The 531,292-nt window shown below is 39.0% G+C and overlaps 2 protein-coding genes and 1 non-coding gene across 7 annotated transcripts; all 3 read left to right on the top strand.

Annotated features, from left to right (window-relative positions):
* Positions 1–45,801: 45,801 nt before the first annotated feature.
* HECW2 (HECT, C2 and WW domain containing E3 ubiquitin protein ligase 2) lies at positions 45,802–454,602 on the top strand. Of its 5 annotated transcripts, none has more exons than XM_059051743.2 (29): positions 45,802–45,885; positions 210,216–210,542; positions 289,909–290,016; positions 299,249–299,343; positions 304,634–304,709; positions 309,012–309,181; positions 313,412–313,554; positions 318,623–318,723; positions 319,160–320,509; positions 321,807–321,902; positions 330,615–330,765; positions 331,443–331,546; positions 332,396–332,520; positions 344,715–344,900; positions 363,466–363,600; positions 366,913–367,015; positions 368,954–369,050; positions 390,546–390,629; positions 395,969–396,078; positions 405,580–405,700; positions 407,416–407,529; positions 418,751–418,903; positions 420,918–421,016; positions 424,371–424,500; positions 426,519–426,665; positions 427,627–427,741; positions 430,532–430,617; positions 431,633–431,745; positions 447,836–454,602. In XM_059051743.2, exons 2-29 carry the CDS (start codon positions 210,251–210,253, stop codon positions 447,945–447,947), a joined length of 4,716 nt encoding a protein of 1,571 aa, XP_058907726.1. In that variant the 5' UTR covers positions 45,802–45,885; positions 210,216–210,250; the 3' UTR covers positions 447,948–454,602. The 5 variants fall into 5 exon arrangements, with proteins under 5 accessions (XP_058907726.1, XP_066882583.1, XP_066882584.1 ...); XM_067026482.1 differs by lacking the exon at positions 45,802–45,885 and adding an exon at positions 89,056–89,147; XM_067026483.1 differs by lacking the exon at positions 45,802–45,885 and adding an exon at positions 190,366–190,386.
* On the top strand, positions 370,417–370,551 carry LOC131751692 (small nucleolar RNA SNORA70). The gene has a single exon (XR_009334260.1). It is a non-coding gene; the product is annotated as a small nucleolar RNA SNORA70 (small nucleolar RNA).
* A 26,461-nt stretch (positions 454,603–481,063) lies between the features above and the next one.
* On the top strand, positions 481,064–513,285 carry STK17B (serine/threonine kinase 17b). The gene is made up of 8 exons (XM_059053082.2): positions 481,064–481,326; positions 490,871–491,036; positions 496,231–496,443; positions 503,853–503,997; positions 505,131–505,257; positions 506,789–506,837; positions 508,029–508,208; positions 509,786–513,285. Exons 2-8 carry the CDS (start codon positions 490,915–490,917, stop codon positions 510,066–510,068), a joined length of 1,119 nt encoding a protein of 372 aa, XP_058909065.1. The 5' UTR covers positions 481,064–481,326; positions 490,871–490,914; the 3' UTR covers positions 510,069–513,285.
* The last annotated feature ends 18,007 nt before the right edge of the window (positions 513,286–531,292 follow it).

The raw sequence follows: 531,292 nt of genomic DNA, 5'->3' as shown, positions 1-531,292 counted from the left end.
AAAAAATGGTAAAAATGCCGAGCTCAAACATTCCTCTCATTGAAGAAAAAAACACGCCCCTCTTCATCCTCGTTCATCGTGGCCAGAGCGAGAGTAAAACACATATCTGCTCCCTGGTTTTTCTGTCTCTTCAGCATAATTTATTTCTTGCTTTGTCTACAGTTGAGTAGGTATTTCTCAGTTTGACTGTAAGTAGCTGCGAAACGAGAGAGAGCACCGAGAATAAAACTGCAGTCGTTTCGGAGTTTTGCTGTAAGACTGGGAATTCACACTTACCGGGGAGTCTTCTACAGTGAAAAGGCAACACGGCTTTGCCTTAGGTGGCTGGACAGAACACCTTTTACCAGCACCAGGGCAATTAATGTACTATTCTCGTCTCTCTGGGTTTGCAGCTGAGAATAACTTTAGCCCTCAAGTGAATGCAGTCAGACCCGAGATGAGTTCTCCTTTGCTTAGCGAGTGGCTGGCTGAATTGATCTGGCTATTCTTGTTCTGATAGACGAGACTCACGTGAGGTGGAGAGAATGTCCAAACCACAGCTGTAAGGCATATTCATCAAACTGTAGGGCCATCCGGTGAAGGAGAAATGAGCACCGCAAACGTTATTCAGGTGAAGGGGCCAAAGAAAGCTTTTAATATGAAAAGTGGGAGAGTATTTTAGAGCGTCCATACAAAGAGCCAATTACTCGTAGGTTTTCTCTTGCAGTGACCTCGGATTTATGGATGAAGATGGGGGATATGTGTATGCACTCGGTAGATAATCTGCACACTTCAGTGTAATGAGAGTTTTCACCTTCTCCTTGACTCTCCATATTAAACAGCAGTCAGGAGCCAAATTTAGTGTTTTTAATTTATTTTCCTGTGTCTGCCATTTGGTAAACCACATTAGAACTTAAGTCAGGCAGTTACAGAGTTAGAGCAAATCTGAAGTCGTCAATAAACTAATTCATCTGTTAGAGAAGGGGTTTCTGGACACCTGAGAATTTACTATATTAAACGTCTGCTTTTATTCTTAAGTGCCTGAACGTATTGGGTTTTTTTTTTCTGATTTCCCTCTTGAGTTTCAATTGATAAATAGTTTCACACTTGTTGACCCCACTCAAGGTCTTTTCAGCTATGGAAATCCTAGGGATTCCATGAGGACCATCCTCTCTCATGACTACTATGATAGCCTTCTGACTGGTTTTCTGATCACTCCTCCCAAATCGTCCTTCATATAGCTACTAAAATGATCTTTTGAGAAAGTAAATCTGATTATCTTATTCCTTTGCTTAACAACATTTAATAGCTCCCCACTTGAACTTTTAGTTTTCCATTGAACAGTATGAAGCCCAAATTTCTAATGGCTTCAGCCTAATCCACCAGCCTCACCTGCATCTGGCCCCCCAAGGGAACCTTGAATTCAAGCCTACAGGCACGTCTTTGTGCTTGCAGGCTCTGCACCCTCTGCCAGGCATGCCCTCCCTCTTATCAGTCTGGTGAATTCAACGGAAATGTAACCTCTTCTGTAGAGCCGTTCTGTTCCCTCCCAAAGGATTTATTGTACAGCATAATTGTCAGTGTGCCTTGCCTCCCCTCGATTAGGCTGTAAGCTGCTTGAGGACAGGATCTTTGTTCTCTTTATTTTGATTTTTAAATTTTCAGCAGTAAGCACAATGCCTGGCAGACAGTAGAGGCTTGGTAAGTCCTTTTTTAGTGAATGAATTAATGAATAAATTTTGAATGCTTCTACAAAGGCTATGTCTCACTCTCCTGACTAATCTTATATAATCATCCTAAGAAATTAGTACTGGTATGATACAGTTAATGAAGCAACAAACTTCATTTGGATTTCATCAGTTTACCCACTAATGTATTTTTTCTGTTTCAGGATGCAATCCAGGATCCTACATCGCATTTACTTGTCCTGTCTCCTTCCTCAGCCTTTGTCTTCCATGACCTTAGGATCTTTGAAAACTACTGGTCAGTTATTTTGTAAAATGTCCCTCAATGTGGGTTTGTCATGATTTCTCATGACTAGACTGAGGTTATGCAATTTGGGCAAAATACCACAGAAGTGATATTGTGTACTTCTTGGTGCCTCATATTCGGGGGTACATGATATGCCTGCCTTATTACTGTTTTAAGTTAATATTAATCTCTTGCTTAAGGTGATGCCTGTTAGATTTCTCCAGCAATCTTACTGTGTTCTTCTCTATAACTAATAAGTATTTGGGGAGAGACACTTCAAGCCTGTGCAAATATCCTGTTTCTCCTTAAACTTTCACCCACTAAATTTAGATGGTTTTTCTTGCTAACAGCTTTTATGGTGTGTTAATGGTGGCTTTCTATTTTCCTCATTTACTAGTTGGAGTTCTTTTGTAGAGAGGAGTTGTATGTTTTCTCCCATTTATTTATTTATTCAGTTACTTACATCTGTATGAGCTTATGGATATTTATTTTATTCTTTGGGTCATAATTCAATATCATTATTCTTTTGTGTGTGTGTGTGTGTGTGTGTGGTACACGGGCCTCTCACTGTTGTGGCCTCTCCCGTCGCGGAGCACAGGCTCTGGTCGGGCAGGCTCAGCGGCCATGGCTCACGAGACTAGCCGCTCCATGGCATGTGGGATCTTCCCAGACCGGGGCACGAACCCGTGTCCCCTGGTTCGAACCTGTGTCCCCTGCATCAGCAGACGGACTCTCAACCACTGTGCCACCAAGGAAGCCCTATCATTATTCTTTTATTGCGGAAATCGTTCCAGCTTTGGCCATTCAGAGACCATTAAGGAGCCACTGTGTCTCCTTTTTTTTTTTTCTTTAAGCACTTCCCTACTTTCTATCATTGCAAGATTTCCAGGCTCATCTTGTATTTTCCTGGCCCAGCCCTATATTCAACCACTTCTCCAAGGAGCCCTGTTATTTTCTATTAAAGAATGGTATTTAAAATCTGAATGCTAGGCTATCACTGCTTCTACTTTTTCTCTCAGAAGACAGAGATAGGAAATATATGTATAAATACCACCCCATGCATATACATTAATATGTCTATATTTCTGTATCTATCTGTGTGTATATATATGTTTTACATGTATATAAATGTGTGGAAATTAAACAAGACATGAGTTCATACTGATATTCCCACTCAAATCCAGCACCACAGTTTATTCTAACTTTTGCCCTTTTCTTTTAACTTCTTTCTGTGACTATGGGAAACCTGGCTCTCATTATCCACAGTACATCTACTTGTTTGTTCAACCCTAGTACACATATAAAGCAGTTTTAAAAATTGCTAATCCATACCAGATAAGAAACACATTTAAAACTAGAGCATGCTGCTTGGGAACAGATCTTTTTGTCTTTAGCCTTATAGCACCCAGTCCAATCACCATTTTCCAAAGTTAGTTGAGTCACTCCTTTCTTCTCCTCCTGCTTCAGGGTGGCTATTTGATTTATTTGTAATACAGTTAGATTTATATGTCCCAGTCTGCATTCCAGCTTGTGTTCTGTCCATATCCTGGTTGGTTTTATCTAATTTCCATATGGTAAAATGTACTATTTGTGGTGTACAGTTCAATGAGTTTCAACAAATTATTAGAGTTTTCTATCTCCCACAACAGTTGTATACAGACGTTTCCTCACCCTCAAAATTCCATTATTCTACCCCTTAATAGTCAATCCCTCCCCACCACCTCCCAGCCTCTGACAACTACTGATATGTTTTCCATACCCATAATTTTGCTTTTCAAAAATGTCATGTTAATGCAGTCACACCCTTTGGGTCTGACCTCTTTCATTTAGCAAATGCATTTAAGATTTATCCATGTTGTTGCATGAATCAATAATTCATTTTTATTTATTTTTTAATTTTTTTAATTTTTATTTTTTGGTGGTACGCAGGCCTCTCACTGCTGTGGCCTCTCCCGCCGTGGAGCACAGGCTCCGGACACGCAGGCTCAGCGGCCATGGCTCACGGGCCCAGCCACTCCGCGGCATGTGGGATCCTCCCGGACCGGGACATGCACCCGCGTCCCTTGCATCAGCAGGCGGACTCTTAACCACTGCACCACCAGGGAAGTCCCAATAATTCATTTTTATAGCTGACTAGCATTCCACTGTATTGATATATCACAGTTTGCTTATTCATTCACTGGTTGAAGGACATCTCAGTTGTTTCCAGTTTTAGGGGGGTTGTTGTTAATAAAGCTTCTATAAATATTTGCATAGAAGTTTTTGTGTAAAAATAAATTTTTCATTTCTCTTGGATTAAACACTTAGGAGTGGGTTTGGTGGATTATATAGTAGGTATATGTTTAAATTTGTAAGACACTGCCAAACTGCTTTCCACAGTGGCTCTTATCTTGCGTATACATCAACAATGTATAGCATTCCCAGTTGCTTCTCATCCTTGTCCACACTTGATAGTGTCAGTATTCTTTTTTCTTTAGCCATTTTAGTAAGTGTGTAGTGATATCTTGTGGCTTAATTCACATCTCCTCAGTGACTAATGATGTTGAACATATTTTCATATGCTTATTTGACATGAATGTATCTTTTATAATTATGTGTCTGTTCATACCTTTTGCCCATTTTAAAAATGGGGTGGTTTTTTCCTGATAAATTTTTTGAGACACAAGTCCTTTATCAAAACGTGATTTGACAACATTTTCTCTTAGTCTGTGGCTTGTCGTTTCATTCTCTGAACAGTGTTTTGCAGAGAAAAAGTTTTTAATTTTGATAGAACCAACTTACCAGGTTTTTTTTCTTTTATGTATTGCTCTTTAGGTGTCATACCGAAAAATTCCTTGCCTAACCCTAGGTCATGCAGATTTTTTCTTATGGTTTCTTCTGGAAGTTGTACCATTTTGTGTTTTACCTTTAGGTCTATGATCTGGAGTTATTTTTTAAATATTGTATGAGGTATAAGTTGTTTTGTTCTTGGTTATGGACATCCAATTATTCTAGCACTATTGTTGGAAATATTATCCATCCTTTTTTCTAGTGCAACACTGTCTTTGGTTAGTGTAGTTTACAGTATTTCTTGAAATCAGAAAGCGTAGTCTTCCAACTTTGTTCTTGTTTTTCAACTTTATTTTGGCTATTCTAATTCTTTTGCCTTTCCTTAGAAATTTAAAAATCAACTTGTTTATACCTATAAAAAAATTCTGCTAAGGTTTTGATGGGGAATATGCTGAATCTGTATATCAGGTTGGAGAGAATTTAGGATTAATATTATTGAGTCTATCAATCCACGAACATGATATATCTCTCACTTATTTAAGTCTTCTTTGATTTATTTTATCAGTATTTTGTAGTTTTCAGCATATAGATCCTATTCATAGTTTGATTTATACCTATGTTTTCTTTTTTTTGCTGCTATTGTAGATATTGTTTTTAAAATTTTTAAATCCAAGTTAGTTTATAAAAATGTAATTGACCTTTGTGTTTATCTCTTATCCTGTGACTTTGGTAAATTCACTTATTAGTTTTAGGAACTGTTTTTGCTATATTTGGGGGGATTTTCTATGTAAAAATCCTGTCATCTGTAAATAGAGTATTTTCCCCCCTTACAATCTGAAATGACTTTATTTTTCTCTCCTTGTTGCACTGGCTAGGACTTTCACTGTGGTGTTGAGTAAGAGTGGTAGTGAAAGGAGATTATCTTTACCAAGTTCCCATTAAGTTTGATATTAGTTGTAGGTTTTTTATGGTTATCCTTTATCAGGTTAAGGAATTTTCCATCCATTTCTAGTTTGTTGAGGGTTTTTATTATGAAGAGGTGTTGAATTTTGTCAAATGCTATTGAGATAATCATGTTTTGTTTTGTTTGTTTTCTTCTTTAGTCTGGTAATCTGGTGAATTACACTGAGTTTTCAAAAGTTGAACCAACCTTGTATTCCTAGGTTTTGCCCAACTTGGTCATTCTGTATTATTTTTGTTATATATGCCTACATTTGATTTGCCAATAGTTTTTCTTTTAATTTTTATTTTATATTGGACTATAGTTGATTTACAATGTTGTGTTACTTTCAGGTGTACACAAAGTGATTCAGTTATACATATACATATATTTATTCTTTTTCAGATTATTTTCCCATATAGGTTATGACAGAATATTGAGTAGAGTTCCCTGTGGTATACAGTAGGTCCTTATTGATTATCTATTTTATATATAGTAGTGTGTATATGTTAATCCCAACCTCCTAATTTATCCCTCCCTGCAACCTTTCCCCTTTGGTAACCATAAGTTTGTTTTCTAAGTCTGTGAGTGTTTCTGTTTTGTAAATAAGTTCATTTGTATCACCTTTTCAGATTCCACATATAAGTGACATCATATGATATTTGTTTTTCTGTGTCTGACTTACTTCACTTAGTATAATAATCTTTAGGCCCATGCAGGTTGCTGCAAATGGCATTATTTCATTTGTTTTTATGGCTGAGTAATATTCCATTTATATATGTACCATATCTTATTGCTAATAGTTTATTAAGGATTTTTGTATCTATGTTTGTGGGGGAATACTGGTATTTATTTTCAGTTTATTATAATGTGTTTGGTTGTGATATTAGGATAATTCTAGCAGTATAAAATACATGAGAAGTATTTCCTTTTCTTATATTTTCTGAAAGGGATTATTTAGAATTGATATTATTTCTTCCTTAAGTGTTTTTTAGAATTTGCCAGTGAACATTTGGGCCTGGAGTTTTCTCTGTTGAAAGGTTTTGAACTACAAATTCAGTTTCTTTAATAGCTATAGGACTAGGGGTTTTTTTGTTGTTTTTTTGTGTTTTTTTTGGTATTGCAGTATTTTTTAGTGAGTTTAAGTAATTTTTGTCTTTTAATAATTGGTCTCTTTTATCTGAGTTGATTTATGGGCATAGAATTGTTTGCAGTCTTCTTTTATTATCCTTTTATTCTCTATGGTATCTGTTCTGATAGTTCCTCTTTCATTCCTAATATTGGCAGTTTTTGTCTTCTGTCTTTGATTTCTTGGTCAGTATGGCTAGAGGTTTATCAATTTTATTGATTTTCTTTTCAAAGAACTAGCTTTTGGTTTCATTGATTTTCTCTATTGATTTTCTGTTTTCAAATTTATCGATTTTTTTCTCTCATGTTTATTATTTAAACCAGAACATTTTCAAGAATAAAAAGGGGGCACTATTAATAATTAAACCAAGACAAAAAGCACAAACTGGAAATGTTCCAGGGAAGCCAGGGTGTATGGTCACCCTATCTATGGGATATGTGGGATGGGGAAAATGGTAGCTGGGAACCTCTGTGGGAATAAAACTTTACAGTGTATACCTTTGAATATTATTTTCATTTTTAATCATTTGAATGTATAACCTATTAAAAATAAAATAAATGTACTTCTTTAAATATTTGGCATAAAGTAAGATCTCAGTGTATGCTGTTGAATAAATGAATGAATCAGTCGATTAGTTAGCATTGGTGATTACATGAGTTTCATTGGAGAAAATGGGATAATCATTATATATCCAACTCTGAAAGTCTACAACATATGTTTCAGAATTGAATGATTAGTTTGCTCTGTATTCCTAACCTGCAGGTTTGGTGACATGAATATTATTATCTCAAACTTGGTTATATTGTTCTCATTATTTATATCTTTCTTTGCCTGTCTTTTGATTTATTTGAAGCATCTTACATATGAAGAAAGAGTAAACTGCAACTTATTGTAGAAAATCGGGAGAAAAGAAAGGGACATCGTTGAGGTCCTGTAGAGGGCATCGTTGAGGGTTTCCTCAGCGCTGTTCCTTTTCCTCAGAACCTGTGCCTCATCTCCATGGTTACTGTGGGGATTTCCATTTTCATACGTTGTTCTGTATATATGTCTCCAGCACAGCCAGTCTTTTCCACATAATTTTTGGCCAAGAGAAACTGCACAGTAATGGGAAAATTGATGAGAAATAAAATTTATAAAGTGGTTGTTTAGAATTCAATGGATGAATGTTATAACTGCAGCAAGGACCTTAGTTCAGTTGTTTCTGAAATTTAGCTGCATTATTGTATATTCAGTACATCCTTGAGTTCCATGAGTCAATAAATCATATGAATAGAATAAAATTTTTATTTATGGAATGAAAAAAGATTCTTAAAGAACTGATATGATAAGTTAAATGTAAGTAATGAATTCAGATAAGTGTTCCTATAAATAATAAGAATGCTCCTATTTTTAATAATCAAAGATTAACTCAGCCCTTCAAAACACAAGGCTCTGGAATAAGCTACAGGTCAGTATTACAACAGGAGTGTGTCTCATCTAAAATGTAGGAAGTCTCAGGTGGGTGAAAAAGGTGGAAATCAAAATAATGCTTTACCCAGACATTGAATTCTAAACAACCAATTTATAGATCTTATTTCTTAGAATCTGTTCCATTATTGCTAAGGTTCTATGATTCCTTTATAGACCTCTCATAATTATATTTGGACAGAGATGACACCTTGTTACAATAGTGATAATCCCTACAGAATATAAATATATGTATTCCACTAAAAACATTCAAATCGAGATCAAGGTATCACTTGGATACCTTGATCAAATGGTAAAAGCTTAAATCTTTATAAAACTTTAATAAGATTATATGACAAAGTAGAACTGTCTCCTCTGGCACTCAACAAATAGAAAAATCCATATTCACATTGCTTTTTTCTTTGTTCCCTCCATAACAATCAGTACTGAAAACCCACAAAGATAGTACATTCAGTCAAACATATTGATGATAAAATCAAGCTTCTATATTAGCTCTGAAGTGCATACTGTCTCTTGAAACCTTTGACAACTTGGCTGGTTTCATTTTCTATCCCCATGTATTCTCTTCCTGGAAAGTGTCCTGGCTTCTTAAAATAACTGTTCATGGAAAACATTCTCTCTAGATACAGTGCTAAGAAGATATAATATTTTTCCTTATATAAACTCAACAGCTTAATATTAAGTCAAAAGGACTACTATTACGATAATGAAGAAATTGAGTTCATATATTCCTTATTCTAGAATTACAGTATTAAAGATTTTTCTTAAACAGAAATCTATCTTTGTTCTAGGAATATTAACCAATATGCCTGACTCTTTAGCTGTATGATCTTGGGAAAGTTACTAGACTCTCTGTACTTTAGTTTCCATATTTGTAAAGTAGAAGTTAATAATACCACCAGGAGACAATTGTCTATAGGTCTCTCACATTTCTCTATGACTTGTGAAAAAAGACACTGATTGCCCTTTCTCTGGACTCTCTTTTCAAGAATATTTTTAGAGGGAAAATAGAGATAGAGTCTGCCTCTAGAGCAAATTACCATCCATTATAAAAGATTTGGATTCCCTAAGCTCAGGGATCCCCTCCTGTAACACCATCCACTTCATATGCAATGAGGCCCCTCTGGTAATTTGAGGAAAAGGGAACTAATGCAAACATGCTGATCCTTATGCTACTTGCTGTGTCTAACAAAGTCCTTTGTCTCTTACCCAGGAGTCTCATGTCTGTCAGCATCCATGAAACTGGCAGGATAACTTGTTAGCTTGAAAGTAGGGTAAAATCTGAGACCCTTTACAGTTTTTGGCACATATGACAGTCTTGGAGTCTGGAATGTAGAAAATGTTCAGCAAATATTAATATTTATCATCAGCATTATTTAACATCAAAAATACCTAAGATTTGACCTAGCAATTATACTTCTGGGAATTTCTCAGGCTGAAAGTTGTGAGATATGTGTAAAGTGCTAGATATTAATTGTAAATTTTTAATAAAAATTGGAATAAACATAAAAGACCATCCTATAAAAATGCTATCACCACAGTAATACCATCAAACACAGCCATTCTAAAACTCAGTGTCATAAAGCCAAGCATTTATTTTCACACTCGTGATGTCTACAAGTTGGCTGGGAAAACTTTACTCCATGTATCCTCTTCTGGGGCCCAGGCAAAAGGGGGCAGTGACTGCCTGGGGCATACTTTTCTTGGGAATGATGGAAGAGCAAGAGGGCAAGCCCATTTGCACAAGCATGTTTCAAGCCTCTGCTTGTGCCACATCTCATAATATCCTAATGGTCAAAGCAAGTAACACAGCCAAGCCCGAAGTCAAGATGTGGGAAATTATACCAAGACCACCACAAAGCCATGGTAAGGATGTTCAATGTACTATAGAAGAGTGAAGAATTGGAATCCACAATTTACCCTACCATAATCAATAGGAAAGTGGTTAACTAAATACAGTGTATTCATACTAAGCAGCCATCAGAAAGAATGAGTGAATCTGAGTGTTCTAAAATGGAAAATGTACACAATACATTACTGAATGAAAAGAACAAATTGTGAGATATGCATACGATCCTATTTTCATTTAAAAGAAAAACGTTTGAATACATTTATTTATTTTATATGGACAATAAAGAGCTTGAATAGATACACAAACTGTTAGTATTTATCTTCAGGATTGGAACTGGGAGATGAGGGATAAATTCCTTCCACTTTATGCTTTATGTACTTTTGTATTATTAGAAAAAATGTTTTATAAATATGTATTACTTTTGTAATAAAAAACCTGATAAAGATAAGACAAAAAATACTAAAAGAAAATGACAAAAATGTTTTTATCTTCCAGGTATTTTTTAGTTGATGACTCATTTTCCATTCCCTTTCCCCAGTATACATAAGAATAAAATAATTCTAATACCTGGAAGATTTAGGTCTTAGATCCTGCCCCTACAAACTTCATTCTGCTTCAGAAATGATTTGTTTCATTCCACATAATCACCCTTAGAATTATGTGATACATTTTGATCCTGTTGGGTCTCTTGGTAGAGCAGAGAATTCCTAATAATATTTAAGGATTTTCTGAGTTTCTTGACATTTATTTCAGATATGTAGTTTTTCTGTTTTAAAATTCCCATTTGGTTCTTTTTAATTATTACTATAGTTTCTATTTCTTTTTTTTTTTTAATAAATTTCTTTCTTTCTTTCTTTCTTTTTGGCTGCGGTGGGTCTTCGTTGCTGTGCCCGGGCTTTCTCTAGCTGAGGCGAGCGGGAGGCTGCTCTTTGTGGCAGTGCGCAGGCTTCTTGTTGCGGTGGCTTCTCTTGTTGTGGAGCACGGGCTCTAGGCGCACGTGCTTCAGTAGTTGTGGCACGTGGCCTCAGTACTTGTGGCTCACGGGCTCTAGAGCTCAGGCTCAGTAGCTGTGGCCCACGGACTTAGTTGCCCCACGGCATGTGGAATCTTCCCGGATCACGGCCCGAACCCGTGTCCCCTGCATTGGCAGGAGGATTCTTAACCACTGCACCACCGGGGAGGCCCTAGTTTCTATTTCTTAGTTGAGAAGATCTCTATCTTTTCATCCATTTCAAGTGTTTACCTTTACCTCATGGTGTATTGTTAAAATAGCTACTTTAGAATCTTTGTCTGATGTTTCCACCATCTGTATCAAGAGCCAGCAGGCTAAAGCCTATAAACCAAATCCAACCTATTGTCTGGTATTGTTTGGTTCATGAGCAAAGAATTGTTTTCACACTACAGTTTTAACCAAAGCTAAACTTTTAAATGGTGGGGAAAACAATTTTTAAAAGGCTAATATTTTGTGATGTGAAAATTACATGAAATTAAAATTTCACTTTCCATAAATACAAATTTATTGGAACACAGCCATGCTTATTCATCTACATATTGTATGTGACTGCTTTTATACTCCAATGACAGAGCTGAGTTGTTGTGACACAGACCATATGGCCCAAATAACCGAAAATATTCCTTCCATTTGGCGGTTTACATAAAAAGTTTGCACCTGATCTGGGTTATCTCAGGCTTTGCATCTGTTGAGTGTCTTTTCCGTTAAGAATTGGCCACATGTTCCTAGCTTTTTGTATGTTGAGTAATTTTGGATTGTATGCTGGACATTTTGAATAATATATAGTGAGACTCTGGGACCTGTTAAAGTCCTCTGGAGAATGTTGATTACTTTTTGATTTAACAGAAATCAACCTAGTTAGCTTCACACTTTAAGCTCTGTCTCAACTTTTGTGGGAGTGGCTCCAATATCATTTCAATTTTCAAAGGCTTTTCTATGCTACTTTACATCTATTCCATGTGTGTACAGCTCGGTGGTGAGCTTGTGACTTATGTTGGTTCATACACAGAACCAAAGGATCTCCTTTAGCTCTCTCCTCTCTGATATTTCCATCATTTTCTCCAACTTTTTAGGGCCCCTTTTCCCAGTCTTCTGGCTAGAAAGATGGTATTTCTCTCAGAGTTATAGTTGCCCATGGTACTGCACAGTTACACACAACTGGAGTTTTCCTTAGGTTAACATCAGCAGATAAAAGAGAAAAAGAAGAAAAAAGGGAAATTAACCCCTGCACAGGTCATTCTTCAAGTTTTGAGTCCTCTCCATGGTCCACCTGTTATTTTTCTCCCTGATGTCCCCAGGTAGTTGCTATTCATATACTGTCCATGGTTTATATTTGTATAAGGTTTTAGCTCCTGCATGGAATTAAGGGGTTGAGATTTCCAGGGCATAAACACATCCTAAGCAACATCTTAATAATCCATATAGCACTATTTGGTAATCATTTTGCTCTAAAATTTTGGACTTCTTGGGATTCAGAATATGCAAAAGGCAATGTCATGTTTGATTTACCCAAGACCATCAATCCTCATGAAACCTGAGAATTTATACTAGAATGTAACAGGTGAATGAATTCCTGTGATGAATCTTCATTGACCTGGGTGAAGAGGTTTACAGACCATGATAAATCCAAGTGGACTCAAACTATTTATTTTGTAAGATTTAATATGAGGAGTTTTGTGGTCAGTCAGTGAGGCCAGGACTCTTATTTGCAAGTGACAAGAGGAAGAGAAGAAGAAAATAATTTTTTACAAGTCCAGAGGGGATTTAGTGTGGTAGAAAGACCAATGGCCCCCCAAAGATGTCCACATCCTAATCTCCAGCACCTGTGGGTATGTTACCTTGCATGGCAAAAGGGACTTCACAGATGAAGATCTTGTCCTAGAGAGATTCTCCTGGATTTTCTGGGTCCAAGTAATCACAAGGGACTTTATAAGGGAAAGAGGAAGACAGGAATGTCAGAATTATAGAAGAAGATGACATAATGGAAGTAGGGGTCAGAGAGAGAGAGAGAGAGAGAGAGCTTTAAAGATGGAGGAAAGGGCCATGAGCCAAAGAATTCAGGTAGCCTCTAGAATCTGGAGAAAGCCAGGAACCAGATTCTCCTCTAGAGTCTCCAGAAGGAATAAGTCCTGTCAATACCTTGACTTTAGCCCAGTGAGACTGATTTTGGATTTCTGCCCTCAAGAACTGTAAGGTAATAAATTATATTGTTTTAAGCCACTAAATTTATAGCAATTTGCTATGGCAGCAATAGGAAACTAATACAATTAGCTCAGCCACAAAATGGATCCATTGACTTAAATTATTATTAGCAAGGCTAGGGCCCAACTCCTCCCTCTCTTTCCCTCCCTCCCCTCCAACTTCCACCAACTTACTCTTCCTTCTGTTTATTTCTACTTGAGCTCATTTTTATTGCAGATACAGGCTTTTTCCACATGGTAAGGAACATGGCTGTAAGCAACACCAAGTTCACCTCTTTCTAGCTCTGTGTCTTTGGAGTCAAATGGGACTTTATGCCCTAGAGCCATTTAGAACGATCTCAGAGGAGGACTTTAATTGGCTTGGCTAGTAGGTCAGGCACCCAACCATTGAATCAATTGTCCCAATAAATGGAAGAGAGAATAATGATAAGCCAGAACTGCCTGAGTCACCTGCAGACCCCTCCCCTGCAACTATGTGGAAGGTAACGAAATGGCAGTCCCACTAGAAGCACATGGAAAAAGTAACAAATTCTCCAAAGGAGAAAGGGGTACTTTCAGACAAAGTGAACAAATGTCCACGACAAATAATCACTTTACTAACTAGACCCAGCACAGCCACAGCAAGGATTATGTCAATACATAAACCTGAATTTCCATTGAGATTACCAACTAAGACCACAATCCATGTCCTTTTCTATCAACGTGGCTGCACTCACTTGCTCACATCCCCAGATGCTCAGCTAATATTAGATTTTGCGTTAAGTGACAGTAAACCGAAAATAACAATGGCTTAAATAAGATGGTGTCGGGGGAGAGATTGTTTCTCTGTCATGTAAGTGAAATCAGGAGGTGGACAGTTCAGGGCTGGCAGATGCTCCTTGGTGCCAGGGTTCTAGACATTTCTTGTCTACCATCCCTAAAAGGGATTTCCACGTTATGGTTCCAGATGGCTCCTCAGGCTCTAGCCATCATTTTTGTACTGCACAAGGCAGAAAAGAAGAAATAAAGAGGAGCACCTCTCCTTCCTAAAGATATTCCCTGGAAGTTAAACACATCCAGTTGATCAAAATATAGTCACATAGCCTGGTTCTCAAGCCACAGGCTTATTTCCTGAAAGCTAGTGGAAAATATTTTTTTATATATCATTATTGGCGTATAATTGCTTTACAATGTTGTGTTAGTTTCTGCTGTATAACAAAGTGAATCAGTTACATGCATACGTATATCCCCACATCCCCTCCCTCTTGCGCCTCCCCCCAACCCTCCCTATCCCACCCATCTAGGTGGTCAAAAAGCACCGAGCTGATCTCCCTGTGCTATGCGGCTACTTCCCACTATTTTACATTTGGTAGTGTATATACATCAATGCTACTCTTATACTTCATCCCAGCTTACCCTTCCCCCTCTCCGTGTCCTCAAGTCCATTCTCTATGTCTGTCTTTATTCCTGTCCTGCCCCTAGGTTCATCAGAACCATTTTCTTTTTTAAATTCCATATATATGTGTTAGCATACGGTATCTGGTTTTTTTTAAACAACTTCATTGGAGTACAATTGCCCCAAATTGGTGCATTGGTTTCTGCTTTATAATAAAGTGAATCATCTATACATATACACGTATCCCCATATCTCCTCCCTCTTGTAACTCCCTCCCATTGTTTTTCTGTTTCTGACTTACTTTACTCTGCATGACAGACTCTAGGTCCATCCACCTCACTACAAATAACTCAATTTCGTTTCTTTTTATGGCTGAGTAATATTCCACTGTATATATGTGCCACATCTTCTTTATCCATTTATCTGTTGATGGACATTTAGCTTGATTCCATGACCTGGCTATTGTAAACAGTGCTGTAATGACCATTATGGTACATGTCACTCTTTTTTTTTTTTTTTTTTTTTCGGTACGCGGGCCTCACACTGTTGTGGCCTCTCCCGTTGCAGAGCGCAGGCTCCGGAAGCACAGGCTCAGTGGCCATGGCTCACGGGCCCAGCCGCTCCGTGGCATGTGGGATCTTCCTGGACCGGGGCACGAACCTGTGTCCCCTGCATTGGCAGGCGGATTCTCAACCACTGCACCACCAGGGAAGCCCTGTCACTTTTTTTTAAAACATCTTCACTGGAGTGTAATTGCTTTACATGTTGTGTTAGTTTCTGCTGTACAACAAAGTGAATCAGCCATATGCATACATATATCCCCATATCCCCTCTCTCTTGTGTCTCCCTCCCACCCTCCCTATCCCACCCTTCTAGGTGGTCACAAAGCACCAAGCTGATTTCCCTGTGCCATGCAGCTGCTTCCCACTAGCTATCTATTTCACAGTTGGTAGTGTATATATGTCAATGCTACTCTCTCAGTTCGGGTCAGCATACCCTTCCCCCTCCCTGTATCCTCAAGTCCATACTCTAGTAGGTTTGTGTCTTTATTCCCATCCTGCCCCTAGGTTCTTCATGACCACTTTTTTTTTTTTTTTTAGATTCTATATGTATGTGTTAGCATACGGTATTTGATTTTCCCTCTTTCTGACTTACTTCACTCTGTATGACAGACTCTAGGTCCATCCACCTCACTACAAATGACTCAATTTCGTTTCTTTTTATGGCTGAGTAATATTCCATTGTATATATGTGCCACATCTTTATCCATTCATCTGTCGAGGGACACTTAGGTTGCTTCCATGTCCTGGCTATTATAAATAGAGCTGCAGTGAACATTGTGGTACATGACTCATTTTGAATTATGGTTTTCTCCGGGTATTTGCCCAGTAGTGGGATTGCTGGGTCATATGGTAGTTTTATTTTTAGTTTTTTAAGGAACCTCCATACTGTTCTCCATAGTGGCTGTATCAGTTTACATCCCCACCAACAGTGCAAGAGGGTTCCCTTTTCTCCACACCCTCTCCAGCATTTATTGCTTGTAGATATTTTGCTGATGGCCATTCTGACCAGTGTGAGGTGATACCTCATTGTAGTTTTGATTTGCATTTCTCTAATGATGAGTGATGTTGAGCATCTTTTCATGTGTTTGTTGTCCATCTGTATATCTTCTTTGGAGATGTGTCTATTTAGGTCTTCTGCCCACTTTTGGATTGGGTTGTTTGTTTTTTTGATATTGAGCTGCATGAGCTGCTTGTATATTTTGGAGGTTAATCCTTTGTCAGTTGCTTCGTTTGCAAATATTTTCTCCTATTCTGAGGGTGGTCTTTTCGTCTTGTTTAAGGTTTCTTTGCTGTGCAAAAGCTTTTAAGTTTCATTAGGTCCCACTTGTTTATTTTTGTTTTCATTTCCATTTCTCTAGGAGGTGGGTCAAAAAGGATCTTGCTGTGATTTATGTCATAGAGTGTTCTGCCTATGTTTTCCTCTAAGAGTTTGATAGTGTCTGGCCTTACATTTAGGTCTTTAATCCATTTTGAGTTTATTTTTTTATTTTTTATTTTTTATTTATTTATTTTTTTTTGGTGGTACGCGGGCCTCTCACTGTTGTGGTCTCTCCTGTTGCAGAGCACCGGCTCCGGATGCACAGGTTCTGGACGCACAGGCTCAGCGGCCATGGCTCACTGACCCAGCTGCTCCGCGGCATGTGGGATCTTCCTGGACCGGGGCACAAACTTGCGTCCCCTGCATTGGCAGGCGGATTCTCAACCACTGCGCCACCAGGGAAGCCCTGAGTTTATTTTTGTGTATGGTGTTAGGGAGTGTTCTAATTTCATTCTTTTACATGTAGCTCTCCAGTTTTCCCAGCACCACTTATTGAAGAGGCTGTGTTTTATCCATTGTATACTCTTGCCTCCTTTATCAGAAATAAGTTGACCACATGTTCGTGGGTTTATCTCTGAGCTTTCTATCCTGTTCCATTGATTTATGTTTCTGTTTTTGTACCATAGTGTCTTGATTACTGTAGCTTTGTAGTATAGTCTGAAGTCCAGGAGACTGATTCCTCCAGCTCCATTTTTCTTTCTCAAGATTGCTTTGGCTATTTGCGGTCTTTTGTGTTTCCATACAAATTGTGAAATTTTTAATTCTAGTTCTGTGAAAAATGCCATTGGTAGTTTGATAGAGATTGCATTGAATCTGTAGATTGCTTTGGGTAGTATAGTCATTTTCACAATGTTGATTCTTCCAATCCAAGAACATGGTATATCTCTCCATCTGTTTGTATCATCCTTAATTTCTGTCATCAGTGTCTTATAGTTTTCTGCATACAGGTCTTTTGTCTCCCTAGGTAGGTTCATTCCTAGGTATTTTATTCTTTTTGTTGTAGTGGTAAATGGGAGTGCTTCCTTAATTTCTTTTTCATAATTTTTGTCGTTAGTGTATAGGAATGCACGAGATTTCTGTGCAGTAATTTTGTATCCTGCTACTTTACCAAATTCACTGATTTGCTCTCGTATTTTCTGGTAGCATCTTTAGGATTCTCTATGTATGTTATCATGTCATCTGCAAACAGTGACGGTTTTACTTCTTCTTTTCCTATTTGCATTCCTTTTATTTCTTTTTCTTCTCTGATTACTGTGGCTAAAACTTCCAAAACTATGTTGAATAATTGTGGTGAAAGTGGGCAACCTTGTCTTGTTCCTGATCTTAGTGGAAATGGTTTTAGTTTTTCACCATTGAGGACGATGTTGGCTGTGGGTTTGTCATATATGGCCTTTAATATGTTGAGGTAAGTTCCCTCTATGCCTATTTTCTGGAGGGTTTTTATCGTAAATGGGTGTTGAATTTTGTCAAAAGCTTTTTCTGCACCTATTAAGATGATCATATGGTTTTTCTCCTTCAGTTTGTTAATATGGGACTTCCCGGGTGGCCCAGTGGTTAAGAATCCACCTGCCAATGCCGGGGACACGGGTTCAAGCCCTGGTCCGGGAAGATTCCACATGCCACGGAGCAACTAAGCCCATGCGCCACAACTACTGAGCCTGCGCTCTAGAGCCCACGAGCCACAACTACTGAGCCCATGTGCGACAACTACTGAAGCCCGCGCACCTGGATCCATGCTCCACAACAAGAGAAGCCACCACAATGAGAAGCCTATGCCCCACAATGAAGAGTAGCCCCCACTCACTGCAACTAGAGAAAGCCCACGTGCAGCAGCAAAGACCCAATGCAGAAAAAAAAAAATTGTTAATATGGTGTATCACATTGATTGATTTGCGTATACTGAAGAATCCTTGCATTCCTGAGATAAACCCCACTTGATCATGGTGTATGATCATTTTAATGTGCTGTTGGATTCTGTTTGCTAGTATTTTGTTGAGGATTTTTCATGTATGTTCATCAGTGGTTTTGGCCTGTAGTTTTCTTTTTTTGTGACATCTTTGTCTCATTTTGGTATCAGGGTGATGGTGGCCTTGTAGAATGAGTTTGGGAGTGTTCCTCCCTCTGCTATATTTTGGAAGTGTTTGAGAAAGATGGGTGTTAGCTCTTCTCTTGCCTGGCTGGAGCACCAAGACCCAGGCAGCCACATGGCTCAGAAGGAAAGGAAGGGGCTTCTTAGTGTGTGGAACTTTTCCCTCTTCACAGTTCCCTCCCAGAGGTACGGGTCCCGTCCCTATTCTTTAGTCTCTGATGATCTTTTTTCTTTTGCCCTACCCATGTACATGGGGGTTTTCTTGCCTTTTGAGAAGTCTGAGGTCTTCTGCCAGCATTCAGTAGGTGTTCTATCAGAGATGTTCCAAATGTAGATGAATTTTTGATGTATTTACAAGGAGGAAGGTGATCTCCATGTCTTACTCCTCCATCATCTTGAAGGTCTCCAGCAGGAAAATAGTAGAACTTGAGGGAGAAAAACTTTCTAGACTTGTAACTTTGGGAAGTCATAATTTAAGACTCAGTTTGAATTTGAGGGTGTGACAGTTAATATAATTTTTAACTAAAAAAACATTATTTCTCTTAGTTTGTAATGGAAAGAATGTTCTGAACTGATTGTTTTCCATTTTTCTTATCTCTCTTTAGATATTGTAATTGGGTGACTAGCTTCAATACTTTCCTGTAATGGCCATTTGAAATGGCACTGTTGACCTCCATTTTGCAGAATCCCAATGGCTTTTATTTGCCTCCATTCCTCCTGACCTCTCTGCAGATATGATCCCATTATCACCCTTATCCTTTTGGACATACTCTCTTCACTTGACTTTTAGAATAGAGCACTCCAAATCAAGCACAAACTTAAATCCTCAAAGCTGAGCTTGAAGCTGGACTCTGTGCTTTAAAAAAAACTTGACTGAAGTCTCAGAGGATGTGGAAGGGAAACCCAGTACAGACTACTGGCTACCTAGTGAGGCTGTTTTTGTAACCCTGGTTCATCTATACAGCTTCTCTTCTGCCTAGTTACCACATTGCTTCTGTGGCAGAGGCTGGTTTCCTTCACCTCTTATAATTAGCTTCATGTACTTGGAACCCAGGCCTGGAGAAGGGGGAAAAATTCCCTTCTCACCCTATTTAAGGTCTTTATCTTCCTAAGATGATTGACAGTGACAATAATCACACCCTTCATAACAGCTCGAATACCCTCCTTGACATGACAGCTCAGTGCACAGTATCTGATGTCAGTACGGGAGATGCACTCCAGCAGCAGAGAAATTGCAACCTTAAATTCTCCACTTCCAAATAGCAGAGAGACAGATTTTTAAAAACATTTCTCAACCCTGTGTTATTATATTTTAAATAATATACGTGGGACAGCAGCAATTCAGTCTGAGATGAGCTTTGTCAAACCCAGTCTAGTTCCTTTTATGACCTCTTCTCCAGTGTGAGATGAAAATGTATGTACATGCTCCTGCCATTCTTAGGATTATGGGGTCTTATCTGTGATAACCACTTAAGTGAGAACACAACCATCTCATCAGAACCCAGCAACATTCTACAGGCACAGTGCAGTTTAAATCTACTCACAGTAAACTTTTTTCCAAAGAGGACACAGATTGCAGAGATTCAGTTCTGGCTCAAGCAGAGACAAATCCATGATCACAAATTCAGTTCAGCTTCTTAGAACACACGGAGCAGACACTTGGGTGCCCCATGTCATATCCCATTAGCTCATGTGATTCCAGCACAGAGGTGGTGGACAATTCCAAGCACAGTGCCAGTGTCTAGTCTCAATGTGGGCAGTGAAATCTCTCCACTTTCTAGCTCAAGGTTTTCTCTAAAGCCACAGAAGACCACTCAGAAAAAGCAGACTCAGCTGGAAAGTTGGGGGAGGGGATAGTTAACAGCCCTGCAGGCAACCATCAACCAATGGTGGAGGGAGGTCAGAGAATAACCAGCCCCCCTCCAGTTCTTTAGTAAAATGATTCTGGAGCACGTTGTACATGGTTCTTCAGAGCGTTCCCAGGGGGAATCAAACCCCAATTGCCCACAGGTCAATGAGGCACTATTTGTTGGCTCTTCTCCTTTCTCTATTTCATTCTTTCCATCCTTTTATTTCAGCTTCCTGGGATCACCTCCTAAATAAACAACGTGCACCCAAGTCCTGATTCTGCTTCAGGTATTGGGAAAACCCGAACTATAAATCACAGAACTCCAATTCTACACCGTTTTATGTGGGCTCCAGTTTTCTTTTTGTATATTTAAATGTTCTATTTGGGTGGCTTTTTTTCAAGTTAAAAATAACTCATATCAAAGCTGCATTTAATTCTCTATATCTTCTAATACTCAAAGACTGATTGTAGCTCTGAGATGACATTTTGCCCTATCCCCAGATTTCTACTATTTCCATCAGTGCCTCAAAGATCTTAGAAATGTGTTGAGCCAAAACTGAAGCTTAAAGAACGATGTTCAACCCCCCACCAGCTCCCTCTGCAAAGATGAAGTGCCTGTGAGGCACATGCCTTAGAAATGGGAACTTAACCTTCAGCTGAGGGCAGAGGAAAGGCTACTTTCCTCTTTCACATCTTGCTCCAAGAGTCAATACCTTCTCGCTGTGTAGTTAACTGCATTCTCTGCCAACTTCCATGTATCTTAAAAGTGCAAGCTTATTGATTCATTAATTAAACAACCATTTATTGCTTGGGTCAGACACAATGCTAACTACAGGGGGAACAGAAATTACTAAGACAAGAATCCAGAAGACAGGGGATCACTATCTCATAAAAGAGACTGAAATGCAAACAACCCATCTGCTGTGATCAAGCCTAATAAGGCCCAGAGAATACATAGGAAAGGCATCTCAGAAGGACATCTCACATGGATCCAGGTAGTGAGGTCTGAGAAAATTTTCTGGAGGAAATAATGCCAAGGAGACTTCAATTATTTTTCACTTCTTTTAGTACTGTCTTTGGTAAGTGTATCCTTTAGGATACAATAAATTATTTAAAAGCTTTGAATTATGTTAACGGGGACAAACAAAAAAGATGTTGAAAAATAATTTACCTTATTTTATTTATTTATTTTTGCGGTACGCGGGCCTCTCACTGTTGTGGCCTCTCCCGTTGTGGAGCACAGGCTCTGGACGCGCAGGCTCAGCGGCCATGGCTCACGGGCCCAGGCGCTCCGCAGCATGTGGGATCCTCCGGAACCAGGGCACGAACCCGTGTCCCCTGCATCAGCAGGCGGACTCTCAACCACTGCGCCACCAGGGAAGCCCTACATTTGTATTTCTTAAGGCACTAAATTTGTGGTGATTTGTCATAGCAATGATAAGAAACTAATATACTACTCCAGATGAAGTCAGTGTTCTGTTACCAAGGAAATGTGCTCTATCAGTTTCTGCCAGAGTGGGAGGTAATATACGTGTTGAGGGTTGTGCATCCCCAAACCTGTCGCTGCTTGGGTACAGCCAGTTTACAAGACAATTACCATTACATTCTTCTAATCATAATAGCAGGCTCATCTAACGAGAGTGCCTTTGTCGATGTACTTTAATTTGGAACCATAGTTAGCTGACAAGAAGTCCGCACATTGTCATTTCATCAGGTCTTTAGTTAGTAAAAAGTAGAGGGTTTTTTTGTTTTGTTTGGTTTTGGTTTTGGTGGTAGGACGGGGCGTGGGGGAGTAATAGCACCTATATTTGCCACAGCTTTAGTTAGCCAAAGGAAAAAGAGCATATTTGCAACTGGATTTCAAAAAGTGGATTAGAGCTCTTTATAATTGTATTAGAAAACCTACCACTGGAAGTCTGGCTGTCATGAACCAGGGGCTTCTTATGAAGGCCATGAAGGTATCCTGTTTCTTTTGACAGCTAGGTGAGTGAGATAAATCTTGTTATAAACAAACTAAACCAAAATAAAAATCAAATGCCTAAAGTAATAAACTATATTGTTACTAGAAACAATTATATGACCGTGCTCAAAGAAAAATGATATTTTCTTTAGAGGAGTCAAGGCAAAGTGGAATGAAATTCTTTATTGCAGGGTTTCTTTAATGCTCATGAGTGACATTTCTGAATGCTGTTTAAACAAAGTCCCTCTAGCATGGCAACTGTTGCCAGGTAGGGCTTAGCTCCCTAAGGAGTTCAATGAGATAAGAGGCTGCTATTAATCAACAAGCCAGAGGAACCATATGTAGTCTGTAGGCTGAGTAAATAATGCTTTCTCCCCCTAGTCAGTGTCCAGATCAAATAAGCAAGAACAAAAATGGCACGTACAAATGTCTATCTACATGCAAGGCTGTGGGTCACTCTGGCCTTCAAGTAGGAGGCTGCTGGTGCCATTAGATGGCCCTTGAGTTTGATTTTATTATTTTCCTCCAATAGTGTGAACCCTTAGTTTGTTTTGGCATAAAATAAGTTAAATAAGCCTGCAGGAGAGTGTTTTTATTTGTGTGGTAAAATATATGTAACATAAAATTTACCATACTAACCTTTTTTTTTTTTTTTTTTTTTGTGGTACGCGGGCCTGTCAAGGCTGTGGCCTTTCCCGTTGAGGAGCACAGGCTCCGGACGCGCAGGCTCAGCGGCCATGGCTCACGGGCCCAGCCGCTCCGCGGCATGTGGGATTTTCCCGGACTAGGGCACGAACCCGTGTCCCCTGCATCGGCAGGCGGACTCTCAACCTCTGCACCACCAGGAAAGCCCACCATATTAACCATTTTTGAGTGTACAGTTTAGTGGCATTAAATGCATTCACAGTGTTGTCCAACCATCACCACCATTCATCTCCAGAACTTTTTCATCTTCCCAGACAAACTCTGTACCCATTAAACACTAACCGTCCATCCCACCTCTCCCTAGTTCCTGGAAATCACCATTCCACTTTCTGTTTCTATGAATTTAACTACTCTAAGTACCTCATATAAGTGGAATGATACAAGATTTGTCCTTTGGTGTCTGACGTAGCATAATGTCTTCAAGATTCATCCATGTTGTAGCATGTGTCAGAATTTCATTCTTTTTAAGTCTGAATAATATTGCATGGCATGTATATACCAGATTTTGTTTATCCAATCATCTGGTCGCAGAAATTTGTTGTTTCTGCCTTTTGGCTATCGTGAATAATGTAGCTACTATGAACATTGATGTAGCCAATATCTGTTCAAATAAGAGAGCGGTTTTTAAATAGAGAAGTGCATCTGATTCATCCAGGACACATTTTTTTGTTGTGTTCATGTAGGCAAATGCCTGAAGTGTATAAGAGCAATTCATTGTGTTGATGTAAATACATGGGGAAAGACCTTAAAAATGTCTAATGCCTCTAATTCTGACTCTGTGTTCACCATGATGCAAACCTCTGATTTGTAATTTGAGACTCTACATGATATTATCCACCTAAAAGGAGAACCCTAAGCTGATGGTCTAACAGTTCTGGTGCCAGAGATTCCCTTCTGTAAGTTAATAAACAGAAGTCTAGAAATAGAACTCTGTGTCCTATGAGTTTATTTGGCATGAACAGATTCCCTATGGTTCTGTCATCTCTAGGTGAGTTGATAAAATTGAAGTTTGTTTTTTGGTTTTTTTTTTTTTTTTGCGGTACGCGGGCATCTCACTGTTGTGGCCTCTCCCGTTGCGGAGCACAGGTTCCGGACGCGCAGGCTCAGCGGCCATGGCTCACGGGCCCAGCCGCTCCGTGGCATGTGGGATCTTCCCGGACTGGGGCACAAACCCGTGTCCCCTGCATCCCCTGCATGGACTCTCAACCACTGCGCCACCAGGGAAGCCCAAAATTGAAGTTTTTGAACCTTCAAAACTGAGATATAAACTCTCAATGAATCTAGGTCTGAAATAACCTGATGGCAGGACTTCTCTTGTGGCTCAGTGGTTAAGAATCTGCCTGCCAGTGCAGCGGACACCGGTTCGATCCCTGGTCTGCGAAGATCCTACATGCTGCGGAGCAACTAAACCCGTGAGCCACAACTACTGAGCCCGCGTGCCACAACTACTGAAGCCCGTGTGCCTAGAGCCCGTGCTCCGCAACAAGAGAAGCCACTGCGATGAGAAGCACGTGCACCGCAATGAAGAGTAGCCTCCGCTCGCCGCAACTAGAGAAAGCGCACGCCCAGCAACAAAGACACAGCACACCCAAAAATAAATTAATAAAGTAATTTTTTAATTGAAAAAAAAAGTTCCTTATGAAATTACCTGATGGCAATTGATCTGAGCTCTGTTGACCTGAACCCTATTGATCTGAACTGTAAAGACCACCTACTTTATTTATTTATTTTTTTTTTTTGCGGTACGCGGGCCTCTTACTGTTGTGGCCTCTCCCGTTGCGGAGCACAGGCTCCGGACGCGCAGGCTTAGCGGCCATGGCTCACGGGCCCAGCTGCTCCGCGGCATGTGGGATCTTCCCGGACCAGGGCACGAACCCGTATCCCCTGCATCTGCAGGCGGACTCTCAACCACTGCGCCACCAGGGAAGCCCAAAGACCACCTACTTTAAATGTACTTCTAACTGTATCTAAATCTATCATTTCTCAAAGTATAAATATCCTGGAAAAGGATGCCAGTTGAGAGCCCAGCAGAAAATAGAACGCATGCTGAGTTGGACTGTAGTACAGAATGTCACAAAAACTCTGTTCACAGAGGCTTAGGCGGAGTTAAGAAACCTAGCAGGAATGTTGAGGCAGCTGGGGACCAGCAACAGTGTGAAGCTGCTCTTATCCATAGGCAGAAAGGGCAACGATGTCCCTAGTCCAGTGAGGCCTGGAGGAGTAGAAAGGGGACTGCCTAATGGGCGACTCTGGAACTGCATCACCAAGTCCAGGAGGGAGCCGGGGAGAAAACACTCCAAGCCCTCTGTTGTCCTACCATCTAATCTCCTCCAATGCCAGGGAGCAAGGGAGGCTGTTGTGCAGTCCGTATGGGTCAGTCTTCCAGGACACAAAGCGGGTTGGAGAAGGGTGGAGCAAGGCAGGAAGTGGCTTGGCATACAAAGAAAACCAGTATAAGTGGATAAGCTGTATGTGGTATATCACTGACTCCAGGACATGGGGAAAGAATAACACTAAAAAAAGACACTATAATCAAACTTTTTATAAAATTTATATTATTTTTCTAGGACCTCACCCTTGATTTTAATTTCACAATGTATTTTCTCTGCTTCTGTTTCACTTTGTCTTCTTTGATTCATTGCTGCATCACCTGCTACCTCTGCGTGACCTTGAACTAAATCACAATATAAGCTCCTTGGCACAAGTTTAAATAATGTTACAGCTTCTGGGAAAGATGTATTTTCTTTGGCCAAAAGCTACAGCATCACTCATAGTCTTCTATCCCAACAGAATCATGTTTTGGGTTGCAATTCTGAGCCAAGTGGAAATGCTGGGTTTATCCGAGATAAATATTTGTTCATCAACAAGAGAAATGTGCCAACTATAGTATACATTTTGGATTTTTAAAGCATTCGTCACATTTCTTACATTATCCTTCTGGGGGATATATCTCTTCCTGTATCATGAAGTTCATTTTGGCCTCTCATCTCAAGAAATTGTGAAGATATATTCATTCAGAAAGCAAATTGGGGCTCTTCCTATGTGAATATTATTAAAAATGCTATAAGGAGTGGTGGTATTAAAGAAGATGCTGAAAAGATGAAAACAATAAGAAAGTAAGAAACAAGGAAGGAGAAGTAAAAGAAAAATGTCTCTTCCAGTGCCAGCAGGTCATAGGAAAAGAAGGCAGACAGAGACAGGAGCAACCCCGATGTGTCTCTCAAAATATATGCCCTCTTCAGGCTCTGGCCTCAAGGGGGTTAATATGTTAGGGCAGGGACTCTTGCTTTGATTTATTTTATTTTTTCATTTATTTGTATATTTATTTTATTGGGGTAAAAGACACATAGCATAAAATTTACCATCTGAACCATTTTATGTATTAGATACATTCACATTGTTGTACAACCATCACCAACACTCGTCCCTATAATTCTTTTCACCCTGTAAACTGACATTCTATACTCATTAAACAGTAACTCCTCATTCTCCTCTCCCTTCAGCCCCTGGCAACCACCATTCTCCTTTCTGTCTTTATGATTTTGACTACTCTAAGTACCTCAAGTAAGTGAAATCATATAATATTTGCTTTTTTGTGACTAGCTTATTTCACTTAACATAATGTCCTCTAGGTTCATCCATGTTGTAGCATATTGTAGAATTTCCTTCCCTTTTAAGGCTGAATAATATTTCATTTTATGTATATAGCACATGCTTTGAGACACAACTTTTAATTCTTTGGGGTATATATTCAAAGGTGGAATTACTGGATCATATGGGAATTCTATTTTTAACTTTTTGAGGAACCACCATACTGTTCCACAGTGGCTGTATCATTTTAGATTCCCACCAGCAGAGCACAGGGGTTCCAATATCTCCACATCCTCATCAACAGTTGTTGTTTTCTGTTTTTTTAAATAGTCACCATCTTGATGGGTGTGAGGTATCTCATTATAGTTTTTATTTGCATCTCCCTAATGTTTAGTGATGTTGAGCATCTTTTCATGTGCTGATTGGCCATTCAGATATCTTCTATGGAGAAATGTCTATTCAAGTCCTTTGCCCATTTGTGAATTAGGTGGGTTTTTTTTTTTTTTTTCTGTTGTTGTTGTTGAGTTTTAGGAGTTCTGTCTATATTCTGGGTATTGGTCCCTTATCATAGATATGACTTGCAAATATTTTCTCCCATTCTATGTGTTGCCTTTTTACTCTCTTCATAGGGTATTTTGATGCACAAAAATTTAAAACGTTAATAACGTAACAAAAACTCTGCTCCTTTACAGTTCTATTCCCACCACATTAGGTTGTTGATGTCATAGAATTACATCTTTATGCACTGTGTGCTCCAAAACATAAACTGATAGTTCTTTTAAATGCATTAGTCTCTTAAATTATATAGAAAACAAAGTTACAGTAATACTAGCTGTTACATTAATTTTTTTCTTTAAATGTATTAGTCTCTTAAATCAAGTAGAAAACAAAAAGTGCAGTGTCAAAACAATTGTTACAATAGTACTAGCTTTTATAATTACTCATGTATTTACCTTTATTGAGATCTTATTTCTCCATATGGCTTTAAGTTACTGTTGAGTGTCCTTTCATTTCACTTGCAGGACAGGTCTAGTAGTCACAGACTCCCTCAACTTTTGTTTATCTGAGAATGTCTTAATTTCTCCCTCACTTTTTTTTTTTTTTTTTTTTTTTTTTTTTTTTGCGGTAAGCGGGCCTCTCACTGTTGTGGCCTCTCCTGCCATGGAGCACAGGCTATGGACACACAGGCTCAGCGACCATGGCTCATGGGCCCAGCCACTTCGTGGCACGTGGGATCCTCCTGGACTGGGACACGAACCTGTGTCCCCTGCACCGGCAGGCAGACTCTCAACCACTGCGCCACCAGGGAAGCCCCTCTCCCTCACTTTTGAAGGACAGTTTTGCTAGATATAGAATTCTTAGCTGGCAGGTTTTTTATTTTTTCTTTTAGCATCTTGAATATAGTAGTCCATTCTCTACTGGTCTCCAAAATTTCTGGTGAGGAATCTGCTGATAATCTTAGGATTAATCTGAGAATACCTGGTATGTGATGATTTGCTTCTCTCTTGCTGCTTTCAAGATTTTCTCTTTGATTTTTGATAGTTTGATTATAATGTATCTTGGTGTAGGTCTCTTTGAGTTGATCTTGCTTGAACTTTGTTGGGCTTCTTGGATGTTTATATTCATGTATTTCATCTTATTGGGAGTTTTCAGCCATTATTTCTTCAGATATTTTCTCTACCCCCTTTTCTCCCTCTTCTTCTTCTGGGACTCCCACGATGCATATGTTAGTTTGTTTGATGGTATCCTACTGATTCCTTAGGCTCTGTTCATGTTTCTTCAATCTTTTTTCTTTCTATTCCTCAGACTCAATAATTTCCATTGTCATATTTTCAAGTTTGCTAGTTCTTTCTTCTGCCTGATCCAATCTGCCTTTGAATCCCTCTAGCCATTTTTCATTTTAGCTATTGTACTTTTCAGCTCCAGGATTTCTTTTTTTCCCCAGGTTTTCTATCTCTTTATTGATATTGATATTTCCATTTTGTTCACAAATCATTTTCTTGACTTTCTCTACATCTTCCTTTAGTTCTTTGAGCATCTTTAAGACAGTTGTTTTGAAAACTTTGTCTAGTATATTTGCCATTAGATCTTTTAAAGGGACAGTTTCTGTTGACTTATTTTTTCTTTTGAGTGGGCTATACATTCCTGTTTCTTTGTATGCCTTGTGATTTTTAGTTTAACTTTGAACATTTGAATCTAATAATGTGGTAACTCTAGAAATCAGATTCTCTCCCTTTCCAGGGTTTGTTGTGTTTATATTTATATTTATATTTATATTGTTGCAGGCTGTCTCTGTGCCAAGGATCAGACCGAGATGTAACTTAAGGTCTTCACAGGTCTTTTCTGAGCCTTTCCCTGGGAATGCACAGTCAGCTTCTAATTTTCTCCATAAAGGCAGTAGTTTTTGAATGCCCTAGTCTTTAATGTCTGCCTCCTAAAAGGCAAAAAAATGAAAAATGAAGGGGGAAAACGGTATCAGCTCTTTAAATCCCCTAGAAATCACTTCATCTGGATGGGGAGGGGCTTGCGTCAAGGAGAGGGTAGGTACAGCAACAATGGCTACCCACCTCTTTGTCTGCACCTCTGTGATCAGAAGCAGCAATCAGTGATCAGAGTACAGATCCCTGATATTTGGAGGACATAGTCTTTTTTGACCACCCTATTTCCTGTAAGCTATGTGCAAGCTGCTCTAAGAACATGTATATAGCTGCCAGACACATGGCTGGGTGTGGGCGTTGGGTAGCTGCTACTGTGCTAAGAGCTAAAATTGGCCAAAATTAATCACAATTTGCCATCCAAGTCTCCCCTGGAGGTTTCAAGCCTTCAACAGACTCCAGTGCTCTAAAATAGTTACATCAGACAGACTCTGATAGTGCAATCATTGTCTAGGTGGGGAGACAGATTCCTGGTGCTTCCTATTCCACTATCTTCCCAGAATCTTCTTCAATTTATATTTAAGGTTTAGTAAGGAGATTGCCTCACAGGTTGCTCTGGCACCAACCTGAGGGCAGCTGCATCAAAATAAGTTCAGAGGTACAGTGTAGTTAGACAGAGGGAAACCCTGAGTTTAACCTTACTGAGTCTACCTCAGTTTCCTTGTTGTGGATAGGCCCCAGAACTAACCACATGCTGATGAGGAACATGAAAGCAGCTGCACTGAGAATAGAGTGACTGTCATAGGGCCAGCAGTGATGAAAGATGAGGTGATTCCATGGTAGAGCCCAAGGGAGGCATAGCCTAGGCCATGGAGTACATAGCACATATAGCAGACATTTAGAAGCGTCTATAGCAGCAGAAGCAACTGGGAGGAAGCCCAATCAGCCAGGGAGCAATGCTGGGCCTACCAGAAGCTGAGAGATCAGATGATGAGTCACAGTAGCCACAGGCTTCAGCAGACTCCATCAGCTGAATACCCAGAGGTGGGACCAGTTAGCTTTCCACAACCCAGGCAGTCCAGATGGCCACTCCCCATGAAAGACCAGCATAGATCCAGAGGATGCCATGGATCCAGCTCTCCAGCTGCTGACACATGATCACACAGGCCTCCACTGCCACCTCTTCATGGGCACTATCCTGGGTGTGCGGGGAAGAATCTGGGAAACTGAGCTATTTTAAGTTAAAAAGACAGAATTAATCTAAAGAGACTCTTTAAACTTATCAGACTAGTTTTACCAGGTAGTCTTTCTTTCTTAAATCCAAAACAAGATTTTTGTTACCAAGAAGAAAAGATCAAATCAAGGACAAAATAAAGAAGTATAGAAGTATTAATGATAATAATATCTTTGCAGTGGAATCACAAATTTACTCACATTTTACACTCACATTTTATATTAGACCCTGAAACACAATTCTTTTTGAATGAATAAATGAATGAAGCTCATAAAAATAATATATTAAACAAAATAATTTGGGGATGGGGAAATACTACTGTAAAATATCTTGAAAACAAGGTGATTATCAACATAGCCTCTGATACAGTAAGATACTATTTATCCATCTCCCATTTCAGCACCTCTATACTTACTGTTCCTTCTTCCTGGAATGTTCTTCCCCCAAATGCCTGAGTGGCTGAGCCTTTACTGCTATCAGATCTTTATTTAAGTCATTTTCTCAGGGAGGCTGTCTTCCTCCCCTATATAATATTCCATCCCCTTCAAACCTTCCATACAAATAACTCCCAAATATGAGTGCCTTAACATGAGAAGTGTTTATTTCTTACTCCTGTCCTGGTCTGGGCATAGGTGCTGTTCTCCTGCGTGGCTTGTCTCCAAGCACTGCTCAGAAAGCCAGACTTCTTTTATGTTGTTATGCTGCCATCTTTCAACATGTAGCCTTCATGGTCTAGGGAAGGGAGAAGAGGAGATAAGGAAGGTACATTGTATAATTAATTATCTCAGTCTAGAAATGACAAACATTAGTTCTGCTCACATTTCATTGGATATAACTAGTCACATGGCCACTTAATCATAAGGCAGCCTGGAAAATATAGAAGCACATAGTGATTGGTAAAAACCAATATATTTGCCTTCTGGTCACCAAATATCTATTTGTTCCCCTTTTCTCTGTGGCAGACAATGAACTAAGTCCCCTTGTAAAATATCTTTCCTTGAGTGTGGATAAGATCCGTGACTTGCTTCTAACCAACAGAATATGGCAAAAATGATAGAATGTTACTCCATTGATTAAGGTATACTGTATAAGACTCAGTCTTAGAAGACTGGAAAGGTAGATTCTCCTGCTAGCTCTGAAGAAACAAGATGCCATTAGTTCTAGAGCCATAAGGAAATGAATTTTGCCAACACATTGAGTAGATTTTTGCAGTCAAGCCTTCAGATGAGAATGTAACCCAGCAGACACCTCGTGAGACCATGAACAGACATCCCAATTAAGCTTTGCCCAGATTTTCAACCCACAGAAACTGTCAGGTAATAACTGTGTGCTGTGTTAAGCCACTAAGTTTGTGGCAATTTGTTATGCAACAATAAAAAACCAATACATTCCTATATTTTAAAAAAACATTCATTTTTTCACAAAGGAAGAAATACAGTCATTTTCCCTAGATCTTTGGGTGATGTGCAGTTCTCTCCATCAAGTCCAGATGTGGTGACTCCTGGTATAGCAACTTAGGGTATATAGCAACCCATGGTCAAAAGGACAAGAGATCTGCCTCCTATGAAATCCAATAGATAATGGACACCCACAATAGATACCCACATTTGGAAAAAAAAAAGAATGGAAGACACACAGCAGTCTCTTGTCCAGAGTAATTCTGAAACCCTGTGAGTAGGCACTGTGATATATCCCCACCTGCCCTGGCAGTTTGGGAAGTTTCATGATTAAATTCTGGTTCTGCCCTCAGGGAGGACCTCCCTTGTACATTGTTCCCTCTACCTCCATCGTTTCCTTTTTCTCCTCTGTGAGGTTCTTTCTTTCCCATTACTCTCCCTGGCCACATATAAAATGAGGGATCTCCTTGGTGGGGTGTGTATAGCATTCAAAACCTGCTTCCTCACATGGAAAATTGTTCTGAAGCTTAAACTGATAAATAACTTTTTAGTCTTGGTGGGCTAATAGTTTCTCTGGTAATATAATTTCTTCTAAAATAAATAGGTTTCTATCTCAACCTTCAAGATGGCAGAGGAGTAAGACACGGAGATCACCTTCCTCCCCACAAATACATCGGAAATTCATCTACATGTGGAACAACTCCTACAGAACACCTACTGAATGCTGGCAGAAGACCTCAGATTTCCCCCAAAGCAAGAAACTCCCCATGTACCTGGGTAGGGCAAAAGAAAAAAGAAAAAACAGAGACAAAAAAATAGGGACGGGACCTGCACTTCTGGGAGGGAACTGTGGAGGAGGAAAAGTTTCCGCACACTAGGAAACCCCTTCACTTGTGGAGGTGGGGGGTGGGTGGCGGGGGGGAAGCTTTGGAACCACAGAGGAGAGCGCAGCAACAGGGGTGCAGAGGGCAAAGAGGAGAGATTCCCACACAGAGGATCAGTGCCGACCAGCACTCACCAGCCCAAGAAGCTTGTCTGCTCACCTGCCATGGTGGGTGGGGGCTGGGAGCTGAGGCTCCGGCTTCAGAGGTCAGATCACAGGGAGAGGACTGGCGCTGGCTGCGTGAACACAGACTGAAGGGGGCTAGTGCACCACAGCTAACAAGGAGGGAGTCCAGGAAAAAGTCTGGACATGCCTAAGATGCAAGAGACCATTGTTTCGGGGTGCGCTACGAGAGGGGATTCAGAGGACCGCCTAAACGAGCTCCAGAGATGGGCATGAGCCACGGCTATGAGCACAGACACCAGAGACACGCATGAAACGCTAAGGCTTCTGCTACAGCCACCAAGAATCCTGTGTGCAAGCACAGGTCACTATCCACACTTCCCCTCCTGGGAGATTGTGCAGCCCACCACTGCCAGGGTCCCATGATCCAGGGACAACTTCCCCTGGAGAACACACGGCACGTCTCAGGCTGTTGCAATGTCATGCCGGCCTCTGCTGCTGCAGGCTTGCCCCACACTCCGTACATGGCCTGAGTGAGCCAGAGCCTCCTAATCAGCTGCTACTTTAACTCCATCCTGTCTGAGCGAAGAACAGATGCCCTCAGGTGACTTACATGCAGAGGCGGGGCCAAATCCAAAGCTGAAACCCAGGAGCTGTGCAAATAAAGAAGAGAAAGGGAAATCTCTCCCAGCAGCCTCAGAAACAGGGATTAAATCTCCAGAATCAACTTGATGTACCCTACAACTGTGGAATACCTGACTAGACAACAAATCACCCCAAAATTGAGGCAGTGGACTTTGGGAGCAACTGTAGACTTGGGGTTTGCTTTCTGCATCTAATCTGTTTCTGGTTTTATGTTTATCTTAGTTTAGTATTTAGAGTTTATTATCATTGGTAGATTTGTTTATTGATTTGGTTGCTCTCTTCCTTTTTTTAAAAAAAATATTTTTTATTTCCTTTTTTTCTTTTTGTGAGTGGGTATGTGTATACTTCTTTGTGTGATTTTGTCTGTATAGCTTTGCTTTTACCATTTGTCCTAGGTATATGTCCGTTTTTGGTTTTTTTTTAGTATAGTTTTTATCGCTTGTTATCATTGGTGGATTTGTTTTTTGGTTTGGTTACTCTCTTCTTTCTTTTTTTGTTCTTTTTAATAATTTTTAAAAATTTTTTATTTTAATAACTTTCTTATTTCTTCCTTCCTTGCTCCCTCCCTTTTCTTCTGAGCTGTGTGGCTGACAGGGTCATCATGCTCCAGCCGAGTGTCAGGCCTGTGCCTCTGAGGTGGGAGAGCTGAGTTCAGGACACTGGTCCACTGGAGACCTCCCAGCTCCACGTAATATCAAATGGCAAAAGCTCTCTCAGAGATCTGCATCTCAAAGCTAAGACCCAGCACCACTCAACAACCAGCAAGCTACAGTGTTGGACACCCTATGCCAAACAACTAGCAAGACAGGAACACAACCCCACCCATTAACAGAGAGGCTGCCTAAAATCATAATAAGGTCACAGACACCCCCAAAACACACCACTGGACATGCTTCTGCCCACCAGAAAGACAAGATCTAGCCTCATCCACCAGAACACAGGCACGAGTCTTCTCCACCAGCCTACACAACACACTGAAGCAACCTAAGCCACTGGGGGCAGACACCAAAAACGATGGAAACTACGAACCTGCAGCACTGGAAAAGAAGACCCAAACACAGTAAGTTAAGGGAAATGAGAAGACAGAGAAACACACAGCAGATGAAGGAGCAAGGTAAAAACCCACCAGACCAAGCAAATGAAGAGGTAATAGGCAGTCTACCTGAAAAAGAGTTCAGATGATCCAAAATCTTGGATATAGAATTGAGAAAATACAAGAAATGTTTAACAAGGACCTAGAAGAACTAAAGAGCAAACAAACAATGATGAACAACACAATAAATGAAATTAAACATTCTCTAGAAGGAATCAATAGCAGAATAACTGAGGCAGAAGAATGGTTAAGTGACCTGGAAGATAAAATACTGGAAATAACTACTGCAGAGCAGAATAAAGAAAAAAGAATGAATATAATTGAGGACAGTCTTAGAGACCTCTGGGACAGCATTAAACACACCAACATTCGAATTATAGGGGTTCCAGAAGAAAAAGAGAAGAAGAAAGGGACTGAGAAAATATTTGAAGTGATTACAGTTGAAAACTTCCCTAATATGGGAAAGGAAATAGTCAATCAAGTCCAAGAAGCACAGAGAATCCCATACAGGATAAATCCAAGGAGAAACACATGAAGACACAATTAATCAAACTATCAAAAATTAAATACAAAGAAATAATAGGAAAAGCAGCACGGGAAAAACAACAAATAACATACAAGGGAATCCCCATAAGGTTAACAGCTGATCTTTCAGCAGAAACTCTGCAAGCCAGAAGGGAGTGGCAGGACATATTTAAAGTGATGAAAGGGAAAAACCTACAACCAAGATTACCCTACCCAGCAAGGATCTCATTCAGATTCGACAGAGAAATTAAAACATTTACAGACAAGCAAAAGCTAAGAGAATTCAGCACCACCAAACCAGCTTTGCAACAAATGCTAAAGGAATTTCTCTAGGCAGGAAACACAAGAGAAGGATAAGACCTACAATAACAAACCCAAAATAATTAAGAAAATGGTAACAGAAACACATTTCGATAATTACCTTAAGTGTAAATGGATTAAATGCTCCAACCAAAAGACATAGACTGGCTGAATGGATACAAAAACCAGATCTGTCTATATGCTGTCTACAAGAGACCCACTTCAGACCTAGGGACACATACAGACTGAAAGTTAGGGAATGGAAAAAGATATTCCACGCAAACGGAAATCAAAAGAAAGGTGGAGTAGCAATTCTCATATCACACAAAATAGACTTTAAAATAAAGACTATTACAAGAGACAAAGAAGGACACTACATAATGATCAAGAGATCAAGAGAAGATATAACAACTGTAAAAATTTATGCACCCAACATTGGAGCACCTCAATACATAAGGCAAATGCTAACAGCCATAAAAGGGGAGATCGACAGCAACACAATCATAGTAGGGGACTTTAACACCCCACTTTCACCAATGGACAGATCATCCAAAATGAAAATAAATAAGGAAACACAAGCTTCAAATGATACATTACACAAGATGGACTTAATTGATATTTATAGGACATTCCATCCAAAAACAACAGAATACACTTTCTTCTCAAGTGCTCATGGAACATTCTCAGAATAGATCATATCATGGGTCACAAATCTAGCCTTGGTAAATTTAAGAAAATTGAAATCGTATCAAGTATCTTTTCTGACTACAAAACTATAAGACTAGATATCAATGACAGGAAAAATTCTGTAAGAAATACAAACACATGGAGGCTAAACAATACACAACTAAATAACCAAGAGATCACTAAAGAAATCAAAGAGAAAATCAAAAAACACCCAGAAACAAAAGACAAAAAAGGATGACCCAAAATCTATGGAATGCAGCAAAAGCAGTTCTAAGACTGAAGTTTATAGCAATACAATCCTACCTTAAGACACAAGAAACATCTCAAATAAACAACCTAATCTTACACCAAAAGCAATTATAGAGGGAAGAACAAAATAACACCAAAGTTACCAGAAAGAAAGAAATCATAAAGATCAGATCAGAAATAAATGAAAAAGAAATGAAGGAAACAATAGCAAAGATCAGTAAAACTAAAAGCTGGTTCTTTGAGAAGATCAACAAAATTGATAAACCATTAGCCAGTCTCATCAAGAAAAAAAGGGAGAAGACTCAAATCAATAGAATTAGAAGTGAAAAGGGAGAAGTAACAACAGATACTGCAGAAATACACAGGATCACGAGAGATTACTACAAGCAACTATACGTCACTAAAATGGACAACCTGGAAGAAATGGACAAATTCTAAGAAAACCACAACCTTCTGAGACTGAACCAGGAAGAGATAGAAAATATAAACAGACCAATCACAAGCACTGAAATTGAGACTGTGATTAAAAATCTTCCAACAAACAAAAGCCCAGGACCAGATGGCTTCACAGGCAAATTCTATCAAGCATTTAGAGAAGAGCTAACACCTATCCTTCTCAAACTCTTCCAAAATACAGCAGAGGGAGGAACACTCCTAAACTCATTCGATGAGGCCATCATCACCCTGATACGAAAACCAGACAAAGATGTCACAAAGAAAGAAAACTACAGGTCAATATCACTGATGAACATAGATACAAAAATCCTCAACAAAATATTAACAAACAGAATCCAACAGCATATTAAAAGGATCATACACCATGAACAAGTGGAATTTATCTCAGGAATGCAAGGATTCTTCAATATATGCAAATCAGTCAATGTGATATAGCACATTAACAAACTGAAGGAGTAAAACCATATGATCATCTCAATAGATGCAGAAAAAGCTTTCGACAAAATTCAAAACCCATTTATGATAAAAACCCTCCAGAAAGTAGGGATAGAGGGAACTTACCTCAACATAATAAAGGCCATATATGACAAACCCACAGCCAACATCGTTCTTAATGGTGAAAAACAAACAATTTCCTCTAAAATCAGGAACAAGACAAGGTTGTCCACTCTCACCACTATTATTCCACATAGTTTTGGAAATTTTAGCTACAGGAAACAGAGAAGAAAAAGAAAAAAAGGGAATCCAAATCGGAAATGAAGAAGTTGTCACTGTTTGCAGATGACATTGTTACTACATATAGAGAATCCTAAAGATGCTACCAGAAAACTACTAGAGCTAATCAACAAATTTGGTAATGTAGCAGGATAAAAATTAATTCACAGAATTCTCTTGCATTCGTATATACTAATGATGAAAAATTTGAAAGAAAAATTAAGGAAACACTCCCGTTTACCATTGCAACAAAAAGAGTAAAATACTTAGGAAGAAACCTACCTAAGGAGACAAAAGAATTGTATGCAGAAAACTGTAAGATGCTGATGAAAGAAATTAAAGAGTATACAAACAGATGGAGAGCTATACCATGTTGTTGGATTGGAAGAATCAACATTGTGAAAATGACTCTACTACCCAAAGCAATCTATAGATTTGATGCAATTCCTATCAAACCACCATTGCCATATTTCACAGAACCAAAGGAAAGAATTTCACAATTTGTATGGAAACACAAAAGACCCCAAATAACCAAAGCAATCTTGAGAAAGATAAACGGAGCTGGAGGAATCAGGCTCCCAGACTTCAGACTGTACTACAAAGCTACGGTTATCAAGACACTGTGGTACTGGCACAAAAACAGAAATATAGATCAATGGAACAGGATAGAAAGCCCAGAGATAAACCCACGCACATATGGTCACATTATTTTTGATAAGGGAGGCAAGAATATACAGTGGAGAAAAGACAGCCTCTTCAATAAATGGTGCTGGGAAAACTGGACAGCTACATGTAAAAGAATGAAATTAGCATACTCCCTAACACCATACACAAAAATAAAGTCAAAATGGATTAAAGACCTAAATGTAAGGCCAGACACTATCAAACTCAGAGGAAAACAGGCAGAACACTCTATGACATAAATCACAGCAAGATCCTTTTTGACCCATCTCCTAGAGAAATGGAAATAAAAACAAAAATAAACAAATGGGACCTAGTGAAACTTAAAAGCTTTTGTATAGCAAAGGAAATCATACACAAGACGAAAAGACAACCCTCAGAATGGGAGAAAATATTTGCAAATGAAGCAACTGACAAAGGATTAATCTCCAAAATTTACAAGCAGCTCATGCAACTCAATATCCAAAAAACAAACAACCTAATCCAAAAATGGGCAGAAGGCCTAAATAGACATTTCTCCAAAGAAGATATACAGATTGCCAACAAACACATGAAAGAATGCTCAACGTCATTAATCATTAGAGAGATGCAAATCAAAACTACAATGACGTATCACCTCACACCAATCAGAATGGGCATCATCAAAAAAATCTACAAACAGTAAATGCTGGAGAGGGTGTGGAGAAAAGGGAGCCCTCTTGCACTGTTGGTGGGAATGTAAATTGATACAGCCACTATGCAGAACAGTATGGAGGTTCCTTAAAACTACCATATGACCCAGCAATCCCATTACTGAACATATACCCTGAGAAAATCATAATTCAAAAAGAGTCATGTACCACAATGTTCATTGCAGCTCTATTTACAAGAGCCAGGACATGGAAGCAACCTATGTGTCCATCGACAGATGAATGGATAAAGAAGATGTGGCACATATATACAATGGAATATTACTCACCCTTAAAAAGAAACAAAATTGAGCTATTTGTAGTGAGGTGGATGGACCTAGAGTCCATCACACAGAGTTAAGGAAGTCAGAAAGAGAAAAACAAATACTGTATGCTAACACATATATATGGAATCTAAAAAAAATGGTTCTGAAGAACCTAGGAGCAGAACAGGAATAAAGACGCAGATGTAGAGAATGGACTTGAGGATACGGGGAGGGGGATGGGTAAATTGGAACGAAGTGAGAGAGTGGCATGGACACATATACACTACCAAATGTAAAATAGATAGCTAGTGGGAAGCAGCTGCATAGCACAGGGAGATCAGCTCGGTGCTTTGTGACCACCTAGAGGGGTGGGATAAGGAGTGTGGGAAGGAGACACAAGAGGGAGGAGATATGGGGACATATGTATAACTGATTCACTTTGTTATAAAGAAGAAACGAACACAGCATTGTAAAGCAATTATACTCCAATAAAGGTGTTAAAAAATAAATAAAATCATAATAACATTAAAAAAATAGATAGGTTTCTGATCTTTTTCTTCCATTCAGTTACGTGTGCCAGTAACTGTATCCAGTATTTCTGTAAATATAAGATTAAACCTTCCTCAACTTAATGGTAACCTTGAACCTATCTAACCACACCCTTAAATGTTATCTTTTCCCTGGCTGAATTTTACTGGGGCTTTGTCAAAGCTTTTATAAATCCCATCTTTTACTGTTGGGAATATAAAAGCAGGTTTTCCACCTCTGTGAAGACTGACATTTCTAGACTTTCTGTAATCTCTCATTTATTTTTGACAACTGATTGCTTCTTTCCTCAACTCGTATCTTTTTTGTGATACTTTGCCATATGCAACCAGTAGTCTCTATCACTTACTGATTCTTTCCAATCACTTATCTTACTGCTGCTGACTCAGTGGCTGGAGATAAGTTATGTGGTAAAGGTAACATTTTACTAATTGCTTTGCCACTGCATACTACTATCACCGTCTTTCTAGCTTCCAATGTTAGTTTTTTGCTACTTGCTAATGAAATCCTAAGTAAATGCCACATATTTTAGGTTTTAATTATAGCAATACCCTATTTCAAGGTATTAATTTCCATTGAAGTCAGGATCATCTATTTATTTATTTATTTATTTTTGGCTGCGTCGGGTCTTAGTCGTGGCACGCGGGATCTTCGTTGACGAGCGTGCAGGATCTTTCCCTGCGGTGCATGGGCTTCTCTCTAGTTGTGGTGTGCGGGTTTTCTCTCTAGTTGAGGAGTGCGAGCTCAGTAGCTGTGGAGTGTGGGCTTAGCTGCCTCATGACATGTGGGAACCTAGCTCTCCAACCAGGGATCGAACCCATGTCCCCTGCATTGGAAGGCAGATTCTTTACCACTGGACCACCAGGGAAGTCCCTAGTCAGGATCGTTAACAGTGGCTGCTGTAAAAAATAAGTAGCTTAACACTTTATTTCTTGCTCTCATCACAGTCATATCAGTTTGCTTTCCTCCAAGTGATGGCTCAGTGATGCAGGCTCCTTCCATCTTAGGATGACACCATTTCAACAGGTGACCTCTGTGGTATCCAGTGAAGGTGAAGAGAAGGAAAGAAGTCACATTGGATTTTTAAGTCCACTGCTAGCAGTGATATCCATCATTGCTGCTTAAATTCTATTTGCCAGAAGTAGTCACACAGCTATCCTAAATGCAAAGGAGATTGGAAAACATATAGGAACATGGATATTGTAAACACTAACATTTTCTGCCACAACTTATTATTTGACCTCTCCTTCCCTATTCCATCAGAATATAAGCTTCATAAGGGCAGGGATTTTTTTTTTCTGTTCCCTTTACTTCTGTATCCTTAACACTTAGAAGAATGCCTGGCTCATAGTAAATGGTTATTAAATATTTACTTAGAGAATATGTGAAAAGGGGAATCCAGGGCTTCTTACCATTACTAGTGAGTGAGAAATTGGAAGAAAATAAAGGATTCCAAGCAACCACAACAGGTACCATGAAATGTATGCACTAAAGCTCACGCATATTATTCACTGAACCTCCCCCCTCCCAGTAGGCATTTTAAAGAGTTCTAATGAGAATGTTTATATAGTTTATCAATTCCATACCAGACCATAAACAGGAACTTAAAGTGAGACAAGAAAGATTATCAAGAAAGGAAAAGGTTATAGGAAAAATATGGGGTTCAAAGGAAAAAGTTACTTTTAAAGTACAACAGCAACAATGAAAACTATAGGAGCCTGAGGCCATTTAGTGTAGAGGCAAAAACATTTATGCAGACAGGTCCTAAGGGTATCACTGAATCATAGCATAGTAAATAAATTACAGCCACTATGAAAATGATGAATCAATTCGGTTTGGTATACTTTCTTTAAAAAGGCAGAAAAGTTGTAATACATTTAAGAAATTTTCTTTTTTGTGTGTTCTAATGAACATTCTTCAGTTATGCCCTAAATTACCTAGTTGTAACTAGTCATTCATTTCTCTATGATGGTTGATAGATGAAATAGGACAGTAATGGATGTCTCAACTATTATTGTGCTTATTTATTTCTTCCATTGGAAGCTCCCACTCCCTGAATGCTACACTGATTAGACTACATTCAGAGTATCAGGTTCAATAGGGGGTAGATCCACATTTTGTGGAGTCTGAAGATTACACAATACAGAGGCTTCTTTAAGAAAAAAAACCCCACAAGTATAAAAGCAGGTACAAAAAGTATTTAGAATAAAAGTCACAACCAATTACAAATTTAAAAATTCACAAGAACCAGAAGACATCACCAAATTCAGAAAAATATCTTGATGTTTTAAATTAATTAACTGCCTAGTATACCTTTAACAATACTTTTTCCTACATCTTTTGACTGCATACTCTGATTTCTTCTTCATATGAAAATGATTTTGTTACATTTTGTTCTATAGAGTTAATAGATAGTTCAGTCTTTCCACTAGTGGAGTTGATTGAAATTTATTTTTATTATTGGTAGTTTAGAAGAGTTTCTTTCCAGTCTACAACTCATTATTGGGAAAGTTACATACATTTTTTAAGATAGTGGTCAAATTTGGGAAAATCTGTACCAAATTTCTTTTACATATATAGAATAAGATGTGGGAGGATTTTCCAATTCTAGTTCTGGATCCATACATTTCAAACATTACCCCATTGCCTACATGCTTCTGTGCTGGGTCCCAAAGCATTCATTTGCTGATTGGTCTCTGGCCATCCACCTTCGTGTCACAATACCAAGTGACCCAGGTGACGGTAGGCCTTCAAGCAGTCAGAATAGATGCTACTGTTCCAATGGGCTGTAATGCCCATGAACCACATAATTTTTTTCCATTTAACTAACTCAGCTTCCCCTTAGCCAGATCCCCAAAATGCCAGCAATCACTTCAGTGCTTCTGGACACAGGGAAAATTATGACTGAAGGGAAGTTAGAGTACAAAGAGACAGCAATCTTTTAGGATGAAAATGTTTTACTTCCAAAACTTTTACAGAAACATAATACCACATGAATATACTTCTAGGACCCCTCTTGTGGTGCTGGAAGAGGCTTGAATTTTAAGTTTCCTGGAATCTTCCTTTGGGTTTAGCTTTGAATGCTATGCTGCAGGAGGAGTGCTCAAAGGTGAGCACGTTCATAGAAAGGACGTAATGGAGGATGATGAAGGGTCAGGACTCTCTGCCTTATGATGAACAGCTAAGGACCATGCAAAGATCTTGGAAGAGAAAATTCAAGGGGTTCCCAAGTCTGTCTTTAGTCCCTGTAGTCCTGTGAGGTGAAAGAAGTATTTCAACTCAATATACGGAATCACTATCTAATGTTAGGCCAGTTTAAATGTAGAAGTGACCAGCTAATGAAATACTGAGTTTTCTTCACAGGAACGGCTCAGGAAGAGGCTAAATGAGAACCAGTCAGGGATCCTGAGAAGGGGAGGCCCCAGTTTGGGGAGTGGTAGTGACAGAGATAGGGAGTGTGGTATGAAAGAACCTAACCTTTACACACGCTTTTGCAAGTCTGATATATATATATATATATATATATATATATATATATATATATATATATATATATAAATATATAAATATATATATAAATATATATATATATATATTGGTTCTCTCACTGTCGTGGCCTCTCCCGTTGCAGAGCACAGGCTCCAGACGCGCAGGCTCAGTGGCCATGGCTCAAGGGCCCAGCCGCTCCGCGGCATGTGGGATCTTCCCGGACCAGGGCACGAACCTGTGTCCTCTGCAACGGAAGGCGGACTCTCAACCACTGCGCCACCAGGGAAGCCCCCAGGGAAGCCCCCAAGTCTGAGATTTTAAGATGACTTTGCTATTAGCCTTATTTGAAGCCTCAGCCTCCACTTTAATGCCTGATACATAGAGAGTTTTAAAGATAGATGGGACTGCTTTTAAGGTGAGAGAAAAAGGTTTTGTTTTTGTTTTTTTAAACCTAAGGGCAGCAAGAATGATCTATTTTAGCTCTATTTAATTTTATGCTTTTTTGTTTAAAGCCAGATTGTAAGACAGTGCTTAATCAACACAGGAGGTTAAGGGTTGCAGTTGTGGGGTTGCTGAGTCTAGAGCAAGTTGTAGAAAGAGAACATCATGTGGGATCTTTCGGGATCCCTACTCTTCCAGCAAGTACAAGAATAGGACCATTTTTTTTCTTTTGTGTGTGTGTGGGGGGGCGTGGGGGGTTGTTCATCAATTTATTGGAGTAGCCTAGCAATGATGCCTGGGATGGAAAGATCCAGAGGAATAATGAGGGCTTTTTGTGACATGTGACAGAACACAACTGAAACTGCCTTGAGGAAAGGAGGGGGATTTTTGCCTTTGTGGGTAGAGTTCACTTCAGATATATTTGCCTCCTAAGTCTCAAAAGATATCATCCCATCTCCTCCACTTTTCCTTCTGTTGGAGTTGACTTGACTTCATTTAACAGGCATTGGTGGTACTTATCACTGGCTTATATCCTTCCAAATGTTATTCTAGTTTGAAGTGCTTCTTTTTCTGAACTGATTCAGCAAAAGCCCCAGATTGAGTTCCTGGACCAATATGCCCATCCCAGAGCCAATCACCGTGGTCTGGAATATGAAGACTGGCCAGTTCTGGGGTGTGAGGGTGGGAGGTGTCAGTATCCTGGAACCACAAAGACTCATGGGCAAGGGGGGAGGGGTAGTTCCCAAAGGAAAAATGAATAGCTGTTATCAGAGAAATGGATAATACTGAAAGTACATACTCAAAAAACCGTAAATAAGGATATCTATTATTCGTGGAAAAAATGTTTTGGGACTTCCTTCCTATGGTTGTAGTTAAACTGTAAAATCAAGTAAATCTTTCCCTTATCCAGATAGATATATCACGCATAGGGGGTAATCGTCTTATATGTCAGCGTTTTTACTCTTTTCCCTCAGTGGGACTGAGTCAATGAAGATGCTACAAAAGAAGTAAACAGAAAGCTGAAAGTATTAATACGGTAATTTTTAATTTGAGTGCCCTCTTTAGGCAAAGTAGCTGGGAGGGCTTTCAATAATCCATTTTTAATCATGACCACACCCCGTGTAGGTGACCTGAGTATTACCGTCTTGCCCTTGCAGTTGGGGAAACCGAGGCATGACACTCCTCCATTCAGTCTTCCGGGGGGATTTAGGAAGAGTCCAGTCTGCTTGACCTCAGAGGGTCTTCTTCTTCCTCCGCGGCGCCTCTCGGAACCCTCATGTCCTTCGGCGTCGCAGAAGGAGAGCAGCTCGCGCTCCAACGCAGCCTCGGCATTCGTCCTTCGCCCAGCTGCATCCGCCCCGCTCTGCCACACCTTCCCCGGGAAGGTCCAACTGGCCAAGGTCTGGCAGTCCCTCCCGTCCTCTCCCCTCACCCCTCCCGCCTCCCCCACTCTGGTCCCTTACGTGCAGGAAGCCCCCAGCCCAGCGCCCCGCAGGGAGGTGCGGGCAGATGCCGCCCGGGCGTCCAGCGGGAGGGGCGCCGACGCCGCGGGAGGTGAGCGGCCCTCACCCTTCGCCCCCTGAGGGCCAGGGCGGGCACCGGGCACGCTGGGCCCGAGGAAGGTGGCAGCGCGAATGAGGCCGGGCGAGCCCGCGGGGAACGGCGACAGAGGGCGACGCGGGCGGGCCGGCGCGCGGCTCGCGGCTCGCAGGCGACGCCTGGAGAGCAAGCGGCGGGGAGCCAGGCGCTGCAGGGCTGCTCGGGGACGCGCCGCGCCCGGGCCGCCGAGCTCGCCCGTTAAGCCGCTCCGGACGCCCAGACCCCTGGCGCCCTCCCGAGCGCGGGCGGGAGATATGGCTTCGCGCGTCCCCGCCGCCGCCGCTGCTGACTCGACAGAATCGGCGGGCCGCGCGAGGGGCGCGGCGTAACCCGGGGGTGGGCGGCGGCGCGGAGCCGCCCGGGGAGCTCCGGGCGTCGTTGGGAGCGAAGGAGGATGCCAGCACAAAGGCGAGCCGAGACCCAGCCCGCTACGGAAGGCGGCGGGAAGAGCCGCTGAGGGGCGCGCCGGGCGCGCTCGGCTCCGCGCTGCGTCTCTCGTCGCTGCCTCGGAGTCGCCGGGTCGGAGACGTCCGCGTAGGGTCTCTCGGCCCCGTGGCAGCGGCCACCGCAGCCGGGAGCTGCATGCTACGCGTGGCGGCGCCCCCGGTCGCCTGCTTTCCCCGCGGCGTGCGCGGGCCGGCCGGAGGGCGCCGGGGCCGCGGGTCCGGGCGACTGCGGGGGCGCCCTGCCGCCCGGCGGCTCCGTCCCCACCCGCAGTCGGCGGCAGCGGGCGCCGAGCCCCAGGTGAGTGCGCGGCCCTGGCCCGGCCCTTGCGCCGCAGGTACGGGACAGCGGGAGGCGGCTTTGTTTTCCTCCCTCTCGCCCCGGCGCGGTCATTCATTTGACATTTCGGCTTCCGCTGCCCAGAGACGCGGGTCAGAGGCACTGGGACGTGTTTCAAGGTTTGGTTCTCCCGGGGAGCTGAGACTTTTGGGTCCATCTGAGCGTCACTTGAGGGAGCGGAGGCTTCCTTTCCTTCTTGATTTGGAACGTGTTGTGAACATCCTCTGCGGGGCTTGGGGCCTGGAGGAAACTGGGGCTGCAGATTTAGACGTAGACGTTTCCGAGGACGTGCAACTGCAGAGGTCTGGCTCTTCCATGCCTGTGTTTTCCGCTGTTAGCAGGGCTCAGGTGTTTTTCCTTGATTATTATTATTAATTTAGGAACATCTTTACAGGTACATTTATTTCTTTTAGAGTTGGAAGTCTTTGGAGGCAATACAGAGAGCTCCCAGAGTTACAGGGGATCAATCGATATTAAACTTGGAGAAGGCAAGCATCAGCAATCCTCGTAGGTAGAGGTGAATGGCAGGCAAACTTCCCTGGGGGCCTTTAGCCTTCCCAGTACGGTTTCTGCTTTCACTGTCCTAGAGTCAAGCAAACTCTGAATTCTCATTGTACGTATGCCTGTGTCAAAATGTGAAACTTGTCTTTTTTTGAATAGTTTTCTAGTTTGTCATTTGGAAGAAAAATATTTTAATGTAATTATTAGAGTCCTCTGTTAGACCTGGTGAAATTTCATGTTTTCATTTGTCTCATAAGTACGATTTTCATTTTACTATTTCTCCTGTTCCCTCAAGGGCTCATTTCTTCTGTTGCCTAGAGAGAGCTCCACCCGCTCCCCCTCCAACAGATGGCTGTGTGTTCTGAGAGGTTATCTTTAAAATGACACTTACATTACCTGTAAACAAAAAGGATCAGTTATTAGGCTTACCTTTGGAGTTATTAAAGCAAGAAGCCTAATCTGGATGGGGATATTATTAATGGTGTGAAAATCTGGAGTTTGCTAATCTGTTTGGGCATCAGAAGATTCCTGCAGGGATTGTTTATATAGTGTGGGAGACAGATGGCATCCCTAGCAGACAAGAGGAGCCCAGCATAAAGGGTCATTGTATTCTTCAGAAATTATCCACTTCACTGTTGGGAGATGGGGTCAGGTGGGGAAGACATAATTTTCATTTCCCAAAGGAGGCATTATAACCTTATCATCCGGCAGCCTAACCAGTTAGTTTCTTCTTTCTTTGAACATTTAAAAAGTCATTATTGAGCTGTTTGTTTTGATTATTCCTTTGGCCCATTTAGGCCTCTATTGTGGTTATGTGAAGCAGTTTAAACAGTTATATTAACAAAAATGTCTTTTAATTTAAGATTATCGTAGCACTGGGAAAACAGCAGTTCTTGTATACAAATGGCCCCTTGGATTTGTAGTGTCTCCTAGCTGGAAGGACTTTAGTCCAATCTGCATGAGTTCAAAAGTAGTTTCTTGTACCATCTCTGTGACAGGTGGTTCCCTGGCTCCCAGCATTTGTCATGAGCCTCTCAGCTATGGGTAGTACTCTACTTTTATAAGGCTTAACAACCTAAGACATTTGCTTTATCATTGCCTCCATCACAGCGTTGAACAGCCTTGGGCAGTGAATCATTTTGAATGACTGTGGAGTGCGTGAAGAAATCAGTCATTCTGAACATTTGAGATAAGCCAGCTGGAGCTTTTCTGCTCCTACCACCATTATAGATTCTTTATGTGCTATAGATTCCAACTAGATTGCAAAATTGGTCTCCCCTCTGGATGCATGTAAGGGAGAATATTCCAGTAAACTAATAGTCACTAACCACAGGACTAAATTTAATGAAGAACATGAGCAATGTTTGACCCCCCCCGAACAGGAAGTATGGGGTAAAAGTAAGCATTGGCTCTGTTTAACGTGGGAACTGTGATCTTGAGGGAAAAAAAAACATATTTTCTTAATTTTTTAAAATCCTTCTGCACCACTGATCGCTCTCAGCAAAAGGCAAAGAAACCAAGGTTGTTACCTGTAGTTGAGGACAGATGCCATAGCCATTTCTTCTGGATGAATGTGTGCTGCTGGAGAGGTGGCTTTCGGGCTCTGTCCAGTTTCAGCGTGTGCCTTGGCATCAACAAAAGGGTCTAACATTCAAATTCAGATTGTTAAATCTGCGGCTGGTATCTGTGTACCTTCTCACCAGGTTGCTTTCTTTCTTGTGAAGTATTCCTTTATGAGAAACCCGAGGCACCAGGCCTGGGGCTTACTGGGCACCTGGCCTGCATCCACATTCTAGTGTGTTGCTGCCTGCTTTCTTGAGTAAAAATGGAGCCAGTTTTGCACGAATAGGGAATGGCAGGGTGGAGTGAAAACATTTCCAGCTCCATTGTGGAAAGCCAGGCCTGGCCTGAAAGAGAGAGGACTATATTTGAGGTTCGGTTGATGTAGCAGAGGCAGAATTACTTTTTTACACACAGGATGCCTTTTGTGTGGGAAAATGTATGAGGGATTAGAAGGGTGACTACATCCTCTGGTTAGCCTGCAGTAGTCCTGGTTTCTTCCTGTTGACCTATCTGAATTATCAAATGCATCCCCTTTCACATTTAAGAGTGCCCTGGTTTGGATGATAAATTATGTGGTCACCCTAGATATTAAGGAATCTTCACTATTTTCTTCACCACCCTCTCCTGACTTCAAATTTTGAGTCTGGCTTTGTTTCAGTCTTTAATTTGTTAAATGCAAAGGTAAGAAAGTTAAAAAAAAAAAAAACACCCCAAAACCCAAAAAATGCATAAGGAAAAAAGAAATAGCAAGGAAGACAAAAGACTGACGTAATTGGTTGCTTGTCATCTATTTATACATATAAGAAATAAAATAGTTTTTTCCTTGACATTTTAAGTGTCTCCTCTGGCTCTGAGCCCAGGTTATTATTGTCTTCGAGCACAATAAGAATGAATACCTGTCTACCTAGGGCTGGCATGAATTGGGACAACTCCTATGATTTGGGAGAGCAGCTGCAACAAAATTCTGTTTGCAGACCTGATGGGTGCATGGCTTTTGCAGATGTGAATGAAAGTTTCAAGATCTAGTGTTTGGTCAAGTTCTTGGAATTTACTGAGAGACCAAACACATGTGTCGTTGTGAAGACTTGACTCCACATTCTCCTAGTTTCCAAGCCCTCTGGGCCATGAGGATAATAGAAGAGCCTTTGTTTTTTGCCCTCTCTTTTGACTAGAGTCTTGGGTTTGGGTCTCAGTTTTTAAGACAAAGGGCTTACAGAGAAGAATGTGCTGTGCCCACTCATCACGTGAACATTCTCATAGGGGCTGGAGATTGTGCAGGTGACCTGGTGGGGATCTGAGTTCCAAAGCTAGATACGTGAAGCTTGTGGCATGTACTTCAACAATGGCTGTGCTCCTTGGCTAAAGAATTGCCTGTTTGAAAGAGTTCACTTGCAGTGCTGGCCAGTAGCTGTTACAATTAATTATGGCTGTCACTTTTTCCACACCCACTCCACTAAAATCCTCAAAAGCTTGGTCGGCATGCTTGAATAAGAAGAAATGTATGCATCTTCTTTATGAGTAGGATAACCATGTAGTTATTTTTGCTCAGATAAGGACACTTTTGAGAGTAAAAGGGGATACTAACTGGAAGGGGCACCAGATCAAACAGTATAAACTGGGCTATCCCAGGAGAATTATGATGGATGGTTGTCTTAACTATTACCTAAATCATTAGCTTTTATATGAAGAATACCCATATGATGGAAAAATGTCCTTAGCTTCTTCTAGATTTGTTCAACATATGTCTAATGTGTGCATGCATATATGTGTATGTGTATATATACAAACATTGATCATATATCTATAGATATGTATATTGTGGGGTTGAAATTAACTACTTACAAAGACCTAGTCATTTGGAAAATTGTGACTCTCATTTTTTTCATGGGTTGACTTTTTTAAAAAATATTTATTTATTTATTTATTGGCTGCATTGGGTTTTCGTTGCTGTGTGGGGGCTTTCTTTTAAGCTGTGGCGAGCAGGGGCTACTCTTTGTTGTGGTGCACAGGCTTCTCATTGCGGTGGCTTCTCTTGTTGTGGAGCACGGGCTCTAGGTGCGCGGGCTCAGTAGTTGTGACTCTCGGGCTCTAGAGCGCAGGCTCAATAGTTGTGGCGCATGGGCTTAGTTGCTCCGCGGCATGTGGGATCTTCCCGGACCAGGGCTCGAACCCGTGTCCCCTGCATTGGCAGGCTGATTCCCAATGACTGTGCCACCAGGGAAGTCCCCATGGGTTGACTTTTAAACTAAAAAAAAAAAAGTCCAGCCTCTCCAAACTTTAAATCATCTTCTGACCTTGTGTAGTTCTCTTGCTTAAATCATTTGATAGTTCTCCATTTTCTGTTTAATTCTCAAAGTAAGATCCACAGACAGATTGGTGGTTAAAAAGGAAAAGCAGTGAAAAAATTTCACTTATTCATTCATTCATTCAACTACTATTTATTGAGCACCTTCCATGAATCTAGGTGCTGAATGAATAAACCTGCCCTTGTGAAGTTTTCATTCAGTTGGGAGTGGAGGGGTAGGAGTGGGAGATGCACAATAAACCAAATTATATAGCATGGTAGAAGGGGATAAGTTCTGTGGAAGAAAGAAAGTAGAACAGGATAAATGTAGTTGAGTAGCCTTCATGACGAAAGAGACCTTAAGCAAAGACTTAAAGGAAGTGACAGAAGTTACTCTACAGATACCCGAGGAGGGGTGTTCCAGGCAGAGGGAACAGCCAGTGCGAAGACCTGAAGGTGAGAATGTGTTTGGATGTGTTCAAAGGTTAGCAAGACGACCAACACACGGGGGTGGGGTGATGGGGGGGGCACTTTGAAATGTGAATCAGAAAGATGGTGTAGGAGTGGCAGAGCATGTAGGACCTTGAGATGTGAGAGTCATTATAATTTCAGCAGAAATCCCATTATGTTCTTAAAAGTTATTATGGTATGAAAAATTGTGTTCATGCTATGAAGACTGCACTGGTCAATGTAGCTTACATTTCATAAGCACTTCATCATGGTGCACTTCATCTTGGCTAATAAACTTTCTATGTCATTTGCTTATTGTTTATTCGTTAAAATAGCATAGTTTGTTGTTGCTGGTCTTAAATTGTAACTCAGTTTCACAAAAATAGATCAGTGGCTCAAAAGTGGTTCATTGCAGTGTGAAAATAGTGATGAAAATAGCAATGTAAATGCTGCAGTTCAGAATGTCATAAACATACTTACAGAACCAAATCCCATTCCAAATATAAAATGTGTATCTGTATGTGTAAAAACAAGGACGTTTGTGAGAGTGATGATTTCAAAACAGTAGCTGAAATGGAACAGTGCATATGGAAGTATGATGGTGACTATCTCAAAACTGCTTTTTATTGGGCTTGCCATCCATTCTCTCCTAGTCCCCAGTCATTGCCTGTTGTGAAACTTTGTCTGTGAAGCCATGGATGTTTTGGTGTCATTTTCAAACAAAGCACAGTGGCTTCCTTGTTATACTATTCAAGTTTCCCAGGGCAAGTACCCAATAATGTTTTCTGTTACAAAATTAATGTATTATACTGCTAACGGTAGGTAAGAGATTAAAACTCTAGTAGCTTCATTAAAGGATCCTTGTAACAAAAGTAAGTATAAGTCATTTTATTGAAGAGATACCTGGAAAATCAGCTGGAAAGTTAAAGACAAACATTATCCTTAGAGAGAAACCAGCAGTTATTGACAGAATTCCTTTGTCAAATGACACGGTTGGCTGTTGCATAATATCAGTGGAGTGGGGAAGAGCAATTACTATCAAGTACACGCTAGCAGATATTTTCACTTTATGGTTGGATGAAACCACCGATGTCATGCAGAGAATGAATCAGCTTTTGGCATTTGTTCAGGGAGGAGCACTTGGTGATGCTTTGTTCATTTATCGCTGAAAACTCGTGCTATAGGGGAAGAGATTTTTCTTTTGGTTAACCATTCTATATGAGATTGGAAAAGTCCTCAGGAGGCAGGACTGACAGAGCATAAGTTTCATGTACAGATAAGAAGGTGATGGGTTCATGAAGAAAAGAAGTTGTACCTAGAAGCCAATCCACACGCTCTTCCATTCACAGCGAAGATGTAGCACCTTCTGATCTTGAGGAAATATTAAAAGAAAGTGAAAACTGGGTACAGCCAAATTGTGGCCCCACATGTGCTGTGCAAAGTGATGGGCAGGGAGTATAAGGCTGCTTCTCTGTGCTGATGTACCCTGGCTGTTTAGGGGAAAGGTGCTCATATGATATTTTATCTGTGGTGTAAGATATCTGTGGAGCAAGAAAAATGTTTCTTCATGACGCGGATTAGAAATGATTTCTCTTGTATCAAGTGGCACGCCTCAGTACTATAACTCTGCCCACAGGGAACCATGTCAAGGACAGGGAGGGAAGGAAGAATTGTTAACAAATAAAACAATCCGCCACAGTCATAGGACTGAGACATTTTTTTTCATTAGAGAAAGTCGGAGGTCCACATTGACCATAAAGAGTAGAGGAGGTAAAAAAAAAAAGAGTTGAGGAAATATTTTCAGTAATGGACAGTCCTTTAAATCAGAAGCATAATACCTCTCAGTGACCTATTGGAAGAATAAGAGCACAAAGGAATAGAACTTAGATCCATCCAATAAAGTTGATGCAGAGGGAGTACAAGTGTATACTTAATATTTGAGAGTGTGTAGAGAACCACAGTGGGAGGAGCCCAGGCTTTTAGTATTTTGTGTTAAGTTACTGGCTGGCCGGGAGTATAGGTAAAAGGAGGTGGAGAAGTCTGACAATTGGACATGACTTTTCTTATACTTTTTCCTTAGGCTTGGCTTCATTTCAGGCAAATGGACTTGATACTCGAGGGTTTTAAGAACACGATCTGTATTGCCTCCAACCTAACCTAGAAAAAATATAAATGTTCTCTAGAGGTCTAGGATTCTTTGCATAGGACTCCTCTCCTTCCTTCCCTTCCCTCCCTTCTTCTCTTCTTTTCTCCCCTACCTCCTTCTCTCCTTCTTTTCTCCCCTCCCTGCCTCCCTCTCTTCTTTTGTTCTTTACCTCTTTAAGCTATTGAGTTGGCATCTTTAAACTAGAAGATACTTTGAGAGCTCATCTCCTCTCTGTCCATGTCTTTTAGCAGACATATGTGCTATCCAGGGCAAGAGGGATAAGGGCCTCTAGGGAAGTTCTGTTTCTTGTTCAGCTAACCCACTCTAATGTGGAATATCCAGTTATAGCATACATTTAAATTTTAACCCTCATCCTTCAATAAAGGTCCATTTCTTGGGGAGTTCCCTGGTGGCCTAGTGGTCAGGATTCCGGGCTTTCACTGCTGTGGCCCGGGTTCAATCTCTGGTTGGGGAACTAAGATCCCACAAGCCTCAGGTGAGGCCAAAAAAAAAAGAAAAAAAGATCCATTTCTCTCTTTTTTTTTTGGACTTTAATAAAGATGGAGTCATTGTCTTTTGTCTAATAAGTCTTCTGTAGTGATGGCCATTATTTCATTCTAGGACAGAAGTAATTCATGCATTATTCATTGAACAAACATTGAGAGTCTTACATGTGCCAGGCTCTGTGCTGAGTGATAGGTATAAAAGAGGTCAGTATTCAGACATGACCCTAACCAGATGAAACAGAAAATTGAATTAGGATATAGGCAATGGCAACAAAAATGTGAATAAACAAGTAAATATGTAATTGCAAAGCAAATGTGGCAAAAATGTAAATGTAAATATTTTTACATTAGGGTGGTGGTATTTCGGCTACTTTTTTTTTTTTTTTTTTTTTTTTTTTTTGTGGTACGCGGGCCTCTCACTGTTGTGGCCTCTCCCGTTGCGGAGCACAGGCTCCGGACGCGCAGGCTCAGCGGCCATGGCTCACGGGCCCAGCCCCTCCGCGGCATGTGGGATCTTCCCGGACAGGGGCACGAACCCGTGTCCCCTGCATCGGCAGGCGGACTCTCAACCACTGCGCCACCAGGGAAGCCCCTCGGCTACTTTTATATTAACTTCTGAACTGTATGATCTTCTGAATGTAATTTTGAAATATTTTGTGAGTAAAAAGTGAAGAAAACATAGTTGAAAGTGTGATTAAGTGCTTTGTAGAGGAGGACCTTGATAGAGAAGGAAGTATAACTGAGACTTCCTTTACATGGGGTGGTCAGGGAAGCCCTGGAGTGTAATTCATCCCTTGCCTATGTGAGAAGGATGAGGATAATTTGGACAGGGCTCAGAGAAGAGTCACAAAGATGATTGACGACAGAGTTGAAAATAAGACCTTCGAGAGCTGTCTCAAAGAACCAGGGGTGTAGAGCAGACATGGAATTTAACCCCATGCAATGACTTAGGCTCTCTTTTTCTTCAGTGTATACACATCCACTTCTACATGTTCACATTCTCTTCACTCATTTCTCATGGTCAACATCAGGCAAAGCACGTGATTCAGGTTAGAATGCCGTGTTAGAGGAAAATTGAAATTTTGTTCTGCAGTTGAGGAAAAATTGGAAGGGACCTGAGAGGCAAACTAGTTCAGCCTTTGTATGAAGAAATATCTTTTTAAGGTTGTTAACAGTGGTCATCCAGTTCTTAGGAGATCACTTCCATGCTTCCTCCACCTAGAACGGGGGCGATGGTAGGTGGAGCGCTCTGGTTTACTTCCAGGAGGCAGGTCCTCTTTCCATTCCATAAATACCCCAGACTCATTTCCACCTCAGCACTTTTACCACAGGAACACTTCCCACCTGGAATGCCCACCCCGTTCTACCTACTTTTCTGTGTGTCATTTAAAAGTGGTGCTTTTCATCATCCCCCTCCCCCCATCTTACTCTTATGAAGAAGATGGCATTTCTAGAAGTAAATGTAGCTTCCTTTGTTATGATCGGCAATAAGATTGGGGGTGGGGTGAGTATCCTAATCTGGGAGGGGATTGAGGGCAGTGTGTTTAGTTTGATACCTTCCCCCCACATGCTAATATGCCCCACTCTTGGGAATCACTATCTTATAGCCTACAATTAAGACCTTAATCATCTGCTGCTTTAGGTGGTGCACTACTTATTTTGTTTGCCATTAGTCTTTTTGCCAAGTACTCTGAAGATATGGAAACTTGGCTGATACCTCTGTATAATGCCCAGTATTGATCATGAAGTGAATACATATACAATGATCAATGCCTATGGCTGAAGGAGCCATGTGTTTCTTTTTCATGGACCGTTATGAAAGGCTATTATTTATATAAATCAGATATTAAGTTGGCACAGATGCTAAAAGATTAATATTTTTGTAGTTTTAAAATGGCAGAAAGTCAAGTCTTGGAGGTCTGATTCATTGAGATAATTCCCATATCAGAAACCTTCTTCTTCCTTTGTAAGGCTTTTAACTCCTTGCTATTCAAAGTGTAGTCTACAGACCAGTGGCATCAGCATGACCCGGAAGCCAGACCTACTGAGTCAGAATCTGCATTTTAACGAGATCCTCAGATATGTTCTATACACAGTAAAGTTTGAGAAGCATTTTATTATTAACACAAAATTCAGAAATTTAGGAGGAGCATTTATCTTCAAAGAGAAGTGAGTCTGGAAATGAAGATTTCATTGGTCTGTGAATGAGATCCTCAGTGCTTTCTGTCGTGTTGGCCTGGAATTAACACTGCTTCTTGCCAGGCCAGAATTATGTAGGAGTGCCCCAGGGTAATTTAAGTAAGTGAGTGGTACAGATGTTAGACGTGATGGTGATTACAGGAAGTTGAAGCAGTTTGGAGTGAGAAACTAGGAGAGCTTGGCAAAGGTAGAGGAACGTGGTCATGCAACCTGAAACCAAATATAAGGGAAAAGGTCTTCTCTTTATGATTAGAAACAACTTCTAACTCTCTGGATTTGGACTTGGTTCTCATACTCCAACCCCTCCAGAGCCAGCAGGACACAAGTGAAAGTTGCTTAAAGTGCTGTGCACGGAAACCTTGTGGAGTGGTGAGGATGGTGGAGAGGCATTCTTCATCAGAGGGAAAGGAGGTGTCACCACTCAGGTCACCCAGTTGTTGCCACATGGGAATTTGGGTGCAGCATGGCCAAATCGTCAGATTTTTTAAATGAAGCTAAAAATATAAGTTTGTACATAAAACATCTCTTGGGTATAGTATGTTGGTAATTAAAATGTTTTTAGAATGGCTCAGGCCAAACAAAATTCATATGCTGCCTGCATCTGTTTTGTAACCCCCGTTCTGGAGCAACAAAACATATGTGGTGGTGTGAATACCTGGCTTTTTTAGTGCAGGGCACCAAACACAGGGAGAGGCCTTTTGGTCCTGGTAAGGACCATTTTGGATCTTTACTAAGTAAAAGAAATAAAAAGACATAAAAGAAGCGAGCTGCACTTGCTTTGATGACCTGATTTAAAATATATGTCTGAAGAACCTCAGTAACTAATGGTGTTTGAAGGAAAGAGTTAGATGCCTAAAGGCATAAAATTTTGGCCCTGTAAAATCTGAAGGGGAAGTAAGCATGGAATTGGGTCCAGGGTGAGGAAATGAGGTCATGGAAATTTCTTGGCACCCCCAAGCTAGGATCACACAGTGCAACAGAGCTGGGAGGCTGGACCACAGCTTGGAACTTACTGTGCTTGGAGAGAAGTGTGACTGGAGATGGAATTCGAGTTAATTTACCTTTAGCATCTGGTTGTTGAATTTAGGTGGTGGCTAATATTTATTTATTAAAAAAAAATTTAAACATACTTAAAAAATTTATTTATTTATGGCTGCGTTGGGTCTTCGTTGCTGCGTGCAGTCTTTCCCTAGCTGCAGTGAGTGAGGGCTACTCTTCCTTGCAGTGCATGGGCTTCTCATTGTGGTGGCTTCTCTTGTTGCAGAGCCCGGGCTCTAGGCGCGTGGGCTTCAACAGTTGTGGCACGTGGGCTCAGTAGTTGTGGCTCACAGGCTCTAGGGTGCAGCCTCAGTTGTTGTGGTGTACAGGCTTAGTTGCTCTGCGGCATGTGGGATCTTCCCGGACCAGGGATCAAACCCATGTCCCCTGCATTGGCAGGTGGATTCTTAACCACTGTGCCACCAGGGGAGTCATGGCTAATATTTAAAGTTAGCTGGAATTGAGTTTGCTATTAAAGTTTGTCATGGTAAAATTAGCATTTTATATATTTTGAGAGTGAAAACTAGGTGAAGGAATCAAAATTCTTTCCAAAGTTTTATTATTGATTATACTTCTTGTTAAAAATTAAATTCCTTAAAGATTAGCACTGTTTATTATTTATCTTTACATTATTATCATCTTTACATCCACCACAGTCTGGGTCAGTGATCTGTACTGATTATAAGACAGAATATAGTTTATTTTCTATCTTGGTGAGTCATTCTGTAGGTATTCGTTTTCTTCACTGATTTAAAAAAATAATGGCTTTGTTGAGATATAATTCACATACCATAAAATCCATCATTTTAAAGTGTACAGTGTAGTGGGTTTTAGTATATTTACAAAGCTGTGCAACCATCACCACCCTGTAATTTCAGAACCTTTTTATCACCCTCAAAAGAAGTCCAGTGCCCTTAGCAGTCACTCATCTCCCTTGCCTCCAGCCCCTGGCAACCATCACTCTAGTTTCTGTTGCTATAGATTTGCCTCTTGTAGACATTTTATAAAAGTGGAATTATATAATATGTAGCCTTTTGTGACTAGCATCTTTCACTTAGCATAATGTTTTCAAAGTTTATCCACATTGTAGCATGTGTTAGCAGGCCATTCTTCTGTTATAGCCAAAAAAAATTTTATAGTATATATACCACATTTTGTTTATCCCTTCATCAGTTGATGGACATTTGAGATGTTTTCAGTTTTTGGCTATTATGAATAATTCTGCAGTGAGCATTTGTGTAAAAGTTTTTGTGTAGATATATGTTTTCAGTTCTCTTGAGTATACACCTAGGAGTGGAATTGCTGGGTCATATGGTAACTCTATGTTTAACATTTTGAGGCTCTGCCAAACAGTTTTCCAAAGTGAGTGCACCATTTTACATTTTAGTCAGCAATGTCTGAGGGTTCCAATTTCTCCATATCCTTACCTACACTTGTTATTGCTTTTCTTTTAGATTTAATCATTCTGGTAGGAATGAAGTGGTATTTCATTGTGGTCTTGATTTGCTTTTCTGTAATGACTTATGATGTTGAGCATCTTTTTGTGTGGTTATTGGCCATTTGTGTATATTTTTTGGAGGTGTGTCTCTTCAAATCCTTTGCTAATTTTAAAATAAGTTTATTTATTTAAGAATTTTTGTGTTGTACAGATTTTTTTTGGTAACTTTCTGGATTCTAGATACTTATGAGACATATGACTTGAAAATATTCCTTCTGTTTTTTGGATTGTCTTTTCACTCTCTTGACAGTGTCATTTGAAGCACAAAAGTCTGTAGTTCTGATAAAGCCCAAGTATCTTTTTTTTTCCTTTCTTGTGCTTTTGGTGCATATCTATCCTTGTTGATCTCCTAATTGTTCAATCCAATATGGAAAATGGAGTATTGACATCTTTAACTATTGTTGTTAAATTGTCTTTTTCTCCCTTCAACTTTGTCAGTTTCTACTCATGTATTTTGCAGCCCCTTGTAACGTATGTGTTTGTAATCATTATATCTTCCTTTTGAATTGACCCATTTATCTTTATAAAATATTCTTTCTCCCAAGTTACCATTTTCCCCTTAAAGTCTATTTTGTCTGTTGTTGGCATTGTCACTCAGTCTCTTTTTTTAGTTGCTGTTCCCATAATGTATCTTTTTCCATCCTTTTACTTTTACCCATTTGTGTCTCTGAATCTAAATCGTCTCTTTTAGACAGCAAGTAGTTGAATCATTTAAAAATATATTCTGCCAATCTCTGCCTTTTGGTGAGTGTTTAACTAGAATGTTTGATTGGAGTGTTTAATTTATTTACATTTAATGTAATTACTGTTTTTCAGATGGATATATATCTGCCTTGTTTGCTATTGGTTTTCTGTGTGTCTTATGTTGTTTTTGTTCCTCAGTTCCTCCATTACTTGTCTTGCATTAAATATATATGTTTTCTAGTGTGCCATTTAAATTTTCTTGTTGTTGCTTTCCTGGAGAAGATAATTTTCATAGGCCTTTATTCTGTCATTCCTGATAATATTGTTATGATTATTTTTGAGTTATTTTCTTAGCTGTTGCCTGGTTATTAACAGTGAAATTCTTAATTTAAAACAATCTAGTTCAGATCAATTTCAACATCATTTCAAAAGTATACAAAAACTTTACTTCAATATGGCTTAATTCCTTGCTTTATACATTGTAAGCCCATCATTAACACTTTTATAGTTATTGTCCTATGTAGTTTTTTTAAATAGAAAAGGGTTGTAAACAAAAATACATTTATAATGTACTTTGCATTTAACTTTGTCGTTAGCTTTTGCAATTCTCTTTATGTCTTCATGTGGATTTGAGTTAATATTTAGTGATTTTCATTTCAGCCTCAACTCCCATTAGTATTTCTTGTAAGACAGAGTTGATAGTGACGGATTCTCTCAGATTTTGCTTGGCTGGGAATGTCTTAATTTCTTCTTCATTTTTGAAGGATAATTTTGCTGGATTTAGAAGTCTTGGTTAACTTTTTAAAATTTCACTGATTTGAATGTGTTATTCCAATGCCCTCTGGCCTTCACAGTGTCTGATGAGAAATCAACTGTTAATCTTATTGAGAATCCTTTGCTTGTGATGAGCCTTTTTTTTTTTTTTTTTTTGCGGTATGCGGGCCTCTCACTGTTGTGGCCTCTCCCGTTGCAGAGCAAGCACAGGCTCCGGACGTGCAGGCTCAGCGACCATGGCTCGTGGGCCTAGCAGCTCCACGGCATGTGGGATCTTCCTGGACCGGGGCACGAACCCGTGTCCCCTGCATCGGCAGGCGGACTCTCAACCACTGCGCCATCAGGGAAGCCCTGTGATGAGCCTTTTTCTTGCTGTGTTCAAGTTTCTCTCTGTCTTTTGACATTTTGACTATGATGTGTCTTGGTGTGGATTCTTTTTAGTTATCCTACTTTGAGTTTATTGAACTCCTTGGATGTATAGATTAATGTTTTCATCAAATTTGGGAAGTCTTTGGCCATTATTTCTTCAAATAATGTTTCTTTCCTTTCCTTCTGGAATTCCCAGTGTGCACGGCATGATACAATATCTGTAGTTTCATAGATCTCTGAGGCTCTGTTAATTTTTCTTCATTCTTTTTCTGTTCCTAAGCCTGGATAATCTTAATCCACATATCTTCAAGTTCACTGATTCTTTCTTCTGCCTATTAAAATCTGCTGTTGAACCCCTCTAGTGAATTTTCCATTTCAGGTTGTGTACTTTTCAACACCAGAATTTTAATCTGGTTCTTTTTAAACATAATTTTTATCTCTATATTGATTGTTTTTTTTAAAATCTTTATTGAATTTATTTACAACCTTGCTTCTATTTTATGTTTTGGTTTTTTGGCCACGAGGCATGTGGGATCTTAGCTCCCTGACCAGGGATCGAACCTGCACCCCCTGCATTGGAAAGCGAAGTCTTAACCACTGGACTGCCAGGGAAATCCCTATATTGATATTCTTTGTTTGGTGAAATAATGTTTTAAAATTCTCCTTTAATTCTTTAGACATGGTTTCCTTTAGTTATTTGAACGTATTTTTAGTATTTTTAAATCTTTGTCTGGTATGCCCCAAATCTGGGCTTCTCAGGGACATATTTTGTTTAACTACTTTATTTCATGTGTGTGGGCCATACTTTCCTGTTTATTTGTGTATGTTTTAAGTTTTTATTGAAAAATGGGCATTTCAAATAATATCATATGGCAATTCTGAGAATCAAATTTTCCTACCTCCCCCAAGTTTGGTGTGTTTGCTCTTTGTTGCTGTTTTTTGTTTATTTACTGACTTTACTGAATAAATTCTGGAAAGTCTATTTTCTTGTCACATGTGACTACTGAATTTTTGCTTGGTTCCCTTAGTGGTCAGTTAATGATTAGACAGAGATTTCCTTAAATGTCTGAAACCAATAAGTATCTCAGTCTTTGCTGAGCATCTCTATGTGCATGTTGGGGCATGCCTTCAACAAGTAGCCAGGCAGTTGACATCTGTGCTGTAACCTTCATTTCCTGCATGCACAGAACCTCAAGATCAGCCAGAGCTGAAAGAATGGGGTCTCCTGAGATATTTCTTAGGTACGTACACAGTGCTGCATGTGAATGTGGTCTTTTCAGTCACAAGGAATATGTCAGAGCCTTTCAAATCCTTCCATGGACATTTTGTTGTCCAGATCTCTCTTTTAAGTTTTTAAGCCAGCCTCTTCTTTGCTCCAGCTGGTATTGCTGCCATAGACATCTGTATTGTTAAACAATTGCAGCTGAGTGTTTTCAACAAATGCTATGGGGCTAGAGCTTTTTCCATTGAGTGATCTCTGAGTTAGGTCCAACAAACACAAGCCCTGGGCTTTTCCAAGTAACTGCCAGGTCAAATAGTGACAATTCACTGGCATAGAGCCATTTTGTGGAACTCCAAACCCATTTTGCTCTCTCCGTTGCCTGCTAGAGTATGGGTTTTTTCAGTCACTGTGGCTGTAATGATGCTGATTGTTAAGGGTATTATGATGCTGGGGAGAGAGTGATTGGAAATAGGGAAAATGAAAATGTCACTAAGCTCACTATGCTTATTGTGACACAACCATTTTTTGTGCCTTAATCATTCTCATAACGTAGTAAGCCTTTTGTTCATTTCCAAAATTGTGAAAAAGTTGATTTTGACAATTTTTGCCAGTGTTCTCGTTGCTTTTATGGAGGATCAGATTTTTGGGGGTCCTTACTTGGCCATTCTGAAAGTGCTTCTCCCTCCTACTGAATTTTACAACTGCTTACTACTCTTGTGATGTTACATTTGATTAGCTTCTTGCTTGCTTGCTTGCTTTCAAGATTTTGAAATGTAATTTTTATTATCTTTTTTCATCTTTGTTATCTCTGTTTTATTCACCCCTCCCATAGGTACATGCTTTTTAATAAAAATCCATGTGTAGCTTGAAGAAGTTAATTGAGGTAAAATACACATAACATAAAAATTTTCCACCTTAAATAACCATTCTTAAATGTAAAACTCAGTAATGTTAAGTACATTGACATTGTTATGCAAACAATCTCCAGAACTCTTTTCATTTTGAAAAACTGAAAATCTATACCCATTAAACAAAGCTTTCCATTTCTCCCTCCCCCCCCACCCCCACCATTCCCTGACAAGCACCATTCTATTTTCTGTCTATATGAATTTGACTATTCCAGGTATCTCATATAAGTGGAGTCATATAGTATTTGTCTTTTTGTGACTGGCTTATTTCATTTAGCATAATGTCTTCAAGGGTCATCCACGTTGTAGCATGTGTCAGAATTTCCTTACTTTCTAAGGCTGAGTAATATTCTCTTGCATGGATATATCATATTTTGTTTGTACATTCATCCATCAATAAACACTTGGGTTGTTTCCACCTTTTTGCTATTGAATTGCTGTTGAATTCATTGCTGTGAATGTAGGTGTACAAATATCTCTTTGAGACCTGGCTTCAATTCTTTTGAGTATATAATTATTTTTTTTGTTTTGAATGGAAGCATCTATAGAAATATCCAACTTGATAGTTTTTTTTTAACTGACTGTCTCAAATTTTGCTATATAATACATTTTCATTAGGCACAACTAAGTATTCTCTCCTGATTCTGCTCAGACATAGACATTATCTCTCTTGTTCTCCCATTTTTAAGCTGCTAAAGTTTAAAAAATTTTAAATGACTTGAAGCCATGTCAGGGGTTAGGAAATGAGTAAATTACAAACTTAAATGGAATCCAACTTCTCATTCTAGTTGAAACCTAAAATTTCTGTGTTTTATTATTTGTTATGTGCCTAAAGAAAAAGGAGAATGTAAGGATAAGAATCATTATACTTCTTCTGAATAAGCAACCAACACAGCATCGTGGTGTAAATTTCACTGTTAAATAAGTAGGTTATTGGGAAAATGTATTTAGGGATAGAAAGTAGCAGGCATTTCTTGGATAAATTTTGGTGTTTATCAAGAAGATGACAGTTGAGACAAAGTTTTATTTCTATAATTTTTCTTAGTTTTTTGACTAGTGCTTTTTTAGGCTCTTTCTTTTACTTATTTTATTCATACATCTAGTCTCCATTTTGTAATAGGTGGGGGTGGGTGAAAGTACTGTGAGTCTTTAAATTGACAGCACTTTTAGGAACCAAAGTTTCATGTAATAACTAACATAACACTGAATTTTTATTTACATATATATTTGAGGATTATGACTTCCCAGTTTTTTAAAGAAACACACAACTTGACCTTGAGTGAAATTCTAACAAATCCTTAGCTAAATTTGGAAAAGAAAAGATAATAAGAGAGAGAGAGAGAGAGAGAACAAGTGAAGCAAAGTATACAAAATCTCCAATTAAAATAATTAAACATTTCTAAAGGAAGTGTGTTTGAAATAATATATCTTACTAATTGTTGTATTTTTAGATATGTGTAATATTAAAGTGAAACAAAAGATTTACTGGATAACTGTGGTATATAAGATTAAAAATTTGTTTTCCTCTAAGAAATTTTTTGGGAAATAAAATATTCCATTTCTCAGTTTCCAAAATGTGAGAAGGTTTTATTTAGTGCTTTCTGTTCAGTTCTCATTGAGGGAAGGATGAAACTAATTTAGAAATAGAGTTACTAAGGCATCTTAACACTGATATTTTTATTGTATAAGGTAAGAAAGTCTTAGACTTTTGCTAAAGAATGTATGCAGTTAGTTCCAGGAGTTCTTTGTGACAATAGCCCCATCAATGTTAGGCAGTTAATTCTGGTTGAATACCTGGAAATTACAGAAATAACCCATTCCTGCACTTTCCATCTACTTTTCTTAGAGCAGTAGGTTCTATAGGCATGTTGTTCAGCTGCCTTACAGGTTGTCTCAGGTGACAGATTCACCAACTACTTTACTGTGACAAACAAGGGTCATTAGTTTATAACTTTTTCCAGTCAGCAATAGCTTCTTTCTTGTTACCTAGCACCCAGTTGCTAAGCCAGTGCCTCCTATTTTATATTTATATAGTATCAGCACCCCATTTCTGTTACCAATTTCTAAGATTCTCTGAGTATGAGCTAATCTGGTATAATCGACACTTCCCCAGAACAGTGGCTCTAAAGATAGAAGCTCATTGCTTGCTAACATTTTCTCTAATATTTCTCATTTTTACCTGAAAGAGTGTTTTGGAAAAACTTCATTCCTTCCCCCCTGTGTGTCTCCTTTTCTTTCACACAGAACACTTCTGATGCCTCTAGTTGCCAAATGCTTGGAGGTTTTCCCCCAACAAATAATCCTCTGGGACACCACCTGGGTGTCCTACAGTTTAAGTCAGTTCTAATACTATCTACCTGGAAATAGCATCAGATCCCACAGGTTAAGGGCTCAGTCCCATGACTCTACCCCCCCAATTCACATGCCAAGGGCAAGAAGTAGGTCCCAACGTTACCTACAACTTCTGTCCAACTTGGCTACAAATCAGAGGTTCTTATGACCTCCTCCCACCTTGGATCAGATTAATTTGCCAGGGCAGCTCACAGAACTCAGGGAAACATCTACTTTTGTTTACCAGCTCATTAAAAGAGATGATAAAAGATACAGATGAACAGTCAGATGAAGAGAAATATGAAAGACCCTCTCAGGTCTGGGAGGGTCCTGAGTGCAGGAGCTTCTTTCCGTGTGAGTTGGGGTACATCATGCTCCTAGTACGTGATGTGCGCACCCACCTGGAAGCTCTCTGAACCCCATGTAATTGGGATTTTTATGGAGGCTTTATCATGTAGGTATGACAGATCATTAAGTCCATTTTCAGCCTTTCTCCCTTCTCAAGACAATGGGAGGCGGGGCTGAAAAGCCCAAACTTCTAATCATGCTTGTTCTTTCTGGTGACCAGCCCTCATCCAGGAGCTCACCCAGAGTTACCTCATTATACCAGGAGATGCTCCTTTCACCTGGAAATTGTAAGGGTTTCAGGAGCTCTGTGTCAGGAACCAGGACCAGAGTCTACAGTGTGTATATTTTCCATTATTTCACAGGTGGACGGTAGTCCAGGATGGATAGGCACTTTGAGCACTGCTTATTTCTTTTAGTTTGGTTCTCTGCCATCCCTCAGGGCACTGTCATCATCTGAATTGTTGAAGTTGCCTCAGTTCTACATTTGTGTTCCACTGTGAGAAGGGAGAGAAGCACATGACATGGAAGGTGCGTATATCACCTCCACTCACGAGGGAACTTAGTTCACCAGTGAGAACCATTGGTGAGAACTTGGTGTATGACCACAACGAACTGAATGGGGGCTGGATGGCCATGTGCCCAGCTATATCTCTGTTACTAGGAAAGGAGAGATTAGATTTTGGGCAACGCTTAGTGATCTGCCACAGTTACTTCTCTGAATTTTACTTTTCTCATCTCTAAAATGATAGTGATCGCATCTACCTTACAGGGTTGTCTTAAGGGTTAGGTAAGGTAATACATATAAATTATTTATTCAGTTTCTGGCATATGAAACATGCTCAGTAAATGTTAACTGTGAAGATATTTTTCAAATAACAAGAGTAAATATTGCTTTTTTGTTTTTCAGTGCTTACAGAACTCTTAAGCAATGCTTACTTTACTTCAGGAAATTGTACTGTTTTATTTGAAACAATAAAAGATACTGAGCTAAGTAGGTGAAGGCCACAGGTATTATAGAAATATAACCTCTAGGCTTTTTGTTTTAGCTTATTTTTTTTAAGTATTATTTATGGAACAGTATTTCATGCTATTTCTCATAATGGCTTTAATGTAGATAGCGAATAAGTAGGTTTTGAGGTAAGTAGTCCATTAGAGTGCATTTAATTTCAGTTGCACAAATTTTAGTTAGATTTTTCTTTTGAAATAGGTCATTGCTAGAAGCAGTTCATTTATTTGGCAAGATATTCTTAGTGTATGGATTTGCTGCAGAAGTGAATTCTAAAATGCATCTGTAAATTTAAAACTTGTTTTCCTGATATTTTCTGCTGGGGGGAATAAACTATAAAACCTCTTACTAATTTAAAGAAAAACAAAACTTCTTTATTGTTGATATTTTGAAACATATACAAAAATAGTTTTTAAACTGTCTGATTTTGGAAGTAGGGAATGTAATTCCTACATTTCATAGTATAATAGTATTGTGACTGTTGGAATGTACTATATATTATTTGCCCTTTGTAGCTCAAAAGAAACATTTAAATCTATAACAAATTATTATCTTTAATTGTTCACAGCCAATTGTTATTATTTTGGAATATAGAAAGTTAACTTTATTTTGGATTTTGGTTTCCTTACTTATTTACTTTATCCTGTCAATTGTTAAGGATCATTCATTAACGTGTTTGAAGCAGATCTTAGCAAAAACCAGTTTTTGGTCAGAAAATGAAAATGAAATGTGACAAGCCTATTATTCAGGGATTTTCATTACTTTTGTGAAATCATATGTTAATTTGGTTAAAGCAGCATCTCTTTCCATTGGAAGTGTGTTTCAAAGTTGAGAAAGCTGACCTTTAAATCGATTTGCTCATTAATCCCCTACTTTCTTTGATAATAAGGACATAAGAAATAAAAAAATCAAAGAACATGTTAAGTTTTGTTTCGTTTTGTTTTTGAGTTAGTATCTCTAAAATATGTTCATTTGTTGCATAAGAATTCCTTCTTGGTTTGCTATTTCTTGGGCAGAGTGCCAGAAGAGAAATATGTGTGCCATCTGCTTTGTCATCATCAATTTTGGATTCAATTCCCCCAATTTAGGTTGAGTTCTCACCCAAACCTGCAGCTTTTGGTACTTTTTCTTTCTTGATCTTTGGACTCGCTGGCTTATCTTGTAGGTGAGCTTAAGATGATCTCTACACATAGTAAGACGTGTGGGGTTACGCAGCTATCACTCTTGTAATAATTTAGGTTGAACTTTGTTGTTAACTTGGTGGGAAGTATTGGGCTAAAGGCAGCTTTGAATTTTACCACAGGGTTTCTCTAACTTTCTGTGAAGAAATAGTTGAAGTTCTTGCCTTGAAAAACATTGAAAGCACAGAAACAGAAATTAGCACTCAGATTTTAACGTATTATCTACTGGATGACCCTGTTCATTGAACTTTTGATGCTTTATTTTTAAATATACCTTTTATTATGATCTGTATACATTTGGAATATTGACTGCATAGTTCAGAGATAACTGTAATTGCTACCAGTCTCCAAAGAGACGTTTATACTGGAAATTTCTGCAGTAAGGGGCATGAAGAGGTTGAAGAACATAAGCTTTTATGGAGAAAATAGGACTTAGGGGAAATAAAAAAAATTAATGAATGTTTAAATTAAAAAAAATTGTCTTTTTCCCTTAACCTTTAACTTTACAAAAATTACTAATTGTAAAAAAGGTGAAATAAAAAGCAAGACATTCGTATACTCTCTGTTTTCCATTATCTTTTTAAAAAACTTTTTATTTTATGTTGGAGTATAGTTGATTAACAATGTTGTGTTAGTTTCAGGTGTACAGCAAAGTGATTCAGTTATATATATACATGTATCTATTCTTTTTCAAACTCTTTTCCCATTTAGGTTGTTTCATAATATTGAGCAGAGACACTCATATCCTCTTTATCATAAATTGTTTACATCCTTTCACATTCTATTCTGTCTCTACATTTGTATATATTTTTCTGAAATTAAACAAAATAAGTTGCAGATGACATTACACAGCACCCCAAGTACTTTCATGTTTCCTAAGAATACAGACATTGGCGTACCACCTCTAATATTATTATTATCATTGTTTTACCTAAGAAAATTAACCACAATCCAGTAATATCATCTTATATACATTTAATGTTGAAATTAACTCACAACTTAAAAAAAAATCCAGGATACAATAAAGTTTCATGCATTACATTTGATCATCATGTCCCTTTCTTTCTTCTTCTTTTTTTTTTTAACGTCTTTATTGGAGTATAATTGCTTTACAATGTTGTGTTAGTTTCTGCTGTATAACAAAGTGAATCAGTTATACATATACATATATCCCCATATCTCTTCCCTCTTACGTCTCCCTCTCACCCTCCCTATCCCACCCCTCTAGGTGGTCACAAAGCACCGAGCTGATCTCCCTGTGCTATGTGGCTGCTTCCCACTACCTATCTATTTTACATTTGGTAGTCAGTATGTCAGTGCTACTCTCTCCCTTCGTCCCAGCTTACCCTTCCCCCTCCCCGTGTCCTCAAGTCCATTCTCTACTTCTGCATCTTTACTCCTGTTCTGTCGCTAGGTTCATCAGAACCATTAAAAAAAAAGTTTTTTAGATTCCATATATATGTGTTAGCATACGGTATTTATTTTTCTCTTTCTGACTTACCTCACTCTGGATGACTGACTCTAGGTCCATCCACCTCACTACAAATAGCTCAATTTCGTTTCTTTTTATGGCTGAGTAATATTCCATTGTATATATGTGCCACATCTTTATCCAATCATCTGTTGAGGGACACTTAGGTTGCTTCCATGTCCTGGCTATTCTAAATAGTGGTGCATTGAACATTGTGGTACATGACTCTTTTTGAATTATGGTTTTCTCAGGGTATATGCCCAGTAGTGGGATTGCTGGGTCATATGGTAGTTTTATTTTTAGATTTTTAAGGAACCTCCATACTGTTCTCAATAGTGGCTGTATCAGTTTACATTCACGCCAACAGTGTATGAGGGTTCCCTTTTCTCCACACCCTCTCCAGCATTTATTGTTTGTAGATTTTTTTGATGATGGCCATTCTGACTGGTGTGAGGTGATACCTCATTGTAGTTTTGATTTGCATGTCTCTAATGATTAGTGACTTTGATCATCTTTTCATGTGTCTGTTGGCCGTCTGTATATCTTCTTTGGAGAAATGTCTATTTAGGTCTTCTATGCAGTTTTGGATTGGGTTTTTTGTTTTTTGGATATTGACCTGCATGAGCTGTTTGTAAATTTTGGAGATTAATCCTTTGTCAGCTGCTTCATTTGCAGATATTTTCTCCCATTCTGAGAGTTGTCTTTTTGTCTTGTTTATGGTTTCCTTTGCTGTACAAAAGCTTTTAAGTTTCATTAGGTCCCATTTGTTTATTTTTGTTTTTATTTCCATTTCTGTAGGAAGTGGGTCAAAAAGGATCTTGCTGTGATTTATGTCATAGAATGTTCTGCCTATGTTTTCCTCTAAGAGTTTGATAGTGTCTGGCCTTACATTTAGGTCTTTAATCCATTTTGAGTTTATTTTTGTATATGGTGTTAGGGAGTGTTCTAATTTCTTTCTTTTACATGTAGCTGTCCAGTTTACCCAGCACCACTTATTGAAGAGGCTATCTTTTCTCCATTGATTATTCTTGCCTCCTTTATCAAAGATAAGGTGACCATATGTGTGTGGGTTTATTTCTGGGCTTTCTATCCTGTTCCATTGATCTATATTTCTGCTTATGTGCTAGGACCATACTGTCTTGATTACTGTAGTTTTATAGTATAGTCTGAAGTCCAGGAGCTTGATTCCTTCAGTTCCATTTTTCTTTCTCAAGATTGCTTTGGCTATTGGGGGTCTTTTGTGTTTCTATACAAATTGTTAAATTTTTAGTTCTAGTTCTGTGAAAAATGCCATTGGTAGTTTGATAGGGTTTGCATTGAATCTGTAGATTGCTTTGGCTAGTAGAGTCAATTTCACATTGTTGAGTCTTCCAATCGAAGAACATGGTATATCTCTCCATCTATTTGTATCATCTTTAATTTCTTTCATCAGTGTCTTATAGTTTCCTGCATACAGGTCTTTTGTCTCCTTAGGTAGGTTTCTTCCTAGGTATTTGATTCTTTTTGTTGCAGTGGTAAATGGGAGTGTTTCCTTAATTTCTCTTTACGATTTTTCATCATTAGTGTATAGGAATGCAAGAGATTTCTGTGCATCAGTTTTGTATCCTGCTACTTTACCAAATTCGTTCATTAGCTCTAGAAGTTTTCTGGTGGCATCTTTAGAATTCTCTATGTATAGTATCATGTCATCTGCAAACAGTGACAGCTCTACTTCTTTATTTCCAATTTAGATTCCTTTTATTTCTTTTTTCTTCTCTGATTGCTGTGGCTAAAACTTCCGAAACTGTGTTGAATAATAGTGGTGAGAGTGGACAACCTTGTCTTGTTCCTGATCTTAGTGCAAACGGTTTCAGTTTTTCACCATTGAGAACGATGTTGGCTGTGGGTTTGTCATATATGGCCTTTATTATGTTGAGGTAAGTTCTCTCTATCCGTACTTCCTGGATGGTTTTTATCATAAATTGGTGTTGAATTTTGTTCAAAGCTTTTTCTGCATCTATTGAGTTGATCATATGCTTTTTCTTCTTCAGTTTGTTAATATGTGTTATCACATTGATTGATTTGTGTATATTGAAGAATCCTTGCATTCCTGGGATAAACCCCACTTGATCATGGTGTATGATCCTTTTAATGTGTTGTTGGACTCTGTTTGCTATTATTTTGTTGAGGATTTTTGTATCTATGTTCATCAGTAATATTGTCCTGTAGTTTTCTTTCTTTGTGACATCTTTGTCTGGTTTTGGTATCAGGGTGATGGTGGCCTCGTAGAATGAGTTTGGGTGTGTTCCTCCCTTTGCTATACTTTGGCAGAGTTTGAAAGTGATAGGTGTTAGCTCTTCTCTAAATGTTTGATAGAATTCGCCTGTGAAGCCATCTGGGCCTGTGCTTTTGTTTGTTGGAAGATTTTTAATCACAGTCTCAATTTCAGTGCTTATTATTGGTCTATTTATATTTTCTATTTCTTCCTGGTTCAGTCTCAGAAGGCTGTGCTTTTCCAAGAATTTATCCATTTCTTCCAGGTTGTCCATTTTAGTGACATATAGTTGCTTGTAGTAATCTCTCATGATCCTTTGTATTTCGGCCACGTTGGTTGTTACTTCTCCTTTTTTATTTCTAATTCTATTGACTTGAAACTTCTCCCTTTTTTTCTTGATGAGTCTGGCTAATGGTTTACCAATTTTGTTTATCTTCTCAAAGAACTAGCTTTTAGTTTTATTGATCTTTGCTATTGTTTCCGTCATTTCTTTTTCATTTATTTCTGATCTTATCTTTATGATTACTTTCTTTTTGCTAACTATGGGGTTGTTTTGTTCTTCCTTCTCTAATTGCTTTCCATGTAAGGTTATGTTGTTTATTTGAGATGTTTCTTGTTTCTTGAGGTAGGATTGTATTGCTATAAAACTTCAGTCTTAGAACTGCTTTTGCTGCATTCCATAGATTTTGGGTCATCCTTTTTTGTCCTTTGTTTCTGGGTGTTTTCTTCTTTGATTTCTTTAGTGATCTCTTGGTTATTTAGTTGTGTATTGTTTAGCCTCTATGTATTTGTATTTCTTACAGAATTTTTCCTGTAATTGCTATCTAGTCTTATAACGTTGTGGTCAGAAAAGATACTTGATACGATTTCAATTTTCTTAAATTTACCAAGGCTAGATTTGTGACCCATGATATGATCTATTCTGAGAATGTTCCATGAGCACTTGAGAAGAAAGTGTATTCTGTTGTTTTTGGATGGAATGTCCTATAAATATCAATTAAGTCCATCTTGTTTAATGTATCATTTGAAGCTTGCGTTTCCTTATTTATTTTCATTTTGGATGATCTGTCCGTTGGTGAAAGTGGGGTGTTAAAGTCCCCTACTATGATTGTGTTGCTGTCGATCTCCCCTTTTATGGCTGTTAGCATTTGCCTTATGTATTGAGGTGCTCCTATGTTGGGTGCATAAATATTTACAATTTTTATATCTTTTTCTTGGATTGATCTCTTCACCATTATGTAGTGTCCTTCTTTGTCTCTTGTAGTAGTCTTTATTTTAAAGTCTATTTTGTCTGATATGAGAATTGTTACCCCAGCTTTCTTTTGATTTCCATTTGCATGGAATATCGTTTTCCATCCCCTCACTTTCAGTCTGTATGTGTTCCTAGGTCTGACGTGGGTCTCTTATAGACAGCATATATATGGTCTTGTTTTTGAATCCATTCAGCCCGTCTATTTCTTTTGGTTGGAGCATTTAATCCGTTTACCTTTAAGGTAATTATCGATATGTATGTTCCTATTATCATTTTCTTAACTGTTTTGGGTTTATTATTGTAGGTCTTTTCCTTCTCTTGAGTTTCCTGCCTAGAGAAATTCCTTTAGCATTTGTTGCAAAGCTGGTTTGGTGGTGCTGAATTCTCTTAGCTTTTGCTTGTCTGTAAAGGTTTTAATTTCTCCATCGACTTTGAATGAGATCCTTCTTGAGTAGGGTAATCTTTGTTGTAGGTTTTTCCCTTTCATCACTTTAAATATGTCCTGCCACTCCCTTCTGGCTTGCAGAGTTTCTGCTGAAAGATCAGCTGTTAACCTTTTGGGGATTCCCTTGTATGTTATTTGTTGTCTTTCCCTTGCTGCTTTTAGTATTTTTTCTTTGTGTTTAATTTTTGATAGTTTGATTAATATGTGTCTTGGTGTGTTTCTCCTTGGATTTTTCCTGTATGGGACTCTCTGCTCTTCCTGGACTTGACTGACTATTTCCTTTTCCATATTAGGGAAGTTTTCGACTATAATCTCTTCAAATATTTTCTGAGTCCCTTTCTTTTTCTCTTTTTCTTCTGTGACCCATATAATTCGAATGTTGGTGCATTTAATGTTGTCTCAGAGGTCTCTGAGACTGTCTTCAATTCTTTTCATTCTTTTTTCTTTTTTGTGTTCTGTGGCAGTTATTTCCAGTATTTTATCTTCCAGGTCACTTAACCATTCTTCTGCCTCAGTTATTCTGCTATTGACTCCCTCCAGGGTATTTTTAACTTCAGTTATTGTGTTGTTCATCATTCTTTGTGTGTCCTTTAGTTCTTCTAGGTGCTTGTTATATATTTGTTGTATTTTCTCCATTCTATTTCTGAGATTTTGGATCATTACTATCATTACTTTGAATTCTTTTTCAGGTAGATTGCCTATTTCCTCTTCATTTGTCTGGTCTGGTGGTTTTTCAGCTTGCTCCTTCATCTTCTGTGTGTTTCTCTGTCTTCTCATTTTGCTTAACTTACTGTGTTTGGGGTCTGCTTTTCACAGGCTGCAGGTCTGTAGTTCCTGTTGTTTTCGGTGTCTGCCCCCCATGGCTAAGGTTGGTTCAGTGGGTTGTGTAGGCTTCCTGGTGGAGAGGACTGGTGCCTGTGTTCTGGTGGATGAGGCTGGATCTTGTCTTTCTGGTGGCCAGGTCCATGTCTGGTGGTGTGTTTTGGGGTGTCTGTGGCCTTATTATGATTTTAGGCAGCCTCTCTGCTAATGGGTGGGGTTGTGTTCCTCTCTTGTAGTTGTTTGGCATAGGGTGTCGGCACTGTAGCTTGCTGCTTGTTGAGTGGTGTCGGGTCTTAGCGTTGATATGAAGATCTCTGGGATTGCTTTCGCCATTTGATATTAAGTGGAGCTGTGAGGTCTCTGGAGGACCAGTGCCCTGAACTTGGCTCTCCCACCTCTGAGGCACAGGCCTGACACCTGGGCAGAGCACCAACACACTGTCAGCCACACGGCTCTGAAGAAAAGGGAGAGAAATAAAGAAAGAAAGAAAAATAAAATAAAATAGTTATTAAAAAATTATTAAAAGTAAAAAATAGAGGAAAAAAGAAAGAAAGAAAGAAGAGAGCAACCAAACCAAAAAACAAATCCACCACTGATAACAAGTGCTAAAAAACTATACTAATAAAAAAACAAAAACAGACATACCAAACCCTAGGACAAATGGTAAAAGAAAAGCTGTAGAGATAAAGTCACACAAATAAGTATACACATATACACTCACAATAAGAGAAAAAGGAAAATTATATATATATATATATATATATATATATATATATATATATATAAAGGAAGAGAGCAACGAAATCCATAATAAATCTCCCAATGAGAATAAACTCTAAATACTAAACTAAGGTAAACATAAAACCAGAAACAAATTAGATGCAGAAACAAACCCCAAGTCTACAGTTGCTCCCAAACTTCACCGTCTCAATTTTGGGATGATTCGTTGTCTCTTAAGGTATTCCACCGATTCAGGGTACATCACGTTGATTGTGGACATTTAATCCACTGCTCCTGAGGCTGCTGGGAGAGATTTCCCTTTCTCTTCTTTGTTCGCACAGCTCCCGGGGTTCAGCTTTGGACTTGGCCCCGCCTCTGCGTGTAGGTCACCTGAGGGCATCTGATCTTCGCTCAGACAGGACGGGGTTAAAGGAGAAGCTGAATCGGGGGCTCTGGCTCACTCAGGCTGGGGACAGGGAGGGGTATAGATGCGGGGTGAGCCTGCAGCGGCAGAGGCCAGCGTGACGTTGCACCAGCCTGAGGTGCACCGTGCGTTCTCCCGGAGAAGTTGTCCCTGGATCCCGGGACCCTGGCAGTGGCGGGCTGCACAGGCTCCCGGGGTGGGGTGGGGAGGTGTGGAGAGTGACCTGTGCTCGCACACAGGCTTCTTGGTGGCGGCAGCAGCAGCCTTAGCATCCCATGCCTGTCCCTGGGGTCCACGCTGATAGCCGCGGCTCACGGCAGTCTGTGGAGATCCTTTAAGCGGCGCTCTGAATCCCCTCTCCTCACGCACCAGGAAACAAAGAGGGAAGAAAAAGTCTCTTGCCTCTTCGGCATCTCTAGACCTTTTCCGAGACTCCCTCCCGGCTAGTCGTGGCGCACTATCCCTCTTCAGGCTGTGTTCACGCAGCCAACCCCAGTCCTCTTCCGGCTTCCGACCGAAGCCTGAGCCTCAGCTCCCAGCCCCTGCCCGTCCCGGTGGTGAGCAGACAAGCCTCTCGGGCTGGTGAGTGCTGGTCGGCACCGATCCTCTGTGTGGGAATCTCTCCGCTTTGCCCTCCGCAGCCCTATTGCTGCGCTCTCCTCTGTGGCTCCGAACCTTCCCCCCTCCGCCACCGGCAGTCTCCGCCTGCGAAGGGTCTTCCTAGTGTGTGGAAACCTTTCCTCCTCCACAGCTCCCTCCCACTGGTGCGCAGGTCCTGTCCCTATTCTTTGTCTCTGTTTTTTCTTTCTTCTATTGCCCTACCCTGGTACATGGGGAGTTTCTTGCCTTTTGGGAAGTCTGAGGTCTTTTGTCAGCATTCAGTAGGTGTTCTGTAGGAGATGTTCCACATGTAGATATATTCCTGATGCATTTGTGGAGAGGAAGGTGATCTCCATGTCTTACTCGTTCTTCATCTTGAAGGTCTGTCCTGTAGACATTTTAAATAGTTAATTTCTTTCTATCATAAGTTGTTTGATGGAAGCTTCTCCTTTCTTGTAGTTCAGTGGTGTGTGCATAACTTTGATTTACTGAAGAGTATAAGCATAGCAAGAAGGAAGTTTTTGGTGTGTTTTGCAAAGCTGGTCCTTTTCTGATTGATGATTCAGAATAAAAACTCCTGAGTGCTACCTCCTGAGACCCTTTGTTGTCCTGTAGATGCAAAATAATGTGGATACTTAAGGTGGGACAGCAGATATCTGCTCTTTCACGCTCCCCCCCCCCCCGCCGTACACTTTGGAAATACAGTATTTGCTGTTGCCCATTTTCCATTATCTTTCCCAAGTTTTAATTGGAAAAATCTCTACTGCTTCTGTGGCATCCACTTTACCTCCTTTTTCTATTTCCAACCTCTCTTTACTCGTGACCACTGAAGTTGCCATTGTAAACAGTTGACATAAATAACTCATACAGGGAAAATGCCATTAAATTTTAAGTACTGGGGCTTTATCAAGGGTGGTTTCTTCAAAGTATAGAGAAATTGAATCCTTCTTTTGTCAAGTTCTGATGCTAGTGACTTTACTTCTGTCTACATTTAAAGTACATGTAAGAATTTCAGTTTCAGTACATGTCACTGTGATATTGTTTCTAATTTGGTTGGAAGTTGGGAGGGATTGGAGGGGAGAAGGGAAGGAGCTGTGAAGCGATCACTTACTGGGCTGCCATTATGCCCTCAATCCATTGTCTGCATGTTCTGTTTAAGCACCTGTGAATCTGTGCAGCGCATTATTATTTAGGCTGCATTTCCTCTTCTAGGCCACAGACTGTTTTAAGAGACTGAAATACCTTGCTGAAATCTAGATAGTCTGTCTAAAGCATTGTCATAGCCTCCATTCTTAGGAAGCCTGTCGAAAAGGAAAGTGGTGTAACTTGTTCTTAGCAAAACCATTCTGTTTTCTAGTGAATGCCTCGTTTTATTGCCCCTAATTTCTCACAGATCACTTATTCATTAATCCGTTTCAGAAGTTTGCAGGGATGGAAGTCAATCTCTGACTTTCAGAATTACCCTTCCTCCCAACCTTTGTCTGTTCCCAGACGGCAGTCCTTTTTCTGCAGCTGGATTTTGGCTGTGCTGCTGAGTAGGGTAAAGCTCTGATGAAGAAGACACTGCATGGACTTCTTTTATGGAAAATTATTCTTGAGGACCCGCCAAGAAGATGTCTCTATATTCCGTGTTGAGAAAAACTGACTTAAGAAAACTAATTTTCTCGAAATACCTGTTAATTATTTCCTCAAACGAGAAGTCTTGGTGTTGGATGAGTAAAATATATATTTTTTAGGTTATAAAGAAAATGAACCCACAATAAATTTCTGTAAAGCTCAGTTCCCTGGGGCAGTGGTGGGAAGCACAGGCATATGGGAATCTCAGTGAAGGAACCGTGGCTGAGGCATGTGTTACTACACAGTGGTCCTACACATCAGCACCACCTGGATGCTTGGTAGAATTGCAGAACCTTAGGCTCTGTTCTGGTCCTATTGACTCAGAAGCTGCATTCGGCACTATCTTCAAGAGGTTCGTAAATAAATTAGGTTTGGGAAGCCCTGGAAATCATTTTTGTGAGACTGTCCTCTGCATGTTAACTGGTTGGGTGATAAAGACTCATCAGGTTGTGAAGCACTTGCAGATACTAAAGAGCATGTTTAGGCAAATCCTCTTAGAGTGAAAGCATTTCAGGTATTTATTGTAAACTCTTGGGTCAGTACAGTTGTTAGATATTAACCTTCCCCACACTGTTCCTTCCGGGAAGACTGAGAGAGATGTTTCTCAAAGACCAAGAAAATTATTTTTAAAGTGCTTTTTTTCTTTTTTGTCATTTTCTTAGTCATAGGCTGGTGTGCTCAAATACTTTCCTCCCTTTTTCTGCTTCGTATATTCTTTGTACTGTGATATCAGGTGGTTACATTTTTGAAGTCATGCTTCAACGTGAAGGGAAAGCTCTATGAAGAAAACCTTTAGCATGCCTCGGTTGTTTGCATCCTAACTCTACCGGGGCTCCCTAAGCACAGTAGCATGGCCTGTTTGTTCCATGACTCTGGAGGGTTGGGGCAGAGGGGCCCACTTACTGCATAACCCCGTGAGAAGTAATCAGCTGAACTCTAGGGGTGGATAACTCACTTTAGCCCAGCATTAGCTTTAGTAGTGTTCACGACAGCTTGATATAAATATTTTAATATACATTTCTTAGCTTTTCAGATGTTTATATCTGGGATGATGGTGAAGGAATTGACCCTCTTCCACTCATATGAGACTCCCACACATCCCTAGATATTTCTGAGGGATGGACGAGTCAGATGTGACTCTGATATGTGCTGCTGAAGCAAATACCTTAAGCCATTGGCAGACAGCAGGTGTATCTTACTGGCTCCCTCAGGTGGGAGGTCCAACTGAGAACTGCTAGATGGAGGGTGGCAATATGGTGCAGTGAAAAGAGCATTGGATTTGGAATTAGGTGGATGTGGATTTGAATCCTAGCTCTCCTGCTTATTCGTTTTGTGACCAGTTATTTAATCTCTGATTTTTGAGTTCCATAATTGTAAAAGTAGGGTTGATTCATACCTCCCAAGGTTGTTGTGAGGCCCTAATGAGATAATATATTAAGAGCCTAATACTGTGCCTGGTGTAGAGTAGGTGCCCATTGAATGACAAGTATGTGTTACTTTATACATTTGGTATAGTAAATAATTGCTTACCAGTTTTTTTCATGCCTCCCTCAGCTAAGCTGAGTAGCTTCTGATATTTTTGTCCATCAAATATATTTCCAAGTGATTCTTTGCTGGGTGAGCGTCATCTTTTGTTACTACCACCATGGCAGATGTTGGCCTTCAAAGGCACAATGTCTTCAACCTGGCAGGTTTATCAGCTGGATCATAGCTTGCAGTGACTAAATGTCCAGAAAGCTGAGAATCTTCCATGTTACACAGAGGATATGCCAGCATGTAGTCAGCGTCAGGAAAAAGAGAGGGTATGTGTAGCATTGACTTGTGGTGAAAAGGGCTTTGGTGAATTAATCATGTTCGAGTGGTTGCAGTATGTGGAGTTCTTTTTCATGAGGAATGCTATGAAATGAGACACTCATTTCAAAAAGTATGCTCATGTAATCCCCTGGAAAGGAAGATTCTCTTTACAGTTCAGAAAGGATATAGGGTTCAGTATAAAGTTCTACAGCTGAATTCAGAACTCTGCTTACGTTGGGAAACTAGCAAGTGTGGCACAAAATCCCTAATTTATCTGTGTTCTCACTGCGGCTGATTATAGCCTCTTTCTTCTCTCCCTTCTCTCCCTGAATCTGAGCCCATGGCCCAAGTGTGAGCTTGGAGGCTCTGATTTTAATATAGATGTAGTGCCTTTATTGTTTTCAAGTGGTTGCTGTTTGGAAAATGTTAGTTTTCTTAATCATATTTAAGACAATTAGCAAATGAAGATTTGTCTCGTTTAAATTACATTCATTCTTCTGTAAAATGGGGATAAGAATGGTGCCTACTTCATAGGATTACTACCTTCCTCATAGGATAAATGAGGTAATATATATAAAGTGCTTAGAATAGTAGTTGGCACATGGTAAGCATATTTTATAATAGTGTTAGTTATTATTAATTTTTGTTATTAATTTTTCTCTGATTACAGAGCATAAATGTTCACTGTGGAAAATGTAAAATAAAACCAAATGAAAGTCACCATAATTCTCCACCTAACGATAGCTGATGTTGACGTTTTAGTATATCTTCCCAATCTTCTTTCTTTTTCCCTATGTACATGTTTTACATAAGGAAACCAAAATTACATTGGTTTTAAACCCACCTTTTTAAAACAAAATTATTTTACTGAAGTATAGTTGATTTACAATGTTGTGTTAATTTCTACTGGGCAGCAAAGTGATTCAGTTATACATATATATACATTCTTTTCACATTCTTTTCCATTATGGTTTTCACAGGATTTTGAATATAATTCCCTGTGCTATATAGTAGGACTTTGTTTAAAACCCACCTTTTTAACTTATTACATTAGTAATATTTTCCCATGTCATTGAATATTCTTCTATTACATGATTTCATTGGCATTTTATGTCCTAAAATTTGTTTCTTCTATTGTTTTCAGTTTTTCATTTTTTAAGACAATTATTTTAGAGCAGTTTTTAGCTACAATAGAATTGAGAGGAAAGTACAGAGATTTCTCATATAGCCCCTGCTCTCACATGTACTCAGCCTTCTCCATTATCAACATCACTCTTGGTGTTGTACATGCAGTGTGTTTGGACAAATGTATAGTGACGTATATCCATCATTATAATATCACTACCCTAAAAATCCTCTGTGCCGCACCTGTTCATCTACCCCCTTCTCCAACCATTGATCTTTTTGTCTCCATAGTTGTGCCTTTTCCAGCATGTCATACAGTTGGAATCATTCAGCACATGGTTTCCTTAGACTGTTTTTTTCATGTTGTAATATGCACTTAAGATTGCTCCATGACTTTTCATGGCTTGCCAGCTCATTTCTTTTTAGTACTAAATAATATTGCATTGTCTGGATGTGTCACAATTTATCCATTCACCTATTGAAGGACATCTTGGTTGCTTCCAAGTTTGGGCAATCATGAATAAAGCTGCCATAAACATCTGTGGGCAGGTTTTTGCGTAGACACAAGTTCCCAGCTCCTTTTGATAAATACCAAGGAGTGTGGTTGCACAATCATATGTTAAGAGCTGTTTAGTTTTGTAAGAAACCACCAAACTGTTTCTAAAGTGACTGTACCATTTTACATTTCCACCAGCAGTGAATGAGAGTTTTTGTTGCCCACAGCCTCACAGCATTCAGTATTGTAAGTGTTCTGGATTTTGGCCATTCTAATAGATGTGTAGTGGTATCTCATTATTGTAGTCTTTCATTATTAATAAATAATTCTCTAGTGATTTTTTTTTTCCCTTGGGCTAAGTCCTTGGAAGAGGAATTGCTACATCAAAGGCTATATTCACTTTTGTACCTATTACAAAACTGACCTCCAGGGAAGTTCTACAAATCTTATAGTCCCACTTAGAATATATGAAATTTGGTTTTCATATCTTCTAATGGTGAAAATTATAATTTAAAAAAATTGTCAATTTGGTAGATAAAAAATCATTTTTGCATAAAATTTAAAAAAATTTTCTTTTGATACTGAATTTCTTTGTTTAGAAACTATTATTCTGAGACTGCTTCTCTGTGTCCTTTGCACATTTTGGGGGTGTTATTGATTTGTAAAAAGCTTTTTGTTTTTTAAGGCTATCGACTTTTAATCAGTGGTACTGCAAATATTTTCTCCAGTTTTAAATTTGACTTTTAAGTTTGTTCAAAATGTTTTTGATAGAGATTTTCTTTTTTTTTTTTGTTAGTCAGATTGATCAGTTTTTTTCTTTATGGTTTCTGTCTCTGTTTTATGCTCAGGATGTCTGTCTCCACCTTAAGACTATATTATCTTCCATGTTTTAGTTCAAGTCTTCATTCACATTGATTTCACAGATCTTTACTGAGTGCCTCTTACATGGTGGTGCTAAGTCAATTGTGTGAAAAAAAGAAATAATCCTTACCATTTTGGAGTTTCAATCTAGTGGAAAGTAGCCCTTAATTTATGAGGGAGAGGTAAGTGGTAATATAGAAATGGAGGTAACTGACCTGCTCAGGGAGACCCAGGATGGCTTTTCTCGGGAAGTGACCTTGAGATAAACTGTGAAGTAAGATCATTGTTAAATCACAACAAGGAGGTAGTGGAGGAGGGCATTTCAGGCCCTGGCAGAGGCCATTGTAGCTGAAGCACGGACATGAAGATGAAGTGTGATTGTGTCAAGTTTATGGCTGGAGAGGAATTTTGAAGCCAGACCATGTATGGACTTCTAGGTCCTGTTGTAGATTTTGGTCGTTTATAGGAAGAGCAATGGAAAGCCACTAATGCAATTTAAACAGAATGTTTAAAGTAGATGACATGATGATTTCTTTTTTTAAAAAAAATTAACTCTTGAATCCTTTTGTAGTTTACAGGCATACCTTGGAGATACTGCATATTAGCTTACAGAACACCAGAGTAAATCCAAAAATGCAATAAAGCAAGTCATATTTTTTGGTTTCCCAGTGCATATGAAAGTTATGTTTGCACTATACTGTAGTCTACTAAGTGTGCAATAGTATTATGTCTAAAAGAATAATGTATATACCTGAATAAAAGATTCTTTATTGCTAAAAATGCTACCCATCGTCTGAGCCTTCAGCACTCCATAATCCTTTTGCTGGTGGAGGGTCTTGCCTCGATGTTGATGGCCACTGGCTGATCACAGTGGTGGTCGCTGAAGGCTGGGGGTGGCTGTGGTGATTTCTTAAAATAAGACAGCAATGAAGTCTGCCACATTGACTGAGTTTTCCTTTCACAAACAATTTCTCTGTAGCATGCAATGCTGTCTGACAGCATTTTACCACAGTAGAACTTCTTTCAAAATTGGAGTCAATCCTCTCAAACCCTGCTGCTGCTTTATCAACAAAGTTTTTGTAATATTCTAAATCTTTTGTTGCTATTTCAACAATCTTCATAGCATCTTCACCAGGAGTAGATTCCATCTCAAGAAACTACTCTCTTTCCTCGTCCATAAGAAGCAACTCCTCATTCATTCAAGTTTTTTCATGAAATTGTAGCAATTCAATCACATCTTGGAGCTCCACTTCTAATTCCAGTTCTCTTGCTATTTCCACTGTATCTGTAGTTACTTCCTCCCCTGAAGTCTTGAACCCCTCAAAGTCATCCATAAGGGTTGAAATCAACTTCTTCCAAACTCCTGTTAATGTTTATATTTTGTCCTCTTCCCATGAATCACACATGTTCTTTTTTTTTTTTTTTTTTTTTTTTTTTTTTTTTTTTTTTTTTTTTGTGGTACGCGGGCCTCTCACTGCCGTGGACTCTCCCATTGCGGAGCACAGGCTCCGGACGCACAGGCCCAGCGGCCATGGCTCACGGGCCCAGCTGCTCCACGGCACATGGGATCCTCCCAGACCGGGGCACAAACCCACGTCCCCTGCATTGGCAGGCGGACTCTCAACCACTGCGCCACTAGGGAAGCCCACACACATGTTCTTAATGGCACCTGGAATGGTGAATCCATTCTAGAGGTTTTACATTTACTTTGCCTTGACTTATCAGAGTAATAGCACTATCTGTGGCAGCTATATAGCCTTATGAAATGTATTTCTTAAGCAGAAATAAGACTTGAAAGTCAAAATTACTCCTTGATCCATCAGCTGCAGAATGGATGTTGCATTAGCAGGCATGAAAACAACATTTGATTTCACAGTACATATCCATCAGAGCTCTTGGGTGATCAGGTTCATTGTCAATAAGCAGTAATATTTTGTTTTTAATTTTTATTTATTTATTTATTTTTGTGGTACGTGGGCCTCTCACTGTTGTGGCCTCTCCCATTGTGGAGCACAGGCTCTGGACACGCAGGCCCAGCGGCCATGGCTCACAGGCCTAGCCGCTCCGCGGCATGTGGGATCTTCCTGGACCAGGGCATGAACCCGTGTCCCCTGCATCGGCAGGCAGACTCTCAACCACTGTGCCACCAGAGAAGCCCAGCAGTAATATTTTGAAAGGAATCTTTTTTTTTTTCTGAGTAGTAGGTCTCAACAGTGGATTTAAAATATTCAGTAAACCATGTTGTGAACAGACATGTGAACATGTTGTGTCATCTAGACTGTCTTGTTTCATTTTTAGAGCACAGGCAGAGTAGATTTAGCATAATTCTTAAGGACACTAAGCTTTTCAGAATGGTAGATGAGCATTGGCTTCAACTTAAAGTCACCAGCTGCATTAGCCCCTAACAAAAGAGTCAGCCTGTCCACTGAAGCTTTGAATCCAGTCGTTGACTTCTCCTCTCTAGCTATGAAAGTCCTAGATGGCATCTTCTTCCAATGTAAGGCTGTTTTGTCTACATTGAAAATCTGTTGTTTATTGTAGCCACTTTCATTCATAATCTTAGCTAGATCTTCTGGATCACTTGCTGCAACTACTACACTTGCTGCTTCACCTTGCACTTTTATGTTATGGAGAAGGCTTCATGCCTTAAACCTCATGAACCAAACTCTGCTAGCTTCAACTCTTCTAATGCACGTTCCTCACCTCTCTTAGCCTTCATAGTATTGAAGAGAGCTAGGGCCTTGCCCTGGATTAGTCTTTGGCTTAAGGGAATGTTGTGGCTGGTTTGATCTTCTATCCAGACCACTAAAACTTTCTCTATATCAGCAATAAGGTTGTTTCACTTTCTTATCGTTTGTGTGTTCAGTGGAGTAGCACTTGTAATCTCCTTCAAGAACTTTTCCTTTACATTCATTCACAGCATGGCTGACTGTTTGGCACAGAAGCCTAGCTTTTGGCCTATCTCAGCTTTTGACACGCCTTCCTCACTAAATTTAATCATTTCTAGTTTTTGATTTAAAGTTAGAGACACCCGGCTCTTATGTTCACTTGAACACTTAGAGACTATTGAAGGGTTGTTAACTGGTCTAATTTCAATATTATTGTGTCTCAGGGAAGAGGGAGGCCTGAGGAGAGGGAGTGAGACAGAGGAATGGCTGGTCAGTGGAGCAGTCAGAACACACACACATTTATCGATTAAGTTCACCGTCTTACATGGGTGCATTTCGTGGCTCCCCCAAACAATTTTAATAGTAACATCAAAGATCACTGATCACAGATCACTGTAACAAATAAAATAATAATGAAAAAGTTTGAAAAATTATGATAATTACTAAAATGTGACACAGAGACACAAAGTGAGCAAATGCTGTTGGAAAAATGGCTCCAACAGACTTGCCTGATGCAGAGTTGCCACTAACCTTCAATGTGTTAAAAACTGAAGACCTGCTAAGTGCCATAAAGCAAGGTATGCCTGTATTTTTATGGGGCCTATGAATTTTCTTTCCAAGTAGTTAGTCATAGTCTCTGTGCTTTTTATTATTATTGTTGCTGTTGTTATTTTATTATCCAGTTCTTCCTTTTCCCATAGATCTGAAGTGCATTCTGTCCTCTGATAAAATTTTGTATATAACTTGTGCCTTTTATGAAGTGAGATGTTTTGATAGGACCTATATTGATTTTTCTTCCTTACTTAGTCTTACATGAGGAGAAATCTGTTCATTCTTGACGTAGGTCATATTTATCGTTATTCTTGGTGTCCTTATTCTGGGTTTACCTTTTAGGTTTTAAAATCTCCTTTCGGCCTTTAAGCTAGAGGGCTGAGTGCTGTGTACTGTGTTACTGTGGTCTTTATTGTTTGTGGATCTGTTGTCTAAAGCAGGGATTTTCTGATCTCTTGTCTTTGTTATCTTTTTATAAGGGTGAGAATTTTTTCTTGCATGATCTGAAAGCCAGCAGTTTTGTACGCCACGGAGCCTACTGCTTATTGTTCTTCTAGGCTGAGCTTATCCAATGATTGACTTCATTTTTGTGGATCAGAGTACCTCTCAGCCCCACTGCCTGCTGGGAAGTGTGGTTTGTGGGCATTAAAGTAGAATTAGTACAAGAAGAGTACTGGCGTAGGAGAGTAGCTCCCAGCTGCTTTAGAAAGCAGTATGAGGGAGTAGTTTGCTTCCCTCTGTGTGCAAAGCCCAGACTGGGGTGGGAGGGGCACACATATTTTGGGATGAAATTCTGATTACTTCTCTCCTTCTTCGATTTAGATCTCAGATGAAATGGGGTTAGTTAGGAGATGTTTCTCCAGTTTTTTGATAAGCCATTGAACCATTTGTGGAGCTTCCAGGACCATGAAAATGTCACTGAGAAGACAATGAGCCAAGGAGGGTAAATCAGGAGTTGCTTATTTTCTGCCATTGTAATTTAGAAATCTTTAAAAAAAAGAACCCTCCCACCTCCCTCTGAGATGTCTGTGAGGTACCTTTCCTGGTGAACAACTCCATGGCTTCTGTCCACTTGGGGTTGGGTCATTTGAGTGAGATGCTGAGGTTACTGACTGAAGAGACTTTATTGGTTATGTGAAAATGACAACTGTCATGTAAATGTGTTCTGAGACTTGTGTGGCTTGGATATTGTTGATGGCTCAAGTTAATGGTGCCTTTGGTTAAACACTCATGTAGTATGTGGGGCATCAATTTGAATATTAAGCTGTGTAAGAGTCCCCTTTGGTCCAGTGAGTCATCAGCCTATAGACCTCTCCAGACTGTTGTTTTACAAATCAGAGTTAAATGCAGATGTCTTCTAGACGAACAATTTGGAACAATTTTCTACTGTGTTTTCTTGGTCATTGCTTCATCCTGCTAAGGAGCCTGATGGCAACTGGGTAGTGCCTGGGAGTATAATATTGTTGCAGCGTGTAATGCAGACATCTGTTACCATTTGTAATGCTCTACTTACTTGTTTACTTGTTTTTTAATCCATCTCCTCAATAGTCTTTAAGCAGTGGATGTATCTGTTTTATTCTCCATTGTGTGCCCAGAGCCTAATATAGTATCAGACATGAGACAGAGGCTTCATACATATTTGATGAATGATTGAAGAACTCGAAAGAGTCCCAGTACCTTCAGGTTATAGGGGGGTTATAAACTTACGTTTCTGACTTTTGTTGGCTAACCCACAACTTTAATTAACTGGGTTTCAAAACTCTTTCAGATATAGTAGAATTACTGAGTGTAATCCATGCTGTTGAGCAGGATTTGAACAAAATGGTGTTTCTGGAGAAGAAGCATTATTTGCATGTGAAATACATTTTCTAATGTCTTGCAAAAACAGTTGTTAGCTTCTAGCTTATCTAAATTTGATTCCTAGAAAGCAGCTGTAGTAAAACCTAAGAGCCCATGAGGAAGGACGGGATTTTCCTCCCGTTGGGCCCCACTACTCTCAGCCTTCCTGGGGCTTGGTGTTTCAGGGTCTAGGGTTATGTTGAGAGGGTTCCAGAGACTTAGACTTCAGTCTCAGGCTGGATCTGGAAATTCCTTTTTCTTGATTCTCTGAAGTGGAAAGATTCTCCCCTTCACTGCCATTCTGGCCTCCAACCCTCTTCCACTGAAGGAGAATCCAGTGGAATTGAATGGTCAAGACTCTGGGGCGGCGGCAGAGGAAGGTGAGAGCGGGAGTCTAGGGCTCTGGCCAGGGAGCAAAGACACTTAAGGAACCACAAGGAAGCAGAAGACAGGAAGGACTTCTCTCTGCCTCTCAAAGGGGTCATGTCTGGAAGTGGTGATTTAGGAAACAGTAAAATAACTCCCGGTACCATTTTCTGTATTTGGTGCTGCTGCTTTTTTTTTTTTTTTTGCGGTACGCTGGCCTCTCACTGCTGTGGCCTCTCCCGTTGCGGAGCGCGGGCTCAGCGGCCATGGCTCATGGGCCCAGCCGTTCCGCGGCATGTGGGATCCTCCCGGACTGGGGCACGAACCTGTGTCCCCTGCATCGGCAGGCGGACTCTCAACCACTGCGCCACCAGGGAAGCCCACTTCTTCTTTTAATAGTAAGATTATTCTGCTAATGGGCTGTATTTCTGTTTTCTCTGAAGTTGAAGGTTAGATTGTCTTCTGTGAGTGAGACAGATAGAGGCTGTCTGGAAATTTTGAGGAGAGTAAAGGAAATAAGAAATAGTTGTCATGGAAGTGGACCAGAGAGCTGCGTAAGGAAAACTTAGAAGGATTTCCAGGCAGCTGAGGGTCTGAGGTATTCCCATAGTAATATTTGAATTAACTGAGATAAGGAAGAGAAGGGTACAAAGTGATTCAGGGTGGTGTTTGGTTATGAAAGCTGGAGAGAAATACCAAATGACAAAAATAATACAGTTTAGTAATGAGCTTGATGTCCTTTATTCAAGAGAAATAATCCATGGATTGGGGGAGTTCAGTGCCCCACAAGCAGTGGAGCACTGTTCCTGAGGGATTTGGGGCAAGAGGGAGTTTCATAGAGAGTTAGAAGAGGCAGCAGGGAAGGAAGGCGTGATTGGCTAGGAGGTTGGGGACATCCTGGCTAGCAGATCCTGTTTTCTAGGGTAAGGGAAGCTGGTTAAAGCTAAGTTGGAGGACTGTGATTGATGTGTTAGGATACTTTGACAGATGTTTCCCATAAGGTGCAGGCTGTCTTAGGTTTAGATTTGTGAGGTGGTCTGGACCACTGGGGTGGTCTCCATTTTGTGGGTCCCGTTATACGAATTAATTTTATTAGTAGAGAATGTCAAGAAAGAGTGATAGTCAACAGTTAGAAATGCTAGGAAAAGAAATTCAAGAATGAGAAGTATTGCTTATAAAATGAAGGAGGTCACCGATGACCATGGAGAGGAGAGTTTCAGGCAAGATTTGAATCCTGAAGTCAGATTGCAGAAGTTTATGAAAGGAATGCATGACTATATTAAATTATATTTCCTCAGAATTTAGTGTAATTTTCAATTCATATTTACTCTTCCAAATCAGGGAGTAATTATTACACATCTAAGTTTAAAAGTAATTTATAATTGTGTTTACCATTTAAACAAAATTACTGGATATTATATTTAGATGACTTGAAACCATATAGTACTGCAGAGATGTAAATCTTGATGTAGTGTGGGGAAAATATACACATATATAAAGAAGCGTATTGAATTCAAGCATTTGTATATTCTGGTTCATCATCTGGAATTGAGTTTGAGCAACAAATAGAAGCCAACCTCTGTTATGTGGTGTCTACAAATATTAGTCTTTCTACTTCCTAGAGTGGAATGATTCAAAATAGTTGTGTTTTCTATAGTCTGCCACTTTTTAACAATAGCTTGAAATTTTTTGATCTTTTAAGATCTCATATAAATGTTTGTGAAAAATAGCATCTAGTTACTGTTTCTTTTCACATAAATTCCTGCCCCTATCTTTGGCTATAAGAGTTATTGTGTTTCTTCCTAATAAAATGAAGTGGGTGTGTCTCTTGGTTGTTTTCACGGTGAGACTTAGTTTTTTGTCCCTATGGTATTGCATTTCTTTGGCTCTTTCTTAACTTATTCAGCAGATAGAGCTGTTTACCTGGCTTGCTGTGATGGAGATGAGAAGAACATTTGGATTTTATTGAATTTCCTAGTTGCTCTTGCAGATTATGGACTTTTACTGGGCAAAAAGACAAATCCTTAGACTTTATCCTAATTGGAAGTTTGAATGTTTAGCACTGTCTTGCTTACATGCAAAAAATAAGGCATGAAAGATTTAAAATCTTTATTGATTTCATTAGAAGTTCTTTTTAGTTGTTAATCTTCTTGGGTGTAAATAAGGTTTAGCATCGTTATATTGACTGTATTTGTAATAAAACTGATTATCAGGACCAGGAAATGAAGTGTGGATGGAGACTACTAAGCAAGAATTAGGATCTAAGCCGGTCCGTCTACCTCTGCATGGCCAGGGCACTAGCCAGTAGATGAGTTAATCAGACTAGTGTCAGATTCCAGCCTGAGATTACAGACGGAGATACAGTTCAGAAAGGTAAGCAGGGAGCCAGGGTCAAGAGTACTGCCAGGGTCAGAGAACTGACAAAGAAACAAATCTTCTCTGACCGTTGAAAACCCAAGAATTGGGCAAGCCTCAGAAGTCAGTGTAGCCCAGCAGGTTACATTGTCGTCTTTCCTTTAAGGTCCTTTGCTCATCAGTGAAGCCTGTCAACTAGACCCTGACAAATGACTGTCCCCTCGAACCGCTGAATCATGCCTTCTCTTGCCTTTACCTGGTGGTTCACACACCTCGTGAGAAATGGTCCATGGGCCAGTTCAACCTAGAATATTATAGCATTGCCTGAAACAAGGTAGGTCGTTTGGTAAATATACTTTGCTTGCCATTTCTTGTAGGCTTTTCTGGGAAAATGTCTGTAGAAGCAACACTTATGAAAATTGCTTGTGTTATAATCTGCCTGCATAGGTAGAAACCTTAACCAAAAAGTGTTTTTTAATTTTTTTATTTTTGGTAGGAGCCGCGGTTTTTATCTACCGGGCCAAAGGGCCGGAGAGACCTAGACTCAAAACCAGGGTTCCGCACGCTGCCGTGGGCAAGTCAGGTTCGAACACTTGCAAAATAAAGAGCCCGCCTGAAAGGTGATCTGGCCCTCAGTTCCCTTGCCTGTGAAATGGGTACAGAGTTGTGGCGAGAACAAGGTTGCCCCAGTCCTAGATAAGGCAGGGTACGTGGAACGCACTGCTGAGTAAGAAGCAGGACAAAGACCTGGCGGGACGCAGCGGCCCCGGGAAGCAGGCACCCTGTTCCATCTGCCCAGAAAACTGACCATAGAGCACATGATGAGCAGAGAAGCGTCCCTGTCTTCGGCTGACTTCAGGGACCAGTCGTAGAGAGTGGGTACGTGGCGGGCCTGCACCCTCTGGGTGCGAACCACTTGACTTTTGTTGTCTTACTAGATCTTTCCAACAGCAGTGAGGGGTCAGTGTCATAGACGGGGAGACTGCTGAGGGCACACAGCCTGGAGTGAAGGAGCTGGGCTTGGACCCAGGTGTCAACCTGCTCAACCTGCAGGCCCTCCCCCAGGTGGCTCCTGCACCCTGAGGGGGCCTGTGCAGCACCTCCAGAAGGGACTCTGCCCTCCTCTGTGAGACCCACCTGTCACTTGTGTCCCCTCTATTTCCATCATCAGCACCAGTGTCATCACAACAGTGGTCATCACAACAGCTCCTGCCTCACTTTATGTTTTATATGGCCTAAAAAAAAAAAACCTTTTTAGATTTACTGAAAAGTTATGAGTACGGAGTGCCCTTATTACACTCCTCCCTGCCCGACATACACACACGATTTCCTTTATTATTATTATTATTTTTAAAAAAATTTTATTTTTTAACATCTTTATTGGAGTATAATTGCTTTACAATGGTGTGTTAGTTTCTGCTTTATAACAAAGTGAATCAATTATACATATACATATGTTCCCATATCACTTGCCTCTTGCATCTCCCTCCCTCCCACCCTCCCTATTCCACCCCTCTAGGTGGTCACAAAGCACCGAGCTGATCTCCCTATGCTATGCGGCCGCTTCCCACTAGCTATCTATTTTATGTTTGGTAGTGTATATATGTCCATGCCACTCTCTCACTTTGTCCCAGCTTACCCTTCCCCCTCCCCATATCCTCAAGTCCATTCTCTAGTAGGTCTGTGTCTTTATTCCCATCTTGCCCCTAGGTTCTCCATGACCATTTTTTTTCTTAGATTCCATATATATGTGTTAGCATATGGTATTTGTTTTTCTCTTTCTGACTTACTTCACTCTGTATGACTGACTCTAGGTCCATCCACCTCACTACAAATAACTCAATTACGTTCCTTTTTTTGGCTGAGTGATATTCCATTGTATATATGTGCCACTTCTTTATCCATTCATCTGTCGATGGACACTTAGGTTGCTCCCATGTCCTGGCTATTGTAAATAGAGCTGCAATGAACATTGTGGTACATGACTCTTTTTGAATTATGGTTTTCTCAGGGTATATGCCCAGTAGTGGGATTGCTGGGTTGTATGCTAGTTCTATTTTTAGTTTTTTGAGGAACCTCCATACTGTTCTCCATAGTGGCTGTATCAATTTACATTCACGCCAACAGTGTATGAGGGTTCCCTTTTCTCCACACCCTCTCCAGCATTTATTGTTTCTTGATTTTTTGATGATGGCCATTCTAACTGGTGTGAGATGATATCTCATTGTAGTTTTGATTTGTATCTCTCTAATGACTAGTGATGTTGAGCATTCTTTCATGTGTGTGTTGGCAATCTGTATATCTTCTTTGTAGAAATGTCTATTTAGGTCTTCTGCCCATTTTTGGATTGGACTGTTTGTTTTTTGAATATTGAGCTGCATGAGCTGCTTGCAAATTTTGGAGATTAATCCTTTGTCAGTTGCTTCATTTGCAAATATTTTCTCCCATTCTGAGAGTTGTCTTTTCGTCTTGTTTATGGTTTCCTTTGCTGTGCAAAAGCTTTTAAGTTTCATTAGGTCCCATTTGTTTATTTTTGTTTTTATTTCCATTTCTGTAGGAGGTGGGTCAAAAAGGATCTTGTTGTGATTTATGTCATAGAGTGTTCTGCCTATATTTTCCTCTAAGAGTCTGACAGTGTCTGGCCTTACATTTAGGTCTTTAATCCATTTTGAGTTTATTGTTGTGTATGGTGTTAGGGAGTGTTCTAATTTCATTGTTTTACATGTAGCTGTCCAGTTTTCCCAGCACCACTTATTGAAGAGGCTGTCTTTTCTCCACTGTATATTCTTGCCTCCTTTATCAAAGATAAGGTGACCATATGTGCGTGGGTTTATCTCTGGCCTTTCTATCCTGTTCCAATGATCTATATTTCTGTTTTTGTACCAGTACAATAGTGTCTTCATGACTGTAGCTTTATAGTATAGGCTAAAGTCCAGGAGCCTGATTTCTCCAGCTCCGTTTTTCTTTCTCAAGATTGCTTTGGCTATTTGGGATCTTTTGTGTTTCCATACAAATTGTGAATTTTTTTGTTCTAGTTCTGTGAAAAATGCCAGTGGTAGTTTGATAGGGATTGCATTGAATGTGTAGATTGCTTTGGGTAGTATAGCCATTATCAAAATGTTGATTCTTCCAATCCAAGAATATGGTATATCTCTCCATCTATTTGTATCATCTTTAATTTCTTTCATCAGTTTCTTATAATTTTCTGCATACAGGTGTTTGTCTCCTTAGGTAGGTTTATTCCTAGATATTTTATTTTTTTTGTTGCAATGGTAAATGGGAGTGTTTCCTTAATTTCACTTTCAGATTTTTCATCATTAGTGTATAGGAATGCTAGAGATTTCTGTGCATTAATATTTTATCCTGCTACTTTACCAAATTCATTGATTAGCTCTAGTAGTTTTCTGGTGGCATCTTTAGGATTCTCTGTGTATAGTACCATGTCATCTGCAAACAGTGACAACTTTACTTCTTCTTTTTCTGATTTGCATTCCTTTTATTTCTTTTTCTTCTCTGATTGCTGTGGCTAAAACTTCCAAAACTATGTTGAATAATAGTGGTGACAGTGGGCAACCTTGTCTTGTTCCTGATCTTAGTGGAAATGGTTTCAGTTTTTCACCATTGAGAACGATGTTGGTTGTGGGTTTGTCATATACGGACTTTATTATGTTGAGGAAAGTTCCCTCTGTGCCTACTTTCTGGAAGGTTTTTATCATAAATAGGTGTTGAATTTTGTTGAAAGCTTTCTCTGCATCTATTGAGGTGGTCATATGGCTTTTTTCCTTCAATTTGTTAATATGGTGTATCACATTGAATGATTTGCATATATTGAAGAATCCTTGCATTCCTGGGATAAACCCCACTTGATCATGGTGTATGATCCTTTTAATGTGCTGTTGGATTCTGTTTGCTATATTTTGTTGAGGATTTTTGCATCTAAGTTCATCAGCGATATTGGTGTGTAGTTTTCTTTCTTTGTGACATCTTTGGTTTTGTTATCAGGGTGATGGTGGCCTCGTAGAATGAGTTTGGGAGTGTTCCTCCCTCTGCTATCTTTTGGAAGAGTTTGAGAAGGACAGGTGTTAGCTCTTCTGTAAATGTTTGATAGAATTCACCTGTGAAGCCATCTGGTCCTGGGCTTTTGTTTGTTGGAAGATTTTAGATCACAGTTTCAATTTCAGTGCTTCTGATTGGACTGTTTATATTTTCTATTTCTTCTTGCTTCAGTCTCGGAAGGTTGTGGTTTTCTAAGAATTTGTCCATTTCTTCCAGGTTGTCCATTTTATTGGCATAGAGTTGCTTGTAGTAATCTCTCATGATGCTTTGTATTTCTGCAGTGTCAGTTGTTACTTCTTTTTCGTTTCTAATTCTATTGATTTGAGTCTTCTCCCTTTTTTTCTTGATGAGTCTGGCTAAAGGTTTATCAATTTTGTTTATCTTCTCAACGAAGCAGCTTTTAATTTTATTGATCTTTGCTATTGTTTCCGTCATTTCATTTATTTCTGATCTGATCTTTATGATTTCTTTCCTTCTGCTAACTTGGGGTGTTTTTTTTTTTTTTTTTGGTTCTTCTTTCTCTAATTGCTTTAGGTGTAAGGTTAAGTTGTTTATTTGAGATGTTTCTCGTGTCTTAAGGTAGGATTGTATTGCTATAAGCTTCCTTCTTAGAACTGCTTTTGCTGCATCCCATAGGTTTTGGGTCGTCGTGTTTTCATTGTCATTTGTTTCTAGGTATTTTTTGATCTCCTCTTTGATTTCTTCAGTGATCTCTTGGTTATTAAGTAGTGTGTTGTTTAGCATCCATGTGTTTGTATTTTTTACAGACTTTTTCCTATAATTGATATCTAATCTCATAGCGTTGTGGTTGGAAAAGATACTTGATATGATTTCAATTTTCTTAAATTAACCAAGGCTTGATTTGTGACCCAAGATATGATCTATCCTGGAGAATGTTCCATGAGCACTTGGGAAGAATGTGTATTCTGTTTTTTTTGGAAGGAATGTCCTATAAATATTAATTAAGTCCATCTTTTTGAATGTAACATTTAAAGCTTGTGTTTCCTTATTCAGTTTCATCTTGGATGATCTGTCCATTGGTGAAAATGGGGTGTTAAAGTCCCCTACTATGATTGTGTTACTGTCAATTTCTTCTTTTATGGCTGTTAGTATTTGCCCTATGTATTGAGGTGCTTATGTTGGGTGCATAAATATTTAAAATTGTTATATCTTCTTCTTGGATCAATCCCTTGATTGTTATGTAGTATCCTTCCTTGTCTCTTGTAATAGTCTTTATTTTAAAGTCTATTTTGTCTGATATGAGAATTACTACTCCACCTTTCTTTTGATTTCCGTTTGTGTGGAATATCTTTTTCCATCCCCTAACTTTCAGTCTGTGTGTGTCCCTAGGTCTGAAGTGGGTCTCTTGTAGACAGCATATAGACAGACAGGTCTTATTTTTGTATCCATTCAGCCAGTCTATGTCTTTTGGTTGGAGCATTTAATCCATTTACACTTAAGGTAATTAATAATATGTATGTTCCTATGACCATTTTCTTAATTATTTTGGGTTTGTTATTGTAGGTCTTATCCTTCTCTTGTGTTTCTTGCCTAGAGAAATTCCTTTAGCATTTGTTGCAAAGCTGGTTTGGTGGTGCTGAATTCTCTTAGCTTTTGCTTGTCTGTAAAGGTTTTAATTTCTCCGTCAAATCTGAATGAGATCCTTGCTGGGTAGAGTAATCTTGGTTGTAGTCTTTTCTCCTTCATTACTTTAAATATGTCCTGCCACTCCTTTCCTGGCTTGCAGAGTTTCTGCTGAAAGATCAGCTGTTAACCTTATGGGCATTCCCTTGTGCGTTATTTGTTATTTTTCCCTTGCTGCTTTTAATATTTTTTCTTTGTATTTAATTTTTGATAGTTTGATTAATATGTGTCTTGGCCTGTTTCTCCTTGGATTCATGCTGTATGGGACTCTCTGTGCTTCCTGGACTTGATTAACTCTTTCCTTTCCCATATTAGGTAAATTTTCAACTTTAATCTCCTCAAATATTTTCTCAGTCCCCCTTTTTTTCTCTTCTTCTTCTGGGACCCCTATAATTAGAATGTTGGTGAGTTTAATGTTGTCTCAGAGGTCTCTGAGACTGTCCTCAATTGTTTTCATTCTTTTTTCTTTATTCTGCTCTGCAGTAGTTATTTCCACTATTTTATCTTCCAGGTCACTTATCCATTCTTCTGCCTCAGTTATTCTGCTATTGATCCCTTTTTGGGAATGTTTAATTTCATTTATTGTGCTGTTCATCATTGTTTGTTTTCCCTTTAGTTCTTCTCGGTCCTTGTTAAACGTTTCTTGTATTTTCTCTATTCTCTTTCCAAGATTTTGGATCATCTTTACTATCATTATTCTAAATTCTTTTTCACGTAGACTGTCTATATCCTCTTCATTTGTTTGGTCTGGTGGGTTTTTGTCTTGCTCCTTCATCTGCTGTGTGTTTCTTTGTCTTCATCATTTTGCTTATCTTACTGTGTTTGGGGTCTCCTTTTCTCAGGCTGCAGGTTCATAGTTCCCGTTGTTTTTTGGTGTCTGTCCCCAGTGGCTAAGGTTGGTTCAGTGGGTTGTGTAGGCTTCCTGGTGGAGGGGACTAGTGCCTGTGTTCTGGTGGATGAGGCTGGATCTCGTCTTTCTGGTGGCCAGGTCCATGTCTGGTGGTGTGTTTTGGGGTGTCTGTGGCCTTATTATGATTTTAGGCAGCCTCTCTGCTAATGTATGGGGTTGTGTTCCTGTCTTGCTAGTTGTTTGGCATAGGGTGTCCTGCACTGTAGCTTGCTAGTCACTGAGTGAATCTGGGTGGTGGCTTTGAGATGGAGATCTCTGGGAGATTTTTGCCGTTTGATATTATGTGGAGCTGGGTGGTCTCTTGTGGACCAATGTCCTGAACTTGGCTCTCCCACCTCAGAGGCACAGCCCTGATGCCTGGCTGGAGCACCAAGAGCCTTTCATCCACACGACTCAGAATAAAAGGGAGAAAAAGAAAGAAAGAAAGAAAGAAGATAATATTAAGAAAAACTAAAGTAAACTAAAATCAAGTTATTAAAAGAAAAAATAATTATTAACAAAAAATTTTTAAAAAGTAATTAACCCCCCCCCCCAAAACAGACATACAGAACCCTAGGACAAATGGTGAACGCAAAGCTATACAGACAAAATCATACAGAGAAGCATACACATACACACTCACAAAAAGAAAAAGGGGGAAAAAAATACATATCTTTGCTCCCAAAGTCCACCTCCTCAATTTGGATGATTCGTTGTCTCTTCAGGTATCCCACAGATGCAGGGTACATCACGTTGATTGTGGAGATTTAATCCGCTGCTCCTGAGGCTGCTGGGAGAGATTTCCTGTTCTCTTCTTTGTTCGCACAGCTCCCAGGGTTTAGCTTTGGATTTGGCCCCGCCTCTGCGTGTAGATCACCTGAGGGCGTCTGTTCTTCGCTCAGACAGGACGGGGTTAAAGGACCAGCTGCTTCGGGAGCTCAGGTGGTGGGGAGGGAGGGGTACGGATGCAGGGCGACCCTGCGGCAGCAGAGGCCGGCATGACGTTGCACCAGCATGAGGCGCGCCATGCGTTCTCCCGGGGAAGTTGTCTCTGGATCCCGGGACCCTGGCAGTGGCGGGCTGCACAGGCTCCCAGGGGGGAAGGTGTGGAGAGTGACCTGTGCTCGCACACAGGCTTCTTGGTGGCGGCAGCCGCAGCCTTAGCGTCTCATGCCCGTCTCTGGGGGTCCGCGCTGATAGCCTCGGCTCGCTGCTGTCTCTGGAGCTCCTTTACGCGGCGCGCTTAACCCTCTCCTCGTGCTCCAGGAAGCAAAGAGAGAAGAAAAGGTCTCTTGCCTCTTTGGCAGCTGCAGACTTTTCCTGGACTCCCTCCCGGCTGGCCGTGGCTCACTAGCCCCTTCAGGCTGTGTTCACGCAGCCAACCCCAGTCTTCTCCCTGGGATCTGACCTCCGAAGCCCGAGCCTCAGCTCCCAGCCCCCGACCGCCCCGGCGGGTGAGCAGACAGGCCTCTCGGGCTGGTGAGTGCTGGTCGGCACCGATCCTCTGTGCGGGAATCTCTCCGCTTTGCCCTCCGCACCCTGTTACTGCGCTCTTCTCTGTGGCTCCGAACCTTTCCCCTTTCGCCAACCCCCGTCGCCACCTGTCAAGGGGCTTCCTAGTGTGTGGAAACCTTTCCTCCTTCACAGCTCCCTCCCAGAGGTGCAGGTCCCATCCCTATTCTTTGTCTCTGTTTTTTTCTTTTCTCTTTTGCTCTACCCAGGTACGTGGGGGGTTTCTTGCCTTTTGGGAGGTCTGAGGTCTTCTGCCAGCGTTCAGTAGGTGTTCTGTAGGAGTTGTTCCACATGTCGATGAATTTCTGATGTATTTGTGGGGAGGAAGGTGATCTCCGTGTACTACTCTTCCGCCATCCTGAAGCTCCTTCCTTTATTATTAACATCTTACATTAGTGGTACATTTGCAACAATTGATAATACGGTATTGATACATTATTCACTAGAGTCCATAGTTTGTTCAGGTTTTCTTAGTTTTTCCCCCCGCTGTGTTTCTTCTGTGTCAGTATGCCATCAAGGATACTACATCACATGTAATTGTCTACCTCACTTTTTTTCATTCTGAAGGTGCGGTATTGAGAGAGGAGGTTAAAGAAGCACATAATTGCTTAACTTGTCCTTGGCTTTAAGTGAGTAAAAGGGAAGGGGCTGCTGCTGGGGGCTGCGTTTTTGTGTTGTGTCTGATGGGTGACAGCCGAGTGGGGTGCTGGGTCCTGGGGAAAGGCATGGCCCTAAGGAGGGGCTTCCCTCCAGAGCGAGCCTTTTCAGAGCAGCCCCTTGGGTTAGGGTGATGGGAAGTTATTGTTTAGAGAATACAAAATTTCTGTCTTGGGTGATGGAAACATTCTGGTCATGGATAGTGGTGATGGTTGCACAGATTTACTTAATGCCACTGATTGTACACATAAAAATGGTTAAAATGTTTAGGATTTATGTATATTTTACCACAATGCTTTTTAAAGCTGAAGAAATAAAGATGCGATTTAATTAATTTATTTTTGGCTACATTGGGTCTTCGTTGCTGCACGTGGGCTTTCTGTACTGTAGTTGCAGCGAGTGGGGGCTACTCTTCCTCACAGTGTGTGGGCTTCTCCTGTGGTGGCTTCTCCTCCTGTGGAGCACGAGCTCTAGGTGCACGGACTTCAGTAGTTGTGGCACGTGGGCTCAGTAGTTGTGGCTCATGAGCTCTAGAGCACAGGCTCAGTCGTTGTGGCTCACGGGCTTCGTTAGTTGCTCCACGGCATGTGGGATCTTCCTGGACTAGGGATCGAACCGGAGTCCCCTGCATTGGCAGGCGGATTCTTAACCACTCTGCCATCAGGGAAGTCCCCTACAGATATGATTTTGCTGTAGATATTGAAGGATATGCAGATGTTAAAAGTGAGTGAGAATGGTAAAAATTGGAGAAAATATAGTTTTGAATGGCAAAATTGGATTTAGGTTAATGAAGTATTCTTTGCAACCATTAAAATGTAAATATATGGATAAATCTTACAAACATGTTAAGGGATGGAACATTCTAAATAATATCTTACAATATAATTCCACTCAGATGCAGTTCAAAAACGGGTACAACAAAACTATACTCTTTTTGGTATGTATTCAGAAGTGTAAAACTATGAAGGGAAGAGGAAGTCATTTTCCTATAAGTAACGATAGTGATGCTTGCTAGAGGAAGGAAGGATTTGTGATCGGGAAGGGGCTCCTGGCTACTGACAGTGTTCTGTTTTTGACCCAAATGGCAATTACACAGGTGCTTGCTTTATAATTATTTGTTACACTGCATATTTATGTCTTATGCATTTTCTTTATCTATTTTCCAGTAAAAAACCTTTAAAAAGGATGTAATGGCTACTGTAGTAAAGTATGGTTTCAGATTTAAAGGGCTTCTAAGTTTGTGTTATGGGTTGAATGATGTCCCCCCCCTTAAATGCGTATATTGAAGTCCTAGTCCCCCAGTACCTCGGAATGTGACCTTATTTGCAAAGAGTGTCTTCACAGAGGTAATCAAGTTAAAATCAGGTGATTAAGGTGGACCGTAATCCAGTTTGGATGGTGTCCTTGTAAGAATAGGAAATTTCAACACAGAGACACACTTGGAGGGAAGATGTTGTGAAGAGACATAAGAGGAAGATGGCCAACTGCACTATAAGTCAAGGAGAGAGGCCAGGAACAGATTCTCCCTCACGGCCCTCAGAAGGCACTGATCGGCCAGCCCCTTACCTTGACTGTGGAGTTTTGGCCTCCGGCACTGTGAGACATTATACTTCTGTGGCTTAAGACGCCCAGTTTGTGGTATTCATTACACCAATCCTAACAAATACAAATGCAGTTTGGAAAACTAATAAGGACTTTATGTTTTAATCGGTGGCTTTACTTATCACAATGACCTGTTTTGGGGGCTTTCAAAGTAGAGCAGGGACAGCTACTTTTCCCAAGTGACTCAGAATCTCTAATTAAAGTGATTGAAGAAGGCTGGGGACAGACGTGTTTTAGTCTCAGGTCATCCAGCTTTGTTTAATATAACAGTTGTCTAATTATCTGTCAGCATTGACTATTTTTTGCCTTTTCTCTTTTTGTAAACATCTGTCTTTTTTCTGTAGTGACTTCATAGTGGATTTGTTATTGGTGTTATTTAAACAATGAGTTGAGTTCCTGTATGAAAGTCACCCCTACCATGAAGAACAGACCTCACTCAAGGACCGTCAGGTGATGAGAGATGCACAGGGAAGGAGACCCCGAAATGATGTACAACATGATGTACAGCAGGATAATTCCACCCAGTTGCCCCTCAGTTGCTGGTGTAGAGATCAGTTTCTTTGCTGCCCTGGAAGCTAGGCATGATCATGTGACAAAGTCTGGCCGATGGGTTAAGGATGTGCTCTCCATTTCTTTTTCTCCTTCTTGCTGACTGGGATATGCCAAGACTTGAAATAGCCATCTGGAGTTAGAAGTGGACACTATTCCTGCCTGGCCTGGTTACCTCTGGATTGTTAAATGTGAAGACATGAATATGTCTCTTCTTCAAGCCACTTTTCTTTTCAGTTTCGGTGTAATAGCACCTGACTCTATACCCCCAACTAATATACTCCAGTAGTTAGAGGTAGGTGAGGGCTATAGGTCTCCCACCAGTGGCCCCGCTCCCAGATATGAAAGCAAATGTTAATTTGTGAGAGGGCTTGCTTAAGAGGTTCACTTGAGGAAAACATGATAATATTGTAGAGGCAGGATTCAGTTAAACTTAGAGTTAGCATTGGGCAACCACAGTCTTCCAAATAAACTGTGCCTCAGTGCAGAATCCAGCCGGGGCCAGGTTTCTGAGTCCAGCCTTGTGAATGTGCTAGGTTGTACCCCTTCGTGGAATTTTGGGGTGCCCCTGAAGTATTTCTAGCCAGTTCACAAGTCTTGAACATCTTAAATTTCAACAACAAAAACCGATTTCTAATGTCTATTTTGATAGCAGACAACCTCAGCTCTTGAGTGGAGGTAAAGATGGTTGGAAAACTTACAGTAGCTGTCTTTTTTTAAAAAAAATTATTTAGTTATATATGGCTCTGTTGGTTCTTCGTTTCTATGCGAGGGCTTTCTCTAGTTGTGGCAAGCGGGGGCCACTCTTCATCGCGGTGAGCGGGCCTCTCACTATGGCGGCCTCTCTTGTTGCGGAGCACAGGCTCCAGATGCGCAGGCTTAGTAATTGTGGCTCATGGGCCCACTTGCTCTACGGCATGTGGGATCTTCCCAGACCAGGGCTCAAACCCGCGTCCCCTGCATTGGCAGATAGATTCTCAGCCACTGTGCCACCAGGGAAGCCCCCAGTAACTGTCTTTTAATGTGGCCTTTTGATTAATTGGGTCGTCTAACTATATTGTAAAGGAAATTTCAGACCACATCATAGTAGCTGTAGTACTTTCCTGATACTTAGCTTCTTGCTGTGTTGTCTTCTCTCTTTCTCTTCAGTCCTAGATACTTCCTTCTGCCTAGAGTCTTCAGAGCTTTTGATTATTCCTGGCGTTTCCTGTTTTAGAGTTTGTTTTTATTTTCTCTAGATTTTTTTGTTTTTTTTGGTGTGTGTGTGTGTTTGTGTGTGTGTGCCTTTCTATTATATGACAACTTTCTCTGTACAAGTTGCATTCAAATACCCTGAGAAAGGATCTTATTGAGTTGCTCGATCACTGTTCAGTACATGTTATCCCTCCTGGGGTTGAGCTTTCATGGCTGGCCACCTTGTAGGCCAGTGGCCTTTCTCATGTCTGGTCTGGAGCTGACATCTTTAGGTCAGGCACCAAACCCTGGTCCAGATAGTTGTAGCCAGGGTTGCAGGATAAATTTTACAAAGGTTGAATGCTTGTGCACAAGAAGCTGTATCTGGACCCTGTCCTTGAAGGGAGGGCAGACACCAAGCTTCTAAGACTCCTCTCCAATACTTTCCTTCATGCTTGAAACTGAATAGTGACATAAAGGTCACAAACCAGATATTCTGGTAAAAATCGGACAAGTGTAAAATCCACTCAACTAATGTTTATAGAGCATCTGCTAGACAAAGTGCTAGACTAGTCATGAAGTCATCCAAAGAGCTGAGTTTAGTGGGGGAGACATGTAAACAAATGATGACAACAGCTTGAGGAGAAAACAACTGTTTGCTTCTCTCTAAGGCATTGGTTAATTAGGACAAGGAACTGGAAAGTGGCACTAGGGGGAGGCCCTCAGAGAATCTAACCACAGACAGGATTTGTGTCTGAGTGGAGGAAGTAATACACTGCAGCCTTTATTTGCATAAAAATAGCTATAATAGGAGCTAAACTTACAAAGATACATACTTCTGTCTTGTCCTGTGAACTTCTTATAGAATTAAGCATAAACAACTCCTTGTAACTAAAACAATTTGGATTTAAAGAACCCACCTTAAAGTATAAGAACTATGTGTTCACCTTAATTGAAGATATCACTGATGTATCCTGATAGTTGGAAACCGTTGACTATGTAATTTTGCTACAGTAAATGATTTTTTTGATGCTAGAATTCACTGGAAGGAATCCATACCACTTAACCTGGAGGATTTATGAGTTCTCTTGGGTGCCACAGAAGTCAACAATCTATTAAGTGGTTTTCTATTACTCTCGGTTCTTGGGATCCAGTGATGTGTCACCTTAAGGACTTGGGAGCTAGGGATATAGGATTGCCCTCTGAGAGTTAAATGGAGCAGAGACAGAATGACTGCAGACCTGCCAGGTGGATTAGCTATATGAGTCTGGTTTAAAAGAGAATGTGTCAGTACAACTGAGGTTAGTCAGGTGTCAAAGGATAGACGGGTGACCAGGATGAGCCCTGGCCTGCCCTGGTGTAGACACAGATGCATTAAACTACTTTAAATGAATGCTGATTGAATATTCAAGTCATATTATAAACTCTTCTTAGTCCAATTCCATTTTCTCTGTCAAAACTCTTATGTATTAATCAGGACTTCTTGTTGTTTGTGAGAGATAGAAATCCACCTCAAAGTGGCTCAAGCAAAGGAGGGAATTCACTGTTTCCAGTAAATGAAAAGTTCAAGGAGGATCCTGGTTGACTCTGATGTTTTAACGGTATTGTCAGGCAATGTCTCCTTCCATCTCTTCGTTTGGCTCACCTGTTGGGTTCATCTTCAGTCAGTGCTCTCTCCTCAAGGTGGCTCTCTGTATCTCCCAACTCATATCCTCATGGTTTAGCAAACCTAACAATTGCTGGGGCAGTTTCAGCCCCATGACTGGCCAGACCTGGGACATGTGCCCACCCAACCATCTAAACCATAGATTTAATGGAGGGCGAGTCATTCTCAGAAGTAAAATTTTCAGAGTAAAGAGTAATGGATTTGGATAGGCAGAGATGGCAGTTTTCCTCTGTTGTTCTATTATTCGATTTCCATGTGATGTGTCTGTAAGGAAGAAAATGCACTTGCCTCCATGTTAACTGTTTTCAGGCACCTTGACAGAGTTTTCCCTGTAAATTAATACGCTGACATTCTCTGTGGGTATGTGTTTACACACATACACCCACGCACACACACATGTGGATCTTATGAGTTACAATCGGTGAATTTGCTCCCTGAGAGAAGGGTCTGCTCTGAATGTGGCAACCAAGAAGTCAGGCTCCAGAGGCTCCCAGACTGAGATGCAAAGTCTGCACTTGGGCAAAGACTGTGAGACCAGTGTGAGACCCCATGGAGGTCTCCTTTCCCTTGCTGTTTTCCCTTGCTTTTTCCTTTTGAATTCCCGCACCATTTACCACACTGTGTGTGTGGCATGCCAATTTTAAAAAAGGGCACGGCAACAGGAAGACTGGAATTGCCACACCAGATCAGACCTGTCATCCAGCCAGCTTTGTATGTAACATAAATACTCTCTAGAGACCTCTGCTTTGACTTGCTCTTTGAGAAGCAGCACTATTATTTTTCCTGCTCCTACTTCATGCTGTGCAAATTTGACTCTGGATGGCAGTCATTTCCAGGAATGGTACCTGTGGAATCGTGAGGTAATTTTGCAGCAGTGGGCTGAGACTTTCTGGGGGTTTGTTAGCTGGACTTGTCAGCTAACAAACTGACAACTTTGTTAGTTGTTTCCACGCACAACTAGGGGAGAGGAGGGGCGAGGCTGAGGGGGAGTTGGTGTGTAAGCCGGGAGAGAAGGGGGGGGTGGCTGTTCAGGCCTAGCATCTCCCTGTTTCTCCCCTTCCTGTCCCTATAACAGTGAAGAACTCCTGTTCCTCAGCTCAGGGACAGACAGAACTTCACTAACCACTCTTGCCTGCCCCAGATGGTAAACATTTTCATCTGGTTTTTCAAGGTCCCGTGAGGCTCCGGAGGGTGGCCAACTCTAGTTGGGTAATTCATCCTTCTGGGGACGGGGCTGGAGGCCTCGCCTGTGTTAGGGCTTGGGCAAGGAGCAAAGCTGTTCTGGTCTTGCTTTGATGGAGCTGTGCCAGTTCTTTTGAGGAAAAATCAGTCTCTTTCCTTTCAGGCTGTCTGCAGTGTCTCTGGTGCCTGCTTTGAGAGCTGTTTTTGCCCCCTTCATCTTTGGCTCTCCTTCGCCTAGCAGAGTCCTGAAATCTGGGGGCACGGGGCTGCCTGGGTGGTAGATGGGTCGAATGCCATGGTGAGGTCTGCCTAAGGCTTTCCGGATGTTTTGTTACCAATCTACCTGTCTTTCTGAAGAAACATTACTAACAGTGTCTTAGAATATGAAGGGCAGTGCACAAAGTTGAATTAACTACTGAGGAGGAGAGCAACCTAAAAGTTCAATTTCTGTCATCACCTGTGCTGTCAACAATGATATTAATAGTTCACCTTTGTGTAGAGCATTTTATGTTGGGTATATAACTTCTTTTTATTCACACTTATACATACATTAAAAATGTATTACAACATTTCTAGACTTATCTTTTTGGGTTGATTATTAAAATGTACCTTAAATTTAAATTCTGGGAAGTTATGTGCATCTTAATTTGTAACACTCTTCACTTGTAAATTTGTATTTAACTATTAATGTCTAACATAGTTTCTGACTATAGCAATATTTGATTACCAGAATTTGGAAAATATGGAAAGGTACAAAGAAAAAATAAAAATCACTCAAATGCCACCTTCCGGTATATTGCGGTTCCTCACAGGCTTTCTTGCATAAGCTGCTCCCACAGTGATTCCTCCATGCTTTCCTGTTCCAGTTTCTTCACTGGAGAAAGTACTTAGAGACTCTTGTGAAGCAGTCTGAGTGAGGAATTCTAGAATTTTAAGATTTCCCCCAATCCTTTGCTCATTCTTAATTTGACAGAAATATTTTTAGTTACTTGCCTTTACCAAATCTTTCTAAAGCATGTAACTTGGTTTCCATAGATACAATCAGTCTTTCTTTTTGGTCTTGAATTTCTGTGGTTTATGTAATATTTAATTAAATTATATAGGTAAAGTGACAAGTAGAACTGGCATAAACGGGTAGGGAACAAACACACTTGGCTTTTGGGGGCGCACAACTCAGCTGGTCAGAACAGAGGCGCACAGGCCCCCTGGAGGGCAGCCCCCCAGGAGGTCCAAGGGCGTCCATCACTCAGTATGTTTTACGGAAGAAATGAAGAGCATTGGCTGTTTGAGGTGCTTGGTTAAGTGAAGGTTGGGTTAGAGGAGGTTGCTAAGAGAGTTTTTAATATAAAGATACTGAGGGATGGAAGGGCACAGATGAGCTGAAGATAATTTTGTGTAGTTTCTTGCTACAATGCTAAATTTCCAAGTTTTTTTTTTTTTCTTTCTGGTTCCTGATACCCTCTGTCATGTAACTAGGGTGACCAGTTGTTTCTTTGTGTGATCATTCCATGGAGAAAGTCTAATGATTAAAAATGTTGTACTTCCTCATATATATTTTTATTCTTTGTTTCAAGAAAATGTTTGATAAAAGAAGATGGTATTTGAGATTTAGGTACCTTAAGCACAAATATTCATCCCCTCCTATACTTGATTACTATGTACTGAGCAATTTCATTGACGCTTACAGATTAGCACTGTAACTTAAAGATTAATGAGTAGAGCAAATAGTTAATGGATAGAGCAAATAGTTGCTTTTTCTATTTTTAAAAGTCTTGAATAACAATCATGGTGATAAAAATATGTTAAAAATATTTGTTTGTTGACTAACATTTTACAGACAGCTCTTGTGTGTTTTTTCTGTCATTCAAGCCACACCACTTCCTATGTGGAGGGATGGCAGGGAATGTTACCCTCACTTTACACATTTGTAGAATGAGCCTCAGAGGTTAAGTAAATCAACCAAGGTCCTACAGTGGTTGAGCTCCTCAGACAAGAATTTAGGAGTGTTCAGAGTTTTTCTAACAATCCATTTAGTCTCAGCTTGAGACTCTAGGGTACTTCTTGGACTTCTGCCAGTATTCATGCCATTTGGGCAATATTTCCTTGCTTTTAGGACTAATAAAATTGAATAGGGTCTTCCTTTTCAGACTACTACTTCTCACTGTGGGAAGGACTTGGTTTCTTTGTTCAGAGATATTTTTCTCACTTTCAAAGAGTATTTCAGCTCCAAGGAAACTGCCGTGGCAGTGGGCTGACTTGGTATAGAGGCAACAGCTGGTACCCAGGCAAGTTACTAAGCTTTTCCTTCTGGTAAGCTTTGATGAGAGGCTGGCAAGCTGGCCTCTGTTCTCTCTCATATTACCAGGGTTGTTCTTCATATAAAAATGAAGGGAACTGGGAGTAAAACTCACACAAGTTAAAACAAAATTGTCAGAACATGTTAGCTCATGATACCTTTGTATAGTTTTACAAACTCAAAGTTTTCAGAAACTTTTTTTTTTTTTTTTATTGCTCAAGGTTGAGGATGGAGGGGCAGTGACTAATTCTGTGATTAACTGAGCTACGAGGTGATTGCCTAGTAGAGGAGTGATCCAAGTTGGAGCTATAGCTCTCCCCTCAAGGTAAGGTGGGCTGTTTTGTAGAGCTTTGCAGTAATCTTTCCAAGGATTGTTGAGTGTGTGGGTACCTTTTACGTTGATGGAATGAATGTGAGGCTGCTGTGCTGCTTTTTTATAGCCTGTAACTAGAACTGCTTAGAAGTGCCTGTATCAGAATCTCTTGGGGGTGGGGCCTGGGATTCTTAATTTTTAGCAAGCTCCCCCAGTATTCATAGATATTCTAAAATTTGACTCTCTCCTTTCTCATCTCCCTTGTTTGTCGTTCTCATGAGCAGTTGAGATGCACTCAGACAGGTCACTTCGTGGAAGGGGGTGGGAAGGATGCCAGGAAAGGATCTCTATAAGGCAGAGGAACAACTGGAGCTCTTGACCATCTCTGTCAGTCTTGTCAGTCTTTCTACGAAGTGCTGTTCAGCCACATCTCAGTCTGGTTCTCCACCCTGGTTCAGGCTGTCCCTGGTTTTATGAGAAGCTTTTTCATAATTACAATCATTTGTGTCCTGTCTGGTCTGCTTGGTAGGCCAAGAGCTCTACCACCTCCTGATTCCAGCTTCAATCGAACTTTAAATCTTTGGATTGAGTTTGCTGTCTCTAGGTTGGATGTTTGAATTTCTCTTGAATCTGTTGCCTTCCACCCACAGCCTTTCAATATTCCCACCTCTAAACCTGTCCCCATAAATATACAGCACATTCTTACATTCCCAACAGCTTTTCCCAGTATCCTTCTTTGTTTTTGTTTATGTCTAGGAGCACATTTTCCTGGAAATTCTATTATAGTGTTAAGGTGTTCAGGTGTTCCACTGAGGCGGATTCATGTTACATGGTAACTGAATTGTCATTTCCTAGGAGCAGGAGGCCTATGCTATGGAGGGAGGAATAGTTTTCTTGCTTCTTCCTTGATTGGAATGACTTTAGGCAAAATTAAATAGGAGTTGGTTTTTGTCTTCTCCTTTCTTTTCACTAGTTCCACCTTTCTTGGCTTCTGTGTTTGGAGTTGGGTGATGGAGCTATGAGATGGGTGATGGCTGTCCCACACGCATGAGATGGGTGATGTGTGGGGAGCTCTGGGCCTGTTCATATACAGCTGCTGCTGCCTTCCGCCCACACCACCACTGATGCAGCCGTCAAAGACCCAGTGAGTTGCAGTGGCTTCTGACTTGACTGGATCAATGCTCAGTTTATTCATGTAGCACAGTGGCCGCTCAGCAGACTGGAGGTTACTGGTTTGTCGCTCTCAGCTCCTAGTCCAGAAATTGGATTTTGTGCCTCCTGAAAATCATTTGCCATTTAACTTTTCAAGGTGTATAATCTCCTTCTCCCCTTCAAGCTGGAGATGAGTCCTGGGTGGGAGTGTATGCATCAAATGGCAAACTCTAATGGCTATCAAGAAATTATTTTTTCTCCTTGCTCTTCTTCTTGCTTATCAACAGAAGAATTCTGGAAATCGATGGGGGCATAGATACGTAGGTAGTAGGGGTTTTGTGAGGCTGAGCACGCTAGCTTTTAAAATTTATGAGTTTAGACACATTCTCCGGAAAGCAAGTGCCCAGTGACTTTTTCTGATCTTTCTAGTCTAGCTCTCTCATGTGGTCCTGTGACCCCAACAGTAGCCCCTTATTCAGGAAGCTGCCACGGCTGTCACAGTTCAGAGTGGCAAACCATGCAGCTAGGTGAACCAAGAAAACTAATGAGTTCAGAATTGGACAAAGCCAGAGGCTTTGCATACATTTTATAGGAGCATCAAAATGGTCTCAGATCAGGTTACTCTTCCATGAGATCTGTTAATCGCTGACTTATTTAATGTGTCCTCTGTATCCAACCTTGGCCACTTAGAAAAATAGAGCTTGAGCTTTTAGGATGTCATATAATTCCTAAGGGCTCACTTTACCTTTCCAGATTGTCCTATAGTGCTTCCAAATTATGAAGCCTCATTCATCCATTTTTTTCCCCTCTGAAACTGTTCTCTGATAGGTGTTAGAGTGGAAAGCAATCTGATTAAATTCTTCATAGTCTAGTGATTCCCCTGAAGGTAGTTGGATTTTTGTTTTTAACAAGTAGTGCTTGTTAACTCAAATGTCTCACTGATGACATCTGAGGCACTGTATCATAATAAAATGAGCAATTTCAGACATTCTGGACAAAAGTGAAACAACAACATAAAATAATTTATGGCAGTTTGTCCTTAAGATCTATTCTTCCAAGCTGTTTCTGCTTTCTTGACTTTTTCTTCTGCTACTTTTGAACTTATGCCATCTCTGCATTTCCAAAGTGGCTACTAATTAAGGATAGGTGAGATTGGGGAGGGGAAGAATAGCCACATTTAGGGTTGACTTTGCCACAGGCATTAGACCTAGAAAGGTATGTGGTAAGGGGATGTGCAGTGTTCTCACATAAGCTCTAAGTGCTGTGTGCTTGAGACTTTAATGAAATTGCCCTATAATTTGCCTTTAGCCAGTCTCTTTATCTGGCATTACATGGCATTACACCATGTCACACATGGCATTACACCAAACTCAGCTAACCTCTCCGAGAGGCAGGTAAATTTGATGTCAAACAGTATAAAATTTCTAAACATTGATATATTTGAAATCTCGTCCTTTCCTATGCATTATGTTGGAAGCAGCACTTAGAAAATAACAAAACCAGCATGGTAAACAGTCTGTTTCTCACAGTGGTGGTAAGGACCAACCTGCATTTATTTTAGTACTGATCCTGATTTCGTGTTTCTTCAGTTGGAGTCCTTACCAGCATTCTGAAAGCCGCCCTGATTTTTACAAACTGGGACATCTATTTTCCCCGTTATGGGAGTGCTGCGAAAAATGAAGCCTAACATGTGGCTTTTTGGAGGCTACCTCGTTTAGCAGTTGAAGAAGAGTGTTTTTTAGTTATATTGACAATTGATTTTCTGTTAGTGATTTCGTTGTACAAATCCCTACAGACTGAAGGAGACTGCATTCCTCGGGGAGTTAGTGGCTTTGTTAATTCAGGGTTTGTCATTTCAGAAGTTTCCCTGTCTAAATGTGAGGAGCTTTGTGGCAGTTGAAATAGAATTTGATTTTGGTATCTCAGGTTTGTAGCAAGATGGTTTTCCCCTAATATGATTCGAGGCAAGAAATGCACAAGAAGTGACCTGTTGTTCATCCAGCCAGGTGGAGCCACTGGAGGAAGCTAAATGAGCACCATCTTGTTTCAAAGTAGAGACTGAGGATGGAAATGCTGTCTGAGGCTGAGGCAGGGGTTTGTGTTAGCAGGCTCTTGGGAGCTACTTTTAGCTCTTTGAAAAATTTATGTCTCTGAGCCCCTAATCTCCCTCCCGCGTCACAGCAGCTGGCCTACATTCCCCAGAATATGCAGCCTCTCTTATATGTATGGGAGGTGGAGTGAGGAATAAGAGAATAGAAGAGAATTTAGCCATCATTTCAACACCACTTCTTATTTCTGAGGCTGAAAATATTCTTCCATGGTCGTTAAATGTATTCTTTAAAGAGGAGAAAAGTAACAAATTCCCTCTTGATGTTTCACACTCACTGAATTGAGATCTCAGAACTTGTTGCCACTAATAATTTATTCCTGTTTATTAATGCTGACATATGAGCAGTTTAGTATGTGTGGCAGGGAAGAACTGAATAATTTAAGAACAAAGCAGAGTAAGATTTTTTACGGCACAAGGACCGGGAGCCCTGACACGTACTGAAGATGCACTTAGAGCCAGACTGAACCTTTCCTGTGGTCTGGAAGTACATCTGGGAAGTAGGACAATAAATAGCTGGATATTAAAATTTATACATATTACTTTCCAATTGATCTTATTTTGTGTAGGACACAGAGTTGGGACTTTTTAGCAGATGCATGTTATCAGTGAAAACAAGTGAAATCAGCATTCTGGGAATAGTGTGCAACAGTAAAAAAAAAATTCCCAGCCCAGCTGATAGCTCATGAACAATATCAAAATAACAGATGCACTGGGTTAGATAGTTCATGGGAATGAGGATATAAATTATGTACAATAATCATTTTACACAAGGCTAGTATTATATTTTAGCTTCAAAGCAAAATTTGATTTCTTGTTCTTGATGCAAAGCAAGAATAGAAGAGCTTGTAAAGCTTTCATCTTAGGCATTTCATTAAATTATGGAACCTAGTATTGGTCTCATACTGTTTTATAGTAAGGTAAGTTGAGCCAGAAACAAGGCAGCCTAGTTTAAGGTGACAGTAACAGAGCTATGTGTCTAATTAAACACATTACTAATGGAAAATCAAGAATGAAATTACATCTATATATTCCTTTTCCGGTGCCATGGACAAGGATACATATAATTTTGCTGAGAGTAGGGAATAGGAGCCTTTCTGTCTCATAACCTGCAAACTGAAGGGGAGGCCAGGAGGGTGGAAAGGGAAGTGAGATACAAGGTAAGCCAAAAAATAAAAGAGGCATATTGTCTCTTGGCTGCTGTGATTCGAAGTAATTTAAAAGCTAAGGTTCATCTGTGGTGATTTTGGCTGCTTCATATTATGGAAGGGCTGTGTCAATGATAGACATTAGTGTGCTAGAAACATAGCATTTTGGAAGTAAATAGAGGTCATTAACTGCTAATTCCCAACCAGCCTAGGGATCTTTCTCAGTTTCTCTGTGTGGGATAAGGTGACCTCAGTTTGGACATTTCCATAACATTATAGTTATTTGTTTACCAAAAGATTGATAAGCTTCCCGATTCCTTGTTTCCAGGAAAAACTAAAACATGCTAGCAAAGCATCATGTCTTAGTCTTCAAACTAACATGGGTAAGATGCAACTGAAGTTCTATCCAAGGTAAAAAGATAGTAAGAGGGCGCCCAGTTGGTTTCCACACTGGATAAGTTAAATGCTATGGGCCTGAAAAAAATTATAGCTAAAGAAAATACAAGTTATCTAACTTTTTTCAACCTCCACGTATTTTGAATGTATTTTTTAAACAAGTTGTTATGGGGAGTAGCCTAGTCAGGAGGGTTCACAAAGCCATGCCGAATTTGCCAAACTATTCTCTCTTTCTTCCTCCCTCTCCTCCTTTGTTCTTCCCTTTTTTCCTCCTCCTCCCCTTTCTTCTCTTTGTTAGTATTACTGTGAGTAAAATAAAGTATGGAGATACGTCTAGATTATAGCAAGATAATTGACAAGATCTCTCCTGATGGCATTGTGGCCAAGATGGAGTGATGTGCCCTGGATCATGATGTTAGGTGCCAGACACAGTACTAGGTGCTGCCAGTGCAGCAGTAAACACATCAGGAGTGGGCCCTCCACAAGGAGCATATAGTGCATCTAAGGAAAGAGACTATTACAAAACGAAGGGCAGTAAATAAGAAGTAATGATAAGAGGACTGCAGGGTCTTCTGTTGGATCTAATGGACCCATAGGTTAGGGAGTATTTCTCCAGAAAAGATGATCTTTAAGCTGCTATCTGGAGACTAATAGTTAGCTTGGTTAACATTAGGTGTTGGTAGAGTATTCCAGGTATAAGGAGTAGCATGTGTAAAGACTCAGAAGTGAGAGAGAACGTGTTCCTTTCATAGACCTGAAAAGCATTAAATATGGTAAGTGCATTTTTAAGGTACAAACTAAGCTGCTGTAACAAAGCCACCCCAAATTATGGCAGCTCAAACAAGGCAGAAACTTAACTGTTTCTAGTGTTCCCTTCTACTAATTAGCGAACCACTGTGCAAAAAGTTTCTGAAAGTGAGAAAGAAGTCTGCTTTTGGAATACATGTCAAGGGGAATGGAAGCTGGTCTTGAGGTTAGGGATATTCTGAAAGGAAGTGAGAACTGAGGTGGAAGTTGGCCAGATGAAGGTTAGAAGGTGGGAAAGTTCCAGGCAGAGGGAAGAACATGTGCAAAGAACTCATGGAAGAGGGAATGTGGTATACTTAAGGAACTGAAAAACACTGGTTATAGTGTTAGTTAGCGTTATAATTTCAGGTGCTGCAATAAAGAGGCCACAAATTATAATAACTCAAGCGAGGTTGAAGTTTATATCCCTCCCATAGAACAGTCAGGATTTGGTACAGCAGCTTCTGGAGGAGGGTGGACACCTGAATTAGGGTCTTGGCAATGCTAAGAGGAGGGAATTCTTGATTTAGAGAACTTGAGCCATTAACTGTATATTTCACCATCTCACTATATTTTAAAGTAAATTACAGGACAGCTCCACAAACTATGTTAAGCAGTTTAGGATTTAACCAAAAGTAATTGTGAAACTACTCTAAAGAAAGGAATTAAGTTTGCAATTTAAAAAGGTGGTTCTGGTTTTAATGCTCTGAATGAACGCGTGGGCAAGATGGAAGGCTGGGAGGCCAGTAGGCTATTGCTCTAATCCCAGTGAGAAAGGATGTGGTGATATGGACTCTGAAGGGATGGATATCTATTAGACATAATATAGTTAATAGGCAGGACATCATGGAGCAGAGTTTGGCAGAAATTAACTGTTTTAATCTGTTGCTATCCAGGCCTGAAATTCATAGTGTTATATGAATCCCAAGAATTTTAAATGTCCACAAGTTTATTTAATGAGGGGTTGCAAAGTCAAATATTTATTAGGGCTTGAGAATAGGAAAACTAACTAAATGAAGCAGCTGTGTTATAATGGTGAGAGGTTATGGGGAATTGGATAGCACATGCCCTCTCTGAAGGGGACAAGTCTGTTCAGTTCCAAGTGTTGCCATTTGTAAATAAAAGTTCATTGTTGCCAGATCTTCTGATTTTTTCCCTTTTTCTAAAGACTTTTGGATTGTTATATGAAATCGTCTGAGTTTTTTTTTTTTTTGCGGTACGCGGGCCTCTCACTGTTGTGGCCTCTCCCGTTGCGGAGCACAGGCTCCGGACGCGCAGGCTCAGCGGCCGTGGCTCACGGGCCCAGTCGCTCCGCGGCATGTGGGATCCTCCCGGACCAGGGCACGAACCCGTGTCTCCTGCATCGGCAGGCGGATTCTCAACCACTGCGCCACCAGGGAAGCCCATCGTCTGAGTTTTAAATGTTGATATCTAAGTAAAAATCAAACAAACACACAAACAAAATACTGTATAGACGAACATTGTAAGGGCCAAGCGAAACAGCTCTGTAAGCGGGATTTGGTCTGCACAGATTCATTTTTGTGCTTAGGTCTTAATAACTGTATTAGTTAGGGTAGGCTACTGTAACAAAGAAATCCGATAATATAGTGGCCAAAAGAGCAGAGATGTTTGTTTCTCATTTGACAGTTCCAGTGTGAAAGGACAGGTGGCTGGACATGTTTTCTCTTCATGGTCATTCAGGTTCTTCCCAAGTTGTTGTTCCGCCATCCTCAAGTGTAGTGTTGTTCATCTGCATGGTTAAAGTTAGGTCATCACATCTGGATTCCAGTCCTTATAAAGAGAGAAAGAGAGCATGGCTGAGGCATGCTCATTGTCTTACGGCTCTGGCTATGTATTCATAACAACTCTTAGTGTTTACATGTTTTTTCCCAGCATACTTCCCTATTAATATTTTTAATCCTTTTAGCCTTTTGAGCCTGGCATGATGGGTTATTATTTTTATTCAACAGATATAAAAATGAGGTTCAAGTAGGTTATGACTTGCCCAATATCATAAAGAGAATTAGTGGCAGGACTAGAGTGTATCTTGTATTAAAATACCTTTAAATATATTTATAATAAATATTTCAAATAAAACTCAACTTATTTGAGTTCCTGTTACCAAACAAAATGTAGTCACTTGTCAAGGTGTGATGAGAGATGGCAACATGTATTTTTCCTCCTGGATGTGTTATCCTATTTCCTTTGCAAATTATCGTTCTTGATCACTCCTGGCATCAGATGAGGGGAATCCACAAAAGCCAACAGCCCTTTGAGTGCTTAGTAGGATGGTTTTGCTTTGGCAGTATCAGAAAATTCTTTTGTCTTAAATGTTAGAGTTTAATTATGTGCAGGAACATTGATTCGTTGTGGTGTGGTTTCTGCCTCTGGTTATAACCTTCACCCTCATTCAGTATGTATTTCTGATGGCTATCATCAAAAAACTTACAAACAATAAATGCTGGAGAGGGTGTGGAGAAAAGGGAACCCTCTTGCACTGTTGGTGGGAATGTAAACGGATACAGCCACTATGGAGAACAGTATGGAGGTTCCTTAAAAAACTACAAATAGAACTACCATAGGACCCAGCAATCCCACTACTGGGCATATACCCTGAGAAAACCATAATTCAAAAAGAGTCATGCAAAGTGAGAGAGTGGCATGGATTTATATACACTACCAAACGTAAAATAGATAGCTAGTGGGAGGCAGCCGCATAGCACAGGGAGATCAGCTCTGTGCTTTGTGACCACCTAGAGAGATGGGACAGGGAGGGTGGGAGGGAGGAAGACGCAAGAGGGAGGAGATATGGGAACATATGTATATGTATAGCTGATTCACTTTGTTATAAAGCAGAAACTAACACACCATTGTAAAGCAGTTATACTCCAATAAAGATGTTAAAAAAAATTTCTGTTTCTGAGAAAACCCTTAGAGAGTGTCTTGGCTAGAATTGCTCTCATTAGTCAAATCAGTCTTCTAGTTCTGGGTAACCATAACTCCCTGCACAGATAAGTGAAATCTCATTTCACAGTTTTTGCGGCATTTCACTAATACAGATCAGAGAAAACAACAGAGTTTCCAGATACTTGACTGCCCTCTTTCATTTTTACTCAAGTCATTGAATGAAACATGTAAATAGTGAATTTGGAGTTCTAGAGAATGAAAAGTTGTAGGGATGTGGAATTCTCTCTCCTCTGGCTTTTATTAGAGTTAGGAAAAGAACCAGGCCTGACCACAGAACTGTGACTGCTCTGATGAAGAATGGGCAGAACAATGAAGCAGTGATGTGTTGACAATGCCTTGGATGTGCACAATAGAACAGCCTTCTTTTTTGTTTTGTTTTGTTTTGCTTTTTTAAGGAGCATCATGTTCTGGTTGGTGGAGCCTGGGATTATAATGCCAGGATACCAGGGTTCTAGTCCTGGTGTTTCTGCCACTGACTGTCAGCACTGACTTTGGAAATCTATTAGCTTTTGGTTGCTTCAGGCAACAACTTGTTTTTAAATAGGGGAGGCTGAGTGTGTTCTACCTCCCATACAGAGGACAGGATGGTGGTAATGTTGCTTTTATGTAATATAAAAAATTACATTTGACTTTGTTTTCTATTAATTAGTCAATTTCCAGTCTTGTAGGCACCAATGTTACCTTAGTATTTAATTAATTGCTTGGTAATGCATTGGATAATTTGAAGATATTTATTTAAAAGTCTCTGTCAGGGCTTCCCTGGTGGCGCAGTGGTTGAGAATCCGCCTGCCGATGCAGGAGACACGGGTTCGTGCCCTGGTCCGGGAAGATCCCACATGCCGCGGAGCAACTAAGCCCGTGAGCCATGGCCGCTGGGCCTGCGCGTCCGGAGCCTGTGCTCCGCAACGGGAGAGGCCACAACAGTGAGAGGCCCGCATACCGCAAAAAAAAAAAAAAAAAAAAAAAAGTCTCTGTCATATTTATTGAGGGAAGAATTTGGCATATTAAGTAATGGCTTAAATGATCTCCTGGAGATGTAGGTGAACATTAATAAAAGATACCATCATCAATACAATCACCATCACTTTCATCATCAACATCTATTGAGCCCTTGCTTGTGGGACTCATTTTCTAGAAGAGGAAAATGAAGCTTTGAGGAAAGTAACTCACTCAACCTTTATGATCTCTGTAAACAAAAATTTAAGGAATCTTTATCATTATATTTTTTTAAGTGTTGAAATACTACAAAATGGAAGCCTGAGAGTCTCCATGTCCATGAGCTTTCTTTAGGCATTAATGTACATGACTGCATGTGAAATTTTAACCGGGACATAAAAATCATTTAATGTTTCTTAAAAAGTTTCACTTAAATACTTCTAGGAGAACTGTAAACCCCCAGGGGCTTGACGTACAGGTCAAAGTGTTGTGCTGCAAGTTTGAAGTTTCTCTGAAATGCATTGTTTTTAATATTCATGCAGATGTAGCATTCTATTTTATACATATCGATTGTTTTAGCCTAAAAATAGTTTTAAATTATTCCACATTAGGTAAACTTTGATACTCCAAGAAGGTTTTCCTGGCATTTGCAGTGCTTTTAGCATTGCCTCAAACCCTAACCGTGAGCTTCCAAGTTTGGCAGGTACAGCTTCATGTTGTGGATGGTTCCTGGGTTAAAATGATTTACAAATATTCATATATAAGTTTCTGAAACATTATTGTGAAGAGAATATTTTATAATTATCTCTGTTAGACGTTTTCTATATAAAAGCTGTTGTGAGTGGCTACTAATGGTAGGTTTTTCTTTTTTGGTGCTCACTTTTCACAGTAGTGGTGACGTAGAAGGGAGACTGCAGGATTGGAGAAACTGCTGAGAAGTGACAGGCTTGGGTCTCATTCTGGGCCCGCGACTTGGGCCAGTTAATACTTTACCTACAAGAGGAGGTCGAGTCTTCACATGTAAAATGGAATGATAGTATCTACTTACATTAGATTGCTGGGAATGTGAAATGAAATCATGCTTTTCTCCTTGTCCTTACCCTTTCTGGTGTGTTCATATGCTCCACAGCCATTGGGTTTTGGCAGGGATATGAGCGATGTTAAGGAATGGATGGGAAACTTGCTTTATTAGCATACTCACTTCTGTAGATCCTAAAACCACACTGTTCTGTGTTTCAGCTAGCTTTCTGCTGTTCACAGTGTATTTTTTTCTGACCTTATAAATATTTTTTTTCTTATTTCTGGTGAATTACTCATGTATTTCCTCCTATGAGAGCTGATTGGATTCCCTCAGACCTGCCTTGTCTCCATTTTGCTTACTCATGGGAGATTCATGCACATCTACCATTAAAAGCTACAGTTGAAAAACTGTTTTGAGTATTGTATTACAAACCAATCTAAGCCATTTTGTTTATGCACAACTATTAGGCTTATTTGTTTTGGTAAACATCACTAACCTCCAGTACTTAGCAGTAGCTTTCTTACTGGGTAATAGTGAAAGCAAGTTTCGGACTTCATTTCATTGCACAGAAAAATGTTTATTAGCAAGAAGGTACAAAAGACTCATACAACCTGTTCTGTAAGCTCTGTGAATTCCCAGCAATCTGTCCTTTTCCGTACTTTTTAGTTGTACATTGCATGATAGGTTTGCCTGGGGCAATTGCAACAATGTTATAGCAGGAATACTTTGTTAGCTGCCTAGTGTTGGGTGGACAGGAATCCATTGGAACAGAGACTATCCAGAGGGCTTTGAAGAATCAGACCTAAGGTGCTATTCTTAATGTCATGGTCTGCATGCGTATAGATTTTTATTTTTTGGTAATAATTTGACATTTACAGGAAAATTGCACAGATAATTCAGAGTTTCCATATTCCTCTTATCCAATTTCCCCTTTTGTTAACCTTCCACATTGCCGTGGTCTATCTATCAAAACAGAAATAAGCACTGGCACATTAATGTTAACTAAACCCCAGACTTCTCCCCACTGATATTCTTCTTCAATTCTAAAATCCGATCCAGAATGCCACATTGCATTTAATCATTAGATTTTTGTACCAGGTTCATGAAAGAGATCAGTTCCCACATCTTCAATGCCACTGAAATATGACCAGTGAAAACTTGTCTCTAACATCTACAAGACCTGTGATCAAAACCACCAGTGTTGATTGGAGAGAAAGGTAGAGTGGCTCTTTTGAGTCAGTGTCAGTTGACTGCCTTTGGAGTGTACAGTCCCAATTAGGATGGAGATTAAAACTAATACATGCATATATTTCATATTGCTCTGCTGTAGTATTTTAAGGTAAATTCCAGGTAATATAACACTTAGCTTATGTTCAAGTTCAGTTTAGGTTAATATGTGCTATAGATTATTGATGAGAGGAAATCTTTAGTTCTTTTTAAAAATTATAACATTCTCCACCCTAATTGTAAAAAGTAGTACTTTTGTTCACTTGTAAGACATGTAGAAAACATAGATAAGCATAAAAAAGTAAATATGCCTAATTCACATAGTTCTCATCATTCTGATTTTCTTGGCTTAAACTTTAAATTTTCCCTTAAATCTAATTACCCCTGTGACCCCTAGAAACAAGGAAAATGTCAGAAATACGTGCAGTCTGAATCTGCATCCATCTTTCTCTAAGTGTTTCAGGGAAGCTTTTGCCTTTTTGCCATCAGGAATGGACTGGACTGATCTCAAAAACTGAGAAGCAACGAGACAAAATGCTTCTTAGCATAAATTATTACTTTTGTTTAAGCAAGTTTATTATGGGACTTTACATTTGTGTGTGTTCTCAAGAAATAAGAAAGTGTGCAAATGTTCCTCAGAAATACTGATTAAGGTGCTGATGTCACAGCTGAGGCAAGCTGCCAATGCTCTTTTCTGTTTATTTTTATCTTTTTTGGGGATATAGTTGTTGAGTTACTGATGTGTTGCTGTGGGAGAGATTGTTGACAGTGGTTCTGCTGTGCTGGTGAACCTGTGAAAGTGAAACTGGGTGGCAGAGGAAAGTCAGTTTCGCATGAGGCGGGAGTTTCAATCCTGACTCCACCACCTTCTAAGGGTTTGAGGTTGGACAGGGATGTGCTACGTAGCCACTCCCCACCTTGTTTCCTCACCTGCAGCACAGGGATAATGATAAGTAACCTCAGAGGGCTGAAGGCTACGTTAACTGAGATGATGTACGTAAAGCACCTATGTTAAGTGGTAGCTATTATTAATATTAAATATGTTTTCTGTTTCTTTTTCTTGGTTGTAAATTGAATCAGTTCCAGTACAAAGGCAGACATCTGTTGGGCTCCCTCTGTGTGCCTAAGATCTGGGCATGGCGCTAGGGACACAGAGAAATGACATGTCCTGGTTCTCAAGGCGCTGCATGGGGTAGTGGAGACATATGCCAACACCATGGGACACTGTGGGACAGGCATGGTGGGAAGACTGGTAAGGAGCCAGAGAGGCCTACCTGGGAGAGGCAGAGATACAGAGAGGACAAAACCAGGTGGACAAGAAGGCAGCAGGCACCAAGCTAAGGCTGGGTTTGACATGATTGGCGTTACTGGCCTGCCAGAGTACTGGCATTCAGAGTATGATTCTTTTGTACCTACTTGCTAATAAACATTTTTATGTGCAGTAGAATGCACAGTAAACGTCATTACTGTGAATGCCTGGCACAGAGGAGTTAAGGGTCCTACCGAGCCTCTGAATGGAAACTCTTGACGGGAGTTCTCTGAGATGCTGCGCAGAAGCCTTTTGTAAAATGCACTATCACCGTGTAGTGCTTACAAATGTTGTGGTTTTGTGTCCCATTTTGTGTCCCAATGGTTTTGTGTCCCATTTCCTATCACATGAGGCTCAGATGCCTCTGTGTATTTTTTTCATTATATTTTACTTTTTCTTAACACATTTTTGGTTTATAAGAGACCTATAACAACACGATAGAAAATTTGGAAAAAATAGATAAAGACAAGAGAAGGAGAAGAAAACAAACAAACCAACAAAAAACAGTCCACAGTTCCACAGCTATGTTAGTGCAGTGCATTTCTGTCTTTCTTCATCTTATCGCAGTCGTGTATAAAAACTCTCTTCCTCCCCTTCCTATTTTATACTGCTAAAATTTGATTAACACAAACATTAGAGAAGCCAAATTGTAAGCCATACGTTCTCTGTGGGGTGTTGAAGGGAAAATGGTTGCAGTAAGGATGGATTACCCTCATGGGATTTGCCTGAGTGATGCTTGGTATAGAATTATGGGAAATTAATGAGCTCCAGACCTTTTTAGCAATAGTTTCCCTCCCCAGTCACTGGTGAGTTGCTGTGTTCTAAAAGTGTGGGGAAGTGGGAGTGGGGGTGCTTGGGTGTGTCCATAACTTAGGACGGAACAGTTTTCACAGATTTTCACCTTATGTGCCTCTACTATTGATTACCTGGTATTTTCTATTTACTCACTTTTAATTTAACTTAAGGAAATTTATTTTAAGAGGTAGCTCATATATCATTATTACATGATCAAGAGAAGGTAAGTGTAGTAGTCACTACAATGAAAACAAAACAATGTAATTAACTTTTAGTCTGATACTGATACTTGCCAAAGGCTCTAAGCCAAATTTCTGCTCTGTTAAAATGGGAGGTTAGCAAGTGTTGAAGATTTATTCACAGCATCCTATCATCAAAGAGAGACTTTATTTCCATAGAATTACTGGAATAAAATCCTTTTATTGTCTGTGTGTCAATTTAGTCCAAAAGTGCCTCAGAATAAATGCCATGATCCCTGCCTAATTTTCTTCTTAGAGGCTGTTATTTCAGGTACCCTCATAAGGAATGAACACCTCAGTGCTTGATATTTAGAACTTCAATATTGTTATAGAAATCTATACCAGAGGATTTCATTACCTTAAGGGATGTTAGGAATAATTTTTCATCCATGAAATGGATGCCATTTGTATGAATGAGCTGTGGGAAGCCCAGGAGTCATTACTGGGGCAGGGTCCGGGGACAGTGGCTTGTCCTGCCATCAAGACACCCTGGTGTTTTTCTCAGAGTGTCTTTTGTCTAAGTACCAGGGGAAGAAAGTGGGACGTCCTTGAGTTACACAACAGGTTTGATGCCTGCTTAACAGTAAGTGTACCTTTGGCTGAATTTAGTCTATGACTTAACATACTCCCCAGCAGCAAGCTCGGGAGGAGTGGGATATATAGCTTGTACCTACCTTAACTGATGAAAAGACCCAGACCTTTTCCGAAAAGGTCAGCTTGCAGAAACTTTCTTACTCTGATTCAATGTGATTTAATGCCTAGCCTATTACCAAAGCAGCACATCCTGAATTTTGGAAAAGATAGCCCTTGGGAAAGCTATGTTTGCATAACTCTGGCTAGTTTTCTAGCAGTCTGGGGCTAGATCAGTATTTCTCAAATTATCTTTGGAAAAGGGCCAGTTTTTCTTTTTTAAAATTTTAATTTTCAATACATTATGGGCTGATACTGTGAGTTACTAGAAAAATAAAACAGAAACCATACATATAAAATATAAGCCCAAAGTTTTTATTATTAGATTCAACCAACAAAATGACATTCCAGTAAACAACAGCAAACATAACATAGGAAAAAAGAACTTGCAGAACTTATAGGGCTGATGACCTGCTACTCACAAGGCATAATGTCTACCTAAAATGTTTCAGGTTTTGATTTGATAACACTCATAGTAGACAAACCATTTTTTTTTTTTTCCGGTACGCGGGCCTCTCACTGTTGTGGCCTTTCCCGTTGCGGAGCACAGGCTCCGGACGTGCAGGCCCAGCGACCATGGCTCACGAGCCCAGCTGCTCTGCAGCATGTCGTCCCGGAGCGGGGCCCGAACCCATGTCCCCTGCATTGGCAGGCGGACTCTCAACCACTGCGCCACCAGGGAAGCCCGACAAACCATTCTTGCAGAGTCTATGTTGACAGGAAGCGAAGAATAGATTTTTAAAGCAATCTAAGCAAACTCAGGATATTCATTTTAAAACTTTTATACAAAACGAAGCAGGAACTTCCCTGGTGGTCCAGTGATTAAGACTCTGCACTTCCACTGTAAGGCATGCGGGTTCGATCCCTGGTCAGGGAACTAAGATCCTGCAGGCCACACAGTGTGGCCAAAACCAAGCAAATAAATAAAGTGAAAATAAAAAATAAAAGCATGGAGAAGTTTTTTTTTTTTAAAAAAACATCTTTATTGGAGTATAAATGCTTTACAGTGGTGTGTTAGTTTCTGCTTTATAACGAAGTGAATCAGCTATACTTATACATATGTCCCCATATCCCCTCCCTCTTCCGTCTCCCTCCCACCCTCCCTATCCCACTCCTCTAGGTGGTCACAAAGCACTGAGCTGATCTCCCTGTGCTATGCAACTGCTTCCCATTAGCTATCTATTTTACATTTGGTAGTGTATATATGTCCATGCCACTCTCTCACTTTGTCCCAGCTTACCCTTCCCCTTCCCCATGTCCTCAAGTCCATTCTCTACATCTGTATCTTAATTCCTATCCTGCCTCTAGGTTCTTCAGAACCTTTGTTTGTTTGTTTTTTTAGATTCCATATATATGTGTTAGCATATGGTATTTGTTTTTCTCTTCCTGACTTCACTCTGTATGACAGATGCTAGGTCCCTCCACCTCACTACAAATAACTCAGTTTTGTTTCTTTTTATGGCTGAGTAATATTCCATTGTATATATGTGCCACATCTTTATCCATTCATCTGTCGATGGACACTTAGGTTGCTTCCATGTCCTGGCTATTGTAAATAGAGCTGCAATGAACATTGTGGTACATGGCTCTTTTTGAATTATGGTTTGCTCAGGGTTATATGCCCAGTAGTGGGATTGCTGGGTCGTATGGTAGTTTTATTTTTAGTTTTTAAAGGAACCTCCATACTGTTCTCCATAGGGGCTGTATCAATTTACATTCCCAGCAACAGTGCAAGAGGGTTCCCTTTTCTCCACACCCTCTCCAGCATTTATTGTTTCTAGATTTTTTGATGATGGCCATTCTGACTGGTGTGAGGTGATACCTCATTGTAGTTTTGATTTGCATTTCTCTAATGATTAGTGATGTTGAGCATTCTTTCATGTGCTTGTTGGCAACCTGTTTATCTTCTGTGGAGAAATGTCTATTTAGACCGTCTGCCCATTTTTGGATTGGGTTGTTTGTTTTTTTGATATTGAGCTGCATGAGCTGCTTGTGTATTTTGGAGATTAATCCTTTGTCAGTTGCTTCGTTTGTAAATATTTTCTCCCATTCTGAGGGTTGTCTTTTCGTCTTGTTTATGGCTTTCTTTGCTGTCAAAAGCTTTTCAGTTTCATTAGGTCCCATTTGTTTATTTTTGTTTTTATTTCCATTTCTCTAGGAGATGGGTCAAAAAGGATCTTGCCGTGATTTATGTCATAGAGTGTTCTGCCTATTTTTTCCTCTAAGAGTCTGATAGTGTCTGGCCTTACGTTTAGGTCTTTAATCCATTTTGAGTTTATTTTTATGTATGGTGTTAGGGAGTGTTCTAATTTCATTCTTTTACATGTAGCTCTCCATTTTTCCCAGCACCACTTATTGAAGTGGCTGTCTTTTCTCCATTGTATATTCCTGCCTCCTTTATCAAAAATAAGGTGACCATATGTGCATGGGTTTATCTCTGGGCTTTCTATCCTGTTCCATTGATCTATATTTCTGTTTTTGTGCCAGTACCATAGTGTCTTGATGACTGTAGCTTTGTAGTGTAGTCTGAAGTCCAGGAGCCTGATTCCTCCAGCTCCGTTTATCGTTCTCAAGATTGCTTTGGTTATTTGGGGTCTTCTGTGTTTCCATACAAATTGTGAAATTTTTTGTTCTAGTTCTGTGAAAACTGCCAGTGGTAGTTTGATAGGGATTGCATTGAATGTGTAGATTGCGTTGGGTAGTATAGTCATTTTCACAATGTTGATTCTTCCAATCCAAGAACATGGTATAACTCTCCATCTGTTTGTATCCTCTTTAATTTCTTTCATCAGTGCCTTATAGTTTTCTGCATACAGGTCTTTTGTCTCCTTAGGTAGGTTTATTCCTAGGTACTTTATTCTTTTTGTTGCAGTGGTAAATAGGAGTGTTTCCTTAATTTCTCTTTCAGATTTTTCATCATTAGTGTATAGGAATGCAAGAAATTTCTGTGCATTAATTTTGTATCCTGCTACTTTACCAAATTCATTGACTAGAGAAGTTTTAAAATAATAAAAACTCAAAATGAAATAAGCAATGCTATTATTTTCAAATTAATCTTCCATCCTTTATCAGCAACTAGCTTCAGCAATTTTGTAGTAAATAACTTGCCTCTTGAAGAAAGAAATGATTTCTGGGTTTTATACACTGTTGGGTTATAGTTGACAACTAATGTGAAAGTGTTATATGTTGTGACATGGACCTAACGTGCATTCCTGGCACACAGCTTGTGCCACACGTGTCCCACCCCATGAATTTGATAACATCCTAACTGGCCTATGACTTGTTCAATGAGCAAAGCCCACTGACTACAAGCTTGGATGTCAGAGCAGTGTCAAAATGCTAGAAAAGTTTCTAGCTGCTTAACTTTCCATTTCTGTACTTATTTCATGGACCAGTAGCAAATCATTGGCCAATGGGCACAGGTCTGCGGACCATTCTTTGAGTAGCACCAGTGCAGATGATCCTTTTTACTTACTCTATCTCTCTACATATGATTTATTTTTTTCTCTTCTTCTATGCCTATCCAAATGTTCCTCGGTTAAACTAGCTTCTCAGAATCTCTTTTTGCGACTTCTTACTATGTTAATTTGTTCTGTACATTTAGATTTAATTATATACTGATTTTTCATTGTTTTCTAATTGTTTTTGTGACTGTTTTCTCACCAACAATATTACAAACTCTCTGAGGATGAGGATTTAGCATGGTGCTGAAAGTGCTTATTGAATACTTCTTAGGTAGATTGTATAACAGGTAAAACAACAGCAACCATTGTGGTAGATTTACATTTAAAGACAGCAAAGTTTACGTATAAAGTATAGAATATTATGGAATGTGCTATTATGTCTTCAATGTTATCTGTGCTTAAAACATGTATGGATTATTTGGGTTTAAAGAATAAAGGTAAAATGGGTGAAAGGGAACAAAAGGTTGCACTTGTAAAATCAGTCCTGGGGATATAATGTACAACATGGTGACTCTAGTTAATAATACTGTAGTGTGTTTGGAAGTTGCTAAGAGAGTAGACCTGAAAAGTTCTCATCACAAGAAGAAAAAGTGTAACTGTGTATGGTGATGGATGTTAACTAGACTTACTGTGATCATTTTGCCGTATACACAAATCTTGAATCATTATGTTGTATACCTGAAACTAATATAATGTTATATGTCAATTATAGCTCAATTTTTTTAAAAAAGGACAATAATAGAGGAATGGATTGTCTTATAGATTTTGGGTTTTTTTTCTTGGTCAGAGATATTGTGTTAGTGGTAGATTCAAAAGTAAAACTAGTTGAAGATTTAGGAAAAGTCTTTTGTATCCAGAGTAAGTGATGAAAAATGTTGCAGGAAGGTTGCAAAATGGTGGCCCTCAAACTTGCTTTATTTGGCCCATATTGTTTTTTAAAAAAATTGGAATATGTCACATGAAAAAAATCCAGATTTCTAGCATCTCTTAAAAAAACTCTAATGTTTGGCCCCATGGATAAAAGTGGCAATTGCTCCCTGCCTGTTTTCCAGGCCCCCACCGGTGTCCCCATAGTCCCCATCTTTCACACGGGGTGTGTTTATAGCTGGCTTTGTTAATTTTCCTTACCTGCCTGGCCCCCAGGGGCATTGGAGTTTGTGACCCTTGGTACGGAGTAATGTGTCAAAATCCCTCTTGGATCACAGAATGTCCAGTGAGCAGGCTGTGGTGAGGGACACCCACTGAAAGAGAATCTCTCAGATTGCCCTACTAGTGATGTCGTAACTCCTGTTACCCTGATTCTCGGGGCCTGCTCGGAATAGTTGCTGTTCTCTTTACCCCTCCTTCCACCCTCCTCTGTCCCTACTCTTCTACTGGCCTTTCTAGAAACCTTTATGCATCATCCTCTTATGCATCTTATGCATCTGCTCGCCTCTTACAGCTTTCTCCTTTGAATTACTCAGTTTTCTCATGCAGTGCTAACCTTACAATGCTAACCTTACAATACTTTGTCTTCCTCATTCTGGCCTGTTTGTTCCTTTAATCACACCTATCATACTTTGTAATCATATATTTATTTATGTGCTTACTTATTTTATACCAAGTTGTAAGCTCTAGGATGGGCCCTCTCTGCTTGTTCATCACTGAACTCTCAACCCCTGCTACTGTGTGTGGCGTACATCAGGCACTCGCATATTTGTTGGATGAATGAAACGATGGTATTGGCACAGTAGGCTTGGAGGTGGGTTGTGGAATTAATTTGCACCTCTGCAGTGTGGCAGTCAGTCCTGATTTAAAGCCCATTTCTATTTGAATTATCTCAGAAAGTGAATGGAAATATTGATTGATGTTTTGATAAGTTTATTAATTACAATTCTGGTGCTTGTGGTTTCACATTTGGGAATATAGTACTTTAAAATTCTAAAAATAATTTATTTATTGTACCTGTATTATCACAGATTGCAAAGTCTGATTTTTAGAGATTTACCAGAGGGTAGGGGAGAAGTCCTTACTACTAATTGCTTGTGATTACAATTCTGAGGGGAAAAATAAGTCACCATTAAATTAGTTTCATGCTAATTAAAACTTCAGTGCTACATAATAACTAGAACCGCTTGTCCCTAAGCTCTTTGGGGTTTTTGATCATAGCATTAAAAAAATAGATGCCTAAGCAAAAAAAAAAAAAAATCCCTGTATTTGTGGAAAATAGTACTAAAATCACACTTAAAAAAATCTTTGGAAGTCTTTAGTGTTGATGGCTGGAAGGTTTGTTTGTTTTAAATATTATGAAGTATAACAAAGGGAATCTTTTTAAAGAAAATATTACGATTCTATTAAACCCTTTAAATTTTTCTCCATTCGAGCCAGAAGCTTATTTAAACATTTAATAATTTACTTTTTGTCCTGCTTTTGGTAGAAATATTTATTTTTACAGAGTAATAATTGTGGTTATTTGAAACCTCAAGATGAAAATATTCATAAAAAGAAATCCTGTAGGAAATCACGGGGTTCTCTTCAGGGATGGAGAAAATGGAGGAGAAATGAAAGAAACAACAGTGCTCATTCCATGATAAGATGTCTTTGGGGGATGAGGGGGATGGAGGGCAAAGAGGAAGAAGGAGGAAAGCTGGAGAAGTGCATTCTGGGGTAATTTTTGCATATCCTCAGCAATACCAGTGGGAGGCTGGGGTGAAGGAATTAAATCTGCTAAAGAACCAAAATACTGTTCTTTCTTATTATACCCCCACCTACTCAACCTACACATAACCCTGCACACATATTGATGCTTTTTATAATCCATGAATTTTGAAAGTCAGATACTTCAAGCTCATCAGCTGCAGTGAGAATCCAGTAGCTTTCTTCTGCAGTCCATTCAATTGTGATCTTGCAGAACATGTTTACTTGTTTAGTTTTATAATTTGTATTTTAGCTGCACCACAGGGAAGGGTGGAAATATTTAGCTTGTTTGTCTTGAATATCCCGAGAGACTGGTGGATGCAAGCTTCTATATTTGACACAGGTGGCTTATTAACTGTTCTTTTCTCCCCTCTGCCCTTGTAGTAAAAGAATTGAAAGCAGGTTAGAAAAAGCAGGTCAGGAGATTTAACGGAAGACAAGTAAAGTAATATGTTTATGTCTCCTTCCATTTTTCAGAAAGCAGCACTCTTTCAGAGTCAGTTGCAGAGGGATAAAAATACCTTCTTGTTTAAAGTAGTCCATTTTTTTCTCCATAATACATAAATTGTATAAATGGTGTAAGCAAACAGTATTTAAACAACACTAGCCTATTATAAAATCTACCAGGACAGTTTAAAATGATGGACCCAGGTTTGCAGAGCATGTTGGAGTCAAAGAGGAATGTTAATGTCACAGGAGAAAAGTAGCCGGACAAACATTTTGGTTGACTGCTCTTAAACCATCTGACCCTGCCCTGGTGGTGGAAAGAATGTGTTAACTTTTCTCACTTGTAGTTCCACTGGGGGAAGAAGACTCCGCGTGGAGTGAGCTGTCCTTTTTCTTAACTGTAACTCCTCAGTTATGTATCATGTTTAGGTAAGTTTTAGAGTTGGTTATTTGGAATTCAAAATGTATTTATCCATAGAAATAATGTTTTAATTCAGTGATAGAAATGCAGTGGAAAGAGTCCTGGACCTGCAGTCAGATTTTAGAGTTAGATGAAGCCAGGGTTTCTCAACCTCACCACTGTTGACATTTTGGGCTGGTTAATTATGTGTCCTGGGGGTTGTCCTGTGTGTTCATTGTTGAAGGTTTAACAGCATCCCTGGCCTCACCCACTGGATGTCAGTATCAGTCCCCCCAGTCACGACAATCAAAAATGTTCCCAGACATCGCCAAATGTTCTCCGGAGGGAAAAATCATCCTTGGTTGAAAACCACTGCTCTAAATATATGAGCTAGAGCTTGGTCAGATTATATAACACCCCTTAGCCTGTTTTTCTCTCTAAGTTGGGTATGACTTATTTCAAGAGAAATAGGGAGTGGTTTTGAATGTGCTTTGTAGTCTATACACTCATGTCTCTCTATGTGTGTTTATACGTACATATATTAAATTTAGTGTATGCACACCTAAATAGATTTCCCAGTGTTGAGCCATTCTTTTATTTCTGGAATAAAACTTATTGATCATGATTGTTCTTTAAGACCATTTCTGTATTAGATTTTCTAATATTATATTTAAAATGTTTTATACCAAGAGTAATAAGAGAGTTTGGCCTATAGCAGTGTTTCTCAAAATATGGTCCATGTAGGGCTTCCCTGGTGGCGCAGTGGTTGAGAGTCCGCCTGCCGATGCAGGAGACACGGGTTCGTGCCCTGGTCCGGGAGGGTCCCACATGCCGCGGAGCCGGTGGGCCCGTGAGCCATGGCCGCTGGGCCTGCGCGTCCGGAGCCTGTGCTTCGCAACGGGAGAGGCCGCAACAGTGAGAGGCCCGCATACCGCAAAAAAAAAAAAAAAAAAAAAAATATATGGTCCATGTGCCAGCACCAAGTACTGACAGAAAGTGACCTACTCTTTGGTAGTGTGCGGATGAGTATTTTAAAAATTGTAATAGGCAAACAGTTTTAATTAATTTTGACAGATGATACTGTTTTTCTATTTATGATAGTGGTAGAAATTTATCTTTTAGAGTAGCCAGTCAGTTTAAATGCACATTAAATAATATTTAAATGTACTGTAGGTGGTATCTGGATCTGTTAAAAATTGTGAAGATGGTACCAGAGTGATTGAGGTTTGGGAAACATTGGCCTATAAAGTAGTGTGTGTGTATGTATGTATATGTATGCGTGTGTGTGCGTGTGTGTGGGTGGGGAGGAAAGCGCTATATGTATCCTTGTCGGCTTTGTTTTGCAGGTTCTGTGAGCCTCTTAAATGTTCAGAAGCTTTCCATATAGGGGTTATCAGTTCTTCATAAGGCTTGATGGAGTTCACTTATAAAGCCATCTGGGTGCCCCTTTTTTTAGAAGTAGTGATTTTCTTTCATGACTTTTCTAATGCCTCCCAGAGTTATTGGTCTGTGCAGTATTTTCACCTCTTCTGGGTCCTTCTTGACCTAGAATGCTTCTTTTTTTTTAACATCTTTATTGCAGTATAATTGCTTTACAATGGTGTGTTAGTTTCTGCTTTATAACAAAGTGAATCAGTTATACATATACATATGTTCCTATATCTCTTCCCTCTTGCGTCTCCCTCCCTCCCACCCTCCCTATCCCACCCCTCTAGGTGGTTACAAAGCACCGAGCTGATCTCCCTGTGCTATGCAGCTGCTTCCCACTAGCTATCTATTTTACGTTTGGTAGTGTATATATGTCCATGCCACTCTCTCACTTCGTCACAGCTTACCCTTCCCCATCCTCAAGTCCATTCTCCAGTAGGTCTGTGTCTTTGTTCCCATCTTGCCCCTAGGTTCTTCATGACCTTTTTTTTTTTTTCTTAGATTCTATATATATGTGTTAGCATACGGTATTTGTTTTTCTCTTTCTTACTTCACTCTGCTTCTTTTTTTTTTTTTTTTTTTTGCGGTATGCGGGCCTCTCACTGTTGTGGCCTCTCCTGTTGCGGAGCACAGGCTCCGGACGCGCAGGCTCAGCGGCCATGGCTCACGGGCCCAGCCGCTCCGCCGCATGTGGGATCCTCCCGGACCGGGGCACGAACCCGTGTACCCTGCATCGGCAGGCGGACTCTCAACCACTGCGCCACCAGGGAAGCCCCACTCTGCTTCTTTTAAAGTAACATCAGATCATGTTACCTCTTTCTTCTCCTCACAGAACTTGAATAAGTCAAGTAGTTCCAGTTTTTTTCCCTTTTGGCTCTGTCCTTCCTTCACCACTTCATTCAAAGAACCCTTTTCCTTGTATCTCCCCACTAGCCATCTTTATTTTTCTTTGTGGTACTTATCACCACATGACATGCTACATATTTATTTCTCTCTGTCCCTCAACATCCCTGCACCCTATGTCCCAGGGAAGCTCTACAGTGGGAGGGACTTCATCTGTTTTGTTGACTGTGATAGACCTCGTGCTTGGAGTATAGAAGGTCCTCCGTAAACATTTGTTGAATGATTAGTATATTTATATTTTCTTAGAAAATTATCCACTTGGTTAGAGTTTCAAATTTATTGGTGTAAATCTGAAGTATTCTCTAAATACTGAATTAGCAGTTGTGTCCTCTTTCTCATTTTTAGTGTTGCTTTTTTCTGTTTTTCTTCTTTTTAAAAATCAGGCTAACCTGTGATTTGTGTGCTCTGTCTTTTCAAAGTATCATCTTTTGCTTTATTAGTCAAGTTAGTTTCTTTGTTTTTTCTTTCATTAATTGCTGTTTTGTCCTTATTCTTTCTTTCTGCTATCTTGGTGTTTAAAAATTATTTTTAAAGTTCTTTTTAAACTATAAAATCTTGTTAATATAATATTTTATTCTTGTTATTGTGGATCAGCCTTTAACAGGCTATTTAAGGCACAATGTAACCCAACACCCATAGGTAAAACTCTAAAGTCAGCAGCCACGTATCAGGCAGGAAACTAACACAGTAGAAGGAAAGTAACTGGACTTTCACAGGTTTAGGTAGAACTCTGCTGTGTTCACACTTATTCTACTTTGTCATCTTGAGCAACTTGCTTAATCTCTCTGACTTGTGTATAAAACTGTGGATAGTGGTTGTGAAATTTTGTGAAAAGTAAGTGAGAAAATATGTGTAAGAAGCATGGTTCCTAAATGTAGAAGGCATGTTCAAAACCTCCTTCTCCAGTATTTGAGTGCATGATACATAAGGTTTGATCATACACTCCATCCCAAAGAACTCACAAATAAATAACTGAAGTAGAAGAGATATGTCAGGGAAAAAGGGAGTGAACTTGAATTCTTATGAAGGTGAGGGCTGGTGTGGAGGAAGAAGGGGAGAATTGTGCTCTAGATGGAAGGGTAACATAAAACAGAAAGTAACATGATGTAGATGTTTGTGGACCCGTGGGCTGGCATGGATCTGTAAGCATCCCCCTGAAGCCCATGCCATTTGCCTGGTGGGTAGACAGAGGAAGAGGAAGGAGAGTTAACTGCTGTGATGATCATATGAGACAGCCTTGCTACCAGGTGTCTCTGGCTTGGAGGCACCGAGTGGAGAATTAGTCAGGTAGAAGCATTCAGCAGGTGAGCCCAGGAGAGTATGGACTGCATCTCTGTGATTGGGGGTTGGCTGTACCAGAGTCCAGGCACCACTGCTTAGCCAGTCATTGCATGGCCTCTGCCATTTTTGAATCAAGCAAGCATGGGCTACTCCCAGATTAGAAGCACCTGGGGTTGATTTGACAGTGGGAGTCATTGGGTTGGCTCTGCTGTGGAAGACTCAGGAGGAGCAGAGCAAAACCTGTGGTGGGAAAAGTACTTTAATTAAGTTTTTGGGTATAATTTAATAAACAACATATTAGACACTGCTTATGGTGTAAACTTTTGTGTTTGTGTTTTCTGTCCCTGTGAGAGGGCAGAACTGGCCTTGAGCAACTGGCCTTGAGCAGAGGCTTGGTAAATATCAGTTCCCTTTCACCTACCTTCTTGTTTCCTCTCTTCCCCCCCCCCCCCAGTTCTTCTGGGCTGTGCCCTCAACTCTGCTGTTACAGGGAGACACCCTTCTGCAGTAGCAGAGTACTGGCCCTCTCCTTTCCCCTTCCCCTTCCTTCTACTGCTCTTGGCCGTCTGGGTGGAGGAACGCGATGGTGGGGAGTGGTGGGCTCTCTTGGTGGCATCAGGATAGTAGGTTTTTAACCTGGCCCCTGACTCCTCGGTTCCCCTTTCTCTCTTGCTGCTCTTAAATGATACTGAAGACTGACACTGAACGATCTAATCTCCTGCCTCTGTACTTCAAGAGTACACTTGTGCCCTTAGCACTGGACAAGAGGCCCTTCCTCCCCACGGGTCTAGGAGTCCACAGGGCCAAGCAACGTATCCACCTGGAGCCTGTGCCTAGATTCGCCCTGCCTTCTGAAACACCTTCCAGGCACTCTGGGTACTGGATTTCCCTGCCCCAAAGCCCCAAGCCTGCTTTTAGGGCCTTCTTGGCCTCCTCATGGGAGTTCCTATTAAGGATAGACAGGGAAGCCAGTGTGCACACCCTTAGGCCCAAGGGGTGTCTAGAAGGCAGTTGTTTGTAGAAGGTGTGACTAGGGCTTGAGGAGCTGGCTCAGTGTCCACAAGTATGCACAAATAAGGCCCTTTGTCTTGGACAGAGCTGGGGGTAGAAAGAGAAGGGTACCTGGCCCCTTTGGCGAGTCGCATTCCGGTTAGAATTCTCAGGTCAGACCTGGCCTTTCAAGCCATTCTGAGGGTCAAGGTAGGCGAATAGAACATATTTGTTAGGTTAATTTATAGCCTTTCAGTATTTAGACATATGGGAGGAGGTGAGCCTCCATTTGTACTTTTGCCCTGAACCTTCTGTTGGTAGCAGTGGACCTGCATAAGAGCCTGGCTCCAGCTCCTGTTGGCATTGGGAGGATCAAGGCTGGGTAAAGAGCATGCTCCCTCCACCCCAGGGTAAGCTCCATCGGGCAGGGACCATCACTGCTCCAGCTCTCCATTGTTTCTTAGAACAAAGCCTGGCACATACTTGTTAAATGAAAGAAGGAATAGTCATGAGATCTGAGCAGCAGTGGAAGGGAGGGAATTATTCACCAGTGGAGGGGAAGAGAAGGGAAGTTCCCTTCATCACTGGGGTGAGATTATGTGTAACAGAAGAAGAGTCAGCTGTTCCAGGATGCTCTTCAGTATCCATTTTCCTCTTGGATCATGCAGAGTTTGAAAAGTTATGTAACATTTAGGGACAGTTATGTGAATTTGTTAATATATTGTTGTTTGACTTTGTACCTGTAGCATGTTTTCTCTCTGAGGGAAGGAAACTTCACAATAATGACCTGATTCACATTTTCACCAGAAATATCCATTACAGGATGGTATGTAGTTCAACTAAGTTGAAAGGAAGGAAGGAAGGAAGGAGCAAAACAAACATAAACAACCCCCCCCCCAAGGCTACCAGAGTTGGTTAAATGGAGACAAATAAATAGGAAATATGTTGTAAAACTATTGTGTTTGTTTTTGATCATTGAGACTAAATTTGAAAGCAAAATGGGAATGTTATATTTTATGACTATCTTTTCATGTAAGTCCTAGCACTATTTTGAAAGCATTTTCAAAATAAATAAAACTATCTATGGGAGTTAGATTCAAGGAAAGTCAAGGTTTTCATAGTGAAGAATGCTTAGTTCAAGGTGACTTGAGTGATTAAGTTCACTTGTAATCCAAATCATCTGTGGGGACCAGAGGTGGGGGAGTGCAGAAGAGAACGTGAAGTGGAATTCCTCCTGTGTAATGGTCCTTTTTTGAGGAACGTACAGTAACTGAAACTTAGTAAAATAGTATATACTGATCTTGTTTCCGGCTTCAGAAAATATGCAACAACTCTTTCTGTCTAATGCTCAAGAGAAGTGTAAGCATTCATATTTCCAAACCAGAAGATATCATTTTCCTTTTATATTTAATTAGAAGTAAGCCAAGTCACTTAATGTTTTGATCTATGATCATACTTATGGGTTTAGATATTGAGAATCTTTTACATTTTAAAGGAGCATTTAAAAAATCTAAAGTAGGAGACACTGTGCTCTCATGAATGTAAATGCAGAACACATGGAGGACTTAGACTACTAGTGCTAATTTGAGAATTGGTAGTTCCTAAAAAAATTATTATTTTTTCTGTAATTGTGGCATCCCTTCCCACTATCTCTTTAACACCACGCAAAAATTGAAAGAGTTTCACAGTAAAGAAAACAAAAAATAATTGTCATCTTTTATAACTTATAATTTTAAAAAGTTATTCTGATATTTTAGGGTTTTCTTAAAAGAGATAAAGAAAATGTGTTTTTGCTGCTGCTAGATTATTTTTTATTACATGAAAATTCTGTGTATTATTACTTTAATTACCACTTTCTGAACAAGGATATCAAAATAAGTAGGTGGTTTCATTATGTTGTTATTTGCACTCACTTTATCTTTCCTCCTTATCCTTATCTACATTTATATTTCGAAGAGAAAAATCTTTGCTTTTGGAAATGGTTTAACCCAGCCAATTAGGGCAGGAAAATTAAGGATGTCCTTGCTATTGGAAATTTGCCCTCCATCTGTGGGCATTGTGTCCCTCAAGCCAAGTCTGCCTTGACCTTGGTTTCTGGAGTCCGGGATAGGTGACTGCCTTGTTGACAGAGTAAGGGTGGAGGACAAAAAGTAGCAGCAGGGAATGTGGATAAGAAATGGAGGTGTGGAGGCGGCAGTGGTTGTCCTTCACTTAAGTATAGTCTAAGTAAGTGATTCCCAATGCTGGTCTGAGACAACATTTTTGTGGGTTTAGAAAAACATGGACAATGTACTGAGCTTTTTATTAAAACTGAGGTTATTTAGCTTAAGGAATTAAATGGTAAAGTGGTAAAATGGTGTTAATTGTGCTAGTTTTTTTTTCTCTTAAATATCTTTGACAAAATATTAAGCTACTGTATGTCAGTCTGCAGAATGTTTTTGGAATTTTATTGTTCTGTGAAACCCCAAGTCTACCGTTCATTCTTTTAGTGGCAGCAACAATTACTTTGTTAGCGTTTGGTCTTTTTTCCTAGCAGTGGGAATTGTTTCTATGAAAATTATTTGAAATGCTCACATCTGTTAATTAATTTTAGAATATTTTATGTGTGTATATATGTTTGTATGTATGTGTTTTATGTATCTATGTATTAAGGAGATCAACCTACTGCTAATGCCTATGTTGTCTTTAGGTCAGGGGATAGGGAATTGGGCTTTCAGTTTGCTTTATCTTGAGTTATATCAAGTTATATGCTGTGCTTTCTTTTTTCTAAAAGTTGATAATTTACAGTGCTGGATCTTAGTGAAAAAACTTGAGGAAAGGAAGTTTTATAGTTCTTTAGAGTGTTTTCACATGTACTATCTCATTTAATTCTCACTGCTTGGAGTCATAGAGATAGCATTATTCATTTGAGAATTTCAGTTATGAGCAAGGAGTTTACTGTATCTTTTTTTGTTTTGTTTTTGAGGAGGGACTTTTTTTTTTTTTTTTTTTTTTTTTTTGCGGTACGCAGGCCTCTCACTGTTGTGGCCTCTCCCGTTGCGGAGCACAGGCTCCGGACGCACAGGCTCAGCGGCCATGGCTCACGGGCCTAGCTGCTCCGCGGCATGTGGGATCTTCCCGGATCGGGGCACGAACCCGCGTCCCCTGCATCGGCAGGCAGACTCTCAACCACTGCTCCATCAGGGAAGCCCGAGGAGGGACATTTTTAAGGATGCTCAAGATTAGAGCAAAATATGTACTAGAATTCGAAATGAAATGGAATCTCAGACTCATTATCCCATCGCTTGTCATATGCTTATAGAAAAGAGTAGAAATGTAATTCACAGGTGAACTTTGTTGTAACAATCTCAGGTCTCTCTGAAAGGGCATGCAATTTGATCCTTAACTCAGAATAATTAAGAATAATGTAGTTAAAAGAAATAAAACCTTTGAGGAAAAGAACTTTCTGGAATTCTTTGAGTTCTGTAGAGAGATGTTGGGCATTTTGTTAACATTGATGTTTAGTGTATATTAAGTACTTTTTAAAATTTAATTTTTGTCCAATTAAAAGAATACATGGGGAATTTGCTGGTGGTCCAGTGGTTTGGAATATGAGCTTCCACTGCACGGGGCACAGGTTTGATCCCTGGCCAGGGAACTAAGATCCTGCATGCCACATGGCAAGGCCAACAAAAAAAAGTCAAAACAATAATAATAACAAAGTAAAATAAAAGAATGCATGCATTTTAATATGTTGTTGAGTCCAAGAGTGAGAAGCAAGGCCTAGGATTCAATGTAATATGAAAAGTTGCAGAGTGAAGGACTCTAAATTTGACTTTGAGAAGGTTACCAGTAAAGATAAAAGATGTCTGAAACTGTCTGTGGATTCTAATAATAAATCCAGCATCGTTTTCCAAGTTAAGCCCCTATCTAAATAGCTTATTTTCTTCTTCATTCCCAAGTCTTTTCAGGGTCTCTTGCTTTGAAACTGTTAAATGCAAATAACATTATTTTCATTTATTTGTCTAATGTGTTTAAGTTAGCAAACTAGCATTGATTTAAAAAATTAAGAATGCTTAATGCTGGCAAAGGTCCAGTGAAATTAGTACTTTTATATCCTGCAGTCAGAATGAATTTAAGCTTTTTTTGAAAGCAGTTTGTCAGTACAGCATAAGAACTTTAAATGTGACCTTTTACTTCTACTTCTGGGTTCCTATTCTAAGAAATAATCAGAAATACATACAAACTTTATGCACAAAGATGTTCACCGTAATATTATTCATAATAATGAACAAAAAGAGGACCTTTGGGCTATTTCCAATAAGTGGGAATAGTTAGAAAAATTATATAGTCAAGCAATAATATATTTATATAGCTTCTGAACTGATACATGCTGAAAAGTTTGAATTAAATGAGAAAAGAAAACACTTATGCTAGAATGTTAAGAGGAGAAAAAAACAGGATGTAAGATTTATACAACTTCCAGTTATTAGGGATTGACAGCAGCTCTTGACGTTCCAGTGTGCCTTTACCTTCCTGACGAATTGATGTACTATCATTGCTGAATAGTGGCTTTGTGATTCACTCAGTCAAGTCAGCAACCACTCGTTTCCCATTCACTCTGCCAGATATTAAGCTGGGCCCTGAGGTACAAAGATGAAGAGCCTAAAGTCTCTAGTATCTGAATGCAAACCTGATGTTCACTCATAAGTGTTTACTAGTATGGAGTTCTAGTTAAATCTCACCGCCTGGATTTCTTTCCTGGGTGGAAGGCTTTGTTTGCTTTAGGAATCAAGGTGGGACAAACGAAAGCACAGCCTAAAAGTGGCCTGGAAATCCAGCTTACCTTAGGAAATCTTAAGGGGGCTATTTGGTCTGAACAATTTCAGAATGCATATTTGGGGGGGAACCTGTAGATCCTAGAATTAAGATTTGGGATTAAGATTCGATATGCTTTTTTTTTTTAACATCTTTATTGGAGCATAATTGCTTTACAATGGTGTGTTAGTTTCTGCTTTACAACAAAGTGGATTAGTTATACATATACATATGTTCCCATAACTCTTCCCTCTTGCGTCTCCCTCCCTCCCACCCTCCCTATCCCACCCCTCTAGGTGGTCTCAAAGCACCGAGCTGATGTCCCTGTGCTATGCGGCTGCTTCCCACTAGCTATCCACCCTACGTTTGGTAGTGTATATATATCCAAGCCACTCTCTCACTTCGTCACAGCTTACCCTTCCCTCTCCCCATATTCTCAAGGCCATGCTCTAGTAGGTCTGTGTTTTATTCCTGTCCTACCCCTAGTCTCTTCATGACATTTTTTGTCTTAGATTCCATATATATGTGTTAGCATACGGTATTTGTTTTTCTCCTTCTGACTTACTTCACTCTGTATGACAGACTCCAGGTCTATCCACCTCACTACAAATAACTCAGTTTCATTTCTTTTTATGGCTGAGTAATATTCCATTGTATATATGTGCCACATCTTCTTTATCCATTCATCTGTTAATGGACACCTAGGTTGCTTCCATGTCCTGGCCATTGTAAATAGAGCTGCAGTGAACTGTCGTGTCCACATTCCTCCCTCCTTTGGGATCCTAAAGATCTTCATCCCGTCTGGTTTGCACTAGTCTGTGCTGTCAAGCTGGGATGGGTCTGTCTTCCCCACTTAATGGAGAATCCCTAAAAGGCAGGTACCAAGACTTAACCTTTTAGTCTACTTCCCTTCAGCCTTTCACAATGTCTTGCAAATGGTAGGTACTGAATAAATGCTTGGAAAAAAAAGAATTACTGATTTCCATACAGTTAATAACCAGTGTGATACAGAATAGATGGATGAAGAAAAACCAGGTTAACATTTGAGTGACATACAAAACACATGGCCTCCTCAGTGCCATCACTCTTCAGGGGTGAGCTTGTAGGAAGAATATCTACTCTGTTTTACAAGCCAGTGAGGTTATATAGTGTTTCATACCTACTATTGATATCTCACCAGAACTTAATAAATTTGAAATGAATTATAAAGCAACATAAGCTCCTTGGAAGAAAAGTGCTATGCATATCTGAATTGGAAATTTGATTATTTTTAACTCCAGTGGGAGTTCAGTGGCAAATGAAAAGTGAAAAAGGGCTTAAGATTTGGAGGAAAACATTTTGTAAAAAGAATATGAGTGTGCTAATTATAAAAAATGCTTGAGATTAGTCATATGATAGAATATAAACATATGAGAATTACTATATAGGTACATGTGCATTTATAAATATATGTAGGTATATATGGAAAAAGTTAATCAGTGTTTCTCATATCAGCACCAGTAAGTATATTGCAGTTGTGATTGATAAAAACAAAAATTGTTGAAAACATCAATAAATATTCTCTGAGTCTTACGTTTCAAAACTGTACTAGTAATGCAAGAGATTTCTGTGTGTTAATTTTGTATCCTGCTACTTTACCAAATTCATTGATTAGCTCTCATCGTTTTCTGGTAGCATCTTTAGGATTCTCTATGTATAGTATCATGTCATCTGCAAACAGTGACAGTTTTACTTCTTCTTTTCGGATTTGGATTCCTTTTATTTCTTTTCTTCTCTGATTGCTGTGGCTAAAACTTCCAAAACTATGTTGAATAATAGTGGTGAGAGTGGGCAACCGTGTCTTGTTCCTGATATTAGAGGAAATGGTTTCAGTTTTTCACTACTGAGAACGATGTTGGCTGTGGGTTTGTCATATATGGCCTTTATTATGTTGAGGTAGGTTCCGTTTCTGCCCACTTTTTGAAGAGTTTTTATCATAAATGGGTGTTGAATTTTGTCAAAAGCTTTTTCCGCATCTATTGAGATTATCATGTGGTTTTTCTCCTTCAGTTTGTTAATATGGTGTATCACGTTGATTGATTTGTGAATACTGAAGAATCCTTGCATTCCTGGGATAAACCCCACTTGATCATGGTGTATGACCCTTTTAATATGCTGTTAGATTCTGTTTGCTAGTATTTTGTTGAGGATTTTTGTTCATCAGTGGTATTGGCCTGTAGTTTTCTTTCTTTGTGACATCTTTGTCTGGTTTTAGTGTCAGGGTGATGGTGGACTTGTAGAATGAGTTTGGGAGTGTTCCTCCCTCTGCTATATTTTGGAAGAGTTTGAGAAGGATAGGTGTTAGCTCTTCTCTAAATGTTTGATAGAATTCACCTGTGAAGCCATCTGGTCCTGGGCTTTTGTTTGTTGGAAGATTTTAAATCACAGTTTCAATTTCACTGCTTCTGATTGGACTGTTTATATTTTCTATTTCTTCCAGGTTCAGTCTCAGAAGGTTGTGCTTTTCTAAGAATTTTTCCATTTCTTCCAGATTGTTCATTTTATTGGCATAGAGTTGCTTGTAGTAATCTCTCATGATCCTTTGTATTTCTGCAGTGTCAGTTGTTACTTCTTTTTCATTTCCAAGTCTGTTGATTTGAGTCTTCTCCCTTTTCTTCTTGATGAGTCTGGCTAATGATTTACCAATTTTGTTTATCTTCTCAAAGAACTAGCTTTTAGTTTTATTGATCTTTGCTATTGTTTCTGTCATTTCTTTTTCATTTATTTCTGATCTTATCTTTATGATTTCCTTCCTCTGCTAACTTGGGTTTTTTTGTTGTTGTTGTTCTTCTTTTTTCTAATTGCTTTACATGTAGGGTTAGGTTGTTTATTTGAGATTTTTGTTTCTTGAGGTAGGATTGTATTGCTATAAACTTCTCTCTTAGAACTGCTTTTGGGTTTTGGGTCAGAGGTTTTGGGTCATGATGTTTCATGTTATGTGTTTCCTCTTTGATTTCTTCAGTGATCTCTTGGTTATATAGTAGCCTCCATGTGTTTGTATTTTTTATAGATTTTTTTCCCTGTAATTGATATCTAGTCTCATAGCATTGTGGTTGGAAAAGATACTTGATACGATTTCAGTTTTCTTAAATTTACCAAGGCTTGATTTGTGACCCAATATATGATCGATCCTGGAGAATGTTCCATGAGCACTCGAGAACAAAGTGTATTCTGTTGTTTCTGGATGGAATGTCCTATAAATATCAGTTAAGTCAGTTAATATCAGTTAATGTATCATTTGAAGCTTGTGTTTCCTTATTTATGTTCATTTTGGATGGTCTGTCCGTTGGTGAAAGTGGGGTGTTAAAGTCCCCTACTATGATTGTGTTACTGTCGATTTCCCCTTTTATGGCTGTTAACATTTGCCGTATTGAGGTGCTCCTATGTTGGGTGCATAAATATTTACAATTGTTATATCTTCTTCATGGATTGATCCCTTGATCATTATGTAGTGTCCTTCTTTGTCTCTTGTAATAGTCTTTATTTTAAAGTCTATATTTTCTGATATGAGAATTGCTACTCCAGCTTTCTTTTGATTTCTGTTTGCACGGAATATCTTTTTCCATCCCCTTACTTTCAGTCTGTATGTGTCCCTTGGTCTGAAGTGAGTCTCTTGTAGACAGCATATATATGGGTCTTGTTTTTGTATCCATTCAGCCAGTGTATGTCTTTTGGTTGGAGCATTTAATCCATTTACATTTAAGGTAATTATCGATATGTATGTTCCTATTACCATTTTCTTAATTGTTTTGGGTTTGTTATTGTAGGTCTTTTCCTTCTCTTGTGTTTCCTGCCTAGAGCAGTTCCTTTAGCATTTGTTGTAAAGCTGGTTTGGTGGTGCTGAATTCTCTTAGCTTTTGCTTGTCTGTAAAGGTTTTAATTGCTCCATCAAATCTGAATGAGATCCTTGCTGGGTAGAGTAATCTTGGTTGTAGTCTTTTCTCCTTCATCACTTTAAATATGTCCTGCCACTCCCTTCCTGGCTTGCAGAGTTTCTGCTGAAAGATCAGCTGTTAACCTTATGGGCATTCCCTTGTGTGTTATTTGTTGTTCTTCTCTTGCTGCTTTTACTACTTTTTCTTTGAATTTAATTTTTGATAGTTTGATTAATATGTGTCTTGGCATTTTTCTCCTTAGATTTATCCTGTATGGGACTGTCTGTGCTTCCTGGACTTGATTAACTATTTCCTTTCCCATGTTAGGGAAGTTTGCAACTTTAATCTCCTCAAATATTTTCTCAGACCTTTTCTTTTTCTCTTCTTCTGAGACCCGTATAATTCGAATGTTGGTGTGTTTAATGTCCTGGAGGTCTCTGAGACTGTCCTCAATTGTTTTCATTCTTTTTTCTTTATTCTGCTCTGTGGCAGTTATTTACACTATTTTATCTTCCAGGTCTAGGGTATTTTTTTTTTTTTTTTTTTTGTGGTACGCGGGCCTCTCACTGTTGTGGCCTCTCCTGTTGTGGAGCACAGGCTCCAGACGCACAGGCTCAGTAGCCATGGCTCAGGGGCCCAGCTGCCCTGCAGCATGTGGGATCTTCCTGGACCTGGGCACACACCCGTGTCCCCTGCATCAGCAGGTGGGCTCTCAACCACTGCGCCACCAGGGAAGCCCCTTCTAGGGTATTTTTAACTTCATTTATTGTGTTGTTCATCTTTGTTTGTTTTCCCTTTAGTTCTTTTAGGTGCTTGTTAAATGTTTCTTGTATTTTCTCCATTCTATTTCCAAGATTTTGGATCATGTTTACTATCATTACTCTGAATTCTTTTTCGGGTAGACTGCCTATTTCCTTTCCATTTGTTTGGTCTGGTGGGTTTTTACCTTGCTCCTTCATCTGCTTAATATTTCTCTGTTTTCTTATTTTGGTTAACTTACTGTGTTTGGTGTCTCTTTTTCGCAGGCTGCAGGTTCATAGTTCCTGTTATTTTTGGTGTTTGCTCCCAGTGGGTGAGGTTGGTTCAGTGGCTTGTGTAGGCTTCCTGGTGGAGCAGAGTGGTACCTGTATTCTGGTGGGTGGGGCTGTATATCTTGTCTTTCTGGTTGGCAGGGTCACGTCTGGTGATGTGTTTTGGAGTGTCTGTGAACTTAGTATGACTTTAGGCAGCCTCTCTGTTAGTGGGTGGGGTTGTGTTCCTGTCTTCCTAGTTATTTGGCATGGGGCATCCAGCACTGGAGCTTGCTGGCTGTTGGGTGGAGCTGGGTCTTAGTGTTGAGATGAAGATCTCTGGGAGAGCTCTCGCTGATTGATATTACTTGGGGCCTGGAGGTTTCTGGTCGTCCAGTGTTCTTCACTTGGCCCTACCACCTCGGAGGCTCAGGCCCGACACCTGGCCGGAGCACCAAGACCCTGTCAGCCACACGATCAGAAGAAAAGGAGGAGAGAAACCACTCCCCCCCCCAAAAAATCACAAAAAAACAACAACATAAAAATGAACAGACAGAACCCTAGGACTAATGGTAAAAGCAAACCTATACAAGCAAAATCACACAAAGAAGTGTACACATACTAACAAAAAGAGAAAAAGGAAAAAAAGTATATATATATAAAGGAAGAGAGCAGCCAGACCAATAAGCAAGTCCACCAATGATAATAAGCACTAAATACTATACTAAGATAAACATAAAACCGAAACAAATTAGATGCAGAAGGCAAACCTCAAGCCTACAGTTGCTCCCAAAGTCTAGTGCCTCAATTTCGAGAACACTTGTTGTCTATTCAGATATTCTTCAGGTGCAGGGTGTATCAAGTTGACTGTGGGGTTCTAATCTGCTACTTCTGAGGCTGCACTGAGAAATTCCCCTTTCTCTTCTTTGTTCGCACAACTCCTGGGGTTTAGTTTTGGTTTTGGCCCCGCCTCTGCGTGTAGGTCACCCTTAGGCATCTGTTTCCCGCTCAGACAAGAGGGGGTTAAAGCAGCGGCTGATTAGGGCTCTCTTGCTCATTCAGGCCAGGGGGAGGGAGGGATACGGTAGTCATAATTGGAATGTGGGGTGAGCCTGCAGTGGCAGAGGCCAGCATGACGTTGCAACAGGGTGAGGTGCACTGTGTGTTCTCCCAGAGAAATTGTCCCTGGATTGCAGGACCCTGGCAGTGGCATGCTGCAGAGGCTCCTGGGGGTCTGTGGATAGTGACCTGCGCTTGTACACAGGATTTTTGGTGCCAGCGGCAGCAGCGTTAGCATTTCGTGCCCATCCCTGGGGGTGCAAGCTGATAGCCACGGCTCATGCCTGTCTCTGGAGCTCACTTAGGCGGTGCTCTACCTTCTGTGGGCACGTGGGGAAGGAATCCCCTCTCCTCGCGCACCCCAAAACAAAGGTCTCTTGCCTCTCTGGCAGCTCCAGACTTTTCCCAGCCTCCCTCCCGGCTAGCCGTGGTGCACTAGCCCCCTTCAGGCTGTGTTTACACAGCCAACCCCAGTCCTCTCCCCGGGATCTGACGTCCAAAGCCTGAGCCTCAGCTCCCAGCCCCCGCCCTTCCTGGCGGGTGAGCAGACAAGCGTCTCGGACTGGTGAGTGTTGGTCTGCAACGATCCTCTGTGCGGGAATCTCTCCGCTTTGCCCTCCTCACCCCTGTGGCTGCGCTCTCCTCCACGGCTCCGAAGCTTCTCCCTCTGCCACCCGCAGTCTCTGCCAGTGAAGGGAACCTTTCCTCCTTCACAGCTCCCTCCCATTGGTGCAGGTCCTGTCCCTATTTTGTTGTCTCTGTTTTTTCTTTTTCTTTTGCCCTACCCAGGTACGTGGGGAGTTTCTTGCCTTTTGGGAGGTCTGAGGTCTTCTGCCAGCATTCGGTGGGTGTTCTACAGGAGAAGTTCCACATGTAGGTGTATTTTTGATGTATTTATGAGGAGCAAGGTGATCTCCACGTCTTACTCCTCCGCCATCTTGAAGGTCCAGCCACACTGTATTATTATGATACACATCTCATCTTCCCACCAGCTCGCAAGCTTTCAGAGTATAAAGAGTGATATATGTTATGTTCTACCAACTTTTGTTGATTATCTAGTGTGACTGGTATCATGCTGTGCCTTTCCATGTGCTAACCTTATTTAAATCATCTGCATTTTACGGAAGATCAAAGTGAGCAAGTACTGGAGATTGCAGAACAGGTGCAAAGCGAATATTTGAAATCTGTCTTGATGTTGAATCTAGAGCTATTTCTTCCGTGAGCAGAAGCCTCATGGAATCCTCAGTGGAGGGCCTTGCATCTAGGAAACACACAATAGAGTCGATGGAATGAATAAACATGAATCACCTTAACTGTCACCTAAGGAGAGTTTTGCATATTAAAAATATACCGGGAAGTTGTAATAGTCTTAAACTTTTGGATTTCATATATTCAGCTCTGTACTAGACAATCTTGAGTGTCCAAGACTATCTTGGATTCACTCCTACCCACTTCTCAACTGGCATGCCCTTCCCTCATGCACTGCTTTTGTAAATGGCAGCACCATCTACCCAGTTCGCCCAAGACATCTGGGAATGTTCCTGAACTGTCCCTTCTGTAACTGCCCTCCTTCTCTTCCCCATCTAATGGAATATTGAATTCTAGAAATTCTACCTTTTAATTATCTCTTGAATCTGTACCATCCTCCCTGTCATTTGGGGTCATTATGATTGCCTTCAGGTTTTCTTCTCTCAATACCATCCTCCACAGTTCTACTAGAACTTGATTTCTAACATGGAAATCTGATCATCTCACCAGTGGAAAATTCCTTTTTGGTAGCCCCCTGCTGCCGACTTGTCAACATGGCATATGTGTCTTTTTATGATCTGAATTCCAATTCTCTGTCCAGTGTCAGCTTCCACCTTTACCCTCTTGGCAACACAGGTCATTTTCCAGGACAAGTCCTGCTCTCAGATGTTTGTGACTTTGGACTTGGAATGCCTCTCCCTACCTGGTGAGTTCCTAAACGTCCTTAAGGACTGAACTCAAAAGCCATGACTTTGTGAGACATCGCTGAAGCCCTTGGGCGGGGAGGGGTGACAGAGCAGGGGTGGTGGTGGTTAGACACACCCTCCTCTGTTTGCAGCTCAGTTCTTACTTAGAGTTGAGTTGTAATATATTCGCTTATGCGTCTCTTTCCGCTCTTAGATTATGAGCAAACTTGTCTTTGTAGTCTAGGGCCAGGCGTGTAACCACTGAACGGTCATAAATGCTTATAGAGTTCAACCAATTCTGAATAATAAATAGGCTTTTCCTCTGCCCTTCCCACCTGTAGGAGCTAATGTTGACTGTTGTATAAATCTGCTTGTAATCTCACTAACTTGCAACCCCACATTTGCTCTTTGAAAAGCATTCAGAACATCTGGGAAATACTCTTCCTCCAATCTCTAGTCTGAACTATGGCCAGTTAGACCTTTGACAGACAAAAGAAACATACGTTTTTAAAAAGGGGATGGACAATACCTAATACACTGACTCCCCTAATTTACTCTTTGAAAGATAATTGGATTGAGAATTCATATACTGAGACTCAATGTTAAGAAAAAGAAAAGTATTTGCATTAGTAGCAAAAGTATTTGCATTAGTAGTATTTGCATTAGTATTTGCATTATGAGCAAAGACATAACTGAATTTGTTTATTATCCTGTCTAATTCTGATCTTATTAGAAACATTCAGGCAGATTTTTCTGAAATATCCTGAACGTGCTTATTTTAATCAGTGGTCTCTATTCTGTTTCCCCCTCTACTTCACAGCAGAGTTTGTCATTTTTTTCTTTTTTTTGGAAGAGTCAAGATCTTTAAGGTTACACCTCTGTTTTCTATCATTACAAATTTGAAAAGCCTTTGTTGTTTTTATCAATAAAATATATCTGTTGAGTTTTTTAACTGAAATTTTTCTTCAGGAAAATCCTGAAAAGTAAAGAGAAAAAAAATCATTAGCAGCCCAATCATTTAGGGATAACATTTTGGAGAAGTTAACTTTACTCCTTTCCCCGCCTGGGTTTATATGGTTGCAGGTGTGTTTTATGTGGTGTGTGTATGTGTGTGTATTCTTTGTGATAAACTTAGGATCTTAATGTATAGTATATGTTGTTTTGAAATGTGCTTTTTATTATTTTAACAATGTATAGTGAGATGAACATTTCCCCATGCCCTTACATATTCTTCTATAATATCATTTCAATAGTTTCCTCTGCTTACTGTAAAGGGAGTAAAAAGCTCATTGTCATTCAGTCCATCAATTCAGAATTATAAAGAAGAAATACAATCACTGTTTTGTGTCTATACTTTGAGACTGTTTTTCTATTCTTGATCTTCTTTAAAAGAGCTATTTACATGTTGGTGGAAATACTTGTCAGGATTATGATCTGACATGCCTTAACTCTTCCTGGTGTTTATTCTAAGAGTGAAATTGGGTATTTTGTTGTTTTGAATGTAAGAAAGCATTTGATCCTGTTCCTTTATAATACGCCCTTGAGAAATGGGATAGTAGGAGATCCCTTGGAGAATATGAGCAAACTTACTTTCGTGCATGTACCTCTGTTGCGCAATGTGCTAATAGTAGCCTTATTGAATATTTCCCAATCATAGAATGTGTACATGCACTTTCGCAGTTTAAAACCAAAAATATAGTAAATGGGGTTTCACAAACATCATGGTGTTTGAAACGATCCCATTTGTTAATTTGTAGTTCTATGACTATACCTTTTTTAAAAAAACAAAAACAAAAACTAAGGCTTGTACACATTTTTCTAGGCAGCTAGTATAACAATATGAGTGTCCTGAAAGACCCCAGGACTTCTGTTAAAGCTGGTGCATTTTGGATAAGTGTCATTGATACTGTACCCCTGGGAATACCACCTAGTAAATGCACTGATATAATAGATTTGTAGTAGTATGTGAAAATTTTACCTTATAACAATATCAAAATATTTAAGCCATACATTTATGGTTATAGTACAGTTTTGAGATGATTAAATTCATCCAGTATTTGGCCCCTGTCTTAGAAGGAGACATCTATGTCACAGTCAAATTCTGTGACATTTGACTTGGCGTGGGATTGTAATTTAAGGCAGTTACCTGGAGACCCCTTTTGCAGGTGCTGTGATGGAATAGGCCAATTTATTTCCCTGGAGAGTGGCATGCAGTTCTACTTCAGGGCTAAGATCTCAACCTTGGCGTATTGGAACATTAATAAGCAAAATCTGGATAGCATTAAAATTTTCTAGGAATAAACAGGGGGCCTTTCTTCATGAGCTAGCCTGAGTGTTATTACCAGAGATCGGTGATGTAATGGTACTTAACCCATCTTTCATGGCACCACTTTGGCAATAATAGCAGTTTATTTAAATCCTCTGTTTGAGGATTTAATATTAGCCTAGCTTTTAGTGTGTGTGTGTGTGTGTGTGGTACGCGGACCTCTCACTGTTGTGGCGTCTCCTGTTGCGGAGCACAGGCTCCAGACACGCAGGCTCAGCGGCCCCATGGCTCACAGGCCCAGCCGCTCTGCGGCATGTGGGATCTTACCGAACCGGGCACGAACCCATGTCCCCTGCGTTCGCAGGCGGACCCTCAACCACTGCACCACCAGGGAAGCCCCTAGCCCTGCTTTTCTAGTGAGGAAATGAGTAGAGGTGAAGCTGCTTACTTTCTCTGAACTTATATTTGAAATCACATAGATAAGGGGTGGACACTGAGCATTTCTATTCTTATTTAATAGTTACCTTGGATGCTGGGTCCCAGTCTTTGTTACCAGGTTAAAATATCATTCCATTCATTAAGCCTTGCTAAACATAGGGCAGAGTGTACACTAATAATTAAGGGTGCTTCATCCTGTGTGTCTTCTTCCCATTTCTGTCCCTTCCAGGGGAAGGCTGCCACCCACACCCTGGGCCCTGAGAGGATGCTCAGTGTTGCTGCTGATTTTATTTTTGTTAGGAACACTCATGTGTGTAATGCTGGCAGAGTGCATGGGCTTGTGGCTTTTCCAAAATCGTAGTTTTTCTCTGAGCCCAGGGGCATTGCATCTGCAGCATATGATGGTGTGAAGCTTAGCCACCCTCCCTGTACTCTGACATAATGAGAAGCTGTGTCTGACTGCTTGGTCCCACTGGCTAGCATTAAAGTGGGGAAACAGGCAAGCAGCTGAGCTGGAGGCTCTGGAGAGCTAGGAAGATACCATTTAGTTTGCATACAGAAATGTGTGACCTCATGTGAGGTCTCTGGTAGAGCTTCGAGAGCATTTTCTCACTTTCTCAATTTCTCTTTGCCCCTCTTTTGTTTCTTTCTTTCTCTCTTTCCTTCCTTCCTCCCTCCTCTTTCTTTTTTCCTTCTGTTTTTCTCTTTCTCCCTTCCTTCCTTACCTTCTCTGTCTCTTTCTTCCTTCCTTCCCTTTCTTTCCTTCCTTTCCTTTCTTCCCTATTTCTCTCCCCCCACCCCCGTGCCCCTGGCCCTTACAGAATAACAAAAGGCTGCAGTAACTGAGGTCTGGGTTGGATTCTGCCCCCCAAAGAAGTCAACCATCACAAGGACTGTGGTGCCAGAATCTGGATCTGGGATACCATCACACCTTCTATAAAATTTACAATTGCTGTGTGATATAGGTGGGGAAATTATAGATGCTGTGTTTGGTATTGGTACGTGATAGGACAGAGTGGTATGATAGAAGACAGGTAGTTCTGAAGTGATTCAGGGATTTGTCTTCCTATGTTTTGTGAGTTTCTACTTTTTACTCCTTTTACTAGCCTTTTACTTTCTCCTTTATTTTTCGAAATATCTTCCTCTGTCCCCCTTTTTTTTTTTTTTTGCGGTATGAGGGCCTCTCACTGTTGTGGCCTCTCCCGTTGCGGAGCACAGGCTCCGGACGCGCAGGCTCAGCGGCCATGGCTCACGGGCCCAGCAGCTCCGCGGCATGTGGGATCTTCCCGGACCGGGGCACGAACCCGTGTCCCCTGCATCGGCAGGCAGACCCTCAACCACTGCGCCACCAGGGAAGCCCTCACTGTCACATTTTTTATCACTTTTTTCTTTTTAAAACTCCTTTTTTAGTTGGTTTTTAAAACCTCGGCTCTCATGGTGGTAAGCCGTCTCCTTCCTTTCCTCATTATCATCTCTCTGGCCACTTCCCTTCCCAGTCTCTCTTCCCGACGCATCGTCCTCATTCTCCCGTTTTGTGCTCACGTTCGTTCTCTGCTCTCTGTCCTCGGCCTCATCTCTTTTCTCTAAGCCACCCTTTCTGGAGCCCCCTCCCCTTCGATGCTTCACAGGTACTTCTCACTCCACATGTCCCCAGTGGAACTCAACATGTTTTCTTTTTCAACTGCTTTTACTTTTGTGATCCTGCTTTTCAGAAAACTGGGAGTTGTCTGGACTCTTTCTCCTCCAGGTAACCACACCCAGTTACTCACCACACCCTAATGGCTCTTCCTCCTTAATGACTGATAACTGACCTCTCTCCTCTTCTACCCTCTCCACACCCCGTGGAGTTAGACCCGCATCACTTTTGACTTAGAATCCTGCAATAGAACCCCTTACAGCTTCCAGTCTTTCGCCCGCCCAAAGAATAGCCAGAGGACTGTGTGTACCACATTGAATATATAACTTTCCTGCGTGAATCCCTCAAGCACTCACATCGTTTTCACGATGAAGTTGAAACTCTTGAGGGTACAAAGCCCTCTGTGTTTTGCCTTATCAGCTTCCTGAATTGCTGTTCCGCCACACACTTCTCCAGTCCACCGAACACGTTCACACATGCGCACACATATGTGCACACACGGAGATGCACAAATACACACTCCCACTGTACCTTCCCTTGCAGATGAACTCTGCCATTCCCTGAACACGCCATTGTCTTACTCCTTTCTTTTTATTTGTTGATTTGGTTTTGGCGACACATTGCTCCTCCTGATTGCTCTTCCTTTGCTTCTTTACCTGCCCGTCGTCTTGTGGTCCTCGTTTAAGACCCAAAGTAGGCACCATCTCTTTTGGAGGAAGTGACCTAACATTTTGAGTGTTATTCTGTGCTTCGGTGCTCCCAGCACGGCTCTGTTGTAACATGTATCATTCTGTCCTGTAGTGATTTTTGTACTTGTTTGCTTCTTAACAGGACTAACTCTAAATTAATTGAGGCCACACATCTCTTCATTCGTTCATTCATTCAGCAAGTATTTGAGTGCCTTCTATGTGTGAGGCATTGGTCTAGATGCTGCTTTGTTTGTAGTTCTAGGCCGTGTACCAAAAGTGTAGTGAATGGAAAATAGTAGGATATCAGTAAATATCAGATTACAATCTGGAAAAACATTTTCATTTTCAGAAAAGAAGATGTTCTGGATTAATGCACCAAACTGTTAGCAGTGCTTAAGTTTGTGGGATTACTGGTTATTTACACTTTGTTTCTTTACCTTTCTCATTTGCATTGAGCATGTGTTACATTCACAATCAGGGCAAAAGCCTTTAAAATGATAAAAAAGAATTAAAATTACAAGGGAAAGTCATCATCAGTTATCTATTTTAAATGACAGAAGCAGATTACAAAATAATAAATACAGGAAGAACACAGTTTTGCTTTATGTATGTTGTAAAAGAGGACCTTAGTAATAAACCCTCGAGTGTATAGTCAAGTGATTTTCAACAAGGGTGCCAAGGCTACATAGTAGGGGAAGGACAGTATGTTTTTTTACAGATCGTGTTGGGAAAACTAGATATCCACATGCAGAAGAATAAGGTTGGACCCTCACCTTACACCATATATCAAAATTAACTCAAAATGGATCAACAACTTAAATGTAAAGTCCTAAAACTATAAACCTCCTAGAAGAAAACATAGAGGAAGAGTTTTATGACATTGGATTTGGCAATGGTTTTTTGGATATGACATCAAAAGCACAGACAACAAAAGCAAAAATAGACAAGTGGGACTACACCAAACTTGGAAAGCTCTGCACAGCAAAGAAAACAACAGAGTGAAAAGGCAGTCTATAGAATGGGGTAAAATGGCCTGATCTTCTTTTCCAGAATTTTCTTGTCTGCTTCTTTTGTTTCTCCTTACACATGTCATTCTCAGTCTTCACTGTGTATTAGAACCATCTGGGAAACTTTAAAACAAAACAAAACATTACAGATGCGCAGGCCCCATCCCAGAGGCTCAGTTTTAATTGGCCTGAGGAAAGCCTGGGATCATCTGTTCCTGAATCACCCCAGCTGATTTTTATTTGCAGCCAGGATGAGAACCACTGCCTTACATCCTGTGCTTTGTACAGGAAGGAATGTCTCATACTTCTTTGGACTCATTGATCCTAGCACAGAACCTAACAAATATTAAATAATTTCCACTTCAAAATTTGGAGATTAGTGACTAAAACTGTCTGTTAGGGAAATGCAAAGGCTCCAAATACCATTTCAGAGTTGTAATGTGATTATTGGCATTCTTGCTGGAATCCCTGTGATATTTTAATCCAGAAGGAGTGTGGGTTTGTTACTAAGAAATAGCTTAACAGTGATATCCATAATTCTTCATAATCATTACCCAGTTCAGGATCTGTGCTTTCCACAACTGCATAGACTACCAGATGCAAACAGTTGGTCTCCGCTGTTCAATTTATAAGGAGAGATTTACAAAATTAATGAATAACAGCTACATCCAGCAAGTGCTTCCTGTGTATTGTTTAAAACCATTACATGAAGCACCTTACACTCACTATCTCATTTAATCCCCACAAAACCCTGTGAGTTAGATGCTATTACCTCATTTTACAGTTGAGAGGCTGAGTTCCAAGCCCTCACAACAGGTGTCTGCAATCTAATGTAGGATAATGGTGACAGGACACTGTAGAGTCAAAAAATGGAATGGTTTTTGAAAGTTAGAATTTGCATACATTTTTTGGAAAACTAGGTTATCAAGAACAATAGGCCTAATATCTCATTTTTGCTTCAAAGAAAAAGTTATCTTTTGAGGCTAAAATGAGCTTAACAGCCGCATAGCACAGGGAGATCAGCTCAGTGGTTTGTGACCACCTAGAGGGGTGGGATAGGGAGGGTGGGAGGGAGGGAGATGCAAGAAGGAGGAGATATGGGAACATGTATATGTATAACTGATTCACTTTGTTATAAAGCAGAAACTAACACACCATTGTAAAGCAATTATACTCCAATAAAGATGTTAAAAAAATAAATAAAAAAAATTAGTTTTAAAAAAATCTTCTAGTTAATTACTTACTGATTTTAGAAGAGTAATGAGTAGCATTCTGCCATTTTCGTCCCCTAACAGGTAATGAAGGGGTTTGTAACTGAAGGGCTTTTTGTAATGAACTCTTGATTTGCATACAAGGCCTGTTTTGTGAAGATGAGCATCTGGCTGACTGCTGAACTGGCATGAAACTTTAAAAATGTCAAGAACATCTAGGGACTTCCCTGGTGGTCCAGTGGTTAAGACTCCACGCTTCCAATTCAGGGAGCATGGGTTTTGACTGCCGTGCAGCCAAGAAAAAAAAAAAAGGAAAGAACATCTATTTAGCATTTACTAAGTGGCGTGTACTATGCTTAAGTACTTCACATGTGTTATTTTATTTCATCCTTACAAAGACCTAATGGTGTGGGTACGGTTACCACTATCTGGCCAGTGAAAAAGCCAAGGCCCAGAGAGGTTGAGGGCTTTGCCTAGAGCCACATAGCTCATAAATTTCAGAGCTGGGACTCAAACGAGGGCTGCCAGTCTTCAAAACACATGTTTTAAACCACTATATTAGATTGTAATTCAACATATATTCATATGTTAAGAAGGCCTTGAGTTTGGGAATGGAGAACAAAATTGTAAACTCATTGGGTCTCTTCCTTTGTGAAGGCAGTGATTATTTTTTATATTGTGAAAGGTGGAAATAATCTATTATTAAAAAAAGGCTTTGACCCTTTGACTAAGATAGCTTTGAAGGTCTTTTTAATAGCTAGGATTTTATGAAAATTGAGACCTAGTGAATATGCAAGATTATTGTTTGCACAATGATAAGAGAATTTGGGCAGATTATTTTCTTTAAAAGTACCTCACTTACCCTGAGGCCAAGTATCTGACAACATATCTGTGACAAGCAGCATGCCTGGGTTTATACCCTGGATCCACCTCCACTAGCTGTAAAATGGAGGTTCTTTTACTTACCCCCTAGGGCTGTTGTGAGGATTTAAGGGGTTAGTACTTGCAGAACACTAGGGCAGCGCTGGGCACACAGTTCACCCTCAGCACACTCAGCTTTTAGAGAATGTGGAGGACAAAGAAGGCCTTTGTGAAGCCAAAGTATATGTCCCAGAGTTCATGCGTTAAAATAAAAAAGCACATAAGAGTGTGAGGGCCATAGGTGTGACATTAGACTCGATTGATTGACACCTCTAAGTTTGGAACAGTGATGACATATCTAATTATCTAGTTTCTCACTGAAAAGCAAAAACAGCACACTAGAAAAGGAAGTGGCTGGTTGGCTGTCTGAAAACAGGCTCAGAGGCAGCAGACACAGAAAAATAAAAAGTGCAGGAATTCCAGAAGCAAAATAGTTTGAGGTTATCTAATGTACGAACAAGCAATTCTGAGTAGGCCTCTTAGAAGAGACAGGTGTTAACACATGCTGCAGTTGAAGGACCAATTTTAGGTAGAGTGGTTCTGGACCATTAACTTGGGAAATGCTAGGTAAAAGAGGAATTGGTTTGTCTAATTTCCTTGTAATGTTGTCAGGTATACAGGAAAGGAAAAGAAAAAAAGTCTTGTCTGCTATCTTATTAAAATAATAATATTTTCTTCTGATTGCTGATTAATTATTAGTTATAGAAAAGCACAAGAGGATAATAAATTAACCTACCATTCTACCACTTGTCTGGTATGTATCCAGACAGTCCTTTTTTAAGGAATACACACATACATACGTATAATATATGTTTATGTATATAAAATATACATGTAAAAGGATATATGTATATTATATGTATATATAATGCATATTAAAATATATTTAATATATAAAATATATTTTAGGAATATATAAACATGTATGTATATAAAATATACATTAAATATATATACACATATGTAAACGTGTACATAAAATATATATTATATAATATGTATTGGGGAATATATATGTACATTTTATATGTATGTATATAAAATACACATTTTCAGAAATATATACATATATACATATATTATGTTTAAAATATATATTATATGATATATAAAATATATATTCAAGGAACATATATGTACATTTTACATGTATGTATATAAAATATACATTTAAAAAGATTATATATATATATATATATATATACACATATGTATGTACATATAGTAGTCACTGGAGGTTATGTCAAAGCACCCATAAAAAATCCTTTGAATCAATCATAAAAGGGAGTGTAGAAGATTTTTTGTGTGTTACATGGCAAGAACTTTTTATGCACATTAAAATTGGAGAATACTGAGCCAAGAGGTTCCCAGTTGCCCATCCAGAAGCTCACTTGCCTTCAACAATAATGCTGTTGAACAGCACTGCCCAGGAAAGCCTGCCTGGGCAACTGGGAACCTGTGGGCTTTGTGACTGGAATGAAGGCTGCCCATTCTGTGTGCTGTACAAAAGCTCTAGGATCTAGTCATGGAAAGTAGCTCATTCCTTCCCCTTTACCTCTACTTTCATTCTTGTTTCCTACTCTTTCTTTCAATATGGGTGCACCATTTATCAGTTATAGTCCGTGGTTCATTAGATTTGATGCTTATTAATTTTCTGTCCTTAAACTACTACATGTGTGTAACTAACACATGAAAGATACTGATGAAAAATTAAGTGCTCTCAAGATGGATGAAGCACTGATGTTGTTCAGGTCTGGTTTGTATAACCCCTAGCCTGAAGCCTGGCACAGAGTAGGTATGTGTTATGGGCTGAATTGTGCCCCCTTCAAAATTCACATGTTGAACTCCTAACCCCCATTACCTTAGAGTGGAGTGTATTTGGAGATAGGGTTTTTAAAGAGATAATTTTGTTAAAATGAGGTCATTAAGGTGGGCCTTGACCCATATGACTACTATCCTTATAATAAGAGGAGATTAGGACACAGTCACACACAAAGGAAAGACCAAGTGAAGACGAAGTAGAAGGTGGCCATCTACAAGCCAATGAAATAGGCCTCGAAAGAGTGAACGCTGCTGCACCTTGATCGCAGATTTCTATCCTCCAAAATTGTGAGAAAATAAATTTCTGTTGTTTAAGCCACCTAGTCTTTGGTACTTTGTAATGGCAGCCTAGCAAACTAATACAGTATGTCAAACTAATACAGTATTCAAACATTTGTTGAATTAATGATTGTCTTTTGAATTCCTCTGCTGACTTTTAAAATTATAATGGTTGCTGAATGACTTTAACTGGGTTGTGACATTTTCTTGATAAAAATTTTCGATATGGTGAGGCAGTGACCTTGCTTATTCTAGAAAAGTATAAATATACCTTCCAAGTGGGGATCTAATTAGGAAGCGGTAGATAAACAGATGCTGTCTCACTGAAGGCCCTTTACATAGGCTTTAGGTTGCTGAACTTTGTGCTTCAAAGACCCTCCCCTGTGTTCAAGTTTGATATACATTTCATTGATATGTTTGTACTGTTTTTCCTCCCTGAATTTTTTCTGGCTACTAGCCTGCTTTTATTTAAGAATCGTTTTTCCTAAGGTCAGTGGCTTCAACTTGGAAACCTTAAATTGAAGTGTAATAAGAATTTTATTCCTAAAGGCATTGCCTTACGTCTTAGATCGTTTAAAATACACATTAATGCAACTGTGAAATAGGTACCTAGACAAAGGAAATGACGGGCATTTAAAATAATATGTGAAAGCACTGATTTCTTTTCCCGACTTTGCTTATGAATTTGTTATATCTCTTAATTTCTTGAAAAGTGAGAGTGATGTGAGAGTGATGTCCTCAGGTTTCCGATGTGTTCTGAATGTCTTTCCAGTTGGTGTTGGCCCCTGAGACTGTGCTGTTCTCCTCTGCTCCAGGAAGCATCTCCATGTTAGATACTTAACCTATTGTGCTCATGCAGCTGATACACTGGCCTGTGGGCTCCTTGATGGTGAGGATATTGTTCTATTGGAATTGCAGATCTCCCTTGACTCTACCAAGTACCTTCCATGTAATAGGTGCTTGCTGTGCACTTGAATGAGTGAATGAGGCACTTGGCAGACGTGAAAATACTTTTGGGTCACCTAAGTGAGTCACCTCGTAAATTGCTTCTTAAAGATTCTATATAGTAGCCAAGTTGCCTGAAATAGATTAGAAGTGTTATACAATTACACTGAATTGTATAATTCAGTGTAATCTTAACCTATGAATAATTTTAGGTTAAGATAAAAATGAGGTTCTTTAAACTTGGAAGGTTAGGCAACCAACCTAAAGACACCTTGCAAACTTACCTGGATTGAGATTTGTGAAGAACATGGAAGGTAATGCTATACAACTCAGTGCTCATAAGATCATCTGTCATACTCTCTAATAGCAGCCATGCTTGCTGTCAAAATAATATGAAAACAGAGTGTGTCAAAAATGATGCCATTGTTGTAATATATAAATTGCTTATTTACTGATACATTTTGCTCTGGCCAAGTCTTAAAAGACAATAATAAAACCTCCTTCTTTAATCATCTGATATAACTGATAATCAAATGTCCCTAGTGTTCTCATTATATCCTCAACTTACATATCGGGGATCTAATATATATACCATGTAAGATATTGCTAGGGGGTAAGACACCACAATTTTGTAAAAATATTGCCATACTTGTGGGACATCATTCATAAATATTAAATTTACAACTCTAGAATGAAGGCAGCGTGAATACTATCTTTAGAGATGGGGAAATTGATGCTCATTGAGATGATGATATGCTCGAGTACATTGGCTAGTAACTGACAAAACTGGAATCTGAACTCCCATTTCTGTTTTTAGTTCCATGGTCTTTCCACCAGTTCCACCTTTCTAAAATAAATGGCATATTTATGAGGAAAATGGTTCCTAGGTTTAATCTGAGTGGAGTTATAAATACATGTAATCTCTGCATTAATATTAGTGTTCAGTACTATAACAAACACCAATAGTTCCTAAATTTTCAAGACAGGATTTAACTTAGAGAAAATAAGAACTTGTATAATAAGGAGATTTTAATTTATTTTATATTACAATAAATGTACATTAAAATGTCTTGTGCAGGAGGATCTACCAACCTATGAAAACCTGTGCACTTCTTAAATACTGCCATGTAACCTGGATGCTTAATAACAAAAAAGCTTAGTTTACACAGTTGTCCTTTATTAGACCTGAAGACTGAACTAATGAAAGCCACCAAGAAAAGTTTTCTATCTTGGTACAGACTTGCAGAATTCTCTCCCAGTGGAGTCACAAAAGGTGCACTTAATTCCTCTAGCAACATGTAACAACACATCTGAAATGTTATCTACCAGGAAAGCCCATTAGGGACTCATTGCCCAGGATTTTTATCAGGGCTGGTCACGTCGTCCTCCTCTGCTTGGCACATACTGAAATCTAGACTCCCAGGAGAAAGGCAGGTTGTCAGCATAAACAGTACTGTTTGCATAAATAATTTTGACAAAGTGAGCCATTCTAATCAGGAAATGATGGGAACCTCCTGAAATCCAAGTTTCAATGTACCAGCCAAGGGCCAACCTTGTAAACTCACCTTTCAAAGGACAGCACTCTCAGGACTGTGAGGCTGACTCTTTCTTCACCCAAGATATATTTCAGCACAGGGAAGAAAGATAACTTTCATTTCCATTAGACATATAGCTGGAGGAATGTAGGCATTGAGCCTGGAGCTGTAGGCAACCCATATTGCCTTCACTAAAAAGTGTATCATCTTGGGATTGACACAACAGAAGAAAAAAAAGAGAGATGGAAAAAGAGAAACCACATTCTGCTGAGCCCCTAGATACAGCCGTACCTGCATACCTGCAGCTCAAAGCTTCCCTGGGTGCTTGTTTTGTGAATCAATAAATTCCCTTGTTTTATCTAGAAAAAAAAGTTTTTTGTTCTAAAGTTTGTGGAAATGCCAAATGGAAGATGTTTGTTATTATTATTATTTTTTAGAAATTTATTTATTTATTTTTATTTTTGGCTGCATTGGGTCTTCGTTGCTGTGTGTGGGCTTTCTCTAGTTGCGGTGAGCGGGGGCTACTCTTCGTTGCAGCTTGCAGGCTTCTCACTGCGGTGGCTTCTCGTTGCAGAGCATGGGCTCTAGATGCATGGGCTTCCGTAGTTGTGGCACGTGGGCTCAGTAGTTGTGGCTTGCAGGCTCTGGAGCGCAGTCTCAGTAGTTGTGGCTCATGAACTCAGTTGCTCCACGGCATGCGGGATCTTCCTGGACCAGGGCTCAAACCTGTGTCCCCTGCATTGGCAGGTGGATTCAGTTTTTAAAAAATAACATTATTATTATTATTTTTAACTTATTTATTTATCTTTATTTTTGGCTGCATTGGGTCTTCATTGCTGCGTGTGGTCTTTATTTGTGATGAGCAAGGGCTAGTGTTTGTTGCGGGGCGCAGGCTTCTCATTGCGGTGGCTTCTCTGTTGCAGAGCACAGGCTCTAGGCGTGCAGACTTCAGTAGTTATAGCATACAGGCTCAGTAGTTGCGGCTCGCAGGCTCTAGAGCGCAGGCTCAGTAGTTGTGGCGCATGGGCTTAGCTGCTCCGTGGCATGTGGGATCTTCCTGGACCAGGGCTTGAACCTGTGTCCCCTGCATTGGCAGGCGGATTCTTAACCACTGTCCCACCAGGGAAGTCCCTGTTTGTTATTATTTAAACATTTGGGCTTATAACTCCTTAGAAATGGTCTTTACCTTAAAGGAGCTTGTGGCATAAAAGGGAAGATAAAAAAAGCACATGAATGCCTTTTAGTGTAATGACACTCAGTGTAAATGAATGATATGGTGGGTAAGGGGGAGATACGGAATGAAATTTTTGTTCTCATTTTAAAGTCTTTATGGAGGATGTATGTGTTGGGCTGAGTTGTAGAAAAATCTTATGGTAAAAGTGAGATGGTTTAGGGTAGTGGTTAAGGGTAAGTGCTCTGGAATCTGATATCTTGGATTTAAATCCTGGCTCTAACCCCTACTAGCTATGTGACCTTAGATGAGTTACTTAAATCCTTTGGGCCTCAGTTTTGCCATCTGTAAAATGGGACAGTCAGTGGTACCACTCATGGGGCTGCAAAGATTTAAGGCATCAATACATGCAAAAAACCGTAGAATGGCGCTTGGTGCATAGTAGGTGCTCAGAGAGTGGTAGTTACATGCGACTGCTGGGGATAGAATTCTGGTGTGGAAGAGAAATTTGGGAAGCCAGCAGCAGCTCCATGTTATCAGGTGGTGGTGACAATAACTCAGTTCCCAGGAAGACTGCTGACTTGTTTCAAGTCTTATAGAATATTGGAGAGAGTTAGACCAACCTGGGTTCATACGTTGTCCTGCCATTTATCTGACCTTCAATTTCCTTGTGGGTTATCGTGAGACCTTAAATAAGATAACCTGTAATTCAGCTCAACAGATATATATTGAGTGTCTGCTGTGTACAGCCAGTTTTTTAGGAGCTGAGGTTATAAAGAGAATCTCACTTTCTGTCCTGGAGGAGTGTACAGTCTAGTGGTATCAAGTCAGTTATCACTGCTTAGGCAAAAAGTAGGTAAAAAGCTAGTGTGGTACCCAGCATGTAGGAGACCCTCAGTGAATGTTATCCTTCCTTCAGTTCTCCCTTTATCCAAAGGATCTTTGGAAGAGCAGATTAGTGCTAGGCTTGCCATGCATCCATTTAGGGCAGGGGTCAGCAGACTTCTGTAAAGGGCTGTAAATATTTTAGGCTTTGATGGCCATATTGTGTCTTTTGCAATTAATTAACTCTGCTGTTGTAGTGAGAAAGCGGCTGTAAGCGGTATGGGGAGGGGGAAGGGTAAGCTGTGACGATGTGAGAGAGTGGCAGGGACATATACACACTACCAAATGTAAATTAGATAGCTAGTGGGAAGCTGCAGCATAGCACAAGGAGTTCACCTCTGTGCTGTGTGACCACCTAGAGGGGTGGGATAGGGAGGGTGGGAGGGAGGGAGACACAAGAGGGAAGAGATATGGGAACATATGTATATGTATAACTGATTCACTTTGTTGTAAAGGAGAAACTAACACACTATTGTAAAACAGTTATACTCAAATAAAGATGTTAAAAAGAAAAAAAAAGCGGTATGTATATGAATGCATGCAGCTGTGTATCAGTGAAGCTTCATTTACAAAAGCATGTGGCTAGGAGATAACTGAGGTAACCTGACTCTGTCAAGACTGGATTCAAAATGGTCAGGCCTGTGGGGAGTCTGGATATTGACCATTGTCCTTGACACACTTTATTTATAGTGTGTCAGCTCATGAAAACATGCCTGAAGAAGGAAGGAGTTCTGGTTTTGAAAGAAGTCAGATGTGTTAACGTGCCTGAAACAGGATAAAACTGGGACGTTTGGGAAGTGAGAGTGGGGCAGTGGTTGAGCCCCACAGAGGGGTGGTGTAGAGTCTACTGTAAACGTGTTGGCATTTCAACCACATTGTAGAGGTTGGAGTGAAGGTAAAAGAGGAAGGTGTTTTTCTATGTATGACGGGTGAAATGGGTTGAAATGACAGCCCAGATATTTGAATAAATGTCATTGATTCATAGATGTTGAATTCCAAATGGACCTTAGAGATTGGGTGGTCCAGTCTTGTTTCAGTGATGAAGAAATTGAGGCCCAGAGACGGGCAGTGGCTTGAGCAACTTTGATCCTCTTTTTAGTGCTTGGCTGGCTCTTGAACCCAAGTGTCTAGATCTCCTTTCCTCTATGTGTCGTTCAGCAGCACAATGCCTAGAACTTTAGGAAAGACTGAAATGATGATTTGATCCCCATCACTAAAATGCTACTTCTCTAAGTTACAGCTGTCCTCTTCTTTCTAATATAGTGTTTCCAGAGCCAGTGAAGTGGGCTGAGGACAGGATTAGGTTGATTTTCTTTTGAGACCACCCTTTTGCCTGTAATACAGTTGGGGCAGCTTTTTGCTAGGGCGCCTAACAAACACTTGTCTTTATGTACCATGGCCATTAGATTCATTGTAATGGAGTTTCCAGGACAGGTAAAAATGTAGGCCCCAAACAGGTTCCAGCTTGCCGGATGCTGAGCTGAAGTCCTACTTTTGTGCAAGCTGTGAGTCTGTGATTTTATTTACAAACGTTTATGTCAGTCTTTTTCAGGTTCCTGGAAACATTTCTGTCTCTAGATGTATTTTTATAGCCTTGGCTGCGTTCCAAGATGGTCGTTTAAGGTGGGTCAGCCTTGAACAAAAGTGGTTGATAACTCAATTTTATACCTAAATTCCAGAGAACAAAGGGGAGCAAGGAAAAGGAACTGAAGAATTATTCTAGCTCAGCCCGGGCAATCTCACTTTAGCATGATGCAGTCTCTAAAACCTGAACAAAGCATCATCTAGGGCAGAATTAATTCCTAATTAAATGAATGAACTCAGCAGATATTGGACTGTTTACCATGTAGCATTTGAAAATATGCTGGACTCTGTGCCAATAAGTTATTAATATTTACATTATGACATTTCACAAGATGTTAGACTAATACCGTATGACTCTTGCACATGCAACTTAAGGCAACTGATACATATTATACTATTATTAAATTTATAATGGCATTAGCAGTCATTTTAGTATTCAGTTTAGTAGTCATGAGGCATTTTTGGTTAATGGTTATTGTGAAAATAGTGTCAGTGACTATGGGTTCACCTGCTTTAGACACAGGATGGACATCTGCATCTGGGAGTTTTATTTCTAATATTTAAAATCATACCTTTAGAGCTTGGGAGTTTTCAGAGATCCTATAATCCAGCATCCTCATGTTACAGATGAAGAAGCTGGGGGCCTAGAGAGGTTAAATCATCTACCTGGAATCCTGTACATCTAATTAGTAGCAGAACTATGACAGATGACAGCCCAGGTCTATTCTTAAGAAAGGAGGAATAATTAGAATTTTTTTTTCCTTTTGGGATGGGAGAAGATTTTAAGAATGCTATCACTTTCTCTACACTAGTTTGCCGAAGTCAGTCTTTGTATACTGTTTTCTCCAGATCCTGACATGTAAACCAGCTTTACTCCTTGCTTCTAAGTATCATAAAAAAATCAGCAGGGATTTTTGTAGTGCCTACATGTGCAAAGCATCAAGTAAGTAGCCTTGGTGGACTCAGTAAGGCAGCCCTGATCTTAAGGACTTACAAGGAGCCTTGCCCTTCTCTACCCTGAAGTGGAGAAAAGGTCAAGATGGCAGCAGACGGTGAAAAATTTCAGACTCGGCACGTGGTTCTGTAGCCTGAAGGCAGTGAGAAGCAGCAAACAGTGAAATTGTTTGTTGGATCCCAGGACATACAACACAAGCCTGGAGTGGAAGAAGCAGCATGGGTTTGCCATGGCCAGGATTGGGAGGGCAGGGCCTGGGTCCTGCTGGGACCATTTAGGGCATGGATGTGTGAATTGAAAAAGGTTTACTCAGAGAGATTTAGCTGAGGAGATGGACTAGCACCCTTTTTAGGAGACTCCTTGATTCTTGAGACTATGCTTGTCAAGTCCATGGGGCAGTAAAGGAAAGGAATCAGGAACTGTGAATTTGGCAGCTGGGAGCAGAGGAACAGAATAGGGAGGATGGTGGATGTGAATGTTGAGCTCCCATTAGGTGATGTCCTGCAGGCATCTGGTTGGGCAAAAGGAATAATCTAGTCCAGAGTAACTGAGCTGAGTGCAGTCAACAGCAGGGTGTTAAAAAGGTTCCTCATCACCTCAGTAGTAATAAAAATGGAATAGATGGTTACTGTGAACCAGGCACTGTATCAGATGCTTTTTCACGGTATTGTTACATCTCATAATCCTCCAACAACTTAATGAAGCAACTGCCACTATTATTTCCTGTGTTAGAGATGAGGACATGCAGCCATTGGATCTTACTCAAAGTTTTGTTGCCCAGTCCTAGAAGAGATGTCTGAAACCAGGAGGTATGATCCCAAAGCTTGGACCCTTAACCATGATATTTTTATGCCTCTTTAACTATAACTACAATGCTATGATCACATCTAGAAAATGAACAGATCCTTAATTTCATTAAATATCTTGGTCTCATAAATGTTATATCTTTCCCTCATAAGGATTCAAAAACTTCCACACAGGCCCACGTATTACAGTTGGTGGATATGTCCTTTAAATCCCTTTTAATCTAATGTGTGCTCTTCCACCTATTTTTTTTTTCAATAAAAAATTTATTTATTTATTTATAGCTGCATTGGGTCTTTGCTGCTGTGCGCAGTGTTTCTCTAGTTGCAGTGAACAGGGGCCACTTTTCGTGGCAATGCACGGGCTTCTCACTGCGGTGGCTTCTCTTGTTGTGGAGCACAGCCTCTAGGTGTGTGGGCTTCAGTAGTTGTGGCGTGCGGGCTCAGTAGTTGTGGCACGTGGGCTCAGTAGTTGTGGCGCACAGGCTCAGTAGTTGTGACGCATGGGCTTAGTTGCTCCGTGGCATGCAGGATCTTCCCGGACCAAGGCTCGAACCCGTGTCCCCTGTGTTGGCAAGTGGATTCTTAACCACAGCACCACCAGGGAAGCCCTCTTCCACCTATTTTTTTTCTTGTAGTTTAATTTTGGAAGGAATCGAGATATTTGTCCTATTAGAGTTTCTCACAGTCTGGATTTTGCTGACTGCATTCCTCATGGTTAGTTTAATATGGCCCTCTGTCCCCTGTATTTCTTGTAAATTGGTAGTTGGTTCTGGAGGCTTGAATAGATCTAGGTTGATGGGTTTTTTTGGCGAGACTACTTGGTACTTCAGAGGAGGTGGTGTGTTCTCATATGATAGATTCTGAAAGTCTGTAGGAAAAGGAATGTGTAGCTCCAAGGTGCTGTCAGTTTTCTTGGGGAAAATGTTCCCACTACTTGATGGAAAAGGTCTGGAAAACCTTTACCCCACCCCACTAGGTTGGGTTGAATGCTCTTCCTTTGTGCTTCCATGGCAAATGGTTCCATAGCACTTATCAAACTACAATTTCCATTTCTGTGTCTGTCTTCCCCGTTTCAATGCATACTCTTCAGGGGACCGTGTAAGTCATGAATTTTGTAACATAGAGCATAACGCCTGGCATGTAGGCACATAAGATTTGTTAAACCCATTGAATAAATAAATGAATGGAGATAAATGCGTCCTTGAGGCAGGTTTCAGTCTGTGGTTATTGCTATGCTTGGTCAACTGTTGATGTTGTCGGTGTTTGGGTAGTAGGGCTTGGCAATGAGGAAAATAGGAATGCTTCTTTTAGTTTGATTATGAAATCAATACACATTGTGGAAGTTGCTTAGCCTTTAGAATCTCCGTCTAAAAATAATTGGTTAATTAAAGAGGAACCTTTATTTTCTTGAGGCAAGTTATCAAGTTATAGCTATAGGCAAAACGGGACTGTTGCTTGTTGAAGCTGTGGCATACCCAGTGACATTTAGAAGGAAACAAAAAGCAAGAGAAGCAGGCTGGCTTTATGGGTGTACAGCTAGTTCAGTCACACAAGGGGGGTTCCCACGAGAAGGGCTCCATCCTTGGGGTGAAGTCCTGTGTAGTTGCTCTCTTGAAATTCTTGATAATTTTACCTTTGAATTTGTAGTTTATGAAGGTGAAGCCCAATGGGACAGTGGAGCATGTCCAGGAACATGGAGCCCAGCCTCCCTGGCACAGATACTTGGCAGTCTGCTCCCTCACCTCCTGTACCCTTGTCCGGCCTGGCCTGCTCCTGTCTCGACCATCAAACAACCACTCTCCGGCTTGGGAGTCTGGATGCAGGGAGCGTCAGGGTCCAATAAGCACACCGTGTGGTGTCTTGGTACAAGGCACAGTGGTGGTCATTCCCACCTTGGGCTGACAGCACCACAGTGCTTTCAGCAGGTCACTCAGTGGGGTGAGCCCCTCGCCCACTCCTAATTCAGGTACTGAGTGTGCCCCCACTTGGGGGTTGCAGATCTTTGGGATGCCCTGTCCACCGTGGGTTGGGCACATACCCCATTGCAAGGGGAGATGCCTGCTTGACCTCACTGCCCCTGCCTCAGACCCTGTCAGTCCAGCCAGGGAGGGAGCTGGTGGCAGAGGGAACCTGCTAGCTGGTGGGTTACACACTTATGCCAAGTTATGGGACAGGGCCCTTGGGTGCCTCTGAGGGTCTGTACTGGCCCAGTGAGTATCTCTGTACTCAAGGGAGTGGATATTAAGTGCCAAATCAAAAAACACCTCGACAGGTCGAGGGGAGCAGGGGGAGGGAGAGAAAAGAAAGAGAAAGGATGGAAGAAAGGAAAAAGTTTATATTTTAGAATCTTAATGGCACTTTTATCCCACTTTTTGAATAAGGAGCTCCACATTTTTATTTTGGATTGAGCCCTGCAAATTATGGAGCTGGCCCTGAAGAAAAGGTAGTTAGAAGGCATATGGAATGAGGGGGAGCTTGGTCATGGTGCAGCTAGCTCTCTCCATGGGGAGGGAGTGTGGCCAATTGACTTGGATTCTTATAGGAATGATGTTTCCTTAGTTGTCTTGTCTGAGGTACATTTTGTAAGGACATCTAAGTCCCCTTTTCTTTGATTTCAGTACTCACCAAAGCAATCGTATGATTATGATTTGTCTCCCATAAGCTTAGCTATGGGAGAGAGTAGAGTGATCAAGTGAACTTTAAATTTTTTAATACCTAATAGTAGTTTTCTAATACCTAATAAAGATAGTTACCTTTTATTGTAAACCAAACTAATTGGCATTGTGACTTTCTATATTGGTCCATAAGCTTGTTTTATGAAAGTCCACCTTTGAAGATGCATCCAAGTCAGTGGAGTGCCACATGTAGTTTTTTTGGTTTTGTTTTTGCGGTACGCGGGCCTCTCACTGTTGTGGCCTCTCCCGTTGCGGAGCACAGGCTCCGGACGCGCAGGCTCAGCGGCCATGGCTCACGGGCCCAGCCACTCCGCGGCATGTGGGATCTTCCCGGACCGGGGCACGAACCCGTGTTCCTTGCATCGGCAGGCGGACTCTCAACCACTGCGCCACCAGGGAAGCCCACATGTAGGTTTTTGAATTTGCAAGCCTGAGGGCTGAAACTTGAAACTGAGGGTCAGTTAGTTAATCCTGGAAAGGAGCAAGACCTTGGGATGTCTGTTAGGAGATGGTCTCCTGATCGCCACTGCAGGTGAGTCCACAGCATCCCAGTGTGACTGGGCACACATGTGTTTATTTTTCCAAAGCATTTATGTTTGGGCACAAATAAAAACAACTGTGACGCTTACTTAGGCATTGAAGAGAACCAGCACAACTGCACCTCTTTTGGCAGCACCTAATAAGCTTGTGGCTTCTCAGTAGGATGAAATTAATGTATTATTGAGAGGGTCAGGGAAGCCAAGCTAAAATTGTAGTATTCTACGTAATTTTAGAGTGAGAAACCAGTTTGTGGTCTTGAAAAGATCTTTTAAAAAACATTTGCTGCCAAACACCTGCTTTACCATATGCCACTAGTGCTTAAGTAATCCTGAAAGCAGGGATGGGTTTCTACAGAAGAGTTTGATCATGAATGCAAAACCTTCCTGAAACTTGTTAATGAAAGCTTTTCAGCATCTACTGACTACAGGTGATAAGGTGATGACTGGAGAGACTGCAAAGAGCTAAAATTAAATCCTTTATTTCCTTCTAATTAAAGTATTTACTCTCAAATCCATATAGAAAACACTTCTTGAGTAAAAGTATTGAATTAGTACAATGCACATTTGTCGTTGTACAAATGTATAATGTACAGGGTTCTGGGTGAGCTAAGCATGGAGGGGAAACGTGACTGAGGGTCAGACATTTTGCTTACCTAGCCAACAGACAGTAGAAAGGATATTTTAGGTAGAATTTATGGTCGTGAGGGACCTCAAGAGAAGAATATTTTTTACTTACGTCACTGAAAACTTCAGGGATAGGACTAGGCACTGTGTGGTGTGGTGCAGGTGTCAGATAATGTCTCTCACCTTTCAGTTCTGTCCCATCCAGCTTTCCATCCTCCCTCTTCAGTGCTTTTCCCCTTTCGCGAAGAAAAGCCAGGGGTTGGATTCTGACTGAGCACTGTTGCCTAGACTTGTATAACGTGCACATCCCGGAACCCCTCACTGTGGCTGGCAGATGGGATGTGCTGACAGCCCGAGCCTGGAATCCTCTGCTCCACCCTTGGGACTTTGGAGGAGGCCTCATCCAGTTCTAATGGATTGAGACAGTGGGTCCCTAAACAGAAATCAGGCTTTTATCACCTGTGCAATAATCCGAACACAACATTTTTTTTCTCACTACAGTGGTTGAGTACAAGAATAAGTATATTAGGATAGTAAAATACAAAGTATTGTGTGGGGGAGGGAGGATGGAAGGAGAAGGAAATCTTACGTTAGGGTAGTTGGAAAAGCTTTGTGAGCAGGACCTCCAAACCGATTTGGCTAGAAATGTGGAAAGACATTACAGGCAGAGCCATGTCTTTCATTGGGAGGAACAGGGAAAGCATATGGCTGAGGTGGGAAATGAGTTGGGAAGGAATACACAGATTGGAGAATAGGTATTTTGGCGGAGTAATGGTTGGTGTGTCGGGAAAAACCTTTGGGGTCGTGTTATGAAAGGTTCTCAATGCTGGGTCAAGGTATTTAGTTCAGCAGGCAGTAGGGAGTCCTTGAAATATTTCTAAGCATGAGTGATGTACAAGTAGAGCTGGGATTAAGACAGACTAGGAGGAGATCACGTTGCACTGGAGCAGGGAGATGAGTTGAGTGAATATATTAGTCCTTCAGGAAAGAGGATGATAATGGGGATGGAAAGGCAGGGCAAGATCGAGAAGAAAATATGGACTGGGAGGAAGAATCAGAGGTAACTCAGAGCTCTGGAGGCAGTTTCTGTTTATAGAAATAAGGTCATCTGGAGAGGGAGCTGGTGGAGAAAGAGGAGAGAGATCCTGAGTTTGCTCTTGGAGGTATTGAGTGCTGCGTTAATACAGTGTAACGTACTTGGTTAAGCATTGGATGGAGGCTCAGGCAATGGAACAGTGTGGGTTGCTATGGCTCAGTGACCAAGTGACTCTTAATCAGAGGTAGTCTGGGAAGTGAGTTGGGGCGATTTTGATTTTGATTGTGCTACTGACACTCGAGACATCCTGCACAAGGAAGAGCTGTTCCACCCAGATGTCAGTTGTATTTCCTGTTCAGAAGATTGAGAACTTACTGACAGTTGCAGTCAAAGAGCATGCAATCCTGTTGGCAAGCATGAACTCTTTCTCCTTATGTTTTTCTGTCTGTAATGGAGTGGTGAATAGTATGCCAAGGACTTCGGGTACTTTGGGGATTTTACTCCCAATTTCCTTTTGAGAGAGACGAGGAAGACATATGACTGAGATGGAGCTGGAAGTGATATGAAAGGCCCTGGGATCACTTCCTTATTCTACCACCAATTTGTATGTGCTCACAGTGGTCAATTTTCCGCACTGTTGCTTCTTTATTCATTACATAAGAAAAGGAGAGGGTGGCTTTGCACTTGAATAATAATATTCTAGTGGAATGCGTTTATGCTGTACTATATTGTGGCCAATTCTCAATTATTTGAGGCTGAATTATGTACCCTTCTTTTTGGCCCAGACATTGTGTTGCTTCTTAGCAAACGGGGTTCCAACAGGTGCTCTAAGGAGGGGTGTTGCCTAACCCCACTTAACCCCACCTTTCTCTTGGAATGAAATCCAGTAACCATCAAGTTTGTTATAAGATGACCCCTCTTCTGTATACTACAGTTGAGAGGTCGTCTTTGCCCTAACTTTGGTTGCTACCTATTCTTACAGGATGCTGTAAATAAGTTTCTATTTGGCGATACAAATCAATACAGAATTTCCCAGGAATTGAGAATGTGGCAGTGAAGGCAAATTTCTAGTATCTTAGACTGCCCTGCTCTCATCGCAGGGCTGGGTTGCTTCTTTTGGTATGAATTGGGATCTCCTCTGGTACTTCTGGCATAATTTTTTTCTGATACAATTCTTTCTTTTTTGTGGTACGCGGGCCTCTCACTGTTGTAGCCTTTCCCATTGCGGAGCACAAGCTCCGGACGCGCAAGCCCAACGACCATGGCTCACGGGCCTAGCCGCTTCGCGGCATGTGGGATCTTCCTGGACCGGGGCACGAACCCATGTCCCCTGCATCGGCAGGTGGACTCTCAACCACTGCGCCACCAGGGAAGCCCTGATACAATTCTTTATGAAGATGTGTACGGGGATTAGGTAAAAAGCAACTGTTGAGAGTAAAGTTAAAATGAATAGTGATAATAACAGTAATTATTTCCCCTCGATATACCTTTTTTACCCATTCTGGTTATTGGTTATAAGCAACAGAATGTTCAGTCTTGCTTTAAAGAACTTTACAGTCATACCACAGTGACTGCAAAGCTACTGGACCATATATGATCTTTGTACATTACTGAACAGTCGGAAACATGATGACATTACATACCACCAGCCAGGAGATGTGTCTTTGGAAATGTGTCTGTTTTCACAGGAGCCATTGTGAGTTGCACAGGGATTGTAGTGGGATGTTTTATCCTCCCCATTCAGCCTGTCTAAATCTAACTACTCTTCAGAGCCTAAGTCATGTCTCCCCTTTGTCTGGACCCACTTCCGTCACCAAGGAAACTCTGACGCCTCTCTTTAAATTTCTTTATGTTTCTCACAGACCAGTGTCTGAATCCCTGGAGACTTGTTTTATGAGTGGAACTTGTGTACTCTGTGAAGTGCTCAGCTCCTGCAAGACAGAGGTGGTCCCAGCCCTCCCTCCCTTCCAAACTACCAGGCTTGCGGTGGGAGCTTAGCATCTTCCTGTCAGTTTTATTCAGATTTCACTTTAAAGGAGTATGAAACATTCATTCAGATTTTTTGGCAACAAGCATTTGAAAAGAATTAAAAGGAAAATCAATTATAATAACATACATAGACTTTGTTTTCAATTATGGCACTGTTGAAAATGAAATCCCCTGGGACATTTGAGGGGATTTTTGAGGATAAATACATTCTTCATCCCATTTAGAATTTTCCTCCTGAAACACTTGAAAGCTGAGAAAGCAGAGAAAGGTTTTCTTTGTTTTAAAAGGCATACAAGAAATGAAACTGAGTTATTTGTAATGAGGTGGATAGACCTGGAATCTGTCATACAGAGTGAAGTAAGTCAGAAGGAGAAAAACAAATACCGTATGCTAACACATATATATGGAATCTAAAAAAAAAAAAAAAACATGTCATGAAGAGATTAGTGGTAGGATGGGAATAAAACACAGACCTACTAGAGCATGGACTTGAGGATATGGGGAGGGGGAAGGGTAAGCTGTGATGATGTGAGAGAGCGGCAGGGACATATACACACTACCAAATGTAAATTAGATAGCTAGTGGGAAGCTACAGCATAGCACAGGGAGTTCACCTCTGTGCTTTGTGACCACCTAGAGGGGTGGGATAGGGAGGGTGGGAGGGAGGGTGACACAAGAGGGAAGAGTTATGGGAACATATGTATATGTATAACTGATTCACTTTGTTGTAAAGGAGAAACTGACACACTATTGTAAAAGTTATACTCAAATAAAGATGTTAAAAAATAAAAATAAAAAAAAATAAAAGGCATACAAGATTTCCTATAAATGGTCTTATTAATTTTTAACTTGAATAAGGAAATTTAGATTTGGTTTGATTTTTTTCAGTGGTAGCAATTTGATGAGTTGAATGGACTAAAATGCTATTAGAGAACTGCTGGAAAAATATTCGTTACTACTTTCTTCCACACATTAAAAATTGACTATTTTCTCCTTTTCATATATCCATTTAGCTTTCGCTTTTAATGAGCTGAGGACATGATATTATTTCTAACGAGATTTTTTATATTTCCTTCAGGGGGAAAAAACTCAAGTCTTTTTCAGTTCAGAACTCCACTTTCCTAAGCACTCAAATTTTAAGCATGCTTTCTTCTTTTCTGAGTTTATCAGTAACCAAATTAGATAATATGAGACCAGTGAGAGCTTTGGATAAAATGTAAACTAATTATTGTATTTTTAGATTTTTAGGCGTTTATAGTGTCTTGCGGATTAAAAACAGATCTACGTGATAGTTGTTAACTGAATTTTTTCATAAAGGCTCTGCAAGAAGGATTAGAAAATAATATCCAATTTGGTCTAAGGATGCAGTGAAACACACCCATTCATACATTGATGGTGAGAAGAAAATTTAGGAAATATGATCTTAGAAAGCACTCTTTCAGATATGCCCCCTGCTTATCTCATATGTGTCCTTAAGTGATATCTTTTTATAAACTGCATTTATAAGATGTCTCAAATATAAGCAGAAACGAGGCAATGTTAGTGAAATGTTAACCAATCATTGAATATTAACACCTAACATTTTTTGAGAGATAACTCTATGCCAGGAGCTGTTTTGCCTGTATCATCTTACTTATATTTCCCAACAAATAAATGATAGATGTGCTGTTGTCTCCTGCCTTTTTTGTTTCTGATGAGGAGACTGAGGCACAGAGAGATTCTGCAACTTGCTAAAGTGATAGAGCCAGAATTGGAAGCCAGGTTGCTTGACTGTAGAGTCACTATACCACACGGGTTTTCCTGTGTCAGGAAAACGTGTTGAGAGGTCCTATGCTAGACAGACACGGTGAAGGACAAAGGTTCCTAGGTTGGGAAAATGTGAGACAGGGTATGAAGCCAAGGGCAGAATGAGGAGGGTCCTGAGATCAGCCATGGGTTCACCTAAATGCTCTTCTTCTGTAGCAGCACCTGGATTTGCTTTCTGAAACTGCCCTTCCACCAGGATGCCAGGGTGGGCATATGACCCAGGCTGGGCCAATCACGGAAGTCCTTGCACCTCTCAGACCACAGTGACTGGCTCAGAGATGGGCACATACCCACCTGAGGCCAATTAGAACTGATAAGTGTTCATTCTGGAAATTTTATCGGCACTCTTTAGACAGAGTAAGGCTTGGAAGATGTAAGCCTGGAGCCAGCAGACATTAAGGTAAGACCCTACTAGAAAATGAGGATCATTGAAAAGCAGAGGTGAAAGGTGGAGAAAAAGAGATCACGCTCTGATGCTGTCTCCTGGATCCAGCCGTGTCTGAAGATATGCCATAGGAACCATCCGCCCGTAGAGTTTTCAGTTATGTAAGCCTCCTTTTTTTCCCCCTGCCCTCTCATCTCCCCTCTGCTTTCCTCTTCCTTCTCTTCTCCTCCCCTACCCTCCCATTATTTACTGCTGAGAGAGTTCCAGCACAAAAGGTAAATAGATTTAAGCACTCTCCAACCTGGACAGACCCTCATTTTTGCCACTGGTGTGAAGGAGGAACTGTTCAACTGCATCAAGGGTACCAAATCAGGTGGATAGAGGCTGTGTTGACTGGGGTCTTCTGAGCCTCTCAGAGAAAACCATTGAGAAGAGACTGGTCTTTGAGGCTCTCTGGGAGGCAGAGCCATGGGACCATGGACCCACGGTGGACTGTTTTGCATCAGAGAACTTTGTTAAGCCGTGGAGACCCATCAATGATAAGTCTGCTCTCCCTAGGCCTGGGGGGTTGAGGCTAGTGGGTGGGAGCATGATATAGACCATGTTTTCTATATTGAACATACTCTAATAAAAGGGCCTCTGCTTTGAAAGCCTGGATATTAGAGTAAATGCTTTGCTTTGTCTCATGGACTTGAGGGAAGAAATGAAAAACCCTAGCAAATGCTTTCATTAGACTTATCTATCCTGGGATGACCTATTTCATCCTGTAATGTACCTTGTAGGAATCAATTCTAAACAAGCAGTTAGCAGTGGAGACAGGGTGGGAATTGTTTGATAAATCTTTCCATTCGCAGATATGAAATGATAGATAGCTTCTTATATAAGCTTTGTACCTTCTAAAGAGATGTGTAGCTCCTTTACAAGTCACAAAATAGATGTCTGTGTAGGTTGGTACTACTAAAGGCCTCTCACCTTTAGTGAGATTTTCCAAGTTCGTATCCAAATAAATGTTTTTGAAGGATATTTTGAGAAGACATTCTTTGGCTTGGTATGAGAACAGTATTGTTAGAGTAAAATGCACACTAATCCTAGTAAATATATTAATTTCCCTCAGTTTATGGCTTAATGATATTTTTAGTATCCACCCACCTCTATTTCTCCTTTTGCCCAAAGGCAAGCCTTTATGGTAGCTGGCTGATGTGCCCGTTCTTACGTTTGTCTGCTCATTGTTAAATTGATAAATGATACGTATAAATAAAGTCATCTCATTTTCATTAAGAGGTATATGTAGATTATTATACATTGAGTGAAACTATATCCCTTTAATTATGAATTCAGTTGGCAATAACCAAGATCACTAGCTTAAAGGCCAAGAAGTTTATTTTAAAATGCATCTTCTTTGAATGGCTATTTATAGTAAGATGATACTACTCAATTTTTTTTAAATTAATTTATTTTATTTTTGACTGCATCTGGTCTTTGTTGCTGTGTGTGGGCTTTCTCTAGTTGCCGTGATCGGGGTCTACTCTTCACTGTGGTGCACAGGCTTCTTACTGCAGTGGCTTCTCTTGTGGAGCACGGGCTCTAGGTGTGCAGGCTTCAGTAGCTGTGGCGCACAGGCTTAGCTGCTCTGCGGCATGTGGAATCCTCCCAGACCAGGGCTCGAACCCATGTCCATGGAATTGGCAGGCGGATTCTTAACCACTGTGCCACCAGGGAAGTCCTGATACTGCTCAATTTTATATAGTTTATTTTGTAGGAGGATTACACTTCAATATAAAGGGTTTATGCAACAAATTTCCTTCTCTGCCTCCTGAAGTTGGTTCTGGAAAGATTCTGGCTGCATTGTAGTAGGCAAAATTGCACACCCTCACCCACACTTTCTGGTGATGTGCCATTTTCTAAATGTGTCCTGCCTGTTCCAAAATGCCTATCAATAGCTGGAAGCAGTTGGAGAATGTTAATTTAGCTGTTGTGATAACAAGGGGTACTCAGTTTCCTAGGTTGTGTCCTATTCCTGTGTGGGTTTTCCAAATGATTTCTGTTCTTTCTTTTCCTTTTCCCTTCTTTTTTTTTTTTTTTAACACAATATTCAACACTAATATATCCAGACCCGATGCTGCACTGGTTGGCATTGATATCAACCTTTATCTTGAAGCCTGATATAAAATTTGATCTGTAGAAAGTTGACAGACATGGTCAGTTCTCAGGCTGCAGTTTTAATCACCTGGTTCAAGATATTTTTCACTAATAAATTCTTTGTTAAAAATCTAGTCCTGGGCTTCCCTGGTGGCGCAGTGGTTGAGAGTCCGCCTGCCGATGCAGGAGACACGGGTTCGTGCCCTGGTCCGGGAAGATCCCACATGCCGCGGAGCAACTAAGCCCGTGAGCCATGGCCGCTGAGCCTGCGCGTCCGGAGCCTGTGCTCCGCAACGGGAGAGGCCACAACAGTGAGAGGCCCGCATACCGCAAAAAAAAAAAAAAAAAAAAAAAAAATCTAGTCCTCTTCCAAAATTTCTATGTTTAACCTTCAGGGTTTGGGTATAGATTACTTGGGTGGGTTGTTTTTAAAGTCAATGGTCAAAAAGACACATATACCCCAATGTACATTGCAGCACTATTTACAAAAGCCAGGACATGGAAGCAACCTAAATGTTCATCAACAGAGGAATGGATAAAGCAGATGTGGTTATATATATATATATATATATATATATATATATATACAATGGACTATTACTCAGCCATAAAAAGGAATGAAATTGGGTCATTTGTAGGGAAGTGGATGGAACTAGAGACTGTCGTACAGAGTGAAGCAAGTCAGAAAGAGAAAAACAAATACCGTATATTAATGCATATTTGTGGAATCTAGAAAAGTGTTATAGATGATCTTATTTGCAAAGCAGAAATAGAGACACAGATGTAGAGAACAAATGTATGGACACCAAGGGGGGAAAGGGGGGCGTGGGATGAATTGGGAGATTGGGATTGACATATATATACTATTGATACTATGTATAAAATAGATAACTAATGAGAAACTACTGCATAGCACAGGGAACTCTACTCAGTGCTCTGTGGTGACCTAAATGGGAAGGAAATCCAAAAAAGAGGGGATATATGTATATGTATAGGTGATTCACTTTGCTGTACAGTAGAAACTAATACAACATTGTAAAGCAACTATACTCCAATAAAAATTAATTTAAAAAAAAACAACCAAATAAAGTCAATGGTCATCTTAAACAGTGGTTTCTGAACTGTTTTTGAACCCTGATCAGTAAAAATTTTATAAATGGCATACACTTACCACTGTGCAAGCACATATTATATAAATTAATTTATGCTTGTTTCTATTTTGTATATTATGTAACAGACAAAAGCTAGAATTCAGAAGGATTTTAAAAAAAAAATATAAGTTCTAATATTTTCTTCTTGAACCCAGTGTACCCCCCCACTTTGGAGACCACTGATTTAGAAAGCAGAAGATTATTCAGTGCACCCACATGGCTCCTTTTGAGCCATAGTACTAATCTCAATATGATATTTTTGAAGGATGTGATTTTTAGTAAACTTCAGAATGAGTGTAACTTGAATACAACTTCTGGTCACAGTCGATTGCTATCAATTCTCTTTTAAGGGAATATGGTTACCAGTTTATTGAGACAAGGTCTTAAAATTTTATTATAGAATATGTAAGACATACAAAAGTATAACATATAATATGACCAAAGCCCATATTTTTATCAAGTACCTTGAAAAATAAAACATTACCTTCTTCCTGCAGAGGGATCCACTCTTTTGAATTTATTGTTTCTTATTCCCATGCAACTGTAGATCTATGTCTGGGTTCCAAACAATGAGTTATTGTTTTGCGTGTTTTAAATTTTATGCAGTGCATACGTATAATATGTAACATGTATTTCTCTATAGCTCCCCCCATACATGTTGATTGTCGGTAACCAGTTCATTCATTCCCACAGCTGTATAATATTTTAAAGTTTGAAAATGCCACAGTTTATCTATTCTTCTATAAGTGACATTTAGTTTGTTTCCTTTTTTTTTTCCTATTACAAATAATCCTGGTAGGGATTTTTATAATGAAAAATCTATTAGGATTTTCCTAGGATGTACCTAGGAGTGGAATTGCCATGTTGCAGGATACACACCTCTTCATATTTATGATACTCCCCACCAGAGTATATGGGAATTCCCCTTGTTCCTCATCCTTATTAACACTTAGTACCATTAGACTATTTAATTTGCCAGTTTGATGGATGTGCAATAATATTTATCTTTTCACAATATGTTTATTGGCTATTTAGGTTTTATTTTTGTAAATTGTTTTACTTCATACATTTTGTCCAGTTTTCTGTTTTTTTTCTTACCGAGTTTTCTCTGCTGGTCTCACATTTATACACATACACACACACACACACACACACACACACACACACACACACACACACACACACACACAGAGTCATTCAGTGACCTTCAGTAGAAAATAAAAGTTCTTTGTTTTTCCTCTCACATCTGGCCCTGGTTTGGTATCAAATCAGACCCCTCCCCTTTAAAAAAGTCATTGCTTCTTCTATATGGTAACATTACAGTGCAAGTAAGCTGTCATGCAAGTAAGCTGTCATTAGTTTGCTAAAAGACATTTTATTTTATTTATTAAAAAAATTTTTATGGGAGTATAGTTGATTTACAATGTTGTGTTAGTTTCAGGTGTACAGCAAAGTGAATCAGTTTTATATATATATATATATATACATATATATATATATATATATATATATATATATACACTCTTTTGTAGATTCTTTTCCCATATAGGCCATTACAGAGTATTGAGTAGAGTTCCCTGTGCTATACAGTAGGTCCTTATTAATTATCTATTTTATATATAGTAGTGTGTATATGTCAATCCCAATCTCCCAGTTTATCCCTCCCCCCTTACCCCCTGGTAACCGTAAGTTTGTTTTCTATATCTGTGACTCTGTTTCTGTTTTGCAGATAAGTTCACTTGCACCTTTTTAGAGATTCCACATATAAGCGATATCATATGATATTTGTAAAAGACATTTTAGACAACCTAAAGACTGTCTAGGGAGATGAGGCAGATAAATTTAGGAAAACTCAACAATCCAGGCTTTCTGTGATTCTCTTTTGAACACCTGCAGGCTTGGTTTGTACATGTGTGTATTGATTTGTGCATATCATTCTGCCCCTTGTTTCTTTCCTCCCCAAGTCCAGTTCCCAGTGTTACAAATCTTGCCTTCCTGAGAGTTATTTTGAAAAAAGACCTTACATCTTCATACATTTTGCAAGTCTGTAGCTGTATAAGTGGAGGCCTTCAGAACAAGCAGTGAAGAAGTGGAATAGCTTCAAGCAGTACTACTCCAAGTGTGGTCTGCAGCTGGGCAGCTTCTCCATCGAAACCAAAGACCATGGTTTATTCGAAATGCAGGTTCTGGCTCCACTCAGGTCCTATTGAATCAGATGCTGTGTTTTGACAAGTGAAGTTTGAGAAGTTTTGCTTGACAAAAACAGAGTCCTGGTCAAGGTTGACCTGCCTCAGAAGGGACCCCTCCTCCCCCAGTCTTTCTTCAAAGTAACTGAAGCCTGAGGGTGGATAGGTGTTGACAAAGCCGTACATACCCTGTACAACTTGAGGCCCTACCAGTGAGGTTCATTTTAGTTCATTTACTTAATCCAAACATACTTCTTTAAAGAAACAACTAGGAGAATGAAGGGGTTACTAGTCATTTGAATGTTGATAATTATTAGACTTTGTGGCTATCTGCTATTTTATAAGGAAATGGAAGTTTTTTAGCAAGAGAAGAGAAGGGGATAGGCTAGGCCTGGATTGGAGGGGACTGTAAGGGGAAGTCTAGGGAAGCATGAAATGTATTTAGTAAGAAGAGGAAATAGGAGGTGGGATAAAGGGAGCATCAGGATTTTGCTCAGAAATGGGAATGACCTTACCCTTTCTTGCTTCTGTGTTGCGATAATTTGTATTGCCAAGACCCAGTATTATTATTTTTAATTTTTCAGGTTTAACCCAGAAGGTTAATTACCATTTCTGCCATTGTTTCTACTCATCAGTTTTCTATTGAGAAGCTTTATTGGCATACAGCAGACTGGAGTTATACACACTCAGCAGCCATTCCTGCACTTAAAGCCCATAGCACCTAGGAAGAGAGTCACATTTTGAAACCAAAATTATAACAAGCATAGGAAGTGCAGTAACACAAGTATTGAACTGAGCCTCAGTATCTTCCTATCTCACAGGATTACTATGAGGATTTAATGGGATCTGCAAAAAGGCACAAAGGAAGGTCTCATTAAATAGTAGCTCCTCCCCTTCTCTTCCTGCCACATCCCACATCCCTCCTTCCCTTTCATCTCATCCCAGGCAGTTTGATTCCACAGTCTATAGAGGTTAGTACTAAGGATAGTAGTTGTGGTAGGAGTATAATAGGGTGCAGAAATAAGGAGGAGGTGATTTTTGACGGGAAGAGACATTTGGGGCTCCAAGTGAATGGCTTAAAGAAGACTTATGCATAGTTTTTCTGAATGTTGAAGATGAGAATCACCTTCATTTAAATTCCAATAATTTGCAACTAGCTGAAGACAAAGGCTAAGGTGAAATTTACCCTAAACCATTTCCTTGGGAACCCCTGATGTGAGCTTTATGAGGCCAAGTGGGCTTTATGAGGGCAAACTGGCATCAGCTGTTATTTGCTGTGTCCCAGCAGGAGGCTCCGGGTTACCAGCTGACACACTAGGGTGCTATGCTCAGTACCAGTATGAGTGCTAGTCTAACCAGTCTGAAAACCAAGAGATTTGGGGTTATCAGAGATCAGAAAGAAGTTAAAGATCAGGAAAACAAGAAGTTGAGCAAATTTGGAAAGAATATTCCTAAAATACATTGTTATCACTGTCTTCGCAGAACTTCACTAGCTCCTCCTGCCTCTTGCCTTCCAGGTCTCCACATGCAGGCCCACAGTCCATTTCTGGTTCACCTTACTCTTTTACCTCTCTTCCTCTGTCCATGCAGTAATCCCACCAGGGGTGACTTTCCACTCCCTCCAGCTGACCAAAATCATAACCATCGATTACGTTCTGCTTCAAATCCCACTCTCCTTTCCTCTCTGAGCTCTTCCTGACAGTTTCAGATGATTTGGATACCTGTTCAACTCTCTTGCCAGCTTAAGAAGTATTCTGTGCACCAGCTTCTCCCTGCATTGCCTGTGGCTTGTCCTTCTGGATCCTCAGGTTCCCTGAGGGCTGAGGATCTCATAACTTTCTGGTTTTACCAGTTCTTTGTTTCTTACAAGTGATGGTTTCTTAATGTCAAAGGTAACCCTTGCTAGCTAAACTCCTACCATCTGAACCCAGGAGCAGAAAAGTTTTGGGTAACTTTTTGGAGAGGGGAATATTTGGAGGAAAATCACAGGGGTGTAAATATTTTCCTCTCGGTTATCTCAGGCTGCCAACTTGAGGTCTCTGGAGGTTGGGACGAGATGCACGCAGTCAGCTCCCGAGCCAGCAAGAGCCAGCTCCATCCAGCACACAACTTAAATCCCCGACTTCCCAACTCATTATCCAAATTTCAGGAGACAAATATTAGCAGGTTTGAATAACATGCTTTCTCTCACTGTTCAACTTATGGATGGGGTGGGGGAGTCATTTGTTCTTGTTCACTGGATTCTTCTAGTATGTAGGTGTGGTGAAGAGAATTCTTAGCCTTTAGACTAATTTTCTAGTTTCTAAAAAATATTTTTACAGGCTTCTATGTTAGAGAGCCAGTTAAGAGGTTATGGGGTTGGATCTGAGCAAAATTTATAGCTGTTTATTTGGACAGCCTGTGAAAGCATTTCTTTGAAGAACGATGTGCATAGCAGATGTTCAATAAATATTGGCCAGATGATTGATCTAAGGAAGGAGCCAAAGAAAGGAATAATTCCTTTGTATATCCAGTGGGATTGCACAAGGCTAAAATAATATAAAGCAAGAAATTGCGAAGCTTCATTTTTATTTAATGTCCTCTTGGATCAGTGGTCAACAAAGGATTGCCTGACACAGGAAACATGAGTTTGTTTGAGCTTAATATAAGTATAGGTATTTGTAGAGAAAGTGTTCTAATCTTTACCATGGACAAAGTAAAAGATAAGGCAGTTCTCTAAAGTAAAATTAGGTTTAAAAGCAGAAGAAGAAATAGTGAATTTAAGAGCATCTTAAAAATCATGGTATAGGTTGGACCCATGTTGTCCTGGGCACATGGTTGTTTTTTAATCTCTCCTTATTTTGGAGAATAAAGGCACCAAATCCAGCATTATTTTGACTGTATGAATTCGAATTCCTAATTAAAGCTAATTACTGCTTCACAGATAACCTAGATAAGAAAGTTAAAGCTTGTTGCCTTTAATAAATACTGCTGAATTTGGAAGAAGACTAGATTAGCCAAAATCTTATTTTATAACTTGAGATTCTAAAAGGCAATAGAAAATCAGCCCCGTAGCATTTCCCAAAATATTCCAGTCCATCTGCTTAAAAAAAAATTACTGCCAAATACTTTAATTTGTTAGTAAGAAATAAAACATGTTCACCCTTAAAGCTGTGAACTCTTTCACTCTCCACTGAAGTGTATATAGAACCACCTCTGCAGGAGGGTGTTAGGATTACACTCAAATACGTGCATTACCATCCCTTCCTTTAAGCAAAATTTTAGAAATGTGTAATCTTATCTTATTTGGAGGTTTCTTATCCTCTTGCCTAACTTGCACATAAACAATTGTCATGGCACTAATCTTCTGCCCTCCTAGAATTGTTATGGGTTTGAACATGGCCAATGAGATTATTACAGACTGTTTTCCTCTTGTTTGTAAAATCTTGGGAACAATACTTCAGGTTTTCCTTTGACTTTTCCTCTTTATTGTTTGGTAGTTTTGTAATGGAAAGAGGATTGCATATCTGAGCTTAGTCATCAATAAGTTGTCATTTGATATCTCAAAAGGAAATAGGGTCTGCTTTAGTTTTGGCGGAGCCTTCATGGTTAGTTAAACCAAACATGACACACCAAAAACACTGATGATACTTAGGCTGTAATTCTAACTCCCAACAATACTATTTTGCCCTGGATCTACACTAAAATTTTTTTCCCTCCTTCATAACGTATGCAGTTTTTCAGTTGGGAGTCCTGAAGTATGTTTAAAAGCCTTAAAATGAGAGTTAAAAATGAGGCAATAACAGCTGGTGATAACGTGGCAGCATATGCTTTCTTGGGTGCCATTTTCTTAATGTTTCATGTTGAAAGATCCAAAATGAAATTGGAAGCAACAGAGATGATAAGGGCCCCTAAAGTGGGTGGCAATTTTAATGTATCCCTCTTCTGAAGTACTGGTTAAAGAGCTTCTGAAAAGAAAAGAAAAGAAAAAAAGAAAAAGGAATCCAGGGAGGAAGGAAGGAAGGAAGGGAGGAAGGGGGAAGGAAGGAAGGAAAGAAGGGAAGGAAGGAGATTTCAAGATAAAATAAAAGGACCTGACTTCTCATTAGGTAGAGGAGGGAGGTTGGGGAAGTAGCTTAAAATAGTACTTACTCTCAGTTCCTTTACATGAAACTTGCAGCACAGTTTGATTTTATTTCTTGGGTCAAAATGAAGTACAGGTAATGAATGTTGCTAGTTGGTTCAATTGCCTCTGTGGATTTTCAGGGGAGGAGGGTCACTGGACAAGTACTACTTCCTGGTTGTAGTTGTGTAAAATGTACGTCTCACGGTGAGGAGGGGACTGTTGCAAAGAACCGTTTTGTCTAATAGAATTCAAAGAACAAAGAGATCAGGTAGTTCAGTTAAGTCATCTTGGAAATGGTTTCACTTTATAATATAAACTAGAACCTTATATAAACAAGTTTAAAACAATGGTAAACAATATTAGCTATTTCTCTACAATTATTACTGTTATAGTCATAAGGTAGACTGATGCCAGTCTATATTAGTATTCTGGAGAAACCCAGCCTCATAGTTTTGAACTTTCATTTCTATTAAAATTCCTACTTTGCAGTTGCAATTTCTTTTTTTTTTTTTTGGGCAGGCTGGTGTGTGGGGGAGGGGTGTGCTGCCTGACTTGCATGACGAATCTACTTTGGATTCATTTCAGTCTATTCCCAAACATTCCAGGCACTAAGGCATCGCTCTTATTTTACAGAGAACTCATCTCTCACTCAGTAAGCCATGCTAACAATTACAATTGATAGAACACATACCTTTTACAATAATCGCTGCTGCTTTTCTTATGTCCCAACCTCACAAAAGAGGTGAGACACCCCTTCTGCACCCTCAGGGCTATTGGTGCTATCGCTGGTGATCACCAGGAAAGACAGAATTGGGTTATTACATACCCCCATGACTAATTGCTACTTTGTGACTATAGAACTTCCAAGTTAAACTTCTACCAGGACTCAGAAGCCTTGGCATTAGTACAACTGGGGAACGGGAGAATTTGCAATTTCTTCCCTGCTGGTGTGAATGGGGGACCTCTTTCCCTTGTTTGGAAGTCTCGCTGGAACAGGGGATAGAGAGCAGGTGAGGGCTGCTTTCCCTCATCTGCCGCTCATACCCGTTTGTTTCATCTGCTTGGGCCACTCCCTTAAGGCTTTCCCTTACATTTTATTTCCTAGTCTTTCCATTCGTTCACCCATGGGTCTTCTTAGACCGTACATGTCTAATGCTGTTGAGATAAAGAGTATAGTAGTTTGGGGCTTCCCTGGTGGCGCAGTGGTTGAGAGTCCACCTGCCGATGTAGGGGACACGGGTTCGTGCCCCGGTCCGGGAGGATCCCACATGCCTCAGAGCGGCCGGGCCCGTGAGCCATGGCCACTGAGCCTGCACGTCCGGAGCCTGTGCTCCGCAGCGGGAGAGGCCACAACAGTGAGAGGCCCGCGTACCGCAAAAAAAAAAAAAAAAAAAAAAAAAGAGTCTAGTAGTTTTGACCTGACTTATTTTCAGTAATGCTCAAGATTGTTGAGCATGATGAAAAGACCATTTCATTTTGTTCAGTGCCTTTTTTTTTTGTGGTGGTGGTAGAGATGTATAAGTTTATCACTTAATAAAAAGTTTAATACCATTTATTTTATAAATAAATAGCCTTAAATGAAGACCTATTTATAAAAAAGGGACCTGTTTTGGGTATATTTCTGGGATGTAGTGATTATCTTAAGTTTTAAGATTCTATTCAGCTAAGACCTGATTAAAGCATAACCAGGAATTGGCCATCTGGAAAGCACTATTAATGGATCCAGGAATGTTACTGTCATTTTGAATCATATAATAGAAGTTGCACTGAAGAAAAATATGGTGGATTGAGTAGAATACAAAGTTTATGAAAAAGTCTGGTTTTCCTAATTCTGTTCTTTCTTTGGGCCAGTTTATTTTTCATGTCATTTTTAATTATCAATAATTCTTCCATCACTTATATGCAGAATTTATCATTTAATTTCTGTAGTCCTGTGCTGTTTATTGTTTATTTAATGTTGTCTCCCCAGCTGGATTGTAAGCTTCTAGAGAATATGAACCAAGTTTTTTTTTTTTTTTCTGTATATTCTGCAGTACCTAACATGGTGTTCTGGATATAAAATAAATGCTCAGTGAACACCTAGTACTTAGTCATCTGGATATATGTTTATTAGGTCAATGTGTTTACATTCTTGTCCTCTTCATCATCTGGTTTCATAATTTTCACTCTGGAGCTTTAAAAGTCTTGTATTATTTATTTCAGTATCTAGCAATATAAGTCACAGATTTTCATCCATTGGTAGTGGGGTGAAGTATAGCAGATATTCCTAGCATTAAAAGACCTTTTTTACTGCAGAAATTGGGTAACTCAGGTATATAATATAAGAGAACTGGTAGAGGGCATACAAAAGGGAAACAGTTCCTAGTATGCTAAGGCTTTAAAGATTTGTGAGTACTATCCCTTTTGATTCTTTGGATCAAATACCATATGCTTTATTGATAAACACTTTGGCATATTCTGGCGTGTTTCTTAAGTACAGACTGCTTCTATGCTTGGCCTTTTCAGGTTTTTTGGTAGTAGTGCTTATTAAAAGTTTGTTTTGAGGGAAAGGAAAACAGAAGTGGGAGACATGGTTATTCTGATTTATAAATGAGTCACAGACATAAATTTATAGAGATAGGAGATGTCTTGGAAATTATATAGTCCCCTTCTTTCATTTTTATAGGTGAAAAAAATCAAGGACCAGTGTGATTAAGTGACTTAGATAAGGTTACAGTTAGTAGAAGTCAGCATAGGACAGAGTAGGTTGAGATAATCAATTTATATTATTTCTGATTCTCCAACCCAGTTTATAGAGTATTATTCTGGAGATAGATATCTGAGAAACTCACATATTCTTAAAAAGTATAATTTTTTTTAAAAAAGAAAGTTTCAAAAGATCTTTTCATATGCTAATATATTGAACTGCTCTGCAAGGGACCTCAAATAGAACATAGTTGAGAGGTGGAAGTACCATGCATTGGGCATGTAGTTGAGAAATCTGGGTCCTAATCCAGGTCTATTAATTACAAGCTGTATGACCTTGGAACAAAAATCAAACAGCACGCAGAAAATCTGTTGGTGTTATTTAAAAATGAAAGAATTAGGTGAGATTCTCTCTGAGAGCCCTTTTAGTTCTAAAATTCTGTGTAAAAACGAAGCAATGGTAAACACTTGGAACTTGACATGATCAAAGCTTTATGAAATGAGAGTAGAGACTGACATATCTAATGTCTGACCAAACGTGTCAGCAGCAGAAGGTCCAAATGTGTTAGACTTTCTTTCCTTTTTTTAAAAAATAGATCTTTATTTGGGTATAATTGCTTCACAATACCGTGTTAGTTTCTGTTGCACAGCGAAACGAAACAGCCATAGGCATACACATGTCCCCATATCCCCTCCCTCCTGAGCCTCCCTCCCATCGTCCCTATCCCACCCCTCTAGGTGGCCACAAAGCACTGAGCGATCTCCCTGTGCTATGGGGCTGCTTCCCACTAGCCAACTATTTTACATTCGGTAGTGTATGTATGTCGATGCTACTATCACTTCGCCCCAGCTTCCCCCTCCCACCCCGTCCTCAAGTCCACTCTCTATGTCAGCCTCTTTATTCCTGCCCTGCAACTAGGTTCATCAGTACGATTGAAGCTTTTCAGATGATTTCTATTTCTTAGGCTTAATTTGGATCTCTCTTCTTGCTTGGAGCTTGTTGCAGGAATAGGAATACTGCGAATAGATACAAATGAACCAATAAACTCATTATTTAGAAATCCTTTGGCTCTTCCAAATGAATAGTCCACATACATGGTAGGTGTGTTGTTGTGTTAAAGAATAAAGAAAACTTAGGTTGTTTAAATTTGAAGCATCTTTTATTGAAAAGCACTGTAACTGATCCATGGGCTTAGTTTTGTTGAATTAGTGTATTTTGCCTGGTAAACTTCCCTTATTTTACATTCTGTGGAAAAGTAAATCCAATGTTTCTTAGCTATGCTCACTCTTATTCAAGGATAGTGTTCCAGGAGGGTAAATAGGAAGGTCATCTGGTCATACTTAAGTGTCATTTTACCTTGTCCTTTACCCTGGGATATGATTACTCTTAACTTGCTGATTGCTGTGATCTCAAGTATTCAATCTTTCACCAGTCCAAGCTCCAAGTATGTCTGCAGTGCCTGCGGCCCTGATATTTCCTCATCTTTCCTCACAGGACAGCTGGTCAGTCATGACTCCCAAAGAACCATTTGCAATCTGGTTACAGGGTGCTTTGGAAAGACTCTGTGCCAAAGGCAATGTGAAGCCAGTGGGGTGGCAGTATTTTCCTTGTTGGGTAAAGGAGATAATGACTATAGTATAAGCTCATAGCATAGGGTCTGGCACATTTTAAGTGCTCAGTAAATATGTTTTTATTCTGTTTCATAATCGTGCTTCTAGGTTTGTAGCTCTCAGGCAATCAGCAGGCAGGCCTGTATATTTTGTTAAGACCTGGGAAAGATCCTCCAGAGTATTTGATTTAGTGTAGAATTTTAGTACAGTGGCTCTTCTGTTGCTTAACTTAAGAAAAGGAAGCTAACATGTTCTGTGACTTTAGTATCCCTAAGTTGGGGATTAGCAATTAGGGGCTTAATTTGTACTGAAGACTTTGATATCTAGAAATAATTCAGGCTCCTTCTCAAAATGTGGGAGTATGTGTGAATTGTGAGAAATGGAGTCTTTCTTTTGAAAGTTATGTTCTGTTTTAGGATGAACAAACAGTAGGAGTCTAAAATGCTAGGTCCAAATGCAGCTGTTTAAAGTTAAAGGGCTCAACATTTTTGGTTACAAATGGTGGTTTAAAATTTTTCTGTTATTTATATATTTCTTTAACAAAAAAATAATTGATGTCGGGTAATTGGGCAAACTACATTATTGTCTTTTGAATTTCCTCTGCTTCTATAATTTGAGTAATATAACAGTTTTTTTTATTTTATACTTCATATTTCTAGTGTTAAATGTTACTATGGTCTTTGTTAAAGGTGTATTCAAGTTTAGTTAATAAAGATTTTTTTAAATATCAAAGAAGACTTTTTTCCCAAAAAAATGCCACAATTAAATGCCACAATTTAGAAACAATGCAGAATTTATATTTCAAGGATATTTTATAAGATCCTGTATTTAAAAAGTTGTCTGTACCATCACTTTTTTATAATTTATAATTTTGGAATATTTAAAAAATGCTTTTGTTACCATAAAGTCATGAATGATGTAAGGTTTTATACACACACACACACTCACACACACACACACACACACATACACACATATAACCACAACTCTGCTTTAGAACTTCTAACCAAAGCAATTATTCCAGAAAAATAAAACAGGAAGATAACAGAATTCACCTTACTTGTAAATGATGTGATTGACTACTTAAAAAAGAGGTCAAGAAAGTGAAAATAGTTTATTAAAGTTAAATAAAAGGGTCTATGTTTAATCCCAGCAAGAATCAAATAAATGCAAATTAAACAAAAATGAGCTTTGTTTTTATTTTCAGATGGGCACTACTAATAGAATGAGTGAATATTGAGTCCTTATTGTGTGTCAGGTGTTGTAGTAACTCATTTAATCCTTAAAAATAACCCTTTATGTAGGTATAATGATACAATCTCTGTTTCACAGAAATCTGCAGAAACATTGAGTAACTTTCCAGAGGTCATAGAGCTAGTCCATGGCAAAGCTAGGATTTGAACCCAGCTATAGAATTCTACTTCTGGAACCCATTCCCTTACTCACTGAGCTGCCTACAAAGGTTTACAACATTCAGTGTTGGTGCACGTATTGGGAAGAAAATAGCCATCTCACCTGCATTGCAGGTGTGAGGAACGTTTATTGAGCATTCTTTTGAAAAGGCATTCTGGTAGCACTCTTCAACACCTTAGGATCCAAAAATTCTACTTTTAAGAATATATCATAAGGAAATAATCAGTTGAGTGTGCATTAATGAGTGTGAGAGGGTGTGTTTAAAACATGGTTTATAGCAATAAGGGAAACGACCATCTCGAGGGAGTTGTTTTGGAACATCATATGATAGAATGTTATATTGCTATTAAAAAGGATGATATAGTGCTATGTTTATTAATATGAATGTCCACATTATAATTTGCATGAAAAGAGCAGGTTACAAAATTGCTTGTACTCTGTTGTATGATCTCATCTTATCTATACGTTTAAATAGCTATACATGTATTTATAGACCAAAATGCAGTGGGCTGGCATCTCTGGGTGCTGGCATTTTGGATGATATTTATCTTCTTCTTTATCTTTTGTCATCCTTTTTGAAATTTTATAGTGGGCATGTGTTATTGTTATAATTGGAAAAAAGTCCTAAAAAGTATTTCTTTCCCTTATTCCCTCAACTCTTATTTTTTTGTGATAAAATTAGGTTGGCAGGTTTTTCTTTGGTGTCATGCTTTCTGAATGTGAGGCAGTATTTTATGTGAGCTTTTCATGAAGTTCCATATCAGCTTTTTTTTTTAATTTTTATTTTTTAAACATCTTTATTGGAGTATAACTGCTTTACAATGTTGTGTTAGTTTCTGCTGTAAAGAGGGAGGGGATATGGAGATATATGTATACATATAGCTGATTCACTTTGCTATACAATTTTGTTTTTGTAGTTTCAACTTCCACGGTTTATTCCTTACCCTAAAGCTGCTCCAGTGGTCTAGATGTGCTGTCATTAGGTGGGGCTAATGAGCTCTGGATGTGCTCTAAACTGAAGAGCCCACCTAGTTGACTTGAGCTTCCAGATTTAAACATGACTTTTCCATAACATAATTTATACAAAGATAGAACTCTGTTAAAATAACTAACTACAAGCTATCACTGAACATTAAAACAGATGATATCTTAAAGCGGCATTTAAAGTCAATAAATATCATTAATAATCAGAAATCTTTTGTCAGTCAAAATTTTTCTTTCATGATCATATATGCAGATCCTGATTAGAATGTTCTTTTCTTCTTAAATCTTACTTTGATGTAAAAACATCTCAAAGATTGTGTTCCACTGCATACCCCACACTGGGTTTGGACTCGGCTGGTAGTGCTGTGCTTTGGGGCAGTTTATTTTTTACTTAGACTTTGGGTATATGTACTTAAAACTAATTTAGTTGGCTGTACTCTTTCAAAGGCTTCTTTCGAAGTAATTCACTGGCCAAGAGATTTTAGCATCACCCCAGCTGGATACCCTACAATTTTATGATGTAATAGAAAAAAGAATTCATAACTAGTTTCTTGCAGAGGGTCTAAAACCCTTTGTGATTAGGTGTTTTCAATCATGAGAGTCTCTTTTCTTAAAGAGGAACGGAGCCTACCCTCTCCTCTCTTGTGTGAGTGGATTCATTTGTTTACATGGTTTCTGTAGGCCGAAGGAATACGTATAAAGGTCTTGCTGACTTCCCTAAGCATGCTGCTTAGAGTAAAACTAATTACTGTTAAAAGCAAATTTAGCAGAAAATAAGCTCATTTTCATTGGATGACACAATTTCATCATGGATTCTCACTGGTCTTTGTGTATGGGGCTTAGTTTTGTATTCATATTTCCCGTCCTGGAATTGATTTACTGAAATCATAGGATTACCTCATTGGATTGTGGCCCCACTGGTAAGCCCTGCTCTGAAAATATACCAGGATGTGTTTATTGGCCCATGTTTTTTCCTTAGAGCTTTGGGGTCATCATTCATTTGGTCATACATAGACACGAATTGTTTTCTGAGGAAGATCTTGCCCAGAAATGATCTCTCCAACAATCTCCATGCAGGAGAGGAATTCCCTGGTGATGCAGTGGTTAAGAATCCACTTGCCAATGCAGGGGACACGAATTCGAGCCCTGGTCCAGGAAGATCCCACATGCCGCAGAGCAACGAAGCCCATGCACCACAACTACTGAGCCTGCACTCTAGAGCCTGTGAGCCACAACTACAGAGCCTGCGTGCTGCAACTACTGAAGGCTGTGTCCCTAGAGCCTGAGCTCCGCAACAAGAGAAGCCACCGCAATGAGAAGCCTGTGCACCGCAACGAAGATGATCCCCCACTTGTCGCAACTAGAGAAAGCCCTTGCACAGCAGCGAAGACCCAATGCAGCCAAAAATAAATAAATAAATTAATTAATTAATTAATTAACTTAAAAATCTCCATGCGGGAGAGGAGTGGCCTTTTATGCAGGTACACGTACTGGTCAGCTTCCTTCACGTTCGCAAAAGGATGAGATCCTTCCCAGTGGTTTTGCCCTTAGTCACTTGTGTCAAATATTCAAGGTCAGATTTCTGTTAGTGGACTTTTACCTTGAACTTCCTGTTGCCAAATTCTTAAGAGAAACTTATTTATGAGAAGTTATATTTGCAAAGAATTGTTTAAAAAATAAGAAGTCCAGCCATTGCTTAAAGATCTAACATTTAAGTCTAAATTTGACCCTTGAGTTAAGCAGGAGTGTAGCAGCACTGTTCCAGTAGAAATATAATGTGTGCCACACATTCATTTTTTAGTAGCCACATTGAAAAAGGTACAAAGAGCGGGTGAGGTTAATTTTAATAATCTATTTTATTTAACCCAATATATCTAAAACTTTATCATTTTAATGTGTAATCAATATAAAACTTGAGATATTTCCCTTTTTTGGTACTAAGTCTTTAAAATCTGGTGTATTTTATACTTATAGCATATCTCAGTTTGGACCAGCCACATTTCAGATGCCCAGTAGCCACATGTGGCTGATAGCTTGTAGTGGACGGCGCATTGTAGACCACTATAGAGCTATGTACAAATGTGCCCGCATTGGCACTATTTGTATTAAGCCAATAAGATGTCAAAAAAAAGGTAATACAATTAAAAATGTCATACTTGATGTAGATATAAGAATACAGGTTAATACTTCCTATATCATAAAGACTAATAAGCAGAAATTTCTTATTTTACTTAAAGTCATATAATTTTACTTAAAGTCAGGGCTTATCACCAGGAAACCATTTGTGTTTATCTTATAGACATGTGGATTAGGCCTGTGATCCTTGTGAGTCTTTGGTTGGGATGCTAGGAAGTTAAGAGACAAATCAGTGGCCTATTTCTAGTATCTGAGCAGTGCTGAATGGCTAGAATTCTGGGCATAAGCTTGACCCCTGGCTTGCTTTGCCTGGCTTTTCTTCACTGACTTCTTTCAGCTTGTTGCGTGTCATACTGCAATATGCCATGAAAAATTCTTTTGGAATAAGAATGGGGATGAATAAAGAAGATTTTGTGTTATTTAAGTTTTTATTGTTTAAGTAATTGTCGCTATAAATTTGATGGGAAATAGATTTACATTTTATTTTATTTATTTATTTATTTTTTATTTTTTCGATACGCGGGCCTCTCACTGTTGTGGCCTCTCCCGTTGGGGAGCACAGGCTCCGGACGCGCAGGCTCAGCGGCCATGGCTCACGGGCCCAGCCGCTCCGCGGCATGTGGGATCTTCCCAGACCGGGGCACGAACCCGTGTCTCCTGCATCGGCAGGCGGATTCTCAACCACTGCGCCACCAGGGAAGCCCAGATTTACATTTTAGAAAGACCAAAGTCTCTCAGTCGAATTTGGTTCTTTTAAAATTAATAAAATAAATATTAAAATATTTAATATTTAAATATTTAATAATATAATATAATATAATAAACTTGGATATACTTGGGAGAGAGTATCTAAGTTATTATTTGGTCTAACTTGGGACTCTATAGGGATTAGCTGGTGATTTCTTACATCAGTAAGCTTTCAAATTTCAGCATTCATCAACATCAACTGGGGAACATGTTTACAATCTGATGCCTGGGCTGTGTCCCATGGGTGGGTTAGGATCAGTAGATTTGGGTTGGGGTCTAGAATATGGTAGTTTAACATATCCTGTGGTTGTCATAGTCCTGGTAGCTACTTCTCCCATCTTCTTTCTTCCGCACTAATCCCCCAGAAAAAAATGCTCCCCGTACTTAATCCCCAGTCTTTTCCTTTTGGTTCCCCCCTCACCAGCCCCAGCTTTATTGAGACATAATCGACATACAACACTGTATAAGTTCAAGGTGTACAACATGTTGATTTGGTACATTTATATATTGCAAAATGATTACTGTCATAGTTAGCTAACACTTCCATCATGTGATATAATTACCATTTCTTTTTTGTGGTGATAACATTTAAGATCTACTCTCTTACCAAGTTTCAAGTATGTAATACAGTGTTACTAACCATAATCACTATGCTGTACATTAGATTTCCAGAAATGCTTGTTTTATGTTGTAGCTGGAAATTTGTATATACATCTCCCCTCCCACCACCACATCATCTTCTTGTCTCTCTTTCCCTGCCCCTCTCTGGCAAAGCACAGTGTTTTATAGGTCAACTCAGATTCTTTGGATTTTTCCTTTTTTTCCCTCCCTGCTTCCCCCATTACCTCGGTTTTGTAACTAAACAGTGGGACGTGTCCAGTGTATTATCTAGGATTCTTTAAGTCTGTGACAGAAACCCATCCCAACTTGCCTAACCCAAAAGAGAAAAGTGTCAGGAGAGACTAGGGATGGGCCTTGTGTCAGACACGCTGGATTGAGGCGAGAGCCATACACAGCTGTCTCTCTGGTTCTCAGCCTGGCTGACCAGCAAGGTCTCCTTACTTCCAGAAGGCAGGCAGGAGAACACTTTACTCTTCGAGGAAGAGAGGGAGAGAGGAGAAGTGCCAATACTTGTGATTCAAAATCTCTTCTTTATCCCAGTTACTCGTGTGTCATGACAGAAGGACTGACCATGGCAGAGAGTGGTTTTTTGGTTTACGCTGGGATCTTTCTTTTAAAAAAAGAATTGGATTAACAAAGTAATGGATAAGTGCATAGTGTTTTGAGATATTTCCCTCAATTACAACCAGTTATAATTGATTTACATTTTTAACAAGATTTTAATTTGTTTGAAACGATTAAGGCCATGATATTTTAAAAAATTTAATAGTGTAGTATTCTAAGCAAAAGTAAATATTTATAAACTGAATGGATTTCCTTCTTTGAATAGATTTTAATCTATTAATTAAAATGCAGCTTCTTGTAGTATATTGAATATGGAGAAGAAATCCAAGTTCTTTTTAAAATTAACTAATTAATTCATTTTTGGCTGCTTTGGGTCTTCGCTGCTGAGTACGGGCTACCTCTAGTTGCAGCGAGCAGGGGCTACTCTTTGTTGCAGTGCGCAGTTCTCTCATTGCAGTGGTTTATCTTGCCGCGGAGCACAGGCTCTAGGCGCGTGGGCTTCAGTAGTTGTGGCGTGCGGGCTCAGTAGTTGTGTCTCACGGGCTCTAGAGCACGGGCTCAGTAGTTGTGGCACACGGGCTTAGCTGCTCTGCGGCATGTGGGATCTTCCTGGACCAGGGCTCGAACCTGTGTCCCCTGCATTGGCGGGTGGATTCTTAACCACTGCGCCACCAGGGAAGTCCCTCCAATTTCTATAAATTTAATAAGTTAAAATAATTTGACTCATTGAATCTAAAGAATTTTTTCAGCATCTTTAGAAAGAAATTGGTAATTTTACCTAAAATAGAACTTTATCTGATATATAACCCAATTAAAATGGTTCTATCATTATTTTGTAAGAATTGTCTCTTCTGCAGAAATCATTCCACCAACTTCAACCTGTTTCATTCCATGTTTTCTCCACTTCCAGTGAATTGTTTCCATGTCACTGTTGCTGCACTAGACATCTTGGTGAAACTAGTGGGAAGGGAGGAAGGTGGAGAAGACCAAGTTGCTTTGTTAGGGACTTATGACATGTCATTCTGAAGTCGGCTGGAGAGCTGTTAGGGTCCCTGAGGATTAGTTGTAGGCATCGGTGCATTTGGGCAGGAGGAAGCTGGTAGTTTAGACAGGCAAGCTTCCCAGAGTTGACATCACAAATTTCCTCCCTCCTCTCAGTATCTTTAGGCTAAGAGGCCAACACTGTCTTCTTTTTAACACATACTCAAATGTCATGAAATCCAGCCCCAGTATTGACGTGGGAGGCAGAACTTTACTTCTCTGCTTACTGCAGCCAGTTCTGTGTACAAACTTTCATGTGCTTGCTCAAGGAACCCTCCTACTACATCTTCATCATCCTTTTCAAAAATGGGTGGTTGAGAGGCGAGGGGCAAAAAGGATGTGATTGTTATGAGTCCTATTCTGGAATGGCCCCCATCGGCAAAGCTGCTCCTCGGGGCCTCTTTATTGTGCCTTCACATTACAAAGTTGTCAGAGTCCGTGGAGGCTGTTTTGAGAGAGGGAACTTGCTGCTTCTCAACAATATTGTGGGTTTATAAAGTTGACTTATAATAGATCTGTGGCTCATAACAAATAAAGAAATAATGACTTTCTATGTCTGCAAAGCTTACAGTAGGTGGACCAAAAGTGAGAGTGAGAAGGCAGGGAGGAAGCATGGCAGGTCAGCTCAGGAGCTCGGATTTGGCAGCAGGAGGCTGCTCGGCACCTGCGTGGAAGGCACTGATTTTAAATCCTGTAAACAGATGATTTCACCCGCCCCCTACCACACAGTTTTGTGGGTAGCTGTAGGTACCCCATGATGTGGGCTTGGCATAGTTGTCACAAGGAACGGTGACAAATGGGAAGAGAAGCAGGCTTTAAAGACCTAAGTGTGGGCCTCAGCTGTGCCGCCCACTAGTGAGATACCATGGGGTGAGTGTGAGGGCAGGGCATAGACAAGAGATGCCAGAAAATCAGGCTTCTTAAAGCACATCCATTTACACTGGGAAGCCGGATTTCATAGTGATCAGGGGAAAAAAGAGTTGGATCTCAACAAACAAAAGCTCAAATTATGGAAATCAGTCTAATCTTGTTTGTAATCACAAATACGGCCTCATTATTAGAGTGAAAAAAGAACAGAGGAAGAGTTGACATTTTTAGAGGGTTGGGGGGGGGTAATCTTTTCAAAAAATTGTATAATAGCGTAATATGATATTTGTCTTTCTACCCCAGTCTTGAAAGTCATATTACAAAAGCTGTGCCAGGCCACTGTCAGCCTTCCCGTGTGACAGTCTTTTTAATCCTGTGACATTCAAATTGCACTTAATATTTTTCCTCCTTCAGTTTGTCAACTATTCTAACTTTGCCAGACCCTTTATTAATCATTGGTTTAGCATGTGGTTCAAGTAGTTCTTCAAACTCACTTTCATTGACTTTTATGAAATCCTGAGTCTTTTATTAGTTCATGCATTTTCTCTTTGCATCAGTTTATTGTTGGAACATCTGAAATTTAGTGAGTGACTGACTAAAAGAGATGTGAGTAGTAGTGATCAACTCTGTCATTGCATGGGAAGAATGGTTGAATGAAGACTCATATAAAAAGTCTTCAGTTCATTGTTTTGTGTATTCTTTTTTTTTTTTTTTGCGGTACGCGGGCCCCTCACTGTTGCGGCCCCTCCCATTGCGGAGCACAGGCTCCGGACGCGCAGGCCCAGCGGCCATGGCTCACGGGCTCAGTCGCTCCGCGGCACGTGGGATCCTCCCGGACCAGGGCACGAACCCGCGCCCCCTGCATCGGCAGGCGGACTCCCAACCACTGCGCCACCGGGGAAGCCCATGTTTTGTGTATTCTTTGCTTTCTTCAGTTCCTTAATAGAGTGCAGCTGGATAAAGAATACCTAGGTCAAAAGGATTATTTTCTTTGTCAGAAAATTTTGTAAACTATGTGTGCTATGAAAATGTAGGCAGTCCATTGGGGAAAGGTTTCAAAACGTTTTTTATCCTAATACTTGAATCAAGATTAAACTTGGTATCAATAAGCAGGGTCATGATACTGAATAGAACTGTTTGCTTATCCACGTGCTGCATATTGATATGCATTTAACTTTTTGGTTCTTCCAGGTCATTCTATATACTATGGAAATCTCGGGTATTGGTGATTTATTAATTACTATTTTATTTTTTAATTGAAGTATAGATGACTTAAAATAGTTGCAGGTGTGTAACATAGTGCTTCAATATTTTTATAGATTATACTCCATTTAGAGTTATTACAATATAATGGCTGTATTTCCCTGTGCTGTACAGTATATCCTTGTAGCTTATTTATTTTATACATAGTAGTTTGTATCTCTGAATCCCCTACCGCTGTCTTGCCCCTTCCCCCTCCCTCACTCCACTGATAACAACTAGTTTGTTCTCTATATGTTTCTGTTTTGAGTCTGTTTCTGTTTTGTTATAATCATTCATTTGTTTCATTTTTTAGATTCCACCTATAAGTGATATCATACAGTGTTTGTCTTTTTCTGTCTGACTTATTTCACTAAGCATAATACCATCAAGGTTCATCCATGTTATTGCAAATGGCAAAATTTCATTCTTTTTATGGCTGAGTAATATTCCATATACATACACACACACACACACATGCACACATATATATGTATATACAACACACATATTTATGTATATATATCACATTTCCTTTATCCATTCATCTGTTGTTGGACACTTAGATTGCTTCCATATCTTGGCTATTGTAAATAATGTTGGTGTGAACATTGGGGTGCATGTATCTTTTTGAAGTAGTGTTTTCTTTTTCTTTGGATATGTACTCAGCAGTGGAATTGCTGGATCATATGGTAGTTCTGTTTTTAGTTTTTTGAGGAACCTCCATACTATTTTCCATAGTGGGTGCACTGATTTGCATTCCCACCGACAGTGTACAAGGGTTCCGTTTTCTTCACACTCTTGCCAACATTTGTTATTTGTGGTGTTTTTGGTGATAGCTGTTCTGACAGGTGTGAGGTGATATCTCATTGTGGTTTTGATTTGTGTTTCCCTGATGAGTAGCAGTATTGAGCATCTTTTCATGTGCCTCTGTATGTCTTATTTGGAAAATGTCTATTCAGGTCTTCTGCCTGAAGAGCTTCTCTGGTGGAAGAAACAGCAGATGCAAAGGCTGGTAGTGTGGCTGGTGCCTTCGAGAAGCAGCAGTAGGACTAGGGTCACATGAGCATGGGTGGCCGTAGTGGTAGATGAGGTCAGAGAGCACCAGAGACCAGATTACATGGGGCCTTACAGACTATCGTAAGGGTTTTGCCTTTCACTCTGACTGAAATGGGGGCCACAGTAGGGTCTGGGGTAGAGACCAACATGTTCTGACTTAAATTTGAAGAGAATCACTCTGGTTGCTAAGTTGAGAATAGACAGTAAGAAATCAAGGATGGAAGCAGGGATGTAGGTGATTATTTATTCAGATGACATATGACAGTGGCTTGGATCAGAGTGAAGGTAGTGGAAGCTAATTACTGTCTTTCCTTACTTTTTTTTTCTATTTTCCTTACTTTTTTTTTTTTTTTTTTTTGTGGTTTGCAGGCCTCTCTCTGCTGTGGCCTGTCCCGTTGCGGAGCACAGGCTCCGGACGTGCAGGCTCAGCGGCCATGGCTCACAGGCCCAGCCGCTCCGCGGCATGTGGGATCTTTCCAGACCGGGGCATGAACCCGTGTCCCCTGCATCGGCAGGCGGACTCCCAACCACTGCGCCACCAGGGAAGCCCTTCCTTACTTTTTAATCACATTCTTTCTTTGGCCTAAAATTCATGCCGTATTTCAAAGGCGTCCTTGTATCTTTCAAGGTCCAGCTCAGTTTTTCTCATTAGGCTTTTCTTAAACACTCCAGCCCCTGCTGATCATTCCTGGCAGTGAGCTCTTTGCACTTAAGGTGTAAGTGACTTTTGCACTTACACCTTATAGTATAGAAGGCAATTGTTCTCTATTTCTTTCTTGCAGGTTGATTTATATTTCTTTCTCTATGATAACAAGGGACTTGTGCTTTTCAGCACAAAGTAGGTACTTTACTCAGAAAATCTTTTTGGATGGCTAATGCGGCTAATTCTAAAGAAAATGCAACATGTATTCATACTGTTGATTTAGTCCTTTTACATTGTTATTTTCTGATTAGTAGGAGTCAACCCCATCCATTCATTTATTTGAAAAATATTTACCAAAAACTTACTATTTTATGGAGAATATAACATATAAGAAAAACAGTAATTTTCTCAAAGAATTTTATAATCTGGCAGGAGAAGACATGAATCTTTATAATTAGACTATAAAGCATTGTGAATTACATGTGATATGAATGACATCAAAAAGGCCACTGGAATTCAATCATGGGAATGTTGCCTCTGGCTGGCTGTTCTTCAAGAGGAGAGTGGTCGTTAGACCTTGAAGGTGGAGTAGGTGCAGGAAGTAGGGAGGATGGCATGAGCAATGCTGGGCGTGCTAAGCATTTTCATGGGGAGCAGATAGATTACCTTCTATTGAGAAAGTTTGTATAGAACTTTGGGTTTGTTTAAGGAAGTATAAAGAAATACACTGAAAAACTACCCTGACTGCCAGAACTACCATGCACATCCATGCCATCTCCACCTTTCACCTGGACTATGCAACTGCCTGCTAACTTCAGGTCTCAACTTAATCAATTTATGTCACTACCTGTGAGAGGCCTGCCTACTCCCCCTGCCTAAACCAGGTTCCACCCCTGCCCCTTTGTTCACTACCATTGTGGCCCTTTAATTATGTATTTTACTTGATTGGGAGCGTTGTCATTGAAAAAGTGCTATAGGGAGACAGTAGATGGGTTGTCTGGGGGAAAACACAAGGATCAGAGAGGCCTTTTAAGAAGTGATGGCCTGGGACTTCCCTGGTGGTCCAGTGGTTAAGACTCCATGCTCCCAGTGCACAGGGTCTGGGTTCGATCCCTGGTCAGGGAACTAGATCCCACATGCTGGAACTAAAAGATCCTGCATGCTGCAACTTAAAAAAAAAAAAAGATCCCGCACGCTGCAACTAAAGATCCCTTAGGCTGCAACAAAGATCCCGTGTGCCACAGATAAGACCCGGCGCAGCCAAATAAATTAAATAAATAATAGTAAAGAAGTGATGGCCTAGATATGATATGACGTGGGTTTGACTTAGTGCCGTTGTGCCAACGGGAATGGAAAAGAGGGGAGTGTTCTGTGGGGTATATAGTACATGCCACAATTAGTAGTGTTTGTAGTTATAACCTCTGGTGTTTTATGGGATAAGCAATTGTATGTCAATACAGTTAGTCATCTTTTTTAGCAGCTTTTGACAATCCACAGCTAGAAGCTTATGCGGTTTGCTTTGCAAGAAAGACTTTTCCACACAGATGTGCTCCAACCACCTCAAAGTAATGCAGAGTTCTTAAATATCTGAATTCCATTTACCAACAATTGGTAATTTTCTGCAGCTTTAGCGGAAGTTAATGTCTTGGGATGTGTTCCACACAAAAGAAAAAAGACATCTTTTCCCCTAAGGCTGTACAGGGAGTAAAAGTTGAATATCTTTCAAAAGAGATGACTCTAGAATGAATCAATTCTACTTCTCCTGCACAAACCATCACTATTTGTTTCTAGGCAAGGAAACCACCAAGAGTGCTCGATATAAAAGAGTTTTTTGTTTCTTTTTATCAATCCTTGGACAGATCATGGAACTTCATGTGTATTTACTGAAAAATATGTCGGAATTTTAAACAGGTATTGAAAATATACAAAGTTTTGATTTCCATATCTGGCATAATGTTTAAAAATGATTCTTGAAATGGTTTTGCTGTTCTTAATTTAATAGCATTTTAAAAGTGTAGATCAGTTTTTTAAAAATTGGTATCTATGCCAATGAATATCGTTCCAGTGAGGGCCCATTACATTCTCTCCTTGACTGTTGAGATAAAGATGTTGTCTTGATTCTTCCTGCACTCTCTATCCTAAGTTCTTCTCTAATTACATGTGTAAGGGTCTGCCATTTTTTCTTTTTCCTTTATTTTTGTCCATCATTCATTTCTTCTTCTTCTAGTAACAACTCACTTGCTTCTTTTGAGGACTCACTTGTCCCCCACTGCCTTCAGTTTTGGTCTAGATGCCTTTTCTTCTCCAAGGGCATGCCCAGTGAGCTTTGCAGAACCATCCTGTCAGCAGCATGAACTTCTGTCTCACTGCACCTTCACTTCTGAGTACTGTTATTTTTCAGAGTTGGTATTTTAGTGCATAGAAAATTATATCTAATTTTTGTTTTAATTTTTAACATATAATTATTAGTGATTTAAATTTTTCCTTTTGTGAATTATCTATTCACATCTGCAATAGAGAAGTTTAATTAAGTAATTGAATTAAAAGCCTTATCACGTTTAAAGAATTCAGAAGAGTTAAACCACATCTTAATTATTTTCTCATATTTGTCTGGCTGCATATTCAGTCAAATATGATTCAAGCTAATCAACAGCTTGAAAGCTTTGTTGGACTCAGTCTTTAAAATTAACAACGTTTGGAACTTAAAATTCTTTCTATTTGTGTCCATCCCTTTTCCAAATTTACAGGTGGGCTACTATTATGTTGTGGATCATAACATATCATTTGAGAAAATTGTGGGGAGAAGAGCCTTTTCCTAAAGGGCAGCAAGCTGGAGGGAAAATTGCATTTTCTGATACTTTTCCACCTGGAAAGAGGAAGTGAGGGGCATCTTCAGTCACTGCAGGCTCTCTGTTGAATGCCCTGAAATCATTTATTGGTATGTCGAATAGGAGGGATTTTTCTGATCTTAATCATTTTCCTAGCACACTCTTGCCGAGTAAGCTAAGCATTGGGTTATGATTATGTATGATAAACAGTGAGTAATGAGTATGCTTTCTCTTAGCAAGAAGGCACAGTGAAAAGCCACTGGGAAGGGGTCTTAGTTGAGAATTTGGTGATAACTTTATTCATCTCAGGTGACATCTGGCTTGTGGGGTCTGATGGCTCGCTGCTTTCTCTTCCCAGAGGTCTCACATCTCTGCTTATTGCAGACATATTATGTTTTCTTTAGTGTCTCTAGACATAAATATAATCCTGCCTTTGTTTTCCTCATTTATATAGTAAAACACAAATGGAGTTTGAAGTACAGTGTAGTTGAACAGGTGTGTGCATGTGTGTGTATGCATGTAGTGGTTTTTTTTGGAATTTGAAGGGTTAAACAAGAATGTTAGTGATTATTATTGGTTTTATTTTTCAATGTCCAATCTAGGAAATTAAAATATGAGGGTGCATTTCCAGTCTGTACAGATCCTTTCATAATGAATGTTTTCAGTACTTGCCCTTCAGGTGAGGTTTCACCTCCAGATTCCTTAGCAAAAATACTTTAAATAAAAACACTTGTTTAATGTATTTGTCATCTGCTTCTGTCTGTATCTTCTAAACAAAATCTGCTGCTTTTGGAAATGAAATTGTATACTAAAGCATTTTGCAATTTGCTTAGTAATTATATCTCTCTTGACCTCTGGAGGAAAAGTGATTTTGTTTTTGGTTGTCATTTAAGCAGATGTCTGTTACCTGAGAGAGCAGGTTAGTACTGACCTAATCATAATTAGAAGTGGGAGGGTTTTTTTTTTTTTTTAAAGGAGTGCTACATCGTGTTAAATTGTGTCCTTTGGGATTGGGACATATAGCCTCAGCAGAGGCTCACAGTGGGTGGATTGTCTAAGGAACTTTAAAGGACTAGCTTTCTTTTTAATAAATTTGGTATTAATCAGTTTCCCTTACCACCAGCTTTGTCTACTAAAGCTTTTCAGAAGAACATAGATACTATTCTGAAGAAAATTTGCCTTTCTTATTGCAGAAGGCATAGATAAGAAACCAGGACACCAGGGAAGAATTCTTAGATATCAGTAAAAAATGTGAAGCAGTCGTTCCTTGTTGGAGTAGCCCTCATTTTCCCATGTGAGAACATTGCATTTAATAAGGTAGTTATAAACTCAAATTTTAGCTGAAGATAGAGTGGCTTGATTGTGAAAGTTTTTATGCAACTTTGCAAATTCATTTTTGCATGGGGTTTGATCTTATTTATTACGGAAACATGAACTCTTAAAAAATACATTACTTTTATTGCAAGGGAAAAAATTAAGTTTTCCAAAGCAAGTTTGGAAATAGTCTCTCATTGTAATCTCAGCGTTCTGCTTTTACTTCTTTTCCATTGATCTAAATTATGTAAAGTAAAACATCTGAGTGAGGTTTTTCAACACTGAGTTGAGCCTTTTAGAGATACATTGGCATAGTCAATTTTAACTAATACATTCTAAGCCTATTAGTAAGCAGACACTTGCATTTGAGTATTTGTTTTATCCCTGGCCTCATAATAACCAGCGGTTGGGGCCCACCTTCATGAGAGTCTTTGGGATATAGTTAACTTGGATACACTGCATTTATTTTAAACTCACCCAAAGTCGTATTGATTTTCTCAGCCTTATTAATGTTTCTGGGATTCTGTTGTCACGTAGATTGAAAATCCAGAATTGAGTCTTAATTTCTTCCTCACTTTTATCCGCTGTATTCAATATGCCACCAAGTCTTTGGGTTCTTTCTCTGAAATATTCCTGATTGATATACTTCCTTCCTGCGTTACTAAATCCGCTCTTCAGCACTCAGTGCCGGATGTTTTAACTAATCAGTTAGCTTCTAACTGGCTCCCCCACCTCTGTTTTCTCCTCTTACAATCAGCCCCACCTGAGCTTTCAGATTAAGTTTCCCATGCTTACATTTCATATTTTGACTCTTCTGCTCAAGAGCCTGGAATGGCTCCCTGCTCGTTGGTGAGGTTCCAAGTGAATTACTTCACATTCTGTGCCCATGTTTCTTCTAATCTTCTCTTCTCTCTCTAGTCTCACATCTCACTACATGCAGTGACTGGCTTGTGAGTGGTAGGCTCTAAAAGTTCCTTTAAAGTGGGGTGGTTTGGAAGTTGGAATTAATTTTTTTTTAATGTGGAAACAATTCTTTAAGAGCTGTGGATGAGTTCCTAAGCTATAACTCAAAGGCCTGTGTATCCTAATGTAGCTGATTTCTGGGCTCTGGGAGCCAGGAGCCATGTTGAATAGGAAGGTAGGGGAGCATGAATTATTTTCCCTTTCTGTCCCAAGTATGGGGTCATCCAACACTAGGCAGAGTTCACAGTGAGTTTTCATGTGTAAAGATGGTCTTTAGCATTTGATTTCTAACTGTCTTCTAAGTCTTAGTTCCTCTCCCCAGACTCTTAGGCCTGGAGAGCTACCCCAGGCATTAATTAATTCAGAACTATATTATTTGTTTATTAAAATAACAGTAATTACTTTAAAAAATAACAAAATAACTTTCACTTATGATTTTCCTAATCCTTGCAAATGGTCTTGCATGTTACGTTAAAGTTACCTCCATTTAATAGCTGAATATATTGAGACAGGGTGAAGTTTAGGTATATGCAGTTATGTAGGTAAACACAGAAGACTTACAAGTAACCTGTACATATTTGTAAATCACTTAGAAAGAGTAAGTGCCATGTGAGTGTTTGCTAAAGAAATATACAGATAACCTGATCACTTCCCCACTTCATCTCTTTCCCCCTGTTCTAGTAAGCTCCACTGGGGTACTGTTCCTGCTTTTGAAGACTGTATAGTTTCAAGGTTGAAGAAAAGAAGCTAAAAGATACAAAAAGAGTTTCTGGGACTTGTTACCCTCCCCATCCTCAAATCTATCCCCAGAAAATTCTCTACCCCAGACTGGGTGTCTTCATATAACAAGTAGAGATTTGGCTCAGAAAGCATCTTCATGAAAAAGACAAATATTATATGATATCACTTATATGTGGAATCTGAGAAATAGTACAAACGGACTTATTTACAAAACAGAAACAGACTTACAGACATAGAAAACAAATTTATGGTTACCCAAGGGGAAGGAGGTGGAGGGATAAATTGGGAGTATGGGATTAACAGATGAATACTACCATATATAAAATAAACAACAATGATTTACTGTATAGTACAGGGAACTATATTCAATATCTTGTAACAAACTATAATGGAAAAAAAGCATCTTCATGCTAAAATACATGGAAAGAACCCTTGGGAAGGATTAAGGAATTCTTGGTTATTTACACATTATTGTCAGCTAGTTAATGATGTTTTCGTCTTAGCTACATTGAGGGCCTTTCTGGTGGGATAAAGTTGAAAAGGAAGCAGATTGTCTTGGAAGCACTCCCGTGGTTTAGATCTGTACTGTCCAGACCAGGAGCCACCTGCCACATGAAGCTCTCAAGCTCTTGAGATGTGGTTAGTTTGAAGTGAAATGTGCTTTAAGTATAAAATATGTGTTGGCTTTAAACAGCTTAGTACAAAAAAAAAAAAGAATGCAAAATATCTCATTAATAATTATTTATATTAACATTGCAATAATAGTTCGGATATATTGAGTTAAGTGAAATATGTTATGATTAAAATGTTCACATTTTCAAATGTTTTTTAATGTGGCTCCTAGAAAGTTTAAAATTACGTAAGTGGGTTGCATCCTATTTCTATTGGGCAGTGCTGGTTTAGACTAATCCTCTTCCTGTCCTGTGTATTCCAGCTTTTGTTCCTCCTCAGTCATCTTGCTCCATCATGTATCTCCTCTCTTTCCTACATCTTAAGCCTCTCCTCTTCACTGGCTCTTTCTCTCAATTTTCATTTATTCATTCATTCAACAGCTATTTTCTGAGCTTTTAGTGACTATGCTAGTACTATAAACATGCAAAAGTCTCTCTCAGGCTGAGAAACAACGAGCAAACACACCAAACCCTGTCTCAGTACACATCACCCTCTACCACGTGCTCTCCTTCCCTTTATAATCCAGCCTTTTGAAGAAGAGTCTGTACTCTTTACCTCCATTTACCTTCCCAGCCTCCTTCCTCAAACCTCAACAAGTCTGGCTTTTACCACGCCATGGAAAAGGTTTTCCTAAGGCCAAGGATGTCCTCCTAGTTTTCAGATGCTATGGTAACTTTTCAGTCGTCAGTTGCAACATTTGAGGCTCTCCCTCAGAATCTCTTCTTGACTTTCAAGACATGTTTCTCTCCCTCTCCCTTCCTTTCTCCCCTCCCAACCTTCTCCCCGCCTTCCCTTCTCTCTCTCTCTCTCTCTCTCTCTCTCTCTGTCTCTCTCTCTCATGTCTGTGCATTTCTCTCTCTCCTATTTTACCTTGATTTTTACCCTTGTCACTTAGCAGCTCTGCGACCTTGGGTGTGTTTAACCTCATGGGGCATCAGTATGTTTTGAGTCAGGTCTGGGCTCACCATATGTCTTCAGTGGCAGCATTGAGACCCACCTCTCTCCCTGGGCTTCTGCTTGGTACCTTTGGAGGATTCCCATAATTTTCCCAGGGTTCTGCAGAGCCTCTGTTTTCTATTTTGTTTCTTCCCTCTCATATTCTCATCCTTGGTTGCTTCTCCATATCCGTCCTTCCAATTAGAATGCATTCATTTCTTCATATATTTCTTCTTTTCCTGTAATCCTTTAAGACTTACCTCCAATATATAACCACTTCCAAAGTGTTTTTATCTCCTTCAGCTAACCTTTTGCCTCACAGATCCTCAGTTTTCTCACCTGAAAACAGAGATGATGGCATCTCTCACATTTAATTCATAATATTCTGGGTTTCACTTGAGATGATAGAAGTGAAAATGCTTTGAAAAATGTAAAACACTTTATAAATACTATATTACTATCACTTCCTGATGCCTCATGAGTGTTTATTATCTCCATCACATACTTGTGGGGACAAATTGTACATATACGTGAAGTGTCATAAGTACAGGATTGAATTCTTTCATATGTGTATTTGTCATTTCCCCCCAGAGTCAAAGTTCCTATAGAGTAAATTACATGCCTTAGGGAAAGAAAAGAGACTTTGAAAGAAAACCTTACTCTTTTTTCTGTTTAGTATACTTTGTAGCTTTATGCCAAAGGTGCACTAATAGATGCTCCATATGTTTTTTTTTGCAGGGTTCAGTTAAATTAGCAAATTTGCACATTTCTGTCTTATGTTTTGACCTGTCTGTTGCCTGTCTCCCTTTCACAAGGGAGGTGCTCAATAAAATTTTGTTGAATGCATGCATGAATGAACCCAATAATGGCGAGAAAGTCAAATTCCAACCCTTATCCCTGGCTAGAGGACCAGAGAATGGCCCTTGTCAGGCCCCTGTTATGGCATTAAGGCTTGGGCTTCAGGGCCACTCTTCCTCAGTGCCTACCAGGCTCGCTCTTTTTTTTTCCTTTCTGTTTTTGGGATTGTGCTTTGAATAATGGCAGATACTGATAGCCTACTCTCCCAGTAAGTGGGGGGATCAAGGGGATTAAAACCAGTTCTACTTTATATAATTAAAGTAGAATGTAGTCACATAATAATATTAATAGCTAAACATGATTGAGCACTTATTATATGCCAGGCACTGTTCTAAATGCTGTACCTATACTGATTCATTTAGTTCTCTCCAAAATTCTATGAACCAGGTGTTATTATGTCCCTACTTTACAGATGGGAAGATGAAGGCACACAGAGTTAAAATAAATTGTCCAAGATCACAGAGCAACTTAATAGTAGAAATATGACTGAAACCCAGAAATCAGACTTTGGAGCTTATTCTCTTATCCACTGTGTTTACCCATCTCTCTGATTAAATAGAGGTCACTAAAAAATAAAACAGTTTTGGTGTACATCCCTGTTTTTCCCCTTTTTTCTAGAGCAGAGTAATTTTCAGTTGTTCTTTTGCTGTGGCTTAAAGCTGTAAAGATTCTGGCCTGTTTCTTTCTTTCAGGGAAGTAGCTTAGTTATGTCCAGCCTGCATTTTCTATTTGACTACAACATGTTAAGAGTTAATTATTTACAGTGCTTCCTGAAGCTGATGTGGTGCTGGGCTCACTCTGGGTTTATAGACAAAGAACGGCCTGTCGAAATCCACTAAAATGAAAATTTCATGAAACCCTGAGATTAGAGGTTGACCTGAATTTTTGACTTCATGGATTTGAGGTTGTTTAACAGTTATGGGTTATATGATGTCAGAGTTACCATATACCACATAAGGAAGCAAGTGCTAAATTTATGAAGAGGAGTATTAAGTTTCTCTGTTCATTTTATTTCTGTCCTTTTTACACAGGACATCTTGCCCACCAATCCCAGTGATTTTTTAATTCAAGGGATAGTGCTAAAAATATGAGATCAACTTTATGACAGAAATTAATTGAATAGATACATTTGCAAGTACTATGACCTTAACAATGGTAGAATGTCCCCTTCACCCAAGTGTTTGTGAAATGGACGAGGGGATGGGAGAAATTAGGGAACCCTCCTCTTTTCTTACCTCCGACTTGGTATCCAAGATTATTAGTTATAACGTAAATATTCAGCCCAAGATTAGTTTTTTTTTTCATGAAAGTTCATGCTGACATTCTAGGACACTTGCAGGAGTGGCCTTTTGAAAAGATGTAGTATATTAAAGAGGCCAGCACATACTAGCAATGCAGAGTAAATGTTAAATCCATAAACCTATTAGTGAATGATGTAGTCCTGAAAGAGGTAGTGAGAGGAGAGCCAGATTCATTCTGTGTAGAGGCTGTGGGGTCTGGGTGAGGGAGTGTGAATCCATGGACAGACAGGAAAGGCACTGGCAGATGGAACCTCAGGTGTGCTAGAGTAAAGTACAGAGGTCTTAGAAAGAATCTCTGTCAGAGTCTGACAATGGAGAAGAAAATGGATATCTTAGGACTAGACTCAAAGTGAACCAACAGGGGACTGGATCTAAGTTTGAACAGGAAAAGCTTTGTTCCTTTAGATGGAGGCCAAGTGGGAGCCAAAGGAAATAGCTTACTATGGGTCTAGATGGTAGAAATAGGTTTGGCAAAGGGCAGGCCCAGCAAAGGGACTCAAGGTGTAAGTCATGAGTATCTAGGAGATAGTAAGGAGTATCTCCTAGGAGCTTAAGGAGTATCTAGCAGAAGGATGCTCACTGTTCAGTGATCTTTTCATACAACATTTATTGTCACCTACTGTGTACCAGGCTCTGTTGGAAACACAGGGAATAAAATAGTGAACAAAACAGATGCATTTGTGAAGCTTACATTCTTTTGTTTGTTTGTTTCAGCTTTATTGAGGTATAATTGATACTATTGTGAGATATTTAAAGTTTATATTGTGGTGATTTGATGTAACATATACGTTGTGCAGGGATTTCCACCATCTAGTTAATGAACACATCTATCACCTCACTGTTTTTTTTGATGAGAACATTTAAATTCTACTCTCTTAGCAAATTTCAATGATATAATATGGTGTTATCAACTGTAGTCATTTATGTTTTACATTAGTTCCTCAGACCTTATTCATCTGAAAATTTAGAGTTTGTAGCCTTTCACCAACCTTCCCATTCCTCCCCCCATCCCGCAGCTCCTGGCAACCACTCTTCTACTCTCTGTTTCTAAGAGTTTGACTTTCTTCTTAGATTCCACATATAAGTGAGATAATACAGTATGTGTCTTTCTCTGACTTATTTCACTTAGCATGATGCTTCAGTGTTCATCTGTGTTGTTGCAAAGAGCAGCATTTCCTGCATTCTCGTGGCTGGAAAATACTCCATCGTATGTATATGTATTGCATCTTCTTTATCCATTTATTCATTGATGGACACTTAGGTTGTTTACATATTTTGGCTATTGTGAATAAGGCGGCAATGAACATGGGAGTGTAGATACCTCTTTGATATCCTGTTTTCATTTCTTTTGGATATATACCCAGAAGTGGAATTGCTGTATCATATGGTGGTTGGTTCTATTTTTAGTTTTTTAAGGAACCTCCATACTGTTTTCCATAGTGGCTGTACCGATTGACATTCCCATCAACAGTGCAGGAGGGTTTCCTTTTCTCCACATCCTTGTCAACATTTGTTATCTGTTTTCTTTTCGATAAAAACCATTCTGACAGGTGTGAGGCAATACCTCATTGTGGTTTTGATTTGCATTTCCCCGATGATTAGCGATGTTGAGCATTTTTTCATGTGCCTGCTGGTCATCTGTATGTTTTGTTTGGGAAAATGTCTGTTTAGGTCTTCTGCCCATATTTTAATTGGGTTGTTTGGTTTTTTTGATACTGAGTTGTATGAGCTGTTTATATATTTTGGATATTAACCCCTTATCAGTCATATCATTTACAAATATATTCTTCCATTCAGTAGGTTGTCTTTTTGTTTCGTCAGTGATTTCCTTTACTGTGCAAAAGCTTTTAAGTTTAGTTAGATCCCATTTGTTTATTTTTGCTTTTGTTTCCTTTGCCTTAGGAGACAGAACCAAAAAAATATTGCTACGATTTATGTCAAAGAATTTTTGGTCTGTGTTTTCTTCTCGGAGCTTTATTTCAAGTTTTTAAGCCGTTATCAGTTGATTTTTGTGTATGGTGTAAACAGTGGTCCAGTTTCATTCTTTTGCACATGGTTGCCCAATTTTTCCAATCACCTTTTATCGAAGAGTGTTCTTTCCCCAAGCTTACATTCTTGTGGGGGAAAGTACACAGTAACCAAATAAATAAGTACGTGGTACTATGTGGTGGTACATCAGATCAGAGTAATTGCTTTTGAGAAAAGTAAAGCCAGGAAGGAGGGATGGGAAATGCTTGGCTGTTGCAGTTTTAAATAGGATGGCCAACTCTATTTAAGTGAGGAGGTAACATTTGAGCAAGCTCCTGTAAAAGGGTTTAGTGAGTTTCATTCCTATGGGAAGGAAATAGAACTTGTCCTCAGTAGTATATTTCAACTCTGTTGAACAAGTCTCAAAATATTCTGTCTTGCTATTTTAAAATTTAATTGCATCAGCAAACGAATATGTGAAGGAGAGGAGGATGCCATTTCTGAAGGAGAAAGAATAGCCGTAAAAGGGATGGTAGGGAAGTCCCCTTCTTAATTGCTCTGAGGAAGCTGTGCCCAGTGAAATTGAGGGCCACAGGTGTTTGATGGCCTTTGCCATCTTGTGACCTCAGTCTATAGAAGTTGTTTCTGACAATCATCAGTTGGCAGTAGAATAATAGGTTTTATTTTGACAGCAGAAAATAATTGCATGGTTAGGCTTTAACAAACGCTCATAAAGTCTTTTTATCTGGGAAGCTTAAACTTAATTCCTTGCATTGTAGCACTAATGCTTTGTGCTTGTTTGTCTCTCACAGCTTTGTAGAAAGCCAACCTCAGAGAGGCAGACGGGATGGCTAGCTCAGCCCGGGAGCACCTGCTTTTTGTGAGGCGTCGAAATCCCCAGATGCGGTACACACTGAGTCCAGAAAACCTCCAGAGCCTGGCCGCCCAGAGCTCCATGCCCGAGAATATGACTCTACAGCGGGCCAACAGCGACACAGATCTGGTGACTTCTGAGAGCCGCTCCAGCCTGACTGCCAGCATGTATGAGTACACGCTGGGGCAAGCCCAGAACCTCATCATCTTCTGGGACATTAAAGAGGAGGTGGACCCCAGTGATTGGATTGGACTTTATCACATAGGTGAGTCAAATGAACTGGACTTGCTTGTGACTTGAGCATACATTTCACTCTGACATTTTACTATTCTGTGTTTTCTCCTGGGAAGAAATTCACACACATAATTTAAAGCAGCCAGATCCTAGAAACTTTTTCTTCTTCTTTGGGGCAGGGGGCAGTCAACAATTATAAATACCTTTTGCTGATATGAATACTGTGGTTATATCTCTAGCTTAATTAAATGTCAGAACCTGCAGTATTTTCTTTTTAAAACTCACTTTACCCTTGATCAATAACCGCATTTTGGAAAGAGGTGGCTATTAACATTTACTAGTATTTTTAAACCGATGAAAAGGATGTTTAGATTTAGATAACTGATATGAAAAAATGTGCTGTTTCAGAAGGTTGAATTACATTAAGAACAACTTGTAGTCTAGAGTATCTTTTTAATTCAAAATTCCTTGATGTGTCCTAGATCAATTAGGTAAAGAAAGTGTCATATTCTCCTAACAAATGACTTAGAAATAGGTTACTATTGGTTTTAATAAAAGTGTCCTAGCTCTGTTTAGCTGATTTGCATCTGTTATTCATAGGTGAGTGCATGATGAATAGCACATCCCGGAAAATATAAGTATCTACTTTAATTGAAAGCAAAAATCAAAACCTACTAACCAATCATAAAGAAAATCTAAATCAACTCTGATAATAAAATCTAACATTCCCCAAAGCTGGAGAACATTTTCACTGAATGAAGAGAATTCTTTTAAAAATTTAACAACAACAGATATTTTATCAGAAATACATTGTTGCTTTCAGTGTATGCTATAAGTCAGGTGACTTTCTTTCTTTCTTTCTTTTTTTTTTTTTTTAGTGACTAGATTGGTTGCCGGGGGAAGACTGGTTTATGCAGTGCTTCTCTGCCAGGGGCGATTTTGCCCACTTCCTCTAGAGCAGCGGTTCCCAACCTTTTTGGCACCAGGGACCGGTTTCGTGGAAGACAAGTTTTCCATGGATGGGGGTGAGGGTGTGGTGTGGGGGGGTGTTGGGGGAGTGGATCCAGCAGTAATACGAGCTATTGGGGGGATGGTTCAGGCTGTAATGCAAACGATGGGAAGCGGCAGATGAAGCTTCGCTCGCTTGCCCACTGGTCACCTTCTGCTCTGTGGCCCGGTTCCTAACAGGCCGTGGCCCAGCTCTGGTCCATGGTGCGGGGGTTGGAGACCCTTGCTCTATGGGACATTGGGCAATGTCTGGTGACATTTTTGGTTGGCACAAGTGGGTAGGGGAATGGGAGGTCAGTGATGCTGCTAAATATCCTGCAATGCACAGGACAGCCTCTCCCAGCAAAGAATTATCTATCCCCACATGTCAGCAATGCCACCGTTGAGAAAGCAACAACGTCTTTCTGATAAAATATCTGTTGTTGCTGAAATTTTATTAAAGTGTTAAACCCATTGTGCTTTATGTTTCTCTGGACAGAGAATTTTATATTGACTAAAATAAAATTGATTTGTATTTACTTATGTAATTTTTAATGTTTAATCATGCTAGGTAGTGAGAAATAGAAACAAAAAAATTCAGTGCATTTTTATCTTTCTATTTCCTCTTATCACAAAAAGAGGGAGGATAAGTCTTCAGAGTTCATTATTTTCCTCAGGTGTGTTTAAATGTACATTCAAAGTGAGGAAGATTCATGATTTTAAAATTACATTTTTATATCTGATCTCTATTATGATCACAAAAGAATCTTACAATTTTGATGTGACTTTAGAAGTAACTCTTGGTTTTGGTGTAATTTCACCCTTTTGGATTTCATAAAACTTTTTTCTTTTCTCATAATTTTTTGCCTTTTTTCTCATTTGAGATTTTGTAATGCTTGACAGGAGGCTACAAATAGAATATTGTGTTTTCTTAAATGATTCTTATGTGATATTTCTTTAGGACATAATCAATTTTATTTTCTTACATAGGATGGTTTCTTTTTTGTGTGTGAATAACTTAATCTGTAAGGTGCTAGAATCACTTATGACAATGACTCCTATTACTTCATACTTTTTTCCCTAACTTTCTTTCTGTTTCTTTATCTCACTTGTTTTATTTCCCTGTCTGTATTTAATTGTGGAGGAACTAAGGGATCCAAAACCAAGTTTATCTTATTCCCAAGTGCCCAAAGTCACAAAATCTTGGTGTTTTTATATTTCACTTTCTAGAGAATAGGCCAGAGTTCTAAATCTGGAATTAGTCCAAAGATATAGCTAGGAAAATAGAATTAGGAAATAAATCTCTTTTGAAAAGTGCTATTCTTCTTTAGTTTATTTCAAGCTATTTCTGTACCTTTCTTATGTATCCTCATTGTATTTTTGCTTCCCTATATGAAATGTGTTTCTTTTTTTCCCTTTTGGCTACTTTCAACATTTTTTTCTTTATTTTGGTTTTCAGCAGTTTGTCTATTATGTACCTAGGTATGATTTTCTTTTTATTTATCCTGGTTGGGATTCTTTGAGTTTTTTAAGTAGATGTTTTTAATGGAAACTGAAAATTTTGGCTGTTATATTTTCAGATATTTTTTTCTATCTATTTTCACTTTCTTCTTGTTTTTCTGAGACTTCAGTTACACATTTGTTACATCATTTCATATTGTTCTACAAGATCCTGAGGCTCTGGTTAATTGTTCTTTAATCTCTTTGGTATTCAAATTCAACCATTTCTACTTACCTATCTTCAAGTTCACTAACTTTTTCTTTTTTTATCTTCATTCTCCTCTCAGGCCTATCCAATGGATTTTATAATTGCAGTTATTTGACTTTTCATTGATAGAATATGGATTTCTCTTTTTATAGTTTTAATTACTCTTATAAGAGTCCCTATGTCTTAAGTCTGTCAGACCATATCTTTGTTCAGGTCTTTGAATTGATTTGAATACAGCTGCTTTAAATTCTCTGCTAAATCCAATATCTGTGGGGGTCATCTAAGGGTCCGTTTTTATTGTCTGTTTTTCTCTTGACCATGAGTCCCATTTTCCTGTTTCTTTGTATATTCAGCATTTTTTTACTTACACTGTACATTGAGGATTCTGTATTGTAGAAATCCTGAGTTCTGTGGCATACTTTTTATTTTAATGTTAATTTTTATTCTAGTTGGCAGATTTATTTCCTTGAGCTTACTACGTATGATTTAACACTTGGTTAGAATGGATCTATGGAAAGCCCAGTGTAGTTATGCAGCACTTCTAGCTTGATGGCATTCAGCCTTCAAGTTTGGTCTCCTCTATGGACTTTGTTAGGGCTTGGTTTGGGGCTTTGTTAGAGTAGGTCTACTAGGCTTTACTCTAGGACTCTGTGCTTATTCCTAAGTAGTGGCATTTCTGATGTCTTAGCTGCATGCCTGGAATGTTAACCATTCTCTCTGGCTCAGCTGTAACTGCAGTGTTCTCCAGCACTGCTTGACTTCTTTAACTCCACTACACTCTCAGTCCTGTAGCAGCTGCTCTCTGGAAAGAAGCCTTGGTAGTCTTGCCTTGCACATGTGCAGCCGAGACCTTAGCCAAAGGCTTATGGGGGATCCCCATGTGGACTTCTGGCCTTCATCCCCCCCATAGCTCTTTCCTTTCCAGTGCCTTGCCTGGAGATTCTAGCCACTTCAGTTGACCCAAACTCTGATTGCTGCCTCCTTAGCTCATTAGAACTGCCAGGAAATTGTCCCCCAGCTGAGATCTGGGTGGTCATGGAGTCAACTTATAAGTTTCCCTTCACTTTGGGATTTTAATCTATTGTGCAGTGTCAGAAAACCACTGCCTTCTGGTTTTACAGTTGCTTCATTAGGAAGGCAAGTCTGGAACTAATTACTGCAATATGGCCTGAAGCAGAAATTTCTCCCCTGCTTTTGATTTAGGGTAGACAGTAAGAGGTTCCACTTAATTTCCGCATCTAGCCATTTCCAGAGAATTCTGAATAAATAATAAATGATAGTTTGAGTCCCATATGTTTGTCTCCTTCTTAGTCTATTTTCTAATAGTTTTAGATCCCTAGCATGGAAAAGGTGTGAGGATTTGGCAACCTCAGACCTCTTAAGGGGATGGGATGAACACAGAGACTAGAATTCAGGAATAAAAGTATCATGTAGGTGGAATGAGGTATGTGGTATTTTCAGACATACTATTGGTTTTAACAGGTCTTCCACAGTTAATGGCTTTAAAAGGCACAGGTCCTAACATCTAGAACATTAAGGATGGTTCATTTATGTAGTTGCAGAACCACAGCTGTGTTTAAAAGAAAGATTGGCTATCTGGGACCTCAAAATGAGTGACAGAGACCTTGGTTTAAGCAGAGATATCCATTTCTTTCCTGGGGCTAGGATGGACTGTTCTGACTTCTGGACTGGAGACAGCCTCACTTCTGTGGGGACTTTGCCATCCCACGTAGTGAGGGACGGGTGACAGCACTGTGGTCTTTAGCTGGCAGCCATCTCCTGATCCCTTCTTCCTTATCGGGTCAGGGGATGGGCAGCGAGCCCTTGATCTCAGGGCAGGCAGGCCCTCTCCAGACTCAGGAAGGGTCTAAACTGATGTGGTAGTCCAACTAGTGAGTAGTCAAGGAGTACACATGTGACCCAGTTTTGGCCAGTGATATGTAAGGGAAAGACTTTGGGGAAACTTTCTTTTCTAATGAAAAACCAGAGGGCTTCCCTGGTGGCACAGTGGTTGAGAATCCGCCTGCCGATGCAGGGGACACGCGTCCGTGTCCCGGTCTGGGAAGATCCCACATGCCGCGGAGTGGCTGGGTCTGTGAGCCATGGCTGCTGAGCCTGCGCATCCGGAGCCTGTGCTCCTCAACGGGAGAGACCACAACAGTGAGAGGCCTGCGAACCACAAAAAAAAAAAAAAAGAAAGAAAAACCAGACCCTCATGAAGAGAGTCTTTAAACCTCCCTTTCTCTTGTACTTGGGTCTCTGGTGAAAGGATGTGATATCTTGAGTTGTGGCATCCATGTAGCAACTGTAAGTTATCAGTTAGGAAAATTAAGAGCCAAGAATTACAGAGAAGAAAGAAAGAGCTTAGACTAGAACTCCATAGTTCTTGCTATATATGAAAAAAAATCTTCACCTCTGTTTAAGTCATCCTTAGTGAGGCTTTCTTGTACCAGCAGTTATTCCTAACTGAGTCACTGGGGTGGCTGTTATGATGAGAAAGGGGAAAGGAGGAACACAACTGCTTTTAAAGGCAGGATGAAGAGTGAGTGGGCTACTTCCGTAGTTACTGCTTCAGTAGTTACTGCTTTAATATAGGTAAAAACCACTCAGTTGTTTTTAAAAGAAGTAACAAAAAAATTGACATAAAAATTTTGAAAACTGTAACTCCAAGCCATGCAGAAATTTTCAAGAGTTTAATAGAATCAATGACGTGATGGGAAGAATCTTTCAAATGAGCAGTTAGTAATTTGAAAATGTACAAAACAATTTTCTTGGGCCCTATGAAGGGAAGATAGGTGAGATGATGCATTTGGAGAAGACCTGAAAGAAAAAAGGAAATGCAGGGCTAAGATGGGGAAAAGAATGTTGGGGTCCAAGTTATGTCCTAAATTTAAGGCTGTTATGACTAAAGAGGAATATGCATAATAAGTTCTCTCTCAGGCTCTGTGAAATAGGTTTTATAGAAGCACGTATAGCAGGAATAGCTTCAGGTTTCTATACCTCTTAGTAGGAAGCAGCCATTCCTCTTCAGCTGTATCCTGAGAAGCTGGACTGTTTTCCTAGCAATGTCTAGTTTTATTTGTGGAACTGAGAGATGGTCTCTATAGAAATAAGTCCCAAAGGGGAAGGATTTGGGTGGAACATAGGCCTGGCGAGGTGTGGCTTATTGGCACACTCCGCATTTTGATCATATTTCTCTTGGCTTACATTTTCTTCCTACCTAGAAGTGTGATTTGTTTTTGTTTAGCTGATTGCTAATAACGTTTTGCACTATACAGCTTATTCCAGATGACTTTTAGCACTACTAATCTGGAGGGAAAACATATCTTTCTGGATCAGAAACATAAATCGTTCTTTAGGCAGTTTAGGCAATGTAGAGATCCTATTGGGAATATAAAGAAAGAAGTTGAAAATATCAAAACACCATTTGGGGAAACTTTGAGTGTGAACATGGTTCTTAAAGCAGAAGCTAATTATATTTTCTCCTTCCAGAAAGTCTCATATACACCCTGAGATTTCCAGAGATGATCACAATGTACCTATAGCCCCAAATCTCCAAATTACAACAATTAATGCCTTGCAGATGGTTTCCAGAAATCACTAGGTTTATAATTTAGTGTTGGTACCTAAAATTAGAATCGACCCCTCAAAAATTTAATAGTTCTACTCATTGCTTCCTCCTAAGCTCTCTAAATAAAAAGAACCAAATGCTTTTCTTGTGCAAGAACACTTAGGGTACTCAACACAAACAGCTTTCCACGAAAAATCAAGTGGACACTTTTTAAAGTGGAGGCAGAAAATATTAAATTTGTTTCAGACTCACTATCTAATTCCCCTTAACCTTTAATCTTGTGCTTATTTTTCTGGCTGTTCAAAAGAGAAACACTTCAGGAAGTTTAATTTGCCATTTCTTATGTGCAGGCAACTTCAGGTACCTGAAAAGAACTGGGAAAATGCACATTATGAAAATTAGAAGTTTACACTGTGCTGTACACCTGTGCTTCTTACAGTGCTGGTCTCTGAACTGTTTGTTACTGATCTGTAACTCGATAAGAAACATTCTCCAGAATGTAAATCAGTGTAACAGCTTCCTTCATTGAGAAAATCTTGCTATTCCCTGTTTTTAAAAAATCCTGGCTTTTGTATTATGACATTTTTCATAGTTCTTTGCATTTGGATGGTAAAATAAAGTTGCAGTAGTTATCCAAGGCATTGGGATCATGTATTTTTGAGCTCCAAATTTAAGCTGATGTTTTATAGATAAAAAACTAAGGTCCAGAATGGTGATACCATACAGTTACTTGGAGTCAGTCAAGGCTGGGACTTAAGAGTCCTGTGTCCCAGTCTTCATGTTTTCCCCTCTGTGTTGAAATATATAGTCCAGTGTTTTTCAACCTTTAGTTGTTTTCTCAGCACTTTCTTGGTTTTTGCAATATTGGGATTATCACTTGTGCTATTAATCTTTTTCTTTAAGCCATCTGATTAAAAGAAAGCAAACCGGTTATGTACCCTGACCTTGTTCTAAGCAGTAAGGTCTGGTAAAGGCTTGCTGTGTTAGCTATGTTTCTTCCTAACATACATTAACAGTTAGTAATAACTGTGTCTGTGGGCCACCCAGGATTGTCACACGCAGCACACTTTGAGAAATTCTGAGGTTATCAGTGATTAAGAGCACAGGCTTTAGAGTCAGACAGACTAGTAAATTCAGATCTACTTACTAGTTTGGGAGAATTATGTAATCTTTTTAAACCTCAGGTTTCTCATCTTAAAAAAAAAAAAGACTAAGGAAAGTGCCAGTATCATGAGAATTAAATGAGATAATGCATGCAGTGCTCTTAGCAAGGTACCTGGGCTCATTGTAAGGGCCTGCTGATTGTAAACTATCATCGTTATGTTGGCTTCTGTTAATAATAATGAAATCATCTCCTTGGTAGTCTAAAGCAGCAGCACGAATTTACCCACTGAGTGAGTCCATAAGAAGGGATTTCCAGATTAAAGTGACATACTGGCTTACTTCTGCTTACAGAAAACAAAATCCATTCTTTTGAAATTGAGCTCTAGGAATTATACAAAGCACTTGAAATATGAATGCTAAATAATGCAGTGTTCTAAGTTGGGTATTATGTAGGTTCTAAACCAGCATGCTTTCTAAGGTGATAGGAAAGCTGCAGTTTAATCTGAAATTCAGTCAAATGGAACAAATAATTTATGTATTAGGTATTTAGTTTCCAGAACAGCTGTCAAAAACAGTTAAGAGTATTTATTCTTAAACTCTTTCTGGGGGTATTTTTACATGATTACTGCCAAAGAAGTGTTGTTTTAGCTCATGTCTTTAAATTAAAAAAAAAATTCTCTTAGAAAATAATAGCTTTGGAAATGAAATTATTGTTTGGAACAACGTAACTCTAAATTACTTTTTGTTACCTTGTTGTATTAGGATAAGTCAGATTATGCTACAGTAATTAACTACTCCTGAATCCTTAGTGGCTTAACAGACAAAAGATGATTTATTACTAATGCTGTGTATCCAACATGGGGGCTTGCTTTGTACTGTCTTTTAGGGACTCAGGCTTACCACCTCTTGATTTTTGCCATACTGGATTATTAAAGTCTCAACCATCTTGTCATTACCATTACACCATCTGGAACATAGGGCCTCTTTGGGCAGGTGTCAAGGGAAGAGAGAGCTGGAGACTTTTATACCAGCTCTTAAATGCTTTGTCCCCAAAGTGACACATTTCATTTTTGCTCAGAGTCTGTCGTTCAGCACTAGTCTCATGATCTGCCTAACTGCATGGGGACTGGGAAATGGGGAGAAGCCCTTGGCTATTTGGTGAGCAGTCAATATCTCTGCCATAGTAGATGTGTCTTGCTAACAACATGTCTGGTCTTCCATAGTCGCTGCAAGAATAGATGCTGGAGGTTAGAAAGTGTCATACTTTGGGATATACTTTGCAAGGTGTTCAGAAGACTGAATGAGAGGACACATCTAGGGCAGGACCAAGGATAATACCCAACATTATGGATGCACAATAGCAGTTACTGGAATCTGAATTCACAGCTTTGCATTGGTGTCTCAGATGATCGTGGACCTTCCTTTATTATGCGTGTTGAAGATTTGGTTCACAGAGAAGTCCATGAGTTCAAAATGGTAATGGAACACTTCCCTGGACATGACGTAGGTTTCAAAAAATTGTATAGCTCAGTGTACTGAAGACACTTTAGTATATTTTATCCCCTAACATACTGGTTGAAAGCAATACTTGAAATAGGTATTCTTCTCTCCATGTAGTGACATGGTTTTTATTTTCTATCCAGTTATTCTTTAAATACTATTTGATTTTTTCCCCCATGCTGATTTGTGTAACTTTTCCCTAAAGGAGGCTTATGTAGGTGCCATAATTATTAAATGTTAAATAATTGTAAATATTTTGTGAAAATACCATTGGCCTGAGGTTTACAAATGTTTCATTCTGATATAACCCATTACTAAATACAAAATAATCCTTACCACACATGCTAATTTTGTAATGTTTGTTTTACTTGGCTTTTCATACTTTCCTAAGGACTAAATAGTGAGCACACCAATAAAGAAAGAACATTTATAATGCCATCTTTTTATCCTGATATCTCTCTTAAAGTCAGTTTGTCTGTTATCAGTTGCCCTATCAGCTTCTTTTTGGTTAGTTTTTGCTTGATGTATGTTTTCCCACCAATTTACTTTCAGCCATTCTTTGACTGCTTCAGATATACCTGCTGTAAATCATCTATAGCTTTATGATTTTTATCCAATCTGTGTGACCATCTTTTAAAATTGGTGCATTTAGTGTTTTTACATTTGGTATTATTTTTTCATATATTTAGATTTATTTCCACATCTTATTTTGTTTTCTATATATTGCCTGCTTTTTCATAGGCATTTTTTTCCTTCTACTTTTATGTCTTTAATTGAAATGATAAGTTTTCTTAACTCACCACTACCTCCCACTTTCTTCTTCAGTCTGTTTGCTTGGCAGTTGAACATTCTAGTTCTAGTGGCCATCCTTAAAATATATGTCATGTATAATTAACAAAAGTTTTAATGAATCAGTATATTTAAGCACCTCTCAAACTGTACAAGGATCTTAGGAGAGATTCACTACAATCACTTCCCTCCCCATCTTCTTTTTTATTGTTGACATTTAATTCCATCCTGTTTTAAACCCTTTCTTCCATATTGTCATTATTATTATTGTGTTTTTTTCATAGACAGGAGTTGTTCTGGTTATATATTTTGCATAACAAACCACCACAAAACTTAGTGGCTTAAAGCAGCAATTTATTGAGTAGATAATTTAAGGATGAAAAGAAAAGACTTCTGAATCAGCAACACTAGAGTACATGGGGTTTGACTTTCTTGCAAAACACACAGACACACAGACACACAGACACACAGACACACACACACACACACACACACACACACACACACCACCCCCAAAGTTGCATTCTAAAATAAATGGAAGCAAGTAGGAGGAGTTTAAATTTTAACTTCAAACCCTTGTTGATTTACCAAATCAAATAATTCTTTTTTCTGGTTAATGTAGGTAATGATAAAAGATGTCAGGTATGTCTGAAATCTCTTCATTTTCTCCAGTGAGTTTTCCCATTTATGGGCTCTCACACGATCTCTATTTCATTTTGTACCATTTGTTTGTATCTTTTTATTTTTTTTTTGAGCATGCAAATATTTATTGAGTTGATATAATCCTCACCAGAGACATCCTTTTGTTTGTATCTTTAGTTTAAACCAGCCTTATGCTGGCAATCTTTGAGGTATAATAGAGCTGTGATAACTATCAAAGTCATTATATTAATTTCCATCAGTTGTTTCCTACAATCTGAATGACATTGTTGGATTTTTGAATAACTACAGACTCACTTCACTTCATATGGACTTCAGAGAAACTGTGTAGAATAACTCAGATCTTCAGTCTGTTTTAAGTTGTGAGTGCCAGAGTGCTGTAACACAGTTTTAATGGTGACATTAAGGAATTCTTCCTCTAAGTTCTTGTAGTTCTATCTTCTGTGTGTATTTTTTATTTCAGCTGTGAATTGCAAACTCTCAATGTATGCATGCTCATTGAGAAAAACTGATTTATATTTGTATTTTTTATTTCAGTTATGAATTGCAAACTCCCAGTGTATATCTACTCATTGAGAAAACCTGATTTTTTCTTTTCTTACATCAAAATTTATAAAACAACAAGTAAATATGATAGATGGTCATATTTGCTCAATTTACTGTAGTTCATAAAATCATTATGAGAACCACGCTAATGCCTTAATTACAAACAAAGTTGAACTGGGTCAAGTCTCGTGGATCCATCAACTCAGCATCAGGAATAGTGTAGATAAGATGATGGTTTTGGAATTGGGGTGTGAGACACATGGATTTAGATTCTGACTCTGTCACTTAGTTGGTGCTTGGGAGTTTTTTAACCATTCTGAGTCTCTTTCTTCATATACAAAGTGGAACAATACCAACTTTACACAATTGCAAGGAAGATGGAACAAGATAACACTTGTGATATGTATACAAGGGTAATTGTTTCGTAGGAGGTAGCTGCCACGCCAACTTCAAACATTTGTTGAGAGCCTCCTATTTGTTTGCCACTAGGCAATAGGATACAACATGGATCAGCTCAGAGTTTAGTGGGGTGCATGATGCAGTGTGTTCAGAACGTTACAGAGGCCATGAGAGCATGGAGGGGGAACAGTTTAATGCTTGAGATGGATTCGGGGATGGGAATGGTATAGAACGGGCTTCACCAAGAAGGTAAAAGAGTCATTCTAGGAGGCGGGAATTGCACATGCAGATGCAGTCTTTCCCATGAAGGGCTTCATGTGCTATGCTTGAAGGTTGTACCTCTGTCCCCATCTCCTTTCTTCCTGGCTGACTTCTGTGTATCCTTTTAGACAGGATTCAGAAGCCACCCACTCTGTCATGCTCCCCCCCCATCTCTTTCAGCAATCAGTCCATTTTCCTGCTCCCTTAGAAACTTTTTCGCATCACTGTTTCAGTGCTGATTGCACTGTTGTAATTTATCTTCTTCCACATTTGTCTCTTCAGTTGCACTCTTAACTCTTTAACTGTGTCCTGTTCATGTTGTGTCCTGAGCAGCTTTCAGTGGCACATTATTCATGCAGATCAGTTAATTTCATTAAAGAATAGGCTTTAGGCTAGAGCAATTATGACACAAAAGTAAATACTTTTTTATTGAAGATTCTTTTATGTTATGTTTTTTCTTTTTTTGCGGTACGCGGGCCTCTCACTGTTGTGGCCTCTCCCGTTGCGGAGCACAGGCTCCGGACGCACAGGCTCAGCGGCCACGGCTCATGGGCCCAGCCGCTCTGCGTCATGTCCGGGGCACGAACCCGTGTCCCCTGCATCAGCAGGCGGACTCTCAACCACTGCGTCACCAGGGAAGCCCTGGAGTATAACTTTTTAAAATTGTGAATCACTATATTGTACAACTGTAACTTATATAGTATTAACATCAACTATACTTCAATTAAAAAAAGAGGGCTTCCCTGGTGGCGCAGTGAGTGGTTGAGAGTCCGCCTGCTGATGCAGGGGACACGGGTTCGTGCCCCGGTCCGGGAAGATCCCACATGCCGCGGAGCGGCTGGGCCCGTGAGCCGTGGCCACTGAGCCTGTGCGTCCGGAGCCTGTGCTCTGCAATGGGAGAGGCCACAACAGTGAGAGGCTCGTGTACTGTAAAAAAAAAAAAAAAAAAAAAAAAAAAAATTATACTCCATTTATAGTTATTATAAAATATTGGCTATAATTCCTGTATAATATATCCTTGTAGCTTATTTAATACATAATAGTTTGTACCTCCTAATTCTCTATCCCTATATTGCCCCTCCCCCCTTCCCTCTCCCCACTGGTAACCACTAATTTGTTCTCTATATGTGTGAGTCTGCTTCTTTTTTGTTATATTCACTAGTTTGTTGTATTTGTTGGACTCTGCATATAAGTGCTATCATACAGTATTTTTCTTTGTCTTATTTCACTTAGCATAATATCCTCCAAGTCCATTGATTTTGTTGCAAATGGCAAAATTTCATTCTTTTTTATGGCTGAGTAGTATTCCATTGTGTGTGTGCACACACACAAACACACATCTTCTTTATCCATTCATCTGTTGATGGACATTTAGGTTGCTTCCATATCTTGGCAATTGTAAATAATCCTGCTATGAACATTGGGGGTGCATGTATCTTTTCACATTAGTGTTTATATACCCAGGAGTGGGACTGCTGGATCATAGGGTAGTTCTATTTTTAGTTTTCTGAGGACCCTCCGTACTGTTTTCCATAGTGGCTACACCAGTTTACATTCCTACCAACAGTGTAGGAGGGTTCCCTTTTCTCTACACCCTCACCAGCATTTGTTATTGTGTTCTTTTTTTTCATGTCCATATATTTTTTAAATTGGGGTATAGTTGTTTTACAATGTTGTGTTAGTTTCTACTGTACAGTGAAGTGGAGTTCCCTGTGCTCTACAGCAGGTTCTTATTAGTTATCTATTTTATACATATTAGTGTATATATGTCAATCCCACTCTCCCAATTCATCCCATTCCCCCACCCCCCCATTGTGTTCTTTTTGATGATAGCCATTCTAACAAATGTGAGGTGTGTGAAGTGATATCTCATTATGTTTTTGATTTGCATTTCTCTGATGACAGTGATGTTGAGCATCTTTTCATGTGCCTGTTGGCCATCTATGTAGTTTTCTCTTAATGATTTTATTCAAAAGATTATTTTTGATATTCATTCATTCAACAATATTAGGAGTTTACCCTGTACCAGGCATCTGAAAGAATTTTAAAAATATCTATATTTAACAAAGTGCTGTCATTCTAGTGTTTTTCCCAATTATTATACAATATGTTGGCCTTTAGATTCCTGTTTCCTTAAGCCATGGATTTTATCTTTAATATAGAAAGCATAGGACTTCCCTGGTGGCGCAGTGGTTAAGAATCCACCTGCCAATGCAGGGGACACAGGTTCGAGCCCTGGTCCAGGAGGATCCCACATGCCATAGAGCAACTAAGCCCGTGCGCCACAACTACTGAGCCTGTGCTCTAGAGCCTGAGTGCCGCAACTACTGAGCTCGTGTGCCACAACTGCTGAGCCTGTGAGCCACAACTACTGAACCCGTGAGCCACAACTACTGAAACCCACACGCCTAGAGCCTGTGCTCCGCAACAAGAGAAGCCACTGCAATGAGAAGCCTGTGTACTGCAACCAAGAGTAGCCCCCGTTCACCATGCGCAGCAATGAAGACCCAAAGCAGCCAAATTTTAAAAAAGAAAAAAAATACATAGAAAGCACTGTATGTTTAAATATAAATAAATTTGCTCCCTGAACTCACTGTTACTGCTTTAAATGCTCACTTTTTTGGCCTTTCTTGGTCTCTTGTTTTCAAAAATATGCATCTGCTACTCTAAGCACTCTTGGATGTTTTCCTGAAGGCTGTGAGTTTGACATGGAGAATATCTGTAGTGTTTTTGTCATTCAGAAATACATAACTATTACACTTCTAGTATGAACAAGTGCTGTTATGTGATTATTGACGGATCAAGGAATGATCATCCTTTTACTCTACAAAAATAAGAACAGTTTTTTAGACTATAGTTATAGCATTAAGGTGTAATAATAGAAGCAAATATGTTACTGAAAGACTAACCTAAAAAAATCTTGAAATTTCAAACTGCGAATTTACATTACTAATAGGATTCTAAATATTTAGTGCATATCTTTTTAAAGCATCCAAATAGATTTTTTTCTTTAAGTGTAAGTCTGTGGCATATTTTTGACATGATAAAACATTTCATGTGAAAAGGGGAGCCTTAAAAATTCAGTGAACATCTGGAGGAGGTTAAATTCTTAGTTTGGGGCTGTGTAACAGACATTTTTTTTCTCTGTTCACTTTAACTGCCAAAACCTGTCATTCCTGAGCCATTTCAAAGGGATAAACAAGGTGAACTGTGCTTTGCACGTGACCCACTGTAACTGCTGATTTAAGCAAGGTTATAGGTCAGCATATGTCAGGTAACTTAGAGTTTTGTGGCCCATCATGTGATTCATTTGCCTGAATGGAGTGCTACGAAACTAACAAAATTTCTTTTAGAAATTATTATTTTTACTTGTTAGTCTTTCTAACTACGGCAATATTGCTAAGTTAAGCAGCCACATTATCATCTTCACATTGTGTGGATGCTAATGACAGAACCCCAGAATTCTTCATTCAAAGTAAGTTTCACTCAAATGTAAGGAAACCTTGTTACTTATTTAAGGAAATTGAATGCTGGTAGTGAAGTACTGTGTTGTTTTTTTTTTGTGTGTGTGTCATTTGGAATCATTAAAATATATTATTCATCTATTGAAGTTTATTTTGAAAGATAGTGTCATAGAGGTTTTAGATTTAGAAAAGAAATTAGTGATCATTTACTTCTCTGACCTCATTTTACAAATGAGAGGCTGAGGGCCCAGATGGATTAAGTAATGTACCCATGGTTACTCAGTGAAATAGTTAGAAAAAATAGTGTCTATAGGAATTTCCTCCACAGTGGAGTTGCTTTTTAAAGGAAGTTAGGTGCTAAAGTCCATTCCTGCGGGTGATTTTTGAGTGTAGTGGAAGTTACCCTTGAAAAAAGAAGGCAATGCAACTTAACAATGAGTTGAGTGCAGCTAGCTTTTCTTCCAGTATTGGAACAGACTCCTGTCTTAGCTTGAGTGCCAGAGAAGAAGTTGGCTTGTGTTGAGGGGCTGTTTTTATATCAAAAACCCTATCATTTTAAATTAAAATTCCACTCAGCCTGGTGGGATGCTTTGAAGAACTGCACATTTCATGCTCCCCCAGGGGCGTGCACTCAGGGTCTGGAATGGCTCCCACTATTCTTAGATTGTTCTCTTTCTCAGTCTTTCTGCTTCTTCCCGAGTGAGCCTTTCGGTTACACCGGAGTTTGTTAAATGGGTATTTGCTGTGCCTCCTTTGAACATAAATTCATCTTTGAAGATTCTGTACTGCATGCTGAGTTAGTTCCTTTAAAGTAAGCACATAGAGATTTATTTTATAAATCATTTTTTACTAGTTTTTATAGCACCGTCTAAAATACCCCCCCAACCCAATACTTATTGTCACTTTGAGCAATACTTTAGTGAAAGAGTTACATTTATTTATTTATTTATTTGCATTTTCCCCAATATTTTTATTAGAAAAATATCAAAAATACACAAAATTTTGAAAGAATTGTACAGTGAACACACACATATACACATTACCTCTATTATACAATGAACATCTTGTTATATTTATTTTATCACATATCTATCCACTGATCAATTTATCTTATTTTTGGATGCATTTCAAGGTAAATTGCAAATATCAGTACACTTCACCCCTAAACACTACAGTATGCATTTTTACCTACAGTTTAACAGTTGTTTATGGTTCTTGAAAGAGTTCCATTTAAACCATCACATTTTTTCTGGTGACTTCTTATCAGATACACAGAGATATATATTGTTCTGTTACTGCTTATGCTTCCTTTGCAGTGGAGTACCCCATTCCTTGGGATTTTAAATCCACAGGGCCAAGTGTGTATACAAGCTCTGGGCATAAGAAAGGCTGAGAGGATCTAATATGATTGCTTAGATCCTATTAAATTCCTTTGCCATAAAATTTCAAACCTATTCATCTTTCTCTAAACTGTAACTGATGTAATTTACTGTTTTCTAAAGGCAGATGTGACCAGCACCCAAAAGTGTCCATGAGCTGAAATATTTCAACAAAATTTCTGTAATATCTCTATTAAGAAAAGGATAGGAAGAAAAAATGACATATATAGAGAATTATTTATAAGAGATTACAATCGAGTCTCTCTCCCCCTTCTATTTACCAAAATTGTGCACTTCAAGTCAACAATACTCTTAAAAGTCAGACACTAGGCCTTTTTTTGGTCTGCACCCTCTGCCTTATGTGCTGTCCACTGCCCCCAGTTTTTGAGGCTGTTTCTTCATTGGATGTGACACTGTCCCAACTCCCCCAGTTTTCTGGCCATTCATTCTTTTCCTCTATGCTGAAACTCCCCCCTTTTCACCCTTATCCTCTAAGTATTCTCCAGGCTTTATTATGAATTCTCTTCTTTTTAACCTCTCGCCTTGAACAATTTCATTCACTGCCAGTCTAAGCAGAAAGCTTCATTGTCATCAAGGGTGACTGGAGCCGTCTCTTCCTGGCTCATGAGAGCCAATTCTGCACATCTCTTCCCAGTTCCTCATGTAAGTAGCATGAAGGCAGCTGTGTGATAAGAGCATTTATACCACAAAAAGGAGCAAACATTACAAATCAGGGCTTCCTCCCACTTACCCACAGCTAGTTTACCAACACACCACTAACTAGTCCCAACCTCTGCTGAAAGTTCCCAAGATCATGTCTCTCTGAATATCCCACTCATTCCTCAAACTCAGCCTGTTCAAAACAAATTGACTGACATGCCACACCAGTTTTCTTCATTTCCCTGTTTTAGTTAGTGGAAATGCTTTTTTTATTTTTAGCTTCTCAGGGTTGACAACCTTGCCCAAGGTGTTGACTTCTACCCCCTCCCTCAACCTGCACATCTAATCTGCTACTCAGCGATGTAAGTTTTAACTTAGCAATGATTCCTGGCACTGTCACCTCTTGATTCTCATTTTGTTTAGGTCTTTTCTATTAGCTACAGAAGTAATCTCTTCAGTCTAACATGCTCTAGTCCGGTCCATGTTCCACATTATTGCCAAACATTTAATAAATATAAGTTTATTTTTGCCAGGCATTAGACTTAATGCTTTGCACATCTTACCTCATTTAATTCTTAAAACAACCTTATGGAGTAGTGTATCAGTTAGGATTTGTCAGTGACTAAAAAGAACCAAACAAACCTAGCCTTTCCCTGGACCAGTAACTGTGGCCCGGAGAATGGCATATGCAAATTTTCCTCCGAACCAATCAGGTTCTGCCTGGAGTGGGGGTGGTGGTGGAGGTGCTATACAAGCTACACTGCTGAGAATGAGGAGAGAGATGGATGCTGTGTAGTGCAACGAATGTCTAATTTAGGCAGTTGTTAGCATCCTCATTTTATAGCCAAAGTAATAGACCAAGAATTCAATTCAAGGTATTTTCAATTAGGATAAGGAGGAGTTGATATTTTCCTGACTTTGTAGCTTATGCTGTGTCTATTATCCTTTGTCATAAACCTCCCAACTCACAGTCACAGAGGCTAAAGATCATGTGTTTAGGCTACGAAGTTGGGTAGACATGTATTTAAATCTCTGCTTTGCCACTTGCTTCCTGTGTGATGTTGAGCAGGTTACTTACCCTCTCTGATAACAGTAGCAATCTCATAGGAAATAATAAAATCTCCAGTAGGATTTTTCTGCATACATGTAAAGTGCTGGGCACAGGACTTGGTTTAGTAAGAGTATAGGAGGTATCGACTATGATGATGAAGATGATGATGATTAAACTGCATATTTGAGCCAAGCAAAGAGCATTTTCTGTTTCCATTTGCTGTACTGCCGAGTACAGCCCATTACTTTTGGATAAAGTATTTGTTGAGTTAAAAAATAAAGCTAAACACTATATGTAGGAAATATGATGATGGCAGTTGTACTTCAGTTGATGAATAGAATCATTAGTGTTCAAGGATGTTAATATGGAAATTGTTCTAGATCAGTGTCAGCTGAGGCCCCCAGGTGAAAGATGACAACCACATCTACATTTCAAAGTGAGATGCTTCATCACCCAAGCAGCACTTGGGAAGGAGGTGGTCCAGAATCACTCTCATGACCCTTTCCTGGCCACCCAGGTGCTCAGAGTTGTTGATTTGATGGAGGGTTTCTTTGGGGACATTGTCCATGTGCTGGGAAGCCTGTTCTTTCTGTCACACACATACTTGTCAGAGAGAAGTAAGGTGCTTCCCTCCACCTCAAATCAAGTGACAGGGATGTCAGGGGAACTGCGCTAGGAGGCTCACAAGTGTCCTCTCTAGTGTGAGGGACACAGTGGACTGGTCACAGTCTGACTCTCCCCTGAGTGCTCCAGAGGTAATAAGCTTTGGCTGGACCTTCGAGTGAGGAGGGCTTGCTGGCAGTGGCCTGCACGGCCTGAGTTATTGGCACAAGAATGCATGTTTCTTGTGGACCGGGGGTGGGGTCTGCCCACAACAGAGCTGGTGTGGGGTCATTGTCACACCTGCTCAAGGGACTACCTGGAGAGGCTGCTGTCTCCCAGGGGCCACCCAAAGGGGCGGGACAGAAGACCTTGGCAGAAAGAGGCCCAGTGCACTCCTGGAGTCCCAGCATCTCCGGTGGGTAGAGGGCTGTAAGTGACCACGTCAAGGAAATTGCAGGTGAGAATCCCCAGAATGGGGTATGTCTCCAGAAGCCAGGAAGGTCCCCTGGAGAGAGAGATACTCCAAGCTTGCAGAGTACGGGCACCAGATTGTGGCCATGCCAGGTCAGTCAGACCTTCTCTCCCTCCTGATCTCTCTTCCCTCCACCCCACTGTTACCCTGAGAGAGTCAGAAACTGGAGGGAAATAATCCATGTGGTGGAATCCAGCCACGTCTCCTTTTCTCTCGGAAGGCTTTCTGCAGACCTACGGGAAGACAGAAGAGAAGACGTCATTGTAACTGAAGCTTTAAGTTTTGTGTCTGACACAGGGCCAGACATTTTATTTGGAGAAGTGAACTTTTTTGTGACTTGATGTGACCAAAGGACTTTTCAGTATCTCAGAATGACCAGAAAAGGGCCCTGCTCTCATTCCATCCAATGGTGGGCAAAGAACTAGTCCCCCAGAGCAGATTAGGACAAGCGATGGGGTTGTAGAATAGGGTTAAGTCGTACTCAGTGAGTCCTGCTTGCTCAATGTAATAGTTCACTGAATACCCAGTTATTAAATTTATATTGAAAAATATGGGCTTAAACACGGTCTTTGGAATTTGAGGTGGAGGAGACTTGTTGAGATTTGTTTTGCTTGATTTTCAAGTTGCAAATTGTGATGTTACAAGACTGGAGGTTACAGGGATGTTATAGGCATGGTTTTAGTCTTAGACTCAGAGGTGAAATTGAGCTGATGGACCAGGCAAAGTGGGACGGGAAACTGTACTGTTGGGGAAAATGCCTTTCTCTGATCTCTTGCTTCTAAGTCAAGCTGACTGACAGCTGTGCTCCAGTCCCCCGGAGAGAACCACTTTTGAAGAAATGCGCATGTGGCATCAGGCTCTGAACTATTTGTGGAAAAGCAAAGCATTTCACTCAAGAGCAGCGAAAGAAGGGAAAATCAGGGGACCGTGTTCTCTGTGCTTTTGATGACATTGGTGGGATACAGCTGGATGTGGAGGTGAAGTGCAGAGCAATGATCATCGCCAACGACAACAAACAAAAAGCTGAGGGGGGTCTGCCTCAGCCCTTGAGGCATAAAGTGCAGGGTGACTGAAATGAGGCCACCTGTCACTCCGAACAGCCTCTGTGTTCCTATAGGGACCAGCACGAACTGACAGGCCAAGAGAAGCGAGAGATGGTGTGGGCCGTCAGTGTAGAGATGGTAAACCTCAAAGGATACCATCTCCCTCAAAGGGAGAGCTCCAAATCAGAGAGTGAAAAAGAAGGTAGGATTAAGGTTGTAAGGTTTCAGTCTTTCCTCCATTTTATCCATGATGCTGTGTTTACAGTGCTTTTATATTTAGAGAGTTCTTTCTGGAACATTTCACGTAATTGTTCTAGCACCCAACCACCTTATTAATTATGCCACCTGTTGGTGGAAACTAGATGAGGAAACTCGACAGGTTAAGTTGCTTACCCAAGGTTAGATAGACGGTAACAAAATTTGATCAAAGTTGTCTTGTAATTTCCTAATTCGGAGAGCTCTCTCCAGTGTACCAGCCTTTACTGCTGTGTTAACAACTGCGGTGAGAGGATTTCAGATGATTTTTGGACAGTTTTAAAAAATTTAATAGTGATGTGTTTATTTTTAAGTTTGCCTTCTATTTTTGGCAAAGACACTGGTTTTCCATTAACGGACTAGGATAAACTTGTTTAAGTGAAAGAGTAGAAATTAAAAAGCACCAAGTAAATAGTGCTACCTAGATGTGGCAGTAATTGTGATGGGGGCCAGCGCACATGTATGTTTAAGAACTACTAGCCTAAAGACTTTTGCCCAAAACACAGAGCTTATAGTTCGATTACATTCTCTGAATGTTATTCTTGAATTGTCTCATGTGGCTCAGTCCCAACTTCACAATTAGATTATAATCTCTTTGTGGACAGGGACTGTGTCTTTTATAATATAGATGTTATGGGTTGAATTATGTCCCCCTACAATTTGTATGCTGAGGTCCTAACCGTAGTACTTTAGAATGTGACCTTATTTAGACAGAGGGTCTTTATAGAAGTAATCAAGTTAAAAATGAGGTCATTAGAATAGACCTTAATCCAGTATGACTGTTGTCCTTATGAAAAGGAGAAATTTGGATAAAGACGTGCCATTCAGGGAGAATGCCATATAAATGTGAAGACAGCCATCTACAAGCCAAGGAGAGAGGCCTGGAGCACATCCTTCCCTCACAGTGCTCAGAAGGAAATAGTTCTGTCAACACCTTGATTTCAGACTTCTAGCCTCCAAACTGTGAGACAATAAACTTCAGTTTAAAATACCCAATTTGTGGTACTTTGTTATGGCAGCCCTAGGAAACGAGTATAGTAGGTATTTGCTTAAATACTGAGAATGTAACTTAATAAGAATTCTTAAACTGAAAAACATGATCTTCTTCCAGTGTAATTCTGATCAAACTCATGAGTTTTGAATTAAAAATGCCTGTTCGGGAGCTTTAAGGCCTTCTCAGGCTGCCCCTTCTCTCTCTTTCTACTTCAACAGTGTCCCCCCAACCCCTGTCCTGCCACAGCACTGCCATATCCTGAGCTTGGGCACCCTCTGGTGTGTCTCCTTTTATGTGAGGTCCCCTAGATGTCTGGACTCTGTCACCCTGCGCCAGGTAAAGGGCTGTCCTCCTTTCCACAAACCTTTGTACTGAACCTGGATTGCTTTTTTTAAACTTCCAGTGCTTTGTAGTTTTTTTTTTTTTTTTTTTTTTCTGGCCAGAAAAAAAATTGTTATCCTTAGAAGTGGTAGCACCCAGTAAAAAGAGCACTATTTGAATTCACCACAGAGCCTGGCCCTTAATTAAAAGATGCTGCTGCCTCCAGCTGAGCTGTTGCCTTGTATGGCATTTGAAGCTCCAGAGTCTGTATTTATCTGGATGGGCTGCTGTTATCATAGCTCTCAGCATTCTGTGTCTACCATTTGTGGGTGTGTGTCTTCTGCTGTATTCTGTGAGTTTGCAGACTTGCCATGTCTTAATCATGTTTGGATCCCCAGTTCCTAGTACCAAATTCAAATTCAATATGAGTTTGTTGAATCGATGAGCATTTTAAAAGGAAAACTGAGATTCAGTGTCCTATAGATTGTATCTTAATTTGCCGTACAATTGAATTCAATGATATGTTGCACCTGAAATGTTCTTCTAGTCTTTATTTTATAAAATAAATTTATTGTATTCATTTTGTTTTTGGCTGCGTTGGGTCTTCGTTGCTGCGTGCAGGCTTTCTCTAGTTGCAGCAAGCAGGGGCTACTCTTTGTTGCAGTGCGAGGGTTTCTCATTGCGGTGGCTTCTCTTGTTGCGGAGCACGGGCTCTAGTAGTTGGGCTTCAGTAGTTGGGGCTTGCGGGTTCTAGAGTGCAGGCTTGGTAGTTGTGGCGCAGGCTCTAGGGCGCGTGGGCTTCATTAGTTGTGGCTTGCAGGCTCTAGAGTGCAGGCTCAGTAGTTGTGGCGCACGGACTTAGTTGCTCCGCGGAATGTGGGATCTTCCTGGACCAGGGCTCAAACCCATGTCCCCTGAACTGGAAGGCGGATTCTTAACCACTGTGCCACCAGGGAAGCCCTCTTCTAGTCTTTAGATTCAGAATATTGTTGATTTAGAGAATGTTTTTAGTTCTGGACTGGATTCCCAAGATATTTTGGCTCCTCTATTTCTAGGGAACTTTAGGAAATGTTTTCAATGGTTTAGGTAGTTATCTGGACCTAAACACAGCAGATGGACTTAACTAATTCCCTGCCTTTTTCCATAATCTCTTAAAAATCTATTTCTATGATTTAGATCGGATATATATGATCATTTTCTAGAATCTGTTCTAAGTTTAAACCACTCTATTTTTAAGTTCTGTTCTCTGTGACTGAATGTTAAAAAAATATATGGCTGTCAGTACACTGACAAATTGGTCCTCTTGGATGATATTATATTTCTCATCACTTTTAGGATTATGTCCAAATTGTACTGTTGCTATTTACCAATTAAATATTTCTACCCAAATGTGATATATGCATTTTTATTTTGAAGAGCAAGGCAATGGAATGATGACGATATTTACAAATCCTTGCATCCAGAAATGAGAACACTTGGAAGCGCACAGCAGGAGTATTTATATCTTTTCATGATCAAATCATGCATGATGACACTGCCATCCTATATTGTGGGATAAATCTGTGCTGACTTGTCAGAGGGAGCAGCTGTTTTGAGGAGTCCTTTGCTGCTCTGGGAGAAACATTTAACTAAATGTTATTTGTTGCCCATACACCAGCCTCAGGCTGATGAACCTCAAGTTCTACCCAACCAGGGAATTCACTGTAGCAGATCTTCCATGGTTCTTGTGCAAACCCATGGTTTTGTGGGTAATACGCAGTCTCTGCCTTTAAGGGACTTACTATGTATTGAGCTTGGGAAGGTGGCTCAGGTTTGAGGAAGAAGGTCTGGTATTAGGACATGTGCTTCTTCTACATCTTATTCTGGCAGCATGGCACTTTCATTTCTGCCCTCATGCCAGAGGGCTCCTTATGGAACTTCACCACAGCAACAGGATATAGAAGGAACACATGCTTGGCAAAATGGCCAGGAATCCTCTCTGAGCCTTTAGCCTAAGTCTGAAGGAAACCCTTGAATCAGCTGGAGGCTTTCTGGAACTTTTTTTTGGTTGCAGCTCAATAATTAAGAGATCCTGGGAATTTTAGAACTCTGGCCAGGTTTGAACATGGTTGATTGGCCAAATGCATCAGACTGAAGTAGTGCTCTCACAACAAAGGGAAGATTGATCAATGTCCTGGTGCTACCCAGGTTTTGTTTCATGTAGCATTTCCTGTAAGAAGACCTCAGGAGTCGGGGTAAGTATGACCCAGACAGAGAACCACAAAATCCTAAATTTTAGGTTCTAAAGGGACCTTTGTTTCACTTCTCTTACATTTTAGTCAACAAACCAGAGGTTCATAGACTTGCTGCAGTTTTCATGGCCAATGAGTGGGTATATAGAGCTAGAATTCAGATCTTCTCTCTGTTCTCTGCTGGTCTTTCATCGTCTGTTTTTCCCAGAGTCTTTCTAGCCAAGCACCATGTTCAGTAGTGTGTTGATTAACTGGTTCTCTTTTAAAAGTACCCCCTGATTTGTAGTGTTTATAGAGTTCCATCGTATAAAGACTTCTACCATGGCCAATTTCAAGCGTCCTGACAATCAGCTTTTCAAGTTTCAGAAACTGTTAACAACTAGCTCCAACACACCACCAGTTGTATTCTTCTGCCTGTTCTTTTTGGCATTGTTGGTGGCATATCAGTGACCATTGCCTTGTGAGATAGGTAGGCCCCTTGAGCTGATGGGAGATAAAACAGTGTGACTAAGACAAGGGCCTATTTTATTGATCAGCTCAGTTAAAATGAGTCCAGCATTCCCTGGATTTTAATCTCTTCATAAAACTTTGTTGTCTTTTTGAGTTAAAGTATGATAATAAATACTGGGTGTGAAGAGGAGATGTTTCTTTTGGTTCTACAGCATTTTGAGATAGTCATGTTGTGGGACTTAGACTTTGCTATTCATAAAGATTCTGCGTCTTGAGAGAAAGTCTAGTTGAGGGGTGCAGAACATCTCCCATTCACCTAGCCAGCTATTTATTTATTTATTTATTTATATTTGACTATTACCGCTGCATCCAAAGCTAATTATGGCACTCCTCCATCTAGCTATTTTTAGTTTAGAGACTGGGGTGGGGGATAAGATACTGGGGGCAATGTCATGATAATCAGGGCTGCTTACAGAATAACAGATTCTAGAACCAGAAGGACCCTAAAGATAATCAAAAAATTCTTAAACTATAGATGAGGAAACTGAGAGACTGATGGAAACCTTCAGGTTTCCTGAAGGCCACAATAGCTATTGAGAGTCATTGTTTGGGATCATAACCTGTGATCTTTTTTTTTTTTTTTTTTTTTTTTTTTGTGGTACGTGGGCCTCTCCCTGTTGTGGCCTCTCCCATTGAGGAGCACAGGCTCAGTGGCCATGGCTCACGGGCCCAGCCGCTCTGCAGCATGTGGGACTTTCCCGGATCGGGGCACGAACCCATGTCCCCTGCATCGGCAGGCGGATTCTCAACCACTGCGCCACCAGGGAAGCCCAACCTGTGACTCTTGATACCCCATTCAGTGTTCCTCCTGGTACACCATTTTGACGATTTGTTTTTTTCTCACATTCACAGCAAGGACAAACATATAGCCTATGTCATTAGCCTCTGACTTGCAATCGAATAAATCTTAGGTTTTCTAACATGCCCTTTGTTCCCATTAAGAAGTGGAAAATGAATTGGAATACGGATTTGGAGGAATGCCTAGGACTCATTTAACCTCCTACAACTTGTGGCACATGAGTTGTCAGTGAAAGAACTCAGAAGGTGCTGGATGACTTGAAACGTGAGGCTTTTCAAAAGAATCATTAAAAGGTTTTTATGTATTCAGAGTGAAATCTTCAGTATTGAGATAGAGAATAACTCATCTGTTTTGCACTGAGAGCAACACTTGGCTCTGATGCGAGTATTCAGCTAAATTCAACAAGCATTTAAATGCCTACCATGTGCCAGGCACTGTGCTGGGCACTGGGAATACAGATGATGAATAAAACATGAGCTTTGTTTTGTAGGAACCTATAACCAGTGGGAGAAGAGACATGTGAACAAATAACTTAAGTATAATCCTTAAGTGCAACATATGCACAGAGCACATGATGGCAGAAAGGTCCAGTTCAATATATGCTTTCATTTGTTAACTTAGGCTTAGTAGGAAGGGCACTGAGCAAGGAGTCCAGCAATTAGGTTTTAGTCCCAGCACTGCACTGCCTGACTGTGTGACCTGTATAAATCAGTTAGCCTCTTCTCTCTGTGTTAGGGAGAGGAAGAATCATGGTGAACTTCTAAAAGGTTATTGGGAAGATTAAACAAATGACTATGAAAGTGTTTTGAGACTACTGTCTGCCACATAAATGCAAGTATAAACATTTTGGAAACATAACTCTTTTTGAATCATAAAGCTCATATTCTTTGACCAAGCTCTCCATATAAGCATTCATTATCAAGTATTTATTGTACACCTACTTGGTGCTAGACATCCTTCTCCATCTTGAGATACAGCAGTGAATAAAACAGAGTGGATCTCTTTTTGTGGAGGTTATATTTTAGAGGGGAAAGACAGAAAATAAACAAATAAGCAATAAAATATCAGGATTGTCAAGTAAGTACAATGCAGATAATAAAAACAGGCTAATCTGATAGGAATGATCGGGTAGACTTTATACTGGGGCTCAGGAAAGGCCTCTCTGAAAAGTGACATTTAAGCTGGATGACGAGAAGGATAAAGCCATGCCAATGATAGGAGTTTCCTAAGCAGAGGAAATAGTTCTAGCATAATTCCTAGGCAGGAATGAGCTTATTAGTAGGTTTCAAGAATGGAAAGAGGGCCAGTGTGGCTAGAGCAGAGTGGATAAGGGGGAAATGAGACATGATGGGGGTCAGAGAAACAGACAGAGGTTGGATCACAGAGCACGTTGTAAGCCAGCATAAGGAGTTTGGGTTTTATTCTAAGTATAGGGGAGACCAGTGAAGGGTTTTAAGAAGCAGAGTAACAGGTTTGAGTCTTTAGGAGATCACTTTGGCAGCCGGTGGAGAATGAATCATAGGTCGCAGTCTTGTGGCAGTGAAGGTGAGAGAGAATATGGGCTTATAGCAGAGAAGTTGATAGAAGTTGAATGTATGTAGGGCATTATTGAAGATGGCATCCACAGAATCCTCCTGGCTCAGATAAGGGGTGCTGTGGGAAAGAGAAGAATCAGAGATGGCACCTTGAATTTTGACCAGAGTAGTTCAATTGACTGAGGGGGGAATTAACTGGGGGTAACGGGGAGGAAGGGAAGGGGCAGTTAAGAATTGCTTTGGCCATGTCAATTTGACATGCCTATTAGACATCCAGGTAGAGATGATAGGAAGAAAGTGGGGTCCATGAATCCGGAGTCTAGGAATCATTGACAGATGGAGCTGGAGGAAGTTGCCTTGAGGGAGTGTGTACATAGAGAAGAGAAGGAGACCTAGGGTGGAGGCTGAACAGAGCAGGGGAGGCACAGAAGCCTGAGAAAGAGTGGTCAGGAAAGAAAACCAAGAGAGTGACATGTCCTGGAAGCTATAAGAAGAAAGTAGCATATGATCAAGTAGAGGGAGTAATCAACAGTTCGAGCTGAGAAGTCAAGTACTATTAAGAGTCAACAATTGACCACTGGGCTTGGCAACTTGGTAAGGGAGATCACTGCTGTCTTGACAAGATCAATGGGGATAGAAGTTGGAATGAAGTGAGCTGGGGAGAAAATGTAAGGCAAGGAAGTGGCTATTTTGGCTGCAGAGCATTCCCTCGAGGAACTTGCTGTGAAGAAGGCTAAAGCAATGGGGTGTAGTGCCTGGTGGGGCATTCAAAATAAAGTGAAGGCATTTTAACATTTTGTGTTAAAAATGGATATGATCCAGTAGACATTGTCCAGATGACATTGATGATTCAGGAGAGAGGATAAGTGCAGGAGATAAATATTTGAGAAGATGAGAGCACAGGTCAGGAGCTCAGATTTCAACAGGAGCAGAGGCACTTCATCCAGAAGGGTAGAAGGCAACGGAGAGATGTGTCTAGAAGCAGGCCAGCAGTAGATCTGCCAATGAAGATATGAGTCTGTTCACTTCTGTTTTTTATGCATTTGAATGTTTTTTATGCATGCGGTAGGGAGGTGGGGGAGAGAGGTAAACTTGTGACATAGTCACCTAGGGAAATAAGAGAATACATGTATTTGAGCAGTGTAGCAAGGTTGCATGGCAGTTTTGAGTCCCATGCAAGATTTGTGGTCAAAAGACTGGTGAGCATCCTTGTGTTTGGTTTTGTTTTGTTTTTCTAGCAGCGGGGCTTGCAGATGAGGTCTAAGTAGGTTGCTAGGTTTAACTACTGTTGAGCTTTGCCATGGGGCACAGCAGAAGGGGAAAAGGAAGATGGATTCAGAGGGTGATTAAAAGAATAGATCAAGGAATCTAGCAGGATGAGGAGCATATTGATTTCTTGGGGGTGATTGACAGAGAAAATGAATTGAAAGGCTTGAGACAGAGGATTTCTGGAATGGGAGCATTGAAGCTGGTGAGCTAGAAGATCAGAGGTCCTTGGGTACAGAAATATGCCCAAAAGACAGGAAACAGTTTCCAAGATAATAGAATGTCTCAGGAGTGAAAATCCCTTTGGGATTTAATGCCAATTTTTTGAGGGTTTCTCCACAATTAAAAGAAAAGTGTCATTACATTCTCAAGTTATAAACTTTTGACTAGGAGAGGCATTAGAAGACCCTCCAAACCTTCCTGACTGGTTGGACCAGGTTTACTGGGTGTTGGGAAATGAGGACATCATTTTCTTCTACTGAAAGATGTAGGGAGAGACTTTGAAGACTCTCTATTCCTACATTATCCTAGCAGATATGGCAGAAAACAGCATGACTAATGCTTTTTTGGGCAACTAAATAAACATTCATGGGGAGAGTCGTAAGGAGAATTATGCTTTTTGACTCTTAAAGTTCATAGAATGGGACTCATAGCCAGTCTCCAACTCCAGTATCATGTACCTCTCCTCATCTATCAACAGTGATTTAAAAAAATGAAGTTTATCCAATGTGGATACTGAAAGTTGCTACAAACCCTCCAGTTGTAAGAAAGCTGTTTATTGTATGGATGCAAACAGAAAACTTTCCCCTAGAACTTAATTGAATATAGTAAAAACCTAATATAACATGGTTAGCCAGCCACAGCCAATGAGTGGTTCCATTGTATATTATCGAAGTCAAATGGCACCTAAAACTTTGATCTTAGGTGAATATGAGGCCTAAACCATATTCATGTAACATAATTTTACAAGAAAGACTGGGTGCTATAGAAAATATTGACAGTGTGGTGCTGAAGTAGGACAATGTGCTTGATATACAACCTGTGAAAACATGAAAAAGCGTCTGGCTTACAATCTGGCTACATATATTAAGATGGGAGATGGACCCGTTCCTGTTTTTTTAATTTCCTTCAAAAGATCTGAGGTCCTATCACATTTTGTCATTCTTCATCCCTGTTACTTCCTTACACCTCCTGGTCTTATAGCTGTTGTTATCTTCTCTGCAAAGAAAGAATTTTCCAGAATGTTTTGGTTCATTTTCTTGAGAACTTTTAAGCGTTAGAATTTTTTCACTGACAAGAGATAGCTGTAAAACTTTAGGGAAATGACTCAGTCTCCTAAAATAAATCACGTAAGTTGCTGAGGACTTGGTAATCAAGTCACATTTTGCAGAAATGAGCTGCACAGTATAAATGTCTTTTGGAAAGGACATTTAGAAAATTATGGCATCTTGAAGAAATGAGGGTTTGCACTTACAGAATCTCTTTCATTTGATGAGATGAATTTTTAATGACAGAGTCTACCTTTCCCTAGAAGTCTTTTTAATAGTTTATATGTAATCTCAAGTGTGTGTGTAAAACAGAAACATTTAGTGATCTGTTGCTTTATTAGTATGATAATGTTCCACAAAACATATCTATTTAAACACTTTCTTACACATTACATTAACCATCAAAGAAAGAATCAAAATGCATTTAGTTAAGTGTCATTTTGGTAGCCTATGGCTATTTTGTACTTACTAGCTGTCTCTTTGCCTGTGGTTCTACCCTATCTGGCGCAGTTAAAGCTGGTTATTAGTTGGGAAGAGCCGCAAAAGAATAAAAAATCCCAAGGCAAAGAGATTTATTTGTTGGTTAATTCTTACTTTATTTGCTTTACAAATATTTACGTTTCCTTCATAAGTACTCATTTGGACTCCCAAATTAAATTGTCAGCCATAGAAATTGTGTTTGCTCTCCTACAGTTTGCTCTTTTTAGGGGGGTTCCAGGCCATTGTCAAAGGTATGCTGTGGTAATTTGTATTAGGTACCATGAAAAACGTATCATTCAATATGCTACATTATTCACTTTGAAAAATGCCATTAAATGAATGACAGGGACATGGAGCATAATATCTCTCAGGGGGACTGGACAATCAAAGCAGAAGTAGCCGAAGTAACCTGTGCTGTGCAGGTGCTCTGTGCACAGCATTTTTGGCTAAAAGTCTCTCACTTGGATTCTCATGTCAGACAACAGTTCCAAAGTTTCCTTTTGACTAAGAATAAAAAGTATACTGTTTGCAAACCATCCCCCCCAAAACCAAATCCAACGTCTGTTAAATTGTAAAGTACTAGATAATGGCTTAATTATTGAATTTCTGACAAAAGCTTGCTATTTCTTTCTTGCTTGCTTGCTTTGTATCTTTTTTTTTTTTGGTAACTTAAGGTTTTTGTGGCAAGTTTCTCTCTTTGCGATGCCTAATTGTAGCTAGCTAGTACTCTCTCCATTTGATGATCCTATAAATGGTCACCATCCTTTGATTCAACGTTTTAACTTATCTGGGGAATTTTGTTTTCCATTGGAAATCATATTGATGAATAAAGTATTGCCATTAATAAAACTTCTTTTTGGTAAGATTATGAATGAAGCTCTCTAAATGTTCATTTCATTGAAAAGTATCTGTGAATGTAGATTCACATCTGTGTATATAAAACATCTGTGAAAGGTATTTGGTTACCTGATATGATACTTTGAAATATTTGGGAAGAGGAGGGGATGATTCATATTTTTAAAGCTAGAGTTTTTAAAGAAAAATTTTATCTAAAAATTGCTACAAGAATATTGTATTCTTTTGTAAAAATTTCAAATAATACAACTTGTTTCCCTTTCTCCACCAAAGGTAAGAAGTATTAATGATGGATTATGTAATAATACACATGAACACATACACATGCAAAAATAAACTTTTAAACAGAAAAATGTCTCATGCTGGACATATTCTTTTGTAAATTGCTTTTGTTTTCACTTTGCAATGCATCTTGGACATCCATCAATCTTGATGTTCATTGTTTTTAACTTCCTTGTAATATTCCCTAATGTGCTTCTACCATAATTCATTTAATCATTACCCTGTTGAGGTCTGTTTATATTGGTGCCAAAATTTGGTATTATAAGTAGTGCTGCAAGAAAAAGTCTTACACTTATATTTTTGAGCATTTGTGTCATTATTCCTAAAAAACTAATTTCTAGGCATGGAATTGCTGAGGCAAAGAATGTGCACATTTAATTTAAGGGATAGTGCAAAATATCCCTCCAGAAACATCATATCAATTTACTAAAGCCTGTTATTAACTGTGAAATTAAATTAGAAATTGCTCAAATGATAGCGGGTACAAGTCTGCTGAATGATTAAGGCATACATCACAGATGCAGTTGTATACCTTTTTAGGTTTCATGGAAATTTTAAAATTGTATTTTAAGTAGACAAAAGTTCAATATAAAAATAGGAAATTATTTTAAACTTTGTATTTTGCATTTCCTGAGAATGCAGGTTAGTGACTTAGAGAGAGGGCAAAAGAGTCACCATTCAGTCTTGGAAAAAGAGGTGAGGGAGGGGCATCTGTCAGGAAGATACTATCTGGAACAAGGTGGTATTTAGTCAGATTTTCATGATTTTTAAGTAAACCAACTGTGACTGGGATTGAGTCCAAGAAGGTCTTTGTGCTAGGACAATGCAGATCTTTAAGCTATGGAATAGAATAACAGAATTTCCTGTGCATATTTGGTTTATAAAAATAGCCTCTTTGAAAGTCCATTTTCAAGTTTCAAATATCCCGTGCTTCTGAACTATTTCTAGGCTATCCTGTTTCAGTCAAAGGGCTTGATTTTAATACAATGCATAAGCTTATCTTTTCACTCAACAGCAAAAATGCTATATCTTTTCCAAAGGTATGCAGGCATTAGTCATATACCCTACCCTCCTTCCCCCCAACATGAAAATCCTTCCTCTGTCTGTCCCATTTCCTTGCTGATGTATGTAACAGGAGTGATGCAGTTTCTCTGCAATGTTGGCAGTTAAAATTAGGCTGTCCCTTTTGGAAAGGCCTCAAGAATCCCACAGTAAAGGTTACAAAGACACCAAACACTATTTACTATGATTCGAAAAATTGTTGAAAATTTGAGATTTGGTTCTTACATTTATGAAAAAGTTCCTGAGAAATTGGCCTGAGGGAGAGAGCCAATTAATTTCTTATAAGACAAATTCTCCACACTTCTAGATTCTAGCATTTTTTAAATTATTCTAAGAGGCTCTTGTAATTCAGTTATTGATAATGTAATATTGAGTACCTACTGTATTGGGACCTTCTCCAGGAGTTTATTTAAATCCAGAGAAGCTTTTGTTGTACTGAAAACTTGGCAGCATCTAGTGAGACTATTCTCTTGCCTTGAAAATGTCAGTAGATATGGCAATGAAAGGCTACTGAACCATTCTTCAAAGATGTGTTAACATTTGCTTATAATTTGAAGTATCCTTTTGAGAAGAGTTAGGCCTGCAAGTCCAAGCATCTTTCAGTCCTACGTAGGAGACTATGTGATTAGAACATCAGCATTGATGTTCAGTAGACCTGGGTTTGAATCCCATCTTTGTCACTAATAGCGGTTTGTACTTAGGCAAATTATGTGAATTACAGTTTCATCGTCTGTCAGGTGGGCACCATAACTCTTATGGGACTGGAGAAAGAAATTAATAAATGTTCATAAAGTGCATAGCACCATACGTGGAGGAAGAGCTCGATCATGAGTTGCTATTCTTGTTTTTTAAATTTTATTTTATTTTTTATTGAAGTATAGTTGATTTACAATGTTGTGCCTTCTCTGCTGTACAGCAAAGTGACTCAGTTATATGCATATAAATATTCTTTTTATTTATATTCTTTTCCATTACGGTTTATCCCAGGATATTGAATACAGTTCCCTGTGCTATATAGTAGGGCCTTGTTGTTTATCCGTACAATATGTAATAGTTTACATCTGCTAATCCCAAACTCCCAGTCCTTCCCTCCCTCAGCCCCTCCCCCTTGACAACCACAAGTCTGTTCTCTATGTCCATGAGTCCGTTTCTGTTTTGTAGATAGATTCATTTGTGTCATATTTTAGATTCCATATATAAGTGATATCATATGGTATTTGTCTTTCTCTTTCTGACTTACTTCACTTAGTATGATAATCTCTAGTTGCATCCATGTTGCTGCAAATGGCATTATTTCATTCTCTTTTTTGAGACTGAGTAGTATTCCACTGTATATGTATACCACGTCTTCTTTATCCATTCATCTGTCCATGGACATTTAGATTATTTCCATGTTTTGGCTATTGTGAATAGTGCTGCTATAAACATAGGGGTGCATGTTATCTTTTTGAATTATAGTTTTGTCCGGGTATATGCCCAGGAATAGGATTGTTGGATCATATGGTAATTCTATTTTTAGTTTTCTGAGGAACCTCCACACTGTTTTCCATAGTGGCTGCACCAGTGAGTTGCTATTCTTATAGTTGGCACTTCATTCTCTGTTTTGTGGAAACTTAAAATAGTGCTTCCCAGAGTTTTTCACCAGAGAATTCCTACTGCAGATAGCAGTGATTAAGTAACCTTGGCCTCTGAAAGTATAGCTTGGAGTGGTCTGCTACTGGGATGGAATTATTTGAAGTCTTGTTTTCATATAGAAATGTATGTTTTCATATAGAATTGCTTTTTAAAAATTACTAATTAGATTACTTAATGTTACTTAGCCCTCCCCGTTCTTCTTCAAATCTTTGAATAAAATTATGCTCCATGTTTGTAATAGGACTGGGAGGGTCCCCAGCATACCTGTGTATTCTTCTGGAGCATGCGTGCTCAAGTTAAGAACCATCGCCTGAGAGGAACTCTAGAACTATTGAGGCCTGAATGCAGTCGTTATTTTGAGATTAAGAATTGATTTTGGGGCCAATATGTCATTACTGATTGAAACAAAATAATAATATTGGATTGTAAGCATATGTTGGTTTGCTAGCCATACTTCTGTCTCCATTTAAAAAATTTACTTCTTCTTGTAGTTATTGGGCACCTGAATCTACAGAATACCGTAGACCCTTTATTTTCACTGGGGAGACAAATATGGAGTACAAGATATCAAAAGATTCATATCTGCATACAGGAACATATGATTAGATGAGAAATGAGTGGTGTGGATAGTAAATTACACGTTTAAGAGAGAAAGATTCTACTTTGGACTGGAAGTCAGAGGTGGTTTCATAGAGGTTCATAGAGGATTTGATTAGAGTTTGAAGAATAGGTGGGATTTGATTCGTTGGAAAAAGGGCACCTTAGGGGTATTTCGTCTTTTCCCTTCTCATATCCAAACTGTTTCTAAACCTTAACAGCTATGTCTTTTACCTTATCCAGAAACACCCAATTTATTAAACTATAGTAATTATATATCTCTTTTATAACTACCCATGTTAATTATATAACATATTCCTCTCCTTGAAGTTGTTAAACATGTTTATTTAACTGCTACATTTTGCTAGATGTCTGTTTCTCTGCACACATAATCAAAATGTATTTTTCTGCAAGGACTTGGCCATATTGTTTTGTCTTAAAAACCCTTAACTTCACCATTAGTCTTAGTCGTCAAATTCAGAGACCTTCTCATCTAGCCAGGGTTCCTTCCAGGACAGTGTGTCCTCCCTCATTACTCACAGGGATACATACTGACTTCCCAGGCCACTTTATCCCCTTCTCTCCCTGCAGCTCACTCCCACCATCTTCATTTTTCCCCCTTTTATGTCTCCTCCCCTTTGATTGCCTGAAAACACCTACACCTTCTTAAGAAAACTCCACTTCCCACTGATGTACCTTAGGAAGGGCATGCTTTCTGCAGGATTGTCAGAGCTTTGTGGAAACGAAGACTTGTTCTTATTCTTACAGCCCTTCCATGAACATCTTGGGGTGCAGGTGAGGAAGATGAGGCAAGTGAAGCAGTGGTGTGGAGGCATTCTGTTGAGTTTTAAAGGACTCTACATTGAAAGCATTTGAAAAATTTGGTGTGTATGGAAGGAAATGGTAGCTAAGCAAGTCAGTGGAGACCCATAACCTAAAGAATTTAACTACTTCCAAGGGAAAACAGATTTTGGCAGCTGAGCACCTTAAAAAAATGGGAAAGGGGCCTTGAGTGTTCACAACTAATGATGCCGTCTGCTATTTGGTGGGAGATGAAGGGGGTTCTGTCATTATTATTTCCTGTGAAGTTGTGCAGAGAGCTAGCAAACCTGTTAAGCATAAACAGAAAATGTTTTTTAAAAAAAATAATAGAAAGAAAGAAGCCACAAAACCCAAACTCACTTCTGTCCTCGCAGTTCACTGCTTTCCCCATTAAAAGAATTTAAGAATTGACAAATCCAGGTACTTATTTGTGTGTGTAGATGCAGGTCATCAAGTTGATATGAAGTGGGGGTAGGTACACAGCGGTTCCAAGAAGTCAGTAAGCTCTTGGGGAAAGGAGTGGAAGGCCTACTTTCAGAAGTGAGATTTCTCTGGTACCTGAGTCATATTAAGCGCTACCTTACGGATACCTTCATTTGTTCTTCTGGAGTAGAAGGCACAATATAATGTCTTTCCTCTGTCACATCAAACTGTAAATAGCTCTCATTCTTCCATATGCAGAAGGCTTCACAAAGGCAGTTTTTGTTTTTTGAATTGGAATATGTGAAAACCTAACCCTATATATTATCTATGAGACAGTAATTTGCTGGAACGTTCAGGGACATTGCCACAGTCCTAACCAGGCCACTTTTACTCATGCTTGTTTCCTTCTTACCTCTGTAAACATTCAGCTTGGTTACCACTAAAAAATTGCCTGTAGGCAAGAATCTAAGTATCTAAGGGTATTAATTTGGGGCATATTTCTCAAAAAGGAGAAAGCAATAGAGATACTTTTATAGCTTATGTTGAACACTTAAGAATTATTCCTTAGAAGATCGAAACAGTCTTATACATTGCAACAAGAAATGTATAAGAATGCCTGTTTTTACATGTTTATTTTTACTTCCTTTACTAGATATTCAGTAAATCTTTAAAAATGGCATTTCAGAACTCTTTTCCATGTGACAATTTACTACCTGTTTTTAGTCCTGTGTAATTTTTCTTTAATCACTATGTAAAGAGACCCTAAGAATTGACCCATATGTGTTTATCTAAAAACCATTTCTGTAGTTTGAATTATAAACTTCTCAATTACTTCTACCTGTTGATTATCTTTGTATATTTTTTATTGTATTTAGACATGCAAACTGCCCAACCCCAGTCCCTGGGAACCACCATTCGACTTTCTGTCTCTATAAAGTTGACCATTTCTAGGTACCTCATATAAGTGGAATCCTACAAAATTTGTCCTTTTGCTACTGGCTTATTTCACTTAGCGTAATGTCTTCAAGATCAAACCATGTTGTAGCATGCGTCAGAATTTCTTTCCTTTTTAAGGCTGAATAATATCCCATTATGTGTGCCAGATTCTATTTATCCATTCATCCATTGATGGACACTGGGCTGCTTCTACTTTTTGACTATTGTGAATAATGTTGTTTTGAACATGGATGCATAAATAGCTGTTCAGGTCTCTTTTCAGTGCCTTTGGGTACATACCCAGAAGTGGAATTGCTGGATCATGTGGTAATTCTCTGTTTGATTTTTTTGAGGAATTGCCATATTGTTTTCTACAGTGGCTGTATCAATTTTCATTTACACTAGCAATACATATGAGTTCTTATTTCTGTTTTGTTTTGTTTTGATGCTAGATATCCTAATGCGTGTGAAGTGGTATCTCATTGTGGTTTTGATTTGCGTTTCTCTAATGATTAGTGATGTTGAGCATCTTTTCTCGTGCTTATTGCATTTATATATCTTTGTTAGAGAAATGTATATTCAAGTCCTTTGCACCTTTTTTAAAACCAGGTTGTTTGTTTTTTTGTTGTTGAGTTGTAAGAGTTCTTTAAATATCCTGGATATCAAACCCTTAACATTGCAAATATTTTCCCCCATTCTGTGGGTTGCCTTTTCACTCTGTTGATAGTGTCCTTTGATACACGAAAGTTTTTAGTTTTGATGAAATCCGACTTATCTATTTTTTCTTTTGTTGCCTGTGTTTTTGACATCATAGTCAAGAAATCGTTGCCAAATCCAATGTCATGAAGCTTTCCCCCTATGTTTTCTTCTAAGAGTTTTACAGTTTTAGCTCTTATGCTTATGTCTTTGATCCATTTTGAACTAATTTTTGTATATGATGTAAGGTAATAGTCCAACTTCATTCTTCCATATGGGGATATCCAGTTTTCCCAGCACTGTTTGTTCAAAAGACTGTTTTTTTCCCCTTTGAGTGGCAAACATTTTTAAAAAGAATATTTGCAATTCATTTTTTTTTTCTCTCAGAGAGGCATTGTGGTATACAATATTGGGTTTTGGAATCATACAATCCTGAGTTTAGATATACCTCTGTTGCTAACTAACTATATGATCTGGGGCAAGTTAATTGACCTTTCTGGGCCAGGATACTGGATGAATCATCCATCTGTTTGGCTCCTGTATCTACTTCTAGATGGTCTGAACTTTGTCATGAACTAGAGGGGTAGTGCTTATTGACTCACTAAAGTTGCAAAACCAGCCCCAGGTTTAGGCAAACAATGGAGGAAAGTATATTATTCTCAGTCAAGATACAGCAGAATTTAGTTTCCCTTTAATTAATGTCTTATACCTTAGGTAATGAGAGAAATAGAAAACAAATTCTTATTTGTCACTCTTATTATCTGTAATATTTTTTTTCTGGGATAATTTTCTAGGTGTATAAAAGTTTTGCATGCAAAGAGTAATATTTTCATGTCTTCCTTTTCTCCATTTATTTATTGCTGTTTCAGTGTTGATTTCTATTGTTTTTGTATTTCTTTAATGTTTTCCAGCAATATTTCTGAAACATTTGGGTGGCATTTGGCATTTTTGTATTTTATTTCTTAAGGGGAATGATTCATACTTTTCCATTAACTGTGCCTACTTCCTAGATTTAAAAACCATTATTCTCACGTTTTAGAAGATGGAATATGTTGTGTTCCATTGCTGACTAAAAATTAGCAAACAAATCTTCTCTCCTAAGTTCTTGACTTGAACATTTACTATTAAAAGAATAAATTTCTTTTATATAACACAGTTCCTTAACCTTTTGTACATAGCATTTTAATTAATGAATTTAAAGTTTAAAATCAAAGAACCAGAAGGATTCTTAAAGACCACATAGCCCTGACACAGAAAATAGGTTTCATCTTACATGCCTACCTAAATTGAATAGTAGAAGCTACACAGAGTACTATGTTTAGTGAGATGGATGCTTCATTCTGGAAAGAGTTGTGTAAGTGATTAGCATGACTAGGAGATGGAGAACAATATTATTCCATTTTATTCCATTCTATTCCCAATCTTAATATGATCTGTTTTACAGATTAGAAAACTGAATCTAAAAAGAAAAATTATTTGGACAAATTTATTGCACATAGCATATCTGTAGTGGGTTGAATAGTGTCCTCCCAAAATTTGTGTCTACCTGAAACCTCAGACTATGACCTTATTAGATCTTGGCAAATATAATTAAGATAAAGTTGTATTGGATTAAGGTGGGTCTTAAATCCAATGACTGGTATCCTTAAAAGGAGAGGACAAAACAAAGATACAGAGAAGTCCAGGTGAAAACAGAGGAAGAAATTGGAATGGTGCACCAAGGATCACCAGGAACCATCATAAGCTAGGAAGAGGTAAAGGAGCATGATCTTGTCAACAAATTGATTTTAGACTTTTTGCCTATAGAACACTGAGAGAACAAATTTCTGTTGTCTTAAGCCACTTAGTTTATGATACCTTGTTATGGCAGTCTTAGGAAACTAATGTAATATCTGGAGCTAGAAAACGTACTTCCTTATTCTGGTCCCAAGGAGTTAAGTGCAGTGTGAGAGAGAAAGCATAGAAGACCTAAACTTCAAAAAATGGAAGCTCTATAGGATTACACTTGATAAACCTTTGGGTTCCAATTGTGAGCTTCTACAATCTAAAACATACATTGAATATTATAATAAGAACAATATTAATTCAGTACAAAAATGGCACAAGGATGTTCTTGACTGAGTGCTGTATCAAGTCAGGGTCCATGCAGAATGCAGATGGCCATCTCAGTTTAGGTAATCTGAAGAGCCTTTAATACAGGGACTATTTACAAGGGTATGAGCAGGGCAAAGGGAAATCACAAGGGGGTGACACATGGCTAGTATCAGCAGAGTGGATACCATTACCACTCCTAGGCCTGAAGATGCAAGAAGAGGGGACTGTTACTAGAACCTGGATGACAGAGAGAACCAGGTGGAGAGGGTCACCTGGCAGGAGCTATATAACCTGCAAGAGAGAGCTATGTGTTTAGGACTAGGGGTTTAATATCCCAACTTTCCTCTTTTCCTTCCTTTCTGTCTCTTGCTGGTACTACCTGTTGGCTAAATCCAGTTGCAATCTTGAAAGAAAAAGAGCTCAATGATGCAGTCAATACAAGTCATTGTCCCAGGGCAGAGAGCAGAGTGGAAAGGGGCACAAAGGGGGTAGGGGCGGGGCAAATGGAAGATAATCCAGCACCAATGCCAATGTGTATAAGGATATCACCATGTAGAATTTCCTAGACAATACACAAAATTCAAATCAGAAAAGTCCTTGTCTAAATACTTGGCCCATTCATCACAAATAAAAACAACTTTCTTGCCTGTTGTGAAGTCTTAATCTACTGATCTCCGAGTATCTTGTTTCTTACAGTGACCGGTTTTATAGCAATGTGTATTTGTTTCCAGGACAGTGAATGCTTTGGCCCCAACAGGCATTAAGTAGGAGGGTGTTGTATTAATAAAAAACAACAAGGTTTTAGATGGCATTATTTCCCGCGGGAGGCTGGAAATTGCATTTGCAGGAAAATACATTCCCTGCCAGGTTATGAACTAATGGAAGTGTAATTTCTGTTCTATAGATGAGAAAATCAAGGCCCAGAAAATATTAGTACCCTGCTCGAGGTCACTTCTAGTGTGTTTAGTATTCCATGCAGTGACTTCCGTTGCTCAGTTTGAGAGGTGATCAGTGGCTGCTGGGAAGTCATGATATGGGATAGTTTGGGGCAGTACAAGGAGTTCTGACAAGAGTGTAAAAATAATTCCCTCTGAGAATTAATCTATAAAGTTGACATATTGGTCATGCCAGTTCATCTTAAAGAATTCGCAAAGTTCTCAGGTCTTTAAATCATTGAAGTAGCTAGTGAAGAGCATGGATTCCAAAAACTGGTGGCCTGGATTTAAATTTAGGCTTGGTCACTTTTTCTCTGTGATGTTGGGTAAGCTACATAACTTCTTTGAGTCTCAGGTACCTCATGAAAAAATGTGTGCCCTGGTAGGGTCTACCTCATGGAGTTGTAAGGAAAATCATAAGAGCTAATGAATAAAATGTACTTCATGAAACACCTGACATCAAGGAAGTACTGAGTATGTAAGTATTATTATTCCAAGCCCTGGCTACAACAGACCCAAGGTTTGGAAAAGTCCAAAGAGATTATGAAAAATCAGAAGGAGTCTCAGAAACTTAGAGCGGGCAATGTAGCCCTTGGCAGTGTCCGTCCAGTCACTGTGCAGGGAGAGGATGTGCTGGCCCAAGGATGAAGTCTGTGTGGTCCCAAGGGCCAGAGGTGCATGTGTCAGATGACATTAGCCAGAGACCTTTAAACATCTGAAGTTGTTTCCCTACTTCTGATTTCTTGATACCCAGCAAACTTGTAATGATAATTTGGCTTTCTGTGGAGTTTTCCTAGAAGGCCAGAGGATGCAAGAATTAGGTCCCCATCAAGTGACCTTTCTTTGTCAACTTAATCTGCATTTCTGATTCTGAATAACTCCTAGGAGCCTGACAAGATCAAACCTCTTGCAGAGCCAGGAGAAAGATCTGGAATAGTGGGGATTTCACCAAGTCACAGTCTCCCAAACTACAATCACCAGGCTGTTTGTAGGTATATGCAATAAAGGGTCCCGTGATCAAGTCAGTTTAAGCCGCCATGGATGTCAGAAGGCTTCTGGGAACCTTTGTTCTTGCTAATTCATGTTGTGAACCTCTAAGGGGCGGTGTAGAGTCCATCATACTCTACTCTTATTTGACCAGCGGCCGCTTTCCTAGTAACTTATTAAAGCACTAAGGTTTCTCAAAATGCACTTACAAAATGCTGCGCTAAGGAAATGTCTCTCCATAAGGCTTCTTGGTAGAACATCCATTTGCCAGCAATAGGCAATTTCGCAATACGGTAGTTAACTTCATGCATGGAATATTCTTCAGTTAATGGCATGAAGTCACTGTGCCGTATGGAGAGAGAACCAGACACAGGTGAAAAGTTTGTCCCGAATGGTCCATAAAGTGACTAACTCACAACAGATTGCACTTCAATCACAATTTATTATGTACCAATCTATGCTTCAAATTCTAGGAACTGTTGCTTTCCTGTTGCCTGTGAAGGTTATCCCGTAGAGAGGTTTATACTTCTGCTGAGTTTTTCACAGAGGCGCTCTTCATTGTGGCAGTAGCCACGTCCCCAGCGCTAGTCTTGCTTGCCAACAACAGCAAACGTACATAATAATCAAAACGCAGCTCTGTAGATAGTGACTCGAGTCTGAGAACTAAACACATCCAGTAACCCTAATGGTTTCACTTCTGCAAAACTGCCACAATATTTTGCTTTTGATACCCAGAAAAATTCAATCCTCATTACCTTTTTCTAGGTTTCTTATATATTGAACATCATACATATGATGAGGTGCTATAAATACATTAAGGAAAAAGAAAATAGGTGTATGTTTAAGGCCCACCAGTAAATATAAGATAGCATAGCATGGTAGTGAAACTCATGTACTCTGAAGCCAGGCATCTGGATTGAATCTTGGCCCTGCTGCTAATCAGTTTTGTGGCTGTGGGCATGTTATATAGTCCCTTTGTGCCTCCGTCTTCACCCTCATAATATGGGAAGAATAATAGCATCTAGTCATAGGTTTGCTGTTAGGATTAAATTAATTTATATTTATAAAATACCCTGAACAATGGATGACAGGTAGTACACATTATATAAAGCGTTAAATCCATAGACCTAAAGAAAGTCATGAAAAAGCAAAACATCAGTCTTTAGAAAATGACCTTTTTGTACAGTAAGAATAATAAAATTGTATTTTAAGGAATGGTTCTTAATCACTCAGTGTTCATAAACCCTGTTTAAGATGAACGGAGGGCTTCACATTGTATACAAATGATCTACTGCTGGTACTCTTCAGTGAAATAAGGAAGTTGCCAAATGATATCCCCAAAGTCACAGCAAGGAAGACAAACGCTCTAATCTGGCCTGTTATTCTCTTTTCCTGTGTCACACACCACACACACCTCAGTGGTCTCTTCTCCACTATTGGCTGAAATAGGGCCACAAGATCCCCATCCCTGGACACATGTAAGCGTATTCTCAGGGGTGTATTTTTTACAAGGAATTTTAAGTTTTGTGTTTTTGTTCCAGGGATCATCCCTCCAAAGTATTTAAACATATTCTGACTCACTGAGATCATCAGTTTATAACATTTGTGCTTAAATGTTGCTGTCACCATGAGAAAGATAAAAGGTAAGTTTAATATGTCGATGATGTTCTTGTGCCAAGAAAGGGCCCAAAACAAAGATTTCACAGTAGCTTTAATAAAGAAAAATGAGAAGAACTGAGTCATTACCCAGCATCGTGCATTATTTTCGTGATGAACTCAAACTAACTTCTGCTGTTAGTAGTCAGTGTTAGGGGCTCGTTATAGGTCCAGCAAACACCATCATCAGTAACAGTAAATGAGAATTTATTTGTTTTCTAGTTTTGCTTGTATTTAATGCAGTTTTTTGTTTTATAAATTTGTTTGGCACTATTGGCATTTAGTTATACATTTGTATGTATTTAATGTTATAACAAAAATAACTTATCTATGCTAAGAATCATGCCAGAATTTTTTTTTCTTTTTATATAAGGAATCTGTTCATTAGTCATATTTGAAAAACACTGCCTAGGAAGGAGATTGTCTTGGCCCTGAGGTCTTCATTTTGCTTGAAAAGAGATTCAGAACACAGAGGGTAAAGGAGATTTTTCCTGCCTTTTTCCTAACTTGCAGTGCTGGGGTGCCCAGCCTACCAACTGAGAGAAATCAACACTGTACATAATGACGATAGGAAAGCCCAATTCAGACAGTTGGTCTCTTTCTTTACATTGCTCTTAATTTCTCTGTTCCTTTTCTTTCTTCTTTTTTTTAAATTGAAGTATAGTTGGTTTACAATGTTGTGTTAGTTTCAGGTATACAGCAAAGTGATTCGGTTATATATATATTCAGTTATAATATATACGTATATACACACATATATATATTCTTTTTCAGATTCTTTTCCTTTATAGGTTATTGCAAAATATTGAATATAGTTCCCTGTACTATACAGTAGGTCCTTGTTGGTTATCTATTTTGTATATAGTAGTGTGTATGTGTTAATCCCAAACTCCTAATTTATCCCTTCCCTCCCTTTCCCCCTTGGTAACCGTAAGTTTGTTTTCTATGTCCGTGGGTCTATTTCTGTTTTGTATATCTCTGTTCCTTTAAATCTTCAAAATTTTCCTTCTGTCTGCTTGCTGCTCCTCAAGCATTTTCCAGCAAGCTCCTGCATTACGGCCTTTGCACATTCATTCTCTGTGCTCATAACACAGAGAGACCAACTCAACAACTTTACTCAATTCTTTGCTCCAATGTCACCTTCTGAATGGAGTCTACCCTGCTTTCCTCCTCTGGAGCCTCTAACCTGTCCTATTTCCCTAAAACACTTATACCTTCCAATACCCTCTCTAACTTGCCTTATTATGTTTTTTGTTTATTGTCTATCTCTCCTTTCCATCTCCTGCTAGAATGTAAATTCCATGAAGACAAGAGTTTTTTTATTTGTTTAGTTCACTCATGTATCCCAAGGGCTTAGAATTGTTCCTGGCACAATGTAGGCAGTCAATAAAAAATTGTTGAATGAATTTTGTCATTCTACTTTCTCCTTAGTCCAATTCTTCATAAGGGTATAACCTGTGTTTCTTCTTTCCAGAAGTTTTGAGGATGGGGGTGGAGGGGGCACATTTGTATATATTAGTGGGAAGAAGTTCAGGATACACAGCTCTACATTGTCCTGACATTTTCCACATTCAGTGAGGTATTTTATATTAAATGAAGCATATTTAATAGATATTTAGAGATAGGCTCCCAATCAGGTTAGTTTCCTTTGGACTAATTTGAAATAAGTAACTAAGAAAACAAAGCTCATCTACTAAAGCTGGTATTTTAATGCAGTTGAGTTACATTTCAGTAAAAAGTACTTCACATTCGTATTGCACTTGACAATTTGAAGAGCACTTGGGTAAAAACTTTCTTGTATTTTTTTTGACACCCTTGACTAACTGAACAGGTGTTTTCAGTCCTCCTTCACTGAAGTTCCAGAGAAATTAAAGAACTAGCCCCAGATCACAAAAACGATCTTCTAAGACCTGCAGCCTAAGTCTTTAGAGTCCTACCCAGGTGAATAGAGTGCTCTTTTGCTAGCAGGTTATAGTATCAGCTTATAGGCCATTAGGGGAGAGGGGTGACTAACGATACAAGATCTCAGGAAGGTGTTTTACAGGATGAAACATTCATTTCTCTCTACTGAGATCATATTAAAAGATTTGCTTTAATCCTATTTTCAGTGGTTTATTAAATACTCTTCATTAAGTAACTATAGCTTTTATATTCTGTTTAAGTAAATGAGCTGTTCTTTTTAAGGCAGAGAAAGCTTTTACATCTTAATGAGATTACATGTGATTTATTGCAATATGGGGTACAGAAAAGAAACCAGCCAACAGGTGACTCAGGAGACATTGTTAATGTCAGGAAGTTATTAAGAAATACAGAGAAGAATAAAACTGATTAAACACAGGTATTTAGAACAACTGATTAATATTTTATAAAGCATGCAAAAGAAATTAATCAACTGGAAGTTTAGCATTGTGGTTTTTGTAAATCTTAGCTCAGGACATTGTAATGAAGGACTGGAAGAAGTACTAAAGCAGGGTATTTCAAGTGTTGTTTTCACCATTTCATTGTGTAAATACTTATAAATTTGTGTTCTCTTGTTGCTTCTTCACAACCCTTAAAAGTAACCCTTATAATAACTCATCTGTAATTTTACTTGCCAACTTGTGATTTTTTTTAACACAAAGAAATATATATTAATGATTTTTTTGCTATGTAGTCATTGCCTCCTCTGGCCTGTGAGAGTTGGGACCAAACCTTAATCATTTTTGTCCTGGGATCCAGCACGTATTTGGCCCATGGAAGAGGCTCAACGAATGTTCATTGTCCAGTGAATGAGAAAGCTTAATGAGTAGTCCTGAATGAGATTGTTATTTTTAAATAATCAGAACTTCATCTGGGGAGATCCAGATTTAATTTCTTTTTGGTTTTGTACAGATAGAAGAGTTAGGAACTATAACATCTGAATCTTGAGTGAGCAGACACTAGCCATTTACTTTGCATGAGTTACCTCATCTGATCCTCAACAATCTCTTGAAATTGTACAATTCCCATCCCCATTTTACCAATGAGGATTTTGGAGCACAGAGGTGTAAAATTGTTTGTCCAAAGTCACACAAGCAGTAAGTGATAGAAACAGGACTTGAACACAGGGAATATATTTAACCATTGTACTAAACTGTTTAACCTTTGGCCAGCAAGTAAAAAGAGAATATAGTTTCCAGTCTCACTTATTAAAGATTTTTTTTTTTTTTTTTTTTTTTTTTTTTCTGTGGTACGCGGGCCTCTCACTGTTGTGGCCTCTCCCGTTGCGGAGCACAGGCTCCGGACGCGCAGGCTCAGCGGCCATGGCTCACGGGCCCAGCCGCTCCGCGGCATGTGGGATCTTCCCGGACCAGGGCACGAACCCGTGTCCCCTGCATCGGCAGGCGGACTCTCAACCACTGCGCCACCAGGGAAGCCCCTTATTAAAGATTTTAAATGAATGGTGTATATACAGTGTGAATGATTAGGTTTGAATGGTTGGAATACTCACCTTCCATTTCACTCCACAACCCACACCAGTCTAGCTCCCAAGTCCAACACAGCTGTTTCTGCTCCCACTAAACTCACTGGGGACCTTGTCATTGCCAAATGCAGTTACATTTTTCAGGCTTTATCCTTTAATCTTTATAGGATTTGATGATGTTGATCTTACATTTTCTTTCTTGAAAATAAGTTCATTCTTTCCTAGTTACCTGCCTACATTTATTTCTATTTTTTCCTTTACTGTTTCTTTTTACGTCAAACCCTGGTGTTCTCCCGGCTTTTATCCTATCCCATTTTCTTCTAATTTTGCTCTTGGAACTCTAGCAATTTCATCCATTCTTATGGCTTCAACTAACATCCATGCACCTAATTCGCCAGTCCTCCTTCTGGTTCTGAGTGCCTTTGCTGTATTTCCAGTGTTGATTTTACATCGTTACGGGAATGGGTCCAGACTCCTCAGACTCACTAATCTCAAACTGAACTTGCCTCCATCCTTGGTCCTGCAAGCAGCCCACCTCTTCTTTTCTCGAATACTGCTGGTGGCAGTTACTCAACTCAGAAATTTAAGACTTCTTCTTAAGTTTTTCTTCATTACTTTATCCAGTTAACCTGGTCAGTTCACCTCTTCATCTTACCTATTTCTACCCTGACTGCCTCCCCTTTTATATAGATCCTTGTCATCTTTCCCCCTTACCTCCCAGCACGCTGACAGAGGTCCCTGCTGCCAATCTCTTCCTGCTACAGTTCCTCCTCCATTCTGCCTCTAGAGTTATCTCTTATAAAAAAATAGTTTTATACCTGATCGTTAAGGTTAAGCTCAGTGAAAAATGTGGAACATACAGGAAATATAAAGAATAAAGTAAAAATTACTTATAGGCCTGCTACCATCTGCAATATAATTCTTTAATATTGAAGCCAATTACATATTTAAAATACAGCGGGATCATGTCAACTACCCTGGTTTAGGACTGTGATTGTGAAGCAAGGTGGAAGCGCAGTTTCCCTATGAGTCCACTGTTATAGATCTCTTTTTAAAGCCAGATTATTTATAAATGAAGGCAAAGCATCTTTTGCTACCAGACGGAGAACGCAGTGCCCCATCACGTGGACAGGCTCTCGTTCCATCCTTGTGGGCTTCATCAACTCTCTCTTGACTACAGTGATTTGTAAAATTTGAAAATATCTCTAGTTTCTAATTTTATTTAAAATAGTTGTGTTAAAATATCTTATCATAGAGTCTTTTGCCATATTTGAATAACCATGTAACAAACACTTTTTTTTTTTTTTTTTTTTTTTTTTTTGCGGTACGCGGGCCTCTCACTGTTGTGGCCTCTCTCGTTGCGGAGCACAGGCTCCGGACGCGCAGGCTCAGCGGCCATGGCTCACGGGCCCAGCCGCTCCGCGGCATGTGGGATCTTCCCGCACCGGGGCACGAACCCATGTCCCCTGCATTGGCAGGCGGACTCTTAACCATTGCGCCACCAGGGAAGCCCACAAACACCTTTTTTGAACTAAGTGATTTAGTCACATGGCTTAAAAGTTTCTTTAAATGCAAAAGGATATAAAGGAAAAAGTCTGCCTTTAACCTCTTCTGCATTTCCAGATTTCTCCTTTCCTCCCAACAGGTAACAATGCTTATTAGTTTCAGGTTTATCCTTTCAGAGTTTCCATATACTGTATATATGGATATATATTCTAGTGGATATATATTCTAGTGCATGTGTGTATACATATGTATACACACATATACATACATACATATATACAAGCAAATGCAAATACATATCAAAAAAGTTTTCCCCCCTTCTGCTATAAAAAGTAGCAAAATAACACCCTTCTACACCTAGATTGTTTTCACTTAATGTATTTTTCTGATTTTCCATGTCAATACATAGAGTCCCATTCTTACATATTTACATACTATTTTATTGTTGAAATGTAACATAATTTATTAACAGGTACACCTGATGGAGATTAAATTTTCTCCAGTTTTTCCTATTACAAATAAATAATGCTGTGATTAATACATATATAATGTATAAAATTATATATATGTATATAATTAATGCAATTACTCATTTTTTCAATTAAGGGAAAATTCACATACTACAGATTAACCATTCAAAATGTATAGTAGTTCAGTGGCATTTAGTTATTTATAATTTTATGCGACTGCCACATATATCAAGCTCCAAAACATTTTCATCACCCTAAGAGAAAACTCCACAGCCACTAAGCTGTCATTTCCCAATACCCCTACTTCCAGCTCAGCAACCACCAGTTTGCTTTCTGTCTCTATGGATTAATCTATTCTAGATATTTTATATAAATGGAATCATACAACATATGGCCATTTAAAAGTGGCTTCATTCACTTAGGATAATGTTTTTGCGGTCCCTCCATGTTGTAGCATCTATCAGTACTTCATTTCTTTTCATGAATGAATAATATTCCATTATATTTTATGTATATACCACATTATTCATTCACTTATTGATGGATATTTGGGTTCTTTCAACCTTTTGGCTTCTGTGAGTAATGCTACTATGAACATACATTTACAATTATTTGTTTGAATACCTACTTTCAATTCTTACACACCTATAAGTGAAATTGCTAGCTCATATGGTATTTCTTTAACTTTTTGAGGAAACTCCAGACTTTTCTACAGCTGGAGTACCATTTTGCATTCTCAGTAATGTATGAGGGTTCCAATTTCTCCATAGCCTTGCCAATACTTACTATAGCCTTCCAAGTAGGTATGAAGTATCTCATTGTGGTTTTGATTTGCGTTTTCCTAATGAATAATGATGTTGAGCATCCTTTCATATGTTTCTTGGCCAGTTGTATATCTTCTCTGGAGAAATGTCTATTCAAATCCTTTGCCCATTTTAAAATTAGATTATCTTTTTTGTAGTTCAGTTGTAAGAGTTCTTTATATATTCTGGATACCAGAGTCTTAACAGATACATGATTTGCAGATATTTTCTCCCATTCTGTAGGTTGTCTTTTCATTTTCTTGATGGTCATTTGAAGCACAAAAGTTTTTAATTTTGATGAAGTTCAAATTATCTATTTTTAATTTTATTGCTTGTGCTTTTGTTGCCATTACTAAGATTCCCTTGCCAAATCCAAGGTCATGAAATCATAGCCCTGTGTTTTCTTCAAAGAGGAAGGGAGTCCAACTTCATTCCTTGCAATCTCTGGGAGATAGGAGTCCAACTTCATTTTTTTTGCATGTGGAAATCCATTTATCTCAGAACCATTTGTTGAAGAGACTGTTCTCCTCCCATTAGACAGTCTTGGCACTTTATTGAAAATCAATTGACCATAAATATATGGGTTTATTTCTATTCTATTGGTCTGTATGTCTATCCCTATGCCAGTATCATGCTATTTTGATAACTGTAGCCTTTGTAGTAAATTTTCAGTTAAGAAGCATAAGACCTCCAAATTTGTTCTTCTTCAAGATTGTTTTGGCTGTTTAGGGGCCCTTGCAATTCCAAATGAATTTGAAATCAGTCTTTTCATTTCTTTAAGAAAAGGCAATTTGAATTTTGATAGTGGTTGCATTGAATCTGTAGGTCTTCTTTAATTTTTTTCAGTAATGTTGTATAGATTTCAGCGTACAAGTCTTTCTCCTGCTTGGTTAACTTTGTTCTTAGGTATTTTATTCTTTTGGATGCTATTGTAAATGGGATAGCTTTCCCAATTTCCTTTTTGCATGTTTATTTCTAGTTTGTAGAAATACAACAAATTTTTGCATTCTTTAAACTTTGCTGAATTCATTTATTAACTCTAATAGTTTTTTGTGGATTCTATAGGATTTTCTATATAAGATCATGTCATCTGTGCATAGAGATAGTTTTATTTCTTTTTCAATTTGTATGCCTTTTATTTCTCTGCCTTGCCTAATTGCTCTGGCTAGAACTGCCGGTACAGTGTTAACTAGAAGTGGCAAAATCAGACATCCCTGTATTATTCCTAATCTTGAGGAGAAGGCTTTCAGTCTTTCACCAGTGCATATGATGTTAGCTGTGAGTTTTTCATAAATGCTCTTCTATACCTAGTTTGTTAAGTATTTTTGTCATAAGGGTTAGACTGTTTCAGATTTTTTTTTACGGAATCAGTTGAAATGTCTTTCCCCTTTTTCATTCTATTAATGTGGTATATTGCATTGATTGAGTTTTGTGTGTTAAACTACTCTTGTATCCCTGAGATAAATCCCATTTGGCCATGGTGTACAATCCTTTCAATATGCTGCTGGGTACAATTTGTGCTGCATTTACTGTTATGGGACTTATAATTAATCCTTTGAGAGTGTGATGAATGCTTTGGGCTCTGTTTACAGGAAAAATAAAATGTATACATACATATAAAGTTTGCTTACTATTTTATGGATTTTAGCATCTTCAAAAATCTACCTTTAAGGATCCAAGGATTTGAGGTTAAGGAAAGCTTATTTCAGGTATGCTCCTAACCATAAAGGGGAATATTGTGGTTCATTCACTTACCTCTTTTTAATCTTAACTCTTAAGGAACTTTATTGTTTTGTCTTGTATAATATTATGTTTAATTTTATTTCAGTTTAAACTAGTTAAAGAACTAATGTCGGCCATTCCCTGCATTAGGTGGTGCACTCCTGGCAGTTCAGGAAAGCTCACTTCTTTATTTCACTCTAAGCTTCCAAATCATGGTTTACAGAGAGCCTTAGCATAATGACCCTTCCAACCCCAGCTGGGTCTGGTTTCTGGGAAACTTTTGCCCTCCTGGTAGGAGGTAAGTATCTGCTTCCTGACTTCCCAGAACTTCTCTGCTTTTACTTATTTTGACATAAGAAATATTTTCTGCCTATTAATAGACCGGAACCTGTCCCTTTATAATCCCTTACACTATGAGAAACTAGTGACCACCTTGAAAATTCCATTGTTGATTCCTTTTTAGTGAGAATTTTGTATGGACATTTAGTTTATTTTTCTTTACTGATTTACAACTTGTTAACAACTAAGGTGCAAAAGCATTATGAATGAAAATAAACCTTTAATAGAAACTACAGTAATAGCCCACATGGTCAGAAGGACATGTATACTTAATTGTTTTTCCAATAAGAGGGATGACTTTTGCTGAACCGATTTTTAGAATCAGTGACATGATAACCATGTTATCAGTGAAGTCTGTGGTCACAGAACAGTGTCTGTAAGGGACTCTTGACTTTCCTGAGTAGCATGCTCTAAGCATAAATGCTTATTGAAAATGGCAGCTAGTTGAACTGGAAGTCCAATAGGAAAACCCCTAATGTTATCTTCAAAAGATCCTTGTGAGGAGAAGCAGTTCTGGATGGTAAAGTAAAGATCTTCAAAAGTCTACTCCTCTAAAAGTCAATGAGAACACTGGAGAAAATTTTCAAAACTAACTTTTTCAGCATTCTGGAAATCAACAGAATGCTTTTAAGTACAGGAGGAGCATTTATTCAAGAAACAGTTGAATCTCAATTAGAATAGCAGGTTTTGGCTTTATGGTATTTTAACTTACCTTATTTCTATCTCCCTCTCCCCAGCTCCGCGGTAGTTTTGAAAACCAAGAGCCTTTTGACCATGGTAGCTTAGAAAATCAACAACTTAATAGCCACGAACACAGGCAAAATGTGTTCCCAGATCCCCCAAAAGCCTCATGCTTAGAGAATTGTCACTACTTGACATGTCTGGCAGCCCCTGGAAAAGCCCCAGTCATGGGATTTCTCTTTATTTGACCTGGCTCAGAGATTGCTCTGTGCAAATAGCCTTATCTCCAAGACACTTGTCAAAAATAATCACTGGCAACTGTTTCGCATCATAGCTGCCTGAGGTGGCAATACTGCTTGGGGTACACAAAGGCCTGGCCAAAAAAAATGTAAAAGGATAATATGCAGGACTTTGAAAAACTTTGATATATTCTAGGGACTCTAGAAGGCCACACTCATATATAGGACTGTGTTATGCCCGGCAAAGACCTGAGAAGGCTCTCATTTCTCTCATCTCACTGATCTTGAGACTTTGTGCAAGTAGGAAGTATAAGCTGCAGTGCTCTAAGCTGCTAGAGTGTTGAAGGTGCGATCCATCATACACGTAGAGCCCATTAGCAAAGGCTGGAAGACTTACTGGCCAAAGGCATTTAAACAAATCTCTGTCCAATTGTTATCTGACCACTAAGCTAACTTAGCATAGACTTCAGTGGCCACCCATGAGAACTGCTTCATCCCTATATACTTCTAATAAATAGAGACATTTTCTTATACAACTACAATGTCTTTATTATAATATACAAGTATTATCCAATATTAAAATTGCACTGTTTCTTAAAAATCAGTTGGTTTGCTTAAAACAAAATTCAGTAAACAATATATTTATTATGGCACTTTTAATATAGAGCAGTACCTCCTCTCCACTTCTTTTAAAATTGGAGTATAGCATACATACGGAAAAGAAAAGTAATAAGTTTACAACTTAATTGTCTCAAAGTGAACACATTTATGGCAACAACACTCAGATCAAGAAACCAAGTATTTGCATCACTCTAGAGGTCCCTCTCCTGCCTTTTCCAATCACATCCCTTAAAAAAATTTTTTTTTATATGGACCATTTTTAAAGTCTTTATTGAGTTTTTTACAGTATTGCTGCTGTTTTGTGTTATGATTTTTTGGCTGTGAGGCCTGTGGGATCTTGGCTGCCCAACCAGGGATCGAACCTGCACCCCCTGCACTGGAAGGAGAAGTCTTAACCACTGGACAGCCAGGGACCCCCAATCACATCCCTTTTTAAAGGCAGCTTAAAGTCTTGACTTCTAACACCATACATTAGTCATGCCTTTTATACTGTTTTTCTTGGGAATTAGCACATATTTAGGAAGGTCCTTATGGTGCCTTAATTCTAAATATACAGAATAATCAATTTTTACATATGTACACACTCTTATAACTACCACTTAGATCAAGATATAGAAACTTCTCAGCACCCCAGAAGTCATCCTCATGTTCCCTTCCAGTTATAATTCCCCTTGGGTTTGACTTCTAAAACTATAGGTTGGTTTTGCCTGTTTTCATACTGTACAAACCAGTTATATAGAGTATTTCATTTTTGTCTGGTTTCTTTTTCTTTTTTTAATTTTTGGCTGCATGGGTCTTCACTGCTGCATGCAGTCTTTCTCTAGTTGTGGCGAGCGGGGGGCTACTCTTCATTGTGATGCGTGTGCTTCTCATTGCAGTGGCTTCTCTTGTTGCGGAGCACAGGCTCTTGGAGCGCAGGCTTCAGTAGTTGTGGCACGCAGGCTCAGTAGTTGTGGCTCGTGGGCTGTAGAGCTCAGGCTCAGTAGTTGTGGCACACGTGCTTAGTTGCTCCGCGGCATGTGGGATCTCCCCGGACCAGGGCTCAAACCCGTGTCCCCTGCATTGGCAAGCGGATTCTTAACCACTGCGCCACAAAAGGGAAGTCCCTTTTGTCTGTTTCTTTATATTCTCTCCTTGCTCCTCAGGAACAATCTGACTTCTGACCTTGGGCTCTTAACTGCTCTGCTATACTTATGGCAGTCTCACTGACCCACAACCCAAAAAAGGAGGAATGTGTGACTTGCTACTCTCAGAGTAATGAGTGGAAAAGTCATGTGACCACAGAATTAGCAATGGAAACTTTTTTAAAGAATTGTAAAAATGCTATGTGAGAATGCATCCAAGTAGACGTGTGCCAACAAAAAATATCCTTTTTCTTCATTTTCTTTCCTTTTTGCTCTTTTGTATTTTATTTGGTTGGTCCACATTTTCTACTTCTGATTTAGTCTTATTGACTTGATCTACTGGCAAGAAATGGGGAGAAAAGCTTATTCTAAGCCCTTTCAGATGTTACAATTGTTACTGCATGATCAATTTGTAAAATGGAAGCTTTGCCTCATTTGTGAATTAACTATTCCGATGCCATTTAGAAGAATCTACACCGAGATAATTTTTACCAGCTTAGATAGGGAATGCAATTGTTCCAAGTATATCAACTTAAGCACATAAAGAATTAAAAATGGCCATAATGTAAGTTTCTTCCTCTTAGGTTATATTTGAGACTCTCTTTCTCTCTCTTTAAGGTTCTAAGAATTTATTCATTGTTTTATCACAAATGTCCAAAAGCTACTTCTCCTTGGCACCAGCTAAGTGTGTAGCTTCAACCAAGTTGATTTCCATTTGACTTAGAGAGTAATGTTATTAAAACTTCCTTGGCCCGCTTATGAAATTTGAGCATCTTCAAAGAGTAGTTTTTATAGCGTTTGTAACTTTTATGTTTTTTTTCCCCTAAAGAATGAAAACTATTTGGATTTATGTTTTGTTGTCAGACTGTTCATATTTACTTGTCAGTATAAGGAGATTATTTAGATGTGGCTTTGTGTCTGTTCCAGTATTAGTATCTCTTCAAATTTTTATTTTAACGGTTGCTCCTAAATACATACATTTGGAGACCAGTAAGTTATAAAGTGCTTCACACTTATGATGTTTGAAGTAAAGTCTGAGGGAAATAAAAACTAGGATAGAGAATCTGTTCTTACTTATTTAATCAAAAACATGTATTGGATGTTTCCCAGAACTGGATAATTTTTGGAATATGAAGATTAATAAAGTATCTTCTATGTCCTTATCTCAGATAACATAGACTGATAGAGGGGATTGGATATGACTGTATCCGCATGGAGCAGATTTTCTAACAGTGGTATAAGAGGACAAGATGGAAAAAAGAGCCTATGTGAAAATATTTTGCATAGTAGCTGATACATAATGGATATATATAAGTTTTAAAAAATGTCATCTTGATGAAAAAAGTAAAACTTGTTTTTCTGGTAGAATTTATTCAGGTTTCTTTAAAGGGAAACTGGAAATGATATTTATGGCCATGAATGTTTACAGTGGTTGTGATAGCACTGTGGTTTTTCTTTGTGTGGGGCGTGTGTGCATGTGCGCGAGCACACGGGCCTGTGTTTACAGTGGAAGTTGGAGACCCTGAAATAGCCTGGGAATCTGAATTATTTGGGTATTTATGTTTGATTTAAATTGATGTCATAATTCCATTTGGAGCAGATCTCTTTGAGTTGACTATTCAGTACTTGGAATTTTGAATACAATTTTAAACTCAGATTCAAACTAGTTTTTGTGTGACATCTTTCGCTTCAATTTTTTTTTTTTTTTTTACAATTCCTTTACCAGATGTATCTTGAATTTGTGTTTTGTCCCCTGGAGGTGTCCTTATGATGGATGATACTTGTGTTTTTTAGTATATTGAGACATATGGTTTATTGATAATGTGTGGTTAGCTACAAGGTCACTTTTTTGGCCAACCACTTGATAAGTAACAACTTCTTTTGAATGAATACTTAATAAATCCACACTATAAGTAATATTTTCAAGTGTCAGGATAGATAGGTTTGCAAGGGAAACTTTATTTTTTTATTTATTACTACTGTTTCTGTATTTCTCTGTCACACTAAGCCAGATTGAAGCCTTTCTTTTCTGATTATTAAAGTAATGCAAGTTCATTATAGAAAAGGTAGAAAATATGGAAGAATATTAGGAACACTTCAGTCTTCCTGCCAAGCAATAATTACTCTGAACATTTTGGCATATTCCTTTTACAATTTTATTTTTATAAATATCATACGTATGTTTAAGGTTAATTAAGCTCATATTATACATATAACTCTGCAGTACATTTTTCCACTCATTATATCATGACCATTTCCCACATCATTCAAAATTATCTGGGAACATAGTATAATGACTACATAATATTCTATAATATGGCTGTGTCATAATTTACCTATCATCTTTTTTGGACACTTAATCTAGTTTCTAATTTTTACAAATCATGACACAATGACCACTGAATTTATATAATCTTTGGTGGCATGTATTTCTTGAACATGCATATTATTTTGCTTATTAAACCATTTTTTCATGTGTAAAATAATCCTTACTTTTCTGGTGTTCCCCCCTCCCCCAACCTTGTACTTATTCTTTACTGAAGGAAGTTTTTAAATTTAAAAAACAATAGCTTTTTTTAAAGTTTGATTGAGTTGTTTAAACATAAACTCTAAAACAGATTAGAAGGTAAAATTACAAATCCTGATGATAGCAGTTTATAAAGGAAATGCTTACAGATCCTTAAATATAGCTTTGTAGGGAAGGGCGGCAGTGAATCAAGTTGTTACAGTTTGTTCCAGGAAAGGCATTTTGGATGAATGCCATCTATTTTTACAAAGATGTCTTATGATTTTAGTTTTATCTACTCCACTTAACCTTTCCCAAAGTGATTGCTGAAGCAAATGTATGTAATACAATAAAAAGAATTAACATAATTATAATTCCTTTAGTTAAAGGCAATTCTTTTTCTCCAACAATGTTACTTGAATTTTAACAAAAGTACTGAATTTAAGCCTGGTTGAATCATGTTAGATAACCTAGATCCAAGTGACTTCTGAGGTCAGTTCATCTAGCCAGTTGCCTTCTTGGTGGACTGTCATTAGTCTACTTAGTATTCATATTTGTCACAGAAGTAGAATTCTGAAAACTCCTCCAAATAGTACAATGATTTAGATCTTCTCTATTGAGACTAAAGACAACACTAGAATCTGAGAGTTACTGATAGTGAGTAAATACTCTGTGCCAGGCACACTGTCTCCTTGCTTTATGTAACTTTACAGTCCTCTCAAAATCATGCTGGTTATACATTGTTATTATCCCCATTTTATTTATTTTAAAAAAATTTTTAAATATTAATTTTATTTATTTATTTGGTTGCGCTGGTTCTTAGTTACTGCAGGCAGGCTCCTTAGTTGCGGCTTGCCAGCTCCTTTAGTTGCAACACATGCATGTGCTCCTCAGTTGCAGTTGGTGGGCTCCTTAGTTGTGGCATGCAAACTCTTAAGTTGAGGCTCGCATGTGGGATCTAGTTCCCTGACCAGGGATTGAACCCGGGCCCACTGCATTGGGAGCGCGGAGTCCTAACCACTGTGCCACCAGAGAAGTCCCTATCCCCATTTTATAAATGAGTGAGTTAAAGTTTGCAGAAGGTTACTCTTTTGGCCAATGTCACACAGCTAATAGGTGTCCATTTTGGCTGCAGAACCAGTGCTATTCTGTGCTGCCTTCAAGCTGTCAGAGAGTTTTTAGTCATATGAACTGACTAAACTGACTACAGGAGAAAATGTCTTAAATTGGATTTAAAAATGTTAAGAAAACATAATGAACAAACTTAGTGTGTGACATAACTTTTAAGCATCACAGAACAAACTTGGATATTTAAAGCTTGGCTTTATTCTCTTTTTAAAAGGAGGCATAATTATTTAGTAGAAAAAAACCCTCATTTTTCATTCTTCCTGGCTAGAAATCTTGGCAGCTAGGAGTGCTGTGGCTATTATTGTGAGTTTGTTTGTTGTGTGTACAGATTCATGCTCCCAGATTCTCCATCCCCACCTTTTATAAACACCATGTTTAACTTGGAAGAGGAAAAAGTTATTTTTGGCAACTCTGGTAGAGCAAAAGTAGCAACTGCATGGGGGCATGAAGGGAAGTACTGACCTGAGCCTGGAATTGTAGAAATATGTCTAGCATTTAACTTTAATTCTGTTTAGAATGCAGGTCTCTAACAAGAGAAAGAATTATTATTCAAGGTTTACTAGGAGGCAGGAAAACTGCAAAATGAGATCTGTGTCTGCATACTTATGACTGAAATAATGTACTGATACTTCGTGCTTCTTATTACTGTTTTCATTGCCAAAAATCATGAAAATTGTTAGCTGATAGCACCCAATGCTAAGATGGCTAGGCTGCTATTTGAGAATATCCTGAAGCAATAGTTTCATGTCAACAAAGATTCACAGACAGAGTATAGATATCGTATAGATAGATATCTATAGCCCAAAGTGATAAAGTTCATCATTGAATTCTCAAATATTAAAACTCAAGGATTTTTTTGCAAGTTGAAAGATACACATTTATAATAAGTGAAACAAAGGCTGCTTTTTGCTGTTGAAAGTAAACTTTTAGGAAATTTTACTAAAATGTTATTCTAAGAGGTGGTACGAGCTAAAAAAATGGTTGGTTGGTCAATTCACATAACACATAGATTGGTGTATTGCTGACAGATTCAGAGTGAGTTATTATGAGAAGATGAAGACGTTAGTTCAGACAGTCATTCAATAGATCATTTCTGGCCCCTAACCTTTGGAAATGATATTACAGAAAGCCACTTTTATATCAAACCCTGGGCTAAGAGGCTCCCTGGTCTGACCAAGCATGGCTCATTCTACCATCTAGAGTATGCCAGACTTTCTCAGATTACCTATGGTCGTTCAGATCCATCACAGACACTGATCTTTCATTAGTCAGAATAAAAATAAACTATTAAAAGAATGAAATCGAATAAAAAACAAGATGCACAGAATATAAGCCCACATTTTTATTATTAGATTGAACAAACTTAAAATTACTCTGACAAATTTCTGTAAAAGTTTCTAAAGGGCTCAATTTCTGTACTTTTCTCAGGTGATTAACAGCCAGCTTATGGCCCAGTGCTGGCCCATGGCCCATATTTTGAGGAGCACTGTTCTAGATTTAAATACAGACAAAAACTTTTTTTCCTCATGTTAGTGGCCCTCCTGTCTCCTCATTTTTCCTGTACTTTCTTTTCTTCTTACATAGTTTTCCTCTTTTCTTAAGATGGATTGGAAATAATCAACATGAGAATTGTTAGGGTAGGTAACACTGCAAAGGTACAGAGATGCATGTCTCTTTTTGAGTTTTCTACTAAAATGAATTTACAGAATCAAATATGACATTCACATACACACATACCTTGATATATGGTCTGTTGGATTTTGACTCCAGGTCAGTGTCTCTTAAAGTGTGGTTTAAGGACCAACTATATCAGAGTTAGCTCGGGTAATTGTTTAAAAATGAAGACTACTAAGACCCATCTTATACCTACTGAATCAGAATTTCTCTGGTTTGCTCTATGAAATTTAGTCTGAATTTTAAACATGAATCTCACCAGTTGATTCTAATACACAGTAGAATTTGGGTTCTACTCTTTCAGGGTGTGGGAATCTGTGTGGTTATTCGATTCTGTGTCATACACTATGGTGGTATATTATAAATGCCCATTCTGAAATGTCCACTGATTTTTGGAGTCTCTATATATGTGCTTTCAGCAGAGAATCTCCAGCATATTATTGGGTTCATTGCTATCTCAGACATATACAAAGCCTTATTGGAAAAAGATATGTTCTCATTTCACAGACAGAAGCAAAGAACACATATACACACAAAAAAATAATTGTACATCCTTCTTTATTGTAATGATTTTACAGCCTTCTCATTTTATTTTCAAAGTTTTACATACCTAAAATCTATTCTTAAATTCACCTTGCTTTATATAATATAATTTTATTTGGAATAAAAAGTAGCATAGCTACAGAATCCATTAACCATGTAATTAAACAGTTGTTATGAATTGAATGAGGCATGTGGGATTGTATATAAACCACGTTAATATTTCATTTTAAAACACTTGTCTTTACATTAATCTGAGGTTAATACAAAATTTATTGATAAGGAAAAATATTATATTCTTAGGTGTTAATACCAAATTCACCCATAAGGAAAAATAATATATCCTTAGATATATTATTCAAGATACACATCAGTCAAATAAAGGAGCCTCTGCTGTAGCTGGATCTTTAGTTCAGTAGTGGAAATTACTAAAAAAAAGAAAACAAAAAACCCCACCACATTTATTCTTATTTGTGTATTCCTTTCAGAGTTTTTGGCACATTATACCACGTGTATATATTTGTCTTTTAGAAATAGAAAAGTGAGGGTCATTTATTCTTGCTTAGGAAAGCAGTAGATCATAATCCTGATATTTTGTCTTGAATGGACAGTGCTAAAGGGATTTCCTTATTCACTTAAGATAAGAAAATCAGTTCTTTGGGGACTTCACTCTCTTCCCAAGCATAATGATAGCTTCCCAGGTAAAACTGCAAAACCCTAAGAAAGTAACAGGTCCATACTTGTATTTACTGAACTCAGAGTACCACAGGAATGTTGCTGATGTGAAATTATGCAGGCTACTGGAAAATTTTCCTCTGGACCTTTCAACCTTGCCATTGTGTGCCCTTGATCAAGTTACTAGACCTCTCCAAACTGTTTCCTCATAATAAGGATAACAAGACCTCTTAGAATTGCTGGGAGAACTCTATCAGTTAATGATTCTGAAATACCGAGCACAGTTCTTGGCATTGGTGAGTGGTAGTTAGTAACTGTTGGGGAGTTTGTATAACAGTGGGAAATGTGTGGGTAATCTCTGATGTCATGCAAACTCTAGATTTGAAATTCAGCTGGTTTCCTGCTATGTAATCAATCTTGCGTTAGCAAGTAATTCAATCCATCTATCCCCCATTTTTCTTAATCTGTGAAATGGGGATTATAGTGACGATTCCAGAAGGTTATTATAAGGATTAAATGAGGGGGGGTGTGCCTGGCACATAGAAGCTTCTTAATAGATAACAGATGATGATGATGATGATGATTTTTATTGAAAATAAAATATTATTTTTATTGAATTTGATTGCATACCACTTTCTAAGCTAAATTTAAAACAAACAAATGTTTCATGTACATGTGTCTACTTGAGTTTAGTTTTGAGCGCCCCCCCCCTTGATCTTTTAGCAGCTGTCTCATTTTAGAATTTCTTTTCAAAAGCTTTCTGATGTATACACAGACCGATGTGTATTTCCATTGGAAGATTTTGGGAATCCGAAAACAGAGCGATGATGAAATGAGTACTCATCTGGCTGCTTTACGAACACAATTTCAGAAGCAAAAGCAGACAATACAAATTGCAGCAGATAGGCAGACCCTTGCTGCAAGACTTTAATAATGCATATGAGTGATGTCAGACTCACAGGCATGCAAAATGCCTAAACACAAAGGAAATTCATAATGGGCTTTTCAGGAAGAGGGTTGTTGCTTCCTGATGTGCTAACCTTGATTCTGCTTCGTGTTTTTGGTGCCAGCATAAAGATAGCTGGAGGAAACACTGCTGGAGTTTTCCATTGTCAGTCTGTATTGTAATCTAAGAATTGTGTTTTGCTCTTCTCTACCTTATTCTTCATAAATATTCTGTGAGTTTTGGGGAATAAGCTCCTTCAGTTAAGTGATGTCTTTAATTTACATGATTAATTCATTCAGCAGCCACAAATCACAGTTCTACCCACAAGCATCCTTGTTGATCAATAGATCAGAATGTTGAGAACTGTGATAATCACTTGGGCTTGCAGAAGGAGAGCTTAAGGAGATGGGGAAAGGGACATTTCCTTTCCCTTATTCTTAAGCTTCCTTTTCTCTCCCTGTACACTGATGCTTAAATTTTCTAGTCTGTTCTCTTTCCATGACTTCTTCCTTCCCTCCTCCTCTGTGCTCTAGTCACACTGGTCTTCCTTCAGTCTCTGAAAGGGCCGTGCTGCTTCCTACCACAGGGCCTCTGCACAGCTCTTCTACCTGGAATGAACTCTCCTCTTCCCTCTTCTCCTCCCCAATTCCTAGTCATCCACTTAGTCCACACCCTGATTCCTCGAGGGAGCTTTCTCTTATTCTCTGGCCTGGGTCATGTCCCCAGCTCATCCATTGCCTTACCACCTTCTCTTTTTCCTTTGTAGCATGTATCATAATAGTAACTAAAGAATTCACTTTATATTTGTTATTTAGTGTTTCTCTCTCTAAAATAGAAGCTCTGCCAGAAGGAGGAGGGGCTGTGTTTGTCTTGTTCACATATGTCTCCCAGTGGCTAGCCCCTATATGATAGCATAGTAGGTGAAAATGCTAAGGTGTTATATGGATGCAAAATTGGTATTAATGTGCTTCACCATTTTATTTGTTGCCATGGATTTTTTTTTTTTTTTTTTCTGTGTTTTCTTCAGGGGTGTGGTTTGGAGGAAGGAGTGGCATATGTAAATTTCCAGGCCTGACACTATCATCCTCTGGCTGTACCTTCTCAGTACAGTAGTTTATTGTGAGTGAAGAGGTACTGGCTGAACTACTTGTGTTTAAGGAACAGCATCCTCATGAAAGTGTACACGTATGTGATGGCCTTCAGGCTAAGCTCTAATGTTCATCTAACCTCCCTTGCTCCACTCTATAAGTTTCTTTCATGACCAACTTGGGAAAATCTATGTTCTATTATGACAAAGGCTTGTGCTGTGGAGAAGCAGATTTCCTTTACATAGGAAAGTAGCCTGTTTGTCACAAGTGAGTGTCAGTGACACGTGAATGGACCAGAATCTAGAGTTCAGCTAAAGTGGCATATCTGACAAATGCTACAATATTTGGAAGGCAAGGAAACGTGGCTTGGAGGGCCAGAGTGGTGGGGGCATCAAGTGGGTCCAGGGCCCTGGGAGTTGAGTGGAGGTAAGGGTTAAACACTTTCTTTTTTTTTTTTTTTTTTTTTTTTTTTTTGCGGTACGCGGGCCTCTCACTGTTGTGGCCCCTCCCGTTGCGGAGCACAGGCTCCGGACGCGCAGGCTCAGCGGGCACGGCTCACGGGCCCAGCCGCTCCGCGGCATGTGGGATCCTCCCGGACCGGGGCAAGAACCCGCGTCCCCTGCATCGGCAGGCGGACTCTCAACCACTGCGCCACCAGGGAAGCCCTAAACACTTTCTTAGACTGGGGTTGAAAACAAGAGATGCTGACATTGTTGAGCAGTCTGTTGTTTATAGGCTCTAGCCATCTTTCATGCCAATAATAGGAAATAAATTCATCCTTTCTGGCTTATTTTTTCTAATCTCCTAATGGTGACTGAGGCTGCTGTGGGCCCATTGACCACCTATTAATTAGTGAGGTCATGGCATTTTCACAGTGTTATTTGGGGGAGGCAGTGTATTATAACAGGGTTTGGGCTTGGGTGTATTCAGATCTGACTGTAATCCTGGTCGTTATCACTTTCTCTCTGTGAGTCTCAGTTTCCTCATCTGCAAAATGGACCTGATAACACTACTGACCTCAGTTTTAGAGCACGGTGGCATTCATTAGAGACTATTTCTAAAGCATTTACTATGTGTTCCTGGTACATAGTAGGCATTCCATACATGCTTGCTATTATTGTTGTTTGCTAGGACAGGCCTAGAAATCCACAACGATTTGTCCCAAGACATGGCTGGGTTTGCATGTCCAGAAGAGGCCTGGACAGGGCGGGGGTGGTTCTGGAGTGACAAGCTTGCTGCGTTCACTCAGTCTTTTCCAGAATCAGCCCAAAGTTCTGTGGACCTTTGAAGTTTCATGGCAAACTATGTCTGGGTTAAGGGAACAGTGGAGAGGACATTGCAGCCACCAAATGTACCATGGAGCTTAAATCTAGTCTGCCCCACTTAACAGCAAAAGCATGTGACAACTGAGGACATCTCATCTTGCTTTCCTGGAAGTTTTGCTGGAAAGAGATGGTCTTGTAGCCTTTGATTGTACTCATGCATTCAACCAGCACTTAAAAATTGCAATGATGGCACTGGGTGGGTGAACAGCTTTACGAGGCCCCTCTCCGCATTGAAGAACAAGGCATCTGAACTAGAGATTCTCACACCACAGCCGCTTCCTAGAATAAGACAGGAGTACCAGCTAAATCGGCGATTGTGTCTATTTTTGCATTAAAAGTAGGGTCTGAAAATAACTTCTGTACTGATAACTGCATTTGGCGATTTTCATGAAAGCTATATGATATATGAAAAAGTTTTAGTCCTTTTTTACAGTTTGAAACCACAAGTCCACAAACCCTATTCTGGATTGGCTAGGATACTATTTCAGTAACTTAAATTAAGGCTGTATCTGATTAATGGTAACAGTAAATTAGAGTTTCCCAGATAGTGGCCACTCTATTTTGAGTAAATCAAACAGAAAAAAAACCCTCTCTGTGATAACAGTCAGCTTGTTGACATCGGCCCCCTGTATGTGTGAGTGTGTGTGTACACACATAACTTTTTCTTTGGAATTCTCCCATGGAAAAGCAAAGGAAGGAAGCTGAGGGGAGGATGGGGCGATTGCATCCTGTGCTTTACAGGGGCGTGGCCACAACTGCCTCAGCCTCGGGGACACTGATACATAATTTTTTTTTTTTTTTCACTTCGGATGCCTGAACAGTGATACGTCTCGATGAAAGGCAGGGGCGGCTCTCAGTGTTGTTTATAGCTGGATGGGAGTCTCCTGGTAGCAGCCTGCTTGAGTCCCACTCAGTATTCCACTGCTAGAACTTTGGGGAAGAGGAAGAACTACAGGAGCATCTGAAGTGGACCTGCAGAGCTCTCCCCGCCGATTAGGATTTCAGACCCTCTTTGACTTCAGTTCGGGCCACTCTTATGAATGAAACTGCCAAGTGGGTAGGCCAAGTACATGGTTTTAAGGAGAATGAAATGTTTCTTCATGCTGCTTCCTAAATCTGATTTAAAATGATGGATTCTGCCCTGGCAAAGGCAGAGAGGAACTCTTTGGGATTTTATGAGGTAAGGTATTAGAAAGTCCTGTGAAATGAATTCCACTCTCATCTGATTTCTCTGTCCAACTGTTCGGGATTTACAGTTGCCTCTGCCTTTCTTTTTGAAAAAGTCTAAATGCTGTCCCCTCCCAGCTTGGTTAGGGACAATTATTAACAAATTCTGTAGTGCATTCATCACAGTTAGTCATTTGACATCTCAACATAGGAGATCAGTGCTGGGATTAAAGCTTTTGTAAAACTTTTACAAAGACATATGCCGTCTCCTCCCTGAATTTTTAGAGTCCCACTGGTTTTAGATGGATTATTTTACTGTGAAGTTAAGTACGGGTTCTACCTACAAAAATGCTTTTGAAAATGGCATTAGACTGAGTCCAAAGAGATTTCATGACAGGTCGTCTGCCTTTGGAATAATAATGTTTTTGATGGATTTAAGAACTCTTCTCTCAGGGAATGAGATGTTAAAACAGATTTATTTATAATGTAACATTTTTTGTGGACAAGTATTCTTTCATAGGGATTCACATTCTAGAGACTAATGATTTAACAACAATCTTACAACAAAACTTCAACTCAAGATTAAAAACCGTGTTTTTTGTTTGTTTGTTTGCGGTACGCGGGCCTCTCACTGTTGTGGCCTCTCCCGTTGCGGAGCACAGGCTCCGGACGCGCAGGCTCAGCGGCCATGGCTCACGGGCCCAGCCGCTCCGCGCCATGTGGGATCTTCCCGGACCGGGGCACGAACCCGTGTCCCCTGCGTCGGCAGGCGGACTCTCAACCACTGCGCCACCAGGGAAGCCCTAAAACCATGTTTTTAAAAAATATTTTCTTGTGGGAACTGTGGCAAACTGGCCCAGTCTTCTATAGACCTTGTAAATCTGCTTCAATTAATTGTTTAAAAACTGGGATGAGTGCAGGGCAAAATTTCAGTTCTATTTTAATTTTTTCAAATTAGTGTTTTTGAATGAAAAAAAAATTGGGGGGGGGGCTATATGCCAAAAATGGTTCTCAAGGGGGGTGGGGATGTTATTTTTTATTGTCATAAAGCATATAATTGGCATTTAGTGCCTGGGAGCTGGGGATGCTTAACCATTCCTATAATGTAGTGGGCAGACTCTTACAAAGATTTATCTGCTAGAATGCCAGGAGCATCCTTATTGAGAAACATTGATACATGCTCAGTTTAATGAAAAGGAAGTTGATGATTTAGTAAAGATTCAGGTGAGCAGTCTAGTCTCTGGGAAGGTTATCCATCTTATGATCAAGACATTTGGGGGGAGGACCCAAGGGAGTAGCCACTCAGCAAAATTATTCTTTAGAATCAGTAGCAATAACTGTTCCAGAAAGATTGCTCCCACATATTGCTAATTAACATTTTCATAACTAGTTTGGATTAGCTCCAACAAGTATCTGGTTCATTTCAATAAGGGCAACCTCCTTCTTTAAATAAAGTTATCTGTTACAGTTTCCAGTCCTTATTATATGAGCTCATTAAGATCAAAGGAGTAATTTACCCTGAACCAAAGGATGATTTGGTACTAAACATTATATTTTATAATGGTACATTTCTCAGAATCTTCAGTTATCATGTGCAATGTAAAAGTAACATCCTGGAAGATCTAGAGGTTGCTTTTAAACTTCACTTAGTATTAGAAGAAATTACCTATGAGTGAGAGCTTAGTGCTCTCACTAAAGAAAGGAGGATATATAGTCAAAACATAATTCCTGATGACTTTTTATACAAAGTGCTGTGACAGAGATTCCCAAGTTGAAACTGTATTCAAAGTCTTGGATTTATTGTGTAGGGAGATGAGGGCACTTCTGCCTGACTCTTTATTAAGCCAGACTTAAAGCTCATTGACAGAACTTTCAGCCTTGAGTGACCCTCCGTCCAAGAACTGGGCAGTATTCAGATACTCTGTGTGGGAGACTGTCCTGCATGGCATAGTACATGGCATAATGTACAATTACTGTACATACGGTCTGCACTTTTGCTGCCTGGTCATTTGGCATCCATTGCTTAAGAAAGCAGAGTCTCCCAAAACATAAAAATAACTGCTTTTAATTTATTTATGAAAAATCAGAATAAGACAATGTCTTTAAAGGAAATAAATTTAAAAAGTTAAAAGGAAAGAAGTTGAGGAATTGTGCTTTTGAGTATTAAAAACATAGCACTCTTTAAAAAGGATAAAATAAACACCTACACATGTATAATAGCTCCTAATATGAACCAAGTTCACATCCTGTACACATGTCCTCCTCACAGCTTTCTGAGCTAGGAGTGCCATTATCATTTTATAGAATAAAGAAATGGAGTCTTAGCAGTTTTAAGACTTGCCCAAGGTCATAAAGTTTGTAAATGGGGAAAATGGAATTTAAACTCAGGCCTGCTGTTTCTTGACGTTCTGGGATCTTAGCATCACACAGCAGCCACAGCCTGGTAACACCATTATCAAACAGTATACTCCTTTCATTGCACCTGTAATAGATGATGTGTACCTAAAAACAAAAGCCATACTACACCATCTACAAGCTGGCCCTGCCTGTCTCTCTGATCTCATCTTCTCCCACTCTTGGCCTCACCCTTCACTCTGCATCACCTTGTTGTTCCTAGGAACACAGTGGGCTTGTCCTGTTTCAGGGTCCTTGCATTTTCCTTTGTTGCCTTTTCCCAAATCTCCCAGTGGAAAGCAGTCTCACTTCATTCAAGGCCCTGTTCAAATGTTTCCCTCATCAACCTACATAAAATAGTACTCTCCCACCACTCTCTCCCCACCTCCTGCTCCCTGGCTCTCTTTCTTCAACCCATGTCACCACCACCTGACATTACGTTGTCTCAACTACACTACCTGATGTACATTATTTTTTGTCTGATTATTCATCGCGTTTCCCACTGGACCAAAATCTCCACGAGGAGAGGGACTTTCACTCTCTTATTCCCCCTAGAATCCCTGTCACTTAGAATATGGCCTGGCAGAGAGGGGATGCTCAGTAAATATTTGCTGAATTAACTTTCCGTGATTTTCATTTCCATCATCACTTCTGTGATTGTTTTCTTTCTGTTTTTAGGCCTTAAAGTCTTCCTTCTAACTCTTGTTGGCCTGTCATCACCTTGCCCCACACGATGGACCTTTAGAAAAAGATCATTTACCTACTCTTTCTCATGAAATTTCTTTAGCAATGTGAAGTCTTGTTCTAATCTGTCAGTTTTGGTACCAGGAAGGGGATTGAAGCATTTTAGTGTCACTGTTATAGAATATTCATATAGGGCCTAATAGAGAATCATGTGCCAAGGTGTTGACCAAGCTACCATGTGCTGACCATGCTTGACCCTTTGCAAGAGCTGAGGCTTACATTCTCATTGTTGAAGTGTAATCACTGGAGGAAATATAGCCATGCAAACTGTGATGGGGAAAATTATGTTCTGACAGCAATGTGTGCTTCATGAAGACATTGGAAATTTTTAAGCCTCAAATTTTATAAAGATCACCGAATTCCTGCTGATATTTCTAACATGAAATTGGCTAAAAAACTATTACCAGCTGCATATTCTGTTTTCACAATGATATTTATTATAAATTTTTAGAGTAGCCAAATTAAATAGATTGTTTGATATAAGTAAACTTTTAATAATTTTTTCATTTGAGGTATTATCGAAGAATTTGAGTTTCCTATGTTCTATATAGGACAGTATTCAGTTGGGGAAAAAGTAAATGTTAATTTAGAAGTGCTCTGAAAGTCTTCATCAGGAAAAAACTTGTTTAAGATGTTTCAAAGGCCTTTACCAGAAACTGGTTATGCGATCTTAAGTAAGCTAGTTCATCTTTTTGTGCATTGGTGTGATGGACTATAAGCTATAAACAAAGTTGAATGTCAACTCAGCGTAGCAATGTGATTGAATTAATTAGAAATTCTTGTTATAAAGATTGAGAGTTTAAATAAATTGATCTTGTTAAGTTAGTCTAATAAAGCTTAGTGTGGAATTTGCAATATTGTCCTTGTTTTTCTCTATTTTGAACAGGACAGAGATCTCTTTAAAAAGGCTTTATGCATTCCTTGGTGAGAATTTTATTTTCCTCCTTTGTATATTTTAACAATATAATACTGGTATTCAGTTAATGCCATATCATCATAATTAAAAGAAGATATGACAACATCTTTTGTTCAACCAAATATGAGCACCTACTATGTGCCAGGTATTGTTCTAGTTACTTGAGATACATCAGTGAACAGAATAGACAAAAGTCCTTGACCTCTTGGAGTTTACATTCTAGAGGGAAAGACAATATACAAGAAGTATAAGTAGATTATATAGTATGTTAGATGGTGTTAGGATTATAGAAAAGAAATTGAGCAGAGTAAGATAGTCCAGGAATGCTGGAGACAGTCAGGGTAGTTTTAAACCGGGCAGTCAGGGTAGATTTCATTGAGACAGTGATATGCAAGCAAAAAAGAAAAATAATTTAAGGAGAGGTTTGATGCATAAGGATATATTGGGGGAAGGATTCAGACAGATGGACCCTGAGGCAGAATCCTGACCAGAACTTTGAGGATATTGTAAAGGAGGAAAAAAACTTCTTCTCTTAGGTTTGGCTACTGGCCCTGCAAATCAGACTGACAAAAGACAGATTAACAGGAAATAGGGGATACAAGTTTTAATAGATGTTAAAAATTTTATTTCTACTTGCATGAAGCCTTCTTGTATATAAAATGAAGACCCAAAGAAGTGGTTAAACTCAGGGGTTTATATGCTACTTTACCAAAGGACAATAAATTGTGGAGAAGTAACTAGACAAAGGAAGGGGGGTTGGCTTCTGTGGGTGGTAAATTGTGGGAAGGTAAATTTATGGGGAAACTAATGGAAGATAAGGGTTATTTAGGAGGGTTTGTTACACAGACTGAAGTTGGTTCCTTCTCCATTGATGAATAGTGATTAAGAGTCCTCTTACTCTTGGTATGGGAGAGGGACACACCTTTACAGATGGAAATTCATGTCTTGCTTTTAGACATAAAGGGGGACAGCAGAGGGCTGATTGCTTTCAGCTCAAAGTGGCATATTTTGGCCTGGCAGACTCTTAACCCCCTTCATTACCAAGGATGCCAGTGCAGCTGGAGTGGAGCAAGTGGGGAGGGGGAGAGGGTAGGGAAAGATGAGGTCAGAGCTCTAATTTTTTGGGGGGTTGGGGAAGGGGGCTGCCAGATCCTGTAGGGCACTATTAACCTCCAAAAAGACTTTGAATTTTACTCTGAAAGAAACAGGGATCCAATGAACAAGAGGTAAGACATTTTCAATATGTGAACATTACCTACGTTTAAAGTGAATTCTTCTGTAAACCCTCTCTGACTGAAACTCTTGGGAGGTGTTTGCTAAAATGAAGCCAAGTGTTTCTTCTCACTGGTCTCTTGGTGGTTCCCCCCTTGTCAACTGAGTGTTTAATTGACTAGTTTAGGATCAGGTATTTTATACAGGAAGTTGCTTAGCAGGGCCCCCTGCCTCTGCCTAGCAGGTCTGGAGGTCTGAATGTTGAGGAGACCCCTCAGGGGTGTGGTTAGGACTTGGCTATAAGTTATGTCCCCCAGCCTGATCTACTGAAACATATAACATTCTTCAGATTGGGCCGCACCACCCCTGGTGAGGCCTCCTGTAGAGGAGACAACAATAGCACACCTCTCTCATACAGCAGTGTGAGTGACACTGAATCAGTATATGCATCTCACTCTTCCCACCCCCCCACACCCCCACCCGGCCGGTGCTCCCTTCTTAGTGGGACACACGCCCTTCAGTGCAAACATCCCCAAGGCCAGACCTTACCCACTTGCCGGAGGGTCTTCTCAGCCTCTGTTGCTTTTTCTGTCCTGTAATGTGCCAGTGCCTTTTTCTCTCATCTCCAGCACGTTATAATCAGCAAACCTTTCTGGTATCTATCAATATAAGAAAATATTCAAGTGGCAGTGGGCGCATTCTCATTTGATAGCATGGTGCCATCATTGCAATCCCTAAATATGATCGATACTCACACTCTTTTTTTTTTTTTTTTCCATCCAGGGAGGGTGTCAGTGTACAGAATTGGGCATCTAGGGACATTGGGTTAAATACAAATGCCGAGTGCGCCAATTCATGAAGTTTGTGAGTGAATTCTCGTAGCACTTAATAAAATCGGTGCTCTGTTTGGTACAATCAGTGGTAAAGGGTCACCCCCTCACCTGCCTGCAGTGTAGTTCAGATCTCAGCCATTGTCAGAGTTTTGCTCTCGCATAACTTGGCCTAGTGGGATTCCATAACTTGCCTATAGCACATGCAGGTAAATTTGCAAAGTTTTAACAGTCAGGCAGCCCCTGTGAAGATGTGTTTTTGCCCAGGTCTAGAATGATCATTTTGATTCAAATTGTAGCTTAAGATTGCTCTAAATCCCAAATCCTAGACAAGGCATCTAATTTCTGAGTGTAGCTGGAAGAAAGCCAGGCCTCTTTATGATCCAATCTCAGGACATAGGTGTATTCAATTTTTATCCAAAAAGTAATTTTAAATCAAGTTAGATGTTTATGCCATTTTTCAAGAAAATGTAGGGAGGAATTACTTTAAAGCAAAAGAACATTTGTAAACATCATTTTTCATCTGTCACAGTCTGTCACATGGTATCTTTCTTACAAAATTTCTTATCTTTTTTCAACTCACCTAAGTTGACTGATAGAATAGTGAGGACTTTGAATACTTTTTTTGTTTCTGTTTTATCTCCAGTACTGTATGGAGGTTTTGGAAATATTAATCTAGACATAGAAACATTTCCAAATCCCATTTATTTTGGATGTGTTTAATATGTCTGGCCATGTCTCCTGTATACGCCTATTCACAGGACATTTCTGCAATCCAAGTCATGTACAGGAAAAAAATTCATCTTTAAAAGATTATTTCCACACTGATCTCTGTGTGTGAAATATTATGGGGAAGGAAGAGTTTGAATCATAAAAGACTTTTTGCTTACGTTATTTTAGGTTTTTGTGGCATTTTAAAAAGAATTCATTTATTTTTTAAAATTACTCTTTACAGTCATATTGTAAGTTAATATAATTAATCCTGCTTTTCCAAGTAAGAAAATGATAATGTCATGGGACCTAGGGAACAAAAGTAACTTTTACCACTGAATTCAGCTCTAAATATGCCACTTGTTTGTTGCTTCTGATGACCATTTATGGAACCAAAAAATGAATCTTGGGAGACAAAACAATATGTCTAGAGAATAGCGAAGCAAAGGAATGGATGGGATACCTTAATGACTGGCTTAAATATGTAGACCTCTGAAAGGATATCTCCATATGCATCACCCAAAGACAGTTCAAACTTGATAGATCCAGAGCCATAGTCATTATACACAGTCACAGGGAATGCTAATCATTCCCCCTCGATTCTCCTTTAACACTTTATAAAGTATGCACACCTCTATCATAGCACTTTTAACATTGCATTGTACCTTATATGCCAGTCTTCTCCTACTGTACTGCCAACTCCTTATGGCAGGACATGGATGTTCCTGACCTTCATAAGACAGTCAATAAATGCCATTCAAATGAAAGAAGGAAGGGAGGGAAGGAGGGAGGAAGGAAGGAAGGGAAGGAACAAGCTAGCAAATGAGAGGGGCAGTGGTCAATGAGATGTGCATGGTCCACAGCATTGCTATGATTGCTCAGTTTCCCTGGAAATTACCATGGAACAGATTTTTTCCATGTGAGGTGTTTGTATCAGAATCACCTGGTTGGGGTGCTTCCTAAAATTCAAATTCCTGCATCCCGACTCAAACCTACTGAATCAAAATCAGCATTTTTGAAGGAGCCCCCAGGATATTCATTGTGAGCAATGGAGTTGGGCAATCATTGCCCCAGAGGATCGGTTAGCTAAAGGGGAAGGTAGCCAATGATGATTTGTGACCTACTGAATGTGCAGGCGATGTTGGTAAATCTGCTTATATAGAGATTTTGTTTAAGACCCCAAGGTAAAATGATGTGGTTCTCATTAAGGGAAGGGGACTATTTCTCACCTAATTAACCAAATTTCTGAGAAAATTCTCTGAGCTACTATACTCTGCAGTTAATAGAAGGGAGTTAGTTCTGTGTGGTGTAATCTTATATCCCTACTCCTTTACTTCTGGGTCCAAACACTTTGTTTCTCCCCTGGAGAAGCAGACTTAACAGAAGTAATTCCAGTATTAAAAAAAAATTAATTGGAATAGCCCTAGAAGAGTACAGTTGATGCTTGAAGAACATGGGTTTGAACTGCTCAGGTCCACTTATACACAGATTTTTTTCAATAGTAAATACTAGGGTACCACGTTATCCATGGTTGGTTGAATCACAGATATGGAAACTGCCTGCGGGTAAGGAGGAACCCCATCCGTATGCAGAGGGCCGACTATAAGTTGTATGTCAATTTTTGACTTCAGAGAGGGGCGGTGTGCCTAACCCCTGCCTTTGTTTAGGGTCAACTGTAATTTTAAAAAACACTAAATGAAATCATTTTCGGAAAGGATCATGGATTGCTAAAATAAGGCAAGAGTAAAGATTTTCAAAAGTTTTCTTGATCATGTTCCCATAATATTCACAAACAGGAATGAAAATTATATTAGAAGGATTTTATGGCTTTTTGGGTGTGTGCTTTGCCTTTTTATTTACAGAACATGTACTGCCAACTAGATTTATAAGAGAACAAAGAATACGTAAGAGACATGAGTGGACAAGCTTCATATAAACTCTGCCAAACAAAATTAGATTTAGAAAATATATTTAGGTACATGAATTAAACATCTCCAATGTTTCTTTTTGTAATTATATTCCAGCTAGAAAGTTACCTAAGTATCTAGAACATACACTCCTAGAATACAGACTCCATTGTTACTGTAACAGATATTTTAATGTTAGTAAGAAGGGAAATAAAAATATGGATGGGAAAGGGGGCAAGGAAGGCAGTGGTCAAAGAGCAAAAGCAGACAAATATGTCTCATGGAAGCTGACGTGTTTCTCGGTTGAGAGGAAGAAGCTAAAGGTCAAGGTGAGAGAAGGTGACTGATGGAAGGGTTTGAGTCAAGGGCACCCCATAATGGGGGGTAAAACACTGGGCCAGAAAGCAAGAAATACATGTGGGTTCAGAAAAGATGGCAGTCGGGAGAGGGAGAAACCAGGGAAATGGGGCTTGATGTCCTCCATGTTCTAGATGCCGTAGGGTGCATGGTACCCTGCTGTAAGTCAGAGGGTGGAAATTAGAGGATGTGAGGACAGTGAGACAGATTTGAATAGCTCTTAAGAGAAATGGGGAAGGGAAGTGGCCAAGTATAAATGGAAAAATTGATAATTGGCTTTAAAGACCAATGACATTTCTTTGATCTATCAGAATCGTTATTCAGTTAAAGGAAGAAATAGATGTATAATTATGTCTATACGATACACGTAGGGAATTTAGAAGCCTTTCTTTGGTGTACTGTTTTTATACTCAGTTATTTTTCTTATTTGGAGTGGGGGCATTTTAAAAAGTTTGAGTCATCTAATACAGATGTTAAATGAGGGTGAAGAAAAACAACTTACACGACCTGGGAAAAAATATTCTGTCCTCAAATATCCATAAAAAATAGACCTGAGCAGAAAAATGCTGTCACTGAAAAGATGTTCTTGGGCTAGCCTAGAATGGATTGCAACCTAAATGAAGGTGTTAACCTACTTAAGGAGAAAAGGTTTAGTCTGAAGGACAAGTTAAAATTGGTCTTCTCGAAACAAAGACAAGGGATGAGTCATTCTAGGTATTTTTTAGAATGGTGCCACCAAGGCTGGTCAGAGCTCTGCTGGCTCACGTCAGTAGGAGCTGGAGTTGTGGTGGAGACTGTGAGAGCCATCACAAAATAATTTGAACTCTATGCCAGCACACTGGTTTATTTCTAGGGATTTTACATTTTCAGTTAAGAGTAGCTGCCAGTCGGTAGCAGGAGTGTTAGTATCTGTCAGGGATGATGAATTTTCAGAAACATAATCTCAGTGGAGAAAGATTTCCATCTAGAATAACCAGAATATTAACCAACTTGGGTAACTTCTAAATGACAGGCATTATGCTTGATGGGGAATAAGACCTTCCCCACGAAGGTTTACAGATTTGTTTCTTGCTATGGCATTTGGGTTTAAAAAAAATAACTCAGAACATACCCATCAAGCTTCTGCTCTGGGCCTGTTCATCCTAATTCTGACCCATTTCTCAACATCTATGGGACACTTGAGTTCCCTATGGGCCTGAATACTCATGGTACCTTTTCGACATTTTGCTTCAAGGGGCCTTTATTTCTTTAAATATCATACACTTAGCCAAATGGAGTTGTCCACATAGCCTATGAACCAAAGATAGGAGTAAAAGTCAGAGATACATGTTTTATCCCAACCCACAGAGCTGGTGGGTGAACCGAACCCGTAACTCTAGGTCTCTTTCTTGGTGAGGAGTCTGGGGAGGAAGCACCCATAACTCATCCTCCCGTATTTCCAACTTCTGAGACCAAGGATGGATATTCGTGCAGTGCAGTATTTCTACCTTGAAGTGAATATGACTGGCAAAGAAAAAGTTATTAGTGGCCCTTCTTGGAACAGGAGATGCTGGCACTGGTTCTCCGTCAAAATTCTCCTCCAGGGAACATGTAAGGGGTTGTGTCAAGCCTCAGGCATCACTTCTGCGTGGAGCTCAGTCCTCTCACGATATCTCCTCATCCCATTACCCCCCGACCCCCATTTCTGCTCCTTAGTGCCCCATCTTCCCAGGGTCATTATGTCAGAAGTGTGTACTTGGTTCGACTTAACTGATGGCCTGGGGAGAAAAAGTTTAGTAATAGCAGAAGTGCAAACACTCTAACAGGGAGGTCACACTTTAACAAGTACAAATTTACTAATGTTGCTTTGTATCATTGTGATCCTAACGCATGCTCCTTAAAATGAGATTTGGTGTTGCCTGATCTTTCCTGAGGCCTCAAGAGGAAACTGACACAATAGGATTTTCAGAAAATTTCCCATGTGCATAGCCGTGTTTTTTTAAAAAAGCATTTTGAACAGCTGGACACCTTCTACTCCCTATACCTGTGTTCTGTTCCCTTCAGGGTCCAGCACCTTGCATGTGACCCAACAGCTAATACAATACATTTGTTTGTGAAAACATGAGAGTCCCTGTCCCTATGCCAGCAGCTCTGCCCAGTATGTTTTAGAAAGGAAGAAACTACCTTTGTTGTCTAACCTGGAGAAGTGATGCAATCTCAGCGATTCTGGGTCAGGTCAGGCATGATGCATCTAAATCACTGAGTGATTTTTAGGGTGGTAGTTGTGTCTATTAGGAATTGTGTTCAGCTGCAAGTAACAGAAACCCAACCACAGGAGCTTAAGTAAATAGGAATTTATTTTTGCCTCCGTAGCAAAAAGCCTGAAGGCCATTCAGGGCTCAAAGGATCATCATGGATGCTTCCAGCTTCTTTCTCTGCCATACTTAGTATGTGGCTCTCATCTAAGGAGAGGGGAGGGGGGAGAACAAAAAGATTATTGAGTTTGTCCTTTTATCAATCAGAAAAATAACAGCTTTCCCAGAAGTCCCACCCAGTAGAATTCTGCCTATGCCTCACTGGCCACATGCCACCCTTAGCTGCAAGGGATTCTGGAGAGGCAACTATTTTTAACTGGGCACACTGTTACCTCGGACAGAATTGGGGTTCAGTTGACAAGGAAGAGGCTCAAGGGATAGGCAGTGAGCGGGATCTGCCCCGAGGAGCCACATGACATCTTTCAAATCCAGTTTTAGGTGATTGTCTGAGTGCCTTCTAAATATCAGTGTTGTGGTTCTATTTTTGTGATGGAATAGAGTGGATCGACTTGCGTTGTTTCTCTACGAGGGGAGGTAATGCCCTGAGTCAGTTATGCCTTTCCATTCTTACAAGAACAGTGGCTGCTTCCTGGCCTTTTCACGATAAAGAATCTTTGACTTATACTGTGCTGATTATAGATAGCAGGAAAGGACCATTCCTCCCAAACTTCTTTGACTTCTCAGTGTGATGAAACCAGTGGGCCCCAAGGACAACCACTAGATTGAAATCCAGTGGAGCTGGATTATCCGACCCCTCACCTGGCCCACTTTCTGTTCCTTTTATGCTCATAAGAAGTGAGGTTTTTCTTCTCAGGACTATTCCCTTGGGCTGGGGACCTTTTCTCTCCTCTCTCTTATTTTAGTGGATCTCTTACTTCACCCTCTCGGCTTAATTCCAGCTCTCAGTTAAAGTGTATCCCTAATCTTCCCTCCTGGGAAAGGGATTTGGGGAAGCAAATGAGGTACATCTGATTTTAAGAGCCAGTATCTGCACACATTTTTGTGTACCTATAGAACTCTGAATGGTCTCTTTTTCATGTTTTAAGTTTCATTTCCTATTCCAGGGCTCTAGGACAGAACTTCAAACTAGTGTGAGCAAGTTAAAGAATATGAATCCCTTCTGCCTTCAGGGTGAGGCAGATCCTGGGGCAGCCAGAGCACCCCTACTATAATCTTAAGTTGTAAGTGTCTCTTTCATGTACTCCAGTGTGTCCTACAAATATTACCATTTTCTTAGTGCCATGAGGTCAGAGAGCTTGGAGAATGCTACTTTCAGGCTGTTCTTTGGATCTGTTCTTTCTATCCTTCTTCCTCTCCTTTTCTTGTATTGACTCAAGGTCTACTGCTACCAACCTTTTGTAAACGGTTGTCCTAGCCAACCTGATAACTTAGTTGGTGTCTCCTGAACACTGTCCATGGCCGACCTGTGCTGTGTCTTGACTCAGTTTCATAGCTCAATGTCCCTTTGTTTCATCCCATCTTGATTCTGTTATATTCTACCAGCTTTGCTCTTCCTTTTACTTTTTTTAAAAATTTAACATCTTTATTGCAGTATAATTGTTCTACAATGGTGTCTTAGTTTCTGCTTTATAACAAAGTGAATCAGCCATACATATACATATATCCCCATATCTCCTCCCTCTTGTGTCTCCCTCCCTCCCACCCTCCCTATCCCACCCCTCTAGGTGGTCACAAGGCACCGAGCTGATCTCCCTGTGCTATGTGGCTGCTTCCCACTAGCTATCGATCTTACATTTGGTAGTGTATATATGTCCATGCCACTCTCTCACTTCGTCCCAGCTTAGCCTTCCCCCTCCGCATATCCTCAAGTCCATTCTCTACGTCTGCATCTTTATTTCTGTCCTGCCCCTAGGTTCTTCAGAACCATTTCTTTTTTTTAGATTCCATATATATATGTTAGCATATGGTATTTGTTTTTCCCTTTCTGACTTACTTCACTCTGTATGACAGACTCTAGGTCCATCTACCTCATTACAAATAACTCAATTTCGTTTCTTTTTATGGCTGAGTAGTATTCCATTGTATATATGTGCCACATCTTCTTTATCCATTCATCTGTTGATGGACACTTAGGTTGCTTCCATCTCCTGGCTATTGTAAATAGAGCTGCAATGAACATTGTGGTACATGACTCTTTTTGAATTATGGTTTTCTTAGGGTATATGCCCAGTAGTGGGATTGCTGGGTCGTATGGTAGTTCTATTTGTAGTTTTATAAGGAACCTCCATACTGTTCTCCATAGTAGCTATATCAATTTACATTCCACCAGCAGTGCAAGAGTGTTCCCTTTTCTCCACACCCTCTCCAGCATTTATTGTTTGTAGATTTTTTGATGATGGCCCTTCTGACTGGTGTGAGGTGATACCTCCTTGTAGTTTTGATTTGCATTTCTCTAATGATTAGTGACATTGAACATCCTTTCATGTGTTTGTTGCGATCTGTATATCTTCTTTGGAGAAATGTCTGTTTAGGTCTTCTGCCCATTTTTGGATTGGGTTGTTTTTTTTTTTTTGATATTGAGCTGTGTGAGCTGCTTGTAAATTTTGGAGATTAATCCTTTGTCAGGTGCTTCATTTGCAAATATTTTCTCCCATTCTGAAGGTTGTCTTTTCGTCTTGTTTATGGTTTCCTTTGCTGTGCAAAAGCTTTGAAGTTTCATTAGGTCCCATTTGTTTCTTTTTGTTTTTATTTCCATTTCTCTAGGAGGTGGGTCAAAAAGGATCTTGCTGTGATTTATGTCATAGAGTGTTCTGCCTATGTTTTCCTCTAAGAGTTTTATAGTGTCTGGCCTTACTCTACCTTTTCTTTTGATAAAGGATTTTATAGATGGGAGCTCACCCAACCCCTTTCTTATATATCATCTCATTGCTGGTTGACAAGCAATCATACCCTTTGTTCTTTGCAGTTTTGCCTTTTGGCAACAGTGAACAAGCTGGCCAAGCCCGGACGTGCCATCTCCTTTCCACCTTCCCACCCTCCTCCCCAATTCTCCTGTATAAATGCAAGTGTAGAAATTCAGGGTAATCTGCTGGGAGGAAGTAAGTCATTAACAGTAGTGTTCATTAATATTTCCCCTTTATTTTTTTTCCATCTATTTTAGAACTTGTATTAGTCTCTGAGCTAAGGAAAGACAAAGAGGTTATAATTAAGATTAAGAAGTGTTTCTTTGCTTTTTTCAGATGAGAATTCTCCAGCCAACTTCTGGGATTCTAAAAACAGGGGTGTAACTGGAACACAAAAAGGACAAATTGTATGGAGAATTGAGCCTGGGCCCTATTTCATGGAGCGTAAGTAACTAAGTGTGAAATATAAGTTTGTGATTGAACATTGCAGAAATATGCAGAAATCTATGGAGTCTTTCCTGAATTTTATTGTAAAGGTTTTGGGCTCTGGTTTATACATGTATGCCATGTTGCCCCAAACTGGAAAATACATTGTTTTGGAAAATACTCATTAGAGAACGTTCATATAATTTGAAAAACTTGTGTGTGTAAAATGTACCTGATGAATGTATGGTGTATAAATTATGTATGGTTATTTTAATGCTTTACACATTTTTATATACCCTTATATCTCATTTATAATTAATAGTATATTAATTACAAGGAGCAGAAAGAATAATTCAAGATTTCAGTTAATCTAAGAATTTTATTTGCCTGTAGAATACTTCACTATTATTTTTCCCAGGAGCAGAATAAGTTTTGCATTTGGGTCTTGGTCTTTCCAAGTGTAGATGAGATAGTGTGGGGCACACTGCCATAGAGATCATTTACTAGGAATCAGAAATTGACTGCAAATAACCATTACCCAGTTGATCTGATTTATACTGATACTTACTTATAAATACAAATGCTTATATATAGTACTTATATATAGTATTATATACATAAATGATTTACTGGTTGGTCCAGGTTAACGTCTACACTTACAAAATTTATTTTTCTTTCATGTAGAAAAAAATGAGCTCTTTAAAATTTTTCTGAGCTGTTTAGCTCTGTGTAAGAATTAAGCTTTCTATATGCGAGGGATTTAATATAAGAAAGAGAAAGAGTGTGTGGATCCTGGTACTTAAGAATGGTAGTTATTAAACCATAGACTATAAAGTAAGTTTGATTAAATGGAAATCTGATGTATGTCTTTTTTGAAGCATGTAAAACTTCTGTAATAGAAAAAGTCATTTTAAAAGATTAACATCTATTATTTTGAATTGCCATTAAAGACACCAGATAATTTCTTTGACCATCCTTACTGGTAGGTCAGTATTTCACAGTTTTCTCGAACCCCACTTCTGTCCTCTAAGGACTGTCTTTTTTTTCATAGTTCAATTTCTGGCTAGATTTTCTCCTTACATGGAATGTAGTTTTTAAGGAAAAATGCTCATGATAGAACAAAAAGCGGGAAGCAGATACGTACAGCATAATCCCAGCTTGTACAGCATGTAGGAAAAAGTCTGGAAGGAGATTTGCCAAAATGTGAACAAGGGTTGTATCTGGGAGGTGGGATTATGGGTGATTTGTTTTTATTGCCTATTTCTACTTCTCTTTACTTTCCAACATTGGTCCAGCTGCCATTACTAAGTAATGGGAAAAATAAGTGATAAAAGAATCTGGTGAAAATGGAATGGGAAATTGCTGGGTTTACTTTCAGTGTAATTCCTCCTTTGAAAAGATCCCAGGGCTTAAGAGGATGGTCTAGCTGAGAAGTATTACCAACTGAACTTCACGGAAAAAGGCAAAACAACCTTCCTGTTTGCTTTAAAATGCTGAAGACGGCTAGGAATGGTTGCCTGTTGATGGAGTACGCAGATTCACAGTATGGGGCTCATGTGAACACCTGGGAAGAAGTCAGTACCACACACTGCTATAATTGGTAACATTATGTATAAAAAAACCCATTTACAGAGTATCCCACTTGACATGATTGATTTTCTTTCTCCATGAATTCGAGATTCATAATGTCCTGGCTGATTAGGGTATAGTAAACATCTCTGGCGTGACAAAATTTTTTCTTTACATCTCAGTCTTAGTATTTAACAGAAATGGGCTTGATATTGAAGCTAGGAATTGGGAATGCTTTTGCTTTTCTCCTCTGATTTAGCATTTCCACCTTAATTCTTCACACACAAAATTGGGGGTATTGTGTAGCATGGTTGTAAAACTGGAAATATTTAGTAATGCATTTTTAAGGACTGAGAAAAGTTGTATAAGTGCAAGACAGTGAATAGGAATTACAGAAAGATTTGGCTTTAGAATAAGTTTATCTTCATTCATCAGAATGGGATCTCCCCCAACACACATCCCTATTCTTTCAAAATCCATTCAGTGTAAAAACCTCAGGTGGTGTTTATATCAGTGCTTAGAAGTGTAGTCTGTGTCTCTTAGATCTCATAGACATCAATTTTTTTACCCCATGTCTGGCTAGAGCAGACCTAAGGGGACTTCCCAGCATAATGAAGTTTTGCTTGAATCTCTGGAGATGATGGTGTAAAACAAAAAAAATCGGGATTGGGGGGTTGGGTTAAAAACTTCTATGTTTTCAGCCTCTGATCTTGAAAACTTATGACATTTAAAAATTTTTGCTTTCGTCTTCAGAGAGAAAATTTATCTTTAGCTAATCAGAAGTCCAAGCAAAGTAAATTCTCTGAAAATTGACCTGAATTCATGGGCAAACCTGGATTTGAGCACTATTTAACCTGTTTCTGAAAGTAAAGATGGCTTTGGGTTATCTGAATAAACTCCAGAGAAGGCAGGAAGCCCAGACTTATATTATTACGGGACCTGCTGGAATGAATTTGAAGGACAAAGACAGGTTTAATTCTGAGTAAGTGACCTTCCTAGACATTGGAGAGGAGGATCAGCTTCATTTGCACTTACTTGTCATAGGACTGTCACAGTTCCTCAAATGAGCTTATGCTTGCAGAAAATGAATGGGTCACCAGGGCAATGTGTATTCTTGAGTTTTGAAATGTAAGAGGTTTCAGAAATTGTCTTGGTATGCTAGGATATCTATTTTATTCTACATAGTCTTTCATAGACTATGGTCATTCATTCATTCAGACCTGCTTTTTGTCCTTCCTTCATTTCTTCTACTCATCTGTCCATCTGTGTCCCCAGCCATCGTGAAGTATTTAATTAAGTATCAACTTTGTGCCAGGCAGTATTCGAGAACTCACTGATTCCTGGATCAGTGAATAAGCTTAGAAATAGTCAGCTTCATTGCTGTTTACTGAACTGCTTTAACTTATCATTAACTGATCATTCATGATAATAACAGCACATTGCCATTTGTATGAATTATATAGTGCTTTCACATATCTTACCTGTCTCAGCCCTAGGAAGTGAACAGGATTAGGAAACTGCATAGCAGAGGTGCATGTAGCTTGTGTAAGTGAGAGCCTTATCTCTGATTGGCACTCAGGTTAGCGTGCTTTCTAAGATGTGGTGCCTTGCCCAAACGGAACCTTTGTGGGTGACTTTTTATTGGGTGGGGGGAAAAGGGTGGCTTCAGCCTCTTATTTGTACTGTCAGAGTCCTTGCTCTAACCTCCATTCGTAAGCCACTTCCCACCAACATCAGAAGGGCCTTTTTGCCCCTTAGATGGAGGTTTGGTGCTTTTCATTCTCTGCCAGCATACTTTACGTTTTATTGCCTATTTCTACTTCTCTTTACTTTCCAACATTGGTCCAGCTGTCATTACGAAGTAAGAGAAAAACAAGGTCCAGTTACTTCTCTAACCCTATTAGGATCTTCCACATTATACTGATATTGTCTTTGATTTTCAAGATTGTTTTTCTGAGCTTTAGCAGGGGAGGGCCTGGCCCTTTCAGGTTGCATTGGCCCTTGCTAAAGAGAAGACAACCTGCGGTACCATATAAACAGGTGAGCACGTCCCCGGAAATGTGGGTAAATTTCCTCAAAAGCATGAGAATTAGAATGTGTTTACTCTTTCCCAACTTGTGGCCTCTGAATAAAAAGAGCTAATCAATAGGAATCATAATATTAAGAATATAATAGGGGCTTCCCCGGGGCTTCCCCGGGGCTTTCCCGGTGGCGCAGTGGTTGAGAGTCTGCCTGCCGATGCAGGGGACACGGGTTCGTGCCCTGGTCCGGGAAGATCCCACATGCCGCGGAGCGGCTGGGCCCGTGAGCCATGGCCGCTGAGCCTGCGCGTCCGGAGCCTGTGCTCCGCAACGGGAGAGGCCACAGCAGTGAGAGGCCCGCGTACCGCAAAAAAAAAAAGAATATAATAAAAGCACAAAGGCAATGGTTAAAATCATGTTTTTGAATAAATTCCTATTAGCTTGATTTTTTTTAGATTATTCTATTTTAATGAAACAAATGATTAAAGGAAGAAGGACATTTCCATTCCATCCATCTTTATGGTTCAAAAGAGTCAACTTCTAAAACATGAGGAAAATCCAGATTTTCTAAATAGGAGCAAGCTATTAACTACTACCTAAGTGAATCTGGTAGCTATTTAAGGTGGTGGATGGTGTTTCAAAGATCCCAGTCTTTGAAACAAAACCATTTCTTGCAGCGAGTGGCCTGGAGAACCTTTTTCCGAGAGGGCTTGGAATCTGTAGCTGAGATTGCTTTTTAAAAATAAATTTTGAACAGATAATAGATGAAAAGAGTATAATGTTAAAAAGACACAAAAATGGAAGTAAATTATCATCCCCAACTTCATGCCCCAGTCACCAGTTTCCCCTCCCTGAAGGCGATCAGTTTTACCAGTTTCATGTGATCGTTCTAGAAGTATTTTATTCATATACAAACACGGAAATATTTTCTTCCTTTAGGCAGATGGTAGAATGATTGCTTTAAAATGCAATGTCAGAATGACACAATTACAGAAACCCCTTTACTTGGGAACAGGTTTAAGTTCTTTCTACCTTCCCAGTCACCCCCAACAAATACAAAGTGCCATCTCTGGACAGTGATCACCCTCCCATCTGTGGTGGACGTGGAGCTGGCATGCTCTTGCTCTGGGGGACCTCTTCATTTGTATTTAATGGAAGCTGGTAAGTTAAAATTTTTTAAATAAAAGTGTTTCTTTTTTTTGTTTGTTTTTATTTTTGCGGTACACGGGCCCCTCACCGCTGTGGCCTCTCCCATTGCGGAGCACAGGCTCCGACGCGCAGGCCCAGCGGCCATGGCTCACAGGCCTAGCCGCTCCGCAGCATGTGGGATCCTCCCGGACTGGGGCATGAACCCGCGTCCCCTGAATCGGCAGGCGGACTCCCAACCACTGCGCCACCAGGGAAGCCCAATAAAAGTGTTTCTATGTCTTATCAGCATTTAAATAGAGGCAGCTAAATCTTTTAGTAACTCTATAAACAAAAGTGTCCAGAAGATTATTGAAAGGGGCCAAAATGTATTTCTGTGATTCATGACTGGCTTCAGCTGTTCAGAAGGGACCTGAGAGAGAGAAGATGCTACTCGACAATGCTTTCTTCCTTCCGGGAGCTGGCCCAGACTGTAGGTCCTTCTAGGTTAATGTAGGAGGCCTCACCCTTCTTGTTCACTGCCTCTAAGGCAACATTTTTTTTACTGAAGTATAATTGATTTACAATGTTGTCCCAATCTCAGCTCTACAGCAAAGTGACTCAGTTATACACATATAGACATTCTTTTTTCATATTCTTTTCCATTATGGTTTATCCCAGGATATTGAATAGAGTTCCCTGTGCTATACAGTAGGACCTTGTTGTTTTTCCATTCTAAATGTAATAGTTTGCATCTACCAACCCCAAACTCCCAGTCCATCCCTCTCCCTTCTCCCCTCCCCCTTGGCAACCACGAGTCCATTTCTGTTTTGTAGATAGGTTCATTTGTGCCATATTTTAGATTCCACATATCAGTGATATCATATGGTATTTGTCTTTCTCTTTCTGACTTCACTTAGTATGATAAGCTCTATTTGCATCCATGTTGCTGCAAATGGCATTATTTCATTCTTTTTTATGGCTGAGTAGTATTCCATTGTATACATGTACCACATCTTCTTTATCCATTCACCTGTAGGTGGACATTCAGGTTGTTTCCATGTTTTGGCTATTGTGAGCAGTGCTGCTATGAACATAGGGGTGCATGTATCTTTTTGAATTATAGTTTTGTCTGGGTATATTCCCAGCAAGGCAACATGTTTTTATAAGCAGTTGCTTTGGAGAAAATACTCTTCTTTTTTTATAATCCAAAGGAATAGTTATATGTATTCCCCCTCCATAATTTGAGGCCTTATTAGGTGCCGCGTCAGGCTGTGAAGAAACCGTTGTCAGGTAGAATGCTCCTTAGTCCATATCCTTCATCTTTCCTGCCTGTGAGCAGGGCTGGCCGTGTGGCCAGTGGCTCCTCCCTTATCTGGTGCTCCATCATCACGCCCACGTTTGCTTTCACCTGTTCTTGTATCGGTTTCTCAGCAATAGCTTTCTGCTGTCCTTTCACAGTTAGAGTTTAAAATTGTAGCTAAAATAGAAGCATGAATACCAATTTCTCTTTTCCGCCCCTTGGAGTTGTCTTCCCAGTTACCTCTTCTCATAACTAAAATGTTCAGGGACATTAATCAAAATTCTGCTCTCTTCTCTCTCTTCCTCAGAAGGGATGTTGCTTAGTTACACCATTTTTTAAAATCTTGAGTGACCTTCTAAAACGCTAAATGATATGTGAAGATGAAACCTCCCACTCAGCATGAAACAGTCCTCTATTTTAGGGGCAGAAGTCTCCACTGGTGTCCTCCTGAACAGTCGAGGTGCAAGCAACTAGTTCTGTCTGGTACTGGATTTTTCTCTCTGGTGACCAGGACCAGCCTATGCATTCGGTTTTGTAACTGGTGATCTGTGTAAGTCCCCTTGGCTTCACACTGAATCTTAAAGCACTGTGAAGCTGTCTGCTCTGTGGATTTTGGTGATCATGTCCACAAAATCTGCTGTGCACAATGAGAATGAGTTTATCTTATAGTTTCAGGGATTCTAATTTATCACAGGGGTTGGAGATTTTTGTTTTAGCAAGAAGTAAAGTAACAGTCAGAACGGGTCAGCTAGCAAAGCTGGTCTGGCTAGCAACATCTACAGATTAAAAATAAGCAGACACTTTTTGGGGTCTGTCTGTTTCCTAGTCTTTTACCTTGCTGACTATTAAAACATTAGAAAAGAGGAGGTGGCATCCTAAGTTGAGAGGGAGTTCGGGGAAGATGTCTCGTAAAAATATACTTCTCTTTACTGAAAAACAAGCTGCTCACTGACTGGCCTTTGGCTGGGTCTGTGAGGCACTGCTGCAGGCAGTGCCAGCAGCACAGACTGCTGGTTCCCGGCACGTAGAACGTGATACTAATGAGCTCATGCCCGCAGAATTGAGTCCTCCCGCCTGTCACCGAGCTTGTTCCGCTTTGACAGGCCTTGTGCATGTTACTTAGCTTTGTTCTTGCAGAATACATGCTATTGGTCTCGAAGGAAAGCAAGTGGGACAGTGGTTTACTCAGATCTTACAGTTATTACATTTCCATAATCACCAAAAACCTGTGTTAGTGCTCACTCAAGTCACTTATGTAGGGTTCCAGGGAATTCATAGTAAAGCTAGAATTGCTGCCGAGGTCGTCTTGCTGGTCCTCAAGACAGCATGCTCACTCCTGCTTCCCTGTTTTTGCCACTACTCACTCCAAACTCTGTCCAACCCCATTTTTCTCAGCGGAAGGTTTGAGTTCTGTTTGTTCCATGAGACCTTTCTGACTCCACTGTGCCCTCACGTGGAATATTTTCCACGATCTCCACCATCTCTACCTGGCACTCTGCCTCTTCAGTGCTTCTCTTCTGGATTTTTGTCATCTTAACAGCTGCACTATAAAACACCTGCTAGACCAGAACCGTCTCTCTGATTCCCTTTGCACTGTCTAGCATAGTGCTGGGCATGGTAAAAACCTTTCACTTCATGATGCCAACTACGTTGTGAATCACTGCATTGCGATTAATGTACATAATGGAAAGACTCGATATTTTACCCATGATAGACTTTTTTTTAATGAGATTTAGATTTAGATTTTTTTCATTGATGGGAAATAATATTATATTTTTATATGTACTATTCCTAAATACTCCTATATAAGTTCCTAAAGTAGGATTTTTCTTTAATCATTGTATCTTTTTCTTAAAATAAGCAAACCAAATACTCTGGAGGAGACCATTTGGTGCTGTCAGGAAAGTCAGTGCAAGATTAATTTCTTTGGGGAATCACATCGAGTGGTCGCACTTGAATAATCCAGGGAACTCAGTTGAGAGGGTAACTCCACTCCTATAGGCTAGGACTCTCCTCTGCAGCCTACCATCAGCGTCATTGCCTATATTAAAATGACACCTTGGGAAAAAGACATCTCACAGTGAAACTTCAGTGACTCAGATGCTCTGTATACAGAGAAATTTCAGTGACTCTGGGTTTTATCTTTTTTATTTTTTTATTTTTTTTGTGGTACGCGGCCCTCTCACTGCTGTGGCCTCTCCCGTTGCGGAGCACAGGCTGCGGACGCGCAGGCTCAGCGGCCATGGCTCCCGGGCCCATCTGCTCCACGGCATGTGGGATCCTCCCGGACCGGGGCACGAACCCGTGTCCCCTGCATCGGCAGGCGGATTCTCAACCACTGCGCCACCAGGGAAGCCCGGGAAGCCTTGGGTTTTATCTTTGACACTTGTTGGCTTCATGGTAATTGTAGTTACTTTCCAAAAACAATAATTGACATGTTTATTGCTTTTTATCAAGTTCAAATTATATAGTATATAAATATATATACATACACACGTACCTATAGTTATATTCAATATATATACATACATATATATACACACACCTGTGGAGATGTAGATATATATTTACTGGTGGTTCCAAAATATGATCTCTCCTAGTGGCTACATTTAAGTCACTTGGAAAATTAAAATAATACAGGTCCCCAGACCCTCTCACCACAGAGTCTCCTACAGCAATCTTTTATACTCTGTCTGCTCTTTTTAAATTTCCATTGACAGCTGCAGTCTGTCTATATTGTAGAGGATAGGAGTGAAGGCTTTGGAATGGGTCACAGCCCCATTTGATAGGGTTTGAGTCCTGACTCTGTCGTTTCTTACTTGTTTGACCTTCGGCAAACCTCAATTCTTCAGCTGTTCTGTGGGGACAAGAATTTCTGCCTCCCGAGGTAGATATGAGGGGTCAATAACAATGGGTGCAGAGACGCAGCCCTGTGGTACATCAACAGCTCCTCAGTGAATGGTCGCTAGTCTTCTTCACTGATATTTTGGCGTGTTGTTTTTGTGCACTGTTTTTCTAATATATTTGGGGTGTTCTTAGAGATTTTCAGAGACGCCTATATAAAATCAAACAGGAATTGGTATAATCTGTTGCCTCTGACTGGAAAAGAAGAGATTGCTCAAAGAGTCCTGAGTGGGATTTTCTGAGAGGTGGAGAGGTGGATTTCCTCAGGTGATGCCTCAGGGACTTGTTTCAGTGTTTAAATTACTGTTTTTCTCCAATCAATTTACAGCGGAGATAAAAATCTGTTTCAAATACTACCACGGCATTAGTGGAGCCCTGCGAGCCACGACCCCCTGCATCACGGTGAAGAACCCGGCTGTGATGGTGAGTGCCCCTCAGGCTGCCTCCTTGAGCCTCAGTCCCAGAGGCCTTGGTTTCTATTTTTGCCTGTGCAGCCCTGGCAGGGTTATGGGAAACAATGCAAAGGAAACACATAGCAGTGTGGGCGCCGTTTTGGGAAAGGAAATCACTCACAGGATGGCTTAACTAAATCCATAATGTAAACCAGTGGGAAAATATGGCTTGATTTATAATAATTCTGTATATAGTCAACTCTCCAGGGAACCTGTTCCTGAAGGAAATTGGTGAGCGCCCATCCATCATAGAAGGTTTTTTTTTTAAACTTTGTCAGGGTGGCCAGTTGGTAGAAATGGTGGCGTTTTGCATCTTATGTGAATTTAATTTACATGAACTCAAGTGAGTAAAAGAGAGAGAGAAAAAAAATTCAAGTAGTGGGCGATTCTCCCTGCCAGTCAGTTTCACAGACTTTTACCCCCAAAGAGAGTGTGAGGTGGGGATTACGAATGCACCGTTCCTGCAGGAGAGAGTGTGGGATCCCTCTTGATGCTGAATTGAACTATCGTGCTTAAAGGTACCACATATATGTTTGGTATCACGTGACCACTCAACAGAAGCCAACCTTTTCACCAGGTCCTCAATTGAAGAAAGAGATATCTAACTTAGCTTCAGAGGAAACTGATTGTGCTGGACTTTTGAAGGAAAGTGTGTCCATTTCCAACATGGTACTTTCTTAAGAATTACTTTTCACAATTTCATGGTTTTTCACTTCACCAACTAACTTTAGAATCTAACAGCTTCACAGGATGCACTCCATTGTACGTGGGTGGTTGAACTCAGACAGTTCTTGGAGTCCAAAATATATAAATCATTGCAGTGTTTATAAGTCATTAATAACAATCAGGTCGTGAAAGTATAGAAGAAAATTATTGACTCTCATAATATAGAATCTTCATAATATTTTGTGAGTGTGTACACATTTATAGATGCATGTATTTTTGCATATAAGCTAGTGAACAGGTTAACTCCCTGAAATTCAGAATGTAATCTCTGCAGATGGCATTTTGAAATTGTCTGGCCCACCAATACGATATCAAGCAGTCTTTTCCTTTCATTTATTCATTCAAACAAATATTCATTGGGTGCCTACTAAGTGCCAGACATTATACCCACCACTAGGAATGAAATGATAAGCAATAACACAGCCCTTGCTCTCACTGGTCTGGTGGGGGAGAGGGACATCAATTAAACTGAATTGTATTTATTTGAGTGGTAATTACTATGAGGGGCAGTGAAATGGGGCTATGAGAGCATATACTAGCAGGATTCATTCTGATCAGGAAGGTCTTGGAAAGCTTCCCTGAAGAAGGCATGTTTTCAGGACAATCTGAAGGATGAGTAGAAGTTACTTAGGTGAAGAGGGGGAGGGAAGAGCATTTTAGGTAAAGGGAACAGTATGTGCAAAATTTTCAATATCTAAGTACTCTGTTCACATTTGAATTATATTTGAGTTCCTATTATAGTGAACAAAGTATAGAATATTTTTTAAAAACCCACATTTACTGTATAAGACTTTGAAGGTTCACAAGGAAAATAACAGTTGTTGATTACAAAGTCTGGCATGTCACAGTAAACACTGGAACACACTATAATTAATATTCTAAAAATAAAAATTATGAAACTAGAAAAGTGGGGCTGTTTATAATAAAACGTTTGAAAAATTAACTATGTATGAAATTAGATAATAGCTTCCAAACATGACTTTCTGGAGTCAGATTTTCTTGGATTTGAGCAGTTTCCGTGATCAGATATCACTGACGGCCGGGAGCTTACAGCCTGGTGAGCATTGATCTTGATCCATTGATTTTGCATTGAGATTATTCCGTCAAAGCCTGTGGATAGTTGGAGATAATTAATTTTCTTCAGACAGGTTTTTGAGCACCTTAAAAGCTTCATAGATACAGCACTGGCAATCATAATAGAATATTTTGGTTCAAAGGCTGACTAATGGAATTGGTGGTCAGTAGATTTCTGACCAAGCTTGAGACAGTTGGGTCTATATCTGCTATTGAGAGGCTGTGCCAATGGGCATTTCACTGTGGGCTGAGCACTGTGTTTCTATGACAGCATGATGATCACCTAGGAATATGACCTGTGTGTAGATATTGTACTGCCTGACAATATCGATATTCACAGAGCTCATTTAGTAGGATCATTCCATGATGCAAAGAATAGTTGGGCAGTAGCAACCACATTTTAATGCTCGATGACACTGGGTTGGTTGGCTCTCACCAAGTACATATGGTTTATTATATTGTGCTGTACCCCTCTGACTCATCATCCATAGGTTAAATAGAGCAGAGACAGCACCCAACTGGGCAGATAGCATCGCTGTCTCTGCCTCATCCTGCTTTCACCACACACACACACACACACACACACACACACACACACACACACACACACACACACACCTGGACTATGCAGTGGCATAGTCTGCATCTGGGACAGACACTCAGCCACAGCTGCCCTTCTTGTGCCAGGCATCTCACAGACCGTGGCCTCCTCTCAAATGGACCACACCGCGCAGGGAGATGTGCCGCCTCCGAAAACATGATGTCTCTTCATGCCAAGTGAGAACAGTGAGACTTTGCAAAGATTCATAGTCTGTCATCATTCAAAGCCTACTTAAAATGTTCTAAGAAATTATAGAAACTAAAGAAAATGCCCTAGAATTCTCCTTTTAAAAATGTAATTCAGGGCTTCCCTGGTGGTGCAGTGATTGAGAATCCACCTGCCGATGCAGGGGACGCGGGTTCGTGCCCCGGTCCGGGAAGATCCCACATGCCGTGGAGCGGCTGGGCCCGTGAGCCGTGGCCGCTGAGCCTGCGCGTCCGGAGCCTGTGCTCCGCAACGGGAGAGACCACAACAGTTGAGAGGCCCGCGTACCGCAAAAAAAAAAAAAAAAAAAAAAAAAAAAATGTAATTCACTGTCTAGCAAAAGGCTAATATGAAACAATTCTCACATAATTCACAGATAAACCATGTCCTTTACAACATCGTGGTTAATGCTCATGTGAACTACTATTCCGAGAATTCAGCTTTATCATCATGACAGTAAAGCCAGGAAAGACCAACCTGACCACCAGATACAGGAACATCAGTGATAATAAACACATCTGTACTCAGTGTTTAGAGAGAGGTTTTTAAATAAACTCCCTTCATAGATTTAAGCCAGGAAAGCTCAGAAGTAATACTGTCAACCCGTGTTGAAACAATACATGGTAGTGAGTGATGGTCACCTTTATCTGTCCCTGAAGCGAAGCATTTCCTGTTCCAAGTGACACATATCACTGTGTACTCTGATGAATGGCAATGACGTCAAAGTATGCATGACAGAGAAGACATAACTTTTTTTTAATTCTTGATTCATTGCAAAAGGATATGTGAGAAAGGAGACTATACGATCAGGATGGCTGCTCTTTCCTTCCCTGTAGAGTTTCTCAATTACTTCTTGCAGGACAATTTGCATCTGGATGGAATGAAGTAGAGATGCCTGAATGGTACCCTAGGCATATTGCAAATGATATGTGAAACAATCAGGAAGCAGTTAAGTGTCACACAAAATAGTTGTGACTAAGGTACAAGAAGTAGAGAAGGAAAGGGAAAATTTTTTAAATGTTTATTTTATTTTATTTATGTTGGGCTGCATTGGGTCTTCGTTGCTGCTCACGGTCTTTCTTCTAGTTGCAGCGAGCCGGGGCTACTCTTTGTTGGGGTGCGCGGGCTTCTCATTGCGGTGGCTTCTCTTGTTGCAGAGCACGGGCTCTAGGCGCACAGGCTCCAGTAGTTGTGGCTCACGGGCTCTAGAGTGCAGGCTCAGCAGTTGTGGTGCATGAGTTTAATTGCTCCGTGGAATGTGGGATCTTCCTGGACTAGGGCTCGAACCCGTGTCCCCTGCATTGGCAGGTGGATTCTTAACCACCGCGCCACCAGGGAAACCCGGAAATGGACATTTATATTTCAGAATGTGAATGGAATTTATTTTGAAGTTCCTCAACTTGGCTTGGATTAGTGAAAGTTTTATCTCTTGGTGGTGTATGATTTTTAAGGGAAGTGGGGAGTGCCACAAAGATAAGATGGAAGGGTGTAATATAAACTTTGGAATTAAAATGTGGTTTCTATTTCTTCACTATTCAAAATACATACGGCCTTCAAATCTGTCTCTTACAGTGTTCTGGACTTCTTTTTTAGAGGACCACGGAACCCTTTTTTCCTAGTGTACCATAAATTGAGCACTAATTGTACATAAACTGAGAGACTTAATCTGCTATGGTCTGTAAATGACTCATTTCAAGCAAGATATAATTTACTCAGAAGCTTTTAGAAAAGGCTTTACAATACAGTAATCAGTACAATAGGATTGCAAATTCTTATTATTGCTAATTATAATAGCATGTGCCATGTACCAGTAGCACAATAAAATAGGAGTCTACAAGGGCGGTGGGACATCCACATGGTCACTCAGAAATATTTAGCAAGAGAGGATAATTCTACATATATATGGATGAGTCTGATGTAAATCACCTGTTGAGTTTATTCTAGGTTTTCCTAATAAATCTGAAGGAATTTGATATTTGATTTTTAACTTAAGGGAATGTTTTAATACCATAATAGCAATATAAGTACGCTTACTACATGTCAACTATATTCTTTTTAAAAAATATTTATTTATTTTATTTTTGGCTGCGTTGGGTCTTCATTGCTGTGCGCGGGCAGTCTCTAATTGCGGCGAGCAGGGGCTACTCTTAGTTGTGGTGCGTGGGCTTCTCATTGTGGTGGCTTCTCTTGTTGCGGAGCATGGGCTCTAGGCACGCGGGCTTTAGTAATTGTGGCTCTCAGGCTTAGTTGTGGTGCATGGGCTTAGTTGCTTCACAGCATGTGGAATCTTCCCGGACTGGGACTCAAACCCATGTACCCTGCATTGGCAGGAGGATTCTTAACCACCTTGCCACCAGGGAAGCCCCAATATTCTTACCAAAGAAATAAAAAGACATAAAGTAAGTTGATTCATATCCCAGGGAACTTGGAAGCTCATATTGGTTACATTTTAGGTAAAGATTAAATTTGAGTATGACCCTTCCTCTAGTCTCTGAGAATCTGCATTTATATCTCACTTCCAAGATTTGTAGCATATGAAAAGGCATATACAATACATTGATACAAAAATCATATTTGCAAATATATCTGCTTCCCTAAAAAAGTTGAGAGGTACCATATTCCTGTGAAGCTTCACATATGTGTTTTTTCTCTGCAGATGGGGGCAGAAGGCATGGAAGGAGGTGCTTCAGGAAGTCAGCATTCTCGAAAACTCGTTAGCTTTACGTTGTCTGGTAAGGATGTCTTTAAACATGACGTCCAGTTGGAAAGTGTGTAATTTCAAAGGCATGGATACTCACTTCTTTCTACACTCTCATATATGATATGTGAGCAAGTTTTTTTTTTTTTTTGGTAATACTTCTGGAAATTCAAGTATATCTCTTACCATGAAAAATTAGATTATTAATATAAACTCAGAAAGCTTCTAGCAAGTTGTCTTATGATGAAAAGACCATAACTATGTATACTTACTTAAAAAAAACTGTAATGTAACATGTGCTAAACCCACTGTAGAACTTAGATAACTGAAAACAATTTGTGCTTGCCTCATCTAGAGAAAGGAAAAATTTGGAGACTAGCGAAAAAAAGCCAAGGGATACTCCTATTTCTGTGAAGGAATACATATAAAGAATTGAAAAGTGGATAAGACAATTTTTTTTGTTGTTTATTTTCTGGTTAGTAAAATATTCTGATTTTTTGTATATTTATCATACAAATGAAGCACTGCTTTTCAGGTTGTGAGTTGGAACTCATTGGTGATTTATAAGATTAATTTAGTTGAAACTAGCAATTAAAAAAAGAATAGAAAAAAGTCAGAGTTTAACCACCAAAGGGAAATGTTTTTCATAGAACACCAGTTTATACAAACTGAAAATGTCACACACAAAAATATACACACCTATGTATGTGTATAATAGGTTTCAAGATAAATGTATTTCATACATAGATCACTGTCAAAAAAAGTTTCAAACCACTGATTTAAAAAAATTAATCGGCAGTCATAAAGTCAAGAATACTCTAAGAAAATCAGTATTTGAAATGGACTTTTAAAACAGACGATCGTACTACAGTACATGTAAAGTCAAGTCTAACAGATGTCTATCACTGTAAGATGTTTTGTTTTCATTTTTCCATTGTTGTAGTGCTTCTGAAATTTAAATGAGATTCACTGTTTCTTGGCTGCAAAAAAATGTTATGAATGAAAATAGAAAATGAAAATAGAACTTTTCAAGAGTGAGAGTTAGAAGGCTGATCTTGAAAACACAAGTCCACGATGCATGAATATCATGTATCATGGAATTGTGCACGTTAGTTCATTGCTGGCCTATGGCCTATCTGTGTCTGTTCTAGCATGTTCCTTCTCCTCCCTTTCCCCCGTCATACAGGTTACTTACCGTGAAAACCATTTTGCTTTGGTTCTCTGGCAAATCTCAGAGGCTGTAAACTGGTTCAAATTTGGCCAATAAATATATTTTGGTTGGAACCCTCGGGGTTTTAAAAATATCTAGATTTTTAGAAAAGCACTTACTACCACTGCCTGTGATACTACTCACCACCCTCCCTTATCTGTCTCTCTTCTGAAAACACTTCAGTTGGCTACCTGTGCTTTAGACCTTCACAGTTCTGGGGTGGTTGCAGGAAGAGAAATCGTTTATAGATATGGAACAACTGGCCAACCTCCATGTCTCAGAAAACTTAGTTTGACCATACCACGGTTTTCTTAGTTTAGAAGCATTGCCCTAAGCTTTCAAATGATCAATATCACTCTAGATATGACACACACATATTGATTTTGACTCCAGAGGGGATGTTAATTAACCCACCATGGGAGAATGACCATGTAGAAGTTGAAAATCCCAGGACATTTTCCTAAAAAGTAGGAAATAAGCTTTGGGGCACAGCCAAATGCTTTTTTTTTTTTATATACAACTTTTTCTAACATCTACCTCAATACATATGGAGGCTCACTACCTAAAATCTGCTTTATTTCTTACCATGTAATCAGCTATTTGCAGATGATGTATAGAAATGGCTAAAAATTATAGAAGATGAAAGCAATTTTATAACAGTAATTCTAAAAAATTCATCTGGTTGTAGCACATTGACAGTGGATGATAATATTTATGGAGAGCATTTAAGCACTGTAGAATGTCTGTCTGCAAATGTTCTGCTCTTGATTATCTATGGATAAGTAGGGACACAAATAATTAAACTCTACAGCTAAAACAAAAAACTGTTTTCTGATTACTATCTTAAACCTTTTCTGCAAGTAAGAAGGATATTTAACCTGTCATACCTTTGTGACTTTGAGTCCCTCTTTAGTCTATTAGGTGATATGGATATATATGAGCAATAAAATATATAAAAGATAAAAGAGAGAGGCATGAGATGGATAAAGTGAACTGAATAATCAGAGTACAAATAATTGGTAGTTTATTGTATTTATTTGTACGATGTCCCTTGTGGAAAAGGGTTAATAGTGACATCTTTCATCGCTGTGGCGTCATCTTCTGGTGGATGCTTTTTCTTCAAAGGAATGTTTTGCATGAATAATTTAGCTCTGTCGGACGTCATGGCAGCCATTTCTGTACATGTTACTTCTTGTTTACTGCAAAGAAATCCCTTCTTGAGAAGTAGATTTAATAAAGAATGTCATTCTCTTGTCTGGGTCTGAGGCGAGCACAATCAAGAAAGGTAAGAAAATAAATATGTAAATTGAATTTTCTCTCAAAGCTGTTTTATGCTAAATAAAGCCAAGTGAACACATGTAGCATTATTAAACTGACAGTAAAATGCAAATGTGTATTAATGACTCCATAGTTTAGGCAGCGCCAGGGATGGGGGACTCTGAAGCTAATGAGATTACAGCAGCTTCTCTGAAGTGCTTGTCTAGTTCTTTACTCATCTTTCCCTTCTGCCACTGGCTTTTAGATCAAAGATCTTACTTATATTTGATGCAGTGTTCTTAACATCAGGTCCTCTTGCTTGAATTTTTAAATCTTTTCTGACATATTAGACTGTCTCCCGCTACAGCCAGTCATGAGTCATTAGACACTCCTGGTTTGTTTTCATCACATGTTATCTAGCCCACAAGTTCTTGTTGGTCATTGGTGAACCTCCTCCAGGGAGTATGATTCTATGGGCAACCCCAGGCCAATTCTGTCCTCCTAAGAAAGACTTTGCGTTTCAAGAATGGGCTAGAGTAGGATGACCCTGGTGACCTCCTAAAATGTGGGGTTACTCTATAGGGTCTCTTCCCAAGCTTATTTGGGTAATCCAAAGGTCTTTGAGGATTCAGAGGCCATCCACAGAATTGTTTGCTGAACCAGTGGTCAGGACTTCCCTACACTGATCATAACTGCATAAAGTTACCTAGAAGCTGTCTATTCTCCCAGAAGCTTTTAAGATCACTTAGCTCTCAGGGCAACCTTATTGAAACTGATATTCTCAGAAAGGCACTGCAGATCCCATGAAGCCAGCTTTATTTCCTGACATTTTTGTATCCCTCAGCTTGACCATTTTAAAAAGTTTTAGTCTCTTCACTAACCAGACTTTAGCCAGAACTTTTAGCAGCTCACATAGTATGAAATAACAAGTGGTGACTCTAAGATGAGTTCTGGGACATTCATCAAACATTTAATTTACTTAACAGTCTATTGAAAAAATACCCTTACAATTATTTAATATAGCAGATAGCATTCAAAGTTTAGAAATATTTCTGGTCTCCTTTTATTTCCCCTAACATTCATTTCATTTGTAGAATATGTATGATGTTTTAAATATGGCACAACTGAATGTGTGCTCTTAAGTTTCATCCCCAATTAAACTTAAGTCAGGGGGGCTTCCCTGGTGGCGCAGTGGTTGAGAGTTCGCCTGACGATGCAGGGGACACGGGTTTGTGCCCCGGTCCAGGAAGATCCCACTTGCCGCGGAGTGGCTGGTCCCGTGAGCCATGGCCACTGAGCCTGCACGTCCAGAGCCTGTGCTCCACAACGAGAGAGGCCACAACAGTGAAAGGCCAGCGTACCAAAAAAAAAAAAATTAAGTCAGTGCATCTCATATGTGTATATAGAAGATTCACTTTTCTCTCGTGAAGGAACATATTGGTTTTCTTTTTTAACACACTATTTACTAAGGGTTTCTCTTAAGACATCGTATGAAATGCTAACTGCCGAGCCACATAGAAAAAGGTGGTGAAGATGTACATGTTAGGATAAAAACATTTCCCAGGAAAAGTCATTTTAGGTGTATAAGTGGTAGTAAAATTGTGGCTTCATTTTGCAGCCTGTTATGAGACCTTCTGCTGGAACTAGTCATAACCCACTTGTCCTCACTTACCTAAGCAATCATAGTGTGAATAACTTTGTTGTTTTACCAAATAGTTTCTGTTTAGAGCTTCCTGTGTGATTATTTAAGAACAAATTGTCATTGAGCTGCTTGTCCTAATCAAGATATATGAATCTTTTCTCCTTCTGTCCCTCTCCTCTCCCTCTCTCTTTCCCTCCCTCCTTCCTCCTCTCTTTCTTTCTTTAAAGATCTTCGGGCAGTTGGGCTAAAGAAAGGGATGTTCTTCAATCCTGACCCTTATCTTAAGATGTCGATTCAGCCAGGGAAGAAGAGCAGTTTCCCCACCTGTGCCCACCATGGGCAGGAGAGGAGATCTACTATCATCAGTAACACCACAAATCCAATTTGGCACCGAGAGGTAAGATGATCGTAAGTGGCCTTCTACTTGACAGTTAGGAAGTTGGCCAACTTCATCATCTTTCCACTGGACTCTGTATCATTGAGCTGCTTATGGGTGTGGGCAAGATGATTGAGGTGTCTAGAGGTTCTGTTAGAAAAAGGCACAATGAAAATGAGATATTCCCTTCTAACCAGGGCTGGGTCTAGGGTAAATCAAGTGAGGCACTTCCTCCAGGTGCATGATTTATAGGATCCAAAAGACTCGATGATCAAAATTAATATTTCAATGCAATATTTTTAAAAAAATCAAAATCAAGGCAAAAATTCATGATGAACAAAATATCAAAATTCTGTAAGGGCAGCATCAGTAACAGTGCCTTGCCAAGCCATATGGGAGCCTGAGGCAGAAGGAAAAGTCAATAATACTGATCCCATTTTTATTTAAAATTCTGATATTTTGTTCTAGCATATACTCAGTACAGATTAAAGGAATTTCTCTCCTTACTGTCTGGCAAATGGTTTTTGGATTTCCATTATAGGTTTTGGTTACTTACATGAGCCATTGAAGGAGTCGTCATCCTGAGGCAAGGCAGATTGTGTTGATGGTATTTCAGACTCTCTCACAGTTACAATATGTTACCAGTCATCATAGTGCATCATATCAGTGAAATCAAGCCCAAGGTTTTCCCACTGGAACTATTTAGAGTCAAAGAATGAACAGAGACATTGCTTCTTTTCTAGGGAGCAAAGTGTGAGTTCTCCCACCATTTCTCAGGGAACCAAGACATATACTAGCATTAATGAGTGCTTCTAGACAAACCTGTATTGGCATGGGAGTTGCACAACTAAATAAATCACTCCCTAAATGTTTAATGACAATAATATGTTCTAACAATGTTGAACGAGTATTTCATTGGAGAGGGAGATACTTCAGGGGATCTAAAACCAATTGAAGAAAAGATGTGGCTATTTGAGACTTGCCAGTGAGGCAGGATGTTTCTCCTGGGCAGCTTTTATGGTTATTTAAGTGGATAAATAAATACTACATGTTTTCTTATTCCTGGTTTGAAAAACTACTTACTGTCCCCAAATAGTGAATAACTCTTAAAGGCATACCACTTAAATTAACACATTAGAAGCCTAGAAGACATAAAACGTGATATATCTCAAGATGAGCACTTAGAAGGCACATAGTGGATATAGTAATGATACTAGCAATAACTTTATTTCCCTAACATTCTTTTTTTTTATTTTTAAATTTAATTTTATTTATATTTTTATACAGCAGGTTATTAGTCATCGATTTTACACACATCAGTGTATACATGTCAATCCCAATCGCCCAATTCAGCACACCACCATCCCCATGCCCCGTGGTTTTCCCCCCTTGGTGTCCATACGTTTATTCTTTACATCTGTGTCTCAACTTCTGCCCTGTAAACTGGTTCATCTGTACCATTTTTCTAGGTTCCACATACATGCGTTAATATATGATATTTGTTTTTCTCTTTCTGACTTACTTCACTCTATATGACAGTCTCTAGATCCATCCACATCTCAACAAATGACTCAATTTCGTTCCTTTCTTTGGCTGAGTAATATTCCATTGTATATATGTACCACAACTTCTTTATCCATTCGTCTGTTGATGGGCATTTAGGTCGCTTCCATGACCTGGCTATTGTAAATAGTGCTGCAATGAACATTGGAGTGCATGTGTCTTTTTTTTTTTTTTTTTTTTTTTTTTTTTTTTTTTTTTTTTTTTTTTTTTTTTTTTTTTGCGGTATGCGGGCCTCTCACTGTTGTGGCCTCTCCCGTTGCGGAGCACAGGCTCCGGACGCACAGGCTCAGCGGCCATGGCTCACGGGCTTAGTTGCTCCGCGGCATGTGGGATCTTCCCGGACCAGGGCACGAACCCGTGTCTCCTGCATCGGCAGGCGGATTCTCAACCACTGCGCCACCAGGGAAGCCCACATGTGTCTTTTTGAATTATGGTTTTCTCTGGTTATATGCCCAGTAGTGGGATTGCTGGATCATATGGTAATTTTATTTTTAGTTTTTTAAGGAACCTCCATACTGTTCTCCATAGTGGCTGTATCAATTTACATTCCCACCAACAGTGCAAGAGTGTTCCCTTTTCTCCACACCCTCTCCAGCATTTGTAGATTTTGTTTGTAGATTTTCTGATGATGCCCATTCTAACTGGTGTGAGGTGATACCTCATTGTAGTTTGGATTTGCATTGCTCTAATAATTAGTGATGTTGCGCAGCTTTTCATGTGCTTCTTGGCCATCTGTATGTCTTCTTTGGAGAAATGTCTGTTTAGGTCCTCTGCCCATTTTTGGATTGGGTTGTTTGTTTCTTTAATACTGAGCTGCATGAGCTGTTTATATATTTTGGAGATTAATCCTTTGTCCGTTGATTCATTTGCAAATATTTTCTCCCATTCTGAGGGTTGTCTTTTTGTCTTGTTTATGGTTTCCTTTTCTGTGCAAAAGCTTTTAAGTTTCATTGGGTCCCATTTGTATATTTTTGTTTTTATTTCCGTTACTCTAGGAGGTGGATCTGAAAAGATCTTGCTGTGATTTATGTCAAAGAGTGTTCTTCCTATGTTTTCCTCTAAGAGTTTTATAGTGTCCGGTCTTACATTTAGGTCTCGAGTCCATTTTGAGTTTATTTTTGTGTATGGTGTTAGGGAGTGTTCTAATTTCATTCTTTTGCATGTAGCTCTCCAGTTTTCCTGGCACCACTTATTGAAGAGACTGTCTTTTCTCCATTGTATATCCTTGCCTTCTTTGTCGTAGATTAGTTGACCATAGGTGCATGGGTTATCTCTGGGCTTTCTGTCTTGTTCCATTGATCTATGTTTCTGTTTTTGTGCCAGTACCATATTGTCTTGATGACTGTAGCTTTGTAGTATAGTCTGAAGTCAGGGAGTCTGATTCCTCCAGCTCTCTTTTTTTCCCTCAAGACTGCTTTGGCTATTCGGGGTCTTTTGTGTCTCCATGCAAATTTTAGATTTTTTTGTTTTCATTCTATAAAAAATGCCATTGGTAATTTGATAGGGATTGCATTGAATCTGTAGATTGCTTTGGGTAGTAACTTTATTTCCCTAACATTTAATATTTACAAAGTTTTTAACCATGTTACCAGTACAAGCCTGATAAGGGGGGTGTAAGGGATGAGATTATCATCTCTCCATTTGTGTGATTAAGAAACAGAAGCTTAAAATGTTTATGTAACTAGCTATTCAGAGGCTAGTACTGCTTGCACTCTGCTCCCTTATTCTAAGCAAGTGCTTTTTCCACTAAGAAGATAACTAAACTTTACGGCCCTTTGGTGAAATTAAATTGTTATGACTAAATAAATTTAGTGACCCCTAAGTGTAAAGCTGGCTGGCAGTATTCATATCACTGTGGTTGCCTGGATACTGCCAGGGGAGGAGAGAAATGGTTCAGGTTAGATTCCTGGCTCCATCACTTACTTTTCCTGAAAGCCTCATCATTAAAAAGAAAATTTCATATTTGTAATATATGTGAAAGACTTTGTAAATGAGTAAAGCTCTTTATTTTTATTTTATATCCTTATTAATATCCAATCCAGTTTTCTCCAATGGCATTCTTAAAACAACACATCTTAACCTCATACTTTTATTTTTCTGTCCCAGAAGAAATGTCCCTGTGTGCCTCTTAAATTAAGTAACTTCCACTTAAGCATTGGTTTATTTTAATATAAACCAGGGAAACCATAATATCCTTTAGATGTTCCTACTTTAACCACTAAGTGAAGGAGTATTTTAACCTATGATGTGCAACTTCGAAAATACCGTGGGATCAGGAATTAAAATTGCTGTTAATCAAATGTATCAGATAAGTCTAAGCCACTCTATATCAAGATATTAAGTATTAAAGAACTAAGATCCGTTAAATGTAGTGAGCACTAAAATTGTATTGTGCATAGTTTAATATTTGATAGCATCTCCTAAAACTGTTGAACCAGAAAGGGTTGGATGATTGAAGGTGCTTCCTTTGTCATACAGATCCTAACTAACTGTTGCTTTTTAGTCTTTGTGAATGTTAATGATTCTGAGTGAATAAAGGATTGACAATAGCTGCAGATTTTTCTAGCAATGTGGACTCTGTGTGTCGTTAGGATTTAAGAGATACTATTTTCTATAATAATAAACTGATATACATAATTTCATATTTATCTCTTGTTTTTGGCTCAACATGTTATGTTTTGTTTTCAGAAATATTCCTTTTTTGCACTCCTTACTGATGTCTTAGAAATTGAAATTAAAGACAAATTCGCCAAGAGCCGTCCTATCATCAAGCGTTTTCTGGGGAAACTAACCATTCCAGTCCAGAGGCTTTTGGAGCGGCAAGCCATCGGGTAATCAGCCCTCACACCTAGGGGTCTTGTTGGGATTAGTTCCTACTGAAGCAACTGAAATGATACTTTGAAGTCCAAGAACTTTTCTTACTGACAAGAAGTGGTAACATAATTCTTTTAAAAATGAAAGTGCTCATATACTCATTGAAATGTGCAGGGAAGAAAGCACTTTATTTTAATTATATACCTTTTGGGGGTTATCTATCTTTTCCACGATGTACCTGCCATTATTACCATTTCAGTGTCAAATGTCCTAGTGCTCAGTTGTTTTTGAGTTATTGAAATCTTGCTATAAAAATCTCTCCCTAGAGCAAGATCTTAGTGTCAGGTTGACACCTCCTGATCCTGATTAACCCCATCCAGAGAATATGTTATTCCTGAGACTCCAAAAACACCTTATTTTAGGGCCCTTTAAAACAAAGCCTAGACTCTGAGAAGGTGTTATAGTGGAGCTCTAAGACATATACGTTCATTCAGACAACAAGAAATTACTTGTTGAGAGAATTTTAAAATGTGATTTGACGTCTGTTTTCTTTCTGTGAACTTTTTGTAAGCTGTGAATCAAGTAGTTAAGAAATCATAACATGCCTCCATCCCTTATTATAAATGGTGTATATATTTTCACATGGTGAATGCCAGCAAACCCAGTAACACTGGTGCTCTCAGGTGGCACTGGGGGGCATCTTTTTCATTTTAGGAGGACATTATCAACATATGATAATAGTAGTGGTAGTAGCAGCAGTATCAGTGATAACAGTAGTTGTAGTAGTGGTAGCAGCAGTAGTAAACCAAAGTAAACAAAAAAGATGATGAGACCCTATTCTATGTCAGAGCTAAGTAAATTACACTCATTAGCTCATGTAATCTTCTCGACAACTCTGAGAGGTGAATAATGTGATTATACCCGTTTTGGAGATGAGAAATCTGAGGCTAGCAAGCCAGGGATGGAGCTGGGATTTGAGCAGATCGGTCAGCTCCGGAATCCCAGCTTCTCTGCAACACTTTAAGGACTGGCAGTGATGGAATACTAGTCTAGCTAACTGAGGAAGGTTGCTCATTCCTATTCACCTTGCAGCTAATTAACTGTTCTATTCTGGCAAGTCACAATTTTTTCAGGCATTAGTTTCCTCACCTGAAAAACAAAGTCCTTAGACCGATGATCTCTAAGGCACCTTCAAAACTTGAAATTAAGAGATTCTAATGGATTCTAATTCTCTGGCCATCAGAGGCAATGGTTGAGCCAGACCACATGAAGTAGAAATATTATGCTGAAATTCTAGCAGCCTGCTTTAATTTGAGAAAAGTGGGAAATCACAGTTATTTTTAAGGATAGCAATTATTGCTTCTAGTAGAGATAATATTCTTTGGGATGTTTTAAAAAAATATTTTTAGGATTGATAGAAAATGAAAAATTATGAGGAGTGAGAATTAACTCTCATTGGAAATATACCTATAATTTAGTTTATATAAGTATAATCATAGAATTTATATAATATCTGTGACCCTTGGCAGAGTGTCAATTTATGTATACCAGTAAGAATGATCAAGGAAAAAATAAAACCTTATCAGTGCTTGAAACTCCTGTTAACTTGCTGGCTTTTCATTCAGTCTTTTAAAGAACTGGACACTTAAAGTGCTGCCTGTCATAGATTCCATATGTACTGGAAGGAAGTCCAGCATGAATTCGTAAAATATCAGAATTATGAAATGTTTCTACATAAGTCTATTAAAAGCATTGCCTGATACTTAGGGATTTGCTTTATTAAATAAATATGATACTACATATTAGTGTATTGGCTATTAGCATCTAAATATATTTTTGACCTGATTATTACTTTCTATCAAGTAATTGATACGTCTTGAAAAATACTGAGTTTTCTTATGTGTTTTGTAGACCGCAACTCTCTGAAGTAGCTGAGGTTTTACACGGTGAGGTTTTATAGGATGAGCCTGAAGTCTTTACTGATTACCTATTTTAAGAGCACTGGTTTGAATGTGACATTTTTCAGAGAGTGGCTTGCATTCTATCCAAAATGCACATCACTTTCCCATGCTTTGTCATTTGCTGTGATTACACTAGTGAGAGAATGTCTCAGTCAGACAGTGAGAGTTCTTTGGCACTTATTCTTTATAATTATATATCATAATAATATATAATATAGGGCGCACAATTATCTATCATGGCAAGAGGGAGGATGAATCAGATGAGACTGAGTAAGAACAAGAAAGAGGTGAATCCCTTGACAGCCACTCAACAAGGATGAAACTCCCTTGACTTGGAATCTCCAAATAGGGAGGCTTTCCTGTACTGATAGATTGAATAGTTGAGTATCTTGTCAGTTTGGGTAAAAAAATAGCACTAACACCTGTTAAAATTCTTTTTTCCAAGGAAAGAGTCTCATCTGTTAAATTTATTCAACAAATGTGTGGGTGTGTATACATATAGTGTTTACTAAATGTTAAGCACTGTGTTGGGTATTTGGGATATGAGTGAGCAAAAGGATGGATGCCATTCTTAGAATCCCCACTAAACATTTACTTCCTAGCTAAAATGCATCACTTTTATAAGTTTCTATCATCAACACCAATACTTTACTTTTATTGGCCAAATAGGAGGAGGGTCAATTTCATTTTAATAAAGAAATGAAGATTTTTATTATTCCAGGACTGAATGTCCAGACGTGGGTGAGGAACCGTAATGTTGAGAGTAGGTCCCAGTAGTTTGCTGCTGGGTTCATGCGTTAGTGGACAAAGGTGGCGCATCTTTGTGTGTCAGGCACTGTGTAAATGCTGGAAGACAGTGGTAAGAGAAAAAGACATCCCTGCTGGCATTATAGAATTATTCGAACACGCTAATGTAAAAGCATTTAACATACCTGTGAATATATCCCTTTACAGAAAAACAATTTTTTAAATACCAGATTAAGTAGATAAAACATTATGATAATTATTGCATTGAGATGAGCCATGAGTAAATATCATTAAAATGCATGCTACTGGAAGCAGCCAAGAATCACTGAAAGTGTGCATAAAATGAGGTCTGATCTGGGGACTGCAGAGCAGGGGTGTGTGTGTCAGATGCATCTGTGTTCTAATCCTGGTTCTGTCACTTAATTGTTGCCTGGCCTTGGGCAAGTTACTTACCCTCCCTATGCCTTAGAAAACAGGGCCACCACCTTCCCCACAGGGAAGATTGAAGGAGGTGTGATGCATGCAAAGCCCTTATCAGAGTGTAAGCACTCAATTGGGGGAAACAAAGCTTTTTAAAAGCATCAATCAAAAAATTTTTACAACATTTCTAGGGAAGAAAAAGAAAGAAGTAAAGGAAATGATCTTATTGTTTTAAGAAAATCTTGCTATGAACTCAAAGAAATTCATAAGAGCTGAACTGGGATTTTACATTAGCGTGTAAATGTGTAGACGCTAACGTAAAATCCCAGATAACATCTATTTATAATTGGACTGAGGAGGTAGAGAAGAACAAGCAAAATAGTTATGGAGATTAATCATCAGTAGCTGACCAGAGGCTCTGAAGTGTACAGTGGTGCAAGTATTAGGTAGAGGCCTTGTGTTTTCCTCCTGAAGTTGCCATTAGAGGGCAGTGTGAGAGCAGAGATAGTGTGATTTGGTACTATCCCTCTGATTATTTTCCTTAATTAAGAATAAATCAGGGGCTTCCCTGGTGGTGCAGTGGTTGAGAGTCCGCCTGCCAGTGCAGGGGACACGGGTTCGTGCCCCGGTCCGGGAAGATCCCACATGCCGTGGAGCGGCTGGTCCCGTGAGCCATGGCCGCTGAGCCTGCGCGTCCGGAGCCTGTGCTCCGCAACGGGAGAGGCCACAACAGTGAGAGGCCCGCGTACCGCAAAAAAAAAAAAAAAAAAAAAAAAAAGAATAAATCAGATTCTGAACGAAAGTTGCTTGCATACAGAGAAATGATGTGATTGTATTTGACTTTGATAAATAAACATGGAATTGAAAAAGATCAACCACTCCATCCTCGAGGAGGCTGGTAGCCTGAGCCTGGGGCCAAGGTGGGGCAGGAGCTTGGCCCAGTTGTGGTCCCCTCCAGCGCACCTCCAAGTGTGGCAGCGAGACTCCGACAGTTAGTGCACTTCTCCAGCTGTCCCATCAGTATGGCTCACAAGCTGCCTGGAGTATCAGTAATAGGCCCCCCAATAGTGAGGGCCAACAGTGAGCCCCTTACTTTACAGGTGAGGAGGGGGAGGTGCAGCAGCCCCCTGCCTCTCACACAGCTGGAGCAACTGTCAGAACCCGGCCTGTTCTCACGCTGCTCTCTCCTAACTCCCAGCTCCTGTTCTTCAGGATACAGCAGCACTGTGCCCTCCATGTGATAACACTTACCTGTGCGCCTCTCTCTCTCTTTTTTTTTTTTTCTTTTGCTTGGCCGGCCGTGCAGCATGCAGGATGCGGGGTCTTAGTTCCCCAACCAGGGATGGAACCTGTGGCCCCTGCAGTGGAAGTGCGGAGTCCTAACCACTGGACCACCAGGGAACTCCTTGTGCCTGTCTTTTTAGAACCTAACTCCTATCATGCTAAATGCTAAGGAACCAGACCTTCTATACATTTACACTTGAGTCAGAAAACACCCCAAATTTTAGACCTTTCTCAGCTCCTTGATGGCTTTTAATCTTTTTTTTTTTTTTTTTTTTTTGTCCCCTGCATTGGCAGGCGGACTCTCAACCACTGCACCACCAGGGAAGCCCCTTGATGGCTTTTAAAATGCCCTTTCTCTGGTCACTCTTAACAGTGAGAGAGCAAATCAGTGCCCTTTAAAAAAATCTTAACAATATTGTACAGTATTGCATTTTCAGCCTTTACTGATACTTTTCCTTGTGACAAGATTCCCTTTTATCCCTGGGTTTGTAAGTATTCATTTGTACAAATGAACAAAATTACACTGACTCTTAACATGGCTTTGACCTTTTATTTTCTTGTGAGTATGCAAGTTTCAAGAGAAATATGTGGGGTTTGGGGGGTGGCCTATGGGAAGAAGATGAAGGCTGACACCAGAGTAGTACGGATGAAAGAACCATTTCTCCTCTTGCAGTGATCAGATGCTTAGCTACAACCTCGGCAGAAGGCTCCCAGCTGACCATGTGAGTGGGTACCTCCAGTTCAGAGTGGAGGTCACGTCTTCTGTGCATGAAGGTGAGATACCTGTATAAATATATTGCTATAGGAAAAACTTGTTAAATCTTACTCTGTTGTCAGTTTACATTTAACAGAATTGTTTGTATCCTGTTCTGAACATAAAGTAGCTATTAAATGATTACCTGCTGAAGTTTTCCAAGCAGATTTAAAAGTCTGTTTATCAAAAAATCTCTCTTAGGTTTTACCTGCATTTGGAAACTGGGATGTGGAATTTCCAGCAGTAGTGAACATGTAAACCTCATATGTCAAACTGACCAGCGATATATGTACTCGTTTAGTAGTGAATAGTAACTCTTAGCAAGTTGGTGATACTGTAAAGAGACCTCAGTGGGATGACTGAATTCTTTGAACTGATTGGTGGCAAAGGAATAGGACATTAAAAGTTCATTTGTTATTACTACTTTGCTTTTTTAAATGCTGTTTTCTCCTTCAGATGCTTCTCCAGAAGCTGTTGGCACAATACTAGGAGTCAATACTGTGAATGGAGACCTAGGAAGCCCTTCTGATGAGGAGGACATGCCAGGGGGCCATCATGACAGCCCGGTTTGTTCCAATGGACCAGTTTCTGAGGAAAGTGCTAATGGGACCCCCAAGCATTCTTTCAGGACTAGCTCTACTCTGGAAATAGACTCAGAAGAATTAACCTCTACTTCTTCAAGGACCTCACCTCCCAGAGGACGTCAGGATTCACTCAATGATTATTTAGATGCTATTGAACACAATGGCCATTCCAGGTCGGGTGCAACTACTTGTTCAGAAAGGTCCATGGGAGCCTCTCCGAAACTAAGGAGTAGTTTTCCCACCGACACAAGACTCAATGCAATGCTTCATATCGACTCAGATGAAGAAGACCATGAGTTCCAGCAAGACCTGGGTTATCCATCCTCCTTGGAGGAGGAAGGAGGGTTGATAATGTTTAGCAGGGCATCAAGAACTGATGATGGGAGCCTGACATCTCAGACAAAGCCAGAAGACAACACGGTGGAGAATGAGGAAGCCTCCACCAATGAAGCTGTTTCCTTCGAGGATAAGCCAGAAAATCTTCCAGAGCTTGTGGAGAGCTCCTTACCCTCAGGCCCAGTCCCTGATGAAAGTGAGAATGCTCCAGAGTCTCAACCAAGTGCCGACCAGGGGAGCACTGAATTGTGTGGCTCTCAAGAGGTAGATCAGCCCACAAGTGGGGCAGACACGGGCACTTCTGACACGTCAGGAGGAAGCCGAAGAGCCATCAGTGAGACGGAGTCCCTTGATCAGGGGTCTGAGCCTTCCCAGGTGTCCTCGGAAACAGAACCCAGTGACCCTGCCAGGACAGAGAGCGTGAGTGAGGCCAGCACCAGGCCTGAGGGAGAGAGTGACCTGGAAGGGGCCGACAGCTCCTGCAATGAGAGTGTTACCACGCAGCTGTCCTCGGTGGAGACACGGTGCTCATCTCTTGAGAGTGCGCGGTTTCCCGAAACCCCAGCCTTTTCTTCTCAGGAGGAGGAAGATGGAGCCTGTGCAGCAGAGCCCACCAGCAGTGGCCCCGCTGAAGGGTCACAGGGTTCCATATGCACTCCTGGTTCTTTACCTGTAGTGCAGGTGCCCAGTGGAGAGGAGGAACGGCCAGGGGCAGAATCGGCTACTTCCCCTGACCAGGAGGAGGTGGGGGAGGTCTGGCAGCGGAGGGGGAGCCTGGAGGGAGCTGCTGCTGCTGCTGAGAGCCAGCCCCAAGAAGAGCGTGATGCGGGGCATGCCCAAGGGGCTTGTGAAGGGGCCACTGCCCAGGAGGAGGGCGCGACCGGAGGTAGGATGTAGAGGACAACGTGGCTCGTGGCTCAGGCATACCCGCTCAGAGAGAAGTCTTGTGGTTTTGTCCCTCAGTGGAAATTATACTGCAGGGCAAATATTAGCTGAATTCTTCTCCTTGGGGTTCAACAGCTTTTTTTTTTTTTAACATCTTTATTGGGGTATAATTGCTTTACAGTGGTGTGTTAGTTTCTGCTGGGTAACAAAAGTGAATCCGCTATACATGTACATATATCCCCACATCTCCTCCCTCTTGCGTCTCCGTCCCACCCTCCTTACGGATCTTCTTTTGATGGAATAAGAGGCCTGTCAAATAACGTCTTCAAACTTAGATAATGAACCTCAAGGCTCTGCATCAGTGAGGGCACCTGCTCTGCCTAGAAAGGTGTCCCGGTGGGTGGGGGCACCCCTGGTCCACACAGGCCTGGAGGCCTGGGATGCATGCCACGCGCCGGCACATTCCGTGCGCCTGGGGCTCAGTCCTCTTGTCTGGGCAGTGTGAAAAAGCATAATGAATCTCTGGCGGGACCTGGGTTTGTAGATACAAAACCAAACAGGCCGGCAGCATCTACGTTAGTGGTGTTATCTGCGAGGTTTTCAGGAACATCTTAACTCACTCCTTCTTGCATGAAGCTTCAAAACAGAAGGTTAATATGTGCTTTGCGTCAAATGTCATATTTTTGCCTCTGCATTATAAGAAATGTCAATTGTTAGGTGATGCATTCTGACACTTAAAAACAAGCTGTTTGAGTGTCTGAGGATGGAAATTTACACATAAAGTTTGTTTTATGTCTCAATGAATGTGGCTCAGTAGAATGATCCCTTTAAACTGTTCTATCATAGCTGCATCAAAAAGTCTGAGTATAATTCCATATGCCTAAATAGCATAGACTCAGAAGTAGAAATGATTTTCTTATTCTGTAAGTTATTTTTCCATCTATCCCCTTCCTTTCTTCCTCCACTGTTTTTGGTTTTTTGGTTTTGTTTCATTATCTTGCGGTCATTGTGTGACCCTAAAGCATTGGTGCATGACTAGGACAGATGCCAGGGTGGGAAAAGGCAGGGGAGGGGGAGGAATGGGCTCAGACCAACGTCTCCCTAGAAGACCCACTTCTGACTAAGCATCCACCTCCCATTCTCTTCTGTTGTTTCTGGGGTCCTCATATGGGAAGTGAGACGAAAGAGAGACAAGAAACTGGCCCCGGGACTTTTGTTAGGTGTTTTTTTTTCCCAAAGGCTGTTTTGACACCGAAGGGGAAAACAATACCCAGGTAACTGTTTACCTTTAATCCTAGGTTCTCAAGCCAACGGCCACCAGCCATTGCGATCACTGCCTTCAGTGCGCCAGGATGTCAGCCGGTACCAGAGGGTGGACGAGGCTCTCCCACCAAGTGAGGACCTGCTAACTAAAGGGCTCACCTTGATCAAAGGGTTCAAGGGTGACAGGACCCACGGGACCTAAAGGATGGATGCCTAGTCCCCCAGAAGTAGGGTTCTGGGAGCTGCCACGTGACTTAGCAGATACAGTCTGGAAAGTGCTTAGCAGAAGACTCCTCTCTGGCACAGTTCCACCAAATGAAAGGGTAGCTGGGGGAAAGTAAATCCTCTAAAGGAAAAGAGATCCAGATGTTATGGACAATAGGATGTATAATAGAAAAAATATTAAGTTGGCATAAGGCAGTATGAATTTTCAATTATTAGACAAATAGGTGCAATCTTTTAGAAGAACTTAGCTCTAGGTAATATACTGCTTTTTATTCATTTGCAACATTTTAAATCATTAACTACAGGGTCCTGTTTTTTTTTCCTTAGGGATATCCAGAGAAGTGTTATTAATTTCAGAAATTAGTCTACTATTTTCTGGACCATGATAATTATCTGGAGATTTGAAAGTCATTTCTTTTTTTTTTTTTTTTTTTTTTTTGCTAAGAAACACATAGCACTTAAAGGAGAGATGGGTGAGGACTAGGAATGCTGGGACAGTTATGTGACCTGAACTCCAAGAGCTGAGTGATGCCCATGGGCAATCATAGTCTGAATGTAATTTAAACTCTATTTAACTTTCTAGAATCCCTGAAAGCAGTATTACTCTGTGAGAGCAAAGCATTTTGAAGAACAGTGTTAAAGCTCAGTAAATACTGTTTTTAAGAACACATTGGAAAATACATCTTTCTGCCTTATTGCTTTTCCTTCTTATTCACCTTCTCTATTCACCCATCTTATATGTGATCATGGCAAGAAGTGGATGCTTCTGGCCCTCTGTGTTTTAAAAATGGTGGGACATAGAGCGGGGGCAGTATGCATTTAAAGGGCTAAAATGTTGAGTAGTTAGTTTGGGTGAGTGCTGACAAAAGAGCTGAATGGTGCTCTGTACAATTTGTCAAAATATTGACTTAATCATTTGTAAATACTGTTGTGCACAGATCCTCCCCTTGTTCATATATTGGATAACTGAGGGTGGTTACTCATAGGAAACATATATTTTAAGCAGTTTTTAAAAATCATCCAAGAGATTAATTAACTATTGTGTCATCTTAAGCAGGTGGAGGGGAAAACTTCCTTACTGTTCACCCTTGGAGAAAATATTAGAGGCAGAAAAGAAAAGTATTCCTGGGTGATATTTAGATATAATTGGAGAAAAATGAATTAGGAACACCAGGAGAGAATTCTGGGAGAGCTTTGTTTACATGAGTATGTGGATTAATAGTAAGTAATCAGAGTTTCAGGCACCTGGACAGGAGGCACAGCATTGCATCAGTGTATGGATAAATGGCATCCTCCTGGCCACATCCAATTGCTCTGAATTTTGTTGGATTCACAATTTTGGTCTCTAGGTTGTATTTAATAAAGACAGGTACTTTCCTGCTGAAATTATGACCACTATTTATGCTGTTTCCATGCATTTGTTTAAACACTGGTATTTGCATTACACAGATATAATACTAAATTTTAGGATTAAAAAAATAAACAATTGTCAGTTGATTTTAATAAGTTAATATATCCAAAAGGTAAAAAAGCACCTTAGTAGTATATCCAATTTAATGAGTAACTGATGAACGGCGGGCAGGGGGGAATTCTTAAGAGTTGTTCCCTGTTGTGCAACTTGCAACTTGCAGATTTGGGGATTTACATTATCATGGACCAATTACAGGTTATGGTCTGAGCATACCTGATTACTGTTCAACTCTGTCCTCACACTGCTTTGCCCTCTCCTATTCCCAGCCGGTCTCACCTTTTGACAGTCCATTTAATCACTTGGCTGCCTGTGCTAGTTGTGCGTCCTGCCCGAACCAGTTCTCTGCCTTCCTTGCCTCACTGGGCAGCTCTGCTACTGTCTCTGGCCATGCCTCTTAACTCAGAGCTGTGGCATTCTGCGTTCATATATTGTCTCTCTCAGGAGGCTCAGCTAAGGGCCATCCACTTGGAGTATGCAGATTGGCCTGTCTCTTAAATGACCTGGCTGAATTATTTTAAGATTAGGGATTATACTTTTAACATTATTTATTATAATACCTCAGACTTGTATAGTGCTTTACAGTTTACAAAGAATTTGTAGCTTTTTTAAAAAAATTCTTTGTAACAGTATTGTGAACTAGGTCAAGCAGGTCTTATCCGTAATTTATAGATTGATGGGTAGAAATTAAATAATCTGATTCTTTCACTTTGTAGATGGAGAAATTGAAGCCCAGATAAATTAAGTAACTTAAGATTCCATACTAGTAAAAGTTGAGACAGAGTCTCAAACATTTTTTTCTACTCTATGATCTAAAATTAGAATGGTAGGGACTGTTGTGTAGGTAGATGAATGTAAATTCTGAAAGCTTGGGTTAGTGGCAGAGTGGTGACATATTTTGGTATGTTATCTATTAGGCACAAGCATCACCTGAAATTAGAGGGTTTGGGGGCTTCTCTGAAACTGCATTATATTGTGTTTTGAGGGCAGACCTAGGAAGGCTGGAAAGATGCTCAGCTTTCTTCTTCCAGGTGAAGATCACTTAGCAGGGCCCTTCTCTGGGAGGTCCCTCAAGTATAAGAACAGTGGTGACAGTGACAGTACTAGCGACTGTCTTTTGGCCCAGATGGATTTGCTCCGTTAAGCATCTGTATTGGACTCAGACGTGCCTTTTCCTCCCTGTGTAGGTCACTATCTGCACACCTGCAGGACAGTCTACTGAAGCATGATCCCCCCAACTCTGGATTCTTTTTCTTTTTCCTTATAATCATTGTTATTGTTATTTTAGCTTATATATGCCTTAAAAATACCCATGTGCTAACATACAGTGAGGAAACTATCCAGTAAAGTTTGCTTCTCTCTGAAGATTTGCAACCTCAATTAAGGGGATTTAGAGGTATCCTTGCTATGTCTCTTCACTCTTATAGCTGATTGCATGGTCGTCTGTGTATCAGGGTTATAAGTTAGTCTCTGAACATCTGTTTGATCTCTTTTTATGTAAAGCAGGTTTCCTTGTTTGTTTGCTTCTTCTTCCAGCCTTATTCCTCCTATCTCAGGACCAGGGAACAGATGTTGGACAGAGACCACTCAGCTGTAATGATGATCGATCGATTGGTTCTCAAACTCTTACTCTTGCGTTAGGCCGTGGACCCTGCACTGTGACCTTGTGGGCTGTGTAACCTCAACCACTGGTTGAGAGACATGCTGATGAGCCATACAAAATAAGAAAGCTGTGGTTCGTAAAGGTGGCATGGCACTGTTGAGAGACTTCCAGGGAAGCAGCTTGAACTTGAATATGTACTAAGTGCCTTAAGAACCTGCTGTATCTTATTCTGAGGTGATTGATAGGCTGGCAGCTGGAGGCTGTCCAGGGCTGAAGCCCACTAAAATGTAATCAGCATAATGAATCTTGGTCTTTTTAGCATTAGGATAAGTGAAAAACAATGGCCAGCTCAGCCCCTTCTGAAAAACTTTTTTTTTTTTTTGGCTCCAGAGTAATTGTGACTTAACCCATTGCTGTACTGGAGACAAAAGGAAACTGTTGAAAGGTGTTTTTCTCCCAAAAGGATAGGAATAGGAATAGATTCCGGATGAACAGTCCACAGTGGACTCTTATAGGATCCCAGGCTTACTGCCGTATTTTTAGGACTAGTGTATTACTTATGTGGTGGGTTCAAATGAGTAGCTCTGGAAAAACACAGGGGGATGTTTATCATTTTTTGTGGTTGTGCACTTTTGTTATTAAAGCATCCTTTGAAACGAAGGTTTAAAAGAAGGTAATGAATCTGAAAAGTACAATTAATCTTATAGACGTTCTACTCTGTTTAAAGCTAGGGGCTCTTATTCTCTAGAATCTAAAAGTTAGCTTGGAGAAGAAAATACACACTTTTAATCTAAAAACCTACTTGCTTAAAAATCGAATATTAAGGTACAAAATATGCAGCTATTTGAGATTTTTTTAAACTTTTTATCCAAATATAATGTACATGCAGAAAAGAGCACATTCAGCCTGCTGAATTCTCCCAAACTGTGCCCACCTGGGCAGTCAGCACCACATCTGTGGTCCCTGGGAGGCCCCTTGTGCCCTGCTACCAGTCTCCAACCCCCACTCCTGAAGGGGCAAAGGGGACCCACTGTCCTGACTCCCCAGAGCATAGACAAGTTTAACTTACTTTTGTACTTTATACAAATAGTATCATACTTCTCTGAGTGTTTAAATCAGGAACAAATAATCTATGAAACACTGATTTCTGGCATCTATCACAAAGCTTTTTTCCTTAAAAGTACCTTTAGTTTATTGTAACTTCATCATCTCACCATTTTGGTGAGGATACCACGGTTATTATAATTTTTACAGTGGGTTTATAAACTTACTTCACAATGTTCAGGTACTTCATTCTCCTTAATCCAGTTACAACCCGGTCAATTCCCTACTCAGTCCTCTCACCGCTTTGAGTTACATAGCAGACAGTTCAGTGCTGGCTTCCCCTGATAGGTGATTCATCCTGTCTAGGCATTGACCTTCCCAGTCTCAGCACTTACTGAGATGTGTTCACTTCTCCATTTAATCACTGGGTGGTCCAGTGGAGACCAAGGCCTAGTTTCAGAGGAGCGAGAAAGAAGAGTGACGAGATGAAGAGGGACCATAGGGAGGACCCCTTACCCCTGCCTACGTTTATTGATTCTAAAAGTTGAAAATATCTAAGACCTGCCCGGCTCTACCTCCCTGCATCTGGGATTAATGCTGTGACAGTGGCTTGGCGTAGATTTTCATGCTAACTCTCTGACTTACCCTTCATGTCCAGCTATTTAAAGGGGGCTATTATATTTGCATCTCAGGGTGTCTTAAGTATCCACTTGCTCCTGGATTTCAGTTTGGGGTATTTAGGCTGAAATTTAGTTTCTTGCGAGCCCGCACTTCATGACCTCTAAGAAATCCAGCATTAGCTCCATGGGTTTGTCCAGTAAGTTAGCGGCTGTTTTGAGTTCTTGTTCATTTACGTCAGTGTTCCTTAAATTTTAGTGTGTCTAGAAATCACCTGGGAAGTTTGTTAAAAATGTGGATAACTGAGTCCTGGCTTCAGATAGTCTGATTTTGGAGAGCTGGGGTGTGTCCTTGGCATCTGCATTTTTATTGATCCTCATAGTGATTCTGACACATACTGTCAGAATCCCACACCTTGAGAAACATTCTCTAGATAATAGTTTTCAAACTTTATTATTGCTGTGAAGCTCTTTATGGAAGTGAAATCTTATGTGGAAGATTAATATGCACAACAGATAATATTGGAGCTGTAGTGTTTAAAGTGGGGTTGGCAGGTGGTTCAGCAGCAGCCCTACTCCTCAGGACCCCAAAGCCCCTGGCCCCAAAGACTTAATTAACTTAGAATCTATTTTGGAAATTCTGGCCTAGACATAAGATGTTGCTAGGTCCTTCCTGAACCTAATGTGATAAAATGGGTGTCATTGCAGATTCATGTTATTTTAGAACTGAAAGGGACCTTAGCAATGTTTACCTCTTGTCTTCTAATTTTTTAGGTAAAGAAACTGTGGGCCATAGAGGTGTAGTAACTTGTTGAAGGTCATGTAGCAAAGGTATGACAAAGCCATGGACAGATACAGGCCTTCTACTTGCTAATTTAGTGCATTATACACACACACACACACACACACACACACACACACACACACACACACACACACCACATTGCTCTCAGTCTCACTGCACACTGATTATGTACCCCAGTTTACAATGTGGCAAGACAGGGAAGTAAATGCCAAGATGCTAGTCTTCTAACCCTGCCTGTGTGATTTTAGTATTGTCTGTGAAAGAAACTGATACCAGGCCATGTGTTCTCATATGCTTTCTTAACCAAGAACAAACCAGGCCTCATGTAAATACTGATAAGATATTAAAGCAACCATATCCCCACCCCCGTGAATAGATAATGATAGATAGTGATAGAGGACTGACCTTCCTACAGGCACCTCTGCTCTCTTGCCTGGATGGAAGGGTATTGACCGCTTGGGTAAGAGTAGATACGTAGTTCACGAATAAGCCAATAGCATAACAGTCTTTCCCAGTTCAATGCCAAGTGTCCACTTGAAACCAGCAGTATAGCATTTCTCTTTATGGGGACTTAAGTGACAACCTCAATTTAAAGATATGATATTTGATAGGGAGAATCTTAATGTGCATCCAACATCCCATATTCTTAGAAAACAAATTTTTGGACCTTGTTTTCTTGTTTTTCCCATTGCATAGAAATGTCTTTATTGAAATACAAATTAAGGTTATTCCTGGCCTTTGTGGAAAGTGAATACAAGATCAGTTTTAAAAATTTTTATTGGAGTATAGTTGATTTACAATGTTGGGTTAGTTTTAGGTGTACAGCAAAGTGAATCAGTTATACATATACATATATCTACTCTTTTTAGATTCATTTCCCATTACAGAGTATTGAGTAGAGTTCCCTGTGCTATACAGTAGGTCCTTATTAGTTATCTATTTTATATATAGTAGTGTGTTGATGTCAATCCCAATCTTCCAGTTTATCCCTCCCCCCCAACCCCATGGTAACCATAACAAGAATCATTTTTTAATAGCTTTACGTTATTTAAATGATTTGTTCATTCATTACATGCTATGTGCAAGGAGGCACAGTGGTGAATATATTTGGAGATACCCCCTCCTCCATTTTCCTACCCATGTGGCCCGCATACAGGTCACATTTCTTGGGGTAAATTCTTGTATAATTTATTCAAGGAAAAAGTTCCATCTTTGAAGATACTTTTAAAATATTCTTTTGTCAGAGAATGGAAAGTATGCAACAGTGTGTTTTCTTTTCTGCTGTAACTGCCAGAAAACTTAGAGCCAAGTTGTAGTGACAACCTTATCTTGGGAGCTTGGCAGAATCTCTCTCTCTGCTTCCTTTAGTTGGCTTCTGTTCTGTTTTTATCCCTAATTGACCTATCCTACAATTTTTTAAAAAATTGGAAGCTACTGTAAACATTCTTGGGGGGAAGGAATGGTCATTTGTTTCCATATGCATTTGATTTGACATATAGTATGTGCTTGAATTATCCTGGCTCTAATGAGAGAGGAATGCAGTGGGAATACTTGTTCTCAGAATCTTTGAGATGGGAAAGTATGCAAGGAGCAGAGCAAAACAATGGAATGGATCAAAGGTTTTAGAAAATGGTTCCTGAAAATGCCTTTATGTACTTACTGTTTGTCAGCATATGGCAGGCTGAGCAGGAGGCCTTTTGGAAATGTCCTACTGATGGGATTGTAGCTGTGCCCGAATAATTCATTCTTGGCAGCCTGCTTCATTGTGAGTCCGTGTTACCTTGGAGCATGAGTGACATGGAGTTGTTTGTTGTCTGTGTGGTGCTTTTCCTCACAGAAAATTTTTCTTTCCCTTGCCATGTGTCATAAGTTATGATCGGCTGAAATCAACAAAAAGAAATCCTTCCACTCCCAGCTGAGGCAGTCTTCAGTGGTCTGGTGCTGGCTGGGACCTACCGTGCAGGTTTTTGCAATCCTAAGGACTCTGTTGGAATACTTGTTCCATTCACCTCCAGAGCAAATGCCATAGCTGGTCAGGAGCAAACATGCTTTCGTCCTGGTCTCTAGGATTAGACCCCATGGTGTCTGCTGATAAGCTGTGTGATCACATGGAGAGTTTTGAAATTAACAGAGCTGCTCAAGAGAAAGGTGCTTATTAATTTCAAAACATATTCGTCATAGAAGTAGCAATGTATAAAGAACTTTCCTGGTTAAAGAATAGATCTCTTCTGTTTTCATATGTTCCTATATAAATCACCCTTCCCAACTGCAATCAATTTAAAAATTATTGCCTTTTGTAAAGATCAGCTCACGCTCTGCTTATTTTTATAGGGGAATGGGCTTTTAGAGAATTCACAGAGGTGGGATGGCTGTCCCTGAAGACTACGCTGCTTGCTGTTTTCACTGAACATGCTCTTACATATTTGTTTACAAAGACTAACACATTTAAAGAGATTGTTTAAACATAAAATTAATTAGTCTTTTAAAACATTGTATTTATTTGAGGTTGGAGACAGGTCATTAACCTTGCTCTGAAAACGTATTCCTCTTTGGGAAAGTGTAAATGGAAGTTTGTAGATAATGATACTGTTTGATGACTAGGCTAGCACTACGTTCTTCCGAAGACTACATCTACTAAAATTGTGTGTAAATATACACGTGGAAATTTCCAGCTGTGAGTCTTTCATCTAAGTTGGAAAAAAAAACAGAAAAATCAAGTTTTGGTGAAAATAAACATCAGTACCAAATTTGATGTGAATATCTAAAGTATTATGATACCAACTAGTAATTTTTAAACACTGGCGCTCATACGTGAAGGATAAGCATTGTGGGTGGATCTGGGAGGATCCCCTACTTTCAGGGATTCTTTAAGGTGTTGGTTATGCCCACAGGAGCCGTTTTACTAACCGGTCAAACAGATTCTGGAGTGGACTGGGGGGAAGTGCTGGATTATGCACCCAGGTATACATTATTAGCCCCAAAGTGTAGCATGTCAGGGAGAAAACACGTGCTGCTTGATGAACCACATTCATGGCTTCAGCTTCTCCTCCTAATCCCTCTCCGTGCACTTCTGCTGTTTAGACTGGGAGGCACGCATTGACAGCCATGGCAGGATCTTCTACGTGGATCACGTAAACAGAACCACGACTTGGCAGCGGCCCACAGCTCCGCCTGCCCCGCAGGTGCTGCAGAGGTCCAACTCCATACAGCAGATGGAGCAGCTGAACCGGCGGTGAGGATGGGCACTTTTGTGGTTGGGCTGATTTTTACACAGTGCAAAATGGAAACCACGGTTGCCTCTTTCATCTCTGGGTGTCCTGTCATTCAGGTGGAGCTGTCACTTCTCTCGATTCATAGACTTCATTGAAAGTCTCTTGGTTAAAAATCAATAAGCTCACACATCCACAGCTTGCTTAGAAACTAGAGAGGAAATAAGTAATGATGACCCCTTTTGTCTATCCAAGGCATTGATTTTCAGTAAAACAGAGCATAGACACTTGTCATTTGAAGCCAGATAGCTCTTTAAATATCTAGAATCTTCGTTTGTAATGCATCTTTATTAGTTACCTAAGCTTTTAAAAATCCGTCCTTCTTTTTCAAAAACTAATTGCTATGGAACAAAAGTTGTTCTTTTCTTTAATAACTAGGAATTTAGTTTCCTTTGGTTAAAGGCCACAATGTTTTTTAAAGTTTTATTAATTTGTTAAGAAAATGTTCCACAGACTCTGGATGGAAGAAATTAAATCCAGCAGATTTACTTAACAGATGGCCCAGAAGGTCAGGGGATGGGGGTTTGGGGAGGAAATGGTCAAGGCTGGGAAGATGGTGAAAACTTCTGGGCTCTGGGGAAGCAGTTGAGCCCCGTGTTTTAGAGGTTGCTGTGTTGTAACTCTAGGCTCCTGATTTTAGATACCAGAGTATCCGCAGAACCATGACTAACGAGAGGCCTGAGGAAAATAGCAATGCGATTGATGCGGCAGGGGAGGAAGCCGACTTTCACCAAGCCAGTGCAGGTAAGAGCCTTTGGGTTGGTTTGTTTTGTAATCTCGCAAAAATAGAAAACAAGTAAGTAAGGATTTCCAAGAAATGAAGCTTTCTTTAAAAGGACTTTTGATCTTCATTAAGACCAGGTAATTCAACTCAAAAAGTCGAATTCACCAGATACCTCTTCTAATCCTCGACTTGTTATTGGTACTAAGAAAAGAATCACAAAACCAAACAGGATATAAATTACTTTAATCTCTGGATCTGTGGGAGAGTAGAATAAGATGGAATCTGATTACTTGTAAAATCTAAGGATGCATTAAAATGTTAATAGTGGGGACGTGCCTGTTGGTGCAGTGGTTAAGAATCCGCCAGCCAATGCAGGGGACACAGGTTCGAGCCCTGGTCCAGGAAGATCCCACATGCCACGGAGGAACTAAGCCCGTGCGCCAGACCTACTGAGCCTGCACTCTAGAGCCTGCGAGCCACAACTACTGAAGCCCGTGCACCTAGAGCCCATGCTCCGCAACAAGAGAAGCCACCGTAATGGGAAAAGCCTGCACACTGCCACGAAGAGTAGCCCCCACTTGCCACAACTGGAGAAAGCCTGCAGCAACAAAAACCCAAAGCAGCCAAAAATAAATAAATTTATTTTTAAAAATGTTAATAGTGACTAGAAATATTACTGAATTCCATTTTAATGTGATGGAGAGCAATTGAGTTTTATGCATGAATTTACAGAAAAGAAAGAAGTGTTTGGGGGATTAAAATAATAACAGATGGTATAGGTGTTGTTTTAAAATATAGACAGAAGTGAGTAGATGTTTCCAGCGCATGCAGAGACCTCCCTGAAAGCCTCTGTGGTCTGCCCCGTCTAGATTTCCGACGGGAGAACGTCCCGCCCCACTCTACCTCCAGATCCAGGCTCACATTGCTGTTACAGTCTCCTCCCGTGAAGTTCCTCATCAGCCCAGAGTTCTTCACTGTGCTGCATTCTAACCCTGTGAGTATCAAATCCGAGAGGATGTGAGGGAAAGAGCACCAGGCCAAAGGAAATTATCCTCGTTTACGTCATAACAGAATGAAAATAGCTAAGTTTACCGAGCACCACATGTGTTCCATGCTCAGTGTTAAGCACTACCCATGGCTTAACCCATTTAGCCCAAACAAACCTATGAGTTAGATAAAACTTCCATTTTTCCAGATGAAGAAACTGAGGCACAGAGAGCTTAAATAACATGCTCAAGGTTATACAGCTACTAAGTGGGACTGCTGGGGTTAAAATCCCAGAGATGCTGACTCCAGAGTCTGTGCTCTTAATGACCACCTTGTTTTGCATGCACAAGTATAACCAAATATCTGAGAACCGACAACAGACATTGGTCAGATTGAGCTTTGAGATATCAGGACGGGCTCTCCAAAAGAAAGAATGAATATAAAATGTATACTTCGCTGTAATCTGAAAAAATAAATCCATAAATAGAGGAATATTTTAAAGATACATGAGGTTTGTATGGGAGATCAGGATTTTTGGGGGGGAAGCTAGTGGGAGGAGGGGGAATGGTGATGTGTTTAGGATGAAGTAGATTTAAATTTCCCTTCTTTTACTAATATGTCTATTCTTTAGAAGCCCTCCCTCTGTAATTTTGCTAGAGGCCTAAAAATGTTAGCATCAGCTAAAAGAATCAACCTTTTGTTAACCAGAAGGTTATAAAAATCATCAGCCTTTTAATCATTGTTTAAATAGAGAGAAATCATTTTGAGTGTCTCCTTCACTTGTTTTCTTTCATTTCCCCCAGTCTTGACTTTTAACAAAAATTCTACCCCTTTCCTGATCTTGGTTCCTTAACCAAGAAACCCCTCGCTAGTTCCCAATCCCCCAACCCCATTAAGCCCTCATGACAATCTGTTTCTCCAGCTCTATTCATGTGCGCCTTTCCCACATTCATTTTGAAATTACCATCTGGAATGGGAGGTTTTAATTTTACTCAGGAAGTGTTAACCTCCTGGAGGCACTAGGGTATATGAAGTCCATGGGGTGACAGTGGAAAATGTTACATACCTGTTCTCTGGCATGATATTTATCTCAAACATTTCTAGAAGGAAAGAGAAGTGTTTGAAAATATTATATAGTTTAAGCCAAAACTTATGTTTTGGCGCACACGTGCGTATGTGTGTGAAGAAAAAAATTAGAGTGTGATAGGAAAGTTGGTTAGAAAGCATTTCTTTGTGATGTAAATCTTAAGTTGTCTCACAGAATAAATAATGGACACTGGCTGGTTAAAACAGAAAGGAGTAGGAGGGCCTTCTAGGTGAAGGGTATGCGTGAGCAAAGACAGAAATGAAAAACATGTCCTATATGCATAGTGAGTTAGTTTAATCATCCAATAAATATTACTTAAAACACGGTTTATGCTGGAAATTATGGTAGGTGCTGCAGACACAGTGGGCAATAAGGTCAAGTTCTTATCCGAGAATGAAGGCTACCTTAGAAAGATGGTTCTAGAATACCTCTCCGAAGCAGTCATTTTTGAGTTGGAAGTTGAAAGATGAGAAATCATCAACCATGGGAAAAGCCAGGGGAAGCTCATTTCAAGCAGTTGAAACAGGAAGTGCAGGGACCCCAGGGCTCAGAAGAGGGCAGAGGGGCTGCTGTGTCGTGATAGAAAGAGGGGGTGGTGTGATACTACGTTGGAAAGTCAGCAAGATCCAGATCATAGATCTGCCTATGGGACATGGCAGGGGATTCAGATTCTATTCTGAGCAGCGGGAAGCCATCATGCACTTGGAGTGTGACATGCATGGATTTGGAGAGCGTAGAAAGGCAAGGGTGGAAGCAGGGTGATGAGAACGGAGGCTCTTCACGGTCCAAGGGAAAGGCAATGATGGCTGGAATACGGGTGTTGGCGTGGAGATGGAGAAAAGTGCACGGGGTCAAGAGCTATTTTGAAGGTAGAGTCGACGTGACTTGGTGAAAAACTGGCTGTTAGGGATGGGAAAAAGAACAAACAAGAAACGCCTGTAGGGCTTTGGTCTGACACAGGAGTTCATCTTGCTGGGTCAGCTAACACGTAAGTAAACAGCTCGAAACTGGACTAGGTGTGGAGGCATCAAGAAGGAGCTTTGCGGTTCTGCAAGGTGCTGGGGGTAACAGGGCGGGCAAGGCAGGCACTGTCCCGCAAGTCTCTGAGGGCTGAGGAAGCGGCTTCCTGGAGGTTTTAATTAGGGGAAGGTTGTCTTAGCTGCACCTGGAGCGCTTTAGAACGGGGGAGGGGGCAGACCCTGGCCACAGACATCCAGCTGTATATAACCCATTGGTCGTGGCTGGAGCTGATAAGAGCCTAGACTAGGAGGTGAGGAAATAACGAGGAAGGATCCAGCATGAGAGAATCACAGGCAGAGAGTTGGCAGGCTTTGGTGGGTCAATACAATAGAAACTGAAGAAGAGGACTCTTGAGAGGCTTGTTGAAGGAATGAACGTATGAACATTTTGAATTTAACCAGACAGATTATATGCCTTAGGAAAAATAGAGTAGACTGTTGGGAAAAGTAGAAGTCGGCATAGTCCAATCACCAGGAGCTGTTGGCGAGGCTATTAGTATGCACATATTTATTGATCAGTTAACATACTGATCATTATCTCATGGTTTATAGGTTTATCTTGGAAGAGAGAGGACTTGGGAGAAGCCTGTTCTCAGATTTCATGCAAGAGGCATTCAATGTAGCAACAGTGGTTTATTCCCTACTGTATACCAGGCACTAAGTCCTAGAGATACAAAATTGACAGCAACTGTGGGCTCTGGAGCCCCAGACTTGAAAACACATTCCAATGCAGTGAGCAGAGTTGTAAGTGCCGTAATGGAAGGTTGTAGAAGATATCCTGCTGGGGTGCGTGATTAACTCTGGAGAGAAGGCATACGGGAGGAGCCGTAGCCGGGTTTGCATTTGGGATAGGTTTTAAAAACTGAGTAGGTTTTAAAGACTGATAGGTTTTAAAGATTGAATAGGAACTTGCCCTAGAAATAAGATGGACCAGAGCTCTCTAGGTAGGAAGAGCAGCATTTACAAAACAAAAGATCCATGAAGTTGCAGGGCTGTCTTAGTAATTACTATAGAAGTACTGAAACCGAATTAATAGTACAGCAGTTTGGTATTGCTGGTGTGCGGAGACCATGGGACACTAGTGAAAGTCGGATCTGAGGCTGGAAATGTAAGCAAAATCCAGGTTACAGGAACCTAAACTCGTGTATATGACAATTCCAGGAGATTGTAGGCTTTCATACAAGGAAGAATGGGATAACATTCCGAGTTGTCAGTCTAAAACACAAAGTGTCATGCTGTGGTGGGAAGAGCTTTGGACTTGGGGTCAGGTTACACGAGTTTTCCTTTGTTCATGCATTCATTCAAGCAATAATTATTAAATGCCTACGATTTGCCTAGTACCTTCGAGACTCTCAGGATACAGTGGAATAAAGATCAACTAGTGAACAAGAAAAGATAATGCAGACAGTGAAATGTGTCATGAGGCAACTGAAACAGTGCAAGTGACTGGGCTAGGGTGACTTGGGGCCAGGGTACTGCAGATGCCGGTTTAGATCAGGTGGACGGCAAGGCCTCTCCAAGGAACCATACTCAAGCTGTTGTACAATGTCAAGAAGCCAGAAAGGCAAAGGTCTTGGAGAAGAACTTTCCTTGCCAAGGAAGAGCAAAGGCTTGAGGACAGGAGTGAGTTTGATGTGGTACATACTACAGTCAGAGAGGTGAGCAGGGCTTCAAAATGTAGGGCTTGTGTGATCTGGCAAGGAGTTTGGGCTTCATTCTAAATGGGCTTTATTATAAAGGGAGTTCCTGTGGGGGTGTAGTTTTGATTTTTTAAAGTTTTTTCTTCCTACTGTGTTGAGAATGGGTTTTAGAAGGCAAGATTGGCAGCAGGGAAACAAGTGAAAAGGTGCTGTGGCGAGACATGGAAGGGACTTGGACTAGCGCAGCAGCAGTGGAGATGGTGACAGGTGGATGAATATGGCACATATCTTGGAGGGAGAGCTGACATTCCTCACACTCTTTTGTCAATGAGGCCAGCATCTTCTTTGTTTAGCTAGATAATAGTGTTTGAATATTGGACTTATTTTTCTTCGTTGTGTGTGTGTGTGCACGCGCACGCGCTATTTGCAGTATAACAGCATAATTTGAACTTTAATCTGTATTATTAGCATTTTATTTTCTTTACCAATTTCTTAAGTCTAGAACTTATTATTTAGAAAAAGTCAGTAGACTTTTTCTGGGAAGGGCCAGAGTGTAAATATTTTCAGCTTTTGGGCCAAGGACAACATGTAAATGAATGGATGTGGTTGTATTCCAATAAAACTTGGTTAGCAAACACAGCCAGTCAGCCCATGAGTCTATAGTTTACTCACTGTTAGTCTAGACAGCCCATAAAACATATCAGGGCCTGATTTGCATTTACCGATTTCTTTAGTGTTAATATTCCCACTGTGGCCAATTTCAAGCTACCATCTTTTTACGGTGTGCAATTTGTGATTTCTTTTTGTTGAAGTATAGTTGGTTTACAATATTACATTAGATTCAGGGGTACAGCATAGTGATTCAATATTCTTATAGATTATACTCCATCTCAAGTTATTAGAAAATAATGGCTATTTCCCTGTGCTGTGTAATATATCCTTGTTGGTTATCTATTTTATACATAGTGGTTTGTATCTCTTAATACCCTACTCCTATTTTGCGCCTCCCCCTCCCTTCTCCCCACTGGTAACCACTAGTTGGTTTTCTATATCTGTGAGTCTGTTTCTATTTTGTTATATATATTTGTTTGTTTTATTTTTTGATTTCACATATAAGTGATAACACACAGTATTTGTCTTTCTCTGTCTGACTTATTTCAGTAAGCATAATACTCCCTAGTTCCATACACATTGTTGCAAATGGCAGAATTTCATTATTTATTATGGCTGAGTAATATTCCATTGTGTCTTCTTTAACTATTCATCTGTTGATGGACACTTGGGTTGCTTCCATATCTTGGCTATTGTAAACAATGCTGCTATGAACACTGGGGTGCATGTATCTTTATTTATTTATTTATTTATTTTTTGCGGTACGCGGACCTCTCACTGTTGTGGCCTCTCCTGTTGCGGAGCACAGGCTCCAGACACGCACACTCAGCGGCCATGGCTCACGGGCCTAGCCGTGGCATGTGGGATCTTCCCAGACCAGGGCACAAACCCATGTCACCTTCATCGGCAGGCGGACTCAACCACTGCGCCACCCGGGAAGCCCTGGGGTGCATGTATCTTTTCAAAGTAATGTTTTTGTTTTTTTTGAATATATACCCAGGAGTGGAATTGCTGGATCATATGATAGTTCTATTTTTAGTTTTTTGAGGAACCAGCATACTGTTTTCCATAGTGGGTGCACCAATTTACATTCCCACCAACAGAGTACAACAGTTCCCTTCTCTCCACATCCTCCACCAACATTTGTTATTTGTAGACTTTTTGATGATAGCCACTCTGACAGGTGTGAGGTAATATCTCATTGTGCTTTTGACTTGCATTTCTCTGATGATTAGTGATGTTGAGCATCCTTTCTTGTGCCTGTTAGCTATCTGTATGTATTCTTTGGAACAATGTCTATTTGAGTCTTCTTCCCAATTTTTAATTGGGTTGTTTGGGTTTTTTTTGATATTGAGTTATATAAGCTGTTTATATATTTTGGATATTAACCCCTTGTTAGTCATATTATTTGTAAATATTTTCTCCCATTTAGTAGGTTGTCTTTTGTTTTGTTGATGGTTTCTTTGCTGTGCAAAAGTTTTTAAGTTTAATTAGGTCCCATTTGTTTATTTTTGCTTTTATTTCTTTTGCCTTATGAGACAGATCCAAAAAAATATATTACTGTGATTTATGTGAAAGAGTGTTTTGCCTGTGTTCTCTTCTAGGAGTTTTATGGTTTCAAGTCTTACATTTAAGTCTTTAATCCATTTTGAGTTTATTTTTGTATATGGTATGAGGAAATGTTCTAATCTCATCCTTTTACATGTAGCTGTCAAGTTTTCCCAACACCACTTATTAAAGAGACTGTCTTTTCTCCATTGCATATTCTTGCCTCCTTTGTCATAGATTAATTGATCCAAGGTGTGTGGGTTTATTTCTGGGCTCTCTATTCTGTTCCATTGCTCTGTGTGTCTGTTTTTGTGCCAGTACCAGTCTGTTTTGATTACTGTAGCTTTGTATATAGTCTGAAGTCAGGGAGCATGATACCTCCAGCTTTGTTCTTTTTCTCAAGGTTGCTTTGGCAATTCATGGTCTTTTGTGGTTCCATATAAATTTTAGGGTTTTTTGTTCTAGTTCTATGAAAAATGTCATGGGTATTTCATAGGGATTGCATTAAATCTGTAGATTGCTTTGGGTAGCATGGACATTTTAACAATATTAATTCTTCCAATCCAAGGATGCAGAAGATCTTTCTATTTCTATGAATTTTCAGTTTCCTTCATCAATCTTTTATAGTTTTCAAAGTATAAGTCTTTCACCTTCTTGGTTAAGTTTATTCTTAGGTATTTTATTTTTTTTCATGTGATTTTAAACAGATTTTTTTTTTTTTTGCTTTCTTTTTCTGTTAGTTCATTATTAGTGTATAGAAAAGCGACAGATTTCTGTATTTTAATCTTGTATCATACAACTTTGCTGAATTCATTTATTAGTTCTAATAGTTTTTTGGTGGATACCTAATCATCTTTATTGAAAAGAACAAAATTAAGTAGATATATAGGTGTCATAACTCTAAAGGAAAACTTGAGGAACAAAATATTGGGATTTTTTTTTTTTTCTGTTTTTGCATGCTTGTTGCTCTAAGATATATTCTACTGCCCTCTTCTGGTTGTGATCAGATTGCTTCCAAAATTGTCTTGATAAACCATTTCTCCTGATAATTCAAGATTTAATTATTAGTGTCATGTCTTTTATAATTGGTATGACTGTGTTTGTCTAATAATTGTAATACATAAATACATTTCATTATATGCAACTGAATAATGTTTCCAACATACATGCCAAATAACTATTACTTCGGCTTTTAATAAACTCTCTAGAAATACATTAATTCCATCTTCTACACTCTTTACTACTTAATGAAGAAAAATATTGCTCCAAAATACTTAAATATATTCTTATAAGACAGAAATTCCCGCTATTGCAAGGTAGATGAGTTGATAGTTTAATTAGTTTTGTCAACAAGTTCAGTTTTCCCTCCATTTTACTATTTAGCTAGATGAGAAAAAAGTAAAATCCCTTATAATTAAAAATATTGTGAAACACCTGCTTAAGACAAGACTGTTTCCATATCCCAGCATATATCTTATGGAAACAATATTACTTGATGTTGTTTACGATAAATTTTGTTTAGTGAATAATATATACAGATGCTCATATCTGCTCCCTTGTGAGCCTTTGTATACATTTGCTATGGAGGCAGTGATGATATTTTCCAAGCATGAAATCAGAATACCTATTCTTGGTGAAGGATTTCTGGACTATGAAAGATAGATTTTCTTTAGCAGTAATGTATCAATACTTACCTGTGTTATTGAAAAGAACAGATTTCGAGTAAATCAAGACTGGGCCAGGTAATCCTGGGCATATGATCACCATAACACTTAAAAAAAAAACCTGCCAAAAAAAGAAAAGAGGTTTGATTATTACTTGCACTGATTGCAATTAATTGATCGATAAGTTGGTTGATTGATAAGAACTGAGTGTTCACATACAATTTTCTTATTCTGTTGCTGAATGGCAGTAACATTCCCCTCGGCTCATCCCAATATTTTTCACTTCTAACACCTCAAGCACTTAACCAAACAAAACATGTCAAGCTCGAAGGAGTGTTATTTTAACAAAATTCCACAAAGAAATTCAGTTCATAATCAGTTGATCATTCATCCAACCATGGAGTGTTTATTTCTTTACTAGGAAGATAAGACAAGAAACACCCAAGAGGATTGGGAAAGGGAGTTTTGGATTAGAGAAGGGATGATCAAAATGGACATTTTAAATCACATCAAAGGACAAGAAAACTTTACACCCTTTAGGGTTCATTTAAAGGGGCTCTGGGGCTTCCTGGTGGCGCAGTGGTTGAGAGTCCACCTGCCGATGCAGGGAACACGTGTTCGTGCCCTGGTCCGGGAAGATCTCACATGGCGCGGAGCGGCTGGGCCCGTGAGCCACGGCCGCTGAGCCTGCGCGTCCGGAGCCTGTGCTCCACAACGGGAGAGGCCACAACAGTGAGAGAGAGGCCCGCATACCGCAAAATAAAATAAAATAAAATAAAATAAAATAAATAAAAATAAAGGGGCTCTGTCTACTGTTAACTGTTGCCAACTTGCCTTACTGCTTGTGAGTCTACGTGCAGCAGCTTCCCAGGTGAGATCGTTCTGTGCATTATCATGAGACTGCTATGAAATAGGTCCATTTGCCCTTTCCTAATCTGCTTTTGTTTCAGGTAGAAGATCCGATCCCTTTACTGCATATTTTCCCTATAAGACCAAAACAAAACAACAACTTAAACACAGAAAAGGATCCCTTTCCAGTTAGACCCACTGAACCCCAGAGGGCGAATAAAGATTCCTGAAGATGAAGCTCTTTCAGCCTAATCCCACCTGTTTAGTATTTCTCAACACTTTGGACTACTCTCTTTCTTAGCTCTGCTAGTTCTATCAGTGTGTTTCAGTATTTTCACTGCTACTGTGGCCTCTGTTTCCCAAGGTCTACTTTCTGCCTCCAGTGAACCCCTTCCTCCCACCTCCCCCTATACTTTTGCTTCTCCATCCCTTTGAGTGATAAGGCTGTGCTCATTTCTGTATCGTCAGGGTTTAGCACAGGGCTTAACACGTAATTAGAGGTTATGAGACCCTTCTTCCCTTAACAGAAAGTGGGATGCTCACCCAAGATCTTCAACGACTGAAAGTAGAAAACAGTTTTAGTACTATAATTCATCTGTTAGAATGTAGTTATAATAGGTATAATCCCTTATATGTTCTTGTACTTACTTCCGCTCTATATTTTTACAGTGATTTTTACCTCTTCAGAGCACTTTTACATCCTTTGTTCCACTGGATTTCAATCCCACATGCCTGTGAAGAAATCAGGGCAGTTGCTATTATCGTGTCTTATAGTTGAGCAAATTGAGGCAGAGAGTAAATTACTTTCTTTGTCTCTGTCCATGAGCTGTGACTAGAATCCTCACCATAGTTCTGTATGAACTGGAGTATAAATATCTTTTCTGAACAAAATTACTCAGAAAGGATATTTATATTTCAGATCATATATATGTATATACATACATAAAATATATGTTTTAAAACAATACTACATATATTGAATAAACATATAAAATATATAATCAAAAATAGAATAAACAGATGTATATATTATAAGCATAGACTTGTATAAATGTTACACATACATACATATAAACATGTATAAGTAAACATATACATGTAAATAAGTATGTATGTAGTTTCTTATAGACATGTAGCAGTCTAGAGGGATGTTCCTGTTTGCCTTATGTGTTTTAAATAGACCCTAATAGTCATGTGCATATTATTCAGACTTGAAAAAGCTGTGGTTCTAAAGGTTGTTTGCTGGTTACTGATGAGAGAAATCTTCCTTACACTTACTTTACTTTGGTAGATGCTTTTTGCAAAGATCAGTTGAACTTGGCACTTTATTACACGTCTCATTGAGTGGAGAGGACGAAGATGAAAGGACATAATTCATTATAAGACCATCCTTAAGACTCCTGTGCTTGAAGAGCTGTCCAACCCCAGGGAGTTGCTTGGTGCCTGAGGCTGGAGTGGGTTCCTTCACCTAATTACCACTGCTTTTGCCCTAATGAAGTTTTGCTGCTTTTCTTTAGCAGAGTGAGGAGCATTTCTGGTGCTCTAAATAAAGAATCAGGATGTGGCCTCTTATTTTAATGGGCGGAATGAGAAGGAAGGGTGACAGGACATACACCTATTTAGAAGACAGTTAATGAAATGATTTATCTGACAGAATCATCCCACAATAATTTGTCCCCAAAGAGACTTATTAGGGAGTATGACTTGAAAGTTCGTTACCATCGCCATCACAGAAGCTAGTGTGGTCTCTGGCCTCTGTGCTTGTAATGGTTTCTGTGAAAACATATCAGCAACATGGAGCCAAATGCAGAAAACAGATGCCTTGCTGATTGTACATAAGACTCCAAGGAAGGGTCAGCCACAGGCTAAACTGTGAGTCAGCTAACGTTTGTCTCTGACACCCTCCAACTTCTTTTATTAGTCTCCTCTGCTTCCATGGTATCATTTTCTTATTCTCTCGTGCTCTCTAATTGCCCAGAGCCCCTGCATAGGCCTGCCTGCTTCTGTGCTCTGAACCTCATAATTTCTCACAGCCATCAAACCTCCTCTCATTTAGACTGTCAGGTTGAAATGTGACCTCAAAATATTTTCTACTCAGGTGTACTAAGGAACTAGTACACTAATATTTGAGGACTGTTGAATGTGACTGGCTTTCCCTCCCTCCCTCCCTCCCTCCCTTCCTTCCATTTTGATAGAGGAAAAATATTTTAATGCAAAGCAAAAAGTATATAATGACAGCCCATCAATCAGAATAACGGTAGAAAAGTTACTTTATGTAGTTTAGGTTATACATCAATAACGGTGACCAAAAAATCTCAGTGGCTTAAGCCAGCAAAGGTTTGTTTCTCATTCCACATTGGGTCGTCAGGGTTCTCTGATCCTGTAGTCCTTCAGAGACCCAGGAGCCCAGACTGGGAAGCAGCCACCATTTCAAACATGGCTGGTTGCTGTGATCACTGTACCAAAGAAAAGAAAGCTCTGGAGGGACTCCCATCGGCAATAAATGCTTTGACCTGGACATGACACATCCTGAGGGACCCTGGAAAGACAGGAAGGAGCATTGTTGACTGTCCTCATACTCATTTATCTTTTATCCTCAATAACCAGCACAGTAAATGTTTATAAAAGTGAAATGATTTCCAGGGATTCTGGTTTCTTTGGGGTTTACCTCAGTCTGTCTAAAAGGAAATAAATAACAGAACCCATGAAGTAAAGCCTGAAGGCCTCCAGACTTAGTCTGGTGTCCCTGGGACACTAAAGACAAGAGGAATCCAAAGCCCTTTGATTCTACGTGAGAAGAATAGCATTCCAGGAGAGATCATTCATGGTTGGTCAATTTCATGAATATCACATTCCTTCTGATGACTTAAGGAAATAGCTCTATACAGTTACTCCTTTTCTTCTGCTTGGCACATGGTATTGTGCATTGAATATTTGTTGCCTGACTCATATGCAGACAGCCCATGGTCCTTTTTTGGACTCTTTAAGTATCATGAGATACTTTTACAAAACAATCACTTTTTTGTATGTGCTGGTATAATGGGGTTTTATTAAATGTGTATTTCAATCATGTAAATTTAGCCATATATATGTGTATATATGTCTCTGTGTGTGTGTGTGTGCACACAGGAAAAAGAGAGGGAGAAAGAAAAAAATACTGAGCTATACAGTCCAGGTAGTTCTGCCTGCCATTCCATTTACTGAGATTATGCCTCCAAGCAGGAGTGAGATGAAAAACTCCAGTCTGCTCTGGTCTCAGCTGAATATGACTCTCAGTGAGAGCAACTCAGCCCATTGCATGTACTTCTAATATTCAAATATATGGCCAAGCATTTTTTCATACAACTTGGCTCCTAAATGTACGCCAGCTGCTTCATTGGCACTCACCCAAAGAGCCAATGATCTAGTCCTGTGCTGGAGGAAACGAAACACTGGCTGTATTGGGGCTCACTGTGAGGTGGTATGTTTGTCTCCAGCATGGTGTGATTTCGACTGTGTGGGTTTTGCCTAAAACCCACTTAGGATCTCACATCACCTGTAGAATGAGACTCGACAGCATTCTCATTCCTTAGAAAACTAGAATCATTAGTGAAGACTCCCTGATTTTCTGTAGTCTTTTATTTTGATCAAAATTATTGTGCTTTGTCTGCTGTTTCCATGTGTGGGTCTAGAGTTACATTGAAGCCTGTACACTATCCAAAGATTAAATATGCCCATGGGAGTATATATGTTGCTTCTGCATGTCCCAAAGCAGATTAACATTGTTTTTCCATCCTCTCCAGAGTGCCTACCGCATGTTTACAAACAACACGTGTTTGAAGCACATGATCACCAAAGTCCGGCGGGACACCCACCACTTTGAACGCTACCAGCATAACCGGGACCTGGTGGGATTCCTCAACATGTTTGCAAACAAACAACTGGAGCTGCCGAGGGGCTGGGAAATGAAACATGATCATCAGGGCAAGGTAACTTGTGGGAGTTGCCATGGGGAAGCCTCCATGTGACTGTGGGCTGCTTGTGGCTTTGGCACTGGGCCCTACCCTTCAAGTGAGGGCTGAGAGCCCTGCGTGACCTGGTTCAAGGGAAACCTGGACAAGCAGGTTGTTTGATACCCTAAACTGTTGCTACACTCTTCTGAAGTAGTGTGTGCAGTGGATGGCTATGAGGGCACTTGTTGGGCAAAACCCTCACTTCCCCTGGATTTTCTTTGAATTGTAATCTCTCACCATTTTCTACTGATTAGAGAAAAGGTTTCTTAGGCAACAACACTTCCTTCTCCTAGCTATACAGCTTGTGTTGTGGGTAGTCGAATACAAGTTGCGGCATTGTTTGGAGAAGGTGGCTAGGAGGTTGCTAAGCAACAGCGCAAGGTGTGTCTGTGACACTGTCAGCGTTTGTGCCTCAGTCTTGTTGATACAGAACCCTGGTTTTGTTAGCACATTAAAACAAGATTCACAGATTGATGAATTTATGATGAGAAATACATAACTCTCACCCAGGCTGGGTAAACACATCCGTACTTCCTTCTTCAACAGATGAACCAGAAAGCTGGCTTGTAATCAGGAGGTTGTTATAGAAGTAAGAAATCAGAATGAGAAAATTAGTAATTCTTATAAGGTGTTTCTCAGCTAAGATTTTATTTATTAACTCTTGTTCAGCACCTACTATGAGCCATGAACTGTTTAAGCCCTTTATATGTTTAAGCTCTTCTCAACAACTCTGTAAGGCAGTACTGTTATTATTATTGCTATTTACATATAAAGGGCCCCAGGTCCAGAATGGTTCAGTGACTTGCCCAGTGTCACAGAGGTGAACAGTGTCTGAGCTGGGCTGTAAACCAGGCAGTCTGGTTCAAGGATCCATGCTCTTAACCACCACATTATGCTCTCCAAGTATTGAGTAACCAACCTCAGTTTCCCTATCTCTAAAAAGGCTTGAAATATGTGACTTGTAGGGTGGGGAGGATTACATTGACAAGATATTTACAATAACTATGCTTGACTTTTTCATTCAACAAATATTTATTGAGCACCTGTGCAAAAGAGCTAAGCCAACTACTCCATGGAACTGCCATTCTGATGGAAAGAGATGTGCAATGGACAGATAAGTAAATACATAGCATGCCAAGAGCTGATTAAAGCTATGATTTAAAAGAAAGCAGGAGGGGCTTCCCTGGTGGCGCAGTGGTTGAGAATCCGCCTGCCGATGCAGGAGACACGGGTTCGTGCCCTGGTCCGGGAGGATCCCACATGCCGCGGAGCAACTAAGCCCGTGAGCCATGGCCGCAGAGCCTGTGCGTCCGGAGCCTGTGCTCCGCAACGGGAGAGGCCACAACAGTGAGAGGCCCGCATACCGCAAAAAAAAAAAAAAAAAGAAAGCAGGAGATGGGGTCTAGAGAAAGGCAGGAGTGGAGGGTTATTTTATACAGGGTGGCTGGGGAAGGCCTCACAGATAAGGCTCTACATGCACACAGACTTGAACAAAGTGAGAAGTAAACCATATCAGAGAAGAGCATTCAATGTGGAATGTGGAAAGTACTCAATAAATGCCGTTCTCCCCCAAAGTACCCTCTGGCAATACTATCACAGTAGCATCTTACTCATCCTGAACTCAGCTTCCAGCAATCTTATCTAAGAACTTATAAGCAGTCAAACTAGATATAACAAAGTACATGTATGTATTTTAATGCATGGGAGGAACCCTCAGACTTTCATTGAAACTATTGACTTGATTTCTGTAAATTTTTTTAATTTACAGAATTAAATTTAAATTAAATTAAATTAAATTAAATTAAATTAAATTAAAAATTTAATTTTAATTAAACCTCTAATTCCCAGCCTAGAGAAGATTAGAAGTGGCAAGCATGAAGTAGAATAGATGAAAGAGGATGGATTTGTGATTAGGTCCCTGGACCACAGATAGAATGGCGTTGTATCAGAGTCAGGTGCGCATGGCAGGGAAGTCTTTCCGGGACACTAGGAACTGCAAGCAGGGACCCTTGGCACTTCCTGTGCTCTCTCCTTCCAGGGGAGGATGTCGCTTTGCTGGTGCTGATTATGGGTCAACAGCCTGCGAGCCCAGTGTTTGTAAACATTCTACTAAATGGAAGATTACAGGTGGTCCAAGAAAGGGCTTTGGAAAATAATGATGGTATTATACCTGCATATAAAAGAGCATTAGCAGCTGAAGAATTCAGCTCTGTTCTCAACTCTGACAATATTTTACCTGGTGTCATGAGGAGCTATACTCATTAGAAAACCATAGGTCCAGGGAAACCAAGTTGAGATAATACTGCATGTGTTTCTGCTCTATGTAGAGACTTAACTTGCTAAGTCATTTTGTATCCTTAGCTAAAGGGAATCGGGAACTTATCATGCAGACGTGGAAGGGGAGGTTCCTTTCTTGCCAGTCACAACTTGCCAGACACGCTTCAGGAGGGAGCTTCTTATTAATAACACCTGAACCTCGAGAAAAGTTTAAGTTAAACTTACAATACTATTTAAGATGAGTTACGATGTATTCTTAAGAACAAATTCATAGCTTTTATAAAGTTTTTTTTTCTTTTTAACATCTTTATTTGAGTATAACTGTTTTACAATAGTGTATTAGTTTCTCCTTTACAACAAAGTGAATCAGTTATACATATACATATGTTCCCATATCTCTTCCCTCTTGTGTCACCCTCTCTCCCACCCTCCCTATCCCACCCCTCTAGGTGGTCACAAAGCACAGAGGTGATCTCCCTGTGCTATGTGGCAGCTTCCCACTAGCTATCTAATTTACATTTGTTAGTGTATATATGTCCCTGCCACTCTCTCACTTTGTCACAGCTTACCCTTCCCCCTCAGCATATCCTCAAGTCCATGCTCTGGGTCTGTGTTTTATTCCCGTCCTACCACTAATCTCTTCATGACATTTTTTTGTCTTAGAGTCCATATATATGTGTTAGCATACGGTATTTGTTTTTCTCCTTCTGACTTACTTCACTCTGTATGACACACTCCAGGTCTATCCACCTCATTACAAATAACTCAGTTTCATTTCTTTTTATGGCGAGTAATATTCCATTGTATATATGTGCCACATCTTCTTTATCCATTAATCTGTTGATGGACACTTAGGTTGCTTCCATGTCCTGGCTATCGTAAATAGAGCTGCAATGAACATTTTGGTACATGACTCTTTTTGAATTATGGTTTTCTCAGGGTATATGCCCAGTAGTGGGATTGCTGGGTCGTATAGTAGTTCCATTTTTAGTTTTTTAAGGAACCCCCATACTGTTCTCCATAGTGGCTCTATCAATTTACATTCCCACCAGCAGTGCAAGAGTGTTCCCTTTTCTCCACACCCTCTCCAGCATTTATTGTTTCTAGAGTTTTTGATGATGGCCAATCTGACCGGTGTGAGATGATATCTCATTGTAGTTTTGATTTGCATCTCTCTAATGATTAATGATGTTGAGCATTCTTTCATGTGTTTGTTGGCAATCTGTATATCTTCTTTGGAGAAATGTCTATTTAGGTCTTCTGCCCATTTTTGGATTGGGTTGTTTGTTTTTTTGTTATTGAGCTGCATGAGTTGCTTATAAATTTTGGATATTAATCCTTTGTCAGTTGCTTCATTTGCAAATATTTTCTCCCATTCTGAGGGTTGTCTTTTGGTCTTGTTTATGGTATCCTTTGCTGTGCAAAAGCTTTTAAGTTTCATTAGGTCCCATTTGTTTATTTTTGTTTTTATTTCCATTTCTCTAGGAGATGGTTCAAAAAGGATTTTGCTGTGATTTATGTCATACAGTGTTCTGCCTATGTTTGCCTCTAAGAGTTTGATAGTGTCTGGCCTTACATTTAGGTCTTTAACCCATTTTGAGTTTATTTTTGTGTGTGGTGGTAAGGAGTGTTCTAATTTCATACTTTTACAGGTAGCTGTCCAGTTTTCCCAGCACCACTTATTGAAGAGGCTGTCTTTTCTCCACTGTATATCCTTCCCTCCTTTATCAAAGATAAGGTGACCATATGTGTGTGGGTTTATCTCTGGGCTTTCTATCCTGTTCCATTGATCTATATTTCTGTTTTTGTGCCAGTACCATACTGTCTTGATGACTGTAGCCTTGTAGTATAGTCTGAAGTCAGGGAGCCTGATTCCTCCATCTCCATTTTTCGTTCTCAAGATTGCTTTGGCTATTCGGGGTCTTTTGTGTTTCCATACAAATTGTGAAATGTTTTGTTCTAGTTCTGTAAAAAATGCCAGTGATAATTTGATAGGGATCACATTGAATCTGTAGATTGCTTTGGGTAGTAGAGTCATTTTCACAATGTTGATTCTTCCAATCCAAGAACATGGTATATTTCTCCACCTATTTGTATCATCTTTAATTTCTTTCATCAGTGTCTTATAGTTTTCTGCATACAAGTCTTTTATCTCCTTAGGTAGGTTTATTCCTAGATATTTTATTCTTTTTGTTGCAATGGTAAATGGGAGTGTTTTCTTAATTTCACTCTCAGATTTTTCATCATTAGTGTATAAGAATGCCAGAGATTTCTGTGCATTAATTTTGTATCCTGCTACTTTACCAAATTCATTGATTAGCTCTACTAGTTTTCTGGGAGCATCCTTAGGATTCTCTGTGTATAGTATCATGTCATCTGCAAACAGTGACAGCTTTACTTCTTCTTTTCCTATTTGGATTCCTTTTATTTCTTTTTTTTCTCTGATTGCTGTGGCTAGAACTTCCAAAACTAGGTTGAATAAGAGTGGTGAGAGTGGGCAGCCTTGTCTTCTTCCCAATCTTAGTGGAAATGGTTTCAGTTTTTCACCATTGAGAACGATGCTGGCTGTGGGTTTGTCATATATGGCCTTTATTATGTTGAGGAAAGTTCCCTCTATGTCCAGCTTCTGCAGGGTTTTTATCATAAATAGGTGTTGAATTTTGTCATAAGCTTTTTCTGCATCTATTGAGATGATCATATGGTTTTTCTCCTTCAGTTTGTTGATATGGTGTATCATGTTGATTGATTTGCATATATTGAAGAATCCTTGCATTCCTGGAATAAACCCCACTTGATCATGGTGTATGATCCTTTTAATGCACTGTTGGATTCTGTTTGCTAATATTTTGTTGAGGATTTTTGCATCTATGTTCATCAGTGATATTGGCCTGTAGTTTTCTTTCTTTGTGACGTCTTTGTCTGGTTTTGGTATCAGGGTGATGGTGGCCTCATAGAATGAGTTTGGGAGTGTTCCTCCCTCTGCTATCTTTTGGAAGAGTTTGAGAAGGATAGGTGTTAGCTCTTCTCGAAATGTTTGATAGAATTCTCCTGTGAAGCCATCTGGTCCTGGGCTTTTGTTTGTTGGAAGATTTTTAATCACAGTTTCAATTTCAGTGCCTGTGATTGGTCTGTTCATTTTTTCTATTTCTTCCTGGTTCAATCTCGGCAGGTTTTGCATTTCTAAGAAATTGTCCATTTCTTCCAGATTGTCCATTTTATTGGCATAGAGTTGCTTGTAGTAATCTCTAATAATCTTTTGTATTTCTGCAGTGTCAGTTGTTATATCTCCTTTTTCATTTCTAATTCTATTGATTTGAGTCGTCTCCCTTTTTTTCTTGATGAGTCTGGCTAATGGTTTATCAATTTTGTTTATCTTCTCAAAGAACCAGCTTTTAGTTTTATTGATCTTTGCTATTGTTTCCTTCATTTCTCTTTCATTTATTTCTGATCTGATCTTTATGATTTCTTTCCTTCTGCTAAATTTGGGGGGTTTTTGTTCTTCTTTCTCTAATTGCTTTAGGTACAAAGTTAGGTTGTTTATTCGAGATGTTTCCTGTTTCTTAAGGTATGATTGTATTGCTATAAACTTCCCTCTCCTAGAACTGCTTTTGCTGTGTCCCATAGGTTTTGGGTCGTCGTGTCTCCATTGTCATTGTTTCTAAGTGTTTTTTGATTTCCTCTTTGATTTCTTCAGTGATCACTTCGTTATTAAGTAGTGTATTGTTTAGCCTCCATATGTTTGTATTTTTTACAGATCTTTTCCTGTAATTGATATCTAGTCTCATAGCATTGTGGTCAGAAAAGATACTTGATACGATTTAAATTTTCTTAAATTTGCCAAGGCTAGATTTGTGACCCAATATATGATCAATCCTGGAGAATGTTCCATGAGCACTTGAGAAAAATGGGTATTCTGTTGTTTTTGGGTGGAACGTCCTATAAATATCAAGTAAGTCCATCTTGTGTAATGTATCATTTAAAGCTTGTGTTTCCTTATTTATTTTCATTTTGGATGATCTGTCCATTGGTGACAGTGGGGTGTTAAAGTCCCCTACTATGATTGTGTTACTGTCGATTTCCCCTTTTATGGCTGTTAGTATTTGCCTTATGTATTGAGGTGCTCCTATGTTGGGTGCATAAATATTTACAATTGTTATATCTTCTTCTTGGATTGATCCCTTGATCATTATGTAGTGTCCTTCTTTGTCTCTTTTAATAGTTTTTATTTTAAAGTTTATTTTGTCTAATATGAAAATTGCTACTCCAGCTTTCTTCTGATTTCCATTTGCATGGAATATCTTTTTCCATCCCCTTACTTTCAGTCTGTATGTGTCCCTAGGTCTGAAGTGGGTCTCTTGTAGACAGCATATATATGGGTCTTGTTTTTGTATCCATTCAGCCAGTCTGTGTCTTTTGGTGGGAGCATTTAATCCATTTACATTTAAGGTAATTATCGATATGTATGTTCCTATTACCATTTACTTAATTGTTTGGGGTTGTTTTTGTAGGTCTTTTCCTTCTCTTGTGTTTCTTGCCTAGAGAAGTTCCTTTAGCATTTGTTGTAGAGCTGGTTTGGTGGTGCTGAACTCTCTCAGCTTTTGCTTGTCTGTAAAGGTTTTAATTTCTCCATCAAATCTGAATGAGATCCTTGCTGGGTAGAGTAATCTTGGTTGTAGGATTTTTTCCTTCATCACTTTAAATATGTCCTGCCACTCCCTTCTGGCTTTTAGAGTTTCTGCTGAAAGATCAGATGTTAACCTTATGGGGATTCCCTTGTGTGTTATTTGTTGTTTTTCCCTTGCTGCTTTTAATATGTTTTCTTTGTATTTAATTTTTGACAGTTTGATTATTATGTGTCTTGGTGTGTTTATCCTTGGGTTTATCCTGTATGGGACTCTCTGTGCTTCCTGGACTTGATTGACTATTTCCTTTCTTATATTAGGGAAGTTTTCAACTATAATCTCTTCAAATATTTTCTCAGTGCCTTTCTTTTTCTCTTCTTCTTCTGGGACCCCTATAAATTTGAATGTTGGTGCGTTTAATGTTGTCCCAGAGATCTCTGAGACTGTCCTCAGTTCTTTTCATTCTTTTTTCTTTATTCTGCTCTGCAGTAGTTATTTCCACTATTTTATCTTCCAGGTCAGTTATCCGTCCTTCTGCCTCAGTTATTCTGCTATTGATCCCATCTAGAGTCCTTTTCATTTCATTTATTGTGTTGCTCATCGTTGCTTGCTTCTTCTTTATTTCTTCTAGGTCCTTGTTAACTGTTTCTTGCAATTTGTCTATTCTATTTCCAAGATTTTGAATCCTCTTTACTATCGTTATTCTGAATTCTTTTTCAGGTAGACTGCCTATTTCCTCTTCATTTGTTAGGTCTGGTGTGTTTTTATCTTGCTCCTTCATCTGCTGTGTGTTTTTCTGTCTTCTCATTTCACTTAACTTACTATGTTTGGGGTCTCCTTTTTGCAGGCTGCAGGTTCATAGTTCCCGTTGTTTTTGGTGGCTGTCCCCAGTGGCTAAGGTTGGTTCAGTGGGTTGAGTAGGTTTCCTGGTTGGGGGGACTAGTGCCTCTGTTCTGGTGGATGAGGCTGGATCTTGTCTTACTGGTGGGCAGGTCCGTGTCTGGTGGTGTGTTTGGGGATGTTGGTAGCCTTATTATGATTTTAGGCAGCCTCTCTGCTCATGGATGGGGCTATAGACCTGTCTTGCTCTTTGTTGGGGATAGGGTGTCCATCACTGTTCGTTGCTGGTCCTTGGGTGAAGCTGGGTCTTGGTGTTGAGATGGAGATCTCTGGGAGATTTTCGCTGTTTGATATTGCGTGGAGCTGGGAGGTCTCTTGTGGACCAGTGTCCTGAGGTTGGTTCTCCCACGTCAGAGACACAGCCCTGGGTGCCTGGCTGGAGCGCCAAGAGCCTTTAATCCACACGGCTCAAAATAAAAGGGAGAAAAAATAGAAAAGGAAGGAAGGAAGGAAGGAAGGAGGGAGGGAGGGAAGGAAAGAAGGAAGAAAAGAAGGGAGGAAGGAAGAAAGGAAGGGAGGAAGGAAGGAAGAAAGGAAGGAAGGAAGAAAGCAAGAAAGGAAGGAAGGAAGGGAGGAAAGAAGGGAGGAAGGATGGAAGAAAGGAGGGAAGGAGGGAAGAAAGGAAGGAAGAAAGGAAGAAAGAAAGGGAGAAGAGAAAATAAAGTAGGATGAAGTATAGTTATTAAAATAAAAAATAATTATTAAGAAGAAAAATTTCTATTAAAAAAAAAAGAAAAACGGGTCGGTCTAACCCTAGGACAAATGGTGAAAGCAAAGCTATACAGACAAAATCTTACACAGCGGCACACACATACACAAGGCGCGCCGCGCGTTCTCCCAGGGAAGCCGTCCCTGGATCCCGGGACCCCGGCAGTGGCGGGCTGCACTGGCTCCCGGAAGGGACAGTGTGGAGAGTGACCTGGGCTCGCACACAAGCCTCTTGGTGGCGGCAGCAGCAACCCTAGCGTCCCACACCCGTCTCTACTGTCCGTGCCGACAGCCGTGGCTCACGCCCGCCTCTGGAGCTCCTTTATGCGGTGCTCTTAATCCCCTCTCCTCGCGCCCGAGGAAGCAAAGAGGCAAGAAAAAGTCTCCTGTCTCTTCAGCAGCTCCGCGCCCGTTTCTTTTCCATTTCTCTAGGAAGTGGGTCAAAAAGGATCTTGCTGTGATTTATGTTATAGAGTGTTCTGCCTATGTTTTCCTCTAAGGGTTTTATAGTGTATGGCCTTACATTAAGGTCTTTAATCCCTTTTGAGTTTATTTTAGTGTATGGTGAAACTTAAAAGCTTTTGCATAGCAAAGAAAACCATAAACAAGACAAAAAGACAACCCTCAGAATGGGAGAAAATATTTGCAAAGGAAGCAACTGACAAAGGATTAATCTCCAAAATTTACAAGCAGCTCATGCAGCTCAATAGCAAAAAACCAAACAACCCAATCCAAAAATGGGCAGAAAACCTAAATAGACATTTCTCCAAAGAATATATACAGATTGCCAACAAACATATGAAAGGATGCTCAACATTACTAATCATTAGAGAAATGCAAATCAAAACTACAATGAGGTATCACCACACACCAGTTAGAATGGCAATCATCAAAAAATCTACAAACAATAAATCCTGGAGAGGGTGTGGAGAAAAGGGAACCCTCTTGCACTGTTGATGGGAATGTAACTTGATACAGCCACTATGGAGAACAGTATGGAGGTTCCTTAAAAAATTAAAAATAGAACTACCATACGACCCAGCAATCCCACTACTGGGCATATACCCTGAGAAAACCATAATTCAAAAAGAGTCATGTACCACCATATTCATTGCAGCTCTGCTTACAATATCCAGGACATGGAAGCAACCTAAGTGTTCATCGGCAGATGAATGGATAAAGAAGATATGGCACATATATACAATGGAATATTACTCAGCCATAAAAAAAATGACATTGAGTTATTTGTAGTGAGATGGATGGACCTAGAGACTGTCATACAGAGTGAAGTAAGTCAGAAAGCGAGAAACAAATACCATATGCTAACACATATATATGGAATCTAAAAAAAAAAAATGGTTCTGAAGAACTTAGGGGCAGGACAGGTATAAAGATGCAGACATAGAGAATGGACTTGAGGACACGGGGAGGGGAAAGGGGGAAGGGTAAGCTGGGACGAAGTGAGAGAGTGGCATGGACATATATATACACTACCAACTGTAAAATAGATAGCTAGTGGGAAGAAGCTGCATAGCACAGGGAGATCAGCTCAGTGCTTTGTGACCACCTAGGGTCACAAAGGATAGGGAGGGTGGGAGGGAGACACAAGAGGGAGGAGATATGGGGATATATGTATATGTATAGCTGATTCACTTCGTTATACAGGAGAAACTAACACACCATTGTAAAGCAATTATACTCCAATAAAGATGTATAAAAAAACAAAACAAAGTAAAAAGGACTTCGCTGGTGGTGCAGTGGTTAAGAATCCACCTGCCAATGCAGGGGACATGGGTTCGAGCCCTGGTCCAGGAAGATCCCACATGCCGTGGAGCAACTAAGCCTGTGTGCCACAACTACTGAGCCTACACTCTAGAGCCCATGAGCCACAACTACTGAGCCCATGTGCCACAACTGCTGAAGCCTACATGCCTGGTGCCTGTGCTCCACAACAAGAGAAGCCACCGCAATGAGAAGCCTGCGCACTGCAACTAAGAGTAGCACCCGCTCGCCACAACTAGAGAAAGCCCGCGCACAGCAACGAAGACCCAATGCAGCCAAAAATAAATAAAACGAAGAAAAAAAAAACGAAGTAATGGGAACATTTTGAGAGACCCTATATTACATACACACACACACACACACACACACACACACACACACACACACACACACACACACACAGGAGAGCTGATGGTGTAAGATCCAATCCAAAACCCAGCAGTTTGAGACCAAAGAAAACACCAGTGTCCCAACTCAGTCAGGCCAAGGCAGTTCCCTCTTACTCAGCCTTTTGACCTTCAGTTGATTGGATGCGGCCCACCCACATTAGGGAGGGTGATCTGCTTAACTCAGTCTACTGATTGAAAGGTGAATCTCATCCAGAAACACTCACAGACACATCGGAATAATGTTTGGCCAAATGTCTGGGCACCCAGTGGCCCAGTTAAGTTGACACATAAAATTAACAATCACAGGGCTTCCCTGGTGGCGCAGTGGTTGAGAGTCCGCCTGCCGATGCAGGGGAAATGGGTTCGTGCCCCGGCCCGGGAAGATCCCACGTGCCGCGGAGCGGCTAGGCTCGTGAGCCATGGCCGCTGAGCCTGCGCGTCCAGAGCCTGTGCTCTGCAACGGAAGAGGCCACAACATGAGAGGCCCACATACTGCAAAAAAAAAAATAAATAAATAAATAAAATTAACAATCACAGACCAATATCGATGGAGTAAAGTCAGTGGAAGCACCACTACAGAGGGTTAAGGATAACAGAGAGAATGATACAAAATGACATGGACAATTAGAAAAATATTGCAAAGCTTGATATTTCTTATTAATAAGTTTATATAATGGACTTAACCATTTGGTTTAATTTTTAAGAAAAGTGTTTATTTTTGACTCCCCTTTCAAATGTTAAATATCGAATAACTTTTTTCCTGCCTCTTTGTTTTGTACTCTCAAACAGTATTAACACAGGGTGCTTTCCCCAGATCATTCTACTTGAGCCTAAACTGAAACTTTGAACTTTAAAAGTGATATAAACGTGATGGGCTCTTTAAATGAAAATGTAAAACGGTAACAGTCTCCTTATTTAAAGTGAAATGTCTTTTCCCATAGTTTCTTGTGTTTTTCCCTACAAAAAAACAGTTGCTATAATATCACCCAGCTAAATGGACATCCATCTCTAAAGCCAAGCTTTGTAACTCTAGGGGTTTGTGACTTTGGATGTCAAATTGGGGATGTGAGTGTCAGTATGGTCCAAATATTCAACTTCGATGACCATGGCAAGTAGGAGTTATGGTTATGAGGATAGATTTTTTTAGAAGAGAGCAAATATTTGTACAGTGAAAGTTACCACAGTCAGAGCCTACTTGAGGATTCTCATTTTACCAGATGCTAATAGCTTATGTGGCTGTAGAAGTTGCCCCTGTGATGACATAGACTTTGGTTTCAATCCCACATGAAGCTGATGGCCACAGTTTATTGGGTCAGGTTCATCTTAATGAGTAAAATGCAACTTAATATTTGGAGGTTTCAAGTGAATCCCAAAAGTCTCTTAACAGAATAAGTTCTACACTTTGAAAAATATATTTTGCATTCATTAGAGCACTATATTAATTATTTTTGTGACACGTCTCTTTAATTGCTTTGAAACAACTAATACCTCTTTGTGGTGGTTATCTGGTTTAATCACCTCCAGTTACACAGCAATCCAGGTAGAGATGAAATTAAACTCTAAATTTATAAATAACACATAGTTTTTATAATATCTCTTGCTTATTTTTCAGGGGGTACAATCTTGTTAGACCAAAAAGTAACCCACACATAGAGACAGAGGTGAAGAATCCTTCTAGGGCAGTATACCTTTCAGAATGAGAGAATAAAGCAGAGGTTGGTTTTGTGAATGTATTTTTGAATAAAATGCTAAACTCATGGAATATTGAAGGAATTGCCCAAGTATGAAGATGGCCTTTGCCTTTTATCTTTAAACAGTTGTCCTCTGACCAGCACTAATCTTTTTAAAAAATGTAGAGTACTATTTAAAAATTTCATGGCAATGCCCTTCTATTCTACCTGAAATGTGCTGATTTGGATAACTCCATCCTTGGTCTTCTGCAGTGACGTGCTGATAAATGCTTAGCAACCAGCTCCTCAGGGGCGGTGGGGAGGAGGGCTGATCTGTAACATTTGCCATTTTCCATGGTGTAAATTCTCCCACCATAGCCAATTTCAGGCTGCCAGCATCATCATCAACTAGCTTGAGAATTCCTTGAGATTTCACCACCAGCTCCTGTAAGCTGGTCCAGGCCATCCCCAGCATGTCACTGGCTCCCCTGTATTATACTTCTAACACCTAAATACCACTACTCCCAATACATAAAATACCACCGCCCCTTTAACTAACATTTTACATCTGAAGTTTTGGAGATGTTTTACTTATCCACGGTGCCATGTGTCCGTGTTTTCTCTCCTAGCAACTTTAGATCTCTGATATGGCAGTTTAACAAAATAACCTTCTTTAACTTTTTTGTTATTGATAGATGTCATGAGATATTTGGGACCACTCACTCCTTCAGATGAACCAAATGTTAGAAAATGTTAGCGTGACTGTTTTTTTAGTTACAATAAACTCTACTATTCAGTGCTTTTCATCTCCAGTATTGGTAATGGAGTTCTGTCTGGGATATAATGTAGAGAAAATGATAGCATGTTTATTCTTATAATTGGGGAAATACTAGAGAGGGGACCAGGAGCTGAGATTTATATTACGGAAGGGAGAGAATGCGTGAGTAAATTACAATCTTTATAAAAATTAAAGTCGATTACAATGAACTTTGTGAGCATTTTAAGACATTATAGAGTTGAGAAACTAGAAGTTAGAACAGATTCAATATGCAGTGCTGCTGTCTTTTAAATTATTGTTCTTTCATTGTTTCCATAGCTCTTTAGAGAAAGAGAGAAGATCTGATGATGTCTTTCTGTAGCATAGTTACAAGTGCTTTTTGTTTTATTTTGTTTACATGGTCTTTTAATATGGATTCCTGGTTTGGCAAAATGTTAAGTGGAAACAATTTCAAACTTCTGTAACTTAGATTTGTTGAGCCTGAGGTTGGTATTTCTTCACAAATACTGATGCCTTTTTCTTTTCTTAAAATAATAGAAGCTTTAAAAAAAGAATTGTGTAAAGAGAGAAGTGTATTTTGTTTGGCCTCACTGAAATACCACTTGGCTCCATCCAACCCATATTTTCTGACTCTGATCATGCCCTGAAGCAGCGAAAGGGTAGAAGTTTTTTAAATGAGATTTGAATTTGGGTATTTGCATTCCTTTCAGTTTTTGATTATATTGTTAGCCCTAGTTGGTCCAGCACTGGGAAGCTTGAGTGAATTTCCTTAATGAAACTTAACAGTAGGGCATCTATGTTGTTCAAAATTTGCCTTGCTAGTGGCTAATCTGAAGAAGACTCCTTTTTTGATACAATTGCTTTGTCTGCCTTCTCAATATACTGTTTATTCAGACAATATTTATTGATACATGGTAGACAATTTCATAAATAAAGGCAGGCTATTCAAAAATGGTGACATAAGAGAATAAAATGGTGACCCAAATTATATTTTTTAAAAAAAGGAATAGGTCAACTTCATTACTGGCTTGAACTAGTTAGGACATCCTATGGGAAAGTGATCCACTTTTGTGACAAAATCGATTTGTGCGTCACAAATAGAAATGGCAAGCCTAAAATTAGCACTGTATTTTTTCTATGCTTTGATCTTTGTTTTAAAGTAGAATACATCTTCCACAACTCAGTTGTGACCTCAGTCATCTCTTTTACGTGGATACAGCAAAGCACCGAGGAAGCCTGTCCAGGGTCACACAGGGAACGGAGCAGAGCCAAAGCACATGCCAAGGAATTGCCTCTTCGTGCTGCCCTCGGCTAGCGCTAGTGTGCTAGCTGCGTGGTTTCAATAGTGGTCTTAATTGAGACTTTTCCCCCAAGTACTTGGCAGACTTAAAAAGCACATGTAAACAGTATACACATTCCATTTACTCTGAAACTGCGCTCCTTGTACAAATTAGCACCTATGCTCCACCCACAGCCCAGCCTCCAGCAGGGGAGCCGTACAGATTGTGCAGAGGATGTAGTTTGCTGTCCAGCATCAGTAGCAATCTTTTCAGCGCTGAAACAGTGGTGAGGCCCAGTGCTCTGAGTGACAGTTATTGTCGGCCTATTCAATAAAAACTTAAATACTTTTCTAAAATCAAGTACTGTGTGAGGGGAGTGGGAAGAACATCAAAAGGAAAAATAGGAGGCAGAAAGAACGGAAGAGAAAGAGGAGAACTATGAAAAGGAGAGGGAGGGGAAAGAGGCACTGCTCACTGGGCTTTGAAGTCAGAAACATGGATTCAAATCTCAGCTTTATACTTTCCCAACTCTACATTTCACTTAAATCTCGGACTGTTACCCAACTGTATTAAAGGTGAACAATAATGAGAAATCATTATTTATGAAATAATGAAAATCCTTATTTATAATGGTGGTGGCCAGCTTATGCATTCATTGTTGACTTCAGTGCATCAATTAGGATTTGGTTTGGCTGCATTGTGACAGAGACCTATACAAAGTTTACTCTACAAGATTTTATTCTGTCACATAAAAAAGTTCAGGGCTTCCCTGGTGGCGCAGTGGTTGAGAATCCGCCTGCCGATGCAGGAGACACGGGTTCGTGCCCTGGTCTGGGAAGATCCCACGTGTCGCGGAGCGGCTGGGCCCGTGAGCCATGGCCGCTGAGCCTGCGCGTCCGGAGCCTGTGCTCCGCAACGGGAGAGGCCACACAGTGAGAGGCCCGCATACCGCAAAAAAAAAAAAAAAAAAAGTTCAGAGATAGGCAGTCTAGGGCTCTTAAGGTGGTTTCTTAAGTTGTAAGGGCCTTGCGGCTTTTTCTTCAGCCATCCCTCATCTTCAGGGTTCATTATGGCTGCTGGGGTTTAGCAATTACATCTTTGTTTCAGGGAGCAGAATGGATGAAGTACAGAAGGAGGGCTTTACCTTGTAAAAATCTCCTTGGAAAGGAGTTTTCCAGAAGTATAATGTGACCCTCTGTTTACATCTCATTGACCAGAACTTAATCTAGGCCATACGTACCTACAAGGAGCCTGGGAAGTGTGGGTTCACTGGTTCTCCTCGTTTTTATTTTTTATTTTTTTTTGAGCTTTGCTTATGGGCTGCATGGAGAAACACTCTAATCCTTAGAAAAATGTCTCGGAAGTTAATACTGTTATTATTAGTAATAATAATATTAACTCACATTTAAGGGGTCTCAGGTACAATGTTCAAAAATTTATATGAACCATCTCATTTTATCTTCCTTTGATGTAGGCATTATTATAGCTATTTAACAGAAAAGAAATTGTAGTTTGAAAAAGTTAAGTAGTTTGCCCAATGTTACGTCACTAGTAAGTGGTGGAGCTAGAGCTCAGACCCAGGCTTGTCTTTTTCTAGATCCCAAGCATTTAATCACTACTTTGTCTCAGACTTCTCAAGTTTTAACTTGATAGTTTATCCATGTCCACATGAGGTGTGTTTTAAAACCTTTTATCCTATTTGTGGTATTATAGTCTTCGGCTCTCCACACTTTTCACCCAACACACACACACACACTTCTCTCATGTATTTTTCTCAAATCCTTCAGTATTTCTATGCTTACGTAAAAGAATGTGACTTTTAATACTTGGTTAGTTCATTGTCAGTTGTCTTCCTGTATTTTGGTCAGGAGTCTGCTATTCGAGTTTTTGGCAGTATATTTACTGAGCACTCTCTTTCTCCCAGATGCAGCCCTAAAAGTTATTGGGGAGAACAGGGTGAGTAAGAAAGAGTCCCTACCCTGAAGGCATTTACAGTATAATTTTTTATAGAATGGATTTTAGAGAAGCCTCTTCACGTCAGATTATACTATGACACTCGATGTAAATCACAACTGATCTAGATGTACACACCCATTTGTCCTTATAATTACAAGTGATTCATCTTTACCTCTAAATGACCACCTGTTCCTTCAAAGCATTCCTAAGAAATTAGGTAGAGTAAATAGGCAATTCTACTTTCATACTCTTTGTATTTTCCCCTTAAACGACATGGCTAATAGTATTGTTGTAGTAATAAGAGCTTAATCTTAATATACATAAAGATAATATTAAATTCACTATAATACGTATTATGTTGAAATGTATATTAAAAAAATGAATTTCTATTTTATGACATTTTAAATAGTGGCAGAAATAATATACATACAAGTGTATTAGAAGCTCAAAATCAAACGGGGACTAGTGTCACATTTGAGACCAGAGCCTGCCAATACAAGCCTGTGTAGGGTTTATTGTTGGCATTCAGAGAAGAAAGACATTCCACCTGATAGGTTATGGAAAAGGGAGCATTACCCAGGGATGTGAGGTTGATGACTCCATCCTACAAGACTTCCATTTAATCCAGTCTTTGTACCTGGATCGGATATTGAGAGAAGGGACAGACAAGGATTCTTGTTCTGACCATATTCTGCTTTGTTTCTAGTGCACATTCTGCTTAAAGTTATTTTTTTTAAGAAGTCATTTTTCCCCCTATTTGGGAGCTACTTACAAATTATTTTGCTCTGCTTCCTGATTATCTGCAGAACATTTTGTTTCATAATGGAAAGGCGAATTTTTGATCAACATAAATATACCATCTCCCCCTGGGATTTGCCTAGATGCATTCATTCCTAGTCTTCAAGGTACTTTGTTAACAGAGCTCCATCAGTTCTTTTTTGCTTAGGTTATTTGGCATATATCATGTGTCCTGACATTTATCAGTAATGAGTCTCCAGGCTCTCCTAATAGTCCCTTTTATCTTGACCTAATTAACTTTGTCTGATCATGGAAAACTTATATTTTCTAATTATCCTGGAGATAATGGGCTTCATTATTGCCGTGAATGAATGTTACATTGCAAACTTAACACCATTTTGTTCCTAATGATAATGAAAAATAGCACTTGCATTGAGTTTTAGAATTAAACAAACAATTATTAAAGGCCTTTCTACATTACATGCAATCCTTACTGCAAAACTGAGGGAAATGGTTTATGCTTGTGGTTTCATGTCACAAGGGATTCTGCAGTAAACATGACAGACATGGTTTCCTCCTTCCTATCACTTTTTGGTGGAGAAATGTTTATTATGAATGAAGGAGGCATGTTTTTATAAGGAATCTATAGCCCAGAGAACTTAAGTGTCTTGCCCTAAGTCATTGTATGTGATAGAATTTGTCTGGGTGTGTGATCAATGACCAAACTGGAAAGGAAGTAAGAAGGAGATTGTAAAGCGTCTTGGAAAACTGACCAAAGGGTTGGAATGTTTTTTCTATAGATAACAGGTAGCCATTAGAGGCTTTGGATTGGAGTGGAAATGTAGTCAAAGCTTTTAGAAAAAAAAATTCTGATAGTGAGGTGCCATTCAATGAATAAGGTTGTAGAGATGTGGAACAACTGAGAAACTATTAATAATTATATGTTTAAGAGAAAGCCCTGAAGTAATGGAATGATGATAGGCTGGGATGGGACAAATAGGGGAGACACTATAATCAGAAAATGGGGGAGGACTTGGTAGCTGATTACATAGAAGGAAGAGAGAAGTCAATGATGTTTGAAAGAAAAACTTGGTAATAACCGATAGCAGTAAGAGCAAAGAGCATCAGTTAAGAGAAGCCCAAATGCCCATTCAGGCGGCTTCTTTCTAAGATCCTGTCTTTGATGACTATATTTCCTAAAGCCAGGAACAGTGTTCCTTCCTGCTGTCTTCTTTCTGCATCCAGTCTAAGCGTTGCTTCCTCTCTTCTGGTCTGCCCTGAGGGAAGAAGGAGAAATTCTCCTGAAGATTTGAAATTAACGAGAAAATGGAGCTAAGGTTATTACTCCAAAGTGGGTCTTTCCCTGCATGTGTGCAATGATAGGACCGCTAGACAGGTGTGTGCCATGTACGGAGTGTTGACTGAGTGGGTTGCTTCCTAGGCATTTTTTGTCGACCACAACTCCCGTACCACCACTTTCATCGATCCCCGGCTCCCGCTTCAGAGCAGCAGACCCACGAGCGCGCTGGTGCATCGACAGCACCTGACCAGGCAGCGCAGCCACAGCGCAGGCGAGGTGAGTCCCGAGCCTTAGCGACCGACCTGTAGGCTGATAGAAGCACGGGATGTGGGGTTTATGGAATCGTGCTGGCTCTTTCTTATTGTTTTGTTTTTCTAGTTTGATTTAGAGACTATCATTTGGAGGCTGAAAGTGTTGGAATGTTAACGGGGCTTCTCTGGAAACTCACAGAGCCTAAATTACAGGTTTAAAAGGTAGGGCATGTGAGGAAAGGTTGAAGAAATTAGAGATTTAGAAAAAAAAAAAAAAATTCAGTGGATGGTGAGAGGGAATTCATAAGGCAATACAGTGTTCAAAAGAGGATGATGATGAGCCCTTTTGCATACCTAAGAGCAGCTTCATAGGAAGAAATGAATGTAACTTTTTTAGGGGATTAAAATTAGGTTAAAGATAGGGAAGTTTCTTAAGTGAGGATTGCTGGATTAGATTAAAATCTTCGGCCAATGCTATGGGGTTGTGGCATCCTCACTAATATTCTTTAAAGTTAGGATATGTATGAGGGTTGATTTATGTACTCTTAAGTGCTCAGAGAAAATGGGTGGCATTAAGAATTACTAAAAGCTCTACTGTACTCTATTACACTTTGCTAGTTTGCAGTGTCCCATGGTAACCACGTGAGGGCTCTCTAATAATCTAACCAGAAAAAAAAAATGAAGAAAAAGAAAAGAAAAGAGAAAAGAAAAGAAATAATCTCTACCTGTTTCCCTTTCTCTGTAGCAGGTTAAATAAATAAAAGGGGAATGTTTTAGGTCACATATTTTCTCCTCAGTACAGACTTACGCTTTGAATGTCATATATTATCACTTGATATACATTGTTTCTAAAAATTCCCTTAGACAAGAAGAATTAAGATTCTTTTCCTGCATGCCTTTTCCAAGTTCCATCTATGTGCATATCATATTTTCAGTATTACAGTGTATGTCAAATATTTTTGTAGCTTCTAGTATAAGAAAAGATTATGAATGTAATAAATAACTGGATTTGATTCATCAAAATTCCACTCTTGGAATTTCCCCTCATGATTTACATACTAGCTCTAATGATTATGTGTGTTTGCTGGTTGTAAGTGAAGACATAGAAGAGTACACACAAGAAGCTCACATAAAAATGATATATAAATCTATTGCAGGATGAGGTATGCACAAAAATATTCATGTTTTATGAGTAGCTAATAAATCTCTACCTGGCTGTCATATAAAACATTAGTGGTGAACTGGATGATGCTAATAGCATTCATCTAACAAGCAGAACAGACCTCTCACCTTTGGACCTTGTTCGTGATATGTAGCATATTAGGGCCGTGCCTGGTTTTATCACGCAACCAGTGCACTTTAGATGCCTGCCTTATTTGACTTCACAATATGCCGCTGGCTGTTCTGTCTGATCAGGACTACATGCATGAGATTAGCAGCTATACTTACATTTTCTTTCAACTCCTCTGCCTCAGAACTTGAATTATTTTCATGGTCTAGCAGTAGGAATAGTAAGGTACACATTAAAATTTGAGTGAGGACTTCTTATTGACGGAAACTGAGCAGTGGAACAGAGACGACCCCATAAAGACTCAGCATTCAGTCTCAGCGTTGTTAAACCCTTGAGGGGAATGTGCTTTCTGGCCCAGCTGTCGGAAGCACGCACATCCTGCAGTAATACAGACGTTTATCACGGCATGCCCACTGATAATGGTCTGGCTTGAAGAAGCAGGGTGTCAAGGAGAAGACCTTTGGCTGTTCTGGGAAATGATGACACAAGGCAACTTACTGACTGGAGGGAAAGTATTTGTTGGTAGATTGAAATGATAAGTTTGGTGACTGACAAGGTATAGTTAATGATTGAATCTCCCCCAAGAGGGGCTGACTTCATTCCTCAGAGCCAATAACTCAAGAGAAGCAGAGTGGGAAATTTCTAGTTACGTTCACAAGTCTTCCTAGCCATTCCCTTAGACTTATTTAGCAAATATTCCAGGTAGTAGAAATTTTGGTATCTCTTCCATCCAACAAATGAATACTTACTAAACACCTGTAGTGTAGAAACGTGATTGGTGTGAGGGATACAAGTAAATAATGTATGTTCCTGTGTTCTTATTAAGGAGAGAATATATAAAACTAACCGTAATCCAGATGAATAACAATACAAGCAAAAAATGCTTTATAGACTGTTAATAATGGCAGCTGCTTTAGAAATGTACCCCGAGTGCTGTGGGTGCTCAGAGAAGGTGACATGTAATGTCAGCTTGAAGGGAAGGGAAGGTTTCATCGAGGAGGGGCTGTTTGAACTACATTGAAGAATGAGTGAGAACATTCTTGAAGGATAAACAAGCAGTCGAGGGTGGAGACAATATTTCCAGCTTTAGGGCCTTTAGAAGAACCCTCACTGAACACTTAATGGATGCAGTATGAAAAAATGGTTATGAGGGTTTGAATGGGTGGGAGTAGAAACTGTATTTTAAAAGCACCAATTTATAAATCCAGGAGGTTGTTTTGCCTTTTGTTCTCTTACTCTCTTTTTCGACTGTTGTACTGTTGTCTTAAAAGACTTCTGTAGTACGGAGGAAAAATGCTAAAACAGAAGCTAAAGCATTGTTAGAGTTTTCTGGTAAGACTATTAATGGATGTTTTTATTTATCTCCTTGTATGTATGAGTTTCTAAGTCTATAATCAGTACGTAATTAATTCAGGTTGGGGCAACCCTATTTAGCTCCTCCACACCTGCTGTGATTAGCTTGCTGGTGTGGGAGGTTCAAACCAGAAAGAGCTGTTGTACTGGGTGCTCTAATAGGCATGTAAAATTGCTTCTGAGGAGATAATATCCAACTCGGAAACCCACATGAAGACTGTTGCTCTTCAACCTCTCCTCTGCTGAGGCAGGGAATTCCCTGACCTGCCTTGGCCAAAAGAAGGTATAATATCCTGGCACTGCCTGATGAATTTTGTACCACCCAAGTGTTCTCTCTGATTGTATTTTTGCAGGTTTGTGTTCTGTCAGGTAGAAGTTATTCCTGAGGAACAGGTATTCAGCAATCTACATCCCCAAGAGGTGTAGGCATTTTGAGCTACTCCTGTACCACTTGGTCAACAGTTACTGCCCTGACCCCTCTCAGGGACATTATACCCCAACCCATCCCCTCAATTCAGCAACTAAAGCAGAGCTTTTGAGAGTCCTGTGTCAGCTTCTTCAGCTAGCCTCTCTTCTGATCAGTTGGTACTTAACAATGCTTATTATCAAGTGTTCTGAACAACTTGGCTTGGGGTCCTGATGTAAAGTATTCTAGGATTTGGTGCAGAACAAAAACACTGCTTGTGTTTGCAGGTAGGAGAAGATTCTCGACATGCAGGACCACCAGTTCTTCCCAGGCCATCGAGTACATTCAATACAGTCAGTAGGCCACAGTACCAGGACATGGTTCCAGTGGGTATGTCATCTCTTTCCCGAAATCTTTATCGTTGCTTTTCATGTCAGTGTGTCCCATGCCTTCTCTGCTGACACATTTCCCTATTGTCAGCCTGCTACATTTGCCCTGTACTGAAAAACTGCTGCATTATCCCTAAGAAATCGATTTGAGTCTCAAAACACTTACGTCTTGTAAAATCCTATAGGATGAGAATTTTTTCCACTACTCTACCTTACCTGAGTAGTGCTATTATATTAGATTGTTGAAGTTAAGGAAAAATGAGTTCTTAAGGCAGCTGTATTGTGTGGTCATTTTAAATTAGGCATTTGGACAAGCATTTATTTAGTATATATCTAATGCTTGAGACAGAGTTTAAAAGATGTGTGAACCTCACAAAATAAGAAAACAATGATGGCACATTCTTAAGGGGTTTTGTAGCAAATGCAAGACAGCAAAAGTCTCCAAAATTGTAAAATAAAAATAAATGAATGGAGGCAAATTGGCCTAAAGAACAACTTGAGTTGTTAGTAAAATGATGAGGTTGAAGTAGATCAGTTTTCAAACCTAGAGCCCCTAAGGCAGGTGGAGTGGACAGACTGGCAGGAGGCCAGACGGGCTCCCTGTTCCATCTTAAATTTGAGCAGCTCTCCATTTGTCTGGTTTTGCTTTACAATTTTTACTTTTTCAAGAAAGACTTTACCATGAAATATAATGCAGTGCCCATGTCCTAAAAAGTTCGACAGTCACTGAATAAGAAGAAACCTTGGGTAGAAATGGAACAGTCTATGTTTTATTATGCTGTTACTCATATGATACTAAATGCTGCACATAGAATTTTAAAGTACTATAAAACTGTGGTTTAAAAAGTTATCTAGTCTCTGATCTTAGATAGAATGTAAAAACTGCTGACAAAACCTCAATTATAAAAATGGTTTTTTTTATTTATATGTGGTGAAATGTGCAGTTAGGGACACTTTGAGTTTGACAATGGGATTCCATGTTAGCAGATAGTATTTTTATTTTATTTTATTTACATTTTTCTAAAATTAGCATGATGCAGCTAAAATTTGAAGTGGCAAATGTGTAGAGAATTATATTTCTTTTGAGTGATATTTTGTTAAAGTAAGGAATGTTTCTTGATCATATTTATGAGCACAAAAGTATTGACTGGACTAGAATCTCTGATGTTTGAGAATTCAGACACTCAGTTCTGTAATTTAACTATATCTGTATTTCTGATTTCAAATAAATGTAATCAAGATGAATTATCTTAAGTAAGCAAATTAGTTTCTTGACAAAAGAGTATTAACAGAGCCTTTAGTAAACGTTAATTAAATTTAAAATTTCAGTAATCATTAGCCAGCCTTGACTAAGATATAGATTTTCCTTTTAAAATATTATGTACATAATTGATGATGCTGGTTGTATTGTAGCTGTTGGTTTAGTTGGTTTGGTAAAGAGCCACCCTGTGGCTTAATGGCATTTATTTCCACATAGAGTTTGGGAATGGTTTGCCTCTGCATATTGGTAGTTGCTGCTGGCAACTATGGTATTTTAGCAACTCTTGCTCTACCTCTTTACCTCTGTAGGTGGCTGACATTTAATCAGAAGATGGTTTTCCATTTTTAACAATTGCTTATAAGGTTGAGTTTGGTAAGCAATAGCATAAAACAATCAGTATCTAGCATCTTGTTGGTGATCTCATCTTGCAATTTGATAATAAATATGGCTCATCAGATGAGTTTAATGAGTGCTTAAGTCAGTCATACCTAACAGATCTAAGTCCAATACTGATATAAAAGGATAGACACAAATTGCAATTTAAGCATCTTTAGTGGCTCTAAACTATGACTTTGAATACAAGGAATATGAACCAGAAAAACAAAACTTAAAAAGTCTGTATTTATGTGCATAAAATAACAGATTTTAAAATATTATTACATATGTATGTTTTTTCAGCTTACAATGACAAGATTGTTGCATTTCTGCGCCAGCCCAACATCTTTGAAATTCTACAGGAGCGTCAACCTGATCTTACCAGGAATCACTCACTCAGGTAACCATAATGTTGGTATTTAATTCAGGTTGCATAAGCCCCAACCATTAAATCTTCAGTAACGCTGGTAATTGTCTTGGAAATTCACTCTTGCTTTTTGGCATTCTGAACAAAGGCATCTTGTACACAAATACTTTGTTATTAATATCAGGTCAGTGTAGTCCTGGCTTTTCTCTGTTAAGTATGAGGACTGAATGAAACTGACTAAAGAACCTGGAACCAACTTTAAAGAAATATGAAAATTTCACAGCCAAGAATGCATCCTAGATGTGCAGATTATAACAAAAATAATAAGACACTACCTATTAGAATGTAACTTGAGTAAACAAAAGTAACATAGAGTTTATTGAATTGAGATTTATAAAATCCTAGACTTGGTATTCACAATTTTCCATAATAAAAACACAGTGGAACCCAAGGAAGAAATCTGATCCTCTCCAGAGTCTAGCATTCCCCTGCAGGAACCCTTTCTTCTAAACAACTCTTCAGTGCATCACACTTTAAGCCCAGTTTTCCTTTCCTGAATACATGCTGTTCCTTTTCCTTGGCAACTCTTCTCTTCTTCCATGTTTGGCAAGATTTTTCTCTTTAAATTCAATGTAAAATGCCCCTCCTTGAAGCCTTTCGGCTCCACTGTGGACTCTCAGGCTCATGATCTAGTGTAGTATTTCTCAACTTTGGTGTGCTAGGCATCAGAGAGGTGGAGATGGAAAGACGTGGGAGTTTCTGCTGAAAGTCCTGCATAACTCAAAGCCCATTTGGTCTACATGCCACCTTAACTGACAGGAACACGTTTGCCCCATGGTGCCATCCTGCCCCATGGCAGTGATTCTCAAATATTGCTCCACTAAGTTATGTCAAGCTGTTTTTATCAGCATTACTGGGGAGTTTTATAAGGTACAGAATGCCAGGTCTTGCTTCCGCCAACTCCTCTCCCTTCTCTGAATTTATACCCTCTATCCTCCCATGCCCTGCCCAGAAATTTAATTCAGGAGGTCCGGGATAGAGCTCAAGCATTTAATTTCTTAAAACCTCACTGTAGCTGGCTCGGGGTCTCTTCCCTCTGCCGTCACTGAACTGCCCCGGAGCCCGAGGGGAGGGCGGCCTCACTGAGGCTGCCGGCTCTGGAGGGGCCCCACCAGCCAAAGCCGCGACAGTCCTTGGGACTGCGGGCCAGTTGTTTCAACAAGTAACTTAAAGACAAAATGGAAAAACGAGGAGGTTTGTGCCTGAGATCATGTTGATGTGAAACCAGGGACGGCCGCCTTGTCCCAGTGATTACAACTTGGAGGAGCTTCAAGATGGTGGAAGAGTAAGACGCAGAGATCACCTTCTTCCCAACAAATACATCAGAAATACATCTACATTGCAGCCAGTTAAGCCGACTGTGCTCTTTTCCCCATGGGGGCTCCGTGCGCAATGGCTGCAAACAGCAGCCTCCTTGGTAGTGTATGCATCCTATTGCCTGTATGGGTTGCCCTAAGGGACCTTGGAGACAGCCCTTTCCAGTGGACATTAATGACTGGCATGCTGCCTCCAATCTAGGCTCCAGACAGGTATGTGTGGTGCCTTTGGAAAGCCCCAGGGCACAGTGGCCAGGGTGCACATTGGCCAGGTCATAATGTCCATCAACACCAAGCTGCAGAACAAGCAGCATGTGATTGAGGCCCTCCGCAGGGCCAAGTTCAAGTTCCCTGGCCGCCAGAAGATCCACATCTCCAAGAAGTGGGGATTTACTAAGTTTAATGCAAATGAATTTGAAAACATGGTGGCAGAAAAGCAGCTCATCCCAGATGGCTATGGGGTTAAGTACATCCCTAATCGTGGCCCCCTGGACAAATGGCAGGCCCTGCACTCGTGAGAGCCTTGGCGCTGCCCTCTCCCTACCCATGCCCACCAATAAACCCTACTTTCTTGTCCCTGTAAAAAAAAAAAAAAAAAAATAGGATAGGGACAGGACCTGCACCAGTGGGAGGGAGCTGTGGAGGAGGAAAGGTTTCCACACACTAGGAAGGCCCTTCACGCACGGAGACTGCGGGTGGCGGAGAGGGGGAGCTTTGGAGCTGCAGAGGAGAGCGCAGCAACAGGGCTGCGGAGTGCAAAGTGGAGAGATTCCCTCACGGAGGATCGGTGCCGACCAGCACTCACCAGCCCGAAAGGCTTGTCTGCTCACCCGCCAGGGTGGGCGGGGGCTGGGAGCTGAGGCTCGGGCTTCAGAGGTCAGATCCCAGGGAGAGGACTGGGGTTGGCTGCGTGAACACAGCCTGAAGGCAGCTAGTGTGCCACAGCTAGCCGGGAGGGAGTCCAGGAAAAAGTCTGGAGCTGCGGAAGAGGCAGGAGACTTTTTCTTGCCTCTTTGTTTTCTGGTGCGTGAGGAAAGGGGCTTAAGAGCACTGCTTAAAGAAGCTCCAGAGACGGACACGAGCCGTGGCTATCAGCACAGACCCCAGAGACGGGCATGAGACGCTAGGCTGCTGCTGCCGCCACCAAGAAGCCTGTGTGCGAGCACAGGTCACTGTCTCCACCTCCCCTCCTGGGAGCCAGTGCAGCCCGCCACAGCCAGGGTCCCGTGATCCAGGGACAACTTCCCCTGGAGAACGCACGGCGCGCCTCAGGCTGGTGTAATGTCACACTGCCGCCGCAGGCTCGCCCCACATCCGTACCCCTCTCCCCCCCGGCCTGAGTGAGCCAGAGCCCCTGAATCAGCTGCTCCTTTAACCCCGTCATGTCTGGGCAAAGAACAGACGCCCTCAGGTGACCTACACGCAGAGGCAGGTCCAAATCCAAAGCTGAGCCCCGGGATCTGTGCAAACAAAGAGAAAGGGAAATCTCTCCCAGCAGCAGCGAATTAAATCTCCACAATCAACTTGATGTACCTTGCATCTGTGGGAAACCTGAATGGACAACGAATCATCCCAAATTGAGGAGGTGGACTTTGGGAGCAACGTTATATATATATATTTTTTCCCCTTTTTTCTCTTTTTGTAAGTGTGTATGTGTATGCTTCTGTGTGATTTTGTCTGTATAGCTTTGATTTTACCATTTGTCCTAGGGTTCTGTCTGTCGGGGTTTTTTTTATTATTACTTAAATTATTTTTCTTAATAATTATTTTTTATTTTAATAACTTTATTTTACTTTATTTTATTTTATCTTCTTCCTTCTTTCTTTCTTTATTTTCTCCCTTTTATTCTGAGCCATGTGGAGGACAGGCTCTTGGTGCTCCAGCCAGGCATCAGGGCTGTGCCACTGAGGTGGGAGAGCCAAGTTCAGGACACTGGTCCACAAGAGACCTCCCAGCTCCACATAATATCAAACGGCAAAAATCTCCCAGAGATCTCTGTCTCAACACCAAGACCCAGCTCTACTCAACGACCAGCAAGCTACAGTGCAGGACACCCTATGCCAAACAATTAGCAAAACAGGAACACAACCCCATCCATTAGCACAGAGGCTGCCTAAAATCATAATAAGGCCACAGACACCCCAAAATACACCACCAGACGTGGACCTGCCCACCAGAAAGACAAGATCCAGCCTCAGCCACCACAACACAGGCACTAGTCCCTTCCACCAGAAAGCCTACACAACCCGCTGAACCAACCTTAGCCACAGGGGACAGCCACCAAAAACAACGGAAACTACAAATGTGCAACCTGCAAAAAGGAGACCCCAAACACAGTAAGTTAAGCAAAATGAGAAGACAGAGAAACACATAGCAGATGAAGGAGCAAGGCAAAAACCCACCAGACCTAACAAATGAAGAGGAAATAGGCAGCCTACCTGAAAAAGAATTCAGAATAATGATAGTAAAGATGATCCAAAATCTTGGAAATAGAATGGAGAAAATACAAGAAACGTTTAACAAGGACCTAGAAGAACTAAAGAGCAAACAAACACTGATAAACAACACAATAAATGAAATGAAAAATTCTCTAGAAGGAATCAATAGCTGAATAACTGGGGCAGAAGAACGAATAAGTGACCTGAAAGATAAAATAGTGGAAATAACTACTGCAGAGCAGAATAAAGAAAAAAGAATGAAAAGAATTGAGGACAGTCTCAGTGACCTCTGGGACAACATTAAACACACCAACATTCAAGTTATAAGGGTCCCAGCAGAAGAAGAGAAAAAGAAAGGGACTGAGAAAATATTTGAAGAGATTATAGCTGAAAACTTCCGTAACATGGGAAAGGCAATAGTCAAGTCCAGGAAGTGCAGAGAATCCCATACAGGATAAATCCAAGGAGAAACATGTCAAGTGACATATTAATGAAAGTATCAAAAATTAAATACAAAGAAAATATTTTTAAGGCAGCAAGGGAAAAGCAACAGATAACATACAAGGGAATCCCCATAAGGTTAACAGCTGATCTTTCAGCAGAAACTCTGCAAGCCAGAAGGGTGTGGCAGGACATATTTAAAGTGATGAAAGGGAAAAGCCTACAACCAAGGTTACTCTACCAAGCAAGGATCTCATTCAGATTTACAGACAAGCAAAAGCTAAGAGAATTCAACACCACCAAACCAGCTTTACAAGGAACTTCTCTAGGCAGGAAACACAAGAGAAGGAAAAGACCTACAATAATAAGCCCAAAACAATTAAGTAAATGGTAATAGAAACATACATATAGATAATTACCTTAAATGTAGATGGATTAAATGCTCCAATCAAAAGACATAGACTGGCTGAATAGATACAAAAACAAGACCTGTCTATATGCTGCCTACAAGAGACCCACTTCAGACCTAGGGACATATACAGACTGAAAGTGAGGGGATGGAAAAAGATATTCCATGCAAATGGAAATCAAAAGAAAGCTGGAGTAGCAATTCGCATATCAGACAAAATAGACTTTAAAACAAAGACTATTACAAGAGACAAAGAAGGACACTACATAATGATCAAGGGATCAATCCAAGAAGAAGATATAACAATTGTAAATATTTATGCACCCAACATAGGAGCACCTCAATACATAAGGCAAATACTAACAGCCATAAAAGGGGAAATCGACAGTAACACAATCATAGTAGGGGACTTTAACACCCCACTGTCACCAATGGACAGATCATCCAAAATGAAAATACATAAGGAAACACAAGCTTTAAATGATACATTACACAAGATGGACTTAATTGATATTTATAGGACATTCCATCCAAAAACAACAGAATACACATTCTTCTCAAGTGCTCATGGAACATTCTCCAGGACAGATCATATCTTGGGTCACAATTCAAGACTTGGTAAATTTAAGAAATTTGAAATCGTATCAAGTATCTTTTCCGACCACAACGCTATGCGACTAGATGTCAATTACAGGAAAAATATCTGTAAGAAATACAAACATATGGGGCTAAACAACACACTATTTAATAACCAAGAGATCACTGAAGAAATCAAAGAGGAAATCAAAAAATACCTAGAAACAAATGACAATAAAAACACAATGACCCAAAACCTATGGGATGCAACAAAAGCAGTTCTAAGAGGGAAGTCTATAGCTATATAAGCCTACATTGAGAAACAAGAAACATCTCAAATAAACAACCTAACCTAACACATAAAGCAATTGGAGAAAAAAGAACAAAAAAAAACCCCAAAGTTAGCAGAAGGAATGAAATCATAACGATCAGATCTGAAATAAATGAAAAAGAAATGAAGGAAATGATAGCAAAGATCAATAAAACTAAAAGTTGGTTCTTTGAGAAGGTAAACAAAACTGATAAACCATTAGCCAGACTTATCAAGAAAAAAAGGGAGGGCTTCCCTGGTGGCACAGAGAGTCCGCCTGCCGATGCAGGGGACACGGGTTCGTGTCCCAGTCCGGGAAGATCCCACATGCCATGGAGCGGCTGGGCCCATGAGCCATGGCCGCTGGGCCTGCGTGTCCGGAGCCTGTGCTCCGCAACGGGAGAGGCCACAATAGTGAGAGGCCTGCATACCGCAACAAAAAAAAGGGGGGGGGGAGAAGACTCAAATCAATAGAATTAGAAATGAAAAAGGAGAAGTAACAACTGACACTGAAGAAATACAAAGGATCATGAGAGATTACTACCAGCAACTATATGCCAATAAAATGGGCAATCTGGATGGTATGGACAAATTCTTAGAAGTGCACAAGCTGCCGAGACTGAACCAGGAAGAAGTAGAAAATATGAACATACCAATCACAAGCACTGAAATTGAAACTGTGATTAAAAGTCTTCGAACAAACAAAAGCCCAGGACCAGATGGCTTCACAGGAGAATTCTATCAAACATTTAGAGAAGAGCTAACACCTATCCTTCTCAAACTCTTCCAAAAGATAGCAGAGGGAGGAACACTCCCAAACTCATTCTACGAGGCTACCATCACTCTGATACCAAAACCAGACAAAGATGTCACAAAGAAAGAAAACTGCAGGCCAATATCACTGATGAACATAGATGCAAAAATCCTCAATAAAATACTCGCAAACAGGATCCAGCAGCACATTAAAAGGATCATACATTATGATCAAGTGGGATTTATCCCAGGAATGCAAGGATTCTTCAGTATACGCAAATCAATCAACGTGATACACCATATTAACAAATTGAAGGAGAAAAACCATATGATCATCTCAATAGATGCAGAGAAAGCTTTTGACAAAATTCAACACCGATTTATGATAAAAAAAAACCCTCCAGAAAGTAGGCATAGAGGAAACTTTCCTCAATATAATAAAGGCCATATGTGACAAACCCACAGCCAACATCATCCTCAATGGTGAAAAACTGAAACCATTTCCACTAAGATCAGGAACAAGGCAAGGTTGCCCACTCTCACCACTCTTATTCGACATAATTTTGGAAGTTTTAGCCACAGCAATCAGAGAAGAAAAAGAAATAAAAGGAATCCAAATTGGAAAAGAAGAAGTAAAGTTGTCACTGTTTACAGATGACTTGATACTATACATAGAGAATCCTAAAGATGCTACCAGAAAACTACTAGAGCTAATCAATGAATTTGGTAAAGTTGCAGGATATAAAATTAATGCACAGAAAACTCTTGCATTCCTATACACTAATGATGAAAAATCTGAAAGTGAAATTAAGAAAACACTCCCATTTACCATTGCAACAAAAAGAATAAAATATCTAGGAATAAACCTACCTAAGGAGACAAAAGACCTGTATGCAGAAAATTATGAACTGATGAAATAAATTAAAGATGATACAAATAGATGGAGAGATATACCATGTTCTTGGATTGGAAGAATTAACATTGTGAAAATGACTCTACTACCCAAAGCAATCTACAGATTCAATGCAATCCCTAGCAAACTACTACTGGCATTTTTCACAGAACTAGAACAAAAAATTTCACAATTTGTATGGAAACACAAAAGACCCCGAATAGCCAACTCAATCTTGAGAAAGAAAAACGGAGCTGGAGTAATCAGGCTCCCTGGCTATACTACAGACTATACTACAGAGCTACAGTAATCAAGACAGTATGGTACTGACACAAAAACAGAAATATAGATCAATGGAACAGGAGAGAAAGCCCAGAGATAAACCCACACACCTTATTTTTGATAAAGGAGGCAAGAATATACAGTGGAGAAAAGACAGCCTCTTCAATAAGTGGTGCTGGGAAAACTGGACAGTTACATGTAAAAGAATGAAATTAGAACACACCCTAACATCATACACAAAAATAAACTCAAAATGGATTAAAAATCTAAATGTAAGGCCAGACACTATCAAACTCTTAGAGGAAAACATAGGCAGAACACTCTATAACATAAATCACAACAAGATCCTTTTTGACCCACCTCCTAGAGAAATGGAAATAAAAACGAAAATAAACAAATGGGACCTAATGAAACTTAAAAGCTTTTGCACAGCAGAGGAAATGCATAAACGATGAAAAGACAACCCTCAGAATGGGAGAAAATAGTTGCAAATGAAGCAACTGACAAAGAATTAATCGGTAAAACATACAAGCAACTCATGCAACTCAATATCAAAAAAACAACCCAATCCAAAAATGGGCAGAAGACCTAAATAGACATTTCTCCAAAGAAGATATACAGATTGCCAACAAACACATGAAAGAATGCTCAACATCATTAATCATTAGAGAAATGCAAATCAAAAGTACAGTGAGATATCATCTCACACGGGTCAGAATGGCCGTCAACAAAAAAATCTGCAAACAATAAATGCTGGAGAGAGTGTGAAGAAAAGGAAACCCTCTTGCGCTGTTGGTGGGAATGTAAATTGATACAGACACTATGGAGAACAGTATAGGGAGGTTTCTTAAAAACTAAAAATAGAACTACCATACGACCCAGCAATCCCACTACTGGGCATATACCCGGAGAAAACCATATTTGAGAAAGAGTCATGTACCAAAATGTTCATTGCAGCTCTATTTACAATAGCCAGGACATGGAAGCAACCTAAGTGTCCATCAACAAATGAATGGATAAAGAAGATGAGGCACATATATACAATGGAATATTCCTCAGCCATTAAAAGAAATGAAACTGAGTTATTTGTAGTGAGGTGGATGGACCTAGAGAGTGTCATACAGAGTGCAGTAAGTCAGAAAGAGAAAACAAATACCATATGCTAACACATATATATGGAATCTAAAAAAAAAAAAGAAAAAAAAAGAACCTAGGGGCAAGACGGGAATAAAGATGCAGACCTACTAGAGAATGGACTGGAGGACATGGGAAGGGGGAAGGGTAAGCTGTGACAAAGTGACAGAATGGCATGGACATATATACACTACCAAACATAAAATAGAGCGCTAGTGGGAAGCAGCCACATAGCACAGGGAGATCAGCTCGGTGCTTTGTGACCACCTAGAGGGGTGGGATAGGGAGGGTGAGAGAGAGGGAGATGCAAGAGGGAAGAGATATGGGGACATATGTATATGTATAACTGATTCACTTTGTTATAAAGCAGAAACTGACACATCATTGTAAAGCAATTATACTCTAATAAAGATGTTTAAAAAAAAAAACAAAAAACATCTCACCGTGTAATTCCAGTGGCCCATCCAGGTGTCATAACCTCTGGTCTAGACACTAATTTGATCAGTAATTATGTACTGTATCTAGTTGTCCCTCCTATTATTTTGGTTATGTGACTTTTGTGATTCAATTTGAGTTTTCAAGTCCTTATGCTTAATTTTCCAATTAGGTTATAAGCTCCTTGCAAGTAGGGATCTCATCCAACTCATCATTATTTCTCCTTCCTTACTGCTGAAATATCTTGAATAGCACTTTGCATATATAGTAAATGTAGGTATATGTCTATATGAAATATGAAATGTAGGTATATGTTTATATGAAATATAAATTTCCAGATATCCTTCTTATGATGTTCTTAGTCTCTCATATCTTTAAAATCGTCATTACTTTCTAAAGTTTCTAAAAGCTAAAAGTACACGTAATTTCAAGTATGATAGTACAAACATTACTTATACAGAACTCCTGGTTTCACATAGTTAACATCTAACTCAGGTTTCAGTGTTTTCCCCAACTTGATAAACATGCTGTTCTCAGTCAGGAAAATTATATAAGCTGTAATTTTGTATATTTGTATATTATAGCATCTACTTAGCAACTCATGGTCCTCTAGAGAGTCTTCTGTAAAAATAACATTGCAGAAATGAGCCCCTCAGTTCTCTAATGAGAGATCTTAGAGGTTCTGGGCTGAAAAGCAAAACAAACAAACATACAAACAAAATCCCTTCTCTTTCACAAAGCACAAAATAAGGAGACCTCTATTTTCTCTCTTTGTTACCAACTTCAGCCCCAACCCCTCCTCCCCCCATGTCTAGTCAATATCTGTTCCTCTGAGAGAACTGTGCTGCAGCAAAAAAGAGCAAGAAAAAGGGAACTCAAGAAGTTTTCTACTTTTGCTCTGCACCTCCACATTATTATTAACATATCTTCAGACCTCTCTCATCAGAGAAATAAGATGATATAATCTACCTGAACAAGGCATCTAACATCATTATTCTTTAATGACTTAAGAGATCCTTAACCGATCCTAAAGAGGAAAAAGCTGCAGGCCCCTTTGGTAGCTTCCAGTTTTGTTTTTTGTTTTCCTTTCTGCTTTTTAGAGTCTTAAAAGGCTCTAATATCCTAAAGATTGTTGAAGATTTTTATTTTTTAATGACAGCCAGGGTCCTCAGTTAAGTACAATCTCATGTGATAGTCTATTGCTAAGATATTATTTGATAGGTTTTAAAATAAGTTTCCATCTTATTTCAAAACTTATTTATAAATTTCCTTTTTCTATAACTATAGAATTTGACCATAGAAAGCATGAGCAGTCATGACAAGTAGAAAGAAGCAGGAACTTACATCAATGAGATAATGCTGTTCCTCTTACATAGAGCGTGTGTCACAGTGCGCTTTTAGTCTGAAAAGCTGTTGGTAGTTAAGCATTTTGCTTATCATAACAACATAATGGGGAAGTTTGTACACCTAAAGGAACACCCAGTTTCATATAGTTAAAAACTGCATTGTTAAGGAACATTCCCACAAATGAAGGGGCGGGGAACTCGCTGGGGTTCTTCAATCTCATATTTCAGTGATACATTTGATAAGAGATTTATGCATGGAATGGAGCCACTGATTGTGTGTCAAAGCTAACTGTGGACCTATATTCATATTCCGAGCTCTGTGTACACTGTTCGTCACCCGTGGTACAGCCATTTAAAGGAAATATCCCTTCTTATTTTCTCCATAACATAATGAGGAAATAAGCATCAGCTCTTGGGAGATTCAAGTAGGTACACCTCTGTGCTTTGTGATTTTCTTGTTTTGCTTGCGATTCTTTGCTACCCAGAGGATAGCAAGCAGTTTGTTTAGTTTGTATCCGTATACAGCTTTCTCCTCCTAGACCCACCCTGTGTATCTTTTCCTGTAGAATGGCTATGGTTTTTCATGCCTTGGAATGTGGCTTTTGCTTTCAACTGCTGTTTTCAAATCACCACTTCCTCTAACTTCATCTGTCAAGCAAATGTGCATGCTACCAAGTTGTCCTCTTTTTTTTTTTTTTTTTTTTTTTAATCTCAGAAGAGGTTTGCTTGGAAAACTCAACATCCAGAAGTCAGTACCACCTCCATCAAATGGATCGAGTCCCATTGGATTACTATATCCTACTCTTGGTTCTCAGTGAAAGACAGTAATCCTACTAAAAAGCTTTATAACATTAAAATAAAATGCTCTAATATTTTATCCAAAGACAAATGTATTCATTTAAAAAACTGTATTCAGGGCTTCCCTGGTGGCACAGTGGTTGAGAGTCCGCCTGCCGATGCAGGAGACGCGGGTTCGTGCCCCGGTCCGGGAGGATCCCACATGCTGCGGAGCGGCTGGGCCCATGAGCCGTGGCCGCTGGACCTGCACGTCCGGAGCCTGTGCTCCGCAACGGGAGAGGCCACATCGGTGAGAGGCCCGCGTACCGCAAAAACAAAACAAAACAAAAACTGTATTCATTTAAAAAAACAACCTTCTAAGCATATTTTACAGATGAATGTAATGCATACAAATTGAATAAACTTTTTGGTGTACAACATTGTACTATGAACAAGGAGCTAAGTACCATGAAATTGAATTGAGTTGAGAATTCCCCTTTTGTGTGACTATTGGATTCAACCAGTATATCTGCTCCCTGCTAGTCCAGCTTTCCTCAGACATCAGTGATAATTATTTTGGGCTCTAGGTCAATTCCTCCTTGAGTGCTTCCTAAAAAAATTTCCTTCCCATGAGGATGTGATCTATGATACTTTTTTTTCCTCTTCTGGATAAATTGGGCCATTTCCTATTTTATGTCACTGGTAAATCAATAACTTGGAAGTCAAGAAATTCTGAGCTACAAAAGGCAAATGATTACGTCTCCCAGGGTTCACCAGAATAGAAGCATACGCAGACTCTGACCTTTTATTTCTTCCCATAATCCTATGTTAAGAGCCTTAGAATTTTGTTATTGCTAAAATTATACTCTTAATTTTGTTTTCATTTTAAAAATAGTACATGCCATTGTGAAATTATCAAGCAATTCAGAATTTTATGAAATAAAAAGTTAAAGTTCCCAAAAGCTGGCTTTCATAAAACAGATCCCAGTGTTCAAAACTTCTAACCTATTTCTTGTCCAGTTTTCTAACAGATGAGTTTTTCTGCATTTACTATTGGGCTGGAAATATTAATCTCAGGTAACATCTGATCTACTTGGTCAAAATAGCATAAATTTCCCTTTGCCAATCCTTATGCATTTTCCTGTTATGACCTGCCTACCTCTCTCTCATCTTCTCCTAGTTTGTTTACTGTTCTCTCAGATGTCTGGAACCGACATACCAAACTTTCTTGTTTATGTAACAGGAAAACTGCATTGAAACTATTATTTTCCTATGAAAAATTTGCATAAGCATAATTACTGAATTTTTTTAAACACCTGATTAAAATAATTTATTGACACCACATAGTGTTATTTAGAGAGTTCTAATCTGTCTCCCAACTGGGAGACCAGCATTAATAATGACACTTAGAAAGTAGTAGAAAATAGTTCTTAAGAGTTCAGGTTTGGGGTCAAACAGACCTGATTTGAATTCTGGCTCTGCAGTTTACTCACCAGACTTTGAATGAGGCATTTAACCCCTCCAAGTCTTAGTTTCCTCATCTGTAAAATAGGGATAGGAATTTCTAACTTACAGTGTCCTTTTGGAGATTAAATGTAATAATGTATTTACAGCCCCTGGTACGACGTAAGCAATAGAAAGCATACAACAAATTTAAAGTAATATTGTATTAGTAAGCTGTCCTTCATTTCTTTATTGTATTACAAGGACTCAGTTTAAAGTAATTTACCCCTAAATTTACTGATTCTCAATACCATTATCCCTAAGACTGATCATATGCATAAACGGCATCATGTGATTCTGTGGACATAGTTAAAATACAGGAAGGTATCTTGAGTTCCATGATTAACTTCTGTGTAGGAAGGTTTTCTAGTGTTGTGCTTATACTGTGTCCTATAGGAAGCTTTGTTCTAAAATTTTTTACATGTATGTGATGAAACCAGCCTTTACTGCTCCATGCCTTACAGAGGACTGAGCCTTCTGGCTCAAGATTCAGTACAAATTACTGAGGGCCAAACATCATGGCAAAGTCATTGACATAACATTTTAGAAGCCATCCAAAGTTGAATTAAAAAATCTTCTCAGGCAATAATCTTCTCGTACATCTAATGAGAGGTTTGAGATATTGCTACCTAGGACAGTAAGGAACATAGATTCTTAGTCCCTGATATCTGTTCTATGGCTTCTGCAGAAGAAATAATTGCTGCTTATGTTTTATGTGAATGCATATATGCCAAGATGTAGTAGTGTATAGGCTTTTGACATGTACATCCTGTAAATGTCTAGTTTTCACATTTTCTATGCGTGGAATCTTGTAACTATTAATTTTTAAATAACTATACAGTCAATCACATAAGATAAAATAGGCCCAAAAGAAAAACCCTCATAACCAAGATTAGTTTAGATTCTCTTAAAGTATTACACTCAGATATTTGTTAAACCACTTTCCCATAAATAAAGTTCCTTGATATTACTTTTCAAGATTTCCCAAATTATGAATATGTTCATCCACTGGATATTTATCCAAAGCCTTGTATTATCTGGCTAACAAATGATTCAATCAGGGTTTTCAAACCATTTTCTTACATGAAGAATAACCATGTTTTAGGTATGTCTGTTCCACTATTGACTTTTGCTGTATTCTGTTGCATTTATCAAGAAAAGAGTTCAGCAAAATGTCATCCTTCTTCAGTAGCTCATCAGATGTGGACTCTGTGTGGACCAAAGAAAAATATCAGTATGGATTCCAGCCTCAATGCTTTTCCCAAACTCAAGAGAATAATAAGCCATTTCTAAAATCATGGAGAATGCATTACCATTTGTGATAGTGCAAAATGGTTTTCAATGAAATATGATTTTTACATATATATTTAAATTTCTAAGTTATTAGTAAATCAGAAGCATTTCTTACAAAGCAGACAAAATACACATCCCCTCTATGTTAGTAATGTATATATTTTTTTCTTTTTGGTCTTTCACAGTGGGTTTAAATAGTTATGGAAACAGTCTTCAGAAAAATTTACTTGGCTAAAGTTAAAATCTCCTTATTTCATGCACATTGTCCTACATACAAATGGGTACATCCCACTGAATAAGTCATTACTCTCTGTTCCTTGAGTGTACATTTTACAGAAAACATTCTTGCAGACCCATCAGGGTGCCATTATACCAACAATCAGGTATCTTATGTGTCTGAATTTTATAGCTTACAATAGAAATGGCATGATATTACCATCTGTGCTTAAAATGTTTAAAAACATCTCGTATTTTTCTACCATATGTTTTCTTACACACTTTATTCCAAGTCAAGTACAAGCTACATGAAGTCAAGGTATGTAACTTACTCATCTTTTTAATCCTCATGGGACCTCACATCTTATATTGAATAAAGTGGGTGTTTGAGAAATATTTGGTAAATTAATCAATTTCATAGCAATATATTTGGGACTTAATGATAGCACCTAAAGTTTTAGGTGCTATCCCAAAGGGCAACTAACTACATTTCCAGTACACAAAATCACATATATAAAGAATCCATCTTTTTAATACATTTTATATATCTTTGTATATTCCAGTATGTTATTTTAGATCTCAGGAAATGATAGCATAACAATTATTTATTTTGAAAACTTGGCTAAAATTCTCTAGCACATAGCATTATCTTGAGATTGAGATGAAATTTTGAATAATGTTCTCAACTTTTTAAATTACATTGGGATTTTGATGGGGATTTTTTTTTAATTTTTAAATTACTTTAGATATGATTAGAATATTTAGTTTTCCATTTTTTATTCTACAACTACAGTTTTTTTCATGTGTTCAACCCCTTCATTTCCTACAATAAAATTTTCTTATTTATTTATTTAGGAACTGAATGTTTCTTGTCTAGGTTTTACCAAAGTATTTTATGTTTTTGTCTCTGTGGTAGGTGGACTTTTTGTTTTTAATTTTCTAAATAATAACTGCCAAATCTAGAAAACTACTAGTTTTTGTAGTACTATTTTCCAAAACTTGGTGCCTGAAGTTCTTTTTTCCCTTACCTTGTCATTTTGTATCACTGTGGAAAAAATACTGCCTTATCCTTGTCTATCCCTTTACATGCTCTCTAACTGACTTGTCCGTTCTAATGTCTTATAGTATAACCAGTTGGGGTTTTTTGTTTTTATATATATATTGATTTTAAAATAAAATATATTCATATATAACATAGTTTCAATTCCTGAATATATTTTCAGTTAAAACACTTGTTATCAAATACATAATAAATTATTATAATTCATAAGAAAATATAAGCCACCAGTTATGCATTCTAGTATACCCTAGATACTAATTCTTCAGAATAATGATGGGCTTACAGTGAAAGCTGTTAGAATGCCTTAGGTAAAGTGTCTTATAACCACATTTTTTTTGTATAATAACTAAATTCCTTTTTTAGAGTCCAAAATGGTTTTGCTTTACATAGAATTTTGCTTTACTGAGAATACTGTTTCCCATTATCCATTGAATTATGAGAACTGTAAACCCTTCATATGTATTATCTCTTTGGTACTCACAGCATTATTTCAGTTTTATGGAGAGGTCAGGGTCTTCTTATCTACTGCATGTCATAGAAGTACTCAATACATATTTGTGGAATTAAGGTAAATAGCATGGTTAAAATAACTTGCCAACAACAGAAACAAAAAAAGGAGTATATGACTAGACATCTTATTTTGCTCTATTTTCAGTAGATGATTCTGTCTATTGAAAAAGTAATTAATTATGAGGCATATCTTATATTCAATATCTTAAAATGGTTGAGTGCTACTATATAATAGTTCTGTGCTAAACATTTTATTTGCATTTGTTCATGAAATCCTTTCCACCCACCTATGAGGCAGATAGTATAGCTATACTTACTTCAAGATGAGGAAACGAGCAGAGAGAGAGTTAAGTAACTCTCTGAATTCTTAGCGCAGAGTTGATTTATATCCATTTACAACAAATATTGCCTCTACATATATGGCTAATTGATGTCACTTGTGTGTGTCCATAAGAATCATGAGATAATAATGGACTTGTATTTCCAAACCTAACCTGTATAATGGGAGGAAGAAAGAAAAGTTGACCTTTCTACTGCCTGGCTCTTACCCTTCAAGTCAGACCCTGCCCTGTGACTGTAATCAGAAATATGAATGATCAGTACTAATCTTCCTTTCTTGACATTACACCATCAGAGAAGTCATGGGGATTTCTCTAAAATTGCCCTAAGGCAGTTTTTAACAACATATATATTTTTGAAGGCTTACTAAACTGTATCTACAGGAACCATGTGTGTGCAGAGTCTACAATCCAGAGAGTGTTGTGGTTTAGAGGCATTGCTGCTTCTGATTGTTTTTGATCACATGCCCTACTTTAATTTCATCAAAATGTTGGTTGGTTTCAATGAGGATATTTTCTGCGGGAATTCTGGTCTTGAGACTGTTCCTTATCCTCAGATGATCTTCTGCTTGAGTTGATCTTCTGGGGTGATTCTATGCATTGGAGGAAGTGGTTACCAAGGTCTGAAGGCCATGGGCATCTGAGAGACAGCAATAGCCAGCGACGTTTTCCTGAGGTTGTCACTATGTGTACAGTCTAGCATCTGTATAAATCTCTTAGTTATAACAGCTGTGTTTTCTTATTAAGAGGTTGCCTTTACCTGTCTTTGCGCTTCCTACAGTGGGTTCTGTTTTAGTAAATAATCTAGTGTTAGCTTTCTGATTCTCTTTTCTCCACCACAACAAAAAATGCTATAAATATGTTTATTCCAAATACTGAGTTGGACACAGGGAAATTTGTTAGGAGCCAAATCTGTTTTGGTGTTAACTGATCATGTGCCTGGTTTGATTTTACTGAGCACTTCTTGTGTGCACAGCATAGTGCTAGGTACTTGGAGGCACAAAGATAAAGGAGGAAGGGCTTTTGCCCTCCAGAATCTCACAATTCAAAAGGAACTGAAGTTATAACTGAGTGGCTGTGTGAGAAAGTGTGGTGGAGGAAATGCTGGAATGTGCTGTAGAAACATGCCCATGCAGAGACGGTCAAATGATAAAATGTTATTTGAATGTAATCTTAATTCTCATTATAAACCACTAAAATTGAATAGCATTTCTTCAATACGGTGAAGGCAGTAAAGAAAGGAATTAGAGAACTGCCACGGACTCCTTCTAACTCTATAAATTTATAAAATAAACTTGAATAAATATATTAATGTAACTTTCAAATGTCCCTCTAATCAGAGTCATATGAATCATCAACAACATTTCTCAAACTTGTTATGTTTATTTCAGACACTGGGTGGACTCATGGAAATTTTTTAGGAGCCAAATCTGTTATTTTCCATCCTAAAAGGAAAAGAAGCATTGCAGATCTACAATGGTGATTTTAACCACTTTTATTTTAATGAAACTTAAATGTGTACAAATATAAAATATGCATAAACTTCTTATCCTTACAGCTTTTATAAGCTGTAAAACCAAAAGAAATATAAATTAAGTAAAAACTAAAAAAATAACATTTGAATTAATGATATCGTGAGAAGGTTTTTTTTTTTTTCAGAAGCCAGATCACCAATGTTGAGACCAGTGTCAGTGGAAAGATACATTTGTGCTTTTGGTTTCACTTGTGTTATGACTTGATTCTTTTGATTTTGCATCTAATGGTATATCGTGCATCTGTGGCATTACTGTGGTCATCTCTTTTCTTTCTTAACAAATAGCTTATTTTTAATCTATGTGAAGAGCCAGTTCATTTAATGGTGCACCCCCAAATACAATACTGAAGAAAAATATATCATTAAACATACCCTGTGATGATTCTACCGCCACTTTTCTACTTCTAAACTATATTAAAACTTTTGTTCTTAGAATAAACCATAACATCTTTTTTGCTTTATGTAGCATAAATGCATAATTCACTTCTTTTTTTTTTTTTTTTTTTTTTTTTTTTTTTTTTTTTTTTTTTTTTTTTTTTTTTTTTTTTTTGCGGTACGCGGGCCTCTCACTGTTGTGGCCTCTCCCGTTGCGGAGCACAGGCTCTGGACGCGCAGGCTCAGCGGCCATGGCTCACGGGCCCAGCCGCTCCACGGCATGTGGGATCTTCCCGGACCGGGGCACGAACCCGCGTCCCCTGCATCGGCAGGCGGATTCTCAACCACTGCGCCACCAGGGAAGCCCCATAATTCACTTCTTTAGTCCATTTATTTTGTTTTCTCTTTAGCCTATGGCAATTTATACATACATTACCTTGTCTCACTTCATCATGATCATTTAATGTGCAAATTAGTACTTCCAAAGAAGAGTTTTGTCTTTTTAATTGGTGAAAGAATTGCGAGTGAGTAGCAAACAGGGACTGTTATCATATTTAATATCAAGGCCCTGCTCATCAACACCCTGAAAGTTCATCTCTGATCACTTGGCAACAAGTGTTTTGTAAATGCAAACATGGGAGGTGAAGTCACTTAGTAATGTTGAGTCACGAATGTCATCTAGATTGTCCAAAATAGCTTACCTCATGTTAGCAGTTTTGATCACCAAAGTGAAAACACAGCATTTAAAAATTCTCCCAGAACTCACGATTATGTCTGTAGATTTCTAGTAGGCAATGATGCCAGTTTAAGAAATACCAGCCTGTAGAATATTGGGCAAGGGCCTGAAAACCGAGGAGTAGTTCCCGTTTTTTCCCCTTCAGGAAAGATTGGTGACATTTCTGAGGATAGCTACTGACTTCTTTTTCTTCCTCAGCCTTGATCTGCTTTCTTGACAGTCAATAAACCAATGCCTTCTTTGTTTCTACGTGAAATAACTTTATGAAGGACTTCTTAGAAGAAGAGTGGGTATAAGGCCTAAACAGAGCTCAGTTAAGTGAATGGAATAATGTAAATATTTTCATGTCATACTGGAATTGCCCATGAACTGTCTCTCTTCCACTGCACCATGAACTCTTTGAGAAAGGGGCTGTGTCTTACACCCAGTTGGATTCCCAGTATGTGGTACCATGCCCAGCACACAGTAGGCACTCAGAAAATGTTTGCTGAATGAACGCATATTAATATAATAAAGTCCTTAGTGGTGTGATGTACATCAGATAACATGCTCCTGTGTCTTGTTCTGGAAGCACATGACCCATCACTTGCCATTATGATAAATTAGCTGGGCCCATAGAGAACTAGTCTCAGCCTGCCTCTGGTATGTTGTGGCCCAAAGAATCAGAGCAGTTGCCTTTACTGCCTCATTAGGTAATATCTGGAAAATGATGAAAAGTTTCCCAATTGGCATGTTTACTCTTGTGTCTTTCCCTTTCCTTCCCTCACCCTGTCATCCTTCTGACTCAGGAAGCTATGATCTGTTCCTTATTCACAGGCTATCACAGGATACATACAAGCCATAGTCTGGAGCATGCTATCTTTTTCATCACTCAACCCCTTCTGTGTGGTTCCAGTTAAAGGAGTGGAGAAGAGTGCTCAGCCCGTTTCTTTTCTCGTTGTGTTCAGTTTGCCTCATTCATTGTGGTGAAAGACTAAGGAGATAAACTGTGTATTTATTGGAGACAGCTTTTAATTCTTCAAGATCAAAGCATCTTGTTACTGACCCTTATAAGAGTACTTCTTTGGTCAAGTTCATTTTTTTCTCCAAGATAACTTTTCTCTCATTTAGCTTTCTTTAAACTAACGTTTACATCTCTTATCAAAAAACCATTTACCAGATAATGGACCTTGGTTTCTGTCATGTGCTTCAGACATATGATTGTAACACTTGAGGAAAAATGTTCTGCTTGATTTGAGACTTCAGACTGAAATAACCTTAAGCAGAGAGGAGAGACTGAACTTTCTTTCTGAATAGTTTCTTTATATATATGTCTGCTATTCATCTATATGTATAGTTATATCTGTATCTATATTGCCAGTAGCTAGCTACTATATATAGTGTATATAATATAGCTATAATATAACATTTCATAATATAAAATTAGATCATATAAAAATTATATAAAACATATAATATTGCTACTGGCAATAAAAGACCAAAAAGAAAAGCTGAAAATATCAAAGATTAGGTGCATCATATGCTAACAGGTTATGTAAAATAGATCTAGGCAGAAGAAGCCTAGGACTAAACTCTGTTTATCATTCCCGGTAAGCTGTGTGGCTAAGAGCGTATCAGTTGACTTTTCTGTACATTAGGGAATTTTTCATCTCAACAATTAAACCTTGCCTTTCACCTCATTACTTTCAAGCCTGCATGCAATTGAATTAGAATTTGAAATTTGGGAATATAAAATTCATTAGAGCTTTGTGTAAATATCAAATAGGAAAACAAGATGCTCTGTGGAAAAGAACTAAATCTAAATAAATACTTACATCAGAGATTGATATTTTATTTCATGGTATACAGGAATCAGAATATATTGTCATTAGCACTTAGAGTAAAATTGTATACTTGTGTTGGCCCCTATGTTCCTATCAAATGTAATGCTTTCAGTACCATAGTTTATGTTCTTATTTTTTGTCCTCATCTTATCAAAATTGATATGAAAAAAAAATTGATATGGTGTGCTTTGAAATGCCATGATGTAAATGAGGGGAAGCAACCAGGAAAAATTTTACTGAATTTATATTAATACAAAGAATTGAAACTAGCAAAACCATGACTTATCAAACAAAAACGGGTGTTATCACATATAACTATAATAAAATAATGGTCCAGATAACTCACATCGTTGTGTTTGGTATGTGTATGTATATGTATGTTTGCACAAGTATATGCACAATCTGCTTCACCAACCGTAGTAACTGAAAATGGTTTAGGTTTCAGTTATTTGAGAGGGCCATATGCTTTTATATTGGATATATAATTTATAGATACTACCTGCTTCCAAGTAAGAATGTACTCATTACACATAATGTAGAGGTATATCCTCAGGAAAATAAATGAATATCCCTACACACTCCCTTTTTGGAATAAGAGAATCAGCCTGAATGGTCCAGACTGTTGCTTAGATTCAAGCCCACAACGAGGCTTTAACTCAAAGCAGAAACTGAGTTTTACTGGTTGGGTGGTGCTGCTACCCAAAGTAGTATTTAGGCATCAAAAGATGAAAGCAATAAAATAATTTTTTTGGCACTCTTAGAACTGGGTGATGTTCATGCTCGCGAGGTCCTCCTTGAAGGCAAGGACCATGTTTTTCTTGGATGTGTATTCCTAGGGCACAGTAGCTGCCATATAATAGTCCCCCCAAAAATGTTGTGACCATTGTTTAAAAAAAAAATGGTGCCTAAAGTACTAAGTTATGTCCCAAAAGTCTACTACACATATTTGAGCTGTTTCTTTGCTTGAATAGGGAGAAGATCCAATTTATCCGAACTGAAGGGACTCCAGGATTGGTGCGTCTTTCAAGTGATGCTGACCTTGTTATGTTGCTGAGGTACGTAACCACTTCTTGAAGTGGGAAGTCTTCTATCAGGCATCGTGGAGCATTTTAGAAAATAACGTGCCAATATTGGCAAGGCTATATTCTTAAAGACTCGTGGAATACTCATGTTGAAGGTATAAGATGCTGATTTAGTGATAATTCATTTCAGATTTCGTTTCTTATCACTGGAATCAGTTTGATTTTGTTCTCACCCTGCTGGCAGAGGAGGTAGTACTGGAGAATGGAAAGTCTCTAGAGGCCGATGAGTAGAATGTCCCATCACAGAATGGAGCAGGAGGTTATACCTGGCTTGCCTTATCAGAGTAGAAGAGAGGTTGTATTTATATTTTCGTCCAAAATTTTTTTCTTGAAAGGTGTTTTGTCTCTGTTTGCTGATTTGACGTTATCTATTTACTTTATGGTTTTGAGAATTTAAGATGGGAAATCAGATAAGAAAGTTGAAATATGGTCACTGGTACTTACTGTCAACTTGATAGACCTTCCTAATACTGACCAATTATATTTTCTTTTCTGATGGTTAGGTGAGCTTTAGTTTTAAACTTTAGAGTAGCTTAGAATGGCAAGTTTTCAAGGGACTTTTTCATTTTTGATATTATCTCTCAAATGTAGGAGATCAGAGTAAAATAATGCTTTGCTGTACCTAGTGACTGGGGCACCTACTACTATAACCTCCATAGCTTAAAGGGAAGTCATGCTTGGCCATATCAGCAATGTTTTATTTATCTTAAAGTGTTAATAGTCTCATTCATATTATTCATGATAATCTTAACTCTAACCATTTCTACTGCGTGCTCGATAGTTGCCATATTTGTAAAACTAAAGCCAAAAAGTTATTTTCTTTTACTCTGTGGTTGGAGCATAATACAAAGGGATATAATCACTTTCCATAGGTATTTCACTTCATTTTATCCTGAACAAGATGTATTGGTGGTTGGGCGTCACTTCTCAGCCCAGGTGGTGACCCTCAACTTGTGGTGTTCTGGCAGTTCTGAAAGCAGGATGTAGCATGCTAGATACTCACGAAGACTCTTGGGCAGTTAATATGGAGTATGATGTTTCTACCATAGTTTGGTTGTTGATAAAGTCGTAACATTTATTACAAAATTCTGGCTGGGATAGGACTCTTTTGATTCATTCTAGAAGTCTGTGTTTTGTTTTATTTAAAGAACTCTACTTTGGGAATTAGTAAAAACGAAAATGATTGCAAAACAGAAATCATGATTATTGTTCAACTGTCCTTAGTTAAATAATCTTTAGATGGTATAGTCCTAAATATTTTGAGTTACAGTATAGTTTATAATATTTGTACATTGTTAAACATCACAGTTGGCATGAATTTCTATATGTTACGTGATTGAATTTTAAAATATTTGAAAACTGATTTATATATAAAGAGCAAGGCTACATTTTTGCCCTTTTGGGAAAATAAGCATGTTTTCTGAAGTTGAGCCTTTGGAGAAGTGTGAGAAATTTACTTACATATAGTAGCTTTATAATTATTACATACAAATGACAAATGATGTTATTTAATTCTAGACTTTTACTTCATTTGGATGAGCAAATATATAGTTGTACGCTGTGACACAATATATTACATGTGCATGCTTAATAAAATTTAATGGTTATTGAAACATTTTGGGATATTCTCAGCTCTTTATTTTTCATTTTACTTTGGAGTTTGAGTCATTTGAATCAGTAACTATAAACTCAGGCAGTGGACTTGTTGGATATGTAGATGGAGTCTCTGTTTCTGTTTTTATACTTTGTCTATTTCTTTCTTTTTTGTATTTAAAAATATTTATTTTCTTGGGTGAATTTTGTAGTATGTGAATTACATTTTAATAAAAATATTTTTATTAAAGTATAATTGATGTACAATGCTATATTTTAGGTGTACAACATGATTCAATGTTTTTATAGATTATACTCCACTTAAAGTTATTATAAAAATATTGGCTATATTTCCTGTGCTGTACATTATACCCTTGTATCTTATTTAATTTTTACCTATATACATTGTCTATTTCTTAAAAAGGAAAGTCACTCCTGGTAAAAATGGACTTGAATATCAGCAAGTTGCAATGTAGAAATGATATAACTCTAGGAAATTATTCATTTTAAAATAAACCCATGTAAGGTTATTTTCTAATGTAGCTATTACAAAACTCAAGAATTTTAAAATAACTTTATTGTGTTTGTTATTGGTTATTCTATTTCATGTATTCTGTCACTAACTCAACTAATGTAAGAAGTGTGCCTTTAACAGAGCTTATATAGGAAATGATTGATAAATTTGGCTACATTAGGATTCTTAATTTTATGTAATGAAAGACACCACATATAAAAGCATAAAAAAGACAACAAACTAGAAGAATATATTCACAACACATAAAACAAAGATATCATGAATACATAAAGCATGCCTTTAAATCAATTTGAAAGAAAATAACACAAAAGAAAAATGGATAAAGAATATAAAAAGGAGCTTCCCTGGTGGCACAGTGGTTAAGAATCCACCTGCCAATGCAGGGGACATGGGTTCGAGCCCTGGTCCGGGAAGATCCCACATGACGCGGAGCAACTAAGCCCGTGTGCCACAACTACTGAGCCTGTGCTCTAGAGCCTGTGAGCCACAACTACTGAGCCCACGCACCACCGCTACTGAAACGCACGTGCCTAGAGCCCGTGCTCTGCAACAAGAGAAGCAACTGCAATGAGAAGCCCACGCACCGCAATGAAGAGTAGCACCCGCTCTCCGCAACTAGAGAAAGTCCGCGTGCAGCAACAAAGACCCAACGCAGCCAAAACTAAAAATAAATAAAATAATTTTTTTAAAAACGAATATAAAAAGGCATTTCAAAGGAATTGAAGCATGAATAGCCAATAAACTCATGGAAAGATGCTAGTAATCATAAAATGCAATTACAAATAATGAGATACTATTTCATACTATTAAATTTGAAAAAATCAAAAAGTCTGGTAATACCAAGTGAGAAGTAGCAGCTCCATATTTTCTGGACTCGATGTATTGCAATTTCTACAACCTCTTTGGAGGACAATTTGACAATATCTTGTACAGTTAAAGAGACATATACACTATGAGTAAGCAACGCTGCTTTTAGCTATCATGGAGCTCAATATCAGGAAAAACAAACAATTCAATTAAAAATTGGGCAGAAGATTTAAACAGACATTTCACCAAAGAAGACATACAGATGGCCAAGAGGCTTATGAAAAGATGCTCAACATCACTAATTATTAGAGAAATACAAATCAGAACTACAATGAGCTATCACCTCACACCAGTCAGAATGGCCATTATCAAAAAATCTAAAAACAATAAATGCTGGAGAGGGTGTGGTGAAAAAGGAACCCTCCTGCACTGTTGGTGGGAATGTAAATTGATACAGCCACTATGGAGAACAGTATGGAGGTTCCTTAAAAAACTAAAAATAGAACTACCATATGACCCAGGAATCCCACTGGGCATATACCCTGAGAAAACCATAATTCAAAAGGAGTCATGTACCACAATGTTCATTGCAGCACTGTTTACAATAGCCAGGACATGGAGGCAACCTAAGTGTCCATCGACAGATGAATGGATAAAGAAGATATGGCACATATGTACAATGGAATATTAGCCATAAAAGGAAACGAAACTGAGTTATTTGCAGTGAGGTGTATGGACCTAGAGTCTGTCATACAGAGTGAAATAAGTCAGAAGGAGAAAAATAAATACTGTATGCGAACATATGTATATGGAATCTAAAAAAAAAACAAAGGTACTGATGAACCTAGTGGCAGGGCAGGAAAAAAGACGTAGACATAGAGAATGGACTTAAGGACACAGTAAAGGAGGGGGAAGCTGGGGCAAAGTGAGAATAGCATCAACATTACCGAATGTAAAATAGTTAACTAGTGGGAAGTAGCAACATAGCACAGGGAGATCAGCTCAGTGCTTTGCGATGACATAGAGACGTGGGATTAGGAGGGTGGGAGGGAGGCTCAAGAGGGAGGGGATATGTGTATGCATATTACTGATTCACTTTGTTGTACAACAGAAACTAACAGTATTGTGAAACAATTATACTCCAATAAAGATCTATTTTTTAAAAAGCCATATACACTATGACTGAGCAGCTCTGCTTTTAGATATATACCATATTTACACTAAGAAACTGTATTACATGTATACAAGGTGATACATACAGGATATTCATTGCACTGTTATTGATAAAAAGCACACAGTTGGGAAAAAAGTCAATATTTGTCAGGAAAGGTATGGATAAATAAACTAATACATTAAGAGAATGGAATACTACATAGCAGGTAAAAGTAGTAAACTAGACCCTTATATATCAACACAGACAGATACCAGAAATATATTGTTGAATAAAAAAGTTCAAGAATTCAATATACTTATAAAGTATTTAAATAATTTTTTAGCAACACATAAGACAAAACTGTATATTGTTCATCTGTACATATGTTGCAAAACATCAGACTATGGAAGGATATGTTAAAGTCATGATAGAGGCGCTCAAAAAGGACTTCATATACATAACGTGCATACATACAGATATATAGATACATCTATATATAGATATATACACATCCCTAAGTATGCATGTGTGTTTGAAGCAAAAGTAATAGGGTTAACATGTACTAATCCTGGATGATATGTATTGAGTGTTTTTATGTTATTCACTATCTCTCCTATATTAAATTTTTCAAGTAAAAAAATTTCTCTCTTGATAAGAACGATTTCTGCATATTGGTTGTATTTAAAGGAAGTAAGTGTCATGGAGCAAAGGACACAGGTATAGATGTTTGAGGAGAGGGTGCTAATTCCTACTTTTCAATTAATTTAGCTGTGAATTTCTAGACCTTTATGGTATCAGCTTTTATGTGTCAACCTTTATGTGTCTTGGAATGAAGGTATGAACACACTTTGTGTATTTACTATGGGTCTTCCATAAACATTGTCTCTTGTGTTTGACTCTTATTCCTAGACGTAAAAACCCAGGCTATTTTCAGATGAACGTGCAAAGGCAAACTCATTTAAAGTAACAAAATAGAAACCATGCCGTCCAAAGTTAGTAGGAAAACAGGCAAATAACCACAGGTTTCACAAAAGATGCAAGAGCCAACTGTTTTTGTCCCACGAATTACCTGCAGGAGAAGGGGGACTGGTGCTTTCTTTGGGACGTGAACTGGACCTCAGATGGAATTGGTCAGAGTGAGAGATCGACTTACTCATTGCAGAAACAAGGCATTTACCCACCTCTTTGGCTAAAGTATGCATTTTATTTCTTGTCTTTCCCCAGTTTATTTGAAGAAGAGATAATGTCATATGTGCCTCCACATGCCTTACTCCATCCCAGTTACTGTCAGTCCCCACGTGGCTCTCCTGTGTCCTCTCCCCAGAACTCGCCAGGTGAGTGCACCTGCTGCATATGCAGTTCCTCTGAGGAGTGAGCCCTGAAGTTACATGTTCCGTCCTCATAAAGGACAGTAAGGGAACACTTTGGGTACATCTGTACTGTTAGCACAGGTACATAATCTGTGGTACTTCCTGAATCTTAAAACGGGCTTGTTTCCATGGGGATTTATTTTGACAGGAAAATAATGACATTCCAAAATAGGATAAATGTTAGCAGTATGAAATACTCAGATGCAGACTTTACTTTTCGTTATGTTATGTAGTGCCTAATATATCTTGGAAAATATTAGGGCAAAAAATACTGTGTTAGCTTTTTGGATTAAGTTCTAGTTAGGAGATTGATTCAATGAATAATAAAGAGAAATCTCTATTTTCAAGAAATATTATAGAATTAGAATTAGCCAGTTTTTAATGGTCTTGGATAATTTTTTTCCCTTCAGTTGTTACTAATTGCATTAGATAGGAAGACCAGAGATACATGGGCAGGTAGAACATGCTGATAGATGAAATTAACTAAAAATTTTAAGTTTAAATTCTTTTTGAAAGGGGTATGGTGTGAATGGAGGGATGAATGGATGAATGAATAAATAGTAGATAATGCAGCTTAGCAAATGAGGTTTTTTTTTTTTTTTTTTTTGGTGGTACGCGGGCCTCTCACTGCTGTGGCCTCTCCCGTTGCAGAGCACAGGCTCCGGACGCACAGGCCCAGCGGCCATGGCTCTCGGGCCCAGCCGCAGCGCGGCATGTGGGATCTTCCCAAACCGGGGCACGAACCCGTGTCCCCTGCATCCGCAGGCGGATTCTCAACCACTGCGCCACCAGGGAAGCCCAAATGAGTTATTTTTTAAGGAAGGTAGTCATGATGTTGACAGAACATCAGCTCTATTCATCCTTATTATAAGCCATATATAGTCCACACTGTAGCAGTTATCAAAATTTAAAACTATTTTAATAGAAATCCAAACTCCGTATGTGTCACTAAAAGCTGCTCTATGTTCTCTGATATATAACACCTGTTTACATATATTGGTGTCATAGTGAAGCTACAGCCTAACTGAATGCCGCAAACAGAAAAAGATCTATTAATTTGTTCATTTAATAGAGATTTATTGAGCATCCAGCTATGATCCAAGCCCTGAATTAGACCCTGATTCTACAAAGATGAATAATACAGTCTCTGCCTTTGAAAATTCACAGTGGGGCAGTAAGTCAACAAGTGACTCCAAAAGCTCTGTGTTTAGTTCTATAATGAAGAAGTGTGGGGGAACACAGATGTGGGAACAATTCTTCATTCAAGATGGGGGTGGGGTGTTTGGGGAAAGGTGAAGACAACGGGTATAAAGGGAAGCCTTGAAGAATGATGCATAGGATTTTACCAGGTGGACCAAAGGGACGAGGACATTCTAAGAAGTAGCATGAGCTAAGCCACAGAAGCATGAAAGTAGTTTAGGACAAATTAATAGAAACAAGTAAAGGCAAGTTCTCAAAGCTCAGGTTGGAAAGATAGGCTAGAGTTGGTTGGCCACTGAAGCATTACTTTGTACTCCATGTGGAGCCACTGAAAATTTACAAACAGGAATATCCTGTTTTATAAAGTTCAGTTTGGTGGCCATGTGGAGGATGTATTAGAAGACGAGAGACTAAAGTTAGAGAAACTATGTGGGAGGCTGTTGCATTAACCCAGGTGACATGATAAGGGCTGGACTAACGGTGATAGAGAAAAGGGAGTAAATTCAAAGGCTATGTTGGATGTAGAGATTCTAGAACTTTAAGTCCAAGTAGGGAAGAGTCAAGGCAAATTCTGAGGTTCTCATCACATAGACTGCTAGACAGATGGTAACACCATTTACCAAGAAAGGAAAATGGTTCTACTGGATGGGAGAGGTGAAAGGAGGCTGGTTTGAGACATGTTTTGTTGAAGAATCTTTGGGCCATCCAACTGGAGATGGAAACCCAAAGACAACTGGAAACAGAGTCTTGGAGCTCAGGGGAGGTTAGCAGCTAGGAATACAGGTGTGCTGGCAACAGTTGAAGCCCACTGGGTAGACAGAGGAAGTAGGGAGGACAGGTCAGTGAAAAGAAGAGAAAATAGGGGATGGTGACATGAGCAACTCCAATATTTAAGGGAGGGGCTGAGGGTGCAAGTGAAAGTGAGAGAGCCAGTGGCTGTTGGAAGAGAATTAGGAAAGGCTTTTCAGGGAAGCCATGTTTCAAGAAGGAAGGAGTGGCCAACAGGGCCAGGTGTTCAAAGGAGTCAAGAAGGATGAGGCCTGAGAAGAGGCCATTAGATTTGAAAATCATGAAGTTATATGTGGCCTTTGCCAAAGCAGTTTCTGTGAATTAATAGGTCATGAACTGGAATGTTACCAGTTACAGGATGCTAGAAAATGTAGTGTAGAAAATAGGCATGAAAAATACTCTCTTCATGAAATATGGAAGTGAAGCAAAATAAGGCAGTACTTAGAAGAAGAGGAATTAAAGAAGGGATTTTAGGATGGGGAAGTTGAGCATGTGTGTGCGGAGGTCAGATAGTGTGGGTGGAAGGAAAGTGGTTTGTTGAATGGGGCGAAGAAGCAGCGGTCAGCACAGCACAGGCCCGTGGAAAGGCAGGACACTGGAGGCAAAAGCACAGGTCAACTTTGGAACAAAATAGGGACACTTATTTTGATGATACAGGATGAAAAGAAAATAAGCATATGGCTCTACGGTAAGTGTAAAGGTGTAGGGGAAAAATTAATGGAATTCACAGCTGGCCTCGGTCATTTACCAACCATGTGTGACTTTGTGCAGTTTACTTCCTTTCCTGAATTTGAATTTCTTTCTCCTTAAAGTGGGAATGATAGTAATCACCTCCCATGGTTATTTGGAGGAGAATGCCTCACCTGGTACCTAAAACCTGTCAAGCATCCAATAAATGTTAGTTTATCCCTTTTTCTCTCTTTCTGGAAGTCTGAGAAGTCTAATTTGTCAATATTTGAACCACTAATAACTGATATGTATGAATCTATTTCATATTTGCAGAACTGGCTGCCTAGATATTTAATCATTCTGACTGGCCTTAATCTTAGCTAGAACCTACGAGGGGATTTAAATGGGTTGTCCCTTCACCTCATGCTTTTGGCTAAAGGACTGAAGCTCTGTGGAATATCGCTCCCAGTGAAAGCTCTCTTTTCCAGACCTTTTCTGTTGCCCCTCCTCCTAGAGAAAAAGTAGATCACTGGATTCTGTCCCTTCTGAGCCCTGCAAAGGCATGTGCTCTCGGTGACGGGCTGGACACTTTTGAGACTCTGTGAACATTCTAAATGGTGACTAAGTTTCTTCTTTTCATGTAGCATCACAAATGTACATAAGTAACCCATGGTGGTTATAAATGCATTCTGGAAGCAGATTGAGAGTTAAACGTTTTCCAAAGACATGTCTAACCCAAATATATTTAAATTGCTAGCAGTGTTGGTGGTGGTTTTAATTTTCAGGAAGAATCATCTCCATATTTTTGGCCTACTCTATTTCAGTGGACTTTATTTGATCTTGAAATCGGGATGTACTGCCTGATATCAATGGAAGTAACTATAACTAATTCCACATGAAACAAGGGCAGGACTAGCCTCATTTACCCTGTGGAGGAATCTTCTGTTTCTTTGAGTAAAATAGCCTCTTCTACCACTACTCCTAAAGTTCTTATGAAAACATTTCTAACAGATTTTTTCAAGTTGTCTGACCCTCCTTCTTGTGACTAGAATTTCATCCCTTTTAGTGGTATGAGAATAATATTGGAAAAATTACGACAATCATAAATTTTAATGATCTTCTTTCAGAACACCCAGGAACCTGCTAAACTTTCCATACTTTCCCTCATTCCAAGCCCATTTACATGTCTTTTCAAGTGCAGGAGAGAGAGGGGCTTTGGAAACTTGGACTCATTACTTTTTGCAGCTGTTAGAGTGCTCACCTAAAATTTGTCAAAATTTTGGAATTTGAAGGTTTGTTTTTCTAGGAACATTATAATGCCAGTCCCAACCTTAGCTATGCCAGAAGGAAAAGATCTTTCCAATTACCATATGGTTTATTATGCCAAATATAGGACCCAGAATTTTATTTAAGGACTTTTTGTAGCTGCACATTTCTAGGAATTGAAATGCAAGAACACCTAACTTATCTAATACCGTTGGAGATGTGCTCACTTACGTGAATTTTCCATGTGACCAAAGCTGTGACATTAGACATCTGAGAATTTGTTTAACCCACCATTTGCTGAGACTCTTTCATAAACATATAATACTTCTCCCTGCTTCCCTGTACACAGTGCCTTGAGGATATTTCATAGTTCGGGGGATCAACATACAGAGCTTTTATAACTTGACTAGAACTGGACACTGGAAGCCAGTAGAGCACCAGATCACAGTCAACAGAAGGAAAACAGACCAGAGAGCACTGAAGAGCTGTGTGGGTCTTTACTGAAGGCTGTCTTAAGGGCAATTATTTCTCTCAACACAGTGCACCTCCTTAAGGACCTTCTTTTCCCCTCTTTTCCTCCAAAGTCTTAGAATCCCAGCTGCTGCTTATCTCATCTGCTCTTTTCGCAAATATTCTCTCTTCCTTCCCCTCCCCTCCCCCTTCCTTTCCTCCTCACTTTCTCTCCCCCTCCCTCTCCCTCCCTCTCTCCCTCCCTTTCTATCTCTCTGTGTCCCTCTCTCCCTCTCCTCCCTTCCTCCTTCTTTGACTTCCTCCTGCCCTCCCTTCCCCCTCTTCCATCCCTCCCCTTTCCCGCAGTCTCTGAAGCAGCTTTATACTTGTTTTTAGAAAAAGTGTTCTATCCCTTCTCTTTGCTAAGCCCCACAGAGATGATCTAGGAACCAAACAGGACAAATGAAGGATGCTCTCTGGGTAGGTGGGGATGGGGGGGGTTATGATTCCAGAGACTGGAGGAAAACCAAATACCATCTCTGTCACAATATACAGGTATTTTTATTTTTGTGTTTTTTGTTGCTGTTACTCTCCCTTGCTTCCCACCCCTAACGCTCTCAGAAGATGCCTGTCACTGGCATGCCCTCCAGCTTTCCCCTTTTAATAAATTGCTTTTAATTTGCCAACATTTGAAAAAATCAGATTACCAAATAAGTAAATGGTATGTAAATGGAAGCATCAACAAGGTCAAAACAATGACCTGAGGGCCTTTTATCACTCTTAGAGAATAAAGCAAAAATGCCAGGACTTCCTTGCTTGTGCTTTGTGTCAGCTATTTTTGAGGTTTTGTTTGTTTGTTTGTTTTCTGGTTATTTTCTTAATTTCCATTGTTGATCTATGTTCCAGAAGATAGAGTTTTCCAGAAATTATTATAATGCTTGATAATTTGTTCTCATTCACTAACAGGGAATTATTGTTTTTAAAATGTCATAGAGTTTATTTGTTTTAGAAAGTAAACAGAAAAGAAATTCTCTTCTGAGCCATTCCAGTACATGGGCCTGGAACCATGCTGAATTAGGCTGAGCTTCATCCCCCTCCATTGCGGACCAAGAGCAAGTCATCATAGCATTCTGGGTTCTGGGTGGCACACCCAGCATCAAAAAAGACCCAGACTTCTTAGCTGTTTGATGCCAAGATTTTTCTAGTATCACCTAGAAAAGAAATCCTTTGCCTGGTAGAATTCTTTAGTTTGTATGTAATTGTGCAGTTTTTTAACAGTATGTGGAAATAGTGTAACACTATATGGAAGTACTTTAGGCCTGCCTAGCAATGATTTTTAAAAAGTCTAATATCTGTTACTGAAATTTTTTCCTATAAATAATTAACATAATATTGACTATCCATAAAACCAGCCTTTCATTTGATCACTTCCTATATGTAACATTGACCTTTTTGTATCTGACTTCCTTTTTTAAGACCATAAAGACTATGACATTACTCTCTCTATAAGAGAATTATATTCTAGAACTTCACTTACAGTTATGGTTCTTAGTTCTGTGAGCTCAGTCTCCGAGATAATTTTTTATTTCCAAAGTGGAAGTAATATTGTTTCTGCCCTGGATTTTCTTGGCAGTTGCACCTGACTTGCATTAAGAATTTGACAAGGGCCAACAGCATAATTTATTGTAATTTTAAAATCATGATGTAATGTGTAAATGATTTTTTCATAATAGAACTGTTGGCAAAAGAAGTTTTGCATTTAACAGTTTCTGTCTCCAGAGTCTCCATAATTGAATTCCTTTACCTAGCGCTTAAAAGGAGTCAGAGCTAATTTTTATTAAGTGTCTGTATTCATATTGATGGAATGCGTTATGGCATTTGCGTTATGGCATTTGCCACATCCTTTTAAGCATCTCAAATTATATGGCAATAGTGTATGTGCTGTTTTTCAAAAGTAATCAGCTCTTAAAGAATTGGGTTTCTTTTGAGTCCTGAAAGATTTTCGGTCTTTTGTTCCTGTTTTTCCTCTTCCCTATCAATGATCGCGCTCTTGAAAGCTGATTCATTATGGCTGCTTTCTGAGCTGTCTGGGTTTAGTAGTCTGCAGTTACTCAGACTGCAGCAGCAGAAGCTTTATTCTGCCCCTCTAACTGGACTTGTGCTGCATGACTCTGTCCCTCAGCCATCCAAGGGAGGAGCCTAGAGTCCATGCAGATCATGTTCCTTCATGTTGCAAACGATACCTTTCAAATACATGGAAAGTATTCCCCCTGTGTGGGTCCCTGGATGATGCCCAGGTGTTTCATTGGTTACCTTTGACCCTCTTGTGGGAGATAACGGTTCTCAGACTTGGCTGCACATTGGAATCATCTGGAGAGCTGCATGACACCCTAATGTCTGGGACTCACCCCCACCGATTCTGATGTCATATGTCCTGTCTGTGGCCTGAACATTGGGATTTTTAAAAGCTCCCTAAGTGATTCTAATGTGCAGTCAAGATTGAGAACCACTGCCTAGGAGTCTTCTGCATCCCAGACCTTTTAAGGTCAAGTTTATTTGTTTCCATTATGGCATAGCTCTTAGCTCCTTGGGTAAAAGATTCATAACTGTGCCAACAGAATTCTGGACCTATTATTCATCAATAGCCCATTTTATTAAATTCCATTCCCCTACCTCAGGACATTTCCCCATGTGTTTAGTATTCACAACTATGCAGATAATAGCAATAACAGCTAACATTTACATGGGGCTGCTTGTGCAGCCGGCACTGTGCGAAGCACCATACCACACATACGCTAACTCATTTAATCCACAAGTGTGGCCCGGATCTCACACTGCAACTCCAGTACCATATTTTCAAGTGTCTGCAAGGTATATCCACCTGAACAGCTGTCCTCTCCAGCTTAGTACGTAGAAAGCCTCATATGCTCCTGTCCACCAACATCCTTTCCCACACTGCTTTAGCATCAGACAGACCTGGCTCAGATCCTAAATCTACTATTCACTGTCATATGACTTCAGTTTCCTTAGTTACAAAGTGGTGATGACAGTAATAATACTAATGCCTGCTTCTTAGACTTGTGAGGATTTCCCAAGATCCTCTCTGTAAAGTTGAATGGTCCTTAATGCATAGCAGACACAACAGATGACAGCTATTGTTATTGTTTAAAAAGCTTTATATTACCATGAGAGCTTCCTATTCCTCCCCTCCCTTACTTATCTACTCTTACCAATTCTTGTTTCACATTGTAAAATTTCCTCTGAGTCACCATAGTCCAAGCTGGTCCTCCTCACCTCAGGCCTCCATTGCTTCAACTACTCCTAACTAGGTCTTTCCTCCTTCCCGCCCTTAATCCACTCTGAAAATCATTTCTGAAATAAAACACCACTTGTTTGTTATTCCCTTGCTTAAGAACCTATAAAGGCTTCCCACTGCTTGCTGCATCATGCTCACACTTCTCTGCTAGGTTTTTAAAAAATTCTTCTCATAATTTCATACCAAACTGCTGACCAATTTAATTTCCTGCTTACGTCCTGGCACTCCCCCTCTGCTCTAGGTTAGTGGGGTCTCCTCCGCGTCTTCTGAACATGCAGGCAATGCTTATTCCGGCTCTCGCTGCCCTGCCCCAGTACAGACTATAGTTCTCCCATGTTTAAAAGGCCTGGTTCCAATAACATCTCCCCCCTAAAGTCTTTTGCATTTTGATCTCTGCTTATCCTCATTTACTATTACTTTTCTATAACACTGATCTCAAATGCATCCTCTCTGAGTGGCGGTGGCACAGTGGAGAGCACGTGCTTCACCTAAAGGGCCAGCTGCCCTCTGTAGCCCCAGGGAAAATGCAAGCCAGTTACTGATTTTCACGAGAAATCAGGATGTTTTTTTTTCTACTTGAAATCTCCTGATTTTTAAATGTTGGCAGTTAATTTAAAATATTTAGAACACTGTGTGGCAAACAAAATAGATCTATAGGGCTGGGTATAGCCCCAGGGCTATCATTTTGTTCCTTCTGCTTTAGAGTTTGTGTACCATCTAGTTTAAGACTTAAATATTCTCTCGTTGTTTGGTATGTTCTACTTCTGTCTTCCCAACCAAGATCTCCACTCCAGCAACCCGACCTTACCCGTTCTGAGTGTCTGTTGCTGAACCTAACACAGTATTAGCAAAAAATCATCCTCACTTAGTTGATTCATGCATAAAGATATATTTAAGGAGCTTCCATGGGGTGTAATGCACGAGACATCACAATTTTTGTTTTCTGGTTTCTTTATTGTGTTGTGAAATATTTCTTGGAAATATCCAGTGTTTTTGTCATGGCACTGATTCCCATATTCATCGTAAGTTTTGTATCCTGGCTTGTTAGTTAGTCACAGTGTGACACAAAACCAGATTTTTCTATGGAAAGAGGAAGAAACTATGTTGCTTTTATATTTTATTAATGATGCTTGCCATGTAATCACATGTAATGACATGACATCTTTAGATCATCTGTAGATAATTACAGTACTTGGCATATATTAAAAATGCAACAAATCACAGTATTTTTACTCTGCATAACCAGGAGACATGTGCCTTCTGCAATTATGGCTGAATACTGTTTTCATATAAAGATTATTCTACGCTGTGGTATGAAATGTAATGTTATAGGTTTTTCATCAAGTATGGAAACTCACTAGTCTTGCTTTGTGTACCACATACTTTCACACTATAACTTCCTGTCTAATTGCTGTGATATCATCTCAGCCGCAAGCAAAGATATTCCACCCTGAACAGTTACCATTAGACATGAGTAACTGTTTGACTCATATTGATTTGGACTGAAAAGAGGAACGTATTTGTCTAACACATGGGCACCATTGTAACTCTTCAAATAGGATTTGAAGGCCGCAAAGAAGACATCTTAAGATCCTGGTTAAGCTCTGTGATAGCCTTCAACTTGGAGAGGTGAAAAGTGCAGGGACCTAAAAGTATTGCCTCCTTTTACTTGTTAACTGTGATCTCAGCCCCGTGGTAATATTTTTCATGGTGATGTGATGAACGTAAGGACATCGCACAAATCCACACCCTTGTCTCTTCGTGGTTTGTTGTAGGTACTCAGCGTGCCAATGCCCGTGCTCCAGCCCCTTACAAGCGAGACTTTGAAGCCAAACTAAGAAACTTTTACAGGAAGTTAGAGACTAAAGGATATGGACAAGGCCCAGGGAAATTAAAGTAAGTCAAAATAATACAAACCCCAGGATTTGTAGATGGTGAAAAGATGGGATGCAATTTGGAATGTAGGAAATGGATTGATTTGGGATGACGAGCCTTTGTTTTAGTTGGCATAATTATTTTGGCATGTGTAAATTACAGGATCATCGAAAACATAGTTCTTGAATTAAGCACAATTGAACTTAAGGTTTGTTTTTTGTTTTGTTTTTGCGGTACGCGGGCCCTCTCGCTGTTGTGGCCTCTCCTGTTGCGGAGCACAGGCTCCGGACACGCAGGCTCAGTGGCCATGGCTCACGGGCCCAGCCACTCTGTGGCGTGTGGGATCCTCCCGGACCGGGGCATGAACCCACGTCCCCTGAATCGGCAGGCAGACTCTCAACCACTGTGCTACCAGGAGAGCCCTGAACTTAAGGTTTTAAAACAGATAGGAAAGAGACGACCATGTTTCACATAAAAATAAGGCAAAATTAAAAGCTGATTTATTTTGTTCTCCTGAAAAGTACCTCTTTGTTGACTTATCGCATATTTATTAGCTATAAGGCTGTCACAGTGTCTTGTATTGCACGTCACTGTCTCCTGGGCTGACCTGAGTGTAGGACTTACTGCTCAGCTCTGTTTCCTTCTGTGAAGTAAGCTTTAACTTGTCCAATGGAATATGTCATGAATGTTGTTTCTGCCTGTCTTTATCCACCTCCCTTTAAATGGGGAAATTGAAACATCATCATGTTGTTTGGCCTAGAATTATCTGAATTTCCTACTTACCCATACTCCCTTCAGCGCCACCTCCACCCCTGCCCCATGTCCCCACTAGACATCACTATGCCACTTGAGAGGACAGAGGAGGGAGGGTCTGACTGCAGTAGCGCCAGGACTCGGGTGTGTGAGAGAATTGCCCAGCCCAACAGGCACACGGCTCACTGCCCCCCAAGCAGGGCTTGCTCATCTGAACTCACAGGTTCCCCTTTCACCACCCTGGAAAACATCAACCTGCCCCAAACACCGTACCTCTCTGAGCTTCACTTATTAAGGTCTTGCTGATCAAGCTTTCATACCTTCAGCCTCCCTATCATCTCTCTTTCCATTACTATTTGCATTAAGGGCAAATTGACACCTGTTTAAGGGGGACTTAAATTGTCATTGTCACAAGTAGATTAATCAACCACCAGTATCATTCATTTGTCTCTGTCACTCAGGGAATCTCAAGATTCACTTAATTTTAAAGTTAAACTAAGCACAACAGTAAACTCCACTGCTTTGGGGGACACTGAGAATTTTTTTTTCCTTCTTGTTCTCACTGTTATCTTTCTAGGTACTTAAGAATTGAATTCCTAGGTGCATTCCGGCTTAAAACATTACCTCCTAGGGTTGCTCTTCCTTTCCTAAACAAATGTTTTGTGTGTGTGTGTGTGTTGTTTTTTAATCATTTTCCTTCCGGGATAAATGGATGTGACCATTCAGAAAGGACTCTTGTATTGGTTTTACAGGTCTTAGGTGGGGTGCTCTATTTACCAATGATTCTCTGGTGTAACTTTTGTTAATGCTATTAAGAGTTACAGACAGATGTGTGCTTTATTGCAGACAGCGATGATAGTAAGTCACTCCACTTTTCCCCTAGTTAATTGTGGTAAGTGGAAATTAAATGGCAAGTGCCCAGTTCTGGAAAGGTAAGGATTAGGAATTAATCTGTATTTTTCAAATTGTCTTTTTCTGGACAGGTTAATTATCAGAAGAGATCACTTGCTCGAAGATGCCTTTAATCAGATTATGGGCTACTCCAGAAAAGACCTGCAGAGAAATAAGCTGTATGTCACATTTGTTGGGGAGGAAGGGTGAGTAGCACAGAGAAGTGGCCTGTGAAGCACAGGCTGTGGCTGCCGGAGGATGTTTCCCCACACTGTCCCCTGCGGTTGCCTGAAACAGGAAATCCTTCTGACGGGAAATGCTGTTCTCATACACTTAAACCTTTCAGTTTTTTTTTAAAAAAAAGCTTCCTTTGATTTTTAAATCATTTGACATAGAAATTCTTTGGTAAAAACTCATAACTATAGATCTTTTTTTTTTTTTTTTTTTTTGCGATACGCGGGCCTCTCACTGTTGTGGCCTCTCCCGCTGCGGAGCACAGGCTCCAGACACGCAGGCTCAGCGGCCATGGCTCACGGCCCCAGCCGCTCCGCGGCATGTGGGATCTTCCCGGACCGGGTCACGAACCCGTGTCCCCTGCATCAGCAGGCGGACTCTCAACCACTGCGCCACCAAGGAAGCCCTATAGATCATTTTTGAGAACAGAAACTTAGTTTCATTTCTTCTCTCTGTAACTCTTTCTCTCAAAGGGAAAACATGTTTGTTTGTTTTATTGAAGTATAATTGATTTATAATGTTGTGTTAATTTCTGCTGTACAGCACAGTGCTTCAGTTATATATATATATGTACATTCTTTTTAAAATTCTTTTCCATTATGGTTTATCACAGGATATTGAATATAGTTCCCTGTGCTATACAGTAGGATCTTGTTGTTTATTCATCCTCTATATAATAGTTTGCTACTGCTAACCCCAAGCTCCTCCCACTCTATCTCTCCCTCCCCGCCCCCCCACCCTGGCAACCACAAGTCTGTCCTCTATGTCCATGAGTCTGTTTCTGTTTTGTAGATAAGTTCATTTCTGTCATCTTTTAGATTCCACATATAAGTGATATCATATAGTATTTGTCTTTTTCTTTCTGACTTACTTCACTTAGTATGATAATCTCTAGGCCCATCCATGTTGCTACAGATGGCATCATTTCATTCTTTTTTATGGCTGAGTAGTATTCCATTGTATATATGTACCACATCTTCTCTATCCATTCATCTGTCCATGGACATTTTGGTTGTTTCCATGTCTTGGCTATTGTGAATAGTGCTGCTATGAACATAGGGGTGCATGTATCTTTTTTGAATTAGAGTTTTGTTTGGGTATATGCCCAGGAGTGGGATTGCTGGATCATATGGCAACTCTATTTTTAGTTTTTGAGGAACCTTCATACTGTTTTCCATAGTGGCTGTACCAATATACATTCCCACCAACAGTGTTAAGAGGGTTCAAAACATGGGCTTTGAGATTAAAAAAGCAAGGAATTGCATTTTAACATCTATGATCTTGTTATGTGCACAGGAATACTAAGTAAATCATACTTCACCTGTTAAATAAGCTCAGTTTCAGAATCACGAATTAGAAACTAGTGTTTGCTAGAGAATAGGGGGTGTGGGGAGGATGCAGGATGGGTGAAATAGGAGAAGGGGATTAAGAGGCGCAAACTTCCATTTGTAAAATAAATAAGTCACAGGATGTAATGTACAGCAAAGGGAATATAGTCAACATTGTAATAACTTTGTATGCTGACAAGATGGTAACTAGACTCACAGTGGTGGCCATCTCACAGTGTATCAAATTATGCAATCACTACGTTGTATACCTGCAACTAATATGATATTGTATGTCAACTGTACTTCAATTTTTAAAAGATAGAAAAAGAGGAAAAAAGAAGAATCCTTCTGTTCCACCTGGAACTCTCCCCAGCTGTATCTCTTGGGCCTTGGTTCTTATTTTTCTGTCCCCACTTTTTCTCTTTCTTTGGCACACCTACCAAAATAACTACCCTCCATAAACAGAGTCCAGCCTTCTGTGACTCTTCCGTGAGTATGCTCCTAGAGATGAGGGTTAGGAAATGAATGAGTAAAGACTCCTACACGGTGTTTATTGCATTCAAATAGGCATAACGGTGGTGTTATGACTCTTCAGAAGATGACAGCTCTCATCTCTCCTAGACCCCTTACTCTTTCCTCATTTCAGGTTTAGATTTGGAGTCTCAGCATCTTCTTTGTAGACATCACTAGAGTGAATTTTTAAAATACCACATGATTGTCTGAACTCTGGTTGTCTTCTCTTTAGCTCCTTAACTGCTGTTGATCTGGATCATTTTAAGGCTACCCCTCTCAGTCTTGCCCAGGAATAAAGTATATTAGATTATGGAATCCTAGCAATAATATTCAACAAATTCAGCCATTTGGTGTATGGTTGATGAAATGGAGCTGTCAAAGTATAAAATAATTTACATGTGCTGGTAGAACTAGATAAGAGTAAAATTGAGATTTAAAATTCAACCTCTTGTCTTTTCCATCCAGGATTCTTAGACCAACCCTGGGGTTTAGGCAAAACTCCTGAACTCTGAGATCTATCTGAATTTTTTCCTACCCATGGATCTTTTCACTATTCCGGCTAGTGACTGATAACTTCTCTTGTCATATATAGTGTTCTATAGTCTCCGAGCTGTGACTAGATTAAAGTAAAATATTACATGGGAAAACAATATAATGTGACAGAGTTTGAGAAGCTTGCCTGAGACTTGAACCTTTTGTTGCTGACAAGGCTTAATGGACTTCTAGCTTTTGTTAGCTGTCTTAAAGATGCAGGTGCACAACTGAAAATGAAGGCAAATGTTTTTAGCCTAATCACAGGTATGCATGGGATCCCAGTATTTCTTTACATAACCTGTCTGGTGTGGATGAGAATACTTTTCCTCCCCCAGAACTCCAGCTGCCTTTCTTCTTTGTTGGAGTACAGTTTGTTGAGATCTCAGAGATGTAGGCAAGAGCCTTTGGAAACCATGGTACTTAGGTTTGAATAGAACAGATGCTATCATGCTTGAGCATCCTAAAGCTGTCTCCTCATGATCTGGACTGACATCCATTCCTAGGAGGAGGTCCAGGCAGAGTGGGGCCTGAAACCTTATTTAATTGCCATTAATGTCCAAATGTTTTCCTGCCTCCATTTCTTATCTTCTTCCTGTAACCCCAGGAGGAAAATAAGAGGGAGGATATTTTGAGGTGTGACCTCAGCCCTCAGGGACAATCTCTTAATCAGGCCGCTCTGCATTTGGTATTGAAACTGGAATGGGGCCAGATAACTTCTGGTCTCGTGGCTTTATCATGTCAGTATAATACATACAGATGATTAGATATAGACTTTATTTTGCTATTAAGGCATTGGGAATATATAATACTATTTTGAAAGATTAATGCAGTATGCTTGCTAAAAAATTGAAACCTCAGGGCTTCCCTGGTGGCGCAGTGGTTGAGAATCCGCCTGCCGATGATGCAGGGGACACGGGTTTGTGCCCCGGTCCGGGAAGATCCCACATGCCGCCGAGCGGCTGGGCCCGTGAGCCATGGCCGCTGAGCCTGCGCGTCCGGAGCCTGTGCTCCGCAACGGGAGAGGCCACAACAGTGAGAGGCCCACGTATCACAAAAAAATAACTAATTAAATAAAATGAAACCTCAAAACAACATAAAATTAAGGAGTTATTTTAGCCTTTGTCATCTTACTACATTAAAATTAAAGATCATAACATTTCTTTCTGAATTATAATAAATACCCAAAGAGAAAAGCTATCTAGGTTTTTCTGTGGAATTCTGAAATGGAGCTGAAAGTTTTCTGGTCACTTTTCCATCATTAATTTTAATGCCCTCAAAATGTGTCATTTTTTTAAGTTCTTCATGTCTAGCTCTAGTGGTAGGTATTAAAAAACATATATGCCTAGTGCCCAGATGTTGGCTTGCAATATCATTCTTCAATAAAAGGGACTAGGGCTCCTTGGAGAAATGGGTGATTCTAGGACTGGGGCAGGAAATATACAAGACGGCACCTGAAGCATCGTGTGCCAGAAAGTATAGAGGAGCTCAGACAGCTCACAGTGATGTCAAAGGGACACAAAAACCAACTGAAAGAACTGCCAGTGGTCAAAGCTGGAATAATTTGAGCAACAAAATAAAGTAGTATTGGATTAGAACCTCAAAGTATAAAATAAATATCTATATACTGATATAAATAAAATAAATATCTATATACTGATACAAATACACAATTGAATAAATAAATAAATAACAATAGACAAATTTGTGCAGAAGATTTCCAAGTAATTCTGCATAATTCCCTGCTCCTTAATTGTGAGTTGCACATAGTGACTTTCTTCCAAATAGTACAGTATGAAAGGGGGAAAAAGAAGTTAAGTCTACAGTGGAGAAGCCTGACAAACACACAACCAGGTGATCAAGGCTAAAATCTAAAATCAACAGTGATATATCCTGTTGATAGTATGTACCCTTGGTATGATGTGATGAGAATGACACTTTACTGTCTTCCTCCCCAAAACATGTAACACCAGTCTAATCAGGAGTAAACATCAGATAAATCCAAATTGGGGGACATTCTACAAGATTACCTTATCAGTGCCCCTTAAAACTGTCAAGGTCCTCAAAAACCAAAAGCATCTAAGAAACTGTCAGAGCCAAGATGAACCTAAGGAAACATGGCAATTAAATGTAACGTGGTATCCTGAATGGGATCCTGGATCAGAAAAGGGACATTAAGCAAAAACGAAAGAAATCTGACTAAAGTATGGGTTTTAGTTAATAATGTATCAATATCAGTTCATTAATTGTAACAGATGTACTGTACTTAAGTATGGGTTTTAGTTAATAATGTATCAATATCAGTTCATTAATTCTAACAAATGTACTGTACTTATGTAAGATGTTGATAAGAGGGAAACGAGTGTGAGGTATATAAGAATTCTCCCTACTATCTTTGTAACTTTTCCATAAATCAAAAACTAATCTGAAATAGAACATTTATTAAAGAAAGCATAGGGTCAGGATTTGGGGAGATTTAGAGAATGTTTCCCTGTACAACTTTTCTTATTTCTTTGCTGTCTGATGAGTGATTGCCACCAGGGTTTGGTATGTGTATACTTCCTTTTGCACTTGAGGTCAGGAGAGTGATAAGTATATAGATACAGATAATTCTGTGGAAGGAATTAGTAGAGGTATTGGTATGTATAGAGTATCATTTTGTGTTGCTAAAGTCAACTTTGTTATCTGTGAGGGAATAATACTTTGCAATTCTTATTGATACCATCTCGCTGATTGTATTTTCTACCTGTCATAATCAGGGTCTTTATTTATAATAGATTAGTGAGGGCATAAAGGGAAAGGGATTTATTTTTAAGAATAATGCGTCGGCCTGCCCTCCATAAAGGTGTGAATTAGCAGATTCACTCAGAGACTTCAGCTCTGCTTTAAGACGTTTCTTTGCGTAGATCTTGACACATGATATATAGGTTGTTCCTGAAATGGAAGAGCTGAGTCAAGAGAAATGATGGGAAATGTTATAGTCATAAATTTACAGGACAACTACAAATTCCATGTGAGGTAGAATTAACCCCAGAATAGTAGAGATGCCTGTATTCAATTAAAAATACAAAAATAAATCTAGAACCTATTAATGTAAATATACTAGTTGACAGCTAATTGTTATATCTCGCTAAACTAATGCTTCATGTTATGCTTGGCTTTTTTATGAAAAGCAGATGGTTTCTAAGCAAACCACTGTGATTTAATTTGGTCAGCACTGAAGGTTTTGTTCTAGTCATTAAAATTTCCACTCAACTTAATTTGGTTATCTGCTCTTGCAAAGTGGGGAAGAGGAGAAGACAGCAGTGGTGGAAGAGCTTGGAAACTGAGTCATCTTGACTGAATGTGGTGGGAAATTACATACTCTAGTTGCCTCTTTCTGTTGTGCTTCTGTCCGCCTAGAAGTTGCTTCTTTAGGAAGGGAGCCAGTAGAATACCGCATATTCTCCAGTGTATTATTTTCTTCTAAATGTGTGGTGTCAAAACTTAGCTAGGCAGACTATCGTGTTCTGATGGCACATTTGGGGCCATTCACTTCTTTTTATTTATTTTTTTATTGAAGTACAGTTGATTTACAATATTGTGTTAGTTTCAGGTGTACATTCACTTCTTAGTACCCAAAACAAGTAAGGAAATAATGGTCTGGATAAAGAGAGGATGTTTACACTGTGATTGCCTCACCTCTTTTTTTCTCCATGGCCAGCTCTATAAAAGGCACCTTTCTTTAGGAAAGAATGAGTTCATTATATGTAAGGTGCCATTGATGTGACATTAGTCATCTGTCTTGCAAAGCCACACTTGGACTAGGGAGGGGATGCGTGCACACAATTTTAGTTTGGGGGTTTAAGAACAGGTGCGCTCTTCCTGTGATATTTCTACTTAGACAAATGAAAGCAACTAGGGAGGATGAGATCTGAAAGGTTTCTTGGGTCCCTACTTATAAAATAACCAGCAGCTCTTAACATCTGACTGATCTAGAAGTTGTTTGGGGTCCTGGGCTTGATCATTTATTCCTCAAAAATTTGTAAAGCTTCAAGTGAAACTTTATGGTGCTGCTTGTTTTCTTCTAAAAAGAGACACTTGCAGGATAACCTAACTGATCCATACCGTGCTGGAGAAGGGTGCTTCTGTATCTAGGCTTTGGCTTGGTATCTATCACCAGGTAAAACTTTGTTGTACTAATTGCTCACAAAATTCCTTACTCACCCATCAGGCCTTCTTAAGTGGCTCAAGAACTAAAGCCTTGCTGCTATAAATATCTGAGGCTGGATCAAGTGTGTAGGCCATTTGTGCCTGAACCAACTTGTAAGAAAGCAGAGTCTCCCAGAAAACTTGTAGGAAATGATAGTGAGACTTCCCAATGGCACCATCCTCTTTCATTTTATAGTCTACTTCCTTTGGAATACTTGGTAAATTTTAGTTGAAAATAAAGAACAGGAGAATAAAACTATTTATTTTAACAAATATTGGCTGCTACTAACAACTCGGGTGGTGTCAGCCCAGCAACGGGATGGTGTTTAAAATGCCTTATCAGCACTTCATGGGGCTCAAAACGACATTGCCACCCTAAGGACATCTGTGCTTATTCCGAAATGGCCTCAGATGCAGCTGTTGTGTGGCTACACACCCGTTGTCCGGAGTTTCATTATTTCCATGCCAAGTCTTTAGCTGTGGAACCAACCTAACTGGCCAAACAGGAATGTAACAAATGAGCCCTGTGATATGAGTCATATTAACTATTTATATGGAAGAGGTTGCTAAGACAGGAAGCGCATGCATAAGGTATCCTGCTGGGACACGTCTTATTGAATTAGGTAGACATATGTAATGTGTAGTCAACAACCTGCCCTCAGATATGTGGTTCTGAATTTCAGATTATAATCAAATCAAACTTTAAAAACTGTCTTGGCTTCAGAGTGACTCTATCAGTGCTGCTAGAGTTAAAAAAACAGCAGATAAAAGCCTGAGCAGCTGAGGAAGATACATTTCCCTCCTAGAGGAGCTGCTAGCTTTGTTCTCTCTTGGGAAAAAAAGGAGTTTTACTTTTCAGCTTAACTCCTCAGGGAACATTCATTGTATCTTTAGCCAGATTTAGTTATCATCATGAAAACGAACCAATCAGTGAGGTCCATCTTTGTTGTTTTAACAAACTTTACCATATTAGAAGATATTAGACTTGGAAAAGACACGGAGCAAGCTTTCTAAGCATAATTCACTTGAGCGATTTCTGACAGTGTTTGCTAATTGGGTTGTCTTTTAAGGATTGGCATGACCTATTAATGCATTGAATATAAGGCAGACTTGTGCAAAACTGTTCACTCCGCTAGATGCGAAATAACAATGTAAATTATGTTGATTTCCTTTAGAGAGCATCAGACAGCTCCACTCAGTGATTCAGTAATATAAACTGATCCCCTCCTATGTATCAGACTAAGTACTCAGGATCCAAAAATGAGAAAGACATAGTCCCTGCCCTCAGTAGGGTTACAGTTTAGATGTGTGTCTAGTGAGAGTGAGACACATAGGCAGACAATTATAAGATGCTTGCTAAGTGCGGTATTATTAAAACACTGAGAGCTGAAGCTCAGTGAAAACCTGTTGTTTCTAACTGAATGCCACTGTTTAATTTTAAGCAGCTAAAAACCCATTTTACTTATACCAGTTGTCTCTTTGTAAGAAAACTGACTGAGAGTGTTTGGCTCATGTTTCAGCTGTCTGTGACCCTTATCCTCGTGTGCCTTGATTGTGTCTGAAGGCTTCTGCAGAGTAGGGACCCTGCAGACCAGGGCTCACTCACGGTCTCACCCTAGGGTGTGTGCAACTCTCTTGGAGGTTGCATACACCCTAGGGTATCGTCCTCATTTTATCTTGAAGTGATCCTCACTAAAGAAGAGGGTTTAGAGTAAGTCAGGTTTTTTTAATAAAGCATTTTCCTCCTACTTTCTTCTGTAGCAGGGGTTGACAAACTTTCTCTGTAAAGGGCCAGATAGTAAATATTTTAGGCTTTGCAGACCATACATTCCCTGTTGCACCTACTCAACTCTGCCATCATAACAGGGAAGCAGCCCCAGACAACACATAAACAAATGGGCGTGGCTGTGTTCCAATAAAACTTTATTTACAAAGACAGCGGTTGGGCCAGATTTGGCCCTCAGGCCATAGTTTGCCATAAGCAACGTTGTTTTGCTTAGGAGCATTTAAAATTTATTGAAGGGTGAGCTGTAAGGAGTAATGAACATTACACTTGGGATCAGGAAACCGGTGTCAAGACCTGGATCCTCCACTACAGCTTTCATTTGATACAAGTCAGTGATTTCCTTCAGCCCCAGTCTTCTCAGTGAAATGAGGGGATGGACAAAATGACTGCTCAGATGCCATTGATGGCATTCTCTGTTTTCTGAAGAGACACAGGGTTCTGAAATTCACCATCGATAGGAAATTTAGAGATGTTTTGCATCCACAGGGATCCAGGTAGACTGGAATCATGAACTCAGTCTCACAAAGTGAAATTTAGTAGGAAAAGTATAACGTCTAGTACTCAGATTTTAAAAAGATACAGTGACGTGCAGACAGGATGGGAGAGTCCTAGGTTAAAGAAGCATAGGTGAAAGGTTTGAGCTGATGACTAGTTCATGATGAGTCAACAAAGTCAAGTGACTGCCCCACAAGGCAGAGTGACATTAAGCTGCATTAGTGGGGAAAAGTGTCCAGGAAGAGAGGTCAAGAGCCCTTTCTAAGTTTTTGCTAACGAGACCACACCTTGAGTGTTATGATCAGCATAGACACCGCCCCTTAGGTCAGACTTTGACACCTGGAGAATGTCCAGAGCAGAGGACCAGTGTGGTGAGGGAATTCCCTACCCTGCATTGAGAGGAGGTTGAAAGAAGTGTCTGTGTTCATGAACAAGGAGGGGGTAGGGACCAAGGATATGGAAACTGCTGAACTTAGAGTTCTTGCAGAAAATGACTTTTGGAAAAAAATGTCCATCTTTAGCATCTAGATTAATACCCAAAACATAATAGGCCCTCAAATATTTATTGAAAGAAAACCTCTAAGTATGTGAAGAACGTTCAAGTGGAAGAAGTATTCTACTTGTTCTTGGTGGCATCAGAGACCACAACTAGGACAGTGGAAGGAAGCCACAAGACGCTGCCTTGGTCTCGGCGCCAAGAGGGGTAGCCTGCGTCACTGTACCTGGCAGGCAGCCGGAGGGCTGCTTTGGGAGCCCCCCTGCAGGGTGATCTGAGCATAGTCCCATGGTTCCTGGTAGCCACAGTATATTCAGCTGCCCCAGAAGGCAGTTCTGTCATGTCACCTTAAGGCCTCTCTGGCCTTGAGAGTCTGCTGTGTTTGCATTTTTCTGTACACATAGGTGTCTTGTCAGTCTACACTCATATCTCCCAAAGTGCAGTGTGGACTGGTGAGGTGTGAGATGATTGTAGCTATTACATAGACTGACATTTTTAATTTTAATATTTATGTGTTGCTTTTAATGTGTATTAGAAAAGATATAAAGCTAGCACATCATAATTCCATCAATATTGTGTAAGACAAGGCTACATTGGAAAAGCAAGTAAAACTAGAAATATTAAGGAAATGGCAGTGCGTATATCGCAAAAATTGAGAAAGTAGTTAGGTGGATAGCTGAGGTCTGTTCTGAGTAAATTCTATTAAACTCTTGTCTAAGACATACAAAAGCCATTTTATTTTTCTTACTAGTATTCCAACTCCCTCTTCTACCTATAATAGGATGCTTTTCTCTATCACACAATCCCATCACCACACAAGACTCAGATGATTTCTTTGTCATTAAAAAAAAAACCAGTAATGCCCATTGGAGGAAATTCCATAAGAGGAAAAGAAATAGAGTGAACAAAGGAAATCTTATAAAATCCCACCACCCCAACTTATCCGTAGCTTTCGTTCCCCCTTCAGAATTCCTTCCTGTCTTTGAACCCTTGTGTAAACTTTTTATCATAGGGTAGATGTACTTTACATTTTTCATTTTAAATTGAGCATATCAAATTGCTTTATTGCAAACTCCTCTTTGCTGTGTTTTTTGCTCTCAGCATTGTTGGCCACTTGTCATTCCTCAAACCTCACACAATAATTTCTCAAACTTTACTTTGACCCTGATGTCTTTGTAAGTAAAATGGAATTTACACTGTAGTTCAGGTGCTGGAGTTTCAGCCTCTTCTCCGAATACCTTACCGAGTTAGCTTTAGACACCCTCACTTTTCTTGTTTATAATTTTCCGTGGCGTTTTATAATTTAAAGTTTTCACATGAACCCTATCATTCCATCTTTTGCCTCTGATCTCCCTAGGAGGCCTTGTATCTGTAATATCCTCTCACCAATTCACTAAAGTCTCTTTCCTTCCCCATTTAAAAGTGTTTCAGAAATCCATGAGGACTCCATGTCCCATGGATGTATGTAGCTGATGCCCTCTGGTTTAACCTGCTTAAATAAATCATTCCCACTGTACTCTCTCTCCCCATAACCTGGCTCTGGGCATTTCAATTTACCTTTTTCTGCATATTTATACAAGCAAATTATTAGCATACTGCCTATCTCATCCATTATCTGATATGTAGCTTTAGTTTTAGATATGCTCCATATAAATGTCCATTACGTTATTTTGGGTCAAAACATGTTTGAGATCAGGAATCATGACCATTCAATGTCCAATGTTTTGGACAATCCTGGTACGTGGATAATTAGACTTCTAAGGAGTTCTGTAGAAAGTTGAGCACTGTAGAAAATGTGCCTAATAAATAGAAAAAAATAATAACTGGTTGTTCTTTTTGTGAATTTTTTAAAGGCTGGATTACAGTGGACCTTCCAGAGAGTTTTTCTTCCTGGTATCCAGAGAACTCTTTAACCCATATTATGGCTTATTTGAATATTCAGCCAATGACACATACACAGTACAAATAAGTCCCATGTCTGCTTTTGTAGACAATCACCATGAATGGTAAGTATTTTTTTTCTCCAACGCTTTTCTTCAGCTGATTTTCTGTGATATTCGTTTTTATAGGAACCCACACTTTTTTAAAAAACATTTTTTCCCTTGGAGAAAATCATATTTTCAGTTAACTATCTCATTTGACTCTTGTTTGTGCTGTCAAATTTAACATACAGGCAGTCTCCAAGCTAGGAATAGATTATGTTCCATAAGGCCAATTTTAAGTGAGTTGGGTAGAATTCAAAAGGTTTTTTCCACTGAAAGAAAGTTGCAGTTGATGTTAGGTTCCCAGCAAGACCCTAAATCCCTCTCTGCAGCTTTGGGCCACTCTGAGATCTGATGGGGGCAGGTGGGGGCTGAGTAGGGGAATGTCCTGACCCAGAGGTCAGGCAGCTTCTGAAGCAGCCCTTGGGGAAGTGGCTAACACTGGGGGAGGGGCAGAGCAGCTGGGCTGTTGGTGTTGTAGGGGGAGGGAGGGTGGGAGGATGGGGTGCCCTGGAGGAACGGAAGGTGGAAGAGAATGCTGGCAGGCAGGCAGGCAGGAAGGCAGGAGTGCGGAGTCACAGCAGTGGCCCCTTACCCTAGTGACTGTTTCAAGTTTGTAGCCAGGAATTGCCCCTTTCCTAATTTCTCACGCAAAACCAAGGAAAACTGGGCTAGGATTCCCATCTGGGAATTAGTTATTCTGAAAATCCCTAATTGCACTCTTTTCATGACATTTTTTTTTTACATGCCTGCATTTATAGACTTGAAGTACCTTTATAACCCCTGTTTGCTTGTTCCTGTTCATTTTCACTATAGTAACAAAAAAAAGAACACGAGTGCGACTCATGGAAACACTTTCTTTGAGTCACGAGGTTAATATTGGTGGGTGGAGGGCATTAAGTTTTAGGACTTATTCTTCAAATTAACTTCCGTTTAACTGCAATTTGGAGTCCTCCTAAGAGTAGCTATGGCAGTTAAACTAACATAAGTGGATAAAGAAAAACAAAGCTGCTGGACATTCATCTTAAAATGGTTGCCTAACACTAAAATTACAAATGAACAGTATGAACCTCAGTGTGGATTTACACTTGCGGAAGGCACCAGGCTTTCAAAGAGCTAGAAACTTGAGTACTTCCGAAAAGGAAAATACATGTACATCTCAACAAACCCAGTCATGAGAGATATATTTAATAAATTTTCCAAAGTGATTCAGTATAGAATTGAGCACTGAAATTTTAAAGAACAGAATGTCCCATGAGGAAACTCCCTCAAATGTACACATGCATGATTCTTGGATGGTGAGTTATCATCAAGAGAGGGGTTTGAGAGAGAACAGAAATAGGAACTTTCTCACTCTGAGACTGGGCTTTTCCTCAAAAGGGAATTGCCACTAGGTTTGCATTAGAGAAATCCTGCTAATATTCACGCAAGCAAACTACAAGGGGACAACATTTTTCCCACCACCACTGGTCTCATTCTGTCAACATTTCTTAGAAGTGATTTAGGGAAATTTCACTGCCATGCTAACAGGAAATTCATGTTGGCCATGTAGGGTGCTACATGGTGGACATTACTGACACAGGGTGAAAGTGGAGCAGTATCTCTCTGAACATCAGAGTGAAACAGATTTCTTCTACAAGGAGATGTGAATATCAGCCTAATGAAGACCCAGCCTGCAGTGCACACAAACTCTCATGGAAAAACTTAGATGATTAGAGCTGGAAAGCATTCTTTCTTTTTTTTTTTTTTTTTTTTTTTTTTTTTGCTGTACGCGGGCCTCTCACTGCTGCGGCCTCTCCCGTTGCGGAGCACAGGCTCCGGACGCGCAGGCTCAGCGGCCATGGTTCACGGGCCCAGCCGCTCTGCGGCATGTGGGATCTTCCCGGACCGGGGCACGAACCCGTGTCCCCTGCATCGGCAGGCGGACTCTCAACCACTGCGCCACCAGGGAAGCCCTGGAAAGCATTCTTGAGAGCAAATAGAACAGTTCAGAAATTGCTCCATGACGTGTAAGCCATCTCCTGCTTTTCCTTCACAGGTTCCGGTTCAGTGGTAGGATCCTTGGTCTTGCACTAATTCACCAGTATTTGTTGGATGCCTTCTTCACACGGCCCTTTTATAAGGCTCTTCTCAGAATGTAAGAGTGATTTTATTGCTTATGTAATTAGCATGTAAAGAATGTAATATTTCCTTTATCAAAGAGGGTCTTTTGACAATGTCATTTATCATCGGCTCACTATCTCAAATCTATTATTACTTACTTAATAGTGATTTAGATTTCTGAAACTAATCAACTAATATAATTTCGAATGTGGTTACTGGATTTTTCCAGCTTCTGTTCCTTTATTCCTGTCTTGCTCCCAAAGGCTTAGTTTTGCTCCACTCTGAATAATTCATTCTCATTTGTTGCTACACATGTTTCTTCAAAACAATTGTACTTCAAATACAGTACTGGAATTCCTGTGGTATTAATGCCGATTATTAATAGAATAGCTGTGGCTTAGTCTTGGTGACTCACAGCCCCCCATCTTTCACAAGATGCATTTTACATTTTGCTTTATGCAAACTTTTAACTGTTTATTCTTGGTTCATATTTTCTTTCTCCTTTTTTTAAAAAATTTGTTTGTTTGTTAGAGGTGGGCAATATTTTGAAAGTCCCATATTTATCTTGAGATCTCTCTGTATGCAAGACAGTAATTTACAATGGCAGATTAAAATCTAGCATTCACAGAACTTTTTCTTCCTTGTTAGCACAATGAAAGATTACAATTATTGTGAAATGTAGAGCAAACAGTTTCTGTCCTATAATCAGTAGTCACTTACAAGGCTGAACAGAAGAAGGCAACTGTCTGTGAGGGTAGTAGCTCAAACTTGCAATGAGAAGAGGCAGAATGATTGCATGGCTCTGACCAGCTCATTCCTTAACCAAGGCCATGTATCTGCTTTCTGTAAAAACGGAAGCCTAGAACTCAATTGAAAGCAAAGTATTTCTAATGGTTCTTAAAGAGGGTCAGTAGGAAGACTTTTGCCATCCTCCCTTTTGGTATATGGACCGATGAAGTCCTGGGCACCTGGACACTGGCTTCTGCCTTTCTGGTTCTTCTGGCCCATTTGCATCTTCCCATTTCATTGCCTTATCTCTCATTTTCCATTTAAGCTTCCTGAAAAAGTAGTCTCTACTGACTGTTGACACACCCTCAACACATTTTAGCCTGGCTTTTTTTCCCCACCAATAACCTATGGAAGCTTTTAAAGAATGTTTTCTAGTCTTTATCTTAATGGACCATTCTGCTGCTTTTGATACTGTTGACCCCTCCCAACCCCACCCATTTCTCTTGAGTTCTTCCTTCACTGGCCTATGTGACACTGCTCTCCTGGTTCTCCTTTTACTTTTATGCCTCCTTTGTGGATGTCCTGACTTGCCCTTTAACCTCGATGTTCCTGAAGCTTCCATTCTTGTCCCCTTGCTTTTCTCCCGCTGTGTGCTCTCATGGAATATCTCTTTACCTGTCTCATCTACTCTCCAATCCGCACCCACAGACATGATCTCCCTTGAGTCGTAGGCTCAAGCAGTCAACATTCCACTGAATATCTCCTCTTGTATGTCTCACAGGCACCTCAGAATCAACATGGTTAAAACTAGACTCATCAATTTCTCCTGACCTAAAAATGTACCTTCTCCCTTATGCCCAGTCACAGTTCAAGGTGCCAACATTCTCAAGTCACTCTGGTCAGAAATTGGGCGTCAACCTTAAACAGAGATGGCAAATACACAGCACAGTTTCTTCTCTTCCCCACCTCCCGCCCCATTCCCATGGCACACGTCACAAATCATTTAGGTACTTTTTCCTGCTGAACTTGTTGTGGCCTCAGGAATTTTTCAACTTTTGGCCCTCAAGACTGGCAATGAATCAGAGTTGTCTTATAACTTGAGTTCATTTGCCATCCCATTTTAGATATACTTCTTTATACTACCCAGTAAAACCATTTATTAATTTCCACATTCACCTCCTGAATAATTCTTAAATTCATCTTCTCTACCCTAATAGCTGTGCCCTAATTAAAATTCTTATCTTATTTTGGCCAGATTACTATAGTGATCTATTAATTGGTTTCCACCCAATGATTACCACCACCCCCAATTTTAAGTAATCCTCTGCACTGCCACTTCCAGAAGAACAATTTAAAGTCACACCCCATGTCTCACCATGTCATTCCCTGTTTTAAAACCTTTCAGTAGTTCTGAATCACGAAGCTGCTTAGAATGACGTTCAGACCTGCTCCCAGCTACCTTTCCAGCCTCATTCTCTAGACATTCTGTCTTGTGGTTAACTCTCTGATGCTTCCAGTATGCTTGGAAAATCTGTATACTCCATCCCTTTGTGCTTTGCTCAGGTTGTTTTCTTCTCCTGTCTCTCTTTTTCCCCTTCTTCTCCTTTTCATCCATCCCCCTCTAGCTTGAAACATCCTGCAAACTTTAATATAGGTATCATCTGCTCCAAAAGGCTTCTTCTAAATCTCCAGGTCAAAGTAAATGCTTTGCATGTTTGCTGTGGGAGGTCCCTATATCTACCTTATCTTTTGTTTTTTTAACTGAAGTGTAACGTACATACAAAAAAGTGCACTAATAATAAGTGTTACGCACCCTAGGCTATCACTTATCACCTTATGTTAACTTATCTATTTGTGTCTCTGTCTGTCCAGCTAGACCATTAGCTCCTTGAGGGCAGTAACTGTTTATCAAGTAGCTATTAAGATATTTGGCACATACTTGGTGCCTAATACATGTGTAGACTGAACTAAACAAAATGGTCTTTGAACTTGGACTGATGGGAAGAAGTTTCAAGACAACTAAAGCAAATCAATTGCTACCATCTTAAAACAGGGTCATATAATAGTAACTCCACCTCATGTAGATCTTCTCTTAGAAAACCATTATAATTGTAGAGCAATTCTGTAGCTTTCAGTTTTCAGAATCACAGAAAGAATAAGAACCATGAAGAAAAAAGGGACGTATGTGAATGTGGATCACAGAATCTAGTCTTAAAAAAAAAAAAAAGTTAAAGTACAGTATAGAAACATATGAAGAATTTCTAATTAGGAGAATGATAATTTAAGATTGTATAACATAGCCAAAGAATACTGAACCCAAGTTGTCGACTCGAGTTCCATTTCCAGCTCTGGCATTAATCATGGGTGACGGTGCAAATGGCAGCCACTCTTTGTACCTCCAGTTCTGTGTCTTAAAAGACAAAACAAACTGAGTGATTCCTAAGGCATTTTATATATCAGAATTTGTCAATTTTATGTCAAATTTCTGAATTATTTCACTGGTTTGGTTACTGACTTTGATGAAGAACATTCCAGAAATCACTACCTATTTTAGTTGATCTTGTTCTTGTCATTATTTCTTAGTTTCTTTCCTCACAACTCTGGGTTTTTGCTAATAGCCATGACTACATATTTTTTTTCTGTCTGTTTATCATCTTAGTCTCTGTGACCTGAGTGATCTAGAATACCTTGATGAAGAGTTTCACCAGAGCCTGCAGTGGATGAAAGACAATGACATCCATGACATCCTGGACCTCACGTTCACTGTGAACGAAGAAGTTTTTGGGCAGGTCTGTGTGTGTGAATAACTGGTGACTAAGTGTGGTAATTGAAGGCTATTGGTTGGTGAAGAATTAATTCAGTGGGCTAAGATCAGATGCTTATTTATTTGTGGTTGGTTGGGTGGTTTAAAACCAGGTTTATGTACAGTTACAATAATCTTTGTTACAAAGGTTATTCTAATGCTGACTTCAGATTAAGATTTTCTAATTTATAGACTGTACTATTTGTATGTAGTAAACAATCTTTTTATTTCCAACTAAAATATCCTCATAAGATATTAGAGTTTGCCTTGTACTAAATACAGTTTTTAAATATCCATGCTACCCCAGAGTTGAATATTAAATTATTTAATTGGCCTTTGTACTTAACTCTCATTCATGTTTGACAACTGAAATGGATTGTTTTGAAGCTGAGGGAAAGTAAACAATATTTTGGTGAAGGTTTGGAAACATATTGTTTTTTTTTAAAGTTGATAGAAGAGTTGGTTAAAAGATTTTCAGAAATTATATACTAGTTCATAATTAATATTCTTAGTTAAACATTAATACTTGGCTATCTCCTGAATTTTGTATTTTGGAAAAGAAGTTCTCACTTTAACATTCGCTTGAATGTAATTCTGCTTCCTTAAGGTAAACCTTTATCTAAATATTGGCTTTCTATATGTAGTTGATTGTGAATCCTAAAGGAATTTGTGAAAATGTCTTTTTGTCAAACATTAAAATAGCAGTGGGACAGAATCTGGAGCCCCTTTGTTTCCATTTAAAAGACTTATTTGTTTAATCAGGATTTAAAGCTTAACTTTCAGCATTTGTGACATTATATATATATATATATATATATATATATATATATATATATATATATATATAATTTTTTTTTTTTTTAGGTAATAGCTAACCTTTTTTTTTACACCTTTATTTGAGTGTAATTGCTTTACAATGATGTGTCAGTTTTGCTTTATAACAAAGTGAATCAGTTATACATATACATATGTTCCCATATCTCTTCCCTCTTGCGTCTCCCTCCCTCCCATCCTCCCTATCCCACCCTCCTAGGTGGTCACAAAGCACAGAGCTGATCTCCCTGTGCTATGCGGCTGCTTCCCACTAGCTATCTATTTCACATTTGGTAGTGTATATATGCCCATGCCACTCTCTCACTTTGTCCCAGCTTATCCTTCCCCCCCCTGTGTCCTAAAGTCCATCCTCTAGTAGGTCTGCATCTTTATTGCCATCTTCATGACCTTTTTTTTTTTTTAGATTCCATATATATGTGTTAGCATACGGTATTTGTTTTTCTCTTTCTGACTTACTTCACTCTGTATGACAGACTCTAGGTCCATCCACCTCACTACAAATAACTCAATTTCATTTCTTTTTATGGCTGAGTAATATTTCATTGTATATATGTGCCACATCTTTATCCCTTCATCCGATGATGGACACTTAGGTTGCTTCCATCTCCTGGCTTTTGTAAATAGTGCTGCAATGAACATTTTGGTGCATGACTCTTTTTGAATTATGGTTTTCTCAGGGTATATGCCCAGTAGTGGGATTGCTCGGTCGGTCGTATGGCAGTTCTATTTTTAGTTTTTTAAGGAACCTCCATACTGTTCTCCATAGTGGCTGTACCAATTTACATTCCCACCAGCAGTGCAAGAGTGTTCCCTTTTCACCACACCCTCTCCAGTATTTATTGTTCGTAGATTTTTTGATGATGGCCATTCTGACCAGTGTGAGATGATATCTCATTGTAGTTTTGATTTGCATTTCTCTAATGATTAATGATGTTGAGCATCACATATATTTTTAAGCGCTGAGGCTTTCAGACGTCTGCTCATTGCTTAGTTTCCCCTGAGCATCAGTGGGTGCCTGGACTCTGTGCTGGTGCCACACAACCTGCTTGTGGGATGTACCCGGGCCAGGGCAAAGACAGGTAGCTGGCTGATTCCAGCTCATTGGTAGCAGTGGTCTGACAACATCAAGAGTATTGCTTTATGGTCAGTGCTTTTGTTTTTTAATCGCAGATTACCGAACGAGAATTAAAACCAGGGGGTGCTAACATCCCAGTCACCGAGAAGAATAAGAAGGAGTACATCGAGAGGATGGTGAAATGGAGGATTGAGAGGGGTGTTGTGCAGCAAACGGAGAGCTTAGTGCGTGGCTTTTATGAGGTAAAGACAATCAGCAGGAGTGGGGTTCTCAGTCTGATGTCAGCAATACCCTGGTCCACATCACTGTACTTCATATGTGTGCAATATTTCCATTTCTGTTTGGTGTATTTACTGTTGCTATTTCAATTCAAACACTTCAACATTTTTTCCTGTATGTTTTAAGAACACACAAAAAAGCTTATTGCCCTGTTACAAGAAATCACTGAAATAAAACGACCTGCATTCAAATACCATTTGACGATTTAATGACCACTAATAACATTTAAGTCATGCATTTTACTCATGCTTAAATATGTGTAATCAGATCTCATGCCTGATTTGTGAAATGATTGTATCTGAGGGTCAGAATGAGTTGCAACAAATATTCAATATGACTTCTTCCGTGCAAAAGCCATATCTAAAATAAAAATAAACTGTGAAAGTGACTGGAGCACTAGATCTTCTCCAAAAGAGAAAAAAAAAACTGGATTAATCAGTGACCAATTATAAAACAAAAATTCTGTTGAGAACCTCATCAACCTTGTACTAAAAATATATTTGTGGGCTTCCCTGGTGGCGCAGTGGTTGAGAGTCCGCCTGCCGATGCAGGGGACGCGGGCTCGTGCCCCGGTCCGGGAAGATCCCACATGCCGCGGAGCGGCTGGGCCCGTGAGCCATGGCCACTGGGCCTGCGCGTCCAGAGCCTGTGCTCCGCAGTGGGAGAGGCCGCAGTGGTGGGAGGCCCACATACTGCAAAAATATATATGTGTGTGTGTGTGTGTGTGTGTGTGTGTGTGTGTGTGTGTATTTATTTATTTTTTTTTTTATTTGTAGAGAGCTTTACATGTTTTAAAGTGCCTGCACAGAATACATCCATAGTATTCCCAAAACTCACTGTGCCCTCCTTTTCTGATGAGGCTTAATTATAGCTGAGGCTTCTCCAGGTTCTTAAGCCGTGTCCTGTATTCTTTTTATTCCACAGGTGGTGGATGCCAGGCTGGTATCTGTTTTTGATGCAAGAGAACTAGAACTGGTCATCGCAGGCACAGCTGAAATAGACCTTAGTGATTGGAGGAACAACACAGAATATAGAGGAGGTGAAATCTGACTTCTAGATGGCTGGATTTAAAGTTTCAGATTAGAGGGAAGCAAGCAGTTTGGCGCGTTGGCCTGGATCCAGGCCAGGCAGAGGCGCTTGCACTCTAATCATAGGTTTGATGTAGTTTGCTTTGAGACCTTGGCCAAGGTACATGCCCTTCTTTCCCTAGCTAGCTCATCTATCAAGTGGAAGGAGAGCTGTTTACACACCATCTAAGGATGTCATAACTCTTTATTGTTAGTGAAGAAATGCAGCCATAGGAGTACCAATTAATTGTTTTATGGTGTTGTTAGTGAAGCACCAGGGAGCTCATATCCAGCTGGCCAAACTCCACCTATCCTGCCTTCATTCTCAAACCTGAAGAAGCATGGCCTCTGAGCTTCTTAATGAACAAACACAGTTTTTCTACATTTCACCTGAACTGCTTACCAGTTGTAATTCACGGTTGAAACATGAATGGAGTAAGATATGGTTCTCAGATTTCAAGTTTCTTGAACAAGCCCTTCTAAAATTCAAGCATTAAGTTCAACTGAAAAGGAAACTGCTGTAAGATTAGTTAAAAACTACACACGTCACCAAATGGGAAGCTTTAGGAATGACATTTCTGTAGATCAATACAAATTTTCAATTAGTAATTGGCATCGAAACCTTTGAAATTTGACTGCTGAATTAAGACGCTTGGAAAGGGACCTGATGCTAACCCAGAGTTAAAGTTTTATCCAATACTTTTAATCAAAGAAAGAATACATTTTCTGAAATTTATTGTAGTGTTGTAAAGTGTTCAGAAAGTCGTGACAAATGACAGTTGGTTTTGGTTTTTGTTTTTGAACTCAGAATTTAAGAGGTTAGCAGTGGTTCTGAACTTGGAGAGTGAAGAATACAACCTTTAAGTCACTGAATTAATCACTTAGCAGACTAAAATGAGAGCTGAGCAGTTCTCCAGTTATCTGTAAATTGAAACAGATTTTTTTTAAAAAACGACAATTAAAAAGATTGGAGTACAAAAGATACCTTAACATTGGCTCAGTTGCTTTTGTTTTGGCCTCTGCTTGGCTCTTCCAGCCCATCACTGTTGCCCTGGGCTGGCTTTGCCCGTCCATTTTCTCTGAAAGACAATATTAAACTGCAGTGTCCATTGCTGCTATTTCTGAAGCCCAGTTGCTGTAATAACTCTTTTCCAATTGGCCCCGTGCATAATCCAAATATGACCTTGACTATTATAACTTTGTTAACTATTTTCACTAACTAGAACACAGTTTCTCCAACATGCTACATAACTTACATCTTACCATAAATGCTATTAGCTCATTCCTTCCCCCCCGTCCCCAACCCCCAGGAGATTCTAATAACAATGCCATTCTTCAAGTCAGCCAGTTTTGTATTTACACAGTATAGACTTTTATTCACTGTATATGACTAATCGAGTACCTATTTCTATGGTTATTGTCAATCTTATCAAATGAAATCCTTGGGAGGAGAGGGCTGGGGGGAGGGGCAGGAAAATGGCGAGATGCCCAGCTGCCATGTTTGCTAACCCACTTGGCACTGAATGAAGGGGCGGCTTTGCTGCCATTTGCCATATGTTCACAGGGCAGCTGTTTATAGAGAATAGGATGAGACATTTTTACTCCTCCTTCTCCAAATGGTTTGGCACAGACAGCAAAGGAGAGGCATAAAGGGGCTGATTCAAAGGGTCAGAAGACTTTAAAGCTATAAAGAGCCAATGCACTTATTTTATAGATTAGAAAACTATTTGCTCAGCCCCAAACAGCTAGTCTTTGCCAAAGGCAGGACAAGGAGCCTATGCATCTCCGTGTCCAGTCTAGTTGTATTTACCCTTCATTTGGATCCCTTTCTTCTCCAAGGGCATCGCTGATCAAATGGTAAACAGTAAGGCAAGATTCTCCCCAAATCCTACAACCACTGAAACATGTGAGGAGAAATTTGAATGAAAATGGTTTCTACCCACCTTCTATTTAGGACTTATTGTTGCCGACTCAAAATTAGAGTAGCTCTCTGCACATTGAATATGTCAGCTAATTGGTTTGAATCACTAACTGTGCCTTAATCCTTGTCAGCCTTCTCTCTGAACTTAATTTTTCTCCGTAGAAGGTTTTAGAATCCACAGCTACTTGACATTTTGTTAAATTCTAGTAAAGTATGGAATAAAAGTAACATTTAGGTTGATGATTATTTGAGATTTATTAGTGGAAGGAGTTAAAGTAATACACTTATTTTCCCTTTTTATTAATAAAATTAATTTGCTTTTAAAATGTGAACATAATATATAGTTTTAAAATGGTTTGCAATTATATATTGATTTGAATGATGATTTGATTTATGTCTCTCCTTTACGAGAAGCCCTGTGAGTGTCTATTTCCTTTGCCGTTGTCTCCCAAACTTAGGACACTGCTTGGCATAGCAGTGCTAGAAAATTATTTCTTAAATAAATGACCAAAAGGGTTAATCATTTCCAGTAACAGCAGTTATATTTTTCAGAAATGATATGGTTAAAATAACTCATTTGTTGTTCTTCTCTCCGCTAGTTACATTTAGTGACCACTAAATGGAAACAGAGGTTTCTTGGTTTCATATAGTGTTTTGTTTGACTTCTGACACCCATGTGATCACATTTACAGTGTTATTCCTTGGTCTTAAATTATAAATAACCTTTAACGAATCCAAGATGATGATTTATGTCTGGGGGTCTTTTGTCGACTTGCCAGTGTCGTGGTGACTTAAGATAGAAAACTCAAAGTAACATGGGCTTTCATGATTGTTTTGATAGGATATCATGACAATCATATTGTAATTCGGTGGTTCTGGGCTGCAGTGGAAAGATTCAACAATGAACAACGACTAAGGTTGTTACAGGTAAGATGCCATTAGATCATCTTTTTAATGCATTAATATAGTTATTGTTGGAATTGCATATTTTTAATAACTGCTAAGTATACTCAATAAATATATTTAGGTTTATCTGCGTATTCGGGATATACTGTTTTCAGACTCTCCTGACTGTGTGGGTCTGTGGTTCCATCACTATGCAGAACATCCCCAACCTAGTCCAAGCATGTCATTAGAGTTGTGAGGAAGTACCAACTCCCATCCAAGAATCCCAGCAACAATGTCTGCCTTTACAGCAGTTTGATCCCTTCCACGAGAGGTCCCTGGGTACTCTGCAGGCCAGCATCCCTGGCAACTGAAAGAGATAATCTTCAGTCCCTTAAGAAGTGACCCAGTTCCTTGATAAAGAGTCCTTTCTTTTCTTCCATCTAACGTTCCACAAATTTGAGATAATATTGAAGTTTAAGAATACTGGGAAAACTAACTCATTTTCTTGTGATGTTTATAGTTATACAGGGCAATTGCTGGTTGGTTGCAGCTAAAGAAATATCAGCCATCAGGAAGCCTTTTGGTCACTCAGGCAAAGCCTTACAAGTAGGCTGGATCTTGGCTCCTTTGGATCACAGATCTGGGTCTCAAATTTGCAGGACTAGAAGTTCTTTTTGTTTTTAATTCACCCCAGTTCGACTGGGAACTAATGCTAAGTTGACTTAGGTTCATTGATACGCCCACTTTATTAAGTCTCTAATGGGAAGTATACATGGTTTGAGCTTCTAAGCTGCCCAGCTGTACAGGGTGCTGTATCTTCTACAAATCCTCCACATCCCCTTTCTCTTTATAATGCTCTGTCCTTCCTTGATATTCTCCAGCTCTTTGTCAGAATTCTCGTGTTATAGCTCTTCTGTGTCTCTAAAAGCTTTATCTTTTGAGCTTTTCCACCAGTGAGCAGCTCCCCAGTACCTGTGCACATGAGCGATGCCAACCTTTCCTGGAGCCTGGTCTCTTGGCTTCACCTTCTCCTTCTGTTTTCTTGGGTTGATAGTTTGTTACAGGCACATCCAGCATTCCCTATGAAGGATTTGCTTCTCTCCGAGGGAGTAACGGCCCAAGAAGATTCTGTGTGGAGAAATGGGGGAAAATCACCGCTCTTCCCAGGTAAAGTAGAAAATATTTCTTTACTGTCACTACAGTGTTCTAGGGAGGAACTTTAGCTTATAGATAGATAGATAGATAGATAGAGATTTATTACCATTTTTATGCTGAAAGTTTGGGAGAGTAGAAAAAACTTTTAGAATGAATTTACCTCAGAGTACCTTTTTAAATGAAGGAAAAAAGGTCTTCCTGGTCATACTTGGAATACATACATACATATCTTTTTTTTTTATTGGAGTATAGTTCCTTTACAATATTGTGTTACTTTCTACTGTACAGCAAAGTGAATCAGCTATACGTATACATATATCCCCTCTTTTCTGGATTTCCTTCCCATTTAGGTCACCACAGAGCACTGAGTAGAGTTCCCTGTGCTATACGGTAGATTCTCATTAGTTGTCTATTTTATACATAGTATCAATAGTGTATAGTCATACATACATATCTTAAAATACAAAACACAACAGAACCAAAGCATTTGTTAGCAATAGGAAAAGCAACGTTGGTCATCATACTTGTGGCTTCTTATGATTGTGGCTCTAATGTACGTTTCCAGAAACTCTAGTTTTAAGTTTATCATTGGTAACTATTTAGAATCCCTTCACTAAAAATGTCCATTGTGGTTTCTAAGGAATATTAAATCATGTAATTGTGCTTTGTGCCTCTTCAGTCTCTTATCATACATGCCTTACCTCCCTGGGAATGCTCTCTGCATTGTACTCTCATTTGTAATAAGGTGACACATTTCCTTGGAGTGGAAAAATTTGCTTTTCTGCTGCTACTGATAAATGTAAGAGACTAGAAGGCAGTATTTGTGAGTTAAAAAAAAAAGTGCTTTGGGGGGAATGGAGCAAACTGGAGCTGAAGCAAAAGAAAAGGAGGGAGCAAATGAACAAGAGGAGTGGAGAACCGTTGGTTTCAGAACTCCTTTATCTAGTCAGCAGTAATATATTGAATTTTTGAGGTAAAAAGGATTGCCTCTCATTTTACTAATAATGAAATTGCAATCTGGGGAGGTTAAATCTTCCCAAGTGATATTAGATAGGTTCCCCAAGATGTTATCCTGAGTTTCTTTAAGTACAGTCAGCCATCTGTATCCGCAGATTCAACCGACCACAGATTCAACCAATTACAGGTCAAAATTTTTTTTTTTTTTTTTTTTTTTTTTTGCGGTATGCGGGCCTCTCACTGTTGTGGCCTCTCCCGTTGCGGAGCACAGGCTCCGGACGCGCAGGCTCAGCGGCCATGGCTCACGGGCCCAGCTGCTCCACGGCATGTGGGATCTTCCCAGACTGGGGCACAAACCTGTGTCCCCTGCATCGGCAGGCGAATTCTCAACCACTGTGCCACCAGGGAAGCCCCCAAAAATATTTTTTAAAAAAATTTCCAGAAAGTTCCAAAAAGCAAAACTTGAATTCTGCTATGTTATGGCAACTATTTACATACATTTACATTGTATTAGGTATTTCAAGCGATCTAGAGATGATTTAAAGTATACAGGGGGATGTGCATAAATTATATGCAAATAACATGCCGTTTTATATTTGAGCATCCAAGATTTTGGTATTCCCTGAGGGATCCCTGGAACCAATGCCCTGGGGATACCAAGGGACAACTTTACAAGTGACTTTGAGAGACCTGTTAACAAGACTGTCTTCTTAGCAATTGCACGACACTGGTTCTTAAGAATAACTTTCTAAGCATCGACATGTGAAAAAAAGCAGTGCTGAAAATATAGATACAGAGAGCAATGAATAGAGCAAGCTCAGGGCTGGCCTGAGCCTCTTCAGTCTCTTTGGGTGCTTCTCAGTCTGTGAACAGAGGCACTGCATCCAACCACCTAAGTAATTAGCTGGCTTACCTGGTGTTCCAGATGTAAGAGACTTTAATTTCATTATTTTAAAAAGTATTTTATTTTGTTTATGTCTGAATCACGCTTTTTTCCCCTCAGGCCAAATTTGCAACTCAAGGATTAGCATTAAAGAGGCAGGAAAGGACAGATGAATTGTGTTCTTTCTCTTGAAATCTGTTTCTGTAAAGACTTGCTTATGTAAAGTAGATGGAATAAACTGTAACAATAGGCGGATATATCAGCTGTTCATATTTAATCACTGTAATTTTCTCCAAACCTGGTGAGCAGAGAAAGGCAATTTGGTATAAACAACAAACTTTAGCTTCAGAGAGACTGGACTCTATCCCAGTTCTGTTACTTGCCCACAGTGGGGTCTTGGAGATGTTGCTTAATTGTTCTGAGCCTTTGTTTCCTCATCTACCTTGTAGGTTAGTAATTCTGAAGATTAAATGAAATCGTTCACATAAAACATTTACTACTGACCCTTGCCCTGAGTAAGCATCCAGTCGATGGTAGCTGCCATTATGATTTCTGTCGCCATTGTCTGTAATATATGTCAGACTGTAGCATATTGGAAAGAGCGCAGGGTTGGGAGTTAGACCACCTGATTTCTTGCCCACCTCTGCCACCAGCTAACTCTGGGACCTAGAAGATCACTTGATCTCTAGGCCTCCGTTTCTCCATCTTTAAATGGCCAGGGAAGGGGTGGTATATTAGGTTCGGTGGAGCAATAAGCAGCACCAACAGGTTGCTGAAGAATCTTGGGGGTCAGGCCCTATTCACTTGTCTGCTTCCCCCTGGAGCTCCAGGAAGTTCATGTGCTGAGTCATCATAAATGGTGGGGTTCTTCACATTGTTGCATACATATGGTTGAGCAACAGGCGTTGTTGTTTCTTCCTTTCTGCATTATGACCTAAGGCTCTAGGTTCTAGATTCCTAGCTCTGCCTAGATTATAAAATAGCCATACATAAAGATGATATGAGGCACATCAGGCAAGCAGACCATTTTCATACCTTGTCTCTAACAAGCCCTGACTTTTTAGGTCCAGCAGGAAGAAAGAGCTACTTGGCTATTCTACTTCACAGTTCATCAATTTATAGAGCCTTGTTAGGAGGCATGAATGCAGACCTAAGCCCTGTGATACACTAGCAATGTGATCCTAAGAGCCTAGATCCACCTCTGAAGAGTAGGAATAACGATGCCATGCTCAAAGGGTATTTGTGACAAGTGAGTGAGATAATGTGTATGAAAGTTCTTAGGGACAGTATGTTTTCTTTGTTCTTGTAAACCTTTTATTGTGAATCTTCTGTGAGCCACCATACTGCTGAAGCTATTAACATATGCTCCACAAAAAAAGTACATTTGGAGGAGAAACACAAAAGGAGAACTTCAATGCATGACCATATAGTTTCAGAAGTGATTTCTTTACTGATAACGTTGTCATCACCCTTTATGAAATGTGGGGTGTTACTTAAGTGTGAAAAAGATCTGTAAGATTGGCTGTAGTCTAAAGAGATGGTTTTATATGACTGAGTCCATTTTTTCCCACCATCAGAACAGATACACTGAAGCCATCTTTCTGGCTAGGTTTGAGTTGCAGAACTACAGGACTGGTCTGTCTCAAGCTGGTCAACCCCAATGATTTCTTTTTTCTTATTAGCGAGGTGATGTTTAACATTTAACAGGTGACATTGTACACACTGGAGACAAAATGACTGAATGTTGTTCTTACTTAAAGAGCGTATTCCCTAAGAGGTCTGGCATCATCTCATGTCAGGCATGGGAGGCTTGTACCCTGGAGACTTGGAAGTGGCTATAAAGGATGAAGGCAGGTAGTACCCGCAGAAGGGAGGGCATCTTAGTCTTTCTAGAAATGGATGATTGAAGACCTTTAAACCTTTCAAGAAAGCAAATGTGAGTCTCATTCTTGTCTCAGATTTCCTCATCCCACACTGCGGTAGCAATGAATAGTACTACTCACAAAGTGGGCCAAGAAGTGTATTAAAGTATATAGGGCTGTCTGTGAAGCCAGTACAAGTTGAATCCATGGCTCTTTTATTTCTGTCTTGTGATAGTAAAGTAACTGGAGACCAGATGATAAATAATGATGGAGGCAGATGGGTGTCTCTGTGGAGGCTTCTAGCCTGAACACATAACTGTACTTCCTCTGCTTCATGGTTGGTAGTTAGCTCTATATTTTGCATTTCTGTAGACTTCCTGTCCCTTGTGCTCTGATGGACTTAGGAGACTGTAAATTCACTTTACTGCAGTTGCTCTTAAACATTCTGAAAAACAGGCTGCTAACATGCCAGCAGGAAAATGCAGGTCAAATCCTCTCTCCAAGGGTGGTATAGACTTTATGTGTTCATCTCAGAGGTTCTTGCCAAGTAGGATGATGGGACAGAGGAGTTGGAGAGCCGCAGTCGTGATGGGGGAGTGTTGGTTTTGCCAAAGGGAGGACACATTCATTTTTGAAAATGGCTGCATCTGGAGATTATTACAAGTGAAATGCTGACCCAAATTAAAAAATAAGAAGCAAGAGTTAATTATGAAATGTTTCAGGGAGACAGCTTTTCCAATGGAATAGAATTTTAAAAGACACAGCTATTTTTTTAAGATGAGACATTTTTCATTAAAAATTGTTTTAATTAAAGTACAGTAGATATACAATATTATATAAGTTACAGGTGTACAATATAGTATTCACAATTTTAAAAAATTATACTCCATTTATAGTTGTTATAAAATATTGGCTGTTTCCCAGTGTTGTACAATATATCCTTGTAACTTCTTTTATACATAATAGTTTGTACCTCTCACTCCCCTACCCCTATATTCCTAGACATTATTTTCATTTTTAAATCTCTGCTTTTTATTTCACAAAAAATGCCAAGAAGTTAAAAATTTTTAATATTTGTGTATATAATACATATAATACAATAATATATGTGTGTATATAATAAAAATATACATGTATACATATATATATATATAAAGTCCACTACTGAGATGATCTCTAAACATGCTTCCACTCATTTCTACAAACATAACACACACACGACACACATTTAAAACCATAATACAATCATAGCGCCTATACTGTTTATGACCTGCTTTTTGTTGATCACATATCACTAATCATGAATAACTTTCCGTGTCATTAAATACTGCTTTACAATGTTATCAATAATTCAGCTTTTCCTCCTCTAGTACAGAGAGCATTGTCTACTGGAGCTATCAGCTTGGAAACTGGAAAGTAACTGAGGAGTTGGTGTCACTGTCTTTAATTTTTTTTTTTTTTTTTTTGCGGTATGCGGGCCTCTCACTGCTGTGGCCTCTCCCGTTGCGGAGCACAGGCTCCGGATGCGCAGGCCCAGCGGCCATGGCTCACGGGCCCAGCCGCTCCGCAGCACGCGGGATCCTCCCGGACCAGGGCACCAACCCGTGTCCCCTGCATCGGCAGGCGGACTCTCAACCACTGCGCCACCAGGGAAGCCCACTGTCTTTAATTTTTAAAAACTCCAGAACAAGCAATGGACACTGGGAGAATCCCTCGGTGACACCACCGCTTTTCCGTATTGTGCCTGCCTCGGGACGCTCCCCTTGGTCTCCCAGTTCCCCACCACCTGCTGGTCACCCGAAGTGCCTTGGCTGAGAGGGAGTTGGCAGAAGACTGTCCCACGGCAGTCTGCTCCATCATTTAATCTCTGATACAAGGCCCTCTTCCACCCTTTCCCTTTCTTCCCACTTAATTTATACTATCTTATAAAAATATTTTAAGGTTTTACTGTATTCTGCCATTGGATCAGCACATGCTAATGAAAATACAACAGTGATGACTAGGAATATTACCTTCTTAAAAATCCTTCAATATGCTATACCTTTTGGATTGGTCTTTACTGTGGGAAGTGGGTAAGATGATCGTAAAACATACTTTGCCTGAAAAAGGACTCCAGTAATGAATGTAAAATACTACTGAAAAAATCTGTAATTACTGAATGGAATGAAAGTAGTTTGCATTGCTGCCGCCAACAGAATAGAGTCCTCCAAGTCACAACAACTATAAATCATAAAGTGTGTGTTTGTGAGTGACAGACATTTCAGCTGTTAAGGAATGGTTATCCCCTTCTCTTTGGCTTCAAGACCAAAAACTAGTTTGGGCTCATCTCCTTCCGCCACCCTAGTCTACTACACCAGCCCCTCTCCCCTGGGGCTACTGCCGCAGCCTGCTGGCTACACACCTGCTTCTGTTCATACATCCTGTAGTTCATTCTGTGGTCAACGACCAGAGTGAGCTTCTGAAATCTCCAGATCACCTCCTTCCCCTGCTCATCCCCTCCAGTGCCTTAGAGTCAAATCCATACCCCTTGCCAAGGACTACCAGGTGGGTGGCCTGCTCTGGCCTCTACCCTTCTAACCTCAACACATACACTCTCCCCCCACCAGCTACAGCCACCAGCCTCCTCCTTGAGGCAATGTGCCAAACTTAACTCTGCCTCGAGACTCTGGAAATGGCTGCCCAAACTCTTTTCTGCTGGTTCTGCACGTGGCTGGTTTTCTTATCCCTAAGGACTCAGCCCAGTGCTCAGAAACGCCCTCCAGGCCTGCCAGTCTGTCATACCTTAATTCCTTTATAGGACTTAACTTTGGTTCAGCCATTGTGTGTAGTTATTGGTTTGCTTGTTGACTGTCTATCTCCCCCTCTAGGCTCTAACCCCGTGAGAACAAGGACCTTGTTTGAACTGAATGTGGTTTTGCCCCTCGTGCTGAGTCGTGGTGCATAATCGGTACTCAGTATTTTTAGTGACTTCTTAAACTTCAGGTCTGACTCTGGACCACTCCAGACAAGATATGCCAACATCGCTTCTGTATCTTTATGCCCTCATCTGCACAATAGGGATTGGTACTAATAATTACATTACAAAGTTGTTTTGAAGATTAAGTGAGATAACGTGTACAAAGTGCTTAAAATGATGCCTGACACATTATTCAATAAGTTCAGCTATTTTGACTATTGGCCCTAATCCCTAGCCTTAAGAGCTGGCATGGCATTTTACAGTCTTTAGGTGTTCAAGAAATGTGCTGCATCCACCCAGGATATTTATATTTTGTTTGGGCTTCTAAGAGTTCTCATTCTGGAACTGTTCCTTACTGGGTTTTCTTCTATTGGGTTTAAATTCTTACATTTGAAAAGTATGTACTTTTCATCTATTCCCAGGGGGCATCCACAGGTGAGACGTGACCTGATTACCAGGCATAGTTTGAAGAGTTTCTTCTGTTAATTATCCCCTATGCAGGAATTCCCACTGTGGGAGCATTCCACATTGTATTTATAGATCCAGATGCATTTTAACCAAGACAACCTAATGAGACTTTAGAATAAGATATTAATTAGTTAGTAAATCTAATTCCTCCAACAAGCCTTTAGTTACTCATTATGCATTTATTATATGCAAAACTTTATGGGAGACATAAATTGATCTCTGTGCATGTGGACTTTAAAACACAGAGAAGGAAGTAATAGATATTTAAATGAATAGATAACCAACATCACTGCCACCAAATGGTATATGACACATGAGTAGTGGGTGTAGTAAGTGCCATAGAATTCCTTTCCATTGATTCACATTTATTGAACACCTGGTGAGGGTAGGGGTTGTGCTGTGCCACCGTGGGTTACCCAGATATTTGTGAACTAGTCTTCGTGAGAATTCCTGCCCTAAATCTCATGGTCAAAGAAAGTATTAATTGGGATAATAAAGAAATTATGAATATTTTTAAAAATCATAACAAAAGTTATACCTTCATTTGTGTTAATAAATCTATCTAGGCTAACAAAACAATCACTGACTTACATCAATTGAATTTATCACTCTGTGTGATTGGTAACTTCATATTTCTCATGTTGATTACAAGCTCCGAATTCATCATCTACCATGCCCATTTCCTCTATTCCCTGGTGTGTTTAATGGCACCTGTGCCGTATCAAGCTCCACACCCAGTCACTAGCTCCCTTTAATGCATGGAATAAATGGGAAAGGTCTGTGCATGAGCACACCTCACTTCCTGATGTGACCCTACCTCCCTCTCTGGCTTCATGTCCAGCCTTGGCTCCTATCACTCAAGCACTTGTAGTTCTCAGGTTTCCTGATGATGCAATGCTTCCTCACACTTCCGGGCAGTCTGCTGGGAACGTCCTTCTTGCTGATCCAGAAAAACCCTACACACCTATAAATCAATCCTTCAAGGCTTGGCACAAATAGTGTCCTCTATAACGCCTTTCCTGACTCTGCAGAGCAGACTTGTAACTCATTGTGTGCAGGGCCACTGAGAGCCCATATGAATCTTTTGGATTAGGCAAAGGTTTCTTACAGTTTTCTGGAGAAGTGCGGCCCTGAGCTAGGGATTATGGGTTGGTGAGCAGAGCCAAAGGTAGGTTGGATTACAGTGCCTACTGGCCCCAGCCAGATCCCCTAGTACAGAGCACAGACTGCATAACCTTTAGCGGGTCCCATTTGTATGCATATTTTGCTGTCAGAATGCAAATTTCTTGTGGGCAGAGAGCAGACTATTCATCCTCATCTACCAGGGGACAGCTCAATGTCTGGCATGCAGTATGACCTCAGTACGTATTTGTTCAATGAATGAAGGACTAAATGAAATGTAAGTTGAAAAATTAATTTTTGTTCATCAGGGCACTTTGTATAGGATTGTCAAGCTTTCAATATATGGGGTCTTCAATGGGGGACATAATAAAAGAGGGTCTGCAGGTGAAAGTGCTTGGATGCTACCTGAACACTCAGTGGGCCCTGAATTAGGGGGCCCTGGAGAGCCCAAAGAGAGTCCCTCTTTGCCTACCTCATAGCCCAGCTCCAGGCCAACTCTGCTTCTCCCTCCAGCCTTCCCTGCCAACAGAACTGTGGGAGCACCTGATTCCCCTGTAGGGAAGCCTCTAGGCGCTATCTCAGATGAGGAAAATTTGGACTTGACAGGTAAACTCGGTCAGGAATTTTCACATTTCCAAAGAAATCATGACATTAAAAAGTGATAAGCTCTAATATCCCTTAGGAATTTTCCAGAATGCTTTTAAGTATTTTTTTAACATCTTTACTGGAGTATAATTGCTTTACAATGGTGTGTTAGTTTCTGCTTTATAACAAAGTGAATCAGTTACATATACATATATAAGTATTTGTGTGGTTTTTTATTTTTTATTTTTTTTGCGGTACGCGGGCCTCTCACTGTTGTGGCCTCTCCCGTTGCGGAGCACAGGCTCTGGACGCGCAGGCTCAGCGGCCATGGCTCAAGGGCCCAGCCGCTCCGCGGCATGAACCCGTGTCGCCTGCATCGGCAGGCGGTCTCTCAACCACTGCGCCACCAGGGAAGCCCAATTATTTGGTTTTGATTGATTAATTGCTTTATGAATAGGTGGGAATAGGAGTAAGGAAACAAATTAGGATTAGGCACCACTGCCAATCAAAAAGAAAGAGAGTACTGATAAAACACATTATAAATGATAATGAAAATTTTTTAAAAAGTATTCGATTTTCATACATTTTATTTCTCAGGCTATATCTACTAGATAAAATGAGGGCCATGCTTTTCACCTCTCACTCTCTCTTTAAAATTCTGATTGTAATTTCTTGTGCGCCTCATATTTTGAGTCCTTATGAGCTACCAAAAATCACTTCTGGGGAAATGGAGAATAATAAATACATACACACACACAGAAATACATTAATCAGTTAATTGATTGATGAAACTTTAGATGTAATTGTGATTCTTTGGGCTCCTTGGATTTGGATAATTGACTTGTCTATCTATAGGAAACAAAAGAGTGTTGAGCATGTGACCTTCTGGTTAACATTTAAAGAATCCAGAAAGCACCAAGAGATCTATTAAGCCAGACCAGATGTCTGGAGGGCTTTTAAATCTTCTTTATATTGATGCCAGCATGATTTCCCAAAGACCAGTTCAGACCTGCCCTCCTTGAGTGTTTCTGGCTGCATAGATGAAAATGAGGTAAACTCATTATAGCCTTAGTGTGGCTGGCTTTGAAAGATTTGAAAAATGTTCTTTTATTGAGACTGAATAACTGGATGTGCTTTTGCTGCCAATATCAACATAGTCCAAGGGCCCTTCTGTTATTTTCTGCTAGAGTTTTCTTAGGACATGGAATGGGGTGGGAGAGGGGGTGTGAAAAGCCTCAGAGGATTGTCTTTTGTTTTGCTTTTTTTTTTTTTCCCTGTTCTTGGCTCATACAGCAAGTTGATGGTAAATATTGGGCAATTTATTTAACCACACTATTCCTCAATTTCCTTATTAGCAATGCTGTCTTGTTTATAAGGAGTTTTGAAATTTTTGCAAGCACACAAAACATTGGTACAAATAGCCAATGTAGTGTGATGAATTGGGAGATTGGGATTGACATATATACACTAGTATGTATAAAATGGATAACTAATAAGAACCTGCTGTATAAAAAAATAAATAAAATAACATTCAAAAATTCAAAAAAAGGAAACAAATAGCCAATGTAGATATCTTATTTCTAATCCAATTGACATCTCTCTGCTAGTGGAGCCTACCTGCATCAGACTCATTTGGGGTGATAGTTAAAATGCAGTTCCCTGGGCCCACCCCAAACCTTCTAAAGTAGAATCTCAGGGGGTACACCCAAAAATCTCCATTGTAAACAAGATTCTTGGGTGATTCTGATGAATTTCACCATATATCTCTGAGTATCTCTGCTTCCTGGTGGGCGTGAGATAGAACTAGATGATTTGAGCACCTAAAAATCCCCTGGTATCTCTCAGAGTTTTCTGGACTAACCCAATCTGGACCATTTTCTGTAGAGTGCCCATATATTTTGATTGAGTCATTCAGTTAAAAAATATCTGAAGCTTTATTTTGCTAATTCCTATCGTCAAAATGTATGTAATCTGGTAGGATGCTGAGGACTAGCAGTTAAAAGTCAGAGGTGGGGTGAAGTTAACAGTCAGGCTTCCAAAAGTGAAAGAGCATTAGTCTCCCTGCTTTCTGTTTAATGTTCGACTTCCCCTAGGAACCCAAGGTTGCAGTCCTATTCCTGATTTGACCTTGGGAAAACCATTTAATCTTTCTGCACAGTTTCCTCTTCAACAATACATACTTTCTCCATCTTCATGATACATTTTCCAGGGGAGCTGTTCAGTTTATTCAGAAGGAAAGTTCTGTTATGGTAACCGTCTATTATGCAACCAGAGGTAATTTAGGAAGCAGTGATAGCCTTAGGTTATGGATCAGTGATGGCGATTATGTCTTATGACTGAAGAGGATCAAAAATCTGTCCAGCCCTTCTTTTTGTGTTGAGAACTGAAACTATTGAAGAAAGAGTACCCAGGCTTATGGATTTCATGAGTGAGTTACTGAACAGCAGAGACATGCAGAGTTCCTCTTTCTTTACTCAGAAACCTGGGAGAATGAAAGGACTGCTGTTGACTCCCAACTTGGCCCCACTGCCTGCCCTTGATAGGAATGATGCTACTATATCACACTTACTACCTTTTCTTAGACTGTTGTACTACATTGAGACCTGTAGTGATTTTTCAGTGCTGCATAACAAATTACCACAAATCTAGCATCTTAAAACAACGCACAATTACTATGTCACTGTTTCTGTGAATCAGGAGTCCAGGCACAACTTAGCCAGGGCTCCTGCTCAGCATCTCATAAGGCTGAAATCAAGATGTCAGGTGGACTGCATTCTTATCTGGAGGCTCAACTAGGGAAGGACCTGCGTCCAAACTCCCTTAGGTTGTTGGTAGAATTCATTGCCTGCAGCTATAGAATTCATGGCAGCCTACTTCTTCAAATCTTAAAACATTGAGAGTCTCTGATCTCTAGATGCTCTTTTAAAAGTCTCACCTAATTAGGTCAGGTCCATTCAGGATCATCATCCTTTTGATTAACTTAAAATCAACTGATTAGAGACTTTAATTACATCTGCAACATACCTTCACCTTTGCCATATTCCATTGGTTACAAATTACAGGTCCCCAGTCACACTCAAATGATGGGGATTATACAAAGGTATATAGGTCATGGCAGATCATCTTAGAACTCTGCCTACCATAAGACCACAGTGAATTAAAATCCATCATTCAGTTCAAGTATGTGTAAGAAGTTAATTGGGGGATTCAAACATTACTATTTATGAATTCTCATTCTCATGTATGTGGCCTTTAGTTAATTCTTGACTAGGTAAAATTAACCTTCAGTTAAGAGAAGGTATTTGGTTATCAAGAGGGAAGGAACAGGCTTAACTACCATGTGATAGATATACTACACCTACAGTCCTGTCCTGTCTTAAGCAAATAAAGCATTAATTATGGATTATTGCTTACCTAGATAAAGGGTTTGCTTGAATTATTTTATTTCCTAGTTTACCCAGTATGATTCAGTTCACAAAAATGAATTCACACATATCTATTCAAGATTACAACTGTAGGGGCTTCCTTTGTGGCACAGTGGTTGAGAATCCACCTGCCAATGAGGGGAACATGAGTTCAAGCCCTGGTCCGGGAGGATCCCACATGCCGCGGAGCAACTAAGCCCATGCACCACAACTACTGAGCCTGTGCTCTACAGCCCATAAGCCACAACTACTGAAGCCCGCGCGCCTAGAGCCCACATGTCTGGAGCCTGTGCTCCACAACAAGAGAAGCCACCGCAATGAGAAACCCGCGCACCGTGACAAAGTGTGGCCCCCACTCACCACAACTAGAGAAAGCCTGTGTGCAGCAACAAAGACCCAACAGCCAAAAACAAATAAATAAATTTATTTGTTTTTAAAAGACTACAACTGTATAAAATGAGTTACTCTTTTAAGAGTTGTCCCCAAAGTTGATCTGTCACACTCTTTCATATACCAGCACTACCAAAAGAAAAAAATAGACAGTGAAAACCTTCTATTAGGTGTAAACGTTAGAGATCATCTTTTCAACATTTCTTATCACAGCAACATGCTGAAGAAAGACAATGTATCAAAAATGGGTAACAAGTAACCAGATTAATATTGCTCTATAAATAAAATGAATAACTAAATAAAAAGGTGAACAGGCTAGAAGAGATTAGCTAGAGATAAACAAGAATTAATCTCTTTATTTTGTAGTATTTCTTACAAATCAATAAGAAATCCTGAAGTTTTAAATAATAAGTTGACTTCACACTCATTAGGATGGCTATTATCAAAAAAAAAAACAAAACAAAAAATAACAAGTGTCAGTGAGGATGTAGGAAAATTGGAACCCATGTTCATAACAGCACTTTTTTACAATAGTCAAAAGATGGAAACAACCCAAGTGTCCATCAATGGATGAATGGATTAACAAAATGTAGTATATACAAACAATAGAATATTATTCAGCTTTAAAAAGAAGGGAAATTCTGACCCATGCTACAAAGTGGGCCTGGAAAATGCTACGTGAAATAAGCCAGTCACAAAGGACGAATACTGTATGATGCCACTCACATGAGGTTCTTAGAGTAGTCAAATTCATAGAGATGGGAAAAAGAATGGTGGTTTCAAGGGCGGGAGAGAATAGGAGTTAGTGTCCAGTGGGTACAAAGTTTCAGTTTGGAAAGAGGAAAAAGTTCTAGAGATGGATGGTGGTGATGGTTGCAGAACACCGTGAATGTACTTAATGCCACAGAGCTGTGTACTTGATGATGGTGAAGATGATACATTCTATGTGATGAGTATCTTATCACAATAAAAACAATTTTTAAAGAAAACATAAATGGGCAAAGGGGATGAACATGTAGATCACAAAAGGGAATGTTGCAAACAGGCTGACTTGGGGAGAGATTCTCAGCCTTGTTGGTAACCAAAGAAATGAAAATGTTTAAATTTCATCTAAAAGAAGTACCATCTTTAGTCTAATGGGATAATGAATGTTACATGTCATCTGACACACAAAGTCTGGATGATAATTACATTCAAAACATACTTCTCTTCTTCCTCCCCTTTCCCTATAACAGATTTAAGTCTTCAGTTAATATTCTTACACCAATGTTTTATACAATATAGGTATTTAAACCATTCCTAAGACTTTCAGTATGCTAGTTCAGTTTTTTAAAAAGTAAAACATTGTTCTTGAGACCCAAGTTGAGGCTCTGGTGTAAGGAAGGTGTAATATGGATTATGTTAAATGCAATTCTGAAGTGGTTTATTATATCAAAGAAAGTGTTTGCTTGCAAAGATTGATTAGGTGATTTCCCCCCAATATATTCTAGAGTTTGTAATAACAAGAGTTGTAAACTCTGAGCCAGTTCTATCTCTGTGTCCTAAAGCTGGTACAGACAATCTCAGACTTATGAGGGTTTGACTTACAATTTCTCGACTTTACAGTGGTATGAAAGTGATACACTTTCAGTAGAAATCATATTTCCAATTTTGAATCCTGATCTTTTCCCAGGGTAGCAATATTCAGAGCCACACTCTCTCATGATGCTGGACAGTGTCAGTGAGCCTCAGCTCCCAGTCAGCCACGTGATCACGAGGGTAAAAAAACTATACACATACAACCATTCTGTACCCATACAAACATTCTGGTTTTCACTTTCAGTACAATAGTCAATAAATTACATGAGATATGCAACTCTTTATTATAAAAGAGACTTTGTGTTAGATGATGTTGCCCAACTGTAGGCTAATGTAAGTGTTCTGAGAATGTGCAAGGTAGTCTAGGCTAAGCTATGATATTTGGTAGGGTAGGTGTATTAAATACATTTTTGACTTATATTTTCAATTTACAAGGGGTTTATCAAGATGTAACCCCTTTGTAAGTTGAGGAAGATCTTTATTTTTCTAATATAACAGAGCCCCTTCGAGTTACTGTTTCTAATAAGCCATGTGACCACACACCTGCTTTATCATCTCTTTGTTATCTCATAGTTTCCACGAGTCATGATTATCTTTTGGCAGTTTAATGAAGGCAATTGGAGTAAATCTTTTTGATGGTAATGAAATGTAGCTAACAATATATATCTTATTAATTGGTCAAGCACTGTGAGCCAGACATTGTATTGAGCATGTTTCTGTGATTTCATTTAATCCTCATATCCTTCTGAAACAAATGATATGATTCTGATTTTATAGGTGAGAAAACTGAGTGGCAGATTTTTAATAACTCACTGCAAATTACACAACTCGTTGGCAGAGCTGAAATTCAAACCCAAGTCTATCCAACTGTAGATCTCTGATCTTCCCATGACACTATGCTGCATCTAGGAGTATAACTATATTTCATTAGTATTAAAGTGATTTATAAGAATAAAAACTTAAACATGTGACTTTGTAAAAACAGCCTGTTCAAAATCACAGCTCCCCAAATTCATATTAATTCAGGAGCATTTTTTTAAAGTCAAAGTTGTTTAGCTCCCACAAACAAACTGTTGTACATTCCAAATAAAATGCTTCCTATTTCATGTCAAAAGTGCAGATTTACTTCCTGATAAGATGTACTATTTGGAGACTGTCTATTTTTTATTGTGATTCAGGTGCAAATAACAGGAAAGCGTATTTTTTTCCTATCTTGGCAAAAGGGGAGGTATTTCTAAAAAGAATGTAACGTAATGATTTAAATGGCCATTATTTTGCATTGTGAATTAGGAGAAAACAGATTATAGCACTGGAGTCAAAGAAGTAACAATGGTCTACTGACTTCGACAGGAAAGTCCAGCCAGGGAATTTCCCAAAACTCTTAAGCCATGAGGCGTGTCTGCAGGTCTTCAGAGACAGTCAGTGCTCTTCCCTGACCAACAAAATGAAAAAATGGAAAACCGTAGATTTTTTGAGAGACTTTCAGGCAAATGCCAACTCTGAAAATGAATTACTTTGCAAGAGTTTATAATCATGTCTTTTAGGAAAAAAGAAATCTAACATCAAAAGAGAAACAAAAATTCAAACTTGTCTTTGTAATTCTTAGACAACTAAACAAATAGTAATATGTGTGTAATATGGATTTTAAACGGCTGTGAAAATGTAAGGCAAATATTTTTTAAAGATCCTATTTCCTTAAAGAAATTCAATTCTGAAGTTTTCAAGTCGAAACGTTTTCAAAGTGTTTCCAAAAGGAATGTGAAAATTGGCAACAAACCCATTTGAATATGAAAGACAAGAGCAGGCAGACACACAGAGAAACAATATCATTTCACTCAAAGCGTTCTGAACTCTGTACTGCTTCTTCTGTTTACAGAGCTCACACTTGCTTTAACCGTCTGGATCTCCCTCCGTACCCATCCTTCTCCATGCTTTATGAAAAACTCTTGACAGCAGTTGAAGAGACCAGTACCTTTGGACTTGAGTGACCTGGAGGCACAATGCCCTGCTCCGTGTAGACAGGCAATTCCAGAAGCTGCCCTCTAGAAGAATGGCTGAACATTGGAAGTTTCAAGAGTACAGTTCCATTAGAGTAAAGCTGAGTGCTGTTATTTTCCAGGAACACGTGTTCTGTCACATTTGGGGACTGGATAGTGGTGATGAGTCCTCTTGGAAGGATTTGGGTGAGCTTGATGCCCAGGGAACCACCCAACAATCTTTCAATCAACAGTTCTTGACTGCCAAACTTTTTTCCATTTGTTATGTTCCAAGACAAAGATGAACCTGTACATGATCAGCTCCATGATAACTTTTAGAGACTCAGGAGAATCTTGAAACTTACCTTTGAACATGATTCAAGCCAAACTGGCAGGACTTGGCCCAATCTCCAAATTAGTGCAAGTTAAATAATATAATAAAAACAAATATATCTCCTGAAAATACATTCATTTAAGCCCTAACTTATAACAGAATATTCATTTTCTTGCTTATGAGTGCCTGCATGGTGTGCACCATAGGTTTCAGCTTTCATGGGACACAGTGAAAATGAAACCAAGTCAATATGAGGTAACCTTAAAGATTTGCAATAAGGTGGTCTGTGACAATGTATATGCAAAGTGGTATGTGTGTAATTATGGCCGAAGACAAACTGTTATTCAGTGAATTACTAATGACAGATTTTATGCTTTATAATGCATGAAAACAGTTTTAAAATAACTAGCAATTAATCACAGCATATCAGGAAAAAGTACACCGTGAGTTCTGTTTATTTTTTATAAGTTCATTATATTTATGTTCTCTAAGATGTATATAAGAACCTACCTATCATACTGTACGTATCATCTGTTCCATTTTCACGTTCCATGCTTACTAGGGCATCATGCTAATATGTATCCTTTTAAGCACTCTCAAAGGGAACAAAAGGGCCTTTTATATTTATAAAGGTACAAAAAAATTCCCCAAAATATTTTGCACTGAATGTACCAAAGTTGAAGGGACATTACAATATGACTAACAGCAACTCCATCACTTGACAAGTATAATAGAAAATAGCTTCTAAATCAAACTTTCTTCACAGTGCCATGTCTACCACTACAAGGACTGTGCATCTAAGTAATAATTTTTTAAGATTCACTCTATGTGATAGTATGATATGCATTTATTTAAAATGCATTAGACTCTCTTCCATCCATCAAATACTTTGCAGGATGGCATTTAATACAGATATTTCGTATTTCCCCCACTGCTTTTTATTTGTACAGCATCATTAAACACTAAGCTCAGTTAGGGAGCCATCAGCAACACCCAAGAAGAGATCAGCTCTCTTTAGTAATAAGAATTCCATTTTTCCTCATCAGTGAAGACATCACAAATTGAAACTCTCAGTACTATATTTCTAAGCCTACATTTTCACTGATGCATAATTTTCTTATCAATATTAAGAAACAATTTTTCTATGATATCTCAGAAACTGCATGACATCACTAAAGTTATTTCTGCTTAGTTTATCAGAGGGTGTTCTTCATTTTTATTGCTTTGGGGTTATTCCACATCCTTGTTTATTTCTTGACTTATGGTCATAACTAATCAGGTGTTCAACAGAGTGAAGTTAAATTGAGGGTAATAAAATCATTGGATTAAACATTTGGTTTGCCAGCCTATGGTATTACAGGCATTGCCCAAATACTTCTTTGAAAACTATATTTATAAGCAACCATGGAATTCCTATTATGAGGTGTTGGCAATCCTACATTTTATGGAGGTCAAATGCATGGTTTTCATAGGTGGTTTGTAAGAACTGATTGCACTGTTGGTTAAGCTACATTTACCATTGGGACCCTCAGGAGGAATACCACTCATGTTGCATTCCTGCTCTAAAGGCAAGTACTGTGGTGTGGAGAAACGTTCTGGGGAAAAGGTTACAGAAATCTGGAAATAAGAAGGAAAGATTTATCTGTGTACTATAATTGTATCAGAAAGAAAGAGAAAAAAAATTGAACTGGAAATGTTAGTTTGTACTTATCATGAATATAAGTATATATTTAATCTTACAAACTATTTTTACTTGTATTTTTTTCATTATAAGGAAAAATAGTATAACATGCTTTTTTTAAAAAAAAAAACACATTTTTGATGGTATATAAGATGTTTCAGATCTGGCATTCTCTAAGCAGCTGATATAGAAGGTTGCATTTCTTTCAAAAATATTTTCATAAACCATGTCAGCTTGCATTTTGGTTTGTGACACTTTGTTACCATATTACACATTATTAGGTAAAAGAGATTTGAAATAAAATATCTCTCTTTAATTATTTTTAGCAAATATACTTCTTTGTTAAGGCATCCAGCTTCTTTCCAAATACGAGTATAATCGTCTAGCTGCTACCATTCTCAGAATTGGGAATTATCCAAGATGGACCTCTCACATCAGAACACCATGATAACTGATCTGTTATTATTCATTAGTGAAACAAAAGAGTCCAATAATAACTATTTAAAATATTAAATAACATTTCCACAGAATAAATTAGACTTTAATATACTCTACAAATAGAAATACCTGTAAATATTTTCTTCTGGACTATGAACCTAGATAATTTGGCTGTCTGATCTTGTGTTCTTTAAGAAACTCATAAGTGATGCTTATACTATACCATCTTATACTATAAAAGACAGTCATGATACATCAAATATATATGCAGAACTTCTGTTAGGTGAGAGAAGAGGCCCACTATTGGCATTCACTCTGTGCCAGCCACTGTGTTTGATGATGGAGCTACAAGATTCAAAAATCTGCCCTCAAGAAGCTCACAGTCTAGTGGAATAGACACCAAGGTTCAAAAAAAGTATTTTAAATAAAATTTGGTATGTTCTACAGTCAAGGAATGAGGAGAGAATGGCTTGCTCCTCCTGGGAGTTCCAGTGAAGGGTTCATACATGGGAGGTACTGTGGCTAAAAAAAAAATCATATAAATGTTCTTTCTGTTGGCCTGTAACAGTGTGATGCTACTGGTCAAGTGTGGAAGCCCAGAGTGTGTTTACACACAGAGTTTAAAGTGCGCAGGGGGTGGGGAGCTGCACTGTGAAGGACCAACTCAAGGATTTTCAAATTACCCCCAAAATGCCAAAATTAAGTTCAGTAGTTTCCCTTCATCTGCACTACAATGTACCTTTGGTTTTCAGTGTGAAAAATCCCAATCCTTGGGCTTCCCTGGTGGCGCAGTGGTTGAGAATCCGCCTGCCGATGCAGGAGACACGGGTTCGTGCCCTGGTCCGGGAAGATCCCACATGCCGCGGAGCAACTAAGCTCGTGAGCCGTGGCCGCTGCGCCTGCGCATCCGGAGCCTGTGCTCCGCAGTGGGAGAGGCCACAACAGTGAGAGGCCCGAATACCGCAAAAAAAAAAAAAAAAAAAAAAAAATCCCAATCCTTGAGCCCATCCACCACTGGGGTCAAAACTTTTTTCTTGTGCACAAAATGAGTGGATCTTGGTCAAAGAAGTGCGGTCACAATTTTCTACTGTATATTGTGTTTATAATTAAGTAGAAATTCTGTAATAAATGAAGGAAAATTTGTTGTACTTGCTTAACAATCAGAAATCTAAAAAAACCTGCATTCAGATGATTAGCAGTAACAGTAGAATATGTTTGAACAGCGCTTTAGAGTTTCTAAGCGCTTTTAAGTGCTTAGTCGCTCTTGTTCCTCACACTCTGTGGGGTAGAAGGTATCAGGTCCCATCCGGGTTGAGGCTGATTTTCACAGGTGGCTTGTGAGATCAATTTTAGTACTTTACAGCTACAGTTCTAGGTTTCATCTCGAGAAATGTGGAGACTAATGTTTCTACCAGCCTATTCCAATTCCAGTGAAGTTTACAAGCTGCTTTGTCTACCGAAACTCTCATTTTTTCAAACACTCTTAAAATGTGACACCTTCTGAAAAGTCCATGAAGAAATTAGCATATTCATGGAAAAACTCCCCATATTCTTAATGTTTCCGTTTTACTACTTGTTATGAGAAATTAAAAACAAACTGCAAAATTTGATTGCTTTGGGTGGATTTATATAGTATAGTAAGTTTAGTTTTCTCAAATATTATTTGGAAGCAAGGTAATGAAAAAACACTTTAATTAGAAGCCTGATTTTATTTTTTAATTTTGGACAAGGATGGATCTAGAAAACCCTGATAGCTGGGTTCCAGTGATGTGGATGAAGGAACTACTGCAGGTTCTCTTTGCCTCTCTGTCCTCCTCACATTCCTCCAACTTTTTTTTTTCTATCTGCACAAATTGTATTTATGACTTGACTACTTCTAAGGCAAACATCTGATAACGAATAGCCTGAAAGTCTTTTTTCCAATCCAACCCAATTCGGAAAATTCCCCTTGAGGATGAAATGATGCTATACCATCATTACAAGATACCTATCACCCTGTGTAGAAAAAATGCAAATAAAGAACATGCCTCATCCTCAAACTGAATCTGACTTTCAGGCCTGTTTGTGCTCTCTTACCTTCTCTCTGATTTAATTGATGAATGAAAACACTCTAAATCTTAGACACCTTCTCTAAAATTTGAGTTTAAATTAATGAGAATGTCACTTTCAGTTAGATCCTAATTTTGCAAAAACTATTACCTTTCTAGTTCGATTGTGTTTTCTAGATAGATTTGCTTTTCTAATATGGAAGCAAATGTCAGAGACATCAAGCTTTCTGAATTGTGGCTTAAGGCCAACAACTTGCTGCCCACTAGAAGGATGATAGAAACAAAAATCAGAAAAGAGGAGCCCAGCAGTGGTGCCTCCCTCCCTCCCCCACCCCTGCCAAGAATGTAGTGCTAATTATTGACCAACCTTCAAAATTCAGGAGTGGTAACTGCATTCCAGGGAGCTGGCACAAAGGATATACTTAATGTGTGTGCACTACCCGTATCAGAGCAGTCCACAGGACTGTAGCAGAGGGAAAGTTAAAACCAAGATGGAAGGAGCATCTTAGGGCTTGCTGGTGGGTGTAGGAACATATACTTTGGTTTCTGACTTAGAGAACAAGAATGCCGTGCTGCCTGATGAGAGCACCGCTTGGTAATCTACCTGGTGGGAAATACCCTTATTTTATAACTTAAGTAGGTAGATAACATTTTCTGTATTGCAAAACAGAACTTAGCCCTGAAGTATTAAAGCTAACCGTAGCTCAATCAGGAGATTCAACAATTTAGCATTAAATTATGTTGTGGACTATTTCTAATTTAAGAATTATCATTACTATTACTGAATTTTGTATGGGAAAAATGAGAGAGGGTGTTGTTGCTTGACACATTTATTTTGCCTAATTTGTTTTTTAGCAGACATTCTTTGATGTTACAATCGTTTTTGAGACATTTTTCTTGGTTTCTAATGGTAGTTTAAATGTTCACTGTTCATCTAAAAAGCAAAAACCTAAGAATTAGGTTACTGAATTGCAAATGGAGACCTAATAAGTGTTTCCAGTTTTTTGAGAAATTCATCAAGACTGAAATACATTTGCTTAGATTTAATCCGTTAGGTAGTTTATTGGGCTTTCATGATCAAACAGTTCAGCAGAATTGGAAGGGCCTACTTGTATGGTTTCTGGGGAACACAGGAAAATTAAGTTTAAATATGTGATTTTTACATCTAGTGGCCTTGGGCAGGTGATATCTTTCTATCCAATTTTCTTTTAAGATATTACAGCCCTCAGGAGTGTTGATAGGTATAGTGTATGATTCAAACTGAATCAGCTATTACTGATGCAGGTAAGGAACCATTAGTAAACTCTTGGTTACTATCACCTTCTATAAAAAAAGGATGTATAATGTTCAAGAAATACCTTGGAAGGACTAACCAAGAAACACACAAAATGAATGTTCTTTTAGGACCCTAATGCTCTAAAAGATGTTATTACAACCTATTTTTCTTTATATGATATCATAAGTAAAATGGAGGCTGTTATATGTTGGAAAGTGCATAAGATTACATGTTTTTATAATAGGGATGCAGGCATTCCAAAATAAATAAAAATACATGCATCTCTCTTGCCTCTTACTGAAAGTATTAATCTAATTTTATAATAATGCTTACTTTTTAATATTAAGGCTCTGTAAAAGAAAAACACATTTATTTCTAAGACATAGAGCACGGGTCGTGTATTTTTTTAAGCCTTCCAATTTCTTTTCACCAACTCCACCCATTGTGTCTATTATACCATGTCACAATTAATAGTTATGTTTCTATTTTGATTTAAGCTTTATATTTATTCAATGTGACTTTTAATAGAGAATAATAATGGGAAGTATTTGCTGTTGACGCTGAAATTATACAGCTCTCATTTCACCTTATATTTTAATTTCATCTTTATTTTTTTTCCCAAGCAAATAATACAGACTGTTGACATCCTAGAAATGAATCGTGGGTGGTATTAAATGGAGCCTGGGACTCTGAAATGTAGACTTGTTGTTTGTTTTCTGTATTCTTATCCTAACCTGAACCCCTGACTTTTGTGTTGTATTTTTTTATGACTCTGAAATGCTTTGAGGGAAAGATATTTTAATGTGTACAATTTGTTTTATTTTCATACTGATCTCTATTTTTGTTTAAAACCATGTTGCATCATGAAATCACTTAATCCAAAATAAATCTTCTTTAAAAAAATAGATTATGATTTTTCTGTGATATATTTGGGGAGGAAAAAACTCAAGAGGGAAGAGAAGAACAAAGTAGGGATAAAGGTCTCATGGGATTAGTATGCAGCTTTGTGGATACAGGAAGTTCTCTTTTCATGATATTTATAAGTAGGAATCTATTTTGTTTATCCCTAAAAGATTATTTTACTATTTGATAGGCCATAAATTAATGTTAAAGAAATGAATTAACACAAATCATAATCTCTGAAGTCACATGGGTTGAGACTATTTGTTAAACCATCTTGGTTGCATGCTTATTTCATAACCACATATGCACACCACCACCACCACTACCACCCACATCTTTCTAATCGAGGGGTCACATATTCACAAGCCTGCAGGGGCCAAGTAGGTATTTAATGAATGAAACTGTCTGGGTGTAAGCAACAGAGTGTGGTGGTGTTTACCTAAAGGAGGCATTCTAATATTTTGCTCCAGCAGATTCTAGTCACATGAGATTCAGGTCAGTGTTGAAAGACTCAGGCCAGTGTTGGTTTATCAAGAGAAATCCAGAAATCTAAATTTTTATATGGCGTTTCTAGATCTCTTTAATACTGGGTGGATCAAAGCAAATATGTCTGTAGGTTGTATTTGCTTGCAGGTCCCCCAGTTTGGAACCCTTGATTTACTCAGTAATGTTACTTTATACTTGATTGGTAATATAAATGAACTGACCAAATAAATAAAGCATTACTGTGATATGGCAGTTAATACGAAGAGATGGGGAAAGGAAAAAGGCAAATATATACTGCAATGGCAGATAATCATTAAACGATGTACTTGAAAATGATCTGTGTTTGCCAGTATCTTTTTTTTTTAATATAAATTTATTTTATTTATTTATTTTTGGCTGCATTGGGTTTTCATTGCTGCGCACAGGCTTTCTCTAGTTGCAGCGAGCAGGGGCTACTCTTTGCTGCGGTGCACGGGCTTCCCATTGTGGTGGCTTCTCTTGTTGTGGAGCACGGGGTCTAGGCTCACGGGCTTTAGTAGTTGTGGCACGCGGGCTCAAGTAGTTGTGACTTGCAGGCTCTAGAGCGCAAGTAGGCTGTCATTGTGGTGCACAGGCTTAGCTGCTCTGCAGCATGTGGGATCTTCCCGGACCAGGGCTTGAATCCTTGTCCCCTGCATTGGCATGCAGATTCTTAACCACTGTGCCACCAGGGGAACCCACCAGTATCATTCTGAAAATTCATTGTGTTAATTCATATAAGTTGAGGATCCATGTCAAGATTTTGTGAAACAGATGTTCCATTAAGCTCTATTCTGTATTTTAAACTAGAAATGAATTTCCTGTATCACATGAGAACAGTTAAGCAAAGACTCATCCTTTATAACTGACTAAAGTTTGACATTATTATTGAGAGAGAAGAGCAAGAGATTAATCTATGACACTGACTTCCTGGTTATTGTGTCATAATGTTCCCTGTGTAGCCTTTGACCTCAGTGTGCTTTCATTATGATAAATTTATCTACCTTCATTATATTGTTTTAATAAAACCTGAAACCTACTTAGTGAATGTTTTAACAATGCATAATTCCCACCATCCTGCTAATTGCCCCCAGGAAGTCTTTCTTGATGTTTTTTTATTTCACCCTTTAACCAGAAAGCATTTAACCCCTTTATCAAGCAATGGAAAAGCATTTTTTTCATACTTTCCACTTTTTCTTGATCAAAAAACTTTATTAATGACTTTTTTTCCCTCTAAACAGATACTTTCTTCTAAATAGATACGAGGTTGACTAGCATTCCACTTGTCAACCGAAGTAAACTTTAGAGTAACAATAATAAATTGAAATGAGAATATCTGATAAAAATATAATGTATATATTGATAGAAATGAATTTCACTTATTTTATTTGCCCCATCATTATAGGTCATCTCAAAAGATGTTTAGATGATGTCTAGTTTAATGAACTGATTGTTCATTTAGAAAGGAAAAGCCAGCAATTTCCAAGCCATAAATCATTGTCAAATATATATTTCTTTGACAATTTTTAATATTGTTATAAAATACTACCTCTTGCAACACAAAATACTTGTATATTAGTATAATAATAGTATAATAATATAGTATATTATTAGTATAATATACTATAGTATATAGTATAATAATTCACGTCTAGTTGGTATTTAGTTGGCATTGGAAAATGGAATGCAAATCCAAATTCTTGAACCTTCCATAACATTGCCAACATATCCCTCTCCCTGTCTCTCCCAGAACAAAACAACAAAACAAAGCATTTTTAACTGTTGGTTAAAGAACTGTTCACCAGTTGGTGAAGATTTACTGTCGTTCCAGTTTCAATCAGGAAACCATGTCAACATTTCTTTTTTCTTTTATACAGCAGGTTCTTATTAATCATCAATTTTATCCACATCAGTGTGTACATGTTAATCCCAATCGCCCAATTCATCACATCCCCACCTCCACCCCCTGCTGCTTTCCCCCCTTGGTGTCCATACGTTTGTTCTCTACATCTGTGTCTCAATTTCTGCCCTGCAAACTGGTTCATCTGTACCATTTTTCTAGGTTCCACATATATGCGGTAATATACAATATTTGTTCTTCTCTTCTGACTTACTTCACTCTGTATGACAGTCTCTAGATCCATCCACGTCTCTACAAATGACCCAATTTCGTTCCTTTTTATGGCTGAGTAATATTCCATTGTATATATGTGCCACATCTTCTTTATCCATTCGTCTGGCGATGGGCATTTAGGTTGCTTCCATAACCTGGCTATTGTAAATAGTGTTGCAGTGAACATTGGGGTGCATATGTCTTTTTGAATTATGGTTTTCTCTGGGTATATGCCCAGTAGTGGGATTGCTAGATCATATGGTAATTCTATTTTTAGTTTTTTAAGGAACCTCCATACTGTTCTCCATAGTGGCTGTATCAATTTACATTCCCACCAACAGTGCAAGAGGGTTCCCTTTTCTCCACACCCTCTCCAGCATTTGTTGTTTATAGATTTTCTGATGATGCCCATTCTAACTGGTGTGAGGTGATACTTCATTGTAGTTTTGATTTGCATTTCTCTAATAATTAGTGATGTTGAGAAGCTTTTCATGTGCTTCTTGGCCATCTGGATGTCTTCTTTGGAGAAATGTCTATTTAGGTCTTCTGCCCATTTTTGGATTGGGTTGTTTGTTTTTTTAGTATTGAGCTGCATGAGCTGTTTATATATTTTGGAGATTAATCCTTTGTTTGTTGATTCGTTTGCGAATATTTTCTCCCATTCTGAGGGTTGTCTTTTTGTCTTGTTTATGGTTTCCTTTGCTGTGCAAAAGCTTTTAAGTTTCATTAGGTCCCATTTGTTTATTTTTGTTTTTATTTCCCTTACTCTAGGAGGTGGATCAAAAATGATCTTGCTGTGATTTATGTCAAAGCGTGTTCTTCCTATGTTTTCCTCAAAGAGTTTTATAGTGTCCAGTCTTACATTTAGGTCTCGAATCCATTTTGAATTTATTTTTGTGTATGGTGTTAGGGAGTGTTCTAATTTTATTCTTTTACATGTAGCTGTCCAGTTTTCCCAGAACTGCTTATTGAAGAGACTGTCTTTTCTCCATTGTATATCGTTACCTCCTTTGTCATACATTAGTTGACCATAGGTGCGTGGGTTTATCTCTGGGCTTTCTATCCTGTTCCATTGATCTATATTTCTTCTTTTTTCCCAGTACCATATTGTCTTGATTACTGTAGCTTTGTAGTATAGTCTGAAGTCAGGGAGTCTGATTCCTCCAGCTCTGCTTTTTTCCCTCAAGACTGCTTTGGCTATTCAGGGTCTTTTGTGTCTCCATACAAATTTTAAGATTTTTTTGTTCTAGTTCTGTAAAAAATGCCATTGGTAATTTGATAGGGATTGCATTGAATCTGTAGATTGCTTTGGGTAGTATAGTCATTTTCACAATATTGATTCCTCCAATCCAAGAACACGGTATGTCTGTCCATCTGTTGGTATCATCTTTAATTTCTTTCATCAGTGTCTTATAGTCTTCTGCATACAAGTCTTTTGTCTCTCTAGGTAGGTTTATTCCTCGGTATTTTATTCTTTTTGTTGCAGTGGTAAATGGGAGTGTTTCCTTAATTTCTCTTTCAGATATTTCATCATTAGTGTATAGGAATGCAAGAGATTTCTGTGCATTAATTTTGTATCCTGCAACTTTACCAACTTCATTGATTAGCTCTAATAGTTTTCTGGTGGCATCTTTAGGATTCTCTGTGTATAGTTTCATGTCATCTGCAAACAGTGACAGTTTTACTTCTTCTTTTCCAATTTGTATTCCTTTTATTTCTTTTTCTTCCCTGATTGCCGTGGCTAGGACTTCCAAAACTATGTTGAATAATAGTGATAAGAGTGGACATCCTTGTCTTGTTACTGATCTTAGAGGAAATGCTTTCAGTTTTTCACCATTGAGAATGATGTTTGCTGTGGGTTTGTCATATATGGCCTTTATTATGTTGAGGTAGGTTCCCTCTATGCCCACTTTCTGGAGAATTTTTATCATAAGTGGGTGTTGAATTTTGTCAAAAGCTTTTTCTGCATCTATTGAGATGATCATATGGTTTATCTTCTTCAATTTGTTAATATGGTGTATCACATTGATTGATTTGTGTATATTGAAGAATCCTTGCATCCCTGGGATAAATCCCACTTGATCAAGGTGTATGATCCTTTTAATGTGTTGTTGGATTCTGTTTCCTAGTATTTTGTTGAGGGTTTTTGCATCTATATTAATCACTGATATTGGTCTATAATTTTCTTTTTTTGTAGTATCTTGGTCTGGTTTTGGTATCAGGGTTATGATGACCTCATACAATGAGTTTGGGAGTGTTCCTTCCTCTGTAATATTTTGGAAGAGTTTGAGAAGGAGGGATGTGAACTCTTCTCTAAATGTTTGATAGAATTCACCTGTGAAGCCAATCTGGTCCTGGACTTCTGTTTGTTGGAAGATTTTTAATCACAGTTTTTGTTTTGTTTTGTTTTGTTTTTGCGGTACGCGGGCCTCTCACTGTTGTGGTCTCTCCCATTGCGGAGCACAGGCTCTGGACGCACAGGCTCAGCAGCCATGGCTCATGGGCCCAGCCGCTCCGCGGCATGTGGGATCTTCCCGGACTGGGGCACGAACCTGTGTCCCCTGCATCGGCAGGCAGATTCTCAACCACTGCGCCACCAGGGAAGCCCTAATCACAGTTTTAATTTCTTTACTTGTGATTGGTCTGTTCATATTTTCTGTTTCTTCCTGGTTCAGTCTTGGAAGGTTATAGCTTTCTAAGAATTTGTCTATTTCTTCCAAGTTGTCCATTTTACTAGCATAGTGTTGCTTGTAGTAATCTCTTAGGATGCTTTGTATTTCTGCAGTATCTGTTGTAACTTCTCCTTTTTCATTTCTAATTTTATTGAGTCCTCACCCTCTTTTTCTTGATGAGTCTGGCTAATGGTTTATCAATTTTGTTTATCTTCTCAAAGAACCAGCTTTTAGTTTTATTGATCTTTGCTATTCTTTGTTTCTCTTTCATTTATTTCTGCTCTGATCTTTATGATTTCTTTCCTTCTGCTATCTTTGGGTTTTGTTTGTTCTTCTTTCTCTAGTTCCTTTAGGTGTAAAGTTAGATTGTTTATTTGAGATTTTTTCTTGTTTCTTGATGTTGGTTTTTATAGCTATAAACTTCCCTCTTAGAACTGCTTTTGCTGCATCCCATAGGTTTTGGATCATCATGTTTTCATTGTCATTTGTCTCTAGGTATTTTTTGATTTCCTCTTTGATTTCTTCAGTGATCTCTTGGTTATTTAGTAACGTATTGTCTAGCCTCCATGTGTTTGTGTCTTTTATGGTTTTTTTCCCTGTAATTCATTTCTAATCTTATAGTGTTGTGGTCAGAAAAGTTGCTTGATATGATTTCAATTTTCTTAAATTTACTGTGGCTTGATTTGTGACCCAAGATGTTATGTATCCTGGAGAATGTTCCATGCACACTAGAGAAGAATGTGTGATCTTCTGTTTTTGGATGGAATGTCCTATAAATATCAATTAAAACTATCTGGTCTATTATGTCATTTAAAGCTTCTCCTTCCTTATTTATTTTCATTTTGGTTGATCTGTCCATTGGTGTAAGTGAGGTGTTAAAGTCCCCCACTATTATTGTGTTACTGTCAATTTCCTCTTTTATAGCTGTTAGCAGTTGCCTTATGTATTGAGGTGCTCCTATGCTGGGTGCCTATATATTTATAATTGTTATATCTTCTTCTTGGATTGATCCCTTGATCATTATGTAGTGTCCTTCTATGTCTCTTGTAACATTCTTTATTTTAAAGTCTATTTTATCTGATATGAGTGTTGCTACTCCAGCTTTCTTTTGATTTCCATTTGCATGGAATATCTATTTCCATCCCCTCACTTTCAGTCTATATGTGTCCCCAGGTCTGAAGTCGGTCTCTTGTAGACATCATATATATGGGTCTTGTTTTTGGATCCAGCAGCAAGCCTGTGTCTTTTGGTTGGAGCATTTAATCCATTAACGTTTAAGGTAATTATTGATATGTATGTTCCTGTTACCATTTTCTTAATTGTTTTGGGTTTGCTTTTGTAGGTCCTTTTCTCCTCTTGTGTTTCCCACTTAGAGAAGTTCCTTTAGCATTTGTTGTAGAGCTGGTTTGGTGGTGCTGAATTCTCTTAGCTTTTGCTTGTCTGTAAAGTTTTTGATTTCTCTGTTGAATCTGAATGAGATCCTTGCTGGGTAGAGTAAACTTGGTTGTAGGTTCTTCCCTTTCATCACTTTAAGTATATTATGCCACTCCCTTCTGGCTTGTAGAGCTTCTGCTGACAAATCAGCTGTTAACCTTATGAGAGTTCCCTTGTATGTTACTTGTCATTTCTTAAATGTTGCATCAAATCACCAATAGTGATAGAAGACCCTCCAAATACAAAAACATAGCTTTAAGTCAGCCCTACCAATACAAAATCATGTGTATGCTTCATTTACTTTCCAGTAAACTTTCATATATCATCAAACTTGGTTTTAATTTGAAAATAGAAAATTTTTCCCATTAGCTTTAATAACAACTGCTTGCCCACTGCCCCAGATATAAAAGGAAAGTGATGATTCAGTAAGATACCACTTTGATTTTGTCTGATCCCTGGCCAGAAACTGGGTATCTTCTGGTGTGCACTCATTGGTTTGAATATCAATGTCTATGTCATCAAAATCTCTTCCTCATACAATACTACTGATGATTAGGAGCTAAAATGTTGGAGTTTGTTTTCTCTCGTCTTCAATTAACCTGTCTGTTATAACATTCATAACAATGTTTAAAGAGGAATGAAGATAACAGGCTGTCTGAATCTTGAAACCGAGCAGGATTGCCAATAGTTTTGTGGTGGGACGGTATGTATAGATCTTTTCTAACAAGCCACACTGTTTGGGTGTGGTTATGGTTGTACACATACATACTAGTAAACTAATGTTTTCTAGCTGACTTTGAGTTGTCCTGAGCTAAGGTCCTTAGTTAAGATATAAATCATATATATTAAATCATATTTCAAAAATTAGCCCTAGGACTTCCCTGGTGGCACAGTCATTAAGAATCTGCCTGCCAATGCAGGGGAAATGGGTTCCATACCTGGTCTGGGAAGATCCCACGTGCCTTGGAGCAACTAAGCCCATGCAACCCATCTACTGAGCCTGCGCTCTACAATCTGCAAGCCACAACTACTGAGCCTGCATGCCACAACTACTGAAGCCCACGCGCCTAGAGCCCATGCTCCACAACAAGAGAAGCCACATCAATGAGAATCCCACGCACCGCAGCAAAGAGTAGCCCCCGCTCACTGCAGCTAGAGAAAGCCCGTGTGCAGCAACGAAGACCCAGTGCAGCCAAAAATAAACAAATTTTTTAAAAAAAGTTACAGAAGAGAGAATAACATTTGTCTTAAAAAAAAATTAGCCCTACTCCTTGGAGAAATGACTGATTCTGGAAACATACAAGATGAGCCTGGAGCATCTTGTAGTGCTGCAAAGTAAGGAAATACTTTAAAAAAAAATGCGCCAACAATGGGAGTATATCAAAGGGGTAAAGGAGCCAACTAAAATGGCTCCAAATGGCCAAATCTAGAACAATTTGAGCAAAAATAAGTTGTACTGAATTATATAACAACATATAAAATAAATATCCATAAGTCCATATTGATAAATAAATGCTTGAATAATTAATAAATGAAGAAAAGAGAAATATTCCATGCAGAAGAATTCCAAGTAATTTGTGTAGATACTCCACCCTTAAATGTCAGATGTGCATAATGACTCCCTTCCATAGAGCATAGCATAGAATGAAGAAGGGGAAAAGATTAACTTCACAGTGAAGACACTTGACAAACACTACCTCAGCCAGGTGATCAAGGCCAATATCAATGGTCATAAATCATGTGGGTCGTATATTCCCTTTATATGATGTAATAAAAATGACACTTTACCTCTGTAGTCTCCCCATAACCCATAACCCCAGTTCAACCAAGAGAAAAACATCAGACAAATTCCAGTATGGGAGCATTCTAAAAATAGCTGACCTGTACTCAAAACTATGAAGGTTATCAAAACCAAGAAAACCCTGAGAAACAGAGAAATAGTCACAGCCAAGAGGAGCTTAATGAGACACGATGGTATCCTGGATAGGATCCTGGAATGGGAAAAGGGCATTATGTAAATGCTAAGGAAATATGAATAAAGAATGGACTTTAGTAAATAATGACATATCACTATCATATAAACTCACCTAACATACTTGCTACATTAATAAATAGGATATTGATGAGAACCTTAGAGTTATTCTTGGATAAAAGAATGAAAATGCCCAGGTTTTAGAGAATGGTGTGAAGCAGTAGCTTTCCCACCTGGTGTCATGTGGCAATAAAATTCAGCCACATACACAACCCAAAAGAAAAAGACTTGTTTGGTGGGGGCAGGGGAATGGTTTAGTGTTATGAGCTTTACATATGGTTGAAAGGAACTTTTTTTTTTTTTTTTTTTTTGCGGTACGCGGGCCTCTCACCGCTGTGGCCTCTCCCATTGCGGGGCACAGGCTCCGGACGCGCAGGCTCAGCAGCCATGTCTCACGGGCCCAGCCGCTCTGTGGCATGTGGGATCTTCCCGGACCAGGGCACAAACCCGTGTCCCCTGCATCGGCAGGCGGATTCTCAACCACTGAGCCACCAGGGAAGCCCGAAAGGAACATTTACTAATAACAATTAGCAATTATCATCCACTCTTATCATTATTATATGAAGTGTAATAAATTTTAACACCTACATGAAGAGAAAGGCAATCTCAGAATGAAGAACTATTATTTAAATGAATTACTCTTTGTTAATAATCAGGTTGGATTCTGTTATTTACAACTCAACAGTCCTAACTACTGCATTCTATAAAGTATGAAGTACTATGACTGACATATAAAAAGTGCTCAAAATTTGATAACTGTGGTGGTAATTGTCTGGTGTTTGACCTGTTACATGAGGTGGGCACTTCCTTACATGAAAGAGTCCTACTCTGGTATTCAAAACATGAACCTGCTTTGATGAGACATTACTAACCCCTTTGCTGGAGGTGTCTGTGGCTCTGACCAAAGGGGAAATGTTTTTCCCTTTGCTGTGACCCACTTCTCTCTCAGTGGGTCCATTTGCCTCAATCACATTCATGAGCCAGTTGTTAGAGTCTGTTCTATCCTTTGAGGAGAGTCTACTTCACCCACTGTGTGTCCAGACATGAGAACCCCATCTTCTTGAGATACTAGAGAGTTAGGAATAGAATCATGTCAGCTTCATCCAAGAAGCAGTAGCATTTGTAATAGCTATGAGCAGCAACTTCACTTCTGAGTGGATATCCAACAGAAACGAGTATGTATGTCCCGCCAAAACACGCAATCAAGAATGTTCATAGTACTTTATTAATAACACTGGAAATAATACAATTGTCCATCAATAGTAGAATAAGTTGTGTTTATATCAATTCACTGGAATATAACTCAGTGATGAAAAATAATCAATTATTGCTGCAAGCAAAAACATGGATGAGTCCTGTAGACAGAAGCCTGACATATAAGAGGACATATTGTAAGACTCCATCAGTATAAAGTTAAAAAACAGGCAACAGGAGCCTGTTGTGACCAAAGTCAAAATAGTGGTAGCATTGGGAAATCCCTATCAAACTACCACTGGCATTTTTCACAGAACTAGAACAAAAAATTTCACAATTTGTATGGAAACACAAAAGACCCCGAATAGCCAAAGCAATCTTGAGAAAGAAAAATGGAGCTGGAGGAATCAAGCTCCTGGACTTCAGACTCTACTACAAAGCTACAGTAATCAAGACAGTATGGTACTGGCACAAAAACAGAAATATAGATCAATGGAACAGGAGAGAAAGCCCAGAGATAAACCCACACACATATGGTCACCTTATCTTTGATAAAGGAGGCAAGAATATACAGTGGAGAAAAGACAGCCTCTTCAATAAGTGGTGCTGGGAAAACTGGACAGCTACATGTAAAAGAATGAAATTAGAACACTCCTTAACACCACACACAAAAATAAACTCAGAATGGATTAAAGACCTAAATGTAAGGCCAGACACTATCAAATTCTTAGAGGAAAACATAGACACAGCACTCCATGACATAAATCACAGCAAGATCCTTTTTGACCCACCTCCTAGAGAAATGGAAATAAAAACAAAAATAAACAAATGGGACCTAATGAAACTTAAAAGCTTTTGCACAGCAAAGGAAACCATAAACAAGACAAAAAGACAACCCTCAGAATGGGAGAAAATATTTGCAAATGAAGCAACTGACAAAGGGTTAATCTCCAGAATTTACAAGCAGCTCATGCACCTCAATATCAAAAAAACAAACAACCCAGTCCAAAAATGGGCAGAAGACCTAAATAGACATTTCTCCAAAGAAGATATACAGATAGCCAACAAACACATGAAAGAATGCTCAACATCATTAATCATTAGAGAAATGCAAATCAAAACTATAATGAGATATCATCTCACACCAGTCAGAATGGCCATCATTAAAAAATCTACAAACAATAAATGCTGGACAGGGTGTGGTGAAAAGGGAACCCTCATACACTGTTGGTGGGAATGTAAATTGATACAGCCACTATGGAGAACAGTATGGAGGTTCCTTAAAAAACTACAAATAGAACTACCATACGACCCAGCAATCCCACTACTGGGCATATACCCTGAGAAAACCATAATTCAAAAGAGTCATGTACCACAATGTTCATTGCAGCTCTATTTACAATAGCCAGGACATGGAAGCAACCTAAGTGTCCATCGACAGATGAATGGATAAAGAAGATGTGGCACATATATACAATGAAATATTACTCAGCCATAAAAAGGAATGAAACTGAGTTATTTGTAGTGAGGTGGATGGACCTAGAGTCTGTCATACAGAGTGAAGTAAGTCAGAAGGAGAAAAATAAATACCGTATGCTAACACATATATGTGGAATCTAAAAAAAAAAAAAAGGGTCATGAAGAACCTAGGGGCAAGATGGCAATAAAGATGCAGACCTACTAGAGGATGGACTTTAGGACACAGGGACGGGGAAGGGTAAGTTGGGACGAAGTGAGAGAGTGGCATAGGCATATATACACTACCAAATGTAAAATAGATAGCTAGTGGGAAGCAGTCGCATAGCGTAGGGAGATCAGCTCGGTGCTTTGTGACCAGCTAGAAGGATGGGATAGGGAGGGAGGGAGGAAGGGAGACACAGGAGGGAAGAGATATGGGGATATATGTATATGTATAACTGATTCACTTTGTTATAAAGCAGAAACTAACACACCATTGTAAAGCAATTATACTCCAATAAAAACGTTAAATATATATATATACTTTGGCCCCCCCAAAAATAGTGGTAGCATTGGGAATATTGACAGAGACGAAGCGCAAAGAACCTCTGGTGGGCTAATAATGTCCTGTTTCTTTATCTGGATGGTGGTTTCAGGATGTATACATATTTAGATTTTATCAAGCTGTACACTTAAAATAGGATCAATTCTTGTATGTAAGTTATAGGCCAATAAAAAAAGAAACTTTGTTTTGAATTTTTGAATGTTATTTTATTTATTTTTCATACAGCAGGTTCTTATTAGTTATCTATTTTATACATATTAGTGTATACATGTCAATCCCAATCTCCCAATTCATCACACCGCCAACACCACCCCACCACTTCCCCCCTTGGTGTCCATACATTTGTTCTCTACATCTGTGTCTCTAAGAAACATTTTAAAGAAAATGAATTTGCTTAAAAAAAAAAGTATCATCTTTGACGTATGCCAATCTAGCTCCATATTCTGTCTCTGCCACTTATTTGTTGCATGACCTTGGGCAACCTCACCAGTCTGAGTCTCACCTTTTTCTTTTGTAAAGTAGAAATAATTCTTTTTTCATACAGTGCTTTTATGTTAAATGAGATAATGTGTTTCTAGCACATTGCTTTGCACTTGGTAATGCTTAGTATATTGATTTCCCTTTCCCCTCTGTCTTGGTGGACTGGCCTCAGAGTTCCTGAATATTGCCCTTAGGAAGACACCAGCTCTCAGGCCTATTTATAGGGAAAGGATGACTGACCCACCCTAGCCCCCAAAGTTATGCAGCCTTCCCTGGATCAGATTACCAGCTCACCTATTCCTCCGATCTTTGGAAACTCTTCTGGGAATGATTCACTTGTCTGTCCATTCATCCATCCATCATCCATCCATCCATTCATCCAATCAACATTTATTGAATTGCTACTATGTGTCAGGTGTCACGATAGGTGCTGGAGAAATCCTGCTGAATAAAGCAGGCATGATTCCTGTCTGTGGAGAGTTTACAATCTAATGGGGAAAACAGGTAGTAAGAAATAAATCCATAATTATTAATTATGATAAAAAGTGCTAAAAGAACAGGGCGCAGCGATGGACAGGTGAGAACTCGAGGTGGAAGAGCAGGCCAGTCATGGAAAGATCAGAGGGAAAACTCCTGCAGCATCCTATCATTGAAGTCTTATAACATCCCAAATAATTACAGAGTATACGTAAAAGACATAATCACCACCAAAGACAGCCTTCTCACATATGAACGCTTGTTGTAACATCTATTCTGCTTCTCAGAAGAGTTTTTTGCATACTTCCTGTTCCTTAGAAGTTGGACTGCGAGGTAAGTAGCTTTTTGCTATAGTAATACAAACTTATTATTTTGTAAGCTGTTATACAATAGAATTATTTATTCTGACTTTTCCTAATGAACTCTGTTGTACCTCCAGGCAACCAAAGAATGGATGATTGTAAATGTCTCTTTATAAAAGTTATTCCAGCTAATAAACAAAGAAGGAAAAATGAAATTAAAACATTAAAAAACTCATTTGTATAATGAGTTACGGAGATGGGACACAAAGGGAAATTAAAAAATGAGAACAAGTAACCTACTACTTAGGATGTAGTGCAGTATACTGAGAAAGACATGAGATTTGTCATCTGAGTTCAAATTTTGTCTCCACTTCTAGCTGTATGACTTCAAGCAGGTCACTCAGCTTCTCTGAGCCTGAGTTTCTTCACGTGAGAAACAAGAATAATAATGGCGACCTCAGGGCAGGTTGTAAGAGAGTTAAATGAAATGACATATGCAGAGCATCTTGCACGAAAACGTACTGCCATGCTTTATTTAGCACATTCCTGTCATTTCGCTACAAAACTTAAATCCTTTTTATTTATGTAGTCTCACTACAGAAATGTCAACTTCTAAAAGCAGGTACATTCCTTTCTCTTAAATTTCTTTGTCAAACCTGGCTATTGATTTGGAATTCTTAGTTCTGTAATAAATCTTATTACTTCAGGTGGTAAATCATTCCCGATTTTCCTAATTCTCACCCAAAATGGCCTCAAGCAATCCAGGGAATGAGCATGGCCCGGCCGGTTGGGGAGAAGTGAATGCTAAGTTTGGGGGTGATAACAGGGCTCCTGGTGCAGTACGTGGCCGCAGGTAAGCTACCCAGGGGGCTCAGCCTGCCTTGCCATCTGGCCTTTGGGTCCTCCTTTCTTCCCCAATGTCCATGGTTGCTCAATCGTAGGCCTTCCTATAATGTTTCAGAAAAGGGTGGGGATGGGAGAGGAGCGAAAAATGGTCAGATGATTTTGCTCTCTGGATAGTCCTCTGTCTTAGCGGTGGCCCAGATGATCTACAGTCTGCAGTTCTAGACTGAGCCCTCACCTCAGCTGGGAAAGTCACTCTCAGAGTCTAGTTTCTCATTTGTAACATGGGACATTTCTAGCTTTGCTTACGGTAAACGCAGGACTGTTGAGGCTCAGACAGAATGTTGCATGTGAAAGCTCTATATTCACTCTAAAATGCTGTCCGGATTTCAGGTACTATTAATATTAGCCTATCCTGTGCCACATTCACATGCATGGCTGGCCAAGAAGCTTCTTACACCTGCTCAGGACGGAGCTGCTAGAAGGGGATTTTTCTAGGTCGCCGAGTAATGGAAATTGTCTCAAAGGTACTGCCTATTTTTACTTTGAAACAGCAACCTTCTCGAGATAGGCTTTTAATAGTGAGAAGAACTCAAGGCTTGGAAGATTAAAAGAGAGTTAAAAACTGTACAAAACTAGTCTATTCTGATATATTGTGTAATTTATTTGGGCAAATATAAAGGTGCTGTTGGCCTAAATTAAACTGAGCAAGTCTCATTGAGGTAATAGGAACTGATCAAATCTTTATTTTCTGCCATTTCCTGTTCTTAGCAAGTGGAGAAAAAGATGCCCTGGGTGAGAGACAGGAAAAAATGAAGACAAATGAGTTCATGTCTATGCAGCTTCTCTCAAATACACCAAGATAATCGTCTGCAAAGTGCTCAAAACCCTCATATTTTAGAAGATGCACCCCTAAATTAGTCTTGCAAGAATAGGTTATTATTGGTTATAATGTGTGCCTGTTTTTCAATTCTTCAACCTGTTCTCAAGGTGGGGTGTGCTGTTGTTCTTTTCTGTTGACTTCTCCTGTAAACAGACCTTTCCTCTGAGAAGTTAAATGTGGAAATATCCAGATCCAAGATCCCCTACACTCAAATCTGGACAATCAAAAGCATAAGAGGGAAAAAGCAGTGGGTTACTTCCCTCGTATGTTTTCCCTAAACTATTTTGAGACACTACTTCAAAGGATCCTTAATCTGAGGTAGTATTTCAATTGTAGAGGAAGATGCTTTTTCTAGTCAAAATTAATTTAAGCCCCTCATAATCTGAGTTAGCCTAAAACTGGGAAGATCTGTAGGGCCTAACTTGGCCTCATACTTTTCACTTTTGAAATCTAGCAAGAAAGTGAGCAGAATAAAAATATTTTAAGATTTGCTTGCAAAATTATAAAAGGCAGAACCATTCCAGGCCCTAGGAGCTCAGACAGAAAAGCATTATATTTTATATATCACATTAAATAATAATGAAAAGTAACCTAATAGGAACCAGTTCCAAAATCCTTTCTGGATAATTTGGTACATTTGAAATCTAGTGTGCTTTTCTTGCCCATCTTAAGCACTCTATAAAACAAGATACTCTCAAATGTGTTAGAACATTTCTGTTTTGATTGGCTCAGAATGGCTGGAGGGCCTTGAAATGACATAATGAGCTAAGCACATGGCATGGCATCATAAGTCATTCTCTTCAGATCCTCTTGACTGCTTTATAGAAATTGCATAACTGGGAAGTAACACATGAAAATCTTACACTCTGCTGGTTGCAAGTTGGATCACAATTCCAAAATGTAGGTAAAAGTTTAGAGCTAGAGAAGGCCAACGTTTTTTTCATCTTTCAAAATGTTAAACATTTAAATTTATTTATGTAGTTGCTTGTCTTCTATAGTAGATAAAGCAAAGGGTAAGTTTATTTTGCTTTTTTTCCCCTTTAATTAACCTTGGATGATTTGTGGGATTTCAGAAAGACTGATGTTAAAAGAGGTCAAGATATATAACTACAGAAGTTAACTAAGCAATCAATTTTTGGTAAGATAGTCAGAGTTGTTAATTGCAAGCAATTAAGCATCTCTGGATGATTAAAGCTGAAAAGGAACGTTATTTAAAGGATATTGTGCAGCTCAAAGAACAGAGATCCGGGCTGGAAATCCAGGATCAGGACAAGATAACCGTGAATAATATCCAGATTCACATATGTGGATTGTTCAGGTGAAGATACCACTGCTGCCCAAATACAGGATTGCACACTGCAATTTGTGCTGTCGACGCAACTAACAGTGGACAAACAAGGTGCCATTAGAACTACTGCTTATAGGACCTGATCTCCTTGCCACTTCTGCTTCTGTCATAAACCTGTTCCCGGCCCCAGTCTCACTTTCTCCATGTTCTAAGGCTCAAGTGCATCCAGGTGGTTGATAGGACCTAAGGTAACTGCTCCTGCCCTAGCTGCAAGGCATAAGGCTGGGAACATGAGTATTTGGCATATTCACTCCCATAGACTCCAACGGCGAGGAATTCTCAAAACACTGGAGGGGTTAAGATACACATTTCTGACCACAGAATGACAATCGTCTCAAAGCTGAAAGAACAAACTGGTCACTATGATTAGTACAATAGTTCTCAAACTTTCTACGCTCAAAAATTGCTGAGGACCTCAAAGAATTTTTGCTTGTGTAGGTTGTATCTATCAATATTTACCATATTAGAAATTAAAAGAGGAATTTAAAAGATATTTCTTAGTTTATTTTAAATAATAATCACACCTTAACAATAACAACAGTTGCATGTTAACATAAACAACATGTTTTATGAAAGATAGCTATACTATCCGAAACAAAAGAAAATAATAAGGGTGGTATTGTTTTACATGTTTGCAATCTGTTTAATTTCTGGCTTAATAGAAAGCAGTTGGGTTCTCATATCTGCTTCTACATTAATCTTTTGTAATATCACACATTCTGTAATCTCTGGAAAACTGAATCATACACTTGTGAGAGAATAAGAGTGAAAAGGGTAAATATCATCTTAGTGTTATTATGAAAATAGTTTCAACTTTGGAGAATCCCTAAAAAGGTATTGGAGTCTCCCTGCCACAGCTTGGGAATGGCTAGACGAAAGATTTACTTTGTGGTTGTAATTAGATGATATACGTTATATTGAAACACACAATTCTCTGGATCTTCTTCTACATCCTGTCACATATATTTTTATCCAAGACTTGGACATTTTGCCGAGAGGGTGACAGGATTGAGCCTACATCAAACTACTATTATGATGATATTTTGAATAGACTGCAAAAATAATAGCAGGAATGTATTGGGGTTATTTTCTGGAGTTTTGTCCTCTCCTTTGATCTCAAAGCTTATTACCAACTCTAATATCTGATTCTATAGTTTCCTAATTTTGGATATTGTAAGTAATGATAGACTCATTTACTTTTTTTAAACAACCTTGTTATTTTTCAACAGTTTTAGATTTACAGAACCATTGCAATGGTAATCCATAGAGTAGCCCACAACCAGTTTCTCCTATTAGTGTCTTACACTAGTAGGGTACATTTGTCATAAGTAGTGATTGATATTAAGTCATTATTGTTAACTAAAAGTTCATAATTTCTTCAGATTTCCTTAGCTTTTGTTTATTGCCATTTTTCTGTTCCAGGATCCCATCTAGGACACCACATTATGTTTAATCATCATGCCACCTTATGCTCTACTTGGTTGTGACAGTTTCTCAGACTTCCCTCATTTTTGATGACCTTGACAGTTTTGAGAAGTACAGGTCAGGTATTTTGTAAGATGTCTCTCAACTGGGATTTGTCTGATGTTTTTCCCATGGTTGACATGGGGTTATGGGTTTGGGGGAGGAAGACCACAGAGGCCAAGTGTCATTCTCATTACAAGTGTCATTCTCTTTACATCATATTATGGGTACCTATTATCAAAATGACTTATGACTGATGTTAACTTTGATCACCTGACTGACGTACTATATGTCAAGGTCTTCACTGTAAAGTTACTCTTTTTTTCCTCCATTTCCATACCGTGCTCTTTGGAGGAAAGTCACTATGCACAGCCCGCACTTAGGAAGTGGGGAGTTAGGCTCCACCAGCTTGAGGGTGGAGTGGCTACATAAATTATTCATATTATTCTCCTGCATGGGAGAATTGTCTATTCTTTCCCATTTATTTATTCAATCATGTACATTTATCTGTACGTACTCATGGATATTTATTTTCTACTTTGGGATATAAGCCAATTGTACTTTATTTATTATGTAGCTCAAATTGTCCCAGCTTTGGCCATTGGAGTCTGGTTCAGTTGGCTCCTGAGTCCCTTTGACATACCCCCATCATCGTGTGGCCATTTTGATTGTTTGTTTGCACTTCCTTCTTTCTGATACTACACAATGTTCCAGGCTCATCTGTCTGTTTCCTGCCCCAGTCCTAGAAGCATCAATTTCTCCAAGGAGCTTTGTTTCCTTTTATTGGAGGAAGATATTAAAAACCAAGACCTGAGTGATAGATGTGCTTATTGGGGTGTCATTGCTTTTCCGTGCTCTCAGCTGACAGAGCAAGGAGATGTGTATGTATATTAACCCATGCACGCACAGATATCTATAAAGAAATCTATATGTAAACATCTGCATTTATTAAACTAAATATTAGTTCATCCCAACGTCTCTAACTCTAATCCACTGCCTCATGGATCATTCTACCCCCCGACTTCCTCTTGCACTTGTTGTATATTTGTAAAGTTATTTTAACAGTGGAGAAATTTTGTAATGGTAGGTATGAGAGGAAACAAAAGGATGAAAAGAGCAGGAACTCCAGCGACTAAGAAGAATTAAGCATCCAAGAGCCTGTCCTCTATTGTTCATAGCTACAGTTTTAAAATATCCACAGTTAAAAGCCTTATAGAGAGTAAGCTTAACTCTTGTTAGTACTCTACTAGTAACTCAGGTTACAGTGGGAAAGCATATAACTTCCCTGTCTCTTAATTTTCTTATCTTTAAAGCAGGCACTTTACTCAAAGCAGTGTGAGGATTAAATGTTAACACAAACAGCAAATTTAGAACAGGGCCAGGATCAGTATTTACGACCTATTGTTACTATGTACCCTGTAGGGTAAGTATATTATTATTTATATTTTACAGTTGAAAAAACACAGGCATAGAGATATTATAACCTGCTCAAAGTCTCACAGCTAGTAAATTACAGACCCACTCTCTCATAAACTGTGCCCTTTCAAGGGTTTCTGAACAGCTCTATACTTATATCTCTTTCTTATTTAAATGAAGTTATAACATGCTACTCTATAAATCTAAAGGGAAGGCTAACTACTGAAAAGACGCAAGGATGCTTTAAATATTCTTGATGTCTCTAACTCAAATCCATTGCCACATGGATCATTCTAGCCCCTTCCTCCTGCATTTGTTATATACTTGTTGTATATGCAGTGATCATCGTTATCATTTCCTACATTACCACCACTTTCATGCCATGAAAGGACTCAGTTAGTGGAGTAGATTGGCCTTCTCAATGCTCAAGCTGTCAACTTAAGCCACTTGAAGCAAAATGTCACCCAAGAAGGGAGTTAAAAGTTAGCTCTGCCTTATCTATACCTGTGACTGCTTGTTGTAAGAAAGCTCACTTAGGGAAGGGTTCCTGGGAGCTTTACTACTTCTTACCTGCCATGTGCTCTGGGGAATGTGACACCAGGTCATGATTCATGGAATTTGCAGTTGGTAAAGGAAGTGTCTTAGAGGTGAAAAGGGAGGAGATTTGATGGGGAGAACTAGTAGACGTTTATCTACTCAAATCAAGTACATGACAATTTTACACCCTTTATTTATTTGCTCCACTCCATATCTACTCCCCTTTAAACACTATGACTCTAATTCTTTTAATACATAGCCCTGGACATCACTATTTGTTGACCTTACAGATTCATTCTGAGCCTGGGTGCCACCAACCGGGTAGATTCTGAAGGCGGAAGCAGCCACCTCCCTCTCCCCTTTTCTCATCACCATTTTCCCCCCAATTATCTCTCTTAGCATCCATTATAAGATTTGAGGGAAATCATAAGAATATTATAAATTCATTTGACAAATATTCATTTAGGACCTACTATGTCTCAGGGATTTTGCCAGTCACAAGGTGTGGTATTGAGCCCGAGAGATATACACAGTCCTCCTCTTCAGGGAGCCCGCACACCACTGGAAAATAACGTCAGCTTGTACAAATGGAGGACTTACTCTTGTCAGGCACTGGACTCTGTATGCACTATCACATTGAGATCTGACAGAGGAAGCTATTACTATTATCCTCATTCTACAAAGGAGGAAACTGAGGATTGCCCAAAGTCACACAACTAGGAATGGGTGGAACTGGGACTGGAGTGCAGGTCTGTCTGATGTCACACACTTAGCCACACATCCATCCTTTCTCTCTCTCTCTCTCTCTCTCTCTCTCTCTCTCTCTCTCTCTCTCTCTCACACACACACACACACACACACACACACACACACACACACACACACACTTCTCAGGAAGCAGGACCTTAGAGCTTGGTGTGTTTGTGGCTGGAGAATAGTAGCTCTTCTCCAACTTTGCTGAAGTTTCTACTGAATTCTTTGATTTGCAAATATAAAGAATTCTCTGAAGCACAACCTTAAACAAATTGTGGTAGACAGCTGGGAAAGGACAGCTGCAGACAGAAAAATGTGGCCGGATGCTCCGTGGGCGGGGGAGGGGGGGATAGATGTGCAGTGAGACAGCTCCAAGGAGAGGAAGCAGTGACGGGTGGAGGTAAAAGGGACTGACAGATTAGACCACCTGGACCCCAGACCACAGTGGAAGGAGGCTTAAATATTCTAGAACGCACTGTCTTTATCAGGTTATGCAAATACAACTAGTATATAAGTATGTTTTCCTTTGCCTGTATCATTCCAGTGATTATTCAAATAAATTTAAAAATCATTTTTTTTCCAGAAGTATGACTGATATAATGAGGTGGAAAGACCTCAGGATTAAAAATCAGGAGACCTAAATTCTTGTCCAGATAGGCACCAGTAGTTCAGTTGTGTGATCTTCTGCAAGTCCGTTAACTTCTCCCATTGTAGGTTTTCCTCCTAATATAAGAGAATTAATCTACTGAACCTTAAGGATTTTTGAAGTTCCAAACTGTTCTGATGCCATGATTTACCGAGAAGCTACACTGTGTCTAGTACTGCATTGAACAATTCAAGGTTTAGAGGCAATTAGAAGGCATATTTCTAGCCCTCTGGACCTGTGCTGTCCAATACAGTAGCCACCAGCCACATGTGGCTGTGGAGCACTTGAAATGTTGTGTGACTGAACTATAATTTTATGTCATTTTAATTAAATTTGAATTCAGAAACTAATACTGTATTCAGTTATTGAAAACCTTTATATTTGAAACAATGTAGGGATATGAATCTTTTTTTCAACAAATTTTGTACAATCTAAATACAGATCAAGTGTTTCTGATGAAAATTTAGCATCTGAATTGGGATGTGTTGTACATGTAAATTACACCAGATTTAAGACAATATTAAAAAAGGATGTAAAATATCTCATTAATAATTTCTTATTGATTGCATGTTGAAATGACAATATTTTGGATATATGGGGTTAAGTAAATATATATTATTAAAATTAATTTAATCTGTTTTTACTTTTTTTAATGTGATTATGAGAACATATAAAATGATATACATGGTAGACTTCCCTGGCGGTACAGTGGTTGACTCCGCGCTTCCACTGCGGGGGGCGAGGGTTAGATCCCTGGTCGGGGACCTAAAATCCTGCATGCTGCGTGGCATGGCCAATATGAAAAAGTAAAATGACATATGTGGCTTTCATGATATTTCTTTTCTTTTTTTCTGGCACCGCTGCATGCTTTGGTGCTTTGGAGAAAATAACAGTGTCACCTTTTGAGGAAGACATCTGTACCAGTCTGAGTCATTATTCTTGTCGGGAAAGACTTGCCCTAATTACCTTTGCTAGTAGGGCGTGTTTGAAGAGAGCCAGGGGATGCGAGGTCTCTGTGGTCCCCTATGCTTCCAAACTTGGGATGCTGTAGGCACCATGGATAAATGTACCATGACTTACCCATCTGAGTCCACTCGGCACTCCTACCTCCAGAGAGGGGATCTTTTGGGACTAGCCTGTCTCCATTCAACAGGAGTACCCCTGTTGGGTGGAGGTCTGAGTCAAGTGCCTTCAGAGGCTGTTCCTGCTGCCACCCTAGCCCACACCCCGGCCAATCCGCGTCTGGCTGCCGTTAGTCTGGCCACAAATTTCTGGTTTATTCAATTAGAGATAGTGCTACCTGGAGAGAGTAGTACTTGTCTTGCTCTTTCCACATGGATTGAATTGTAGGATCTTGACACAAAAAGAACAGGTAAGGCTTTCTTCAGAAGGGGCATATGTCAAGGGCAGGAGTTATGAATTTGGGGTCTTTTCCTCTGTTTAAAATTCTGCCCTCCTCTCTGCATCTGTAGGGAGTAAATGTATGATCAAGGAGGACCAACTTCTCTGGTCAGTGTGTGGTCAGCATGTGGTGACTGACCTGGTGTGACTGGGAACGGTCATTTTCCCTGGAGAGAATGTGGTGAGTATGGTGGCATGATCAGAAAGGACCAGCATCCCTGGTCACTGATGGGGATTCACTTGGTTTGACTGAGGAGCACCACTGTATTAGTTTGCTAGGGCTGCCATAACAAATACCATAGACTGGGTGGCTTAAACCATAGAAATTTATTTTCTCACAGTTCTGGAGGCTAGAAGTCCAAGATCAAGGTGTCTCCAGTTTTAGTTTCTTCTGAGGCCTCTCCCCTTGTCTTGCAGATGACCACTTTCTCACTGTGTCCTCACATGGTCGTCCTTTAGTCTGTGTTGTCTGTGTCATAATCCCTTTTTAAAAAATTATTTTCTAAATCGAGGTGTAATTGACATATAACATTAGTTTCAGGTGTACAACATAAGATTTGATATTTGTATGTATTGCAAAATGATCACCACAATAACTGTAGTTAACATCTGCCACCTTACATAGTTACAAAAAAATATTTTTTCTAGTGATGGGAACTTTTAAGATCTACTCTCTTAGCAACTTTCAAATATGCAATACAGTGTTATTAACTGTAGTCACTGTGCAGTACATTACATACCCATGACTTATTTATTTTGTAACGAGAAGTTTGTACCTTTTAACCCCCTTCACCCATTTCTCCCATTCTCCATCCCCTGCCTCTGGCAACGATCAATCTGTTTTCTGTATCTATAAGCTGGGTGTGTGGGTGTGTGACTGTGTGACTGTGTGGTGTTTTCTATTTAATTCTATGTATAAGTGAGATGATACAGTATTTTTCTTTGTCTTTCTGACTTATTTCACTTAGCATGATGCCCTCGAGGTCTACCTATATTGGATAAATGGCAAGTCTTCATCCTTTTTATGTCTGAATCATATTCCATTGCGTATACATACAACATTATCTATTCATCCATCTATGGACATTTAGGTTGTTTCCATATTTTGACTATTGTAAATAATGCTGCAATGAACATGGAGGCACATATATCTTTTCCAGTTAATGTTTGCATTTTCTTCAGATAAATACCCAGAAGTGGAATTTCTGGATCATAAGGCAGTTCTATCTTTAACTTTTTGGGGAAACTCCATATTGTTTTCCATAGTGGCTGCACCAATTTACATTCCCAGCAACAGTGCAAAAGTGTTCCTTTTTCTCCCCATTCTTGCCAACACTTGTAATTTCTTATCTTTTTGATAATAAGCATTCTGACAAGTGAGAAGTGATATCTCATTATGGTTTTGATTTGCATTTCCCTGATGATTAGTGATGTTATGTGTTTTTTTCAAGTACATGTTAGCTATCTGTATATCTTCTTTGGAAAAATGTCTATTCAGATCTTCTGCCCATTTTTTAATCAGATTGTTTTTTTTGCTGTTGAGTTGTAGCAGTTCTTTATGTATTTTGGATATTAACCCCTTATCAGATATAAGATTTGAAAACATTTTCTCCCATTCAGTAGGCTACCTTTTCATTTTCCTGATGGTGTAATCTTTTTGTCTCGGATTAGGGCCCATCTATACAATTTTATTTTACCTTAATTGTCTCTTTTAAAGGCCCTGTCCCCAAATACAGTCATATTCTGAGGTACTGGGAATTAGGACCTCAGTGTATCAATTTGGTGGAAACATATTCAGCCCATAACAACCACCATCTCTGGTCAGTATATGGAATTCAAGGATCAATTTAATGAACTGTGCAGTCAGAGGCAATGACTACAGAATGACCATTAGGTCACATGGGGATTCCCCACTCAAGGGAAGGAGAGCAAGAACATGCACCTTTGACACGGCTATGAATGACTTTAGGTAAATGAGGTAGGATGAAGGGATGTGCTGACTCCTAAATTTTACTGCAAGGTCACAGATGGTACAGTCTGCTCCTCAGCACCAGGAGCTCCTCATTACTTGAACCACAGTGCCTGAGACCAAGTAAGTAGCTGAATGTCCTAGATATAGTGAGCTAAATCCTAGCTGGCAAATCTGACATTAGGCACAAGGGTTAACAATCTATTTAGGGGCATAAGAGAAACACAGGGAACAAGTATAAGCCCTTCACCTAGGGACAGGGGGAAAAGAGGTGATCGGGCTGGGAGTGGAAAGTAGAAATCAGCAAAGATTTGTGATTTCTGGAGGGGGTAACTTCTTCAAGTTGGAAATTGATGAACAGGTGCTGATGAGGAGGATGGTGAAAAGTTGGAGCCTAGGCAGAGGCAGGAAAAAACAAGACATGAAAAGACCTAGCAGGATGATTGGTTAGAGGAGAGGACTTGTGACCACAAGGAGGGTTGGTTTAAAGCAGTGACGGGAGAGAGAAAGGTCTGCATCTACGTGTGAAGTGATGTGGTTAGATGGGATTAGTGACAGAAGGGAAGATAGACTGAGTGTGAGGAGATTGCTAAGAGCTGGCTATTGATCAAATGTTGATACTGAGGGGGTCCAGAGTTAAACACACGTGCGTGTGCATGGGCAAAACAGAAATCACCGCCATGCTGCAGTCGTGAGATTTCTGGAGGTTACTGGTGCCAGTGCTGGTGCTGAGACTTGTAGGAACCACCCCTGTGTTCATAAAAGAAAAGATGGGGACAGCCTCACTGTTTGTGGATTCTTAGATAATGATAGCTGAAAAGTCCATTTCAGCGTGCAGGGTTTTTTTTTCCCCTCCATCGTAAATTGTCAGTCCAATTGTTAGCAACAAGCAATTAGATGGATGGAAGCAATACTCTCCAAGTGACAAGCTTTAGGGACTAGACACATTAAACTGGGATGAGATAGTTAAGTAACAGCAAGGAGACGAGTAGATGACTGTGAGGCATTTTATGCACTTATCTTGGGAAGCCTACAGTACGGAAAAGCAAATGGACGGCTTGATGGGAATTTGTTCGGCTTACTCGGATAGAACAAGAAAATCTCCTCTTTAAATGCTGACTGAGTGTTGAAGTCTTTTGAAAGAGAACAATTCCCCTCCCAATATATTTTCTCAATATTCTTCTACAATTACTGTAAATATACTTTGCAACCAACCCTAGATTATATAAAACAAACAAAATACCCGCAGTCGTGTCTTGCACAGGACTTTCAAATTTTTCACTCTCCTGAAGAGATAACAGATCCTGAGTAGCTTGCTGAGGAGCTTTCATCTTTTCCCTTAGTACCCTATATGCAAAAACAGCAATTCATCTTATTTGGACTCTCTTTTCACTGCCTTCAACCATGCCTCTGAAGGACTCAGTTCGCTGGAGCGGACTTTAGCGGTGGGGCCCAGGTTCCATAAATCCCCCAGCGATGTTGATGCTTGCCAAGGTAGAGCAAACTGGACTCTCCACTGGCCGAGTGTGTTCAGGTATAAGGAAGACGACCGGGAAGAGTCAGAAAACAGGCACAGAAGTTTGGGAATGAGTCGGAAGCAACGACTAACTTTCCTTCTTCCCTCTCCCCAGTCTCAGATATCCACGGCGCGTGGACTGCCCCTCTGAAGGCCGGGATTTACTAGGTCGGAGTTACAGCCCCGTGCGCGGTCAGGTTGGCGCCCTCCTCCTTTCTCGCAGCAATTACGAGAGCGCGCCCCACCTGCTCTGCAGCTCCGCCCAGCTTCCGACCGCCGGGCGGCGGCCGCACCCCCTCACCACTGAGCCCCGCCTCGCAGCACGAGCCGCTGGCCGGCGCCCCGCCTTCTCCTCACGTGACAGCCCAGCCCTCCATGCGCGCTCGGATTGGCTCTCGCGACCGAGGGGGTGGGTTCTAGCCTACAGCTCTGCCCCGCAACGCGGCTGCAGTTTTCAAACCTCAACTGTAACCTCCCGTCACCGTGTTCGCTGCCGTGGCCGGGAGCCACCTCACGGGGAGGTCGGGTCACAACTGTTGGCCGTTGTCCAGAAGAGTAAAAGTGGGTCCTGCCACGCTCGGAGCTACCCGGCACCTCACAGAGCTAGAGCTGGAGAACGTGTCTTGTCGTGCCCACCTGCGTGGGGCGGGACTGGAGCCCCCTTGGAGGGGGCAGCCTCGGGAGAACCTGCTGCTGTCTGAGCGGTCAGTGTCTTCCGCCTCGCGCGTCCGCGGTCCTGCCGGGATTGGCGTGTGGGCTTGGGGCTGCGACTCCAAACCCCTGAACCAGCCCCCTTTAGCCGTGGAACAGAGACCCAGAACGTGGGAGGGGTCCCTAGGAGGGATCCAGGCGGTGTGGGCGGATCCGGGGTCCCCTCTGACCCCCGGCCTGGGAAGATGGGCTCAGACACCGCCGCCCCCAGATGGCCCGACGGCTCCGAATCCCTCGCCGCATTCCGGCTGGAGTCCTACTTCCCTGGTTCCCTCGGGTTCGGCTCTGGGAGCGGCGGCTGGTCCTCCCAGTACCCTTCTCAGCCCGGGGAGCGCGCGCGCGTGTGTCTGTTCGTCTGTGTGTGCGCGCCGTCGCCTGGCCGGCACGGACTCTCCCTGGGTCGCGTCCCGTGGGGTCCCCCTTCGCGACCGGCTCGATCGCGTCCCTTCCACGTCGCGTCAACGTGGTCCCTTCAGATCCCTGCCGAGTTCACAGCTGTGGTGTAGGCACAGGACGTGTTCACATCTGGACTCATGGACACGTCCTGCTCACAGCTGTCTTTCGTCTGGAGAGAAATTTGTGCTCATCTTGTGGGGGATTTTCAGTTACTACTTGTGAACAGTTTTTTAGAGTCAGTGAATAGAGAAGTCGAGTTGCAGTTGTTTCTGTGATTTCCAGCGATCTGGTTTTATTTTGACGCCATGTAAACCGCAAAGGGTACACGACCCATCCTCAAACTATACAACTACGTGACGGCTACGATTTTGACATTTACCCAGCTCTTTGTTTTAGTGTAGGGAAAAGCTCTTCATTTGAATTCCCTTAGAAGGGCAAGTAGAGACGAAATTGAAAGAAACTTTATGGGCAGCTGGTAGCTGATGTTCGTTCTTCCTCTGTCTGTGATGGGACTAGGGGCCCTCCAACATCAATTTGCAAATTGAAATTAAGGAAAAGAAAACATTTTAAAGCCACATGCTGATCAGAATTCAATTATATTAGGTCTGCGTGTCACATTCACTGATTGTTTTGCCAACGTAATGTTTACATCCCTGGTACTGATGATAAGCAGTGATGTTTGATATGGTGTCACCCCTTTAGGTTCTCAAGCCTTTGAGAATGTGCCCTGAGACAGCATGGTCTACTGAGATGATTGGGCAAGTGGCAGCAAATGTAACTTGGCATTTTGAGCCCGTGAGCACAATTTTATTAAAGGAAAAGATGATAAACCTACTTTGTCATTGATTCACCATTTAATAGTTTTATAGTAAACTGTCCAGAAGTAGTTTTCAACAACTTCCAGAATGTTTGTTTTATAAATGTTAAACCACATACCCGTGAAATCGTGTGTGTGTGTGTGTGTGTGTGTGTGTGTGTGTGTGTGTGTTTTCTTTTTCTTGCGGTATGCGGTCCTCTCACTGTTGTGGCCTCTCCCGTTGCGGAGCACAGGCTCCGGACACGCAAGCTCAGCGGCCATGGCTCACGGGCCCAGCCGCTCTGTGACACGTGGGATCTTCCCGGACCGGAACACGAACCCGCGTCCCCTGCATCAGCAGGCAGACTCTCAACCAGTGCACCACCAGCGAAGCCCAAATTGTGTGTTTTTGAAAAAGCAGTCCATAGAAGCAGTGTCCTAGTTTAAGACCTCTCTTCCCCCTTCATCCTCCTCTGAGCAGATGTTCAGTTTTTTAAAGTTTTTCTTATATTTTAATAACTGAAGTTGTTAATAGCTGCTTTATTTTTGAGGTACATATCATACATTTTACATCATTTTTCTAAATTATGGATCTGAAATTGAAGTGAAATGTATTTACACAGCAATATATTCAAGTCTTAAAAGTAAAAATTGTGTTATTGAAGGCCTTTCATTTTTGTGTGTGGACAGAATGGTTGTAGTTTCTCTTGGGCTCATTGAATAGTGAATTACAATTTGGTTAAGATAGAATCAGTTTTTAGGAACGTTGGGACTCGACTAATTGATCAGTGTGTCAACATATTGATAGCAAAGCTGAAGAAGGTACAGGCATTTTATGGCATGTTTCCAATTTTATCTTTAGACTTGCACTGACAGTGTTTTACTGGTGTTAAGTAAACATTTAAATATGTTTTAAAAGCTTTGTTTTTGAAGCTGTTTGATAATTATAAGAGAGAATTTCCTTATCAAAATTTCCCTGTTTTTCTCTTAGAGACCTAATTTAAAACCCAGGAATCAAGGAAATCGATTGCTAACACTTTCACTTAATCCTAAAATTGTCTTGCAGTTGCACGTGTATTATATATATTGCGTTGCATATTTCCTGTAAAAAAATTGGCAGCTAAGTAGGACAGTGCTTCTAGAGGTACTGCTTTTAAAGGATTTTGATTAATTTTTTTAAAGAATTCTTTGTGTTCAGTGGATATTGATTGTGTTAAAGACATTAAGTCATTTATGTACTTACTTTCCACTTGTGAAAACTTCAAATGTTTTAGTTATTTTAATTTTCCACAATATTTATGACAAAATTCAGTGATATTTTTAATGATTTTTTAAATGTGGACCATTTTAAAAGTGTTTATTGAATTTGTTACAATATTCCTTCTGTTTTATGTTTTTGGGGATTTTGTTTTTTGGGCCACGAGGCATGTGGGATCTTAGCTCCCAGACTAGGGATCGAACCCACACCCCCTGCATATTGGAAGGCGAAGTCTTAACCACTGGACCACCATGGACATCCCTCAATGATTTTGTTTTTAAGTATTTAATATTCTATGATAGACTTATTATCAAAGGATATTTCTTTGATAATAGACAAATGTCTATTATCATAATAGACATTAAGAGATAATAGACAAATAATTAACAAATGTACTTAGGAATTAAGTCGCATATTTTTATATAAATATGTTGTGACAAATGTAATTTTCAAGACATACTTTGTTCATTTTTTATTTCTTTAATTTATCCTTTTTCCCCCCAAATATATTTAACCTTGAACTTCAGTGCCACTTTATAAATCTACACTAGTCAGTTTCTTTTAATATTTATATACAACGTGTCGCTGCACCCTGGACCCTTTGCAACTTCTTCAAAAGAGGGAATAGTTATACTTGAAGCATTTAAAAATCTTAATATTAACAGTGAGATGATAGTTTCATCTGTAATCAGAGGATCATATTCCATTTTGCATTGTAATACTTACTGAATAAACAGTACTTCAGAGATGCTGTAAGTAAATAGTGCTTTATTTTTCAACAGAAACTTAATTTTCCATCTGATGAATGACAAGCACTGTATGTTTGTTGACCCACTATATTTCCGTTTTCAACATCTTGCCATCCTGGTCCATAATTATACGGTTTAATTCTCCTTCTGAAGGTAGAAGAGACAGCACCTGGCCTTACCTGTCGTGGCACAGAATCAGGCCTGGGGTCATTACCTGGGACTTTAGCCCTTGGATAGTATATACTAGACTGGTTAGACTAGAGTCAGTTAGCTGGCTTCCTGTTGTGATTTTCAAAGGATTAAATGCTTGAATTATGCTTTCTATTCAATCTTAAAAGAACAAACAAACCTGTTAGTAGAATACATATAAGGAATGGTCTCTTCCTTGAAGTTGAAAATCATCATCATCCCTTTCCCTACACAGATACCTTTGCTTCTGATCAATGACTAATTAAAAATGGATCCTTCTGCCACACTAGCAGAAAGTTCTTCCTTTATTTTGATGGATTCTAGATAAATAAATCTCCAGTTCCTCTGTTTCCTAGGGAAAACTTGGTAGCTATAAATGCTAATGTAGAAAGAAAAGGATTTTTCCCTGTCGTCTTGTGCCTTACTTTGCTTTCCATTGCCTTTCAAATTTACTTCATGAAGATCTTGATTTATCAGTCCTTGGCAGGACAAGTATCTGGATTTCCTGATTGAGGCAGCTCTTAAAATATTGATATTCTTAGCTGAAGTAGGTATAGTAACATGTGGCCACCTAGTTTGGAAAGATAGGTAAATACAAAATAAATGGCCCGTTAGTATGACATTACAATATACGATATTATAATTTTATCCATGTTTCCAGACTGTGGCTATCCTGTTTAGAACTGAAGTTCTCTGATAGCAATTTAAAATATTTCTTATTTTGCTTAGCCAAATACTGAATTAAGCAGAGATTAGCTGCATTTGAAGCTCCAATATGATAATTTCAAGATGGATCTCAAGTTCTGCTAAACCCTTGAAGATATGAGATGTACCTAAAAATTCTTCTTTCTATATTTCATAATTCTTAACAATTCAGTTCATCAGACATTTAAAAAAATTTCCTACCAGGTGCCAGACACCATGCTGGGAGTTTAGGCATGAAAGCAAATGGTTGCAACCCCTCAGACACTAAATATAATTGTAGTCTAACATGTTACATGTTGAGGTAAAGAGGTATGTCAAGTTTCCTCCTATTTGGAGCATAAAGGACAGGCATTAAAGGCAACCTGTGGGTTTTAGGCAAAGCTTCCTGGGGGAGATGACATTCTTTGTTGAGGTAAGAAGGATGCATACAAAGAGTTTTTGCATTTAAAGAAAGGTAGAAAGGATGTTGAGACAGAAGAGTATAAGAGAGATGTGGAGGCAAAAGATGAGCTACAAGTGTGGCAGGAAATGAAGCTGGTGTGTACCTGGCCTCAAAGGCTTTTGTGTGCATGCTATAAGGACTTGAACTTGTAGGTACTGAGAAGCTAATTAATGCAAGGGTCAAAGCAGATAATTTAATTCTCTAGATGTTTTTATTTAGTGTTATATGATATATTCTATTTTATAAAACATTTTAATATGGTAACTTTGAAATGAATATCGTGATGAATATTTTTAAATAGAGCTATTTAGAGGTTTATAGGGACTGTTTGTCTTACTTTTGATCACATCACATTTGCTTTCTCCCTTCGAGTAAATTAAGGCCCAGATCAAGCCTAACATTTCCTTTTTTCCTTCCTTCAATGATCCATATCTGAATTCTTATTGTGATTATTGTAATGGGAGTTAATGAAAAAAAAACTTTGCAAATAAACTTGAGGCACCATTTTTCCTAGTATTGATAGTACTGTGTAATTGGAAGCTTAATTGTATCTTGCCTTCGTCTATTATTCTCTTACTGTTTTTAGTGCCTGATGGTATCTATAATTGTGTACCTACTCATGTGTGTGCACAAACACACACAAATTTACGTACTAAGTCCCTTGAGATTTTTTATTAGTATAGCCTAATAGTGTTATGAGATGAATTTCAAAAGGAGTGAGACCTATTGGTAATTTAGAATCAGTTATAGGTCTGTGAATTATGGTAGAAAACAAGAAAAGGTGTATGATTGTTGGAGTTAAAGAGGATTCAGTGGGAAATTTAGAAAGATGCAAGGAAAGACAGCTGATTGATAACCTTTTTGTGCCCAAGGATTAAATCTTATATGAAGGGCAGCAAGCTGTTTGTGGAGGGATTGGTGGACAAAGGTGACATTCTTGCTCCGCTATATGCAAAATTGGCCAAAGGAGAGGAAATGGAAAAAATAACCTAGGCTGTGGCAACTGGTGCAAGTGCAGTAAATAGAAGGAAGCTACACTTGAGGGATGCTATATGGATCCCTAAGGCAGTTTGTAATATAGGTATATTTGCAATAAGTAGATAAGCTTAAAGTTCAACCTTCAGAAATGTGCTTTTCCTTTTTTCTGAGACATGGCTTGTGTTTCCAGCATATTCAGAGACAGAGTAAAATATATCACAATTCAGAAAATGATTTTTGTACTAACATGTATTTTAAAAACTGCTGATTACCCAATGCTGTTTTCAGATGCACTTATAATCATACAAATATACAAATACCATGTTACATTCATCCATTATGATGACCAACAGTACATGTGAGGGGAGGAAAATTTGTTAGATAAAAAATTAAACACAAGCCAATGTCTAGTATTAGGAAATGCTATTAAGTAGCTTGATTAATAGGCCTGTTTGTATTATCACTATTTATTTCAATCCTTTTTTTTAAAAAGGTAAGTTTTTTTTCCTTCTAATATAACTGAATAGGTATTACAAAACTTAATACCTATTAGTATTATATTTTGGATTTTGTTTTTGGAGGGATCCTGGGATGAATCTGGATTTTCACCAAGTGATATCATAATAAAGGCATATGTCTTAAGGTTACAAATTATTATTCATTATATAGAATTATAACTATAACATTAATTCAGAATTTATGAAATTGTTCTTTCTATGCAGTATTAAACAAGGTATTACTTCTTGCTTAGTATTTACCCTAAATGCTTATATGGTCTTTGCATAAGAACAGACCTGTTATTTGGATAATGCACACCATATGCTCTAAATAAATGCAGAGAAAACGTTGAGGCCTTAAAAAACCTGAGCAATAATGGCTTATGAACTTCCAGTCAAGTAACACTTAATGTGTAAAGAGATATGTTTTGCTGTTAAAAATGGGTAAGTTTCTGCATTTAGAGTCTAGTCATATATATGCAAAGCCATCTTTTTTACCCAAAGGCATTTATTAGTTTTCGTCTATACCTGCTTGGTATAGATAACTTAAACACAGGAAAGTATAAATACTTCCATAATCTCACCACCCAAAGATAACCAATATTAATATGTTGCCATAGTTTTCCAGTATTTTCCTCTATTTGCTTTTATATTTAACAAAATTATGTAACATATATCAAAAATTATATATAACAAATACATATACTTTATATAACAAAATTATCATACTGTATGTAAAGTTTTGTCTTCCTTTTTTCATTTAGTATTATATGAGTTAAAAATATTCTTTGAAAGCACAATTTTTATTAGGTATATAATATCCTATTATTTAGGTATATTTAGCCATTTCCCTATTGTTGGACTTTGGGATTCATTCATTCTACAAGCTTTTAATTTTTTTAACTATTATAAATCATGCTTCATTGACTATATCTAGGATCCATATTGATTCTTTTGAAACTTGAGAGCAGAAAATAATTATTTATAAAATATATCTCCATTCTACTAGATTCTTATGAATAGATCACTTTTTAGCTGATATATTACAGCATGAAATAAACATCTTAGATTCTAGAATCTAGATGAGGTGAACCTCTTAGAATCAAGAGCCTGTACTCTCTCTATATGAGTGAATTTGACATGTTCTTGTGCTCATGTTTCCTAAGGCCTGATTTGGAACCATGGTGGGAATGTAGCCCAATTTGTATCTGTAATACAGGTATATCCCTTCTTTCTATATATATGCTAATAACATAAATGTAGTCATAAGCATGCAAATTCATAGACTTAAATTTAGGGGAAAAAAATCTTAAAAGTCCAAAGATGACCCGGAGAAAAAAAGGTTGAGCATAGAAATTGGTAACCGTATTGATTTTTCAGAGAAGAATATGTGACCAATGAAAATGAGTGCCATCAGAACTAAAAGTATACAAATAGTTCATCAAAACAGAATAAAAAGACAGAATTTAAGAGTTGAGTTTAAGCTAACTTGGGGTGAGAGTTTTATATATGGAAATATAGGGTACAGCTATTCAACAATGGCAGAGGACTGTGTGGAGAGTATCTTTCAGTAGAATATTAACAGTATTTATTTATTGAACAATCATGATGTGCTTTCATGACTAGCACTGTACCAGTGTGATTCTACATGAGTTCATCATATTTTAATTTTTAATATTTAGAGCACTGCAAGATACATTCTATAATTCATCCATACTTTAGGGGCAGCAGAATTGAAGCTGTCCTCACTAGTAATCAGAGAAATGCAAACTAAACCACAAAACTGTGAATGGGGCAATTATTGGCAAGGAGATGATAAGCTCTCCTACCCAGTGCTAGTGGGATGGAAAGAAGGGACGGACTCTGTGTCTATGTTGCCTTATTTATTTTTAACTTAAACAAAATATGGCAAAGTAATAAGATTGAAAACCCCAAGTGTTTGTTATATTTTTATCCCTTCCTACACATTTGAAATATTTCTTTCTTTTTGAAAGTAGCTGTATTACTTGGTAGGCTGCCATAACAAAGTACTGTACATCGGGTGACTTAAGCAATAGTAATTTATTTTCTTACGATTCTGGAGAGTAGAATTTTGGGGTCAAGGTGTCAGCAGGGCTGGTTTCTTCTGAGGCCTTTCTCTTTGGCTTGTGGATGGGCTTCTCCCTATGTTTTCACATGATCTTCCCTCTACGTGTTTCTTTATCCTAATCTCATTTTTTTCATAAGGCCACCTGTCCTCTTGGATTAGGGCACACCCTAATGACCTCATTTTAATTTAATTACCCTTTCTCCAAATACACTCACTTTCTGATGTACTAGGGGGTTGGGACTTCAACATATGAATTTTGAGGGAAGGGACATAATTCACCCCATAACATTAGCAAAGTTAAATGTCTCATAGCTGGTATGATGGATAAATGGGATTCAGACCCAGATGTGATTCAGTCCAAATGTTATTTTCAGAATTCTACACTGCTACTTTTGGAATACTAGAGATGTACCTCAAAACTAGTTAGGGCTTTGTTTTTTCAAAGGCCACAGAAACTGAAAACGCTCCCCTCTAATCATACTGCGTACTTGCTAAGTTGAATATAGATGGCATATGAATTTGGGAAGATAAAGAACAGAACATGTCAAGTAGGAAATAAGGGGAGGAAAAATGTGTCAGAGAAGGAACAGAAGCTTAAGGGGTTCTTATAAGAGGGTGCTAGAAGAATAATACTGGATTTCTTATTAGATAGGCATAGCAGAAAAGTCAGGCATATCTTAAAATATATAGTCTGCTGTTATTATATGAATTCAATTAATATGAAATAATTGTTTTAATGTTAAAACTGAATACTCATAAATATCATAAAGTTCCAGATAAATACGAGCTTCAGTTACAGATTAGAACTCTAGATAAGGCTTTATGTGTGGTCACTCACTCATCCAACAAAATTATAGAACTCTTCATGCATAGCAGGCTCTGTGCTATGTTCTGCCTCTAAGGCCTATGAAACAAGTCCATTTCTTGTAGTCATTCACATGTCAGTAACATAACTCACAACATGTGATTTTACCATCAAATTTGTTTGGCCACGTGAAATTAAATTTAAAATGAATAATCATTACTGTGCTGTGTTAAATTATCTTGTTATGTAAAGATATAACTTTAAAGAATGAGAGTTTAAAAATGAAATTGAATGATTGTTTGCATTACAATTTTATTTTAACTGTTTTTTTAAGAATTTGGGAGGTCTTACAGGATTTTTAAGTAGCTTTTTTCTGAAATGAAGTCAGTAACTTAATTCAGGTACCATAGAGGTGATACCAGTTTATGTGTATGCTTTTTGTTTTTCTTCCTTCTGGGTAGAATATGCTGTTAAATCTTCTTTCTTTTTTCTTTGTTTTTTTTTTTTTTTGGTTGTATCTTATAGCTATATTTGGAGCTGTACAATATAACGCACATCCTATCTGAGATAACATCTTTTTTTTTTCTTAATTGCACTTAAGTTATATCCTGCATCTTCTCTTTTTTTAAATAGGTAAAAATAAGTGACTGAAGAAGCCTACCTGAGGGTCATCTAACATGTCGAGGAGAAGATTTGAGTGTCGAAGTATTTCGGGCTTGCTAACTACAACTCCTCAAACTCCAATTAAAATGGAAAACTTTAATAATTTTTATACACTTACATCCAAAGAGCTAGGAAGGTAAGGAAACTTTTGATGTGTATGTGTTTAAATTCACATTTAGGATTTCTGTGTCTATACTTTCATAAAACTCACTTGATTATTATTTTGCAATGATTAGAAAGAAAAGTCCTCATCTCTGCTGATGTTATACAGGGTTTAGTCTTAACTGACTTGGAAATCAAATCCGTGGAGGGTTAGTGAGCATATATGATACATCCCATCTCGCTTCAGAGCCCATGGTAGGAAGTCAGGGTTCTTACTTGAGGCTGTGCACAGGAAGAGGCAGCTTAGCACAGTGGACTGCCACATCCAAGTTTGGGCTCTGCCATTTACTATTTAACCTGAATTAAATTACTGTACCTCTTGGTTCTGTAGTTTCGTCATCTGATAACCAGGGATGAAGATAATTGTTATCTATTTTATATGGTTGTTGTGAGGATTAAACTAGCTAATATTTGTAAAGTATTTAGTAGAATGCCATAGAAGTTTTTGTTGAATAAAAAATTTTTTAATTCTTAGGATATTGTGCTGGGCTAAAAAAAAATATGGAGATTCTCCTCTTTTCTAAACAAAATGAATTAACTCATATTAGATAGTATAATTCTGTATGACAAACCATGCATGTACTGTAAGTAAAAACCTGTATTTACACTAATACTAATCTGTTTTGGTTTAACGAAGGTGTAAATTCCTTAAGACCAAGGAGTGAACTGAGATTATGAGACCATTTAGCGCTACCATTTTAATCTATATGAAAGTTACAAAAGACATACCAAATAATTTGTTATATATTCAGCATTTTGAGCTTTAAATTAAAAACACTTAACAAAGGGTGGGAGGATGGTGATCATTTTCTGTCTTCAGTTTGATTTTTACATTAAAATGGTAAAAGTCGTGTTTGTTTGATAGATGCACAGTAAAATAGCGTGAATGATTTTTTTATCTTTGAAAATCTCAATGTGAAAACAAAAATTGACTGAACCATGGCAAGTAATTCTATTCTTGGTGATCTTTTATGTGAAGGATAAAGGCTAGTCCTGGCTTTTTCACTTGTCAGATATTGGATGCAGTCTTTCTTTTGCAGAATAAGGGTGATAATATCTACCTCATCAGACTAAGAACTAAATGTGAAAGCATATTTCAGTATTCTTGTCATATTTATTTAATTTTGTGTGCAAAATATTTGAGTCTTCTAGTGGTTTTTTTTAATAAAATATAGTTTCAAAACCCTTTCAGAATGTTTTCAAGAAATAGTTTAGTTCTAAATCTATATTATTTCTCTTTGCATTATACAGGAAAAAGTAAGTATTCTTTTAGTTGTATCTCACTATTCATTAAATAGGCATAGAATCTTTACATTGGACGGACTTCAGTGGTCAGTGGCCTTCTAATGTAATTTTTTTATGCAGTGCGGCAGTCTTTTCTAAAATTTTCCTGACAAGTTTTTTACCCAGCCTCAATTTGAATGCTTCAGTGATACGGAACTCACTACCTCCGAATGGTCTGTTCCATTTTATGGGCACCTCTTAGGCACAGAATTCTGTTAACCTCTACCCACTATCCATAGTTCTCCTTTTGTAGCTGCATATAATGTCCATGTAAAAACCCTTCAGAGATTTGAATATAGCAAAATGTTGTCAGTTTCCTTAAATGGTCATCTTATGACCTGATTTTCAGACAGCCTTCCTTGATCCAGTTATCCTCTTCTGTACCACTTTGTATTTTTTTCATCATCAGTTTTAAAATGAGAAAGTCTAGAATGGACACAGTATTGTCAATATCTTATCATCTAGAATACAGCAAAACTTTATTGAGATAGCCTGTGTCGGAGCTAGAAAGACTCATTTTTTTTTTCTTTGAGGGTTTTAGAGAACTTAAACTTTGAGAACAATATTAATAATTCTAAGTTGTTTTGTAAATGGGGTGCCATCATAAATCACAGTCATAAACGACTCAGTATACCACATTTTAGAGCAAAAATTCATGGTAAAATCTGATGAAAACAAATTCAGATGGCTAATATTTCATCTTCTAATACCTTCATGAAAGAGACCTTTTTTCTTTTCATTAATATGGGCTAATGAGTTACATGGTAAATATTGATGTGTCTAATTAGTAAACCTTGATAAATTGGAAATCGTGCCCTTTCATCTGCCATGAACTTGCTTTAAGTTCTTTCAATATTTTACCAATTTTGATATCCCATACTTTTGCAAAGTGAAAATTAGGATCATAATCTTGTTTCTTCTGAGGCTCGTACATTTTGAAGCATACAAACATATAATTCTAGCATGTGGTGATTACAAAATTATCTTTATAAATCAGTTTTTAAATTAATTTTAAGATGTTAGTGGTTTAGAATTTATTTTTCTTCAGCAAATTAGAAGAAAATATGTAAAAGTTAGCAGTTCATTTTTGAATGTTCTCACAAAACTTTGCATTGTTCCTGTTTTTTAACATGTTGGGTAAGTTTTTTCCACCCCTCCCCCAACTGAATCTAGGTTTCATAGGACTTCTTGTGGTCAGAAGGGTGAGGCAGATGCAAAAATAAACGTCAGCTTCCTTTGTGGCTTACCCTCCCCCGTCCTTTCACATTTTATTGTCTATTCTAGAATGTAGAAGGGTAACTAACAAGGCCTTTTAGCTGCTGGGAAATCTAGACAGCCTTGCCTTTTTAGGGTATGAATTAAGTACTATTGTTAAAAGGGTTTTAAATTTTCTTAAATGTTTCTATTAAATTTGATATAGGAACATTATGTATTAAATATTATTTTTGATACTTCTAAATGACAATTAGCATTTTAGAATGGAAAACGAATACTTGCTTTTTTTCCCTAAGTCATCTGATAATTATGGTAAAAATTATTTAACAGTACATAAATGAATATGTATGTAAAATTTTATTTGAGTCTCAAATAAGCTTTAAAAATGTAAATGCTTTAAGTACAGTATACAAAGTAGCACAATGTATGGTACTCTATTAGGTTCATAACTCTTGCATTCATTCAACAGATATTCAGTTCCTATTATGTGTTAGTTAGTGAAGTGTAGATTTTATAATTACTGTAGTAATTAGGACAGATAGGGTTTCTGCCCTCATGGAGCTTTTACTTAGTGATGAACATTGGCAAATTATTACCAATATCATTTGGTCATCTTTGCTTTGCATTAATGAGTACTATACTTGTAAGCCTCATAAGGATACCTGAAACAATTAGGTAGAAGTGTTATTATTTAATTTTGCTCTTTGTTCCTGAGAAAATCCTGGCTTACAGATATAATTGTAAAATTACAGCAGAACTTAATTGTCACAATTGGTACTATAAACTTTTTCAGATGGACAGATTTCTTGGCTAACTAGTTTGTTTCCTAAGTTTTACAAGGTGAATTTCTTCATAAAACTCAAAGTTTCCTTTTTGTTTTAGACAAATTTTCACTTCTAAATCTAAGTAAGAGTTGGCAAAAGTGAATTTACCTCTTTAAAAAAACTATCTTAAAGGGAGGAATTGTTTTGTAATGGTCAGAACAGAAAGCTAGGATTTCACATTCCACAATTTAAGTTGTGGTACTCCATTTCCATATATGACCTTTCATGGGTCATTTACTCTTAGTTTGACTCAGTTTATACAGCATAAAAATCTATAAAACATGGGCAGTTTGAGTATAAAACAAAGGGACTGATTAACTTTTTTGTGTGCTCATTAAAATGCATTGATTTGTATTCCTTTTGTATGTAGTAAGAAAATTTAATTTAAATTAAGCATTCTCAAATCTTAAATGAAAAGTTCTATCAAAAAATCAAGTTTGTGCATGCAAATTTTCTGAGTTGATATTTATTTTGATAAATGTAAAAGAATCAAATTATAGCTTGGCCACTTTTTTTAAAAAATAGTTTTTTGCATTAGTAACTATACCTTCTCAGGTTGGTTTCCAGTGCTTTTCATTGGCATCAATTTTGAGGAAATTTGGGATATAAACAGTAGAGATCTTTGTCATCCTGCCGCTTGAGAATAGCAAGTAAAAATACAGTCAAGCAATTTATTCTGTCCCCGACTCCCACCCCAAATCCCAAGTGTATTAAAGATAGGTTTTTATTTATACCTGATTTTTTAGTATCCAGTGAGTCATTTGAGCCTTAGGATAGAAGGTGTTAATTTTGGATCCCCTGGACCAGGCTTAGGAAGTTTATGGATGGTCTTCGAAATCTGAAAACCGTCTAATTATATGTAAAACTTTCTATATAAGGGCATGTGTACATTTTTCTGGGTAGGCAGTCAATAGCTTTTAATAATTTCTTAAAATAGTCTGACTCAAAGTAGCTTAGGTCTTTGAGAAAATAATTTTGGGTGACTATAGGCTTAGAATACATCATTTGCCAGTCTTTTAAAATTTTGGCTGAAATGTTGAGCACTGTTATTGGAGAGAGCTAAAACGCGTTTATTCCTAAAATGATAAACATGACCTTAATGGTGTGTTTGTACATAGCTACTGATAACCATGAATTTTCTTACTTGATCATGAAGTGTCTTTGGATACTCTCCGTAAGATGTATATACCTTTGGTATCTGTTACAAGCTTCCCGGTACTGAGCAATACTAAGAGATACTCTGGTAGAACAATTGACAAATTGTGATACAAAGCTTCAAAGCTTGTTAAAAGTGATGTTGAAAGGCAAAATGATTACACTAATAAAAGTAAATAAGTCAAATACCCATTTTTGCATTAAATTTTTTTCATTTGAAGGAAAGCTAAAATTTTTCGTAGAGGGTTAATGTGAAACTCTTGGTCTTTGAAACTAGACCAAGATACATATCTTCTCTGGAGTCTGCCAAACAGAATAATATTTACTATGTAGGATTGTTGTGATACTTAAACACAATAATTTATATCAAGAGTATGGCATGGAGTTGGTAGGCAAATGAGATCTCCCCCTACAATGGTAATGTATCGTATTAATGATATGATAGTAAAGAATAAATTTAATTGTCTTATCTTGTTATTACATTTGTCATTTATATTTTCATGTGATAGTACTATAAATTTTATAAAAATACATGCAGTAGTTGATTAGGTTAAGAGAACAAAGATAAATTCCTGATGACATGAATATTTGAAAGGATTGACAGAGTTGGAGGTATAACAGTATCTGTGTTATACTAATATTGTTCTCTATGGAAAAGTTAAAATTGATTGTCCTCACTTTTGCCCCCAGAGGAAAATTTGCTGTGGTTAGACAATGTATATCAAAATCTACTGGTCAAGAATATGCTGCAAAATTTCTGAAAAAGAGAAGAAGAGGACAGGATTGTCGAGCAGAGATTCTACATGAGATTGCAGTACTTGAATTGGCAAAGTCCTGTCCCCAAGTAATTAATCTTCATGAAGTCTATGAAAATACAAGTGAAATAATTTTGATATTGGAACAGTAAGTATACATTTTTAAAAATTGAAGTAAATTTATAGTACCTATTTTTTTTTTTTTTTTTTTTTTTTGTAGTATGCGGGCCTCTCACTGTTGTGGCCTCTCCCGTTGCGGAGCACAGGCTCCGGACGCACAGGCTCAGTGGCCATGGCTCACGGGCCCAGCCGCTCCGCGGCATGTGGGACCTTCCCAGACTGGGGCACAAACCCGTGTGCCCTGCATCGGCAGACGGACTCTCAACCACTGTGCCACCAGGGAAGCCCTATAGTACCTATTTTAATTGTTGGATAAGGTTGCTTGAAATGTCAAGAACAATAATGATAAAAGTAAGACAAGAACTTGTAAAGATTCCTGCTGATAAACTGTTAGAGGAACATAGTGTATATTTATATGTTTTCACAAAAGTTAATGTGCAGCCTCACACACATACCCAAAAACTAATTAAACAGCATTCAGTAAACAAATGACAATACCGTGTTTGCGGAATATGGTGAAATGAGTATACATTCATTGCTAATGGCACAGAAAATTGATGAGGTTGTCTACAAAACAATCTGGTGGGCAAATAGGATTGAAATAATTTGTATATTCAGTTATTTGAAAAGCATATCCAAGGAAGTGACCCAGGGAGAATAAAAAGGTAAACTTGCATGAATGAAAGGTAAACCACATAGTTTGTTAAAAAAAAAAAAAACACATGTATTTAGTATGTGTGATGTGCAAAACACTATGTTAGGAATTATAGCAATAAGAAAAAAAAAATACCTTGTCCCACAAGTCAGTGAAAAGTTGAAAACACCCAGATTTCAATAATTTGTCAAGTCGGGATAGAATATGGTTAAACTAACCGGCTTGTTAACCAATATGTTGACATGTTACTGTAAAACAGTGTTTTTATTGATGTGTTACTCTAAAATGTGACAGTCTGACACATTTATTATAATTATGTAAAATGTGTATCTGAACATCTGCAACAATTAGAAGAGACCAGCTAAGTTTATGTTTAGTGTACTTTAGGTTCTGATAGTGTATTACAAACTAGTTTTTATAAAAAAAACTAAGGAGATGTGTTTTAGCAAAAAAAAATTATAAATATAGTAATTCTTTTTAGTAGCTAACCTGCATTATTGCCTTTTTAAATTTAAAAGTGTATTAGTCAAATTTTAGGATTCATTTAGTTTAAGGGATGAATAGGTTCGCTTATATATTTATTTAACATCTAAATATTTTTGTACCAGGAAAGATGATTGCCTAGAGTGAACTTGTAAATAAAAATGCTTATTTTGCAAAATGCTAAACCTACAAGTAGTTTGTTTAAGAATGAATACTATGTATATCTCCCAGAACAGCAACATACCAATTACGGTATATTATAGTACCTTCAAAATAAATTAGAATTGCAGAGAAGACCGGGATTCTACCAATAGGATTTCATTTTCATACATTTTTGGTTTATTTTTGTCAGATTCTTAAGCTGACTTTAAAAAAGTTATCTACTTGCATGACATCTGCATGTTTGAAGTATGTGAACAGTAGCTAATATTTTTCAAAAACAGTAATTAATGGAATACTAGGTTTGGAGAGTGCATATACAATAGGAGCATTGACCACTTTCATAAAATCCTCTCTTGGAGGTGCTCATCCTAATAGCAACAACAAAATACATCAAGAAGTTGTAACACATTTTATGGATGGACCTTGTTCATACTCTGAAAATTAATTCAGATACCCTACCCAGTAAACTGAGTTCTGTAAGGGCTGAACTGTATCTCATGGCTGAAATGTAGCATGCAATCAGTAAATGTGAGTGGATAAATATATTTAATTTCTTGCCAGAGCAACTAGGACCTATTAAAATTTATTACTATGCCTATCACTTTTGAGGTAGCATTGTCACATCACACAGTCTCAGCCAAAGGTAAAAATGTGTTGGGCAGGTTTAGTATGTAAAATAAGGTGGCATAATTTTTTATGTGGTAAAAATAAAACAGTGGAATCCTTTACTCTAATTACTGTCGTCAATTTGATCTTCTCTTCAAACTATCCTGCATACTTATTTTTCTTCCCTGACTTTTTTATGAGAAAATTTTAAATCTACAGAGATGTTGAAAGACTAGTACAATTAACACTCTTATAGTCTTTAGCTTGATTCACCGAATGTTGGCATTTTGCCATATTTGCCAAACTTTGCAAGTTGTAGGTATCATGATATTTCTTCTTCACTTGCCAGAGTATTTATTCTGAAGAGTAATGGCATTCTTCTACATAACCAATACCAGTATCAAAACTAAGAAAGTTAATATGAATCTGGTACTATCATCAAATATATAGTTCATATTTAAATCTTTTGGATTATCCCTGAAATGTCTTATGGACCTATTTTTTTTTAATTCCAGTACAAGAGCCAATCAAGATTCACACATTATATTTGATTGCTAAACGTTTTTAGTCACTTTATTTTTCCTGACATTGTCTTTTTTGGGGGAAATCTGTATCTGTTTTCACAGATATGAAGTTTTCTACATCCTGGATTCGTGTGTTTGTTTTCTTATGACTAGATTTAGGTTAAATATTTTTGGCAAGGGGACATTGTGGATGATCATGTGTATTTCTTATTGTAAAACATGAGGTGACAATTACATTTGGATTGTTCCATTATTAGTTTTTCTAATTAGAACATGGCTAAGGTGGAGTCTGCCAGCCCTCCACATTGTAAGGAACATGTTCCCCTTTATAATTAATAACTAACCTATGTGGTAATATTTTAAGACTGTGAATATTCTGTCCTTTAACAGCTTTTTATCTAGTGATTTTGGTAACCATTTATGCTATTCGTTTGAATTATTATAAAGTATACTACAAAGTCTTATTGTCATTCCTGTCCTTTCCACTCTCTTCCCACTCAACCTTATAGGTAACCATATTTATTAGTTTCTGGCTCATTCTTTATGTGTTTCTTCTTGCAAATATAGGCAGATTTGTATATATGTATATTTCCCTTTCTTTCTTACAGAAAAAATAGCATATATGCCTTTTTGTGCCTTGCTTTTTTTTTCAAATAACATTATATCCTGAAAATCATTTCATATTCATAATTCATAGGCATCTTTCTTAATATTATTATTATTATTGCTATTTTTAAATGCCTGTATAGTTCTCCACTGTATGGTGTACCATTTGTTCAGTCTTCTTTGGATGGCCATCATTTGTGGAGGTATAGTTTTAGCGTAAATTCCTATAAATGTGATTGCAAGGTCCAGGAGTAAATGCATATGTGCTTGTATTAGATGTCAAATTTCTCTTTATATGGATGGTACAGAATTACTTTAAAAAGGTACTATTTGCTACTTATATGACTCTATCTTAAACATTCTTTTGGAACTATTAAGCTATGGGTTCTGATAGCTCTGTTTTATTTTTGCTTTTGTGTTTTGTTTTGCCTTCACTTAACCTAAATCAATTGTTTGAACCAAATTAATTTGTTTACTTTTGTGAATTAAACTTAACTTCTTGCAATCAATGTAACAGTTTTTAACAACTACTAAATCTTTCATTTTTATCTTAATACTTAGTCCACAGGAAAGTATTTCATTACTGTTTATAAAGTCTAAATTATTTTTTAGCCCTTTCTTTAACTATTTGAAAAGTCATATAAATACTATTCTGGAGTTAGTATTAGATCTCTTTATAAATTGGGGAAAATTTTTGAGGATAGTTGAGTCAAACCATCCCCACTCTCCATGAGGCAACAACTTTTCTATAACAAGTGTTTTAAAAGCATTTTTGGATAATTAAATAAAATATACACAAAGTTTTATTTTCAAACTTCTGGAAAGAAGGTGTTATCTAATTGGGCACATTAAGTTTTTAATGCTGAGTTTTGAGCTAACTAAAATTGATTATAAAGAATATGTATAATCTTTAGAAAACATGGGACAAGAACTTTGTCCTAGATATAGCAAAGTTCGATAGGGGAAATTGGTTAGGATAAGTATAAGTTTATCAAGTCAACTCTATGAAATTATATGGAAGAGAAATAATAATTTCTTTCTGTCAAGAAATTACCAGTTTATGTTGCCTATTAAATATCTTTAAGTAAACATTATAGACCCAGTAGAAAATGATGAGGACCATAGCAAAACATTTCAACAATAATATATGTTGGGCATTTACTATATGGCAGGCACCATGCTAAGCACTTTATCTATATTTTCATTTGATTTTTAAAATAATCCTCCAAAAAGGGAGATTGGTATTTACTTCACATATTCTAATTTAGAGACAGGAAATACTCTGGCTGGTTTCTTTCCATTCTGAAATTCCATTGGTTTTGTTTCCCCTCATTAGCATTGGAATATAATTTTGAAAGATACTCAATATAAAAAGTTTAAAACTACTTCATTTTGATCACTAAAAATAAATACTTAATTTAAAAATCTTTACTATGATTTCCAAAGCTATATGAATAGATTTGTAGTTTATGGATGAGGGAGATATTGCTTTGTTTTACTGAAAATCTTGGCTTTCTAGTACCCAGGGCAATTTATTATTTTGGAGAAGAAAATATTCTGATTTTAATCTTTTACATGTTAACTTTATTGTGTTATGGGAGTTCTTCTAAAGGATAATTCTCTACTTCCCTACTAATATCTAAACTGTGCATAAGAAAGCTGTAAAAGGCAAATGTAGATTTAAGTAGTATATAGCACATAGATTTACGTGACAGTGTACACAACACATATACAAATACATAAGCAAAAGAACGTGAATACTCCAAATTTCTAAATTTGTTGGTTGAATTCCTTCAGGCAGCAAACTCTTCAACAGAGAGAGAAAGAGTAGAAATACCTGAATTTACCTTCCAGGGCAATGATAATGATATAGGTGGCTTCTCTGATTACAGAGATATCTTTTCTTCTCTGTAGTCACCGCTCTGGGTGCCTTGTTTTAACAAAGGGTCTGTTAGTCTTCTACTCCTCACTGCTTCCATTTATGCTTCCAGTTTCCAGTTTCCAGTTTCCACTAACTTCTGCGGTCTGCTTCTTATGTTATCTGTTCTTCCCCTCCTCTTAACTCCTCCTCATTTTCTATTTACCATAGCTTCTCCTATGGAGAGCTATGGTGAAGTGCTTTCCCTCCTTTGTGGGAAAAATGGCATTCCTACAAAAGACATTGGTCAGCTTGCCAAACTAAAAGGTAGGGGCAGTGTGATTGGCTGATAATCATAATGTTTGTTTGATCTTGTTACTGAAATAAACAAACAAGAAACCCTTAGGATACTTGCCCTGGTGTAAAAGTAACACCTATTTATTGTGTTAAATTTAGAAGGGATAGAAAATAGAAATCATTTGTAAACTGTGGTTACTTTTATGGCATATTCCTGTATTTTAAAATTATTCTTTTTCTGTCTATGTATGTATACCTGTAGAAACAAAATTGTGATCTACTAAGTATACTTTATTATAACCCTTTTTTTCACTTAAGAATATGCACATAAGAATATATTATGTGCATTTTTATATGTATAAGTATTTCTAAAAATGAATTTTAATTTAGCAAAGACTTTTAAAATTGCCTTCATAATCAGAGTTTAACAAGAAGCCCCCAAATTCAGAAAGGCTGAATGTTGGCTAGATTTGGAATTAATATTTGTTGGCTCATTATAGTAATAGCTAATATTTATTGAATATTTACTGTGTGTCAGACACTGTATTAAATACTTACAGATTATCTGCTTTGATGCTTATAACATTTGTTGTACTCAGTACTTTACATGGTTTATCTAATATAATTCTTACAGCAAGCCATTGAAGTAGGAGCTATCATTTTTTGTTATGTATCATTATGTTACAATAGAAGAAACAGAAACACATTTTGTCCCAGTTCAGGTAACTCGTTAGCGGCAGAGTCAAGAGTGGAAGCCAGGCAGTCTTGATTTCAGTAGGCACTTCTATAAGCAACCTGCTGTGCTCTTAGGTCTAGGCACTGGGAAGTGCTTTACATATGTTTTCTTAGATTCTATTTTGAATTTTAGAATTAATGGAGGGTTCTGTCTACTGAATTAACTTTAGTGAGTATAATGTAAATGTTGGTATATACATATAAAGTGTTCAAGAATGAATTTATCCTGCCATATACTGCCAGATACTGAAGAATTCAGATCTTTCTGGTATTTTCCATATTTTTTTGGTAAATAGTGGATATATCATTATTTTATACATTTTTCTTATACTTTCCAATTATTTGGTCTGACTTCTTACCAGATGTATCTTATAAAGGGCCTAGCAAAGAACTCATTCTAAGAAAATGAGTACCTTCTACATGTCAGACACTCTTCTTGATGCTGTGAATACAGCAGTGAACCAAAGGGGGGAAAATAGTGTTTTGTGAAATAAATGAGTTTCTATTTTATTACGTAGAATAGGTTTTACTTGAGATATTCCCAAACATACCTTATAAATTTGATTAATAACCATCTAGATTTTTTTGCATGATGTTCTGACTGACAAATTTTATCTCAGTTATTTAGATTGAGTCCTCAAAAAAAAAAAATCTGTTGAGTTCAGTGATATCTCTATTTTACGGATGTGAAAGCTCAAATAAATGATTGACCCTAAATTATATTGCTGATAAATAGCAGGTTTAGGATTTAAATTTAAATCATTTTATTCCAAACCTAGGAATTTTTCATAATGCTCTTTTTGTCAACATTCTTAGATTTTCAGTTCTTAAAAAAAACAATTAAGATATGGTTCTGGAGGACTTCTCTGGTGGTCCAGTGGTTAAGACTCTGCACTCTCACTTCAGGGGCATGGGTTCGATCCCTGGTTGAGGAACTGGGATCCCGCATGCCATGTGGCAAAAATAAAAACCCCAAAAAACATGAATAAGCTCTTCAAGATATGGTTCTGGCCCCAAGTATTCTTTGTGAAGCTGCAATACAGGATATTGGTAAAGAATGCAGATTCTCATCCATATTATTCAGATTCTGTCCCCCCAACCCCCATTTACTATGTAACCTTGTACAAATAGCTTAACCTCTTTGTACTTATTTCTTTATCTGTAAAATGGGAATGATAACCACCTACCTCACTTGATTGTCATGAGGATCAAAATATCTATATCTATACATAGCTGATAACTATATTTATATATAATGAATAAATGAGTAAAATAGAACAGAGCTGAGCTCATAAATAAGTACTAGCACCCAGAATTTGAAATATTCTTGTCATTTATTTTATTCCTTAAAGATTCCCCCTCACCCAGGACCACCCCCCCATTAAATGTGTGTATAGAGAGAGAATAAAGTTTCAATGGCCATGTCTTTTACTTAAAGGTATACAGTATTTAAAAGTTGTCATTTTTAGGTCAATGATTTTTCAAGTTTCTATTATTTGAATTTTATTCAGTGCTGCAGGTGGAGAAATTTTCAATCTGTGTTTACCTGAGTTGGCTGAAATGGTCTCTGAAAATGACATTATCAGACTCATTAAACAAATACTTGAAGGAGTTTATTATCTACATCAGAATAACATTGTACACCTTGATTTAAAGGTAATGTAATGTGATTTTAAGTAACACTACATCTCTGTTCCTTCTCTGCTCTTGCTTTGCACAATTAATTGCAAGCTGGTATTGAGAGGAAACAACAGTCATATCATGCTTGTCTAGACTGCACATATGCTACATGGACTAATTCTGTATTGGCAGAGAGAAGACTGCGTGTGTGAGCAGCTCAGATTAATCACTGGGCTCTTAAAAACCATCATTACTGTATGTTCTAATCCTACCATCATGTCACTCCATCCCACTCTTACTGCCACATCCTGGACCTTTCTATCTTACAAAACTGTCTATCTCTAAAATACTTAATTTTGATCTCCATCTTGAAGGTAACCTACTAGTCCTCATTCCTTTGCTCCCATTATACTCATTCATCTTTCCCTTGAGGCTTTCAGTCTTTTGGCTTCTCCTTTCCCTGTGCCCCCAGACCATTCAGGCCCCTTCCCAATCCCTGAGATACCACTTCAGCCTCTCATGTTACTATCCTTTCTCCTTATCCTTCCTCTGAAGCCATACAAGGACCTTAAAATCTGGATCAAACTGTTTCTTATTGTTTGAACATTGGACTCTTCTTTTCCTGGACAATCTCCCTTTCATTTACCCCACCACGCCTCTTTCTATCTCAGGTAGAAACCTGGGAATGGTCAGACCCAGAACCATCACAGTGTATTGAACCATTATGTTCCTGGAAATATATGCACTTTTATTCCTTCATGCCTTCTGTCATGCTATTCCCCAGAACACTTTTCTAACTGGCATACTTCTGTTTATCCTTTAAGGTTCAGCTTAAGCATAATCTCTACTGCAAATCTTTCTTGGACTTTCTAATGGGCAAAATTAAGTAGTCTTTACTACTGAGTATTCTATATCTCATAATCAATTAATCTATCTATGTACCCATCTTTTTTATTCAAACCAAGAAGCCTCTTGAAGTATATTTTTTACTTTATTTATCATTGAATATATAGCTTCTCCTAAATAGTAGTTCAGTAAATGTTCGATGGATGACTCAATAAAATGTTTAATAGCTAAACTGTAAGTTCCACTTAATTTACCTCTGATCTGAGATTAGTATTCTTTTATTGTTTTGTATTACTTATCATTGTCTTGTTGTGCTTTGTTAGCCACAGAATATATTACTGAGCAGCATATACCCTCTTGGGGACATAAAAATTGTAGATTTTGGAATGTCTCGAAAAATAGGGAATGCATGTGAACTTCGGGAAATCATGGGAACACCAGAATACTTGGGTAAGAATTTCCTTTTACTTTCTATACCATTTTGAAATGTATTAACTAAATGATATCTGTATAGAACTATATTTTAGGGCATATTATTCCAGGATATATTTGGTTCAAATATTTTAGTGCATTGACATTTGCTTATGACACATTTAAATGAACTGTAGCGAATTGAGACATGCACAACAATTTACAGGACATTGGACATATAAGTTAAAAGTTTAATGTTTGTGTGTAAAAGCTTTGTACATAGAGAAAAATAGGTAAAAGGGAAGTTAGGGAGCAGGAAAAAATGGAAAAAGAGGAAAACAGAAGCAAATGTTACTGCATTTGAAGCCTGTTTGATAGGGGTGTCAAAAAGAACCTATAATTAGATAATCTAGGAATATTGTACTAAATCAACAAATAAGACCATGCAGATGAAAGATTTTTTAACTCGTATGAAGCAGTACATACGATACGATATCGTATTTATACAATACGTATAAATACGTATCGTATTTATATCGTATTTATACGATATACGATATAAAGTATTTTAATTTATAGTAACAAGTTTTTTACACTTTTTTGTTGTTGCTCATATTGATAGTCCCATGAAGGCATTGAAAAGATACAAGTAAACAGAACAAGTGCTACTCAGCTAGGCAGCTGACTTTCCCAAAATGAAAAGCAAAGCAAATTACTAACTTTTGAATGCTAATAGAGGCTACCGTGTCCTAGAATAATGATTGTAATTGTAGATAAAACAGCTCACAGAAGTGTGTGAAAAGGTTGGTAGGTGGTGCAATGGAGGCTGACAACATATGTGACTCAAAGGCTTTAACAAAATCGTTAGGCTTTAAGAAACAATCTCTCTTTGGAAAAATTATGAAACCATACTGTGAAACAAAAAAGTGATTCAATCATAGATCCTAGTTTGGACTCTATTAATTTGAAATTTATGGTAATGTTTAGAAAGTATAGAGAATTTATGTTGCACCTTTTAAAAAATTTTTTTGGCAGGGGAGGAGACAGTGGAAAATTAATTGCTTAGGAAACTAGGTTTTCTATAATTTAAGGGTATATTTAATCTACGTGAAAATCTAAAGCACTTCCATGAAGCTTAATTTGCTCATAGTGTCATTGTAAATGCATATGATTCTATTTACCCTGAGAAGAAAAACTTAAATCAGTCTAATAAAATAACTCAAACTAATTCCTAACAGAGTGATAAAACTAAAACTGTAAAAAGATTCTAGCTTCTAACATTTTACTTCTTCATAATTGTTTTTTCTGAGATTAATCTCAGTGGTTAAAAAAAATACTACATAGCTACTGGTTACTTCAAGAATATAATTGGTGCTTTTGAACCATCTGGTTCTATAATTTTCTCAACATTAGATATGCTTAAATGTCTAATCACAGGATAATTAATACTATGCTAAATTTCTACTGATCATATTGGTAGTTCTTTACAATTAAATCCAGTTTAATATAAAGTAATTTTCACATTTTAAAATTTGTCAGTATTGAATTTGAATTTTATTTTCTCTTTCAGCTCCAGAAATCCTGAACTATGATCCTATTACCACAGCAACAGACATGTGGTAAGATTTTGTTAATCACTTGAATGCCTTTATTAAAAGCTGGTTAGTATATATTCTAGGGTTCTTTGGTTCCAAAAGTAAATAATAAAGCTTTCTTTAAAAGATTTTATTCAAGTATCGTTATTATGCCACAGTAAAACATTTACCTGTTCATTCTTTTTAATCACACTCTGGCTGCGAGCCGAAGGTGCAGTAATAAATTGGAAAATCCCTTTCCTGGAGGAAGACTCCTTCTGGTAAAAAAACAAAATAGCCACAGTACCGTGTTACGTGTTCTATAAAAAAGATAAAATGCTATTTACTAAGCATGGAGGAATTAGCAGACAAGCACCAGATGGGAGACATCTGGTCTAGGTCTAGGAGAACTAGGGAAAGTATTTGCTCAGCAGAAAAATGAGGTCAGAGCCATGCAAAAGTTTAGTTTTATGAGACTATATTTCTCAGGTATTGTGAGTTTGTGTGGCTGACACAGAGAGAATGTCATAGAGTAGAACTGGCATTGATACTGGAACTTTAGTTGGGACCGCAGTGGAAGACTGACTCCGTAAGGCCAAGTAGAAGAGTTTAGACTTATTCCCTGTGTTCCATGTTTGGGACTAGTAATGGATTTGCCAAGAAAAAAGGGTCCTGTGGCTAAATAATTGGGTGAAATAGGTGCTATATGTATTGTCTTTTTCTGGTTCCTGAACACAGGAGTTGTCATTAATATATTTACAGTTCTAAATGTTTTGCAATTAAAAAAAAATCTGCCTGCCCAGTATTGTGCTTTACCAAACCTGCAGACTCTGTTTGCATGGTATCCTGTTTATGTTTCACAGACCATTACTGTGTCATTGGACACCATTTGGGAGATGCTGCTCAGGGCAGCTTTGTGCACTTGATAACAGGTATCTGTGTGAAGGGCAGATTGTAGATATAATGATATATATTTAATACATCATATTTATAATTATATAACACACATATACATTCCCTCATATTATTTTTCTGTGAGGCAAACTTTGAGATAACATAATTATTTCAGTTTTAGTAGTATACTGTAGGAACTTTGAAAAGCAATTTAAAATCTGTAGTTTAACTGTACAAGTTTTGAGGACAGGGATATGTTGAGAAGCAATTTGACTTTATATAGATGTTTTAAGATTAGCACACATTTTAAGTTCCCATCTTCTCCCTTATTTGTTTTTTCAGGAACGTTGGTATAATAACATATATGTTGTTAACTCATACATCCCCATTTGTGGGAGAAGATAATCAAGAAACATACCTCAATATTTCCCAAGTTAATGTAGATTATTCAGAAGAAACTTTTTCATCAGTTTCACAGCTGGCCACAGACTTCATCCAGAGCCTTTTAGTAAAAAATCCAGAGTAAGTAATAACATTAATTTGTTTAAATACTATTATAAAATGAATTATATATGACTATTAAGAAAGATATACTCTAAAACAGTATAAAAGTATTAGATGTATGCTCTCAAGTTTCAGGTAAAATGGGGAGAGAGGTGGTATGAGAGATCATTAAATAACAATCCGTAAGTTCAAACATAGACAATACAAAATATGTAACAGGAAGTCTTGAACTGAAGAGAAGATTAGGGTTATTTCTCTCTCAACCTGCTACTAATCCCTGAAATTCCCTAAAATAGTTAGAAGTATAAGGTTTACAATACACATGGCTGCTTAAGATAAGACTTTGTTATAGTTAAATAACTACACTTGTATAACAAGTCCAAATTACTGATTGTCAAATTTTTAAGGAGCAGATGCTCTTTGACTGCCTACTAAAGAAGGGACATGAAACTATGTCTTAAGACTCTTACCTCATTCATTGGCAACTTCAAAGCAGGAAAAGAAAAAGCTGACCTCCCTTTTCTTTACCTGGATCAGCCCTATTTACTTTATTTATTAATTTGAATTTTATTGTATTTATTTTTTTATACAGTAGGTTCTTATTAGTTATCCATTTTATACATATTAGTATATATATGTCAATCCCAATCTCCTATTTACTTTAAAACAGCCTGGCTGTACATAATGCAGAAGCTGTGATATAGTGCCTTGGGCTGGGATCCTGGTTGTGTTGCTTGTCAGGTCTTTTATCTCCAACAACTACTTAACCTTCTGGAGGACTCAGTTTCCTTATCTGTTTAAGAAAAATCCCTCAGAGGTTTGTTAATTATTTTATTGGCTTAACACAAGTCTGAACAAACTCTCACTGGCTCTGTTTTGAACATGAATGGTTTTTTATTAGAAATAGCAATAATACTGTTTGTTTCTGGTTATAAACAGTTTTTATTTTCCTAAATATTTTTTCATCTAGATTCTAAAATTTCTATAATGAGCACCTTAATTTTTATTATCAGAAAAAAATGAACAATAAAATCAAAGACTAAGGAAACCTACATTCTGATAGTAATGGTGGGTGTGTTAAGGTTGGAGTTGAGTATAAATAGGTGTTTTCCTTCCTTTTGAAATATTGTGATATTTGACCATATTGCTTTTGCAAGCAAAAACAAAATTTAAAAAGTAAAAATGTTGAATAAACATCATTGAAGAATAGCCTTGGTTTTCAAGATTTAACAGTTAACTGCTTTTTAAGAACACAAAATAATAATAGAGATTATAAATTACATATATTTTCCTTCAAAGGGTTTGTAAACCCAGGAGTCTTTATAATTTTACTAATTTTTATTTGTGAGCCTAAAATATGTTCCCAGTTTTTTGACTAGATAGTCTCATCCATAAGCTCTATGATAAATTGAATTTTCAGCACATGTCAGAATTAAACTCTAGGTACTCCACTTTTCCTATTATTATTCCCTTCTGTACTATGAGTATGTGTTATTTTCACAATAAATAAAAAATAAGTCTATAATATATTGAACTGCAGACATTTCCAACCTGATTTTTGGTTCTCAATTTTCCTTTGGTGCTTTCATTCAAAGGAAAAGACCAACAGCCGAAATCTGCCTTTCTCATTCTTGGCTACAGCAGTGGGACTTTGGAAACTTGTTTCACCCTGAAGAAACTTCCAGTTCCTCTCAAAGTCAGGATCATACAATAAGGTCCTCTGAAGACAAGACTTCTAAACCCTCTTGTAATGGAACCTGCAGCGACCGAGAAGACAAAGAGAATATCCCAGAGGATAGCAGCATGGTGTCCAAAAGGTTCCGCTTTGATGACTCATTGCCCAATCCCCATGAACTTGTTTCAGATTTGCTCTGTTAGCACTTTTCTCTTTTACTCATTTGAACTGAATGTCGAATTTGAAATCCACTTCAGTGTGAGATTGTGGTTTATAGCTTCATATATGGCATGTTTATAGCTTCATATATGGCATGTTTATATTGTAAATGCACTTTAGCATAGAAGAATTTAGGGAAGTGTTTTAATGCTAAATTACTAGTTACTAGCATAATTTCATTTCCTGTACTGAGATATCAGCTCTCAAAGAAAATATTTAAATATGTGACAAAAAATAAAATTGTACATGTGAGTTTACATGTTAATGAAAGAATTCAAGTTCAAATGGATTTATAAAATGTTTTACATATCAGGAAAAGTAACTTGGGTTATATTATGGTTGATGTAAACAGAGCAAAATGAAGACATTTGAATTTAATAGATTCTCCAAGGTAAGTTCTATACCATGCCTCTATTGACAACATTTTGTTTAGGATAACAGTGTCAAGTTTAAATAAGAATATACACTATTTTATAGATGCTCAAGAGATATTTTACACTTGAAAATGTTTTTCAATCATGGATATTTTGAAACTGCATAAGATTTCCATTACATATGGTCTGCTATATGAGACAGGTCCTTTAACCAGAGCAGAGAGTGGGTTAGAAACTAGATTAGGGATATTCTATACAAGTTGAAGCAGAGGAAAGAGCAGCATGGCATCATTTTTAACTCAAATGTCTTTTGCCCATTCTCAACATACGTCAGATTTAACAAGGTGTAAAAGATGGAGAATACAGGGTACAGAGGTGTAGAGGATTTTCATCCTCCAGAATCTCTAGAGTAGAAGATGCTTAGGTAAAACTGAGTATGCTCTGTTTTCAGTCAACCAAACATATTTATTAATTGAATGTAGAAGAAAGTGCTGACAGACTTACGCAGCTTACAGAATTTTAGGTATCTTCTAAGTCTTAGAATAGAAGCCAGTCATTCAGAGTTATAAAAGTATGCATAAAAAATACCATGGCACCAGTAGTACTATTTACACAGTGCCAGAGTCAGCAGTAGCAAGGTGGACATGCTTATAAAGCAGGATGACATCAAGCTCTTCTAAAGTTGTTGTGTAAAATTCCTAGTGAGTGAGAAGACTTAGCAGGAGATCTGCAGAGTGGCATTTAATGGTCTTTTGCTGGGGCCAGTAGTCCAGGGACAGCAGAATGTTTGATGGGTGGCCGGTGACTATGTTTGGTCCTAATTGGCAGGGGGCGGGGAAGATTGACTCCTTTTTGGGTAATCTTTGATGACTTTCCACCTGGAGACTATTAAAAACTCTGTTATGTTACTATGTTAAGATAACTGTAACTTCATGACCATGTTACTGTATCAAAACATATTAGGTTTTGTCAAAAGAAATCCTTGAGTTTTTTCCGTTTGAATTATATATTACTCTAAAACCTTTGACTTCTTGAAACTTGGTAAGACTCCAAATAACTTAAAACTGTTTTTAATAACCATCAGATCACTTTATTTGGGTAAATGAATTCCTTTTACATCCTCAGCATTTCTTTTTTTTTTTTTTTTTTCCCGGACCGGGGCACGAACCCGTGTCCCCTGCATCGGCAGGCAGATTCTCAACCACTGCGCCACCAGGGAAGCCCCTCAGCATTTCTTAAAGGAAAACTTATTTCTGCTCGTGTGTGTGTGTGTGCGCACATGTGTATATGTATTTATATAGGTGTATGTATATATGTATAGATAGATGAAATATAGTCCTTAGACAACTTTCTCCTAGAGATTCTTCCCTCTAGTATATTGTACTGAACTCAGGTGCCAAAGGAGCTCATCTTAAGACATGTAAATATACATTTAACTTCTTTAAGAAGTAGTTTATCGGTTCAATAAACTAGTCATTGCGGAAGCTAAATTGGGCTTTCGTGTATCTAAAACTGAGTTTTTTCTAAATTGTTGTTGCCCATTTATTTGCCTTCAGTATTAAGCTAATGCAGGTAAAGCTTAGTAAGTAAGTCATTGGAGAAAGAGGAAATTATTATTTTGACAAAAGACCATATTTTTAACTTTCCAGAGGAATTGTGCCATACTAAAAAGCAAAAATCAAGAAATGTTCGAATATTGAATTATAAACTGTTTCTTAAAAAAATATTTTATACGAGATTTCTTTTATTCTGAGAAATCTTTAGTTTATCTCCTTCCCCTTAGTTAATAGAATACACAGGGTTGTAAATTTCCATACCTTTTTTCCTACGAATTTTTATTGTAAAATAGCAAGTAGTAGGTTTTGCAAACAGTATAAAAATTCAGTTTTTTCATAAAAGTGAATTTAAATATTTTCTCTGATTGAAATATGAAAATAAACCAATTTTTAAAGAGAACTTATTAACAAATAACTCAATTCTTATTTTTTTCCTCCCAAGATTGAAAACAAGAGGTGAATAGATATCAGTAACACATCTGAAGATTAATGTTAAATTGTGGTGAGTTTATGAAGTTTAATTTGCTTTTTGGATAGGAGCCCTGGATAGATGGGATTAAAAAGATGAGGTATAGGTGACAATCATAAGTGTCATTTTAACTTTTTCCCCCCACAGTAAAGTTAACCTAACTCTAAGCAGTAAAATTATAATGACACTTTAAAGAAGTAAGCAGTACCTGTTCTCCAGTCTGTAATGAGATGAGGCAACTGTGCCAGAATATAAATCAACACATTGTTTCCTTTATCAAGAAAGTCTTGTTATAAAAAAAAGTCAGCCAATTAGTAACATAATAGATTTTCATTCTGGCACAAGTTCTTTCTTTCATTTTGGATGAGTCACGAATCGTTCATAGACCATATTTTGAATAGCCTTGCTTTAAGCAACATTTATAACTGTTGGTATTTTATAACTGTTTACATTTCCTCTGTTTATTTTTGAATTTTCAGTTTGACATCTGACTTGGAAACTTGTCCTTATTCATTGTTGTGTAAACAAGTGTACTTTAATTTCATATTGTATTAAAATTAAGTTATCTGACTTCCAATTTGGGGAATTATTATCAGTTTATAATTTTATGAAAGTTTAAAGAACTTTAAACTCAAGTATAAATTTCACACAAATTACAACTGCTGTCCATCTTAACTTTTATTTAATAATCATGTTGCTTAAGGCATATTGACCTACATTGTTATGAATACTCTAGTAAAAAAACAAATTACATCTACTTAATGATCCTTTTGGTTAAGGATTAAAAAGCACTTTTTTACATTTGTGATTGTCTCTGTTTTAAAGTATTTCTAAGTTTGTTACCTCCTTGCCTGGAGGCTCTCTAGCCTTTGACACACATCATCTTTGAACTCCCTTTCCAATACAGGTATGTTTATTAGATCCTTTCTGCTGGAAGAAACACAAATTTGGAAACAGGAAGGTCTGTTCACTTCTTGTAAGTAATAATAGATGCTTTTAGAAAATGTCAGTGTATGGCAGTGCACTGTGTATTGCATAAAAATGAATAAAATCACCATGTAAGAAGCATGAAGTGTGAGAAGAGAGAAATGGTGTGCAGACTTGACAATTGAATTTGTAGGAAGGAGACATTGATAAAAAGTTGGAACTTTTTCTCAATTGTGAGCACTTTTCTTTCAGGTTCCATATCTTATTTTTCTGGCACATAGGCACTCCCCAATTTTATTTCTTTTTTTTAAAAATTTAATTTTATTTATCTTTTTATACAGCAAGGTCTTTATTAGTCATCAATTTTATCCACATCAGTGTACACATGTCAATTCCAATCTCCCAATTCATCACACCACCATCCCCACCCCCTCGTGGCTTTCCCCCTGCCTTGGTGTCCATACATTTGTTCTCTACATCTGTGTCTCAATTTCTGCCCTGCAAACTGGTTCCTGTACCATTTTTCTAGGTTCCACATATATGTGGTAATATACGATATTTGTTTTTCTCTTTCTGACTTACTTCACTCTGTAGGACAGTCTCTAGATCCATCCACATCTCTACAAATGATCCAATTTCGTTCCTTTTTATGGCTGAGTAATATTCCATTGTATATATGTACAACATCTTCTTTATCCATTCGTCTGTTGATGGGCATTTAGGTTGCTTCCATGACCTGACTATTGTAAACAGTGCTTCAGTGAACATTGGGATGCATGTGTCTTTTTGAATTATGGTTTTCTATGGGTGTATGCCCAGTAGTGGGATTGCTGGATCATACGGTAATTCTATTTTTAGTATTTTGTTTTTGTTTTTATTGCGTTACACGGGCCTCTCACTGTTGTGGCCTCTCCCGTTGCAGAACACAGGCTCCGAGGCCATGGCTCATGGGCCCAGCCGCTCCGTGGCATGTGGGATCTTCCCGGATCGGGGCACGAACCCGTGTCCCCTGCATCAGCAGGCAGACTCTCAACCACTGCGCTACCAGTGAAACTCGATTTCATTTATTTTTGCTCTGATCTTTATGATTTCTTTCCTTCTGCTAACATTGGGTTTTTGTTTTTCTTCTTTTTCTAGTTACTTTAGGTGTCAGGTTAGAGTGTTTATTTGAGATTTTTCTTTTTTCTTGAGGTAGGCTTTTATAGTTATAAATTTCCCTCTTAGAACTGCTTTTGCTGCATCCCATAGGTTTTGGATTGGAAGAATCAATATTGTGAAAATATTACCCTATACTACCCAAAGCAATTACAGTTTCAATGCAATCCCTATCAAACTACCAATGGCATTTTTTACAGAACTAGAACAAAAAATCTTAAAATTTGTATGGAGACACAAAAGACCCCGAATAGCTAAAGCAGTCTTGAGGGAAAAAAACGGAGCTGGAGGAATCAGACTCCCTGACTTCAGACTATACTACAAAACTACAGTAAACTAGATGGTATGGTACTGGCACAAAACCAGAAATATAGATCAATGGAACAAGATAGAAAGCCCAGAGATAAACCCATGCACCTATGGTCAACTAATCTATGACAAAGGAGGCAAGGATATACCATGGAGAAAACACAGTCTCTTCAATAAGTGTTTTTCTGTTTTGGATCGTCATGTTTTCATTGTCATTTTTCTCTAGGTATTGTTTGATTTCCTCTTTGATTTCTTCAGTGATCTCTTGGTTATTTAGTAACATTTGTCTAGCCTCCATGTGTTTGTGTTTTTTATGTTTTTTTCCCTGTAATTCATTTCTAATCTCATAGAGTTGTGGTCAGAAAAGATGCTTGATATGATTTCAATTTTCTTAAATTTACTGTGGCTTGATTTGTGACCCAAGATGTGGTGTATCCTGGACAATGTTCCATGCACACTTGAGAAGAAAGTGTAATCTGCTGTTTTTGGATGGAATGTCCTATAAATATCAATTAAATCTATGTGGTCTGTTGTGTCATTTAAAGCTTGTGTTTCCTTATTTATTTTCCTTTTGGATGATCTGTCCATTGGTGTAAGTGAGGTGTTGAAGTCCCCCACTATTATTGTGTTACTGTTGATTTCCTCTTTTATAGCTGTTAGCAGTTGCTTTATGTATTGAGATGCTCCTATGTTGGGTGCATATATATTTATAATTGTTATATCTTCTTCTTGGATTGATCCCTTGATCATTATGTAGTATCCTTCCTTGTCTCTTGTTACATTCTTTATTTTAAGGTCTGTTTTATCTGATATGAGTATTGCTACTCCAGCTTTCTTTTGATTTCCATTTGCATGGAATATCTTTTCCCATTCCCTCACTTTCAGTCTGTATGTGTCCCTAGGTCTGAAGTGGGTCTCTTGTAGACAGCATATAGATGGGTCTTGGTTTTATATCCATACAGCAATCCTGTGTCTCTTGGTTGGAGCATTTAATCCATTCACGTTTGAGGTAATTATCGATATGTATGTTCCTATGACCATTTTCTTAATTGTTCTGGGTTTCTTTTTGTAGGTTTTCTTTTTCTTCTCTTGTGTTTCCCACTTAGAGAAGTTCCTTTAGCATTTGTTGTAGGGCTGGTTTGGTGGTGCTGAATTCTCTTAGCTTTTGCTTGTCTGTAAAGCTTTTGATTTCTCCATCAAATCTGAATGAGATCCTTGCTGGGTAGAGTAATCTTGGTTGTAGGTTCCTCCCTTTCATCACTTTAAGTATATCATGCTACTTCCTTCTGGCTTGTAATGTTTCTGCTGAGAAATCAGCTGTTAACCTTATGGGAGTTCCCTTGTATGTTATTTGTCGTTTTTCCCTTGCTGCTTTCAGTAATTTTTCTTTGTCTCTAATTTTTGCAAGTTTAATTACTGTGTGTCTCATCATGTTTCTCTTTGGGTTTATCCTGTATGGGACTCTCTGCACTTCCTGTACTTGGGTGGCTATTTCCTTTCCCATGTTAGGGAAGTTTTTGTCTATAATCTCTTCAAATATTTTCTCTGGTCCTTTCTCTCTTTCTTCTCCTTCTGGGACCCCTATAATGCGAATGTTGTTGCATTTAATGTTGTCCCAGAGGTCTCTTAGGCTGTCTTCATTTCTTTTCATTCTTTTTTTTTTATTCTGTTCCACAGCAGTGAATTCCACCATCTGACTTCCAGGTCACTTATCCGTTCTTCTGCCTCAGTTATTCTGCTATGATTCCTTCTAGTGTAGTTCTCATTTCAGTTATTGTGTTGTTCATCTCTGTTTGTTTGTTCTTTAACTCTTCTAGGTCTTTGTTAAACATTTTTTGCATTCTCTCGATCTTTGCCTCCATTCTTTTTCCGAGGTCCTGGATCATCTTCACTGTCATTTTTCTGAATTCTTTTTCTGGAAGGTTGCCTATCTCCACTTCATTTAGTTGTTTTTCTGGGGTTTTATCTTGTTCCTTCATCTGGTACATAGCCCTCTGCCTTTTCATCTTGTCTATCTTTCTTTCACTCCCCAATATTTCTCTTTAGCCTGTTTTCCTCCTAGACAGTGAAGTTACATGTATTATCTTTAATTGGACATAAGTATCCTCAAATGTAGAACAGCTCTAAGTAAAATGATGATCATATTCTCCCTTTCTTTATTACCTCCTCACCCAAATTTCCTGGATTCATGTTATCTCCCTTAGTTAACACAGCACTATTTACCCATACTTCACAGCTGGAAATCTCTGGGAGTCATTCTAAAAATTTTATTTCCTTATTGTACGTCTGTTTATTAATTATTAATTTCTATCAATGTTATTTCTTTATATATTTTAGAGTCATTTCCTCTCAATTCTTACTGGTACACATTCTTTCATTTATATCTAGATTGTCTAGATCATCCAGAAAAGTGTCAGCAAACTTTTTCTATAAAGAACCAGTTGCTAAATATTTTAAAAGCTTTGTATGCCAGACAGTGCCTTGTCACAACTACTTAATTCTGCTCTTGGTGTATGAAATACGCAAAGGAATGGGTACTGTTTCCACCGTCTTGTAACTATGAAGGAACTGACAAGGGAATCCTGGAGAAGCTGGCCCTGATGTTATTGTCCCACTGAAGCCACTGAAGCAGTGGCGGCAGTCATCTTGACTTTTCAGTATGTGATTTTTTAAAATGTCCTATTTGTTTAATCCACTCTGTTTCGGGTTTTCTGTTATTTGCAGCTAAAAGCATCTTAATTGACACAATCATCAACGTTTTCCAAACTCACGTTTCTCATAATGTTATTAGGTGTGTGGCAGAGAAAGAAAGCACATATACCCATTTATGTTTTAGAAACATTACGTTCAACAGTGTTAGACATGTATTTTTACGGCAGGATTGCTTGGGGACTTCACACAGGGAACCTCCAAGTGAGGAACCTAATGTGTATCGTGTTTTATAACTACTTTGACCAAGCTAACATCTCTCTGGATAGTTATCCATGGACACTTACTTGGAAAACATTGTTCTAGATGCCAAAGCAATATAGTCCAAAGATCTTTAAAGATCTGGCTTATCCAGGAATAGAATTCAAGTTATTTTGTGGGAACCAGCTCTTATATTGGAGAAGGAATTTGAAAGGGCATGTTCCTAATTCTTGATCCAAGTAAGACTATTTTCACTAGCCCTCTTTTTAGCACTGTGAGGTTTGCACCTTTATTAGAAATCATCATTAGGTTCTGAATCAACACACTCTGATTCTCAGTATCTTTGAAACCAGGTAGAGTTATGTAGAGGCCTTCCTGGTGGCAGAACCCCCAGTGTGGCCCTTGCTTACTGGTGATTAGTGAAGAAAAACTATGGAAATATATTGTGGCTTCCCAGGCCATCCATGAGTAGAGAGAGAAAGAAACAAGCCCCAGCATTTGATGACTGGCAAAGCTAAGGAGTGCAGAAACAAAGATAGGGCAGTCAGGCAGAGAAAATACCATAACTTAATAAATCAGCCCCAAGGACTCCCAGTTCTCTCTCAAAGGCAAAGATAAAGTCTAATGCAGTCAGTTTTTCTGCAGAAACCATACCCCAACCCCAACTTATCATACCTGGTGATAAGCATGTAGCTCCCCAATTGGCTGGAGCCTGAAAATTGATAATGTTAACCCCTGTGACCTCATCTGGCTACCTTACCACCCACCATCAGAAAATTGTACAGGAGCTGATCACGTTCCCCACAGCTGTCTCCCTCACTTTTTCTTTAAAAATTCTTCCTCAATAGCCATTGGGGAGTTTGGATCTTTTGAGCGTTAGCTGCCTGTGCTCCTTGCTTGGTTCCTTGCAAGAAACACTGTACTTTCCTTCAGCACGATTTGGTGTCAATAGATTGGCTTTGCTGTACGTCAGGCCAGCAGACCCAAGTTTGGTTTGGCAACACCTTGAAGGTGTTTTCTTGATTGGAAGTCATTAGTTCGGCTTTCTGCTGAGGACTCTTAGCCTGGCCATGCCTTGCTTGGCTTCCAGAACCAGCAGTCTGCACTCTCACTACTCCTTCATCTCTATCAATTTAACTCTTTTGTAATATATTCCTCACCTAAAGGCAAAGGCCTTATATTAGCTATCTCCCCAGAAACACAACCATTAGTATACAGATACATATATAAAAGGAGACTTATTATAGAAAATGGCTCATGTGATTTTGGATGCTGAGTGCCTCCACCATCTGCATCTGTGAGCTGAAGAACTAGGAAAGCTCATGGTGTAATTCCAGTCCACGTCTGAAGGCCTGAAAACCAGAGGAGCTGATAGTATAAATCCCAGTCCAAGTCTGAAGCCCAGAAAACAAGGAGGGTCAATGTTGAGGGCACGAGAAGATGGATGTCCCAGCTCAAGCAAAGAGAGCAAACTATCCCTTCCTCTGCCTTTTTGTTTTATTCAGGCCCTCGACTGATTAGATGATGCTCACCTGCATTGGTAAGGGTGATTTTTACTCTATCTACCAATTCAAATGCTAATCTCTTCCCAAAACATCCTCATAGACACACCCAGAAATAATGTTTTACTAGCTATCTGGGCATCCCTTAGCCCTGTCAAATTGACACATGAAATTAACCATCATGGGTCTTTCCATATCTTCTGAATTCTTTCTTATTCATCAAAGCCTTCCTATAAGAATAGAGAAGTTCCAACATTTTCACATATACATTGTTTCCTCACTACACACACACACACACACACACACACACATACAATTTCCTATCTTATATAGAAAAGTAAAAGTTTTACTGACAGAAAGCAAATAGGTCTTCTAACTCATTGAAATAGTTTAAGTCTTTTCCTCTAAATATATTACTAAGGAAACTGTTCAACAATCTCTCTAATGCACAAAGGTAGGTGCAAGTGTAGTCAGCATCAAATGAATAATCTCTCACATTTAAGTCCTATGCCAACTCTATGCTGTGGTCAACTTTCAGAATAAGCAAAAAAAGGGATTGTTTTATAATTAGTTGGAAGGATTCCGCCCTGTTTGGTTCACCACTGGAATTTAAATTTAGTGATTGTAATACCCCTTTTGAAAGGCCAAAAGAAAGATATGTACTAATTATACCAATATTTCTAGCCAGATGGTAAAATGCAAGTGGGTCACCAATTAAAGATACAATTGTAGGTTGTAGAGTCACTCTGGTTATACTGAATAGTAAACAAATGAATGCAAAATGTATGTGGAGAAAATTATAAGGTAGTATTATTGAACAAAGAAAACAATAGATTCCCCATGTCACAGAAGGCATATCACAGACTTATTTTCCCCTATAAATTAATCATCATGAATAAATTTATGAGGCTTTCCTGATTATAATTGAATTAACTGCCTATATAGTCATACAAAATCAAATTTTAGAGATGAAACATTGAGATTTATTTGTTTCTTCCTTTGAAAGTGTTGTTAGCCCAATTTATTAAGAACGTGATTGGTTTTTTAATTGGGATTTGCACAGAAAGTCTTCTGAAATAAATGAATATTTAAGTAATCACAGACTAAAGACCATTGAAAACAAGTTATAAAGGGAGAAAAAGAGCTGTGCCGTTTATTTAGAGGCCTTTTTGGCTGCTTTAACCTGCAGGAACATCAATTACTTCTTTCTTTGACAAAACAGCAGTAATCAGCTGTTTGCTTCTTTGATTAGTTCTGGTCCTAATTCATTTAATACTAATGATTAAGCATGGGATACTGCAAATAAACCTGTCTCCTTTCTTCCCAGAAATAGAATAATCACAATGGCCAATGGCTGGGGCCACTTATATCATTAAATTTGTATGAGATTTAATTACTTTGGCTTTGACCCCGTGTCCCAAACAACATGCACAAATAGTCCCACAACATTGTATCTAATTATCAGGTTAATTTTGGAAGGTCTTTATGGTACGTGTTTATAGAATGGGTGTGTGTGTCTGTATAAAAAATATCGCCTGTGGGTATGTCTATTCAGGGATATGTAAGATATAAATTAAAGGAGGAAGAATGCAGTGTACTAAGCCCCACTATGAATCAGGAATTATATTTGGCTCTTTTATTCATGCGGTTTTCATTGAATCTTCACAACTCTGCAAATTGAATACAGTTTGCCCTCTGTATCCACTGGTTCTGCATCCATGGATGCAACCAACAGCAGTTGGAAAATATTTGAAAAAAAAATCCAGAAATTTCCCAAAAGCAGAATTTGAATTTGTGTTGTGACAATTGTATTAGGTATTACAAGTGATCTAGAGATGATTTAAAGTATACTGGAGGCTGTGCATAGGTTATATGCATATATGACATTTTTTATAGGGTCTCAGCCATCTGCAGATTTTGCTGTTCTCAGGGTTCCTAGAACCAATCCTTCATGGATACTGAGGGTTGACTGTATTATCTTCATTTTTTTAGGTGAGGAAACTGAGTCTCAAAAATGTTAAGCAGGGACTTCTCTGGCGGTTCAGTGGTTGAGACTCTGCACTTCCAATGCAGGGGGCGAGGGTTCAATTCCTAGTCGGGGAACTAAGATCCCACAGTCTGCACGGTGGGGCAAAAAAGAAAAAAAAAAAAGGTTAAGCAGTTGTTCACAGTTACCTAATTACCGTATGTGGGGATTTGAGTTCAAGTTTACCTAACTTCAAATGCCTTCTTTGCCCTTTCTGTCACAACAGATTTGAATTAAATTTTCCAGGATTAAATTTTACAAAACAAGAGAAAGTGATTAGAATCTGTATAATTTAAGGAAATGTTTGGGTTACATTTTAATTTATACATGCTTGATTAAAAACTAAAAATGTATCATAAAGTCAATTAAACTCAGGATTGAATCATCTAAATGGCAATATTTACAGCATTACAGAATGTAGTGTTGCTAAATAGGAGAGACATGAATAATTCACTAGTGTTTCCTAGTTAGCCATTTGTACCATGCAAATAGGTATTGTACAGAGCACCTGTATTCACATGCAATTTGTTATACGTGGAACAGAAATTGGTATAAAATTTCATAATTCTTTATCTATAACATCTGAGAAACCTCTTGTTAAATAGCCTTCCTAAGAAGACCTTCTTCAGGCTGAATGGGCTGTGAGGCACCCAGTGCCTGACTCATTGAAGGAACCAAAAGATCTCCAGAGAGAGGTGAGACAAGGGGCTGGAGAGTTGGGCAGAGGCTGTGTCAACCAATTTGGCTTTTACATTAAGGTCATGGGATGCCAGTGAAGAGTTTTCAATGAGAGTTTCACATAATCATAATTTGTGTTTTTCATCGTTTGGACACTGTGTGGAGGCTATCTGAAAGCGGGTAAATCTGAAGGCTGAGGCCCACTTAGGAGGATTATCTCAGTCATCCTGGCAAGAGGTGGTGATGGCTGAGGAAGCTGAGAGAAAGGGACAGAGTCAAGTGAGATTTGAGAGAACTGACAGAGTTCCCTAATTACTTGGGTGTGTAAGATGATGGAGCATATAAAGGATGATTCTCAAGTTTTTCTTCTGAGTAACCATTTCAGTGGTTGTCAATTTAGTCATATAGGGAACAGCAGAGGAGGGGCATGTTTGAGAGAAAGACGAGTTCACCTGTGACGTGTTGTCTGTGATGCCGGCTTTTGGTTCTGTGGATTTGGCTCAATGGTGTGGCCAGCCTTGAAGCTACAAATCAAGGTGGGTTGACCTGTCAGAGTGGTGGTAGGTAAAATGTCTCTACTTCTTTTTTTCTTATTTGAAGTACGCGGGCCTCTCGCTGTTGTGGCCTCTCCCGTTGCGGAGCACAGGCCGCGGACGCGCAGGCTCAGCGGCCATGGCTCACGGGCCCAGCCGCTCCGCGGCATGTGGGATCTTCCCGGACTGGGGCACGAACCCACGTCCCCTGCACCGGCAGGCGGACTCTCAACCACTGCAGCACCAGGGAAGCCCTGTCTCTTCTTCTGTAAGCACCTCATTTCCTTCTTTCCTCTCTGCCCGCTTCCCAGTTTCTTTAAGGCTTTGTACTCAGGTTCTGTCCCTCCTATGAAAACCTTGTCTCAGAAAGCATCTGAAATATATTCATGCAAAAGTGAAAATGACTAATATAAGCTTTAAAAGTCACCCCTAGAGGCAGATTATATTTTCTGAGAAATAACCACAGAAATATTTATGATCCGTCATGTTCTAATACAACCTGGCCCCTCCCCTGGCCACGTCCCCGCTGTGTGACTACGCAAATAGGTGTCATTTGTGGGCTGTCCAAAATACCTGTGAAAACTAAACAAATACACAAATGCCATCTAAGTTAAACTGGCTAAACTACATTTATTCTTAGAATGGTTAGAAGTGGAAATAACCTCATTATATGTGAGATTTGTAGAGTTTTTGTCAAAATGATAGCAAATGTAAATTTTATTCCAGTTTCTGGATACAGAAAGTTCACATTTACTTTGAACTTAAAGTAAACCCTCTGTGAATTAGATTAATTTCTCTCAAAAATAATTCTTTACTTTCACTCAGGATGCATAGTAAACCCAGTCCTTAAAAAGGCAGGCATTTATAAGTCAACCCTCTGAGTAGAAGCTTTAGTAATTATCTCCCGTGGCTATAAGAACATCTCAAACACATTTAAAGAAATTTGATACCAAACGGTGCTTTGCAGCCAGGAAAACTGTCTTGCTAAGAACATGGTGGGTCCTTATTGATACATTTTAACTATGAAAAATGAGCCAATGTCTGAACATTTCCCACAATGTTCTGAGTACTCTTTTTAAGTAACAGCTTTATTGAAACATAATTTGCATACCATATAGTTCACCTATTTAAAGTGTACAATTCAATGGTTTTTAATATATTTACAGAATTGTACAACCATCACCACTATCTTATTCCAGAACATTTTCATCTCCCCACAAAGAAAACCCAAACTTCTCAGCTCTGGGCAACCACTAAACTACTTGTGTCTCCATGGCTTTGCCTAGTCTATACATTTCATATAAATGGAATCATAAAATAAATAATCATTTGTGACTAGCTTCTTTCACTTAGCATCATGTTTTCAGGGTTCATCCATATAGTTGTATATATCAGCACTGCATTCCTTTTTATTGCTGAATAATATTCTGCTGTATGGATATTTCACATTTTGTTTACCCATTCATCAGTTATTGAACATTTAGGTTGTTTTTACTCTGGCTGTTAAAAATAGTGTTGCTGTGTACAAGTTTTTGTGTGAATATATGTTTTCATTTCTCTTGAGTGTATAACTAGGAGTAGAATTGCTGGGTCATATGGTTACTCTATGTTTAACCATTGAAGAGCCACCAAGTTTTCCAAAGTGACTACATCAGATTACATTCCCACCAGCAGTATGTGGGTTCCAATTTCTCCACATCCTCCCCTATACTGGTTATTGTCTTTTTGATAATTGCCATCCTAGTAGGTATAAAGTTAAATCTCTTTGTGGTTTTGATTTGCACTTCCCTGATGACTAATGATGTTGAGCATCTTGTCATGTGCTTACTGGCCACTGGTATATTTTCTTTGATGAAATGTCTATTCAGATCTTCTGCCCATTTAAAAATTGGGTTATTTATCTTCTATTAGTGATTTTAGGAATTTTTTACATAATCTAGATACAAATGGGTCTCCTTAATTTTTGAGGAACTGCATCAAAGAAAATAAATATAAGATAAACCAAAATATTTTGTGTCAGCACCCAAAACTGAGACACACACTTATATGTACAAATATATATAAGGTACAATTCTTTCATGGTTTAGCAAGAAAAGCTCCTCATTACTTGAAATTCAACAGGACACTCAAAGAGTGTAGAAATGTACAAAAGAATGTGCAAAATGTACAATAACAGGAAACAGTTAAGCAAAATGACAATAGTGAGGTGTGCTCCATGACCTTGGATAATTCTATGATACACTACGTGTAAACACCTGTGCACACATACACACACAGAGACAGTGTAATCTCACCCAGTTTAAAAAAATACATGTAGGGAAAAGTCAAGAAAAAATATGCCAGTATACTAATCATATCAGCATGTGGGCAGTGGAATGATAGGTGATATTTCCCCATGCTTTCCAGTTATCTACAACAAGCATGCATTTCTTTTGTAATCAGGCATTTGATGGGGGAGGGGCAGAGCTGCTTTAGCAATAACGCAAAAAATGTAAAACTAAAATAGTATACTGTCTTTAACAAATTCTGATGATTTTGGAAGTTCTTCATGGCACTTTATATCTTTTTGAGTAGTGCTAGCAAGTTAGAGTCATCTTACCTGCAAAATCCCACAACCATTTATCTTGGACTTTATTCCTCCAAGAGTTTAAGATGCTTCTTGGAGGGTAGCTTGGCACACTGGAACATATTTCTTTGTTCATAAACAATACTTTACAGTAATAACACATTCCTCTACTTTGAAATGTCTGTTAAAACCTGATCAAGGGCCATTTTTCTTTGCTTAGCTTTGTTTGTTTGCTTCATATATTATTGAAAGAGGGGCCTATAAAGCTTTGAAAAACATATTTTGTACCACCATAACTCTGTGCAGCTTCTTTTGTCTCAGAGGCCAGGGATATTCCCATGATGCAGGCAGGCCATGGGTCTCTGGCCACAGTTCTTGCAACTGCTATCATTTCAAGACAAACCACTAATTGCTGAGGAATTCACTGGGAGCTAAAAAAGAACTTTTCTTCACTGTATACTCCTTGAGCTCTCCAGCAGATTTCTCTTGTCCTCAGGCCCCCACTTCTCATTATCCACGACAGTTCTCATTCCCTGCTCTCCACGTGAATGTATTTTAAGGGAAAACTGCTTCTGAAAAACAAAATGTTCTGGTGGGTTTGGATCCGCGGTGATAGAGCCATGTTGGCACCAAGCTGTGGACACATGTCCAGACTGCAGTTTGTAAATGTGATAGCAATTTTGCTAAAAATAAGGACTTTCTTTGCAACTTATAGAGGTATGGATAGAGGAGAAGCTGGAGTTGTCCTTTATTTTTCAAATGCCCTTTCATTTCCTGCTGTGTGCTGATGTTTCAAAGCCTCCACATGAATTAAAGTTCCAGTGAGATTTGCCATAGCGGTTTCTTGGGAATGTCCATAAATATTTTTTTGCTTTGATTTTTGTTCTCAGCAGAAAGTGTTGCTTGTGATTATCCCTTTTCTAAATTATATCTCTTTTAAGATCTGAAAAAATAAGCTTTTGTGTTTCTCAGGAAGCAAACATTTTTTTTCTTTGCCCTGCCCTGCTCAGGACTGAGGGGTTTTACTTTAAGAACATGGAGCTAGAGTTTTCAGTTACTGATTTGACACAAAGGCAACAGTGAATTCACCAGCGTTGTCCTGGTTTACGGTCAACTTTTCTTACATTTTTCCTGTAAGTGATCATGGTTTTAGCAGGTTAATTATTTTACCACATAAAGCGGTCACTGTTCCCCATGCTCAGGTTCTGAATAAATCAGGCCCTTCCTTGCGTTGGGACACTCATCCCCTGGCTTCAGCAACGTTCACTCGGCCACTTTCATCTATCCAGGGACTGAAGAGTTTGGTAACATTTAAACAACCTTAAAAAAGAGAAAAAAAATCATGAAATTCAAAGAGGACCCCTTGAAGCCTATCTCCTGCTGGGCTCTGGGTCACAAAGCAGTGAGTGTATTACTCCCCAAGGCTTGGCGATATTAACTATGGTGAATGGGGCCTCTTCTTCTACTGCTTTTTTTTTTTTTAAACAAAAGGATTCCATTAAGGCAAACACACACACACACACACACACACACACACACACACACACACACACACACACAAAGTAGGAATGCAAGGGCATTTCCACGTTCAATTCCTTTCCAAGGACTGCACTTTTTTTTTATTCCCTGGGGAACCTGAGCAACGGAGGAAGTGGGCGGTTGTTGACTGATTTTGCTGTTTGTCATTCCTCCTCTGGTTTAGCCACAGAGGACTCAGCAGGGGCTTCGGATGTACCAATCACATGACGCACCTATGGCTGGGAATTATAGCTTAAGTTTATTGAGTACTTATTTGACACGTGTAATGCAAATTCTACTTTTAGCACTCTTTTCTCATTTAAATCTCACAACCACTGGAAGGGGTAGATATTGCATGTTCTTGTTATCCCTATTTTTTTTTTTTTTTTTTTTTTTGTGGTACGCGGGCCTCTCACTGCTGTGGCCTCTCCCGTTGCAGAGCACAGGCTCCGGACGCGCAGGCTCAGCGCCCATGGCTCACGGGCCCGGCCGCTCGGCGGCATGTGGGATCTTCCCGGACCGGGGCACGAACCCGCGTCCCCTGCATCGGCAGGCGGATTCTCAACCACTGCGCCACCAGGGAAGCCCTATCCCTATTTTGCTGGAGTTAAGTGAGTTGGCCAAGGTTACACAGCCTATGAGGGGCAGCGGCAGGAATTTAGTGCAGGCCTCCCCGGATACCAATGAGTGTTGGTTTTCTACCCCTATTATTTTGGACTTGACTACAAAGTACCTACATCTGTCAGCTCTTCCTATTATTTCCATGTGCTTCCCATGGACAGGAGTGCAAGTTTGCAAATCTCAGCTATCCACTGAAATAGTGCACAACCACTATATTATATAAAATGTCTATGTGTTTACAGTGTCTTCGACAAATATTACATTCTATATTACTTGACACTAAATGGATAAAAACTAGTAAAGTATAAATTTTAATAAAGTTACTCTCACAGAGATTATAAGGTGAATGCCAATATCTATTTGCTTTAATAACATTTAGAAATTTATACAAGTTTAAGAAGCATTACAATATACTTCATATGTTTTTAAAAATTATATTATAGTTTATAATTTTTATTAAAGTGGTAAATGCATTCACCATAGAAAATACAGAAAAACAAAAAATTTTTTTAAATTTACAAATCAAATTAGATCTCTTATTTAGGGATAACTGCTGCTAATGATGATGACTCTTTTACTTAATATATCATAAATATATTCTTGCCACAAAATATTATAACATATTTAATGGTTATATGCTATATCATTGTATGGATGTAGCATCTTTTATTTAATCAATCCCCTATTTTTGGACATTTAATTTTTTTAACTGTTCATTATTGAAAACAATACAGCAATTATCCTTGAAGGCAAATCTTTGCATGCGTTCATAATTATTTCCTTTGAAGATAATTTCTTAAAAGTAGAATATCAAGGTCAAAGGATACATAAAATATCAGGTTTTTTTTCCTTCTGGAAAAATTGTACTAATATTTTAAGGCCTAATAGCTAAGTGAGAGTTCCTGTTACTCCACCTTTGCCAACGTTGGTTGGTAATCAATTGGTAATGGATAATCAATTGGTAATCAATTTTCAAGAGATTACCAATTCTATAGGAGAAATATATTTTATTTTTCATTTCTTTTATCATTATGAGGCCAGGCATCTTTTTGTGGTTTATCAGCCATTTGTACTTCTCTTTTTATTACATTTTGAGAAGAACAATTAAAAAAAATTTGGTGCATTCTGAGCAACATCAAATATTGTGATGATAGGTTAACAAAAAAACGTTAGATTATTATTTGTTTTTGGAGTCTGCTTCCTTTATATAGATGCCACAGGCATAGAATTTGGGGTTTGGGGGGGTCAAACCTTAAACTTTGACACCTAGCTGTGGCTTTGGTCAGCTTGCTGGGCTTTTCTGATCTGGATGGACGTGCACATGGGCACTACATGAACATCTGAAAAACTGTGCAAACAAATAATTAATCAGACCCAAAGTAGATCTTTTCCTGACCTGACTCAAAACTAAAATGCTGAGTTGCCAGGTTATTTGTGGTTACAAAATTATTATTGGCAAATAGTCTGGGGCTATCAAATTCAGTTCCATCTGTAACTGAATTAGAGACCCACATCCTTTTCTCCAAGGAGACTGGTGTACCAAACCTGTCTTTGACGTTGGATAGTATTAAACAGGATTTCAGCCAATGAACAAAGTTACTATTTGGAAAATGTCAAGGGTGATAAGCACGAAAGAGTAGTAATATCATTATTTCTATCTAACCAACTTAATAGTTGGACATGAACGGTGGGAAAATTTCTGCCAAACAAATACAAATGTTCTGTCCTGAGAAAGTGAGTTAGTTTTGTGGAATCTTAAAGGTTTCAAAACAAAGGCAAAACAAAATATTTCAGATGGTGGCAGTTATAGGTGGAGAGTCCCATGGAAATGTGCATATGTTTCAGGATGGAAATCAAAAAAAAAGGACCTGTTTCTGAATGTCAAAGATAATGCCAGCTATTATTCCCCCTTGTGTGGTTGGTGTACTATCTAGAATTCGAAAATCATCATTTGAATTGGAATATCTGCTTTCATTCCTTCCCCAGCCTTCTGGGCTCGTGCAGGCTCACACTCTTCACTTAGGATTGCAGCTCCTCTGCCCTGAATTCCTCAAGGTACCAAACTTTTCATGTCCCACCTCCAACACTGAGTCTGGTACAGAGCAGTTGCTCACCAAGTGTGGATCATGGAATGAAAGCACAAACATGCTGACACAGGCCAGAATAAAGCATTCAGGGAGGTGATCCTGGCATCATCACGTCCACTGTCAGGCAAGAAGACAGAGGCTGATAGAGTTGAGATTTATCCAAGGTTGTAGAGTTACCGACAGAGCCAAGACCTGAATTCACATCTCCTGGCCCTAGAATTATGTTCTTTCAACTGCAAAAGAAAACCAGCTTATGCATTTTTAAGCCTCTATTCAGTATCATAAAAGTAGATTTATTAATATTATAAAGGTTATTTTTCCATTCTGTATTTATTTATAACTTCTCTCATTTCCCAGATAATTCAAAGCAACCGGTGAATGTACAATGAGAGAGAGAGAAAAGATTATGTACTGGGAAAATATACACTAGAATTATAATAGCTAACATTTCATGAGTACTATGTGCCAGGAATTGTTCTAAGTGCTTTACATAGGTTGATTCATTTAATACACACAATGACTCTGTGAGGTAGGTACAACTGTTTTACAATTTTACAATCGTAGGAAATGAAACACAGAGAATTCCAGTAACTTTCTCAGGTCACAAAGCTAGTATGTGGTGAAACCTGGCTATAAACCTAAGTAGTCGTGGCCTTCAGAGCCCTGCTTAAGGGACCGAGCTAGCCCGCCTTCTAGGTATCCTTGAGGTCTGTACTTCGACTTCTATCTTCAGATCCTTGCCCTGGGAAGCCATGCGCCTACATATACCCTCACACATGGTTCTGAGAACCAAACTCTAGGCCCCTCTCTCAGACTTATTACACTTCCACTTTTATATGTACATATTTATTGAGATCAGCGTTTGATAAGATTTTTTTAGTTGTTCTCAGGAGGAGGCTTGATCCATTTTAAGTCTAGGCTCAAATTTTGAGCTCCCTTATTTACTGGTCGTGTGATCTTGGGCAAGGCACCTATCTTCTTTGTGCCTCAGTTTCCTCACCTATTGAATTTTGACAATACTAGTAACTATCATATGTTTAGTGTGAGCATTAAATCTGACTATGGATGAAAAGCACTTAACACAGTACTTGACACATAGTAATAATTGATACTAGCTATTATAATTAATTATAAGAAAATATAACATTTTTGATCTTTATAGTTAGACCCCAGTGTGGTCACTTTCTCAGAGAAGAATTGGAATCATCAGGATTAAGAAAATAAAATCAGGTCTACATAATGTAGCCACTAACTGTTTGCAGGTTAGTGTTAATTAAACCCAAGCTTTGGTTCAATTGCCTGACTTAAATTTGGTAATTCTAGCTCATCCAGCCTCAGGTATAATTTGTCTTTTGAATTTTTATATCTACAGCCTTCCTAGATTTGTTTATTTGTTTAAAAATTTAAAGTATAGTGCTAATGATAGAAATTAGAAATTGTAGAAATGTATAAAGGGAAAAAAGTCATTTATAATCTCATCTGCTAACAAAATTAAGAAATGGATAAATCATAATTCTCAGTTGTGGCACACTGTTGTCATGGGCTCAGGCATGGACATCTTTTGTTTTGTTTATTCATTACTATATAACATAATGAATAGCAAAAGACCCCGTGCCCTGTCAGGAAGTAGAATGCTACCAGTAACTGACCTCTATCTACTTGTTTTTTCCCTGTTCCTCCTAACCCTGTGCCTCCCTGCCAGAGATAACTACTGTCCCACATTTTTGTGTTTATCACCACTCCTTTTCTTAATTTCATCATGCACACACATGCACATGTATACATATGTGTATCTAAATAATGTAATATTTTGTTTAGCTTGTTTTGGTATATTTATTAAGATTCATCCATGTTGGCTTATATGACTCAAGTCCACTCATTTAAAAATTTTATAATATTTTATCATGCACCTATACCAAAACTTATTTATTCTTTCTTTTGTAATGGACATTGGGAGATATATTTCTTTCAGTCTTT

Source organism: Kogia breviceps, chromosome 2, assembly GCF_026419965.1.
Source record: "Kogia breviceps isolate mKogBre1 chromosome 2, mKogBre1 haplotype 1, whole genome shotgun sequence".
NCBI classification, from domain to species: Eukaryota; Metazoa; Chordata; class Mammalia; order Artiodactyla; family Physeteridae; genus Kogia; species Kogia breviceps.
The sequence above is the reverse complement of the archived record's forward strand: the minus strand, read 5'-3'. Positions and strand labels throughout refer to the sequence as shown.

Excerpts from the sequence above, each read along its gene's own strand:
- HECW2 (XM_059051743.2), top strand. The coding sequence starts at position 210,251 with ATGGCTAGCTCAGCCCGGGAGCACCTGCTTTTTGTGAGGCGTCGAAAT. Across the intron at positions 290,017-299,248 it reads TGGGCCCTATTTCATGGAGC|CGGAGATAAAAATCTGTTTC; the intron begins GTAAGTAACTAA and ends ATCAATTTACAG. Across the intron at positions 396,079-405,579 it reads CTCTCCCCAGAACTCGCCAG|GTACTCAGCGTGCCAATGCC; the intron begins GTGAGTGCACCT and ends GGTTTGTTGTAG.
- STK17B (XM_059053082.2), top strand. The coding sequence starts at position 490,915 with ATGTCGAGGAGAAGATTTGAGTGTCGAAGTATTTCGGGCTTGCTAACT. Across the intron at positions 496,444-503,852 it reads ATAATTTTGATATTGGAACA|TGCTGCAGGTGGAGAAATTT; the intron begins GTAAGTATACAT and ends AATTTTATTCAG. Across the intron at positions 505,258-506,788 it reads GGGAACACCAGAATACTTGG|CTCCAGAAATCCTGAACTAT; the intron begins GTAAGAATTTCC and ends TTTCTCTTTCAG.